Raw genomic sequence first — 524,112 nt, 5'->3', positions numbered from 1 at the left:
TAAGGCCATAGCAGCCAAAACGGCATGGTACTGGTAAAAACAGACACATAGACTAATGGAACAGAATAGAGAACCCAGCCACACATACAGCCAACTGATCTTTGACAAAGTCGACAATAATAAGCAGTGGGGAAAGGACGTCCTACTCAGTGGGCTGAGACAACTGTCTGGCCATATGCAAAAGAATGAAACTGGACTCCCTGCCTTTTACCATATACAAAAAGTAACTCAAGTTGGATTAAAGATTTAAATGTAAAACCTCAAACTATAAGAATCCTAGAAGAAAACTTAGGAAACACCGCTCTGGACATTGGCCTTGGGAAAGAATTTATGACCAAGTCCTCAAAAGCAATTGCAACAAAACCAAAAATGGATAAGTGAGATTTAATTAAACTAAAAAGCTTCTGCACAACAAAAGAAACTATTAACAGAGTAAATAGACAACCTGCAGAATGGAAGAAAATATTCACAAACTGTGCATCTGACAAAGGTCAAATACCCAGAATCTATAAGGGACTTAATATAACAAGCAAAAAAGCCAAGTAACCCCATTAAAAAATGGCCAAAAGACATGAACAGACACTTTTCAAATGAAAACATAAAGCATCTAATAAACATGAAAAAATGCTTCACATCACTAATCATCAGAGAAATGCAAATCAAAACCACGATGAGATTGTATTCACTCCAGTCAAACGGCTATCATTAAAAAGTCAAAAAACAGATGCTGGCAAGGCCATGGAGAAAAGGGAATGCTTATACACTGTTGGTGGGAATGTAAATTAGTTCAGCCACTGTGGAAAGCAGCTTGGAGATTTCTCAAAGAACTTAAAAAAAGAGCTATCATTTTACCCAGCAATCTCATCACTGGGTATATATCCAAACGAAAATAAATTATTCTACAAAAAATACATATGCACTTAGATGTTCATCACAGCGCTATTCACAATAGCAAACACATGGAATCAACCTAGGAGCCCATCAACATTGGGGTTGATAGAGAAAATATGGTACATATACACCATGAAATACTATGCAGCCATAAAAAAGAATGAAACCATATTCTTTGCAGTAACATAAATGCAATTTGAGGCCATTATCCTAAGTGAATTAATAACAGGAACAGAAAACCAAATACCACATGATTTCACTTATAAGTGGGAGCTAAATATTGGGTACATATGGACATAAAGATGGGAACAGTAGACACTGGCAACTACTAGAGAAGGGAGGGAGGGGGCAAGTGTTGAAAACTACCTATTGGATACTATGTTCACCATTTGAGTGACAGGATCAATTGTACCTGAAACCTCAGCATCACGCAATATACCCACGTAACAAACCTGCACATATACTCCCTGAATCTAAATAAAAGTTGAAATTATTTTTAAAAAATGTTAGGTTCCTTTGAATGTTCCATGACTGAAGAGTAGAGACTCACCCTGCAGTGTGTAGAATCACTCTGCTTTCCACATGATATTGAAATTTTAGCACTCTGCCCAAGGAAATTATTCAGTGTATCAGTGTAATGAACATGAGTCAATGCAAATATCAAAAAATAATTGAAAAGATATATGGGTGAAAAAGTGTTTTCTTGTATTGTTTATTTAATCAGTAAAACCAATTTCCACAGTATCTCTGATTCCTGAACAATCTTTTGTAGTGCCCACAGATTTCCATGGCTTTTGCCCTAGAATTAAAATTAAAGTAGGTTTCTCTCTTTAAAACAACTGCAGATATCTGCTTTTAGACTTACAAAATATTGAGACAGAAATAAGGTTGTTAAGGATGGTATCTGAGAATGCACCTTTTACAGTGATCACCACCAAGTTCTTTTTTCCCAGAAATGTCCTGTTTTGCTAGGAAGAATCATTTTTTAAAAATGATGCTGGCCAGGGACAAATAGATAAATGAAACAGAAAAGAGCATTCAGAAATTACATATAAAAAGTTAGTATATGATAAAGGTGGCTTTTCAAAACAATGAGGGAAGGATAGACTCTATAAGGAATGTCCTGAGAACATTGGTTATCTCTACAGAAACAAAATCCATAATGTGTTCACTATTTCACATCATCAAATCAAACTGAACTATAGATACATCAGAATTCCACACTGGGAAATGTTTTTCTAATATCGGGTTGGGGAACACCTTCCTAAGCAAAAAATCAAGGTCAGGTGCAGAATAGACAAACTCTACAACATACTAGAGTACATTGAAAAGATCCATACAGTGAAAAAGTCATTTAAGTTAGAAGATCAATGACAGAGCAAAATAAATTGCAACAAAAAACCCCAATGCCCATAAAATACAGATACTTTCTTTAAAATAAATTAATAAAGATGAAGAGAAGGAAAAACAGAAAGGAAAGACAACTTGGTATGCAAAAGGACAAAGGATACAAATTGGCAATCCAGAGAAGAAAAATACCAATGATTAATACACACAATAAAAGATAGCCAAGATGGAGCACTTGTGCATTGCTGGTGAGAATCTAAAATGGTATAAACGCAATGGAAAACAGTACATAAGCTCCTCAAAAGCTAAATATAAAAGTACTGTATATGATAATACAGCAACTCTAACCTAACCAATAAGATATCATTTTCCACCAATCAAATTAACAAAAATTTAAAAGATTGAAAATATCCAGTGTGGCTAGGGTTTAGGATGAAGGACACTCCACTGTGGCTTGAATATGTTCCCCAAAGTTCACGTGTTGGAAACTTAATCCCCAAGGCAACAGGCTTGAGAGATGAGGCCTAATGGAGGTGTTTAGGTCATGAGAGCTTCATTCTCATGAATGGATTAATGCTGATTATAAAAGGGCTTGAGGCTGCAGGTTCAATCTCTTGCTCTTTCTCACTCTCTCTTTGCCCTTCTGCCATGAGATGACACCTCAAGGCTTTTATCAGATACTAGCCCCTTAATTTTGCACTTTCCAGCCTCCAGAACTGTGAGCCAATACATTTTTGTTCATTATAAACTACCCAGCCTGTGGTAGTCTGTTACAGCAACACAAAATGAACTAAGACACATTCTCATATGCTATTAATAGGAATAAAAACTGATAAAAAAAAATTTGTGAAGTCAAAGTATTTGGCAGTACTTATGAAAATGTAAAAAAATGAATGTTCTATCAGCTAACATTTCTATTCTAGAAATAGTTTCTTCAAAACTATTCAGACAAGTGCATAAATATTCACTTATAAGGATGCTTATCTCAGATCATCTGTAATATTGTGAAGTTGGAACCATCTTAAACATTCATTAACTTGGGAATGACTAAATAAATTATGGTGCATCCATACAACAATATAATATGTGATCATTAAAAATGTGAAGTAAAGTTTACTCTACTGACATGAAATGATGCCTATGGTATATTGTCAAGATAAAATCAAGTTATAGTCATGGACCTAAATGTAAGAGCTAAAACTATAAAACTTCTAAAAGAAAACATAGAAGAAAATTGTTGTGACCTTTAGTTAGGCAAAGATTTCTTAGAAGACAAAAATGCACAAACCATAAAATAAAAATTGATATAGTATACTTCATCAAAAGTAAAAATGCCTGCTCTTCTGAAAATGTTAAAATAAAAAGACAAGTCCCAGACTGGTAGAAAATATTTGCAAAATACTTATCTGGTAAAGTACTTGTATTGAAAATATGTGAAGAGCTTTTACAGCTCAATAATAAGACAAATAATGCAAACTAAGAAATAGGCAAAATATTTGAACAGGCATTTCACCAAAGAAGATCCACATATGGCAAATAAGCACATGAAAAGATCCTCAGCATCATTAGAGATGATGTGATCAGCACATTAGAGAAATGTGATCCCAGCACTTTGTGAGGCTGAGGCAGGCGGATCACCAGGTCAAGAGATGAAGACCATCCTGGCCAACATGGTAAAACCCCGTCTCTACTAAAAAATACAAAAATTAGCTGAGTGTGGTGGTGCATACCTGTAATCCCAGCTACTCTGGAGGCTGAGGCAGGAGAATCACTTGAATCCAGGAGGCAGAGGTTGCAGTGAGCTGAGATTGCACCACTGCACTCCAGCCAGTGACAGAGCGAGATTCCATCTAAAAAAAAAAAAAGAGAGAGATATTATTACACACCTACTAGAATGGCTAAAATGTTAAAAATCTGACAGTACCAAGGGCTGATAAGGACTTGGAGCAACTGGAACTCTCAAAATCACTGATGGGAATGAAAAATTGTACAGCTGCTTTAGAAACTGTTTAGCAGTTCCATATAAACTTAAATACACACAATATGATAGAGGAATCCCACTCATAATTATTTACCAAAGAAAAATAAAATCATACATCCACACAAACACCTGTATATAAATATTTATAGTAGTTTTATTCATAATAGTCAAAACCAGAAATAGCCCAAATGTCCATCAACTGGTGAATGGATAAACAAATTGTGGTACATGTGTAGAATGAAATAAAATTCAACAATGTAATAGAAGCAACTGCTGATAAATGTAACAAGATGAACCTCAAAAGCATTATGCCAAGTAGAAGAAGCCAATCACAGAATTTCTATTTATATAACATTCTGAAAAAGGCAAAACTATGGAACAGAAATTAGATCTAGTGGCTGCAAAGAGCTGGGGTTGGAGGAAAAAAGATTGACTATAAAACAATATGAGGAAATTTGGGGGATAAGGAAATATTCTATATCTGAATTATGGTTATGATTGTGTATCTTCATACATTTGTCAAAGCTAATTGAACTGTACATATAAGAGGATGAATTTTACTATGTAAATTATAACTCAATAAAGTTGACTTCTAAAAAATAAAACAAAAAGCGAATGGCTATAGTGTAGATTCAGCTTGATCATATTGTATGTGTATAATGTAGTTGTGCATGCTTGTGGTTATGTATATGTTTATATGTGTATAGAAAGACATCTTGAGTAATCTAAACCCCAAATGAACTGTGATTATCTCTAGGGAATAGGGTTGGGGACAATTTCACTTTTTATTTTATATACATCTGTATTGTTTAAATTTTTCCCACATACATGAATATATGTATATTTTAACAATAAAAAATATTAAATACTAAAGATTCTCCTACTTTGATTTTTTGTTTTTGTTTTTGTTTTTGTTTAGTTTGTTTGTTTTTTGAGTCTCACTCTGTCCCCTAGGCTGGAGTGCAATGGTGGGATCTCGGCTCACTGCAACCTCTAACACCTAGGTTCAAGCGATTCTCATGCCTCAGGCTCCTGAGTTGCAGGGATTACAGGCATATGCCACCAAGCCCAGCTAATTTTTGTATTTTTAGTAGAAATGGGGTTTTACCATATTGGCCAGGCTGATCTCAAACTCCTCACCTCAGTTGATCTGTCCACTTTGGCCTCCCAAAGTGCTGGGATTACAGCCGTGAGCCACCGCACCAGGCTCTTACTTTGTTATATAATGTTTCTTTAACCATAACCATTACATTACAAATGCCCCATCTCATCTCACTCTAAAAACTAGTTTAACCATGAGAAAACTTTATTTCCTTTTATAAGAACAATTTTAGCTTCGAAGTTCACATTCAAATAACAAATACTTCTTTTTTCCTCTATAAGAACTGCTTTTTGCTGTAGTGTCTTCTTAAATTAGTTTTCAGGTTCCTTAAAAAGATGTCTGGAAAGTTTTGTGAGAATATTTGTAATCAAAATGCCCACATCTTTGAAAACACTTCAGAAAATTAGATATATCAAACATAAACCTGTCAGCAAGGTCAACAGAAACTGGAATTTACAATCAAATGCTAAATGGCCACAGTGCTATCCCTTCTGATAGATTTAATCAAAAAGGTTTCTTAGGAGCTTCCTCCTTAAATTTCAATTTGATTCATTTTTATTTGTGAAACTGAAAACAAATCTGAAAACAAAATCAAGGTTTTCTGGATGATAGATGCAAATCACAATAGCATCAAATGCTAGTTCTTATCTGTAAAAGATCCTCCCATAAATAATGTAGCCAGGACCACTCACTGAGAACATGTAAGCATTTACAATGGTCCCTGATTCCATTTTTATCAAAATGACAGTGCTTAAAATACAACATTCTATAATATACTATAATTACTTTAGCTTTTAGCTTCTCCTTTGAAAAATTGCTAAGGCATCATTCCTTTTCTCGTTTTCATACTGTATGTAATAAGATTCCTGAAGATGGTAGTGGTGGCGGCCGGGGGCGGGGCGGAGGGTGCATCTCAGGTTATAGGCAACAAACATGGGCCAGGTGCAGTGGCTCATGCCTGTAATCCCAACATTTTGGGAGACCGAGGAGGGAGGATCGCTTGAGCCCAGGAATTCAAAGCTAGCCTGGGCAACATAGGGAGACTTCGCCTCTACTAAAAATAAAAATTAGCACATGTATACTTGTGCATGCCCATAGTCTTAGCTACTCGGGAGGTTGAGACAGAAGGATCGCTTGAGCCCAGGAGTTTGAGGCTGCAGTGAGCTGTGATCATACCACTCACTCCAACCTGGGTGACAGAGTGATACCCCCGCCTCTTAAAAAAAAAAAAAAAAAAGTATGTTTGTGCTCCCACACTATATAACACTAAAAAAATCCTGGACAATATATTTTGATCTAATTGTTAAGGCCCTTGTATTTTTCTTCCGTGCCCCAGTTCTTCCCTTCTAGGGGGCCTTCCTTTCCTCTCCCAGGGTAGTGATATACATTTCTACATAGGGTTGATGGTATATGTCAAAATACAGAAGACATATTTGGTTAACTTTCAAGATCCACATTTAAAGGTGAAATATAGGAAGTCTTTAGAAAAAGTAATGAACATAGCTTCTATTAAAGCAAAAGGCTTTAATGTCTTCTTTCCAATATTACTTTACCCAGATTTTTTAATGAAATGTATTATATTACCATTGTTACTATTGATATTTATCTTCTCTCTGCCTCCCATACACACACCCTATAGATAAGTATACCCTAGACAGTAATGTGACCATGTAATGATTATGAGATTTTTAAAAATTATCTGAATTGACTGAACATTAAAGAAAAAAAGACACAAATAATGTAGATTTAATTAGTACTTCACTAAAAGTTGCTTTGTACTTCCAAATATCTTGCTTTGGTATACAACTTCTCAAGTCCTACATCAAATAACACTTCTTTGTAGAATTATAGCTATACATTTTATGATATTGCAATTGATTTAAGAAATTCTCTCCAAAATTTTGAGTATATACAAATTATCTCAATTTTTTTTTTTGAGACAGAATCTTGCTCTGTCTTCCAGGCTGAGTGCAGTGGCATGATCATAGCTCACTGCAGCCTTGAACTCCTGGGCTCAAGGGATCCTCCTGCATCAGCCTCCTCCTGAGTAACTGGGACTACCAGCACCATGCTCAGCTAATTCTTTTTTTTTTTTTTTTTTTTTTTTTGGTAGTGATGGGGTTTCACTAGATTGCCTAGGCTGGTCTTGAACTCCTAGCCTTAAGCGATCCTCCTGCCTCAGCCTCCCAAAGTACTGGGATTACATGCATAAGCCACTGTGCCTGGCTCAATACTTTAAAAAAAAGAAAACAAAAACAAAAAAACCTTTTACTAGTTATTTGCTTGAACAATCTATAATTTACCAGCCTGAGTAAATATGGCCTTACAGAACAAAAAGTTTATCATTGCCTACAATCCCTAAACATTTAAACATGTTGTACAGGCCCTAGTCTTCAGAGAAATGCCCATTAAAACAGCATTGTAACACTAATCTTTTACCTATCATTTTATCAAAAGTTACAAAGAATAACTGGTGTTAAAATGGTGGGTTTAGCTGGGCGCGGTAGCTCACGCCTGTAATCCCAGCACTTTGGGAGACCGAGGTGGGTGGATCACGAAGTCAAGAGATCGAGACCATCCTGGCCAACATAGTGAAACCCCATCTCTACTAAAAATACAAAGATTAGCTGGGCGTGGTGGTGGGTGCCTGTAGTACCAGCTACTAGGGAGTCTGAGGCCGGAGACTCACTTGAACCTGGGAGGCGGAGCTTGCAGTGAGCTGAGATTGCGCCACTGCAGCCCAGCCTGGCGACAGAGCGAGACTCTGTCTCAAAAAAAAAAAAAAAAGTGGGTTTAAAAAAAGAGGTAGCCATGTAAACTAAAAAAAAAAAATCAGAGAACAATTTGACAATATGCACCAAAAGCCTTTAAAAACACTTTAACTCTGCTATTTCATTTCTAAGAATTTATCTTAGGAAATAAAGAGACAAATGAGAAATACTGAAGGTAAAAAGCTGTTTATTGAAGTTTCTTTCTTGTGCTAGCATAAGAACAAATAAAGCAAAGAGATAAAACTTAGATTCCACCTAAATACCCAATATAAAATAACTGGTCAAATCAGCTATAGTACCTTCCTAGCAAGTGCATTTGTTTTCTATTGTTGCTGTAACAAATTACTACAAATTTAGTGGCTTAATACAATACCCACTTATTATCTCACAGTTCTGTAGGTCAAAAGACCAAGGAGGCTTGACTAGGTTTTCTGCTTAGGTCTCCCAGGGCAAAAATGAAGGTATCTGCCAAGCTGAGTTCTTATTTGACAAGTGTGGGGAAGAATCAGCTTCCAAGTTCATTCAGGTTCTTGGAAGAATTCAGTTCCTTGCAGTTACTGAGGTCGCCGTTTCATTGCTGCCTGTTAGCCAGGGTCCACCCTCACCAACTTGAGGCCACCACATTCCTTCACATAGTCCCTTCTATCTTAGAAGCAACAGTGCTACATAATAGAGTCTTGCTCAGGTTTAAAAGCTCTCTGACTTCCTCTTCTGCAACCAGCCAGAAAAAGTTCTCTGCTTTTCCGGACTCGTGATTAGATTAGGCCCACACAATATCCTCTCCATCTTAGAGCCAACTGTGCCATATACCAGAATACAATCATGGGATTGATATCTCCTCATATTCACAAGTTCCAGGGATTTAGGTGGGACAATTTGGATGTTAAAAGTCTCTATTGCACCATGGAATAAAATACAATAACTAAAAATGATAATAGAGTTGATATTTGGGTTGCCTTTCAAAAAAATATAAATTAGTTATTAAATATTGAAATATTTCTGTAGCATTTGTCAACAAGGTATTGCCTTGGTCTCCACCTCCTACCCAGTCCTGGATATTCTCCCAGCTCCTCCCCTAGGAAGACCACGGTCCCACCTTTTGATCTAGCAATTAAAGGACTGATGCCTCCTACAGCAGGAAACCCCCAGGCCACAGTCTGTTCTTTCTGATTGTTTGGTGGCTTTGAAGTAGTAATCATTAAATATTTGTAATATCATCCCTGGATTTGGTGCTATACTTAATGGCAGAAAAAAGAATATTATAATACTATTAAATGAGGAAAAAAGACATGTTTATTTAAAATGACAAGAGAGAGACAAATGAACATGTAGGGTTGAATTGGTTTCTTTATATTAGTGAATATATCTAGGAGCAATTCCTGGAATTCCTACTGGCTTATTTATATTACTGAATATGCATAGAAGCAATTTCTAAAAAACATATCACAAAACATTAATTATTTCTAAAACATAGAATTTTAAATAATATTAATTTAATTTTAAATTTTTCTGTGTTTTTAATGAACAAGTATTATTGGCAAAATAAAAATAATATGTAATAGAGACAAAATAATTCCTGGACTTTTCTCTCCATTGACCATCTACGGCCTTGGGGGAAAATGTTTCTCATTTCTGAACCTCTGTTTCTTAACCAATAAAATAAACTACATCATATTTTTCACCCTTTCCAGCTCCAAAAGTTTCTGGTTCTAAATCTGCCACTCAACTATATATATAGGCTCAATTTGGGCTTTTTAAAAAATGAAGGAAGGAAGGAAACCATCAAAGCCACATAAAATAAAGTCTTCATTTTGTGCACTTTACGCATTGTAGAAAGCTATAATTTCTTTTTAACGTGACATAATTCATTTAAGATCAAGGTTCCCAATGTAATTATTTATTCACTTTTCCTAATTGTCAAAATGCTATAAGTTTATTCTGGCTTTTAAATTACATCTCCTGAACTATCGTTATTCAATGAGAATAATGATAGCACCTAGCACCTCAGCACCTAGCACTGAGAATATTGTTAATTATAGTGAAAAAAACCAAAGAGCCCACATCCCTGGAGCCAAAATTCAAGATACAAACAATGTCTTAACAATAAGTAAATAAACAAGGCAGATTGTTATAAAACCCTAAAAGAAATAAAGGAGACATGATAGATAAAAATGGAAAAGGGACAATTTTACATAAGGTCACCAGGGAAGGTATCTCTGAGGAAGTAACTTTAAACTGAGACCTGCAAGATGAGAAGAAGATAGCAGTATGAAAAGCCAAAAGAAATATTCTAGCACAGAGAACAGTAATGTGAATTCTCTAAGGCAAGAAAGAGTTTCAATTGTCTATGGAATATAAGAAGGATCATGTACTTGCAATAAATGAGTGGGAGAGAGTAGCACCAGATGAAATTAAGGAAACAGGCAGGTACCGATTGCTATAGTTTAAATGTGTACCCCCAAAAGTTCATGTGTTGGAAACATTGCCATTGTAGCAATATTAAGAAGTGGAGCCTTTAAGAGGGGGTTAATGCTGTTATCGTAAGAGTGAGCGCACCTCACACTTGTGGCCTCTTTTGCATGTGCTTACTTGCCCTTCCACATTTCTGCCATGATATGACACAGTACAAAAGTCCTTGCCAGAAGCTGCTGCCATGCCTTGGACTTTTCAGCCTCCAGAACCATAAGCTAAATAAACTTCTTTTCTTTATAAATTACCCAGTCTGTGATATTATGTTACAGCAACAGAAATGGACTAAGATACATATAAGTGTCATTACACCAGAGTAAAGAATTCAGATTTTATCCTAAATACCAATGAGAAGACATTCAAAACTTTTGAACCTAGAAGAGATGTGAACTTATCTGTTTTTGAAAGATAACTTCGGCTGTTGTGTAGGGAGGAGATTATAGGAGGGCAAAAGTGGAACCTTGAAGACCAGTTAGAAGGCTACTATAGAAGTCCAAGCGAGTGTAGATGAGTCACTAAGAATAAGAGTATCAGTGAAAATGGACGAAAGCAAATGGTTTAAAAGATACTTTAAGCAACAATCCATAAGCTTGCTGATGGGATCATGGTAAAACAAAGGGGAAGATCAGCAGGATAGATCCTAAAGATTTGTCTTGAGTAACTTAGTGATTAGTATGATTAGCAGTACTACTTACTAAGATGAGAAAAACTACAAGAAGATCAAACTTTGCAGGTGAAATCAAGAGCTCTATTTTAGACACAAGTTTAAAGATGTTTATTAAACTTCCTACAGGAGAGGTTAAAGAGACAATTAGACATGAAAGTTCAGGATTCAGAATAGAGATCAGTCTAGAGATAATAATTTGTAAGTCAACAGAATATGGATAGTAGTTAAAGAATAAGAGCCAAAATAGAGATAGACAATTCAAAATATAAGTACAGTAAGTCTGAGTATAGGAAAAGGAAATAAATTTTGTTAATTTATCTTAACATAAAGCATACCAGTACCAAAAGGAAGAAATTATAGATCCATGATTCATGAAAAAGTACATATTTATAAATGCATATATTTGAAACTAAAATTTAGAACCTGAAATTACTTATTAAGTAACAATAAGGAAAAAAATTCATTCCCAGAGAGAAATATTCATCTTAGATGTCTAATTTCTTACCATAAAATCACTTACTCATGACGGAACTAGCAAAATCATGTCAAGAAGAATCTCTATAAGCCCAACAACACACAACACTCACTGTATGCCCAATACTGCACATCCAAACGTTTTGTCATGGGATATGGTAGCCACTAGGACTCCAAGCCAAAAATCCTGACAAATTTCTAAGTAGCAGATAATTACAGTGAATTCATAGTGCCCTTAATTCTAAAAGCATTGCCATGTTTTGTATAAAACATTTATATACTGCCTATATGACTTTAAGCAAGTTACTTAACCTCCCTGCACATTAATTTTCTTATGCTTAAAATAAAGAAAATTAACATATAAAGAACTCTTACAACTCAGCAATTAAAGAGACAAATAACCCAATTTTACAATGAAACAATAATTTGATATATATTTCTCCCAAGAAGATACATAAGTAGCTAGTAAGTACACACAGAGATGTTCAATATCATTAGGCACAGGGGAAATGCAAGTCAAAACTATCATGGAATAGCACATTACACCCATTTAGATGGCAATAAGAAAAAAAGGTGAATAATAGCAAGTGTTGTAGAAGATGTAGAGAAATTAAAACGTCATACATTGCTAGTAGTACTGTAAAGTGGTACAGCTGCTTTGGAAGGTTTGGAAGCTCCTCAAAAAGTTAAACATATCACGCCTGTAATCCCAGTACTTTGGGAGGACAAGAAAGGCAGATCACGAGGTCAGGAGATCGAGACCATCCTGGCTAATACAGTGAAACCCCATCTTTGCTAAAAATACAAAAAAATTAGCCAGGCGTAGTGGCAGGCACCTGTAGTCCCAGCTACTTGGGAGGCTGAGGCAGGAGAATGGCATGAACCCAGGAGGCAGAGTTTGCAGTGAGCCGAGATCATGCCACTGCACTCCAGCCTGGGTGACTGAGCCAGACTCCATCTCAAAAAAAAAAAAAAAAAACAGTTAAACATAGAGTTAACTTATGACCCAGTAATTACAATCCTAAGTATCTACCCAAAAGAATTAAAAATATATGTTCAAACAAAAATGTGTACATAAATGTTCATGGCAGCGTTATTCATAATGGCCAAAATGTGGAACAACACATATGTCCAACAACTGATGAATGGGTAAATAAAATTTGGCATATCAATACAATGAAATATTATTCAGTATTGAAAATATATATATACATGTTGTATACATGGTACATACACCATGGATGAACTTTGAAAACCATATGTTATGTAGAACAAGCCAGACACAAAAGGCCACGTATTGTATGAGTTCATTTACAAAAACTATCCAGAATAGGCAATTCATAAAAACAGAAAGTAGATTAATGGTTGCCTGGGACAGGGAGGATTTAAAGGGAAATAAGAGAGTGACTGCTAATTGGTGTAGTGTTCCTTTTGTGGGTGAGGAAAATGTTCTGAAATCAGATAGTGAGGCTGATTGCACAGTCTTGTGAATATACTAAAAACCCCTCAATTGTATGCTTTTTATTTAGATATAGGATCTTGTTATGTTGCCCAGGCTGGACTCAAACTCCTGGCCTCAAGCAATCCTCCTGCCTCAGCCTTGTGAGTAGCTGGGACTACATCCTCCAAAGTAGCTGGGACTACGGGCACATGCCAACACACCTGGCCATACTGTACACTTTTTAAAGAGTAAATTTCATGGTGTATGAATTTACCTCCATAAAGCTGGTATTTGTTAAAGTAACAATAAAAAGAATATGGTTAAATACAGTGCCAGGACAGTTCTCTGGGTGGCCTTGGATAGACCCAATTCTCTCCCCTCTTCTTAGCTGTAGTTTTCAAGAATAACTGTAGAATGTTCTAGGAATGCAACATCCTGAGATAGGGGAGGGACTGGCTGGCACAGCCTGGGCTCTGTTCCTGTCTTCCCTAGAAACAGGATGTCCTTCAGTGCTTTAGCCCAGCATGTCAACTTGCCCCTGGGGTATATAACATTGGGTGGGCTGCTTTTGGGAGTCCTTCAGCTGTGGTACAAGTAAGGCACACACAGCTGAGACTCCATGTGACCCTGGAAGATTTCCTGAGCCTTGGAGGACCAGCTCACTCTGAATCTTACGTTTCTGTTGTCCCTTGCTGCCTATGTGTAAGTAATAAATTTGCTTCATGTAGCTTGTTGTGTATGTAGATAATCTGCCTCACCGGACTCAAACAAGTTGGTAATAAACACACAGGCAAAAGTCTGTTTGGGTACACATGCCCATCTGCTCCTAACTCATAGCATTAACAGAGTAAATATAAAACAGTTTGTAATACATATAACTAATAAAATATTAGTATCTAGAATTGAACAAAACATTCAAATCAATAAGAAAAAGACAACAAAATAGAAAAATGGGCAAAGTATAAGAACAGACAATTCATAGACAAAGAACACCAAATAGCCAATAAAATATGAAATATATTAATATGAAATACTAAAATAAAATATTATTTTATAATATATTAAAATGAAATAAAATATAAAATATTAATATAAATACCCTTACAGTTACTAATCAGGAAAATGCATAATTAAAAAAGATAACATTTTATACTCATCCAATTTGGCAAAAAATTTAAAATTCTAATAACCCCCAAGTGTTGGTGAGAATGTGGAGAAATAGAACACTTTAGAGAGCAATTTGGCAATATCTAGTAGAGGTAAAGATTCTTATGAACCAGCAATTCCATTTCTGAGAACATGCTTCAAAGAAACTGTCTCACAAATGCATAAGGAGACAGACTAAGAATATATATTACGTCCTAGTTTATGGTAAGTAAAAACTAGAAAATATCTATTAATATGAGAATGGATACATGGAAGCATTCATACAATGGAAATCATATGCAGCAGTTCATGAAGGAACGAAAGGTACATGTATCAGCATGAACAAATCTCCAAAAATATAATTGTGTACAAAAAATTTCAGAAAGATGTGTACACTGTATGACTTTAACAAAATTTCAAAACATGTAAAACAATGCTATATATTTTACATATATATAATAGCCTGAGAATAATTAACAACAAATTCAGAATAATGATTACCTCTATAGAGGGAAGGAGAAAAATGGGATTATGGAGGGATATACATAAGGCGGCAATTATATCTGTACTGCATTTCTTTTAAAATACCTAACTGAAGTAAATACAGATTAATAGAAAGAGTTAATAAAGGTAAATGGTGGACACACAGGTAAATATTATATTTTCCAAGCTTACCTATATAATGAGTAATTACTAGGAAGTAAAAGAAAAAATATTGATGCCTTCCAGTCTCCAGTCAAAAAGAAATATTGCTGGCCACAGTGGCATGAGACTGTAGTCACAGCTACTTGGATAGCTGAAGTGGAAGGATCGCTTGAGGCCAGGAGCTCCTGGCTACCATTTGCTATAGTTGTGCCACTGAATACCCACTGCACTCCAGCCTGAGCAACATAGAGACCCTGTTTACAAAAAAGACAGAAAATATAAGAAAATAGAACAAAGACACTACTTTTTCTTACTTGTTTATTGATATTTCATTTGGTTTTGGTTAAATTTCTTCCTTATTAATCTTGATGACAACATACCTTTGGATATAATTAAATGACATTTAATTAAAAGATAATTGTAAACATTTAATAAGGAATAATGTACAAAACAAATGATTACAAGTTTGCAGTAAACTTCCTCCAGCTGTTCCATTTCCAGACTATCTGTAGAGTGTTTTCTAAGAACTTAGACATTTTTAATGTTATTTAGTGATTCAAAGGGGAAATTATTCAGGCAAATTTAAACATGATTTTTTAATTGACAAATAAAAATTGTATATATTTACAGTGTATAACATGATGTTTTGATGTATGTATACCTTGTGGAATGTCTAAATCAAGCTATTTAACATATGCATTACTTCATATTATTTACTTTTTGTGGTGAAAACACTTAAAAACTACCCTCCTAGCAATTTTCAAGCATATAACATATTGTTAGCAGATACAGTCATCATAATTTACAATAGATCTCTTGAAATTATGCCTCTTATCTAACTGAAATTTTGAGTTCTTTGATCAACATTTTCCCATACCACTAGCTTCTAGCATCTGGTAATCACCACTTTACATTTCTTTACGTTCTGCTTTTTTCAGTTCCACGTATGTGAGAACATGCAGTATTTGCCTTTCTCTGCCTGGCTTATTTCAGTTAACACAACATCCTCCAAGTTAATCCATGTTGTTGAAGTGACAGGGTTTCCTTTTTTTGATGCTGAGTAGTACTCCATTGTGTGTATATCTCACATTCCCTTTGTCTACTCACCAGTTGATGGATGCTAAGGTTGATTCCACATCTTGGTTATTGTGTATAATGCTGCAATGAACATGAGCATGCAGATATTTCTTCCATGTACTGGTTTCATATCTTTTGGATATGTATCCAGTAGTGAGATTGCTGGATCCTATGGTAGTTCTTTTTAAAATTTTTGAGGAACATCCATACCGTTTTCCATAATAGCTATCTTAATTTACATTCCCACCAACAGTGTACAAGTTTAACATTATTCTTTAATCACAATTTATTTAATTTTCAAGTAATCTACTCTTTTGTAAAGAGTATTGCTATGATTAACTTTTAATATACAGTTGCTTAATAAAGGAGAAACATTCTGAGAAATGTATCATTAGGGATTTCATCATCATGCAAACATTATAGAGTGCACTTACACAAGCCTAGATGGTATAGCCTGCTATACATCTAGGCTTTATCTTCCTAGGCAACAAACTTGTACCGTATATGTTATTGTACTGAGTGCTGTAGGTAATTGTAACACGATAGTATTTGTGTATCTAACCATATATAAACATAAAAAAGATACAGTAAAAATACAGTATGATAAATTTATGGGACTACCATCATATATGCAACCTGTCATTGATCAAAATATCATTATGCAGTGCATAACTGTGTTCTTAAACTTGTTGTTAGTTTAGTAGACACAAGCATTTTTTAAAAAGAGCATTCTTCATCTTTCTTTTACCCAGCTAACTCATGGGAAAATAGCTTAGAAATAACCATATTTCCAATTTTAAAACATCGAAGTGGAAATATAAGCTTTAGCATTTAGTATAATAATTTAGCTAACCAAGCAAACAGAATGGGATTAGGAAAACCATGGTCGCTCTCATAACATGTAGTATAAACAGAAACTCTCCTTTTTTTCAAACCATCAAGATTAACAATTTAATTTTTTCTTATGGTTACCTAGTTAACAAGTATCAAGAAGCGATTGTTTTGTGAGAACACTGTAATAAGCATTGTGTACATATTTTTCAATAGACCCTATAATACTTAGTCTTAAGAAGTGTAAATAGGTACTGGAGAGTGAAGACTCCATAAGAAATACTTTGGAAACAGTGACAGTGCATCCCATAAGCAAATCATTCAACTCCATCATCTTATTTCTAATATCTGGTTCAGATATCAGGAACAATGGTACATCATTGTGTCCTACTTCTATAGCACAAAATTATTAAAGAATCAGAAAGTAGCCAGAAAGTCTGGTTTAGGTGCCTCGGTCTTACAGTTCTATTACATTCTCTTCTCAAAAGCTAGCCTCCCTCAAGATGATATGTGTTTATTTATTTAGGGTGCACTGTGTGCCAGGTACTGTTGTAAGCATGTTAGAAATAACAATTTATATCAGTAAGATTACAATAAGTCTGGCAGCAGTAAGAAATGATCCTGAATTTCAGTGGCTCACAACAAGAAAGATCTATTCCTCACTACATTGTATGTTGGCTTTGACTGTGGTTCTGCTTCCTGTCCTCTTCAGTACAGGATCCATGTTGAGGAGAACCCTATCTCAGACATCACCATTCTCATGGTAGAGAGAAAAAAGAGAATGGCAGAAACATGCAATGGCTGCAGTGAGCTCTTGAAATTTCTGCACATAAGTTATATACAGCAGTTAGACTAACATTTTACAGGCCAAAAAAGTGACTTGGCCAAACCTGACAATGAAGAAGGGATGGATAATCTTCTCATAGACAGGGGCCCTACAGATTTTGAAAATACAAGGTATTATCGTCATGTCAACCATACGAGGGTAGGCACTATTATTATCACCATTTTACAGTTCAGGAAATTGGGGCATAAGGATATTAAGCAACTACTTCAAGCTCATACAGCTAGTAAATGGCAGAGCCAGAACTTGAAACCCTGGCAATATATGCTCCTAACTATTACACCATGCTAACTCCTTATGTTTTTGCTCTATTTTCACTTCTTCAGAAAAAAAATCTGAAGCTCATTCACACAAAAGTATTTGACACTTAAACACTTAAGTCATAACTACATTTTAAGGATTTGCATTTTAAGGCAACAAAGCCTTAAGATAAAGTTGCAAAGTATAGACAGCTGGATTTCAGAAGAATTTATGGGGGACAGCAGCCTTTGTAATGCTCCTGGAATCACACCTAATAATTAGCCCCTTATTCTGTTTATATACACTTATTTAATTGCTGCAGTTTGAGGTCATCTACTTAGAGACACTTTCCTCACAACCCTATTTTTAAAAACACACATGCCTCATCATCACCACAATAACTAACTTCTTTGTTCTTCATCCCTTTCCTCTGCTTTATTTTTTCATGATAAGCTACGATCTAGTTTTATTTTCCATGATTATTTGTTTATTATTTGTCTCCCCTGTTTAGTTATAAGTTCTATGAGGATGTGGACACTGTTCATCTTATTCACTGTTGTAGCCATAGTATCACCACAGGAACTGGCATATAGTAGGTCCTCAATAAAGATTTGTTGAATGGATTGATAAATGGATATATGAGCGCATGAATTAACAAACTCAATGTATAATACTCAAAAGTAGAGTAAGACTAGCTATGAAAGAAATACTGGAGTAACCACGGTAAAGCATTTTTTATATTCACTAGAAGTTATTACTCTTATTGAATGCCAGCTGTGTGTCAAATGCCATAATTATACAAAGAAATATAACATAAAAGTCAGTCCCTGAGGCATACAATGTAATTAAGGAAACGGACTATACTAACAAAGAAATTAATAATAGATTAATTATATAAAAATTATAATAGAAAAGAATGGTAAAATGTCTTTAAGTAGTATAATATGTTTCAACTTCATGCAAATAGATGTGTGTAAACACACATATGAGAAATTTTGTAAATTTCCCAAGCAATTGAATAAAGGGGAAAAAAATCACAGCATACCTGTCAGGACCAAAAGTATTTGCTGTAATTTATTGTGTCCTAAAGTACAATTCTCAACGGCCTTTAAAAGAAAAAAAAAATCCAGTATCCTAAAAATGTACCATGACAATGTCCAGCATACAATAGTAAATTACTAGATGTAAAAAATTAAGAAAATATGACTCAAAACTAAAAAACAAAAGCAAGCAACAGACACAGTCCTGAAATGATCCAGATGTTGGTATTAGCAGACACAAACTTTAAAGCAGATATTATAAATGTATTCATGAGCTTAAAGAAAAAGATGGTCATAATTAGTAAACACATGAGGAATCTCAGCAGAGAAATAGAAACTATTTTTTTAAAGAGTTGAAGTCCTAGAATGGAAAATATATAAGGCACAAATTCTTTTAACAGCATTGTGAAGACTACAGAAGAAAGTGATAGTGGATTTGAAGGCAAATCAAAGAAATTGTCTACTAGAAGAGAGAAAAAAATGATTTAAAAAAATTAACAGAGATGGCCAGGTGCGGTGGCTCATGCCTGTAATCCCAACATTTTGGGAGGCGGGTGGATCACCTGATGTCAGGAGTTTGAGACCAGTCTGGCCAACATGGTGAAATGCTGTCTCTACTAAAAATACAAAAATTAGCCAGGCATGGTGGCAGGCACCTGTAATCCCAGCTACTTAGGAGGCTGAGGCAGGAGAATCGCTTGAACCCAGGAGGCAGAGGTTGCAGTGAGCTGAGATTGCGTCATTGCACTCCAGCCTGGGTGACAAGAGTGAGACTCCATCTCAAAAAAAAAAAAATTAATAGAGACTCGGTGACCTGTAGGACAATATAAAATGGTATAACACACACACACACACACACACACAAACACACACATTCATACATATAGACATACATATGTGTGTGTGTGTGTATAGTAACTAAAGTCTCAGGTGGAGAGGAGAGACAAAATAAGGCAAAATATACATATATTACAAAATAAATAAATAAAATAAAGTTGGCCAAATGTGGTGGAAAACATCAAATTAATGATCCAACATTCTCCATGAACCCCAAACAAAATAAGTGTACAGGAGAGAGCATGTGTGTATGTCAAAGTCAACTGCTGACAACCAGTTAAACAACAAATCTAAAAGTGGTCAGAGAAAAAGACAATACAAATAATGGCAGACTTGTCATCAGACATAATGGAAGCCAAGAGACAAATAACATTTGTAAACTACTAAAGGAAAAAAAACTTTCAAAAAAAGTTTGAAATATTCACTCACTCTTTGTTGAGTGAATATACCCCAAATGAGTGGATTGAAGACATTTGCAGATAAACAAAAACACAGACAATCAAAACTAGCAGCCCTCAGCTGTTAATGAACACTAAGTATTACAGAAATTTAAAAACTGGCCAGGCACGGTGGCTCACGCCTGTAATCCCAGCACTTTGGGAGGCCAAGGCAGGCAGCTCACCTGAGGTCAAGCATTCAAGACCAGCCTGGCCAATACGTTGAAACCCTATCTCTACTGAAAAAAAATAGAAAAAAATTAGCTGGGCGTGGTGGCACGTGCCTGTAGTCCCAGCTACTCCAGAGGCTGAGGCAGGAGAATCACTTGAACCCGGGAGGCAGATGTTGCAGTGAGCTGAGATCGCACTACTGCACTCCAGCCTGGGTAACAGAGCTAGACTCCATCTCAAAAATATAAATAAATAAAAATAATAAAAATTAAAACCACAGACCGGGGTAAATTATTCACAATGCAAATATATAACAAAGGTCTTATATCCAGAATATAAAAAGAGGTCATGCAACTCACTAATAACAAGGCACACATTCCAATTTCATAAATAGGCAAGACTTGCACAGACATCTCACAAAACATTTATGAATGGACAATAAGCACATGGAAAGGTGTTCAGTGTTGCTAGTCATAAGCATAATGCAAATTAAAAGCACAACAAGATGTTACTTTTCTCATTGGCTAAAATTTAAAAGATGAACACCTCCAAACATTGGGCAGGGATATGGAGCAACTATGCATTGGTTGTGGGAATTAAAAATGTTACAACCACTTTGGAAAACTGTTTAGCAGTTCATTATATATTTAAACATATGCCTACCCTATGACCCTCCAACTCCACTTGTAGGTACTTATCAAAAGAAATAAAAATGTATGTCCATACAAAGACTTGTATGTGACAATCTATAGCAGCTTTATCCATAATAGCCAAAAATATGAAACAGCCCAAATGATCATCAGCAAGAAAATAGACTAACAATTTGTGCTAAATCCACACAATGAAATAATACTCAACAATAAAAAAACTACAAAACATGAATGAATATATCAATGAATCAAATCAATAAATTTTGTATGCTCAGTAACATGAATGAATTTCAAAAACATTATGTTGAGAAAAATATCAGACACAAAAGAGAACTGAATTCATTTACTTAAAATTCAGGAACACAAAACTAATCTATCAGAATAGATGGCAGAACTGTAGTTGCTTCGAGGCTTGACTCAAAAAGGGGCATGAGGGAACTTTCCGGGTGATAGAAATATTCTATATTTTGATTGGATATTGGTTAGGTAAGGTGACACAATTTTCAAAACTCATTGAGTTGTACATTTAAAAGCTGTCTTCAACTGCTTGTAAAGATTACATCAATAAACAAAAATCATGGCAGAATTTTCAAATAATTTGGCAACCCGATTTTAAATGTATGAGAAAAAGCAAAGCTTATGAATGAATGGTCAAGACACTGTTAAGGAAGGAGGAGGTAGAGGGCAATGTGGGCAAACACTTTTGCACTAAAATTAGGATTTATTATTAACCTATTATAATTTTTAAATGTAGTATTGGTAAAGGGAAAGATAAATTGACCAATGGAATAGAACAGAGGCCCAAAACAGGACCACACGGAGATGCCAGAGATAGCAATGAAAATTACTGAAACAGACAACTGAATAAATTGCACCAGGAAAACTGATTATTCAAATGGAAACAAAATTAGATCCTTGCCTTAACACATACATAAAAAATAATTTCAAATGGATCAAAAACTTGTATGTGAAGAACAAAATTTGAAAACTTTTACAGATAATTATAGAATATTTTTATGACATCAGGTTTGAAAAAAACTTTTCAAACAAAATTACTAAACAAAAGATATCAATAAATTTGACAAATTAAAATAAACAACTTCTGTTCATCAAAAGATACCAAGAGTGTAAAGAAAACAAGACACAAAATGAATTATAAAACAAGCATAGACAGAACTCTAAGAAAAATATATAAATACCCCCCCCCAAAAAAAAGCATTTCATAGAAGAAAAAATAATGAAACAACAAAGAAAAACATGAGGGAAAGTATGTCCAATCTCATTTGTAGGACTGTGAGCTCTTCCTTTTTTATTTATTAAACATTGGAGGAGGAATGTTGTAAAGAAGAAGTGTATCAAGGACAAATTATGAGATAATGCAGAAGGAACTAATGTTAAAATCAATATTCAGCCAAAACCAAGACCTACGCCTATATTCACCATCAGAGATTGGACTTCTCAGATGTAAGAAACTTGGGAATGTTACCCAAAAATTATTTCATTATAATTTTATCATTAAAACCAGCAGTAAAATTTTGAAAATTTGACATAATAGAGGAAGAACCATTTCTCAGTACTGTCAGCTGCTAGACTGCTCCTGCTTTCACGCTACGGCTTATCTGTGATACTAAATAGACACACTCTTTCAACTGAGGTTGGTAGAGAAACATGATATTTTAGGAATTCCTCATTTTTCTTTAACACTTTCCTCCTTTATTCTTTATATTCTTTGTTGTGTCTAGATCAAAGAAGATTTATCACAGATGTTGTTGTACATGATTTGGGTTGTTTTCCTGCCTTGTGAAATTTTAACAAGGCAAACTTAATTTTGTTTTTAATTCATCCTTCAAGATGTGAAACATTCCCATGGAGAACTTTTTCCTGCAAGACTCATGGCCTAAATAGAACTAAATAACTACAAAATACTAGTATAATTTTGAAGGTTATTTTCTTTGATAATTTAATGTTAATACGACAAACATTTCCAAAGATTGTAATCTTAATGATAAGATTTCTATTACTGTTTCTTGTATTATTTCAATTTTATAAATATTTACTGGCTCTAATAAGATAAATATTCTTATTAAGGTTATCTAGCTAATATATTCTCTCTTAACATTAACCTTTACTTTAAATCTATTTCTTTATATACTTATTATTTGAAATGGCCTGGTAATTTTTGGATATAAAGTTAACAGTTTTCACAATCATCATTAATTTTTGCTGCATTTGACTCTTGCAATAACATTTACATTTATGTTTCAACAAACCTATAGACTGTCAACATTTAAGGCATATAGAGATATTTTTCATTCAAAAGTGCTTATAAAATACATATCTATATTTGAAAGTGACTATTCAGCTAGTAACAATAAATCTGAATTATTTGTCTTGTTTATGCTATTGGCAGTGTAATGCTGATTTAATGCACTACTATCCTATACACTTACATCAGTGATCCTGCAAACATTTAGAGCTGACATTTGAAGTACGCGTTGAACTACTCAGCTTTCCAAAAGCTGTGGCCTGACACAAAGACAAAAATTTTGGCCAAATACTAAGGCTAACACCAACTATGGTGTATCCCTAAAAAGAAGTATAGGCCAAGTATCTATCTCCTAGACAGAACTTTATGCCATATTCACATAAATACATACACAAATTCTTCATCTTCAAACTTTTAATTTGTATGCCTACAAAAAACAGAGATGAAACATAACGGCCCTCAATGAATCATGCCATGAATGCTCTTGTTCCTGTTGATAATGATGATTTATTCTCATCTTATAACCCACTGACACTTCCAACACTTCATAGCAGCCCCTTAGGCAACCATCACTCATAACCAATGGGATAAACCCCATTCCCTATTTATCCTCCTTTGTAAGAGCAGTCCTTCAAAATGGATTTGGACAAAGTGAGCTTCATGGTGAATTCTGAATTAAAGAATAAAAACAAGGTTATTTCAGGCATAAAAGGTATTGCTATAAATGAATAAATTATATGACTATCTGGCTGAAATCAAAATGGTAAAAATAGATATAGGAAAAGACAAAAATTTTTCATAATATTTTAGTTCAGTGTGTACACTATTCTAAAGCAAAGAAATTTCTACTTGTGATAATTTTACTGACTCAGAGAATACATCATTCATATTTTTTTAAAAAATGAATAATTTGCCTTGAACCTTCAGACCTTACCTATTTTCAAATTGCCCAATCCTCACAGAATAGCAAGAATAATGGTTCTCAACTTCTTAATTTCATGGCTCTTGAGCCTCAAAAGAATTACTGATGACCTGTATTAGTCCGTTTTCACACTGCTATGAAGAGCTGCCTGAGACTGGGTAATTTATAAAGGAAAGAGGTTTAATCGATTCACAGTTCCATATGGCTGGGGAGGCCTCAGGAAACTTACAATCATGGTGGAAGGTGAAGGAGAAGCAATTACCTTCTTCACAAGGCAGCAAGAAAGAGAAAAAATGCAGGGAAACTGCCACTGTTAAACAATCAGATCTTGTGAGAACTCCCTCACTATCACGAGAACAGCATGGGGGAAACTGCCCCCATAACACAATCGCCTCCCATCAGGTTTCTTCCTCCACACTTGGGGATTACAATTCGAGGTGAGATTTGGGTGGGGACACAAAGCCAAACCATATTATGACCCTAAAGAGCTTTTGTTTGTGTGACTTATATATACTGATACCTATCATATTAGATATTGAAACAGAAAATTTTAAATATTTATTTGTTTTACAGTAATATAATAAGCCCATTACATGTTAACATAAATGACATGTTTTTATGAAAAATAGCTATATTTCCTAAATAAAAAATTTAGTGAGAATTATTTTACATGTTTGCAAATCTCTAATGTCTAGCATAACAGAAGACAGCTGAATTTTGATATCTGCTTATGTATTCAATCTGTTGCAATATCTTGTTTTGAAGAAAATCCAGCCTTACATAGTTATGCAGTTGGAAAAGAGGAAAACTTAACAGGCTTTTCAGATAATTGATAATATTCTTCTGTGATACTACACCAAAATTTGACAAACGATAATTTCTTAAAAGTTGGTTGAATGTGAACACACTGTTGAATTTTTCCTGTTTTGTTGCATTAAAATCATTGGTTTATCTTGCATATAAACCCATGAATTGTTTTTGAAGTGTGGGTTAAAATATTGGTTCACAAAGTTAAGTCAGTCTCCCAAATGTTGACATATTTCTGTATGCAATACTTTTTTAAATCACAGGTATTAATATTACTATGAACTTCATCAGAAAATATTTGAGTATTAGGAAGCTATCAAGCTCTTGATAGCAGACACAAGTTTACCAAAATTCTAATAGTTACATAAAACCTTAAATTTTTATCACTGGCAACATGTGCTGTCAATTGATTTTCTTGAAGGGTCAGTCTCACTTTGTTAATTCTGAAGAAAATGTCTGCCAGATACTAGCCCTATTTCAAGTAAAAATGGTGTCCTATAGGGGAAAAGTGGCTAGTTCAGCCCACAGTTCATTCTCTCAAGTGATTTTCCTCAAGTCAACCATTGTAATTTGATATGCAGAAGCACTTTATGAATACTTCCCATTTTGTCACACAATATATTTTCTTTTTTTTATTATAGTTTAAGTTTCTAGGGTACATGTGCACAACATGCAGGTTTGTTACATAGGTGTACATGTGCCATGTTGGTTTGCTGCAGCCATCAACTCGTCATATACATTAGCATTAGGTATTTCTCCATTAGGTATTAGGGATAGGTATTTTTATCCCTCCCCCAGGCCCCACCCCCCAACAGGCCCTGGTGTGTGATGTTCCCCACCCTGTGTCGTTGTGTTCTCGTTGTTCAACTCCCATCTATGAGTGAGAACATGCGGTGTTTGGTTTTCTGTCCTTGTGATAGTTTCTTGAGAATGATGGTTTCCAGCTTCATCCATGTCCCTGCAAAGGACACAAACTCATCCTTTTTAATGGCTGGATAGTATTCCATGGTGTATATGTGCCACATTTTCTTAATCCAGTCTATCATTGATGGACATTTGGGTTGGTTCCAAGTCTTTGCTATTGTGAATAGTGCCACAATAAACATACGTGTGCATGTGTCTTTTAGTAGCATGATTTATAATCCTTTGGGTATATACTGAGTAATGGGATGGCTGGGTCAAATGGTATTTCTAGTTCTAGATCCTTGAGGAATTGCCACACCATCTTCCACAATGGTTGAACTAATTTATGCTCCCACAAACAGTGTAAAAGTGTCCCTATTTCTTCACATCCTCTCCAGCACCTGTTGTTTCCTGACTTTTCAATGATTGCCATTCTAACTGGCATGAGATGGTATCTCATTGTGGTTTTGATTTGCATGTCTCTGATGACCAGTGATGATGAGCATTTTTTCATGTTTGTTGGCTGCATAAATGTCTTCTTTTGAGAAGTGTCTATTCATATCCTTTGCCCCTTTTTGATGGGGTTGTTTTTTCTCGTAAATTTGTTTAAGTTCTTTGTAGATTCTGGATATTAGCCCTTTGTCAGATAGGTAGATTACAAAGATTTTCTCCCATTCTGTAGGTTGCCTGTTCACTCTGATGATAGTTTTTTTGCTGTGCAGAAGCTCTTTAGTTAAATTAGATTCCATTTTTCAATTTTGGCTTTTGTTGCCATTGCTTTTGGTGTTTTAGTCATGAAGTCTTTGCCCATGCCTATGTCCTGAATGGTATTGCCTAGGTTTTCTTCCAGGGTTTTTATGGTGTTAGGTCTTATGTCTAAGTCTTTCATCCATCTTGAGTTAATTTTTGCACAAGATGTAAGAAAGGGATCCAGTTTCAGCATTCTGTATATATGGCTAGCCTGTTTTCCCAGCACCATTTATTAAATAGGGAATCTTTTCCCCATTGCTTGTTTTTAACAGGTTTGTCAAAAATCAGATGGTTGTAGATGTGTGGTATTATTTCTGAGGCCTCTGTTCTGTTCCATTGGTCTATATATCTCTTTTGGTACCAGTACCATGCTGTTTTGGTTACTGTAGCCTTGTAGTATAGTTTGCAGTCAGGTAGTGTGATGCCTCCAGCTTTGTTCTTTTGGCTTAGGATTGTCTTGGCTATGCGGGCTCTTTTTTGGTTCCATATGAATTTTAAAGTAGTTTTTTTTCAATTCTGTGAAGAAAGTCAGTGGTAGCTTGATGGGGATAGCATTGAATCTATTGAATCTATAAATTACCTTGAGCAGTATGTCCATTTTCATGATATTGATTCTTCCTATCCATGAGCATAAAATGTTCCATTTGTTTGTGTCCTCTTTTATTTCGTTGAGCAGTGGTTTGTAGTTCTCCTTGAAGAGGTCCTTCACATCCCTTGTAAGTTGGATTCCTAGATATTTTATTCTCTTTGTAGTAATTGTGAATGGAAGTTCACTCATTATTTGGCTCTCTGTTTGTCTGTCATTGGTGTATAGGAATGCTTGTGATTTTTGTACATTGATTTTGTATCCTGAGACTTTGCTGAAGTTGCTTATCAGCTTAAGGAGATTTGGGGCTGAGACGATAGGATTTTCTAAATATGCAATCATGGCATCTGCAAACAGAGACAATTTGACTTCCTCTTTTCCTATTTGATTACACTTTATTTCTTTCTCTTGCCTGATTGCCCTGGCCAGAACTTCCAACACTATGTTGAATAGGAGTGGTGAGAGAGGGCATCCTTGTCTTGTGCCAGTTTTCAAAGGGAATGCTTCCAGTTTTTGCCCATTCAGTATGATATTGGATATGAGTTTGTCATAAATAGCTCTTCTTATTTTGAGATACATTCCATCAATACCTAGTTTATTGAGAGTTTTTAGCATGAAAGGCTGTTGAATTTTGTCGAAGGCCTTTTGTGCATCTATTGAGATAATCGTGGTTTTTGTCATATGTCCTGTTTATGTGATGGATTACATTTATTGATTTGGGTATGTTGAACTAGCCTTGCATCCCAGGGATGAAGCTGACTTGATCATGGTGGATAAGCTTTTTGATGTGCTGCTGGATTTTGTTTGCCAGTATTTTATTGAGGATTTTCGCATCGATGTTCATCAGGGATATTGGACTAAAATTCTCTTTTTCTGTTGTGTCTCTACTAGGTTTTGGTATCAGGATGATGCTAGCCTCATAAAATGAGTTAGGGAGGTTTCCTTCTTTTTCTATTCATTTAAATAGTTTTAGAAGGAATAGTACCAGCTCCTCTTTGTACCTCTGGTAGAATTCAGCTGTGCATCTGCCTGATCCTGGACTTTTTTTGGTTGGTAGGCTATTAATTATTGCCTCAATTTCAGCACCTGTTATTGGTCTATTCAGAGATTCAACTTCTTCCTGGTTTAGTCTTGGGAGGGTGTATGTGTCCAGGAGTTTATCCATTTCTTCTAGATTTTCTAGTTTATTTTCGTAGAGGTGTTTATAGTATTCTCTGATGGTAGTTTGTATTTCTGTGGGATCGGTGGTGATATCCCCTTTATCATTTTTTATTGTGTGTATTTGATTCTTCTCTCTTTTCTTCTTTATTAGTCTTGCTAGCGGTCTCTTTTGTTGAACTTTTCAAAAAAACAGTTTGGGAATCACTAATTTTTTGAAGGGTTTTTTTGTGTCTCCATCTCCTTCAGTTCTGCTCTGATCTTAGTTATTTCTTGCCGTCTGCTAGCTTTTGAATGTATTTGCTCTTGCTTCTCTAGTTCTTTTAATTGTGATGTTAGGGTGTTGATTTTAGATCTTTCCTGCTTTCTCTTGTGAGCATTTAGTGCTATAAATTTCCCTCTACACCCTGCTTTAAATGTGTCCCAGAGATTCTGGTATGTTGATCACACAATATATTTTCTAAAGTAGACTTGGTGTTGATGTTCAATGTAATTAAGATATTTTTGCTGTTTCATTAGATATTCTTTTTTTTTTTTTTTTTTGATGGAGTCTCGCACTCTTGCCCAGGCTGGAGTGCAGTGGCACCATCTCGGCTCACTGCAAGCTCCGCCTCCTGGGTTCACGCCATTCTCCTGCGTCAGCCTCCCGAGTAGCTGGGACTACAGGCGCCTGCCACCACGCCCGGCTGATTTTTTGTATTTTTAGTAGAGATTGGGTTTCACCGTGTTAGCCAGGATGGTCTCCATCTCCTGACCCTGTGATCCGCCTGCCTCGGCCTCCCAAAGTGCTGGGATTACAGGCGTGAGCCACTGTGCCTGGCCTCATTAGATATTCTTAATTGAGATTTACTTTTTTAAAAATGTGATTGCATGGCAGTGAAGAAGTCAATGGCTACCAGTACAGTTTGCTCCCGCTGGTTGATTTGTACCAGTCTGCACAAAGTTTTACCCACTATTATTTTTGCATCATTTGTGCAGATGTCAACCGTGAAAAAAGAAAATGATGTCTTAGTACCATTATGAAATAATTTGACCTCTTCAATTGCCTGAAATTATCTTGGAGATCCCCAGGGTTCTGTAGGGCACATTTTGAAAATATTTAGGCTAGACAATCTTAATTATACTGTTGTTTTTGTTATGACTTCCTAATCCCTTCCAAAATAAAACAGAATATTTTGCTGTCTGTTTCAAAAACTACTGAAGCAAAGGCTATGAGTTTGCATTCTTTTGTTTTTAATCTTATACAAATTCATATGCTATAGATATACCTGCAGTAATATGAAATTACATACACATGTAGTTTCTCATTACAACATTTTAGTAGAAGACAAAAATTGGAACGACCCAGCTATCCATTGATGGAGAATTTGTTAAATATATTAGATTACATTATACAGTGGAATATTATGCAGCAGTAAAAAGAGAAGAAGAAGAAGAAGATGACGATGAGGAGGAGGAGGAGAAGGAGGAGAGGGTGGGGGGAGGGGAGGAAGAGAAGAAGAAAGTAGAAGGAAGTAAAAAGAAGAGGAGGAGGAGGAGGAAAAGAAAGAAGAGGAAGAGGAAGAAGAAGGAAAAGGAGGAGAAAGAGGAGGAGGAGGTACAAAAAGAAGAGAATGAGGTAGAGGAGAGAGGGATGAGGGTGTTTTCTACAGGCATGTTTGGAAATATCACTAGGATAGTCTTTAAAAAGGCAAGGTGCAGAATAACATATACAGTATATGCTATGGTTTGAATGTTTGTGTCCCCTCCAAAATTCATGTTGAAACTTAATCACCAGTGTGATACTATTAAGAGATAAAGATTTTGGAGGTGATTGAGTTGTGAAGACTCTGCCCCTCTGGGTGGGATTAATGCCTTTAAAAAAGGACTTAACACAAGTTTTAAAAACATATCATCCCACTTCCCCAATTAATGGAGAATAATTTAGGTAATGTTTCATATAAGCATTTTGAGCAAGTTCAAGAAAGTTTATAAATCCCTGAACCCCAAAGTAAATATTCTCTAAATGTGTTCTACTGAAGCATACCATCAATGACAAGCACTCAGTACTTATTTTAAAAGAGTAAACTCTTTAAAATATTTTTAAACTACCAAATGCATTTTTTAATTTGACCACAATCGATTTACTTTTTTGCCTGAAGCCAATTTTACTACTTAATATCTAGTTAATGAATGAAAAGTTACACTATACTCCATTCACATATACTTTAGTGTTGAAATAGAAACAACAATAGCTGGTTTTCATAGACTTTCCTAGAATGGTTTTTATTAATAGTATCATCTTTACTGCTTAAACTCATTTGGATTCCCTTCCAATACTCATCCATACATAAAGATGAAAAGTGTAAAACTATTTTATTAGAAATATTGATTTTTAAATTTAAAACTGTTGTGAATAAATTGCTTGTTTTAGAAAAGCCAGAGGGGAAACAGTGAACTAGGGTGTTCTGTGTAAATAAGCACTGTCAGGGCATGCCATTCTCCTTGTAATTTCTATGAGGAGATATTGTGCAATCAAGTTTAATTCATGTTTCTGAACCTCGACTGCAAAGAATAAAGAAACCTGTGGCACAATATTGTCATAGACGATGTCTGTCAGCAACTGAAATTCATGGTGCATACATAATACCAACACACTCATTATTCTCTCTCCTCATCCACTAAATATACTGGCAAATAAATATTTTGTCACAATAAGATAACAAAACACTTTCAGAAAATGTCTGCAACATATTCTGAGAAAACAAAAGAGGGTTTAATCAGGTCCAATAAGCAATGAATGATCCAGCCAGTTCATCAATGATTCAGCAAACACTGCTCCACCCTCAAAAGGCCCATGAGTCAGTGGGCAGGAAGGATTCTCCCATCAAGTGTTCAAAGGAATTCTGATCAGGGAGTGATCTTAGTTATTCCTAGTACATCCATCAAGAAAGACATAGGCTCTTGTCTCCCAAAGTCTTCCTGGGACTCTACATAGTGGTAGTAAAATGATTCTGAAAAAGCACAGCACAGCCTCCTTTAAAAAATAAGACAACTCATGCTGCACAGAATTTTAAGTGTAAAATGATCATTCTCTGTTAGTGAATGCCTTTAATCTTGAAGCTTTCAGCAACTCTTAAACAAATATATCAATACCCTTGTTCGTTATTTCATATAAGTGAATATTACAACAGAAGCTATTATCTCAAAGCAATTTCCTTCTTTTCATTTTAAGCATGTAAAAATATCTATTGCATCACATCCCCATTTAAAAAAATAAACAGCATTGCAAAAATACTTTCACTGTTTAAATCTATGGAGACTTGTGGAGCTTCTATGCACTCCTACGTAGCAAGGATTAGGGATGTAAGGTCGTTTATTCCTATGTACCGCCTGACCACTGCTGACTATGCTTTTATAGTTTTTCTACCTTCTGTTTGCATTTTCTGTCTTTTGTCTGCTATTGGCCATTACTTCAACTGACTAGTAAGTGCTGCCTATTTTTCAAACACTGAGCAAGGACTAGGCTGCACTAACAGAGCCAAATGCCAGTGCTCTCGGGTAGGTCTTTGGTGCTTAGAAACCTGTGCCAATTACTTCCAGGTTTAAGACAAAATATGTTATAGTTCATGTATTAGTCAGGGTTCTCTAGAGGGACAGGACTAACAGGATAGATGTATATATGAAGGGGATTTTATTAAGGAGTATTGATTCACACAATCACAATGTGAAGTCCCACAATAGGCTGTCTGCACGCTGAGGAACAAGGAGAACCAGTCTGAGTTCCAAAACCTCACAAGTAGGGAAGAAGTAGGGAAGCTGAAGTGCAGCCTTTGGTCTGTGGCCTGAGGCCCAAAAGCCCCTGGCAAACCACTGGTGTAGGTCCAAGAGTACAAAAGTTGAAGAACTTGGAGTCTGATGTTCAAGGGCAAGAAGCATCCAGCATGGGAGAAAGATGGAGGCCAGAAGACTCAGCAGGTCTGCTCTGTCCATTCCTGCTTTATTCTAGCCACACTGGCAGCTGATCGTATGGTGCCCACCCAGATTGAGGGTGGGCCTGCCTTTCCCAGCCCACTGACTCAAATGTTAATCTCCTTTGGCAACACCCTCACAGGCACACCCAGGAACAATACTTTGCATCCTTCAATCCAATCAAGTTGACGCTCAATATTAACCATCACAGTTCAAATCTGACTTCTGGGAAAGTGGCTTGTTCATTTAATACAATTCCAGCCTTTTATGGTAACTCTTCCAATATTCTAATCGGCATCTTGTCACAAAAGGCAACACTAACTATTTTTAAACAAAAATTCTACATCTAGTCTTCTCGAGGTTGTCCTTGTTTTCACAAAGGATAAACCATTTTCCAAAGTGTGTTCCACAGAACACAGGCTAATCATAGGTAATAAACAATACTATCCTTAGAACCCGATAGCTGGGGCTCCCACCCTGAGTCCTCCCCACCACACTTGGTGCCTTGGCTTCCTCAGGGCTCACCCTTCAGCAGAAGCTTAGAGGGGCCAAAGAGGTATCTCACCCCCTCCACAGTTCCTACACCCAAAGGATGTAAGGGGAGGGGTGCCCAGGAGGTAGACCCTGGATGTAGGGGTTGTGATATCCCCAGATATCCATGCAAAACTTTCCTGGGGTGGGAAGATAAGTGAGAAAGGAGCTCACAAGCAGGGAGCCAGAAGCAAGTGCGCTCTGTCATCAGTGCACAAAACTCCAAATAATCCAAATTCTAAATGAAAGCTTGGCCTTCCAGATCATTTTGCAGATATATCATTCAAGGGAAGAGCATGGAACACATTTTAACAATCAGTTAGTTTAATGTACAGCTTTTAAATATTTATGTTGCTATGTGATATTTATGATTATATTTAATATGATATGGGCGCTCATTTGTACTGATGTTCCAGCATGGCAAATGACTGTAAGCTCTACAAAGTCTGTGAGAGCAAAGCAACTTTTTATCTTTTTCACTGCTCTATTTCCTGGACTGAACACATAACTGGTGAAATGTTAAGTGAAAAAGGTGGTTTAAAAACCTGTTTTAAACCATCCTTTAAACCATGGTTTAAAAACATGTTTTGGAAATGCTGCCTTTTGCAGTCCCATTTGGAGCATTGATAATGCAAATTAGTACTTTAACAGCTTTGAGAATCCTACCATTTTAACCCAGACACCCCCTCCCTCTGCTTTTTTCCCAGAGACCATCTCACATTTACTCTATGGAGAAGGACTTTTATTAATAGTATTGCTCAAATCAATGGCACATAGCAACAAAACCACTTTGGTGCATATCAAGAAACCTGGCGTAAATGCAACATATCCTCCAATATGGTCCCAGATACAATCCAAACATTACAAAAAGCTAGTACATTTATAGGATGCTCTAGAAGGATATAAATATAAGATTTTCTTTTTTGTGAACAAACCAAGCATCCAATAATAGCAAAAATTGAACTTTTCCTGGAGTCCTTCTACCTAGAAATAAATGGTTTACAGAGTATTGAAAAGACAGAAAAAGAGTTACAAACCTATCATATTAAATTTAAGGTGAAGAATAAATGTCCAGTAAACCTTTAATGCTAATTCAACACCTCATATATCAATTTAAAATATATTTATTTCTGGTTAAAGTTGTCACTAATCTTGGTTCAAGCGACCTATAAGCAACTTAACATTTTGCGTTCCAGCCTGGCTATCCATTGTGATTAATACTGATGCTGATTATGATTAATACTTGGTGTCAGTGCAAGGTCAAGTGGGGAATTTATACTGTAGATTTTTAATTTCAACTGAAACTATAGAAAATAGTGGGAATGCAAATTAGGACTCTTTCAGAGACAAGCCTTAGAAATTATATTTAAATTAACATTATTACATGAAAGTATGTCTTAGCACAAGGAACTGAAAGAATATGGATGCAATTGACCTCAGCAATAACTGGATAGAAGAACTCAACTCTCTCCTCTCTCTTTTGTTCTACTTCTTTCCCCCATTCCCTTCTCCCCTCTTCTTGTTCCCCTTATTATCTCACCTCCTTTTCCTCTTCTTTTGTCCCCCAGTCCCAACCCACAGTGTCTCGTCTCAACTTCTCTTTTTGTTGCCCTCCTTCTCTCCAGTCACAGAGTTTCCTCCCTAAGTCAGGCATTCTAGCAGCAGACACCACCAAGTAACATTATCAGAGCTTAGGAACCCCAGAGGACAGAACATCTCAAGTTTCAGAACATAAAATCTCAAAGGAAGAAGTCTGGTTGGGCTAGTTTGGGTCACATGTACCCATTATATCAATTGCTAAGATCTAGGAAGGCATGTTACTGCCTGGCAGCACGCTGAGACCCCAAAATCCCATCACTGGGATGAGATAAATCAAAACAGGACAGGTACTCTTACCAGAAGAGGAAGTAAAAGGGAGGCTTGACATACAGAACTTCAGATGTCCTATGCAGAGTGTAAACTGTTAAATTTTTGGAAGGTAATTTGACAACATATAACAAGACCCTATAAATTCATTACCATGATCTATGCCAAGAAAAGAATCCAAACTCAGAAGTCATATTTATCAAGAAGTATACTATAACAACATTTCTAATACCAAACCATGTCATTAACCTAAGGGTCCAATAAGAGAAAAACAACTGGGCAGGCACCTATTGTCCCAGCTACTAGGAAGGCTGAGGCATGAAGATCATTTCAGTCCAAGAGTTCAAGGCCAGCCTAGGAAACATAGCAAGACCCCCCTCCCCCCCGACAAAACAAAAAGCAATAACAAAAATAGGTAAATTATGGTATAACCTCACAATAGAATATGATGTCGCCATAATAAAGAAAACTGCCTGCTACCTGAAGTCTGTCTATTACTGGGAATCCTGACCTAAGGGGAAAAAAGCAAACTACAAATGTATGTATATACACTAACCTGGAAAAATAAGTAGATAGAAAAGATGAAAGAACAGGCCAGGCACGGTGGCTCACTCCTGTAATTCCAGCACTTTGGGAGGCCGAGGTGGGCAGATCATATCAAGCCAAGAGTTCGAGACCAGCTTGGCCAACATGGCACAACTCCATCTCTTAAAAAAAATAAAAATTACAAAAATTAGCCAGGCGTCATGGCACACACCTGTAATCCCAGCTGCTCTGGAAGCTGAGGCAAGAGAATCACTTGAACCCAGAAGGTGGAGGTTGCAGTGAGCCAGGATTGTGCCACTGTACTCCAGCCTGGGTGACAGAGCAAGACCCCGTCTCTTGGTCTCAAGAAAAAAAAAAGAAAAAAGATACAAGAAGAAACAAATAAACAACTCGAAAATGTTAGGAGACTTCGGGTACTAAGGCAATAGGTGATCATTTATCTTTTACAAATATTCTTCTATTATTTCTATATTTTCTATAACAAATGTATAATTTTAATGGAAAAAAACATTAACTTCAAGATTTCAAAACTATAACCCTCAAGCACTTAAGTATCAGATGAGTATTCTTAGAATGTCTCATCTTCCCAAGTTTACCAGATGTTTCCCAAAATCAGTTATTTATTTCAAAATATTATTGTAAATTGTATAGATCCAAGGACCTTTGCCAACACTAGAGAAGTGAACAAACAAACAAAAAACATACAGAATGGGGTACAAGCTAGTCAATCATAGGAGAAGGGAGCATTTGCTTCTCTCATCTAAAACCTGTGGTATTCAGGGACAAACATCATGAGGCACAGCTATTTCTGTCAGGATACATTTAAACTATGTAGAATGGAACAGAAGCAACTAGACCTTTGTATGACTAAGACAAGCTCTAGAAACCATCTCCCCACATTTCGGACCTTCCAGTCTCTTGACCTCAAGCCCTGATGCATGCAGACCTCACCCACCCCACTCCCAATCCACACTTGTCCCTCTTCATTCCCAACCTCAACACAACCCCTCTGCATTGTGATTCACATCACTCTCCAGGTTTCTACTCTGGAGGATGAGGAAGGTCATTAATAATTATCTTCTAGTCAAGAGGTCAATAAGGCAAGATGGGGCAATAGGGCAGTGACAGCTTCAGGGACAGAGACACATTCAACGGCTGCCCTGTCCTCATTATGCTACCTGGACAGAATAGACTATTTCCTTGCCACAGTCCCTTAGAGCTCAGCCTCACAGTCAGCAAAACGAAAAACTGCTTTGAAACTAAGTCAGACAGAGGTATAGATATAGCACTTAATACGTGTAACAATCTATTCTGCTTTTATGTTATCCTAGTTTCTTTTTTTTTCTTTTTTTTATTATTATTTTTTTTATTAAAGTTTTAGGGTACATGTGCACATTGTGCAGGTTAGTTACATATGTATACATGTGCCATGCTGGCGCGCTACACCCACTAACTCGTCATCTAGCATTAGGTATCTCTCCTAATGCTATCCCTCCCCCCTCCCCCCACCCCACAACAGTCCCCAGAGTGTGATATTCCCCTTCCTGTGTCCATGTGATCTCACTGTTCAATTCCCACCTATGAGTGAGAATATGCAGTGTTTGGTTTTTTGTTCTTGCGATAGTTTACTGAGAATGATGATTTCCAATTTCATCCATGTCCCTACAAAGGACATGAACTCATCATCTTTTATGGCTGCATAGTATTTCATGGTGTATATATGCCACATTTTCTTAATCCAGTCTATCATTGTTGGACATTTGGGTTGGTTCCAAGTCTTTGCTATTGTGAATAATGCCACAATAAACATATGTGTGCATGTGTCTTTACAGCAGCATGATTTATAGTCCTTTGGGTATATACCCAGTAATGGGATGGCTGGGTCAAATGGTATTTCTAGTTCTAGATCCCTGAGGAATCGCCACACTGACTTCGACAATGGTTGAACTAGTTTACAGTCCCACCAACAGTGTAAAAGTGTTCCTATTTCTCCACATCCTCTCCAGCACATGTTGTTTCCTGACTTTTTAATGATTGCCATTCTAACTGGTGTGAGATGGTATCTCATTGTGGTTTTGATTTGCATTTCTCTGATGGCCAGTGATTGTGAGCATTTTTTCATGTGTTTTCTGGCTGCATAAATGTCTTCTTTTGAGAAGTGTCTGTTCATGTCCTTCACCCACTTTTTGATGGGGTTGTTTTTTTCTTGTAAATTTGTTTGAGTTCATTGTAGATTCTGGATATTAGCCCTTTGTCAGATGAGTAGGTTGCGAAAATTTTCCCCCATGTTGTAGGTTGCCTGTTCACTCTGATGGTAGTTTCTTTTGCTGTGCAGAAGCTCTTTAGTTTAATTAGATCCCATTTGTCAATTTTGGCTTTTGTTGCCATTGCTTTTGGTGTTTTAGACATGAAGTCCTTGCCCATGCCTATGTCCTGAATGGTAAAGCCAAGGTTTTCTTCTAGGGTTTTTATGGTTTTAGGTCTAATGTTTAAGTCTTTAATCCATCTTGAATTGATTTTTGTATAAGGTGTAAGGAAGGGATCCAGTTTCAGCTTTCTACATATGGCTAGCCGGTTTTCCCAGCACCATTTATTAAACAGGGAATCCTTTCCCCATTGCTTGTTTTTCTCAGGTTTGTCAAAGATCAGATAGTTGTAGATATGTGGCGTTATTTCTGAGGGCTCTGTTCTGTTCCATTGATCTATATCTCTGTTTTGGTACCAGTACCATGCTGTTTTGGTTACTGTAGCCTTGTAGTATAGTTTGAAGTCAGGTAGCGTGATGCCTCCAGCTTTGTTCTTTTGACTTAGGATTGACTTGGCAATGAGGGCTCTTTTTTGGTTCCATATGAACTTTAAAGTAGTTTTTTCCAATTCTGTGAAGCAAGTCATTGGTAGCTTGATGGGGATGGCATTGAATCTGTAAATTACCTTGGGCAATATGGCCATTTTCACGATATTGATTCTTCCTACCCATGAGCATGGAATGTTCTTCCATTTGTTTGTATCCTCTTTTATTTCATTGAGCAGTGGTTTGTAGTTCTCCTTGAAGAGGTCCTTCACATCCCTTGTAAGTTGGATTCCTAGTATTTTATTCTCTTTGAAGCAATTGTGAATGGGAGTTCACTCATGATTTGGCTCTCTGTTTGTCTGTTGTTTGTGTATAAGAATGCTTGTGATTTTTGTACATTGATTTTGTATCCTGAGACTTTGCTGAAGTTGCTTATCAGCTTAAGGAGATTTTCAGCTGAGACAATGGGGTTTTCTAGATATATAATCATGTCGTCTGCAAACAGGGACAATTTGACTTCCTCTTTTCCTAATTGAATACCCTTTATTTCCTTCTCCTGCCTAATTGCCCTGGCCAGAACTTCCAACACTATGTTGAATAGGAGTGGTGAGAGAGGGCATCCCTGTCTTGTGCCAGTTTTCAAAGGGAATGCTTCCAGTTTTTGCCTATTCAGTATGATATTGGCTGTGGGTTTGTCATAGATAGCTCTTATTATTTTGAAATATGTCCCATCAATACCTAATTTATTGAGAGTTTTTGGCATGAAGGGTTGTTGAATTTTGTCAAAGGCCTTTTCTGCATCTATTGAGATAATCATGTAGTTTTTGTCTTTGGCTCTGTTTATATGCTGGATTACATTTATTGATTTGCGTATATTGAACCAGCCTTGCATCCCAGGGATGAAGCCCACTTGATCATGGTGGATAAGCTTTTTGATGTGCTGCTGGATTCGTTTTGCCAGTATTTTATTGAGGATTTTTGCATCAATGTTCATCAAGGATATTGGTCTAAAATTCTCTTTTTTTGTTGTGTCTCTGCCTGGCTTTGGTATCAGAATGATGCTGGCCTCATAAAAAGAGTTAGGGAGGATTCCCTCTTTTTCTATTGATTGGAATAGTTTCAGAAGGAATGGTACCAGTTCCTCCTTGTACCTCTGGTAGAATTGGGCTGTGAATCCATCTGGTCCTGGACTCTTTTTTGTTGGTAAGCTATTGATTATTGCCACAATTTCAGATCCTGTTATTGGTCTATTCAGAGATTCAACTTCTTCCTGGTTTAGTCTTGGGAGAGTGTATGTGTCGAGGAATTTATCCATTTCTTCTAGATTTTCTAGTTTATTTGCATAGAGGTGTTTGTAGTATTCTCTGATGGTAGTTTGTATTTCTGTGGGATCGGTGGTGATATCCCCTTTATCATTTTTTATTGCATCTATTTGATTCTTCTCTCTTTTTTTCTTTATTAGTCTTGCTAGCGGTCTATCAATTTTGTTGATCCTTTCAAAAAACCAGCTCCTGGATTCATTAATTTTTTGAAGGGTTTTTTGTGTCTCTATTTCCTTCAGTTCTGCTCTGATTTTAGTTATTTCTTGCCTTCTGCTAGCTTTTGAATGTGTTTGCTCTTGCTTTTCTAGTTCTTTTAATTGTGATGTTAGGGTGTCAATTTTGGATCTTTCCTGCTTTCTCTTGTGGGCATTTAGTGCTATAAATTTCCCTCTACACACTGCTTTGAATGTGTCCCAGAGATTCTGCTATGTTGTGTCTTTGTTCTCGTTGGTTTCAAAGAACATCTTTATTTCTGCCTTCATTTCGTTATGTACCCAGTAGTCATTCAGGAGCAGGTTGTTCAGTTTCCATGTAGTTGAGCGGTTTTGAGTGAGATTCTTAATCCTGAGTTCTAGTTTGATTGCACTGTGGTCTGAGAGATAGTTTGTTATAATTTCTGTTCTTTTACATTTGCTGAGGAGAGCTTTACTTCCAAGTATGTGGTCAATTTTGGAATAGGTGTGGTGTGGTGCTGAAAAAAATGTATGTTCTGTTGATTTGGGTGGAGAGTTCTGTAGATGTCTATTAGGTCCGCTTGGTGCAGAGCTGAGTTCAATTCCTGGATATCCTTGTTGACTTTCTGTCTCGTTGATCTGTCTAATGTTGACAGTGGGGTGTTAAAGTCTCCCATTATTAATGTGTGGGAGTCTAAGTCTCTTTGTAGGTCACTCAGGACTTGCTTTATGAATCTTGGTGCTCCTGTATTGGGTGCATATATATTTAGGATAGTTAGCTCTTATTGTTGAATTGATCCCTTTACCATTATGTAATGGCCTTCTTTGTCTCTTTTGATCTTTGTTGGTTTAAAGTCTGTTTTTTCAGAGACTAGGATTGCAACCCCTGCCTTTTTTTGTTTTCCATTTGCTTGGTAGATCTTCCTCCATCCTTTTATTTTGAGCCTATGTGTGTCTCTGCACATGAGATGGGTTTCCTGAATACAGCACACTGATGGGTCTTGACTCTTTATCCAATTTGCCAGTCTGTGTCTTTTAATTGGAGTATTTAGTCCATTTACATTTAAAGTTAATATTGTTATGTGTGAATTTGATCCTGTCATTATGATGTTAGCTGGTTATTTTGCTCATTATTTGATGCAGTTTTTTCCTAGTCTGGATGGTCTTTACATTTTGGCATGGTTTTGCAGCAACTGGTACCAGTTGTTCCTTTCCATGTTTAGCGCTTCCTTCAGGAGCTCTTTTAGGGCAGGCCTGGTGGTGACAAAATCTCTCAGCATTTGCTTGTCTGTAAAGTATTTTATTTCTCCTTTGCTTATGAAGCTTAGTTTGGCTGGATATGAAATTCTGGGTTGAAAATTCTTTTCTTTAAGAATGTTGAATATCGGCCCCCACTCTCTTCTGGCTTGTAGGGTTTCTGCCGAGAGATCCGCTGTTAGTCTGATGGGCTTCCCTTTGAGGGTAACCCGACCTTTCTCTCTGGCTGCCCTTAACATTTTTTCCTTCATTTCAACTTTGGTGAATCTGACAATTATGTGTCTTGGAGTTGCTCTTCTCGAGGAGTATCTTTGTGGCGTTCTCTGTATTTCCTGAATCTGAACATTGGCCTGCCTTGCTAGATTGGGGAAGTTCTCCTGGATAATATCCTGCAGGGTGTTTTCCAACTTGGTTCCATTCTCCCCATCGCTTTCAGTTACCCCAATCAGACGTAGATTTGTTCTTTTCACATAGTCCCATATTTCTTGGAGGCTTTGCTCATTTCTTTTTATTCTTTTTTCTCTAAACTTCCCTTCTCACTTCATTTCATTCATTTCATCTTCCATCGCTGATACCCTTTCTTCCAGTTGATCGCATTGGCTCCTGCGGCTTCTGCATTCTTCATGTAGTTCTTGAGCCTTGGTTTTCAGCTCCATCAGCTCCTTTAAGCACTTCTCTGTATTGGTTATTCTAGTTACACATTCTTCTAAATTTTTTTCAAAGTTTTCAACTTCTTTGCCTTTGGTTTGAATGTCCTCCCGTAGCTCAGAGTAATTTGATCGTCTGAAGCCTTCTTCTCTCAACTCATCAAAGTCATTCTCCATCCAGCTTTGTTCCGTTGCTGGTGAGGAACTGCGTTCCTTTGGAGGAGGAGAGGCACTCTGCTTTTTAGAGTTTCCATTTTTTCTGTTCTGTTTTTTCCCCATCTTTGTGGTTTTATCTACTTTTGGTCTTTGATGATGGTGATGTACAGATGGGTTTTTGGTGTGGATGTCCTTTCTGTTTGTTAGTTTTCCTTCTAACAGAGAAGACCCTCAGCTGCAGGTCTGTTGGAATACCCTGCCGTGTGAGGTGTCAGTGTGCTCCTGCTGGGGGGTGCCTCCCAGTTAGGCTGCTCAGGGCTCAGGGGTCAGGGACCCACTTGAGGAGGCAGCCTGCCTGTTCTCAGATCTCCAGCTGCGTGCTGGGAGAACCACTGCTCTCTTCAAAGCTGTCAGACAGGGACATTTAAGTCTGCAGAGGTTACTGCTGTCTTTTTGTTTGTCTGTGCCCTGCCCCCAGAGGTGGAGCCTACAGAGGCAGGCAGGCCTCCTTGAGCTGTGCTGGGCTCCACCAAGTTGGAGCTTCCCAGCTGCTTTGTTTACCTAAGCAAGCCTGGGCAATGGCGGGCGCCCCTCCCCCAGCCTCGCTGCCACCTTGCAGTTTGATCTCAGACTGCTGTGCTAGCAGTCAGCAAGACTCCGTGGGCGTAGGATCCTCCGAGCCAGGTGCGGGATATAATCTGGTAGTGCGCCGTTTTTCTTTTTTTTTTTTTTTTTTTTTTTTTTTTGAGACGGAGTCTCGCTCTGTCGCCCAGGCTGGAGTGCAGTGGCGCAATCTCGGCTCACTGCAAGCTCCGCCTCCCGGGTTCACGCCATTCTCCTGCCTCAGCCTCCCAAGTAGCTGGGACTACAGGCGCCCGCCACTACGCCCGGCTAATTTTTTGTATTTTTAGTAGAGACGGGGTTTCACCGTTTTAGCCGGGATGGTCTCGATCTCCTGACCTCGTGATCCGCCCGCCTCGGCCTCCCAAAGTGCTGGGATTACAGGCGTGAGCCACCGCGCCTGGCCTAGTGCGCCGTTTTTCAAGCCCGTCGGAAAAGTGCAGTATTCGGGTAGGAGTGACCCGATTTTCCAGGTGCCGTCCGTCACCCCTTTCTTTGAATCGGAAAGGGAACTCCCTGACCCCTTGCGCTTCCCGAGTGAGGCAATGCCTCGCCCTGCTTCTGCTGGCGCACGGTGCGCGCACCCACTGACCCGCACCCACTGTCTGGCACTCCCTAGTGAGATGAACCCGGTATCTCAGATGGAAATGCAGAAATCACCGTCTTCTGCGTAGCTCACGCTGGGAGCTGTAGACCGGAGCTGTTCCTATTCGGCCATCTTGGCTCCTCCTCCTATGTTATCCTAGTTTCTTGTGAGGTCATTGTCTGAAGAAAAGACACTTAATAACGATTCATTCTACCGGAAGTCGATCCAGTACCAACTATGCTGCTAATTTGTTGTGTGACCAAAGATAAGTCACATCACCTGTTTGTTCCTGTAACATGAGAAGATTGAACTAAATTCATCTTTCAATCTTCTTTTGACTATAACATTTGATCGTTCTATGGAAGCCTTTTTACAAAGTCTTAGCTACTGTCCTGCAGAATACAGGACACAATAAAACCTACATCTTTTGTTATTGCTCGCCAACTATATTTTTCTAGGGTTCTTCTCACAGGATGAATTTGAAACTTTTCAGCTTACCCATGTGCTTACTACATATACTAAGTAATATATAAAATCAAAATGTTACCACGAAAAACAAAAAGAATCACTTTCAATTTATATTTTCACAGAAATATTTTAACTATTAAAATTTTGCTATATAACTAAAATTAAAATATTCACTGTAAAGTAAAATGGATTTCAGATAAAATCTATGTTAAGAAGGAAAAGAGTTTTAAGGGGGACATCCAGAATAGGATGTAGAGCAGTAGGATGTACAGAAGGGAAAGGAAAGGAGAAAGAAGAGAAGGAAGGAAAGAAGGAGGTTGTTTACTTTTGACAATATGGAGACAGACTTTTTTAAAAACACCAAAGCTGTTAAAATCCTGTCATTTGAATATAACCTGAGAAGTCAACTTTTATCACTTTTTATATCATGCTTAATATCTACTAAATCCCCCAGACAATAAATAAAGATCAAATTATCTTTATTACACACACATGTTCCTCAGCCTCTCCACAGAATACAGACATCACCAGCAGCTGACTTAGCTGCCAACCACATCCCTGACTCCTCTGCCTCTACTACCTACACTGGTCTGCCTTACTGAAGGTTCTGAGATTCAAATGACCCATACTGCTCTGTAGATCATGCTTCATATTGCACTAGGCAATAGGCTACTTCCTTCCTTTCCTTCAGTGGATAAAATGTTGCTTCCATTTTGGATTAACCAACTTTATATGTTCTCCTTCAGGACTTCTTTTTATATGATAACAATATGCATTCTTAGTTTTTTTTTTAAAAAAAGTTGACTTCAGTAACAGTGGCCACTTTGGTCATACACAGTTTGAGTGTATGACCACTCAAAACTGTGATCTACAAGAATTAGAAAATTTAAGCGAGGAGTGGTACAGAGTACATACCCAGACTAAGGAACTCACAAAGGTAATAGTCTACAAGTGTAAACTGAACGTGTCTAGATATATCCAAGTTAGTTATGTACACATGTGTCAGCTGAATGTGTTCGAATGTCTTACTACTTCAATAATCATCATCTGTGCCTTCCAGGCCCAGAAAGGTGGGCATACCAGTTGAAGTAGACTTCCCAGTGCCTTGAGGTGCCTCAGAGCCCTCTATCTCTATACAAATTCTTCTGGGCCCCTGGGTCTGCTGAATATCTCTGTAAAGCCTTGCTATATATGTCTATACTGTCATCCTTAAAGATTAGCATACTATTTCATGCTTATTGTTTACTGTCGATATGTGGCTGAGTTTTAGTATTTGGAATACAACTGAAGAGTGATTCTCTATACAACCCTATAACAGGAAAGGGAGAATTAATTAAAAGCTTAACTAATTCTCCTCATTCGACTTCCATACTGCCTTTTCTTGTGGCCTGGCTCCTAGCCAAGTCCTGCAGGGCCGCTGACTGCCAAAGACAGATCCCCAGGTGCTGGGAAATGTAGGGCAACTTCAGTAGCCAGATTCTTATATACTAAAAGCAAATCAGAAACAGATAGTTTTTAAAATAGATAACTCGAGCTTATTGACATGCTATCATTTTCTTAACTTTACTAGCTCTCTGAGGTTATCATGCAAAATGTTCACTGTTCACATCCACAATTGTTAAAGCATGCAGTAGCTGTTTCTCTTCTGAATACAATATTTTCCCAAAATATTGAACTGACACATTTTGCAGGTAACAAAAGTGAAACATCTTCAAAGTGGTAGCACAGAAAATACAATCATATAGTTCCACAAAAAAGTAAAGAAGAAACTTTTCGAAGTTTGCAACCTACTAAATTCCTCAAAAAATGGATTGATTCTAAAAATAAAACCATACCATCTTTGTAAAATAAGGAAAGGAAATTTTTTCTCTTCTAATATTCTGCTTTCTAGAAGCCAAAAGAAATTATCTATTTTCATTAAAGGAATGATGAATGGAGGCGTTTTTTCATTTGGCTAAGAATGCTTACAATGAATGTGCATAAAGCTGAAATTCTTGAGCAAGTATATCAAAAAGTATCCTACTTGAAATGGCTAACTGAAACAGAAAAAATATGCAAGCTTCAAAGGCGAAACAATCTTTTCTTGAACCATCTCTGCAATTATCTCATGATTTTAACAAATAACTATAGTTTTACATAAGCCAAAACTGGCTTTGAAGAAAATAAATTCTTCATTCTGCCTCTGTTAACTCAGGGTATGTGTTGCAGGGTTGAAGGTAACAGTGGGTTTATCATCGTTTGATGAAATACAAATTGACGCAGCACCTTCTCTACTGCCATAACACTCCGGGCTTAACCCCACAAGCACTCATCACTTGCTCATCAGTTTTTTTCCGGTGTCCTTCTCGCCAAAGGACTGTAAGCTTTTCAAAGGCAGGACACCTTTTATTACCAGCATCTTTCAAAATATCTGAACTTTATTAAAGATTTGTTAACGTAATGATTAAAATGTTCAATTTACTAATTAACATAATAATTCCGGGAATCATGGTGGGAGAAAAAAAGCATTATATATGGTCTCACATGTCATACAAGGTCTTACATGTCACTTGAATCATGAATTCAGTAGCAGAATTCCCTACATTTCAATTACTTCCAGAACACACCTTCAAACTCAGTTTCAGATATATGGAGTTCAAAAAGTATAAAGGAAACTAGAGAAAAATACTCTGTTCATTTCATGTCTGTGTCCCTGTTTATGGTATATTTTGAACGACCTTCATTCTCTGCATTTTTAACTCCTGCCTGCCTGGAAGTAACAAGAATTAGTTTCTTATTCCCAGATTATCGACCTCCTAGATCCCAGATCTTTGGCTTATTTCTGATAGCTGGTTCTGCTGGAGGCCTGTGTGCCTCCCTAACCAGTTCTATTTGACTGGTATTGAAATCTTAGCATTATACTACTAAAACCACTACTTATGTCCTTAGAATTATGTATCTAAAGCTGAAGCAGTAATCTATTTCATACTTCTCTATAAACATTGTAACTGCTTAGGATGGCATAGAATGTGATTTTTTTTTAATTTCCTCAATAACTACATGATAAACTTAAAACTAAAGCACCAATAAAATTCTACATTTTTAGTTATTAACGCAAAAACCTAATAATCAAAACAGAAATGATGTTCTCAGCATATCAGGTTATCCCTTTTTAAGAGATAAACATGTACCTTTTTGAAATTATCCTTAAGGTAATACATGAACTGCATCAAATACTGTATACATCAATATTATTAACATAATTTTCTGAAGTAATATATAGTGATTATTATTTTCTGAATTGTGAAGATGGAGTAATTGAGAGAAACAAGATTATCCTCCAAGGTTCTCAAAAGAACAGAAAATATAAGATTAACATACCAAACTCTTTTGTTGTCATGGGTTCTACCCACCTCCTTCCAAAAGAAATTGGAAGTTTCATATCATAAATGGACAGAAAGAGAACTAACCCTTACTGAGTATCTAAAATGTCCTAAATACTGTGATGTTTCAGACAATAATTAAAACAATGTGGAATGTAGTATTGATATCATTTTGCAGACAACAATAATAAGATACAGACAGGTTTCTTTTCCGAAATCACATAGGTAAGAAGTATTAAAATGCTGATTTGTTCAGAATTTGAATCCAGGCCTATCCAATTCCAAAGCCAACACATGTTATTTCCTTTGTAGTATGCTGACATAGGTGTAATAAACCCAGAAAGCCCCTAATCAAAAGAAAATTAAAAACAAACAATAAAAAAGCAAGTTATAGAAGACTAAAGAACTAAAGATAAATACTCCGAAAAAACGTGTGTTGAAAAGGCCTATTGGATTTTAACCCAAATCTCAGGTCTGCAGTATATGTCAGCCAAGAAAAGGAAATTCACAGGGTTGCAGCTCTCATTTATCTAATAAAAAAAGGATTCTCATTCTGTCAAGAAGGAAACAACTTACAAGTTCTAAAAAGGATTTCTAGTGTAAGTTACAAACCGAATCTTATACAATAAAATCCCTTTTCTCCATAACAGTTTTTCAAAAATTGCAAAACTGTCATCCACTTACCTGTTTCTTAGACAGGAGCCCATTCCTATAGCCAGGTACAAGTGAAACGAAATAATATACTGCTAGTATAATAGGAGTAAAAGGACAAGACAATGTCACACACGCAAAGTTTTAATTTCCTCAAATTATTAGTTCTTAGTCTTTCCTTGTCGTCCTAAGTTCATTAGCAAAATACCTTCCTGCCAGCAAGGAAGAAAAGGCCTGCTGCCTCTGCCAGAACAATGACTGGTCATTCTTATGTCATTCAGCCCATCAAGTAGTCAATCAGCTGGCCAACAAATGTTTATTGAGCTTCGACCATGTGCCAAGGATTGTGCTAGGTACAAATGAGCTCAACAGACCTGGTCTACACTAATGAAGTCTAAGCTTTGATGGAGGAAACAAATCACCCAGCACATAAATATTTATAGTCAAACTCCACTAAGTATCGTGAAGACATTACAAAGCACTATGAGAGCCAGTAACAAGGGGACAGGAGTGAGCCTCTAGCAGAGGCAGAGAACACATTAAGAAAAATTGGAGGCCATAATCCTAAGCAAATTAGCACAGGAACAGAAAATCCAGTACTGCATGTTCTCACTTATAAGTAGGAACTAAACACTGGGCACACATGAACATGAATATGGGAACAACAGACACTATGGACTACCAGAGGGTGGGCAGTGGGGGTTAAAAAACTACCTATTGGGTATTATGCTCATTACCTGGGTGACAGGATCCTTACTCTAAACCTCGGCATCACGTAATATTCCCATGTAACAAATCTGCACGTGTACCTTCTGTATTTAAAATAAAAGTTGGAAAAAAAAAAGAAAAGAAAAGCATCCCTAGATCAGACTTGCTTTTGTCAAGCACAGAATTAGCCACCTACGTTTATCAACTACTATCGTGTACAGAACCACCTCAGAGACCATAAAACATACAACGAAGTCTAAAATACACACCTTTGAAACCGTTCAAATTCAATTAGAAAGAAATAGACATGATAAGTTAACAACACAGGAAAGCACTAGAGGTGCATTCAGTAAGTAGCACCAATAAGTGACAGTGGGGTAAAAGGACTGATAAACCACTAAGGGCTGGTGGGACTCAGAAAGAATTCTCAGGGAAGGTAGGAAGTGAGCTAGGCCCAGCCACAATGGTTCTCAAACAGTTTTGACTAAAACACACAGTAAAAAATATATTTTCTGCCATGGCCCAATATAAATATACAAATATAAATACAACTAAAGTTTTATCAAACAAAACTCATTCTCACAGCACGTGGTCCCCAGTGATTGTTTGTATTCTACTCTGTTTTTAAAAACTTGTTCTTAAATGTTATTGATGCTAGTCACAACCCACTAAATTGATTACCCATTAATGAGTGGCAACCTAAAGTCTGAGATTTCCATAACAGAAAAGAGTTTTACACAGAAAATATCCTTCACAGAGGTACAGGGAAAGTGGATGATTCTCACTTCCTACAGAGGAAGTCCAAGTCAACGGGGACTTTTCACTCCTCCCCACCCTTCTCCTCCTACCTTTCCTCATTTCCAGCCCCGTGGCTTAGCTATAAGGAATCCACACCCAGCATTGGGCCATCCCACATATTTCCATCATAACCTTTTCTGAGACATTGCTCCCACCCTTCCCTCCCCTGGACCAACAGCACCAGCTTCTGATTCTCAGACAAAACATATTAAGCTTTCTCATAGAAATGTAAGTGAAGATTGCTATCAGACATATGACTAGATCAGAATTCCTCGTCAGACCTACATTTCAGGTCCTGAGGCTGCACACTGAGTTTGTAAATATGTCAATGTTTTTTTTTCTCCAAAATAAAATGTAATAACTCACAAACGGAGGGGATTTATCTGTTATGTACCTCTAGTAGCATTAGTATTAGGCCCAATTCAGTTTTTAAGGCCAGTTCTTTTATAATGGAGCAGATCTCCAGTTTCATAAAGACACACACACACACACACACACACACATATATATATAAATATACATATATATATATAAATATACATATATACATATATATATATATATATATACATATATATATATATATAATGCAGGGTAGGCTTCCAATTTCTCATGAATATTATGGTGATCTTTAATCAATACCCACCAATGCTGATAAACTTTTCATCTAGGAAAGAGTGCTCATTCTTTTATCACCTCTATCTGGAAGATATAGATTTAACAATAGACTCAAAAAACGTAACCCACAGACTTGATCTCAGAGCCTGAGAGCAATAGTTCCCATCCTCGCCAGCTTCATAAATGTGCCACAGATATTCCCCAGTTTGTTTTCTTTTCTCTTTAAGAAAGAAACAGTTGTTTAAAAATAAAAAATGTTAAAATAAGATAATAGTCAGAATTAGGTGGGGAACAGGTTAAGAACTGTATCTATTGCAGTTATTGATGCAAATGATGAAAATGCATTTCTCGATTTGGTTTGATTAAAACCAAAATTGATTGGCCTATATCTTGGTGTCTCAAGACATATTCTCTTATTTGGCCCTACCCATTTGCAAGCCTCCTTGAAAAATCTGGAAAAGAGGTTTTCTTCCTTCACTGGTGGGCAGAACTAATTTTAATAATCTGGGAAATAGCAGAGGAATCCTTCAGTGACACTGTGTGCTTGTCACTGTTCCATAAGCAGCTTCACGCCCACACACACATACCCCACACCCAGGCCCAACATTACCAGTGGAGAGTAGAGATGCTTCCTAGGCTAGTTTGGTTCACTCTCGAGTTTTCTGTTTGTTTCAGGTGTGTGTGCACACGTGTTAATTTGAAGACTACTCAGGACACTTAATGCTCTAAAGCTAAGGGCGACGCACGGTCACTTCTGTCTAAACCACAGTCACTCCAAAGGGCAGCAATATCGCTAGAATTGACATTCACCTTAAAATGAGCCTGAACAGGCCCCAATTTTAGGATTGAGTTTCCTCTAAGCAACAGTAAGAGCGTCTCTCTGGCGACCGAATTCTGCAAATTATCTATGGGGTTTAGTGACGAAAGGACCTGCTCATTATGAGATTTTAATCAGATCTGATTATTCTTTTGCTCTAATGTCAAAGATAATGGTTTAGTAGCATTGACCATTTTTAAACTTCCGTATAACCCATTCAAATTGTTGAGAGGGAAATAAAACTCATCCACTTAGGAATTACCTACTGGATTTGCCTTCCTATGTGACTAGTGATTGATAGGTTGGTTTGGAAAGGCAAATTGCTTCTGGTACGTCTTTTTGTCAAAAGGTATGGAGAGTCTTTTCTTAGGTCTCCAGTTACATGAGGTAGCTTGTGGGGACGGCTGGATTCCGTAGGATGGCCCCGGAGGGGAATCCAAAGAACCCGGCCAGGGTGACATTCCGCTGAGTATTCGGGTCCTCCGGGGCTCCGGGGCAGACCGCGCGGGCTTGGGACGCTTCCCCGGCTTTGGGCCGCGGCGGAGCGGCCGGCGGAGGCAGCAAGGGCAGGCCTGGGCTACCTCGGCCAAATGGGCGGCGAAGGCATCGCCGGGGCGTCTGCTGTCTGGCTCTGGAGAAAAGGCTTTGAGAAAAGCCAGAAGGCAGCGAGGTCGATGGGAAAGGGAAGCGGCTGCCGCGCCCGGTCACTGCGTGCGCTGTCCCCAGCAGGCTGCAGCAGGACGCGCGCCGAGCGCAGCAGGGGGCGCAGGCGGGGAATGGGGTAGGGGGTGGCGCGGGAGACCTGCGAGTCCAGGCGGCCCCAGAGGGGCCCCCGGAGGGCCCAGGCGCCCGCCGCGCGGCGGATCCTTGGACGAGCCTGCGGCTCCCGGGGCTCGGGACGCCCCTGCGCGGCTGCCCGAGACCGCGCATCGCCGCGCCGCCCAAACGCAATTTTGACCCGTGTGTCCCCGGTCGGCTGCCTGAGGGCAAGGCGAGGAGGGAGGAGAGGCCGAGAGAGAAAACGCGAATGGGGTGGGGGAGGGGACCCGGAGCGGGGAAAGAGTGTCATTTCCACCAACTGGGCTCCTTCCTGACCCAGCCGCTCATCTGTCACCGCTGTCTCATTCCTGTTATTTACATCTGTCTTTAGCATTCTAATTACTCGCTTTATTACTTTAGCCTGGAGGAATCCTGTAAAAAACAACGGAGATGAGGATCCTACCACACAATAAAACTGCCCAAAATCCCCACTGCACATTATACAGAGCACTTGAGAATATTTGTGCTGTTATATGACCTCAGTATGTCCTTAAATTGATCTTATTATATCTTTCTTTCTCCCTTCTCTTTCTCCGTGTGTATGTAATGAACTCTTTTAAGGTGTGGAACGCAAGAATAAGCTGTTCAACAAATAATGAAAATGAGATTATTCTTTGAGGGGGTGATAAAGGAGTGAGGACAGAGAAGACTTTGAGGCATTTGGACCAGCCCCGCACAAGTCCATTTCCTAAACTCTTGGTTTCATTTTTACGTCTGTGTGATAAAGGAGAACCCTCTTCACACCCGAGCTTCTAAGGCTGAAAGAATCTTGGAAATTTAGAGGAGGGAATAAAATGCCTAATGTCTTTCATTATCTTGCATTAATCTCTGAGTCCCCAGAAGGTCTCAGGAGGGGAAATGAATTTAGAGTAGGAATAGAAGTTGGGTTCAAAAATCATGGTGGCTTGAATATTTTTCTTTTAAGGTAAGATTTAGAGATGGGGGGCTCATGCAAAATCGGAATAAATCCCCTGATAGCAGGATTCCTCTATAAACTCAAGATTGGATTCAAGAGGAGACTGATTCAACCTACCAGAAAATCCCAGACAGAAATGCAGCTTTCTAACTGTTATTTATTCCTGCTAGTGGAATTATTGTTGCACTCAGTTGCAATTTTCTGGCTGTGCTAATGGTTTTCTTTATTGTGTTACACTAACATAATCTCCTCCAGAAAGAAAATGACAAAATATATGGATTTTTAGATAAATAACTGAGGTAATTTATTGGCCTTTATGCTCTTCTGATGGGGTGGTTGATAGATAATGTAATAATATGTACATAATTAAGCGGGTTTACTGTACCTCAGTGAAAATAGGTTCAAAGGCAGTATCTCTGTCTTTAAGCCTATGGTTTTTCTCAATGGATATTTACTTCCTCTACCCTGTGGAATGAAGGGGGAAACCTCAGGAAGCAAACAACTGCATGTAAATAGAGGATGGAGGTGAAAAGAGGGGAAAAAAAGGAAACTGGTGAGTCCTTTCATAAAGGACATTCGATTAGGGCCCATTTACCACCCAAACTCTTCTCATAAGGTTCAGTAAGCCACAGTAAATATGAATTGAGAAGTTAAAGAAGGGCAGATTGTAGACAAATATAGATCTTCCCTAAGAAATGAATTACTTACACCCAGCTAAGGGAGAGGACCTTCAAAAACACTCTCACAGGACTCAGAGACCTGCTCTCAAAGAAACATAAAGGCTTCTGGGAGAAGATCACTGATAGTGAACTTGGTGACCAAATGCCCCCTTGCCCTGGCTTCTGGAGGTTGCCCATTCAAGGCATGGTGTACTTGCTCTTCCAAACTCATCTAAATTACATCAATAACAGAGCGCACTCTTTAATGAGCTCTCAACTTTAAAGACTTGAAGGATATTAACAAGCCACTTGACAAATGGTGCTTAGAAGCACATTAAAGACGCTGCTAATGGAGCGCATAATGACGGCTAATTTTCGATCAGATATAAATTAGAGCCCCAACAGTTATTTGCCTTAAGGACTTTATGTAAATGATTCTGTTCTGTATAAACTGAAAAGCGAAGAGAGCCCTGCCATTTTGGCAATCCTTGTGGATATGATTAATAGATCTGCAATAGAACTGGGCAGAGACAACTGAGGGCATTTTCATCTAAAAATCAGTGTGTTTAGGTAGTAAATATGGTAACTTCTAGAGTTGATGTAGCCTTCTTCAAGCAAAAGAGTAAAAATGTCCTTGGCACCTCCCCCACATGGTTAAAGAAGTTCAAAAAAAAGAAAAAAGCATTCAGACTCATCTCCCTTGACCTGCACCTCACACCCACCAACATACCCAGAACAGCCACAGCTCCATCCTTCACTAGGACCAAATCTGCTTCACAGGCTCCCTAACCACACATTCCTGCACCACCCTCCAAGACCAGATAATTTTCAGGGATCTAAGCCTTGTGTATCACTTTTTAGAATCCTCTCACTGTGAAATCGCTTGAGATCTCATTCCTAGCTGTGCATACAATTCATGTCCTGCAAGAGTGTGCTGGGGGGGAAGGGAGTAGGAGAAGAAAGAAGAGGAGGAGAACGGTGATGAGGGTAGTAGTGGTGAGGTGGGAAGAAGAGTGGTGAAAGAGAACTTGAAGGAGTGCAAACAGAAAGGTTGGAGGAACCGTAATACCTACCCAATTCAAAATGGAGGAGATATTGTAGCTTTTTGGTTTTTTCAATTTATTTATTTATTTATTTATTTCTGAACTGCTGTGCCATCCCACACTCCCTCATTAAAAGAGTTAGATCTCAAGTCATCAGAGTGTACAAAAGGGTTTGGGGACTGATTCCTAAAATTTATTTCCTTCCAACCTATTCCTGTCATTGTGCCTAATGGGAAGCTCGGGAGAAGAGTTATCCTAAGATAGTCTTACCTGTGTCCAGTTTCTGCTTTATCACATCTACTTGCCATCAGCCAGCGGGGGGAAATATCATATGTAACACTGGGATTGCTTGGAGCTGCATCTGGCTGCAGTTTCAGGGATAGCATCCCTTCCTGAACAAGGGGAAAGAGTTTGTATGAGTGAGTTTGCAAAACCTAAATAGACAGCCAACTCTAGCTTGTCAATGGCTTGTTTATTATTAATTACAAACAAATAAAAACTCAGTCTTGCTGTTTCAGGAAAGCCAAGCATTATTGCATCTCAAGATAGTTTTCTCTGCCTTTCACATGCAAGATAAGTACAGATTTGGGGGAGAATCATTTTTATAAGCAACTCATGGGCAGCATTAAAGTTGATACAGAAATCCTGCTCCAATAAGTGAGCTGCTTCTAACAGTGACACCAGCTTCTAAGATTTCCTCATCCAAGCTATTTGAGAGATGAGAGGAGAGAAAAGAGGGAGGGGGGAGGGGAAAATGGAAGGAGGAAGGATTGAACAGTAAAGAGATTATTTCGTCTAGGCTGATTAAATCATTTTATCTTGCAGTAACTGACACCTAATGGCCACGAGTTAAATGGTGGGAAGTAAGGATGCTCCTCACCATCGTTACTGAGTTATGAAGTAGTTTCAAATTGGGGTACAATAAATACAATTGTTCTTAACCTAAATTAAATCTGTCTATTCTCCCCTCCAAACTTCCTCCCCAATTGTACACACTGCTAGCGCAAAAAGGCCATGTAGGTAACATCCGGACATTTCTTCTACCTTCTAGTTTAGGATTCTACAGCAATGGGAGCAAATAGAAACAGCAGCCTCAGCTTTCCCTTTGTCTGACAGCAACCTCTTGCTCATTTCTGCTCTACACTGGGTACCTTATCTTCTGTGCTGATGCCACAACTGGTTGGTAAAGACTACTATTTGAAAAATAAACCTGGAGTTACCTTAATAACAAAATTAATGACAGAACCAAAGAATTCTAGTCTTGCCTGGTTTTGAAAGGAAATGTGACTGAGCTTTCCAGAATTAGAAGCTGTTCTAATTCTGCTCAAAAAACTTGATTTACTATAACATCTTTTGGGATTTCTTTACAGTGAATGAATGCATATTACCAAGTCTAATTACCAGTTATCCAGATATGTCTGCTCCCCTCCTCAGAACAAACTGAGAATACTTGGCAAAAATGAAACTGGTCTAGCTCCCCGCACTGATGCCCTTCTATTTTATTATAGCTCCTCTTTCTCTTTGCATGTCTACACTGCAGGACCTAAGATAGAGAGATAACATATATGGTCATCTTTGCATTATTTCCCCCTCCCTGGGGAAAGATAGGTAACTCCCTCCTATTAGCCGCCCATCACCCCCTCACATATTCCCTCTTTTTCTTATTCACCTCTCAAATTCAGAGTGAATCCCAGGGAAAAAGAAATAAGTCTCCCTGAAAAGGAAAGCAGCGTGAGAAAAAAAATCAATGAAATGATTTAGGAAATGGAAGAATGGCCCCTCTGACAATACTGTAATTAAAAGCTTTCAGGGCTGTAAAGTGAAAAGTTGATGAAAGAAAGTGTAAGTTGCCAACCAATTCTTACCTAACCCAGTAGGACCATTTAGGGGAAGTTAGATTTAATTTAAGGGTGTGGACCCCAGGGTCCTCAAACTGCTCTTTTCCCAGATGGAATCAGACATTCTAGCTAAAAAGCCAGGGGCCCCAGTTCTCTTCCCCCACAAAATCCTAAGACTCTGGAGGTGAAGGAGAAAGGAGCTGCCCTCATTCTGGCTCAAGGTGACAAAATGGTCACCTCCAGAGGCTGAGATGCAAAGTTAGCGCTTGGGCACCATTAGTTCGTACCTTGGAGTTGGTACCAAAATGGGACTTAAAACCAGTTAGCCAGGCTTTCCTCTCTGAAAGCCACCATGAAACCCTGGAGAGGGTAAAGACTGAAGCACTGAACACTGCTTCCAAAGAGACCCTCACTTTAATTCTGGATCCTCATCCCTGCCCATCCCTGCTGAGCCCAGCTGCAGGCCAGGTCCCCTGTTTTCCCCGGGAAACACAGATTGCTTCCACCGTCGGAGCCAGAGGTGCTGCTGCCAGAAAGACACCGTGTTGGGCTCTGTGTAAAGGGAGGACCCACAGGCAAGACACCTGTAGCAAACAAAAGGTAAAAGCCCCATCAGGTGCTTTGAAAAAAGATACACAGAAAAGGGAGTCTCAGGCACCTTCCCAGGAGAAGCAGTGTCTTGGTAAGACTAAGAAAGTGGCATTTTGAGTGAGTTTGAAAAGTTTCACCAAGCATGTTGGCAGGGGGATATAGCAGGAGAATGGCTTGGAGTGTGCCCGTTTGTTGCTTTGTGGTGTGTGTGTGTGTGTGTGTGTGTGTGTGTGTGTGTGATGCAGGTGAGAAGTTTTGAGGAAAATGCCAGAGTTGAAGTTGAGAATCTTGGAATATACATGTCCATGGAGTATGGCTGATAGGGGGTATACCCTGGTCCTCCACTATGCTGCAAAAGGTGCCTTCGCTCTGGTGAAAATGCTTTGGTTCAGATCAGTGCTTAAGAACCTTTACAATCCAGGCCTTGCTTTGGTACACCAGGGAGCCAGCTGCCACCTAGGGAGAGACACTTCACCCTCACCCCAGTGCAAGAAATAGGGGCTCCTAGGTTTATAACAACTGAGCACAAAAGGTGCCCCTTCTTGGCAAGGGTCAGAAGCCTTCCTTATATTTTTCGGGCTTGGGACTGCTGTTGAATTTGGAGCATAAGGTGACTGCAAAAAGATTCTCCACCTGTGTCACATCACACATTAGGCCAATAATTCCCCAAACCATGACCTACTCTGTCTCTGGAAGTCAGTGAGTCTTCACCCAGTTTAACCAAAAGGCACAGAAATGCAGACAGCCATTTAGCAAAGCCAAGGTAGCCCACTGGGAGAGTAGGACTGTCCAGCCCTATGTGTATTAACCCTGCATCTCCAGGTGTCCCTTACCAACCCCAGAGTCATTCAGGCCTTCCAAGAACCACAAACACTGTCCTGAACGAATCGTGCAGAGGGTGTTAGTTTAAGCCTTTTAACCACTTACAAACACATCAGTAACTTTTTTTAAAAAAAATCAAACCCCATTAGATTAACAGGACGACTTGGCATCTTACAACAATTTTGGAAGCCAGTTGGCTTCTCTTAAAAATATCAGTTCTCGTTTTCTTGCTGCCTCCAATTATTCAGGAAGCCCCCCACCACCAGAGATAAAAAACAAAAACCCTCACCCATGTACACAAATAAGACTTTGAATATGCTCCCAGGGTCCAGAAAATGCAAACGTTAGGGGAGCTAGGAAAGAGGAAGTACAGTATTGATGAAAAATTAGGACAAATTTTTAAGATCCACGATCCAGACCCTATGGGAGGGTGAGGGGGACACTAGCTTCTGTTAGCTACAGCCAATTCTGGGGCTGGGGGGACGGCGCTTGCTTTCCGCCCAGTGACAGCTGGAGTAATGGCTGCAGACCCAGCGCGGGGTGGGGGCGGGTGAAGCTGGGCGGGGGTGGGGGAAGCAGTAATTACTAGCCATGCTCACTCGCCTCCCTACTTTAGGGCGAACGCGTTCTTTTTGCGCGTCCAGCTGAGCGCCTGGATTGCTGCTCGGCCTCGGGGCATCCTGGCTCCTGAATGGGGGATGGGGTTCGTGCTACAGGACTTTAAGCTGAGGTTCCTAAAAAGTTTCTGAGCTAGACTCTCCCCGAAGGCCCTATCCTTGGAGCAAAGGAAGGCCGAGTAGAGACCGCTCCCTACCCAGCAGTCCCCAACCATTAGGCCCGCTGTAGGGGCCTGGCAAAAAGTGAGAAAGGGGTGGTACACAAGGGATAGCAGCTCCGGAAGCGGATGCCCTGCACAGGCCAGGTCCCAACTTTCTCCCACCACCTTCCTTCCTCGTCCACAAAAGCTCGAACCCTGAAAATGCGCACAAGTCTCCCTGGGGCCCCAGAACCCTGAAGATGAGTGTATATCAAGAGGCCGCGCTGGGAGGGGCGGGGAGGAGGGGAGAGGGGTAGGGGCTGGGTTCTCCACCTCCTCCCGCCGCCTCCCTCCCGCTGGCTGGAAGCCTCACGTAGTCAGGGATTTTTTCAGAATAATTGATGGGTCCAGTTCTCCAGAGCTTTCCCGGTGAGAGCGCGGCGGACCGCGCTAGAATTTAAATAGACGTGATTAGTAAAATGCAAGGGGGCGAGGCGCCCGGGCCTCTCTTTCTTGCGGGTTCCTTGCTGAGCGCCTGGCGAGACGCCTGCTTCCCCAGCTCTGGGGGCCCCTCGGGGACCGGGCGAGCTCCTCCAGCGAGGGAGGGAGGTTCTGCTCTGACCCCACGCAGCCCCAGCCCTTTGGACTCTACCCCTCACCCTCTCCCAAACCGCCTGTCACCAGTGCGCACCAGGAACCAGAGGGGTGGAGAGGGGAGATGGGACTAGCAGGGAACCCAAGGCCAGCTTGTGCAAAGCATTAGGTGGTGAGTCGGAGGGTGGGGACGAGGATCTTGATTCCTCGGTGCCGCCTGAGCTCCGCAGGCAGGCGCGTAGCATTAGCCACCAAAAGCGAGGAAAGCTTCTGGGAGATCGCTGTCCCCGCGTCCTGCTTCTCAGTCTCACTGTTCCCTTTCCCGCCTCCAGGCTGCGGAGCCTGAGCAGCTGGGACCGCGAACTTAAGGCGCCTCTTCACTTACCCAAAGCTCTGAGAAGGCCTCTCCGCAAAGAAGTGACCTAGATTGGGAAAAGCCTTCATCTTCCCTCTCTCGCATCCCTATCTCATCGATTTGTTCCTGAAAATGGGGCTGTGCATTCTTATAACATCTACAGCCAATTAATATTGCATTAACTCTATTTTAACTCTATTTAAAAACACACACACACACACACACACACAAACGAAAGTACCAGAATACTGCACCCTATCAAAGCCATCTATTATTCACGAAAATGTAATTGGAGACCTAAGATATGTGTGTTACGGGGCAATGGAGGAAAACAGTCGGGACAATATTTCAGAAAGGAAGGGGATCCGGGGGTATCTAATATTTAATTTCAAGTCTGTGGTTTTCTAATTCGAGATTAAAAGCAGTCACGTCTTTGAAGCCAGACAGTTGGTATAAATGTACAGTTAAAATATTCTATTCCACGGTCCCTAGACAGAGCGCTCTGCTCGTCCCAGGCTTCATTAAATTTTTATTATCATCCCAGACTAGAGCAGGGAATGAGCAGAAAGACTGTCCATCTAATTGCAATTGATTAAAAAAAAAAAAAAAGCTCTTAGATTCCACCCCCCTCATTTTAATACATTAACAGCAGATTTTTTTTTTCTTGATATGTCCAGGCTTATCCAGCCCTGTGATACACACAATTACATTATCACACAGATGTATTTTCCACTTTCCAACGGGCACCAGGCTTTGCCCTCTTCTCTGCCCTTTGAGAAGGCCTCAGGGGTTGGTGGGAGTGGAGGGAGAGAGGATAGGGGAGGCTGGCTTCAGAAAGTGATGCTATATGAGAAAAAAAAAGTGACACCAGTTCTCGAAGCATCTGGCAAAAGATCAACGAGAGACAACGTTTGCACTAAGCTGGTTCTTCCTGTGGCAAGATGAAAGCATATTGTTACCCAAACAAAAACAAAACAAACAGATTATTAGGCCAGGCTGCACTTTTCCACAGTCTTTCCACTGCGTGGAATGAAAGCAAAGAGCAATATTTTCATTTTTTTATTTCTGACTGCTGCCTCCCCCACTCCCCACATCTGAGAGAGAGAGAGGGAGAGGAAGAGAGAGGAGGGAGGAAGAGAAGGAGGAAGGGAGGGAGGGAGGGAGGGAGACAGACAGAGAGAGAGGACTCAAAACGTTTGTTCTTGAGCCTTCTTCATGTGCTGCTAATCTGACTGTCACACCAGTCGACTGTAGATATGTGTGCATGTGTGTTCGGGGAGCCCATCTCAACAAGGGTGCTTTAAATTTTTGAAACGGTGTAAATAAAGCTTTTCATCTCCAAGCGTTGAAAGTACAGAATAAAACCCACAGTTTGCTTTCTGAGCAGCTTCCTATTATCACATTGCCACTTAATTTTATTTCTATTCTCTCCAAGTTAAATAGAAAGACTAGCTCACAGGGGAGCTGCCATGCGCCTACAGACTGGGGATGTCAAGCAGAGAGACTCACTGTGCAAAGTTAATTTCAATTCCCGCGGAGGATTTCACATTCTGGCTGGCTCTGACCCACAGTAATTAGCTGAGATAACTAATGATTACTTACTTATTCCTTGTAATTATCTGGATTTAATAATTCGCTGTGTAATTTATTAATTCACTCATAATAGACTTTCAGTACTGGGAATGGCTCCTTTAAAGGAGCAAAGCAGGGGAAATTTAGTGATTTTTTTTTCTCATTGCCATAAATCTGTCTCCTGACAAATGTGGACTTCAGGAACATCACAACTGTCAGAAAACCTTTGTCTTCCATTTTGTCCTACAGGATACCAATCCAACTTTTTTTCCCTTCTGTTGCAGCAACCCCCTCCAAGACCAACTGAAAAGTAAAGTGAAGTTTTGAGTTCTAATATGAATCATTTACTTAGAGATATAAATAGTTTTTGCGAAACAATTCCAAAAACAAATTTCTAAACTTACTGTCATTGCCTGTCTAGAAAAATTTTGAGCTTCATTCTGTGAATAATATTCTTTTTAAACTCAAGGGAATTTTTCTATGCATTTTTCACTGTCTCCTCAAGAGCTTCTCGAATAGATAGGTCAAAATAAATTGATATATTTGAAGTTTGAGATAAAACATTTTTATCCCTCAAATTCCAATTATCTTGAAAAAATTTCAATTATCTTGAAAAAATTTCAATTCTCTTCACAAAGAGAAGTAACAGGATCTCTCCTTGATATTGAAAAGTGTAGTTATGTATCATCACTTTTTTAAAAAATCAATTTTATGGAAAACAGAAGAGTATTACATTGTATGTAAATCCTAATTACTTCATTTGCTTTTTCATACTTACATTATTTTTCTCCAGGCTATGTGTCAATGAAACATAATCTGATAAAGAGTTGATCAACTGATGTAATGTCAGGTATCTGAAAGAAACTGAATTATAATGTTTTGCTATGGAGGGTACTTAGATATCAACCAGGCTTACATGATCATTTCTGTTCTATTTCAGTTTGGATTTAGATGACCACATTGAACAAAAAGATTGGATCATTTGCTTTTAGGGAAGTCTAAAAAACTACATAATACTGAAACATAAAATTCAAGATGTCTGAATATGCTACTAAGTCAATTTATATCTCTTTCCAACAAAATAGCAATTGTGGACCTTGGGGAAAATTAGGAAATAAGTCATGAATGCCAGTGGATTTGATTGATATGACAAGACTTTTCAGACACATTCTACTACTTATCCATTTGAGTATTTTGAAAGTCAACACCAAATGGATATTTCTCAACAATTTATACATGGTTCAGCCTATTCTTACCTTTAATTTTTTCTTTAAGACCAACCCTCTTCTCTCCAAATCTCTTTGGTTTGGTATTATCTCTAGTATCTCTGCAACTCTCATTAGTAAAAACTTCAGAATATATTTCTTTTCAGCTTTTCCCATACAACACACATTTGAGCTTGCTCTAAGAATGAAAATACTTCCATCTTGCAGACAAGAAAGTTTTCTCTTACCCTAACACAGAAAAGATTAACAAAATGTGATGTACTTTTGAAAGTCCAGGAACACGAGAGACAAAGAACACCTGGTGAATTAGGAGAAAATATAGGCCTTTACTCTCAACTATGGAAGTATATGGATAGTTGTTGTTATGTCACTTTTCTCGCAAAAATCTTAGGCATGTATGCACATATGCAAGCTGTCATGTACTTCAAAAGTACTTTTAAAACTCCTTTTTATTTCTGTTCAATATGTTTCTCAATTTCTACTACTTTTACAGTGTTTTCATCTTCATTTAAAGATGCTATATTTGTAGAAATAAGACACTAGCACATCTGTTTTACTTCCCACCAACTAACTCCCTTTCACTAAAAATCCACATATGAGAAGGGAACGGTGTTATTTATTGAAGATCATTTTTATCCTAGATAAGGAAGCTGAATCTGTTTTACATTCAAGCCATTTTATTCATTTTCTCCACTCTGGAGAAAGCAAGCAAGCCGAAGGTTGTCCAGCTAGCTAAAAACTTTTTGGTCAAAGGTGAGTTGGAGTAGGGCTGAGTTCTACGGTTACTATCCATGGTACTGAAATTAGTACTCAGCATAGAACCGAGCTGACTTTAACTCAGCATATGCTGGCTGTTTGAAAAGACTTTCAGGAAAACCGAATCTAAGAATACGAAGGGAGACAGAAGAAGAAACTTTCAGCCTTCAAGACAGAAATAGAACTAAACCATCAATATTACTATACTTGAACTCACAATTTTTTCTTTTAAATTCCTACAAGTTTTAATGTTTTCTTAGGCACCTATGCAACATCTCATTATTTGTAATGGACACTTAGATTTTGTTTCCTCAGGTGTCTTTCCTTTTTCAGTAATAAAAAGAGGTCCCTCCACCCATTCTCCATCTAACTTTCACAACTCTTTTTGTTACCTCCAGAAATTATGATATTTCCAACAACATTTAATCCCAACTTGAGCCACTGTAACGACTTTCATTGACTCATAGGATATTTCCTAATCTTGTCTCCAAAATAAGAAACATCTCAAGATAATTCTGTATCAGAAGAGTCACAGCTCAGGTTAATAGAATTACTCCTGGAGAATGACCTAGATCTTCCTCTCATTTGAGCTATAGATTAGCGTGATATTCTCATATTAATTAATAGTGTGAGATATTAATAACATAAATATCTAAACCAGATACTTACTGAGGGAAAAAATACCTTTGAAAACCTGGTATTATGTTGTCCAACTGTTGTAGGGAGTCTGAATATTATTAAAATAGTGGAGAGATGTCTTTAAGCTAGGATCAGAAGAAGAAATGACTGCATCAAACATGACGAATTTTCCTGTGTCAGTGCCAAACCAGTGTCAGACAGACTTCCCACCAACTCTGATGTCAGGGTGAATCACAGAAGAGGGCAAAAATTTGCTACTCCTAACTACACAGAATTTCTTCCTCAGCCCTACTCTGCTATGTGAGTTTCCTTAAAGGTCATGGGAAATGAGGAGAGAGAGAGAGAGAGAGAGAGAGAGAGAGAGAGAGAGAGAGAGAGAGAGGCCTTATTTCCTAAGCCAGCAACTCAGGTGCTTCCTGCTCTGTCTGGGTTCCTTGCTTTCCAGTGGTGGTGACCAAACTGAAAGCTATGGTGGGCTTGCTTCTGGGCCTCAACCAGGGTTCTGTACTCCTCCAACCAGGCCTTGGCTCTTGCCACACCCAGTCTCCTAGAGCTGCTGAAAAGTGAGCTGAGTTTCTTTCTTACTTTTACTCCTGATAGTTGGGAGGGAATGCATGAAATTGTTTCCATCCAATATCTCTGCTTATAAAGATTCTTTTTTGCAGGATTATTGCAAGTCTGAAGGAAGAACTCCAAGGGAGATATTTGGAGCCAAATATCATAATTTCTTCTGAGCAGAAAAGTGAAGTATCCTGTGAGATGAGTTCTCACTATTAAAAGGCGGTTATAAACCTTGTTCTTTAATACTTTACCATAGAAACAGCCCTTACTAAGTCCAAGCTATACTTTGATAACAACCACTCCCTAATAAATCATCAAAATGTGCTTCCTCCTTTAAAAAAGTCTCCCACCAAAACACTTCCCACATAAATGATTAAAACAACATCACATTTTAAAAGCCATTTAATTTTAATAGCATATTTTAATGAAAAAGCAGCATACGTTGCCAATAAAACATTAAAATTATCTCTTCAATGAAAGACAATCGAACAACACCAAAAATAAATTAATACATTACCATAGTAAATAAACCATCTATTAATAAAAACAAGAAACCAGGCCATATACAGAACTCAAGACTTTGGAGAGCCTCAAAGAGAACAGCAATACAGCAAAATTTGTAAGAATATATCTATGTGTGCATCATTTTTAATGAAATATTTACAGTAGATAAGGTACCAGTTATCATGTACCTAATTTTTTGTTCCAAAAGAATTTTTCCAAACAATGTGAATTTACAAGCAGTGCACTGTCTTTCTTATAGTTCAAATTAGTTTTTCTACAAACAAACCTCCAAAAGGAAAAACTGAAGTATTCCTATAAATATTAACATGTAGCCAACAAAGCAATTGAAAACTGGAAGACTGAAATACCTTGGTGAAATCTAAAATCTGAAGGGCAAACACCAAGTGGCAAATGCACCTAAAACTAGAAAATGGTGCATCGGTCATGCTTCCAACTGCTTCTTCCCTTCTGTTAGAGGTGTGTGTGTGTGTGTGTGTGTGTGTAAGGGTAAGTGAGAGCGCTCATGTGTCATGGGGACAATGTGGGAATCCCCATTAAATATGTAACGAAGTAAACAATACTTCAGACAGTGAATCAGGTCTACACGATTAAGACATCCATTACTGAGTGTCGACTCACAAATCAGAACACTACCAGTAAAAACAAAGAAAAAAACAATCTTCATTCAAGTGAGAATATACAAATGGGTCAAAAGGAACACAGTATAGGAGGAAAGCTGTAAAAATTCGGTAAACTCATCAAACAAAATTTTTTGAACGTTACTAGCTATACATTTCCCCCACTTTTTTTAGACGGAAGAAGTTTAATTAATTAGAATGTGCACAAAATTAAGTTGCTAGAGAGATAAATTAATAATTTACAGAGGGTTGTTCTGCAATAATCTAATAATAGCTTTCAAGATCAGTGAACACAGCAGGCGCAACTCTTTTCTTAAGCATTAACACTTCAGAGAAGGAAAAGGGGGTAAGAACCACAATAAAAATATATATATAATATACAGTGTAAATGCAGAAAATCTGCCATCTTTTTTTAAAATTCAAAATACTTTAGAGATGTCTCTATCACATTAAGCATCAACTCTAGTTTAAAGTTTTAGTCCTGAATCAATTTCTATTTCTGAAAAATAGTTGCAAAGTGTACTTTTAAACTTGAACACGGGTGATGTCTGTAAGAATAAAAACAAATCTTACTTGATCATTCTTGTGGACTTTTTAAACACTGTCTCGTCTGCCTTCCTGCAAACAGCCATCTCCACACTTCCTCTGAAGAAGCCGAGGTGGGGTTCAAAGGGACAACTTTGCTACAACAGACAAATACCATCTTTTGTTATTCTTTCCTTTGAGAAACTGTTTCACATTCTCACCGGCTTGGGCTCAGTTGTTCGCTCGTTCGCTCCCTCTTCAGTCCTCGATTTGTCGAGATTCACATTTACTGGAATTGTTTCTAGTCGCCAAAAGTGAAAAGAGGCAGAAGAGAGGAGAGAAAAGAGCGGACGAGGAAAGGGGCGTCTCTGGAGAGGCCAAGAGTCTTCTAAATGCCGGCGGAATATTTCATTCTTTTCTGTTTCTGCCTCTGGTTGCAGAACCAGACGCGCACCACGTTTTTCTTCAGGTCCAGCTTCTCCGCGATGGCGGCGATCTTTTCAGAGGAGGGCCGAGGCTGAATGGCAAAGTAGGCTTCGAGCGAGCGCTTCTCTGGCGCAGCGATGGACGTGCGCTTGCGCTTCTTCTCCGCGCCATTGAAGAGTTCAGGCTTGGTGAGCTTCTCGCGGTGGGACTTCTCGGCCTCCTCGAGCCATGCCTGCAGGATGGGTTTGAGCGCGATCATATTATTGTGGGACAGTGTGAGGGACTCGAACCTGCAGATGGTGCTCTGGCTAAGCGAGCCCACGCCGGGGATCTTGAGGTTGGCCAGCGCGGAGCCCACATCTGCCTGGGTCACCCCCAGCTTGATGCGTCGCTGCTTGAAGCGCTCGGCGAATGCCTCCAGGTCCCGCGGGTCGGCGTCCACGTCGCTCATGCAGCCCATGTGCGACGGCAGCCCGTGCGCGTGGGCCATGCTGAGCGCTGCTTGGTGCATGGGGTTCATGGTGGCCATGTGCGGCGCGTGAGCCGGCGTGGACACCACAGCGCCGTCGGGGCCCGCCATAGCGCCCAGGGCCAGCCCGGGACTCAGGTGCTCCAGCAGCTCGCCCTCCAGCGCCTGGTGCGGTTGGTGGTGGTGGTGGTGGTGATGGTGGTGGTGGTGGTGCGTGCCCGCCAACGCGGAAGGGTGCGAGATGGGCACCGATGAAGAAGAGGCGGCCGACGTGCACGGGATGGTATTCATAGTGTGGTAGGTGGCGTCCGGTTTGAAGGGGCTGTGGTGGGGTGGATGGTGGTGGTGGCTCTTGCTCTGGGAGACGATGTCCACGGCTGCCAGAGCCTCGGCGCGGGCCAGCAGACTCTCATCCAGCCCGCCGAATATATTGCTCTGCAATTGTAAGTAGAAGGCACACATTACGCTCAGCAGGGAATTGTACGCCCTCTCTCCGGAAGCCCCGGCCCAGGGCTCGACACCGTCGCCGCGCCTACAACATTCCCAGATCGTTAAAATAATAATAATAATAATCCTGAAAACAGAGGTGAAGAGAAAAAGAGGGAAGCCACAGAAAGAAGCCGAGAGTGCAGGAGGAGGAGGAAAGTGAGCCTGTAGACACAACGAAACACAACACAACACGCGCACAGGCAACATCCCAGGTCATAAAAATTAATATGAAAGGCAAGACCTGCTGAATACTTAAGAGAGAGAGAGGGGAAAATTGGTTGGAGGTGTGGGGTGATTTGCTGTGCAGACATGAAAAAAACATCAAGCAGATAAAGGGGGCTGTCAAAATGTGCCTTTAAGCGGTGATTATGCAGAAATACGCACCGGTGGGGTTGGAAGACAGGCTCTCCGCATAGCCTCCGAGCCCCCGCCGCCGCTGCTGCCACTGCTGCTGGAGCTGCTGCTTCGGCCTCCGCCGCCGCCGCCGCCGCCGCCGCCGCCGCCGCCACCACCAGCGTTGCTCGAGCTGCTGGGGGAGCTGGCCGAGGGCGCGATGGGAGCCGAGGAGCCCGGCGAGGTGCTGTGCAGTGCCGAGTACTTGGGCTCCACGTGCAGGCTGCCGCCGTGCGGCATGCTAAACGCCTGCTTGCTGTTCAGGGACATCATCATCATCTTCCCGCCCGCCGGGGCGCTGGTCCGTAGAGGCACTCACTGGTCCCGGCTGCCGGGACCCTCCGAGAAGTGCCGGGCCAGCCGGGGCTGGAGCTGGGAAGGGCTGTGCGAAGTTGAGCTCACCCGCCGCCGCCTCCGGACTCTGTACGCCTGATCTCGGCTACGCGCTCCTTCGCCGCCTCTGCTGTCAGTCTGAACGGATGCCTGACTCCGCTTGCCGCTAGCTGCAGACCTCGGCACCCGAAACTGCCCCCGCTCCTCGCGGCCGGCGAGTTATACTCCCCTCTCCCCGCGCCTACCCCCGCGCCCCCCGCCCTCCCTCTCTCCCTCTCTCCCGCGCGCCTCCGCCCTCCCTTGCCAGGAAACGCCGGCTCCTGTTCGGTTTCTCGCGTTGCCCCTTCTTCCTCTCTACTCCCCTCAGGCTTGAGTCCTTTCTGCTCTCTCAGCACTCGCCTCGCGCTCCCCCACCGCGCCCTCCGCCGCCTCTTTTCTGCCCCCGCCCGTGCTCTGTTGCCGCCGCCCCTTCGCAGCGTCCCGCGGCTGCTACTCACAATCGCGCCCCCACTCAACCCCACCCAAATGGCCAGGTCCGCGCTCCAGTCGCCGGGCAGTGCCTACCTAAGGACCAGCCTCCAGCCCCTCCCGCTTCTTCTGCCGGGTCTCTGTCTCACCGGAAAAAGAAACTCCCAAATAAAGTTGCGGCCCAAGCCAGCGTTGGGTAGGTAAGAGTGCCTCTTACCTGGCTGCCACCTCCTACGCCTCCTGCTTACCACTAAGTTCCAGGCTTCCAACCCCACTCGGCCCGCCCCCACCCCGTCAGCTCAGGTGACCCTGATCCCAGGTTCCCGGCCACCGCTGAGAACACAGACGTTGCGGCCAACCCGGGTTCTGCGCGCGGCTCTGAACTCCCAGCCCAATACGAGCGGAGGTCGGCGTTCGGCTACGAGCCCCCCACGGCCCGGCGGGTGCCTGGTGCCAAAGAGACATGGGGTCGGAGGGGCTGCAGGGCTTTCTCTCACTCGATTTCTCGCAGCTCTCAGCGGATTGGACAGCCGCGGAGCAGGCTCGGGTCGTCTGTGCGCATGCGACTCCTCCCCCTCCCCGCTGTCCCCACCCCTCCCACAACACACACACACATACACACAGGCACACACACACGCTCCTCTTGCCCCCCTTTTCTCTTCCTCCTCCTCCCTGTATCCAGTACAGTTCGAGTTGAGTCTTGGAAGGATCCACTGGCAAACCCTGCCCCTGGATTTATTATTCTTCATTAGCCACAATCAAAGGAAGAAGGGGCAACTGACAGGGAGAGGGAAGGTCAGAAATTACACAGCGCATATGCTGCTGAATACACCCCACAACACAGACACACACACACACACCCTCGGGGGCTGGCACAAACCTCACTTATCTTCATTTCCACAGCCTCTCGGTGCGGAGCCTATTTTTAGCTGACACTTCACTCCCACTTCTGTCCCAGTCCCAGTGCAGACCACTTTTCCTAGAGATGGACACACACTCTTGGTTCCAGTTGCAAAAGGAGATAATCTCTTTCTATCTATCTCTCTCTCTCTGTCACACACACACACACACACACACACACACACACACACTACTTCCTCTCCTTCTGGATCCCATTTTCTCTATACTTCCCGCGGTGTTGGGGGCTGCTGTCACCTCCCTAGAGAGCGGAAGGAGCAGGGTGCAGGCGAGGGTGAGAAGGCCCCGGGACCCCGACGCAGGAACCCGCGGGTGGCCCAATCCGGACGGGGGTTGACCGGGAGCAGGTGCAGGCACTGGGCGCCTGGGGAAGGCGAGCAGGTGCGAGAGCAGGCGGCAGGCCTGAGAGGCGCTGGCGCGCGCTGGGACAAAAACAGAGTGGGAAGGAGAGTGGAAAAGGGGAACCCTCGGGTGGTCAGCTCCCGGAAGCGGCGGTGGAGAGTAGGGGACCGCCTGTCCACCCCTGACCTCAGCCGGGCGGAATAGCGGTTTCAAGATGGGACCGCTGTCCTCAGGAGCCGCCAGAGTGCTGGGGAAGGCGGCAGCAACGAGCGCGCGACGGGCTCTGTCCATGGTCCTTAACCCCCTTCTGCTTTCCCTGGATCCTCTCGGGCTTCCCTTTCTCTTCCCCTGTGTGGAGGAAAATAATAAATAGTAGCCGAAGGGAACTCCTAGCAGCAGTGTTGCCGGGTGTGAGCTCAGCGAAACCTGGACATGGGGTAGGGAAAGGGGAGTGTTCACGTGAATGAATGTGGCTTGTGCCGGACGGTTCAAGTAAGTGCTTAGGTGTTTAATTTCTACCTCAACAACAGCCAGAGTAATTTTCAAGGAAACAAAAAAAAAATGACATTGTACAGCTCTGTCTCAAGCTTCAAGAAATGAAATAAATCAAAGTTAAAAGCTTGAGTATCATTTAATTATAGTGCGAATAGCGCTTTGAAAGAAGTAGAACAACATCTCTAAACAAATTATGACTGGGCCAGGAAGGAATTATTAGATTGAAATTTCATTTAGGCTCGGGAGACACCGCGCTTCACTGTGTAATCTGCTATGCCTCATCTGATTTGTATGCTTAATTCAGCTTGACGAATTTATTAGTTTTCATAATAGTGAAAAAATTGAGCAGTACTATGAGCTAATGCATTGTGTGTACTATAAATTGTATGTCATCGTGGAAAGGCTGAAGTCTATAGAAATCTTTTATTAATGTCGGTATAGGAGGGAGGATTTCCTGCAAGCCGTGAAGAGGTTCATGCCAAACTCTATCGGCACTATGTCTCACTGGTCCATTAACATATCGTCATACTAATTAGACTACTTCATCAGTGATATAATTTCAAACTTCAAATTATGTTCTAATTAACAAGGGTTGTCCAATTTGCTTAATCTTCAAAAGGCTTTGGATGGTCTAATTAGTATTAACTGTTGAGCATCTTTAAAGCCTAATAAAAAAATCCATAAAAATATTTTGGGTGTATTTTCTATCCGTACTGGGTAAAGGCCAAAGGGCCAAAGTGAGAGTGAAGATGGAAAATAACCGGAAGACAAATGTCCTCTTCTTTCTAATTCCCCCAGATTATTATAGCAAGTTAATCACATGAGAAACTTTTGGGTATTGCCACTCCTAAATAGTGTGTTTATGTGTTTAAATAAAGGCACAAGAATATCAAGGAGAAAAGCCACATGGGGAAAAAATTCTTCTCTTTCATTAGGTGCCTAATTAGATGTAAAGTAAAAAGTAACCCTGAGGAGTTTCCCGAGCATTATTGTGGCAACAGTCTGCTGAACTTGAATTGAAAATCAAATATTTGGGGTGTTTTGAACCTCCCTCTGTCCCCTCCCCCTTCATTGAGCTTAATTACTTGCAATAGTTGTTTTAATGTATGTTGTCACCTGGGAGTATTGAGAAATGCATATCGTTAATATGAATTAATCTTGATTTTAATAGTAACTGACAACTGATCTCCAAAATGCTAAACACTTGTCACCACTTCATATGGTAAATACGGTACTATAATAAATTCATGAAATAGAGAGGGACACTGTTGAAATGACTGGACAAACTTTGTTTGATATGGAATTTATTGACCAAAACTATTTTAAGCAAGAAAACTCCCATGAGAATATTTTCCTGATAACTGAAATTCATATATCATCAAAAAAAATTTAACATAACTTTTTTATCTCTCTGATATTTCTCAGTGATATCCCTAATTCCAGACAAGAAAAAAAGGAAGGCTGTGTTTTCAAATTATCAATTTGAAGTAAATTAATGTGGTTGTAGAGCAATTCAAGAGTTTATTTACCTGTATTTCCTTCCTCCTAGAAAACACATACATTTTTAAAAAGTCAAGTCATAGAGTTAGGCTTCTCCATTCCCCACTCAAAGTGAAAAATGAATAGTGATTGTGTTGCATTAGAGGGAAAAAGCAATTGTTCCTTCATCAACCAGGACTTGAAATCTTGCAGTCTCTCCTTTCAGGAGTGTCCAGAATACCAACATCGTTGCGGTGATATCAACAAAACCCATTTCGGTTTTGCCCACAGGCATTGCTGCAAAGTGCTCCAGCGAGTGTGGAAGCCTCTCTCCAAGGAAGAAAACCTCCAGCCCCGCAGTTATCAGGAGCCATCTAAACAATTAGAAAGTTGGCAATAAACCCAAGGGGTGGAGGCAAATGACCCAAAATTTGAAACCTGCTTCCTACGACCTCAACATACCTATGCCCAAGCCGCTATTCACACTTGTGCATCTACACACCTACAGACCTACCTAGCAAAAAGAAAATAAACATTTTATTTTTTAAGCAGCAAGATGGAAAATGGATCAACTCTGTGACTTCAGGAGGCGCTCCTTTCTTCTCGCCAAGCCTCTTTGTTTGACAATAGCTTCTGTCCAGTCCTCTGGCAGATGCAGACAGATGTGAGCAGCCCCCCTCACTATCCCCCACCCCTGGGTGAGGAGGAGTAGCTGGAGATTCCCCTCAGGCTTCTGGGCAAAGGGTCCCCGCAGTAGGCGTCCCCCACCCGAAAATCAGCCCGCCCCTGAAGCAATCCCAAGGGGAGAAATCTCTGTCTCCTCCTTGTATCTGGGTCCTAATTTACTATTAAAATTTTAAGTAGTGCATTCATATTTTACCGGACCTAATGTCTTTTATTAAATTTTAATCTATTAAGGGCAGGGTGATTTCTTTGTATTTCAAACAGAATTGAATTGGACTACAAGGAGGATTTCTGAAAAGACAGATCTGGCCCTATTCGCTCACCATTTCGATCTCAGGGAGAGAGTGATTGGTGGAAGAAAGAGGGAAAGGAGGGATTCCCCCATCTGTTTTTGTACGGATTTCAAAATCAGCCAATCTGCTTCAGATTCTGAATAGAAGATGAACACCCTGAGCTCTCTCTGGACTCGTGGCTTGAGACAGAAGAGTTTGGGTGGCGGGGTGGCATAGATTAAACTCTTCCGTGGCCTCTACTGTTACAGGGAGGAAAAAGAAGACACAAGAGGGATTATTCCTGAAACAAACTTCTGGAAGCTCCCAGGGATGTAGTTGCAGAGCAAAGTTCAGGTGAAGGAGGGCGCTTGGGGGCTTGAGTATTGAGATAGGGGTTTATGTTTGAGGAATGATGGGTGGGTTTTGTTCAAACATCTTTTCTCTTCTGAGTATGTCAACTACTATCCTGTCACTGGCTCCCCTTGAGCCCCAAGCTCCCCTCTCCTGCTTTAAATGAGTCGCTCTCTCGCCCAGAGATTCCAGGCACCCCATATGCCCGAGGGTAACCGCCTCCTTTCAGTGCCTTTCCGGCTCTCACTCCTAACCTTCCAATGCAAGTAGTCAGCGAGTGTCACCAGAAATCTCTGCATCCAGTAGTTCCCAGGCCCTTCTAGAAAGAAATACAGACTCACAACCTCTTTCGCTCCCATCAAAACCAAGTAGAATTCACGGAGGAAGAGGGGACAAAAGCAAAGGCTATCAGCACTCCAGAAAGCATACTCTGGAGGTTGGGAGAGACTTGGCCAAGACTAGTGGCCTGTAGTCGCAGAGCAAGCCACGTGGGGCTCTCTCTAGGTAATTCTGACCAGAGGAAAGCAGCCCGGCAGAGGACAAGACAATGAAGGGAGACAAGGCAGAAGAGAAAGCAACGGTTCCCCTTTTCCCGGTGGAGGAAAGAAAGCAGAGCTCAGTTTCAAGGAAAGTAGACTGGGAGGAGGGGGACGCAGGACGCAGCCAGCCCAGGTTGGCTGGATGCCTTAGAGGCTCCTAGACGCCCTCTCAATTCCGTCTGGTGGGTTTGCTAAGGCTGATTGTGACCAGGAACTCACATTCAGGGACAGCTGATTGGACCCACTGGCATCGACTAACCTTTGAAGCAAACACAACAGGCTCCAGGAAACTAAAATCTGCCCTGGGGAAGGACTCAACTCCTCAGCACCTAATTCTGCACTCTTCCAGAGCGCAGGGGCTCAAATTCACACATCTGTGCAGACATACACACACATGCACACACACACGCGCGCGCGCGCTGACACACGCAGGCACACAGACACACACGTGCTGACACTAACGCACACCCATTCAGAGGCGCACACGTTTATGTTTCTCCCCTCTTCTTCCCGCGCACCACTTGGGGGAGGGGGGCAGACCTCTGCGTTCTGTTCAGAAGCAGGCTCCCTGGTGTCTACTTGTCCCAACGAACTATTATTTTTCATCGCAGTGAACTTCCTTGGTCCGCGTATTTACCTCTTTTCAAAGTTAAGTCCAGTCACGAAATCAAACTTAAAGCATTGTAACAATCAATGAAGACTTTTGCAATCCATGGCGCCTTGCGCTTCCTAGAACTAAAATAAATGCAAGAAATCGAAACTTAATTACTTGAAAGAAATCCAGAAATCCCTCTGCATAATTTATCCAGTCATTTTTAGTAGCTTTTGTGTTCAGTGCAGTGTATGTTAACTATCCACTTTTGGCTAAGATCTGGCTCCTCTAAGTCTGTTCCCTGAGGTTCTCAGCCCAGGAATTCTGCCCTGCGAGGGGCTCCCACCTCCTGCCACTCCTCAGAGCTGATTTAGTAACCTTTTTTTTTTTTTCCAAACACCACCAACTGTAAGGGTACCAGAATTCCTGGGGCTATGTATACTTCAAAATTGTTTTAAATCTCACTCATTCTCTCTTCTTTGTCTTTGTCTCACTAGGGCTATTATTTGAATTTGTGTGAGTTGTTTCATTCTCCATCTGAAACCAGGCCTCTTAGTAAATCCAAACCAGAACTATTTCTCTGAGGGAATAGTGTGTCTCAAAAAGTACCATTTTGCTGGTGATGGAAAAATTGATTAAAAGGTGAATTTTTTTCTATTCTCCAGGGAAATTCTTTTTTTTCTTTTTCTTTTTTCCTTGAGTGTCATTATATTCCTAATGACTAAGTATTTATTCTGACTGAACTACTCTTCAAGGTACTTAGCTGGACCACAAACCCTGGATACTCGTTTCTTCCTCTGATATCTGTTCCTTCCAAAATCACTCATTTTCTCCTCTCCTTTAGTTCCTAACTGACAGAGAATCTTCATATCTACAAAGCACTAAAAGACTTCTCATCTGGAGGCACTAAATAAAGTAGATGCTCCTGTATTGGGTTTAAAGATGCTGGCTAAGATCAAATTACTTTTGCACCTATCAAGGCTCTGGCACTGTGTACCATGGGGAATTTAAAATTTGGTGGTGACCAATGCTATGGCCAGTGAATCTGTAAAACTGAACAGTACCTGAATTTATCAGCATGGTGAGGGTGACTCCTGAAAGGCAAGCTGTTTCATAGACACCTCATAGAAACCTGAAGTTATGTTATGAAAGAATGAAAAATACATTGGGGAACAGCTTGGAAACTGAAGTACATTTTGATTTAACTTACATTAACAGAAATGTAATGTAAAAGTGAAAGGATCTAACAAAACCATTAATAATTAAAAAATAATTACAGATAGTCTATCCTTACTATTCATAACCACTCAACACTTTAGACAAAGAAAACGGAATACTCTTAATGGGAATGAGATGTGAGCAGACTGCTAATGAGAAGTTAACCAAGAACTGTGCATTTGTCAAAGGAGACAAGTTTCCTTGTTTCCCCCACCTGCATGTTTTTATTCTCTCAAAGTTAGCTTGGACCTTCATTTTCCATCGGCACATCTACTGAGTGTCAGAGTTTATACAACCAAAATCTCTTGAGCAATAACAATGCAGACCTTATCAAGTTCTGAGGATCAGGGGCACCAGATGGCATGTCTATTAACCATTCTCATTGACAAATATTTATAGTAGCCTAAGAGATACATGCCTCTGTAACAGATTTTGGTTGGACAATCCTATCCCACAGGATTTCACAAAACAATGACCCTCTAAAGGCAGCAGTTTGCTCCCTTTCCCTGTTTGTGATCACTTAAAAAAAGAGATTAATCATCACTTAAGAATTCATTGTCAATCTTTTTCTTGTATCCCTTACCACAAGAGTTGTGTCCCTATGTTTTAAAAAAATGTGAATGTATCTTTCTGTCACCTAAGTAGGGTTTATTTCCAGTGTATATTTTTCAGCATCCAAAGACTTGAGAGCAGTATTCTACATATAAGTATGCAATAAACTCTTAATCATGCACTAGACATTTAAAAAAGTGTTGGGAAGAAAGTGCAGTGACTCTATTCTGATTTTCACTGCATATTCTCCTTTATTTTGTTTGAGAGACACACAGGACTGCCCCTAGAGTGCTCTGTTGACGTTTGTTCGAGGCACTGGGAGGAAATCAAAGCAGCCTGGCGGAAAGCAAACTTCACTGCCTCTTTTCAGAGATAAAGGGAAATCTTACAAAAGGAGAGATTTGCAGACATATAACTAGAATTCAATGGAGTCATGGCTGAGCATCTGCTGGGAAGCCACCAGGAAGTGGAGACCTACAGCCCATGTCAAATTGTATGCATCTGAAGGATCTGAAGCCTCTTTCCTTCCTCTCCCATCCCCAGATGAATTAGAAACAAAACAGCTTGCCTTTTGTAGGAAACAGAAAAACCTAAGGAGAAATGCTAATAGGTTGACTGCAAAGATTGTAAATACTTCTTAGCTATATAAATATGAATTGAGTGCATAAAACATGTCAAAATCCTTGTAGGCATCCACTCTCAATTTTCTTTTAACTGCAGCAGAAGGACCTTACAATGACAACAAATTCACCTTTAAGCACTTATTCTTTCTTGAAATTTTGTATACAGCCTATGATTTGTCTGTAAATCTCATGTATATATAGAAGTATGTGAATCAAACATAGAATTATAATATTTGTACCCAAACATGTGTTGTTTCCCTCTTCTTTCTCTCCTTTATATGCATATACAGATCACCAAATTATAGTTCAACTAGCAAGTGCTCTGGTAGATGCTATAGCTTTGTGCCTTGACTACTTTTTTCTGATATGCATATGAGATATCAATTTGCCCTAGCATCAAAACAAACACACTGTACTTGAAAGTATTAATAACTCTCCTCAAAACAGAAATACTACAGTTTGTGATGTTGTGTGCCCACTGCACCTTTTCTTTGGCTCTCAAGGCCAAAGTAGGCATTATCAACATTATGCTCATTTGGCATATTCCTATCCTCATATTTCATTGATTTCTCCTGGCCTCTATTGACCACTTACCTAGTCTGGACCACATAGTTAGTCATTTCTATAGTGACCCTATGAGGCATCCTGATCTCATTTCTCCCTTACCTTTTACATATCAAACTAGTCATTTTCTTTACTTTTGCCCATAGACTGCTGATTTCAGTGGAAAGAGTAAGGAGAGTAGTCTAGTTTCTCTTTAAATTGTAATTTACCATATGTTTGTGTTATCCATCTGTCACAGATATGGTAGCTTGCCACTGGACATCCGCTCCAGCCTCTTTCCAGTGTGCCTTCCTGCCATGCAGTGTCCATGAAGCTAAAAGCTACATTTCTCACACCCTTACAGCTCAGGTACTGATGTAACCAAGAGGCAGAAGTGTGGGTAATTTATTCTCAGGTGGTGAGTCTAAGAGGGGCGGTACTTCTTTAAAGCCAACAGTTGTGCACCTCTAAGACGGTGTATTTCCGAAGTCTTTAGTTTCACCAGTTCCTTCCTTATTCCCCTTCTTCCTGATTATGGTAGAGTTCACAGCTTTCCTGGCAAGCTAGTTCTGCACCACGGTTCTGGGAATCATTCCCAGAAGTCCAGCCTAGAGTCTGCTACTTCAGACCTTTCCAAAGATTTGTAAGCATCCACCTGTATTAAATCTCTCTCTTCTTAAAATAGCTAAAGTGGTTTCTGTTATTTGCAGCTAAAGCCTGACTGATACTCCAGCTTAATGTTATTTTTCTCTACTTCTCAGTTTCCCTTTCACTCACTTTTAATTGGCTCTCCATCTCATTCTCTACAGAATATATTGCAAATATTCTCCATTTCTGCCATCATGACTTTGAGCATAACCTCACCTCATGGTTTGCCAAGAAAATGGTTTACTGTTACATGTTCTACCGCTTAACTGCTCTATCGTCACCTAATCATTTTTTCTGTGTTTCCACCCCCAACATCTCCTTCTTTAATTCTCCCATAAGTGTCAACTTAACCTCCTCCTCCAGGTTAATTCTTTCATATGTCATGAGTTTTTACCCTCTCACTTCCTTCAGAACTGCAGTCTATCAAGTTAACTCTTTGTCTTGAATCTTCAATTTATCCTCCCCAGTCTTTCTCTTCTTACCCTACAAATATATTTGAGATGTATTAGCCATAACATTTAAATTAAGAAACACTTTAATTTTTTTTCCCTTTGATGTCTCTCTTTCTTCATCATCAGATTTGGAAATGGCAGTTACATTTACTGCTTTCATTTGCTTACCACCCAATTGTTTCTTAACATCTGGCAAGATTATTTCAATCCTTGACTCTCTACTGATGGTGCTCTCCCTTACGTTCCAATGAACTTTTAGTTTACAAATTCTGTGGTACTTTTTCCAAAAGCATGGGCTTCACACTTGGAAATTTGTGCTGGCTCTGCTAGTTGTTGACTTTGATTCTCATTTTGCCCCTCTGAAAAATGTGGATAATAATAGCAAATTCTTCCCCCAGGTTATTGAGTAGATTAAATGGCATATTGCATGTAAAAGGCTTAGCATATTTCCTTGGATGTAATAAGCACTTAATAAATGTTAGCTAATAATAGAACAATATCAACAACAATCTGCAGAATGTGAGTGCTGGTAATCCTCTCATTCTTCAAATGGATTGCCATGGATTTAAACATATAATCTGTAACGGCAGGATATGCCAGCCTTAGCAGAGTCAGTCTTTAAACCAGGATTTGTTCTTTCTTAGTGTTCTTCTCCCACCCTTTCCAGTCCATCAAACAAGGCCAGCCACCCAATGGCCCATCTCCCCAAGGCTATTATGTGTTAAAATGTGGGCTTATGTAATATTTGTTAATTAACTCAAAGATCCATTCAGGGAAGAAGGGGGTTAAATGTTGTTGGTTGGTGCTGTATCTTGCTCAGACAGTCTGACATTTTTGTGGCCAGGCTTCATCTACCAGTTTAATGTCATTTCTAGCTTATCGCCTCAAAAAAAATTCTGAGAGAAAAACATATTCAACACCAAAACCTGAGCATATTTGATATGGTTCCTTTTCTCAAGTCAAGAGTATTCTGCACATCCACTCTCTGAGACACTGTATTTTTTTTCTCATTTTCCTCCGGTACTCTCCCATTTCCCAAAAGGTAGTGCTTGCCTAAGGATCTATCAGCTCTGTTTTCGCTTCTCCCTTACTAATTCCATCAATTTTATAGCTTCTACTCTCACCAAAATGCCTCTCCAAACTCTATTACTCTGATAGTCAGTTTCACATTCCAACAGTTTCACATTCCAAATGATAAAAATTTATTAGATTTTTCCATCTGGACATCTGCTCTACCTTCAAACTCAGTCCCTACAGACCCATACCAGTTTCACTTATGGAAGCTATTACTTTACATTTGTATACGTTTTTCCCTTATCTGATCTCCTTAATGAGACTGTGAAATCCCTGAAGACAGAGTCTTTGTTTTACTCCTCTTTGTGGCCTCAACATGCTTATCGTTGCATTATGTATAACGTAGGTGCCCGATATGTATTTGTTGACTAACTTAATGAATGATTGTTATGACTGAAAATGATTTGAATATTGTGCATTGAAATCTCACTAATGCTTTTTGTCTTTCAAATCTTTTTTGGTACTTGGCCCAGTTTAACAGGTAGATGACAAACTAAGAGAAAACATTTGCATTGAATAAAAAGCACAATAAAAAACCTGGATTATACAAGGCAACCTTGAAAAATAACATAAAAAGAACAACATAAAACAAAATCTGATAGATCTGATAGAAAACTGGACAAAGGATATAAGCAGGCAATTTACCGATTAGCAAAGCATAGTTGGAATGCTAACTATGATGAAGAGATGCCACATCTCGCTAAGTAACCAGTGAGGTACCATCTTATAGCTATCATCTTTATAAAATTGGAAGGTTAGACAATACCAAAAATTATTAAGGATGTGCGCTAGAAACCATAACATAGGACTGATATACATAATTATTGTTATAACCATTTTGAAATGCAAACTGGTAGTTCTTAGCAAAAATGATCATGCAAATATCCTGTGGCCTACCAATTCCACTGCTAGATTATACTCCAAAAAATTTTTCTACAGATCCCAAAGGTGACATGTTTCTATCAGTGTTGTTTATAATGGCAGAGTTGTGGAGACAGCACATAGAGACAATGAATCTTATGGCAATATGAAAAGGCCTTAAAATGTTGAATGAAAAACTGAATGAGGTTTATAATAGAATGCCATTAATATACATATACAGAAAAAACATTTGCATATCTTTCAAGGAGACTTATATCCAGAAACATATTCTGTTTATTAGAATAATGTCTTAGTCTGTTTGTTCTGCTATAATAAAATACCTAAGACTGGGAAATTTTTAAAGAACAAAAATTCATTTCTCCCAGTTCTGGAGGCTGGGAGTTCAAGATCAAAATGGAGGCTGGTAGGGGCCCAGTCTCTGCTTCCAAGATAGCACCTTATTGCTGCATCCTTTAAACGGGAGAAAGGCTGTGTCCTCACACAGTGGAAGAACAGAGTAAGACAACCCACTCTCTCCAGCCTTTCTATAAGGGCTCTATTTCCATCCATGAGGGCAGAGCCCTCATGACTTAATCACCTTTTAAAGGATCCTCCTCTTAATACTATTACATTGGCAATTAACTTTCAATGTTTGAATTTTAAAGGGGATACCATCATTCAGACCACAGCAAGTAAGTACCATTGGCTGGTAGAAATGTAACTTGAAAGTAAATTCATTAAAAAATATTTAGGGCCTTACAAGAGTTCATTTTCTCCATTGAATTGTACTTCCAGGAGTCCTTTTTTTTTTTTTTTTTTTTTTTTTTTGAGACGGAGTCTCGCTCTGTCGCCCAGGCTGGAGTGCAGTGGCGCGATCTCGGTTCACTGCAAGCTCTGCCTCCCGGGTTCTGGCCATTCTCCTGCCTCAGCCTCTTGAGTAGCTGGGACTACAGGCGCCCGCCACCACACCCAGCTAATTTTTTGTATTTTTAGTAGAGACGGGGTTTCACTGTGTTAGCCAGGATGGTCTCGATCTCCTGACCTCGTGATCCGCCCGCCTCGGCCTCCCAAAGTGCTGGGATTACAGGCGTGAGCCACCGCGCCCAGCCTAGGAGTCTCTTTTAAGAAAACAATTAAAAATGCAAACGAAGGAGAAATGCTGTGTTGTTTATAATAGTGAAAATTAGAGACGGTCTAAATGTCCAAAAATAGATAAATAGCTTAATAAACTGTAGTACAACCATACTATTGAATAGTATTCAGTCACTACAATCATGTTTTCAGAGAAAATTTAATGACATAGGAAAGCGCTTTAAAGTAAAGCTGGCATGATACAAAACAATGATTCTTTTTATTCAAAATAAGTATATAAATGCATGGAAAACAGTGAAAAGTATGTTTTTCATTTTACACGTTGCATTTTAAGAAATTTAAATTTTCCAAATTGTCTACAATGAGCTTTCATTCTTCCTATTACCAGAATTATAAGCATGTCTAGACTAAATATAGTTAGTTACAGATATAACTTTCACAGGTTGCATACTTTTCATATAAGATTCATTGCCTCTCTTATTTAAAGTGCTGTAACTAAATGATCCATGAGCTGAACCACCAGTTGAACTCATTCACTATCACTAGCTGCAGTGAGTATTTATAGATTGGAAATGCTGTTTAATTGAAATGAGAGGTATTTTTTCTTCTAAGTTTTATAGTGCATCTCTGAAATATGGAAAAGCTCACAGTCTTATATGAAGGAGCCAGTCTTGAGTATTACACACTGGGGATCCAACAAAATGACCCTCTATATATGGGCTAAGTCATTTCAACCGTAACCACATTGCCCCTCTTTGCTTAGCGTGGGACCAACATACTTTCCAGGTCGCTAAGAGACAGGACAAGAAGGGGTATATTATCAGACTCCTTATTATCACACTTTTCAATACTTTATTACAGAAAAGAATGGAAATTTGGTTAGTTTAAGGGGAAAAGACATGTTATTAAGAAAGACTTAAAAAAGCATCTCTAGTTTCAGAGGCAAAATCTATTTCTATACCTTGAATTCCTTGGATGATGTATACTTGGAGAATTTTACAAACTGGTTGTTGTTGTTGTTGTTAATTGAAAAAGTAAAACACCATGAGGATTGCATTTATGCCCAAGACAGTAGAGTAATTTCAATATTCGACCATCCCATTAGTTGCAAACACGTGGCAAAGTTAGAAAAAATAAAAGGAAACCCCATAGTGGCATGATAAAGAAAGACTGATGGCTTCATCTCAGATGTACCAGTGACAAGGAGAGGGCATAGACAGGAATTCTTTTCTTTTTAAAATGAAACACTCAAGACTTTATGCCCATGGGTGTCCACAGAGCCATTTCTGGTTCTTTGATTAGAGACTTGGATTCAATTACACACATATCATATCACATACAAATCTTCAAGTGTGAACTGGTGTCATTATGTGGACTTAAACTCTTCCATCACTTAATGAATATATCAACAGTGAATCTTACACATATGGTTGGTTGGTTTTAATCTAAGGCAGGAGTAATGTTATCCATATTATTCTCTTTAACATCTCTTAATATTATTTTCTTTAAAAATTACTAACCAGTTACCAATTTGAGTTCAAATATTTCTTTAATGAAACATCACGGAGGGACCTGAACAACTAGAAAATTCTTTTCCTTCCTGATGCTACTTAGACCAAATGGTCACAGAGAATCTATAGTGAAAGGAAAATGCAGGGCTAGGCTGGGCATGGTGGCTTACACCTGTAATCCTAACACTGAGAGAGGCCCAGGCAGGTGGATCGTGTGAGGTCAGGAGTTTGAGACCAGGCTGGCCAACATGGTGAAACTCCGCCTCTATTAAAAATACAAAAATTAGCCAGGCATGGTGTCAGGCACCTGTAATCCCAGCTACTCAGGAGGCTGAGGCAGGAGAATTGCTCAAACCCAGGAGTTGGAGGTTGCAATGAGCCAAGATCATGCCACTGCACTCCAGCCTGGGTGACAGAGTGAGACTTTCTATCACGAAATTTATTTGTAACTGAATTTGATGAATCAACACAAATGATTTTCTTAGATTATCAACCTAATTTTCCAAATTCTTTGTTCTATACAATTTCCCCTCCAATCTGCTTTATATAGATTCTGGGGAAAAAAATGATTCAATATTAAACCAGGTATGTTAAGTCCAGATAAGTCTAAAATAAGATTCAGCCATAGTTGAAGTTTCATTTAATTACCATGCAATTGGCATGCAGGTGAACTGGTTTTCTTTGTTCATCTCAATTGTTTAACTGTTTATTGAGTGCCTACTGTGTACTAGGCACTATGCTAGACTATCCTGAGGGAGAATAAACATATGATCATGACATTGTGAAGATAGTTTACTGTGTATGGGGTCAGGGAGGCATGCTTCTAAAGAATTACCTATGAATACCTAGGGAGCCCACAAGAAGAAAGGGTTGTTATCTCCCTCCTTGGCTGGATACTTGCTAATTTCCAGAATTCTCAGCCCCCAAGTGAAAGACATGGTTAGGGAATTTTTGGAAGAACTTTCTGAAGGTGTATGAGGACATAAACATGAATACCAAGGACTGTTTTTTATCTGGTGACTTCAGAAGGTGGGAATCCTGCTGGGTGAGCCCACAGAAGCAGTTTGTGGGAGAATACGAATGATATTTCCAAATGTAATATCTTATAATTCTATAAAATACCCTGTTGAGTAGTCCATCGCTCCTATTGCAGCAACTAAAACAAAAAAAAATACAAAAATAGAATTTTTGAAGACATTGGAGAACTGTGGAAACAATTTTGGAAGGAAAGAAGTAAAATTTTAGATAAAAAGGAGCCCTTCCTAGTTGAACTAAGATCAAAGACTTTCTTTTTCTCAGGGGCATCTGAAGATTCAGGGAAGGGGCATAGGCAGAGTGGCTCTACTAGGATAGACAGACAAGAAGAACTTTCATGGCTGCCTCTGCTGGTGTGACAGATTGAAACATACAAGAGCACCAAAGTTATGGCTTGCTTTCCACACGACATGTTTTCTGTAGGCTGAGACAGCTGGGGAGACACAACAGCTGAATCAGAAAGGCAGAACGAAATATCCTGCTGTCTTGTAAAATTTAGGAGTCAAAGTCCTGCTAACTTTTTGACTCAGGTCGGGTGGCAGGCCAAACGGCTAAGTGCAAAACCTCTGAAAGAATTCTGAGCATTAAGGACAGAGAACCCTGATAGGATCTCAATCAGAACCCTGGCTCCAGAACCACCTTTTTGATATCAGGGCCACTAGCAAATATTTTGGGCAGGGCTTTGTCTATATAGACAATACTGAGATGTATTATAAGATTCATGGGCCCAAATGAGGTAGAGTGATTTATTGACCAAGATTTAGAATGATGGATAGAGAAGAGGTATGTACCTACTTGCATATTGTCCAAGTGGTGCATGGGAATATTCTTTCTTCATAGTATGCAGGCACCATCTCCTCCTGTTCATGTCCAGAAACCATCTCTTGATGTTTTTTTATTGTTAAATATGCTGTTCCTGGCTGATTGTATATCTCCCACCATAAAGAAAAAGTAGCTTTTTGAACTGGTTCGTGTTAATACAATGTAGGGTTTCTTGCCCCTGTGGTGCTCTAGTACCATTTATTTCGTGCTGGTTACATCCACCCTGCTGCCCATGAATACTGGCTCCCATTGATGCTTTCCAATATGGTTATTGTGTTTTGTGGATAATGACCTCAAATGCAAGTTTTACCCATAGTACACAGGAAAATGTGAATTATAATCTGTTTTCTGGTAATATTAAATTTACTTTTCAGAATTGTATAGACTAAAGATAAAACAACATATTTTCTGACCATGTTTTCTCTTGAACTATTTTAGGCCATGATCAATGCCTTCCTAGATTGTGATCTTTTTCTTTTTTTTTTTTTTTATTATACTCTAAGTTTTAGGGTACATGTGCACATTGTGCAGGTTAGTTACATATGTATACATGTGCCATGCTGGTGCGCTGCACCCACTAATGTGTCATCTAGCATTAGGTATATCTCCCAATGCTATCCCTCCCCCCTCCCCCAACCCCACCACAGTCCCCAGAGTGTGATATTCCCCTTCCTGTGTCCATGTGATCTCATTGTTCAATTCCCACCTATGAGTGAGAATATGCGGTGTTTGGTTTTTTGTTCTTGCGATAGTTTACTGAGAATGATGGTTTCCAATTTCATCCATGTCCCTACAAAGGATATGAACTCATCATTTTTTATGGCTGCATAGTATTCCATGGTGTATATGTGCCACATTTTCTTAATCCAGTCTATCATTGTTGGACATTTGGGTTGGTTCCAAGTCTTTGCTATTGTGAATAGTGCCGCAATAAACATACGTGTGCATGTGTCTTTATAGCAGCATGATTTATACTCATTTGGGTATATACCCAGTAATGGGATGGCTGGGTCAGATGGTATTTCTAGTTCTAGATCCCTGAGGAATCGCCACACTGACTTCCACAATGGTTAAACTAGTTTACAGTCCCACCAACAGTGTAAAAGTGTTCCTATTTCTCCGCATCCTCTCCAGCACCTGTTGTTTCCTGACTTTTTAATGATTGCCATTCTAACTGGTGTGAGATGATATCTCATAGTGGTTTTGATTTGCATTTCTCTGATGGCCAGTGATGATGAGCATTTCTTCATGTGTTTTTTGGCTGCATGAATGTCTTCTTTTGAGAAGTGTCTGTTCATGTCCTTCGCCCACTTTTTGATGGGGTTGTTTGTTTTTCTCTTGTAAATTTGTTTGAGTTCATTGTAGATTCTGGATATTAGCCCTTTGTCAGATGAGTAGGTTGCGAAAATTTTCTCCCATGTTGTAGGTTGCCTGTTCACTCTGATGGTAGTTTCTTTTGCTGTGCAGAAGCTCTTTAGTTTAATTAGATCCCATTTGTCAATTTTGTCTTTTGTTGCCATTGCTTTTGGTGTTTTGGACATGAAGTCCTTGCCCACGCCTATGTCCTGAATGGTAATGCCTAGGTTTTCTTCTAGGGTTTTTATGGTTTTAGGTTTAACGTTTAAATCTTTAATCCATCTTGAATTGATTTTTGTATAAGGTGTAAGGAAGGGATCCAGTTTCAGCTTTCTACATATGGCTAGCCAGTTTTCCCAGCACCATTTATTAAACTCTCTCTCAGACCACAGTGCAATCAAACTAGAACTCAGGATTAAGAATCTCACTCAAAGCCGCTCAACTACATGGAAACTGAACAACCTGCTCCTGAATGACTACTGGGTACATAACGAAATGAAGGCAGAAATAAAGATGTTCTTTGAAACCAGCGAGAACAAAGACACCACATACCAGAATCTCTGGGACGCATTCAAAGCAGTGTGTAGAGGGAAATTTATAGCACTAAATGCCCACAAGAGAAAGCAGGAAAGATCCAAAATTGACACCCTAACATCACAATTAAAAGAACTAGAAAAGCAAGAGCAAACACATTCAAAAGCTAGCAGAAGGCAAGAAATAACTAAAATCAGAGCAGAACTGAAGGAAATAGAGACACAAAAAACCCTTCAAAAAATCAATGAATCCAGGAGCTGGTTTTTTGAAAGGATCAACAAAATTGATAGACCGCTAGCAAGACTAATAAAGAAAAAAAGAGAGAAGAATCAAATAGACACAATAAAAGATGATAAAGGGGATATCACCACTGATCCCACAGAAATACAAACTACCATCAGAGAATACTACAAACACCTCTACGCAAATAAACTAGAAAATCTAGAAGAAATGGATACATTCCTCGACACATACACTCTCCCAAGACTAAACCAGGAAGAAGTTGAATCTCTGAATAGACCAATAACAGGCTCTGAAATTGTGGCAATAATCAATAGTTTACCCACCAAAAAGAGTCCAGGACCAGATGGATTCACAGCCCAATTCTACCAGAGGTACAAGGAGGAACTGGTACCATTCCTTCTGAAACTATTCCAATCAATAGAAAAAGAGGGAATCCTCCCTAACTCATTTTATGAGGCCAGCATCATTCTGATACCAAAGCCAGGCAGAGACACAACCAAAAAAGAGAATTTTAGACCAATATCCTTGATGAACATTGATGCAAAAATCCTCAATAAAATACTGGCAAACCGAATCCAGCAGCACATCAAAAAGCTTATCCACCATGATCAAGTGGGCTTCATCCCTGGGATGCAAGGCTGGTTCAATATACGCAAATCAATAAATGTAATCCAGCATATAAACAGAGCCAAAGACAAAAACCACATGATTATCTCAATAGATGCAGAAAAAGCCTTTGACAAAATTCAACAACCCTTCATGCTAAAAACTCTCAATAAATTAGGTATTGATGGGACGTATTTCAAAATAATAAGAGCTATCTATGACAAACCCACAGCCAATATCATACTGAATGGGCAAAAACTGGAAGCATTCCCTTTGAAAACTGGCACAAGACAGGGATGCCCTCTCTCACCACTCCTATTCAACATAGTGTTGGAAGTTCTGGCCACAGCAATCAGGCAGGAGAAGGAAATAAAGGGTATTCAATTAGGAAAAGAGGAAGTCAAATTGTCCCTGTTTGCAGACGACATGATTGTTTATCTAGAAAACCCCATCGTCTCAGCCCAAAATCTCCTTAAGCTGATAAGCAACTTCAGCAAAGTCTCAGGATACAAAATCAATGTACAAAAATCACAAGCATTCTTATACACCAACAACAGACAAACAGAGAGCCAAATCATGGGTGAACTCCCATTCACAATTGCTTCAAAGAGAATAAAATACCTAGGAATCCAACTTACAAGGGATGTGAAGGACCTCTTCAAGGAGAACTACAAACCACTGCTCAAGGAAATAAAAGAGGACACAAACAAATGGAAGAACATTCCATGCTCATGGGTAGGAAGAATCAATATCGTGAAAATGGCCATACTACCCAAGGTAATTTACAGATTCAATGCCATCCCCATCAAGCTACCAATGACTTTCTTCACAGAATTGGAAAAAAATACTTTAAAGTTCATATGGAACCAAAAAAGAGCCCGCATTGCCAAGTCAATCCTAAGCCAAAAGAACAAAGCTGGAGGCATCACACTACCTGACTTCAAACTATACTACAAGGCTACAGTAACCAAAACAGCATGGTACTGGTACCAAAACAGAGATATAGATCAATGGAACAGAACAGAGCCCTCAGAAATAATGCCGCATATCTACAACTATCTGATCTTTGACAAACTTGAGAAAAACAAGCAATGGGGAAAGATTGTGATCTTTTTCAATGCTGAGTGTACCCCTGCCTTCTACATACCACCAACAGCAGGAAGGAGAGGTGAGACCCATATAAGCAGAAGAAAGAATGGTCCCATTCACTCAAGTATATCTATCCCTCATTCAATACGGCATAAAAATGATCCAAGAGAACATGACATCACCACATCTATCTGGGAACAGAGGCAAGAGAAGACATTTATCAGAAAAGCCCAATGGCATTGTGGAGCTGTGTTCTTAAAAACTCCCGGAGGAAAAAGGCATGGCCATCCAGGATACCTGACATGTGATTCAGAGTCTGCAGAGAGGGTGGAGTAAACATCTTTGGTGCCAGAGATGGAGGGAAAACTGTAAAAGGTAACTGGTGTCCCATCCCCTGCCTTGGATGCTACAGACCAGAGGTGACATTGTGGTCAGAAGATAGAAGGGAAAGAGTCAATACATAGGCCCAAACACCCAGTTCAGGCTCAAAGATGACATTGTGGTCAGAAGATAGAAGGAAAAGAGTCAATATATAGGCCCAAACACCCAGTTCAGGCCCAAAGGTTGGCAGTGGAGCACTTGTAGTCCATAACCCTGAACTCATTCCGTGTCCAATGTGAATGAGAGTAACCCAACATCAGAGTGTCAGCAGCATTCTGGTGGCCCAATCTTACATTATTCTGTGAAAGAAATATGACACTGGCCAGCAGCAATGATCTGATGATCAGGCTGTCTTCCTGAAATAATAGTCTAGCCACGGTAACCTAGGATGATGTTGTAGGTTCAAATCCTGAAGCTCTTTGGGGTATCTGGTTGAATTCACATGTAAAGAAGAGGGTCTGAAAACAAGCTGAAAAGAGAATTAGGTCTCAGTGTAGGCATGGGATGCACTGCCCAGATAGACCTGCTGGCCCAGTCATATTATGGCAAGAGGAATTGGAAAATTTATGGAAATGCTTCTGGTAACTAGAACTCATGTAACACTAGAACTCAGCAAGCCCTATCTCAATTGTACTGCTGGTCCTGGCCAACCCAATGCATTGGATAAGACTTTAGAAAATTTCAATGAAGGTACTGCAAAGTGCAGGATTCCTGAATTGTGGGGCCTGGTGCAGTGCCATTTACTCTGGTTTAAGAGCAGTGCTGCCTAAATGGCCCATGCCTGAGTGATGGACAGCTTTGTTTTTTTATAAAATTATTTATTTCTTAAAATTTTTAAATTTCTTAACACAGACCATCTTGAAGATAGTTTTTTGAACAATGTATGGCATATACAAAAAAATTATGTCATGCTAGAAAACAGAACTAAATGACCAAAAAAAAACCAGATGATAGAATGAACCCCATGTATAATCCAAATGTTTAAATGATCGGATATGGACTCTTTAAATAACTGTGATTAACATGCTTAAGAAACTAGATGACAGTTGTAATTCATTAAAAAGTGGACATTCTAGAAATGAATAAAATAACTGAAATTAAGAATTCAATAAGAGTGTTTAACCTCAAATGAGACACACAGAACAGAGAAGCATTGGCCTAAAATATGGATCTGGAATGAATCATGGAGAGAAAAAAGGGCGATATATGCAAGAAGAACCACAGCTTTAAAAAGCTCTAGAAATTTCCAGCAGGATAAATACAAAGAAAAAAAGACAGGTGCATCATAGAAAAACTGCTAAAAGCAAAGAAAAAGAGAAAGTCATACTATCACTAACAGAAAAACATATGTGAACTTCAAAGAGGCAACAGGAAGCAGACTTTCAAGAAAAGTATGGAATGAGATCTTTAAAGTTCTGAAAGACAATAGCTTCCCATTTATAACCCAACAGCTGAGAAAGTGTGCTTCGAAATGAAGGTGGAATAAACATTTTTTAGACAAACACTGAAAGATTTTTTTCACCAACAGACCTATACCTAAAGAAATTCTAAGTGAGTTCTTCAGAAAGAAGAAAAGTGATCTAAGAGACAGGCATTGAGATTTATGAATAAAAGACTATTATAAAGGATTAACATGTGGTAAATATAAATATATACAGAATAAAATAAATGACAGCTACTGATGCTCTTTGACTTACAATGGAGTTACATCCTGATAAACCCACCATAAAACAAAAAACATCATTACTTTTAATGGAAAAAACTGCAATTACTTTTGCACCATCCTAGTATTTGTACAGTTGATTTAAACCCAAACATACCAGTAATTACACTAAATATGATTGGGCTAAATATTCCAATTAAACAAGCATCCTCTAGGAAAGGGGTTGGCAAACTATGTAATTGGTCAGATAGTGTTTTAAGCTTTGTAGGCTACATATATCTCTGCTGCCTATTCTTTCTTCTTTGTCTTTTATAACCTTTTAAACACACAAAAACAATTCTTAGCTTGTATACCATACAAATCAGATAAGCTAGATTTTGCTTGAGGGCAACTGTTTGCCATTCTACACTCTAAGCAATAATGACAGTGATAATTACAATGATAATATTTATTTAGGACCCACTATAGACTGGGCACACTTATAAATACATTATATCTGTAAATTCATTTAAGCCTTATATCAATAATGTGGAATAGGTACTGATATCTCCATTTTACTGAAGAAGAACGTGAGGCACAGAGAAGTTAAGTAGGTAACTTGATCAAGTCTTACAGTAAGTGGCAGAACCAGGCAATCTGGCTCTAGAGCTAAGCTTCTTACAGAGTTGATTAGTAACATTTTTGGCTAATATGCAGTCCACTTGAAAACAGTAGCAATATGTATGGTTAGCGAATCTGGCATCTGAAGGCTAGAGATCAGGACCAGTTGGAAACTTCAAATATCCTCAACAAGGTCCAGCTTCCAGCAAGAATCATTGTCTCTATTCGTTTATTTTGCAATAATCAGGGCTATTGATTTATGCCATATCTAACTGTAGCTTGAAATTAGTTTTTCTTTATTAAGTCTAAATTTTTCCAGTCGTCATGAAAGGCTGTTTCTAAGAAATCTGTTGTCTCAGTATGATGCTGATCTGAGTTCATTTTAAAGACAATCCAGTAACTGCCAATACCGCTCCTGCAATCTTACAGGTAGGCATTGATCAATAGCAACACGTCAAGCCTATAAGTGTCTTGTGGCAATTAGTCCAGATCAACCTTAAAACAATTTGCAAGTTTGTAAAGGTGCAGTCTACATTTCTACTAGTAACATTTTTGTGTGTTTTTAAAAAATCCAAGTATGTAATTAAGGTGTTGTTTCTTGTTCAAAGTATAGGGTTAATGTCCTTATTAATGTGTATTATTTAGATATTTATCAAAGATCACTGTATAAATGATTGTTTTTAAAAGCTTTTTAATATTGTATATATTTCAAATATTTATAGAGGAAAAGTAGATAGAGCTGGGAGGCATAGCTTACAAATAACTGTAGGTGTAAATATTAGTGTTACCCTTTCTTTTCCAAAAAAAGCAGATGAAAAAAATTTTAATTACTCAATAATGATGGCATAATATGGCAAATTTTTATTAGACGTTCAAGTGTTGAAATTAAGCATTTTATATACCATCATTTGGACACTCAAATATATTTTCTTAGGTTTATAATTTAGGCATTAAAAATACGTTCTAGTAAAAGTTTCACCATACAAAGCCTAGGATAGGGGCATCATAGGGCTAATTCTACCAATCAAATTAAAATACATTAAACAATACTTTCATGCTCTTATTTATTTCTGCCTAAATGTTATTTTAGTTTTTAAATGGGCACTAGTGCTAAATTTTAAAACATTATTTTGAATAGAAATAATTCTGGTAAAAGTACTAAAGCATCAGAATAATAATATAAAGAAATACTTTCCCCCTTAAATCTCAGTTATTTTGTACACCAGTAAAGTCTCTAGGAAGATCCCTTAGATGTTGTGAACCAATTAAGTAAACAAAGTTTTACCACAGTGAACACAGAAAAAAAGGGTTTGATTCTACTTGGAGCTAGATGTTTTAGTGCAAGTTTAAAATTTCCTTCTCTTTACAGGTAAAAATGTTATAAAATCTCTGGTGGTAAATTTATTTTAATTTTGTTTTCATTCTTCATTTGTCTGGCAACCGTAGTCTCTTGCCAAATAACGGTCCCTATCATTTGGCCCAGTTTTTCTGGCAACCCAAAAAGAAAGAGGAAATCACTGGAGATGTTCTTTCTGAGATCAAACACTGGGTTGCAGCAATTGGCAGATTTTGATTATTCTCCACTGTATTACTCCATCTCGCATTGCTGTAAATGAAGCTGAGTAATTTATAAAGAAAAGAGGTTTATTTGGCTTATGATTCTTCAGGCTGTACAAGAAGCATGATGCTAGCTAACACCAGTTTTTGGTGAGGCCTCAGGAAGCTTTCATTCTGGCAGAAGGCAAAGGGAAGCTGGCATCACATGACAAGAGAGAGCAAGAGAGAGAGGAGGAGGTGCCAGCCTCTTTTAAACAACCGGAGAGAGCAACCTCATCACCAAGGAGATGGCACTGAGCCATTCATGGCTGATCCACCCCCATGACCCAAACACCTCCCACTAGGCCCTGCCTCCAACGTTGAGGATCACATTTTAACATGAGATTTGGAAGGGACAAATATCCAAACTATATTATCCACTCACAAGTGTTTACCAAAAGGTTTCAGAGGCAGCACCTTTTGTTGACTGACGATTTCCCTATATAGACATTTCAGTACGAAGACATCCTGAATACCTCCTTAAAAGAATTACCTAGATTCTCCACCTTCTCTCTTTCTTCTTCCTGAGTGCTTCAATCTCTCTTTCTTCTGGGGCCCTCCTGCTGCAATGTCCTGCAAACCAGCTTCCTGGAAAGTCTCTGACATGTTCGTCTGCATTAAGGTGTAATGGACTTACTGATGTATCAAGCAGGGACAGGGTCACCTTTTGTGCTAGTTAATTGTATGTATCAATTTGACTGGATTAAGGGATGTCTAATAGTTGGTAACACACTTTTTCTGGGTGTGTCTGTGCAAGATAACGGAGCTCCTGGTTCTCTGTCATTGGCACTTGGGCTGAGTTACGACATTAGCTTTCCTGGTTCTCCAGCTTGCAGACCACAGATCGTGGGACTTCTCAGCCTCTCTAATCACGAGTCAATTCATATAATATATGTATATATTTGTATATAAACATAAATGTTTATAAATAAGTATAGATTTATATATAAGTATATATTTAAATATAAATATTTAGAAATATAAAATTTATATATAAATATATACTTGTAATATGTATTTATGAATGTATATAATATATACATATAGATATATATATTCTGTTTCTCTGGAGAATCTTGAATAATACATATTCCCTGGGGAAATCTGCATTTTAATAGAGTTCCTCAAAGTGAATCTCTTGTTGTAGAGTGTCCAGCATTAGCAAGGAAGACAGTGGTGGAGAATAAGTGATCCTGAAATCATATAATACAAATTGCGGTTTATTCTACTACTTGTTAGGGTGCACATGACAAATAAAGACTAAGCTGCTTAGATTTACTTGGTGAAACAAAGGGAGAGTTGACTTACTGTCAAGAGAACTTTTTTTTTTTATTTATTTTTTTTTTTTTTTTATTGTGACGGAGTCTCGCTCTTTCGCCCAGGCCGGACATGGCGAGATCTCAGCTCACTGCAAGCTCCGCCTCCCGGGTTCACGCCATTCTCCTGCCTCAGCCTCCCGAGTAGCTGGGACTACAGGTGATCGCCATCGTGCCCGGCTAATTTTTTGTATTTTTAGTAGAGACGGGGTTCCACCACGTTAGCCAGGATGGTCTCGATCTCCTGACCTCGTGATTGGCCTGCCTCGGCCTCCCAAAGTGCGGGGATTACAGGCGTGAGCGGCCGGCCCAGAACTTAACTGTTACTTAGGTTCAGGGGTACATGTGCAGGTTTTGTTATGTAGGTAAACTGATGTCATGGGAGTTTGTTGTACAGATTACTTCATCACCCAGGTACTAATCTAAGCACCCAATAGTTATTTTTTCTGATCCTCTCCCTTCTCCCACCCTGTACCTTCTTCGTGTCCATGAATTCTCATCATTTAGCTCCCACTTATAAATGAGAGCATGCAGTATTTGGTTTTCTGTTCTTGCATTAGTGTGCTAAGGATAATGGCCTCCAGCTCCATCCACTTTCCTGCAAAGGACATAATCTGATTCTTTTTTATGGCTGCATAGTATTCCATGGTGTATATGTATCACGTTTTCGTTATCCAGTCCACCATGGGTGGGCATTTAGGTTGATTCCATGTCTTTGCTATTGTAAATAGTGCTACAATGAACATACATGTGCAAGTGTCTTTATGGTAAAATAATTTATATTCCTTTGGGTATATACCTAGTGATGGGATTGCTGGCTTGAAAGGTAGTTCTGTTTTTAGCTCTTTGTCAACTGAACTTTAACCATATGAACAGCAATATTTAAAACTAAAGACAATTATCTTCAATACTTCAACAGGCATATAAGTATCTACATGCATATAAGATTGGATGGGAGATATGCATTTGCAAAAAGACATATATATTTAATTCAAGCTGATTTTTTAGAATCTTAGCCAAAGCCACAACAGCTAACAAGATAAAATTATGCAAAATTTTATGCATGATTTGGCCTTATTACTTCATTGAATTACTCTTTGCCATTTTTATGGTCCAAACAACAGAGCTGAAGAAAAATATCACTTTTAAATGGTGAAAAATATGAGAAATATAGTTGGAATTCTTTCTAAGGAAAGCTCTTTTTGTACTTGTGCAATTTGAAATGGCAGCAATTAGTTTCTTAGCAGGACCTAATCACTTGCACAAAGAGAAAACATATCATTTCAGATATGGAATCAGCATTTGATTTGATCAGTAAATTCCTAATTTGAAGAAAGAAAAATAGCTTCAGGGCTTGGGTGGGCCAGAGTAGTGAACCATGCATGTAAAATGCTGAGCCTTTGATTAGGAATATAAATAATTATTAGCTTATACCACATGGTGTTTCTCCTTTTTCTCTTTCATTCTCCATATCTGCAGGGTGTTTTATCAAATTTAACTGCGGAAAGGAGGGCAAGCTAGCCAAGGGGCTCTTGTCCTAGCTTGCCTCTTGTGAACACATAATTCTCAATGCTTTGGTTAAATTGCAGATTCCTGCTGTCAGAGGAGTAAGAAAAATTATAGGTGTCATTGTGGACAGTATACCTAACATTTTGAAGATTTGAAGACACCTTGTTTCCAGTTCCTTTTTTCTAAAATGACAGCTAATTGCATATTCAAAAACTAAATATGAACATATTCGGTTTTAGGTAATAGTGCTTTTATGCCAAAATTACCATTGGGATTATGGAGCCTTTTTTTCCCCCAGACTTTTTATTTATGGAATTAATTTTAATCAAGTAATTCTTATTCATCTCCATTGACATAAGGTAATACTTAGTAAAAGAAAAATAAGAGTGTATTTTTCTAAACATTTTTCTTAGGATCAAAACACTGATATTTGATGGAGTGACTTTTGGCCTTCAGAAACGTATTATATACCTAAATTTCATGAAATTCTGCCTAAATACATACAGAAGAAAGTGGGACACTTGGGTAAATATTCAGAAAAATTCATCACATGCTTTCAATCTCTTTCTATTCATGGAAGAGTTAATCTAAATACCTCAGGTCCACAATTTACTGTATGTATCAGTTCAAGAGAGCAGATCAGAGAATCTTCGTGGGGAATGGCTTTCTTTCTGTTAAGGATTCAGATGTCAGAACAGACCTCGCAGTTCACCTCCTAAAGGAACTGTGTTTACTCATATCTTCATGGAGACAAAAGATGGGCAAAGTGAATGTAGTCCTATGGAGGAGCAGTTTGTTTTCAGGTAACCTAAACAAGAAATAAGGAATGATGAGCCGTGTTTATTTGTAGTCTACCTCCAAGGCCTCATCTTTACAGTATGGTGATTTTTGAACCGGTTCTGGTCGGGATCTCCTTGATGCCTTGTCCTAGTTGTGTATCTGGCTCACCATTTATTCTTTGCTACAGTCCAACCCACACTTGTCAGGCTACTTTCAAATATTAATATTTATTCAGAATTGCAGATAACTTGAGTCCTTTTGTCAGCAACTGCTCTAAGTTCTTTCCTTAGATTATACGCTTTCTGTTTCATAACAGAGCTTAATTATTATTTTGTCTGTTTCAGATCTTATGGCTGACTTCCATAGCTCAAATGTATAGAATGCAAGAGGAAGATTCTCCTGAGTGACACTCTTTCTACCTGACATTTTCCTCCTCTGATATACTTCCTTAACCTTTGAGACGTATTTTATAGTCTCCTATGGGTATCAATAGGAAGAAAAATAAACTTTTAAACCTAGAGCTGTGTGGAAGACTTTTCCCATTATTCAAAATTTTAGTCTATTTTCATTCACTCTAACAGTCAGCTGCTGAGGAGTATTTTCCATACTGAAGAAAATAGGTACAAATACCTATATATTTGTAGGTATAATAATTAGTAACATGATCCATGTCTTTTACCAAGAAAAAATTAATATTGTTTGGAATCTTTTATTTCAGAGGTAGACCACATAATTAGAAAGTTCAGGCCAGGTGCAGTGGCTCACGCCTGTAATCCCAGCACTTTGGGAAGCCGAGGCAGGTGGATCACCTGAGGTCAGGAGTTTGAGACCAGCCTGGCCAACATGGTGAAACCCCGTCTCAACTAAAAATGCAAGTATTTGCTGGGCATGGTGGCACACACCTGTAATCCCAGCTACTTGGGAGGCTGAGGCAGGACAATCACCTGAACCCAGGAGGCAGAGCCAAGATCGCACCATTGCATTCCAGCCTGGGCGACAAGAGTGAAACTCCATCTCAAAAAAAAAAAAAAAAAAAAAAGGAAAAAGAAAAGAAAAAGAAAGTTCAACTTTAGATGCATAATATAGAGGTTTTTGTATAATATAGAGGTTTTTGAAGTGTAGGTATGTTTAGAAATATTGAGAACAAATTTATGTTTTAAAACATTTTTATTTCACTCACACTGGAGGAAAATTGAATAATGGAAGTTTAAAGTGTTATATATTCTTCATACCAGTCATTCAACAATACATGCCTCGTAAGATGAAAAACTTTAAGTCATTCACCTGACAAGAATTTATCAAATATCTACTCTGTTCCAGATATCATTTTAGGTGCTATGGAATCAACAGTGAAAAAGGTAAACTCTAGAACTTACATTCTAGTAAGGTAGTCAGATAGTTAACAAGCAGCCAAATAGATGCATAAAATCAGTTTTTAAAAAGCAATGAAGAAAAGTAAAAGAAGGTTAAGAGATAAACAATTTCAGGATGTACTATTTAAGATAAGTGATTATGGAAGGACTATCAGAGAAGGTTACATGTGAACCCTGCAGAAAGTGAGGAAGCCAGCCCTACAGATTTGTGGAGGAAGGGCATTTCTGGAGGGTGGAAGAGTCACACGAAGGCCTGGGGCAGGAGAGAGTGTGATTCTTGCAGAAGATCCAGGAGTTAGTCTGGCCAGAATACAGTGAAGGGTCTGGGAGGTGGAAGAGATATTGAGCATGACCTCAGAGAGGTTGACAAGTGATAGAACGTGTAGAACCTTGAAATCCCTGGTAATGAATAGATTTGTTCCCATTGTGACAGGGAGCCACTGGAGGACTGAGAACAGGGAAGTGAATGTGATTAAGTTCTGGTTCTAAAAGATCAGTCTGGTTGGGTTGAGAAAGGCCTACAGAAGATTGAGCTGGAAGTAGGAGGACTAGTTGAAAGTCTATAGCTGCTAATCAAGACAAGAGATGATGGCAGCTCAGATTAGGATATTATCAGTGAAGGGGCTGAGAAATGGTCACTTTCAAGACATAATTAGAAACTAGAAGCTATAGGATTTTCTAATAGAAGAGAGGTCTCAAAGATGACTCTAAGATTTTGACCTAAGCAATAGGGTGTATAAATATCCCATTTATTGAGAGGGAGTACATTGAGAGAAAAAGAAATTTAAAGGAGAAAATAAAAAGTTAAATTCTGGACAAGTTAAGTGAGAAAAATAATTAGAAATTGATCTGCATATATTGCAGTATGTTTCATTTTTTATTACAAAGATTTTTATTATGAAATAGAACATTCACACAGTAAGGAACATGAAACATAAATAAAAAAAATCTGTATAAGCAAACACCCAGGTCACTAGCATTTTAAAAAGCTTCCTATGTGATTCAATATGTAGCCAGAGTTGAGAATGGCTATTTTGTAATGGTTACAAATTCAAGTTATTAAAGTCTCTGAGAAAACTTTGGAACAATCTTTCTTGAGACCAGTGGTTTGGATTATATGAATGCATACAGTCCTTTTGAATCTGTAATCAGGTGGGATTAATTAGAATATTCTCTTATGGGATGTAGTAGTTAATTGATTTTTTTCTGGCCAAAATTTCTTGTCATTCTTACTGTTAAGGGTGCTTTTAGAAGGTATCCAACTTCTGGCTATTGTAATGAAGGCAGAGTAATTCCACATGCCTCTTTTTTCTTGTGCTGAAGACTGCTGTCTACATTACATTGTTGCCAGTTATGATTTTGCAGCCTGGCAGGGAGGGCTAGCCATGTTTGAATCTCTTCTGGACTAACTACGCAACAATCTCTCTTAGACCCAGTACACTGGGGAATTTTTATTAGCTCATACAATCTCTTCTAGATCTATGTTTCTATAATTGATAGAACAGGCTGAGTGCCAGACATTGTACAAAAATTTTAACAGAGTTATTAATATCTGTAATTTTTGTTAGAATTTGACTTAATCATCTAAAAGTAGTATAAAAGGCATTCAAAATTAATTTTTGAATAATTGGGATTTACAATTGGTTGGGTTTTAGATAACTGACATTCACAAACAAATAAAAAGTTCTTCACTCACTCAGGTCAACTATTCCTTCTTCTCTTCCCCTGCTCTATTCTTCTTCCTTTTTAATATTTAATAACTTTTAATAATGTGGACATATAGTTCACGTGTATAGAACAAAAAGTCTAGAATATCTAACACCATTTGATCATTACTTCCATATAAAGGGTTCTGGCAATTGAAAAAAAAGGAGAATACATTCTAAAGTAACAAATGTCTTTAGACTCTAAGATGTTTTATTACATTTTCTTCCAAAGGGGAAAATAAACCATCAACTTTTCAAAATAATTTCTTTACATGTTTTCTTTAAAATTACAAAACCCACACATTAAACATTCCAAACACCAGAACTATCCTAAAAATGTATCTTTCCACCAAAATCTTACCATGAATATTTTAGCATAATGGCAAAAAAAGTGGCCTGTATGAAAATTGTTTTCAAGGGCTACTGATCATCATTTCTGGCAATACCTGGTAAAAAGAGAAGACCTATCAATCAAGAGGTACTGCAACACACACAATGCCAGGAGCGTCTTCAAAAGGTAGTGGAAAAGTCAATAAATCACCTGAGATAATTCCCAGATGATTACAATGGGAAAAGTCTCCTGGCATTTCTAAGTCAATGGGGTGCACTGACTGCAGACCCAGAATAGTGTTTATTTCTTTTTTAAATTATACTTTAATTTAATTTAATTATACTTTAATACTATACTTTTTAAATTATACTTTAAGTTCTAGGGTACATGTACACAACATGCAGGTTTGATACATAGGTATACATGTGCCATGTTGGTTTGCTGCACCCATCAACTCGTCATTTACACTAGGAATTTCTCCCAATGCTATCCCTCCCGCAGTCCCCCACCCCCCAACAGGCCCTGGTGTGTGATGTTCCCTGCCCTGTGTCCATGTGTTCTCATTGTTCAATTCCCACCTATGAGTGAGAACATGCGGTGTTTGGTTTTCTGTCCTTGAGATAGTTTGCTGAGAATGATGATTTCCAGCTCCATCCATGTCCCTGCAAAGGATATGAACTCATCCTTTTTTGTGGCTGCATAGTATTCTATGGTGTGTATGTGCCACATTTTCTTAATCCTGTCTATCATTGATGGACATTTGGCTTGGTTCCAAGTCTTTGCTATTGTGAATAGTGCCTCAATAAACATACATGCACATGTGTCTTTACAGTAGCATGATTTATAGTCCTTTGGGTATATACCTAGTAATGGGATCGCTGGGTCAAATGGTATTTCTAGACCCTGAATAGTCTTTCTAAGTCCTAAAGTGTATAGCTGCTGTAGTCATCCAATGTTGGCATTGCACTTGCCTCTCCTGATAACTTTTAACTTGATGAGCAGCCAATGATGAAGGAATCTTGTGTTGGAGAGGGTAAACTAATTTTAGAATTCAGACTTCAGGGTGTGTTTATTAAATAAAGTTAGTTAGTTGTCCTCGAATCTTATTTATGTTTACCAACTTTTCATCATTTCGCCTGTCAGTCATCAGGAGAGAGGTGTTGAAATCTCTCATTTTAATTGTGTATTCATCAGTTTCTCCTATAGTTCCATACATTTTTCTGTATATATGTTGGGGAAAATTTATTATTAGAGGCATGTGACTTAAAAATTGTTACATCTTCCTTTCATTTATTCAGAAGCAAACTTTTATCATTATATTATGATTTTTCTTATTCTTAATAATGATTTTTACAATAAAGTCTATTTTCTGATATTAGGATAGAGACACTGGCTTTCTTTTGGTTTATTTTTTGACTTTTAAAAAATTGGATTTAATTTTTTTCTGTTTCTTTGTTTTCTCATTTGTTTTTATTCTTCTAGAGGTAATCCTTGAAATTTTACAAAGAGTATTTAACAACCTGAAAAAGTTTACAGTTGATGAATATATTAACCTGTCTTCCAAAAAGTAGACACACCTTAGAACAATTTTATTCCAATTGCCCCCTCCCAAAATTATATTGACTTATTTTCAACAGGCATAACTTTGGCTACTGTGTAAAGAATGGATAGGAAGAGCAAAAGTGGATAAGGAAGCCAGTCAGGAGGTACTGGCACTAGTCCAGGCGAGCAATGATGGTGGCTTAGATGGACAGGTTGGATGCAGTAAGACAATTAGGTGCAGTCACTTCCCAGCATAAGATGGAATCAAAATGCTAGCACATACAACACAGCTGCTTTTAATCTATGTTACAATAAATAATAGCTAATATTTAGTGAGGGTCTCTATGGGTCAGGCACTGCAGTAGTACTTAAAATGGATTTCTCCTTTAATCCTCACAAAAATCCTGTAAGATAGATTTTTTGCTTTTCCCAGATAGAAACTTAAGGTTGCAGGCTAAGTGCGTGACCACCCTAGCACCTGAGAAATGTAAGAAGCCAGTTGTGATTCAGTGTAGGAAGAAAATCGTCCCTGTGAGAACCAGCAATCTAAAACCACCTATGTTTTCTTGTTTGTGTTATATTTCAAAGTAATGTTAGATACCCTTATCTTTCCAAACTTGAAACAACAAAGTACATTACAGAATTGCAATAATTGTAAGAATAAAGGCTCTTTTCTTTTTTGCTGTCTTAGAGCAGGGAAACAAATATTCAATTTCTCTGTGAATATATTACACTGTTACACAATTATATACAGTATAAATGTATCACCTCTAAGTTCATAGTCACTGAAGACTACCCTTTGTATTAAAAGGCTGAAAGATTTGAGGGCTGTTTACTGTCTGCCCCACATTAAACAGTTTTTTGTCAATTAATATTTTTTAACAGTGATAAAAAATTTTAGTGAGGTATTGGTTATGAATAGTCCTCAATTTATAAATAGGCAATGTTCTCAAATTTGGTTTGAAATCTAATTTGCATTTCATATAAAACAATAATTATAGTCAGCATTTATAAAGTGTCTAATATATACTGAGTGCTTTACAAATATGATTTTTAGGCTCCCAGTAAATACTATGAAGTAGGTAAACTGTTCTCATTTTACAGATGAGAAACCTGAAGCCGAAAGAGGCTTCAAGTAACTTGATGAAGGTTACACAGTTTCTAAATGACAGAATTGGAATTTTAATCCAGGTCAAATCCTGGTGAGCACAAAAAGTCTACTGAAGTCATAAATGCAGCATCAATAATACTTCTTAAGACATCAGAGTTTAACTATTCCCCCCTAAACTCTTCCAAACCCTGAGTGTTGACTGAGCTTTCAGTCTTTCAGAGTCCAGAACCCAATTCCCTGTAAGTTTGAACAGTCCTCAAACTAGAATTTTTCTAAATCTTTCTCTAATGATTTAGACATAAGTGCTCAATAAACATAATGAAGGGCATTGAATTGAATTCTTCGCGACCAATATGATAAAATCAGAAATAAATTTTTCTAAGATTGCATTGAAAATGTTTGAAGAAGACAGGATAACAAAGGTAGTTAGCGTTGTGGCACGTTAGCATGTACATCTGCTAGGTTTTTACATTAAGCAAAACATTTCCAACTCTTTTAAAAAATCATTAATTTATCTTATCATCTTTCTGCTGGAATGTGGGTCACCACTGCCTATAGAAGAAAGTCTAAACTGCTCATCATGCCCACTTGGCTCTTCAAGGTCGGGTCTGCTACTTACCTCTTCAGTCTTCTTTCTCACTGTGGTGTCTGTTCCAACCTATCAGTGGACTTCCATGCCTTTACTCCTGCCATTCTTTCTGCTGGGAAGAAGACTTTTTTGTCTTCCCAGATAGGTGAGAGCTATTTCCCCCAGACTGGAATCTTTGTATCCCCTCTGTACCCTCCCTCCACCATCTTCAACAGCATGTTTTACTGAACTTGTTTATAAGGCTTTTTCTCTGCACTAGGTGAAGAGCTTCTTAAGAACAAGGATCACATCTTGTTCAGCCTTGTGTTCTCAATGCCCAGCATATACTAGGTTTTCAACAAATGTTTATTATTGAATTGTATGTCAGCAGCATGTTGGGAAAAAGAGAAAATTATGTCAGCACTGGGAATTGAAAGAACCTGTTGTTTATTTATTGTGATTGCTGTTTCAGAAGCAGGCTAGATGTGCAAAGGTTTAGTAATAAAAACTGGAGCAGTTTGAATACTTTCTTAACATGTTGTAAAATATTCTGTGGCACCAAATGGCTGCATCACACTTTATGCATTCATTCACCAAAAGGGACTGATGGAGCACTTGTCCCAGTGTTAATATCTTTTTGAATGAAAGAGGCAAGTTTCCTGCTCACATGGGCCTCACTGTCATGCAAAAGAAGCAGGCATGAGATAAATGATCACACAGATTATTATGCCTACAATTAGGCTGCATGTTAAGAAATGGTGAGTGCTCTGAGAAGTGGGAACAGGAAGACTTAAACTAGTCGGGGGACAAGGCAACGTTTCTCTGAGGGATGTTTAAGAGGAAAGTCCAGTAGAAAGCGGACATATTCTTGGCAGAATGGAGAGCATTTACAAAGAACCCGAAGTGAAACAGATCCAAGTGTGTTCTGTGAACACAGAGGAGGACTGTGTGGCCTCTCAACCTCACTAATAATCAAGAAAAGTTGGTCAAAATTTTTAAAAGATTGACAAACCATATTGAATTAAGTTGGGAAAGCAGGAAAACACATAAAGTTTGTGCTGGTATAGCAATCTCTCTGAGGACAGCTTAGCAATGTCTATCAAAATTTGAAATGTATGTGGATTTGACTCTGAAATGCCATGACCAGGAACTTAACCAGACAGGAACCAGTCGAATGGACAAAGACCTATGTTTTCAAGGCTATTCACTGTAACATTATTTTTCTCAGAAAATATTTGGAAACAATTTAAATATTCATCAATAGAGGATGAGTGAATTAAATCATGGAACTAGATGGATGTTAGAAATAAATATATGGATCTATAGTTATCATTAAGCAAAAAGAGCAAGTTTTGACACTGCATTTATAATATAATCCAATTTTATGAAAAATGTGGTGTGGATTTTCAGTCAAGAGGACACTGAAACTTCAGGCTTATTTGAAACAGCTATGAAAGGAGGTAATTCAACAACTATGAAGAAAAAAGATCCAGAAAGATATACAGGGGTAACAAATATGAACACATCAGTGGGTGAAATTAATCATAAAAACTATGTGTATTAAAATAATTTGGAATTAAATTATAGACAACAATAACGAGAAAGATAGCAGAAGAACTTTCAGTGTGAGGTCAAAGCAGGCTAAGGCCTTTGTCTTATTGTGGAGAAGTACAGAGACAGTGAATGGCTTGAGATAACTGGAAAACCTTACAGCAGAGTATGCATATTAAAATTTTAAATGTAAGCACGACCATGTATAGCTACACAAATAAGTCTATGAAACAATATTGAGTAAATAACCAGAGAAGTCATAGAATAATGGAGATAAAATATCACTAACCTAAAGCTTAAACATTTACAAAATCATATAATATTGTTTAGGGTTCAAACATATAGTAAAAATATAAAGACATGGATAAAATAATACATATTAACTTCAGATGATGTAACTTTTGGAAGGGAAGGAGGGTGGAAGGAGCATGAAATCATGGAAATGTACAAAGGTCAGTACAAACAAAAAAAGATCATTATAGCACACTTTATTTCCTACAAATATATATCTGAAACAGATATGGTAAAATGTTAACATTTGTTAAATTCTGAGGTGAGTACATGGATTTTGCAAATATGAACAGGGACCTTTGATTTGAGCAACTGGGTGGCCCTGAGTTGAATGCTATACTTCATTGCAACAATGCAAACCTTCAAAATTCTGGTTAAGTATTTGCAGTTACAGTGAAATACAAAAGAAATGTGACTTAGGGTCCCACAGGGTACTTACCTTGGTGAGGCCAGTGTGCTTCAAGTCCTGTGCTTGCCTCTGCAGGCTCAGATATATTATTTTCGTCAGCTTACCCCTAGGAAATAATCAGGTATAGGGTCTCCAAGTCATACTAACCAAGTAGAGAGGAGCCAATGTGTTCATTTAAGAAATGTCTATCAAAGGGGCCAAAAAGTTCACAAGGAGGGACTACACTGCCTCTGTAGGATTATCCACATGGAAAACCAGATCATGTCAAAGGGTTATTTAGTGAGTGTAAAGCCAGGGATGGTCAGTGTTATTGACTTGTGATAGACTGATGTTTTCATTTCAGAAAGAATGTATTGAATTTAACAATTGTCTGTTGTCCTCCAAATCCCTGCCAGGAGGACCCAGTGCCTGTGATGGCTGGTTTGTGCAGCCCTTTCCCCAACTGTCCTAGAAACATAATGACAGACACTTAATCTCTGACTCTCTGCTCTGTACTTCCTGCTGCCACACCCTGGATGGTAACACCACCTTTTCCTCAAACCAGCCAGGATGCATTATGTCAGACTTAAACTTTCCAGATGCTATTGAATTCCAGCCATGCCTCTTTGTGACTTATACTCACATCACCTAAATTGGACTTGTGTTCCTGAATCTCCTTAGCCACACTTCATTAGACAGTTGCTTAGGTTACTATGACAGTCGGTTATTTTATTCATGTTGGTACTTATTAGACTTACTCCTTTAAAGTTGAATAACTTCTTAAAAAATTATTTTTTGTTTAGTAAAATATACACATACACATAAAAAATATGTTTACTAAAATATACACATACACATACACATAAAATCAACAATACAAAATGATGTACAATAAAATCTCAGCTTCACTTCCACCTCCATCATCCATTTATTTTTCTCTCTCTCCAACTTTTTTTTCCGGCTATTGCAATGGAAGCTACTGGCACTTGAGATGGTGCTTTGAAAATGTGTTCTGGGTTCGGATCCTTCCCTGTGTGTTCTCCCTGCACCCCGTTATTTCCCTATCCTTAACACATAATTTCTTGCCTACTTGCTTGTATCTGCTATACGTTGCCAGTTCCTTGAAGGATGGGATTGTCTCTATCTTGTTTATTGTTTTACTCCCAGCATTTAGCACAGTGAATGTATCCTAACACATGGTACAATAGACGTTTGTAAAATGAATAAATACTATCATAACTAATATTTACTAAGTGTTTACTATAAAATGGAAAAACATATATTGTCTGAAGATCATTATTTACTGTTGCAGATGCTGTCGATGCCCCACCCATATCCCCTTTGCCCTTACTATTTTGGTACATGCAAGACCAACTTCCAAATGCATTGCTTTGCCTGAGGGCTTTCTCTGACCACCTGAGCCCAAAATACAGGGGAATTAATGACTTCACCACCACCACTATGACCAGTAGCCTTCATGCCTCAGGTTATCCCACCCTAGGAACAAGGAAACTGGGTATTTATACCCAATGAATGATGGGAGTCAGGGTGTAAATACCCACTTTTGTGGGATAACTCTAAGGCATGTGTCCCACATTTACTCCCAGGATTTCAAAGCAATATTAAGCCCTACTTACCTATAACGCTAACTTTTAAAAATGTACTTGCTGATGCCAATGTCCTGAAGTTAACCTTGTTGTTTCCAATTTGCCTCACAGGGTCATGTGCCCATCCTTAACCAATCACCATCCCTAGAGGTGTTTTGACTGGCCAGACTTAGGTCACAGGTCCGCCCTTAAAGTCAAGAGTGGGAAAAAAATCCAACAGAACCACAATGATGAAGGAGAAAGGAAAAAATCAGAGGCCACTTCCAGGATGCATTATGATTAGATGTGGGATAGCCAAAGAAGAACTATATTCCATTACAGACAGAGGACTGAGACTCGCTGAAAAAGGAGAAAGGTTTTTTTTTATTGAGATTTATAGCTGGAGTGAATTATTTATTAGCCCTTCTAAGGAAAATAATATTTCTCTATTTTAAACTTTTCCAGAGAGCCTTAAAATGCCTTTTTTAAGCAATATATTTTTCTTCAGATGATACATGAGGACATCTACCTCCAGTGAGGTCATAGGCCAAGCATTTGGCTTTTATACGTGCATTGAAATATTATTCACCTCTACAAATATACCTGAATGGACAGGATTTTTCAAAATTGTATTTTAAGGAGTTTTCATAAAGAACTATTTTGAGGCTCTGGCCCCAGAAAGTCTGTGGTGTCAGCAACTCAACATACTTAAAGTTTCTCACATTAAAAGGTCTAAAACTTCCAATCTTTCCTCTCCAGAGTGTTCCTTTTCTGCTATCAGTAAATTCCTCAAACCTGAAAGATGAACTTTCTCACTGAACATCAACTATTCCTTTACTCAACTACCTTCTACTGTCCTGGTAGCACTACATTTCTTATCAATTCAATATTTTCAAACATAAGTATAATATCCCTCATCTTCAATTGACAGTTTAATTAGTTAGTGAATCTCTGGCTCTTTGGCATGGGTGAGTAGCTTGATCTTACCTTGTGACTGTATGTATGAAGTCATCTCTTCAATCAAGATGCTTAATGCAGGTCTATCCTCTGCACACATTCTCTGAGTTTCTCCTGAGTGGAACAAACTAGAAATGTACTTATACTACCCCTAAAGAATTCAGAGAGTAGATAATCACTTGTTCTTTCACAGATCCATTTTTTCTAATAATAGCTCACAATAATATGGAAAATGTTGGTGAGGAAATTAGAGAATTGACTGAGGGCACTTTTCTGTCTTTGAAGGGCAGCTTCGAGGTGGGGAAAGGAAATGACAGTAACTTAAAGTCTAAGTCTCCTTGGGTCTATAGGGATCAAGAGGATGATCAGAAAGAGATGGCCAGAAAGAAAGGTCACATCATTCCTCTAAACATGGTGTGACATCAGAAATACACTGTAAAAACTCCAAAATCAAAGGGAATGGATAGGGAACTGGTATGTTTTGCTGTGTCTCCATCCAGATCTCGAACTGTAGCTCCTGTAATTCCCACATGTCATGGGAGGGACCCCAGTGGGAGGTAATTGAATCACGGGAGTGGGGCTTTCCTGTGCTGTTCTCCTGATAGTAAATAAGTCTCCTGAGATCTGATGATTTTATAAAGGGCAGCTCCCCTGCTCATGCTCTGTCTTCCTGCCTCATGTAAGATGTGACTTTGCTCATTTGCCTTCAGCCAGGATTGTGAGCCTTCCACAACCATGTGGAACTGAATCAATTAAGCCCTTTTCCTTTATAAATTACCCAGTCTTGGGTATGTCTTTATTAGCAGTGTGAGAACAGACTAGTGTGGTAGAATGGTAGCTGGTAGGGGGGTGCTGCTGTAAAGATACAAGCAACTTTGGAACTGGGTAACAGGCAGAGTTTGGAACAGTTTAGGGGGCTCAGAAGAAGACAGGAAAATGTGGGAAAGTTTGGAACTTCCTAGAGACTTGGAAGGCTCAGAAGAAGACAGAAAGACATGGGAAAGCTTGGAGCTTCCTAGAGACTTGTCAAATGGCTTTGACCAAAATGCTGACAGTGATATGGACAATAAGGTCCTGGCTGAGGTGGTCTCAGATGGAGATGAGAAACTTGTTCGGAACTGGAGCAAAGGCAATTCTTGTTTTGCCTTAGCAAAGTGACTGGCAGCATTTTGCCTGTGCCCTAGAGATCTGTGGAACTTTGAACTTGAGAGAGATGAATAAGGGTATCTTGTGGAAGAAATTTCTAAGCAGCAAAGCATTCAAGATGTGATTTGGGTGCTGTTAAAAACACTCAGTTTTATGTATTCACAAAGATATGGTTTAAAATTGGAACTTATGTTTAAAAGGGAAGCAGAGCATAAAAGTTCAGAAAATTTGCAGTCTGACAATGTGATAGAAAAGAAAAACCCATTTTCTGAGCAGAAATTCAAGCCACTGCAAAAATTTGTGTAAGTAATGAGGAGCCAAATGTTAATTACAAAGACAATGGGGAAATGTCTCCAGGGCATGTCAGAGGTCTTCACAACAGTCCCTCCCATCACAAGCCTGCAGGCCTAGGAGGAAAAAATGGTTTCCTGGGCTAGGCCCAGGGCCTTGCTGCTTTGTGCTGTCTCTGCATCCCAGCCATGGCTAAAAGGGGCCAATATATAGCTCAGGCCATTGCTTCAGAGGGTGCAAGTTCCAAGCCTTGGCTGCTTCCATGTGGTATTGAGCCTGCAAGTGCACAGAAGCCAAGAATTGAGTTTGGGGAACCTCTGCCTAGATTTCAGAAGATGTATGGAAATGCCTGGATGCCCAGGCAGGAGTTTGCTGCAGTAGTGGGGCCCTTGTTGAGAACCTCTGCTAGAGCAGTGTGGAAGGGAAATGTGGGGTTGAAGTCCCCACACAGAGTCCCCACTGGGGCACTGCCTAGGGGAGCTGTGAGAAGAGGGACACCATCCTCCAGACCCCAGAATGGTAGATCCACCAACAGCTTGCACCATGCACCTGGAAAAGCCAAGACACTCAATGACAGCCTGTGAAAGCAGCCAGGATGGGGGTGGTACCCTGCAAAGCTCCCTCTTGGGCAGAGCTACCCAAGACCATAGGAACCCAAACTTTGCATCAGCATGACCTGAATGTGAGACACGTAGTCAAAGAAGATGATTTTGGAGCTTTAAGATTTGACCGTCCCCCTGGATTTCAGACTTGCATGGGTCCAGTAGCCCCCCTTTGTTTTGGCCAATTTCCCCCATTTGGAATGGGTGTATTTACCTAACGCCTGTACCCCCATTGTATCTAGGAGGTAGCCAACTTGCTTTTGATTTTACAGGCTCGTAGGCAGAAGAGACTTGCCTTGTCTCAGATGAGACTTTGGACTGTGGACTTTTGGTTAATGCTGAAATGAGTTAAAACTTTGAGGGACTGTTGGGAAGGCATGATTGGTTTTGAAATGTGAGGACATGACATTTGGGAGGGGCTGGGGTGGAATGATATGGTTTGGCTGTGTCTCCACCCAAATCTCAAATCATAGCTCCCATAATTCCCACATGTCATGGAAGGGACCTGGTGGGAGATAATTGAATCATGGGGACAGGTCTTTCTCATGCTGCTCTCATTAGTGAATAAGTCTCACAAGATCTGATGGTTTTATAAAGGGGAGTTCCCCTGCACATGGTCTCCTTGCCTGCCACCACGTAACATGTGACTTTGCTCCTCATTCACATTCCACCATGATTGTGAGGCCTCCCCAGCCATGTGGAACTGTGTCGATTAAACCTCTTTCTTTTACAAATTACTCAGTCTCAGATATGTCTTTATTAGCAGCATGAGAACAGACTAATACAGGAACCCTTTAGTTAAATATTTCAGAACATAGATGACTGGGGTGAGGCAAAGGAGACAACTTCTGCAAAAGTCAATATGTGCAAAACAGCAACATTTTGCAAGCACTTTTGCATTTTCTTAGACATGCATATACAGAAATCCTGTCCTTCCCTTCCAGTGTAGGCTGGGACATTTGTGTCCCTTTAGTAATTGGCTGCAGCACAATTGAGGCCTGCTTAACTTTCATTATATCAATATAAAGGAGGGTAGGCTAGAAAGCTTCTTAACAGAAAAAGACTTTGTGAAGATAGCAATTGCCGGAATGAAATTCCAGCTTGACATCTGTTCCAGATTCACCTGCAGCTGTTGCTTACCTATTTAGAGGCAGCTGGTGACACGGAAAAGCACAAGATGTGTAAGACAAAGAGCTAAAAGAACTGAATCTCTCCATGCCATCTCCCAGTGATAAACATGAGGTTTACAGAAATTCATACTTGACCAAAGTCACATTATTAAGTGTCAGAGTCAATACTAGAATGCAGGCCTTCTGGCTCTAAATGGGTGCCTTTTCACGACATTTGTTATGGACACTGTACTTTTGTTAATTAATCTAAGATGTCATTAGTTGGTAGAGGTTTTTCCAGTTTGTAAATAACAGCTTTATTGGGAAAATTTACACACCATAAAATGTGCATTTGTAAAGTGTACAATTCAGTGGGTTTTTGTATACTCAGAATTATGCAACTGTCACAACAGTCTAATTCAAGAATATTTTCATCACTCCATAAAGAAAACCCAGGAGGGGTGCAGTGGCTCACGTCTATAATCCTAGGACTTTGGGAGGCCAAGGCGGGAGGGTCAATTGAGCTCAGGAGTTCAAGACCAGCCTGGGCAAAGTAGTAGAACTCTGTTTCTACAAAAAGTTAAAAAATTAGCCAGGCATTGTGGTGCATGCCTGTGGTCCCATCTACTCAGGAGGCTCAGGTGGGAGAATTGCTTGAACCCAGGAGGTTGAGGCTGCAGTGAGCTGTGTTCACTGCACTCCAGACTGGGTGACAGAGTGAGACCCTGTCTCAATTTAAAAAAAAAAAGAAAAGGAAGAAAGAAAACATATTCATTAGCAGCCTCCATTCGCTCCTTTCTCCAGCTCCTGGAAAAATGTAATATATCTGTACAATGGAAAATTATTTAGCCTTTTTTTAAAATATGCTTTAAGTTCTAGGGTACATGTACACAACGTGCAGGTTTGTTACATATGTATACATGTGCCATGTTGGTGTGCTGCACCCATTAACTCATCCTTTACATTAGGTATATCTCCTAATGCTTTCCCAGCCCCTTTCCCCACCCCACAACAGTCCCTGATGTGTGATGTTCCCCTTCCTGTGTGCATGTGTTCTCATTGTTCAATTCCCACCTATGAGTGAGAACATGCGGTGTTTGGTTTTTTGTCCTTGTGATAGTTTGCTGAGAATGATGGTTTCCAGCTTCAACCATGTCCCTACAAAGGACATGACCTCATCATTTTTTATGGCTGCATAGTATTCCATGGTGTATATGTGCCACATTTTCTTAATCCATTCCATCATTGATGGACATTTGGGTTGGTTCCAAGTCTTTGCTATTGTGAATAGTGCCGCAATAAACATACATGTGCATGTGTCTTTAGAGCAGCATGATTTATAATCCTTTGGGTATATACCCAGTAATGGGATGGCTGGGTCAAATGGTAATTCTAGTTCTAGATCCTTGAGGAATTGCCACACTGTCTTCCACAATGGTTGAACTAGTTTACAGTCCCACCAACAGTGTAAAAGTGTTCCTATTTCTCCACATCCTCTCCAGCACCTGTTGTTTCCTGACTTTTTAATGATCACCATTCTAACTGGTGTGAGATGGTGTCTCATTGTGGTTTTGATTTGTGTTTCTCTGATGGCCAGTGATGATGAGCATTTTTTCATGTGTCTGTTGGCTGCATAAATGTCTTCTTTTGAGAAGTGTCTGTTCATATCATTTGCCCACTTTTTGATGGGGTTGTTTGTTTTTTTCTTGTAAATTTGTTTGAGTTCATTGTAGATTCTGGATATTAGCTCTTTGTCGGATAAGTAGATTGCAAAAATTTTCTCCCATTCTGTAGGTTTCATGTTCACTTCGATGGTAGTTTCTTTTGCTGTGAAGAAGCTCCTTAGTTTAATTAGATCCCATTTGTCAATTTTAGCTTTTGTTGCCATTGCTTTTGGTGTTTTAGTCATGAAGTCCTTGCCCATGCCTATGTCCTGAATGGTATTGCCTAGGTTTTCTTCTAGGGTTTTTATGGTTTTAGGTCTAACATGTAAGTCTTTAATCCATCTTGAATTAATTTTTGTATAAGGTGTAAGGAAGGTATCTAGTTTCAGCTTTCTCCATATGGCTAGCCAGTTTTCCCAGCACCATTTATTAAATAGGGAAACTTTTCCCCATCTCTTGTTTCTGTCAGGTTTCTCGCAGATCAGATGGTTGTAGATGTGTGGTATTATTTCTGAGTGCTCTGTTCTGTTCCATTGGTCTATATCTCTGTTTTGGTACTAGTACCATGCTGTTTTGGTTACTGTAGCCTTGTAGTATAGTTTGAAGTCAGGTAGCGTGATGCCTCCAGCTTTGTTCTTTTGGCTTAGGATTGTCTTGGCAATGAGGGCTCTTTTTTGGTTCCATATGAACTTTAAAGTAGTTTTTTCCAATTCTGTGAAGAAAGTCATTGGTAGCTTGATGGGAATGGCATTGAATCTATAATTTACCTTGGGCGGTATGGCCATTTTCACGATATTGATTCTTCCTATCCATGAACATGGAATGTTCTTCCATTCGTTTGTATCCTCTTTTATTTCGTTGAGCAGTTTGTAGTTCTCCTTATTTAGCCTTAAAAAGGAAGGAAATTCTAATACATACTACAACATGAATAATTTTTTTTTTTTGAGACAGAGTCTCACTCTGTCAACTAGGCTGGAGTGCAGTGGTGTGATCTCGGCTCACTGCAACCTCCACCTCCTGGGTTCAAGCTATTCTCCTGCCTCAGCCTCCCAAGTAGCTGGGACTACAGGCACCCACCACCATGCCCAGCTAACTTTTCTGTTTTTGTAGAGACAGGCTTTCACCATGTTGGCCAGGCTGGTCTCGAACTTCTGACCTCTAGGGATCCACCTGCCTCGGCCTCCTAAAGTGCTGGGATTACAGGTGTGAGCCACCGTGCCTGGCCTAATCTTGAAAACATTTTGGTAAGTAAAAGAAGCCAGTCACATATTGCATGAATTCATTTATATAAAATGCCTACAATAGGTAAATCCATTAGCTTTTTAAAAATTGTGGCAAAATACACTTAACAAAATTTACTATAATATCTTAACCATTTTTAACTGTACAGGTCAGTGTTGTTAAGCACATTCACATTGCTCTTCCACCACCACTAACCATCTCCAACTTTTTCATCATCCTAAACTGAAACTCTATACCCATTAAACACTAAGTCCTCATTTCCCTCCCCCACCATGCTCCTCCGGCAAGCCACCATTCTACTTTCTATCTCTATGAATTTGACACTCTAGGTACTTCATATAAGTGGAATCACAGAGTATTTGTCTTTCTGTGACTGGCTTATTTCACTTAGCCTAATGTCATTTAGGTTCATCCATGTTGTAGCATGTGTCAGAATTTCATTCCTTTTCAAGGCTAAATAATATTTCATTAATGCATGTATCACATTTTATTTATCCAGTCGCTCTCGGCGGACATTGGTGTTGATTCTACATTTTGGCTCTTGCAAATGATACTTCTATGATTATGTGTATACAAATTCACAAATATCTCTGAGACCCTGATTTCAATTCTCCTGAGTATACACCCAGGAGTGGAATTGTTGGGTCATATGGTAATTCTGTTTTTAATTTTTTGGAGGAACTGCCATAGTATTTCTTAAGCAGTCATAGGAGCTTATAGTAAATGAATGCCTCAATCCTATCTATCATTTGCATGCAGACGGGCAAAATTTACCTGAGCACAGTTGAATCCCAGGCTACAGAACAGTAAGGTTAGAAACAAATGATCTACTCCCCAGCAATAGTGCTGCTTTTCAAAAGCCCTCAAGTTAATGAAATGTCTCATTTTTTAAATTCAGTGACTAAAACTGATTTCAATCTCAGTCTATTATCTGTTAACTTTAAGGAAAATTTTAGAGTGTTATTTTACTTTCAATAGGCCTAGAAGTCAAACTTTCCTCCATGCTTACGCAGAGCCTGCCCACCAATGTTCAGAGGAAAAGCCCATTTACGAATGGGTGGTTTTGTGTGTGGCCCAGACAGTGTGCTAGACACTGAATTTTTGTCAGAGAAGATTCCATTTGCATCCCCTAATGGTTTAGTTGCAGTCATGCCTCAAGGCATAAGAATAGACTGGATTTTGTATCACTTTATTTTTCTGACTCATGAGAGAAAAAGAAGATTGAAGCCATTTCTGATTTGGAAAGAGGGAGAGAAGTATTACTCATTCTCCCTTTACCCTCAAGTGCTTTCCTTTTTTTCCCCTCCTAAATGTCACTCTCCCTGAAAAAAAAAAAAAAAAAAAAAGTGTTCACAGCCTTAAATTCCTCAATTCATCACTAACATTTTCATTGCAGAAGCAATGGAAAGAAAACCAGAGATGATTCTATCAGCATCAATGCCCTGCGGGGGAGGACATTCAGCAACACAGTCTTCCTGCATTAGGAGACACACTTCAAGGCTGGCCCCTAAGAGAGGCTCTATTTTAATAAGCCAGGTAAGCTGGGCATGGTGGCAGGTGCCTGTCGTCTCAGCTCCTCAGGAGGCTGAGACAGGGGTATCCCTTGAGGACAGGAGTTCGAAGCTACAGTAAGCTATAATCGCGCCTGTGAACAACCACTGCACTCCAGCCTGGGCACAGTGATGAGACCCCATCTCTAAATAATAATAATAATAATAATAATAATAATAATAATAATAATAAGCCAGGTGAATGTTTTCCATAAAAAGTGGTCTCCCTCTTAATGAAAGCCTTATTAAACAACCTCAGAAGTATTGTGACTCAAATTCCAAGCCAACAAAACAAAGAATCTTAAGTATATTTTTTAAACTTAAAGTTAGCCTCAGTCAGGTACTTTGTGAACCACTGATTTTCTTACTAAAGAGAAATCAATCCGATCCTCCCTTCCATTATGTAGAGGGATGTGTGTGGTCTCAGGAGTGATGGATTAGAGAACACCAAGGAAAACATCTGTCACCTTATCCTTTTAGATGGAAGAAACTATTTTGTCCATGCGGATGGAAGGCCATGAAGAACTTCCTCTGCCATTACTAACTGAGGGCCCATTGTATGAATTGACTATGTGAAAGCAACTAGAGGCCAGGTCCCTGGTGCCATCGTGTGTGCATTAGCTTCAAACCATCATCAGAATGACTGAACCATGAGCCCACAAAGCTCTGTCTGCTATAGGCACGAACCCTGACTTCCCTCTGCAGTGATTCACAGCCTCTTCACCTTTGTCAGCCCAAGAATCTACCAGAGTTAATCCCTTCGTATTCTCCATCCCTGTTTACTTCAGCAGCCTCAAGAAGGCCAGATGAGGCCTCTTCACTCCAACACTCAGCCCCATATGGCTCTGTTAACCCCGTAATAATCTGACCTGATCTTTCTCCCTCCTGCCAGCAGTGTTCCTGTCTCTGTTCCCTCTGGAACTCACATCTGTCATCAACAAAAATCCCCCATAGCCTTAATCTCATCTTGCTGGAACTCTAACCTGGCTCTCCCCTGAGGACACTACTTTCCCTACAGTTCCCTCAGGTGGTGAATCTTTTTGTCTCCTAAAACTGGGCCCAGAAGTCGTAGCTATTCTCTGTGCCCTTCCTTGCCACTTCCAGGCCATGGTTTTGCCTCTTCCCCAAACCTCTCAACTCCTTCAAATCTCATGCCTTTGTGAATTCTACCCATCACACATCCCTGTTGCAGTCACCAAGGACTCCCAGATCACTCTTCATCAATCCTTAAAGATTTTTGCTCTTGGTTCATTGTCAACCTCTCCAGTCATCTTAATATCACTGAGCTAATTCTTCCAGGAAGGTGAGTTTGAGGGCCTTAACTACCTCTTTGAAATCTCTTCAGCTATCTTTGCCATTTATTCTCTGAAAACGTCATCCAACCTTATGGCTTTAAATGCTATCTACTGAGGCCCCCCAAATTTGTATCTTCAGTCCCTGTCTCTCACCCAGGCTCCAGACTTACATACCCAACTGGACACTGAAACTCTTCACTTGGATGTCTAATAGAATCTCAAACTTAACATCTAAAAAGTAACAATTTATTTATTTGAGCGATGCCCCTCCCACCAAAACCTGCCCTTTCTTACAAAGTGGTAACTCCAGTCTCCTAGCTAGTCAGGCCCAAAATATTGGAGTTGTCTTAAGTGCTTTCCATCACATTCCACATCTAATCTTAAATTCCATTGGCTCCACCTTCAAAACATTTGCAAAACCTTATTGCTTTGTACCACTTCCTCAGATACCATCAGCTCCATCAAAGATGACAGCCATTGGCTTCCTAACTAACTTGACTGCTGCTCTGCTGTCCTCGGCTTTCCCAGCCTATTGTCCACCTAGAAGCCTGAGTGATCTTTCCAGAATGCAAGCCGGATCATCACTCTCTTCTGCTTGAAACCCTCCAATGGCCCTCCAGCTCACTTTTTCCAAAAGCTTTACCCTGGTCTGCAAGAACTCAACTGACCTGAGCCCCAGATACCCCTTGGCCTTCCCTGTGACCCCTCCCCCTCCACCCCAGGCTCACTATGGTCTAGCCTCCCTAGCCCTGTTATGGCTCCTCCCATACCCCAGGCATACTCTTGCCTCAGGGCCTCTGTATTCACAGTTTCTCTGTCTGGAACATTTCCCCCTGCAAATATCCACTTGGTTCCCTCCCTCACTTCACTTAGGTCTCTATTCAACTATCACCTCCTCTGAGAGGCCTTCCCCAGTCCTCAATTTAAAATTGCACATCTACGCCATGACTAACTTCCCCTTTTTCCTTTTTTTCCCCACAGCACTTACCCTCATGTGATGCATTATATACTTTCTTTATTTATTTATCATTAGCTCCTTCCACTAGAACCAAAATTCTAATTTCACCCTAACATTTAGCTTTATGAAAGCATGATTTTATCTATTCATCACTCTATATCCCAGCAACCCATGCCCTCACTAAATATTTCTTTTTTTATTTGTGATATTTCTTTTAATACATTTTATTTAACATTCATCCAATAAATATTTACCGAGTACAACCTATATGCTAGGCATTGAAGCAATAATGATTATAAAATAGACACACATTTTGTCCTCATGAAGCTTACAGTTTAATGTAGGTGGGAGAGGCAATAGATACTGCACAGTAACATATGCTATGGTGGGGGTGGCACAGGGTGCCATAGGGGCAGAGAATAGAAGCTCTTCCAGGTTAGAGGAGATAGAATTTCAGAGATAAAACTCCTAGAAATTAAAGTCTTTCATTTCTGCTCCCAACTGCTTAGTTATCAGAATAGACTGAATATAGAACCAAATAATAAATGCTTTACAACATCCTCACAACATCCTATGTAGTAAGTCCTACTCTTATCAGTTCTCAGGTGAAGGAATGGAAGTACAGAGAGAGTGGCAAGTTGACAAGAGTTACAGAGATAGAAAAGTGGCACAGAAAGGAAACAAACTCAGGCAGTATGGCTTCAGAGCCTGTGCTTTTAACCACTATCTTAAACATACTCTCTGAGCAGCATGCATGTGTGATAATTTGTTAACGAATAAAGTCCTCTAGGTATTTTCTAGCTGCATGTATAGGTAAGGCTTGGTACAGACTATATGAATAGTTTGGTTTTCAAAAAAGGTTTTATCAGCATGACCTAGAATGCAGAAAGACTACTTTTGTCTAAAAATTAAAATCAAATCATCTTATTTGTACTGTGATGTGAACGTCTAACACTGGTATTCACTAACCATTAATATAAAAAGAATGCAGTAGGAGCAGCTCTTTGTAATCCCCCCTTCCCTCTGTCTTTTGACATTCTCTCTTTTTTCCCCCTTTCAATTCTTTTTATTTATTTATTTATTTTTATTATACTTTAAGTTCCTAAAACCATAAAAACCCTAGAAGAAAACCTAGGCAATACCATTCAGGACATAGGCATGGGCAAGGACTTCATGTCTAAAACACTAAAGGCAATGGCAACAAAAGACAAAATTGACAAATGGGATCTAATTAAACTAAAGAGCTTCTGCACAGCAAAAGAAACTACCATCAGAGTGAACAGGCAACCTACAGAATGGGAAAAAACGTTTGCAATCTACTCATCTGACAAAGGACTAATATCCAGAATCTACAAAGAACTCAAACAAATTTACCAGAAAAAAACAACCCCATCAACAAGTGGGTGAAGGATATGAACAGACGCTTCTCAAAAGAAGACATTTATGCAGCCAACAGACACATGAAAAAATGTTCATCAGCACTGGCCATCAGAGAAATGCAAATCAAAACCACAATGGGATACCATCTCATACCAGTTAGAATGGTGATCATTAAAAAGTCAGGAAACAACAGGTGCTGGAGAGGATGTGGAGAAATAGGAACACTTTTACACTGTTGGTGGGACTGTAAACTAGTTCAACCATTGTGGAAGACAGTGTGGTGATTCCTCAAAGATCTAGAACTAGAAATACCATTTGACCTAGCCATCCCATTACTGGGTATATACCGAAAGGATTATAAATCATGCTGCTCTAAAGACACATGCACATGTATGTTTATTGCGGCACTATTCACAATAGCAAAGACTTGGAACCAACCCTAGCCCTCACTAAATATTTCTTGATTGAAGTAAATCATCCAAATGCTGTAAATGCAGGAAATACTTTTATACTCTTACTTTCATGATGTTTTCCCCAGAAACCAGCACCAACTTCAATAGAAATTATCTCTGTTAACATTTCCAAAAGAATCACTTAATACCTACCAAATACATGTTGAGCACCTACTATATGCCAGACATTATCCTAGGTGCTGGGGGCATAATATTAAACGAAAAAAATATCTTGTGTTCCTGGATCTTCTGGAAGGGGAGATTGAATAAATATGCAAATAATTAAAATATATGGAATGGAGGATAGTCTCAAGTGCTGAAAAGAAAAAGTAAAGAAGGCATATATAAGATATCAGGGGTTGAAGAAACTGGAATTTCAAGTAATGTGGCCAGGCAATGCCTCAAAGAGAAGACACTTTTTGAAGGAAAGGGAGGATAGCAAAATGAGGAAGCAAAGAAGTTGTCAGCATAAATTGCATGTTCTAGGACTAGGAAGGAAGCCAGTGTGACTGGTGCAGAGAGAACAAGAGAGAGAGTGAAAAGTGATGAAAGTTAGGGAGGTAAAGAGGCCAGATCATATAGGATCTTAAAGGCAAGAGTTAGCAGCTTTTCTTTTACCCTTAGTAAGGAAGAAGCCACTGGAAGGTTTTGAGAAGATAAATGACATTACTTGCCTTAAGTTTTTCAGGATGACTCTGGCTATTGCGCTGAGAATAGACTGCAGAGGGTGTGGGCAGAAGAGAGCAAGGCTAGTACACTAATCTAGATGATAGCTGAGTGGCTTGGGCCAGAGAAGGAGTAGAGCAGATGGTGAGAAGTGGTCTCCTTCTAGATATATTTTAAAGGTAGAACTGCCAGGTTTTGCAGATACACTGAATGTGGGTTATGAGAAAAGTAAGGGAGTTAAAGATGCCACCAAAGTGATTGGCCTGAGCAAGTGGAGAAAGGTGATGTCTTAAATTGAGCTGGTGAAGGTTGCAGGAGAAGGTGACTTGGGAGGAAAAATCAGGAGCTCAATTTTGACTATGTTTAGACTAAGATGCTTGTTACGTATGTATACAATTAATGTGTCAAGTAACAAATATGTGTTTCTGGAAAAGACATTTTTGGACATCAAGTCTAGATTGATTATTTAAATTGTTTTTTATCATTTTAATAAAAGAATTGGAAGCAGCCTGTATAAGTCAAAATAATACAGAAATTTCAAGCAAAAATGAATTATTCCAAGGAGTTAGAAGCTCACACAATTATTGAAAAAATGGATGCCAGGAAAGATTTTCAGGAAATCCAGAAATTCAGTGATCATAGAGAAGCACTACTGATGATCACTTCTATTTTCTTGATGAGGTAGGATGTAAGGTAACATGCTGAGAATAAGAGGGATAAAGAGGGTTGTGGATAGGGTTTTTGAGGAAGCAGTAAAAGACACACTTGCTCACCAAAAAAATGTCTCTGCTGAGCCTGTCCCTGATTTCTCAAACAAATAGCTAGGATTGCGACATAATGGGATTTCATGCTGTTCTCCTGTTCTGGTGCAACTCTATGAACATTTAAAGTAGTTCTGTTTAAAAGCTCTTTTAGGAGCACAGCTACACACTAGCAGACAATAAGAGATGCAAGCAGAACTCAACTCTGAACTTGTGAAACGCAGATTTACAGCCTACCCTAGAGATTCTGATTCATTAGGTTTGGGGTGAGGTCCAGGAATTTTTCATAAGTACCACAGATGATTTTGCACGCTGTGATAAACACTGCTCTGAGTGGCTCCCAAACAGAAGCTGTTGACAGGAACAGCTGCTAAGAATTAGGGGTGCCTTTGGTTGGCAGTGGGAGCCACTGTCACCTAAAAGCAGCCTTTGAAAGCAGTAAGTTGCTCAGAGAGAAAAAGTCTTATTATAACAGAATGCTAAAGATTTCCGTCATTCATTACTCTAGAGTGAATCACCCTCCAAGGCCTACTGTCTACCCCAATAGCTGAAGAAGTAGAGATTTCTGGTCTTTTTTTTTTTTTTTTGATTCTCAATGAAGATAAGAAATAGCAATTCTCGCCAGAAAATTTCTCAGGTTAAGCTTATAAACTCTAGCCTTTGAATCATTTACAAATTTTAAAATAATAACCTGGCACGCAGATATTTAGCCAGGGCAATATGTCCAAAAGAAACTTTAAAAACATCAAGTTTTTCCGGGGCTAGTATTAACTTTCAACTGTATTTAGCCTGATAGGAGATGTGGGCAGAGATAATCATATAGTACTTTTAATTGTCAAATAAATACCAAACAGATCAACTTGACGTGATAGTTGCAGATTTTTTTTTCTTAATGTGTCTGATTTCATTTTTTACCCTAGATCAAGCTTGTCCAACCTGTGGCCCAGAGGCCACATGTGGCCCAGGACAGCTTTGAGCGCAGTTCAACACAAATTCGTAAGCTTTCTTAAAACATTTTGAGATTTTTTTTTGCCACTTTTTTTTTTTTTTTAGCTCATCAGCTATCATTAGCATTAGTGTATTTTGCGTGTAGCCCAAGACAATTCTTGTTCTTCCAACATGGCCCAGGGAAGCCAAAAGATTGAACATCCCTACCCTAGAGGATTGCTTAATCAAGGTGTAACTGTGCTAACATTAAGAAAAAGTTTCAACCATTTATATAAAAGTAGTATGCCAGAATAGAGTTGGTATGTTTTCCTAAAAAATTAAAAAATTTCTACTTATTACCAGCAACTACTTAACAGCCCATATTATTTAACTCAATGAATTAAATTAATCCCATGAAATAAAATATGAGATAGGGATGATATCTGAATTCATTTTTATTCATGGCTAGAGACTATGAAGATTCTTTTGACAAGCCCTTAAAAATCTTGTGGGTGATGTTAAAAACTTCAATGTACAAGTGCTGATTCAATTTGGGGGTGCGGGTAGGGACCTCCTGATTTGACACAGTCAATTCTATACAGAGAACATGAGACTAGAAAACCCCCAAGCCATACAAAGGCTGCTGGAGTGTTCACATGTTCATTACCTGAATTTTCTAATGCTGAACAACTGAGGGATATGAATATGCAAAGCTCATAGACTCTGCCCAGCATCAGCCTCTTTCAGCCTCTCCTTTTTCTGAAAAGGAAGTCACAGTGTCTCTGGCTTTCTAAGCTCTGTGTTCTGAATTCCCAAAGCAAGCAGGAGAAGAGAGGGTGTAGGTTTTTATGTGCTTGTTTGTTTTTATAGCAAAAACCAAATTTGCCTTTTTCAGAGTATGTGCTTCCAGATCAATATCAGAATTTAGCCAGTGACTCCTCATGCATTTGCCTCCCAGAATTAGTACACATGGTTGTCCCAGAGGCAAAACGAGAAATCTCATTGGCTCGGCATCCTGAACTGTCTCAAGTGAGTTGCAAGTTCTTGTAGTTTTCTTCTGTTTCTCTGTGTGTGTTTTTTATGATACACAATAAGTGTACACTTTATGGGATACATATGACATCTTGATACATGCATACGATGTGTAATGATCAAATCAAGTAATTGGGATATCCATCACCTCAAACATTTATCATTTCTTTACATTGGAAACATTCCAAATCTTCTGGTCTAGCTATTTTGAAATATACAAAGTATTATTAACTCTAGTCACCTTACTGTGCTGTTGAACACTAGAATATATTTCTTCTATCTAACTGTATTTTTGTACACATTTACCAACCTTTCTCCATCCTCATCCTACCACTTACCCTTCCCCAACTCTGATAACTGCCATTCTACTATCTATCTCCATGAGATCTATGTTTTTTAAGTTCCTATGAATGAATGAGAACATGAGATAGTTGTCTTTCTGTGCCTGGCTTATTTCACTTAACACAATGTCCTCCAAGTTCATCCATGTTACTGCAAATGACAGGATTTCATTCTTTTTTATGGCTGAATAGTATTCTACTGTGTATATATATCACAGTTTCTTTATCCATTCATCCGTTGATTCACAGTTAGGTTGATTCCATATTTTTTTTTTTTTTTCTGAGATGGAGTCTTGCTCTGCTGCCCAGGCTGGAGTGCAGTGGCGTGATCTTGGCTCACTGTAAGCTCCGCCTCCCGGGTTCACGCCATCCTCCTGCCTCAGCCTCCCAAGTAGCTGGGACTACAGGGGCGTGCCACCACACCCAGCTAATTTTTTTGTATTTTTAATAGAGATGGGGTTTCACCATGTTAGCCAGGATGGTCTTGATCTCCTGACCTTGTGATCTGCCCACCTCGGCCTCCCAAAGTGCTGGGATTACAGGCGTGAGCCACTGTACCTGGCCGATTCCATACCTTGGCTATTGTGAATAGTGCTGCAATTAACATGGGAGTACAGATATCTCTTTGACTTACTGATTTTTTTTCTTTTAGATATATCTATGTGCTTTTAAAACCCATTATTTGCACTTTATATATTTCTATAACTCTACGCTCAAGATTTGTTAAAACTCCCAGTCCTTTCCAAGAATTTGTGCTTGTTTGTCCATTCTATCAAACATTAATTTTGTGTAACAGTGACTAGTTCAGATAAGGATATCTCCTAAATCTACCAGTATACTTTACATTTTACCAAGTGGAAGACACACTGCCTTCTCTCATAGTCCATCTGTAACCTCCTTTCCTTCCCTTTTCCACTCTGTGCTGAACAGCAAACAGCAACCAAACTATCTTGGGCCAACAATACCATCTACTGGTCATGGTGATAAACTACTAAAACCGCTTGAGCATATTCACAAGCCATGTTCTCCTATTTATTCTATAATCAAAACTCAATAAATTATCTTGGAAATTTTTCAGCAAGTGAAAACTATATACACTCAGGCCATCTCAGTCACCAAAAGAAGCCCCAATTCACCACTCATCGTTGTAAACCACATTCTTGTATAGCTCTGTTCATTTCTTTATATGACCCAATCTCACACCCTTTCCCACAATACACTCTTCCACCCTGTTCCTTGGAGTTCACTGTGGGTCATTAGCAAAATTTCCTATATCCTTGAAGTAGTCTCTACATCACCTTCGTCTCTTTATTCTAAATGAAACCTGATCTTTCTGCAGCTATGAATAGTCACTGCCAATTTCAGCTTATCCTCCTTTCCTTCTCCCTAAACACATCCTTGCTTCCTCTGAAGTTCAGCCATGGGTCACCTCACTGCTCCATATGTCCAATCATCTACAGACTTCATAGTCACTTCGCATTATTCCTTGAAGATTCTCATGCCTTACCCACTGTCATCTCCCCAACAGCAGTTTTCTCCTAATTCTTGGTGATTTCAATATCATTGAAAAGATCCTTACAATAATCTAGCCCCTCAGGCTCTTGGTGCTCTCTCCTGCCATCATCTTGTCCTCCACATCACTCCAGCTACCTGTTCTTATGGTTGCACTCTAAACCTTACGAGTATCAATAACTGCACCCCCTTTCATGTCAATTTCAGATGTCATATACTCCCACCACTACTTTCCAAGTCTCCATCTCATTCTGATCATTTTCAAGCCACACAAGAAACATATATCTATTGACCTTAGCATCTATTTCTCACTTCCTCATATCTGCATTTACCTCTATCCTCAATTAAGATTCAACAGTTCAACATGATAACCATTACCTTATATAATCCCAATTCCCTTGTCCTTCTCTTCCACCATCAAATTTACTTCTTCTTAGTTAAATCCCAACTTCCACCTACTCCTTCCTGCTTCTGATCTGTTGGAAATGGCTGCAAAAAAAGTTATGCTAACAGATTTACTTTGATTCCTGATTGTCACCCTCAAGTGGGCCTTCATTATTGCCAGGGAATTTCACTGCCTTTGAATAATCACTTTCATCTCTTATTCTCCGAGACAACTATTTTATACCCTTCTTTTCTCTTCGAACCTACAGCATCTTGCCATTTATTCTCTCTAATTCTCTTTATTCTCACTATAACGACTTTGCTCTTCATTTTACTAAGAAAATAGAGATAATTAGAACTTCCTCATGCTTCCACCACCAAACACACACACTTTCCTCTATGCCCCGCATCCTGTCTTCCCTTCTGTCACATTGAATAGATAATCTCTGTTCCTATCTAAAGAGAATTCCACGTGTAAAATGGATCTTGTCTTCTAAGAGCATCTTTCTGGAAGTTGTGTGTCTTTTCTGTATCATAGTTTCCTCTCTGACTGGATCATTTTTGTCTTTAAAAATAAAACCCTGCCAGGCACATTGGCTCATACCTGTAATCCCAGCACTTTGGGAGGCCAAGGTGGGAGGATCGCTTGATTCTAGGAGTTCAAGACCAGCCTGAGCAACATCGGGAGACCCTGTCTGTATAATAAATTTTTTAAAATTAGCCAGGCATGGTGGCATATGCCTGCAGTCCCAGCTACTCAGGAGGCTGAGCGGGGGGATTGCTTGAGCCTGGGAGATGGAGGCTGCAGTGAGCCATGATGGTGCCACTGCATTCTAGCCTGGGCAACAGAGTGAGATCCTGTCTCTAAAATAAAATGAAATTAAAAAACCCAAACCCCAACTTGACTGCACATGACCCTCTAGGTACTACCTGATTTCTCTGCTCCCTATCATAGCAAAAACCTTCAAAATGGTGGGCTACATTTGCTGTTTGTACTTCTCCTAATATTTCCTGAAGCAAGCTCAAGGGGCTTGTATGCACTCAAAGATTAATAGCAATATCCATGTTGCCAAGCTAATGGTTTTTTCTTAGTTCTTGTCTTCCTTCATTATCAGAGGCATTTGAGTCACTTTTGATCATTCCCCTTTCTTAAAATGCCTTCCTTGCTGGGCTTTTTTTTTTTTTTTCTTTTTTTGTCTTCCTAGTTCTCTGGTCATCCTGCCATATCCTTGCTGGTTCCTCTTCATATTCCAGACCTCTACGCTTGAGAGTGCCAAAATGTTCAATCCTCAGATCTCTCCTTTATCACTCTTCAGGTGATCTCACTTAATCTTCAGACTTTAAATGCCACCTACATGCAGATAATTTCAAATTTCTATCTATAGCCCAGGCCTTTTCTTTGAATTCTAAATGCATATAATCAACTTCCTACTTGGTATTGCCATATGGAGGACTGACAGGCATCTCAAATTTAACATGCCCAAAACTGAACTCACGGTCCCACCCCTTACATATGTTCCTTTCCCTGTTTTTGCTCATAACAGTAAATGACAACTCCTTTCTCTCAGTTTCTTGAGTCCAAGATCTTGAGTCATCCTTGACTCCCTCTCTCTGTTTTCTTGCTTTTTGTTGTGGACATTTTTAAACACAGACGAAAGTAGAGTGAACCTTGACCGCACTTTTGTTTTTTGCTTACACTCCACATCTGATCCATCAACAAGTCCTACTTGTTCTACTTTCAAAGAAAATACAGACCACTTCCTAGCAGCACTTATCATTATGACTCTCTTAGAGCCACCATTGTTTCTCATCTGAACTACTGTAAGAGCCTCCTAATTGTTCTACTGACTTCTGCCCATGCTTGTGTTTTCTTTTATTTCTTTACACAGAGGAAGCCTGTTCTTAGGCTGTGAAGACTGGGGAAAGCATGAACGCAGTCCCTCACTGCACAAATTATGCAGTCAAGTTTCCCATGTGTGGGCAAATCACAGGGGTCAGCACATCCAGAGTGCAATGGATAAGCCTGGCCCTTGGAAAACCAACTTCATGAATATGGTATCTCCCCTGCCAGATAAGTATGCTTCTGTGTTTTCAATGGAACAATTGGAATTTTCTTGCAAGATTATATCACAGCTCTACTCAAAGCCCTCTTCTCACCTCCCTCAGAGTGGAACTTATTAGAACTTATTAGTTCTTATTAGAGCTGCACCCTCCACTGCCTTGTCACTGCTGCATGTCTTACCGCTTCCTTCTCATGCCTTCCTCCCCTAGCCTGGCCTCATTTGTGCTCTAACTCACTAATCATGTCTAGCTTCAGGATCTTTGCACTTCATGTTTCCTCTGCCTGAAATGCCATTCTTCACATCTCTGCTCAAATGTAACCTTGTCAACAAGTCCTTCCCTGACCACTTTACAGATTAGCATCTTCCTTTCTGCCCTGTCACTTATATCCCTATTTTTTAATTTTTTTCTTCATGTTACTTATATCCATTAACAATATTTGTTTGTTTGCTTGTTTTTTGAGACAGGATCTCACTCTGTCACCCAGGCTGGAGTGCAGTGGCACAATCTCAGCTCACTGCAACCTCCGCCTCCCTGGCTCAAGCAATTCTCCCACCTCAGCCTCCTGAGTAGCTAGGACTACAGACGTATGCCACCACACCTGGATAATTTTTGTGTTTTTTGTAGAGATGGGTTTTTGCCATGTTGCCCAGGCTGGTCTCAAATTCCGGGGCTCAAGCAATCCTCCCACCTGGGCCTCCCAAAGTGCTGGGATTGCAGGCAGGAGCCACCGTGCCCAGCTATTTGTTGTTTTATATTTCTCCCCAACTAGAGTGTAAGCTCCATGAATGTAAGAACTTCATCTGTTTTGTTCGTTGTTTCTTTTTCCCCCCAGTGTTTTGAATAGTGCTTGGTGTATGATAGGAACTTAATGAATATTTGCCAAACAAATCTTTTTTCTTTCTCTATTCTTCCAACTGTTGCATCGTTAGCCAAAAGAATCTGTTTCTTCTCTCTCTGGTTCCATCTATTCTTCCTGGTTCTCTCTCTTTCATTACTTCTGTTAACATCTCTGAGTCCCAAAGGAAGTAATATAATCTAGGGCTGAAAATAAACACCTTCAGAGCCCAAGTGGGCAAGGCGTGTGTTAAGCAGCAGGTTGCAAAGCCACAGGGGGTGGTGAAGTGTGTTGTCTTACTCCAAGCTATTTACATTTTTCAAAGTTAAACAATCCATCTGTCCAGCGGGCTTGAGCCTGCAGATCATGAGTTTGCTGTCCTTGTCCTCATCACAACCAGGAAGCCCAAGAATGGTGGTAGTGCTATACAGTTCTTATATGGACGACATTTTCTTAAATTTTAAAATTAAATTTGACAAACTACAAATGGATGGTAGCCTGCTTCACAATTTGCTCAAGTTTGTCTTCAATGCTTCATCCATATTAAATTAAACCTATTTTCTTCAAGTTCTAGCATTTGAGGTGTTTTCTTGAATATTTCACTCTTTTCTTTGCATTATGACTAATATAAAATTGTCTACTAATTTTCATAGCGAGTTTTATATCTTAGTATTTAGTACGCAGTATTTTATAGATCCTTTATAAGGCTTCGGGCCCCCACTGCAACCATCTAGTAACGAAGTAAATGGGATTAATGAACTGTGATCAGCATCTATTTTTCCTAAACAAGGCAGACCAAAATATGCGTGCAGCTTTTGAAAAGATGGGCCTCAAGGAAAAAATAAATCATGTCTAAAAATACTCTGCTTAAAGCTCCTTTATTGCAAAACTGTGCTTGTTTCTATGTTTCCTTAAAAGAATAGAGAAACAATTGCCCCTCAGTGGCCCCCAACAGGTAAGCTGTGTTGGATGTTTACACAGGGCCACAATTTCTGTCCTCATTAAGTACTAAAGTGAATCAGAACTCACCCCATGACCCTACCTTTTTATGTTCTCCCCTCCAAATCATCATCCAGTTATGCAAAGGAGTCATGAGCCACTCTCTGAGGAAAGGCTGAGTCCTCTAAAGCAGGGGCCCCCAACCCCAGGGCCATGGACCAGTACCCATCCATGTCCTGTTAGGAACTGGACCAACAGCAGGAGGCACATTGCCAGATGAGCTCCGCCTCCTGTCAGATCAGTGGTGGCATCAGATTCTCATAGGAGCATGAATTCTATTGTGAACTGCACATGCAAGGGATCTAGGTTGCATGCTTCTTGTAAGAATCTAGCACCCGATGATCTGAGGTGGAACAGTTTCATCCCCAAACTATCCCATCTCCCTGCCCATGGAAAAATTGTCTTCCATGAAACCGGTTCCTGGTGTCAAAAAGGTTGGGGACCGCCACTCTAAAGGCCCTGGACCATTCCGACAAGGGAAGACTTTCATCATCAAGCCAAAGAAAGAGGCAGTGTAAGTCCTATCTGCTTACCCTCCTACCTGCTTACTCTCATATCTGCTTACTCTTGAGGATTGCATTTGATAGGGAATAAAGGTCAGAGCGCTTCTTGCCCAGTAATCTCTGTTTCACTGAAGTTTTAAAAAACCATGTATACTCTACCCTGCTTTCTCCGCTCTTAATAATACTTGCCTGACCCCAAAGAGCTGTGTTTGCATTCAGCCTCTGATTTTCAACAGTTTTCACTGGAAGATGAGTTCTAAGCTGCTAGTTAATGAATGTACTTTTGAAAAATAATTTAAACATAAATGAAAATACCACTTCTTCTCAAACAAGATCAAATTCAACAATAGAATTTTTCTGGTCAGACTGAGTCACTATAAATGAAAGGGAGGGGAATTGAGCACATGTTTAGATGTTACCCGCCTGGGCAGCCCTCCAAGATAATCAAGCCTTCCAGAACATGTGGATTTTTTCCTTCAATGGCATGATTTAATGTTGGGGACAAAGACATTTTACAGAATTAACCAGATAATACTCAGACTAGGTCATAGAGATAATTTTATAAGCAAGTCACTCCAAAATGGACCCTGAAAAATAGGATTTATTTGCTAAGTTCTGAATAAGGAAATTGGCCCAGTTGTGAAATATTAATACATCAGAAACAAAACTTCACTTGATATTGGCTCTGGCTCCTGAGCTCAGCTGTAAGACTTTCTACATCTGAGCAGACTTCTAATATGCAAACAGAAAAGTCAAACCATCAGGCTAAAGGGAAATTGTATCTTCTCAGAGGTCAAATTTGCTGAAACTTTTGAATAAGGTACAGAAGGGCAAGAGGACCAAAGACCCTGGTGAAATCAGAACTGTGTCCCCTGAAGCCAGTGACTGAGTGGGAAAATAATTTCATATCCTCATGGCCAGATTTTAAGTGCAGAAAGCAATATAGTGTGGCAAAAATACGGGACATAAATTTAATAAAATGAGTTTTATGAGATGGGGCGCTGCAGAGCTTCCCTAATTAAACTTTATCCTCACGTTTGGGCAATTTTCTTCTTTTTGAGAGCAGTCTATCCTTTATTTCTTAACTTCCTGTCACTCTTTTTATTGGTAAAGCAATTATTTTTGCTAAAACCAGTGGACAGAGCTCATAAAGTGACATTGTTTGCCTACGTTCTGCATTACCGAGAGATATAAAGAATAAATACACACTTTTGGAAGAGAAATGAATCTTTCAACTATTCCTCATCATAGTAGCTTGTGCCCATCATTATAACTTTAAACTAGGTTATCTGCGTGAAGATTGGGAAAATACTCTTTTTTAAATGTAGGAAAATAGTGTTTGCTTTTGGAGACATTATATCAAGTAGGTTTTAGATTAAAATAGTAACTTACCAGCCAGGGGCGGTGACTCATGCCTGTAACCCCAGCAGTTTGGGAGGCCGAGGTCGGGGGATCACCTGAGTGAGGTCAGGAGTTCGAGACCAGCCTGGCCAACATGGTGAAACCCATCTTTACTAAAAATACAAAAATTAGCAGGGCATGGTGGTGCGTGCCTGTAGTCCCAGCTACTCAGGAGGCTGAGGCAGGAGAATTGCTTGAACCCGGGAGACAGAGGCTGCAGTGAGCTGAGATCACACCACTGCACTCCAGTCTGGGTGACAGAGCGAGACTCCATCTCAAAAAAAGTAAAAAAATAAAAAAAATAGTAACTCATAGGAGCAAAGGAAGATTTCCCTCAGAGTCCTTAAATATATTCTCTTATGTCAGAAAACTGTACCTAAATTGGTCACAACTGCTACAACTATTTCATGAAAGCATCTCAAAGTGATTTGCTAAAGTTGTTACCTGTAAATATGTCTGCAGGGAAAATAAACTTGTTATACAAGTCACTACAAACTTCTACTATAAAAAAAGTATATCAAGTTGCATCATTCGATAACCCTTTCAGCTACTGAAAAGTCAACCAGTTATATAATGAGCATTATATACTAGATAAAGTACTACTGCCAAATAGTCCTTTCATAATTTAAGGCAAAACCCACAGAAAAAGATCTTAGTGACAAATATTTATTCACAAATTACTTGCTTTATTAAATTGATTTAACTTTTGACTAAATCTAGAGAGAGAGAGAGAGAGAGATACTTAGGAGGAAGTTAAGAATAATGAGCTCTAGTTCCTTCAAAAATAGTTGTGTTGTCATTTCTAAGAGGGGATGGAGCAGGTAATACATTAGGTACAGTTTTGCTTTTTTGCAAGGTGAAGACCCTAAACTATGAGTGTAGTGATATAGCATAACACATTTTTCCAAGTCAAGATTTCTCAAGACATCATTGTATTCTACCTGCTGAAATGTTATAAAGAAATGTCCAATGGTATAGACCGCAGCCCCAGATTATTTTCTTTGAAAAAATGATGATTTTCATCTGTTATCCACCAGATGCCATGTTGGATACAGTTGTTGTAGGGAGACCACAAGAACTTCAAAGCTGCATGTTCAAGATGGATTCATGAAAGTCTCTGTAACATTAACTTGCTTCCATTGATTATGTTTTATGAAAATCAAATCTTTCATGGATTCTGTCCTCCTGAAGCATGTGGGGAGCTATGTAGGAAGAGAGTGGATATAAAAGTGGGTGGTAGATGGAAAAAAAGAAACTGATGAAAGGGACTCTATTCATAACCATTACAGTTTTTCTCCTAGAAATAAAAATCTTTGAATACAAATATAAGTAGATTATTTGCTTTGGGCTATGTAAAATAGAACCTAAATAAAATGATGCCAAGCGTTGATTCAATCAGTGTCTTTTAGCATTACAATATGGGCTTTCTTAATTTCCAAAAGCAGAATAGGAAAATTCAAAAAGCAATCCAGTGTTCAGGAATATTTTACTTACTATTTTAATAAGCCTTTGTTTATGCCTAGAGGTGCCATTAAATTTCCAGGCAGACATTAATATACAGCTCACTAGGGACTGATGTATATGCAGTGATTATTGCTGGGCATTTCACTTGGGGCTCTCTCACTACTCATATACACAGCTACTGGACAGAAGATTTTTTTCAAAGTTTGTGCTTCATTTATACCCCCAAGATTGTTCTTCTACCTTACATGGAGATGAATAGCTATTTATGATGTGGATCTAATAATCACAATAGCAAGCTTTTAAAAATATTTAATGTGTTTTTAGAAAATCTTTCTGTGGTTACAGTACAGAATAATTTAATTTTTGTTTGATTTGAAGAAGTGACTGAAAATAGGTTGGATAATACTGAATAGTATGTTTTGCTCTATTCTCGTCACAGCTCAAAGTTTGGCAGAGACTCTAAGGGTAAGGGACTGGGTAGATCTGAGAAGATAACCAAGGAGGCATCAATTTCCACCTGTGCAAATAGATGCCAATTATTATGAACTTCAAAAAATCAATTCGAACATTGCTGTGAAACCTGAGCCTGAATGGGTTTTGTATGTTAACTCTAATTATAATAATTAGATTATAAATAATTTATCATGTATCAGTACAATGAGTTAATGGCATTATATTTCTCTGATGGGTGTTCTTGATTTTTTTCAGAATTTAAAAAATAAGAATGCTGCCAAGGAGCTGAGATACATAGCTTTAAATCTTTTTTTTTTAAGTTTATAACACAAATCAGAACATAGAAATGCTATTCAATGATTTAAAATGCATTTTTATACTGCTTTCAGGTGCTGGAAGCAAATATCACAGCAGTGTGATGAAAATCAGAAAGCAATGCTGGCAAAATGGAGCCATTTTTCTCTGCTAAATGGAATGCAGAGAACATTCTTAACTCTAAGAACTGATGGAACTAAGTGAGTAACTTCTTATTGTGGCTCTCAGGAGCTATTGATGGCAGTTCTATTTGGCTGCCTGGCATAGCTTTGGAAACATGGTTATTAAAGCCCTGTTTCACTCACTTTTAAAATGCAGATGACAAGATCAGTGAGCCAGGTAAAACTTGAGTAATGACTGAGTTTTTTCTAGCATCAATAATAATGCAATAAGTTTATTGTAGTTGCCCTAATTATGTGTATATGTAAATGTATAAACACTAAAAATAAGTATTGGATAAAATGCAAAAGAGATATGTGAACTATTAATCTCTTTTGAGGATGCAATTCTGGCCATATCAATTAAGATTACAAGTACACGCAGACGTTCCCCTAGCAATCCCATAAAAATAAAATTATCAGCACTTAACGGTATGTGTGCAAGGATGTTTGCCATAGCTTTGTTCATAGTGACAAAAATGAGACATAGCAGGAATGCTCCTCACTCAGTATATAGATAAGCAAACTATGATTCAGCTAATGTTATGCATCCAATAAAGAGAATGTGTTATATCTTTATTCGTTTGGTTGGAGGGGTTTTTACACTAGGTGTTCAAGTGACCAAAACAGTTTTCTAATTTTTTTATAGTTGTGGTGAGGAGGGATGGGTAAGAGAGGGAGAGGAAAGGGATAAACAATTTAACAAAATGGTTAAAAAGCTTTCTTAATGAAATACACGTAAAATATTATTCCATTTATTCAAAATTGTGTATCTAAGTATTCGTATGTATGTCTGAAAAATGTATTAAAGGATAGTTACCAACAACAGTGGTTATCTTGGGTGATTTTTAGTTTCTTACTTATATATATTTTTTGTTTGGCTGGATTACTTTACAATAGCATATTTTATTTGTAAAATGAGATTTTAAAAGAGAATCAATAAAACAATGTTTTAATGTTATAAACATTTAAGAAAAAACTACAAATCTGTAAAATACAGAATATATAAACAAATTTTTGAAAGGTCAAAAAAAGCTATGTTTTCAAATATAAGACTTAACATAGTTGCTTATCAGCTTAAGGAGATTTTGGGCTGAGACAAGGGGGTTTTCTAGATATACGATCATGTCATCTGCAAGCAGGGACAATTCGACTTCCTCTTTTCCTAATTGAATGCCCTTTATTTCCTTCTCCTGCCTAATTGCCCTGGCCAGAACTTCCAACACTATGTTGAATAGGAGTGGTGAGAGAGGGCATCCCTGTCTTGTGCCAGTTTTCAAAGGGAATGCTTCCAGTTTTTGCCCATTCAGTAAGATATTGGCTGTGGGTTTGTCACAGATAGCTCTTATTATTTTGAGATATGTCCCATCAATACCTAATTTATTGAGAGTTTTTAGCATGAAGGTTGTTGAATTTTGTCAAAGGCCTTTTCTGCATCTATTGAGATAATCATGTGGTTTTTGTCTTTGGTTCTGTTTATATGCTGGATTATGTTTATTGATTTTTGTATGTTGAACCAGCCTTGCATCCCAGGGATGAAGCCCACTTGATCACAGTGGATAAGCTTTTTGATGTGTTGCTGGATTCAGTTTGCCAGTATTTTATTGAGGATTTTTGCATCAATGTTCATCAAGGATATTGGTCCAAAATTATCTTTTTTGGGTTTGTCTCTGCCAGACTTTGGTATCAGGATGATGCTGGCCTCATAAAAAGAGTTAGGGAGGATTCCCTCTTTTTCTATTGATTGGAATAGTTTCAGAAGGAATGGTATAAAATCAATGTGCAAAAATCACAAGCATTCTTATACACCAATAACAGACAAACAGAGAGCCAAATCATGAGTGAACTCCCATTCACAATTGCTTCAAAGAGAATAAAATACCTAGGAATCCAACTTACAAGGGATGTGAAGGACCTCTTCAAGGAGAACTACAAACCACTGCTCAATGAAATAAAAGAGGATACAAACATATGGAAGAACATTCCATGCTCATGAGTAGGAAGAATCAATATCGTGAAAATGGCCATACTGCCCAAGGTAATTTATAGATTCAATGCCATCCCCATCAAGCTACCAATGACTTTCTTCACAGAATTGGAAAAAACTATTTTAAAGTTCATATGGAACCAAAAAAGAGCCCACATTGCCAAGTCAATCCTAAGCCAAAAGAACAAAGCTGGAGGCATCATGCTACCTGAATTCAAACTATGCTACAAGGCTACAGTAACCAAAACAGCATGGTACTGGTACCAAAACAGAGATATAGACCAACGGAACAGAACAGAGCCCTCAGAAATAATGCCACATATCTACAACCATCTGATCTTTGACAAACCTGACAAAAACAAGCAATGGGGAAAGGATACCTTATTTAATAAATGGTGCTGGGAAAACTGGCTAGCCATATGTAGAAAGCTGAAACTGGATCCCTTCCTTACACCTTATACAATAATTAATTCAAGATGGATTAAAGACTTACATGTTAGACCTAAAACCATAAAAACCCTAGAAGAAAACCTAGGCATTACCATTCAGGACATAGGCATGGGCAAGGACTTCATGTCTAAAACACCAAAAGCAATGGCAACAAAAGCCAAAATTGACAAATGGGATCTAATTAAACTAAAGGGCTTCTGCACAGCAAAAGAAACCACCATCAGAGTGAACAGGCAACCTACAGAATGGGAGAAAATTTTTGCAACCTACTCATCTGACAAAGGGCTAATATCCAGAATCTACAATGAACTCAAACAAATTTACAAGAAAAAAACAAACAACCCCATCAAAAAGTGGGCCAAGGATATGAACAGACACTTCTCAAAAGAAGACATTTATGCAGCCAAAAGACACATAAAAAATGCTCATCATCACTGGCCATCAGAGAAATGCAAATCAAAACCACAATGAGATACCATCTCACACAAGTTAGAATGGCAATCATTAAAAAGTTAGGAAACAGCAGATGCTGGAGAGGATGTGGAGAAATAGGAACACTTTTACACTGTTGGTGGGACTGTAAACTAGTTCAACCACTGTGGAAGTCAGTGTGGCAATTCCTCAGGGATCTAGAACTAGAAACACCATTTGACCCAGCAATCCCATTACTGGGTATATACCCAGATGATTATAAATCATGCTGCTATAAAGACACATGCACATGTATGTTTATTGTGGCACTATTCACAATAGCAAAGACTTGGAACCAACCCAAATGTCCAACAATGATAAACTGGATTAAGAAAATGTGGCACATATACACCATGGAATACTATGCAGCCATAAAAAATGAGTTCATGTCCTTTGTAGGGACATGGATGAAGCTGGAAACCATCATTCTCAGCAAACTATCGCAAGGACCAAAAACCAAACACCACATGTTCTCACTCATAGGTGGGAATTGAACAATGAGAACACATGGACACAGGAAGGGGAACATCACACACCGGAGTCTGTTGTGGGGTGGGGGTAGGGGGTAGGGATAGCATTAGGAGATATACCTAATGCTAAATGACGAGATAATGGGTGCAGCACAGCAACATAGCACATGTGTACATATGTAACAAACCTGCACGTTGTGCACATGTACCCTAAAACTTAAAGTATAATAATAATAAAAAAAAAGACTTAATATATATTCCAGACAAGTTAGGAAAATTTTTTTAAGTTTGGCAGATTAAAAAAATTACAGAAAGCATTTGACATGCTGATATATAATAGCCCAAGTACCAAAAAAGTGGATAATTTGCAAACCCTAATCCTGTTCAAGGGCCCTTAAACCCACCTAGAATATCTGTCCCAATTGGACATTCAGGCTTTTAAATGTGGGGCTTTGATATAAAAAGTCAGAAAATGCAGCAGAACCCGTTCCTCCTGGGGCAGGAATTGACATCTCCTGCTTCTTCCAAGGACTCAAAGCATGCAATCCCAATATTTCCAACATGTCCAATAAAGAATAGATTAGGATACAACTAATTCTTCATTTTGGCCATCTACACATCTGTGTGTATCACAACACGGTAGATTTGCCTCAGTTTTGAATACGGAGAAATTAATATCTTGGTTGCCATCTATAGAAATACCAATAATATCTACCATTTGCTGATCATTGAGGATGTATGAGGTATGAGGTAAGTGCTTTCTATGCATCATCTAATTTAATGTTTTGACAATAGGTAGGTAATATTATCTTCACATGGCTGGTGCCCTCATTTCATTCAGATTTCAAATGGTGGCACCTCAAAAAGGCCTTCCCCAGTCACCCAGTCTAAACTGGAATACCTCCCTCTAGGGCAGTACCAGATGCTTGGTCGTCCTATACTAGAGCCTCAGAATCTGTCTAGAACTTCTTAGGCACTCAGTAAATAATTTGTTAAATAAAAGAATTATTTTTACTTCTCAAATAACATAAGGTCATTGAGATGGTTAAGTTGGCTGGGTTAAGGGATACCCAGATCGCTGGTAAACAAGATTTTCTGGATATATCTGTTAGGATGTTTCTGGAAGAGATTAACATTTGAATCCATAGACTGAATGAAGAAGAGTCAAGGTGGCAAGCATCATCCAAGCAGTTGAGGGTCTGAATAGAATAAAAAGGTAGAGGAAGAGGGAATTCATCCTCTTTTCTTGAGCTGGGACATCCATCTTCTCCTATCCTCGGACATGGAAGCTCCTGATTCTCAGGACTTCAAACTCAGACTGGATTAAATTACACCACCAGCTTTCCTGGTTTTCCAGCTTGCAGATAGCCAAATGTGGGACTTTTCAGCCTCCCTAATCACATGAGCAAATTCTCATAATAAATCCCCTCTCATGCACCTACATGTTTCCAACTCATTCTGTTTCTCTGGAGAACCCTTACTAATAGAGTCATGAGCCTCAATTTCCTCATCTGTTTCCTTTACTATTTCATTTATTCATTCAACAAATATTCATTAAGTACCAACTATATTTCAGGCCTGTTGTTGGCCTTCAGAATGTGCCAGTGAAGAAAGAGACAAAGTTCTTGTGTCCTTGGAGCTTGCTTTTCAGTCATTACAATATTGTTTTCCACATAGTTTTCACTGGTTGTCAGAAAAGTAATAACAAATGTAAACACTGTAAATTTCCTTCTATGAAACTTAAAAATGTAGGTATGCTCCTGTCAGAATCATAAAAATCAGGCAAATTCTTTACATTTCACATTTGTAAATACGTAATTGTTTACTTGAGTAGTCTTAGCTACAGAGGTAAAACAGACCTTATAAATGAATGACAGAAATGATTAATAAAATCATTGTCCTTATTTAAGGTCATGATAAAGAAATCAAAGCAGAATTAATTCAGAAACTTTTTTCCTATTCTTTGGTTGTATCAATAAATTTTAACACTTGAAAAATGGTTTTACCAAGCTAAAATATTACATCCTATACATTCTCCTCTCGGGAGAAAAAGAATTCTCTACAACTGCATATGCACAAATCCTTATAAGGAATTAGAAATCTTGGTTTATTGGTTTGTTTGTTTTTTAACCCAATGGTAACCCTGGGTAAATGTGGCCAGAGTCCTCAAACCACCCTGCATTTCCTCATCACTAAAATGGGGATAATAATACCTATCTGTCTGTACTATAGGATTGTAAGAAGCAAATAAATTCATGCAGGTTTTTTATAACTGTCAAGTACTACACATATTCTATACAAAATATAATTTTTACTTGGTGCAATTTTAAGAATATACAAATGAAGTCTATTAACATCTGATATGTTGTTTTAGAATGAGAAAAATTTAATTTAGTGCTAATTTCCAAATATGTTTCACCTTAATGAAATAAATGTACAATCTAAAAATAACCAATTCTAAGACTACGTTAATCTTAAAAATAGTGTAAGAATAACTCAAGAATTTAGTGCATTGCCACATCACATTTATAGTTCTTAAAGAAAGCCAAAAGTCAAGCTCAAATTTGGAAAAGTATGATTCTTTTGGTATTTTCCCTTGATATTTTAACTGTTTAAATTAATATAAGTAGAAGAGATAAGATGTTATTCAATGTATGTAAAGAGGAGATTTTGACACAATAGCATAAGATTAAAACTGATGCTTGGTATTTATGGCATAACCTCCTGTAAAGGATAGCTCAGGCAGGGAGAACTGATTCCACAACAGGGCTTTTTCCTATTTCACATTCCAAGAGCTCTCCTTAGAATCCACAGTTGTCTTAGTCACTGATTTGGCACAGCTGCACCCCCAAGGGCATAGCAGCTTTGATTGTCTCTGTCTATTGCAGTGTTGGCAAATTCTTCTTGGAATCTTTATACAAGGCATTCACTAGGTGGATGCTAGGGTTGGAGACGCAGCAGGAAGTGCACCTCCCCCACTCTCCTGGGGTATTGGTGGGACTTCCTAGAGAAGAAGACGCCAAATATGAGACCTAAAGAATGAGTAGAAATTGTCTAGAGGAGCAAAGCTATTGTTTAAAGAGAAGATGAGTCACATCTGTAAAAACAAGAAGAGATCCAGATTGCAGAGGACCTCATATTTTATGCCAAGGAGCTTGGATTCAGTCTGATAGGCCAAGAGAATCTTGACTGCTTTTGAGTGCAGCAGTTATAAACTGAGATTTGGATTCTAGATTAACAAGGGAACTGAGCTGAAGATTTGCTGCTGGAAGGGAGGGTGGTAATGGTGGACGGTTAATACAGGAGACCTGTGGAGAGCCTACGTTTACAGTTGTGTTGTGCTACTGATGTCAGTAGCAGCAGGTAGAACAGCAAATGAATTTCAGCAACATTAATTTTGAGAATATCTCATCATATAGCAAATATGACAGGAAGTGAGGGAGGTTATCTTTTTGACTCCATCAGGGTCCCACAAAATAAAATCTGTGGTTCAGGGAGCAGAGATGCAGGCAAGTAGGGATTGGCTTTGATACATGTACTTGGTAAATGCTTGCCCTTGTGTTTGATCTCTCCTACGCAGTAAGATAAAGGGACAGATATGAAAACAGTTGCGAGATGGAGTTCAAGGGATTTGGAGATTGAAAGGAGGAAGAGCCTTGGACAACGCTCTGGCTTGTGACTTTGGGTGACTGGGAAAGCAACGTGATTACTGAGAATGTTTAGTGAGGAAAGTTGGCCTTTTTAAAAATAAGCTTTCACTGGGAAATGAAGGCAAAAATAACAGAAACAGATCATTTTACATAGAATGGGCTTCTAATTTAACATTAATGAAAATTTAACTATTAGTTGAACCATTTATTTGTTACTCAATTTTTATATTCATCTCACTTCTGTTTGAGAACCCACCCGTGGATATTTTCCCTTCCTATCATCTCCAATTCTTCTCTTTCCTCAAAAGAAGAGTTAGGCTTATGTGTAAATTTCTCTCTGATTGTAGACATATATAAAATTAATAAGCAGATAGGATTCCCAGACCAGAGAATAAAAGCTTTATAGGAGATGTCACCTTCTTGTCAAAAGTTAAAAAATCTACAGCTGGCTAGTTAATTGGAAAAGGCAATTAAAGCAGGGAAATTTGTAAGCTACCTTTTTAAAAGGTTTAAAAGTATAAGTTGGTATACACTTTATACATATAATACATAGGTGTATATAGGTGTATATACATATGTGTACATAAATATTAGAATATATAGGTGTATATACATATGTGTACATAAATTAGAAAACTTGGTTTTTTAACCCAATGCTGACCCTGGGTAAATGTATATACATATGTACACATATGTATATACACCTATATATTATATATGTACATATTTATGTACACATATATATACACCTATATATTGTGTGTGTATATATAGGTGTACATATTTATGAGATACAGAGTGACAGTTGGTATATGTATACAGTGAGTAATGATCAAATCAGGGTGCGTGTGTGTACATATATATATATACACACACCTATATATATACACCTTGCCTTTTCTTTGATTTTTGCATCATCTTTTTTAAAGAACCAGAGCCATATGCCTCACCAATTTCCAGTTTCCATTTCTTTAAGATGCCAGAAGAATGTTGAAGCAATCTGAATGTAGAATCCTAGATTTTGATAAATTTAATCTAATATTTTGCAGGTATATCATCCACATATATATGAAAACAATTTTTAAGCAGTCTAGTCTTCATAGAAACACTAAACTTCTGTATTTATATTTCTTTCTTTCTTCCTTTTTTATTTTTTGAGACAGGATCTTGCTCTGTCACCCAGGTTGGAGTGCACTAGTGGCATGATCGCAACTCACAGCAGCCTGACCTCCTGAGGTCAAGTAACCCTCCCACCTCAGCCCCCTGAGTAGCTGGGACTACAGGTGCATACCACCATGCCTTGCTAATCTTTATATTTTTTGTAGAGACGTGGTTTCACCATGTTGCCCAGGCTGGTCTCAAACACCTGAGATCAAGTGATCCTCTTGCCTTGGCCTCCCAAAGTGTTGGGATTACAGGCATGAGCCACTGCACTCGGCTTCTATATTTATATTTCATTAGTCTGTTCAACACTTAACTAAATAATGTTATCCAAATAACAAGGGCAAAAGACACAAATTGGTTTGGGAACAAAGACAGTTGACTTTTTTTCTCCTTTTATTTTTAGTTGACATGTAATAATTGTACATATTTATGAGATACAGAGTGATATTTGGTATACGTATACAATGTATAATTATCAAATCAGGGTAATTAGTATACTATCCCCACAAACATTTATCATTTCTTTGTGCTGTGAACATAAAAATCCTCTCTTCTAGCTTTTAAAAAATACACAATAAATTATAGTTAACCCTATTCGCCCTGCAATGCACAGAACACCAGAACTTATTTCTCCTATCAAGTTGTAACAATTGCCTCTTGGTAAGAGAATGTGTTCTTGAGTAGCTTCACATTAGCATATGAGAACAACCCCAAAGCAACTCTTAGCTGGAGTTTAGGAATGAGAAAGATCTGGGTAGAGTCCAGACTCTGGAGTTTACTAACTGTGTGACCTTATAAGTTGTTTATTTTTTCTGAGTCTTGGTTTCTTGAGAAGGAGCATAAGTGTTACTAGAAAGGGGTCCCTGCCCAGACCCCAAGAGATCTCACCCAAGAAAGAATTCAGGGCGAGTCCACAGAGTAAAAAGAAAGCAAGTTTATTAGAGAAGAAACAAAAGAACAACTACTCCATAAAGAGAGCAGCCCCGAGGGCTGCTGATTGGCTAATTTTATGGTTATTTCTTGATAATATGCTAAACAAGGGGTGGATTATTCATGAGGGAAAGAGGTGGGCAATTCCCAGAACTGAGGATTCCTCCCTTTTTTAGACCATACAGGGTAACTTCTAGATGTTGCCATGGCATTTGTAAACTGTCATGATGCTAATGGGAGTGTCTTTTAGCATGCTAATGAATTATAATTATATAATATAGTACATAATATATATAAACGTATAATTATAATAATGAATTATAATTAGCATATAATGATCAGTGAGAACGATCAGAGGTCACTTTCGTCACCATGTTGGTTTTAGTAGGTTTTGGTCAGCTTCTTTACCACATCCTGTTTTATCAGCAGGGTCTTTATGACCTGTATCTTATGATACCAGTCCTACCAACCTCCTATCTCATCCTGTGACAAAGAATGCCTAACCTCCTATGAATGCAGCCCAGTAGGTCTCAGCCTCATTTTACCGATCCGCTATTCAAGATGAAGTCACTGTGGTTCAAATGCCTGTGACATAAGAACCACAATTCCCAAAATTCAGTGTTAAATAAATTGTCACAGATTGCTAACAATTTCAACCCTGAAAAGTAAACACATTGGCTTGAAATTGAAGTGCACTTTGCCAGGTAGCAACAGGCTGACAGCATATCTGGGTCCTTATTGCAAATAAGGCTAAATGTTAGCATGGATCGCTGCATAGTTCATTCGCCCATTCTGTTCTGATACTTAAAAGCATCTAAAGACAATGTCATCTAGAAAAGCTCTTGGTACACCATACTTACTCAGTAAACACTCATTTCCTTACCTCTTCATGAGAGAAAAAGATACATTTCTCTCATCACCATTCCTCCCCAATTCCTTTTGCCATTACTATTATCGAAGCTTCTACTAAACAAATAGTTGAATCAAATTGATTTAATCTTAGGAAATAAAGGTTCTTAGGCTATGCTTAATGGATTATCCTAATCATTTGAAAGTGTTATGGAATAAAAATCAGTTGGTTTCTGATCTAGAACACAGGTGGACATTTCAAAAGCAAGTAACGGGCTCAACAATTCATGGGCTCATTAGTTTGCTCCATGCCTCCCTTCCACCTCCTTTCTGAGTGATGGTAATAACTGACAACGGGAGAAAGAAGGCAAAGAACAAGGGTCTTCAATACAATGGGCTGATTTAGGGGCCTTCTCTTCCCACGTCCCCATTCTTCTGCCCTTAAGAAAGTGTTCTCTTGGTGTGATAGAACTATTTCCCCCAAGTCCTTTGCCAGCGCCTGAACCTTCATATACAACACAAAATTATTGGGCTCAGTATCAGTTCTGTTCTGGTCCTCTAGAAACCCTCTGTGTTGGGACTTTGTGTGTGTGTTTTCATTTGAACGCAGGGTCTGGTGATGATGGGGGAGGGCAATATGGGTTACTTTCCCTCACAGAGATGTGATGAGGACAAATGAAATGATATTCATATAGCACTTTAGGATGTTCTTGTAAAATGAACCTTTGTAAATATGAAGTATTCTAAAACGCCAGTGACTGCAACTCCTATTTAAAATAAAAATTGCTGACAACAATTTCAACCCTGGAAAGTAAACACATCAGCTTGAAATTGAAGTGCACTTTGCCAGGTAGCAGCAGGCTGATGGCATATCTGGATCCTTATTGCAAATAAGGCTAAATGTTTGCGTGGATCACTGCATAGTTCCATTCACCCAACCTGCTCTGATATTTAAAAGCATCTAAAGACAATGGCCAGGGCTTGTATTGTTTGTGATCCAGGGAAATCTGAAAGGCTGGTTCAGTCTTTGACCCTCCAAGGGCATTGCAGTCTATCTGGAGAAAGCTAAGATAGGGACATCTGGAGGATCCTGAACTACAACAGGATCTAAGCCTGCTCCTGTGATTGACTGTAGTCCCTTAGTGGCACATTAGAGCCATCCCATGGGGTTAGTGTGAAACCAGATCAAAGTGATTCTCTGGGAAACCTTCAACCTGGAGACAGGAGCAGAACCCTTATCCCTCAGGTGGCCATGGTCTGGGAATAAAGCCATGCTCCTGGAACATTTTTGGAGCTATGTGTATGCAAACACCATATGTTACCCTCTTACAGTATATTGAGAGATGTTCTAAAATTGTCACAGAGCACTGATGTGTTTCAGACCCTATCAAGCAAAATAGGACCTAGGTCTACCAGAGATCACATACTAATTTAGCATCCTAGGTGCCGAGGGGAATGATCAGTGAAGCCTCTATGAGTTGACGGAGGACCAAGCCAGCAAATGCAATAGGAAGAACTAGGAAGAAAATGAGTCTTGGGGAGTTTAGCCCTGGTAGATTTCCCAGACAACTGCGCAAGTGAGACTTGGCTCTGGAGTAGCATAGAACAAAGCCACAAAGACTCAGCAAAGGAAAAACATGAATTTCAGTAGAAGGCAGAGGGCGATGCCTAAAACCTCTGAAACAAAGTAACTTCTCAAACAATCACAGCCATGGCCACTACATCTGTACTTGCCCACTTCTAACCTCATTCTTTGTTCTCTACTGTGGAGTTCTCCTTAGGCCCTCTGTTTGAGTTAACACATAAACATATAATGGGATGTCTAATAAACATATAATGATATAAACATATAACTGGTTATCTAGTAAAACATTCACAGACAAATAATACAACCTAAAAATAACTAATTAGTAATTTCACTACTGGTTGATGATGTACATACAAACACCAAGTAATATCTCAGATATAATATGCTTGTTTTTAGAATTTTAAACTTTAAGTTTGGAGACTTTTATATTCTTTTTGGATTTGTTCTTTGGTAACTTCAGAGAGGTTGTTCACATTTTGGTGTTTCTACTTCTACGTTTTTAGAATGAGAAAAATTGTGTCATGTTTTTGTGCAAAGATTCAGGAAAGACATTAGATATCTTGCCACCACATTTTGTGTTTATCATTAAAATGTAGGAGGACTTTCATCCTATTCTGTTCCTAAGTCTATTCCACAAATAGTGATGTTTAGGATCACTTGACTTTTCTTCTCTTTGAGAACAGGAAGGAGGACAAAATGCAGGGGGAACAGAAGAAGAACATTTATTACCATTAACTCTACCTCTAGGTGATTTATCTATATTTAACCTTCACAACCATCTTATGAAGCAGGTATTATTAACCATGACATGTTTTACCAGCGAGGAGAAGGGTCACTTGCCTCTCAATGAGATAGCATGAGATTTTTATGCACTTCTTCAAAGTAACAACAAGATCATGTCTTCCCAATGATTTTTGAGAATCTGCATTTTCCAGGTTTGCCACCCCTGCTCTTGGCTATTCTATTCTATCAACAAAGAAAGGAACCTTTAACTGTGGTTAGGTAATGTACTCAAATGGTAGATGTGGAGTTTAAATCCTCCATGTTTTCACTCTCTCTTGCATTCTCTTAAGTGTTTTAAGGAAGGTATTTCATATTGGTTTTAGAAGTGCATTCATCTGTAATCACCACTTAGCCTTCAAAATAAATCTTTAGGTAGATGACTAAAGTGATCATGAGAAAGTCATAAAGCATGAAAATCGAATCATTTAAAACATGTTTATTCTTTCTCTCTTTATTGCTTTTAGGATATTCAACAAGTGGGAATAACATGTGATATGTTATAGACTCCAGCTGTTTGCAATATGGTACTAAGTGAGGAGGCATATTATTTTAGGAAAAATAGAGGGAAACAGATATAAAGTACTTTCTAATTGCTTTTCTCTATGTTCTTTTAGAAAGCAATGAAAAGACAGATTGATCTTGTTTTAGCGTTAGTTATTGTTAAGGTCTTAAGATTTATACTTTGCTTTCTTGGGTCAGATAGTTGATGGGTTTTCACATACTTTTACACGTATAGAGACCCAAGTTGTGAAAAGATCAAAATATTTGTCAGATAGTCCCAGCTCTTCTTCAAGTTAACCCAATGACACGTGACACACATCCAGAGGAAAGGAAGATCTTCTTTGAGGAAATACCAGTCTTCTTATAAATCCATCAAAGCAAAGAACCAGAAAGAACTTTTGAAAAAGATATTTCAGTTTAAAATGCAGCAGATGACAAACCCAGTCGTAGAGCCCTCTGGGGATTTGACTACCAAAACCCAATATATCACAGAAACATTTATTTTGTAAGTAATGTTAATGATATTCTCAGAGCTCTGTGTTTATTGTTTAACACTGCCATCATTTATTGATGACTAACGGCCAATAAACAGTGCTTCTTGCCTTTACTCTGGCTTCTAGTCAGTATTTACGGATTAGGTCCATTAGTCTTCCTTTTGAAAGCCATTGAGACAATGCAGCTGGTACCCAACTGAAGAAGACATGCAAAAAACATTATCTGCCACTCAGGTAAAGACAAAGAAGTGAAATTGTAAGGAAGATGTGCAATTGCAACCACAAGAAGCACTAAAATGTAAGTACTGTAATGACCTAATGAATATTTCTGAATATATCTAATCATGTGACTTACCTTTTTATTCCAGCTTTTAGAATACTAATCACAAATAGATCCCATGTTATCAAATGTGGTTCTATAAGAGAGTATGGGAATACAGTTGTTGAGACCACATTAAGGAAAAAAATGCTCAGACATTTAAGAATGTAAAAGACTTGCAGAAATAAAAGGAATGATAAGAAAATTTAATTACCGGAAATATATGGTAAAAGGAAGATGGCACACGATTCAGAGAAATGCAGCCACAGCCATGTCCTTTATAAAAAATGTTTGCTTTTATAAAAAATGTTTGCTGCTCTCTCCCTCTCTATACTATACTATTTTAGGTAAGAAATGTTAATATTCTTAAAACTTCATTTTAAACCTTCAAGTCCTTTCTACTTCAAGATAACTCCCCAGATCTGTCTTCTCTAGGGTGAGAGTGCATGCTTTACCAGGGCATAGTGGAACTTTCTTATTAAATCCAATTAGTGAGTTGTTATGCATCAACCCCAAACAAGCAAGACTTTCCTGAAAGTACAATATAAAGGCCTGATATGGTTTGGCTGTGTCCCTACCCAAATTTCATCTTGAATTCTAGTTCCCAAAATCCCCATGTGTGGCTGCATTTCAGTAAAAGTTTATTTACAAAAACAGTATTTGGTCCAAGGGCTTTAGTTTTCTGTCTCTGGTTTAGGACAAAAAATACCAGGCTAGTAATTAGGAGATGTGAATTTAAGAGCTCTGCTCTGATAAGATGGATTGGAGAATACCATTGGTCTGGTTATCCACTTTCTTATTTCCAGAGAAACAACTGCTACAGTCCTCCAACAGTAGGGAAAGAATAAAGTGATACTTTCCTTGGAAAATGGCAGTAGCATTTGTTTTCTCTGTCTTTGTTGAAGAGTTTCAATCTCAGTACCTAGGGTCACTTCAGGCCAAGAGGGCCTGCCTCATAATTGACAGTAGGAGGCCCAATGTATTCAAAATTAATATTTATAGGTGTCTGGCCTGATAAGGTTCTAAGGTGTCTTCAGATACAGCTTCTGACATTTTCTTCCTCCAAATATGCACAAATTTGATTTAACAAGATCGGTAGCCCTATTACAACAGCAAATTCCACCCTTAGTTTTCTATTTGATAATCGATCTATCACCAATGATTCCATTTCTACTGTGTGTAACTTGAAAAGATTGTAGGGGACTGGAGCCAAGACGGCCGAATAGGAACAGCTCCGGTCTACAGCTCCCAGCGTGAGCGACACAGAAGACAGGTGATTTCTGCATTTCCATCTGAGGTACCGGATTTCCATCTCACTAGGGAGTGCCAGACGGTGGGCGCAGGACAGTGGGTGCAGCACACAGTGCATGAGCTGAAGCAGGTCAAGGCATTGCCTCACTTGGGAAGCGCAAGAGGTCAGGGAGTTCCCTCTCCTAGTCAAAGAAAGGGGTGACAGACGGCACCTGGAAAATAGGGTCACTCCCACCCCAATACTGTGTTTTCCGATGGGCTTAAAAAAACGGCGCACCAGGAGATTATATCCCGCACCTTGCTCGGAGGGTCCTATGCCCACGGAGTCTCACTGATTACTAGCACAGCAGTCTGAGATCAAACTGCAAGGCAGCAGCGAGGCTGGGGGAGGGGCGCCCGTCATTGCCCAGGCTTGCTTAGGTAAACAAAGCAGCCAGGAAGCTTGAACTGGATGGAGCCCACCACAGCTCAAGGAGGCCTGCCTGCCTCTGTAGGCTCCACCTCTGGGGGCAGGGCACAGACAAACAAAAAGACAGCAGTAACCTCTGCAGACTTAAATGTCCCCGTCTGACAGCTTTGAAGAGAGCAGTGGTTCTCCCAGCATGCAGCTGGAGATCTGAGAACAGGCAGACTGCCTCCTCAAGTGGGTCCCTGACCCCTGACCCCTGAGCAGCCTAATTGGGAGGCACCCCCCAGTAGGGGCAGACTGACACCTCACACGGCCAGGTACTCCTCTGAGACAAAACTTCCAGAGGAACGATCAGACAGCAGCATTCGCGGTTCACGAAAATCTGCTGTTCTGCAGCCACCGCTGCTGGTACCCAGGCAAACAGGGTCTGGAGTGGACCTCTAGCAAACTCCAACAGACCTGCAGCTGAGGGTCCTGTCTGTTAGAAGGAAAACTAACAAACAGAAAGGACATTCACACCAAAAACCCATCTGTACATCGCCATCATCAAAGACCAAAAGTAGATAAAACCACAAAGATGGGGAAAAAACAGAACAGAAAAAATGGAAACTCTAAAAAGCAGAGTGCCTCTCCTCCTCCAAAGGAATGCAGCTCCTCACCAGCAATGGAACAAAGCTGGACAGAGAATGACTTTGACGAGTTGAGAGAAGAAGGCTTCAGACGATCAAACTACTCCAAGCTACAGGAGGAAATTCAAACCAAAGGCAAAGATGTTGAAAAGTTTGCAAAAAATTTAGAAGAATGTACAACTAGAATAACCAATAGAGAGAAGTGTTTAAAGGAGCTGATGGAGCCAAAAGCCAAGGCTCGAGAACTACACGAAGAATGCAGAAGCCTCAGGAGCCAATGCGATCAACTGGAAGAAAGGGTATCAGTGATGGAAGATGAAATGCATGAAATGAAGCAAGAAGGGAAGTTTAGAGAAAAAAGAATAAAAAGAAACGAACAAAGCCTCCAAGAAATATGGAACTATGTGAAAAAACCAAATCTACATCTGATTGGTGTACCTGAAAGTGACGGTGAGAATGGAACCAAATTGGAAAACACTCTGCAGGATATTATCCAGGAGAACTTCCCCAATCTAGCAAGGGAGGCCAACATTCAGATTCAGGAAACACAGAGAATGCCACAAAGATACTCCTCGAGAAGAGCAACTCCAAGACACATAATTGTCAGATTCGCCAAAGTTGAAATGAAGGAAAAAATGTTAAGGGCAGCCAGAGAGAAAGGTCAGGTTACCCACAAAGGAAAGCCCATCAGACTAACAGCTGATCTCTCAGCAGAAATTCTACAAGCCAGAAGAGAGTGGGGGCCAATATTCAACATTCTTCAACCCAGAATTTTATATCCAGCCAAGCTAAGCTTCATAAGTGAAGGAGAAATAAAATACTTTACAGACAAGCAAATGCTAAGAGATTTTGTCACCACCAGGCCTGCCCTAAAAGAGCTCCTGAAGGAAGCACTAAACATGGAAAGGAAAAACTGGTACCAGCCACTGCAAAAACATGCCAAATTATAAAGACCGTCAAGGCTAGGAAGAAACTGCATCAACTAACGAGCAAAATAGCCAGCTGATGTCATAATGACAGGATCAAATTCACACATAACGATATTAACTTTGAATGTAAATGGGCTAAATGCTCCAATTAAAAGACACAGACTGGCAAACTGGATAAAGAGTCAAGACCCATCAGTGTGCTGTATTCAGGAAACCCATCTCACGTGCAGAGACACACATAGGCTCAGAATAAAAGGATGGAGGAAGATCTACCAAGCAAATGGAAAACAGAAAAAGGCAGGGGTTGCAATCCTAGTCTCTGATAAAACAGACTTTAACCAACAAAGATCAAAAGAGACAAAGAAGGCCATTACATAATGGTCAAGGGATCAATTCAACAAGAAGAGCTAAGTATCCTAAATATATATGCACCCAATACAGGAGCACTCAGATTCATAAAGCAAGTCCTGAGTGACCTACAAAGAGACTTAGACTCCCACACAATAATAATGGGAGACTTTAACACCCTACTGTCAATATTAGACAGATCAATGAGACAGAAAGATAATAAGGATACCCAGGAATTGAACTCAACTCTGCAACAAGTGGACCTCATAGACATCTACAGAACTCTCCACCCCAAATCAACAGAATATACATTCTTTTCAGCACCACACCACACCTATTCCAAAACTGACTACATAGTTGGAAGTAAAGCACACCTCAGCAAATGTAAAAGAACAGAAATTATAACAAACTGTCTCTCAGACCACAGTGCAATCAAACTAGAACTCAGGATTAAGAAACTCACTCAAAACCACTCAACTACATGGAAACGGAACAACCTGCTCCTAAATGACTACTGGGTACATAACGAAATGAAGGCAGAAATAAAGATGATCTTTGAAACCAACGAGAACAAAGACACAACATACCAGAATCTCTGGGACACATTCAAAGCAGTGTGTAGAGGGAAATTTATAGCACTAAATGCCCACAAGAGAAAGCAGGAAAGATCCAAAATTGACACCCTAACATCACAATTAAAAGAACTAGAAAAGCAAGAGCAAACACATTCAAAAGCTAGCAGAAGGCAAGAAATAACTAAAATCAGAGCAGAACTGAAGGAAATAGAGACACAAAAAACCCTTCAAAAAATTAATGAATCCAGGAGCTGGTTTTTTGAAAGGATCAACAAAATTGATAGACCACTAGCAAGACTAATAAAGAAAAAAAGAGAAAAGAATCAAATAGACGCAATAAAAAATGATAAAGAGGATATCACCACCGATCCCACAGAAATACAAACTACCATCAGAGAATACTACAAACACCTCTACGCAAATAAACTAGAAAATCTAGAAGAAATGGATAAATTCCTCAACACATACACCCTCCCAAGACTAAACCAGGAAGAAGTTGAATCTCTGAATAGACCAATAACAGGATCTGAAATTGTGGCAATAATCAATAGCTTACCAACCAAAAAGAGTCCAGGACCAGATGGATTCACAGCCCAATTCTACCAGAGGTATAAGGAGGAACTGGTACCATTCCTTCTGAAACTATTCCAATCAATAGAAAAAGAGGGAATCCTCCCTAACTCGTTTTATGAGGCCAGCATCATCCTGATACCAAAGCCCAGCAGAGACACAACCAAAAAAGAGAATTTTAGACCAATATCCTTGATGAACATTGATGCAAAAATCCTCAATAAAATACTGGCAAAATGAATCCAGCAGCACATCAAAAAGCTTATCCACCATGATCAACTGGGCTTCATCCCTGGGATGCAAGGCTGGTTCAATATACGCAAATCAATAAACGTAATCCAGCATATAAACAGAACCAAAGACAAAAACCACATGATTATCTCAATAGATGCAGAAAAGGCCTTTGACAAAATTCAACAACCCTTCATGCTAAAAACTCTCAATAAATTAGGTATTGATGGGACGTATCTCAAAATAATAAGAGCTATCTATGACAAACCCACAGCCAATATCATACTGAATGGGCAAAAACTGGAAGCATTCCCTTTGAAAACTGGCACAAGACAGGGATGCCCTCTCTCACCACTCCTATTCAACATAGTGTTGGAAGTTCTGGCCAGGGCAATTAGGCAGGAGAAGGAAATAAAGGGTATTCAATTAGGAAAACAGGATGTCAAATTGTCCCTGTTTGCAGATGACATCATCATATATCTAGAAAACCCCATTATCTCAGCCCAAAATCTCCTTAAGCTGATAAGCAACTTCAGCAAAGTCTCAGGATACAAAATCAATGTACAAAAATCACAAGCATTCTTATACACCAATAACAGACAAACAGAGAGCCAAATCATGAGTGAACTCCCATTCACAATTGCTTCAAAGAGAATAAAATGCCTAGGAATCCAACTTACAAGGGATGTGAAGGACCTCTTCAAGGAGAACTACAAACCACTGCTCAATGAAATAAAAGAGGATACAAACAAATGGGAGAACAGTCCATGCTCATGGGTAGGAAGAATCAATATTGTGAAAATGGCCATACTGCCCAAGGTAATTTATAGATTCAATGCCATCCCCATCAAGCTACCAATGCCTTTCTTCACAGAATTGGAAAAAACTACTTTAAAGTTCATATGGAACCAAAAAAGAGCCCGCACTGCCAAGTCAATCCTAAGCCAAAAGAACAAAGCTGGAGGCATCACACTACCTGACTTCAAACTATACTACAAGGCTACAGTAACCAAAACAGCATGGTACTGGTACCAAAACAGAGATATAGATCAATGGAACAGAACAGAGCCCTCAGAAATAACACCGCATATCTACAACTATCTGATCTTTGACAAACCTGAGAAAATCAAGCAATGGGGAAAGGATTCTCTATTTAATAAATGGTGCTGGGAAAACTGGCTAGCCATATGTAGAAAGCTGAAACTGGATCCTTTCCTTACACCTTATACAAAAATTAATTCAAGATGTATTAAAGACTTAAACGTTAGACCTAAAACCATAAAAACCCTAGAAGAAAACCTAGGCATTACCAATCAGGACATAGGCATGGGCAAGGACTTCATGTCTGAAACATCAAAAGCAATGGCAACAAAAGCCAAAATTGACAAATGGGATCTAATTAAACTAAAGAGCTTCTGCACAGCAAAAGAAACTACCATTAGAGTGAACAGGCAACCTACAACATGGGAGAAAATTTTTGCAACCTACTCATCTGACAAAGGGCTAATATCCAGAATCTACAATGAACTCAAACAAATTTACAAGAAAAAAACAAACAACCCCATCAAAAAGTGGTCGAAGGACATGAACAGACACTTCTCAAAAGAAGACATTTATGCAGCCAAAAAACACATGAAAAATGCTCACCATCACTGGCCATCAGAGAAATGCAAATCAAAACCACAATGAGATACCATCTCACACCAGTTAGAATGGCAATCATTAAAAAGTCAGGAAACAACAGGTACTGGAGAGGATGTGGAGAAATAGGAACACTTTTACACTGCTGGTGGGACTGTAAACTAGTTCAACCCTTGTGGAAGTCAGTGTCGTGATTCCTCAGGGATCTAGAACTAGAAATACCATTTGACCCAACCATCCCATTACTGGGTATATACCCAAAGGACTATAAATCATGCTGCTATAAAGACACATGCACACATATGTTTATTGCAGCACTATTCACAATAGCAAAGACTTGGAACCAACCCAAATGTCCAACAATGATAGACTGGATTAAGAAAATGTGGCACATATACACCATGGAATACTATGCAGCCATAAAAAATGATGAGTTCATGTCCTTTGTAGGGATATGGATGAAATTGGAAATCATCATTCTCAGTAAACTATCGCAAGAACAAAAAACCAAACACTATATATTCTCACTCATAGGTGGGAATTGAACAATGAGAACACATGGACACAGGAAGGGGAACATCACACTCTGGGGACTGTTGTGGGGTTGGGGGAAGGGGGAGGGATAGCTTTAGGAGATATACCTAATTCTAAATTACGAGTTAATTGGTGCAGCACACCAGCATGACACATGTATACATATGTAAGTAATCTGCACATTGTGCACATGTACCCTAAAACTTAAAGTATAATAATAATTTTAAAAAAAGAAAATTTAATAAGTTAAAAAAAGAAAAGTTTGTATGAGTTTAAGGCATTCAATTAGGCATCAGTTAGGGTTAGCAATTCACTTTTTGGAGCAACCTTTATGACAAGAGATAATGGCTTACTTTTCTGCTTTTTAGAACTGCATAGCATATAAAATTAGGCTTTTCTATAAGCAACAGGAAACTCAAAATAACAGTGATAAACCAGAGAGAAGTTTGTTTCTCTTATATACCTACAATCCAGAGATACTCAAGCTAGAGTCCTTAGGGTAGCTCCAGGAATTTCCCATCTTGCCACTCTGCCACTCTTGGGAATTTCAGCCTTTACATATGCATTCAGCCGGCAAGAAGAAGGAATAAACAGGTGAATGTCCCCTTCCTTTAAGAAACTTCCTAGAAATCAGCCACTTCTAGTTACATTACATTGCTGGAACTTAGTTACATGCCTGCTTACAAGATTCAAAAGAATCTGTAATCTTTATTTAGCAGCCTGTGCCCAGCTAGAATCAGGAGTTCTAACACTAAGGGAGGAGAGAATGTGTAATGGGAGACCGACCACCAGCAGCCTCTACTACCCATTATAATTACACAGCTCTTGGAAAAGTCAACCCAATCTATTCTTTGAAATGTTCAGCCTTTGAGAGCTCCATGAACCCAGGGTAATGTGTACAGGTCTCCAAATCACAGGGACATAATGCTCTCCAAACTTCTTTTAGATCTTTGTTCTTATTTAAATTAAGTTGGATTTATAACTCTTGTTGTTGCCCCATCTTAGAGGACACTCAGAGATGCAGTAATTGTATGTAATTTTCCAGGAGGAGATGAAAATACCCTCTGGAGATTTTTAATATCTTTGGCATTTAAGGAATACGAAGTGGGCAACCACTCTATAAATAGTTTCATTTGCCCTGCATGAATGCAGACAGCTATCTTTTCCCTGAAAACCAATATTAAACACAATTACACAGGCAATTATTACATATTATTTTCTGATATGTAAGCCAAAATTATATATTTGTTTTAAACAATGAAACCTATATTACTCATGCTATTTTACACACACATGTTTTTGAATTTTGTCTTTTTATCTCAGTCATCCCTTATTAGTGGTACCGAGTTATGCCTTTGTTTTTAGCTTAGCTAGTTGTTCCAAGTGCTTCTGTGCTATTGTTATGCACAGAATGTTGGCTTTATTTCTTTTACTCTTTCTATCCTTCATCATTTATTAATGACACAGATTGTATGATGAAGAATTGTCAACATTATCATTTTTCTATATTTACAAGTATAATAACTGCATTGAAGTGGATTTGTCATCTAATAGCCTTAAATGATCCCTCTCTTTCGAGCTACATTTCACTCCATTATTTACTGTGCTTCCCAATAGCTTATCTTCCACGACTGTCTACTCTCCTCTCTCCCCTTAATTTCCTGAGACAGATTTCCACTTAAGGGACAGAGAAACTATTAGATGGAGAGGTTCCACAAACCACCAGAGCATAAGGCCTTCCGCAAAGAGACACATTCACCCCTCATGGGTTAAAGAAAGTAAGTAGCATTACATCTTCCACACAGACAAACTCTGTCACTATCAATGTGCAAAGGGCATAATCCTATTTCAATTGAGGAAATTTACATGCATAACTCTCATTAACACAAATACAATAGAAGCTAAGTGCCTAAATTCCTGTACGGAGAAAAGAGAAGTGGTTATGTTCCTAGTCTAATGTAAAACATGACTTCCTATATTTGAGTTGGAATTTTCATAACTGTTTAATATTAGAGTTGTTCTAGGGAGAGGCAATATCAAAGAAGAAAATAATACTCTATCTCCATAAAGCATTTTAGCAATGCTCAGAGAAGTGGACTACCAGACACTTATTCTGGAAATTATCTTGCTAGCTCCAATATGTTTTCAAATTATGCATGTATTTGTAGTATTCTGTTATAATTGGCACAGCCACTACATATCTTTATCTTTGCTGTATTTAGAATACAGGAAAAGAAGAGCATTTCCTTTCATGGTAGAATTTTGAAGCTAACAATATTCAGTAGTATAAAAAAAAATCCCTGATCAAAATAGTTGCTCTTAAATATGTTTGTTTGGAGATTATATATGTCCTTATGAATCTTTTCATTTAATTTGTAATTACTTTAAATGATTAAAAAGAATATAAATAACTTATTTCTCAAAAGAAAAATATAAAACAAGATTACCCTGCCATATGTAATTTTCACAAATTATCTACCAGTGATAAATTAATTACAGGAGTTGATTATTGAACCAAATATTACCACAAAATATGTCAGACTTTATGTGGGTCAAGATGTAAGGGAGGTGATATGGTTTGGATCTGTGTCCTACCCAAATCTCATATTCAAGTGTAATCCTCAGTGTTGGAGGTGGGGCCTAGTTGGAGGTGATTGGATCACAGGGGCGGTTTCTAATGGTTTAACACAGTCACCCTGCGTGCTGTTCTCATGATACTGAATGAGTTCTCATGAGAATTGGTTATTTAAAAGTGTGTAGCACTTTCCCTCCCCTATCCACTTCCTCCTGCTCGTCATGTGAAGTGCCAGCTTCCCCTTTGCCTTCCACTATGATGAAAACCAAGCAGTTGCTGCCATGCTTTCTGTACAGACTGCAGAACCATGAACCAATTAAACCTCTTGTCTTTATAAATCACCCAGTCTCAGGTCTTGTCTTGTCTTTTTTGTTGTTGTTGTTGTTTTTGTTTTTTGATGGATTCTTGCTCTGTCACCCAGGCTGGAGTGCAGTGGTGCCATCTCAGCTTACTGTAGCCCCCACCTCCCGGGTTCAAATGATTCTCCTGCCTCAGCCTCCCAAGAAACTGGGATTATAGTTGTGCGGCACCATGCCCAGATAATTTTTTTTTTTTTTTAAGTAAAGATGGGAGTTTCATCATGTTGGCCAGGCCTTTCTCAAACTCCTGACCTCAGGTGATCCTCCCACCTCAGCCTCCCAGAGTGCTAGGATTACAGGCCAGGTATTTCTTTATAGCAGTTCGAGAACATGCTCATACAGGGGGCAATGTCAGAATTTTTTTTGACACTTGTATGCTATCAATATATTTACTCATCATTGTAACAATCCAGATTATAGGTACTAACTTTATATTATAGGTACTGTAATTATCTTACAAACTGAGACCAAGGAAGGTTAAATGACTTTCCCAGAGTCACATGGGTATTACAGTAAGTAGTGTAGTCAGGATTTTAACCTGGGCAGTTGGATGCTTGGAGACATACTCTTAACCACTGAAGTCTACTGCTCAGGTTTCTGAAGTCAGGCATACCTTGGTTTGAAGCCTGACTCTGCCACTTATCAGCCATGGGAAAAACTTTTACCTTACTTTCTTCATCGTCACATCTTTAAAATGAGGAAAATCAGACTTATGTCATTTGGAATGGGAAGGTTGGGAAAGGCACCAGAATACTACTCGGTTGGCCACTAAGAAGTCACAATTACTGTGGTAGTTTCATTATCTTTCAGCAACTGTTTTACAGTTTTACAGGCTCAGAAGACCTACCCATCAGCATCCCAGAGCTGACCAAACTCTGGGGTGCTCTCTCATGACACAAAGCTTACTGTGTTCCAGGCACCATTTCGGGAAGATATTAAATATTACTGTGGGCAGAGAAGTGGTGTTATTAGGCCAGGTGTGGTGGCTCATGCCTGTAATCTCAGCACTTTGGGAGGTCGAGGTGGGTGGATCACTTGAGGTCAGGAGGTCCAGTCCAGCCTGGCCAGCATGGTGAAACCCTGTCTCTCCTAAAAATACAAAAAATTAGCCTGGTGTGGTGGTGTGCACCTGTAATCCTAGCTACTCAGGAGGCTGAGGCAGGAGAATTGCTTGAACCTGGGAGGCAGAGGTTGCAGTGAGCTGAGATCGTGCCACTGCACTCCAGCCTGGGTGAATGAGTGAGACTCTGTCTCAGAAAAAAAAAAAAAAGAAGAAGAAAATGCTCTGATCGTCTTTCCACACTTACCATGTAATTCCTCTACTCACCACATAATTCCTCTACTCACCCCCATAGCAAACTTCTTGACTGAGTTGTCTATGCTCACTGCAGGCACTTTTCAACTCTTTGCAATTCAGCTTAGGTGTTAGTTACCTATTGCTGTGTAAAGAATTACCCTAAAATTTGGCAGCTTAGTCAGGGCTCATAGTTTCTACGGGTCAGCAATATTGGCTTGGCTTAGTTGGATGCCTGTGGCTACAATCAAGCTGTAAACTGGGGCAGAAGACATCTTCAGTTTCACTGGGAGAGGAGCCACTCCAAGCCTCAGACTGTGGCTGGCTGTTGGGGGGAGATTCTTTCTTGACACATGGGCTTCTGAATAGACAAGCTTACATGATGGCAGCTGGCTTCTCTCAGCAAAGGAGCAAGCCTGCAGAAAAAGCTTAAGATAGAAGTCATAGTCATTTTGTAGCTTAATAGAAGTGACATCTAATCACTTCTGCCATATTCCATTTATTAGAAGCAAATCAATAAGTCTGTTCACATCCAAAGGGAGGGAAATACACAAGTTTACAGAGGTAGGGATCTATTTTAGGAGCTGCCAACCACAGCCTCTGTGCCCACCTTTCAAACTATAATGTCTCATGTTAAAGTCTCAGACAGCCTGCATGTAGTCAAATCCTCCCAGTAGCATTAACTCCAGATGGCTGCTCCCTCCTTCATCAAACTCTATGCCCCTTGTCTTCTGTGATTCCACATTCTCCTGATTTTCCTCTAAGTTTCTGTTCCTTCTTAGTTTTCTTAACAGCATCCTGCTCCTCTCTCCAATTTCTTTCCTTTGTCATCAACACTCACTGAGTAGGTCATTCAATCCCATGGCTTTAAGTATCATCTAATTGCTTATGGTTATTGTTGCCTGTCTCTAGCCCAAACTGCTCTCCTGATCTCTACAGTCACATATTTCAGAGGCTTTCCTGACATCACAATGTGGATGTATAATAGGTATATCTAGCTACTCAAGACTAAAACAGAGCTTACGGTTTTTCTCAAAATCTTTTCTCAGATTTTTTTTTAAATCAAGTTTTATAATGTCAGGAAAATAAAACAACAAAAACCTCAAAACCAAAACCAAAGCAAGCAAGTAACCAATCAACCAACCAAACAAAAAAATCCCAAGAACACCATGGAAAATGGCCAATTAGAAGCCGCTAGTGTGTGCTGCTTTTCACAGAGAGAAATAAAAGGGGCGAGTAAATACTACGCCTTCAACTGAAACACCCAGATTCATGTATTTGATTCATGTATTCATCAAGGAAACAACAAACCATAGAGAATGGAGAGGACTAAGACAGGATGACTGCCCACCTGGGAGTGACACGGAGCCAGGGAGCCTCCCCTGCCCAGGGAAATTGTGAATGAGAGACCCCTGGGACCCATGTATTTTCCATGGATCTTTGCAACCCTGGGGCCAGGAGATCCCCTCATACACCCACTCCACCAGGGCCTTCAGTCTGACATCAGAGCTATGTGGACTTTGGGCAGAGACATTGCTCAGGCACACTGAGAGTCCCAAGACCCTTGGATCCCCAGGCATCCTGGCAATAGCAGCTCTGGCAAAGTGGGACTCCTGTACACGCCAGCAGGCTGAGTAGTAATGGTCTGCAGGCCCCACTTCCACGGCATCTCACAGGATAAGACCCATAGGCCTGGGATGCCAGCCAGCTTCCAGTAGCAGCTCTGTACCTCCCTGAGATGGAGCTCCCAGTGGGAGGGGCACGCTGGCATCTTTACTGTTTCGAAGTCTTGGCTGTTGTTTCCTTTGGGCTTTGGCGAGTCCAAGGCACTTGGGGTTTGGAGCAGACTCACAGCATAGCACTTCTGCCCTATCGAAAAGTGGACAGATTGCTTTTTTACGTGAGTCCCCAATCTCATTTCTCCTCACTGGGCGGGACCTTCTGACTAAGATATCCAGCCATCTCCTGCCAGTGTTTTTGGGCAAGCAGCAGCTCCACACCTCCCTGGGAGGGAGGGAGCAGACGGCCATCTTTGCTCTTTTGCAGCCTTCCGTGTTGTTGCCTTCAGGCACTGGAAAATCCGAGCTGACTGGAGACTGGAGCAGACTCCAGTATAGTGCAACAGCCTTATGGAAAAATGGCCAGACTGTTTTTCATATGGGTCTTGTTTCTCATTTGGTGGGACCTCCGAGCCTGGGTCTCCAGCCAGCACCTGCTGGGGCTATCAAGCCAGTGGCAGCTCTGCACCTCCCTGGGACAGGGTTCACAGCAGGAGGGGCGAGTTGCCATCTTTGCTCGCCTTTGTTGTCACCAGGCTCTGGAGAGTCAGTGGGGACCAGGGGCTGAGCAGCCACCTCATGGAAAAGTTGCCAGACTCTCCTCCACACAGGTCCCGGTTGTCACTTCTCCTCACTGGGCTGGGCTGCCTCACCCGGGACTCCAGCAAAACCACCCCTGCCCCTACCAATCACTTCAATCAGAGGCAGCTCAGCATCTTTCCAAGGAGGAAGTCCCACAGTCGACCCACAACCCCTCCACCACTGCAGTTGCAATGGTACCACCCTAACAGCCCTAGGTCTGGGGAAGCAACAAAGGGTCTAGGCATTATACTGGCACTCTCAGCACACTGCAACCACCATATGGAGAGGAGTCTAGTCCCTCTACCCTGGGAACCTCCACCTTCTATTCTTCACCAGGCAGGGTCCCAGCTCAGAACCACAGAATAGCTGCCCTACCCATGGCTATGCATACCCCTGGTAGTGGCTCTGAGTTTCCCTGGAGAGAGTCTCCCAGAGGCAACTGATAGCCTCTCTGCCACTGTCACAGCAGTGGTTCTGCCCCTGCTGCTCCAAGTCTGGGGAAGAAACAAAGCTCCTGAGGGCTACACCTGAGCTTACACCACAACACATTGATCATACAGAGAGAAGGTCAGTCTCTCTTCCCTATAAGCCCTCGACCCCATGCTTCCCAACAAGTGGATCCCCCAGCTGACACCAGCAGTGCAGCCACCCCACCCTCCTGGCTGAATACTCCTAATAGTAGTGGCTCCAGTTTTCCTGGAGGTGGAGCCCGCAGGAGCAACTGAAAGCCCCTCTCACACTGCCTCTGTAGTGGTACTGCCCTTGCTTCCTTTGCACTGGCAAAGGAGCAAACACCCTGTCTCATCTACACCTCCATCAAGTTGAAGTAGGCCCAAGGAGAGGAGGCCACTCTGTTTCCCATGGTTCCCACCCACCCCCACTGCTCACCACTAGGCAAGGCCCCCCTGGCTTGGGCACACAGCACAGACACCTGCACCCCCATCCTGAGCTGATTGCACTGAGCAATTGCTGCTCTGCATCTCACTGGAGTGGAGCCCCAGGAGGCAAGTAAAAGACCCATGGCCACAACCACTACTAAGGTCCCTTCCTCTGCTGCCTCCAAGTTGGAGAAGGAATATAAACTCTGAGATCGCCCCAAAGTTGTGGTGGGCAGCCTAGGAGTGCCAAGCTGTCATCTATAGCCAGCACTCAAGAGGGAGAGGAGCCCACACCTTCAGAGAATTGAGAGGGAGCATGGCTAAAAATGAGAGGAAATATAGGGGACCATGTGACTGAGTGAGAGGCTACCTACTGACCACTAAGTTTAAGCGCCACCTACTGGATCACATCCCAAAGCTTCAACACCAAAATACCCCACTAACATGTCTCACTGTGAAAACAAAGACAAGTCAACCACTAATAAAGGCCCTGCACAAAGCCTTGGCCCTTTGAAAATAGGCAGAAAAGAAGTCTACTGACTATTGAATCTACACCACAGTTAAAGGAACACCCACATGCAGAAATAAGAAAGGATCAATGCAAGAACTCTGGCAAGTCAAATGGCTGGAGTGTTTTATGTCCTCCAAGTGACCACACTAGTTCTCCAACAAGGTTCTTAACAAGGCTGAAAGGAACACCCACATGCAGAAATGAGAAAGGACCAATGCAAGAACTCTGGCAATTCAAATGGCCAGAGTGTCTTATGTCCTCCAAGTGATCACACTAGTTCTCCAACAAGTTTCTTAACAAGGCTGAGATGGCTGAAATAACAGAAATAGAATTCAGACTATGCATAAGAATGAAGATCATTGAGATTCAGAATTCCAAAATGCAATCTAAGGAAATTAAGAATATAATAAAATGATACAGGAGCCGACAGACAAAATAGCTGGTATAAAAACAGAAAACAAAGAACAAAACAAAAAGCACTGAACTGACATGATAGAGCTGAAAAACACACTCCAAGAATTTCACAATGCAATTACAAATATTAACAGCAGAATAGACCAAGCTGAGGAAAGAATCTCAGAGCTTGAAGACTGGCTCTCTGTAATAAGACAGTCAGACAAAAATAAAGAAAAAAGAATAAAAAGGAAGATACACAACCTCCAAGATATACGAGATTATATGAAGAAGCAAAATCTACTAATCATTGGTATCCCTAAAAGAGATAGGGAGAAAGCAAACAAATTGAAAAACATATTTCAGGACATCAGCCATGAAAGCTTCCCCAAACCTTGCTGGAGAGACCAACATTCAAATTCAGGAAATGCAGAGGACCCCAGCAAGATATTACAAAAAAAGATCATCCCCAAGATACATAATCATCAGACTTTCCAAGGTCAAATTGAAAGAAAGAATGTTAAAGGCAGCTACAAAGAAAGGGTAGGTCACCTACAAAGGGAACCCCATCGGGCTAACCATAGACCTTTAAGCAGAAACCCTACAAGCCAGAAGAAATTGAGGGCCTATATTCAACATTCTTATAGAAAAAAATATCTAAGCCATGACTTTTGGGTAAATAATGAAATTAAGGCAGATATCAAGTCATTCTTTGAAACTAATGATAACAGATCAACATACCAAAAATTTCATATCCAGCTAAATTAAGTTTTCTAAGCAAAGGAGAAATGAGATCCATTTATGACAAGCAAATGCTGAGGGAATTCATTACTACCAGGTCTGCTTTACGAGAGCTCTTGAAGGGAGTGCTAACATGGAAAGGAAAGACCATTACCAGCCACTACAAAAACACAATTAAGTACACAGACCAGTGACACTACAAAGCAACCACATAAACAAGCCTGCATAATAACCAGTTAAAAACACAATGACAGGATCATATCCACACATATCAATACCAACCTTGAATGTAGATAGGCTAAATGCCCCAATTAAAAGGTGCAGAGTGACAAGCTGGATAAGGAAGCAAGACCCAATAGTATGCTGTCTTCAAGGGACTCAACTCACATGCAATGACATCCATAGGTTCAAAACAAAGGGATGGAAGAAAAGCTGCCAAGCAAATGGAAACCAGAAAAAAGTAGGGGTTGCAATCCTGATTTCATACAAAACAGTCTTTAAACCAACAAATGTCAAAAAAAAAAAAAAAAAGACAAAGAAGGGCATTACATAATGGTAAAACGTTCAATTCAACAAGAAGACCTAAATATATATTTATCCAACAGAGGAGCACCCCGATTTATAAAGCAAGTTCTTAGAGACCTACAAAGAGATTTAGACTCCCACACAATAATAGTGGGACACTTCAACACCCCAATGACACTATTAACAGATCATCAAGGCGGAAAATCAACAGATATTCAGGACATGAACTCCACACTGGACCAAATGGACCTGACAGACATCTATAGAACTCTCCACTCACTAATAATAGACTATACATTCTTCTCAACACCACATGGCACATACTCTAAAATGGACCACACAATCAGGTATTTTAAAAATCCTTAGAAAATGCAAAAAATAAAAACCCAAATCATACAAACCACACTCTTATACCATAGCACAACAGAAATATAAATCAAGATTAAGAAAATAACTCAGAACCATATAATTACATGGAAATTAAACAACATACTCCACAATGACTTTTGGGTAAATAATGAAATTAACGCAGAATTCAAGTTGTTCTTTGAAACTAATGAGAACAAAGATCAACATACCAGAATCTCTAGGACACAGCTAAGGCAGTGTTAAGAGGGAAATTTATAGCACTGAACACCCACATTAAAAAGTTAGAATGATCTTAAATTAACAATCTAACATCACAACTAGAAGAACTAGAGAAGTAAGAGCAAACCAGCCCCAAAGCTAGCAGAAGATAAGAAATAACCAAATTCAGAACTGAATGGAAAGAAACTGAGATATGAAAAACCATTCAAAAGATCAAGGAATCCAGAAGTTGATTTTTTGAAAACATTAGTAAGATAGACAGCTAGCTAGACTAATAAAGGAGAAAAGAGAGAAGATCCAAACAAACCCAATTAGGAATGACAAAGGAGATGTTACTAATGACCCCACAGAAACACAAATAACTGTCAGAGACTACTGTGGACATCTCTATGCACAAAAACTAGAAAATCTAGAAGAAATGGATAATTTCCTGGACACATAAACCCCCTCAAAACTGAATCAGTAAGAAACTGATTCACAGAACATACAAATAATTAGCTCCAAAATTTAATCAGTAATAAATAACCTACCAACCAAAAAAAAAAAAAAAAAAAAAAAAAAGGCTGGGACCAGATAGATTTACAGCCAAATTCTACCATATGTACAAAGAAGAGCTAGTACCATTCCTACTAAAACTATTTCAAAACGCTGAGGAGGGCTCCTCCCCAAATCATTCTATGAGGCCAACATCATCCTGATACCAAAACCTGGCAGAGACACAACAAAAAGAGAAAACTTCAGGCCAATATCCTTGATGAACACAGGTGCAAAAATCCTCAACAAAATACTAGCAAATCAAATCCAGCAACACATCAAAAAGAATCCATTATAATCAAATAGGCTTTGATTGGTTCAAAATAGACAAATCAATAAATGTGATTCATCACATAAACAAACCTAAAGACAAAATCCACATGACTATCTCAATAGATGCAGAAAAGACTTTTGATACAATTCAACATACTCTCATGTTAAAAACTCTCAATAAACTATGTATTGAAGAAACATATACTACAAAATAATAAGAGCCATCTGTAACAAACCCACAGCCAACATCATACTGAATGGGCAAGAACTGGAAGGATTTCCCTTGAAAATCAGCACAAGACAAGGGTCCTCCCTCACCAACTCTATTCAACATAGTATTGGAAGTCCTGGCTAGGGCAATCTGGCAAGAAAAAGAAATAAAGCACATCCAAATAGGAAGAGAGGAAGTCAAACTATTCTTGTTTGTAGATGACATAATTCTACATCAAGAAAACCCCATAGTCTCACCCCAAAAGGTCCTTCAGCTGATAAATAACTTCAGCAAAGCTGCAGGATACAAAATCAATATACAAAAATCACTAGCATTTCTATATACCAATAACAGCCAAGCTGGGAGACAAATCAGGAATGCAATCCCATTCACGGATAACTCCAAAATACATAAATAAATAAATAAATAAGTAAAATACCTAGGAATACAGCTAACCAGGGAGGTGAAATATCTCTACAAGGAGAGTTACAAAACACTGCTCAAAGAAATCAGAAATTACACTAACAGATGGAAAAATATTCCATGCTCATGGATAGGAAGAATCAATATTGTTAAAATGTCCATACTGCCCAAAGCAATTTACAGATTCAATGCTATTCCTATCAGACTACCAATGACATTATTCACAGAACTAGAAAAAAAACTATTTTAAAATTTACATGGAACCAATAAAAGGGGCAGAATAGCCAAGACAATCCTAAGCAAAAAGAACAAAGCTGGAGGCATCATGTTCCCTGACTTCACGCTATACTACAGGGCTATAGTAACCAAAAGAGCATGAAACTGGTACAAAAACAAACACATACATCAATGGATCAGAATAGAGAGCTCAGAAATAAGGCCACAGACCTACAACCATCTGATCTTCAACAAAACTGACAAAAACAAGCATTGGGGAAAGGACTCCCTATTCAATAAATGGTACTGGGATAACTGGCTAGAAATACGCAGAAAATTGAAACTGGACTCCTTCTTTACACCGTATACAAAAATCAAGAAGGATTAAAGACTTACATGTAAACCCCAAAACTATAAAAACTCTGGAAGATAACCTAGGAAATAAGATATTGGACATAGAGACTGGCAAAGATTTCATGATGAAGACACCAAAAGTAATTGCAACAAAAGCAAAAATTGACAAATGGGATATAACTACACTAAAAAGCTTCTGCTTAGAAAAAAAACTATCAACAAAGTAAATGGACAACCTACAGAATGAGAGAAAATATTTGCAAACTATGTATCTGACAAAGGCCTACTATCTACCACCTATAAGAAACTTAAATAAATTTACAAGCAAAAAACAAACAACCTCAGTAAAAAGTGGGCAAAGGACATGAACAGACACTTTTCAAAAGAAGACATACATGTGGCCAACAAGCATATGAAAAAAAGCTCATCTTCACTAATCTTTAGAGAAATGCAAGTGAAAACCATAATGAGATACCATTTCACACCAGTCAGAATGGCTATTACCAAAAAGTGAAAAAATAACACATGCTGGTGTGGTTGCAGAGAAAAGGGAATGCTTATACATTGTTGGTGGGAGAGTAAATTAGTTCAACCATTGTGGAAAGCAGTGTGGCAATTTCTCAAAGAACTAAAACAGAACTGCAATTTGACCCAGCAATCCCATTACTGGGTATATACTCAAAAAAGTATCAATCATTCTACCATAAAGACACATGCACACATATGGTCATTGCAGCATTATTCACAATAGCAAAGACATAGTATGAACTTAAATGCCCATCAGTGGCAGATTAGATCAAGAAAATGAGGTACATACACACCATAGAATACTATGGTGCCATAAAAAAGAACAAGATCATGTCCTTTGCAGGAACATGGATGGAGCTGGAGGTTATTATCCTTAGCGAACTAATGCAGGAACAGAAAACTAAATACTACATGTTTGCACTTATAAGTGGGAGTTAAATGATGAGGACACATGGCCACAAAAAGAACAACAGACAGTGGTGCCTACTTGAAGGTGAAGGCTGGGAGGAGGGAGAGGATCAGAAAAAATAACTATCAAGTACTAAGTTTAGTACCTAGCTGATGAAATAACCTGTATATCAAATCCTCATGACATGAGTTTACCTATGTAACAAACCTGTACATGTATGCCCCTGAACCTAAAATAAAAGTTAAAAAAAGTCCCAAGAAATTGAGTTGAAAAATATATTTAAAAAACAAAATGTAAGAATGTGAAGAGATTTATTCAGTGGTATCTTAATTTATGTGATAAGGATTTTTTTTACAACAGAATCATTTGAGGAACATTGAAATTTTTTCATGCATAAGACCTATACTTAAAGCAAAGCTAAGCCATACTATACATTCAAGTAAATTTTTTCAAGTTATATACATATTTTTTGCATTGGCTATAAGCATTATCAAGGTGGGATCAAAAGATGAATCAGATGCAGAGCCTGCCTTTAATGAGTTTACACGTCTAGGAGGGATAGAGATAAAATGCTAGGGAGTTAGGGAACAGAATAATTCTTTCATAACTGGAAACCATCAGAAAAATCTTCGGGGTGAAGGTAACATTTGTGCAGAGACTTAAAGGCTTGGTGAGATTGGATTTAGACTTATAAAAATAGGAAGACCATTCCTGGAGAATCAAATAGCATTTCAAAAAGTTATAAAAGCAGAAAATCTCACCTAAGATTGCAAGAAGGTGGATAATAGAAAATCAAATGAGATATGTGGGTCAGAGTTTGTCAGAATAAGGAGTTGTAGGAAACATAGTCATTGAAGGTCTTTCAGTAGAGAAGGGTCATACTTTTAGAAAAGTGTGGCATCTCTGGATGGTGGTAGCTAACCTGAGCTCCTTTATGTTATGGACTGAATGTTCATATCCCCCCAAAGTTCATTATGTTGAAGCCCTAATCCCCACTGTGATGGTGTTGGGAGGTGTGGCCTTGGGGAGGTAATTCAGTTAAGAGCAGAGCCCTCATGAATGGGATGAGCATCCTTAAATGAGATCCCAGTTAATTTTCTAGCTCCCTTCTCCCACGTGAGAACACAGTGAAAAGACAGCCATCTATGAATGAGGAGGCAGCCCTATGCCAGACACTGAATCCACCAGTGCCTTGATTTTGGACTTCCTAGCCTCAAGAACTGTGAGAAATAAATGTGTGTTGCTTAAGTCACCAAGTGTATGCTATTTTTGTTATAGCCTAAATAGACTAAGATACTTCATTAAGATTCTTTTCTGTACATATTGTCTTTCTCAGTAATCTCCAATCCTATGTCATTAAAGACCACTTATGCCGACTTCTAAATTTTTATCTCATGTCCTGAGCTCCCTCTGTGAAATGTTTAGTCAACTGCCTGACCTCCACCTGGATTTGTAATAGGCACCTTAAAGTTGTCTCCAGCGAATTGGATTTTGCTCACTAAATCTGCTTTCCCATCTCTTCTATCTTTGTAAATGATACTAACTGTGATGGTTAATACTGAGTGTCAACTTGATTGGATTGAAGGATGCAAAATATTGATCCTGAGTGTGTCTGTGAAGTTTGTCCTCACTGGAATAGACATTCTGAATGTGGGTTTGCCTACCCTGCACACAATGCTTCTGCCAAGACTACCATCCATGGACTCATGGAATGCTTTATCCATCGTCATGGTATTCCACACAGCATTGCCTCTGACCAAGGCACTCACTTTATGGCTAAAGAAGTGTGGCAGGCTGGGCGTGGTGGCTCACACCTGTAATCCCAGCACTTTGGGAGGCCGAGGTGGGTGGATCACGAGGTCAGGAGATCGAGACCATCCTGGCCAACATGGTGAAACCCTGTCTCTACTAAAAATACAAAAAATTAGCCGGGTGTGGTGGCGGGTGCCTGTAGTCCCAGCTACTTGGGAGGCTGAGGCAAGAGAATGGCGTGAACCCAGCAGGTGGAGCTTGCAGTGAGCCGAGATCGCACCACTGCACTCCAGCCTGGCGACAGAGCAAGACTCCATCTTAAAAAAAAAAAAAAAAAAAAAAAAAAAAAGAAGTGCCGTCATGGAATTCACTGACCTTACCATGTTCCCCATCATCCTGAAGCAGCTGAATTGATAGAACAGTGGAATGGCCTTTTGAAGTCACAATTACAATGCCAACTAGGTGACAATACTTTGCAGGGCTGGGTCAAAGTTCTCCAGAAGGCCGATGCTCTGAATCAGCATCCAATATATGGTACTATTTCTCCCTTAGACAGGATTCATGGGTCCAGGAATCAAGGGGTGGAAATGGAAGTGGCACCACTGACCATCAACCCTCATGATCCACTAGCAAATTTTTTGCTTCCTGTTCCTGCAACATTATGTTCTGCTGGCCTAGAAGTCTTAGTTCCAGAGGGAGGAACGCTGCCACCAGGAGACACAACAACAATTCCACTAAACTGGAAATTAAGATTTCCACCTGGACACTTTGGACTCCTCCTACCTGTAAGTCAACAGGCTAAGAAGGGAGTACAGTGTTGGCTGGGGTGACTGACCCAGACTATCAAGATGAAATCAGTCTACTACTCCACAGTGGAGGTAAGGTAGAGTATGCATGGAATACAGGAGATCCATTAGGGCATCTCTTAGTATTACCATGCCCTGTGATTAAGGTCAGTGGGAAACTACAACAGCCCAATCCAAGCAGGACTGCAAATGACCCAGACCCTTCAGGAATAAAGGTTTGGGTCACTCCACCAGGAAAAAAACTACGACCTGCTGAGGTACTTGCTGAAGGCAAAGGGAATACAGAATGGGTAGCAGAAGAAGATAGTCATCAATTCCAGCTATGACAACATGACCAGTTGCAAATACGGGGACTGTAATTTTCATGCGTATTTCTCCTGCTTTTGTTAAAAACATGTTTGTGCATGTATATACTTGTACTAAGAAAATATGTTCATTTTATTTCATTTTTCCTTTATCGTGACATAAGATTTATTGACTTCATATCAGCATTTAAGTATTGTTAACTTTATGTAATAGCATTTGGGTTGGGGACTGGTGCATTTCCAGTTGTATGAAAGATAGTTGTATTATGTTAGGCATAGTTATGACCTTATGATTGTCTTTATTTGAAGATTATGTATGATATCAGGAGATATGTATGGGTTCAAATTGACAAGAGGTGGACTTATAATGAGTGTCAACTTGATTGGATTGAAGGATGCAAAGTCTTGATCTTGGGTATGTCTGTGAGGGTGTTGCCAAAGGAGATTAACATTTGAGTCAGTGGGCTGGGGAAGGCATATCCGAATTTAATCTGAGTGGGCACCATTTCACCAGCTGCAGGCACAGCCAGAGTATGAAGTAGGTAGAAAAACATTAAAAGACTAGACTGTCTTAGCCTCCCAGCCTACATCTTTCTCCCATGCTGGATGCTTCCTGCCCTCGAACATTGGACTTCAAGTTCTTCGGCTCTGGGACTTGGACTGGCTTCCTTGCTCCTCAGCTTGCAGATGGCCTATTGTGGGACCTTGTGATCTTTTGAGTTTAATACTCCTTAATAAAGTCCCATATATATACACACACACACGTATATATAATCCTATTAGTTCTGTCCCTCTAGAGAACCCTGACTAATAGACCAACATTCACCCAAACCTATGGATTTAGCTATAGGTTGGTGCAAAAGTAATTGTGGTTTTTGCCATTTAATGACAAAATACTTTCTTTGCTTAGAATTTTCCCTACACCTTCTCATCACAATTAAATTTAAACTTTGTAACTTGGTCTACAAAGGCCTACATGATCTGGATGAAATGACCCCTGCCTCCCCCAACCCTCATCCCTCGCTGAGGTCTTTTTATTCCTTTAACATGCCTTTAACATGCTGTGATAGGCAGAATAATGACCCCCAAAGATCTCCACATTCTAATCCCCAGTACCTATGAATATGCTACTTTACATAGCAAAATGGACTCTGTAGATTTGATTAAGTTAAGGCTCTTGAGGTAGGGAGGTTATCCTGGAGTAGTTGGATACAATTGGTGTGTACCCAAGTGTATTCACTTCCTAGGGATGCTGTAAAAAAATACCAAAAACTAGATGGCTTAAAACAACAGAAAGTTGTTGTTTCATAGTTCTGGAAGCTAGAAGTGCAAAGTCAAGGTAATGGCAGGGCTGTGCTGCTGTTTCTGATGGCTCTAAAGGGAAAATCTTTTCTTGCCTCTTCCAGCTTCTGCTGTTTGCTGCCAATCAGTGGCTCTCCTTAGCTTGTAGATGCATCACTCCAGTCACATGGCCATCTTCTCCTCGTGTATTTTCATTGTCTTGCTACTTATTATGTGTGTTCCTGTGTCCAAGTTTCCTCCTTTTTAAGGATACCAGTCAGATTAGGACTTACCCCAATGATCTCATTTTAATTTGATAACCTGTCAAGACCTTATTTCCAAATAAAGGTCACATTTTGAGGTACTAGGGGCTAAGACTTCAACATATATTTTTTGAGGAACACAATTCAGCCCATAACACCAATGTCATCAGAAGGGTCTTTATAAGTAAAAGAGAGAGGCAGGAGAGTTGCTGTCAGAGTGATTCTTCCCAAGAAAGACTTGATAGGCTACTACTATGAAGATGGAAGAACAGGGAGCCAAGGAATGCAGGCAGCCTTAGAAAATGGAAAAGGAAAGGCAGTCCTCCCTTAGAACCTCCAAAAAGGCTTACAAGCCCTGCCAACTTGTTGATTTTAGTCCAGTGACATTCATTTAGGACTTGTGAGTTCCTGAATTATAAGATAATAAAGTTGTGTAGTTTTAAGCCACTAAGTTTGTAGTAATTTGTCACAGTAGCAATAGGAAACTAATACACACACCAAGACAGTTGCCACCTTACGGCATTTATGTGGATTGTTTATGAACAGTTTCCTGTGTCTAAAGTGCTCATCTCCCAGATAGAAACATGGTGGGCTTTTCCACATGATTTGAGTCTCTGCTTAAATCACATCCCTTCAGAGAGGTTTTCTGTTAAAGATTATTTGTGCCCCTTTCCCCCAAATTCACATCTTGAAATCCTAATCACGAACATAATAGTATTTGGAGGCAGGGCTCTTAAGAGGTGATTAGGTCATGAGAGTAGAACCCTTAGGAAGGGATTAGCTACCTTCTAAGAAGATACAATGAGCTTGCTGTCTGTCTCTACTCTCTGGTATGTGAGCACACAGCAAGATAACCATGTGCAAACCAGGAAGTCGATTCTCACCAGACAGGGATCTGGCTACATCTTGATCTTGGACTTCTCAACTTCCATAACTATGAGAAATGTTTCTTATTTAAACTACTCAGTCTTTGGTAACTTGTGATAGTAGCCAAAACTAAGACACCTTCCCTGACTTCTATTAAAGTAGCTCCCTTCTTACTCTATCACATGACCTTTTTTTATTTTCATCATGGCACTTGTCACTTCTTGCCACCATTTTCTTTATGTTATTATTAGAACACACAAGGAAAGCTGAAACTTTCTCTTCTATTTCCTTATAACCCCACTACTTAGACTAGTGCCTACTACATAGCAGGAGCTCAATATTTGCTGAGTAAGTGAATGAGTAAACATTTATTCCATGTAAGATAATGGATAAACCCTATTCCATTTCATCTTTTCATCAGACCAATGGGATAGAATTCCTATCACCATTTTATCAAACATAAACTCTGTGAGAGCAGGCATAGGTGTACCTGTACCTTTTTGGCAAAATTAATCATTCATACATATTATGAATAAGTAAATTAACCACATTCCAAGAAATCAAGTAGTCTGTATAAGTAACAATGTTTAGAAAATAGATATCTACTACATTAATGCCTATGGCTTCCATAATCTGTTGCTGAAGAATCCCAGAGCTACAGTTTGAGCCAACTCCATTCTAATGAGATGGAACTCTCATTTTGCCTGCCTTCTGAACAGCTCTATTAACACACTCCAGTCATCCCTGAATTCCAGATATACAAAACTGAATTTCAGATCTATTCCCCAAATCTACTTTGTAGATTTGTCGGCTAAAACAAGGGCACCAGCACCTATCTGCCAAACAAATTCCCGGGAGTCATTTTCGACTTCCTTTCTAGTCCCCTACAGATGATCGGTAGTTTATTTTTCCTGTTTAATACTTTTTATACTAGTTGCCTTTTCCAGCTCCACTGACTTAGTCACTTCGCGAACTATTTGTCCAGAGACCGCTTCTAAGATAATCCCTTCAGCAAGACCGAGCATGACACTTGTTAGCTTAAAAACCTTCCATCACCTTCTAAAGTTTTTTTTTAAATTATACTTTAAGTTTTAGGGTACATGTGCACAACGTGCAGGTTAGTTACATATGTACACATGTGCCTTGTTGGTGTGCTGCACCCAGTAACTCATCATTTAACACTAGGTATATCTCCTAATACTATCCCTCCCCCCTACCCCACCCCACAACAGGCCCCAGTGTGTGATTTTCCCCTTCCTGTGTCCATGTGTTCTCATTGTTCAATTCCCATCTATGAGTGAGAACATGCAGCGTTTGGTTTTTTTCCTTGCGATAATTTGCTGAGAATGATGGTTTCTAGCTTCATCCATGTCCCTACAAAGGGCATGAACGCATTCTTTTTTATGGCTGCAAAGTATTCCATGGTGTATATGTGCCACATTTTCTTAATCCAGTCTATCATTGATGGACATTTGGGTTGGTTCCAAGTCTTTGCTATTGTGAATAGTACCACAATCAACATACGTGTGCATGTGTCTTTATAGCAGCATGATTTATAATTCTTTGGGTATATACCCAGTAATGGGATTGCTGGGTCAAATGGTATTTCTAGTTCTAGATCCTTCAGGAATCACCACACTGACTTCCGCAATGGTTGAACTAGCTTACAGTCCCACCAACAGTGTAAAAGTGTTCCTATTTCTCCACATCTTCTCCAGCACCTGTTGTTTCCTGACTTTTTAATGATTGCCATTCTAACTGGTGTGAGATGGTATCTCATTGTGGTTTTGATTTGCATTTCTCTGATGGCCAGTGATGATGAGCATTTTTTTATGTGTCTTTTCCCTGCATAAATGTCTTCTTTTGAGAAGTGTCTGTTCATATCCTTCACCTACTTTTTGATGGGGTTGTTTTTTTCTTGTAAATTTGTTTGAGTTCATTGTAGATTCTGGATGTTAGCCCTTTGTCAGATGAGTAGATTGCAAAAATTTTCTTTCATTCTGTAGGTTGCCTGTTCACTCTGATAGTAGTTTCTTTTGCTGTGCAGAAGTTCTTTAGTTTAATTAGATCCCATTTGTCAATTTTGGCTTTTGTTGCCATTGCTTTTGGTGTTTTAGACATGAAGTCCTTGCCCATGCCTATGTCCTGAATGGTATTGCCTAGGTTTTCTTCTAGGGTTTTTATAGTTTTAGGTCTAACATGTAAGTCTTTAATCCATATTGAATTAATTTTTGTATAAGGTGTAAGGAAAGGATCCAGTTTCAGCTTTCTACATATGGCTAGGCAGTTTTCCCAGCACCATTTATTAAATAGGGAATCCTTTCCTCATTTCTTGTTTTTCTCAGGTTTGTCAAAGATCAGATAGTTGTAGATTCGTGGCATTATCTCTGGGGGCTCTGTTCTGTTCCATTGTTCTATAGCTCTGTTTTGGTACCAGTACCATGCTGTTTTGGTTACTGTAGACTTGTAGTATAGTTTGAAGTCAGGTAGCGTGATGCCTCCAGCTTTGTTCTTTTCGCTTAGGATTGACTTGGCAATGAGGGCTCTTTTTTGGTTCCATATGAACTTTAAAGTAGTTTTTTCCAATTCTGTGAAGAAAGGCATTGGTAGCTTGATGGGGATGGCATTGAATCTACAAATTACCTTGGGCAGTATGGCCATTTTCACGATATTGATTCTTCCTACCCATGAGCATGGAATGTTCTTCCATTTGTTTGTATCCTCTTTTATTTCATTGAGCAGTGGTTTGTAGTTCTCCTTGAAGAGGTCCTTCACATCCCTTATAAGTTGGATTCCTAGGTATTTTATTCTCTTTGAAGCAATTGTGAATGGGAGTTCACTCATGATTTGGCTCTCTGTTTGTCTGTTATTGGTGTATAAGAATGCTTGTGATTTTTGCACATTGATTTTGTATCCTGAAACTTTTCTGAAGTTGCCTATCAGCTTAAGGAGATTTTGGGCTGAGACAATGGAGTTTTCTGGATACACAATCATGTCATCTGCAAACAGGGACAATTTGACTTCCTCTTTTCCTAATTGAATACCTTTTATTTCCTTCTCCCGCCTGATTGCCCTGGCCAGTACTTCCAACACTATGTTGAATAGGAGTGGTGAGAGAGGGCATCCCTGTCTTGTGCCGGTTTTCAAAGGGAATGCTTCCAGGTTTTGCCCATTCAGTATGATATTGGCTGTGGGTTTGTCATAGATAGCTCTTATTATTTTGAGATACGTCCCATCAATACCTAATTTATTGAGAGTTTTTAGCATGAAGCGTTGTTGAATTTTGTCAAAGGCCTTTTCTGCATCTATTGAGATAATCATGTGGTTTTTGTTGTTGGTTCTGTTTATATGCTGGATTACATTTATTGATTTGCGTATGTTAAACCAGCCTTGCATCCCAGGGATGAAGCCCACTTGATCATGGTGGATAAGCTTTTCGATATGCTGCTGGATTCAGTTTGCCAGTATTTTATTGAGGATTTTTACATCGATGTCATCAGGGATATTAGTCTAAAATTCTTTTTTTGTTGTGTTTCTGTCAGGCTTTGGTATCAGGAGGATGCTCGCCTCATAAAATGAGTTAAGGAGGATTCCCTCTTTTTCTATTGATTGTAATAGTTTCAGAAGGAATGGTACCAGCTCCTCCTTGTACCTCTGGTAGAATTTGGCTGTGAATCCATCTGGTCTTGGACTTTTTTGGTTGGTAAGCTATTAATTATTGCCTCAATTTCAGAGCCTGTTATTGGTCTATTCAGAGATTCAACTTCTTCCTGGTTTAGTCTTGGGAGGGTGTATGTGTCGAGGAATTTATCCATTTCTTCTCGATTTTCTAGTTTATTTGTGTAGAGGTGTTTATAGTATTCTCTGATGGTAGTTTGTATTTCTGTGGGATCAGTGGTGATATCCCCTTTATCATTTTTATTGCATCTATTTGATTCTTCTCTCTTTTCTTATTAGTCTTGCTAGTGGTCTATCAATTTTGTTGATCTTTTCAAAAAACCACCTCCTGGATTCCTTGATTTTTTGAAGGGTTTTTTGTGTCTCTATTTCCTTCAGTTCTGCTCTGATCTTAGTTATTTCTTGCCTTCTGCTAGCTTTTGAATGTGTTTGCTCTTGCTTCTCTAGTTCTTTTAATTGTGATGTTAGTGTGTCAATTAAAGCAACAAGTTCAGCTTTCTGGGCTGAAGTGCCCTGGGGCAATGATCTGGCTTCAACAACAGTGTCCAGGGTTACCACTGCATACCCTGAACATCTCTCTCCTTGTGGGTTGATGAAGCTGCTCCCATCCACATATAGTTCCCTGTCTATTGATACCCAAGGCTGGTCCCAGAGGTCAGGTCTGCTAGAGTAAACTGAGTCTAACACTTCTACACAATCATGCTCAACACAGCTCTCTGATACCGGGAGCAAGGTGGCGGGTGTTACAAACTTCAATGGTTATACAGGGATTTTCACAGAGCAAACTTTGGTACTTGGTAAGTCTAGCATTCGTTAGCCAATGATGTCCTTTAATATTCATTAAAGTCACCACAGCATGGGGGGCCTTTATGTTCAGGTTTTGCCCAAGAGTCAGCTTATTTGCTTCTTGTACTAGCAGGGCAGTTGCTGCCAAGGCCCTCAAACATGGGGGCCATCCTTTAGAAACCTCGTCTAGTTGTTTAGAGAGGTAGGCTACCGGCCTCGGCCAGGGCCCCACAGTTTCGGTTAAAACTCCAACTGCCATCTTTTCTCTCTCTGACACACACAATGTAAAAGGCTTTGTCAGATCGGGTAGCCCCAGGGCTGGGGCTGACATAAGTTTTCCTTTAACTCATGAAAGGCTTGCTGTTGTTGGGATCCCCATTCAAAAGGTTCCCAGTCCCCCCATCTTGTGACCTCATACGAAGGCTTGGTTAATACTGCAAAGTTTGGGATCCACAGTCTACAAAACCCCACAGCTCCTAAGAATTCTCTCACCCGCCTTCTGCTCTTAGGCTCCAGTAGATTGCAAATAACCTGCTTTGTTTCTGATCCCAGGCTGCACTCCCCCTGTCGGATAGTAAATCCCAAGTAACGTACCTGCTGTTGGCAGATCTGAGCTTTTTTCTTGGACACCTTATACCCACAGTCCTCCAGGTGCTGGAGTAGGGCATCCGTTCCCTTTGTGCACCCGACTGCCGTGGGGTGTCCCAGCAAAAGGTCATCAGCGTACTGGAGCAATACACAGCCTAGGTCTCTGGTGGGAAACTTCTGGAGGTCTCGAGCCAATGCCTCCCCGAAGATGGTGGGGGAGTTCTTGAACCCTTGGGGTAGCTGGCTCCAATTGTACTGAGTAGTGACACCTGACTCCGGATCTTCCCACTGAAAGGCAAAGAGCTTCTGGCTCTCAGGGGCTAATCTGATACTAAAGAAAGTGTCTTTTAGGTCCAAGCAGGTGAACCAGCTGTCCTAGCTGGCAGCAACCCCAACAATGTGTACGGGTTAGGTACTGTTGGATGTAAAGTCACTGTAGCTTGATTAACCAAGTGCAAATCCTGTACCAGCCTGTAGTCCTTGGTCCCTGGCTTGGGAACAGGCAGGAGGGGAATGTTCCATGGAGATTGACAAGGAACTATAATTCCAAAAGTTCTTAAGTGCTTGAGATGGACTTGGATACCTTTAAGAGCTTCTCTGGGGACCGGGTACTGTTTTTGCCTAACCGGCTGGGCCCCAGGCTTAACTTCTATAAGTAGGGGGCTTGGTTGACTGCCAACCCTGGAGGGTTGTCTTCCGCCCATACTCTTGGCCACCGCTTAGCCAGAGCTGGTCTTATCTCTTGGCCCGGCTCAGTTAAGAAAAGTCTCCATTCCTCTTCTTGGGGGACCATAAGGGTCATAATGACTCCTGTTCTGGGTAACTTTAGCAGCAAAGAGCTGTGCTCTGTAAAAGAGATAGTGGTTCTCAGCTTGCTAAGCAAGTCCCTTCCCAACAAGGGCAAGGGACAGTCAGGCATGTACAAAAACTGATGAATCACTTTATGTCCTCCTACAGTACAAGTCCGGGGCAAGCAGGAAGCTTGCTTTGCTGAAACCCCCGTGGCTCCAATGATGTCAATAGTCTTTTTGGATAAGGGGGTGACCAGGGCGGTTACTACCAAATGTTCAGCAAGGTTATCTACAAGAAAATCAATGTCTTTACCCCCGACTATCATTCTGACCATAGTCTCTTTGGGAGCACTTGAGCCTGATCCTCCTCAGTCCAATAACCCTTCTGCCAGGTTGAGCAGGGCCCCTTCCTCCTTGTCTGGGACCTCCTGCTCTGAGTCACCTTGTTTTCTTTTTAGCTGAGGGCATTTGTTCTTTCAATGTCCTATTTCTTTAAAATAAGCACACTGGTTACGCTGCAAACTCTGACAGCCAAGCTGAGTTTTTTTCCCAGGGCCCCCCTTCCCTTGCCTCTTTGGGGGGACCCCTCTGATTGCTGCAGCTAACAGGTTGGTGTTTCGCCGGGCCTGACGTTCATTCTCTTTGTGGTTTTCCTTAGGGCTTACTGCATCCCTGTTTACAAACACCTGATTAGCTATTTCTAACTGTGATGTATTCATCCCTGCAAACCCAGCCTGTTTCTGCAGTTTTCTTCTAATGTCTTCTGTACTTTGACTAACTAAAGCCATGTTAATCGTGCGCTGATTTTCAGGGCTATCGGGATCAAAGGGAGTATACACACGATAGGCCTCACGCAGTCTCTCGTAGAATTGTGCTGGACTTTCTTCTTTTCCCTGAATGACCTCAGAGACCTTGTTAACGTTTGTGGCCTTCTGGGCTCCCCTCTTTAATCCTCCAAGAGAGCTTCCCTGTATCGATTTAGCCTTTGCATATCCTCTCTTTCATTTGGGTCCCACTGGGGGTCGGTTCCTGGTAATTGGGTCCTTACATACTCTTGCAGGTTTTGGTAATCAGCTGGTGTATGTTCCTCTAGCCACTTAGCTGCTGCTTGGAGCACTCTCCGCCTTTCATCTGTGTTAAAGAGGAACATGAGCAACTGGTGGCAATCAGCCCAGGTGGGGTTGTGGGTCTGGATAATAGTTTGGAACAAATCAATTAGAGTTTGTGGCTTTTCGGTATAGGACGGGGTATTGTTTTTCTAGTTGAGAAGATCGGCAGAGGTGAAGGGCTGGTACACAAAAACACGCCTCTCCACCATGTGACCATCCTCATCTATCCCAGTATACCGCTGCTCTCTCAGGGGCATTTGCATCCCAGTTTTGGGTCGTAGACGAGCTGCCAAGGGAGGGGTTTCTCCCGAGTCTTCACCTCCTCTCTTGTCTACCCTGGGTGGCCTAGGGATATGTTTGTCTTGCGGAGGCACAAGCACTGTGGGCTCTAGAATGAGGAGCCTCTTCCCCTGGTAAGGGGAGGACACCACTGGGATCACTGGTGCCATCTCCTGCAATGGATCTTCTGATGTTGGGTTGAACAGAACTTCAGGAGTTGATTTCCCTGGGCGGGTGGAGTGGGATCCTTCCTTGGCTATCTGTCCCTTTGCTACTAGCATTGCTGCTGCCTGCCCTCTTAGCCACTGTGGGGGGTCTAGCACCAGCTGTAACCAAGTGTCTATGTATGGGAACTGGTCTAGGTATCCTTTACCAGTTACCTTGTGCCACACCTTAGAAACAAGGGACCTGTCCAGGCTTCCTTCTGATGGCCGACCCACTTCTAATGTTGGCCAATCTATTTCACACAAAGTTCTAAGTTTCCCTGGTGTCATAGTAACCCCATAGTCTCCACTAAATCTTTCCTTGACATTTTTCAACACAGTTCCTAGCGGAGTGGGCTTACTTTGTGTCTGACCCATGTCTCCTCGAGACAAAACACCACGCTCACACCACACACACACCACAGAACAAAGAACCGGTAAAAAGGGCACACACACACTTCAGTTTACACCAGACCAGAATCAAAACCAAAATCGGAGTATCCAGAAATCCATGCCAGGTCAAAACCAAAACCAAAGTATCAAGCAATTCAACTCAAGTCAAAAACAAGAACCAAAGTGCTGGTACAGGCACGCCATGGGTGATCAGGCCACGCTTCCACTCAAATGGAGTGGGCAAGTTCCAGAGACCAGTCTTACCAAGTTTCAGATGTCCAGACTTAAAGTGCCAGTTCCTTCCCGGTGTTCAGCCACTGCGTTGATCCTCCATGAGGGCCTGTCATGCACTGCTCTGACGAGGTGTTCCACCAGGGCAATTGCCTCCCTGGGAGCGCTCTCAGGATCTGCAACACTGGAGCTGGTCAGAATCCCCCGCAGGGATGTTCCACAGGGCAGCCCTAAGCAGCCTAAAGGGCTGCCTTGACCTTCCGTTAATCACCTTGATTCCCAGTCAGGGAACCAAGAAATGTAGCAGGACAAGCTGCAGACAAAACTCCTCAGACACTGGATTAAAGAAGCAAGAGGTTTTTATTCGGCCGGGAGCGTCGGCAGACTCGCGTCTTAAGAGCCGAGCTCCCCAAAGACAGAGTTCCTGGCCCTTTTAAGGGCTTACAACTCTAAGGGGTTCCACGTGAAAGGGTCATGATGGATTGAGAGCACATGTGGTTAGAGTGGGGGGTGGGGGCGGGGGTTAATCTTTTAACCTCAGGCCGGGTCATCAGTGGCACCAGCTGGTCTTGCCACTGACTTCATTCCTGTTGTTTTTCAACTTTTACTTCCTCCTCCTCTTCAGAGAGAGGAGACAGTAAGAGAAATGGCTTCTCTCCTCAGTAAGCTGTTCTGAGTAGTGTGATAAAATCTTGCACTGTCCAGGACATAAATCCTTCCTTTGTCCAGCATATCCACACTGTAGACACTACCTGTCCTTAGTCACTTAGTAGCCATCTTGGTTATCAGATACTGTTGTGGTATCACACTGCTTATGTTCAAGTAATCCCCCTATTTTTTTAAACTTAATTGTTCTATTTTATTAGTCATGTGCTACATATGATGTTCTGGTCAAGACAGTGATCCCATAAGACTATAATGAAGCTGCTGGGTGTGGCAGTGTGTACCTGTGGTCCCAGCTACTCGGGAAGCTGAGGCGGGATCACTTGAGCCCAGGAGCTCAAGGCTGTAGTAAGCTATGATCGCACCACTGCACTCAGGCCTGTGCGACAGAGTGAGACCTGCTTTCTTAAAAAAAAAAAAAAAAAAAGGACTATAATGAAGCTGAAAAATTCCTATTATCTAGTGAAAATGTAGTTATTGTAATGTCATAATGTGACACATTATTTATGCAAATCTATGATGAAAGAAATAAATCAGGCAAAACACCATAGGCATATTTCTGAAAAGAGCAACATCTCCCAAAGAGACTGAGGAAGGTCCTTCAGGAGGTATTCTGGAAGAAGGCATTGTTATCATATAAGATGACTGCTCTACATAGGTTACTGCTCCTAAAGATCTTCTACAGGGACAAGATGTGGAGGTAGAAGTCAGTGATATTGATGATCCTGACCATGTGCAGGCCTAGGCCAATATGTGTGTGTCTTAGTTTTTTTTTTAAAAAAAGTTTAGGAAAGTAAAAACAAAAATGTAAATAGAAAAAACTTATAGAATAAGAATATAAAGAAAATATTTTGGACAGCTGTATGATGTGTTTTAAGCTAAGTGCTATAACAAGAGTCAAAAAGTAAAAAAATTAAAAAGTTTATAAAGTTAAAAGTTACAGTAAGTTATTACTGAATTTAAAAACTGTTAAATTAAATGTAGCCCAAGTATAGTATTTATAAAATCTACAATAGTGTAATGTCCTAGGCCTTAACATTCATTCACCACTCACTCACTGACCCACCCAGAACAACTTCCAGTCCTACAAGCTCCATTCATACACCACTCACTCACTGACCCACCCAGAACAACTTCCAGTCCTACAAGCTCCATTCATAGTAAGTGCTCTATACAGGTATACCACGATTTTTTTTTTAAAGGAATGGAATCTTGTTATGTTACTCAGACTGGCCTCAAACTCCTGGATTCAAGTGAGTCTCCCGTCTCACCCTCTCGAAGTAGCTGGGACTAGAGGCACACACCACTACTCCTGACTCCATTAAAAAAAAAAACCTCTTATACTGTAATTTTTCTATGTTTAGATATGTTTAGATACACAAATACCACTGTGTTGCAACTGCCTACAGTATTCAGTATAGTAACATGCTGTATAGGTTTGCAGCCTAGGAACAATAGGCTATACCATATAGTCTAGGTGTGTTGTACACTACATTATTTAGGTTTGTGTAAGTACACTCTATGATGTTTCTCTAATGATGAAATCGTCTAACCATACATTTCTCAGAATGTAACCCGGTGGTTAAGCAATGCCTGACTGTATTAATTATTGTTCATCTCTTATTGTGCCTAATAATATAAACCAAAAATTATCATCATAGGAATGTATGTATAAGAAAAAATACCATAGCATATATAGATAGGGTTCAGTACAACCAGCAGTTTCAGGCATCTACCTAAGGTTCTTGGAATGTATCCTTTCAGGATAAGGGGGGACTACTGTGATTGAGTTAAGGCTCTTGAGAGATCATTTTGGATTATCTGGGTAGGCCCTAAATCCAATGACAAGTGTCTTTATAAAAGATACACAGAAAAGGAGGTGCAACGTGAAGATGGATGCAGAAACTAGAATAATGTGGCCACTAGAAAGAAATACAGAGGGGAATGTGATGTGAAAACAGTGGCAGAGATTGGAACACTCTAGCTACAAGCCAAGGAAGGCACCACCAGAAACTAGAAAAGGCAAGGAAGGACTCTCCCCTAGAGCCTTCAGCGGGAGTATGGCTCTGCCAAAATCTTGATTTTGGACTTCTGTCCTCCAGAACTGTGAGATAATAAATTTCTGTTGTTTGAAGGCATCCAAGTTCGAGTATTTGTTTCAGCATCCACAGCAAACAAATACAGGCCTTAAGAGAATATAATTCATGGTACATTATATTCTTTTCCTTTAAGTACCATTAAAAACAGAACAAAAAAATCTCTGAGTTAGATTCTGCTCTACACAGATCAAAGAGGTATTAGTAAATAATTTGTGAATAGCTGTACAGTTAAAACAGCTCAATTTCTGTAAACTTAATGTTTAATGATGTTTTAATACAAAACTATCCCTTCAATGACTGAGACGTATGACTCTTTAACCTACTAAGAAATTACTATAAGAAAATAATTATGTTGTAAACTATCTTTCATTTATCTTCACTTATCTTCTGACTGCCTGACAACTAACATCAAATTTTATATTTCATGTACCTGTCTCTTTTCAGAGTAAACTGCTTAATGTCATCTATGTCTCCCTGTTAAGTTCTTTTTATCTTGAAATTAATTTTTTTTCATGTTGCCTGATGTATAATTAGATGACACTTGGTACTGTGTAACCTACAACTGGGAGCACAACTCTTAAAGTGGCTTAGTTTCTGGAAGTCTTGCCATCAAGATAAAGCTAAATTAAATAGAGGAAATGACACGACGAGTGTCTTTCCAGCTTTGAATAAATTCAGAATTAAAGTCTGTCATCACGAAACAATCTCTTCCAAACCTTAAGTTCTATTTTTAACCATTTAAGTGGCAGATGCCAGGTTATTTCAAAATATCACATACTATTTTCTTTCTTTCTTCATTTGGATGAATGATACAGTGGAGTTCATGCTCTTGCAGGGTCTACCGGTAGGAAGTCCATTCATGAAACCATCAATGTCACTGGTTGCCACAAGACATTTCAAGGAAGAAACTGGCAGATAGAACTAGCACTCGTGGCAATGGAAGGTAGGACTCCCCAACCTCTCAGACTCAATCCCCCACCACTTCCGCGTTGGAATCCGCGACCCTCTTCCCAGAGTTTTCCTGTGGCTTGGGTAGGTCAGCCCTGGGGGCGAGCCAGAGCGGGCACCCGCGCGCCCAGGGGCTTGCCAGCGCAGACCCCACTCCGCCCGCGAGTAGCTTAGTTGGTGGGGAGACTTCAGCTGTCACTCTCGGCCCGCAAAGGCAGATCTGCCCCGATCCCTGCAGCCCTCCCCAGTCCCGGAGACAGGTGTGGGCCGCAGAGGGAAGGGGATCCGGACCAAATGCCCACCCGCAGGCGAGCGACCTGGCGAGGTCGGGCCCACCTTCCTTGGGTTGTAGCGGACGCCGGCAAGCAGGGGTCCAGCGAACGTGGGCATCTGCCCGGCGCCGGATTTTCAACCCACCGCCAGAGATAAGGCTCCCCGCCCACCAGCGAGCCACTTTCCCGCGCGGACACCTCTAACTCCGGCAGCTCAGGCTGGGAACTCGGAGATCCAGAGTGGCCTCCCCTCCCCCCCGCGCATACGTCAGCGCTAGCGTCGTGGAAGCGCCGTAATGTCCCGAAGAAGCGCGTCTCCAAACTTGCACCCCGCTGCCGCAGCTTCAACGGAGAAATCCCTTGCCCCAAGCACACGTCAGCCCTGCCCGCGGAGTCATGGCACAGCAAAAGAGAGGCTCTCCATGGAGATATGCTCCAGAAGGGTGGGTGGCTGTGCCTAAAGGTTTGTTAGAAAAGGACAGTCAGTGAGGCTTGCTGGCTGTGGCGCCTTACGACGCTCTCCCCGACCCCTCGTCATTCAGAAGGTTCCGCAGGTCTCGACAGCGGTGCGCTTGTCAGCCCCATCCGGCGGCCAGCCTCCCTTGCCGGATCGCCCACGTTGTCGGCCTGGTCCGAGTTCTTCATTTCAAAGCATCTGCACCTGCGAGCCCGCGGCCAGAGGCGCTGGGGGCGTTTGTGCGCGTGTATTCTGAGGCGCGTGGTAGTGATGGCGGCGCTCAGTGAGACTTTCCTGTCACTGGCTACTACTACTCCCAACCCTCCTCAAAGCCGCCGGAGCAACCCCCAGGTCTTTACTTTACAATCGGCAATTTGACTTGCTCTGCTGCATGTCTGGAGGGACCAAGGAAAGTGTGGAGACGCTCCAAGGATTAGGTGATCGGAGCTTGAAAAGAAAAAAAGCCAAACAAATAAACAAAACCCACCCACCCTAACAAATATGAGGCTGCTGGAGAGAATGAGGAAAGACTGGTTCATGGTCGGAATAGTGCTGGCGATCGCTGGAGCTAAACTGGAGCCGTCCATAGGGGTGAATGGGGGTAAGTGCTGCACCTCTGCCGGCTCCACCGCGGCTCCCACTTCAGAACTAATTTGTGAGTCTTGGAAAGGTGGGGCAACCCTCATTGCAAGCGCTTGCCAATTTCAGGGGGCACTGACCAGCCTTTGGCCCTTTTGCTGATTTTCTAATTTACCAACCCCAGAGGGAACTTGTAATTAGGAACGAGGCAAAGGAATTTGAGGGCAGGTAGCCTTTTCCGTAGACAAACAATGACTATCCTGAGTGTCAAGAAGTGAGGTTACAGAGAATGAAACTTACTCCTCTTGCCTTCAAAGTAGCATCCTATCCCAAGGGAATCTAGGTTGCTAAGAGTTCCGTATCTATCTTGGAGTGGACCTCATTATCGAGTCTACTTTCGAGTCCTCCCCGCCCCCACATTAAAAAAAAAAGTGGAGGAAAAACAAGAAAAGGGACACCTCCGCCCCCAACTCAGATTTTATGGCCCACATGTTGGAGAGTGATGATTTGCTGTAGTTGCTGGTGCTCCAGAAACTCCCAAGCCGACTGACACGTTGCACTCTTTGATTACAGGACACTTCATTACAGCATACTTCCGTGTGCTGCCGGGATTCAGTTGCTATACTAGCAGTCTAACAGATACAGACTGTTAGACTATGTGTAGTGTAGTGTAGTGTGTGTTTTGGCAAGGAAATGTGGATGGACTGAAAGCATACTTAGATCTCTGAATAGTGGGAGCTTTGTACAGGAGATGATGGGCACTGGTGGGAACATTAGAAATATTAGTTTTTTATGCCCCCCCCAACACCTTTAGACAATCTTGTACTACTTTTCATAAACATTAATTGAATTTATTCAATTCGCTTGTCTTTTTGACCTTGTTTGTCAGTTTCCAAGCTTATTGACAGGTTTAATACCTAACTCATGCAACCGGAGCAAATAAGGATAGAGGTGAACAGGCACAATATTTCATAGTAGGAAGCGCTCAGGAGGATATTTGAAGTTATTTTTATCTTTTTGTTAAAACATGATGGAAGTGAATGAAATGATCTCTTAGGAGAACAGCAGTGGTCCCTTCTCCCCTTAACCTCCACCCCATTACTCTGTTTAGAAGTAGCTTCCGGGAACATTTTAAAAGGAATTATTTAAACCAAAATTGTGGAGATGAAGGATTGTTTGTTTTAAAATTTTGTTCTTCTGTATTCAACTTAGAACAAAATGTGTAGAATATGTAACTGTGAGAATAAAGCAGTTATTCCTGGTGGTTTCTCCCTCTGATTGATGGTAATAGTTTCTTCTTTAACACTGCTGCTCTGTGAACTTTTGGGAAACTCTTGTGAAGATCAGGTCTGTCAAATGAAGACCCCCTATCCCCGGAGCTAAATGAATAGTAAGACTTAGAGTACCTTTGCATGATCTGCAATGCACACTTCACTAGCTATCGCTTCTCGTGTTAGATCTCTTATTTGCTCAGTTTTGAGATGAAATTACAGAGGATGTATGATCTTTAACTTTAAATCTGCAGGGGCTAAGTTTGGCAAAATATCTTTTACCTTGCATTCCTAAATATTCTGTGGGAAGAAAGGTGTTGAATGCTGAATCATTTCCGTGGGGCTTTTCTGCAGTGGCATGTATGAGATAGATTCTGCAAACTTATGTGTTCCATAGACTCTGCTTATTAATATTTTGGTACATTATTGTATCATAGAAATGCCATTTCCCATTTCCACTAGTCCTTCTGTCTTTAATGTAGGATAATTCATTCCTTTGTTTAATTATAATAGAATGTTAAGAGGGGGAGGGGAATATTTAAAGTGTTTTAAGCCAACATGCTTCTTTTACAGTTGAAGATACCAGGTGACTCTCTCTAGGTTAAGGTAGCTAGCTTAGGGAAGAGGAACTATTGGAGACCAGGGTATTTAAAATTCCTGGGAAACTTCTACTTCCCAAGCAAGCCAGATTCCTTGACTTTAAAATCTGCTCCTGAATCACCTTGCTTAGCTGCTGAAGAAATATTACCTGTGTGAGCTGCTGAGACAGATTCACTAACAAATATAAAGATAATGTACCTCTTATAAAAGTTTTTGAGCAGCCTTCACTGCCCCCAAATGCAATGCCTTTTGCACTTGCCTTCTCCCTTTCTTTCCCTTTTCTTAGATCTCAGCAAAATGATTTGTGTAAATGCCAGGCATATTAAATAATTTATTACAGCATTTGAGGAAATCTTTGTTTCTTTTATTCATTGTTGTACTACAAATGCCTAAGACATAGTAGGTCATCTCTCTCTATATATAGATAATATTATATATTATGTTAAATAATGTATTATATATTATCATATTATATATTATGTTATATATTGTATATAATATGTTATATATTATATAAAATATATTATTATATATAATATATATTCTCTCTCAGAGGGGCCTTGAGATATTATGTATATTATATATTATGTACATTATTGTATCATATATTATATATTATGTTATATACATAATATATATTAATTATATATTATATTATATATATATATATATATATATATATATATATATATATATATATATGGTGATTTTTCCTGAGCTTGGTCTTCTGTCCATATATCGAACAAGTGGAGGGTTTCAGGCTATGGAGGAGCCGTGATTGTTGTCCTGTTGTTTTGCTTAAGTGAGTGTATTAGTTTCTTAGGGCTGCCACAACAAATTACCATGAACCAGGTGGCTCAGTACAACAGAAATTTATTATCTCACAGTTCTAGAAGCCAGAAGTCTGAGGTCAAGATGTCCTCCAAAGGACATCTGGGAAAGAATCCTTTGAGTCTTCTAGCTTGTGGTGGTTGCCAGCCGTTCCTTGGCTTGTGGCAATATAACTCCAGCCTCCACCTCTGTCATCACATGGCTATCTTCCTTGTGCATGTGTCTGTGTCCAAATTTCCATCTTTTAAGAATACCGGTTATTGGATTAATGTCCCTCCTAATCCAATAAGACCTCATCTTAACTTGATTACATCTGCAAAGACCCTATTTCCAAAAATGTGACATTCACAGGTTCTGGGTGGGCATGAATTTTGGGAGTCGGGGGACACTATTTAATCTAGTACAAGAAGACTGAATAGGATGCCAAATATGAGATGATCTTAGGTTTTTAAATGTTGCCATGTACCAAGATTTCTCAGCCTTGGCACATTGACATTTTGAACATGATAATTTTTGTTGTTGGAGGGGCTGTTCTATGCCTTCCAAGATGTTTAATAGAATTCCTGATCTCTACCCACTAGATGTTAGTAGCACATCCTATCCCCCAAGTTATGACAACCAAAAAACATTTCTAAACATTTTCAAATGTCCATGGAGGGTAAGATTTCTACTGCTGGAGAACCACTGCTATATAGGTATAAAATGTCATTTTCTCAGGACTGCATTTTTTGAAAGAATGTTGTTTTTTGTTAGCACATTAGGTCTTCAAGCCAATTGTGTACATGTCACAAATGATACTTATATCCACTCACAAATGATACTTTTAAGTATTGTTCTCGCAGTGTTAACACATTTGAATGCTGCCATCCTAACTCCAGAGAGGATTTCCTGGAAGGCAGGGACCAGGCCTGGCTGGGTCACCACATATCTCTAGGGCCTAGCACAATTTAATAATAATTACGGTCATAGCAATATATTATTAAGTACTTTATATGCATTATCTTATTCACATAGCAAGTGCTCAATAAGTATTTGTAGAATGAATACTCTTGGGCAGAACTGAATGCATGTGTGATTATAAGCTTTTGTTTCTGATATCCTAGAAGAAATGAAATAATATTTGCTAAAGAGAAGGGAACTTCTTCCATTGATTCCCTTCTTTGGGCTCGGGGGTATTTTGATTGTTATATAAGTGCTGATACCATGATAGATATAATTAGGACCTCTATTGAAGGATGTTGCTTACATGCTGTCCTGTGTGCTTCTTTATTCTTCTGGTCTGAAGACACTGTGCTGAGCAAGACAGCCACGGTCCTTGCCCTCTGGAAAATGCTCTCTGGAGTTAGGCTGCATCACACAAATGCTTACCTCTGTTGGGACAGTAAGACACCAGGGGTGACACTGATATCTAAAGTACCATTTGTTGTCCTGCAGTAGATTATTATTGTTGTTATTATTATTATTATTATTATTTTGAGACAGAGTCTTGCTTTGTTGCCCAGGCTGGAGTGCAATGGCGTGATCTCAGCTCACTGCAACCTCTGCCTCCTGGGCTCAGGTAATCCTCCCACTCAGCCTCCCAAGGAGCTGGGAACTACAGGCATGCACCACCATGCCCGGCTAATTTTTGTATTTTTAGTAAAGACTGGGTTTTGCCATGTTGGTCAGGCTGGTCTTGAACTCCTGGCCTCAAGTGCTCTACTCGCCTCGGCCTCCCAAAGTGCTGGGATTACAGGTGTGAACAAATAGATTCTTCTTTTGTGCCAAGTTATCTACTGAAATTCTTTTCTAGCAATAACTCTTTTTTCTCTTTTTAGGACCACTGAAGCCAGAAATAACTGTATCCTACATTGCTGTTGCAACAATATTCTTTAACAGTGGACTATCATTGAAAACAGAGGTACTGTCATCTATGGGACACATGAAAAGCAGGGAGAAAAATTTAATTTGTACTTACTTAAATTTAAGAGTCCTTTGGTAAAGCTGTTTATAGCTATAATCTGAAGGATTCACTATAGCAGAAGATAACTTGGTCGGCAAAGGACTTGTGTTTCATTCCTACATATGTGTATTATAAAAGCTGTACAGTTGAGCAGCATGGGCCCTGAGGATGTGGTTATAATGAGTATGTTTTTAATATGACAGCTGAACTGAAGCATCTACTTTAGTTCTTCCTCAACTTATGGTGGTAACTACAGTGGTGCCTGCTATGCCTGGGCACATTTGAGCTGTTGATGTTCAGTTTGGTTTTCATAACTTTTGTGGATCATCTTTGGTTCCCAGGACTCATGCTGTTCAAATAATGCTTAATTTGTCATAACTTTTAATTAATTTTTATTTAGAAAAGCTTATTGTTCCTTAGCATATCTATTAAATATTAATAGATGTCTTAAGAGAAATATTGATGTTTTTCATTTGACACATATATGTATGTGTATATGTATATGTGTATATATATACACATATACATATACACATACATATATGTGTCAAAAGTGTGTGTGTATACACACACACACACAAACACACACACACCCCACACCTATATATGTAATGTTATTTACTGATTTACTGATTCAGGTTTCACTGAACATGAGATTCTCTTGGAAGTAAAGAAATCCAGACATTTTTACATTTACGTGTGATAGAGGAATGAGTAGAATTTATGATTCTCTTTTAACTTACAATGGAAGAAAAAAAAAGAGGAGAAAATACCCATTTGGTCTTGAAGAAATTACATAAAATATCATTCTAACATCCTGTTCTTATATAGATGGGACTATCTCACTATAAGAAGGTATTTTGTTTTTGGAAATGGCTTTAAAAATTAAGATTCTGGTCCAGCATCATGTCTTACCTTTATTTATTTTAAGTGTGATTGGAATGAAGACTAAATTTAGTTATCTCCTTCTTAGATCATCCTAGTAGCAACATGGAAAAAATATGACTTTACTAAATTTATGTATTCTGTAGCCATCGGTTGGTATAAATCTTTTCATTGGGTTTTTTTTTTTTTTTTTTTTTTTTTGAGATGGAATCTCACTCTGTTGCCCAGGCTGGAGGGCAGTAGCGTGATCACGGCTCACTGCAACCTCCGCCTCCCGGGTTCAAGTGATTCTCCTGCCTCAGCCTCCTGAATAGCTGGGACTACAGGCACCCACCACCACGCCCGGCTAATTTCTGTATTTTTAATAGAGGTGGGGTTTCACTACATTGGCCAGGCTGGTCTTGAACTCCTGACCTCAAATGATTCACCCACTTCAGCCTCCCATAGTGTTGGGATTACAGGCATGAGCCACCACACCCGGCCTCATTGGGGTATTTTTTGATATACGTAGGATCATTGTGTAGTGTCTATAGCTGATAAATTGTGTCTCAAGAATTGTAAATATTTTCTGTGATTACCTGCTTTTCTGAAAATAACTGACATGGGATGAGATTTCCTAGTATGTCAAATTCCAATTTTGGTAAACAATATTGATATGAGAGGACCATAATTACTACTTACACAGGCTTTTTTTCTGTCAACATATGAGTTCTAATATTTGTTCTCAAATGTGGGGCACAGTGATACAGAAAGATATTTGCTACTACCATAATGTTGGACTGATCTTGCTTGGAGGTCTTCCTGCTGACCTTGGCTAATGCTCTTTATGGAACTGCTTTCTAACCCAAGTCCTTTACTTGGGGCGTTGCTCTATGTCCCCTGGTGGCTGCTTAATGGCTACAGCTGTTACTTGTGCCATGGGAAATCCAGAAAGCAACTTGATTTCTCTCACTCCTTAGCTTCTTACTTAATGCGATTCTGCGAAGCAGCCAACTTTGTGGGATGCAGGAGTTGAAGAAGGAAGAATGCCACAGCTGTCAGCATTTCTCTAAGGACTGACTTCTTTTGTAAGCACCTAAGAAACCTTCAGAGTCATCCAGCTAATTTGGATCTAATGAAATGCCGTGATCTCGTGCTTTATCGTGGTATCTAAGCAGCAATCAAAGCCATTTCTTCCATCAAAAGCCCTTTTCAAAAGAATACAACATTAAGTCATTTTCAAAAGCCATATAACTTAAGATGTCCTAGATTGTATCATTGTGTAATATTAAACCACTTCTAAAGCCTGCTAATTTCATGGTTAACTTGTAACTTAGGAGGTAGCAGTCATATTTGTTTACTAGTTAGTAATCCTAAATTCATTTCAGTGGGGATTACGATTTATATGTCTTATTAGGTCCTAAAATAGTTCATTTTTGCATACAAGAGACAGTGAATTATTATTGACTTGAGTTTATTTGGAAGCATTTGTGTTGGTCCCATTCAAGTTTGATTTATATTGAACATTTCTTATATGACTCATACATTGATTTAATGACATGTATTCTAAAATTTGTTTTAGTAATTTGTTAAAATTATAAAGGACACTGTGCTAATGCAATGCTGAGTCTTCAGTTTTATGACAACTTCTAGTTTTTTGAAATTTTGTTGTATTGAAGTGAAATATGGTTACATTTAAAATTCATATTTAGTTCACTTCAAACCTGTAGTTTCAGAGGCTTTGTCACTTAGCCGACTGTGGCAGGGCGAATTTGTTTAAACAAGTATCAATTAAGTGCTTATGGCCACAAGGCACGGTGCTGGGGATAGAAACAAAGGTGAGCAGGAGACTTAGGGGCTGAGAAAAGGTCCTGAGTAGGGCAGAAGATGCAGGCTTTTATTTTTCTGTAAAAATTATTATCTTTTATCCTATTAGCAGAAAAGCAAATATAGCAAACTCTAAACTTTAGATGTGTGCTGTTTGTTTCAAGCCCAGAGCTATGAGCCTGACTCTCAGCAAATGAATGAGATGGTCAGATAAAGGGTTACAAGAGAAATCGGTGTCTAATGAAAATATTTCTACGTCCCAATTAGAGCCCTGGTTTTAAGCAATGCTTGATGCTGTCAATGAGACTCTGGTATAATCAGTAAATGATGTGGAGTGTCTTCTTAAGTTTATTTTAATGGATTTTGACCTTATTACATATGAATAAACAAACTATGATGCAGAGCCAACTTTTTGATTATTCATGATGGCATTTATTTGACTATGTGGCTCAAAATTCTACATGGGTATGTATGGAATAATAACTATTTTGGAATTTACAGGGTTTACTTGCTTGTTATTTTCTTTTATTACCTTGTTTTATCTTTATGGTTGTATGCAGAAGATATGGAAAATATATGATGCTGGGATTTTGTGAAAGTCTTGAAACTCTTTCTTAGAAGCGCTTCCCTATTGTTAAGAGGCCCCTTATGAGCCAACATGGTTGGTTGTTGTGACTTGTTTTGCTGGGTTCTTTACTGTACCATCATTCTGATGCAATGGCAATTTCTAATTGTCATTTATTAGGTCAGCAGTATTTTCTAAGCACATTTTAGTTTTTATAACTTGTTTCTGTTGTAATAAAAGTGGTATTTACTTATAGAAAGATTAGAAAGATTGAAAATGACTAGTATTAACTATTAACATCAATTTTTTAGTCCTTTTTAAAAAATATGTTTTATATGCATAATATTTTACAAATAAAATTGTATGTGAATGTAGTATGTTTATACACATATTGCAGATCTATACACATACACACATGTAATCTTATCCTATTCTTTTCATGTAACATTGTATACTTTTAATGTAATTTAATATTATTTATATTTTCTTTATATAGTATAACAAAAATGTATACGTTACTTACTTTTATGAACATATGATTTATTTACATAGTTCAGAATTGAAAGGTATAAAGATATGTATAAGTCTTTTTTTTTTCACTCTTCCACCAACTATCCAGTTTTCTTCTCTGGAGACAAACAATGTTAACAATTTCTGCGTACCTTTCCAGAGATATTCCATGTGAAACATACACATGCATATTCTACTTCCCTACAGATTGTATTTCATACTCTTTGGCACCTTAACTTATTTTACTTAAAAAATGTGTCTTGTACATTGTTTCATCTCAACACATAAATAAGCCCATTTTTTTTGTACATCAAATAGTATTCTGTTGTACGGATGTGTCATGATGTATTTTTGTTGTCCTCTATTGATGAACATTTAGTTAATTTACAAGGTTTTGCTATTACAAACATGTTGCAAAGGATAAAAATATATTATTTCCTATATTTGGAAACATATGTGAAGGATAAATTCCTGGAAGTGGAATTGCTAGGTCAAATGATATATGTAGTTTAAGTTGTAACAGATATTCCAAGTACCTAGAATGGTGCCAGGTGCTCAGTAAGTATTACTTAAATGAAGGAATGAGTTGCCAGGTTGCTCTCTATAGGTTATGCCAATTTATACACCTATTGATAAAGTAGGGGAGAGATTCTGTACACCTGCATTCTCATCAACAAGGTATTTAATAGCTCATAACACTCCAATTAGATTTTAACTTTTTAAATGATTCTCTTATGTTTGGACATTTGTTTCCAGATTTTGCTCGAATAGATAACACTGTGATGATCAATTTTGTGTATAAATGTTTACAATCACATTTTTATATCTTTAGGATAAATTCCTAGTCATAAAATTCTGGGGTCCAAGAATATGAATTATATAGTCGTTGATATATATTACCAAATTAATTTTCAGAAAAGTTATGCCATTTTTTATTCCTGTCAGAAGTATATGCAGTCCGGGCACGGGGGCTCATGCCTGTAATCCCAGCACTTGGGGAGGCCAAGGCGGGTGGATCACCTGAGGTCAGGAGTTCCAGACAAGCCTGGCCAACATGTCAAAACCCCATCTCTACTCAAAATACAAAAATTAGCTGGGTGTGGTGGTGGGCGCCTGTAATCCCCGCTACTTGGGAGGTGGAGGCAGGAGAATCGCTTGAACTCAGGAGGCAGTGGTTGCAGTGAGCCGAGATCGCACCATCGCACTCCAGCCTGGATGACAAGAGCAAAACTCCATCTCAAAAAAAAAAAAAAAAAAAAAGAGTATATGCAAATGCCTTAGTGTATTCTGGCTAATCATTTCATTACAGTATTTTAAAAAATAAAAATACTAATATTTGTTTAGTGTTTATCAAATGCCTCTGAGTATATTTAAATGAGATTTGGCTTCAAGGCTGTTGAGAATTCTCTGGAACTGCTGGTGCTCAAGTTTTCTCTGGAGTAGAGCTCTAAGAATTCTGATTCACTGTAAGGATGGCTTGCTTTCTCTTAGGTCTGATCCCAGGACCTAATATGACTTCTGGTAGGCTGAGTGTTTTCTAGTGGTCCTAAATTATACTCAGATCGCTAGAAATTCTTTAGATGTCATTTAGGGATGTCTTGTGACCTAACAGGAAGGAACTGCTGTGTGTATCTCCACACAGGGAAGTAGACAGTGGGAAGTGATGAGACTAATCTCAGAATGTGGTGATGAGCGAATGAGTCTGCATTAACGTACTGTTGATTAAACTGATAAACTTTGGCTAATGTCCCTGAGGCTGAGGATCTCTTGAACATCTTACCTGAACAAAGGGGCCATTGCAGTTCTATACTTACAACCAGTAACTCTCTGGCATAGTTGAATATGTTTTAATGATCACTTGCTTGTTTTAAAGGACTATAGTTTTTCTAGCACTTTCCAGTTTTATTTTAGTTTTCCATTTTGTTTTTATTTCAACACAATATAAACTCAAATGCAAGTATTTGTGAGTTTATATATATTTGAATCCTAGAGGTTAACTAATTATCCTTTTTTAGTTGTTAAACTCATAACGTGTGCCTGGTTTCTTATGTTTAATGTGCATTTTTTTTTCCCCTCTTGGGGCAGCAGTGGGAGAAGCAGGCATGGGTTTGCTAGCATGCCGGAAAATTTAGTTCTGATCTTCACCATATAGTAGCCCTCAACTTCAATTTCTTCATCGGTAAAACAGGGATAATAGTATTTACTTACTGAGATTCTTGTGAGGATTAAGTGAGATAACATGTAAAGTGACAAGCTCAGATTATGGCATAAAGCTGGTATTCTGTTAGTGTTAACAAAGAATCTAGTGAATAGACTGTGGAAGGAAATGCCATTTGGAATTAGAGACTATCATTGAGGGAAATATTTTTTAAAGTATTAATTTGTAGATTCAGTAACATCTTGCCAAATTGAGGACTTATAGCCTTGGTGCAATGAATAGAGGTTAATTACTGTATTTGGTTGAAATGTGATAGGTCTTATTAAGGTTTTTTTGAAAAGATTTCTTATTTTATGTAGGTAAACATACATGCACGTTGTTCAACAATCCCCAAATCTATAGTAGTATGAAGTATAGTTAGCTTAGTCCTGGTCCAGAGTTTTACACATCTGATTTGTTAGGGCTTATTGTGTATTGTAAAGAAATTAGAATAAGAACATTTAAAAAATTTTAGGCCAGGCGTGGTGGCTCATGCCTGTAATCCCAGCACTTTGGGAAGCTGAGGGGGGCAGATCATGAGGTCAGGAGATCAAGACCATTCTGCCCAACATGGTGAAATCCCATCCTACTAAAATACAAAAATTAGGAGGGCATGGTGGTGGCAGGCACCTGTAGTCCAAACTACTCAGGAGGCTGATGCAGGAGAATCCCTTGAAACTGGGGGACGGAGGTTGCAGTGAGCCAAGATCGCGCCACTGTACTCCAGCCTGGGCGACGAGCAAAAACTCCATCTCAAAAAAAAAAAAAAATTTAAGAAATTTTAAACAAAAATACTTTATAGCCTTCATGAGTAACTTTTTTATCTTGCATTCTGTCTTGTATGCATATACTTATAGATAAAAATTTTAGCTATGAAAAAACCCAAAATTAAGAACTAACTCATGTGATGTTATTTTAGTAGGGATCTCCTTTCAGGAATAGTTTTCTTACCTTTGTTTATTTTGTTTCCTTAATTTTTCCAGGAGCTGACCAGTGCTTTGGTGCATCTAAAACTGCATCTTTTTATTCAGATCTTTACTCTTGCATTCTTCCCAGCAACAATATGGCTTTTTCTTCAGCTTTTATCAATCACACCCATCAACGAATGGCTTTTAAAAGGGTATGTTTAAATCTTTAAAAGTGGGTCCACTTTTAATGGGGCATCTCTAGAGACATTATTGTTTCTATGGCAACTATATACAAAAGGGCTTATGTGTACCATCTTAAAAGGAAGTAAAAACACATCTTTGTTTTCCTTTAAAACAATAGTATTTCATCAAGGAGGTTCATCAAATAATTAACAGAATCTTAAGATACACCCTCATGCTTCATCCTGTGGTTTTACGACGAGCACTTTTCTGAGAATTTTAGAGTGGTCTTGGAAGAAAAATGAGAAGGACTAGCAGATGTAAGATCTGTATGCAAGTCAATTGGATGTCAATTAATTAGATAATAGCTGAGTATAATGTGTGTTTTAGAAATGTTTAAGGAAGAAAACATACATATATGTGGGACAAACGTTACCTTTTCATTGTTTTATGTTTGATATAATAGTTGAACTTAGAGCCTGAAGATTGAATTCTGACCATATCCCTAACATACTATGTGACTTTGAGCAAAGTTTTTAAATAGTTTTTAATGTCAATTTCCCTGTCTAGAAAAGGAGGATAATCGTACTTTTACTGCTTACTTACCAATGATGTTGGGGATATCAATTGAAATTGCATATTCATTGATTCAAGTTATTTATTTAGCTTCTACTTTGTTTCAGGAGTTATTATACATATTGGAGAAACAACAGTGAAATGCCTGTTAGTTTTGCATGTTGGGGAGTCTCAGGGGGTGTTGTATCAATAAACAAGTAAGTAGATGAGCAAGATAGAGATAAATGATGTAAAAAGAACAAAACAGTGAGATATGTGAAAGTGGTTGGGTGGGCAGGCTTTTGATTAATTTAGATTTCAGAGTTCTGGGGGCAGAATGTTCTAGGGAAAGGAAACATAATGTACAAAGGCTCTAGGGCAGGATCAAGCCTGTTGTGTTTTCCAGTCAGTAAAGCAGCCAGGAAGGCCAGAGCCTGGTGATGTAGAGGAAAAATACCATGTCCTAGCGGTATAAAAGTAGGCAGGAATGAGGTATGTAGAGCCTTATAGGCCGTGGTACAGCATTCAGATTTTATTCTGAGTGCTACAGGAAGCTACTGGAGGGATTGGAATGAGAGAGTGATGTGGTCTGATTTATGTTTGCAAATGATTCTTCTGATAGCTATGTGTAGAAGAGATAGTAGAGGGGCCTGAGAGAAATCAACTCAGAGAGTAGTGGTGAGGTAGCAGTTCAATAGAGAGGAATGAATGTGTGCCAGATAGATTTTACAGTAGAGCTTTCAGCAGTGATGGGTGAGGAGGATGTAGAAGGAGGACAGAGGAACCAAGCGTGACTTCTGGGTTTTAGGTATGAACCACTGGGTAATTGGTAGCATCATTTACTTAAGAGGGGAAAACTAGGTTAGGAGGCATGGTGGAAATCAAGAGTGCCATTTTGGCCAGATTTAGTTTCAGAGAATGAACATAAAATTTCACCAAAAAGTGTAAAATGCCACATAAATATGATGACATCATTTTAGAGCAAAAATGTATTATGCATATCAAGAACCAATAGTTACTGAATATCTGCCATGTGTAGGCCACTCAAGGAATACAAAGATATTTACTCATTTTTGTTGTCTTCTGGGAACTTCCAACCTAGTTGGTTATAAAGGACATATATATGTATGCCTCCTAGTAATCACTAAAATGGGGCACCATGTGATTTTTCAGATGAGTGGTGTAATCAGTTAAAGAATAAGCAGTTCAGCAAAGGTTGGGTACTCGTAGAGATTTCAAAAATGCGGCATTAATGAGATACAAAGATAAAATATTTCCATAGGGTCGGCTTGCAGAAGGCCTGAATTACTGGGCTGAGGAATTTGCATTTGAAGCTATAGATGATGGAGAGAGAGCTGTTAAAAATGCTCAACAAGCGAATAACAACATGTTTAAAAGTGGCTACTAAGGAAGATTAATTGGACAGCTTGGACTCTCAATATGCTAAATAAAACAAACAATTCTGACTTCAAGATGTTGAACTTAAAGGAGTGTACACTTACCGTAATTCACTTAGAGAAAGCTCTTCCTGGCTTAGTGTTTTTTCCCTTCCCCTCCCTAATTTGAAAGTACATACTTAGTATATTAACTTGAAGGGATTGCATAATCATGTTTAAGTTGTTGAAATAAAGATGTTCTGAGCACATGCTCCTTACCTTGCATAGTAAAGGGACAGAGTGAGGTAGAGGGAACATTGAATAGGCCTTTTTAAGTGTCCAGATTGGCTGAGAAGCATCTGGACAGGGATGATGGTGGCAGTAGTCATGGAGGAAACTGGAAAGTTAGTTATGGTGACAGATTGATTTATTTTTATTTTTATTTTTATTTTTTGAGACAGAGTCTCACTCTGTCACCAGGCTGGAGTGCAGTGGCGTAATCTCAGCTCACTGCAACCTCTGCCTCCCGGGTTCAAGTGATTCTCCTGCCTCAAGCCTCCTGAGTAGCTGGGATTACAGGTGCCCGCCACCATGCCCGGCTAATTTTTGTATTTTTAGTAGAGACAGGGTTTCACCATGTTGGCCAGGATGGTTTCAATCTCTTCACCTCGTGATCCGCCCACCTCAGCCTCCCAAAGTGCTGGGATTAAAGGCGTGAGCCACTGCGCCCAGCCACAGATTGATTTTTGAGGAGCAAGAGGAGTCACATATAACTTCAAAGTTTCAAACTGGATCATTAGGGAAAAAACTGGTCCCATTGATCAAAAAAAATATGTAAATTCAGAGGGGAAGTTTATTTTTCAGAAAACATATGAATTCTTTCTGAAGATCTATTGTACAGCATGGTAACTATAGTTAATAACGTATACTAGAAAATTGCCAAGAGAGTAGATGTATATGTTAATTAGTTTGATTGTGGTAATGATTTCACAGTGTATACACATGTCAAAACATCATGTTGTATGCCATAAATTTTTATAATATTTCCTTGTCAATTATACCTCAATAAATTTGGAAAACAAATATATAAATACAATATTAGACATGCTTAGTTTAGAGTGGCAGTCATAGGCAGCTACAAATTCGGGAATTGTAGTTAGGGCTAAAAAATATAAACTTGAAAGTATTCCTAAAGATTGAAAATAAGATTGAAAAGATGGCAGGAGAGCCAGCAAAAACAAAAACAAAAACAAAAAAAAACCAAACAAACAAACAAAAACACCAGAATGACTGGTTTAAAACACAGAAGCTAAATTTGAATGAACTACAATGGTAACCATGAAAATATTAGAGTGGCCTGAGAGGTAAGAAGGTAAGCAGAATGAATATGAGGAAAAATATACCAGATTTGGTGATTTGGGGATTACTGGTTACTTTAAGGTTACTATTACTAGTAGAGGGGGCAGAAGTCTTATTTCAGAGAAGTAAAGAGAATGGTCTCTGGGGCCATGGAGGCAGGCACTCTTTAAAGGTCAAAAGTGAGTCACAATGAGAAAAGTGGGATTGTATCTTGAGGAGGCAGCACCACTCATTTCACTCATTTTGCTGTTAGTTATCTATATTTCTGCATTGACTCTTCTGCCTCCTTGAAGGCAGGAATAATGTCTTTACTTCTTTTTAAAAATTATTTCCTGTAGGATTTTACTCATAGAAGATATATGTATTCAATATATAGTTGGCAAATTTTTTTTTTTGAGATGGCATCTCACTCTGCTGCCCAGCTGGAGTGCAGTGGCACAATCTTGGCTCACTGCAACCTCTGCCTCCTGAGTTCAAGCAAAATTTTTGTCTTTTTAAAACTATGAGAATTCTGCTTTTTTGCACATAGAAGGGAAGGGGCTGGAAGAGGAGGGATGAAAAAGCTAAAAAGATTGAAAATGCCTGAGAGGATCTGTCCTAGTATTGGGGGTAGGGGAGACAGAAGGCGGAGAGGCTGAAGTGGGAGGCCTAGATAAGTCTTTGACCCATAAAAGTTTTACCCCAGATAGGTGGCTTTGTGAGTTTGGGAAAGTTACTTATCTTCTTTCTTCACTTCAGTTTTCTGTAAGATGGGAATAATAATAACACTTATCTTAAATATAACTTTTGAGAAATAAATGAGATAGTATGTAAAGTGTTTAGAATAGTGTCTACTACAAATGGTAAATGCTCAGTATTAGTGATGATGATAGTAGACTCTAAGGAAGCCTCAGAGATTGGGAATTTATAATAGGACAGACGACTCTAGTAGCTCTTTGTAAAACAGATCTGGAAAGAAGACCATATTAAATGGAACTGAGTTGGAAATTCCATAAAATGGGTTTTCTTATGCTTCAATCAAAACGAGTTTAAACATTTTTTTCCTATTTCAGAGCTAATGTTGAATCCATTGCATAAAGTTTAGATAATATGTTCTTACAAAAATGAATAAAAATATAGTTGACCTTGAACACTGTGAGGCTTAGAGGTGCCAACCCCCATGCCGTTGAAAATCCACATATAACTTTTGACTCCCCAAAAACTTAACTACTATTAGCCTAACCATTGACTGGAGGCCTTACCTATAATATAAAGAGTCGATTAATATATATTTCATATATTACATGTATTACATATTCTTACAATTAAGCCAGAGAAAAGAAACATATTAAGAAAATTATAAGGAAGAAAAAATATATTTACTATTCATTAAGTGGAAATGGATCATTATACAGGTCTTCATTTTTGTCATCTTCACATTGAGTAGGCTAATGAAGAGGAAGAAGTCTTGCTGTCTCAGGCATAGCAGAAGCAGAAGAAATTCTTGTATAAGTGGGGCCCTCACATTTCAAATCCATGTTGTTAAATGGCCAACTGTAACCTTTAATCATACCCATTCAAAATCTAAGTCAGATACTCTGTGTCATCTATGCCCTGTATGAACTTTCCACTTAGGCCAGCTACCTGTTCTCCCCAGAAGATATATTCTATATGAATTTTGAGTAATTAAAAAAATGTATAGTACTTAAATTTATTACTCATAGTTTCATTTGCTTGTTATGCAATTTATTTTCTGTCCTAAACTAAGAAAATAGACCTGTCATCATCTTGGGTGTGTGCACATAATATAATAAAAACCAAATTGAGGATAGATACTAGAATTTACTACAGAGTCTGAATGCAAGAAGTATGTGATTGTGTCATGCCTGTTTCTATAATGTTATTACAATGTTAAAATGTCTTTTGTGAGATGAAGATTTGAAAACTGCTCTTCTATAGAAAGAAATCCAAAGATGTAAGCTTGTGTCTTGTCAAGTATTTTTGAACTTAGGAAGTGGTTTTGAAGATTTAGAGACTTCCTACAAACAAAATGTAGGGAAAATATTTTTCACTTTACCTAAAAATAACCTAAGACTATATACACTTACCAAATGATTAGCCGTTTTGGTTATCTTTCTTTTTTTTTTTTTTTTTTTTGAGACGGAGTCTCACTCTTTCGCCCAGGCTGGACTGCAGTGGCGCTATCTCGGCTCACTGCAAACTCTGCCTCCCAGGTTCACACCATTCTCCTGCCTCAACCTCCTGAGTGGCTGGGACTACAGGCACCCGCCACTGTGCCCGGCTAATTTTTTGTACTTTTAGTAGAGATGGGGTTTCACTGTGTTAGCCAGGATGGTCTCGATCTCCTGACCTCGTGATCTGCCCATCTCGGCCTCCCAAAGTGCTGGGATTACAGGCGTGAGCCACCGAGCCCTGCCCATTTTGGTTATCTTTCAATGACTGCACTCACTATACCTTGACTGCTTTTTGAATTGTATAATAAGAGCTTAAATAGCTTAAAACAGACTCACTCAAGCCTATGGAATAGCATAAGAGATTAGAACCCATACATTTGCAGCACCGTGTAAGCCACGTTGCCTTGTGTAGACTTGTCTAAATTCAACAGGGGATGTGCATCAATAAATATGCCCTTATATTCATTTGCTCAGCCTTGCTATTTTAGAATGAATGTAGTGAAAGCTGTCTATGATTATAAAATTATTTATAGTTGGATTTTCTTTTATTTTTCAGTTTGCAGACAGTAGGTTGCATGCCTCCGCCTGTGTCTTCTGCAGTGATTTTAACCAAGGCAGTTGGTGGAAATGAGGTGAGTCATGGGGCTACCTTATTTAAACATAAGTGCATGCTGTGCTTTTATTTCAAAAATATATCACATTTTTGGACATGAAGGGTTGATGTTGCAGAAAACTCCTAGCCATAGCAGCTTGTGAAAGAAGGAGGTGTACTCACATACTAGCATGATGCTAAAATTGATTATGATGGATGGAATTTAGGATTTCAAAGAGAAGAGCAAGGGAAATGAGTGAAATAGAGATAGTGATTTTTCTTCTACCTCAGTGGAAATTGGGAGACAAAGGACAGAGAAGACCTGGGAAAGGCATTTTTCATCCAAGATTCTCAGACTGAGGGCATCCAGTATGGCGATTCCTTATCTCCAAAAAATTTGTTAACAAACTAAATTGATGGGGAAAAGTTAAATATGTTTAATGGCAAGTGAGGATGATATAAAAAGAAGAAATTAGGTTAGGTTTCTTAGATGAATTCAAAGAGATTATTCAACTGCTAGGGGACTATGGCACAATAATTGTATTTGTATATTGGAGTAGCAATTGTCCAATGCAGAAGCTACTTATAGGGGGTTCTTCCTTGGTTGAAAGGTGCTATGACTTTATACTGACGGACATTCATTTGTGATAGCTTATTTCTCCTTTTCTACTTATATTCTCTCATTCAGAAAAAAGATGTTATTGAAGGAGGGAAGATATAATGGGTTTCCACTTCAGTTCATTCTTAGGATTCTGCTTTCAACATCTATTTTCATTTTCATCCACTTTATGCTTTCCAAAAATATTGAGTACCTGCTATATTCTTTTTGAAAACAGGTTTATGGAAGTATCATTGACATATAACCAACTGTATAAACTTAAACAGTTTAATGTTTTGACATATGTGTACATTTGTGAAACCATCACCACAATCAAGATAGTGAACATATCCATATCCATATATACACCCTCAAAGAGTTTCCTGAGTCCCTTTGACATTCCTTCCATCTGCCCTTCTCAACACCCCTCTTCCCCAGGCAACCACTGATCTGCCCTCTGTCACTATAGATTAGTTTGCGTTTTTTAGAGTTTTATGCAATGGAATTACACAGTTTGTGCTCTTTTTTAAAATCTTTTCTGGCTTCTTTTACTAAGCATACATATTTTGAAATTCATCTATGTTGTGTTCATTAATAATTCAGTATCTTTTTTGCTGAGGAGTAGTATTTTGTATAGATACACTACAAATTGTTTATCCATTCACTTGTTGATGGAAATTTGGGCATTTTCTAATTTTTGGCTATGAGCATTTACTGTAGAAATCTTAAGTTTATATATAATATACCCCCGTTTCCTTGGAAATACCTAGGAGTGGAATGGGTATATCATCCAGTAGGTGTAAGTTCTAGTACCTTTTAATCAAGGAAGAATCATCTATAAATAGTTATAAGTCTCCTATAAATAGCTTCTGATGTAGACCATTTCTCTCAATATATAAGCACTCTTCTTTTACTACATGTGTATGTTTAACTTTTAAATAAATTACCAAACTATTTTTTAAAGTGGTCATACAGTTTTACATTCCAACCAGTAGCGAATGAGAGTTCCAGTGTTCTACATCCTAGTCAACATTTGGTACTGTATTTTCAGTCTTTTTAATTTTTGCCATTCTAATACGGTGTAATGATATCTCATTGTGGTTCTAATTTAATTTGTATTCCCAGTGATATTGAGTATCTTTTCATGTGCTGATTTGCTATTCATATGTCTTCTTTAGTGAAATGTCTATTAGCTCTCTTGCTCATTTTTTAAAAAATTGGGTGGTTTGTTTACTTATTGATGAGCATTAAGAGTTCTATATATTCTGGATATATCTCTTTCATCAGATATTTGCTTTGTCAATATTTTTTCCTAGTCTGTGACTTGTCTTATTATTTTTTACCAGTGCCTTTTGAAGAGCAGGATGGTAGTGGAGACAGTAAACGTGATTGGATTCAGGGTGTATTTTGAAGGTACAGGATATGCTGATGAATTAGATGTGGGGTGTGAGAGAAAAAGAGGGGTCAAGAATGGCTTTAAGGTTTTTGGTTGAGCAACTGCAAGGATGAGGTTGCTGTTGCTATGTGAGAACAGGTTTGGGGAGTATTAGCCTACAGAAGCTAGGCTATTCTAGGATCACTAAGAACTCCAAAATCTCAGTGGTTAAAAATATGCATTTATTTCTTGTTCATGGTACATGTCCCATGTGGGTCAGTGGGAAGGTCTTTTGCCATCCCTAAAGATGCCAGATTGATTGGAGGCTCTACTGTCTTGTAGGTCTACCCCCTGGATGGAACACACAACATTTTCACTTGCCACAGCAGAGAGAAAGATTGGAGAACCACAAATAGGCTTTTCACTGCCCAGGTTGATAGTGATACATGGCACTTCTGCTCACATTAAATTGGCCAGAATAAGTCATATGGCCTTACCATGTATTGTCATTTATGTGCCCTGAAGGAGAAAGGAACTGACATTAGTGAATACTTGTAATGTCAGCCACATAGGTAAAGATCAAGAATTTGGTTTTTTGATGTACTAAGATGCCTATTATATATCCAAGTGGACATACTAACGAAGAATTAGAGCTATTAGAATTGGTAGTTTAGGAAGTGGTCTAAACTAGAGATATAAATTAGGGAATCATCAGTGGATAAATGTATTTAAAGCCAAAATTGGATGAGATTATTTGGGGAGAGAGCATAGATATAAAAGAGAAGAGGTTCAAGGACTGAGCCCTGGATCACTCCAACATTAAGAGGTCAAGGGAATGAGGAATAACCAGCAAAGGCAACAGAGAAAGCAGCAATAATGAGGGCAGGAAAAAGAGGGGAGCACTGTGTCAGGGAAGCCAGGTGTCCTGGAAGCCATGTGAAAAAGTGTTTGAAGAGGAGGGTCTGGTTCACTGTGTAAAATAATGCTGATATAAGTTGTGTAAGGTAAATTCTGAAGATTAGCCACTAAATTATGCTACATGGAGTAATTGGCAGCCTGACCACAGTGGTTTTGGTGGAGCATTGGGATAAAAGCTTATTTGGGGTGGGCTCAAGAAAAAAGTGGGAAGAGCAGAATTAGAGATAGAAGTAGAGACAACTGTTTTGAGGTTCTCTGTGATGAAAGGGAAAAGGGAAATGAGGTTGTATTTAGAGGGGATGTGGGGTAGAAATTTTTTTAATGGAGAAATAACAGCATGTATGTATGCATCATGATGAGAATGCTACACTAGAGAGGAAACTATTGATGTAAGAGAGAGTGTGTATGCTGGAGTAATATATTTGATCAAATGAGAGAGAATGGTATTGAGTTGTATGACTGTCAGTAGACCTTGGGCTGTTTATTTATAATAACAGAAGGGAAGGCAGAGTGTGTGGATATGGATGTGTGTAGCTGGGTAGAAGGGGTATACTTGGTCTCTTTTAATGGTTTTTATTTTCTTAGTGAGGTTGGAAGCAAGGTCAACCACTGAGAGTGATGATGAGGTAGGTAGTATTGATGTTTCAAAAGGGAGGAGAAAGTGTGCAATTGCCATCTAGATGAGGAAAGTGAGTTAACTTGAGGGTAAGGCAGGACAGCTAGGCTGGACTGAGGAGCCAGCTGAGATGCGTAGACATGCATTGAAAGTGAAGCCAGGCATTGTGGTTGTGTGTTTTCTCAAAGCCACATTTAGCTTCTTAGTGTAGGAATGAAATTGGCAGATAGCTGGATTTAACCAAAGATTTCATTATGTCAGGTAGTTATTTTTATTTGCCATATAATTAGTGAGATAGAGGAGGTATAGGAGTTTTAGACTAGTATGCACTGTGGTTTTCTTTCTATTGTGATTAGAGATAAATGTGATTTGTCTAATGGTGATTCCCTCAAGAGGTGTGTAGGCTATATTGATTTAAGAGACTAAAAAACCTTTTTGTTCTCAACTTTTGGCCAAAGTTCACATTTCATCCATATCCTTGACATTGACGTAGCATTAGATTCTTCTAAAGTCTACTTACATGTTTATTCCCTCAATAGATAAATTGTTTATATTAATGTTCCACGTTAATAATGTGGAATTTAGAAATATCTCCTTTGTTTTCTAAAAGTGTTAGTCTATTTCTTTAAATGTTTATATTGTATAGCTTCATGATTGTCAAGCATTTTTGTAGACCAGGGGTATAAGATATAATTTTTCATAAATCTTGAATATCAAACTTGAGAAATGAAGTTTGCAGAGTCCAGTTTGGTCCTACCTTCTGATATGAAATGAGTAGACTATTTCATATTTTCACCAGATTGTAGGAGAAAATGATCTGCAAGAAAAGGTAGTAGAAAAGTTTAATACTTTCCTAAAATAATGTTACTAGATAAGTGAATATAGACTTTTGTTGAAGTAAATGTGAAAGAAGATTAATCTTATGTATAATATATTGGAAAGAATGTAATCTAAGGATGGGCAGTGAATTTGTTGGTGTGTGTAATGAAAAGGTCCACAAGCTGGGCCCACTGTCACCTACCATTTGATGAAGGCCCTGATTCTGCTTTTCTGTGATTCTCTGCTCTGCCTTGCATGTAGCGGCTCTGTACTCACATGGGTTTTAACATAGCAATAGAATTGCTGTGGCATATTTCCATGTTGCATTGTCCTTGCAAAATGTTCTTGATGGTGTATATGACAAGTATGAAAACGTCTTCCTTCAGGATTTTGTGTTATCACCTTTTTCACATTTAGTTGATGCTCATGTATATTTATATATTTATATGTAATATATACATGTTTAATATGTGCTCTCATGTACTAAATACAGTGTGTGGTTGTATAGCATATTTGTTTTTAATGATTTGGGGATGTATGCAGTTGTAATGGTGTCATTTGAAATGATTGTTTTCATTTTGCAAAGTTGTTATAGAACGTAGGAGGAAATTTGTTTCTGCTACTTACACACTTTTCATTTTAAATGATTTTCAGTAAAATTGTTGGTTACCAAAAGATTTTGTCATGGGTTGTACTTTGGCAAGAAGTAACTTTATTGCTTTTTGTTAGTTAAAAAAAATATGTTGTTATAACTTAGGTTATTATTGTTTCAGTGAGCCAATTAGAATTTATAATAATTTTTAGCAGCAGAAGGAACTCAATGTATGTGCATAGCAATGTATATACACCGAAATGCCAGTATATTTCTCAGGTAAACAAATGATACTGTTTAGTAGTAAAGCTGACTGACAATCTTCTTTTGTGGCTTTTACATTTTAAGCTATTTTTATTTAAATATTAGAAACATGGTCAGCTTCTTATTTGTGATTGTTATTTATTCATTTGAATATTTTAAACACAAGTTTTCAAAACTGCAAAGTTGTAGAGTGTGCTTTGACATGGTCCAGCTGGTGGTGATTGTGGCTGTGTGTATGTGTGTGTGCATGTAATTGTAGTTCCTTTTTAAGTAATAGAAAAAGTAATAAGGCCGGGGGCGGTGGCTCATGTCTGTAATCCCAGGACTTTGGGAGGCCGAGGCTGGGGGATCACCTGAGGTCAGGAGTTCAAGACTAGCCTGGTCAACATGGGGAAACCTCGTCTCTACTAAAAATACAAAAATTAGCCAGGCTTGGTGTCATGTGCCTGTAATCCCAGCTACTCGGGAGGCTAAGGCAGAAGAATTGCTTGAACCCGGGGCGCGGAGGTTGCAGTGAGCCAAGATTGTGCCATTGCACTCCAGCCTGGGCGACAGAGCGAGACTCCGTCTCAAAATAAAAAAAAAAAAAAAAGTAATAAGAGTTGGTGAATCCTAATTTTATTTCCAAAAATAAGAAGATAGATCAGAATGTTTTATATTTTATTCTGACATGGGAGGCAAAAGATAAACACTTATTCTTTGTTTAAAACTATATATATTTGTTTAGTTTAAATTTCTGTTCTAAATACAAGATTCAGTGATAAAAAATTTTTTTGATTTTTTTTTTCCCTCCAAAAGCCTTACAAAGGTTTTAAACCTGATGAGACTTGCTAAGAGAATCCTTGTATTTGAATTCAAGTTACTTCTGCCTTACAATAACTATCACAGGGATTCCTTTATAAAAGAAAAAAAAATTTAAAGAAACTAGAAAATTATTCCCCTATGTTTGGAGAGGGAGTTATGTGGTTTTCATAGTATTGTTGTAGAACTATTTCATTTCTCTATGGTTTGTACTGGTATTTAGTGAAAAAGCAAGAAAGGTAGGGTTTGGGAAAGAGGCATTGTCTTCTTTTATCTCAATATTGCTTCTTTTGCATGCTGAGAAAAGGAAGAATTCAGCGAAAAGCCATTGCCGAAAAATGTGAAGTGAATATGAAGCCTTAACGTCCAAGTAAAGTTGCAAAGCTATACAACTTTGCAAAATTTTGAGAGCCTAGGTATTAAACAAGTGGAAGAGAAATATAATTAAGGAGTGTCTGCCTTCAAATATCTGAAGGGAAAAAGAAAAAAGCATTAAGAGTTGTAATAGATAAAAGTCAGGGCAAGTTAGAAAGGAGTCTTTAGTCAGATCTGGGAGTAATATTTAAACTCTAGGTTATCTGTGTTTAAAACCAAGCCTGGTAATTCGAACCATGAAAATAGGCACTTTTACCACTAGTAGCAGTGTACTGACTATAGGCATGTTATTTATGTTTATTTGTGGTTTTTTGATTGTTTGTTTCTTAAAATGGATTTCATGGATCACTTGCACTGGCATTACCTGAAAGATTAGAAAAGTAAACTTAAATTCTTTATATCATATCCACCCTAGACATATTGAATTAGAATGTTTAGTGGATGGGCCTCAAGAATCTCCTTCTTTTAAAAATTATGAAACCTATCGTAGCTATAAAAAGGGTGTAAAACACATATACACAGTTTAAAGCACAATATGCACTTCTATGTCCACCATTCAGCTTTAGAAATAGAATACAGTATTCAACCAATTGTTAAGCATCAACTTTAAGATACTGTTTTCTACCATAGAGAATAATAAGGATAATAACGTCTTACAGGGGAGAAAAAGTAACCTTTTCCTCACCCATGGCAAGGGTCATAGCTGACATCCCTATAACAAATGACACATTAACAAGAGAAAAGCATAACAAATTTATTTACCCGAAGTTTTTGGTGACATGGGTGATTTCAGAAATGTAGACCCAAAGAGACAGGGAAAACTATATTTTTATGCTGTCTGATGAAATAAATGGATAGTTGTGGAGAAAAATGGTTGGAAAAAAAGGGGTATGCTCTAATGGTAATAAACTGGGGCACTTAACAAGGCCAGGTTTTTCAGATTCTTTTCTGTGTCTCTGTAAGACCTGCTTTCCCCCTGAGTGTGAGAAAGGACACCTGTCACATGAGGGTCTTCAGGGGAGAAGGGAGGAAGTCAGAGTGACCTTTCTGCTTTCTATGATCCACCTAGGGGGAGGGGAATTCTAGTTTCTATGATCCACTCACAGGCAAGAGAAAGAGGGACAGGAGACAGGAGGGTAGGAGAAGGTTAGGGAGACCATCTTGCTTTTGAGGCCCCCTTGTCTGTGTCAGCTCAAAAGTACTCAGTATGCCAAGACACCATGCTTTAGGGTATTGTGTTCTGAGACCTGACAATCTAGTGCCTGACTTTGAGGAGCTTACATTTAATGTGATATTACAGTATTCAGAATCTCTACTTCATGTTATAAACCTCACAAAAATAGGCGAAACGTAGTGGAATAATTTTGCCTAGATGACCCATATCATTAAATTATTGTTTTCCATTTTAGTGTAGAAAAAAACAAAATGTACCACAAGTGAGGTCAGCTCCACCCAGCTGTGTGGGACAGCCAGAACTTCAGGTTAGAGATCTAGACTGTGTTTGCTACTTGCAGCATTAGGCTGTGGTCTTGCCTGGTCTAGTATTAAGACAGTGTACTTCTTTTAATGCAAGCATATTTAGCTGGCATTTTTATTTTATTTTACTTAGCAGGTTGAAGGATTTTAGAACTTTGATAGTCATGCTGAATTCCAAATACATTTTAAAGAAACATTTTGATTTGGGGTATAGAAGAAAGATAACAAGTATGTGTATGTGCCTCTGTGTGTGTGTGTGTGTGTGTGTGTGTGTGTGTGTGTGTGTGTTTACTTTCATCAACGGGGCTGGTGCTCAAATCTCTTCAAAGACAATTTAAGAATGTCTCCTGAGCAAAGAAAATTATCACATGTGGTGAAGTCTTTAAGTCATAGATGAAGGTCATAGAAGTCTGAGTGTATTTAAAAAAGGTTTTCTATCTGCTTGGAAAGCAAATGAAGCACTCATTACTAACTTTCAAAGTATAGCTATGAGATTTTTGCTAGAGGTGAAAGATCAAGATCATCACAGTCCAAATGGAGACTGTAAGTTCAATTTCTGACTCATGAGTGAGGCATGAAACATTTCAGGGTTATTTTGCATTATCATTGGGGAGTTGGTCTTGCTAATCCAATGCATTAAGATAAGATTCATTGAAACATTTATAAAGGCAGTTAGAGTAGATCTAATCAGCAGAGAGGACTAGGAGTGAAAAGGAAATCTTATCTGTCAGTCACTTTCTCCGCTTTAGCAATTACTTGGCCTTTCTGTTCTTTGCCTTTCTCTTCTGTTAAATGGGGTTACTGCTTTGGCTTGTAGTGGAAGGTTAGTGGCATCCTGGAGGAATCTTATGTCTGAAAAACATTGTCAGCATTGAGCCTTCTTGCAAGCTGGCAGATGTATATTTTTTAGCCTCCAGACTGGTGTGCTTTCTGAGAAGTAGTAACAGCTACATTTCCCTCTTTAACAGATGAAAGAACAGAAGTAACAGCAGCAACAGCAAGAAATTCTATGCCCCTACTCTTCTACTGTATCTACCTTTTAGCTTCAGTCTTATTTTCCGGATTGGGCGAGAGTTCTTAGGAGGTAGAAAGAGTTGACTGTATTTGTTTTAAGCTGCTATAAAACTTGTGAAACGTACCTAGATTTCCCTAGATTTTTGTGTAACTTAGAATTTTCTCATTTAACCCTGTTGCCCAGCAAATTGTCTTCATTTTTACCTCTCTAACTAAAAGGGCCCTTTTAATAGGTTAGCAGTGATTTTTAGTCACCAATCCCAGAGGCCAGTCCTCAGTTCATATCCTCCATGACTGATACCACTCATCTCCAAAGATCTGGTCTTAGAGAGACACAGAAAAGATGGAGATTCATGACTGATTCATGACACAGAAAAGATGAGTGGAGATGGCCACTCATCTCCAAATTCCTTCTGCTTCCCTGACACTCATCTCTCCTGATTTTCTTTCCACGCCTCTCATCAATTCTTTTCTTCTTGTCTGGTTCCTTTTCCATCCCTATGGTGTCTTCCAGAGATCTGATCTAAAACAAAGTGTTAGCCCTGCTAGATTCCTGTTTCTGAATCCTTCTCTTTATAGCTAAAGCCATATGACCCCCATCTTTGGGTTTGACTGTGCCTCAGACGTTAGGGCCAGTCCTGATCTTGGGCGAGAAGTATTTACGTAACTCCAGCTTAACATGCTGTGGCACTATATCACCACCTTTGCTGATAGGCCGCCTGACCTTGAGCACAGAATACCCTGCCTTGGAATCAAAGCATGTGCTTAATTCCTGCTTTTACCGTTACTAACGTAGTGGTCTCAGTAAGCCCTGGACCTTGCTGGCTTTTGGTTTCCCCATACAAGGAGCAATAATATTTGCATTCTCATTTCATAGGATTGCTTACAAGGATCTCATGCATTGATATGTGGAAGTACTTGTAAACTATGAGGGAACACATCAAGTAAGCATCAGCATTATTATCATTGCAGAGGTTTATCACTGATGAAATAACTGGGTTTTCTGAGTCAATATTATTGCTGTCTCAAGAACTTGATCTTCTAAATTCGCTCATTCATTCACTTCGTTCATTTATTCAAAAACGTATGTCGAGTGCTTGCAATAGCTTGCTGTATATACATATTACATTTATAGAATTTTCAGTTTAGTAAGTGATATAAAACAAGCAGTAAATTGCAGCTTAAGATGATTTGTATTTAAATAAATTTAATAAACTGGATAATTTTAGTTTATTAGTTTGCATTATAGGTCTTCAGGTTTTTTGTATAAGTATTTCTTGTCATAACCTGGAATATTCATGTCAGATACCCAAGATAGCCCGTTTGGGAATTAAAGGGCATGGGGAGCCAAACTAGTAATTGAAAGATTGCTTTCAGAGTTTAGAACGAGGTAAAGGGGATTGAAGATTGAATAGATTTATAGGATGTTTCTCTGAAACAGTAAAGCCTAGAAAAGCATCCCAGCTCCATTCCAATGAACAACAACAAAAAAACACAAGCCACAAAAACAATCAGGTATATCTCTCTCTCCCTCTCTCTCTTTTTTTTTTTTTTCGAGACAGAGTCTCGCACTGTTGCCCAGGCTGGAGTGCAATGGCGCAGTCTCAGCTCACTTAAACAGTTCTACATAAACATTGAAAATGGGTTATCAACCTAAAACTCCTTGTTCAGTATCAGAATATCTGCATGTATGATGACTAGCAAAACATTTTTTGATAATTTGGTTTATTTTGATTAGTTATATTTTAAATATCAGGCTTCCTATTTAGAGAGGCACTAGTCTAAACAACAACACACTTCTAACTTTTCTTTTAGCTAATCTAATCTAATTAATGTTTATATTTTTGCATCTTGTTATACAGAATTTGATTATTTTTAACTTTATTTCCAAATTCTGGGCATGTGCCTTTTTCAAGTTCTGTAGCTTGTCTGTGCACCAACTACATGCTAATTACACATGTATTTGTGTATATTTATGAAGTTGTTTTTCTTAAAAATAGAAGACTTATTCTTAATAATTTACTAAATCATGGAGTTATGAAAATGTCAACAAATTAAACCTCAGAAGACTTAGCTGCTTCTTTTGGCCCCATCCCTAACTAGCTCTGTGATCTTGGGTAGTCTTTTCATCAGCTTTTTAATCAATTGTATGTAGGCAGGGTTGTTTTAGATGAAAATATTTTGGGAAAAAAAAACATATAAGACCCATGTAAATGAGAGGAGATATTCTGTCACTTTAAACTGTTTGCTTCTTGGTGAAATATGATCTATTTTTATTGCATTAAATGTAGATTTTTATGCTTTCCCAACGTATTCTCTTTTTATATTAAGATGTTTGGCATCTATCAGACTATTTATTAAGAACATGGCTGGCTGGGCACGGTGGCTCATGCCTGTAATCCCAGCACTTTGGGAGGCCGAGGCCAGTGGATCACGAGCTTAGGAGTTTCAGACCTGCCTGGGTGACATGGCAAAACCCCATCTTTCCAAAAAAATACAAAGAAATTTAGCCGGGCATGGTGGTGTGTGCCTGTGGTCCCAGCTCCTTGGGAGCTTGAAGTGGGAGGGTCGTTTGTGCCTGGCAGGTGGAGGTTGTAGTGAGCCAAGATTCTGGCAACACACTCCAGCCTGGGGGAAAGAGTGAGACCCTATCTTAAAAAAAATAGAAAGAAAGAAACAAAGAAACATGGACATTGTATAGGCCAAAGGAGTCAGGTTTAATCTGTATTGCATTGCTACAAACTTTAGAAGTGATTCTGTTAGTTTACTTGCATTACAAAGTCATCAGGCTGTGTCTTTCTTTTCTTCCTTTTTTTTTTTTGAGACAGAGACTCGCTCTGTCGCCCAGGCTGGAGTGCAGTGACGCGATCTCGGCTCACTGCAAGCTCCGCCTCCAGGGTGCATGCCATTCTCCTGCCTCAGCCTCCCAAGTAGCTGGGACTACAGGCGCCCGCCACCACGCCCAGCTAATTTTTTTTGGTATTTTTAGTAGAAATGGGGTTTCACCATGTTAGCCAGGATGGTCTCAATCTCCTAACCTCGTGATCCGCCCGCCTCAGCCTCCCAAAGTGCTGGGATTACAGGCGTGACCCACCGCACCCGGCCCTGGCTGTGTCTTTCTAAGTATTTAATGAGAACATCCTGTTTAGTGCAATGAGATTTTCAAGCAGATTATTCATGGCCAAGAACACCTGGATCCAAACAAACGGTCTGAATATATTGAGTGGGCTGAGCTGCATTTTAATCTAGTGCCAAGATACTGGCCTTGCAGGGCCCTCTGAATGAGGAATTTATTTCCTTCCTTCCTTCCTTCCTTCCTTCCTTCCTTCCTTCCTTCCTTCCTTCCTTCCTTCCTTCCTTCCCTTCCTCCCTCCCTCTCTCCCTCCTTCCTTTCTTTCTTCACACAGGCAGAAACTGAAAAGTTTTCCAAAATATAATTACTTTGTGTGTAATTCACTCTTTCTTCTTTCTTTCCCTCGCCTTTTTTCCCCTCCTCCCTCCATCTTTTTCCTTTTCTTTTCTTCTCTTCCTTTTCCTTCTCTCCAATCTTGGAAAAATAATGCCAATCATTATTCACTAAATTGATTTTGTGACCACAGCTTGAAAAACACTATCCTAAACTTTAATGGATATTTGCCATTCATATTTCCTCTTGAGTCAGCTCCTTTGATTCTCTGGACAAACTTTTTGGCCTTGGTCTGTATGCTCTGGAGGATTTCTGGCCACCTATTACTTGCAGACAGTTGTTTTGTTATTGGTCTTCAGGCTATTTTGAGGACTTTGTCTTCTCATGAATTCTTCTGCTGCTTGTGGTCAGCTCACCTGATCTGTCAGCACCTACAGTAAGGACCTCCTCATCCCCCGTATCTAGTAGTTGAAGCCTTGCCCATCAGTCAAGGCCCAGCTCAAATACAGTTTTCCTCTCAAAAAGCTGCTGTAGATGCCCAGTCAGAATTAGTCTTTTCTTCCATTCACAATACTGTGTTTGTACTTCTGTTGTGACACTCACCCTTAATCAGATATTTTTGCATATATTTGGCTCCCCAACCAATCTTTGAGTTTTCTTTGTGGGAACTACTTTTCTTTTGTATCTTTTTAATGCAGTGTAGGAGTAGCCTTAATAGAAATGGCAGGAAAAGGGTTTGGGAAGCTGGAGAATGATCCAGTTTCCTCCTGGTCATATCGTGGTTGAAGTAATTTCCACAGCTCTATGTTCTCCATCTCTCATTCCAGGATTCTTTCATGTATTTACTGTACTAGAATAAAGAGGGGATAGAATTAAATGATATCCTAGATTGGGCATATGTTTTTTTTCCTTCATGCAAGTCCATTTTAGTTCCAGTTAAGAGAGCCTATTGTGGGAATTATTCAGAGTGTATGCTTAATAGTGTTTCTCATTTACCGATTCTTCAAATGTGGACCCTGAGACAATGTTATTATGAAGTTCAATCTCACTATAGTTGCCTTAAGTTCACACTGGTTTGAAAATGGTACACCTTCTCAAATAGGCAAACCATGGCAATTTAACTCTGACAAACAGCCTGGGAAACTAACAATATGAGGTAAAATATTTTATATATTTATTTACACTAATCTTTGTTTAAATGCATGATAGAGTATTCTACAAAAAAATGCTTTGGACTTTTGTGGCCCTCTAATAACCCATTAGACTGATATGCCTAACTCTTAATGTGAGTTTACAGTGAGTCTTTGTCAAAATAAGCCCTCATGAATACTCATTGCATTTGCGCAATGAAGTCGTTGGCATGTGTGTATTCTTTTTGTTCCTCTGAAGTTTGATATTTCTAGTTCCCTAATTATTATTTAATTGCCAACTCTTCTGTAGTGTTTGCATACTTGCTCTTAAGGATAGGCTATATAGTCACATTTTGGTATGAAAAATGAGAACTGGCAGTATAATTTAAAAATAATGTACCATACCCAGTTAGTCTATAAAGAGAGACATGAATTCTCTTGGTTTGATGTCATCATCTTTTTGTAGATGACAAAAAAAAAATAGAATTTTTGTTGGAGGAATTATGTAGCTCCCTTGAAAAAAATTTATTTTCAAATTGTGATTGAAAACATATCAAAGGGTAAAAAAAAAAAGAGCCTACTTTAAGAAACAGTTTGCCTGTGGTTGATAAACTTTGGGCTTAACTGATAATAAAGGGACCAATAGAGAAGGAGGAAAGCAGTTAATTGAGTTAGAAGCTTGTTTGCTAAATAGAGGAGTCTTTTACCAGTTGAGTGGGAAAAGCCCTGTCTCAGGTTTTACAAAGCCTCTTAGAGATGTAAAGAAATGCAAGCACTTTCTGATTTCTGTTCTGGAAGGAAAAAAAGAGTACAGCAGAAGGATGGAATAACTCAGGACTGTTCTGATGCACAATTCTAGAAGGCACTTTTAACCCGTGGGCAGTTCCTTTGCCCTACGTGGATTTAGTGAGCTGCTACCCCTTGCACAATAAGGGATGACCTCAATCACAATAAGCTCTTGCCATCAAAATCGTAAGATCAGCCAGTACGTGTTATGTGTCAGTTCTTGTTCTCAGTGCTTTACATATATTAATTCCTTTAATCTTTTGAGATAGGTATTATTACTATCCCCATTTTGCAGATGAGAAAACTGACACAAAAAGAGACTAAGAAATTTGTCTAGGCTTACAGAGCGCAAACAAGGTAGAGTGAAGATGTCAACTCAGGCACTCTGGCTTCAATACCTGTGCTCCTCACCCTCCCTTCTCTGCCCTTCTCTGTTAACACTGGAGGTAGAACAGACTGCCTCAATCCACAGATGGCTTAGTGCCTGAACTACCTAGGTGGAAAAAATAAAGGCTGTGTTCAGAGTAATGAGTCCTAAGAAGTTATGGATGTGTTGATATTTCTGTTTGACTGGAAGCCTCCTTTCAGGAAGCTTTCGCCATTTCTGTACTACAGCCCTGTGGTACTACCCCACCAAGGCACATTTAGCACAGGCTATTGAAAATGGCTGTGTATCTCATTGAAGCTCTCATTAGATGGCAGGGAATGTGTGCTTCTTATTCACAGTTGTATCCTCTGTATCTAGTGCAGTGTTTGGCATAGATGAGGGACACAGGAAATGTATTTGAATAAATTAATATTTCTGAAGAAATTTGTCTAGCCTTATAAGTGTATTGATTTAAATATGTATTATTAAGGCAGTAATTCATATTAAGGTAAACTTTGTTCTGTGTTAAACTTTTATAAAAAAATTAAGATACACAATAGGCTATATATTGTGGCATTTTTGCTTCTCTCAATTATTCACGCCTATTCTGCTTTGTCTAAGCTTTAACAGCCACAGTCTTGTGGTAGCAACCCCCACAATAGCTGGCATAATGCCTGGAAGGAAATAAGACTTCGAATGCTTAGAAGGAAATAAAAGACTTCTATAGGGTTGATCTGGTCTGGAAGAAAATAAAATACTACTAAAGGGCTAATAGTGCATTTTTAAAATCTATTGATGAAAAACAAAAACAGAAATCTTAGTAGCTGAATGGGACTTTTAGTCATTTTTTTTCCCTCCTTAATTTTGGATGATCTGAAATCATCTAGTCAAGTAAATATCTCATGTGGGAAAAATGATTTGCACATTAGAAGACATTAGGAGATGCTCAATAAATATTTTTTTCTGAACAAATGATGAAGTATAATTTCTTTCCCTTATTTAAAATAAGTGGTGATTTCTCCATGCAAGTTTCAGTATATACAGAATTAAAATATATTTAATATACTTTTTCAGGTCATCTCCTATTATAGTAAATACATTTAATATTATTGTGCATATCTTATGAAATGCTTTTACCTATATTTTCTTTTTTTTTCTTTTGAGGCAGGGTCTCAGTCTGTCACCACGGCAGAAGTACAGTGGTATGATCGTGGCTCACTGCAGCCTTGACCTCCCAGATTCAAGCAATCCTCCTGCCTCAGTGTCACAAGTAGCTGGGATTACAGGCATGTGCTACCATGCTTGACTAATTAAAAAAATTTTTTTTCGTAGAGACAGAGTTCCACTATATTTCCCAGGCTGGCCTTGAATTCCTGGGCTCAAGCAATCCTCCTACCTCCCAGCAGCTGGGACTCAAGGTGTGCACCACTATGCCTGTCTAATTTTTTTTTTTTAATTTTGTAGAGAAAGGGTGTTGCTTAGGGCTGGTCTCCAACTCCTGGGCTCAAACAATCCTGGGCTCAAGCAATCCTCCTACCTTGGCCTCCCAAAGAGATGAGATTACAGATGTGAGCTACCATATCTGGCCTATATTTTTCTATCTTTAACTTCCATATAATTGTATGAAGTACATAGGACTGCTTTTATATTATTCTGGTTTTGTAGTTGGGAGAATAGGGATTGAGAGGTGAGATGACTTGTCCAAAGTCCCACAGGTGGGAAGTCATGGAATCCTTCTTCAAGACACTTTCATCCCATTATGCATTATCTCAGGCAAAAACAACAAAACTCCATAAATCAGCCATGTAAGATCTAGATCTTGTATTGGCTCCTCATTAAAGTTGGATGGCTTGACATTTTTCTGAGGGATGACTGTCAGTGTACTATTAGCTAAAAACAAATTATTGAGCACTTGTACTTTATAGAGTACTGAATTAAAATTCTGAGGAGTGGGGAGCTCTAGGGTGCAAGGAAGCTCAAACCTTGTATGTTTTCACAGAGGTTGGTAATGAACTGGGGGGAAATTGGCAGAAACATAAACAACAGGTGAGTGTAAATGTGCAAGTCAGGTAAGGAGAGGGCAGAGAAGTCTCTAGAGCTTGAGTCAGGCTCACGGGTCCTGGTTGGAAAGTTGGCTCTTGGAAGTAATAGGTTTTCACATTCTTTTCCAGTGGTTAGGGCATTTTTTTGAAAAGCCTCTCCTGTGTGGTTAAGGTACTCAAACTGGCTGAAAGATACAAGAGAATGGGTCTAGTAGAGAAGGTGCTGCTTATAGATTTTATTCTGGGGACCTGGTCAATGGAACAGGATTACCTGCACTGGGAGCAGGAGAGCAGGCTGGCTGAGGAAGCAATTGCAGTTTGGCTGACAATTTGACTGAAAGGTTGCTTCCTTATGGTGAGTTGGTGGCAGAATTATTGCTTTGCTGTGCCCTATAGACATGAATCTAAATGGAATAACCAAATACTGGGTGATATGGGTGGGCCAGGTGCACAGGCCAAGCCTGTGTGTCCTGCATCACTGGCAGTTGTAGATTTAAAAGAGAAGACTGCCACTGCCCTATAGGGGATTCTCCGTGTTCATCTCAGTAACTCCTATTCCTTGTAGGATGAGAAAGTGAAAGCAAAGCTGAGGTCTTCTTGTACACCTCAAACATAAAAGAACTTCTGTCCTGAATTTGTTTTGGTACCATGAACCCAAATACTACCAGGAAGCCAATCCCACCCAGGAAAACAGCCACAAATATATCCCATTCTAAGAAATGTTAAAAATGGCATCTGGAACTGTAAGACACCATGCACATATGTTTTTAAAAAATTTATTTGTTTAGATATAAGGGAAAACAACTGCAGCATTAGAAACCTTATTGGTATGTACCTACTTTCTCCTCTGAATTCACACTATTGACTAGGTCATATAAAATATTTCCTGGCAATAAATATGTGTTGCTTAAAATAGCTTGTTAAATGATTAAATTAATGTGTGTGAACATGTTTTGTAAATCACAAAACATTATTTTCAAAACATTTTTGAAATAACATTATGTTATTGCTATTAAAAGGCTAGCTTTAAAAAATTATAATTGGAAAGTCTGTTGAATGTGGTTAATTGGTAATAAATTAATCATTGCTCTCAAGAGCTTATTTGAATGACCTGCAGTTTCTAGTTGAGTATTGAATGGTCTTATTGAATGTTGTGTTATTACTTCAGGAGTTGTGATATGTTTCACCTTGGTTTAGAAAACCATAGTTTTATCATGATACCTGAAAAAAGATTTAGTATTCTCTCTTTTTCTGAAGTTGCCTCACACATTCACATTTCTTTTTACTTCATAAGGCTGGGAAAAGAGAATACCATAATTGTCCACTTGATTTTTAAAATCTTCATTTTTTTAATCTCTATATTTTTAAAATTCACACCTCTCTTTTCTGAGCTTCTTGCCTTCTCTTTCCTGCCTTTTCCCTCCTTTTCTTTCGTCATTGTCTCTCCTTATCTCTTCTGGTGAATTTTAATTCCTTCACCAACCAGGTCTTCACCATGCTAGACTCTTTAGAAGGACCCTGCATGGTCCTCTGGCCCCTGTGTTGTTGTCATCATCCTTATGACTGTCATCATCATAGTCTCTTTCTCTGGTCATAACTGATTTTTCAGCCCAGAGTAGGACTTTCTCTTGGATTTCCAAATCCTGAACCTGGACTTATATGTGCTTTCCTGGTACTGTGTCTTCTTCCAGAAGCCGTCATAGTTAGACTGTCTGCTCTGGCAGTAATAAATACTCTGAAGGTCTTCTAGGACAGGAGATTACCTTGAACACCAGCTCTTTGTGTGGCAGGCATTTCCAGGGCCTACTGGGACTCCCTGAGGAATTCTGCCCTCAGCACCAAGGTGTTAGGAAGCTTCTTCCAAACTATGTGACCCTGTTTTGCTGTGACCACAAGGTCCATTCCAAAGCTTGCTGCTGCTGTCATGCCCCTCTAGGACTCTCTGCTAGGTGGCCACCTACTCTTTGAAGTCCTGCTTCCAAAGTCCCCTCAAAATGAATCACTGCAGCTTTATTTGGATGTTGTAAAAGCCAAGGAGATAGATGGTCAGTGGACAGCAGCTGTATCTCTAACTAAAAAATCTCTAGTCACAGTCAAATAAGATAATCTTCTTTAATTCCCGCCTGTGTGACTCTGTACAAATAATTCTCCATTTGATCTGGGAGATAGACACAATAGGAAGTTGGTTTGGTTATCCTAAGTTTTACTGTTTTGCTTCTTTTCCTACATATTTTTTTCCAGTGGGTAAAAGGGATGAGGTGGGATAGTAGAAAATCATTGACATTGGTCTATACAGTTTGTTCTGGTCCCCACATTTGACTCTGTCTAAGGCAACACAGAATATTAACTCATTGGAAGGATCTGCCTATATTATTATTAAGTACTGAAGTCATATTTAAGGAAATAAAGGAAGTTAATTTGTTGCAAGGAAATTAATTCCTTGTATCTGTCTTTAAATTGGGCTTTATTTTCTTGAATTGATCTAATTTAAAATTTCTTATTTTCATTGTGGTGATATATCAATAACTCCCACTCTTTTATCTGATTTATGCTAATCTGATACCAGTAATAGGAATAACTTTATTTTCCCTTTTATTTAAAAAAATCAATACTTACCTACAATAGCATAAATCCCATATCTGGCACAATTTTATTACCTATTGTCCTCATGTGTACATTAGATCTCTAGACTTTTTTATCCTAAATATCTGCTACTTTGTATCTGCTGACCTACATCTCCCCATTTCTTCCTTTATCCAGTCCCCAGTAACCACTGTTTTTTTCTCTATCTCTCTATGTTTGACTTTTTAAAAAAATTTAGATTTCATATATAAGTGAGATTATGCAATATTGTTCTTCCTATGTTTGATAGACATATAGTCAAAGTGCAATTTGAGTCCAGTGTTTCTCCATTCATTTTCTGTCTGGTTGATTTATTCACTTAAAAAAAATTTTAGAGACAGAGTGTCTCTCTGTCACTCAGGCTGGAGTGCAGTGTTGGCATCATAGTTCACTGCAGCCTTGAGATCCTGGGCTCAAGTAGTCCTTCTGCCTCAGCCTCCTGAGTAGCTGGAACTACAGGCACATGCTACCATGCCTGGCTACCTTAGAAAATATTTTTGTAGAGACAAGGTATCACTATGTTGCCCAAGATGCTCTTAAGCTCCTGGCCTCAAGCAATCCTCCTGCCTTGGCCTCCTGAAATGTTGGAATTACAGATGTGAGCCACTGCACCTGGCCTGATCTTTTCATTATTAAAAGTGGGTATTGAAGTTCATTATTGTTATTGCATTGCTATCTATTTCTCCCCTCATATCCATTAATTCTTGCTTTATATATTTAGAGGCTCCATTGTTAGGTGCATAAATATTTACTGTGGTTATGTCCTCTTGATGAATTGACCCCTTTATCATTTAATAAAAACCTTCTTTTTCTCTTTTGACAGTTTTTGACTTGAAGTCTATTTTATCAGATATAAGTACATAAGTATAGCTACCCTGCTCTTTTTTGGTTACCATTTATATGGAATATCTTCTATCATTTTACTTTCAGCTTATATGTCTTCTTAAAGCTTAGGTATGTCTCTTGTAGGCAGCATGTAGCTGGATCTGGGTTTTTTTTTAATCCAATCATCCTCTCTATGTCTTTTTTATTAGAAAATTTAATCCATTTACATTCAAGGTTATTAGAGATAGGTAAGGACTTACTATTACCTTTTGTTACTTGTTTTCTGGTTGTTTTGTTCTTTATTCCTTTCTTCCTCTCTTGTCTTCCTTTGTGATTTGATCATTTTCTATATTGCTATACTTTGATTTCTTTCACTTTATTGTTTGTATATATGATGTAGGGTTTTTTTTTTGTGTGTGTGTGGTTACTATGAGGTTTAGATAAAACATCTTATAAACTACTGTTGTAAGCTGATAACAATTTTTCTGTCACATACAAGAACTTTAGCCATTTACCTTACCCCATTTATGTTTTTAATCTTAAAATTTACATCTTCTAATGTTGTGTATTCCTTAACAATGTATTATAGCTTTAATTTTCACTGTTTTGACTTTTAACCTTCATACTAGAAATATGTATGATTTACACACCATCACTACAGTGTTGGAGTATTCTAGATTTGTTTATATATTTACCTCTACTGGGAAGTTTTATACTTTCATATGTATTCATGATAGTAATTATTGTCCTTTCATTTCCACGTAAGGAACTCCTTTTAGTACTTCTTGTAAGACAGGCCTAGTGGTAATGAATTCCCTCAGCTTTTGCTTGTCTATGAAAAATTTTCTCCTTCCTTTCTGAAAAGACAGCTTTGGGGATATAGTATTCTTGGTTGTCAGTTTTTTTTTTCTTTCAGTACTTTGAATATATCATTCCACTCTCTGTTGGCCTATAAGATTTTTCCTGAGAAATCCACTGGTAGTCAAATGGAGACTCCTTTATGTGTGACTTGACTCTTTTGTTGCTTTTAAAGTTTTCTGTTTGTCTTTGACTTTTGACAGTTTGATTATAATGCCCCTGGGAGAATTCTTCTTTGGATTTGATCAATTTGGGAACTTTGAGCTTCATAGATATGGATGCCTCTGTCTCTGCCAAGGCTTGGAAAGTTTTTAGCATTCTCTGTCTCTTCTCTGGAACTCCCATAATGCCAAAAATCTGTTGGCCTAGTGGCATCCCATAAGTCCCATAGGCTTTCTTCACTCTTTTGCCTTTTTTTTTTCTTATTTTTTCTTCTGACTGAGTCATTTCTAAAGTCCTTTCTTCAACTTCACAGGTTATTTCTTCTGCTCAATGGAGTGTGCTATTGAGGCTCTATATTTCATTTTTTATTTTATTGATTGAAGTCTTCAGCTTCAAGATTTCTGTTTGATTATTTTTTATGATATCTATTTCTTTATGAATTTGTTATTCAGATCATGAATTATTTTCCTGATTTCATTAAATTGTCTATCTGTATTCTTTTATATCTTGCTGAGTTTCCTTAAGATCATTATTTTTAAATTCCTCTTCAGATAATTAGTAAATTTCTCTTTCTGTTGCATCAGTTACTAGAGAATCATTTAGTTCCTTTGGTGGTATCATTCTTCCTTATTTTTTCATGTGTCTTGTGTTTTTGCATTGATGTCTGTGCATCTGATGGTACGATCACCTCTTCCAAACTTTATAGAGTGGCTTTCATTGGGGGAAGACTTGTCCCTGAAGATGAGCCTAAGGGTGGCAGTTGGACAGATTATAGTGGCTCTGGTTTTGTATTGGTGCAATGGTGAAATCTTTGTACAGCTTCTTTAGTTGTGATCAGTATTAGTAATGACTGTGGGTGCCTCTGTGGTGGTGGTTTCACAGCTTATTAGGGCAGGGACTTTAGGGATTTTTCTGTTTTTGTTTTTCATACAATTTGGAGTCTTAGCTGAGAGGATCTCTTTAGGTGTTGGGTCTGCATAGCTCAAAGGCAGCCACAGCAGCACTGTTATTCATGGCACAGGTGCTCAGGGTGGCTATGGATCCAGGTTCTTGGGCTCAGGATCTTTTGAGATTACTATTAGCACCTGGGACTTGAGGCACAACTTCACTCTCCAAGGCATGATTGGATGCAGTTCTCTCACTAGGCTGGGGTCCGTTGCTCTGAAGCATACCCTAGCAGCCCAAACCCTGGGCTGGGATGCAGTTATGGTACTGCCCCTGGGGGGCACAGCATAGTACTTGCATAACTCTTGGGAAGAAGGGGTGCTCCAGAGGCTCAGGCCCAGGGAACAGAGCACAGCTGCAATTTGGGACCTGGAGCCACGAGGCACAGTGGTAACTCAGGCTCTGGGGGATGAGGTGACTCTGGACCCCGAAATGGTAGAACATGGCCATGGCCCAGGTTCTGTGACACAAAGTGCAGCAGCAGCAGCAGCAGCAAGGACCCAGGCATGGTAAGATGCCACTTTGGCTTGTGGGGCGTGGGGCACAGTGCAGCAATGACTTTACTCTCTGGAGAGATGGGGTGCTTCAGCAGCTTGGACTGTGGGGCACTCATTATGTGCCAGGTAGGCATGACACTGTGCCTATTTGGACTGGGGAGTGGGGTGGCATGGCTTAGCCAGGGCTCTGAATCCTTGGGATGGGAATTACTGCATCTGCTTAGCCCCAGAAAGCATGGCTACAGCAGTCCGGGGAGCTTCTGTATTCTCGAGGGTGGGGTGCCACATCAGGTATGGTACTCAGAAGTACAACTGCTCTGGTGTGCTGGAGGGTTGGAGTCCTTTGGTGGGCAGGATGCGGTGTCACCTCTGGGGTTGGGAGAATGCTGCTCTGGTGTACAGGAGACCTGAGGTTTCCTTCCCTTCTCTGTGCAGCCATCTCAGGTTTTTGTACTTTCCATGGTTTTTCCTGTTTATTTGCTGTTCTCTGGTGCTCTCCTTTAGCTATTTTGGTAAATATGCAGTTGCTTATTCATTATTTTGGGTTTTTTTTTGGTGGGAGAGAAAGATCCCTAGCAGCTTCCTGTCAGCCATCTTGCTGACATCGCTCTTCTGGTTGCTTTCAATTATCGACCTCAACTTCATCTTTAGAACGGAACCCCAACTTTTAGCTGGCACCCAGCTGAAATGTCATATTTATCTACTAGACTTCCTGGTGTTCTATTTGGCCATGTGACTAAATTATTGCTTTTAAGATGTAAATAAAAGTATTTTATATACTAAGGCTGGTATTATATACCAGCCTTCATTTTTTCTTCATCTTTCTGCTTACTGGAATGTTGATTTGATTAGAGCTTGAGGAGCATTCTTGGCTCATGAGATGCCTGCTAATGACAATGGAGCAGCAAGAATAGGACGTGGGGTCCTTTTGGCTATGGAGCTGCCATGCCAGCCCTGGATTGCCTACCTTGGGACATCTTTTACACGAAAGAGAAATGAGCATCTCTTTGTATAATCTACTGTTATTTGGGGGTAATTTTTTAAATACAGCAAACTGAAGCACAATTTATATAAAATATATAAGGTTATAATTTTCAAATAGTAGAATATAATAAAGGACATTTAACATTGGAACTACACTGAATATAATTTAAAATAATGTGATATCTAGTAGGTATTGAATTACTGAAGAGCTGAATTACTTTTTGAGTCTAATATAACTTAATAGTTATATTAATAACAACAATGTGGTATTATAAAAAATCTAGTTGTTTTGAATTTTCTAACCTTTGGATTCTTTTAGAAATACACATTAATATTAAGAATAGTTTTGTTATTTAGCTGCAGTATGCCTTATACTATGTACAAAAGTCAGACATCTAGGGGAATTTTTGAAAACATTCTTTCTGGAATCTATTTTGTTAAAATATTCCGAGACAGATATTCTGCTTTTTTTGTTTGTTTTTTGAATGTTGAATGTTTTTTGAATGTTGAATGTATACATTAACATGTGGTATAATGCTTCTCATAAACTTTGTGCATCTTTGGTCAAAGGGCAACAGTCTAAACAAAAGATATTGGAATTTTTATTGTCTTTGGGTTTTTATATCATTTTTCTAACAATTTTTTTGAATTGTGGTAAAATAATTTTTAAGTATACAGTTCAGTGGCATCAAGTATATTCATATTGTTGTGTAACCACCATCATCCATCTCTGTAACTTTTTCATCTTCCTAAGCTGAAACTGTATACCCATTCATTAAACAACTGGTCTCCATACTCCCTTCCCCCACCCTCTGGCAACTACCAGTCTACTTTTTGTCTCTATGAATTTGACTATTCTAGAAACCTCATATAAATAGAATCATACAATATTGTCCCATTATAACTGGCTTATTCCATTGTAACACAATTCTTTTGTATTTACTTGGGAAATTAATCATAAATGAATTATGATTACCTAAGATTATCTTTTTTATATTTATCTTCTGAACATTTTCATCTGTTTTAATTATAATGGATATGAACAGAGTAGGTAGTGTTATGATAAAGTAGGGTATTAGAATTGCTAACCTACGAAATATAGTACAAAGCTGAAGTCACAATATAGCTATATGCTTTGATTATTACGAAGATAATTGAAACCTAAAATGCCCAATTTCTCTTAATAATAGATCAGAGATGAGTGCGTTGGGTATTTTGGCAATCTGGTGAGTTTTCTATCATCCTGTAAAACAATATAAATATCATATTGCAGGGTAACATTTGATTTTATACATTATCCAAATCTGTAATTATATGTTAGAAACAGGTAAAATGTGATATTTTAGGATAAAATATCAAAGTTCACAAATTAAGCTGTTTTCCACTTGGCTTATATTCTATTTGTATAACAAATGGCAATTTTTTTCTTATTCAAACCATGTAGATTTTTGAGATTGAACATTAATGCCTAAAATGATACTTAGATGTTGATGATTATTTTTGTTTTCTTGGGAAAAATGTTGGTGATATTGTGACTATGAATATAACACTTTGTCCTTGACATCAGTGTTTTATTTTTATTTCTAAAGCTCATATCATTTCTTCTTGCTCTTTCTCGGTTTCCTCAGAGGCACTTTACAGAAGCCCACTTTAATAAAACCTTTTTAGTAGATTAGTAGCTATGAATCTTTCAAAAATCCCAGCTAGAAGAAATAGGATAGGGATTTGGCATAATGGGAAGCATGCAACTGTATTTACAAATCTTAGACATTGTCCCACAATTTTGGTGTAACCCTTCAGCTGACAATTAAAATCTTTGTTTTATCAGTCATCACCCAACCCCAACAGATGGGTGAGGAATTAATCTGATTTGTATTTTTCCCCACAACTTTCTGCTACATATTGTAATATTCTATGATTAACATTCAGTGAATTCTTAAAGATGATTGATGGGCCTTAAAGGTATAATATGTACATCCTATTTAAATTTTGCCACAGTAAAACCACAGAACAGAAGAGCTCCTAAGACCCCTGTAGAAATTTGAAAACAATTTTGATACTCTCGTCCACTCAAAAAGAAATCTGCTAATACTGTAATGTTTTTTCCCTTGCCAGGACCCTCCTTGCCTGGTGTCATTTCTTGAGCTCTCCTGGGAGGAGATTAGTCTAAAACAACAAAGTAGCCAGATGTCTGGTTCTGAGAGAGTCCCAGAGGCCAGGCTATGGTAGGCAACAGAAACCGCGTGGGGCTGAAGATCAAAGATACCTGAGAATTACTTATGGGCACATAGTATGTGTCATTCCCATTATTAACAGTCTGAGAAAATTTGTTTCTCTAATTAACCCTTTTGTTGGAATAACCTTAAATTTTAGTGAGTATATTTCTGTTTTGATATGTTTTCTTTTGTGCAGTATTAAGTGCACACACCAAAAAAGAGAAATGAAAAGGTACTCTCGTGCTTGATTGAAATCTCTAAGCCATTATTCTTCTCCCAAATAGATACGCTATCAAGTGTGTTATCATTTATCATGAAATGAATGGGCATTATGGTTCTAAGTTAAAATTATACATCAATAGTTAGGAACTACATGGTTTGTATGTACAAAAAGCTATTCTTAAATTCCTAATCTTTTTTAAGCACAAGTATTTCAACTTTTATCTGTTTTAGAGTGGTGATTTTTAGATCACAGCTTCCTGTTCCTAAAATGAATTCAGAATAAATCCCAGTGGTGGGAAATCTGTATCTTATTAATAGTTGACCTCTTTCTTTTCACATTGGTATTACTAATGAAATGCTAATTAAAAATTCTTGTTATCCTTTACCTGTTTGCTTTTATGATATAATCTTGCATTACTTAGACATGTACAAAATTGGAAAATACAAATGCATTTGCTATTTTAGGTTATTCTTAATTCTAGAGCCCCTAAAAACTTTCAGCTGAATTTATGCAAGGGATGAGTAAAACTCTAATTATAACTTTTGAGTTTTTAGCCTCTAGATGAGAGTATCAGAAAAGAAAACAAAAGATTTTGGTTGACTTTGCTACTTGTTTTTGTTTCTGTTTAACATTATCATGTAACAACAAAAGTGTGTAAAAGCCTTATTCTTGCTTTTCCTGAGATGTAATCATAAACCATTGTTATCAAGAGCATGATTAGTCAGCTTTAGAGCTTTTAAGCGCTACAACGCATTCTTTAGCATCTAGTAATATAAACTTGGCATAAAAGCTGTAAAAATGTCTTTAAATCTAATTGGAGATATGTGTTAGCAATTTAGTGCAGAGATTTCATATTCTTTGTGTAGTGGTCAAGGCTTCTTTTAATTCCTTGAGGAAAATGAAGCTCCTAGGAGCAGTTTATAAGGATTAATTGATTTATATCTTTGTTTCTAGATTTAAGTATTGAAGCAAGAATAAAACTGGCTTATTGTACAAAGAACTGGAGAAACAACTGTATTTTTTTTTTTTCAGAGCAGAATTTGTTGTTACTTCAGTGACAAAGGGTGATCTGTGTTTTTCACTCTTTACACCTGTGTTTCTGCTACTGGCTTCCCCCACTGTGAACAACACCATTTGCTATCACTAAACCAGTCTAGTTAACTGTCTTCCTGTTTTGAATGTAAGTTGAGTCAGTGATGGTCACTTTACCATAAATATTCCTAAGCCCTAAGTAATGGATTACTTTAAGCAAGTAATATTAGAGAAAACCATAATTCCATCAATTCCTTGAAGTTTTTTAATAGTAAGATTTGATCTGAGGCAATGCAAGTCATAGTTCTAGAACTAAAGTCCAAAAGAAAGGAGATCCAGCATCCCACTAGACTGTGGCTCAGGGTGCTGTTTACGTTTCTCCTCTTCAGGTAACTCCACATGTGCCTCCCCTTTACCGTTCACCCCAAGACACATGCACATGCACACACACACCAACACACACACAATTTAAACGGGCATTTGCTAAAGAGAAGACTGAAAGGTAACGCCTCGTTTTGTCTTTCAGAAGTTGTCAATACTGCTGACCACTTACTTCTTAATGTATTTATTTTGCATTGGCCATTGGTGCCCTGCCTCTCGCCTCCGCCTTATTTACCTCATGGGCCATTACTGCACCTATCATCTCTTTGTGCAGCGTATCTTCCACAACACTCTACAGAGAAGTGTTTAATTGTGCTTTAAAAAATAGGTATTATCAAATTTAAGGAGGTGAAGAGTGTTAGTTTTCTGGTTGCTACTCTTTACTTACTCTACCTTCCTCATTCATAGATTTCTTTTTACATTGCCTCCTCCTCTACCTTCTCATGTTTTATTTAGTTTTCTTCATCTTTTAGGTGTTAATTCTGTTTCTTCATCCTATCTCCTATCTGTAGCTTTTCAGGAAGCGTTCTGATTTGAAATAAGAGGTAAACTGTAAAGGCAGGCAATTCAGATCTCTTTCTAAAAACACCTTTAGCAGCTTAATGCATAATGATTTAGTACTTGCATGGGTGTTGAGGTAGTCATCTGTAAACTTTTTATGATAAAATATGTGCTTGCAATATAAATTCAGTTGGCTTTGTTAGAATGTGAAGATTTAATATGCGGTTTAATTTCTCTTAATTTTAAAAGCTTCAAGGTTGTGTATACAGTCTTAAAATCTTTTTAGTTCGTGATGGATTGAAAGGTTTTTTGAGGTATTTATTTTTTTTACTTGTTTGATCAATTTCTGTAGTTTTCATTTAAAGTTATATTTATCTTCACCTGAGGTTTGGAGTAATAGCTTTGAAACATCTGTTACTGTTTAGAATGGTGGTCTTTGACGCTTAAGTTGTCCAAGAGGCTGAGGTTGCAAAGTGATAGTATTAGATCTTGGCAAATGGGAGTGTCCTTTCTCCAGTGCGTAGCATGTTGCTCAAGAAGGGCAATCGTGGAAGGCAAGGATGTTTGGGGAACAAAAATGATCAGTTCATGAATCCTTGTGACTTCTAACTCTGTTGCTAAAATAAAGATCAACATTTTAAAAAGCTATAATAGAAAATTAAGTATTGCCATTGATTAATATGAGTGGTTGACAGGAAACGTTTTAAGTGGATTATTTTTCTTTTTTTCAAGTAAGATTTACATGATTAAATACAAAATGAAACTACAGCTGATAGATAATCAGATACCTAAGAATAATGTTTGGGAAGCTGGGTTTCCTGAAGATATGAGGCTCAGTTATTTTAGCCTGGGGATTTTGCCTGGGGAAAAATGTATGTGCCTCTACAGCTGAAGGGCTATTCAGGAAGAAACAAAGTAAAATGGCATCTATTTTAACGTGTAATTTCGATATCTCATACTTAATCTTATCCTTGGCAGAAATGTCAAAAAATACTAGCTGCAAACCATCTCTGAAGCCATAGCTATACCACCAGATTGAACTGGGTAGATAAAGTTCTTAGGAATCAAATGGTTTTCATTGGAAAAGGAAGGTCCTTTCTAGGTAATTCTCTGGAGGGAAGGGAATGCTCTGGTACTATCAAAATGAAGATGTGGCTTATTTCAAATATAGGAATGTGCAGCCTATAGAAACAGCTGTTGGGGGTTGGGAGGCACATTTTAAAATTAGTATATCACACGTAAACATAAATATGTTTCTTTCACATGATTTTCTATTTGTATTTACTCTCACTTAAATTTTTAAATAACACTTTCTTCATTTATCTTTACTTTTGTAAATTTTATAAGTTTTATAAATTTTAAGCTTATCCAAAGTTGAATTGCTAATGCTGGAAATCATACTATAATTCTGTCCTTATTGCCTTCTTTACCACCCTTTAGAGACCAAATTATTCTAGCTGCATAAGTTGCTATTTAAGATAAAATCAAGTTCTTAGTGATGGCATAACTAGATTTCTATTTCATATACATGCTTTTCTTTTGTTTACCCTAGAGTGGAAATGTACCTCTTTAAGGAATTTAAAAAGTGGTAAAGTCTGGCCACTATTTATCCTGTCACCACATGGCTGCTGTTGATTGTTTGTTAATCAAAAGTCAAGTTTCTATACTTAATGACTTGGAAGATGCATTACATTTTGTCAAAATGTAAGAATTCTTGAAGAATAAAGAGTCCCTGGAATCCCCAAAAGATCAAGAAGGGATGTGTATAATTTTGTTGTTTAACACATATGTAAGCATTAATATTTAAAATGGAGTTTAGTATTTTGTATTTATACTTTCATCAACAATATATTGTTGTGTATTGTTTAGAGACTATTAAATAGCTCAGGATTTACTTATGGAAGGAAAAATTCTTCTAGTTTTTTTTTTTTCTCTTTTATTTGACTTTTCCTCAGGTTGTTTAGTAAAGAACAACTTTCTTCAACATAAGGAGGATATTTACTTTATATAAAACCCTCTCTGGCATGTATGGGAGTAATCCAAAGAACTGAGAAGTTGCAGAATGGTCAAGCTCACCTCTTTAATGTGTTGCAAAAACTGTTAAGGTAACAGAGATAACTGTGCCAGTGAAAATCAGTGCCATAGCCCTTGATACTTAATTTTGGTTAATTATTAGAATGTATATAAAGTATATCAGGTTGGTTGCTATAAATAATAGTGTTGATTCCCTAACATTTAAAATTCAAAGAAATGTTAGGAAAATGTACTTTTGTTTGACTGCAGGATCCATTTTTTTATTAAAATACCAGTAAAAAAAATGTAAGATTTCTAGAAACTCATTTTTTTTTAAAATACTTGATTAGTAGAAAATGTTTCCCTAGCCAAATTGGTAGTCTCATGCTCTTTTAAATAGCATTATTTAGAATACTTCTAAAAGCACTTTTTCCTGTTAAATTAAATGTCAAATTATACCCCTTCTTTGCAACCTTTTTAAGGGGAAATTTCAAGGAATGAGACTATATTTAATTCACTGAAATGAATTATGATTTCAAACATCTGTTAAGGTGTTTTAAAGATGATCTTATGTAACGTGGTAAATAGAAATTTTCAGTGGAATATACCCTTCAGCTTTTCCTTACTTGATATATATTGTAGCTTGGAAAGAAAATCACACACAGATAAAACATTCTAGGAACTAAGCAGCATTAAAATAAAACATATATGTCATACATGCAAACAGTAAAAAGCATGTCAGTGGGTCAGCCTTTTTTAAAAAAAACTGTTTTCAATAATCATTTGAGATTAAACAAAATAATTTTGACATGTCTTTTTTGATTATACCGTCAGCCGGTTGTAGTAATCTGTCCACAACTTTTCTTATTGGAATCAGCATGCACAAAGGTTTCTGCTTTATGGGAACCTTAGGATGTGCTTGGATTAGAATTAAAAACTACATTTAAAAGAGACATTAGTATAGGAGTACCCTCACTTTTATCCCCATGAGGAAATAGTGATAACTGCCTTTCAGATCTTCCTTACACTTCTAGTCCTCTATATTGATTGAGGAATCTTTAGACAACCGGTGACCAAGTGGTTTGCTTTTTACCAACTTGGGCTTTTATATTTGAAATTCACATTTCAGTCTCATTCCTACCTACTGCTGCAGAATGGCCTTTAGACAACTAGACTTTAAAAAGTTAAAAGGCAATAAGTCAATCCTCTGGAAACGATGCAGAAATGTAGATTCAAATCATAAATAAGGAAATGCATTGGGTACATTAAACAGACATAGAAAAATGGATTTCTGTCTTTTGTAGTAAAGTAATTGGGCACCACTGCTTGGCAGGAGCTGGTGCTGTTGAGCTAGCTCTAGCTGCCACAGGTTGATAGGCAGGTGATAAGGCAGCTTCCACCAGGGTCTGCACAGGAGGCCTACCTAATATGCTGTCTGCCCTAAGGGCCTATGGGAACACAGTTGGATTATTATGTTAATGCATGAGCCCGCTGCCCTCTTCCTATCCCAGCTGGGTTCCCTGTTGTTAGGAACTGCTTTGCACTGACAGTGGAGTAATATGCTTCATGATTGAAAGGGCAAAGGGGCTTGAAAGGAAAAAAAAAAAAAAAAAACAGAATAAGCCTGCACAGATATGTAAATGAGAGAAGGAAATCTGTAGGAAGATTTCACTCTAAGTATAGACAGAAAGTTTATTAGAAAGTTCTTCTTATAGCACTCTGTAAAACCACCCATTTCTTAATTAATTTCTGGGTTTGTTTTTCTTCCTAACACTGGTATGTATGCCGTACATGGAAGTGTTTTTCTAAACAGGCGCTTAACTTGATTTGTTTTAAACTAAGATGCTCTAACACATTTGTACCCAGGTATAATGCTGACAGCAGTGCATTTTTTTTGCACGTTCATTATTCTTTAATGTTTGTCCCTCAGTTATTCCACTATATTTTATAGAAAAGTTTATTTTTAAGATGCTGAAGGATTTATATTTTGTATTGAGATGTCACTTTTATTTCTCTTTATTTTTAGTGTATATTTGGAAAACTGCATGAGCTATCTTTTGGGAGTGGGGGGGTATGGAGAACAGGAAATGGGTGGGTCAGAAGAATATTTTCTTGAGTTCGTGAATTTGATATAAGTGATGGTTCAAGCATTTTATGTTTAGTCAAGGTTTTTAATGTTGACACCTTAACATAGTGAAAAGAGTGTGGCCTTTGGTGTCTCTAGACCTGTTCAAATGCAGGCTCTACTAATTAAGTACTATCTGATTTTAGATAAATTATTTTACTTCTCATTTACTTCAGCTGTAAAATGGGTATAATATGAATTTTAAATGGAAAGATAAAGCATATAAATAATTTGGTGTGACATAGAGTAACTACTCATTAAATGCTTGCCATAATGACGATATTTAATTGCAGTTGTAACAACTATCATTTTCAGTTATGAGATCATTCTTTTAATATGTATAACTGTATACTTCAATGGATTGAGGATTTTATCTACCTTCTTTTCAGCAAGCCTCACCAAATAGGAGTGACTTTAGCTACAACTGGAATTTGACACAGAAAAATATTCAGATAGACATTGTCTAACTTAAAGATCTAAAGGTACCTCAAACAAAATGCGAGGGTGTGTTTCTAAAGTTAGTTTTATAATAAGCCATACTTCAAATGCTGAAAGAAAACTGAATGGAAAAGAAAACCCAGTTGGTCCAGTGTTCTAGATAACTTCTATAGTTACTTTAGTATATGCCTAAATTTAGGAAAGTTTTCGACTGTCCCTATGTATGTAACTATTTCTACAAGTTCAGTATCCCTGTTCTGAAAATCTGAAACATTTTGAATGGCAACATGACACTCATAGAAAATGCTCACTGGTGCATTTTGGATTTTGGATTTTCGGATTAGAGATGCTCAACCAGTAAGTATATATAATGCAGATATTCAAACATCTGAAAAATCTAAAAATCTGAAACAGTTCTGGTCCTAAGCATTTTGGTTAAGGGATACTCAATGTGTAATCATTTGTTTATTTAAGCTAATTTAAAATGACAATATATAGTTGGGCTGTATTTTAAATACATCTCATGTTTTTTACTTAGCATTGTACCTATTGCATGAAGTGATATATGTAAAGATGATACATGCACAGTGCCTGGCACACATAGAGGGATTGAGAAGTGGTGGTTGTTATTAGTGCTAGTGAATTTCCCATACCAACATGCTAGCCTGCATTAGTCATGCTTTGCAGATTTGCAAAGAGGAATTTCAGAGTCAGCAAATGCAGAAAGTTTGGGGCTAGTTATAGGCTCCATAGTCTAGTAGTATGGTTATCATATATCTGGTGAAAAAGAATTCACATGATTTCTTTAATGAAAAATATAAATATGTAAACATCATTTTAATACTCTAGGAAAAACTGTGTTCAAGTTTGAGGTAAGTACCTTGTGTTATATCAGAAAAAAGACTTCTTTCCAAAAAGGTAATTGTGCATTTGACTTTAAATATTAAGAATGAAGAGGGAAGGAACCAACTCTATCTGAGCAGTCCTTCTTTGTAGTTATAGCAAAATTCTTTTATAGCATGTCTTTATATTACCCATTTAGTTATGTATACATGGGGTATGTGTATGGCATGTGTATATATTTATATATGTACATATATATGTATATATACGTATGTACATTTATATGTATATATAATATATGCATCTGTATCTCAGAATCAGTAGTATACCTAGGGATATTTCAAGAGGAATTTTCACTGAGAACATTCTTTAAAAGTGGCACTTAAAATAATGCCTTAAATTTGAACAATAGTTCTTAAGACTTTGAAGAAGAGACATTAAAGGAAGCAATAAGCCCATGAGATAGGAGAGAAATAGTCAAAGAATTATAACTTTTTTGCATCCTTCTTCTCCCACCAAATAATAGTGCAAGCTCTGTATGCTGCCTGTTGTCAGAACGTATTTATACATCTACCTCAAATGTAGCCATTCCACATTGCATAGTTATATATCTGCCCCAAACGTAGCCCGTCATGGAGTAAATAATAAATTCTATTTTAAAGGAAGTTTGATTTTAAAGGAATGCCTTTGTTTTGTTTTAAAGTTGTTTTGGGCTGGGTGTGGTGACTCATGTCTGTAATCCCAGCATTTGGGAGGTGGCCGAGGCGGGAGGGTCACTTGGGCCAGGAGTTACCTGAGACTAGCCTGGGCAACATAGTGAGACCTCATCTCTACAAAAAAATTTAAAACATAGCCGGGTATGGTGGCATGCACCTGTGGTCCAAACTACTCGGGAAGCTGCGGTGGGAGGATTGCTTGAGCCTGGGAGGTTGAGGCTGCAGTAAGCCATGATCATGCCACTGCGCTCAAGCCTGGGTGACAGAGGAAGACCCAATAAATACATAAATAAATAATCTTTGGGTTTTATACATGCTAATACTCCTTTATAGGTTGAAATGTTCTTGAGGATGGTGATCATATCTTACAATAAGAAAATTATTTCACTGTTTTTTATACACAGTAGGAATTCATCACATGTCTGTTTACTGAATAATTGGGTTGATTTTGATGATAGTATGCAGATTCAAGTAGAAGGATTCTAACTCCACGGATCCTAGTGTCCTTTGTTTTCTCTTACTTTTCCCTGGTGCTACTTTCAAGGAAGCATTTCCCATGTGCCCTTTGGCATCTTCATGCAACTGCTGACTGAGTTAAATTTCCAATCTCTCTGACACCAGCAATAGCTTCTACCTCTCCTGACCACTTTCCTACCTTCACCAACCATTTGTGCCTCATTACATCATCCCTATGTTACTATTTTAGGAGCACAAGAAAGGCCACAGTTGGAGAAATGATGACTGGGTTAGAAGTTGTGCATCATAGGAAAAATGCCAGGATCTTGACAGAGGGGTTTGTTCGTACCCTCCTAGAAGCCATTAGCCTCTCCAGTGACTGTGCTCTCCTTCTGGTTGTGCTCCCCATTCAGCTTTGCTTTTCAGGAAATTTCAGGAGAACCCTGAATGATTCTTTTTAATCCAAACTGCAATCCTAATTAGAACTGTGAAGACCTTCTTCATACAAGTTTGGTTTTCCCCGAGGACTTTAAGGTACCCCCCTACCCCCAACAATGGTTTAAAAAAATGTATTTGTTATTGAATATTTTCTGAAGCCTCACAAATCTCTAAATATTAACAAAGAAGTACCCCCCACATAACAGGTTATTATTTTAAAATCACAGTAAATTATGTCATAAGAATTAAACACTGTATTTTAAAAGCCTTGCTGGCCAGGCGCGGTGGCTCACGCCTGTAATCCCTGCATTTTGAGAGGCTGAGGCGAGTAGATCACCTGAGGTCAGGAGTTCAAGACCAGCCTGGCCAACATGGTAAAACCCTGTCGCTACTAAAAATTAGCCGGGTGTGGTGGTGCACATCTGTAGTCCTAGCTACTCAGGGGGCTGAGGCAGGAGACTTGCTTAAACCCTGGAGGCAGAGGTTGCAGTGAGCTGAGATTGTGCCATTGCACTCCAGCCTGGGCAACAGAGCGAGACTCCATCTCAAAAAAAAAAAAAATTAAAATATAAGTTAGAATAAATAAATAAATAAATAAATGCATTGCTCCATGCCCTCATGTCCATCCCTCCTTTTTCCCACATTAAAATGTTTATTTGTCTCTATGTTTTCAAATTTATCAGAAGCTTTATATCTCTGTTTCTGGATTTCTGATTTGGCAAGTCATTGATTAATGGCCCTTACCACTTGGTAATGTGATAATATTGATGATGATATAGTTAATAATAGCTAATATTTATTAAGCTTATGGTGCTACTGATTGTCATGAATTGTCTTATTTAATTCTCACAAAATTCTTGTAAGTAGATATTATGCCCATTATTGAGATGAAGGAATAGAGGCTTGAAGTAGTTTAATTAAACTCGTTAGAGGTTCTCTAGCTATGGAGCTGCATTCAGACCTAGGTAAACTAAGTCTGGGGTCCTCTGTTGCCTGCATATCTCATGGCTGTTTCACATGGTAAATTATACACTGTAATATCTCTCTTCTCCCACCTACCTCTCTCTAATCTTTGGGTTGTCATATCTATCCTTGTACAGGGTGCTGTGTCACATTAGGCATCATCACATCACATAGATCCAGGAGGCTGAATCATAGATAAAAGAGGGCAAGGCCAGGTGCGGTGGCTCATGCCTGTAATCCCAGCACTTTGGGAGGCCAAGGCAGGTGAATCACCTGAGGTCACGAGTTTGAGACCAGTCTGGCCAACATGGCAACACCCCATCTCTACTAAAAATACAGAAATTAGTTGGGCATGTTGGTACATGCCTGTACTCCCAGCTACTTGGGAGGCTGAGGCACAAGAATCACTTGAACCTGGGAGGCAGAGATTGCAGTATGCTGAGACTGTGCCATTGCACTTCAGCCTGGGAAACAGAGCGCTCTGTCTCAAAAAAAAAAAAAAAAAAAAAGAGAGAAAGAAAAAAGAAAAGGGCAAAAAAACATGCTAAGGAGTAAAAAAGTATTTGTGTGTGCCTGTGTGTGTGTGTGTGTGTGTGTGTGTGTGTGTGTGTGTGTGTTTAAACCTGCTTTTCAGAGTTGACTGGGTAGGGAGCTTAGCAATTTAGTGTTGTCTTTCTCAAAGGAAAAAGTAATAGCTAGCTTAACTAGTCCCTGTTTTACTAGTAAAGCATAGCAGCAAAAGTTGTGTAGAAAAATGATTAATTAACAGGAAACTGACAGTGGAAGGGAGTGAAAGGCAGAACTTGAGTTTGCCTTAGTTTCCTTAAACATAAACCTAGCCTGGGAGCTAACAATCTGGTAAGTATACAAACAGACCCTGAAGATGGAATGGAAAAGTTACCAAGAGGAAACAGCATAGATTAATACACCAGATCTTTACTTTATGGTAAATCCTGGCATTGAGTAAGAAGATGCCAAGTAATTCCGGCTTTTAGCAAGCTCTTAGCCTCTGCAGAAAAGTCCTGAGAGCCCCAGGAATGAAACTTCTTGAAGCATTCTATCCAAGCTTACTACCAGAGATGAAGTTGTTTTTTGGGGCCATGACAATCCCAACAGCCTGGTAGACAGGATTATAGTTAATCTTAACATTGAAAATAGGTGCTTCATCCTAGGCTTTCCTCCTAAGGTCTCACCTTTGCAGAAATGATACTATCCTTTTACCAGATGGGAGCATGGATTTAGGAGTCAAATCCCAGTTTCACCACTGATGCATTTAATTTATTTCTCTCAACCACTTAAGTACTCTGAGCCTTATCTTTTGTATCTATAAAATAAAGTAATCCTTACCTCATAGGGTTATTTTGAGGATTAAATAAAATAACACATTGTCTGGCATATAGAAGGTGCTCAATAAATGTCAGCTTTTTTTCTGCTTATGAAATGCAATTTTGAAGAGAAAGCTAAGAAAAAGAATGTAATAATTGCATTATAACTTCCTGGGTCAGAAAAACAGATTTTGTCCCCTGTCCTTACAGAATTTTATGCATCATCTCTCATTTAGGACTCTGTGAGCTCCTGATCTTGGGGGAAAAAATGAAATTCAGTTTGGTTAAGAAAACATCTTGGAAGGCAGTTTTTAAACTGCAAAGAAGCTTGGTTAAATGGGAGCCAAGTGGGGCCACTTCCAGGGGTTTTGGAGGTGAAGCAATTTGTTTTTATACTTGTATCAGTGCTTTTACTCTTTTAAATCTCATTTCTAGTCCCTTCGGATCTATAATAAAGTCTTCAGTACTATACGTTTTTATTAAACATCTTCTTCTGGACTCCAATTTGCATTTCAGATAATATAACAAAATGTATGTGTTTCAAATATTCACTGCATAATTGTGATTAGAACATGTAATCCCTCAAAAGATGTTAATTGCAATTTAAATTCACACTGAATTTAATTAAGTGAGTTGGGGATTAGAAAGTAGATGTAAGGAGTAGTTAAGGGAATACATTTTTTAAAAGCATCCACTTTTTTTTCTAAAACACATAAACTTCTTTCAACTTTAAGATTAGAACTATGTAGAAAATACAGAAGGAAAGAGGAGAAAGCAGGTTAAAGAACATCTTAGAAAAATCTCAAACTATGTTCACAATTTGGATTTAAGCTGTTAAATAATTGTGGTTAGACAGGAGGGCTGGTTTGAGTAACCTTCTCATTTGTATTCTTGAAGAATCTTTCAGTACATGTTAACTCACTTGATATCTGATGAAGACTTCAGTTAAACTGCGATCTTTAAGAACTGCAGAGAATGACTGGGTTGGAAGCAGCCACAGAGATCTTTCAGTCCAATTGTTACCTGATGCTTCAAGCTTCCTTATAATCTCCTTGCCAAGGGGGTATTTTATGAATAATTTGATGTAATAGGAACTTTGTGCATGGACAAATCATATATAAGTAGTGCTTTTCCATGAAGGCTTCACTGTTTTAATGGAAATAAACAGTAACTTTGCAAGAAACACAGATATCTTTTTTTCTAATAAAATAAAGAATATTAAAACTTTATATTTAAGGTTATAAAAAGTATTCAGCAGTTATATCTCCCAGAGATAGAGAGAATAAAGTGTGCAAATTATCTGTTGTTGAATCAAAAAGCAGTTTTTCAAAAGGCTGCCAGAATAACATTGTGCCTGTAAACCTCATTTTATTTATAAATTTTCCTAGGAATAAGTTTTCTAAGATAAGGAATCAGGGATCAGTTTTAAGATGGTCTAAACAGTTTTAAAAGCAAAAGTATATTCTTACTGTTAAGTAATTTTCTTGTTTTTGTATGTGTTTAGAAGAGGAAAAAGATCAATTTCATAAACTTGTTTTGAATTAGTCACACCATGAGTATGATGTGCACATTTCTGGAGAGAGGAAGAGAGAATATATGTGTTAATTACGCACAGTGGCTGTCTGATACTTTGTTGGACTCTATAAATAACTTTTTAACAAACAAATTGTAGTTTTAAAAAATGTTCTTAGTGGAAATATTTCCTCTGAAAATTCTAGTGGGATGCTCTGTCTTTGTTTCATAAGAAATTGAGTATCTTTTACAAAGAATCACGAATCTGAGCTTTACATCTGGAACAAATTTCTTCAACTTTATCTTTTCTATTGTGAGTTAAGGGAATACTTTTTAAAAAGTGGGTAAATAATAAACTCTGTTTTAAAGGAAACAAAAATTCTGTTTTTGTCTAAGATACCGTCTGTGGCTTTAAATATTTAAACCGTCATCTATTTTGCTTGCAACCTAAAATCATTCTACATAAATGTCTTTTTTTATTTGCAATTTTTTTCCTCCAGAAATGACTACTTTGATAATGACTGTCATAGATTCTTTTTCTAATATCATAAAATTACTGTTATTCTTAATGGCATGACTTTTTTTTTTCTTTTGGATTAGGCTCACATTATCACATGAACATAATTTTTGGCCAATGGCATTTCAAGGAAAAGGCTTACTGTTCATTTACTGTCCTAAAGTACATTGCATTGTGACTTCTCTTAGTCACATACAATGTTCTGCAATCACTATTTAATAAAATTTTATGTTCTTGTATGGTATATAATATTTTAATAACTTTTTATTACAGAAGCATTATGTATTCCTAGTGAGCAATATAGAAAATATAAATAAAAAATACCATAATCTCACTGTTCAGTTAACTACATTAATGTTTTTATGTGTATCTTTTCAAACCTTTTAATCTGCACATATGTTTAATGAAATGAGTCATACAATGCGTACTGTTTTGTAACTCTATTTGTCCACTTAATATAGTGTGAACATCTCTCGATAGTGTTCTACAACATTCTTCTTATAGACTGTTTATTATTCTCATGTATGGATGTGTAATTATTAATATCAGCCCTGATAGTTCCAGCTTTTTTTTTTGCTATTAGAAAATAATGGGGCCAGGCGTGGTGACTCATGCCTATAATCCCAGCATTCTGGGAGGCCAAGGCGGAAGGACTGCTTGAGCCCAGGAATTCAAGACCAGCCTGGGCAACATAGTGGGACCCCATCTCTCAAAAGTATAAAAAAAAATTAGCTAGGTATGGTGGCACATACCTGTAGTCCCAGCAACTTGGGAGGCTGAGGTGGGAGATGGTCTGAGCCCAGGAGATTGAGACTGCAGTGAACTGTGAATGTACCACTGCACTCTAGCTTGGGCAAAAGGGTGAGACTTTGTCTCAAAAAAAAAAAAAAGAAAAAAAAAAGGAAATAATGGTATGATGAAAATCTTTTTAGCTAAATCTTTTTATGGACCTGAATTCTGTTTTGTTTTGTTTTTTTAAGACAGGGTCTTGCTCTGTCACCCAGGGTGGAGTACAGTTACACAATCCTAGCTTACTGCAGCCTCAAACTCATGAGCCCAAGCAATCCTCCTGCCTCAGCCTCCCAAGTAGCTGGGCATACAGGCATGTGCCACAGCACCTGGCTACGTTTTTAATTTTTTCTAGAGACAGGATATTACTATGTTGCCCAGGCTGGCCTTGAACTTCTGGCCTCAAAAAATCCTCCTACCTCGGCCTCCCAAAGTGCTGGGATTACAGATGTGACTGAATTATTTTCTGAGATAAATTTTTACAGGAGACATTGCTGGGTCAAGGGGCACGTATGGACATTTGTAAGATACTGATATTTACCACACTTTCAGCAATATTATAAAGCGTGTGAAGTTAACTTTTCCCTGAACTCTCATTAATCATATGCAATATTCGTTGCTCATTTAGTGTTTTTCTCCCCTTACAACTTTTGTTTTTCTCCTCCCAATGCAAGTTAGTCTATATATTATAAAGATGAGGAGTCCACATAATATTTTATAGACACATGTATTTAATAAATATTTTTATTTCAGGCCGTTTTCCCAATTTTCATCGCTTGCATTTTAGAGTAAAATCTAGAGGGCAGCATTTTAAAAGTTGCTGTATTTCTTTATTTTACTTCAACCAAAAGATGTACATGGTGTAGTTGCTGAGTGTGTTATTTAACTGGATCTCTAACCATGTTATAAATGGTGCCTGTAGAAGGATCTGGGGACAAGACCTTTAAGCTTTTTTTCTTTTTAATCACAGCTTAAGATCTTGAAGAATCTGAACTTACATAAGAATGTTTGGGCTACTGTTATTACAGTGAAACCTTCTGAGAGTATCTTCACAGGTGATTTTTTTTTAGAGAAAGTCGCTTACAGATATAAAACGTTTGACCAGGAGAAAGCCTCAGGTTGTCAGAGTTACTTACACACCGTTGTTCAGCTGGGCCTCTTTATTAAATCATCTCTTGGCAGTCCATTAGTTGTGGTGGTACAGCTATTGCATGGCTCACTAAGCTAATATACCTTCAGTCACTAACGGAAGGATAACCTTAATAAGAATTTGAAGTCGATTTAGTGCTTCACTGCTTACTGACTAGTGTTTTACTTTTTAGTGTGTCTATACAATTTCCATGCTGTGTATTTTTGATATTCATATATATCTTAGCTACATAGCATATTAGAGTCAAATAAAGGTTAATGGTGTGGAGAAGGAAGAGTGTTTGGGGGGAGCTCTTCCTTGTAATCCTGACTCAGCCACTGTTAGACATTGTGTGATCTTGAGCAAGTCACTTCCCACACTGGGCTGCTGTCTAATCCTTACATGTAAAATTAAGAAATTGGGAAGAGATTTTCTAATATTTATTTCCATATTTATTGTTTGTAGAAAATTTAAACCACATTCTGCTGAATGTAGCACTCTGAAGCTTGTTTTAAACATCAGCTATGATTTTACTAACAAAAAAGAATTGCTATATTCTTCCCCATATAAATATTTGAGTAACTAGAATGAAAAAAAAGAGAAGATCCACATTATTCAGTGGTAAGTGATACAGGAGAAAGCTCATTTAAACTCAATTAACTTTAAAAAATTAACATTTTATAGCAATTATTGAAAAATATATTTATTTAGACTTTATTTTGAAAAAATAAAACTAAATTATGAAAATAAGCTTATTTTATCATTCACTTCACAAAATTTACATGAGAACTATTCACTAATTCTTGGCATGAATGGAGAAAGAATCAAGTGTTGCTTTTAGGGAGTGGGGGCTGATGTAATTTTCCTGAGAAAATTGTATGATGATTTGATATCCTATTTTTCTCTCCTGTTTATTTTTGCAAAAATAATTGTCTTCGTCAGTTTTCACAGGTGCTCTCATTTAAAAAAAAAAAAAGCCTGGTCACTCTCCTTTTAAGCACCTAGCCTATCTTTTTTTTTTTTTTTCTTCTCATTGAGTTTGTTCTGATTTTCACTGACTTACTTAAATTCTGCAGGATGGGCAGTTATATTTAGCAACCTAGTTATGTATTATATTTGATACATTTACAAGGTGTTTAAAGTACTGTACAATTAGTGAGAGTAAGCCAACCAAAGCTGGAGTGCAGAGATAGACATTGGGGTGTGTGTACAGAAAGGAAAGAGGCTTTCCTGGGGATTATTTTAGAAATGGTCAGTTCATTAGTGAATCATTCCCCACTGTGATGTCTCTTGTTTCCTTGTACAACCTAAGTTCTTAGGGAACTTGGAGAATGAATACTTAGATAATGAAGGCTTACTGGGCCTTACTTTATATAATATTTTGTAGCATACTCACTGGTTTCATATTTGCCATCTCATTTAATCCTCACAAAATTTTATGAAGTTGGCGTTGTGTTTCCCACTTAATGAAATGAATAAACTGAGATGTAATGAGTTTTCATAGCTAAGTATGTGACAAGTTGTTTTGAAATCAGATCTTCAGACTCCATTGTAAGTGCTAGTTCTAGTATTTTATAAATGCCTCTGTGATGATTTTAAATTAAAACAGTTTATTTAATATGAAATCCTTACCATCTTTAAATAAATGTGAAACAAGGGTATCTTTTTTGAATGTTAGGTAAGTTCTAAGTCTCCAGATCATGTTACTGTTGAAAATAATGACGTGAAAAGACATTTTTACAAATCACAAGCAGAGCCCTGAAGCTTAATCTTTCTTAGTTAGGAAGTAGTAACAGAAATTTGGTGGTTTTGGTTCATTTCTAATTCTGTTAAGCAAAACCTTATTTTTTTAATTAAAATTTTCTGTGTAAACCTCAAAACCATTTAAATATAAACAAGCTAAAGCTTAATGTCATGTAGTTATGTTTTTCTACTTTTTGTTGACTTTTAAAATTTTTATGATCTAAAAACTGAGATTTTTGTGTATATAATTTATAGACAGTAAAATTCATCTTTTAAAATTATATGTTTTAGAATATGTATAAAATTGTATAAACACTACTACAATCAAGATTTAAAACATTGCCATCAGGACAAAAAATTCTTTTATGGCTCTTTCCCCTTCCTCTACCTGCAGTCCTTGACAGCCTGTGATCTGATTTCTGTTTTACCTTTTCCAGAATAGCCTATCAGTGGAATCATACAGTACATGTAGCCTCTTGTGTTTGGCTGCTTTTACTTAGCAGAGTGCTTTTGAGATTCATCCATGTTGTTCCATTTATCCATAGTCCATTCCTTTTTATTGCTGAGCCATATTCCATTGTATGAATGTACCATAATTTCTTTATTCATTCACCATTTGAAGGACATTTGGGTAGTTTCCAGTTTTGAGCTATTACAAATAAATCCGAACATTTGAATACAAGTCTGTGTGAATGTAGGAATATCTGTCTTTTGCGTAAATACCTAGTGGTGGGATGGTTTGGTCATATGGTAAATATATGTGTAACTTTAACAGAAACTTTGTTTTCGACAGTGGCTTCATCATTTGCAATCTATACCAGCAATATATGAGAGTCCTCATTGGTCCACATCCTCACCAACACTGAGCTGCCAGTTTCTTTTTAAGTTTTAGCCCTTCTTGCTGGTAAATAGTGTTATCTCATTGTGATTTTAATTAATTAATAGTTCTCTACTAACTAAAGATGTTTAGGATCTTTTCATGTGTTAATTTGTCATCCACATCTCTTCTTCAGTGAAGTGTCTGTTCAAATCTTTTGCCCATTTTTAAAAACTTGGGGTTGTCTTCTTATTTAGTTGTAAGAGTTTTGTTTTATTTTGTTTTAAAAATATATTCTGCATACAAGTCCTTTATCAGCTATGTGTTTTAGAAATTATTCTCCCAGTCTGTTTGCTTTTTCATTTTCTTTACAGTGACTTTGAAGGACAATGAAGTCCAATTTATCCATTTTTAATTTTATGATTTAAAATTTATTATATCAAAAGTTTGTGATTTTTGTAGCCTAACGTAGATATGTTGTCCTAATCCAGAGTCACAAAGATGTTCTTTAAGTGTTCTGAAAGTTTTATAGATTTAGTTCTTATGTTTAGGTCTATGATCCATTCCAAGTTGCTTTGTGTGTGTAGTGTGAATAAGCATCAGAGTTTTTCGTTTTTTTTTTTTGTGTGTGGATGTCCAGTTACCACCTATTGAAAAGATTATTCTTTCCACATTGAATTACTCTAGCACCTTTGCCAAAAATCAATTTACCATCTCTATATAGATCTGTTTCTGAACTTTCTCTTCTCTTCTGTTGATCCGTATATCTGTCCTTAAGCCAGTACCACATTATCTTGATTAGCATAACTTTATCGTGAAATATAAAATGTGAGTCTTCCAACTTTTCTAAGAATAATTCCCTGAATAAATAAATAAATAAAGTTTATTTTTAAAATAAATTGTAGTCATTTGTCAATTTCTACTAAAAATCCTGTAGGGATTTTGACTGAGATTACATTGAGTCTATAAATCAATGTGGAGAAATTTGACACCTTAATATCAAGGATTCTAATCCATATCTCTCTATTTAAGTCTTTTAGAATTTATCTTATCAGTGTTTTATAACCTTTAGCATACACAGTCTACACGTATTTTGTTAGCTTTATTTTATATTTCATGTTCTTTAAACTGTTTGTGAAAAATATTTTTATTAATTTCAATTTAAAATTATTCCTTCCTTGTATATAGAAATACATTGATTTTTCAATATAGACCTTGCATTCTTGAATTTTGATAAACTTTCCTATTTTGTAGTTTTTTTCAGAAGGGAGGTTTTCTAGGATGATGTAATTTGTGAATAAAGGCAGGTTTATTCCTTTCCAATCTATTTGCATTTTCTTTCTTTTTCTTTCAGTATTACATGGCTAACACTTTCAGGCTGTTCAAAACAAAAATCAGATCAGATAAGTAAAGAGAGTTTTAAAGTTTACTGTTGAGTAAAATAGTAAATACAGATTGTTACACACAAGCCCTCAAAATCAAAAGTGGTTAGAAGCTCAGAGGCCTACTCTTGCAGATTGGGTTTTATAGTAAAAACGAGGAAGTTGTTTAACCTTTACAATGATTGGATACAGCAGTGGGGATTTCCAGATAGCAGAGGATAGGCCAATAACAATTACTTTCACCATTTTTGTAAGGTGAGTTACTTTAGTTTCTGATTATCAGAGACATTTATAAGGAATAATCCAACTTAAGTTTTGCTTACATTTACCAATCAAATCCTTATTTGACTAACTGACTTGGTCTGCTTGGGGAATTTTCAGCCTAGTCTCCATTTTATTTTACTTTGACAAGGCCAAGATTGGATAGACGTAGTAATAAGAATAGACATCCTAACTTTGTTCCTGATTTTAGGAACACTCAGTCTTTTACAGTTAGGTATGATGTCAGCTGTTTGGTTTTTTATATGAGGCAGAGGAAATTTTTATCAGTTCTAGTCTTCTAAATTTTTATCATCAATATATATTGAATTTTGTCAAATGATTTTTCTGTACCTATTGAAATGATTATATGTTTTTTTCTTTTTTCATCTATTGATAAGGTGAATTGCTTTGATTGATTCTTAAATCTTATGCCAACTTTGCATTCCTGGAATAAACTCCACTTTGTCATACTGTATCATCCTTTTTATATATTGCTAGGTTAAATTAGTTCAAATTTTATAAGGAGTTTTATGTCTATGTGCATGAAGATTATTCTTCTGTGGTTTCCTTATGATGTTTTAATCTGATTTTGGTATCAGGTTAGTGCTGGTCTCGTAAAATGATTTGGCGAATTTTCTTTCCTGTTGTATTTCTCTTGGTGAGTTTTTATAGAATTAATATTTCTTCTTTAAATATTTGGTAGAATTCACCAGTGCAGCCATTTGGTCCTAGAAATTGCATTTTGGGAAAGTTTTTAACTACACATTTAATGTCTTTGATAGGTAATAGAAAATTTAGGTCATCTGTTCTTAAGAGAGTTTTTGTAGTTTGTGTCTTTCAAGGAATTTGTTCATTTCATCTAAGTTTTCATATTTGGGGACATAATGCTGTCTACAATATTCTCATCTTTTAAATATCTGAAGCAGTTTAGGATGTCCCTGCTTTCATTCCTGACATTAGAAATGTCTGTATTTTCTTTTTTTACCCAAGAGCAGGGATGAACAAACTGTGGTTTGCAGGGCAAATCAGGCTTGCTGAAAGTTTTTTGTGTGGTATATGAGTTAAGAATGTTTTTTGGGGCGATGAGGGGATGGTTAATGGGTCCAAAAACAAAGAATGAATAAGACCTAGTATTTGATAGCACAACAGGGTGACTATAGTCAATAATAATTTAATTGTACATTTAAAAATAACTAAGGAGTATAATTGGGTTGTTTGTAACACAAGGGATGGATGCTTGAGGAGATGGATACCCATTTTATATGATGTGATTATTACACATTGTATGCTTGTATCAAAACATCTCATATACCCCATAAATATATACACCTATTATGTACCCACAAAAATTAAAATAAAAGGAAAGAATAGTGTTTACTTTTTTTAATGTTTGGATAAAAATCAAAAGAAGAATAAAATTTCAAGATATGAAAATTAAACAAAAATCAAATTTTAGTATCCATAGATAAAGTTTTATTGGAACACAGCCACACTCATTAGTTTATATATTGCCTATGGCTGCTTTTGCACCACAATAGCAGAGTTGAGAATTTATGACCATATGGTCCACAGAGCCTAGAATACTTAAATAATGTGCCTGTTGTATAATTTAAAAATATATCTAGTCTTTGACCCAAGTTCTTGGCACAGAGCTTCAATAACCTTTGGAATTTTCTGAGTGATGGGAGTATCTTTGTTAGGCTAATGAGGTTACTCTTGGTGAGTCCTGGATAGCTTTGGGATGGGAACTGGCCACCAGAAAGACCAAGCATGTGATTAGAAGGTTGGAACTTTCAGCTGCCTGACCTCTAGGAAGAGGAGGGGGCTGGAGATTGAATTCAATCATGTGATCCGTGATTTAATCAATTATGCCTACATAATGAGACACCAATTAAAACTCGGTGTTGCCTCTTGGTTTGTGAGCATCTTGATGTTCTCTGAGAGAGCATAGAAGCTCTGCACTCCTTCCCAGACCTTGCCTAATGTGTATCCCTTATAATTAAACTGTAATTGTTAAGTATGGCACTTTGAGTAAGTTCTGTGAGTTATTCTAGTGAATTAGTGAACCTAAGGAGGACATTGGAACCCCTGAATTTATAGCCAGTTGGTCAAAAGTGTGGATAGCCTGTGGACCCTTGAAGTGCAACTGCTGTCTAAAGCAAGGGCAATTCTGTGGGGGACTGAGTTTTTAACTTGTGGAGTTTGACACTAATTCTAGGTGGTTAACACCAGAATTGTATTCCAGTACACCCAGTTGGTGTTAGACCAGTTGGGTTAAAACAAAGCTGTGACTCTTTAAAAGTTCACCAATCCCTGTTTTAGAGGTGTATCAATTTTATTTGTCTTTTTCAAAGGCCCAGGTTTGATTTCAGTGATTTTTCTTTACTGTTTTTCTGTTTTTTATTTCATTAGTTTCTGCTCATATCTTTATTATTTCTTTCCTGTGCTTGTTCTGTATTTAATTTGCCCTTCTTTTTCTAATTTCTTGTGCCTTTGGAATTATGCCATCTTTCCCTTCTTGGTGTTGAGTGACATTATATTTGCACTTTGAAATTGGCCGTGGTGGGAGTATTTACACCATGAAAATCAGCACATATTACAAATTGGTGTTCTCTCTTTATCCTAAGAGCCAGTCGTTAAACGGCTACTAGCACGCTACTTGTAATGGCAAAAACACAGCTTTTAAAAATTTTCTCAGGGGACCTAACATTAGAAAAAACTCCAATAAAAAGTTAAGTCAGAAAAGGAAAGAACTTATTAGTTTAAAATATGATTTACAGTATAGATTTTAAAATCTAAAACTGTAAAGGAGATTGTGCACTGTTTGATCCTGAAGACATAAAGAACAGGATAGGTAGACACCATCTGTGATTTCAGTATAGTCCTTTTTGAGGAAAAGTGCCTTGATGAGATGATCTGCGAAGTCCATTGCAGTTCTGTGAATCTATGGTAAGTTATTTCCCAGAAGATGGTAGGAAAGCTATTTTATTGCTAATGAAAAGCTGATGAGAGAGTTATTGCTAAGGGATTGATCCATTGCCTTCTTAAGAAGCTTTGAGATTCCCAGACCTAATGGATGGAAAAGAGCAGAAATAACAGAGTTAAGAAAGCTAGAGTCTAAAATTCGTAAGAAACATTAGATGCTTTGACATAGGCTGTCACTTAGGTTTTGTGGATGCACTTCTAAACAAAGTGTTAGGGGAATTCTTGGCCAATTCCTCTCTCAGTGTGCTGAGAGCTTAGTTCAATGTGTTGGTATTAAATAGAGCTTCCATTAATTGATCAGAAAAGTGCTTGTTGTATTTCACTAGGAGATATTGGAAAAGCCCATTTTAAAGTTAATTTCTGTGCTGCCATAACTCTTTGATACCATTGATCTTCTTGTATTGTAGTTATTATGATGTCTGTCTTCTAGCCCTAGACTGTGAGTTGGTACTCTATGGTATTTATTTTTGTGTTTGCTTAATAAATTTAGGTTGAAGGAATGAATAATTAGAGAAGCATTTGTTTTATTCTTTTCTGGAAGAGATAGGAAACCCAAAGGATTAAGAAGAATTAAACTTGAGGAATACTGAGAAATTGATTTTTTAAAAGATATAATATCAAATAGTATATAACATTTTAAGTAAGTTTCATTCAGCTTAATCTTAGAGATTTACAATAAAAATCTTAGATATTTATCAATAAGCTATTAATGGATAAATAGTATAAATAAATAGTATTTTCAATTTAAGTGTTGGTATTCTGGGTTATACCCATGGTTTGTTCCTGTGAATATTCAGTGTTAGCATAGCAAAGAAGACTAAGTAGTTTAGTCTTTTAACTACTTTTAAGTAGTTTCCTTTTGGTATTATCTTCAATTCATTCAATTTTTAGTCAGACATTGAGCATCTAATATGTGCACAGCATTGTTCAAAGTTTGCCTAAAGATTAAAGAGAGAGCCTCTAAAATTCTTAACATAATTCTAGGAGAAGCACAAAGGAAAAAATATTCATAATTCCATTTACCCCAACATAACCATTAGTGTTTCAGCATATGCCCTTTTTCCATGATATATCTGCAAATGTCTGTTAAAAATAATATATAAAACAGACAGTGTGGATGTAATAGAGAGGGTGCAAGAGATGTCTGGAGATGAATTCTATTCTGGCTTTACTGCTGTCCAGTATGACCTTGGAAAAGATCCTTTGCCTGTCTGGAGTTCTGTTTCTTGATTAACAAAGGGATTGTCATAGTATTTAATGGCCTCTCCCACTTAAAAATTCTGATTTTATAGAAATTGAACACCTTTGAAGACTGAGATTTCAGGAGGATGCAATCAAAATGTTTGATTAAGTTTAATTTCACCTCAATTATAAGGCAGATTTTAAAATCTTGAATTAAATATTTCTTGCTAATATTAGGTATTGTTATTGTGAACCTGTAACCCTTAAAGTAACAAATTTCTTCCCAGAACTAGAACAACAATCTGAATTGATGAGCTTATTTGAACTGATAATTATGTTTTTAGGAAAATGTTGAAACAATTCTTTTAAGCTCTTAAAAAGTATTCTACTAGAAATAAGAAATACAGAATCATCACTATTTTAAGTACATGACATTTCATCAAAAAAGCATACCAAAGAGAAATCAAAGCAGCTATGTTACTTCATTGTTTTTGCACCTCAGGAAAATTGATTTTGCCCTTCCTCTCTTGCCCCATGCATATTGTGAAAATGTAGATTGGTATGCACGAACTATTGCATATTGTGTACCAGGGCTTTAAAAGTGTTAAAAGGTGTCTGTTTTGTCTTAGAAGGGTCAGTTTGCACATTAAATGATTTTTGTTGAACAGTTAAGATGTCCTTTTACTTTTACTGTTTTGTACTAGAATTTTTTGTATGCGTTTTAACGGTTATTTAAGAGTCCCCATGTGCTTAGAAAGGAATCTGAATATATGTGCCTTTTTAAAAAAAGCCTCAGCACAATGTAGGTTATTCCATCAATACCATCAAATGACTGAGAGCTGTAGTTGGAACAATATGTAAAAATACAGCTTGTGAAAGATTTCCTTTATTAACTGTCATCATCCACAGAATATATGTTCAAATAAACGTTGTGCAATAACTAAATTTGAGATTAATAGGCCCCTTAAGAAACAGAGAAGTCATTCAGAATAGTCAGTGAAAAATAGGCTGTAAGACTGTAACATGCACATATTGTCCTGCTTATGTGCTCTCTCTGGTGTCATTCCCATTTATCACTGTCGGCCGGCTCTGTTCTCATTAAAACACTCTTGCACAAAAGCAACTTAATTTTCTTAAGAGGAGAGGACACCTGATTCAATTTAGCACCCAGAAAACAGTAACTTGAATATATTTTTTTCCTTACCTGAATTGAGATGAATAGTTACAAACAAGGATAGCAACCCCCTATTCACCTCAAGATTTAGAATATTAAATAATTTTTTCCACTGGTGTCAAGAAATGAACCTGTAGAAATAGGCAAGAAATGTAGCTTGCTCCTCATGTCAAACATTCACTCTTAACTTGAAGATTGTATATTTATATATATATATATACACACACACACATTGTATATATCTATAAATCTATATCTGTATATAGTATACATACTTCTGTTAATTCCTGTAATATTTTAAAACAAAGAATTAAAATTAATCTTTCTTTAAATTGGTGAATGCTTTGCAGCAGTATTAAGTCTTCATTTAGCTTTCTTTGTTGAGAGAAAATATTCAGTAATGGTTTAAGTAATATTCAGTAATTTAAGTAATGGTACTTAAAAAATACAATGATATATATAAAAATGGTATCACATTAAAAGTGCCCTCTTAATATTGAGCGTAGTGTATAAATCCGCATTTTGATTGATATCCTGAATATGTTTACTTTTCTGTGGTATGTTGTAGTAATACTTAAATATGACATAGAAATGTAGAATTCAAATTTTTCTTGTAATGAGGGCTCTTCAGTGAAAATAGTGGTAATTAAGTAGTCAATAGTAAAACTAGCAACTAAGTTGCATAAGAGAAAGTCAATCATAATTGGCTTTGAAAGAAGCAATAAATATTTCTTATTTTTTTGACTTTTTATAGCACTTTAGAAAGTGCCTTACAGATAGAATGAAAATGTTTTGTGTTTTCATATTTAATTGAAGATCAAGTATTGGAATTCAGTCTTTGATGTTTTAGTCTTCATGTGTTTTTAAAACTGAATCTATGCTTAGGGAGAAAATAAATATTAAGGCTGTTTCTCCTTCCTGCGAATCAAAGCCTGATGGGATATAAATTCACATAGTTGAAGAACTTTTCTAGGGTAAGGCAATTTAGCTTTGACCTCCAACAATTGTGGCCAATAGTCAGTTTTCTCTTCCTTATTTTCAATGATGTCATATGCAATAGGAACAAGAGATTATACTAAATAAGATTTAATGTGCCTACTCAAGCTCATATTTTAGAGGAAATAGTTTTTTATTTATCTGATCTGCCGGAGTAGTCCTTTATTATTTTTTCCTTGTTTAGGAACATGGTGGTGTCAGGCTTCAAGTACCAGAAAATTAGACTAAAAGTGGCTTTAGCAAGGAGGGACTTATTTTTCTCATATACCAAGATGCCTGGAGGTAGAGGCTGCTGGCGTTTATTCTGCGGCTCAGTGACATTAGAGTGGCTATCTCTCCAGTGCTCTTATGGATGCAAGATAGCTTTTGCTGCTCTCGGCAGGAAGAAGTGTCAGTACCAGAAACTAACCTCCCTCCCTAAGCCCCCACCATCAAGCATATATCACTTTTTATCTCATTGGCCAGAACTTTGCTGCATGGAAATCCCTAGCTTTTCTTTTGTCTTATCTTAAGGTGTGTAACTTCTATCTAAGGTGTGTAACTTCTATACCTAATTTGTTGAGAATTTTTATCATGAAGAGATGTCGAATTTTATGAAATGCATTTTCTGCATCTATTGAGGTAATCATGTGGTTTTTGTCCCTCATTCTATTGATGTGGTGTGCCACATGTATTGATTTGCATGTGTTGAACCATCCTTGCATCCCTAGGATAAATCCCAGTTGATCATGGTGTACTATTGTTTTGATGTGCTGTTGGATTCCATTTGCTAGGATGTTGTTGAGGATTTTTGCATCTGTGTTCATCAGGGATATTAGCCTGTAGTTTTCTTTTTGTGTTGTGTCCTTGTCTGGTTTGGTATCAGGGTAATGCTGACCTCATAGAATGAATTAGGAAGGATTCCTTCCTCTTCAGTTTTTTTTTGGGTAGTTTGAGAAGAATTGGTAATAGTTCTTTAAAAGTGTGGTAGAATTCAGCAGTGAAGCCAGCTGGTCCTGGTTTTTTTTTGTTTTTTTTTTTTTTTTTTTGGTGGGAGACTTCTGATTCAGCCTTGTTACTCGCTGTTGGTCTGTTCGGGTTTTCTATTTTAGCTTCTCCTTTTTTATATGTACTTTTTCTGTCTTGCTTAAAAAACTGCTTTTCTTTCTGAGGGCATAAAGATAGTTTCATATTTTCTTCTAAAAGTGTTAAAGTTTTGCCTTCCACATCTAGATCTTTAATCTGTCTGGTTTTTTTTTTCTTTAGTATATTGTAAAAAATCCAGTTGCTTCCCTTTTCCTCGCTGCTTTTATGATACTCTTGTCATACAGCTTTCTCACATTGTTTAAAATTTTTTATTGTTAACATTTCTTCAGTGGAGGTTGTGTTATCTGGTAATCCACTCTGTTCTGGGTTATTGAAGTGACCCCAAAGAGAAGTTTCACTTTTGCTTCTTTCAAGGACTTAGAAGTTCCACTGCCCCTTCATCTGTTTTGTCATTTCTTTCTTTAAATAAATTGTTAGTTTGAAATTCATGAGTCATGTAGGTAGTGTAAATTCAGTCCTTACACCCACCTTTGATACAGACCTTATACTACTTTCTTAAATTTGTAAGTAGAGTTTTCCAGTTGCTTTTACACAGTGCTGGCAGTCCTTCTAGCCTTCCACTCTGCTTTCTGCAGATGTCTCATTTCCAGTTCTCCACCCTTTGCAGGCCAAAGCCTGTGCTTCTCATTTCTTCATGGGCATGAGTGCAGCATCAACTCATATGCTTTACTACTCTGGCTTTGACTAATTTCTATATGTTTAATGCAATTGTCCCATGGTATCTGTGGGGTATTGGTTCTAGGACTCTCCAGGAACACCAAAATCTACAGATGTTCAAGTCCCTGATATACAATGACATTTATATATATAAATGCACATCTTCCTGTATACTTTGTCTTCTCTAGATTACATAGAATACCTAACATATGATGTAAATGCTGTGTAAGAAGTTGTACACTGGATTGCTTAGGGAATAACAACAAGAAAAAAAGTATGTACACATTCAGTACAGATGCAACCATCTTTTTTCTTCTTTTTTGAATATAGTATTTTTGATCTGTGGTTGGTTGAATCCACAGATGCAGAACCCACAGATACAGAGGGCTAACTACCTGTTTTTTGTTTGTTTGTTTGTTTTAGCTCAGCTATATATTTAAAAGGTAGTGTTGTTATTATAATATTTTTATTGAATGGTGTGAATGTAAGGATTATATACCTGAAATGCCTTCTCCCATATTTCTGTTCCCCATTCCCACCCCTCCTTTGATGACATCTCTGTCAATCTCATGGTTTTCTGGTCACTTTTGATTACAAAAATAGTCATATCTTTGGTAATTAGGATTAATTTCTAGCTATTAAATAACCCAGGGCATTCTAGTTTGAAACTTTAAATTCCCTTCTTTCCCAAGTGAGGCCAAACCTACGTTTTTAAAACATAGGAAGTTATACTTTTAATTAATGAATATATAAACATGATAAGAATTTAAAAATAGGGCCCATGGAGAAGAGGGCATGGTCTGTTTCACTGTTTTTGTTGTTGTTGTTGTGGTGGTGGTGGTGGTGGTGGTTTGTGTTTTTATTTTTTTAAAGCTTCTCACCTTTTCTACTTCCAACCACTTCAGAGGAGAAATGAATGAGAGAGAACAGGATGGGGTCTTAGCTTATCGATACTGTCACACTGTGGCCCTCAATGCCCTCTGTCATAGCAGGGGTCTACACGCTATCTCTTTTTGCTGGACAGGTTAGGGGAGAGGGTTGTTCAGAATACACTTCCAACCCCTGCTCCTCTTGTTCCTTCAGCCTCTTGTTGGTGGAGTCTCTTCTTGGGTGTGGTCTCTCAAACTGAATTAAGTTCAGTGGCATCTTCTTGGCTCATTTGGAATTGGCAGACCCATGCCTCATCACAGAATTTAGATATACTTTGTCCAACTGCTTACTGTCTCTCCTTGCCCTACCATTGTGGTCTGTTCTAGGCAGCCCCTCACCTTTGCTGTTTCTAGTCAGGAAGCAAGTATTTATTTCTGGTTCACTTATATACCCTCCCTATCCCTGTCACCCAGTGGGAAATGCACTGGGTGAGAATGTTCCTAAGAACTCTTACAGGGTGTATCCGATGCTCCTGTGGTGGCCCAGTGTGGAATTTGTCCTCTCACTAAACATCCAGCATGGAACAGAGATGCTATTCTAATTTCTTTGCTGTTTGTTCTAGCACAGTTTCTTCATTTGTAGATATCACCCTCTACCCCAACTTGAGAGGTGTGGTGAACAGAGCAGCTTTCTCCTGTAGAGAAGGAGGAAAACAATTTCATTTTATCAATCTCCTCTGGAATTTCTGGTCTTCACCTATACAGCCTGCATGTGAAGTGGTCCCTGACCCACTTTTGGTGTCTTTTTTATAAATACCAAGGTATGTGTCTGGCATCTTACTTTTGAATGCAGGATTCTTCTCCCAAGTTTGGTATTCTCCTAAGGGTATTCTCCTAGGCTTGAAACATCATTAGAAATTCTGAGATAACCATAAATATCCCGTTTTTACATTTTGGTAAACATTTCTATGTATTTTGACTAAGAATCAGGTACTCAAAAGCACAAGCTAGAAGTTTAATACATTAACTTGCCATAAATTATTCATACTCAATGTAAATAATGGATTTTACCTTTTTTTTATTTAGTAACCTCATAAGGGAAGGAAAAAGAGGGGTGTTGGACCAGCATTATGAAAATTTTTGATATAATGTCATAAGAGAAGACTTGGGTAGGAGTCAGCAGTGTACATATATTTGAAATGCATTTATAAAAGGGATGAGACATATTTATGTAACTCCAGAGCACAGAACATGGTCCAGTGCATGGCAGTTATGAGAAGTTATAGATTTCAGGCTTATGGTAGGCTTAAGGTAGAACATAACGTTTAGAGCCTTTCAGCAATGAAAGAGCTTGCTTTTATCAGAGAATTGTTTTTCCCCATTTTTTTAAGTTTTTTTTAAAATTTTTTTTATTTTTTAATTTTATTATTATTATACTTTAAGTTTTAGGGTACATGTGCACAATGTGCAGGTTTGTTACATATGTATACATGTGCCATGTTAGTGTGCTGCACCCATTAACTCGTCATTTAGCATTAGGTATAACTCATAATGCTATCCCTCACCGCTCCCCCCACCCCACAACAGTCCCTGATGTGTGATGTTCCCCTTCCTGTGTCCATGTGTTCTCATTGTTCAATTCCCACCTATGAGTGAGAACATGCGGTGTTTGGTTTTTTGTCCTTGCGATAGTTTGCTGAGAATGATTAGGTTTTTTTTTTTTTAAGAAATTTACCTTTGTTTTAAATAATTCCAAGTAGTTTATGATGAAATTAATTCATTATTGAACTTGCTCAGTTTTCCAAAATAATTTAATAAAGACATGCTGTATAATATATAATGGAACATTAGTAAAATATCTTATATTGGGTAAAATTGGGTTGATACCAAAAGCAATATATTATCTACAAATGTGTAATATAAAGGAAGTCAATCTAGTCAATATTAAAAAAAATCTCAATATGAACTTTTTTTTTTTTAGCTAGGATTGATCTAATTATTCACCAAATGTGATTACTCCAAGGTATACATTTTGCTAATGGGATTTTATGAGTTAATAATAAAAACATTACTGTGTAGGACATTCAGTTAGCACAAGAGGTATTTGTTCATTCACTCGTTTCTTTCAATGAATTAGACAAATTCTTGTTGTAATGGAGCATTCTAGAGGAGGAATGGGTTTTGAAATATTTTCTAACAAAGGAGATAATAACAAAAGAACTGCTATATTTTAAAATCAAGCTGGGTATGGTGACTCACACCTGTAATCTCAGCAATTTAGGAGGCTGAGATGGGAGGATCGCTTGAGTCCAGGAGTTCAAGACCAGCCTGGGCAACATAGGGAAACCCTGTCTCTACAAAAAAATTAAAAAATTCTAGCTAGGCATGGTGGCTAATTTTTGGTCATTTATGGTTTACAGTCATACTGCTCTGAACTTGCCCAATCTCATCTGATCTCGGAAAACATTATTTATATTAAACATATTTTATATAACTATATTATAATAGGAAGGTTCAGGCATTTTAAGAGAAGTAAAGCAAGATACTGTTTTGAAAACGATGTGAAGGAAATTCTTGTATTGAATGGGGTGGATGGGAGTCTGAAGTCTAGATCTCCTGTTACTGTCATAGGTTGGTTATGGTACCAGATGTCAGATCCAGTCTTCTGTGCCTTGGATTCTGCCAAACACATAAAATAACTCAGTAGGAGATGAAGACTTTGGACATTTCAGGGAATCGTACTTGTGTCAGCAATTCATACTTTTTAATTAATGAATATATACACGTGATAAAAATTTTAAAAGAGTACCAGTGGATTCAAGGGCCTGATTTGTTTCACTATAGATAGATAAATAGATAGATAGATAGATAGATAGATAGATAGATAGATAGATAGATAGATAGATAAACCTTCTCACCCTTTCTACTTCTGGCCACTTCAGAGTCAGGGTGTGAGTAGGAGTAACAAACAAGTGGGTGCTTAGGGTGAGTTTCATTAGATTCCTATCTTAGATGACCAGCGGAGAGAGGCATGTAAGTAGGTCATTTATTTTCATTTTTTTTTTTTTTTTTGAGACAGGGTCTTGCTCCGTCACCCGGGCTGGAATGCAGTGGTACAATCTCGACTCACTGCAACCTCCACCTCCTAGGTTCAAGCAATTCTCCTGCCTCAGCCTCCCAAGTCACTGGGATTACAGGCATCTGCCACCATGCCTGGCTAATTTTTGTATTTTTAGGAGAGACAGGTTTCACCATGTTGGCCAGGCTGGTTTCAAACTCCTGACCTCAAGTGATCTGCCCACCTCGGCCTCCCAAAGTGCTGGGATTACAGGTGTGAGTCACCATGCCCAGCCAGTCATTTCAATACAGTAGGACAAGTCCCATGGCAGAGATAGGCTCAGGATGTTCTGCCAGCAGGTGTGGAGATACTCAGTCCATCTGTAAGTGTAGATATGTGTGTATGCTAAGGTGTGTGTGCGTGTGTTGGGGGAAGGTCATTGAAAACTTCTTGGAAGTGATAGGGCCAGGAGGCAGAGAAATACTGGGTAGAAGAGGGTGGGGTTCCTGGCGAGAGCTCCACCCTCAAGCCTGGACCCACGGCCCAAAGTGAGAACTATTCTTGTTTTCCCACCTGAAATTTTACCTTTTGGACTGCCCCACCCCCTATCCTGTGCCCATGAGAACTGCAAACCCCAGACTCAGGGGACTCCCGTGCACGCGCGTGCGCACGTGCACACACACACACACACACACACAGAAGAGAGAAGAGAGAAGAGAGAAGCGTTTGAACAACCAGAGGAGAAGAGGCTGGACGTCAGAGACTATGGTCAGAGAGGAGTTCGATTAGGGATGGCCAGACTCCCGCGGAAGATTTTCGTCCCATTCCACCCCGTTTCCAGCTCCCTTTCCCTCTGAAAGCCACTTCCACCGCTCAACAAAGTCCTCCACATTAACTACCCTTTGATTTGTTTGTGTGACCTGATTTTTCCTGGACGCCTGACAAGAACTCGGGTACCAAGAGGGCAGAGTGTAAAAGGCTGTCACCCTGACCCTCCGCTGAGCTAGTTAACACCTAGCCATCCACGGACGGCAAATGCTAAAAGAGCAGTGATTGTAACACACGTCTTCTTGGGCTTCGAGGGTCACAGACACCCCCTCCTGGATGGCAGAGCTAACGGAGCATTGTAACACACTTGGACACTGCCGCGGGTCTGCACAAACCCTGCTCCCGCCAGAGAGGTGCGACCGGCCAGTTCCAGTGTTCCTTTGTGCGCGTTCCCACACCCGTTTGCTTGTGTGCTCGCTCCTGTAAGGCATGGAGCACGGCGGCCAAGTAAATGAGCCAACCCCTTCGCGAGTCCCATAAGGGATCAAGGGAACTCTCCCATCTCAGAAGGATGATGACCAAGCTGTGTTATTAAAATTAAATAGAATTACCAAAGTAGAAGAGGGGGAAGGGTATTTCAGGCCAGGGAGCAAGGAGATAAGAAATGGCATGATGAGTTTGGGGAATTGCAAGTAGTTCATTGTTGTCAGAATGTAAAATTCGAGGCAGGGAATGAGATGGATAGAAACATGTTCATGGAAGGCCCTGGACGTCATGCCAAGGAGCTGGGAATTCCTCCCTAAGTCAAGATACATGCATGTCTTTTATATATCAATAAAATACTCTAAATATTTATTATTACTTGTTGAAACTCTGGAAATCATGGTTCTTTCATAGACTGCAACCACAGAATTGAGCCAACTATTACCTTAATTATCGGTTGCTGTTGAGCCCAAGATCCTTGGTTTCAGTGTCTGATTTCACGTGGTCTTCAGGGTACCCAGAACCTTTAATCAATCATTTCACAAAAGATTGACGGAGCTCACTGCACAGGAGGACAGTATAGCTGACTGAGTGAGTTCAAATCCATCACCACTGTTGGCAAACAACTAAGAATGAGTTGGCCTGCAGCATCGTCTTTGGGTACCTAATATACCCGTCACTGTCATTTTATAAGAGGCAGGAATATAGGCCAATTCATATAAAATGTATTTCTTGCGTTTGGGTTAAAGAAGAGAACAAGAGGGAGTAGGAATATGGTGATTTGATCTTATGAGTAGTAGTTGTTATATACTCATATAGTTATTTATGAGTATTTATGAGTTGTTTATGAGTATGATATTATTTGTCATATATAGTTATTTTACTTTGACTTCTGAGTCTCTTTTCCTCGAATGATTCTATGTTTCCTCAAATGCTAGACAAGACCGCTAGTTATTGAGTAAAATGTTAGTGAAAGGGACTTGAAAGAAATGAATTCAGAAGAGACAGGCTCAAAGGGGAAGACCTCCTTCCTTTACTAAAAGGAAGTAATTCTGTTTTAAGCACAAAATAGGATCTAAATATAAAAATTGCTTGTGGGAAAGGTACATTTTTTGTAGGAAGGAGGACCAGTGTTCCCTGTTGGTGTCACCACAACTAATTTATTTATAACCTTTTACTTATTTTTCCCCATACATAAAACTTTTTCCTGGAATCATCCATAATGGAATTCCAGGAAGATGTGTTAAATATATTGCTATAGTTTACAATTGTCATCTGTAATGTTTTATTTAGCTGATTTTCTTTTTTTCACTGCTCCCCATACAACCCAGAACACCATATGCCATTGTCCCTGTCAGGAAGCAAAGGTTTCCCTGGTCTGTGCCTGTGCCTATGTTTATGCCACAGAGGAGCTGTGGTCCGGTGCCATCTTTTATTGATAGGGCCAGCAAAGGAGAAATCTAATGAAATTATCAAAGCTTTGAATTAATTATGAACTGGAATAGGAGAGCTAAGCTCTCTGGAGCCGAGGATCTCATTACCCATTCACTCTCATTGCATCCTCTTCTGGAGCAGAAGGCATTTTCAGCTACAGCTCTTAGCCTGGCTTTGGACTTTATTCAAACTTACTAAACTGACATCCTCTTTTTACTACAGTGTGGCTGCTAATGTCCACAATGATTAATTTAATTCTGCTCTGGGTATGCAGGAGATGTAAATAGGTTCTCTCTACCCCTTTTATTATTTTTTCTTTCTTGTTTTCTTTTTATCAAATTGGATGTTATACAAGTTTTTTCCTTTTTGGGTAATGTGAGAAGCTTGCAGGACTCTGGTATAGCTTCATTGAATATAGTGATTCAATTAAAATTAAGAGCTATATTACGTCTGCTATGTATTCCATGGATATTTAGGTAAGCAGAGAGTCAAATATTTTTTCTTTGAATTTTGAACACCAAATTGGAGCTTTTCTTGCTTTTCTTTACCTTAGAATTAATGGTACAGCAATAACTTTCCTGGTCTTAACAGCATTGTTCATATTTCTAATGTGTGTTGTATAGAAACAGATCTTACCTTGTGATTGTAGCTCATAAGACTTGTGCCACTGACAGCAATTAATGTTTGTCTTACAATTCTGTTTTTCCTTCTTCCAATAATATACATTTTTAAACAAATAAATCAATCTCTGATTGTTTTAAATTTAGTAGGAAAATCAATAGCAACATGGTCTCAATTTAGTATTGGCAATGATTCTTTTGGTACTGTCATATAGGTTCAAGGCATGACAAGCGTTTTCTGCCTGCTTTTGAGACCCATTATTTATGAATTCCTAAGCTGTAGCTCATCTGTCTTAGTAAACTACAGGCCACTGGCAATTTTTGTAAGCAGTGACTAACTTTGCTTTATAGAGTCAATGTTTTAAGGTTTTGAATAGTGGGGGAGGGGAGAATGATAATCTTTGGCTTTATTATTCTTATTTACTTTCAATGAGTTTTTTTCCCCTATTTATTTTCTTCATAGGCAGCTGCAATATTTAATTCAGCCTTTGGAAGTTTTTTGGTAAGTAAACATAGTTTAACTTGTCTATTACAACTTTTGCTGTGATATTGTGTATATGAAAGATTTAGTGAAAGCTGGATTTGTTTTACTCTTTGGTTAAGTATAAAAATTGTTGAATCTTTTCATGTGCCAGTATCCATACCCTGAAGAAAAGTAGTTAATGAATAAAGCAAATGTTCTCTTACAATATATTTTGGAGGTTTGGGTTTTAAAATTCCATTTAATGAATTCAAGGAATCAATTAAAACACTATGTGTCTCCTTATAGAGGTTATGTCAATATATTGATCATTTAATGAGGTCTTTTAGATTATTATTATTTTGTATCATGGGACTGAGGATTTTGAAAAGGAAACATGACCCAGCTGGTCAGAAAGGGAATGCTAATTTACTTGTTGACATGCCATTTATTTTGTACATTTCACTGTCAAAGAAGCTACTGGCTTGGATGCTTCTGAGAAATCTATGTGAAAAAAAATTTGAAAGGAAGATATGACTAATGAGTAATTTGCAAGTAAATGTTGTATCTATATATATATATATATAAAGATTCAAAAGTAGTTCAGCTTTCATAAGTAGAACCAATATAAGGACGTTGTTTTAGCATTTTTAATCATTATTTTTAAATAAATGATGTAACAGAGGCTTGATTTGTGTTATGAAAGATTGAGAAACTAAATTTTCTGTTGATTTAATTTTTTTGTGCCTTAAAACTTTGTTAAATTCCTGAAGTTAATTATCATATTGTATTTTTTGGGGCATAACTCATTAGCAGATATGTAGTGCAGTGATTTACAAATAATTGAGAGTAAAATCAGTGATGTATAAACTAGTTCATGAGTCTAGGTAAAATATCAATTACCTCTGTTTAAAATGCTCTGTTAATTATTATTGTATGTATTTAAATGTAGTTAAAGCTTTTAAACATGTTGTTACATAGTGTTAATTCTACATAGTGCTACACAGCTTTTAGTGTCACATAGCCTTACAGAGTTTATAATGATGTAGCATCTGCAAAATATATGCATAGCTTATATCCTATTTTTATAGAGCCAGTAATGGTTTTTGTGATGCTGTATTACTTCTGGGTTTTAGACAATAAAGTCTGTTTAACAAAAATAATCTCTCGGATTGCTTAGTTTAGACTCAGTAATATTTTAAGTCATTATTTCATGAGTCCAAGTATTATTCTATACGTTGTCACAATTGTTTAATAGAATAATATCTGTAAAACATGAACTTTCTGGAAGCCAATTTTTGTACATGATTTGGCACCATACACATCCACTATCAAAACATCTTCTTAAGTTGGGTCTCTTATTCTTTCGGATGTCTAGACTTTGAGAAAATAAAATTGACACAATTGTCTGAGTGACTAAAACAAAATATACGATTCCTTTGTTAGAGAACAAGCTTATTAAATATAGTTTGAGACATGCACTGACTATATGAATGTATCATATTTTTTCTACCAGTCCCACTTGTTTGGTAAGGTCTAGTGAAGTACAACTTGTTCTTGTGGTTCTTTGGGATTTGTATTGTGCTCTTTCACTCCTAAGAAGCTGTGTATTCTCACTTCTTAGTCTTCCTCTTTTTCTTTTCTTCACTTTTTTTTTCTTACCCTAATTCAGTTAATTGATCAAAAGTATTTATTGATTTCCTGCTACACAGAGGTAGTTTTCTAGTGTCAGTGAAGAATGCAGAGAAATACAAGGTGGGTCCCACTAGGTTGTGGAGATGACATGTAGAAAAAGAAATGCAATGTAAAAGTTAACAAGCCGTATGAAAGATGTTACTAGAGATATATGATTGTCAAATAAATGGCACAGACAATATGCACTCTAAATTCAAAGGTCTGACAGAAGTGATTGCTCTGAGCTGGGCCTTGAGGTATGGGTAGGACTTAACTGGTAAAGGAGAGAGGAGAGGAAATGGCATGAGCAATGGCAGACAGGCAGAAGCGTTGTTTTACTTTTTTTATTCCCCTTCCTTTCCTTGCTTTTTCTTACATAAAGTTGAAAATTACCAGAGAGAGTTTGAGAGTGAAAATTATGATTAGGTATGTTTTGCTCCAGTGTTATAAGAGAAATAATTCTATATCTTTTTTTCCTCTCTTCACCATAGTTACAACAACCTAGGATTATGAAACATGTGTAAACTGTATCAGTTAGAATTAGGTTTGGCTTAAGAGAAAAAAATTGATAGTGATTTATACAAGATTAAGATTTATTTCTCTATTATATAACATTTGGAGGGAGCTGTCCAAGTATGGTATAGTGGCTTCATGGTCTCATCATGGGCCAAGACTCCTATCTCTCTCCTCCACCATCTGCAGCATGCAGTTTTCTTCCTCAAGGCTGCCTCATGGTCCAAGATAGTTGCTGGAGCCCCAGCCAGAACGTCTGGATAGCAAGGTAAAGTAGTGGGAATAGAAAAAAGAGCTCCCTACTCCAGCCTGGGTGAAAGAGCGAGACTCTGTCTCAAAAAAAAAAAGAAAAGAAAAGAAAAAAGACCTCCCTAAAACCTGAGTCTTCTTTCTTTGAACAGCATTCCTGGAATTCTAACACAATACCAGCACTCCTTATTGCAGAACTCAGTCACATGATCACTCCTAGCCACTGAAGTTGGGAAATATGGCAATTTACTGCGAGCTAAAAATTAGATTTCTGTTACTAAGAAAGAAGAGGAAAATAGATATCGAGACATCTAGTACATTCTACATATGAGCAATATACAACAATTATTAAAGGTTTGAAGAAAGAGATTCATCTCAGTTAAATGACATGAGAAGGCTTCAGGGAGAAATTGGTGCTTGAGTTGGGATTAGGAAGAAGATTTATTTTAGAGGAGTGAAATTCCAAATTGTAAACTTTATATTTTTATTTTATTATTCTTAAAGGATGGTACTTGTTACAGCTATTTGTGAATTTTCTCTATAAATGGAAAATATCCACCTGTTCTTAAAATTTAGGATTATGGGTAGTAGTATGGTTTCTGGAGCTAGACTGGGTTTGAATTCTTACTTGACTGACTACTAGCCTAATTATATAAGCTTCCCTGTATATAAAATGAGGTAATGATAGCGCCTAAACTGTAGACTTGTGGGATAATCTATATAAAATGTGTATATGATGTGATAAGAAATAACTTTGAGCTAAACTTTAGATCTAGGTTTTTATTGAAGCTTTGTCATGAATGTTTGTGGGTGTGACTATGGATATCCATGAAATAAGGAAATTGGTTATCTCTGACTAAGCTTGGCAAGATCTAAAATACCCTGATCCAATGATTATTCTCTGATTATGAGTGACCATTCCTGTGGTATAAATATAATACAATCTGAAAAGGGTATTTATTTCAGATTACCTTAAAACTTTGAATGAAAGGCTTTTATTAAAAGAATTTTTGAAGAAAGAACTCTGAGAGCATTTTTGTTGATTTTCAGGCATCTGGGTATAAATAAAATACTGTACATATTTATAGCTACTTTAATAATGTCCCAGGTCTAATTTAAACAGTGTTTTTAGGAACTAATTATTATAGAACGCTGTTTTTGTTGTTGTTGATGTTATTGTTTTTAATGTATCTAGGCTGGTAATAACTAATGATAGGTGAATTCAATTTACATAAATTTGAGACCAAGAAAATATTTTAAAATCATGCCATGGAGGATTGCTTTAAGTTAAGCAGTTAATGTCATTATCTCCTCCTCTCATTTAAATTGTTCAGTTTATAATAATTGTGGAGCATAGTAAGTGATTTGAGATTTCTCTCTTAATGAGATTTTAATAAAATTTGATAGTCGAGCACCCTGAATAACTAAAATGCTATTAAAATTTATGTATATACGTGTATATATTTCGACTTCAAATTCAGGCAACTCACATGTTGCTCCTCATCAAAAGGTTTCAGTTTTTAAAAAATAGATACTGACATCTTTTGGGAAAATTCTAATTGAAATTTTTTTTCTTTAATTTCAAAAGATTCAATTGTGTTGAAAACAAATTCGCCAAACTAAATTTAGATCATTTGATTTGTTAGAACTTAGCATTTTTGATTTGGAGGCTGAATTCAGTGTTTCCATGTCTCTAAGAATTACAGGTTAAAGTTTAAAAGGAACATTTAGAACTTTGCTATTTTTAGACTCCTCAGCCTATTTTATTATTTTTGGTAACTCCTAGTCTTAAAGGGAAATGCTAATGAGTGACAAGCTGATCATGCCAAACTGGGTTTTTAATAATGATGTTATAAACATTAGAACACTTCATGGCAACATAGATGTACTAATAAGAATTTCAGAAACAGCATCAAAGAGTCAGAAAGTTAAATCATCCTTGTAAATTCAAAACATCTAGTCTAAAAAAGATCTGTACGAGTCACTGATTACTTTCTAAATCTCTTCATTTAAAGTGTCAAGAAATGAGTTTCTTTCACATAATTTTTCTCTTTTAAAATACTCATTGCTGGAACTAGCAGAAGCTATTCTAAGATTAACAATTTTCTTTTCATGCCAGATCAAAGATTAAAAGGAACTCCTTGCCTTGGGCTGAAAAACTAGCCAGTTTATATTTTTCTTCCCTTACCCAATTGTTCTGTCTTCTCTCTGCTTTGGCTGGTTCTCGGTTACTACCCTGCTTTGTAGAAAAATTTGAATAGTTAACTGATTGTTATTATAGCTGCTGAAAGAAAAGAAATCCCAAACACAAGTGCCATGTTTTAATAATAATAACTTGTGACATGTTTATCACCTTCTTGTAATTTTTCCTTTCCTGTACAATGATACGTGCCTGTTTTATTGTTTTTGGTGACTCCTGATCTTAAAAGGAAACCCTAGTGAATGACAAAGATGATCATGCCAAACTGAGTTTCCAACTATGCTATAAAACATTAGAGAAATTCCTGGTAACATAAATGTAAGAATTTCTGAAATATTTAGAATGGTTAAAGAGGAAACACCATTATCTTTGTTACTCATTGATTGCTGTGGGACAATGCTTTTTAAAAACTAGATCAAGAATCTCAAATGTTAAACAAAGAGGCTTAAAGGTGGTACTAGATAAGATTCAATTGTTAATTTGGTTTGCTTTCACCTAAGTCTAGGATGTATTTAGTTTATGGTTTATGGGGTCTCTTATTTTGTACAGTATTGAAGACTATGCTGAATTTGTGTGTGTGTGCATGTGCTTAATTTTCTTAAAATCTTAATCAACCCAAATTATTCACTTGGGATCTTAGTTTTACCTCAAAAGTTCATGGCTTGTTTATAAAAAAGTTTTTATTTTCATTAAACTTAAATGCCAGAACAAACAAATGACTTAATATTTAAGCAGTTTCAGTACCATCTTATAGATGCTGTTTCAAGTTCATCTTTTAGTGGGAAGAACTGGATAAAACCAAGATTTTAAATGGCCCATCCTGGGTATTAAAATTAATAACTGTGTTCAGATGAATGGAAGTTGGTTTCCACCTTTGCACAATGCAACCCATCATCGTGCTATGCATTTCATTTGATCATCACCTGTTTGAGCAAGTGAACATCATAAAAGCTGGATTGCTGAGAACAGACTACTTCTGTTTTAAAAATACCATTGGTTCAATTAGCAGGTAGCACAACATAGGAAAATAGGATAGAAAATCAACACACATATACTCAGAGTCCATTAGATTCAAGGCATTTTTTGAGATACTGAAGCAAATACACAAAGCATAAATGTGGGGAAGAAATAATAAAATATTTAAGAAAGAGAGAAGACAGGAAGGAGGACTGTCTTCAATGCAGTGCTTTCCAGCATTCAGACATCATTATAGCTTTTGCCATGTCAGCATACTGTTTGTTAAATAAGACTCACATTTTCAATTTAAATTTATTTCAAGCCAAAACTTTACATCAACACTATAAATAAAGAACTATCTTGTCGTGAATAGAAGGTAACTGAAATTAAGTCAATGGAAAAAAAAGCTACTATTAATTTGTAGCTAACCTCTGCTGCGTATTCAAGGCTCTGAATCTGATGCCTGCCCTTCTTTTAATAAAAGGTGAAATTAGCACCAGCACCAAACAAAGCACTTTCTCCTTCTGCAATCCAAAGGATTGAAAGAGAGTTGAAAAGACAGTAAGTTGCATTACTAATTCTCTGTGCACATGTCCTTTGAGTCATCTTGTTTTCATTTATACTTTGGGAAACACTGTTCTCTGAGGTCGCTTCTCAATCACGCCATCAAAGAAGTGAATTAAAATTATTTGGAGAAGTCAAATGAAGAAACCCCTAGAATCAGGGACTCTGGCAACCTGAACATGTTTGTGTTTCTTTCACTAGATCATTTTTTACATGACACCTCTCTAGAAAAACAGTGATGTGTGTGCCAAAGTGACAAACATATTTGCAGAGTTAAAAATATGGTATAATGCTCCAATCAAGAAGACCCACTGATAGCTCTATGTGGGTTTGTTTTTAAAACAAACTCTTATCTGAAGTACAATCATTGTAAATAAAAAATGGTCTTTGTTACTTAATAAAAATGTATAGGATCTGTACCTATTCCATTTTAGCAGCATAATGTTCTATGCTGTCTGGCAGGACTTGTGTAGCAAGTAAATGCATTAGTCACAGTGATCATTTTTCTTGCAAATTTGTGACACAGATTTAATTATAGGAATGACCAGCAACTTACAAATCTAATTTTGGTGGAGGCTGAAGCAACTTTTTTTTTTATTTTAATAATGATGGATTTTTTTTAAAGCAATGATTTCATTACCATTTAAAGAAATCTACTGGTGTAGAACTAGCCAATTGACTGGAGTTATTTTATTACCCTTTAACAAATGCCATGTACTTTCATTTTAATTTTTATTAATTTTTGAAACATCATCAGTCCCAAACTGGGAAAGTATTTGCTTCTATACTCATTTGAGTAAAAATAAATAAATATAAATTATTCTGGTTCAGAATGTTTGTAAAGGACCTCCTAAGAAAGATGATCCTAGCAGTTGTTTAAAATAAAAATTAAATTTCCTTAATTTGAATCCAGCCTACTACAGAACTGCTTAGTTTATGGTCTTTAGTAGGAGATGCTTATTAACTACTAATTGATGATAATGTGGCAAATAGTTCTTATTTCTTTGTTTCTTTTTCCTTCAAACTAAAAATTTTGTATGGTTAATCTATTTGTTGAGCTAATATTTTGGGGTTCTGGCATAATAGTGTGGTGAGCCAAACGATTAAGATTCCTGCCTTCATCTACATTACAGATTCTTAAAGTGAGAATATCAAGTCCTAATTGTGTGTGTATATGGTGGGGAGAGACTGTTGGAGTAAATAATGTTAAATATTTTCTTAGAACTTTTTTAAAGTTTTGTTCCATTATTAATATACCTCATTGACTGAGACCCCACTACCATTCCAAAATAAATCTGGCCATGTGGAGAGAAGCAGGAGGAAAATAGAGGATGCATAAACTGTATAAACTTGGTTCTATCAGCCAAAGAGAATCTTCCCTTTAATTGTTGGTCCCTGTGATGAAAGCAGTGTTAGACCTCCAAACTTCATCATGGACTTAGGATTTCAAGTAAACAATTTAGCATTTCTAAAAAACAATAGTCTGTATTTTTGGAAATGGCAGATTTAGTTTGAAATAAAAAAATCATTTTTTAAGCCTAGATTTACTGGATGTTGCTGTTTGATTTTAACTTTTAAAATGAAACATTTGTGGACTTCCTACTGTATGCTCAGTTCTGGGCCAGCTTCTAGAGCTGAAAAAATAATTAAAAAAAAAATGATTCTTGCCCTCAATTTGCTTAAAATTCCTGGATTTAAATGCTGTTTTTCCTAGTGTGATTCCACAGACATCCTAATTCTGAATCGCCTCCAGGTAACTGCAACATACAGTTTGAGAAACACTTATTTTACTATAAAACTTCAAGTAGGTGGGCGTGGTGGCTCATCCCTATAATCTCAGGACTTTGGGAGGCCGAGGCTAGTGGATCACGAGGTCAGGAGTTCGAGACCAGCCTGACCAACATGGTGAAACCCTGTCTCTACTAAAAATACAAAAATTAGCCAGGCATGGTGGCACATGCCTGTAATCCCAGCTACTCAGGAGACTGAGGCAGGAGAATCCCTTGGACCCAGGAGGTGGAGGTTGCAGTGAGCAGAGATCGTGCCACTGCACTCCAGCCTGGGCGACAGAGCGAGACTCCATCTCAGAACAAAAACAAAAAATAAAAACAACTTCACGTAATGCAGTAGGTTATCATCTCAATTATTGCTTTTTAAAACTGCTACTTTTTGTTACAACTCCAAAGAAAACTGGATTTTTATCATAAGGTTTGTATCTACCAATTTAGATGTTTTGAAAGTGCAATTTATCAGATACCAGATTCAATTTTTAAATATACCAAAAGCTGACTTAGAAAGATACTTTACCACGTATAATTTACTTTGTGGGGACAATGTGTTAAAAAATAACTTTCAAAAAGCTGCTGTAATTTTAATATGTTTATTATAGAACTTATGAAAAATATAGATAGAATCACCTAGCTATAACGAATCAGCATTTTGGTCTATGTCCTGTGTGTTACGTAGATGTAGTTAAAAAACTGATATTACGTTGTATAGACAATCTTATTTTCTGCTTTTTCCCTTTATGTATGTGAGTATTTTCTCATATTCTTATTTCTACTCTGATAACTTGATTTTGTTTTATATAATGTAGAATATAATCTATAATTTTTTTGGATACAGTATTTATTCTTTCGCTATTATTTTTAAAAAACTGCCACAACATTTTTGTACATAAATATTTGCAGTTCCCCCTTTTCATTATCTTTTAAGGATAATGTAAATGGGTAAAATGCTGCATACTTTAAAATATTCTTGATATTGCTAAACTATCCCCTGGAAATGTTGAACCAATTTATCATCTTTATTTTTTTGAGACAGGGTTTGGCTCTGTCACCCAGGATGAAGTTCAGTGGCATGATCATAGCTCACTGCAGCCTGAACTCCTGGGCACAAGAGATCCTCCCACCTCAACTGGGACTAGAGGCATGCACCACCTTGCCTGGCTAATTTTTTTATTTTTATAGAGATGGGATCTCGCTATGTTGCCCAGGCTGGTGTTGAACTCCTGAGCTCAAGCGATCCTCCCACCTCAGCCTTGAAAAGTGCTGGGATTGTAGGCATGAACCTCCACAACCAGCCCTCAATTTATCATCTTACAAGAGTATATAGAAATATTTATTTCCCTCTGTCCTCATCAATTCTGGGTATTGTTTTTTTCTAAAAAAGCTTTAGCAAACTGATATTTTATCTTAATTATAATTTTTTGGCTGAGAAGTTGATCTTGTATCTGTTTATTGATCATTTCAAATTATTCTATTATAAATTATCTGTTCATATCTTTTGCTTATGTTTCTTATTGAGATGGTTACTTTGGTTTCAAAGAGCCAGAGAATATGTACCGGGCATGGTAGCATGTGCCTGTAATCCCAGCTACTCGGGAGGCTGAGGCAGGAGAATCACTTGAACCCAGGAGGCAGAGGTTGCAGTGAGCTGAGATCACGCCACTGCACTCCAGCCTGGGCGACAGAGCGAGACTCCGTCTCAAAAAAAAAAAAAAAAGCTAGAGAATATGAATGTTATATATCTTGCAAAAATTTTTCTCTGTCTTTAGCCTTCTAATTTTTGTTTTGTGTGTATATGGGTGAGGGGGGTTGATTTTTTATTGACAAATTCAGATTTTTTTTTGAGACAGAGTCTTGCTCTGTCACCCACGCTGGAGTGCAGTGGCGTGATCTCGGCTCACTGCAAGCTCCGCCTCCCGAGTTCACGCTATTCTCCTGCCTCAGCCTCCCGAGTAGCTGGGACTACAGGCGCGTACCACCACGCCCGGCTAATTTTTTGTATTTTACTAGAAATGCGGTTTCACCATGTTGGCCAGGATGGTCTTGATCTCCTGACCTCGTGATCTGCCCACCTTGGCCTCCCAAAGTTCTGGGATTACAGGCATGAGCCACCGCGGCCGGTTTATTGAGGTATAATTTCTATACAGAAAAATCTATGCATTTCAGAGGTATAGTCCTGTCAGTTTTGACAAATGTATGCAGTCACATAGCAACCATCTCAATCAAGATAATATTCCCATCACCTGGAAAGTTTCTTCTTGCCCTTTGGAGTCAATTTCCTCCCTTATCCTCAGTCTCTGGCAGCCACTGATTTTTTTTCCTTTCTCTATACTTTTGCCTTTTTCTAGAAAGTCATCTAAATGGAATCACACGGTATATGCTTTTTGAGTACGGTGTCTATCACTTAGAATACACTTTTGTGATTCATCTATGTTGTATATATCAGTAGTTAATTTCTTTTTATTGCTAAGTAGTAATAAATTTTTAATAAATTTACCAGTTGATGAACTGGTTGTTTCCTGGATGATAATTATAAATAAAGTTGCTATAAATATTTCTGTACAGGTTCTTGTATAGATATATGTTTTTATTTCTCTTGGGAAAATATTTATGCTGAGTCATATAGTGAGTATATTTTAACATTATAAGAAACCACCAAACTCTTTCCCAAAGTGATTGTACCATTTTACATTCCTAGCAGGATTGTATAAGTAGTCCAGTTACTCCACAACCTTGCCATCCCTTGACATTCGCAATATTTTTTATTTTAGCCATTCTAATAGGTGTGTAGCGGTATGTCATCAAAACTTTAATTTGTATTTCTCTAGCGTCTAATGATGTTGGACATTTTTTATGTGCTTATTTGCCATCCGTATATCTTTGGTGGCCTGTGTGTTCAAATCTCTTGCCCATCTTATTTATTAGGTTGTTTTCTTATAATTAGGTGCAAGTTTTTAAGTATGTTTTGGACACCAGTCATTTATCAGACATATATTATGTAAGTGATTTTTGTTCCAGTCTGTAGCTTATCTTTTCATTTTCTTAACAGTAATTTTCAAATAACAGAAGTTCAAAATTTTTGATAAATCTAGTTTGTCTTTTTTTTTCTTTTATGACTCAGGCTTTTTGTATCCTATATAAGAAATCCTTGTTTGTCACAAATATTTTTCTCCTATGTTTTCTTCTATAAGTTTTAGTTTTTGTTTTTACATTTAGTCTTGTGACCCATTTTGAATTAATGTTTGTGTATAGTTTAGTGTATTGGTTGGTGTTCATTACTTTTCGTGTGGTTCTAGAGTTGTAAGGTTTATGTGTCTGTCACATTTGTCCATTTTTTCCTTTATGGATTTTTTCATTGCCTTTATACGTATGAAGCTTTTTCCTATCACAATGTCAGGTAAAAATTCATGTGTATTTTCTTTTAGTTTTATAATCAAGATGAATATTTAATATTGTGTATGTTGAAAAGCAAAGCCCATCATATGGGGGTTTATAAAAAGAAATAATAGATTGAAAATGCTTCACCTGATTATCGTATCACTTGTTAAAGAAGTCAATTTCTGTTTGTTGCTTTCGCCACTGTGTTTTTTTGCCCTGTAAATCCAGCCTCATAGTGTTATTCTCACATCTACATATTGATATATATGCCTGTCCCTGAAAATAATTGGATCAGTATTCATGACTGTTAAAAATTGCTTTTCTATCTTAGGATATCACACATGACATTAACGCAATTACTTAAGATAAAATTGTTTATTCAAAATGTGAAATGGGGATGGACATAAAAGAATAAGGGAAAATTATAGAAACTTCATTTTTATATTAATTTTATTTACAAATGTTCACACAAATTAATAGTAAAATATTCTTATTTGGAGGATTATGAACCAAGGTGAATAACTTTCTTAGAGTAATTTAAGATAATGGAGGACTTTATAAAAATAAAATTCATAATCTTAAGAGCCTTGATAAACTTGATTTTAACTTTTGGTAATTGAACGAGCTGCACTGATCAGGGGAAAAAAATTCTACTAATATAAACTTGGTATTTTGGAAATTAGAAAGTCAAAGCACCACAAATCTTCTAGACTATGAGTAACTAGAGTAACTAGTGTTATCTAGAGTAACATTGATTCATATTCTATGTGTCCGGGGATGGTTATACTCTGAGCTTATAGCTTTCTTTTTTGCTAGAACCCTACACTTGTTTACTTTTCCTGAGTAGCTTTTTTTGGTGATATTTTTAATAAGTGGAATAATTAAAATGTTCACCGTGTTTATAGTTTTACCTTATAACAGTAGTTGGTGTACAGTTCAAGATTTGTATTTTGGTTTTTTTATTATTCAGCCAGTTCTTTTGTAAGCAGTTATTTTCTGCAGTGTTCCTAGGTTTTCACTTGAAAGTTTAAGTTAATATTTTTATCCATTGATTTTGGAGGGATATGTTTATTAACATTATTGTGCTTTTGGTAATTTCCAAGAGCCAGGGCAATGAATCCTATCTTCTTCATTGTCATCCACACAATGTTGTAAGATAAACTATTATCACATATAACTTTTATGTGTCACTCCTATGCCCTAATGTCTATAGTGGCTCTTAATTACCCACTATCTAATTGGCCATTCAGGGATCCTCCGAGTGTGGCCCTATTGTCTCTCTCTCTCCCCGCCCATCCAGTGTCTTTCATTCCCATGTTAACTGTTGATCCACCCTTCACCCTCTCCTGTTTGTTAAATCCAGTTTAACTATTTTTTTTTCTTTTATGGCTCAGGCATTTTGTATCCTATCTAAGAAATCCTTGTTTGTCACAAAGATTTTTCCCCTATGTTTTCTCCTATAAGTTTTAATTTTTGTTTTTACATTTAGTCCTGTGATCCGTTTTGAATGATTTTTTTTGTATAGTTCAGTGTATTAGTTGGGGTTTGTTACTTTGCATATGGTTATAGAATTTTAAAATTTTTATGTATGTCACGTTTGTCCATTTTTTCCTTTATGGATTTTTTTTCATTGCCTTTATACTTATAAAGCATCCTCTAACACTTGGACCTTTTTCTGCTCCCACCTCTTTGCTTGCACTGTTCCCATCCATTCTATTATCCTAGCTGTCCTTCAAAACCTATCTCAAAAGCAATTTCTCCAGCTTTCCTTTTATGGTTATTTAGCTTTTGGAGTGAGTTTCCATCTAGATTGTAATGGGTTACTATAGATTGTAACTGGTTAGTGTAGTTAATTTGAAATTCTGATCTTCTCTCCCATCTCTGGCACTTCCTATTTTTGTTAGCCTGCTATTTTTCTTTCTATAAAATAATGTCTTCCAACATAGTATATAATTTGTCATTTATTACATTAATTGACTGTCTTTCCCTATTCAAATGAAAGCTCCATGAAGGCAGGTGTTTGTTTTCCTTTGGTTGTTTCACTACTCTATCTATCTTCAATATTTATAGTACTTGGCACAAAGTAAGCTTTCAAAAAATATTAGATGAATAGACAGAAATCACCCAATGAATGCTATTTTAATCTCTCTTCATTTATCTGATTGTAAAATATCTTGTATATCATATGCACTTAAAATGTACGCTAATTATCATAATTGTATGTTGAATTCTTTTGACAAAAATCCCATCTTTTTGTCATCTGTTTTGACCATAATTGGTCATCTGTCTACCAAATTTTTCTTTACCACATTAAAATGATTTTAAATTCCAAGGTTTTAAATCTCAATAAAACTTGCTGTAGCCATAAGAAATTTATATTGCCTTATATTCACAGTGTTGATTTGGAATGGAAGTGGAAATTCATCCCCACATCTAAGTTTGATATTTAGTAATTTATAAGATTTTTTTTCTACTAAAGAAGAAAATCCTGTGAAGTAGATTAGGGCAGATTATCCCTGTATAATAGTTTACCAAACCCATATGCTATTTTCATTGAAATAATGATTTTAAATATCAGGAAGTTTTACATGGAAAATGGCTACAAGTGTGATTACTACAAATATTTAAATAGCTAGAGATGTGTAAATAAAAGGATGTAATAAGTGATTTCTATTATATAGCATTGTAGAGAATGATTTCACTGTTGGTATTAAAGGAAAGTATTTTTTTAAATTAAAGTTTATTTTTTATCTACTTGTGAAATACATACTTTAATCAAATTGACAAGTGAAAGTTAAATTTCTAGACAGTGCATAAAAAGAAACTGTACAGTATCCTAAAGAAGAAGTAAAAATATAAGTATGAAAAAGAACCAATTCAATGATGTATAAAGACTAGATCAAATCCATGTCTGAGAGGCATTAGAAGTCCTTAGAAAATAAAAAAAAAAAAAGAGCCAAGGTGAGAATGACAAACCAGATAACTTGAACTTGCAATATCATATGACAGCAGATGCAAGCTAATGTGGTTTGCTGTTTAGAAGCATCATGTTACAGCCCTCTGCACTTGAGTTTGATGAGTTCATAATTCAGAATATTGCTTTGACTTTTTGGTCTTATCATCTTGTCAGCGGTTAAAATTTGTTAAATGAGATATAGAAAATAATAAAGATGTGACTTGGGCTGGAGAAGCTTTGGAGAGTGCTATCTATCTCCATGTAATGGAGAAGAGACAGACTTTTAAGAAAGTAAAGGAAGGATAGTTACTCAAATGATTTTTTAATGGGAAAGTTAGTGGTTTTTGTTTGTTTGTTTGTTTGTTTTTGAGTTAGGGTCTTGTTTCATTGCCAAAGTTGGAGTGCAGTGTGGTAAGATCACAGCTCACTGCAGCCTCAACCTCCCAGGCTCAAGCTATCCTCTCACCTCAGCCTCTCAAGTAGCTGGGACTACAGGCATGCGCCACCATGCCCAGCTAATTTTTTTTTTTAATTTTTTGTAGAGACTGAGTCTCACTTTGTTGCCAAGGCTGGTTCTTGATCACCTGGGCTCAAGCAATTATCCTGCCTCAACCTCCTAAAGTGCTAGGATTACAGGTATGAGCCACTGCGTTTGGCTCCATTTTTAAAATAATAACCTAAAAAATACATTAACATCTGTATTTTTGAGAACAGGCTAACAAGCCATTCAGAATACCTGATCAGTAGCTACCGAGGTATGCAAATGAAGAGCAGGACAGATTTGTCAATCTTTTCAATAATTAAAATCAGTAATAGGAAAGATTATTTCTAGTGTACCAAAGAAAGTAGGTTAAATGTTTCTTTTCCCTCTTTTCTTCATTTATTTCTACCTTTTTAAACTAAAGAGGAAACAATGAGTAGAGATCATGGAAACAGTATATAAACATAGAGGCTTCTACCTTTTGCCCTTTAATTCACAGATATTTTTCCTCAAAGATGGTTGAATCCTGATTCCATATCACCATATGTCTCTGTAGAATTTTGGGTCTATATCTTGTGTAGTTTCCAGCCAAACAACTGTTGAAGTCAAAAGGTTAAATTTCCAGCTTAAAAAAAATTGAATAAAAACTCCTACCAGTGCAAACCAGTGTTAAAAAAAAAGTTTTAAGCTTGTAACACTAGAAAACATCCAGATTAAGAAGAATACTTTTCTTTCTTTTGTGTGTGTGTGTCACCCAGGGTGGTGTGCAGTGGCAGCATCACAACCCACTGTAACTTCTGCCTCTCTGGCTCAAGTGATCCTCCCATCTCAGCCTCCTGAGTAGCTGGAACCACAGGCGTGCAACACCATGCCCAGCTAATTTTTTGTTTTAATTTTTTATAGAGACAGGGTTTTGCTGTGTTACCCAAGCTGGTCTACAATCCTTAGTTCTGAAACAAATCTTCCATCATGTCTGGCCACTTTTAGATTCCATCAACTTAGTGCCATAATCAGTAAGAATTTTCTAAAGACAGAAATAGCATACACTAATAAAAATCTCAGATAACATTGTGCATCTTTGTCTTACTTTTCCTAATTGTCCCTGACTGTTCATTTCTCTACGAGACTGCTAAATAGTGAGTCACCAAAACATATGTTTTGTTATAGGTTTATTTTGTTTGTTTGTTTTTTGAGACGGAGTCTCACTCTGTCACCCAGGCTGGAGTGCAGTGGAGCTATCTTGGCTCACTGCAACCTCCGCCTCCCAGGTTGAAGCGATTCTCCTGCCTCAGCCTCCCGAGTAGCTGGGGTTACAGGCGCATACCACCATGCCCAGCTAATTTTTGTATTTTTTAATAGAGACGGGGTTTCACCGTATTAGCCAGTATGGTCTCCATCTCCTGACCTCGTGATCTGCCCACCTCAGCCTCCCAAAGTGCTGGGATTGCAGGTGTGAGCCACTGCACAAATGGCCTGTTATATGTTTTTAAAAATACAAACTAGAAGGAAAAGTTTTTCTTCTTTTTATTTACTTATTTAATTTATTTTTTGTAGAGATGGGGTTTTGCTATATTGTCTAGACGGGTCTTGAATTCCTAAGCTCAAGTGATCCTTTCACCTTGGCCTCCCAAAGTGTTGGGATTACAGATGTGAGCCACAGCACCTGGCCTAAGTTTTTCTTCATAAAGAAGGAGAGGTTGGGTGCCACATAGTCCTTAAAGAAGTTTTTCTTTCTCTACTGGAAATCACTCAATACCTCACAGATCTGAGAGCTCTTTCTTTGGCTTTGATGGTAGCATGATGTCGCTCGCTGAACCGTTTCTAGTAATATTACTTTTTTCATTGTCTATTGGAATCATCCCACATTTTTAAGATCCTGAGCACCTGATTGTCAGGAAAAAGTGGCATATACTTTGAAAGTTTGTGATGGTTCTGTTTAGAAACTAATTTTGTGGCTCTACCTTGCAGGAATAGACTCACATTAATCATACATAATGATACTTAAGACAGATTGCCAATTTACTAATTGTGAATGGAAAAAATAATTTGAGAGACCTTTAGACACTTGGCTTGATGCATTCTCTCTTCATGGTTAAATTCACAAGAGAAAGTATTTTACTAAGGAGTTTATTTGGTGAGAATGGGATTAGAGGAAGCAGAGGTAGGGAGGTAATTCTCAAGTGTGATTCTATCAGGCTATTGGAAATGGATGTGTCTGGCTCCCCTGCAAGGGTACACTGCCCTTGGAAACAGACATGTCCATCATTTGGACCAGCGATCTTCTTTCCCAGGTAGTGCTTAGATAGGTATTCTCAATCATTGCTTTTAGGTTTGTTTTCTCTATTTCCATTGCTGGCTGGTTTCCCCTTTTTTATTGACCCACCATACCTTAAAGTCCTGCTGACATTGACTCATGTTTTAAGGTGATCTTGCATGTTTTTACCGTAAAGGTATTTCTTTTATTTTCAAGTTCAGGAAGAGGGAGGTACATTAGTATTTCCATTTTGTATCGTCTATAGTTGCGCTGACCAATATGGTGTCCACAAGCCACATGTGGCTATTTAAAATTCAATTAATGAAAATTAAATGAAGTTAAACTTTTCTATTCCTCAGTCACACTAGCCACATTTTAGGTATCCAACAGACACATGTGACTGGTGGCTCCTGCATTGGACAGTGCAGAGTGTTGAACATTTTCATCATTGCTCTACTGGAGAGCGCTGGTGAAAGATATTTAATAAACAAACTATTTTGCAATTATATATTTAATCCGTTTAATTATAAACTATATTGCATTTTATACATTTTAATATAATTTGATGTCTATTCTTATATGTCTTTATTTTTGTATGTTTCTTTCAGGTAACAGTCCAACTTCCCATTCCAGTCTTCTCTAGTGAATTCAAAGGCAATCACATACACATGTTCAGCTTGTCAGGGATCTGTTGTTAAGATACTAGTTAGTTAAGTATCCAGCACTTAAACATTTTTCTTATTGAAAAGTGCTCATGATTTTTATTTGCATTTTTCCTTTAGTTTACTGAGAGGACTGTTTACTTTAGGATATTAGAAAAAACCCTGGTGCACAGCCAGAACTTTTTTTAATGATTAAATTAAAATTTACATAATTATGACATTTCATCATGGTAGATTGCTTTTCTTTTTCAACACTATACTGTTCTGACAAATTAATAATACTCTTTCAGAAATGGTGACAGTGCCAGGAAAATAAATACAACTTCATATGTATAAGAAATGTTTTTTGGAAAATAGTATAATGTTGTAGCTAGAAATGCCTGAGCCTGAAAGTCAGTTCATTTTCAGAGTCTCAAATATGGTTTTATATTTAACTCATGGTTTCTTCTGTTTTTTTGTTTTTGTTTTTGTTTTTTTTTTGTTTTTTTCTGAGATGGAGTCTCGCTCTGTCACCCAGGCTACAGTGCAGTAGCCCGATCTTGGCTCAATGTAACCTCTGTCTCCTGGGTTCAAGCCATTCTCCTACCTCAGCCTCCTGAGTAGCTGGGATTACAGGTGGCCTCCACCACGCCCAGCTAATTTTTGCATTTTTATAGAGATGGGGTCTCACTACATTGGCCAGGCTGGTCTCTAACTCCTGACCTCAGGTGGTCCGCCTGCCTTGGCTTCCTAAAGTGCTGGGATTACAGGCGTGAGCCACCGTGCCCAGCCCTTATTCTGTATTTAACAATGATTCTCAGACAAGAATGGTGGCTCACATTTGTAATCCCAGCATTTTGGGAGGTTGAGGCAAGTGGATCATTGGAGCCCAGGAGTTTGAGACCAGCTTGGGCAACACAGCAAGACCCTGTCTCTACAAAAAATTAAAAAATTAGACAGATGTGGTGTTGCCCGCTTGTAGTCCCAACTACTCTGGAGGCTGAGGTGGGAGAACCATTTGAGCCTGTGAGTTCTAGGCTGCAGTGAGCCGTGATTCTGCCACTACACTCCAGCCTGGACAACAGAGGGAGATCTTGTCTCTATTTAAAACAAAAACAAACAAAACCCAACTGTTCTCATGGGACTATAACATTTTTAAAAAATCTGCTTTAACCTTCTTCACAGTTCAAAGATTGTTTTTTGTAAGATAGGTCTTTCTTACATGGTTGGTTGACTGACTAGGCCAGTGATTTTCTAACATTTAGATTCCCCTGATAAGTAAAACTTCAAAATAAATTTTGGCAGATGCCTAATGTTTTCCATTCTTTATTTTCTAAATGGAATTACCATTTGTTATTGTCATCATTTCATGGAAGGAATGGGCATTTAAACATAAAACTCACAAGGCTATATTTCAGAATAGCTGGAATAAATGTATGATATTCATATTACGTTCTTCTTATTTTTCTCATTTATTCCTTTAGGGCTATTGAGTAGCACTAAACCTAAGCTCTTCACTGTTGAAATTACCAACCATTGTTAGTTGGGTTTCTTTTTCTTCGTTGATCTTTTTTACCACCTCGCTTTGGTGTTTTAAATTACAATTTTGATGTAGATTTTATGCTTTTAGTCAGGCAAAGACTGTCTCTAGGCAAGGAAATCCTATCATATAATTAGGAAACATTTGACAAATCCAAAGTTTGACAGGTGATGGTGATTTATCCAAAAGTTATTCAACACTTTTAACCATACCAACTATTATTGTAATTTTCATTTGTCTAATTCATACTCTAAATTTGCCCAAGTTATACTCTGCAGGGACTAAGAAGAAATAGAACTGAAGGAAGAAGGAATCAAAGCAATACAGAGAAAATGACTTGTTAAATAGACCTAGGAGTTAGTTGCAAAGGAAATTTATTTTCAGGTTTGGTTAATTTAGCTCACTTGATAAGAACTTAGAATTTTAGCAAAAAAAAATTTATACAGTTTGGAAAAATGCATTTTTAGGGTGACATTTAGAAATATGTATATAATTTTTGCTTGTGAAATTTTCTATGTGCTTAATGGACTTGTGAAAGAACTTTTTATACATATTTATTCATCTATATTTTTATACACAATTGTTCTTATCATTAGAAAAGGTCACTTGTTATTGAATACTTTGAAGGTAATGCTTTCAATGTAGCTGCTGGGAGGAATAAAAATATGTCAACAGGTCCAAATCCTACTCTCAGAGAATTTACACTATATTAATTAGTATATATGAAAGGACATGTAAAGATTGGCTAAAATATGGGCGGTTGGGAAGACCTCCCAAAATAGATGGCATGAGAAGCAGCTTTGCAGAACAGGTAGAATTTAGGAAAATAATGACATTCATTTCAGACTAAGAGGACCTTACTATTATTGATTCTCTAGGAAACAATCTAAGTAGGATTATCTTATTATGAGTTATAATATTAGCACATTGTAGACAAAATACAGTATAATCCAAAATAATAATCCGAAAGAGACAAGTAATACATATAAGAAAATCAGGTCTAATGTTTGTCATAGCTGGATTTCTGCAAGAAAGTTATGTTTGACATGAGAAGTCTGCAAGTCCACTTATTAAACTTTTTAGTTACAGTTTTATACACGGTTAAACTATAGTAATGTTCTTTTTAGGTAAATGTTATACTCTCTCTTTCTAAATATTAATCTTTACTTCTGTTGAAAAAGAGTTTTTCTTCTAAATAAGTAAAGACTTAATTTGCTCCTATCAATATTATTGACATCATAGCAGAGCCCTAATAAATTTGGCCTATGGTATGGCCTCTAAATTATGTTCTATGAAATGCAAGAATTAAAGGAAAAGACTGATGTTTCATAGATCCCCTAAAATATTATACATTATTGGAGACAGTTATACCATATGGGAAAAATTTCTTTTTTTGTACCTTTATTCTCCCTATTTACATACCTGTACCTTTCCTAGAGCGTTTTATTTCTCCATTTTCAAAGATAAATTAGATCTTGATCTATTATTATTTTGACTTTGTATGCTTGGCTCTTTTCAATACTGAAAGCTATTTATTAACTTCATGTTGTACATATATCATTGAAGTCAGCTGAGTTACATTCAGTTTGGTGATGAAGAATATAAGATACAATTTCTGTTTAAGAGAGTGTAATCGAAGAAAGGAGATGTGCCTAAGTAAAACACTCAGAGAAAGAAACACAAGACAAAATATAATTAAGTGCTCAAATGTGTGATATCATCAATTAAAAAAGAGAGGACACAGTAGGTTAAAGTGATCAGGAAAGGATGCTGGTGAATGTTAAGTGTGAAGATCTTGAAAATTGAGAACAGCCCAAGTGGAGAAGGTCAACCTGAGAGAGGATGTGGCCCAGTAAGGGCAGGGACCATGCCTGTTATGCTCACTGTTATATCTCTCTGTGTATAAATGTAATGGCAAATACGGTACCTGGTACATAGTAGATGATCAACACATAAAAAATAAATGAATGAATGGTCAGTTGCAGGCAAGAAAGTGAAAAGAGGGGCATTTACTGGAGTAAGCCCATTCTTGGTGGCTGGTGGAAATTAGGTGAGACAGTATTATAGAGAGCCTGAGTGAGAGGCTCAACTTGGACATGATACCATGTGAGGCATTGCTGAAGAGTTTTCAAGGAGTATATCATGGACAAAGTGCTATACTGGGAGAAATGGCCTGGTAGCAATGTGTTTATTGGTAAGTTGGTGAGTGAAAGATGCTGTGTAGAATGTTCTGAGCCCAGATGAACAACAATGAATACTTTGGCTAGAGCTTTTCAATTGTCTTACAAATAAAGGACCACAAACACAAAAGAAAAAGGAAAAACTTTCTTAATCATTTATTCAATTATTTAGACAGTTAATATTAACCTAGTGACTACTGTATGCAAGGACCTGATACTGGAGGAGGAGTCTCTACCAAGTTTTGAGTTAGGGATACCTAACTAGGAGTACTGATAGAGATTAAATAAGATTAAATCTCTCAAATGCTTAGCAGAGTGGCCCATTAGCAAGCATTCATAAATGGTAGGTGCTACTATTATTATCGAGAGTATTTTACCCCAAAATTCTCTGTATAAGCCTTTCTCAAGACCTTTTTTGTTTTTGGAGACAGGATCTTGCTCTGTCCCCCAGGCTGGAGTACAGTGGTGCAATTATATGTCACTGCAGCCTCAACCTCCAGGGCTCAAGCAATCCTCCCACCTCAGCCTTCCTAGTAGCTGGGACTACAGGTCTGCAATGCCACACACAGCTAATTTTAAAAATTTTTGTGTAGAGACAGAATCTTGCTATGTTGCCTAGGCTGGTCTTCAACTCTCAGCCTCAAGCAATCCTCCTGCCTGAGCCCCTCAAAGTGCTGGGATTACAGGAATGAGCCACCGTGCCCAGCTGTTGAAACTTCTTATCTAGCCCCCAAATATGATATTTTCCTAAATCTCTGACCCCTAAAAAAAACAACAGCAACATTTTTAAAATTAGAAACTTTGAAATGTATGCAGAGTAGACCAAATAATATTAATAAGCCTTATGTACCTATCTCTCAGCTTCTACAGATGTCAACTCAGCCCAGTCTTTTTTCCTCTACATTTCCATCCACTTTCTTCCTCTCAGGTATTATTTTGAAGCAAACTCTGGTGATCATATAATTTCAACATGAATCCCTAATAAGTACGTTTTTTAAGCATCACTATAATGGTGGTTTTTACTTAGATACTTATACTGACCAAGTTTTTCATGAAAGCTTCTGGAATATTATATGGTAAAAAGGCCAGGAAATTCAAGAAACATAAAGAGACTGGGGACTCAAAGATCTTAAGATTAATTGTTGCGAAGCATCATGAACAAAAACCGGAAATGTAGGTGAGAAAACCATTGTGAGATAAATAAACATTTCATTTGATATGTATTAGTGATGTGGTGTCCAGAGGTAGATATAGTAGATAACTACTTTTTTTTTCATGAATGAAGAACACATGGGTGTTAAGTGAATAGACAGTCTTTTAGTTCAACCATTAATTCTCCTCTCTGTTTTGTTTTCTTCTTAACTTCCAATCTCATCCTTCCTGTGTCCCAGCCTTCAATTCTATACGGCCAGTCCTCTTCATTCTCATACATTTCTTGGTACACTTTGTAACATTACATTTTTATTATGTTCGTTAGTATTCATTATGTTAAAAAGCTCATTGTCTTATTAAAAATAATTTTAGTCCTCTGACAGTACTTAGAGACAGTAATGATTAGACATTGGGTAGATATTGAAACGAAATGGATGGTAGCTTTGTGATTTCTTTTTTTTTTTAGACGGAGTCTTGCTCTGTTACCCAGGCTAGAGTGCAGTGGCATGATCTCAGCTCACTATAACCTCTGCCTCCTGGGCTCAAGCGATTCTCGTGCCTCAGCCTCCTGAGTAGCTGGGATTGCAGGCACCCGCCACCATGCCTGGCTAATTTTTATATTGTTAGTAGAGATGGGATTTCACCATGTTGTCCAGGCTGGTCTTGAACTCCTGACCTTATGTGATCCACCAACCTCAGCCTCCCAAGGTGCTGGGATTACAGGCATGAGCCACTGTGCCTGGCCTTTAATTGTGATTTTATAGTGATTTTAATGTAAGATATTTTTCAAAATAAAAGTGTAAAATAGTTATCTAGGTAAAATTTCATTCATCAAAGGAACACATAGATCAATGTCACTGATTCCTAAAATTAAATTAGTGAAATTAAGTTAAATGTGATATTGTGAAATATGTATTTTCTGGTATAAAGCTCCTAAAATCCCTGGAATCTCCAGAATGATAAGAGTGACTTTTGTGTGCTAATTTGGCTTATTGGCCTCTAGATAGTTGCAGGATCTGGGCTGGTCACCAGAAAGACCAAGGCTTGATTAGAGGGTAGGGACTTTCAATCCCATTTCCCAACCTCCTGGGCTGAAGGTTGAGTTGATCACCAATGGCCAATGACATAATCAATCATACCTACATAATGAAGCCTCCATAAAAATCCAAAAGGACAGGGTTCAGAGCGCTTGCTGATAGCCAAATGCAAGGAGGTTCCCATTGTGCCCTGGAGAGGGCATGGAAGCTCCGTGCCCCTTCCCACATGCCTTGCCTTATGCATATCTTCCATCTGGCTCTTCATCTGTGTTCTTTGTAATATCCTTTATCATAATCTGGCAAACACAAGTGTTTTTCCTGATTTTTGTGAGCTTTAGCAAATTAATCAAACATGAGGAGGGGTTGTGGGAACCCTGATTTATAGCTGGTCAGGTAGAAGCACAAGCCACAACCTGGAGCTTGAAGTTGTCATCTGAAGTGGGGGATAGCCTTGTGGGACTGAGCCCCCACCTTTGGGATCTGACACTCTCTGCAGGTGGAGAGTGTTAGAATTGAATTGAATTAGAGCACATCCAGTTGGAGAATTGCTTGGTGTGTGGGGAAACACTCCTACACATCCGGTGTCAGAAGTGTTGTATCGAGTGGTAAGAGAGAGTAGGAAATGCACTTTGCTTTGGTTTTTCACATGTCACAGGTAAATTAAATTAAAAACGATCATAAAAAACTTTAATTCTTTTTTAAAAAAAATCTTTAGCTTTCAAAATATCTTTTCCTATTTCACTTTTGAAAATACTATAAGCAATGTAGCTTTTAGGCTAAAACAGAGATCCTATTATTCTTTTGGATGCATGGGTATCATCATTTTAATGCTAATTTGGATTATATGTATTCATGAAGAGTAAACATCAGGCTTGTTTTAGTGCCTGATTTAAGCCTGCAGCTGACTTTCACACCAGAATTGTAAACCCTAAAAACTAGAGATTTGTATCAAAAGTGGAGCTATATATGCCTAGGAATTCAGCTTTAAAACACACTCATAATTATTAGCAATGGAATCCATGCTGTTAACATTGGACAATGTTTGAATGTTTTGTGATAATTTATAAGGTTGATTACTTCAGCCTTAAGTGGAAGCTTAGGAAGAAGAGCGCAAATGCTAAATCTTTGTGACAGTCCCTGGAGCATCATTTCAGTTTGAGGCTCTGAGTTATGTGGGGTCTCAATCTCTTTTCCTCCCCTATTCTTTTCTGTGGATCATTATCATCATCATCATCATCATCATCATCATCATCATCATCTGTTCAGATATTGTCTGTTCAGAACTCACAGGTCCCCAGGGAGGAGAGAGAGGAGAGAGTCCTGTTATAAGCATGCTGGCTGCAAACCTTTCACCTTGCTGTCAAGGTGACAAATGTTTGTCCTTAAGGGAACACTAGAGGTTAAATCACCAATGTTTTTCTCACTTATCTTCTTTCCCGTAGTATCCAAGCCCTTAGCCAAATCTGTAGCTGAAAGAATCAAAGAAAATTAGGCTACTCTTAACCTTTATGGACCTTGTTCATAGTGATATGTTTTGTGCAAGCTTAAAGTCTTCACTATATTATATATTGCTGTCGAAGCAAATAGAATTTGCTAAAAGTACAGTTTATTTCAGGGCTTATTCAGAAGGAAAACATTTGGGAAAGAAGCATTTAAATTTTGAGAGTTTGGATTGGGAATTTTGTAAATACTACTGTGATAGGCAAACAATAAGTTGTTTTTACATGAGCGTGTGTTAAGGATGTATACAGCTTCACACAGAGAGACAACAAAACTTGTGTTCACCCTGGAGATGAGAGTTGCTCTGGATTTTCTCATCTCTTTTTGGCCCATTTCATTCTATTCTCCACATAGTAGTTAAAATTATCTTAAAAGATGTAAATTGATCGTGTCATTTTTCTGCTTAAAATCCTTCAATGACTTTCTTGAGATAAAAACCAACGTCTGTTATGTGGCTTAAAAGATTCTCCATGGTCTATTTCTTGCCTCCCTCTCAAGCTTCATCCTGTGCCATCTTCTTCACCAACAAGGCATCTGCCATAAGGGCATGCTTATAGTCTCTCCAGTTCGTTTATTCAACAAATAACTTTGCTGAGCCCCTACTCTATAGTGAGGCTATGAAAATGTATAAAACAGATAACACTTGTGGACCTTACATTCTAGTGAGGGAATACAACAACTAAAATGTACACTTTTACTATGTTTTATATTTATATATATATCTTATGGAGAGAACAGAAATGAAGCAGGAAAGGGATAAAACTAGAGGGGTTGCATTTTATTGAAAGGTGGTGGGTGACAGTCTCATTTATAAAAGAACATTTGAGCAGAGACTTGAAGGAGGTGAGAGAGCAAGCCATGGGGATATTTGGGGAAATGGTGTTTGTTTCATATAGAGATAACTCAAAGTACAAAGGTATTGAGGTAGGAGAATAGCCAGAACAGAAAAGGCAATGAAGATGAATTCAGATATGTAATAAGGGTCCAGATTATAAAGTTAGGACCTTGTGGGTCATTGAAAAGATTTTGGCTTTAAATCCAAATGAGATGGGAAGACATTTGTAAGTTCTGAGTTCTTTTCTAGTAGAGTATTCAGAAAGACCAGATTCTCTTTCTGAATACTCTCCTGGTAAGTAGTGCAGTTCCTTTAAAGCACCTATCAGAACTTTAAGTAATTATTGTGAAATTTTTTTTGATTCCTGTCTTCCATCACCAGGATATCACCAGGATGTAAGTTCTTGGAGAGCAAGGGCTGAGGCTCATTGATATCCTAGCAGAGTTTCTCAAATAGAGTCAGGTGAAGAAACGAATGTGTTCACGCTTTCTAGCTAGCTCAGGATTTATTCTTTTAAACAACTCTCTAAACATTTTTTTATTATATTAAATACAAATATTTTAAAGTACGTCATATACTCTCCAGTCTTTTGAAATTCTCTGTTGTTTAACCTTTTGTTGGTGACCCTATTTGGTCATTACTCTATTGACAAGCATACTAGGCATGGCTCTCATGCTAACCATGCTGACTTCTAACCCTACTGAGTTTTTGCCTCCACACTAAGTGACTGCTGTGCCACAGTGCTTTTTGAGTTAGATTGTTTTTGCTTTAATTTCTGGCATCTCCCTTGCTCTAAGCTGATCATTCTCACTCAGTCTTTCAGCCAAGTGTCTGCTCCATGCCAGACACTAGACTAGGTTCTGAACATACCTGAGAATAGGTATAGAGTATGTCTGGGAGAGCAGCCAATTTTTTAAAATTTCTCCAGACTTGGAAAGCAGTTTGTTGGAATTGGATTGAAAAAGGAATAGTTTCTGAGCAAGATAGAGGCTAGGGAGCTTTCCTCACTATTTGTACAGTGCTCTTTGTGGCTGTGTACCTAACTAATTCGCAATCTATGATATTTCAAGCTGGTTGGAATAGGATTAAAGTTGATCAAAAATAGTCATACTGCAAATAATTTTGTGGTAGATATTTTTAATATACTTGAGAAATGAACTCAAAGTATACTTTACTGATTTAATTACAGATGAACTCTGCTAATCTTGAATGAATTAATCTATTCATTAAATACTAGTGATTTCTTATATGTAAAGCATCATATAGCTTTCAAAGCACTTTTACATATATGTTCTCAAATAAGGACCACAGTTGTCCTGTGAGGCAGGTACAGTATTGCTGAGACTGAATTTCCAATGAGACTGGTTCTGGAGTCAGACTGCCTGTGTTTGTATCCCTTTATTGTGCCTCCATTCCCTGGATAAGAATATAATAGCAACTATGTCAACCTGTGGATGTTTGTAGGGATTAAATGAAGTATGTGGTGTTAAATATTAACAGAGCATGTAAAATGGTAGTAAATACTCCATAAATATTAGCAGTTATTATTTTTGCCATTTAATAGATGATGAACTTGAGATTCAGAAAGTTCAAGGGGTTTGTCCAAGCTTATCCAGCTGGTAATGAGAAGAACCACAGCCAGAATCCAGTTCCCACTATTTCTTGACAATCTACTTTCCATTATGTCATGTAGCTGAAGGAATTCCACTTTAAACCAGAGGTTAGTTCAAGTTACAGAAAGTAGTAAATGTTTCTTTCTCTTAAAAAATTCCATAATTTGAACTTTTCAGTACTGAATCCTGACTCACATTCTTTTTTTCTCATGCTAATCCACATAAATGAGATTTCCTCTTCTGTTTTTCTCTTCATAAAGTTTAGCTTTTTATTTCCTGGAAGTAGTCCGAAAATTTGAATATCCATTGAATTATTAAGCTATCCTTCTCTTTGGAAATTGCTTAATTTTTTTCTGTTGTTTTCTCAACAGTTCACTGTGTCCTATTTTCATTAGGAGTGAGAATATTAATTCTGGGACTATTAAGATTTTTAAGGAGGTTTCTGATTCCCCACCTGACCTTTGCTTTTGTTTTGCCCAGCTTCCACTGTTGAGTATTTTACTTTCAGTAATGCATAGGTTTTTATAAAAGTCATGAACAGATGTCTGTGTAAGCTCTTAAGCAGTTTTCTCAGTGAGTTTTTTTTTTTTTTAGATGGAGTCTTGCTTTTTCTCCCAGGCTGGTATGCAGTGGTATAACCTCGGCCCACTGCAACCTCCGTCTCCTGGGTTCAAGTGGTTCTCTGGCTTAGCCTCCTGAGTAGCTGGGATTACAGACATGGACCACCACACCTGGCTAATTTTTGTATTTTTGGTAGAGACAGGGTTTCACCATGTTGGCCAGGCTAGTCTCGAACTCCTGACCTCAGGTGATCCTCTCACCTCAGCTTCCCAAAGTGCTGGGATTACAGGCGTGAGCCACCGTGCCTGGCATCTAAGTGAGTTCTGAACACTAGTGAACTTCATGTTAGCCCCTGGTGGAATCTTAGAATAGGCTAGAAGGGTTGTGGAAAAGCCTTATGTTTGGTTCTGGGTTGTCGTATTTTTCAAGTGCCTACTTGGTGTCTTTTCGTGGGGGCACATGGGTGTGTTTGGATCACCTTTATTGGAGTTTTATTTAACGCTTATTTATCTAGACATCTCCTTTCGTCAGCACAATGCTGTTGTTTCCTAGTCATGTTGAGGAGGGCCCTATGTGAGCTTTCTGGGAATTTGCAGCTTCCCCAAGGCTATACCTGAGCAAGCTGTTGACTAGCCCGTGTTCTGGGTTCTGGACATTTCTACTTCACCATCCCTTTCAAGCAAGGACCCTAGTATCTGACCTCCCCATCCTCCTCTTTCATGTCTTTCTGAATTTCTCTTCCTGCAGTTCAGAAGTATAGTGAGCTTGTTCTCTGGGCCATTAAAAGTTCCCTTGGATCATATCCTGAACTTTCTCTTTCTTCATGGTCAGGATTGATATTCAGCTCTACTGGATTTGACCCTTAATCTGTAATAGGAATTTAAGGACTTTAGAAAAATCTCTTTCTCTCTCAAGGATACTGAGAATCTTTTTCAAGACTCTTTTCCCTCTAGGAACTCATCAGGTAAACCTTATATGACTCTCAAATCTGAATAACAACTTTGATGCTGTAGACCATGTTTATTTACCCTACTCTGGGTGATAGGCTTAATGGCTTAGCTTGAATGGAAAGTCTGCAAACGATAGTATTTACATTTGAATAAAAAAGCAAAAGATACTGTTTAATATTTTCATAATATTTCTGTTATAGGTTAGTTATTTAGTGAATCTTTAATTCATCCTGAGTAGTAAATTAAAACTTATTAGGAATAAGAACCTGTAGTGAAGAAGCAGCTAGAAGGTAAAATACTGAAAATAGAAAGCAGGAAAGGAGACAACAAAATGATTAAATATGAGTCTATGTTGGTAGGTCCCTTTGGTTTAGGGACATATTGCCTTACTTATCTCACTAGTATCTGAAGGTACTACAATATTATATGACAGAATGTAAAAGCATTTTAATACACAATTTTGGTTATAAGACATTAATAAATTACGTGAAACCTATTTTTAAAAAACAAGCTAAAGAAGTAAATAATGATGTGTGTTTGAATGACACACTTAAAATAATTGGAATTAAACTGTCTTAGAATCTTAAAGGTATCATCTTTGGCTATCTGAGAAAATCAGCTTATTTAGAAAATCAGCTTATGTATTATTCTACAGTGATCCTAGATAAATGAAGTTTTCCCACATATATTTTTCCATAAATATCAATTTTTAAAGGATAAATGAAGTTTTTAAAGGAATAGAGAAGTTTAGGAAGTCCTTTGGAATCTCTTCTAATTCAATCTGGTTGAAATTTTAAAAAATTTGTTTGTATAAGAAATACTTATTGAGTATTTACTGTGTGCCTGGAACTAAGCTAGACATTGGAAATGGAGTGGTGAACAGCCAGATATGATCCTTTTCCAGGTGAAATTTACATTCAAATAGAGAGGGAAACAGACAACAGATATAATAATTACATTATAATTAAGTGCTATTCAGGAAATAAGCAGAGTAAGTAAGAACAATAGATAGTTCAATTTTGTTCTAGTTCTTCTCCCCCAACTGCTCCCCATTTCTCCTCCTGTTCTAAGATAATTTTTGTATCAGAGAATTCAGCCTTTAAATGTTTTGCTTAAATCATCCATATAAAATTGTGTAACACAGATAAAGAATGTATAAATCCTTAAAAATGTATTAATCCTTTGCTTAAATCCTCCATATAAAAATGTGAGTCATTGACAGATTAGCTGAAGTCAAAAATTGGCTGATGTTTATGTTGATATACATAAAATTTTAACTTAGGTCATGGTAGGCAGGCTAAGCTAGAAGAACATCATTTTAATAACAAACTATAACAATAACAAGCTTAGTAGGCATATTTGTGTGCTTTATAAATGTTATCAGTCATTACAGTTAATGGCTTTCTTTCTTTGCACCCAAAAGAGGCACTCATTGCAGAGCAAGTAGATGTTGTTATTTCTGCTATATACAATCAATACTAATGTTTGAGGGAGGTGTATGCTATAAAGAATGACAACATTAATTAGTAACTTGTTTTAAAATTATCTATTGATAAGATAAAGGAAAATACCTTTGAGAAAGTCATGTGAATTACTCCCCATATCTTTTAGGCCAAGCAATTATATTCTATCACGTAATTTTTTTTTGGCTAGATGGACAGAGTGAAGATAAAAGACAACTGTAGAGATAACAGCGTACTTCACAGCTGACTGAAGCAGGTGTTAGAAATGCAGATGAAGTGTATTGACTAAAGACTATACAAATTCGAAGTGAAAATGCCACTGGTCTGCATGCAGTGTTCTGCACATATGAAGTTTCAGGTAGTTAAATTATTCATTTTATTGTGTGAAATAGTTGAGGAGTTAGGGAAAAGGTGCCTTTTACATTTAAACTGTTATTTCCCTTCTTCCTTTCATCTGCACTTGACAAGCAAAACGAGCTTCATTATGTAAGTTTTATTCCAGCAAATGCATGACTTACATCTCTATATTTTAAAAAGTACACCAAGAAACAGATCACCTATAGGCTTCAGTGACAGTATAAAACAAGAGAAACTAAAAATTATTTTTCTTCTTCACTTTTAATATAATGAAAACACTAAAGACGAATGTGAAAGTAGCTATTTAATCATCATTGCTATCACCCTCACCATGAATTATTTTTCAAGTGCCTATATGTACATTACTCTCCTTCAAACATTAGTATTAATTGTATACATTAGTAACACTAATACTACATTAATACTAATTGTAAACATTAGTATTAATTAGCATACACCTCCTTCAAACATTAGTATTAATTGTATGGGTTAGAAGAGTTTAAAAAATAAGCCATTCCTTCTGTCTTATAATTCAAAAGTCCTGAGTATTTTATTTAAAGACAAAACAGATATTTAAAAATATTTAATATGGAATTTTAAAGCAGAGTCTTATTTTAAGGGAAATGTCACAATTCCTGGAATTATTTCTTGTCTTATTTGGCTCATTTTGTTTTTCCATCTCATAGTCTGGCTGACTTTGCTATAGGGCACCACGGTGGTCTGTAGAGGTTGACATGAGTATAAAAATACCTGCTTTTGGGAAACTCAGATGACTTCAAGACACTTAAGGAAGTTTGACACATATTTAAAAGGAAAACAGAAGCAATCCTCATTTTAAAGGTGAAGAAGGCCGGGCAAGGTGGCTTACACCTGTAATCCCAGTACTTTGGGAGTCCAGAGCAGGTGAATCATCTGAGTCAGGAGTTCGAAACCAGCCTGGCCAAAATGGTGAAACCCCATCTTTACTAAAAAAAACAGTACAAAAATTAGCCAGGCGTGGTGGCTCATGTAATTCCAATTACTCGGGAGGTTGAGGCAGGAGAATTGCTTGAACTGGAGAGGCGGAGGTTGCAGTGAGCCGAGATCATGCCATTGCACTCCAGCCTGGGTGACAGAGCAAGACTCTGTCTCAAAATAAATACATAAATAAAGGTGAAGAAACTATGAACAAGATATGCCTTAAAAGATCTTTTAAAACAATCTTCATTAAGATTCAAGGTTATGGAACTACTGAAATTTTGACTCAATGTACAAGTGTGTAGGTTTAAAATATTTTTCTTTTGGCTCTTAGGACAAAGGGCTTCAGAATCCAACAGGCTTGGATTGTAATCCATGCTTGGATGAATGCTAGTTTATCCATCCTTGATAAACTAGGTAACTTTGGACAACTTATTAGCCTTGATCCAAATTTCTCTAAATGTAAAATGAGGATAATAATAATACCTATTCTTAGGGATCTTTGTGATATTAAATTTAAAACAGTCGGCCTGGCTCATTGTAGGAAGTCTATGTGTGTCTACTTTCCTTTTTATTAGAGCAGTAGCTTTCCTTGCCTAAAATCCTGCCTGTGCTATATTCTCATTTTAATTTAATAGGACCATTTTAAAAGCTGTAGAGCTGCATTTGAGTGTTGATATAGACTTTTTGTCAGTTTTAGTTGGCTTTGTAGTTTGAGATTTGGGGAAGAGTTTTGAGATATATTGTCTTTAATTGGCAGACTGATATAGGGAGGAAATTATTAGATTTGGGATCAGAATATCTTAGTTTATTTCCTGACTATTAATACTAATGTTAGAACTGTAGACAAATCATCTAACTTATTAGGCCTCTATGTTCTCATCTATATAGTGGAGAAAAATAATACTACCTTACCTTTCTAACCTTGTTGGATTACTGTGAGAATCAGATGATATAATGTGTGAGAGATACTTTGTGATTATTAAATGTCCTTAAAAACTAAGTAAACTATTAACATCTGCAATTTATCATTATTGAATATATCATGTGTGTCTCCTTCCCATTGGAAGGTACAATTATGCTATGAAATGTTAAGATTAATTGCTTATTTCCACAGCAAAGGATATCACTTTTTGTGATCACTTACTAGTAAATTAAGCCAAATAATTTGCTAACTCAGTTATGAAATTGATCCCATTAAAAGTAAACACATAACTATCCAACACAGCATTAATTCTACCATATACATTTATAGCTTAAAAATTTATGTAATATATAGGACAACGGCTCTATTTCTCACGTTCTTGATTAGTTACCACAGCATGGCTTAACCCAGCATAAAATAACTCTTGGTTCTTATCAGTTCACAGATGTGCTATTCCCCGATTTTAAAATTAAGGTATAATTTACATAGAGTAAAATTCATCCTTTTTTAGTATACAGTTCTGTAAGTTTTGATAATTGTTTAATATATAATGACCACTATAATCAAGATGTAGAACATTCCATCACCCCCAAAGTTTCCCTGTGCCCTTTTGTAGGCAATGCCTCTATCCCCCTCCCTCCCAGCCCTTGGCAACCACTGATCTGTTTTTTTATCCCTTTAGTTTTGCCTTTTCCAGAACACCCTATACATTGAATCATACAATATGTACTTTTTTGAGTTTGACAGTGTGGCTTTTTTTTTTTTTGATGTGCCATATTCAATAGCATTTTTTTTCTATTTGGAAGCAAAAGTGTTATTGCACTTACTTTTTAGAAGAGATTTCCAAAGTTGCATTTTTTTTGGAGTGTGCTTTTTATTTACTGAGAAACACTGGTTGATGTTTTTGACTTCTATGTTTATAGATAGCTTGAGAGTACCTAAGTATTCCCAAGCCTTTGCCTATACATACCCATTAAAAAATTTCTCCTTCTATGTTTCCTATATATTGCAAACAAAGTTAAATTACCTTTCAGAATATCTGAAATATATTTGTTCCCCCATTTTCGGTTCAGAGTTTTTGTTTTTTAATAACTATAACCCTTGAATGTGTGAATTTACTATGCCTCTTGGAATTTCCACTTAGCTGCTGGATTAACAACCAGTACTGCCATAATATGTTGAAATTTCTAGGAGGCTGAAATTCTGAGCCATGAAGAATGCAATAGAAATGATTAACATTAAAGCTGATGTCACCCCACTAAGGCTTAAAGTGGTATAGATATTAATAGATAATAAAGCATTAGATAATCTGAGAACAAGAGGGTTGATATTCCTACAAAGCTGAGAATTAAAGGATGCTTCAGAGAAAAAAAATTGACTTAAAATATTCCCTCCATTAGTGTCCACCAGTCAACTTTATATTGTTGAACATCAGGCCCAAGATCAACAATTGTCTACTTCCCATTTTCGAAGTAGTCAGTTGTTGGCCTTGAGTCTGATGTTCAACAATATAAAGTCTCAAGCTCTTTCCATCTCTCTGCTCCATTATTCTTAGCTGTTGGTATTTTTTTTGTTTTGTTTTGTTTTGTTTTGTTTTTTGAGACACAGTCTTGCTCTGTCACTCCAGGGTTCAAGCAGTTCTTGTGTCTCACCCTCCCAAGTAGCCGGGACTATAGGTGTGCACCACCACGCCCAGCTAATTTTTTGTATTTTAGTAGAGACAGAGTTTCACCATGTTGCCCCCAGGGTGGTCTCAAACTCCTGAGCTCAGGCAATCTGCCTGCCTCATCCTCCCAAAATGCTAAGATCATAGCTGTGAGCCACCGTGCCTGGCTAGCTGTTGGTCTTTTATCCTCATGCTTTGTTACTTCATGGTAGTGAGATGGCTGTTGAGGTTTTAGGCATTGTATTTTTGTTCGAGGTAGGAAGAAAGGGAAAAGGCACCGCTGATATGCTATCCTGTTATTTCTGTCCTTTTATATGTTAGAACAAGCATTTCCAGGAGGCTCTCAGCTGACTTTCCCTAATGTTGCATTGGCCAGAACTGGATTACTGCTAGCTGTAAGGAGAGGAGAGAAATTGAGTATCTATCCAAGGGAACAGAATTTGGCTTAGAAACGTGCTTCCTGACTGACGTTTTTCCCTTTATGGCACGTGTAGGAAATGATAACATTTGTTGTACATCCTGAGGGTGAACAGAATGCTTCTGCTAATCTAGGCCCAGTCCTTCTGCCCTGAGAGTTAAGGGGAATCAATATCTCGGCTATCTGTCATGTATTTGAGGCACATATTACTTGGAAATGTGACTGGTTTAGACTAACTAGACTAACAGTGAGTCATATCCTAGATTGGGCATATTGTTGTCCCAAAGAAAACAGGGTTCTGTTAACATATAAGAGGGTGGGAATGGCTATAAAGTAGGCAGTTAATAGTCTGGCACAGTAGCTGTTTGTTTAAAGATTATCTTCAATTTTAGAATATGCTGTATCTGGATTTGAATAAATACGTATTTGTTACTCTCAGAAGTCACCTTTTCCCCCTTTAATAATGAAACTTCTGGAATGTGGGGGAAATGGTTGTTCAGTGTATATAAAGTTTTAATTATCTGCTAAAGTTCTAGAAATCTTTTGTACAACATAATGCCTATGCTTGATAATACAGTATTGTGTACTTCAGAATTTGTAAAGAGCGTAGATCTCATGTTACATGTTCTTATTACAAAGAGCAACAATGGGATACAAGGAAACACTGAGAAATATTGCATGTGTCCGTTAACTTGATTGTGGTGATGGTATCATGGGTGTTTTCAATGTTCAAACTCATAAAATTGTACACATTAAATATATGCAGTTATTTGTATATCAATTATACCTCAATAAAACTGCTTAAATATTGTGAAAGAGGATTAGAGTTGGAAAGTTGACTTTTCTCAGGTATACTTTCAGCCTCACTTGCCATAGCTTGACTTCTATGTACAATGAGATATCCTGGGACTCTGAAAAGATAAAGTGAGGGGTAGGAAAGATCCCATCACTAAAATAAGTCAGGTTTATATATGAGAGACCAGAATCACACAGTAAACACTTTTTTGTTGTTGTTGTTGTTTGTTTTGTTTTTTCAGATGTAGTCTCACTCTGTTGCCCAGGCTGGAGTGCAGTGGTGTGATCTCAGCTCACTGCAACCTCCACCTCCCTGATTCAAGTGATTCTCCTGCCTCAGCCTCCCAAGTAGCTGGGATTACAGGCACCCACCACCACGCCCAGCTAATTTTTGTATTTTTAGTAGAGATGGGGTTTCACCATGTTGGCCAGCCCGGTCTCAAACTCCTGACCTTAGGTGATCCTCCCGCCTCTGCCTCCTAAAGTGCTGGGATCACAGAAGTGAGCCACTGCGCCTGGCCACGCACAATAAACTCTTAAGGAAGGATCCTAGGAACTAGGCATTGAGCAGATGGCTGGTGGTTGGCTTCTTATATGTCAAATTGGCAAGAATGTTCTGGCAAATCCTTAGGTCTCCAATATAATTAAACAGCACGCTCCATTTGAGTTGTTCATAGCAGAGTGTGGAGATCAGCTTTCAGGACATGGCAAGGCTTTCCCATGCAAAGTACCAATGAAGAGCTTATAGATGAGGACATGGAACTGTCAGTCTAATATGGTCCAAAATAAATAGATGGAGTGCCTAAGCTAAAGCAGGAGATTGGTTTATATATTAGGTATTCAGCGATAGGCTTAAAAGCAAAATTTTAAAAAACACAGAAATATAACCAAAATTGCTCTAGAGCCAAGAGTTCCTTAGCCTAGGGACCTGAGATCCCAATAATTTATAGAAACTTACATTGAAAATTCTATAAAATTCTATAATTGTATATGGATTTTCTTGGTTTTTTAATTTTGTTTGTTTTGTTTTAGAAAGAAAGGCTGTAGCTTTTATTTAATTTTCAATGATTAAGAACTGAGAATCTACTGAATGCTTAACTAACCCAGACTGGAAGTAGTTTTCCAGATCTTATAAGTTACTTTAAGAGAAGTACAGCTCCCAATTGTTCTATGATCTGATATAATCTATTTAAACAGTAATCTCTCTTTGCTATGCAAATGCTTTACAGTACTTGTCAAAAATGGCTTTATGGAAAAGATATCCTTTTTTCTCCAAAATACCTGCTAGTCTTGGATCCACAAATTCAGTTTTTCTCTTGAAGAATATAAAATACATTCTATGGGATGAGCAAAATTAGGCATCATCTTGTAAGTGGTATTGCAAGGGAGCCAAAAAAAAAAAACTCTTCCTTCTGCCTCCAAGATTATATAGCATTAAGAGTTAGTTAAAATAATTAAATGCTTAATTATTTGCTAGGCCTTCCAGAATTTGAATATCCAAGGTATTTGTACATCTACCCAGTTAGACTTTTAATCATAACAAAATTTTATATATGGTAGACAGGCAGATAGATAGATAAAAAAGAATGAGTTTTTCTCAATTATAAAACAATTCTCAGTTCTTCATTGCCTTCATAGTTACTCCTGTCCTTTAGATGTGTGTGTTTAAATAATTTTTTCTTCATGGATGAAGCTGACAGCATTTTCCAAATTGATTTTCTATCTGTAATATTCTAACTGTATTTCAAACCTCATTAAAGCCCTTTTCATCATTTCTCTGACTTCATTAGTTATGGCAGCATCTCAAAATCTGGTTTTCTCAGTAAATTTCATTATTGTGGTGCCAATTTATTATAAAATGATCAGAGAAGTAGGAGGGAGTGAGGAGGAATTGACATATAAGGACAAAGTGAAAGATTAGGACTCTTTGGCCTAGAAAGTAAAAATCTATCAAATCATGAATGGTATGGATAAGATGAATATGGACCAAGATGGTAGATCTGGAAAATAGAAAGTTGAAGGGGCATTCTGGAAACTTTCTTAAAATATAAGTAAAGCCACTAAACAGAGGCAAAAAACTGATTTTAAAAGGCTTTGGGTGAATTTATTTCATAACCAGTGAAAGACTAAACTATAGTAAATCTTCCTGTAAACTGAGCAGATCCTAATTGATTTTAAGTATTATTCTGATAAACATGATTTCTTGTTTTTTATCATGTTCTCCAGGTCACTCGTTAGTAACAGAATTTTGCACTGGTTAGGCGAGATGGGACCTGACCTAGAAAGATAATTCCTATGCTCTTTTCACATGAAATGTACAAACAAAACTGTCAATAACAAAAACCACTGCAATGTATATCAGTAAAGACTTCATCTTTAGTTTATTTTTACAGTGAAATATCAGGGAAGTGCTTTTATATCCAAAGTTCACGTAACAAAGACGCAACACATAAGCCAGGTGCGGTGGCTCACACCTGTAACCCCAGCACTTTGGGAGGCCAAGGCAGGAGGATTGCTTGAGGCCAGGAGTTCAAGACCAGCCTGAGTAACATAGCAGGGCCTGTCTCTACCAAAAGTAAAGAATTTTTTTAAAAAGAAGCAATATATAGGTGAGGATGTTTTTATCTTTAATATATAAACAACTTTTACAGATCAAATAGAAACATATATACCCATAGAAAAATGAACAAAGATCTTAAACCAGTCACACACACACACACACACACACACACACACACACACACATAAATGAGCAGCAAACCTATGAAAAGATGTACAACTGTACCAGTAATCATATCAGTGCAAATAAAAATATTTTCCATCTATAAAATTAGCAAAGTTCAACAAGAGTCACAAGACCTGTTGTTGGCAAGAATGGAAAGACATACAGATTCATACTGTTGGTCAAGCATGGTGGCTCAGGCCTGTAATCTCAGCACTTTGGGCGGCCGAGGCAATTGGATTGCTGGAGTCCAGGAGTTTGAGACCAGCCTAGGAAACCCAGGGAGACCCCGTCTTTACAAAAAAATTAAAAACAAAATTAGCCAGGTATAGTGGTGCTCTCGTCACCCCAGTTAGTCAGGAGGCTGAGGTGGGAGGATCACTTGAGCCCGGGTGGTGGAGGCATGCCACTGCACTCTAGCCTGGGAGACATAGCAAGATCATGTCTTAAAACAAAAACAAAAACAAAAGCACACTGTTGGTAGGTGTGTGAATAGGGATAGTCTTTCTATTTGGTAATTTAGCAATATGGATAAAAATTGAAAACATTTAGAATAACAATAGCAATAATAGTAACATCTATCAAAGCCATCATGGACTTGGTACTCTGCTGCACACTTTGCATGTACTGTATTCTTTCCTCACAATAGCTATTCTTACTCCTATATTAGAATTGTGAAAACTAGGACTCAAAGAGTTTGGATTTTCTTCCCCCTTAATAGCTATAATAACAGCTATTAAGTGGCAAAGTCAAGATTTAAACTTAACGTCTTAATAACTCCAGATTTCACAATGATAACTGCTTTGCTGTTCAGCTTGCTCTTTTTGGATCAGTTCCATTTTTAGGAATTTATGTCAAAAAGACAATTATCAAGCGCCCAAATTGCACATATAAGCATGTGATAGGCTGTCATAGTTAGGTGTGAAGTATACATGCAGGTATATGAAATGTAGCCTTGGGTAGTTAGCTGGAACTGAGACCACTCAATAAACCTGGGAACCTGAAAGGTGTCCTCTCACGGAAAGCACTACTAGAAAAACTCTAATCATTGGCCAAGATAAGCAAAGTGTCTTCTTAGTCTGGGACTTTCAGTGGGAGAAAATAAGTTTCCTGGGGGAAAAATGGAAACTCCATGACTGTGCTATAGGTGGTTATGGAGTATGGATTTATACTGTTTTCATCAGATTAGAAACTCAAGTCCAGAAATTAATGTTAAAACTAGTTCCAGACAAGAGTTCCAGAAAGAAAATGGCTGAGACGTTTTCAGAATTACTACAACATGAATTTTGCAGGTCCCAAGCAGGGTAAGTTTAACTAAATCTGCACCTGTATATATCATAGTAAAACTTCAATATAACAAAGACTACTACAATAACTACTACTAGCAGTAATAACAAACAGATAGTGGATTCTTTGTGGCAGGTACTCTTCTAAGCACTTTATATATACCAACTCATATATTTATAGACATTAACTCATTATTATTCTCATTTTCCTGAAGAGAAAAGGCACAGAAAAGTTAGAAAATTTTTGCAAGACTACACTGCTAGTCTGTGGTCAAGCTGGGATTTGAATTCAGACAATCTGGCTCTTGAAGCTGTGCTCTTAACCACTACATACACTGTTCAAAGAGAAAATCTTCAGGTGAAACAGAGAGAAAAGACAACTTTCTAAAAAACAACAACAGCATAAACAACAATTAGTGTGACAGCTGGCTTCTCTAAAGCAGTAATAGAGGCCCCCCAAAATGGAATGTCTTCAAGGCGAAATGGAGTTAGAAAACAATTGCTAGCCTATATTATTCCCAAGTAGACCATCATTCAAGAATGAGGGTGAGCTCTTCTGCTACTTATTCCTGTCCCCCTGCCCCCTTTTTTCCCCTTTCCTCTTCTGTTTTTTAAAACATGTTTTTGGTTTCCTTCCCTCCCCTTGAGGCAGCCAGGGTTGGAGTGGCCTGTGGGGTCAGGGCTGAGGAAGCAGTTAGGACCAAGCGGGTGTGTTGGGCCCAGGAGGCGGTCAGGGCTGAAGAGGTGACTGGGATGAAGTCTCAGGAGGTGGGTAAGAGTAAGGAGGCAGTTGGGGCTGATAGGGCCAGTAGATTGGTTACATGCAGGAGGTATGAGGAAATAAGGGTAATGGGAGCCTGACTTCTCTCTGTTGAAGAAGGGAGTTATGAATATGGAAAGGGAGAAGACTAGCATACATCCTGTGGTGCTGACTGAAATTAGAGGTATCAGTATTGCCTGATGTTTTAAAAATACATGTAGATAGATAGATATAAAATAGATATAACAGATATTGGTATGTGTGTATACACATATGTATCTTTCCTACCAGTGTCCACTGAAAGAGCCTAAAATCAGTTTCACTCCAGTAGCAATAAGTGTACCTAGCATGCTGGATCTTGGTTTCTAGATGCTATTCTCCACCAATGGGGTATCATGTCTGCAACTCACTCTCAATTAGGTATGAAGATAATAATTGAGTGTCTATATGTGTACATTTTTTGTAGTGGTGGTATAGATGTAAATTTTTATTCCATTTGAAACAGATTTAATACCTAATTATCATCTTTAATCTGGGTTTTAAAAATATAAAGTTTATTTTGATCTAATTATTAGCTTAGATGACCTATGAAAACTGAACAAAAAATACTGATTCAAAGCACCCCAAAGTACAAGTTACACTTCTATATTATTTGACTTACTATTTTCCATGTTATTTCTTCTCGATTTAATATATTTCAAGCATATGGAATCCACAGTGTTTTATAATGGGAAGATAGTGGTATTTCGAATCACACAGTCTGTGCTGCTCTGTGAATTTGGGCAAGACTCTTATCTCTTTTTGTTCACTGTTTCCTCATCCACAGGCAACTCAGGATTGTTCAGCAACCAACCTGAAAAAAAACATGAAAAACCTAGGCAGAGTTACTGGCGTGTAAGAGGCATGCAATAAGTGTTGCTTTCCCTCATTTTGTTCTTTCTTTATTCCGTCTCTCACCAGTGTGGTTATGCAGGTCTCCTGGGCATTGGGAAATACAAAGCTTAGTAATAAGGAACCATAGTAAGAGGGCTGTGTGTTTGCCCCTTTGTTCATATCTGGCCTCTCCTTTTGTATTTCATTTTTGCCTTCATTTCTGTAATTAAGTCATCCATCATCATCCAGAAGATGAACCAAGTCAGATAGTAACCATAATTTGGGGAGGACAGTGGGTATAGGAGGATTGTGAAGCACTAAGGGTTACTAAGGGATCAGCAGCCAGTGTAAATCAGGAGATTAGAATAGAGAAGGTCTTTCCAACCAGAAGATTTTATCGCCTGCCGTCAGAGTAGCTTATGATCTCTCAGAAAAATACTGATTGATCATTGCTGAATGACTTCAGCTGATGCTCCTCTCTGATTCCTTACTCAGCTAGCAAATTTTAGCTGTTCTGAATCTTGGGGTCATCCAGTGTTTGCAGTTTCTTTTCTTTCATTGATATCTTCATTTTTTACTTTGTTACTTTGGGAGTATTTTTCTTGTTGCTAATTTTCTTTACACTTTTATATGTAAGTAGATATTCATTCCCTAAATGTCAACATACATTTTATGCAATTTTTAGTGCATGCAGACTCACTTCTGTTTATTTTGTATTCTTCTTTTCATGTCTGCAAGACCAGAAAATTTGTTCTTTAAGTAAACAATGTATCTGTAGGGAAGGTAGAAACCCTTATCGACACACTATTCATTCACGTCTGTCATCAAATGGTGAGTATGTTCAGAAGGACCTGGAGCTTAGCCTACTTTTTTGGTTCCTTGGAACCAAAAAAACTTGTGGAAAAATTCCACAAGTCTCAGATGAAGGTTCTGCTCCCTAGCAAGAGCTCAAGTGCTGAAATTCAGAGCCCATATCCTTAGTTCTATTCTAATTACTACCACAGTGCCTCACATCTAGTAGATGTTCAGAAAACGTTTCGATAAGTCACTCAGTAAGTAATTCGAGATCCTGCTTTTCATCCTAGGTATTTGTACTAAAGCCTAGAAACCAGAATAGGATGACTGTGAACCTCTACTGGATCGTGCTCTTATAACACCGCCCGAGTACCCCTTTAGCCACTGCCCTATTTTATGCTCTTCTTTCAAGCAAAATTTGAAACAAGTGTTCCAATTTCTACTTTTAACAGTGCCAATCCCACCCCATACCCAATTTAATTAAGCCTCCCTAGCATTCTACTCAGCCTTTAGGCTCTACCCTTGTCAAGGTCACCAGTGACCTCCATCTTCCAAATCCAGTGGTGATTTTTCTGTCCTCATCTTACAAAAACACTTGGCAGTAGTAGACAATATTGATCACTTGCTGCTTGTAACATGTTTCTCTTTTCATTTCCATGATACCTCTTTCTCCTGGGGTTTTTGTCTACTTCACTGACTGCTCCCCTTCTCAATTCCCTACATAGGTTCTGTAACCTCTAAATGTTAGAGGGTCTCAGGCCTGGCTGTGGGTCCTGGCCTTTACTCTGTCTACAGTATCTTCCCAGGAAAATTTATCCAATCATCCAACCCTGTGGTTTGATGTAACATCAAAATGCTTGTTCTGTGCCAATTGATATCTTCAACACTGATTTTTTTCTTAAATGCTGGACTCATACATCAAAATGCCTACGTTATGTTCCATCCTAGATATCTAAAAAGTATTTCAAGCTTACTGTGCGCAAAGTAGAAGTCTTGATCTCACCATCCTTAAACTGCTTCTTTCTCTATATTTCTTAATTCAGTGAATGCCTCTCCCCGTTACGTGGTCTTAAAAATGTTCCTTGATTTCTCTCTTTCCATTGTCTTCCCCTCCCCGTATCTGATTTATCAGAAAATGCTATCGGATCTATTTTCAAACTGTATCTTGAGTTTATCAACTTCTCTTCATCTTCACTATGACTATTCAAATTCAAGATGCCATTAACTCATTTTGCCTCTTGTGCTGTAATTATGCCTGTTGTGCTGTAATTATTCCCTAATTGGTCCACCTCCTTCTACTCTAATCCCCCTGAAATTTTGACTCCACACATTGGCTGTAGTAATCTTTAAATAATATAAACGTTTACATTGTATTCCCATACTCTCTCCCAACTCTTTCTTGGTGTTAAAAACCTTTCTTAACTTCCTATTGCCCTTAGGTTAAAATCTACACTCCTTATCCCAACCAGTAAGCCCTGTTATCTAGCTCGCCCTTCCTCTGTGGCTCCACCTTATGCTACACCCTCCACAGTCAGCTCACCACAGCAGCAAAGACTTTCTCCCCTCAAGCATTTCAAGCCTGTTTTCTCCTCAGAACCTTTGAACTAGCCACCCCCTGTGTCTAGAACACTCTTTCCTCCGATCTTCACTAGATTTGCTCCTCTTGTCACTCCAGTGTCAGCTCAAATGACAGCTCTACAGTGGCCTTCCCTGAATACCGCCCTAGTGCTTTCTATCACATTACCCTGTTTATTCTCTTATCAGCTAGGTTACCACTATTAAAAGTTAATCTTGTTAATTTCCCCATTGCCTGTCAATCTCCACTAGAGAGTCGGGTCCTTGTCTGCCTTTTTCACTCCCGTTCTCCTGCTGCTTACACAGTGCCTGGCACCTAGTATGTGCTAAATATCTGTAGAATAAATGAACCATTTTTCTAGGATTCAGCTAGAGCAAAAACCCTGGGACTTTGGGAGTCTTACCAGTCACTGGTCTGTGATACCTAGTCACATGCAGAGTTTCTCTTTTCCCACTTTGGCTATTTTTTCTCTCCATTCTTTTCTCCTTTTTCAGGATGTACTTGTTGTTTGTTTCTGCCTCTCAAAGCCTTTACAAAGCCACATTTTATTCTTGTCTTTTGACATCACCCACAGATTCTTTTCTGAAGAATAGTAATTCCAGCATGCTGTGGTCCATAAATCTGTTTCTTATTATGTCAAATTAGAGGACTTCCTGATCACTGGTCCTAGGCTTGTCTACTTTTCTTATAACAAATATTCCACGGTTTGGTAAGAAGTTGATGGAATATAGATTCTCCTTTGGTGTTTCTGCTTTTCTTGATCTTAATTTTTCTTCTCTGACTTCTTTTGTGATGAAGAATCTTTTTGATACTACTTCTCTAACTATATCTTTAACCAGAAAGTTAACTAAATATTTAAGCTATAATGGATGCCACACATTCATTTTCTGTGTATGTATAAATGTGTGTATATACGAGTGTATGTAATTATTAACTTTTTTACATGGCTCTTCCTTATATCCTAATTGATACTTTATTGCCAAAATAAATGTCAAATTGTAGGATACTGACTCATGTAAAAAGATTTATCTATTTTTTAGTACACAACAGAATATTTTTCCCTATTCATACAGTCATTCACATGCATATCCACATATTTTCAGAAATGTCAAGACGCTCCTAAGAGTTATTGTGTTCTGATTACATGATGTTGCAGAAAATTCCAATGCTACGTCAATAAATCTTTGGACACTTGTGACATTATATATACCTGGGCTGCCTGAAGAGCGAACTTTGCTTTACAACTTCATGTCTTAAACTTCTGGTCCTCAGAGTCTCTGCCCAAAATGAACAACTTCGTTTGTTATTGCTTTATCCAGTTTTTCTTTCAGCTTTAGTTTCCACTCTTGTTTTGTATTGTTAAATCATACCCCAGAGAATTCCTAAAGGTGTTTCCTCTGCTCTCCTGTTTTGAAGCCACGTTAAATTTACTGACTGTACAAGGACTACTTGGGCATCCTGTTGCAGTTCTTTATTTATTGGCTCTTGAACAACTTGCAGACTTAATGTTTCAACACTGCTTCAGTGTGAGTGGACTAGCCATAATGAAGGAATTGTGTGTGGATGATCTCACTCTGCAATTTAAAGTTCACGAGTGACATTAATTAGAAGTCCCATTAAACAGGATATGAAGGAAAGCTTCAAGCTCCCCAACTGCTAAAAATCCTATGCAAACTATCCCTCGTGCAGACCAGAACATAGTTATGGTTTCTTCAAGCTCAAGGATTTTGTCTCCACAGCACAAATGAGAAAGGTTACCAGTGATCAATTATATACATTATTGGGGATGTGTTTCTAAAGCAGAACTATTTTATCCTGAAATTCCTGGATAATTTTGGTGTTGTTTGAGTTGTTAAGTTGGAAGAAATACCCAGATGTCTGAAAACTTTTCTGACATTATTTTAGTTGACATATAGTGTGCAAGTGGCCCTGCTTTAAAATGAGCGTTATTTAATACACAGTAAACCATCTTTTAGTTCTTACATCGGTCTTAACTTTATTAAAGTCAAAAGTAATGTTTGGGGAGAGTAAAATCGTAAATATCATAAATATGATTCATAAATACTTTAAAAAAACAACAGAATTCCTAGTTGAATAGAAATTCCACTTAGAATTGTAGTTTATCTTTGAAAGAAAAACTTCTGGGATTGAGGGTAAACTGGTTTTAGAAAAGAAATCAAATGTTATGGAATTTGAAAATCTAATTTGGCATATATTAGATTAATGGCCTGTAAAAGCCGAAAGTCTGAATTCAGTTAACAGAGTGTTTGACTTAATTCTCTTCTTTCTTTTTCTCCTTTTCCTTTTGTTATTTGTGTTTAAATCTTGGTGACTTTTCTTTGTATGGGTTTAAACATATTGTACTGAATTTCTAAAGGGGCTGGTCCCTCAATGCTTTTTTTTTTCAGTGATTTTAAAGGAAGTAGTGGTCCGGAATTTGTGTGTATGTGCAATTACTCTTTTTCTGAATATATATAATCCCACAATTTTACCAAAGTACATATTTTTTTGCTTGCAAATAAGCATGGATTTAAAAATTTGGTACATAAAGAGTAAGGTTGGTAAGGCCTTTTCATGTATTTGTATCCTAATATGTTTTTATTTTTAAAAAATGTGCTGCAACTGATTGAACTAAATTTGATTTTGACTTGTTCCACACAACTGTAATTCCTTCAAAAACATGTCAATATGCAGTATATTTAAGGTGATGTCAGCAACAATTCCTTCTTTATTTAGGGTAATGTAATCTAAAACTATCAACCTTTTCTACTTTCATGAGCTTTTGACTTTCATACCATAATGTAAAAAATAATTTATTTGATTTAAAGCTTTTGGTAAAATATCCATCACTTGAAGGAAAATTTTTATTTAGATATTCTCTTTCCACTAAAATAGACTTTTCTATGAGTATCTGTGTTTCTTTCCATGTTGCAAGCCCTTTGAATTACTTTGGTTTAATTAGTTATTCCTTTATTTAAAAGTTAACATAATGGTCCCATTTTGTAGTCAAAGACTTGAACCAAGCAGGGTGATTCAGTTAGGGAACAAAATGTCAAATGATACCAGAATCTAGTTACCTTATCAATCCTCTTCAGATAGACATGATTAAGCAACCTTTTATATAATATGTCTGAGCCAGAGAGAAGAAATAATTAATATTGGAAGGATGTGGGAGAAAAACCTCGTAGATTGTCGTATAATGAGAGCAATCCATGATACATACATTTAAAGAAAGAAGAATGATCAGTGTCTCAAATTCAAAGGCTAACTTGGCTTACTTTTATGAGGACATCTCATTGATTTTCATGTATGCTAAGTTCTATAGAGTTCAAACTGAACAAAGAAAAACAAATGACATGTATGGTTGAATACAAGTACTATGTACAGAGGTGACTTGGGGGATAGAAAATATATTGAAATATTGAACAAACAAAGTAGTAACACTCCTCTAGCAAGACATTCATGCTGTGTAATTGTGTAATATATATATATATACTCGTTTTGGTTTTCATTGACGTTATTACATATTAATACTAAAAAGCATGTCCGATGTTAGTGTATGTTGGGAGCAAATATATGTGTCAGCACCTGACTCCAGTTCACTCACAAGCAGCCATGTCATTTATTTGTGCAGTAAATTGTTCTATCTATTAGGTGCACCAATATGAAAAGTGCTGGGGAAGGAATGGTTACAAAAAATATTCAGATGTAAAATCTGCCTGAATGAACTTCTGCTTTAAAAAGGAAGCCATGTACACATAAATCTATGAAATACAAGATAGTAGCAACTGTGTGGGGGTTTTATTTGTTTGTTTCTTTTGAGACAGTGTTTTGCTCTGTTACCTAGAATGTAGTGCAGTGGCATGATCACGGCACACTGCAGCCTCGAACTTCTGGGCCCAAAGCAATCCTCCTGCCTCAGCTTTTTGAACAGCTGGGACTATGTTCTGGCACTATGTTAGCCACATTGCCTGGCTAAGTTAAATTTTTTTTTTCTTTTTTTGTAGAGTTGGGGGTCTTGCTATATTGCTGAGGCTGGTCTCAAACTCCTGTTCTCAGGCAGTCCTCCAGCCTCCACCTCCAAAGGTGCTGGGATTATAGGCATAAGCTACTGTGCCCAGCCAAAACTGCATTTTAATAGAGAAGCATGTAATAGCAGGAGAGGTGACATGGAAACATGGAGTGAGAGTTCAGAGGAGAAAACGGAGAATATCAAGGAAGGCTTTATGGAAGAAGTAGAAATGTTGTTTGGAGAACAATATTCCCTTTTAATGTTTCTTGTAGCTGAACAAAGGTCATGTATTTCTAAAAAGGCATGAGTTTTTAGGAATAGAAATTATTCAATTTATACCATATGAATAAGAATATGGAGAAATGTGATCCCATGGGTGAGAAAAAGGACTCAGAAGAAAGATATACTTGAATCTTTTCCAATGTCTTCCATATTTTCATTTGTTTATGTGGTTCATGTTTATTGTGTGTGTACATGTTTGGACTCTGTTTGCTCCCTAAATCAGTATACAGTATTGCTTGAAGATAAAAGTGTGGGGCTGGGCACGGTGGTTCAGGTTTGTAATCCTAGCACTTTGGGAGGCCGAGGCGGATGAATTGCCTGAGCTCAGGAGTTCGAGAACAGCCTGGGCAACATGGCAAAACCCCATCTCTACTAAAATACAAAAATTAGCCGGGTGTAATGGTGTGCTCTTGTAGTAGTCCCAGCTCCTCAGGAGGCTGAGGCATGAGAATTGCTTGAACTCAGGAGGCTGAGGTTGCAGTGAGCCAAGATTGCGCCACTGCACTACAGCCTGGGCAACAGAGCTGTACTCCCTTGAAAATCTTTTCATGGCAAGCTCATCATACCTTGGCCATTTCTTTGTTGTAGAAAGGAAAAATAAGAAACAATACCTATTGATTTTGTTATTTAGTCACAGCACTGGTAGATAAAAGATTTAATGAGGTAGGATGTTGAAATAAAGACTTAAATCAGGTTTTTATTTATGTTATAACCATGGATTATGAGAATTCGAAATCTAGGGCTGACCTTGACCAGTCCCCAGAGTCGGTGATATTGGCCTTACATATCAAGTTCAAGAAAACTTCCAATTGTGCTGATTAGATTTCCTGAAATAATACAGAATAATACTGACTCTGTTTAGATTCCCATATTTTAGCTATATTCATTGAAGTGGATATTCTATGGGTCTTTGAAACAATTTTACCTTAATTATACATAATTTTTAAATGAGATTTTAAATGTGTTTGTACTTTGAAATTGAAGTCAGGAGCTATCAGGCCTACTCTGAATGCTATAGAGCACTGAATTTTCAAAAGGTTCCCAGAATAATTGCTCTTATTGGTAGGTGCCTGTATATTCCCTTCCCCTAAAGACTAGTTTCATACATTTTATATTCAGATTATATTTACTATGGATTTTGATGGAACTTCATACAGTATTTGGTAATAATTTATCCCAATTTCAACTTTCCAAATTCACTGCTTGAGTTGGATAGGTAGCAATGTATCTTGAACTCTTTTAAGGTAGCCTTTCTTTCCTCTGTGTTTTATAGAAATTACTCAGTATGCCATGCACTCATTCATTCAAGAAGAAACATTTGTTCATTTATTTGTTCCCAGTGCCAGCACAATGTCTATTCCATAGTGAACAGGGTACTTTCTGTCTTTATGGAGGTTACATTCTAGTGTGGAAAGAAAACATTAAGCTACTGATTATGTCAAAGTTGTTAACCAGAGTGTAAAGTATAAAGAGATAATGTAGTAGAAGGACTACCTCAGTGAATTCCACCTCCACCATTTACAAGCTCTGTGATCTTGTACATATTTCTTAATCTTTCTAGGACTCATTTTCACATCTGTAAATGGAGATAATGCTAATAAGCTCATGGGGTTGTTATAAAAGCTAAATTTTAAAAATGCATGTAAAGAATGGAGCATAATGCCTAACACACAGAAACACTTAGTAGCAATTGACTTTTTTTTTTTTTTTTTTTTTTTTTTTTTGAGACAGGGCCTTGCTCTGTCATCCAGGCTGGAGTGTGGTGGCATGATCACAGCTCACTGCAACCGCTACCTCCTGTGCTCAGGTGACCATTCCACCTCAGCCACCCACCACCCTGCAATAGCTGGGACACAATTGACTTTTAAGCTGAGACCTGAACAATGGAATTTCCTAAGTGGAGAACATTTATTAAGAGAGAACACCATGATCAAGGGCCTTGAGGCAGGATTGCCCATGTTGTTTTTAAGGAACTAAAAGAAAGCCATTGTGCCATGAGCTCAGAAAATGGAGAGGAGAATTGCTTGAGATGAGGCTGAGGTAGTCAGTGGTAGCAAGGTCATGCAGTGTCTTGTGGGTTTTGTTAAGGAGGTATCAGGGCTTTACTCTAAGGGCAATAGGAAGAATTTTCACAAGAGAATGATGCTATTCAATTTGAGTTTTAGAAAGATTATTCTGGCTTTAGTATTAAGAATTGTTCAAAATCTTTCACCAGGCATTGAGGGGTCTGGCTCATCTCTTAAGGGACCTTTGGGGAAAAATATTGGTGGATATTTTTGCTATTGTCATCTTCATAGGTGATGAGCCCTGGGACAACAATGAGTGACATAATTGGCATTGCCAATTTTTTGTTTTTCAGTAAATCTGAAGGTCATAGGTATGTGAGTATGAGTGAGTGTGTGTGTGTATTCATCTTTGCACACATATATAAACATAAAAATATATACATGCACATATATAGACCCACACATATATACACATACATATATATCTCCCACTAGAGAGACAGCCAAGGTGTTTTTCTCTCTTTTCTGCCTCTGACCATTCAATCTCAATGTTTTTTAAATTATGGCACATAGGTTTAAGAGATAAGGGAGATAGAATATATTTACCAATCCTTTTAGTCTGTATGGTATAATGACATATTATCATGGTTACCCTTCATGTGAGAATGGGAACATATTATGTTATGCATAATGACTTTATAATATAGATTCACGAATTTCAGAAATTATAGAGATACAACAGAGTCCTGTGTTCTTTTGCATGTCATGATGAATGCAGCAGTTGTATGTATATACAAGAATAGATCATACTGAGCATCCCCTGAGCTCCGTTTGCAGACAAGTCGTATCTCCACCATGACAAAATTCCCACAAGATTTTGAATTATTAATGTCTTGGAATCTGCGGGTTTCAGCAGATATGTTCAGTGTTATTGATGGCAAACTTTATCTCTTTTATTCCTGAGACGCATAATGAAATAGGGAGTTCCTCAAATAACCACAGTTACTGTTTAGGGTAATTTTGTAGGGGCCAGTGGGCTTTTGCCTTAATGTGTATGAATATAATTTTTCTCTCTCACAGCAGAATGTATGGAAGATAGAGGGAGAATGAATTGGCACTAATTTATGAACCTCCAGCCTTCTCAGTGCAGTATACCTTGTGAGGGCAAGATGCTCTAATTGCACCTACTTCACATAATGAGAGCTTTTAATGACAATTACTGATTAGAGTTAGGGATGTATGGGGACTTTAGAGAAGATGTATTGACCTTGAGAAGACAAGACTTCATCTGCCTTTTATACACCTCTGTCCCTAACAATTGACCAGCGGCTCAATGAAATCCAGCTCTACAGACTTGCACCAAATATTTGAGCAGATTTTAAAACTGAGGGGCTGAGGTACACTTTATTTCTCAACTCAAATTATGTCAGACAGTTCAAGAATTCTGTTTGCTTTTAGCAGTGTTTTTACTTTACGCTTTTTCTTCCTTGGTGATGGTCACACAGACTGTTTTTCTGTTTGGTAACAACAATAACCCATAGTTCAGACTGCTCTTTTTAGAGACATTGATTTGCACCATCACAAATGGAGACCTGACATTGTTTTCCTCTTAACACATTTGCAGTGTTCACATTTGGAAGGCCAATATTTAAAAACTGGTATATTTTATATAATATGTATATGAGAACTGTAAGAAAGATGAACAAATTAAAGAAAATTGCTGATTGTTTTATTAAGGGCAAGAGTTTATATGGTCTACATGTCCTTTTTTGAGCAAAGCAGTTTTTTTAATAAGTCAAGATGACATTTTATGTGCATGTCATCTTTTTATGAACATTTAGACATTTTAATTACACAACACACACACATTTAACTAGCAAGATGATAGTGTCCTTTCCAGCTTCACTATCTAGCTCTCTCCTTAATGAAAACAGATCAAAGTTAATTTGTTTTTCCCTTTCAAGTTGCTCTGAGCGTTAGTTTCTTCTAAAACCCCTCTTGCTTCCGTATTTCCCACCTTTACAACCATTTTTTTTTTGTTTTAACTTTTCTGTATGTCTGGAAAATCTGATTTTAGAATTAAAAGCAAGAAGTACTTACAATGCAGGCAAGTTTAAACCCAGTAGACTTAAATAATTCACAATTAATATAACTGGTAAAGCAGGAGGGGAAAATTGCTCGTGTTTTCCTAGCTCCCCCTGCTCTGAATTTTCCCAGTCCTAGGATTCTGATTGAAATAACCATATTTTATTATTATTTTATTTCATTTTCTTTGAGACAGGGTCTTGCTTTGTCACCCAGACTGGAGTGCAGTGGCTTAAACATGGTTCACTGCAGTCTTGACCTGCTGGCCCAAGGCTCAAGTGATCCTCCTGCCTCAGCCCTGCAGGTAGCTGGGACTACAGGTGTGCACCTCCACACCCGGCTAATTTTTTGTATTTTTTGTAGAGATACGGTTTCTCCATGTTGCTTAGCTTGGTCTTGAACTCCTGAGCTCAAGCAGTCTGACCGCCTTGGCCTCCCAAAGTGCTGGGATTACAGGTGTGAGCCACTGTACCCAGCCTAAATAGCTATCTTTTACATATTCTGTATCCTCCTTCAAAACTGCCCCATGCCTAATGTTAAGCCTTTAATAACTATTAGCTTTACAGTACTACAATCTGTCACTGAAACCATAAAACATGATGGCCTTCTGTCAATTTCAATATAGTTTCTTGTGAACAGGTTTACTTACAACTAAAGAGCTCGTTGTCTGATTATTCTGTGTAAGATATAAAATATTAGTGAAAATAGTTTTTCAAATAGCAGAATCTAGATGTCTTCAACAAATTTTACTATTAAAAGGTTAAAATCACACCCTCACACCTTAGTGATGTTATGTACTATTATAATTGTCATTGTAACTCCTAAAAATATGTTTTTTGAGATTCCATAGGTTGCATTCAGCTAACATTTATTGAGCATCTATTAAGCTAGGCAACTGTGCTAAGTGATTTGGCATCCATTATTTCACAAATTCTAACAACAGCCCCAGGGAGGAATGGTCATCTGCATTTTATAGCTAAGAACTCTGAGAATCATAGGGGCTAGTTAAGTGATTTGCCCAAGGTTTCATAGCCAGAAGGCCAAACCGAAAGTTCTTCTAATTCCAAGTCTGAGATTCATATCTATCTAACAGCCATTCCCCCTCCCTGCCCTGTTACATTAGAAGCTGATAAACCAACCCTGGTCATAAAGACACTATGTTGTGCTAAGGAGAATGAAGTTCTCTCTGGGAATGTTGGTCTACTACTTGTCTTGGCACTACTTATAGCTTTTGAAAGAGTTAATAGATCTCATTAAGTGTATGTTTGTTTTAGTTGGTTCAGGCTGCTGTAACGAATTACCATAGACTCCATGGCTTTAACAAAAACATTTATTTCTTGACAGTCTGGAGCTGCAAATCCAAGATCTGGTTGTCAGCATATAAAGATGGTTGGATTCTGATGAAAGCTTTCTTCCAGGTTGCAGACAACTGACTTTTCCCTGTGTCTCCACATGGCAGAGACCAAGCTAGCTAGCTCTCTGGCCTCTTTTAATGTTTTTTTTTTTTATTTTTGTAGACTTAGGGGACACAAATGGAGTTTTGTTACATGGATATATTGCATAGTGGTGAGGTCTGGGTTTTAGTGTACCTGTTGCCCAAATAGTGAATATTATACCCAATGGGTAAATTTTCAACCCTCACCCTCCTTCCACTCTTCTACCTTTTGGAGTCTCCCATGTCCATTGTTCCACTCTGTGTCCATTGTTTAGCTCCCGCTTGTGAGTAAGAACACGTAGCTTTGATTTTCTGTTTCTGAGTTCTTTCACTTAGGATAATGGCCTCCAGTTGAGTTGTTTGAGTTCCTTGTAGATTCTGAATAGTAACCGTTTGTTGGCTGCATAGCTTGCAAATATTTTCTCCCATTCTGTACATTATCTATTTGCTCTGTTAATTATTTATTTTGCTGTACAGGAGCTTTTTAATTAAGTCCCATTAGTCTATTTTTGTTTCTGTTGCATTTTCTTTTGAGGACTTAGTCATGAATTCTTTGCCTATGTCAATGTCCAGAAGAGTTTTTCTTTCCTAGGTTTTCTTCTAGGGTTTTTTTTTTTGTTGTTGTTGTTTTTTGACAGAGTCTCACACTGTCAACCAGGCTGGAGTGCAGTGGCAACATCTCGGCTCACTGCAAGCTCCACCTCCTGGGTTCACGCCATTCTCCTGCCTCAGCCTCTTGAGTAGCTGGGACTACAGGCGCGCACCACCACGCCCAGCTAATTTTTTTGTATTTTTACTAGAGATGGGGTTTCACTGTGTTAGCCAGGATGGTCTCGATCAGCTGACCTCATGATCCACCCGCCTCAGCCTCCCAAAGTCCTGGGATTACAGGCGTGATCCACCATGCGCAGCCTCTTCTAGGATTTTTATAGTTTCAGGTTTTACATTTAAGTCTTTAATCCATCTTGAGTTAATTTTTGTAAATGGTGAGAGATATGGGTCCAGTTTCATTTTCTGTATATGGTTCTCCAGTTTTCCCAGCACCATTTATTGAATGGAGTGTCCTTTCCCCAGTGTATATCTTTGTCAACTTTGTCAAAGGTCAGTTGGTTGTAGGTATGTGGCCTTATTTCTGGGTTCTCTATTCTGTTCCACTGATCTATTTGTCTGTTTTTATACCAATACCATGCTGTTTTGGTTAATATAGCCTTGTAATATAAATTGATATCAGATAATTTGATGCCTCCAGCTTTGTTCTTTTGCTTAGGATTGCTTTGGCTAATCAGGCTCTTTTTTAGTTCCCTGTGAATTTTAGAATTGTTTTTCTAATTCTGTGAAAAATGATGTTGGTAATTTGATAGGGATTACGTTGAATCTGTAGATTGCTTTGGGCAGTATGGTCATTTTATCAATATTGATACTTCCAGTCTGTGAGCATGGAATGTTTTTTCATTTGTTGGTGTCATCTCTGGTTTCTTTCATCAGTATTTTGTAGTTGTCCTTGTAGAGATCTTTTGCCTCCTTAGATAAATGTATCCCTAGGTATTTTTTTGGTATGTATTATAAATGAGACTGAGTTATTTATTTGGTTTTCAACTGGATTGCCATTGATATATAGAAATGTTACTGATTTTTGTACTTGATTTTGTATCCTGAAACTTTGTTGAAATCATTTATCAAAGCTAGGGGTCCTTTGTAGGAGTCTTTAGGGTTTTCTACATAAAAGATCATATTATCAGTGAACAGAGATAATCTGACTTCCTTTTTTCCAATTTATATGCCTTTTGTTTCTTTCTCTTGCCTGATTGCTCTAGCTAGGACTTCCAGTGCTATGTTCCCTGGTAAAAGTGGGCATCCTTGTCTTGTTCCAGTCCTAGGGGGAATGCTTTCAACTTTTCCCTGATGCATATGATGTTGGCTCTGGGTTTGTTTGTTTGATGCCTCATTTGTTGTGAGTTTTTATCATGAAGGGATGCCAAATTTATCAGATGCTTTTTCTATGTCTATTGAGATGATCATATGGTTTTTGTTTTTAATTCTGTTTATGTGGCGAATCACATTTATTGATTTGCATATGTTGAACCATCCTTGTATCTCTAGAATAAGACCCACTTGACTGTGGTGTATTATCTTTTCGATGTGCTGCTAAATTTGGTTTGCTAGTATTTGGTTGAGGATTCTTGCATCTATGTTAATCAGGGTTATTCTCTGGCCTCTTCTTATAAGGACACTAGTCTAAATCATGAGGGCTCCACCTTTGTGACCCAATTGTCTTCCAAAAGTCCCACCTCCAAATACTTTCACATCAGGATTAGGATTTTAATTTGCATTAAATTACAAAGAAAGTTGCTAAAAGGTCAGAAGTAGAATCTAATTCTCCCTCCGATTCTCTCACAAACATACATTTATTCAGTGATTTTGCTGATTGATTTTGTAGTTGTTTATTGAGTATCTCCTATATGTAAGAGACTATACTAAGCTCTATGAAAAATAGAACTTGCTATTCGATATGCTTCCTTTCCTCAAGTGCCCATGGACTATTAAGGGAGAGAGACATATATACAAATAATTGTCCTTCCAAGAAGAAAGCAGTATGTAGTATAAAAAGAGGCACATATAACTGAAGGAATATTTAGAAGAGTACGTTTTATGGGTTAAAGGGCATTTGAGTGGACTTTGAAGGATGGATAAGATTTGGACATATGGCCGATAACAGTACATTCCAAAAAAAAGAAAGAGTAAATGCATGATATAGAAAGTGCTGAGAGTTCATTAGGTTAGAGAAGGTACCTTTGAAGGGCCAGAATAGCAGTAGGCATTAACAACAGAGAATATGTGAATACATGCTAAGATATTAGGTGAGCATTGCCACAATGTCACACACACAGTTTGCAAGTAACAGAGAGTTTGGGAGGCAGACAGTTGAGAGAGAGGTAGCAAAATGTTAATGACTGGTAATTGGTGAGTGCAGGTAAAGGATATATGAGTGTTCATTATACTATTCTTAGCAACTTTTCTGTACGTTTAAAAACATTTTTTTTTAAGTTGAGGGCATCACTAATCATGAGAGAAGTGCAAATCAAAACCGCAATGAGATACCAACTCACACCAGTTGAAATGGCTATTATTAAACAGTCAAAAAACAACAGATGCTGGCAATGCTGCAGAGAAAAAGGAATTCTTAAACACTGTTGGTAAGAATCTAATTCAGTTTAGCCACTGTGGAAAGCAGTTTGGAGAGTTCTCATAGACTTTAAGATAGAACTACTATTTGACCCTACACTCCCATTACTGGCTATATGTCCAAAGGAAAATAAATTGGTCTTCCAAAAAGACATGGACTCATATGTTCATCACTGAATTATTCACAATAGCAAAAACATGGAATCAACTTAGGTACCCCATCAACAGTTGATTAGATAAAGAAAATGTGGTACATATACACTATGGAAGGAAAGAAATCATGACTTCTGCAGCAACATGGATTTAGCTTGTGGCCATTATCCTAAGTGAGTTAATGCAAGAAAAGAAAACCAAATACTGCATGTTCTCACTTGTAAGTGGGAGCTAAACACTGGGTACTTACGGACATGAAGATGGCAACAAGAGACACTGGGGACTACTAGAGTCGGGAGGGAGGAAGGGGGCAAGAGTTGACTAACTATTGGATAATATGCTCACTATCTGGCTGATGAGATCAAATGTACTCCAAACTTCAGCATCATGCAGTATACCCAGGTAACAAACCTGCATGTGTACCCCTTGCATCTAAAATAAAAGTTATTTCGAGTTAAAAAAATTTATTTATTTTTAAGTTGAGGGAAAAAATCAAAATGTATGAGAAACATCTGTAATCAATAAGCAAAGGACAGTCACCTAATTGGAAAAAATAAAGCGAAACATATGACATGAAATGACACAGGAGAATCAAAAAGATGAGTAAATATGCTGAACCTCTTAAGAGTTAGAGAAATTTAAGTTAAAGCAATGAGATTCTACTTTTCACCTATTTGATTATGCTGTTTTAAAAGTGAGGCATTTTTTAAAGTAATGGCAAAAACCGCAGTTACTTTTGCACTAACCTAATAATATCAACCTTCTGTAATTACTATAGGGATTAGAGAACAGACATGTGAAGCACCTGCCACACAGAAGAATTTAGTAACAATATCTCCTTCTACTACCAATATTATCTAACAAAAGATATTATTGAAACCCTAAACCTAGGGTATTAGCAGAGGAAATGGAAAAAAATCAACTAGACTTGGCAACTGATTGTATTTGAGGGGAAGAGAAAAAATACTAAGGAGAGGAAGACATTGCTATAGAAAGGAAGAAAGGTGGCTTAATTGTTTGCCATATTGATTGTTAAATACTCTGAAGGAGTCTTTTCAGTAAGGGTAGTTGATTCTTAGAAATTATTGAAGATAGACCCATAATTTAAAGACTATTCTTATATAATTATTCTGTTTTAAAAAATATATTCTTAAATACATAATATGGGCACATTAAAAAGCAGTGTATAAATGTAAAAAAAATGCAAGTATCCCTTTCTTATCTCTCCTTATGGATAGCCATTGTTAAGTTTGTCATGTTTTCCTTCATGACCTAGGCACCTCCCAGTAGGCCCACCTCCAACATTGGGGATTATATTTTAACATAAGATTTGGAGGGGACAAAACATCTAAATCATATCAAGTATAATATTCTGATTTTATATTTCTATAAAAGTCTGTAGTAATTCTGTAAAATTAATCTTCTAATATTGTCCAAATCCCTATATATACATAGTGTGCTTTTTTATGAAACCTGATAAAGAGACTAATAATAAAATCACATAGTTCATGTATTTAGTTTATCATTGGCTTTTTGACCATGTGTTCTTTCAAGGAACTGGGCTAGGCACAAAGAATACAAAGAAATATGTATTTTTACCCATTTCCCATTAGTCTTTTTACATTGATTTTATAAGCTACTCATAAAATAATAACCTATGTCTGTTACATGTGTTGCATATATTATTTCTAGTCATTTATCTTTTGACCATATGATGTTTTTGTCATCTGGGGCTTAAAAAGAAGTTGTGTAATTAAATTTATCAGTTTTTTTCTTTATGGCTTTTAGGCATTATTACTTTTTAAGAGTTACCAAGTTTCATTTTATATTCTGTATTAATCCACCAAATAGCAGTTTTGAGCATGAAATAAAAGATGTTTGCTGGACTTTAATAATTGACATTGTTTGATTAGTACAGTTTTTTTGAGAGCAGGAATATAATTTCATTCTGGCACTGCTCACGTGGGAAAGCAATAAATATAGTGTTAGATCTCAGAGATTATTTGATACAATACCTTTGATGTGTAACTGAGGAAACTGAGACCCAGAGTGTTTGAAACGACTTCCCCTAAATTACACAGTTAATCAGTGCCAGCAGTTGAATTGGAATCCTGGTTTCTTTGACTTCTGATCTGGTGTCATTAATTAAATACATGAACAAATACATTTAACATGCTTAGAACATACCTGACATCTAATTAGTAGCTACCTAAGTATTGGCTATTATTAGCTTGTTGTTGTCTTCATCATCAATGAGCACAGATTCTGGAGCCAGGCTGAGATTGAATCTCAGTGATTTTAATAGTTGTTAGCCTTTCTGAACTTCAGGTTTCTCAGCTATAAAATGGGACAATAAGGTAACCTATTGTTACCAGTGGAAGGTGTCCAGGCTGTTGGAAGTTTGAACAAAGAATTGGACAAAACACACAAAGCAAGGAAAGAATGAAGCAACAAAAGCAGAGATATATTGAAAACAAAAGCACACTCCACAGGGTGGGAGCAGGCCTGAGAAAGCGGCTCAATGGCCTGGTTACAGAATTTTCTGGGGGCTTAAATATCGTCTAGAGATTTCCCATTGCTTACTTGGTGTATGCTCTATGCAAATGAAGAGGATGAAATGAGATTACAAAGTTATTTACTCGGTGTACACCCTGTACAAATGAAGAGGATGTTTCCTGTCATAGCTGACTTGGCCTTAGAAAGCCGCGGTTTTCCCCCTTTGATTTAGTTCTAGGAAGTCCTTAGGTTCCCTGCTCCTAGACCCTATTCTCCTGCTTCACTGTCTCATAGGGAGTTGAGAGAATTCACTAAGTTCTTATATACAGAGTACTACTTGAATCAAAATAATCATTTTGTAAATATTTACTATTATTACTTCAGAGCCCTAGAATCAGTTGAACAACCTAATCTGGTCTATTTAAAGAAGTCAAGGTAACAATAAAAATGCTTACTTTTATTGTGTGATGAGGCTGCAGGTCACAATAGATAAGGAGACAAATCGAGCTTTCAGTGGTTTCAGAGGCCTACATTCCAGAAGAAAATCGGGGAGCCATGCATGAGGAGGCAGTGCCTAGAGGTGGTTAGAGGTACCAAGGAAAGTTTCACCGATATTGATGATATTCTGCACCCCCCACCCCCAATACTGATATAATTCTATCTCAAGATACCCTGGGCCCATCATGGAAAAGAGTTTCATGGGTCAAGATTGAGTTTTGGATTTTTCTCATATACAAAACTAGATATTATGAAGAGGAAAGGACACAAGGTGACAATTTTATAAGAAATTTAAAATGGTGTGATTTTAAACACATTTGGAGTACTTTTAATCTCTGGATTCTGAAATATATTTCTCGAAGAGGACATTATTTATATTAAAAAGCCCTTCATGCTTAGAACTGCTCAGTCCATCATGAGCATCTTCTGTGCCAGCTATTTATAAAGTAACTTCAATATTTGATTTTCAACATGCCTTGGTAACCCCTAAAATATTGGGTCTTGCCATTCATATTAAATATTATCAATTCCATGTCTGTTTCAGTAAATTCACTCATTGAGTGCCAACTATGTGTCAGCACTACTCGTTATTAAAGATACAAAAATGAAAACAGCCCTAGTACAACCTCCCTTCTCCCAGCCCCTGGGAGTCTGTAGTCTATTGGGTGAAACAGTAATTGTAACATGATGTTAGTGCTGTGACAGTGTAAATACAGTGATGGCACAATGGAAGAAATGACTGATCAGAAATAGGCCACTTTATGCAGTCCTTGAGCAAATTTAGTCCTTCTACAGGAGAATAAGCAATTATTAAACAATGTCAACATAACTAGAAATGTTTATCCATTCATAAGTGTTATTTTGTAACATCGCTATAATTGCACAGCATGTATAATCTCCGTATGATGATAACAGAACCCAGAGTACTTGGAATATTTACAGAGGTAAAAATATACAAAACCTTTGCAACAAAGCCCTTTGTCAGATTAGATTTTTTTTTTTCTCTTATCCCATGCCTTTAGAGAGTTTGAATGCCTTCTCTAAGATTGGGAGACATTTTTCTTTCTAGGTTTAGAAATCATTATTTTCTGTGTAGTCTTCTATAAACTATTGATACTGCAAATGCTTCTTTAAGTCACTGAAATGTCTGTTTTTGTAGATTTTAGACTTTAGGGCTAAGCAATCTTATGACAAGTAGAGAGCAGGCATAGAAAAAGGTATAAATGCTGTCTAGGTGATTGATAATATGGCTGGCTGTCTCAGGGGCTAGCTTCTGGAAAGGGCCTTCCAAGGGTAGTTTTAAGAACAATTGCCTAGGGCAGTCTTAGGCTGAGTGTGTGGTAGAAACAGAACTTGCTCCTTTGGGGGAAGGGAAAAGAAGAACTTGCCTCCCTAAAGACTGATGGCTTCTCTTTGTCTGATGAAAGAGTGGCATTGACAGAGTGCAGAGTGGATGAGAGCAAATCTTCCTTGCCTCCAGTGAAGATTTTTCTTTGGCTGGGTGGAGGGATTCAAATTGTGAAGTCTATTTGGGATGAGTTATCTGCAATCTCTCCCTATCCCTGGAGAGAATGAGAATGACTAATTGAAGCATCCCATAACAGTAATTGAGACGGATTGAAAGGGGAAATGAGTGATTAACCTTGAGCCTCCTCCTGATGCTGTGCATGGCAATGTTAGAGTAGATTTCTGGGGGTGAGGGGAGGGTTCCTAAACAGTTCAGTTTTACAAAAGTTCACATAGCTCCTCTAATTAACTTTCAGAGAACTATATTTCCGCCCCAACTTAAATTTCAGATACTTGTTGCTCTGTTTTACATCATTCTATTGATGAAAGTTTGTTATTGATGACTGAAAACCAGAGTCAGATTTACTCAGAAGCTAATGATGCTTAAGCTTTAGGGCCCCTCATTTGCATGGGCCCCTTCTGAGGCCCTGGCACTAGTTTTGTACTCCTTTCTTAAACAAGAGCCCCCCAAATTGTATGGGCTTTAGGGGTCACAAAACCTGGATCTGTCCCTTCTGATAAAATTCTAATTATAAATGAGTGGATCAGGCATAAATTTTAAAATTCTGTAAAATGATGGCCGGCATTTCTTCACTCCCTAGAAACTTTGGAACTGTTTAAATTTATAATAAATGCTTAGGTGTATATCTATATCTAAATTATCTATTTTTTTTAACTTCTGGGAATCAAGATAAACATCGTACCAACTAATTATATGTTTTTGTAAGTATAGAGATTACTTTATTCCCTCTATAATGTTAGTCATGTTAAAAAGGAAAAGGAAAAGAAAAAAATTCCTACAATAATATAATGTGCCAGTTTGTATATTTCTGTGTACTGATACAACAATTATAAGTAGGAATCAAATGAATTCATTTCAGAAAGTCTCAATGGATCGCCTACATTTTGAATTGCAATGCAATTCATCTTTGTAGCCTTTAGCAACACCTAATTTAGTGCCCCATATGTAGTAGGTCATCAAAAAGTAGTTTTTGAATTGAAAATAAAATAAGTATATGCAGTGAACTGAATCGCTTTTAAAACTAAAAAGGTATGTTGGCAAGATCTCTCTGATTTGACAAAAATAAAACATATAACCTAAATATAGTGGTTTGCACATTGATGGCAAGTAGTTTTTATAGAGCAGAACTCTCTTTTTCAGAAATTGCATAACCATGTTTTGCAAGTACAATTAATATAATATCACAAGCCTATTACCACATTATTACCTGACTAGTGAATGCATGGTTAATTTAGGCAACCTATGTGCCTTTTCTGGAAATTCACATACTGTCAAAACTATGGGATTTTTTTCTTCATTATTATTGTGATTTTGTTTCTCTGCCTTTGATAGGGTTGTAGATTGATCCAGAGGGATTAAAACTAACATATACCTGGTTTTAAACAAAAGTGTATTTGACCCATAGTACTCCTTGTTATATATTTGGATCTGAAACATCTTTTGGATAGTTTTCTTCCCAATGGGTATTAGATTTTCCTCAGACTGCTTTCTAAGAGACAGAAGCTCAGCTCTCTTGCTTGCTTACCCATATTCTTGCATACACACACGCACACACACACACACACACACACAGAGAGAGAGAGAGAGAGAGAGAGAATTATTTGTCAAGCAGATATTTGTGTAGTATGAATCACTGAATGAACTCTGAACTGCATAGTTTGACAAGACTTGGGGCCATTCTTCAAGCTATCAAGAATTTTAAATCTCTCAGCTAGGAATAATATATCTGATATAATACTCAATAGTGGGATGATCTAGAAATACTCAATGAAAGAGTACTTAATGCGATGTTCTTTGGAGAGGATAAAAATATAAGGAGGAATACACTGATTTAGAAGAAAGTAATTAATTGCTAATATTGACATTGATGATTTAAGTTTTTCTTCCAAGTGGACAGTTATCAAGATTGGGGTTTTTGTCTTTGGAGAAGACTATTTCTCACTTTTCTGATCTCTTCAGTTATTCTGGCAGTTTCATAGCCAATTACATGAGACAAAATATTTGTTTCATTTTAGATCAGCTATCCTAGTTTTGAATATACATTAGTCTTACCAGCAACAGTAATTATAATATTAAGATAACCAGTAACTTTTTTATTGGAGGTCTTATTTCTCAAAGACCTGTTTATCCTGATGATGTTACTGAAGCGTCTGATAAATCTGCATCAATAAAATCTGTTGTATTCATCAATTAAACAAAGAGAGGCTGCAGATACATGTATATATGTGTTAAAGATGGTCACTTTGGATAGTTGTAAGGATAATTGCTGAGAACAATGTAGACCTCAGTGAAACAGACTGATATGAACTATTCTGAGCTATTGGACCAGCATATGTCTAAATGAATAGGATCCTAATGGTTTTGTGAGCTAGAAGGTAGAATGAAAGTAATTTGGTCAGCATTCCTAAGTCTGCAATTCTGTTAGGCTAGTTCAGACACTCTCCACAGGAAGTGGACATTGAGGTCAGAAGTTGGGTCAAAGCCTTTTAATTGTGAGCCTCCATGATGCCTCTGGGCTTGGGTCAATACCCTGAAAGGCTCTGTTTGTGGGCCTGGAAAGGGTATATTATGGGGGCTCAGGTGGTCTCTTGACTGTTCTAATACTCAATTGTGAGAAGCAGATTATCTGCTTTGCAGATTATCTGATCTTCTATCATCAGCCTTCCCATTGGGCTTTGAGTTGCCAAGGATGGGGCTAAAATGTGAAGTACAGGAAGTTAGGCACAGTGGACTCTGTGTGCAATCCCATTACAAAACCAAATATAAATAATTCAAGAACCACTTTGTTAAATGACTTTAGTTTTATTTGGTTTGGCCTTTTTCTCTATCTTAATCTATATTCTCCAGAGTTGACTAAGCCTCATTTATTTTATTCTCATTTTCTAGAAATCTTTAGACTAGAAAATAGACATGTCGTAAAATCTATTCAAGTTGGAATGACACAAACACCTTTCCTTCTTTTATGTACTCTATAATGTAGATTGAGCATTATGGCATAATTTAATTTCTTCTCTGAAAATTCATGAAATCATTCCAGTCTAGGCTGTCCTTAGCACCCTGGTAATCTTGGTTGATTGTGTCTCTTCAAACTGTGGTTTGATCAGAAGAAAGACTGGTTATCTTTGTGATTCAGTTTCTGTGGATTAGGAAATTGGAGCTGTATTGTGGATTATGTTTTTTATTTAAGACCAGAACATTATCGTTATTCTCCCATGTTTTCTAAAATAAGAAGAGAGAGAGAGAGATTATAATTTTCTCTATAGCTAGGCAGATGAACTGTTGATAACGAAGCAGATTCATGCCCTTTTTTGGCGCAAGAAAGCATCCCTGCACACTTAGAAGCAAAGTAGCAGACTCTTAAATTCTGGTCTTTGTTGTCATCACTAGACCTCATGCCTCCCTCTGAAAGAACTGCATCCAAAACCAGTCTTTTCCACCTAAAACGCATACTCTTTCCTTTGTTCCAGTAGCCCTGGCATAGATGCTCTAAGAATAGAGACAGCATGAGTAGTGCCAGTGAACAAGAATTTTGGGCTTCAGCATCACCTTCTATTCTTTTTATTTTTCCCAAATAAGTTAGTTTTGATGACTGGGTTTCCTGTTAGTAGTATCTTTACTTACAATACTGGCATATAAACCTATGAAGTTTGAATTTTGTTGGCAATTTTAAAGTATTTTTTTTATTCAAAAGATGTTCATTTCACACTTTGTACCAGGCACTGTTCCAGGTACTTGTGATATACAAATTAATAAAGCAGACTCTGCCCTTGTGGAGTTTACATCTGGAATATTGTGATATAATAAGAAATATGTAGTTGTCCTCTGCACACCCTCTTTGTTCCTGGGACAGAGCTCCTAAAACCTTTGTAGATAAAGGTGATAGGAGACTCTTTTGTTCTAATATATGGTCTTTGGTTCTGGGTCCCTGAACAACCCTTTGCAATCTCCAGAGTGATAATGAGATGGGAGAATTTCCTTGACCTTATCATGGGACTTGAGACAGGAGTGTGGCTTGCTTAAACCCCTTGCGGGAGGAGGAGCATGCAGGTGAGTGTGTGCCAGGGCTGGGGTGAGTGCTTTTGGGCTCTAGCCCCACAGCAGCATCCAGGGGTGTGTTACAATTAATGCTCCTTTAGCAGCTGCCATCCACAGATGGCTAAGTGTTAACCAGCTCAATGGAGAGTCAGGGTGACAGCCTTTTACATCCTGCCCTCTTGGTACCTGGGTTCTTGTCCAGCATCCAGAAAGAATCAGGTCACATGGACTTGAAGGATGCAGAGATTTTATTGAGTGTGTAAAAAGTAAAGTAAAGGTTCCTCTTCAAAGACTTTCCTCCCCGTCTAATTAGAAATAAACAGTAACTTCTCTTAAAAACAAAATTTATTCAAAGACCTGTGCTAACATTCTTAAATATCTGCTAGCTGTAATAATAAAAAAAAATGTACTTTACATTCTTATCTTCCACAATTTAGCCTAAATATTTGCCCTGGCATGCTTATACTGGTCCAAGCAAGCATTAAGTTATAGCCTGTTCCTCTTCCTTATTTAAAGGTGTTTTTACCTTTCTCAGCATTCCTCAAGTTACTTCCTCCTTCCTTTGTTCTCCTCTGCCTTTGCCTCTTAAACATTTCTAAGTTGCTAGCCAATTGAGACAAATACAGATTGTGAGGTCCCGTTCCAGCCAATAAAAACGGGACACAGCTGTAAAGTGGACGCATCAGGTTATAAATGACCTTGTCTCCTTTGTTCAATATACAGTCGCGGCAAAACTGCTGGTGAGTGTACCCTTTCTGCAGAAAGTATAAAAATGGCCTTGCTGAAGAAATTGAATTTATGTTCAAGTGCTATTTCTTTATGGCACTGGGGAACAAGCATTTCAAACAAGCGATGGGGTGGCTTTCAGCAGGATGGGGAGCTGGAAAGGGGATGGAAGGGAAAGTTAGTCTTCCCCTGGAGTTCGGCTGGGGACCAACCATCCCTGTCTGAACTCTTCTCAATGTTAAGATGCCTCCTCTCTCCTTCTTTACCATGCTGCTCTGCTCCTGTGCCAGTGGGGTTTGGGGTTTTTAATGGGTATAGGATGGGGGGTGTGGTGGGCCAGGGTGGTTTTGGAAAAAGCAACATTTGGGCTGGACAACAGGGGCAACTATTCTCATTTAGGGTTGCAGTTTCCAGGCTTGAGGGTGGGGCATTTGCCAGGGAACCACCCTCTTCTACCCAGTATTTCCCCTCCTCCTATCCATATCAATAAGATCGGACAAAGAGCTTCTAAATCCTTTAGAATTTTGTGGGTGATAGGAACATCTTTTGTTCTAATGAGGAGATTCTTGGTGAACTCCTAGATAGCCTCAGGATGAGGCTGAATATGTGGAGGTTTCTGGAGTGTGGTGTGTCCTGAAAGGGCATGAAAGCTCTGTGCTCCTCTACCACACCACTCTATGCATCTCTTCCATCTGGCTGTTTATCCTTTGTAATATCCTGTACAGTAAATGGGTAAACGTAAGTAAAGTGTTTCCTTGGGTTCTGTAAGCTGCTCTCACAAATTAATCAAACCTGAGAAGGGGGTCACGGGCACCCTTAACTTATCACTGGTCTGTCATCAGTATAGGTCACAAGCTAGGACTTGTGATTAGCATGTGAAGTGGGGGGCAGTCTGATGGGACTGAGCCTTCAACCTGTGGGATCCGACACTATCTTCACCAAGTGCCGGAATAGAATTGAATTAGAGGACACCCAGCTGGTGTCTGCTGGAGAATTGTTTGGTATGTGAGGAAACAACCCTAACACAGCTCATGTCAGAGGGGTTGTGTTGTGTGAGAATAGGAAAAACACTAGGGTTTTTCTTAGCCTTTACAACATTCTGTTGGGAGGAGGCAGACAATAAAAAAATGAACGAAATAAATAGGTAAATCACACAGCTTGTTAAAAGGAGATAAGTTGTAAGGAAAAAGAGAAACAAAAACAAAAAAGAAGAGTTAGGTTAATGCTTATACGTTAAAGGGAGCTAGATGTTCTGTGGCAGGGTTGGGGAAATTGCAATTTAAGTACAGTGGTCAAGTTGGCCTCATGTAGGAGTAACATTTAGGAGTAACTTGAGGGCCATGAGGGAGTTAAGCGTGAGGATTTCTGGAGAACATTCCAGGCAAAGGAAACAATGAATGCAAAGGTAAGAGCATCTCTCCAGGTATTCAAAGGTGATGTTCCTACAAATTGAGATTAGAATGTTTTTCCTAAAATCAGTCTTTCATTATTAAGCTCCTGTCTATTCATACTGTTTGGTTTTTTGTTGTGTTTTGTTTTGCTTTTTGTTTTTGTTTTTGTTTTCTGAGATGGAGTCTCCCTCTGTCACCCAGGCCGGAGTGCAGTGGTGCAATCTCGGCTCACTGCAACCTCCATCTCCCAGGTTCAAGTGACTCTCCTGCCTCAGCCTCCTGAGTAGCTAGGATTACAGGCATGCACCACCATGCCTGGTTAATTTTTGTTTTTTTAGTAGAGACAGGGTTTCACCATGTTTGCCAGGCTAGTCTCGAACTCCTGACCTCAGGTGATCCATCTGCCTCAGCCTCCCAAAGTGCTAGGATTACAGGCGTAAGCCACCACACCTAGTGGGTTTTTGAGATAATTTAACAATATTAGAAACAGATGGTCTCTCTCAGTGACTCTGCATCTCTAGAAATGATAATACAGTACTTTTTACATCCAATGTATCTTTTTAAATGTCATGCATCTTCTGAGAAAATCATAGCATTTGTTAAATACTATGTTAAAGTAATTTCACGTATTGAAGTAATGTTAGCACAGTTTCTTTAGGAATCTAAACGAATAACCCTTACTTTCCATAGTGGTCACATCCAGAAAATATATATATATGTGTGTGTGTGTGTGTGTGTGTGTGTGTGTGTGTGTGTGTGTATGTGTATATATATATATGTATATATTTTTTTTGAGACAGTCTCACTCTGTTGCCTAGGCTAGAGTGCAGTAGTGTAATCTCAGCTTGCTGCAACCTCTGCCTCCCAGGTTCAAACGATTCTCCTGCCTCAGTCTCCCAAGTTGCTGGGATTACAGGCGTGCACCACCATGCCCAGCTAGTTTCTGTATTTTTAGTAGCGAGGGAATTTCACCATGTTGCCCAGGCTAGTCTTGAACTCCTGGCCTCAAGTGATCTGCCTGCCTCGGCCTCCCAAAGTGCTAGGATTACAGACATGAGCCACCGCACCTGGCCCAAAATAGCTATGTTATAAGATGGGAGGGGAAAACATTCATTGAGCATCTGTTATATAATAGGCCCTGTGCTAGATCCCTTATATGTGTCATCTCATGTAATCTCGACAAAACGCTGTGAGGTATTATTGTTTCCATTTTGTATAGAGTTCAAAGAGATTAAATAATTTACCCAAAGCCTCAAAATAGAAAATGGAGAAGCAGATCCAAACCCAGGTCTCTTCCAATCTGAGGCCAATGAATAGCACTCCAGTTTGCCCATTTTCCTAGGAGGAACCTGATGGCAGTTTTTGCTTCATGTATTTCCTGTATGCTCCATAGGTAACCAATCTGTACATACTGTTTATTTTATTAAAACCACTTGAATATCTGTCGAATTTATCCACATTTCCTCATCTCCATCACCAGAACCCTAGCTTAGCCATCATCTCTTATAGCCTTTGCCTGTCTCCTGGCATCCAAATCTGAGCAGTGGTTCTCAACCTTGGTTGTATATTAAAATAACTTGGGTGGTTTAAAAAAAATCATTCATATGTGGGCCCCACTCCAGACTGATTAAATTAAGATTCTGGTGGATGAAAGTTTGGATATTAGTATTTTTAAAAATCTCCTTGCATGATTCTAATGTGTACTGAAAGTTGAAAACTACAGTATTAAACATTTTTATAATGTACATTTCACCATTAAAACCCTCTTTCACGTCTCATGTCTCTCAGGATAAATCTAAGCTTTTACTATGGTGCTTTTTGACCTGATCCCTGTGCATACATTGCCAGCCCTTGAATTTTGCCTGGCCCTTGTATTTATTTGTTATCACATTTTTTTTTTTTTTTTGAGACAGGGTCTTGCTATCTCGCCTAGGTTGGAGTGTAGTGGTGCAATTATAGTTCACTGCAGCCTCCATCTCCTGGGCTCAAGCTATCGTCCCACCTCAGCCACTTGAGTAGCTGGGACTACAGGTGTGTTTCACCAGGCCTGGCTAATTTTTTTGATTTTTAGTAGAGATGAGGTCTTGCCATGTTGCCCAGGCTGATCTTAAAATCCTGAGCTCAAGCAACCCTCTCACCTCAGCCTCTCAAAGTACTGGGATTATAGGCATGAGCCTCTGTGCCTGGCCAAAATTATTTCTATTATAACTTCAGAGATGTTTATTTGTACTTGTAATCAGCCTTTTGCTTTAAAATGTTCTTTCTTCAGGCCTTTCTGTAGAATAATGATCAACAAACCCTTAGGTGCACTAAGAAGCTACAAATGATTTTAATGAAATAAACCATTATTTTGTGAAGCAAATAGGGCTCTCTGATGTGGCTGATTGATATTCTTCAAGACAGACCTATTGAAGAACAAATGGATTCTAGCAAATCAAAATTTAAATTGTCCTAGTAGTAATAATGTTGAAACCTGGATGATTTACTTGGATTTATTATTTCATAATTTATATTGCTAAATGTAACTGAGAATAAATAATGGCTAAACAACTTATTTAATCCAAAAAATGTTACTTTTTTAATATTTGATGAAACATTAAGTTAACATGCTTCTCTGCCATTCTGCCATTCCCTGCTCCTTTATGCCATTCTCTTTGCAAAATATTTCAGTAACTCATTAAGAAGGAAAACATAATCTTATTAATGCCTTATTTAAATGAATTAGTGTTTTGTTTAAATTAAAAATAGAAAGGAGGCTAGTGATTTTATGAATCTGTTATTATTAGATAAGCTAAGTATTATTTTACTTAGTGGGCAATATGAGTAAAACATATTGACCTGACTTCTGAGAAGGCTAGAACAAAGGTCTTTAAATTGGGCTGTTCATCAGAATCACTTGGGAAGCATTTTTTTTTTTTTTTTTTTTGAAACAGGGTTTCCCTCTGTCACTCAGGCTGGAGTTCAGTGGTGCAATTGCAGCTCACTGTAGCCTTGACTACCCAGGCTCAAGTGTTCCTGCCACCTCAGCCTCCTGAGTAGCTTGGACTAAAGGTGTATGCCACCATGTCCAGCTGATTTTTGTATTTTTTGTAGAGATGGGGTGTCTCCATGTTGCCCAGGCTGGTCTTGAACTCCTGAGCTCAAGCAATCTGCCCACCTCAGCCTCCCAGAGTGCTAGAATTATGGACAAAAGCTACTGCACCCAGCCAGCTTTGTAACTGTGCTAAAAAACAGTTTTCTCAGCTCTGCCTTAAATGAATAAGAGTCTCTAGGTTTAGGCCCAGGAAGTCCTGATTTTTATCAGATTCCCTAAGGGATTCTGATGCATATATTTAGTAATAGGAAGAGACAGAGAACATCCAGATAGAAGTAACCCATTCACCCATTTGACATAAAACATTGCTTCCGGGATACTAAGATGACTGGGAGTCAAATGGTAGAATGAGAAATACCATTCTGATAACCCATACTTACTTCATTTCCTTATGCTTGAGCCATCCCCAACCATCTGGACTTCTCTAATAATAATAATAGGTCTATAGGTCTCTATTAATAATGGCTCTGACAATAGTAGCAATAATACTTATTACAAGTGAGGCCCTGTTTTTATACATATTAAAAATCTCCATTTAATCCTCAATACATGCTGTGATGTAAGTACTATTATGTGGACAAAACACAAGAAGAGAAGCACCAGGTAGGCAGTTTATTCACCCCAGGTCACTCCTAGGAGGCAGCAGAACCATGATGCCAGCTCTGGCAGGCTAACTCTGAAATTATGTCCTTAGCCACTTTGTTCTGCTTTCTCTAAACACATCGCGTACTTTTTAGAACTCCGTTCCTTTTCTCATGATGCCACCCTTCTAAGAATCCCTTGGTTTTCATTCTTCTCTACTAAAATCCTACTTGTTCCACAAGGCCCAGCATCAACTCTACCATTTATTTGGCCCCCTCTCTCATCATCTTCACTGCCTTTAGATGAGATTAATTGTTCTTGACTTTGTATACAAGGAAGAAAGCAAACAAGCAAACGAATAATTATTAACCATCTAACAAGGGCAGGCGCCCTGTAAGGTAAATAACATTGTGTCTATGTTATAATGCAAGTAAAATGAAGTACAAGAAGGTGGATGCCTTTTGCTGGTACCCCCGATATCTGGTGAAAGCAGATTTGAACCCTAATCTATCTAGCTCCCAAGATTTTTATGCCATGACACATGGTTCTGTCATATCAGAGTACATATCACATTGTAAGATAATGAGTTGTGAATTCCCTGTGGGCAAGAAGCATATCTATCTTTGAAGCCCTAGTTCTAGAAAAAGTGCTGTACATATAATACGTGCTCTGAAAAGTGTTTGATGACTCAATTCTGAGGTTCTTCCATAAACCAGATCTGGGGAATTTTTATGGTGCTGCTAAGCACACACTTTGCAAATGGGGTTAACTTTACTTTCTCCTTCTTCATAGTGTACAGATTATATCTCAAGTCATCAGGAAAATGCCAAATTAAACTCTGAGGGTAATTACTAGATCTTCACTCTCTAGTCATGATGTGATTTAGTGACTTTATTTGCCTTATGATTTCTCTTTTTGGAGTAGACATTTCGGAAACGTAAATAAGAGAGACAAAGAAAGTAAGAAGAGTGGTTTAAAATAATTTTTATTTTTACTGAGCCAAATTTTCTTCTATGAAAAGTACCTCTGAGCGCTGTGGGGGAAGATTAAAAAAGGCTGAATGCCGGTATTTGTTTTGCATGCTTGAGAACTCTATATTCTTCTTTGTGCCCTGAAGTTTAGCGTAGGAACACAGACAATCTGATTTGACCTTAAGTGCCTCCCCAATCTGCTCAGGGGACTCCCTTTAGGAATATAAGCTGACACCACCTTGCCTGAGCTTCTTTCAATCAATAACATGGCAGAGTACACATGATATGAATAGGCAGACCGATAAGAAAGAAAAGCATATCTCTTGATACAAATGGAGCGATAAAAGGACTGGTTTCTATCCAAGGACTTTGAAGGAGAAATCAAGGAGAGAAAGATGGCCAAATGAGAATGTATAGTCAATTAATTTTTCTTCTGAAGGATTTTTTTTATTACTTGTGTTCCGAAGAGAATGGTCAAGTTGTTCTATGCCAGAAAGGAATTTGTTACTCTGATTCTTGGAACAACAAGCCTCTTGGGAGCATGCATTTTGTGACTGTAAATCTACAGTGGCAAAATTGTGTTAATTTGACTGACTAGAAATATTAACCATATTATATCAAATAACTGCCAGAAATAATTCTCTATCATGCCCTCTGACTTTATTTTAATTGATTTTTTTTTACTTTCAGCTTCTGTGATTTTTGTTTATTCTGACATATATTTATTGAATGCATAAAGAAAATTGTTTTGCAAATTATTTTTAGTGTTTTTATCTTGTTTAAATTGGTAGGTTAACTCTTTTTCTGCAGAATTCCAAGGTTTTTTATTTTCAGATGTGATACTGCTGATTTAGCTTTGTGGGCCCACTAATGGCATTATTGTCCACATCAGCAGTCTGTACAATTAAGTTTTATGCTTATAGTATCATTTGATATTTATCAAAGATGTGAAAATCAAAATTGAATATGATTGATTGCTATGAGATATGTTAATATTGGGATTCCTAGGCTATGTTATGGAATAAAGCATTCGCTGTAATAACAAAGATAAGGCCTCTAACATTACTCATTTTATGTTCTATCAGTAATCAGGCCTTAGGAGTAAGCGTCATTTGTCTGCTGGAGATCCCTCATGTTAAAGGAATCACAAGGTGAAAGTTCACTGAATCATCATTTATGATAGTAGGATCTACCAGTCAATATCACCAGTAAAGAAATATTCAAAGGGAGATAATCCATCTGTTTTATCAGCGTGTTTGCTTCTATTTGCCTTGACCTCTGATATTTAAAAATGAAGATGTTTTATGTTTACATATATTTGTCCAAAAAGACTAATGATAATGTTAACCAATAGTTCCTGAGTGTTTACTAAATGCCAGATTCTGTAGAATGCAATTAATATGTATAAATTTATTTAATCCTCACAATAACACTAACTTGTGGAGAAGCTGTTGTTATCACTGTTTTACTGAGGAAGCTGAGGCTCAGAGAGGTTAGATAACATGTTTAGGGTCACACAGATGGTTAAGTGGTAGAGCAAGATTTGAACCCAGGGTGTCTGGCTCCAGGGTCCATACTCCTTATACCTGCTGGAGGAATATACAAGAGATGTAGCCCCTGTCCTCAGTGGCTTGCTTTCTCATTTTTGTGATACTAATCATGAATAGGAAGTTATAATAGAAGACAGACTAGTAAGTAACTGAATAAGTGCCCCTGATAGGTGTTGCAGGTCATCAAGTAAAAAGGAAGATTAATACAGGCTGGGTAGCTCTCAAAATAATTTGTCATTATTTACTTAAAACTGAGATGCCTAGGAAAACTTTAAAGTTCCTAAACACCGAATGTTAATACCAAAAGCACTTTCATAGACTATAGTGTCTTTGTTTTTACATGTGACTCTAGACACTAACTAGTAGGAGTTGTCTTTTACGAATTATCATTTTTTTCCCAGGTTATTTTGAATATTTATATTTCTAGGGAAACTGTCCATTTGGAGAACTTTCACTTGTGACAGAAATTGAATATACACTTGATAAAAATATGTTACTCAAAGCCAATTTAATAGCTAGTGGGTTTGTTCAGGAAGGAAGGAAGGGGCACAAGTTGTATTCTTTTATGGTTTTTAAGTCTTTCTTATTTAAAGTTTTAGGCTGGACAAAATGTTCCTTTGTTTTCTGCAGTTAATCAAATCAGTGCAGGGTTACTACCTACGTAAAAATAATAACTTGCTAATTTAATGTCAAAGCCAAGAATGAATTAGTTTCATGTGATTAGTTGTCAACAGCTTTGGAGATTTTTGGCAGTCTGGTTAAGAAAAGCTATGTAACAGTACCATGGAGAGAACATTTGTACTGTTAAGCTTTCAAACTCTTATTCAGCTGTCAACACATGGGCATTTTCTGCAGCCAGATACTCTCATGCTGTGTACTGCCTGCAGCTTGCCGGAAGCCCAACCTTGACTGAAAGGGTTGATTTCTCTGCTCTTACCCTTGTTCTCATTTAGTGTTAAAACCTGCTTAAAGTCCTCTTTTTATTCTAAAAAGTACACATGCATGTGTCATCTCTTAAACAATTCTGGTGTCAAGGTAAGGGGCCCCAAAGAAATGCTGGACATCTGAATGCATAATTGATTAGAAAGGAGCCTGGCAGTGTTAATTCTGAGCTGCATTATAATGAATGCTGAAACAGAGCTTTCGGGATTGTTCCAAAACTTAAGGAAAGTTTTTAGGACTGGGCAAGAGGGTCAGTGTCCTGAGGTGGAATTTAAAGGAGTGTTTTTGACTGTGATAGTTTTAAAATTGCCTTTGTCACTTGCTATTGTTCTTTGATTGAAGGCTCATTTGTTATCAACTATTCATTGTTTTATTGTTGTTTGTTTTGTTTTTAATGTTTGCCTGAAGTCACTTTGTGAATATTTATTTATTAGACATACTGGTAAGGTAGGGTTGGTAGAAGAGTATAAATAACTACTGAATAAACAGAAGCACAAATGTTGGATAAAGCAATGAGTTCTTAAGTCAATACCCAACACATAGAAAAATGAAGCAGAAACTTTAATTCTCGGGAGATCTCACAATTTATATTTTAAATGATTCTTTTCAAGCAAGGTTGTTAGAAAAGACCTCTTAAATTTCACTACATGGAAAACATTACAGATAGTTTAAAAATAGAACTGGCATTCAGTGTCTCCATTGAAAAGGACTGCATAAACAATTGGGGTTTTGTGAACCTATACTCTCTAATACATTTATAAGTAGCCACATGTGGCTAATTAAATTTAAATTTAAATTAATTAAAAAATTAAATAAAATTTAGAATTTCATTCCTTAGTTGCACTAGCCACCTTTCAAGTGCTTAATAGCTACATGTGGCTAGTGGCTTTTGTATGGAACACTGAATATAATAGAACATGTCATTACAGAAAGTTCTATTGGACAGCACTGCACTGGACAATAATAGGTAAAGCCTCAACAGAGATTTTTTTGTTTCCTTTTGTTGTTTTGGGCTCTGGGTTTTAGTTACAATTTTAACATACTACTTGAAAGCAGAGACTATCTGTGTTAGAAGAACTAATGTGAGAATTTTGGTATTCATCTTGATATCTTACTGTTATGATATCTAACAGCTCACAAATCTATACATTATTCTAGTAACTTGTGAGCTGAAGAAATGCCTTGTAGATGAGCCAAACCATGATGAATGGCAAAAACAAAAACAAAAAAAAACAAAAAAACAAAAAACTTGCTTATTGCTTGGGCAGAAGAAAAAAAAATCTGAATTGGAATAGAAGTTTCTTTGCCCCTAATGAGTGTATAACCCAAGAACATTTTCAAAGCAGAAAACTCAGAATAATTTTTGTTTGTGTGATAAAGGAAAAGGCAAGACCAAGAAAAGGATCTGTAAGGAGCTGCAGTGACTTAAAGTAAATATTTCCAAATGAAGGGAAAATAAATACTTTTTTAAGTTCAATAAAGCTGTTTTATTATAAAAATAGTAAATGTCTATTACATCAAATTTATAAAATATAGAAATTATAGACAAGATAAAATTTACTTAGAATTTCATCAGTGAGCAGCCATCACTTTTAACAACTTTATGTATTTTCTAGTCTTTCAAAAGTATAATAATGTCGATGACCAAGAAAACATTGGCAGCTAAGTATGGCTTAGTATGGCTGTGTACTCCACATGCATTTTATCATTTGATATTTACAGCAACCCCAAGAAGTAGACATGACAGGTCTTCTACTCCTTTCCACATTCAAAAACTGAAAAAATCTGGAAGACTAGAGAAAAACTGCAAGTGTTTGGGTCAGGGCAATATCTGACCTGAAATGACATAAGGCTGTTTTTATTATGTATTTGTCTCATTAAGTATGAATATTAATATGTCCTGCTACAGAATGTAAGGTGTTTGATTATGGAGTGCTTCCTCAGATCCCACTGGGATGGTTACATAATACATATACCTTTTAAAAAATCAGAAAAATTTGAAACCCATCTGGCCTCAGGATTTTTGGATAAGAGATGTAAAACTGTATTATCTGACTTTTACTGAAGAGCAGTGGTTCCCAACCTTTTTGGCACCAGTTAGACCGGTTTTGTAGAAGCTAATTTTTCCATGGGGTGAGGCTGGTGGGTAGGGAATGCAGATGGGTTTTGAGATGAAACTGTTTTACCTCAGATCATCAGGCATTAGATTCTCATAAGGAGCACACAACCTAGATCTCTCACATGTGCAGTTCACAAGAGGGTTTGTGCTCCTATGAGAATGTAATGCTGCAGCTGATAAAACAGGAGGCGGAGCTCAGGCAGTAATGCTCACTGGCCTACCACTCACCTCCTGCAGTGCGGCCGGGTTCCTAACAGGCCACAGACTGGTTGGTCCACTGCCCAGGGCTTGGGGACCCCTGCTGAAGAGGACAAAGGACATTAAGTAACTTGTCCAAGTCCTCTTGGCTAGTAGAAAATAATCCAAGACTCAAATAGACCTGTTTGTCTCCAGTATTTGAGTACCTACTACATTGCTTCATTTAAGTAAAATTGCTAAATATTGAGGAACAGTAAATACATACTTGTCTATCTTATAAAGCCTAAGCAGAACTTTCAAGTATTAACTTGGTAAACATCAATCCCTTTCTTTACCATTAAGTGTAGTAATATTGAAGCATTGTTTATTAACAGTAAGACAATTCTAACTAATTAAACCTCTAAGCCTGAATTTAATTATTTAATGCCAAAACTGCAGTTAACTGTGCTTTAAGTAGAGGTAAACTTTAATGTACAGTGCAGTCATAAAGTCAGCTACTATCAACCATGCTGTACTAAAATAATACTCTGATGTAGTATCTATGTGATTTTTACTGAATCTTAGAAAGTTAAGTATCCAGATAAAAATTTTAAATGCAAATGCAAATATAGATACTTGACAAAAAGAAAGCAAATATTTGTAGTATTACTAATTATATTCAGTGTTTATATAAATAAAAGGTGGTGTTTTGCTTTGTGCCTTATAGGAGTACAAAAGATTTAATTAATATAAACAATAACTTTTTTGTACAACTCTGTATTTTCTATACTTACTGAGTCTTATGTGGTCATAATATATAACATATAATAATCAGCAGTAGAATTTCAGATTTCTTTGATACTTTGATCAGTTCATGGACCTCATGATTTAAATTGCTGTTCAGGATTGGCAGTCTGCTTTTTGGGTGGTCTGTCTCACTAGATACTCTCTGATGAGAGCAGCATTAAAAAGGAAATGGAAGGGGCTTCTGTGTATTGGTAAATTTTTTTATTTTTAACTTTTATAGATATGTAGTGGTTGTATATATTTATGGGGTACATATGATTTTTTTTTACAAGCATACAATGTGTAATGATCAAATCAGGGTAATTGGGATACCCATCATTCCAAGTATTTTTCATTGCTTTGTGTTAGGAACATCCCAATTTTACTCTTTTAGTTATTTTGAAATATACAATAAATTATTTCTAGCTATAGTTGCCCTATTGTGCTACTGAACGCTAGGTCTTAGAAGAAATAAGATAACTGTATTTTTGCACCTGTTAACCAATCCCTCTTTATTCCTTCCTCTTCACTGCTTTTCCTGCCTCTGGGAACCATCACTCTGCTATCTCCATGAATTCAATTTTTTATAGCCCCAACATGAGTCAGAAAACATGCAACATTTGTTGTTCTGCACTTGGCTTATTTCACTTATCATAATGTCTTCCATTTCTATCCATATTCTGCAAATCTATTCTTCCTCCTCAATTTTTCGGAATAGTTTGAGTAGGATGGGTCTTAGTTCTTTTCATGTTTGATAAAATTCATCAGTGAAGTCATCAGGTCCTGAGCTTTTCTGTGATGGGAGACATTGTCTTACAGCTTTGATCTCATTCTTTGTGTTTGGTCTATTCAGGTTTTTTATTTCTTCATGGTTTAATCTTGGTAGGTTGTATGTATCCAGGAATTAATCCATTTCTTCTAGGTTTTCCAATTTATTGGCATAGAGTTGCTTGTAATATCTCTAATAATCCTTCAGATTTCTGTGATTTCAGTGGTAATGTAACCTTTTTGTCTCTTATTTATTTTGGTCTTCTCTCTTTTTTTCTTAGTTTAGCTAAAGGTTTTGTTAATTTTGTTTATCTTCTCAAAAGAACCAACTTTTTGTTTTGTTGATCTTTTGTACTTTTTAGTCTCTATTTTATTTGTTTCTGCTTTGATCTTTATCTTTTCTTTTCCTCTATTAATTTTGTGTTTGGTGTGCTCTTGCTTTTTTAGTTCTTTACGATTCATTGTTAGGTTATTTATTTGAAGTTTTTCTCCTTGTTTGATTTAGGTGTTTATTGCTATAAACTTCCCTCTTAGTGGTGCTTTTGTTGTATGTCACAGGTACTGGTATGTTGTGTTTTCATTTTCATTTGTTTCAAGAAATTTTTCAGTTTCCTTCTTAATTTCTTCATTGACCCAGTGGTTGTTCGGGAGCATATTGTTTACTTTCCATGTGTTTGTCTAGTTTCCAAGTTCCTCTTTTTATTCATTTCTAGTTTTATTCCATTGTGGTCAGAAAAGATAATTCATATGATTTCATTTTTTTAAATTGTTTGAGATTTGTTTGTGGCCTACCACATGGTCTATTCTTCAAAATGTTCCATTGCTGAGGAGAAGAAGGTATGTTCTGCGGCTGTTGAATGAAATGTTCTGTAGATGTCTATTAGGTCCATTTGGTCTATAGTGCAGATTGATATTTCTTTGTTGGATTTCTGTCTGGATGATGTGTTCACTGCTGAAAGTAGGGTGTTGAAGTCACCAGCTATTATTGTATTGGGTCTCTCTCTCTCTTTAGCTCTAATAATATTTGCTTAATATAACTGGATGCTGCATTGAGTGCATATACATAGACAATTGCTGTATTCTCTTGCTGAATTGACTCCTTTATCCTTATATAATGACCTTCTTTGTCTCTTTCTACCATTTTTATCTTGAAATCTGTTTAACTGATAAAAGTATAGTTACTCCTGCTCTTTATTCATTTACATTTGCATAGAATATCTTTTTCCATCCCTTCATTTTCAGTCTATGTGTGTTTTTATAGGTGAATTGAGTTTTTTGTAGGCAGCATATTGTTGGGTCTTGTTTTAAAAAATCTACTTAGCCACTTTGTCTTTTGATTGGAGAATTTGGTCCGTTTACATTCAGTGTTATTATTTATAGGTAAGCACTTACTACTGCTTTTTTTATTATGTGTTTTCTGGTAGTTTTGTTGGTCCTGTCTTTTTTATTTTCTTTCTGTTTTCTTTTGTTTATAAGTAATTTTTCTCTCACAGTATCTTTTAATTTCTTGCTTTTTACTTTTTGTGTCTGTGTTATAGATTTTTGCTTTGTGTTTAGCATGAGGCTTGCAAATAACATCTTATAACCAATTATTTTAAAACGATGAAAACTTTAATCACAAAGAAAAAAACACGCAAGGAAAAAACTAAAAATCTCATGCTTTAAATTCATTCATTTCACATTTTGACTTTTTGTTGTCTCTATATCTTATTATATTGTCTATTATCAAATTGTTGTAGTTATTATTTTTATTAGATTTAATCTATTATTTTTAATAGATTTGTATATTCATTCTACTGAAGATATGAGTGGTTTACATTATTAGAGTATTCTGTATTTGTGTACTTACATTTACAACATTATTTGTTCTTCATGTTTGAAAGATAATTTTGCTGTATATAGTATTACAGGTTGAAATATTTTTTCCTTCAGCATTTTGAATATGTCATCCCACTCCCTCCTGGCCTGTAACGTTTTCATGGAGAAGTCTGCTGCCAGACATATCAGGGATCATTTATATGTTATTTGCCTCTTTTCTCTTGCTGTTTTTAGCATCCTTTCTTTTTCCTTGACCTTTGAGAGTTGGATTATTATATGTCTTGGAGTAGTCTTATTTAGGGTCAATCTGCTTGGTGTTCTTTGACCTTCTTCTACCTGGATATTAATATTTCTCTCTAGAATTGGAAAGTTCTTTATTATTATTTCTTTGAATAAACATTCTACCCTGATTTCTTTCTCTACAGCCTCTTAAGGCCGATAACTCTTAGATTTGATTTGCCCTTTTGAGGCTATTTTCTATGTCTTGTAGGCATACTTCATTCTTTTTTATTCTTTTTTATTTTTCCTTTTCTGGCTGTGTATTTTTATATACCTGTCTTCAAGCTCACTAATTCTTGCTTCTGCTGGATCAATTCTGCTGTTGAGAGACTGATACATTTTTCGGTTTGTCAATCAAATTTTTCAGCTCCAGAATTTTTGCTTGATTTTTAAAAGAATGTCAATCTCTTTGTTAAATTTCTCTAACAGAATTCTGAATTTCTTCTCAGGTGTTATGTTGAATTCATTGAGCTTCCTGAAGACAGCTGTTTTAAATTCCATGTCTGAGAGGTCACATATCTCCATCACTCCAGAATTGGTCACTGGTGCCTTATTTAGTCTGTTTGTTGATGTCATGTTTTCCTGGATGTTTCTGATGCTTTTGGACATTTATCCATGTCTGAGCATTAAAGATTTAGGTATTTATTCCATTCTTCACAGTCTGGACCTGTTTGTACTCATCCTTCTTGAGAGGGCTTTCCAGGAATTCAAAGGAGTTTTGCAACCTGTGTCTGTGCTCACTGCAGCCATTTCAGCACTAGGGGGGTGCCATAAGCCCAGCAATACTGCAACTGTTGCAGCCTTCTAGATAAATGACCCTGGCAGACTTGTGGAAATAAGGGAGAATTTCCTGGATTACCAGGCAAGTCGGTCACTTTCTACATGTCTTTACAACCTTCTTGATGATCTGTTTAGAAGCTATATTGTGAAAGAATATAATTTTTATTTGATGGTTTATTTTGCATTTTGATTATCTGTTATATTTCTCATTGAACAATAAATCACAAAATATTTTGCCAACATTTTTAACTTTAAGTAATATTTGTTGAGTGCATACCACAAATTAGGCATTATATGAGTGCCACAGAACAATAAGAAGCAAGATAGATTGCCCTGCTTCCTCAGAGTTTTCATCTAGTGGAGAAGACAATTATTAAAATATAATGTGATAAATGCTATGATAGGAGAAGATAGGGAACTATGGGAGTATATGTTAAAGACTTTAATCCATTCTAGGGACCTCAGGAGTGCTGATACCTGAAAGATGAGGAAAGGGGTTGTAGGGAGTAGAGAGCAGAAAATACATGTTCCTAGTAGAGGGAACAGCATGCACAGAGGCCCAGCCCAGAGAATAAGTTCATTGAACTTATAGGTGAGCCGGGGGGTGACCTAATCAGATCTGTATATTTGTTGACTCCTAAGCTCTGAAGACCAACTTCCAGGCTTTGAATCCTAGTTTACTTCTTTCTTGCTAAACGAACTTGGGAAAGTACTCTTCCTCTTCAAGCTTCAGTGACTTGATTTAAAAAGAAAGAGAGGCTGGGCATGGTGGCTCATGCCTGTAATCCCAGCATTTTGGGAGTCTGAGGAGAGAGGACTACTTGAGCTAAGAAGTTTGCAACCAACCTGGGTAATGTAGCAAGACCTTGTCTCTACTAACAAAAAAACAAACAAACAAACAAACAAAAAGCCAGGTGTGGTGTTGCCTGCCTGTGTTTCCAGCTACTCAGAAGGCTGAGGCAGTAGGATATTTTGAGCCCAGGAGTTTGAGGTTGCAGTGAGCTATGATTGTGCCACTATACTCCAGCCTGGGCAACAAAGCAAGACCCTGTCTCAGAGATTAAAAAAAAGAAGAAGAAGAAAGGAAAGAGGAATATAGTGCCTTCTTCTCAGGGTATTTTTAATATTAAATGTGATCAAGCTTATAAAGAATCAAGCACAGAGTAAGCGTTGCTGAAAACCTAGCTATTATTAACTTAGAAGGCCCATTCTGGCTGGAGGTGGAAAAGTGGATTGGAGCAGGGCTAGACTGGAGTTTGGAGACTAGGAAGTTGGTACACTGATTCAGAGGAAAAACAACAGTGGCTTAGAGTAAGGTAATGGCAGTGAGAATAAGGAGAAGCAAATATATATTCAAAATTTATTTAAGAGATAGAGAGTCTTTGGTAAGTTGATTAGATGTAGCAGGTGAGAGGGAGAGGAGTTAAGGATGATGCCTAGGTTCCTGGTTTTGGACTATTAGGTGGGTACAGAAGAACAGGTTAGAAATCCAAATCCAACTTGGTAATGTACAGTTGTGAAAATTCAGCTCTGTGGCTGTGGATGAGTCATTACTAGGTAGTCAGTGCAGAGTGGGACTGGAAACACTTCTAACTTTCTGACCAGCATCTTTCCACCAAGATACACAAACTCTAATAGCAAATACCATGTCTAAGGAAATCAAATTATAATAGAAGTACATCATTGGATGGATTACCATAGGATACTCAATATATATTCAATAATGGAAATTCTTCTGATTATGTCATATCTATAATCAATTTAGCTGTTAAATCAGGAGTGCCTCACATACTCACTAGGAGGATTGTTCACTTTTTTAAAAGGCATGATATACTTACTTCTCAAATTAATCTTCATAGTCAAGCCAAATATAAGATTTATTAAATGATCTAGATGCTGTTGGGTATGAGCAGAAAGCAATATTACTGTCACCCCTTAACACCCCTTTACACTTCCTCTGTGAATCCATTTCTTCTCCTTCTTTGATAAAATATTAGAATAAACCCATAGTTTTTCCAGTCATTTTCAGGTAATAAAAAATTCAGTACACTAGAAAAAAACATAGGTGAACATCTTAAGTCACAAAAACGTAACTATATATGAAAAGATTGATTAATTGGATTTCATTAAAATTAAAAACATCTATTTATTGAAAGCCACCATTAAGAGAATAAAAGGCAAGCCATACAATCCAAGAAGTTATTTAGAATACACACATCCTTTGTCAGATATCCAGCAAGCACTTCTACCCAAACTATGTAAATAACTCTTACAAATCAATAAAAATAGGTGACACAATAAAAAGTGGGCAAGGATTTGAATAGGTACTTCATAATGGATAATATCCAAATCTCCAATAAGCATATTAAAAGGGGCTCAACACCATAAGTCACCAGGAAAATGCAAATTAAAGCCACAATAAGACTGCCACACATGTATCAAAATGACTAAACTTTTAGAAGATTGTCACTAACAAGTATTAAAGCAGATGTCTAGTAACTGGAATTCTAATACATTGCTGGTAGGAGTGAATGGTAAATGGTTCAAGTACTTTGGGAAATTGTTTGGCTGCATCTACTAATGTTAAACATATGCCTACCCTATCACTTAGGAGTTCTACTCTCAGGTGTTGTATCCAACAGAATGAATGCAAATGTTCATCAAAAGACATCTTCAGGAATGTTTTTAGCAACTTTTTTATGTGTGTAAACCAAAATGAAAAAAAAATTCAAATGTCCATCATCAGGAGAATGGATAAATAAATCGTGGGATATTCATACATTACAACAAAATATGAATGGAAAAGCTGAGCTACTGCTCCACACAAAAATATGATTAACTATCACAGATATATTAATAATACTAAGTAAAAGAAGGCAGGCATTAAGAGAGTTCTTATGCATGATTTCATGTATATGAAACTCAAATAAGAAAAATTAACCTGTGGTGACAAAAGTCCAAATAATGGTACCTTTGGCAAAGTGAGTATTGACTTGGAGAGATTTTCCTGAAGTACTAGAAAATGTTTTATATTTGGATTTGGGTGATGGTTACCCAGGTATTTGTATGTATGTATAAGACATATATGTAAAATTTTATACTATATTATACTTCAATAAACAAAAAAGCCTAGTCTAGTCTAATGCCAAAACTTCAGTTTCTAATCCAGCTAAAAGTTTTTCCTCTTTCTTTCCCTCCCACATCAACTCACAATCAATAATCTGCAGCAGGGAAAGGAGAATTATAAGTTTCTTCCCTCATCCTTGGTCTACCTCCTCCCCATTCTTGTAGCACTATTTTGTCCCATGTAGAATCAGATACATGGGGGAAAGAGGGATTAGAGAAGAATTAGAAAAGTGTCATGTGTCTCGAGTTGTAATCTATCTTTGATGTCCTCTGAGTGTGGCATATCTTCAAAAGCTAGCTCTTTTTTTTTTTTTGTGGGGGTGCTTCTGTGGGTTTTTCAGTGATCGTGCTTCATTAGGAGCATCCTAATACAATATTAGGCATGAACAATGATCCTCTAAGAACTCTAGTCACAGCTCTTGACTCCTATTGATCTCCTCTCTAATGGGAGTTCTGTCAGGATGACTCAAGTCCTTTTCTCTTTTTCGGGTTACTTGACCTGTAGGAAAACTGCCACATCTTTGCCTGGCCAAGGAAGAACTTGCAGCTCTTCTCCCCTTCCAGCCTCTCAGCTTCAAGACTCTCCTGGAGGGAATCATGCCTCACTTCCGGGTACTCTTTCCTTTTTCCCCAAATTCCAGGGGACATATTCTTCAAGTGATTCTCTGAAGCTCCCCTCACTTACCTTGGGTAGAAACAACCGTGGAGAGGGAATTGAATTTCCATAGTTTAATGATAGCTCTCATCAAATAAGTTGCGCTTACCAATCTTACTTCTACCTTTCACGTATTGCTTCAAAGTAGATAACGGACTTATGGTAGAGCATGGTTGTTGTTTTAAGGTAGACGATGAGTAGTTCCTGCCTAGAAAGGGAAGTAATCATTTTATTTGCTTTGCCTTTTTTGCCAGTTGCTTGAGGCATTCCTGAATGGAAAGAAGCTTTCTGTAGTATTAAGTGCTGCAGGGTTTTTTTGTTCCTTAAGTATTCCACTCAAAAATATTTTAGCTGGAAAATGAAGATTGGGAAATATAGATTTTATCATGCACATATATACACACACATTCCCGTGTGCAAAAATTATTGGAACTTCCTGGTAACTCTGTAAGTCTCTTGTTTCCACTTAAAAATAAGGAATAAATGTTACCTGCTTTACATTATTGCCATGAAAATAAAATAGAAATGAATTATGCACATACAGAAATATACATGTGCAAATGTACACATGCACATACATACGTATGTTACATATACTACTCAGAACAAAGTAAATGCCTAACAAGTGTTAGTTTCTTTCTTTTTTCTTCATGGGTGACGTACCTCTCCTCCTCTTTCATTGAGCAAAGCAGCTTTCTTTACTTACAGGCTTTGGGTAGAGCAGAGAGGAATAGGGCTATAGGATTCATTATAAAGATGTGTTGTTTCCTTGCAAGTTTATTCCTTGGAAACTTTCAATAAAGGTATACTGTATTTGAAATTAATCCAGGTATAGTATTATAAATTAAGCATAGGACTAGAGTTAGTAAGACCTGGATTAAAACTCCAGCTCCACAACTTCTAGCCATTTGTTGATTCAACAAGTTTATTGAAGGCTTGTTTTGTGCCAAGCACTGTTGTAGACATTGAGAATGCAGGGGGAAGAAGACAAAAAAAAATCCCTTGTAGAGCTTAGTTGGGGGATAGAGGTAAGAGAACACTTGTGTAAATAGACAAAAGCAAATAAGTATAATATCAAGTGGTGTGAACAAAAATAAAGCAAGATAACAGCAAGAAGAAGTAGAGGAGAGAAGATGGGGAGTGTGTGTGTGTGTGTGTCTGTCTGTTGTAGATGGGACAGTTGTGGAAGCCTTATAAGAGACTTGAGTAAGTGAGGGAGGAAGATCTAGGGGAAGAAGGTAAAAGAGTAGAATGCAATATTCCAGAATCAAATGAACTAAGTGTTTCAGGAAGGAAACTGTCAAATGCAATTGAGTGACAAAGTTACACGAGGATCTCTCAGTAGTCATATGACCCTTGGACAAGTTATTTACCTTTTGGAACAATAGTTAGTAATATATTGGATTAAGGATTAAGTGATTATGTAAAACACCTTTCACATAGTAAACAGGAAACTGAAATTTTTCTTCACATTTCATGTGCGTAATAAATGTAAAGTTATAAACTCATAGTAAAAGATTTTTAAATGGTCTCAACTCAGTTTCTCCCTGAATTTACAAAATCTTTAAGTAAGTATGCATGAGAGCCAAAATATGAAAGTCAATAAATCAAATAATAATAGTTGTCGAATTGTAGCTTTTTCTTTTTAAAAGACTATATATATGTATATATATATATATATTTTTTTTTTTTTATTATACTTTAAGTTTTAGGGTACATGTGCACATTGTGCAGGTTAGTTACATATGTATACATGTGCCATGCTGGTGCGCTGCACCCACTAACGCGTCATCTAGCATTAGGTATGTCTCCCAGTGCTATCCCTCCCCCCTCCCCCCACCCCACCACAGTCCCCAGAGTGTGATATTCCCCTTCCTGTGTCCATGTGATCTCATTGTTCAATTCCTACCTATGAGTGAGAATATGCGGTGTTTGGTTTTTTGTTCTTGCGATAGTTTACTGAGAATGATGGTTTCCAATTTCATCCATGTCCCTACAAAGGACATGAACTCATCATTTTTTATGGCTGCATGGTATTCCATGGTGTATATGTGCCACATTTTCTTAATCCAGTCTATCATTGTTAGACATTTGCGTTGGTTCCAAGTCTTTGCTATTGTGAATAATGCCACAATAAACATACGTGTGCATGTGTCTTTATAGCAGCATGATTTATAGTCATTTGGGTATATACCCAGTAATGGGATGGCTGGGTCAAATGGTATTTCTAGTTCTAGATCCCTGAGGAATCGCCACACTGACTTCCACAATGGTTGAACTAGTTTACAGTCCCACCAACAGTGTAAACGTGTTCCTATTTCTCCACATCCTCTCCAGTACCTGTTGTTTCCTGACTTTTTAATGATTGCCATTCTAACTGGTGTGAGATGATATCTCATAGTGGTTTTGATTTGCATTTCTCTGATGGCCAGTGATGATGAGCATTTTTCCATGTATTTTTTGGCTGCATAAATGTCTTCTTTTGAGAAGTGTCTGTTCATGTCCTTTGCCCACTTTTTGATGGGGTTGATTGTTTTTTTCTTGTAAATTTGTTTGAGTTCATTGTAGATTCTGGATATTAGCCCTTTGTCAGATGAGTAGGTTGCGAAAATTTTCTCCCATGTTGTAGGTTGCCTGTTCACTCTGATGGTAGTTTCTTTTGCTTTGCAGAAGCTCTTTAGTTTAATTAGATCCCATTTGTCAATTTTGGCTTTTGTTGCCATTGCTTTTGGTGTTTTGGACATGAAGTCCTTGCCCACGCCTATGTCCTGAATGGTAATGCCTAGGTTTTCTTCTAGGGTTTTTATGGTTTTAGGTCTAACGTTTAAATCTTTAATCCATCTTGAATTGATTTTTGTATAAGGTGTAAGGAAGGGATCCAGTTTCAGCTTTCTACATATGGCTAGGCAGTTTTCCCAGCACCATTTATTAAATAGGGAATCCTTTCCCCATTGCTTGTTTTTCTCAGGTTTGTCAAAGATCAGATAGTTGTAGATATGCGGCATTATTTCTGAGGGCTCTGTTCTGTTCCATTGATCTATATCTCTGTTTTGGTACAGTACCATGCTGTTTTGGTTACTGTAGCCTTGTAGTATAGTTTGAAGTCAGGTAGTGTGATGCCTCCAGCTTTGTTCTTTTGGCTTAGGATTGACTTGGCGATGCGGGCTCTTTTTTGGTTCCATATGAACTTTAAAGTAGTTTTTTCCAATTCTGTGAAGAAAGTCATTGGTAGCTTGATGGGGATGGCATTGAATCTGTAAATTACCTTGGGCAATATGGCCATTTTCACGATATTGATTCTTCCTACCCATTAGCATGGAATGTTCTTCCATTTGTTTGTGTCCTCTTTTATTTCCTTGAGCAGTGGTTTGTAATTCTCCTTGAAGAGGTCCTTCACATCCCTTGTAAGTTGGATTCCTAGTTATTTTATTCTGTTTGAAGCAATTGTGAATGGGAGTTCACTCATGATTTGGCTCTCTGTTTGTCTGTTGTTGGTGTATAAGAATGCTTGTGATTTTTGTACATTGATTTTGTATCCTGAGACTTTGCTGAAGTTGCTTATCAGCTTAAGGAGATTTTGGGCGGAGATGATGGGGTTTTCTAAATAAACAATCATGTCGTCTGCAAACAGGGACAATTTGACTTCCTCTTTTCCTAATTGAATACCCTTTATTTCCTTCTCCTGCCTGATTGCCCTGGCCAGAACTTCCAACACTATGTTGAATAGGAGTGGTGAAAGAGGGCATCCCTGTCTTGTGCCAGTTTTCAAAGGGAATGCTTCCAGTTTTTGCCCATTCAGTATGATATTGGCTGTGGGTTTGTCATAGATAGCTCTTATTTTTTTGAAATACGTCCCATCAATACCTAATTTATTGAGAGTTTTTAGCATGAAGGGTTGTTGAATTTTGTCAAAGGCTTTTTCTGCATCTATTGAGATAATCATGTGGTTTTTGTCTTTGGCTCTGTTTATATGCTGGATTACATTTATTGATTTGTGTATATTGAACCAGCCTTGCATCCCAGGGATGAAGCCCACTTGATCATGGTGGATAAGCTTTTTGATGTGCTGCTGGATTCAGTTTGCCAGTATTTTATTGAGGATTTTTGCATCAATGTTCATCAAGGATATTGGTCTAAAATTCTCTTTTTTGGTTGTGTCTCTGCCCGGCTTTGGTATCAGAATGATGCTGGCCTCATAAAATGAGTTAGGGAGGATTCCCTCTTTTTCTATTGATTGGAATAGTTTCAGAAGGAATGGTACCAGTTCCTCCTTGTACCTCTGGTAGAATTTGGCTGTGAATCCATCTGGTCCTGGAATCTTTTTGGTTGGTAAACTATTGATTATTGCCACAATTTCAGAGCCTGTTATTGGTCTATTCAGAGATTCAACTTCTTCCTGGTTTAGTCTTGGGAGAGTGTATGTGTCGAGGAATGTATCCATTTCTTCTAGATTTTCTAGTTTATTTGCGTAGAGGTGTTTGTAGTATTCTCTGATGGTAGTTTGTATTTCTGTGGGATCGGTGGTGATATCCCCTTTATCATTTTTTATTGTGTCTATTTGATTCTTCTCTCTTTTTTTCTTTATTAGTCTTGCTAGCGGTCTATCAATTTTGTTGATCCTTTCAAAAAACCAGCTCCTGGATTCATTGATTTTTTGAAGGGTTTTTTGTTTCTCTATTTCCTTCAGTTCTCCTCTGATTTTAGTTATTTCTTGCCTTCTGCTAGCTTTTGAATGTGTTTGCTCTTGCTTTTCTAGTTCTTTTAATTGTGATGTTAGGGTGTCAATTTTGGATCTTTCCTGCTTTCTCTTGTAGGCATTTAGTGCTATAAATTTCCCTCTATACACTGCTTTGAATGCGTCCCAGAGATTCTGGTATGTGGTGTCTTTGTTCTCATTGGTTTCAAAGAACATCTTTATTTCTGCCTTCATTTCGTTATGTACCCAGTAGTCATTCAGGAGCAGGTTGTTCAGTTTCCATGTAGTTGAGCGGCTTTGAGTGAGATTCTTAATCCTGAGTTCTAGTTTGATTGCACTGTGGTCTGAGAGATAGTTTGTTATAATTTCTGTTCTTTTACATTTGCTGAGGAGAGCTTTACTTCCAAGTATGTGGTCAATTTTGGAATAGGTGTGGTGTGGTGCTGAAAAAAATGTATATTCTGTTGATTTGGGGTGGAGAGTTCTGTAGATGTCTATGAGGTCCTCTTGGTGCAGAGCTGAGTTCAATTCCTGGGTATCCTTGTTGACTTTCTGTCTCGTTGATCTGTCTAATGTTGACAGTGGGGTGTTAAAGTCTCCCATTATTAATGTGTGGGAGTCTAAGTCTCTTTGTAGGTCACTCAGGACTTGCTTTATGAATCTGGGTGCTCCTGTATTGGGTGCATAAATATTTAGGATAGTTAGCTCCTCTTGTTGAATTGATCCCTTTACCATTATGTAATGGCCTTCTTTGTCTCTTTTGATCTTTGTTGGTTTAAAGTCTGTTTTATCAGAGACTAGGATTGCAACCCCTGCCTTTTTTTGTTTTCCATTGGCTTGGTAGATCTTCCTCCATCCTTTTATTCTGAGCCTATGTGTGTCTCTGCACGTGAGATGGGTTTCCTGAATACAGCACACTGATGGGTCTTGACTCTTTATCCAACTTGCCAGTCTGTGTCTTTTAATTGGAGAATTTAGTCCATTTATATTTAAAGTTAATATTGTTATGTGTGAATTTGATCCTGTCATTATGATGTTAGCTGGTGATTTTGCTTGTTAGTTGATGCAGTTTCTTCCTAGTCTCGATGGTCTTTACATTTTGGCATGATTTTGCAGCGGCTGGTACTGGTTGTTCCTTTCCATGTTTAGCGCTTCCTTCAGGAGCTCTTTTAGGGCAGGCCTGGTGGTGACAAAATCTCTCAGCATTTGCTTGTCTATAAAGTATTTTATTTCTCCTTCACTTATGAAGCTTAGTTTGGCTGGATATGAAATTCTGGGTTGAAAATTCTTTTCTTTAAGAATGTTGAATATTGGCCCCCACTCTCTTCTGGCTTGTAGGGTTTCTGCCAAGAGATCCGCTGTTAGTCTGATGGGCTTCCCTTTGAGGGTAACCCGACCTTCCTCTCTGGCTGCCCTTAACATTTTTTCCTTCATTTCAAGTTTGGTGAATCTGACAATTATGTGTCTTGGAGTTGCTCTTCTCGAGGAGTATCTTTGTGGCATTCTCTGTATTTCCTGAATCTGAACGTTGGCCTGCCTTGCTAGATTGGGGAAGTTCTCCTGGATAATATCCTGCAGAGTGTTTTCCAACTTGGTTCCATTCTCCACATCACTTTCAGGTACACCAATCAGACGTAGATTGGTGTACCTTTTCACATAGTCCCATATTTCTTGGAGGCTTTGCTCATTTCTTTTTATTCTTTTTTCTCTAAACTTCCCTTCTCGCTTCATTTCATTCATTTCATCTTCCATTGCTGATACCCTTTCTTCCAGTTGATCGTATCAGCTCCTGAGGCTTCTGCATTCTTCACGTAGTTCTCGAGCCTTGGTTTTCAGCTCCATCAGCTCCTTTAAGCACTTGTCTGTATTGGTTATTCTAGTTATACATTCTTCTAAATTTTTTTCAAAGTTTTCAACTTCTTTGCCTTTGGTTTGAATGTCCTCCTGTAGCTCAGAGTAATTTGATCATCTGAAGCCTTCTTCTCTCAGCTCGTCAAAATCATTCTCCATCCAGCTTTGTTCCGTTGCTGGTGAGGAACTGCGTTCCTTTGAAGGAGGAGAGGCGCTCTGCGTTTTAGAGTTTCCAGTTTTTCTGTTCTGTTTTTTCCCCATCTTTGTGGTTTTATCTACTTTTGGTCTTTGATGATGGTGATGTACAGATGGGTTTTTGGTGTGGATGTCCTTTCTGTTTGTTAGTTTTCCTTCTAACAGACAGGACCCTCAGCTGCAGGTCTGTTGGAATACCCTGCCGTGTGAGGTGTCAGTGTGCCCCTGCTGGGGGGTGCCTCCCAGTTAGGCTGCTCGGGGGTCAGGGGTCAGGGAACCACTTGAGGAGGCAGTCTGCCAGTTCTCAGATCTCCAGCTGCGTGCTGGGAGAACCACTGCTCTCTTCAAAGCTGTCAGACAGGGACACTTAAGTCTGCAGAGGTTACTGCTGTCTTTTTGTTTGTCTGTGCCCTGCCCCCAGAGGTGGAGCCTACAGAAGCAGGCAGGCCTCCTTGAGCTGTGGTGGGCTCCACCCAGTTCGAGCTTCCCGGCTGCTTTGTTTACCTAAGCAAGCCTGGGCAATGGCGGGCGCCCCTCCCCCAGCCTCGCTGCCGCCTTACAGTTTGATCTCAGACTGCTGTGCTAGCAATCAGCGAGATTCCGTGGGCGTAGGACCCTCTGAGCCAGGTGTGGGATATAGTCTCGTGGTGCGCCGTTTTTTAAGCCGTTCTGAAAAGCGCAATATTCGGGTGGGAGTGACCCGATTTTCCAGGTGCGTCTGTCACCCCTTTCTTTGACTCAGAAAGGGAACTCCCTGACCCCTTGCGCTTCCCAGGTGAGGCAATGCCTCGCCCTGCTTCGGCTAGCGCACGGTGCGCGCACCCACTGGCCTGCGCCCACTGTCTGGCACTCCCTAGTGAGATGAACCCGGTACCTCAGATGGAAATGCAGAAATCACCCGTCTTCTGCGTCGCTCACGCTGGGAGCTGTAGACGGGAGCTGTTCCTATTCGGCCATCTTGGCTCCTCCCCCTATATATATATTTTTTTTTAATTTCAACTTTTATTTTAGATTTGTGGGGGTACATGTACAGGACTGTTACTAGGGTATATGAAATAATGCTGAGGTTTGGGATATGAATGATCTCATTACCCAGATAGTGAGCATAGTACCCAGTAGGTTTTCAACCCTTGCCTCCCTTCCTTCATCCCTGCTCTATTAGTCCCCAGTGTCTATTGTTGCCATTTTTATGTCCATGAGAACCCAATATCTAGGTTCCGCTTGTAAGTGAGAATGTGCATTAATTTGCTTAGGATAATGGCCTCCAGCTGCATCCATGTTGCTGCAAAGAACATGATTTTGTTCTTTTTATGGCTGCATAGTATTCTATAGTATATAAGTACCACATTTTCTTTATCTAATCCACTGTTGATGAACACCTAGATTGATTCCATGTCTTTACTATTGTGAATAGTGGTGCAGTGAACATGCTTGTGCATGTGTCTTCTTAGTAGAACAATTTATTTTCTTTTGGATGTATGCCCAGTAATGGGATTGGCTGAGTTGAATGGTAGTTCTGCTTTAAGTTCTCTGAGAAGTCTCCAAACTGCTTCCCACAGTGGCTGAAATAATTTACATTCCCACCAACAGTGTACCAGTGTTCCCTTTTCCCTGCAGCTTTACCATCAACTGTTGTTTTTTACTTTAATAATAGCCATTCTGACTGGTGTGAGATGGTGTCTCATTGTGGTTTTGATTTGCATTTCTTTGATAATTGTTGATGTTGAGCATTTTTTTTCATGTATTTTTTGGCTGCTTGTATGTCTTCTTTTGAGAAGTGTCTGTTTAATGGACTATAGTAGTAACAAGTAGTTAATTTGGTAGGTTGTGGGTCTAATTGTAATGTGTTTAAATATGCTGGAATTGTTTACACTAAAACCAGCAAAAATCATTTGAAAAATAAGAGCTGAGAAAACATATTTCAGCATTCATTGGGGTCTGTTTTGCTAAATTACACTCTCAGTGAATGATCAGCAAATTATGCCCATTTTAAATCTAAGAAATAAGGGAATTGATTTGGTTCTCATCTGTTTCAGGCATTTCCTAATGTCTCAGCATTGATTTTTAAATATGCTTTCAATTTTATAGAATTTGGTTGACTAATATGGCACGGGATCTAACCTGTATAGTAATGACAAAGTGCGACTGTTACACACTCTTTAAAGTAATAGAAAATTATTATATCTTTGGCTATCTCACAATATTTACATGTCAAGTAAATTATTTTATAAAAATCAGGCATTAAAAATTCTACCCAGAAAGTGTTGAACAATGAAGATATACATTCAAGAATGTGTGGTTCAGGAAAATTTACATAAATTTAAATGATACGTTTTTATGTACTGTAGTTTTCTCCAGAAGAAATCTGTATGCTTTCTGAAAACATGACTCTTAGATGTTTAAAAGCTTGTCAAATACCCTACAGGAAAGGTAATAAAGTCATTTTACTTAAAGCAAATCATTTTTTCAAATTTCCTCAAGCACATTTATGTAGGTACTGAGAGAGAACAGGAGTTCTTTTACACGTTTTAAATACACAGCACACCAGCTGCTACCCCAGCTATCCACTAGAGAAAGGGAGAATAACTAAATTTCTGTAGCAATGTGTAAAACTAAATTTATTGAAATCCCAGTGAAAGCTTTTGCTGTGTTTGGTATAATAGGGAAAATTCCATAAGATATCTTAGATTGCATTTTCTTCATGTTAATCTTTATAGTCCTTGTGCTCCCAGGTCAGTTTGTAAACATACTTCATTCATTTAGAATGAAAACTCTCACCTCAGAAGCCAACGAGGTTTGGTAATTACAGAACATTTTATTTCAAATAACGTGACTACTCCTTGTTGTAAACACTGGATCCATTGAATTTGGTTCAGAGAGGTTAGAGCTTGGTGACCCCCATTAGTTATTTTTCCTGGAATATATAAGAAATGAATTTGTATTCTAAAGTGTGTGGTTTTGATGTGCTGATGTCAGCCTTTCTTGTGTCTATATCCAATGCTTTCTCTTAGTTATATTTCTGGTTTCAAGTGCTTTTTTAAAATTTATTTTTCATTTATTATAAGAAGCCAATGTATGTATTGAGGATTACTCATATTTTCTTTCATTTTCTTCCTCTTTTCACCTATCCTGTGTTTTCTAAAAGTAGATAGAATCAAGTGTTTTTGTTCCTCTTAAGAAATCCCTGACAGGCCCATGACACTGGCTACTGCTGTAGCTGTACATTTCTATACATAATTGATGACTTGGGGCTAAGCAGACAGCACCAGTACACAAACAATATAGATTACTATACAGTGAGGGTTTTTAGTCTTTGAATTTTCCATTTTTGCATAGAAATAACTCCTTGCTAAGTAAGAAAAATTTCAGAAGGAATAAGTTCACTATAGTAATACATATTCTTCAGAGAACAAAGCATTTGCCAGCCATAGAAGATTTGGACAGTCTTAAGATTCTAACTTTACAATCCTGTCCTCCACTCCAGCCATGTCTCAACTTAGCAGCACTGGTAACATTCGGTTTTGCTGACATTTTGGTTACTAGTAAAATTTTTAAAAAACAAAGTTTTAGCACTGAGGAAAGTTAAATTTCCAAAGAGCACTTTTTGAGGTATTTCATAATCTCATTGCCCTTTCTGTGTCTTTGATTTCCTGGAAGATGAGAAGGCTGGTAGATATAACTGGTTATCTTTTCATGAAGCTTCTGTGAGAGATTGGTGCCATGGGAATGGTGTTTATTATGTCCCATTCACTATGCCCTGCCTTTCTTTTCCTCTAAGCACCACGAACACACTTCCTTGTCTACAGGCCTTTCACACATGCTGTTCTGACCCCCACCATTCCCTAAACCATTTTTAGGTGCCTTCCACCTCTACCCTTCTCTGGGCCATTCTTACTGATCATTTGGGTCTTAGTTTAGATGTTACATCTTTTGAAACCCCTCGCTCAGTTGGGTGAGGTAAGCAGCCTTTCCTTAACCCCATTATCTGGCCTTTACCTTTTTAGTTTGCTGCAACTAGACCGTAAGATCTTTTAGGATAGAGACCAGGCCACCTTTATCTTTGTTTCCCCCCTCCTCTTGGGTATGCCTATCATAGAGTAGGTATCCAAAAATTATTTGTTGAATGAAATCACAAAGATCCTAATAATATAAAATTGACTTGAAACATAAAAATAATGATATGGCTTGCTAGGTTTTAGATGATAAATTGTTCGAATTTATAGGTTTCCTGGATCTTTGTTTTTCATATTGTGATATATTCTTAAGCATGCTGTGATAATAGAAAAAATAGATTACAATTATGTTACACATTTAAATACTCATGAAACTGTTTTGTAATTTCAAATGACCAACTTAATAGAAATAAAATTAGTTGAAAAATAAATATAGCTGAAAAGTTATAATTGAAATTAAACCGAGTTGAAAAGGGAGACATGTATCTATGTAATTCTGAAACTTAAGGCTCATAGCTTTATTTTGATTCACTTTCTTTTTCAAAAATAGAATTTCTCAGAAGATCAAAGGTTTTCTGAATCCTAACATGTACTATCTAGTTCTAGATATCCAGAAGAGGACATTGTTTTTGTCATTGTTTCTTGGGCTGCCCTCATACCTTCAGAAAATACATTACACATATTGCACATATATGTATTTTTCTGTTATAACCAATGAAACATAAAAAGCTACCAAAGCTCTCACATGAAACTGCTGTTTGTTGTTTTTTGTTGTTGTTGTTTTCTTAATACTAGTTAATTTCAGAACTTATTCCACACAGTTCCCCAATAGAGTTGGTCATCAGTTTGTACCTTAGCTTCCTAGTTTATAAATCAGTCATTGATTTCTATGAGGAATAATTTTGAATTCCAACCTTATAAATGGAGATTGGGCCCATAAATGCTTTTTCATCCATAAGACAACTGAACTACAGTATAGAGTTGTGGGTGCTAAAATCAAACTGTTGGAGTCCAAATCCTGACCTCAAAAATTACAGCTTGACCTTGGGCAAATTAGCTAACCTCTGTGTGCATTGGTTTCTTCATCTGTAAATGGGGATGATAATTGTGCTTATCTATTGGCTTCTTTTCAAAATTATGTCACACTTGCAAAGTGCAAGAACAGTATCTAGGAGGAATGCTTAATAAATAATACCTATTATTCATGTATTTATTCATTCAAAAATATTAAATGGGCCCCTATTATGTCCCAAGCATTTCACTAGGTATGGGAAATACAAGATAGAGTAAAAATAAGCATGGTCCCTTTCCTCATAAAGCTTATAGCCTAGTGAAGGAGACGCAGGCATTAATGAAATAATCACACAAATAAATGTAAAATTACAACTGTGATGCATGCCATAAAGCAGATCTATAGTGCCATAAGAGTGCATATTTAGGGGGAATCTATAATGGCAGAAAGACTTCCTTGATAACTGAAGGAAGCTGATGTCTGCAGGTTGAAAGTGAATATAGCCCGGTCAAGGAATAGACCAAGGGCCCTGTGGCTAGCGTATAGAGAGCCAGGTGGAGAATGGAAAAAGATGGAAATGTAGGCAGGAGCAGATAATACAGAATGTTGTAGACCACAGTTATAATATTCGTCCTTAAAGACCAGTGGGAAACTAATGAAGGATTGCATTTCAATGTGGAAACTGTGTTGTAGTCTCCCAGAGCATAAGAGGTAAGAGAAGGTAGAGAAAAATGACCCCTTCCTAGATGTAGCATTGGTCTCAGGCTAAATTTAGAAACGAGCATTTGCCATTGCACTCTTGACTCCCTCTCTGTTCCTTCTACCTGGGTCATTCCACCTGAGCCTGTGGTTCCCACGTCACTGTTTATCCCTCTGCATCAAGCTAGTCTTGCCCATAAAAGTACCTCTTGCCTCAAAATGCTCGACCTTTCTTGCTTCTAAGCAAATTTCATTCAGATAGAAGTTTCAGATTCATACCAGTATTTAGAGGAAAGCATATTGACTAAGATGTGAGTAGCTTTCTTCCGGAACAGTGTTCTCCAACTTTTCGAACTCCTTTACAGTCTTAAAATTTGCTGACGACCAGAGAGAACAGTTGTTTATATGGGTGATATTTATCTATTGATCACATTTGAAATTAAAGCTGGAAAATTATTAATTCATTTAAAAATAATAACTTCATCATATGTAAATTTGCACATTTTTATGAAATATCACTATATTTTCCCAAACAAAAACTAGTGGGAAGAGTACTATTGTTTTGCATTTTGCAAATCTCTTTAATGCCTGGCTTAACATAAAACTGTTGGTGTATCAAATCTCTTTTGATATCACATGTCATGTAGCCTCTGGAAAACTCCACTATATAACTGCAAGAGAATGAGAGTAAAAAGGCAAATAATGTGTTAGTAATATAATGAAAGTAGTTTTTGTCTCACCGAGCCCTCCAAAAGGTCTTAGGAACCCGTAGGTCCCCAGGCCACACCGTGAAAACTACTACTTCAAAAGAAAACATGCAATTTTAAAATAGATGCTTATTAAGCCAAAAAGACTATCATCCAAGATGGCATTTCAGGTAGTCTACAAGTGAAATGAAAAGAATTCAGGCAGCGTGGCTCTAACCTAGTTCTGCTTTTCACCGCTTCTTCCGTGTATCTGTTTGAACCAATTAAACCCTCTAAAAATTCCAAATGATTTGTAGTGTTGGTAGAGATTCCTGTGAGTGTTTAGACAACATTGAAAATTCTTGAAACGTGATATTTTTGCATTGGTTACTGGTGTAAGGCATAGTCTCCATTCAAAGTAAACTGTGATTTCTGCATAGCTTCCCGTGAGCATCCGGTCACTTCATTTTCTGTAACAAAGACCCACTTAGATACTGCAACTTAACTGTGTTTATCTTTCAAGAACTGATTTGTGAGGTGAAGCTAAAGTAATGGGAGATTGTTAATCTCTGTGGTCTCTTCCGGGTCAGAAATGACATGATTTTATCTTATTTTCTTATGTAGCACACAAACGCTTTCTGAGGGCAGCTAAAAACATTTGGAATGATGCATCATTTAAAAATGAGTTTTGCTTCTCTGATTGACAGACTCGAAGAACAACATTCCTTTAGATGAGTTTTGTTGAATTTGTTTAAAAAATTCCTTTAGATGAGTTTTGTTGAATTTGTTAAAAATTCATTTTCATTCTTACCTTGTACCTGTAATATTAAGTTCCACCATCACTACTAGTGGGAATAAATTCTATCCTTTTTTTATTGATGTTAAACATATATTTCTATCAATTCAATATTAAGTACTTTATTATTGTACTTCACAATCATGAAAGTGCCTGCAGGGAAGAGGAAGACCATGCCCATAAAAAGACTACTAAATCTGTACTTCTCTTTAAATCAGTAGCTCATCATGGACGAGTAATGCTCTTGACCACTAGTTTATCTCCCACATCATTAATATTTTCTGTTCTTTAAGGAAGGACATACATAAGTGATTAAACATTGTAGAAGGACAATTGAGAAGCATTTACACTCCTTCATTTGAACTGAAATTTGTAGGTTATCTTTGAGATGTGTCACTCATAGATAAATGGTTAGGAACATGTTGGACTTAAGAGGTCACAGATGAGTGGCCCACAGGCCACATGCAGACCACAGATGTGCTTTCTATATTCTGGGTTTCCTAAGTTGCCCTCACTTCCTATTATTTTACTTGTGGCCCAATCTGCACATTCACCTTGCCAGTCTGGTGGCTGTCAGTATTTGAATTAGTAGCTCTATAGCAAGCAGTCATGTCTGGGGAAAATAGAAAAACAGAACCCAAGAAGATTACAGTACTGTGTTGTAAGAAATCACCTAATAGAAAATTGTTTGACAAGGATGTATAATTATTCATCTTTTAAATTCTTGGTCATATGAAAAAATAACTTTAAAGGTAAATGAAAATAATAGTTGATTGACAAGCATGCCTCAAAAATGACATTTATTATATAAAGATTTTTTAATAGCTTAACACAGGAGTTAGGGTATGAGATTATGAAACGGGGTTGTATCTTCCTCAAAGAGGTCATCCATCAAAACTTTGCTTTTTCATTATATTACTCTTCTTATTTATGTGCATTGTTTTATCTATAAAAAATATTTAATGTATATTTAAATATATAGAATCAACCACACAACTAATTTGTCAAATGCATACCTTTGCAGTGTTAGTTTATCTGGAAGGTCCCACAGCACCACCTAGTGCCCTGTATTTTATTTTGCATAATATTTTTATAAATTTAAGAATTCTTATCACATTTGAATATCAAATATGGCCCTGAAGCAAATATATGGTTTAAGTAGTATTATAAATAGAATGCTCTAAAGTAATTATTGCATGCTTTATTGAAAAATTTAAGTGAAACTCTAAAAAATGATGATTGTAAATTTTAATAATAGTACTATTATTAAAATTTACTGGTAAAAAAATTCACTAGTATTTCTAATTCACATATAAAGACATTCTTAAAAGATTGTTACGTTGTGTGTGATCTAATAGAACTATTGGTAAGGTTTTTGTCCAAAACAGATATTTATTTCTTCTTATTTTTTTCTTGTATTTGCTGTTCTCTAATAAATTAAAAGTAATTTTTTAGGCTTCCTCTTGGAGGTCATGATTTCTAAGTCTTTATACTTTTAACACTATCTACAACAGCTCTTATAAATTTCAGATAAAACTGTATAATCACTTTTTAAACTAGAATTGTGAGATATTTAGAGATAGATAAAATACTTCTACATTAAAAAATAAAATCAGTCAAATAAAAGAATGAGGTGTGCTTATATATTCTTTTATGGAAAGAGCTCCAGGAAATATAGAGAAGTGGGAAAAGATAAAGCTATGTACAGAATACTGTGTATAGTATGATTATCTTAAGAAAACTGTATAAATTTGAATAAGTTAAGAACGCTAGGCTAGATGGATGAGTAGGTGGGTAGAGGAATGGGTGGATACTGTTTTTTTTCTGTAAGGAATTACAAGAAATTGCTAATGTTTCTGAGTTGAGAGGGAGCTAGAAATTTTCAATTTTTCTTTGTACTTTTCTATACAACTAAAAATTTTCTAATGAGATTCATGTATAACTTTGTTTAAGGCCGACAAGGGTTATTTGTGTTTTAAGATTATGAACCATTTCATTGTTCCTTATAATATTTTCTGTATTAAAAACAAAGCCAAATTTTTAAATAAAAAACTAGTGTTATAAGGTTAGCATCCATCTCATAGATTTGTCTTTTTAGAAGGCTTTACCATACATTACTTTTTAATAGAACATGTAAGCCCCAAGAAGGCAGAGAACTTTTGTCACACTGTATCCTTGACTTCTGGAATTGTATCTGGCACATAATAAGTGCTCAGTAAATTAGCATTGAATGAATGAATGAGGACATATTATATTGTGTCCAACTACTATATAGAATACTATGTAATAATGAGATGTATTATGGTGAAATTTTATCCTATTTATGTATAAACATATGTGTGCATGGTTACATTCTTATGTCTGATGTTATTAAAACACTAACACTGATTCAAGTTAGTTCAAAATACAGAATATCAAAAACTCTAAATTATACTTTCAAATGTTTGTGTATGGCCATTTTTGGTTTTGGGGGGGTTTGGTTTTGCCTATTCTTAATAAAATATTTTATGCAACATATTAGCTATATTTGGAACTCAGTTATATTGAAATTCAATCCAAATGGTTACTAAAGAACAATACTGTGATCATTTCCCTCTTTTATTTAAATTCCTGATAATTCTATCTTAGTGACCTAATGGTTGCTACTTTTAAAGTTCCTGCAATTATACTTATATTAATCATAAAATGCTAATTACTCATTACATATATTCAATTCCTAACTACTAATTTAAAATTCCATGACATTTTATAAGCTACTGTTAGTGAAAATCCATTCATAAGCATAAGTTATATTGTTTTATTTTAAACATGCAGTGATTCATACTAATGTGCTGTGCATAGATTTTTTTTTAAACTGTCAAAGTGTGTAGAAGTTGCCCTCTACTGGGGAACTAGAAAAATTATGTTAACATAGATTTTCAATTTCCTTAAAGACTTAGGTAAATCCATTGATGTGATTTACCAGATGATTGCTTCTTGCTCTCTGGCACTTTTAAATTCTGAAGATATTGAAATGATTAGCAGAAGATATTTAAAAATAAATGTCTGATATGAATATATGTACATCCATTTCTAATATAAAGTCTTGGCTATTTCTTATTAAAAATTCCTTAGTAACAACACCCAATGGCTAAGGTCTAGAAGTAATTTTATTGGGATAAGTCTCTACTGAAACATTAAGGAAAATTAGCTGTATATACCTATGTAACTAAAAATGACTCAGTACTGTTTTTAATAATTCACCATAGAAATGTCCAGGTTAAAAGTCTAAAAGTCTAATCACTCTCTCTCTCTCTCTCTCTCTCTCTCCATATATATATATACACACACACACATATATATGTATATGTGTATATATATATTTTGTTTTTTGTTTTGTGCTAGAGCCTTTGCATTTTTGCTAGAGCCTGGGTCTTTGTTTTTTACTAGAGCCTGCATTTGCTAGAGCCTGGGTCATAAGGTGAAATTTGATTATGGCGAAGTGATTTGCTTGTTCTATTAGTTGTTGAACTTTTTATACCAAAAAAAGTCCATTGACCAGTTCTTATAAACTGATAAGACAGTCTTCTTCCTTTTGCTATTATTGCCTTTCCTTCTGCCCTTGAGAGTTCCATCAGGCTTTGGAGAGCACTGCCTTAGAGAGATTCAGAGTCTAGGATGCATCTCTAGGTTGTTAAGACCCCAATCACACATATATGTTTTTCTTCTCCTACCCCCTGATATTTAATAAAAATAAACATATTATTAAGGAGAAACCTGTTTAAAATTGGTGTCATTGGTGAGAGGTAGATAGGGAAAGAAGCAACTACTGATATTTAATAAAAATAAACATGTTATCACACACCGGGACCTGTCGGGGTGGGGGACAAGGGGAGGGAGAGCATTAGGACAAATATCTAATGCATGCGGAGCTTAAAACCTAGATGATGGGTTGATAGGTGCAGCAGACCACCATGACACATGTATACCTATGTAACAAACCTGCACATCCCGCACATGTATCCTGGAACTTAAAGTAAAATTAAAAAAAAAAAAACGACAAATGAAACTATAAAAAGGCAGGAAAACATGTCAGTAGAAGTGAGGATATGAGAAAAAATAAATGCCTTATCTGGTAGATTAGGCTTGGAGAAAAAATAATAAATAAACATGTTATTAGGGAGAAACCTGTTTAAAATTGGTGTCAATGGTGAGAGGTAGATAGGGAAGGAAGCAACTGCATACCCAGATCCTACTGCCTCTTTGTGTTGGGGGTGGCAGGAGGATCTGTGGACCAATGATGCTCATGTGAGGTGCAAACCTTTCTTAGGACCATTGGTTAATCCACCTCCTTCTCCTGACTGAAGCCTCTCTGAGTCACAAAGTTCAGAGCTGGTTTTCTAAGCTGCAGGAATGGCTCTGGCTAAGGAATATTATAAAAACCAGAGTAAATCAGACCATTGAAATATGAAACAAGGCAAGTGTAGTGCAGATGTCTCCATTCATTGTGTCCATCTTATACTCAGTATTGATCGTCACAGCTAGATCTAACAGCAGTGTGTGCCATCATTTAGACACGTCCAAAAGGAATAGATGAGCTATGCCAAACCTATTCATTTCACATGTGTAGACATGGTCTGGGTTTTTTGTTTGTTTATGTTAAAGTTCTGTTATAAATCTGAATAGTGATTTTGATTAAACCATTATTTTGAGTGTCTTATATAAAAGAGAATCAGTTTTTGATTATTTTAGAAGTTTATTTTAACATCCAGGAGCCTACATAAGAAGCCCCTTCCCCAAATCTCCCTCAAGTCACTTTCCATTGCCTCCTTTCTCTGTCCTCATTGAACTTCATACTATCCCCCTCCTCCATATTCCACGTCTCTGCCTTGCTTTTTCAAAAATGTTCTCCCATAGTCTTGTTGGTAATTCATGGGCCTTTTAGGGTAGGGATGAAAGTGCCTATTTCAAGATTTAATCTCTTTTAAAAACCTTCCTCTAATCTGTTCTAATTTTATCATCTATGTGTTTTTGTTTTGTTTTGTTTTGTTGCTTTATATGTATGGTAAATAATATAGTGCTGAGTAACTGCTTTCAGATCTTCCATATGTGAGCTTTGTTCTACTCAAGTGGTTTGTAGGAGGCAGTGTGGTATCAGAAATAAAGAACTGGGCAGGGAATTTGAGACACTAAAATGCTACTCCTTGTGTTTCCACTAACTCTGCACCCAAGAGTGAGAGACATTGCCTCCTTGGGCATCAACTTTTCAGTTTGTAAAGTGAGGTAACACATTATCCCTAATGTCTCTTTCAGCTAGAATTCTTTGATTTCTCTAAATTCTTAAAGAACTCCTATCCAGTATATCAACACAATGGTAGAGATCTTGGATTCTGGAACCAGACTGCATGACTTGCTTCCCATTCTGCCACTTACTGCTTGGGAATTCTGAACAATTCCTTGTCTATGTACCTCAATTTTCTCCTCTGTAAAATGAGAATTGTAGTGGCAGCTTTCTCATAGGTTTGTTGTGAGGACCAAATGAGTTAGTAAATATAAAGAGCATAGAACAGTTGCTGACATATACACAGTAGGCATTCAATAAATGTCAACTAGTCTCATTATTATTACAAACACAAGGGTTTTAAAACATTTCAGAAAGTGTGTGTGTTTCTTATCAAATGGATATGCTGCTCCATGAGAGAAACATTTGTGGACACACATTCATCTATTCATTTGTTCTTTCATTCAGCAAAAAAAATTATTGCATGCCTAATATTTGCCAGGCACTGTTGTGTTACAGACATCAATGAGCAGAATGGCAGATACACATTAAATCTTTTAAACCAGTGGGAAAAAACATCCATGTTACTCTAGTGACCTAAGAGAGTTACTTAGTGCCTTATTTTCATGTATTCCAACACCAGTGGCAAGTTATATATGTAATCGTTGACTCTAATTTTAATTAATATTATATATTTTACATTAATTTTCTACAATCTGTTTCTTAAATATCTTTTTCTTTTAAATTTTCTGCTTCCTCCTTTGCACATTTTTTTCTTTTTAACAACTCAGACCATCTCCTGATCTCTCAACTTTGTTTTTATTCCTTTTGTTGAGTTCTATCTTCTGACACTTCCTTAGGTTAGTCTCTATAAGCCTCTTTTCTATTCTCACCTATAAAATTAGGATAATCAATTTACTTACCAGAATTTTAAATTAGATAATGTTTGTAATGTACTTAGCACAGTTCCTAGTACATAATATACCTCAATAAATATTGGCTATTTTTATGATGGTGGTGTTTTATATCAACTGAACCATGATTCTAAAGCAAGAAATACTACAAGCTCCTATGTATAATATTCAGGCCATAGGAACTTTGGCTGACCATTGGATAATGTGAAATGATCCTCTTGACATTTTAAGAGAGCTGTGTATCTTGTGTGTAATGTTTGCAGTGCTACTAATAATTGGCTGCTCCATGTGTTCTCAGGGAAAATAAAACTGCAACCTCAGATTGTAGCTGTGTGCCCATGGTGGAGGCATGCAGGCCAAAGTGAGCTCTGTTAGGTCTTACTTTCACTGTGAAAGCTTATGTCTTTATACTCTAGTCTTCAAAAAATAAATTTTGATTTAGTTTCCTTTTGCTTCCTCCTTGGTCTAATATATACTCTGCAAATAAGCATTTTTAAGAAACTTCTTTAGAAAATTATTTATTGCCTGTTAAATCTAAAACTTAGAAGATGTTTACATGAAAATCTTTTGGAAAATGATAGAAAGTTCCCACATCTCTGTTGCCCTGGGCTCTAATTAAATTTCAAATTGTTTTTGTCACTCTTAACCTGGATAGAAAAAGCCAAATTAATGTAATACAGTTCTATGAGTTTACATTGCCTGAAGGTTTGCTTTTTCAGTTAAAAACAAAAAAGAGAAGTCATGAGTTTGAATGCTGTTTTTCATCTTTAACATATATCACTATATTAGTTCTAATCAGCAATGTACATATTATTCCACTTTTGTGTTCTTATATTTTTCTGTCCTCTTTTATATAGCTCTAGATATTAGAGCCCTAAACCCCACACATTCTGTCTGCTATTCAGCATCTTTAATTTCCCCCTCTGCACTGATCTCCATCCCTTTGCTTCCATTATCCTTGTAAAGGAGAACCAACTTTAGATTAGAAATGGTAAAGTAAATATTGACAAAGGAAAGCAGGTCCAAGATAGGCGGACTATCTGCTGGCCCAGACAAATTACATCATAGGATCCTGAGAAAACTGACATTTGAGATTCCTGAATCACTATCTTTGACAAATCATAAAGGGAAGGAGCAGAATCAACAGCTGCTGGGAATGTGCAAACATCACTGCAAATACCAAAAAGAGGAAGAAAGTGGATTGTACACACTATTAACTAGTAATTTTGATATCAGTCTAAAGAAAAATTAAAGAATGGGTCATTAAATAGTGGGTTGTAAGGAGTTACAAAGGAACATGGTGTGATGTTTAGAAGCCAGCGTGGGTTCACTCAAAGCCAAGTTATTAAAAACAAGTTTGTTACACTTATTTCTGTTTGAAATATAATTTCTAATTCAAAGCAATACTTCAGAGCAGAGATCTGCAAACTATGGCCCTTGGGCAAATCTTACCATGCCAATTTGTTTACCTATTGTCTTTGGCTGCTTTCCAGGTACAATAGCAGAGTTGAGTAATTGCAGAAGTGTCCCTGCAAAGGCTAAAATAATTATTACTTGGCCTTACACAGAAAAAGTTTGCCAACCTCTGCTCTAGAATCTAAATCCATTTTTTAAAATTTTAATATGCCTACAAATTACCTGGGGATCTTGCTAAGATGCAGATTATGACATAGTAGTTCTGGGGCGGAGTCTGATATTCAGCTAGTTCTCACAAGCTTCCAGGTGAAATCAATGTTGCTGGCGCTTAGATCACATTTCAATCTAGTGAGGATCTAGATTTCAAAAAGATATTTAGCAGATTCACCCATTTTAAGACAACAAAGAGAGTAAATAAATTATGAGTTAGAAGTCACTTCAGTTGGTTAGAATCTTGTTTAAATGATAGTGTTCATGAAGTGTTAGGCAATCAATGTCACCTTGGAGAGAAGTTTTTCTGGTCATTTCAAAATGATTATCTTATCATCATTTCCTTGTATGGAAATATTAGCTCAGTGGTGGTATTTGATGGGAGCAATAATGGGCTTGATAACTCATATGTTTAGATGACCAATATCAACTGGGTTGGTCTGCGGGACAGTTCCTCTGTTGGGCGACAGTTCTCTCTGTGTCTCATATTTCTATACATTTTGTCAGCAGAGGCACTGACTGCCTTTTGTTCTCAACTCTGGAACAAAGGGCAGCTTTGCTTTCTGCCTCTTATAAAAGATTCAGGTTCCCTAAGCTCAGTATTCCTTTCCTGGAATGCAGTCCACTGCTTCTGCAGGCATCCATTCGAGCCCATCTGCATCACCTGCTTGACTTGGGGACAAGGGGAAATGACACCAACATCATGCTTAGGCTGCTTGCTGTTCTATGAGTGGTAAAATCCTTTGGCTCTGATCCAGGACTCTTTTTTTTTTTTTTTTTTTTTTTTTTTTTTACAACATCTGTGGCAACACTTTAATGAGTTAAAAAGAAAGAGACAATAACATTCTATTACAATGCTCTTCCAAAAGTTTTTGGCAAAAACAAAACAAAACAAAACAAAAACCTTCAACTATTGAGGATCCCCAAACACTGACATCATCTTCTCCTGACATCCAGCCATCCACATCGTCATAGCTCATTCATCCAGGATCCAGGACTCTTGAGCCTTCTGCCAGCATACTTGAATGTGTGGCAGGCCGACTTGTCATCTTGAAAGTGTGGTAATCTCAGACCCTTCACCAACTTAGACTCTTTCCCAATAGTCGTAACACAGGTTCCCAATCACTGACTTTCCCCTTCCTCTGCACCCATCTTCCCCTCATTTTAGTAAAATTCTTCATGTTCTACAAAACAGAGAAAAGAGAAAGTCTTACATGAAAATGTCTTCAACTTTCCAACATCAAGCATTCAAGCCTATGTTCATCTGTACCTACTATAACCTCTGCTCTTCTTTTACAATAAAGAGATACCTACCCTCTGCTGTTCTACAAGTTAAACCCTCTAGCTGTGCTAGGGCTCCTTCCCTGCTGCCTCTTTAGTTGCAACAGGTAAAATTCCTTCTCTTTACTAAATCTCTATTCCTGTGACCCCCTTTTGCCTCTTTTCTATGAATTTTAAGAATCCTCAAGATTCTTTCAAAACAAAGCAAACAACAAAACCAAAAACAACGAACTCCATTTACCACACTTTCATTCTTCTTACATTGCTGCTGTTGTTTCTCTCCTCCTCTTTACAGCTAGACTTCTGGAAAGACTTGTCCAAATTGCCTCTTTTCCCTCCTTACTCAGCCCTCCATGTACTCCAATTTAACTTTCACACTAGTCATCTATTGAAATTGTTTTCATCTAGCCTTCAATAAGCTTCAATCTATAGTCTACATTTCTTAACTTATTTTCTGTAGCAGTAAATCACCACACCAAGCTATATGCTGAGGACTACTCAGCTGTTTTCACTGTCCAGACCCTATTCTGAGTTTCAGTCCCATAAATCCAGCTATCACAGTATCTCTAGTTGGAGGCCTTGCAGATACCTCAAACTCATCATCTTTCCCAAGAAAAATGAGTCTGTGCATCCCCAGTTCCACTCTGGCTCAGTAATTGGCTCTATGATCTCCTGTTTGGTCAAGAATCACTTAACTCAGAAAACTAAGAAACTGTTCTTCCTTCTGTTTTGACACTCTCCCCACAAACTTAATTGAACAGTCTACTAGTCTAGTTTTCAAATACGTTTTGAATCTGTTCTGTTGGTCCATCTTGATGACTAAGATCCCATCGCCTTAGCCCAGATCATCTTCTGCCTGGAGTCCTGAATAGCCTCCTGCTTAGCCTGCCTCACTCTAATCTTCTGCTTTAATGTGTTCTCTAAAGTACACACGGAGTGATTCTTACCTAACCACAGAGAGCACTGTGCCAGTTCTATTGCCCCTCCCCACACCCATGGCTGCATAAACTCTTCCAGTGTCTTCCTCTTGCTTTGAAGTGAAGCCCAAACTCCTTACCATGGATTACTAGGCTTTTCTGATTCATCTGTCTTTTAACTTCATCTCTCACAGCTGCACTCCTCACGTTCTGCTCTTCGCTTTCAGTTTCTATATGTTCTTCTTGCCTTCAGTGCCTTTATAGTCTCTTCCCTCTGCCTGTTTCCTCTCCCTTCCCTTCTTCTGTTCTGACTCCTTTGCCTGGTTAACTCCTTTTCTTCTTTCAGTTTTCATCTTAATTGCTTTCACCTCCCTATTAAGCACTCTCATAGCTCACTGTAATGTTCATTTTGAACATTATCATTTTATTGTAATTGCTTAACTGTCTTCTCTAAAAAACGTTGAGGGCATTGATTGTGTATGTGTCATTCACCTCTGTGTCTCATCATCTAATAGGGTCTGGCATGGTAGTCACTAAGTAGGTATATGTTGAATGTGTCAGTGACAAATCAAAATCTGAAAAGATAATAGGCCAAATCTAATAAGCTAATGTTTAATATAAGTGTAGAAGACCCTTAATTTTGGCCTGAAAAAAATCACACTTTTTTGAGAATGAGATGATAGAGGTATTTTTTGATCAAAGTATTAAAGTTAGAGAGGAACCAGGTAGAACTGCTTTCTCTGGTGGGAACTGTTTATGGCATACACTATTATGACATAAACCATATATTCACCTTTTCCCCTCGGCACCAGTAATATAGGATACATGGTACTCAATAAATGTTTGCTTAATTAAATGTAATGTCGTTAGGACAAGCCAGCTGCCATTCCTGTAAGGCCTCACTGAGTGACATTGCTTTAATGGGATCACCACAATCCAGGAATAGGTCCATATCTTTACATATCCAGAAATATCATCAGCACACCTTAGTGTGGTTATGTTCTAGGAGACTGATGTCAACTAGTCAGTGTGCTATCTTCCTGTCAGAAATGCTACTTGGAAAACAAAATTATTACTAAAAGTTTTCTTGACAAGCATGGTGTATTATTCTGTCCTTGCATTGCTATAAAGAAATACCTGAGACTGGGTAATTTATAAAGAAAAGAGGCTTAATTGGCTTATGGTTCTGCAGGCTATACAGGAAGCATAATGGCCTCTGCTTCTGGGAGGCCTCAGGGAGCACTTACTCATGGTGGAAGGCAAAGCAGGAGCAGGCACTTCACATGGTGAAAGCAAGAGCAAGACAGTGAGCAAGGTAGGAGGTACTACACACTTTTAAACAACCAGATCTCACAAGAACTAACTATCATGAAAATAACACCAAAGGGATGGTGCTAAACAATTCATGAAGGATCCACCCCCGTGATCCAATCACCTCCCACTAGGCTCCACCACCAACATTGGAGATTACAACTCAACATGAGATATGGGTGGGGACACAGAGCCAAATCATAGCACGTGATCTCAGACTAGAGAGAATTAACTGGACAATGTCAGTGGCTAGTATTATCCAGCTCAAATAGTTGGATGCCTCTGTCTTCACAATAGTGTACCGTGCCTAATAAACAAAGCAGCATGTTCCTGTCAGCTGCTAGACCATAACTGCTAAATGTTTGATTTGGGCATGTTAAGATCCTTAGTCTGTGAAGGTCTAGTTGTAAAGGGGAAAGTATAGTCAGAGGAGAGGAAAGAGGCCCTTGCTCACCAATCCACCACCACTTTCTTTCTAACTACCCTTCCCTAGGCTCCTAATGTCTCTTTCTTTCTTTCTAAAAGTTTTCTCAGTTATGTATCTTGACATTCATGCTTATAATGTCATATTCTTTGGAGACTATATACCCTGACCATTTTGTTGAAATTTAGATGTGTCCAGAATTCCCTATACCACCTCTTTATAATTTGTTGCTTAGGATTTGTTGACCAGTCTCACTCATTAAATATTGGTTTGACATCATTTTATTCTTGAAGAATAGACTTTTCACTAACTGTTTAAGATATCACTATATACTGACCACAGGACAAAAGATGAAGATAGCCTGGAGGTTTAGATTGACAGTAATCTTTTTTTTAAAATGATATTTCCATTAATACAAGTTCAGAAGAAGGGAGTTGTCAAAGTATAATTTTCGAAAAGTTAAGAACATGATTTTCTTATACATACAGAATGAACACCTGTCAAACATTTATTTAACTGAATAATGAGGAAACCATCAGGATGGTAAAGCTAGTTCTGGGGAGATTATAAAAATGGGGGTTACCCAGGCCATTAGAAAAGCATACTGAAATAAGTATGCTAAATTAGAGACAAAACTGGCCAATGCCTACAGGGCAATAAAACCATAGTTATTGTGGTTATTTTTTCTACTAGACAGAAACCATTTCCATCACTACTGAACAAAACTCTGTAAGTTAACATATACTTTTATAGTCTGAATCTTAACCAATAGTAAATAGAAGTTAAACAAAGGTGGTTAAGTAAACCTTGGATTGGCTGATAGATAATACTCCAAGATGACATTAAAGGGACATGCTGTCCTCTTGTTGCCTCATTTCCAAGTTTTGGTCAATTGTTAATAAGTGAGATTGACCCATAAATGTGGAGCCTTAAATTTATCTGGGTGAGTGTACGTCTAAGAGAAAGCTCAGAACCCTGCCCTAAGAGGAACAGTGGAGGAACTGAGGACTTTTGTCCTAGAGAAAACTTACTGTAGGGTCTAAAATGCTAACTTCAGCATTACTCTTAAAATATAACCCTGAGGAAATAGCTGAAGAAGGCATAGATTTTATTTACACCATTCAGGAGCATCATTTAAAAGGCCATCACCAGGAAGGAGGGTGAGACCTGCCCTAAATTGCTTCAAGGGGAAGACAGAGCAGCAGTGATAGTGATTTGGAAGCAATATAAGAAAGAGCTTTCTCTTCATGAGAAAGCTTCAGCCAGACCACTGTTTGCCTGAAGAGCAAGGGTGTCTTCTCTCTGGGAGATTCTCTGGCAAAGGCACAGCCATCACAGTTCCCATCTGTATATAATGCTGTCCTACTTCATAGAATTGTTGTGAGGATTACCTAAAATAACACAAAGTCCTTAATACAGTATGCAGCATAAGTACTGCATAAATGTTAGCTTTTATTATTTTAATAATAATTGCGATGACTTCCCCAAAACTTAATTATGGTGCTCTTGTCAGAATGAATGCATCATGGCTGACTCATTTCCTAATGCAACTGAAAAGTAGGTTTCAGCGTTATATAAGGACGTGAGGGAGACAGAGAGAGGGGTTCGCACTTTAGATGAGGACTAGACCAGGGTATCTCTAAGATCCCTTTCAAAACTGATATTCTTTATTCTGTGAAAACTGAGTTAATGCAGTATCCTGGAGACAAATCTAAAAAGTCAATTTTAATATCTGTGTGATCTTTGTAGTTGTTGCAGCAAAACCTCTTGATAACATTTTCTATTTCAAAAATTTCATAATTTCACTTTAGTTTTGCCTTTTTTTTGCATGTCCTATTGCTGAGAGAAGCACATTCACAGTTTTGTTGTCTTGCTGTTATTTGGGGCTTTTTGTTTGTATTTTGATGCAGCTAAATCTATCTAAGATTTAACACTCTTTCTTTCCACTAAAGTCATTGAAATACATTCACCTAGTCATTCACATCTGAGGTGTAAATGGATTTTCTGAAAGTTTTTTCAGGAGACAACGAAAGCCAGTCAGTTTGTGACTTGACTTCTTCAGGTGTTGCAATCAGAAAGCTTTATACACCATCCCAATTGCAAGGATGCTAAATCTATGTCTTACCTTGAATCTGCAAGGAGGAGGTAACATCTTTTGCTAGAAGTGCTTATCTCCTACCACTTTGGTTTTATCCATTTTCAGGAGAATTTACTTAGGAAAGAGAAAAGAGAAATAATTAAATTGAGCTGCATATACTCAAAAGAAAATAACATGTTTATTTAATTTTCTAGCTTTCAGTGATTGTTGCTGATGCAGTTTAAATGTTTAGCTCACCCTTTTTACCACTGATATTTGCAAAAACTTGACTCTAAAAAAATGTATCTGCCATATGACATGAAGGCTTACTTCTTAATTTGTTTTATGTTATCAAAAAGACATACTGAGCCTGAAACTCCTCTCAGATTTACTCTTAAAATACAACCCTGAGGAAATAACTTAACAATGCAAAGATTTTATTTACACCATTCAAGAGCACAGGCTCTGGAGTCAAGGGGAGGTTCAATTCCTGGCATTGCTTCTTCCTACTTCACTCAGTCTCTCTGAGGCTCAGCATTCTTACCTAGTAGATGGGATAATATAATAATAGTACCTATGTCAGAGAGTGTGAGGATTACATAAAATAACATAGCTAAATCCTGGGTACAATATCCAACATAAGTACTACATAAATGTTAGTTTTTATTATTTTAATAATAATCATGATGACTTTACTAAAAATTATGGTGCTCTTCTCAAAGTGAATGCCTCCTGGCTGACTCACTTCCTAATACAACTGAAAAGTAGGTTTCAGCATTATACAGTGATTCACTCTTAATGAACCTGAACAGCTATTCTTGAGAAAATAAGAAGGAATATTAAATCCAGAATTAGCAAATCCTTCCTATTTGCTAGGAAACTTTTACTATTTTGGGAACAAATGTTATAAGTCCTTGGAAGAGCTGCAAAGAAACTATCATGTGTCATTGACTATCCATTAGAAGTATTCAGGGAGAAAAACCTGTGGATAACAACACTTTTCTATCTCACTGATTTTCTTTAGTATCATTATGTTGAATTCTTTTTCAGGCATTTCATAAATTTCCTTCTCCTTTGGATCTGTTACCAGAGAATTATTATGTTCCTTTGAAGGTGTCATGTTTTCTTGCTTTTTCATATTTTTTGTCCTTACTGCACATCTAGCATAACAGTTGCTTCTTCCAATTTTATAGATTGGCTTTAGTAGGGAAAGAATTTTTCCTATAGATATATCTATAGTGTTGGTTTGGTAGGTTGCCTTGGCTTTGATTCTGGATGGGCACAGTATTGTAGTCTCTGTATTTCTTCAGCTGTAATCAGCTCAGTGGTGTCTGTTGTGGTTGTTAGTGGAGGCTATGGTGAGGCATTTTGGGGGATAGGGACTCCAGACAGTCCAGTCCATGGACCCCAGAGGTGGTGGTGGAGTGCAGAGTGGACCTATCCTCAGGCCTGGGATGGTTTGCATAGGTTCTGGCAGTAGTGGGCAGAGTGAGTCCCAACACTGTGCATGGGTGCTGGCAGCAGCAGTGGTAGAAGAGGAACAGCTTCTCCTAAGGTCCACCGATGATGCAAACAGGTGTCAGCAGCAGTAGGTGGGGCAGATTAATTCCCAGGCCCTGGAATGTTGTCCATAGGCACTGGTGGCTGGAGTGGCAGGTGAGAGAGGTCTCTCCTCAGGCCTCCCAATAGTCCACACAAGCACCAGTGGTGATAAGGAAGTGTGGGTAAATCCCGAGGCCCCCAGACAACATGAACATTAGTAGCACACAGGGAGGCCCGTCCTCAGGCCCCCACATGGTGCACATGGGTGCTGGTGGGAGGGATGGGTTAATCCCCAGGTTCTCAGACGACCTGTGCAGGTGGCAGTAGCAGGTAAGCCAGGCCTAGTCTTAGTGCCCTAGAGGGTGTATGTTGGTGCTGGTAGTGGAGGCAACAGGCAGGGTGGGCTTCTCTTGAGGCCTCCCAATGGTGTGCACAGGCGCCAGTGGCAGGGAGCAGGGTGGGTCATTCCCTAGGCCCCCATATGATGTGCAGAGGTGCCAGTGCACTTGTGGCAGGTGGGGCTGGCCTGACCTCTGGTCTGCAGACGGTGCCTGCAGATGCCAGTGAGTGGCATATATTGATCTCCAGACCCTCAGATGATGTGCACATGTGCCAGTGCAGGCAGAGTGGGCCTATTCTCAGGCCCCCCAATGGTGCACATGGGCGCTAGATGCAGTGGCACAGGGGTGGGGGCTATCAATCCTCAGGCCCCTGGACAATGCGCACAGGTAGTTGTGGCAGCGCCGGTCGCAGCAGTTATATCATTCTATATTGAACCTTGTTTATAGATCAGTGTCCTCTACTGGATTATAAGCTGTTTAAGCATAGGGACCATGTTGTACTTACTCTTGAATCTCTTGGATGAGCCCAGTACCCAGTATATAAGTGGATGTTTAATTATATGTTTAAACAAATCTGCTTGAAATTGAATGCCTCTCATATAGACTGAGTCAGCTAGATATTTTCATTTTTATGTGGCCCTGTAAAATTTGGAATTCCTCCTAAAGTCTGAACTTAGTACAAGTCATTGAAGGACAGTAGCCCTTCGAAGTTATCAGTTATTTGTCATTTAGCACATTTGGCTCTCCTAAATGTGTTAATGAGAACCTGTTTCATAGATACCAATGGAGTTGATAGGCCACAATACCTGTTTTAATAAGTAGGATTTAAAGTGATTCTTAGATTAAAATATTGTATTCTCTTTGGCCAATTGCAAAAGTGTGCACAATAAAAAATGTTCATTCTATTATTTAATAACAAAACAAGTCTGTCTGTGGATATTCACATGTGTATATGCCCCAGAAAGTCATGGTAGCATTGTTCATTTAAGGTAAGCCAGTCCCTCTTGGGCCACATGCAAAACACTTGAGTGACTGTTATGACACAGGGACTTTCATGTAAATACCAAAAGGACTTTTTTTCTTCCAAAAGTAATGAAGTAGTCCCAGATCTGGATCTTGGACACTGTCTGGATATATAGTACCTCTGTCTATCTGTCTCTCTCTCTCTCTCTCTCTCTTTTTCTGTGTGTGTGTGTGTGTGTGTGTGTGTGTGTGTGTGTGTGTGTGTGTGTGTCTGTCCCTCTCTTTTCTGTCTTAGGCACGCACAACCTCAGATTCTCTGAAATTTTAAAATTCCAAGTAGAATTCATTAATAAAAATCTGAAATGTTTTTTCTGGTATAAATCATAATGAAATGTTGAGAGACAAAGGAAAAACTAAAACGGGCAAATAATCATCTGCTGCTCCAAAACTGAAGCCTGTCATTACAACTCCCAACTCAAACACTTAGTTTTAAAGATTTGCCTTCAAGAAACCTAAAAGCTGGTATTCTGCCTCATTGGCAACAGCCTCAAACTGTTCCCTGTCATCGAAGAAAACAAATCTTTTGCTCATTTCTGCCTAGGGGAGGCAGAGGGACCGAGGTGGTCCTATGTGGCTGAATTAGATGAAAGACTTGCCTTCCACCATGGAGACATGAAGTCTAATCAAGTGAAATGAGTTTTGAGATCCCAGCTCATTTCCTAGGGGAGACCAGTTCACATTACAAAATCATGACATCTCATTCATCACAACTGACGTGGTCTTTGCTCAGGAGAGGACCCCAACTGGGACTAAACCACCTGTCTTCTCTCAAAAAGGGGCATTTTATCCAAGTTAGAGTTGAAAGCCTTGGAGTGAGGAAGCTTGCCAGCCACCAGCTTCTATCTGTATGATCCACGTGCAATGTGGAAGGGAATTTAGGTTTACAAAAGGAAAGATGAACCTAAGGCAGATTGGTGGTTGTGCTTTCAGGCTGCCAAATACAAATAATTGTAATAGAGATGTTATTATGGAAGAGAAAGCTAAGATTGGGACTCTCCCCTCTTTATCTCCTAGATTTTATTAAACAGCAGTGAGAAGATAAGCACTCCTATGCCTCAGAGTTTAAAATGGCAAAGAAAGTGTCCTGCTTTCCAGGCTGATAAATGATCATCCTCTCTTTTATTTCTTTCAGGGCATCGTTATAACACCCCTGCTCCTGCTGCTTTTTGTGAGTATTTTGATGTTGTCTTTAATATATTTTATTAAAAGCTATCTACAACCCTTTAAGAAAGGTCATTAGAACAAAAATGAAATTTGAATTATTTTGCACCATATTTGGAATTGTTGTTCCAGTTTAGCTGTACCGCATAATAATATTCAGATACGAAGAAGCTTCATAATTTCATGATCCAAGAACAGGATCAGGACCCAGTCATTAGGCCTCCAGCTCCTGGCTAAATCATTATATTACAAATAAATGACCCCATGACACAGGTTACAAAAACTGCGCTGCTCTTTATTTTCTCATTAGTAAAACTAAAGTGATTGATAGTGACCCAGTGTTTGATAGTGTTTAACAGAAAGAGCCCTAGGACCAGGGATCAGAGGAAGCTTGGGTTCCAAGGCTGATACTGATGATAACTAGCTTCCTCACCTTGGGGAAGGCTGCCTCAATTTTTTTCATCTGTAGAATGGGAAGTAACACCTCCTCCATTCTATCGCCCAGAGATAATGAAAGGTGCTTTAAAAATTAAAAATACAAATCAATACACGCTTCTAGTTAACTAAACAAAAACTGTTCTGAAAACAAGAAATGCTAATTAGCTGTCTTATTTCTTTTGGCACTAAGCATATGAGAAATTAGATGAAAGATTATAATAGAAATTAATGTTATCTCATGCTGAGCAAGGCATATGTAATCATGAATGATACCTAAAATATTTTATGAACTGTGCATCTTTTCATACACACATCTTCCAAATATAAATCACTCTGCTTATCACTGAAATGTAGTGGGGATGTGTTTCTGGGAATGTAATGTAGCTGTTTGACTAACACTATTTATCAGTGAATTAAAACTATGGGGAAAATTTATTTAATTGTAGTATAATTACCCAAGTTGGAATTCAATTAGAGTAATAGAATGAGGGACTTCATTTCTTACCCGCTGAGTAGGAAATAGGGAGGGATAGATATACTACTAAACAGTTGGATTCCACATCTTTCATGAAAGACATTACCTTCAAGTAATAAACCTCATCCTTACCCTCCCTTTTGAAATGCTGGCTCCATTTTGACAAGGTAAGAAGAGTCAAATAATCAGATCACTTTCCTCAGCATAACAAACTTCATTGACATGGACTTCACCAACGCAGAATTTTCAGTTAGTTAAATTGAAACCAAAGAGACTATTTGCATTAATTTGGAAGAAAAGACTTATTATGTAACTACCTGCTACTAGATGTGAGAAACTGGAATCATCCATTAGTTTATTTCCAAGACCTGGGATCACAGGACAGTTTCCCAGATGCAACCCTTGGTGGGCACAGGATGCAGGCCTGTCTGAGGTCCCCACTTGCAGTAGGTCAAGGGACTAGTATAGAGCTCAGCATCTGGTAAGTGCACAATGAATGGCTGCATCACCTGGGTTTTCTTCATTATGGAAGAGAGACATCTCTTACTCATGTAACTCATTTAAGAAGAGCGGGGGAGATGTTACAGCCACAATTAGGTGGCTGAGGCCTAGGTTGTAACATCTTGGAGTATCTCAGAGGCTGGAATCTCTGAGACCCTTTTTTGACTTGTGATTAAAGAACCAAAGAGTTGGCAATGCAGGCTCTTTTTTGGTTCCATATGAAATTTAAAGTAGTTTTTTCCAATTCTGTGAAGAAAGTCATTGGTAGCTTGATGGGGATGGCATTGAATCTACAAATTACCTTGGGCAATATGGCCATTTTCACGATATTGATTCTTCCTATCCATGAGCATGGAATGTTCTTCCATTTGTTTGTATCTTCTTTTATTTCGTTGAGCAGTGGTTTGTAGTTCTCCTTGAAGAGGTCCTTCATATCCCTTGTAAGTTGGATTCCTAGGTATTTTATTCTCTTTGAAGCAATTGTGAATGGGAGTTCACTCGTGATTTGGCTCTCTGTTTGTCTGTTATTGGTGTATAAGAATGCTTTTGAATTTTGCACAATGATTTTGTATACTGAGACTTTGCTGAAGTTGCTTATCAGCTTAAGGAGATTTTGGGCTCAGATGATGGGGTTTTCTAGATATACAATCATGTCATCTGCAAACAGGGACAATTTGACTTCCTCTTTTCCTAATTGAATACCCTTTATTTCTTTCTCCTGCCTGATTGCCCTGGCCAGAACTTCCAACACTATGTTGAATAGGAGTGGTGAGAGAGGGCATCCCTGTCTTGTGCCAGTTTTCAAAGGGAATGCTTCCAGTTTTTGCCATATGGAACCAAAAAAGAGCCCACATTGCCAAGTCAATCCTAAGCCAAAAGAACAAAGCTGGAGGCATCACGCTACCTGACTTCAAAATATACTACAAGGCTACAGTAACCAAAACAGCATGGTACTGGTACCAAAACAGAGAGACCAGTGGAACAGAACAAAGCCCTCAGAAATAATACCACACATCTGCAACCATGTGATCTTTGACAAACCTGACAAAAACAAGAAATGGGGAAAGGTTTCCCTATTTAATAAATGGTGCTGGGAAAACTGGCTAGCCATATGTAGAAAGCTGAAACTGGATCCCTTCCTTACACCGTATACAATAATTAATTCAAGATGGATTAAAGACTTACATGTTAGACCTAAAACCATAAAAACCCTAGAAGAAAACCTCCTAGGCAGTACCATTCAGAACATAGGCATGGGCAAGGACTTCATGTCTAAAACACCAAAAGCAATGGCAACAAAAGCCAAAATTGACAAATGGAATCTAATTAAACTAAAAACTAAGGAGCTTCTGCACAGCAAAAGAAACTACCATCAGAGTAAACAGGCAACCTACAGAATGGGAGAAAATTTTTGCAATCTACTCATCTGACAAGGGGCAATATCCAGAATCTACAAGGAACTCAAACAAATTTACAAGAAAAAGCAACCCCATCAACAAGTGGGCAAAGGATATCAACAGACATTTCTCAGAAGAAAACATTTATGCAGCCAACAGACACATGAAAAAATGCTCATCATCACTGGCCATCAGAGAAATGCAAATCAAAACCACAATGAGATACCATCTCATACCAGTTAGAATGGCAATCATTAAAAAGTCAGGAAACAACAGGTGCTGGAGAGGATATGGAGAAATAGGAACATTTTTACACTGTTGGTGGGATGGTAAACTAGTTCAACCATTGTGGAAGACAGTGTGGTGATTCCTCAAGGGTCTAGAACTAGAAATACCATTTGACCCAGCCATCCCATTACTGGGTATATACCCAAAGGATTATAAATCATGCTGCTATAAAGACACATGCACACGTATGTTTATTGTGGTACTATTCACAATAGCAAAGACTTGGAACCAACCCAAATGTCTATCAATGATAGACTGCATTAAGAAAATGTGGCACATATACACCATGGAATACTATGCAGCCATAAAAAATGATGAATTCATGTCCTTTGTAGGGGGACATGGATGAAGCTGGAAACCATCATTCTCAGCAAACTATCACAAGGACAAAAAACCAAACACCGCATGTTCTGACTCATAGGTGGGAATTGAACAATGAGAACACATGGACACAGGAAGGGGAACATCACACACTGGGGCCTGTTATGGGGTGGGGGAGGGGGGAGGGATAGCATTAGGAGATATACCTAATGTAAATGATGAGTTAATGGGTGTAGCACACCAACATGGCACATGTATACATATGTAACAAACCTGCACATTGCGCACATGTACCCTAGAACTTAAAGTATAATAATAATTAAAAAAAGAACCAAAGAGTAATTTTCTTCCCCTCCTTTCCATATCTGTGCGGTAACATGCTGATAAAAATTATGGCATCACTTTATTACAAGCTTTCCCCTACTCACAGACCCATAGGCTCATGAACTTTAGTTGTAATGTTCAACATTCTAAAATTATAGAGCTACAATAATGAAAGACTTGCCAAGACCCTCAATGTAAAAGTTTAACGCTTCCCTTCTGAGTCAACGGGGCTATCCCAGTAGGTTCAGTGGCATTATCACACACATCATTAGATACTTATGGTATTTTGACTTTACATCATATGCATCGCATATAACACTTTTTCTCTGTTTAGGTTGTCATGCATTTTATAAACAATGGAAATGTCTTAAGCATTTGGGTTACGAGGCCTCATTTACTGAGCAAATAATGAGCAAGTAACTGAGCAAGAACTCATTTACTGAGCAAGTAACGGAGCAAGAACCTGAATGACTTAAAATGTGAACAAGGCCAGATGTGGTGGCTCACACCTATAATCCCAGCACTTTGATAGGCAAAGGTGTGAGGATCACTTGAGCCCAGGAGTTCAAGACCTTCCTGGGCAACATACAGAGACCCCATCTCTTAAAAATGTTTATATATGAACACATTCCATAAAAGGTGTACTGTTTTTCTCAATGTCCCTGTTGTGAGTTGAATTGTTTCCCCTAAAAGGATATGTTGAGGTTTTGACTCCAAGTATATCAGAATGTGGTCTTGTTTGGACATCAGGTAATTGCAAAAGTAATTAGTTAAGATGAGGACATACTGGAATAGAGTGGGCCCTGAATCAAATAAGATTGATGTCCTTATAAGAACAAGAAGAGAAGGTAGAGACACACAGGTGGAATTCTATGTGATGATGGAGGCAGAGATTAAAGTGATACATCCACAGGCCAAGAAATACCAAAGATTGCTGGCAAGCATCAGAATATAAAGGAGATGAAGTATTCTCTCCTGTAGATTTCATAGGGAACATGGCTCTGCTTGATTTCGGATTTAGAGCTTCTAGAACCATGAGGCAATATATTTCTGTTGTTTCAAGTTGCCCAGTTTTGGGGCTTTGTTATAGAAGTACAAGAAACTAATACAACTCCTGGAAATAGTATTGTCTTATTTTATCATATCATAAAATGGAAATTTCTGGGTATTCAGGCATAGGAGCTAATGAAGGCCATTTTTGCTGGTGGAATCTCAGCTGTATTCCTAACCTTTTCTCAGAATATTTCCTTCACTTTCTTGCTCCAATCAAAACCTGTCCTCTGATTCATGTTTCTGCCACAGTCTTGAATTGGGGAAAAGTGTCTTCCTTGTACCTCATTGCCAATTCCAGATCATTTCCCATGCGTTCTCCATAAAATGCCCTGGTTCCTTTGAAGGTTGTACCAACACAGCTATACCACCTGCTACTCCTCTTTGTTGTAATTATCAATAGAACCCCAGGCCACTATCAGTCCAAAAAAAATGTTAGCATCTTCCCATTGTTTTCTTTTTAACAGTATGCTTTAAAGATTCTTGGTATTTTCAGTATTCACATAGTTGGTCCTTCCAATACCCTGGTCTCTAAATTCTTGAACTCTTCTCCAGCAAGCTTGCCCTCCACTTTATTTCAGCCAACTATTCCAGGTCCTTCACTTTGTTATTGCCCATAACTGCATCCCTCAATAATCCAATTTTCAAATGTCCTCTCTGATTAACAGCTCCTATCTTATGATTTATTCCCAAAATCAAAAGTTCTTCACTGGAATGGCCAATTCATTTACTTTATCACCTTTACGATCCATCTAACTATACCCACCCTACTCTCACCCCATGCCCTCACATCCCATCTTACCCAGCCTAGGCCTCATGGGTCCATCATTATAATTCCTTTGTTACATACACCATCAACAATCTTGCTCATCTCTACTGCTTCATATTTGCCTGGCAAAGTACTAACCCTGCTGAACTCTTAACTCTTCACCTTCCTGCATATGTACCTGAACATGCTGGAGCAAACATACTACCATGCTGACTGGTCTCATTTGAAATTCATGACAACTAAATGTAAGTAAGCCTGGAAATTCTACTACTTTCCTTTAATTAATTCACTCTTCCACTCTCTAGAGGATCATTTCACACCTTCTCCTTGCCTCTCAAATCTCCAGTGCCTCTTTTTTCATATCAAGTATTGCCAAAAGGAAATTGGCTGATGAGGAAATAAGCAATCAGAGAAATTTTACGTGGTCCCACCCACCTGCATCTGTAGCCATATTCTTCGCCTTTTCTCCTGTTTCTATAGATAAACTGTCTTTTCTCCCCTCTAAAGGAAGTTTTTTGAGTTATGTCATTTATTATGTCCTACTTAATGATATGATTCATACAGATATTCCTTTTTCTCCTATATTTTCACATTTTCTCTCTCTACTGGATTATTTCTATTAGCATATAAGCATTCTGTAATATTACACATCTTAAAATTAAACCTCACCTTATCCTACCTGCACTCCACTTCTGTGCTCCCTTTTTGTAGCAGAATTCCTCAAAAAAGTTATTTAAACTTATTCATTACTCATTCAATAATATATACTGAGTTATTTCTGCATGCCAGACACCATCCCAGGTGTGGGAATATAACAATAAGTAAAACAGATGTGTCTTTGCTCTCAAAACAGCATTTTGAGAATACTAGTGGAAAGAACCAACAGATAAGTAGAAATATAGTGTGTGAGATGGGTGATAAGTGCTGAAGACAAAAATAAATAATGTAGAGGAATAGGAAGTACTAGATTAGGATGGGAGAGTTGCTATTTTAAATAGGATGGTTAAGTTCAGATTCACTGAGAAAATGATATTTGAGCAAAGATCTGGAAGAGATAAGAAAGTGAGCCTTCTAGGGATAGAGTGTTCCAGGTGGAAGGAACACTAAGTGCAAAGGTCCTGGGAGTATACCCAGTGTCCTTAAGAAACACCAAGGTGGCCAGTGTGACTGGAATACAGTGAACAAGGGAGAGAGTAAATTAAGATGATGTCAGAGACAGAGCAGGGGACAAATGATTTAGGACCTTAAAGTCCTTTGTAAGGACTTGGAATTTTAATTTGAGAGAGACAGGAAACCATTAAATGGGTTTTGATAAAAGGAATGCATGTTCTGCTGTACTTTTTTAAAGAATGATTCTGGATGCTGGACTGAGAACAGATTGTAAGGGGACCATGGTGGAGGCAGGAAGACCAGTTAGAAAGCTAATGATATTATGGCAAGTGATCCTGTTAGCTTGGACCAGAGTGGTTGAGTAAATCTGATAGGAGATAGTTGTAAGTAGAACTGGAAAGTAGAACTAAGAGATTGAATGAAGGTTTTTTGGGAAAGAGAAGAGTCAAAGATGACTCCAGGCCTGAGCAGCTGGAAGTGTAGAGTTGCCATTTACTAAGATAGGGAAGATTTTAGGGTTGAGCAGGTTGAAGGAACTCATAAGGATAATTCAGCATGGGAGATACTTGGATTCCACTGACTTTCAGACATCTAAGTAGAGACATCAGGTAAGCAATGGACTATATGAGTCTGGAATTCAGGAAAAAGATCTTAACTAGAGATGTATATTTGGGAGACGTCAGCATCTGGATGGGTTTTAAATTAGACTGGAAGAAAGCAATAATAAAGAATGAAAGATATCAGAGGATCAAGTGCTAGGACACTGCAATAGTAAGAGATTCACAAAGTAGACCAAGGAATGACCAGTTGACTTAGGAGGAACACTGAGAAATTTTGGTGTCCTAGAAGTTTAGCAGAGAATGTGTTTCAAAAAGGGGAGAGTGATCAACTACTTCAGTTGCTGCTAATATTTCAAATAAAATGAAGTTTCAGAATTGACCATTGGTTTTAAGAAGACAGAGGTCATTGAGGACCTTAACAAGAGCTATTTCATCAAAGTTTTGTAGTTCAAAGCCTGATTGGATGGGTTGAGGAAAGAATGGAAGAAGAGTTAAAGACAGTGATAATTGATAACTCTCTTAGGGAAATGTTTCTGTAAAGGGTACAGAAAATGGGGTACTAACAAAGTAATAAAATATGAAGAGAAGATTTTGTTTAAATTGGGAAAATTAGTGGCATATTTGTGTCAATCGGATTAACCCAGTTATGGAGAGAAAAACTGATACAGAAAAAATAAGGGAGAGCTTGTGGACACATGTCCTTGAGCAGGAGAAAGGGAGTGAGCTCTAGTGCATAGTAGCCTCCTAGAGAGAGAGATTTATTATGGGAATTGACTCATGCAATTATGGAGCCTAGAAGTCCCACTATCTGCTATCTGGAAGCTGGGAAAATGGCAAAGGCAATGATGTAATTCAGTCCAAGGCCAAAGGACTGAGAATCAGAGAAGCCAATAGTATAACTCTTAGCTCCAGTCTGAGTTTGAAGGCCTAAGAACTGGGGGTTGGGGGTGGTGGCTGGTATAGGTCCTGGAGCCAAAAGACCCAAGAACCCATAGTCCCAGTGTTCAAGGAGAAGATGGATATCCCAGCTCAAGACAGGAGTAAATTCACCCTACTTCTGCCTTTTTGTTCAATACAGGCCCTCAGTGGATTGGATGACACTTGCCCCCATTGGTGAGGGTGGATCTTCTTTACTCAGTGTACTAATTTAAATGCTAATATCTTCCAGACATACCCAAACAGATACACCCAAAAACAATGTTTTACCAACTGGACATCCCATAGTTCAGTCAAGTTGACACATTAAAATTAACCATCATATATTCCTGTTAGTGTTTATTATCTCATGACATCTTAATCATTTGTTAATTTGTTTATCTATGTTCTCCAACTAGAATGTAAGCATCACAAGAGAGCAGGGACTTTATCTGTTTTAGTCACCGTCATAATCCCAATACCCAAAATAGTGCCTGGCAGTTGAAGCCACTCAAAAACATTTTTTGAATGTTTTTGAATGTTTTGAATGAAAGTGAATGCATGGTTGGACAAATGAATGGATGCATCTGTCCAAAAAGTTGGGTTGGAGCTATTTTTAAAACTGCTGTTTTCTTGTTATATGCTCTAACTTCAGAGACATATTCTTTATTATGAAGCCACTTTGAAGGAACTGAGTACACTTTCCCTCACACTCTATTTGTAGAGAGGTAGCACAGTATGATGAAAAGGTATAAAATTCTGGTTTAATTGGCAGCCAGTACCAGTTATGTAAAAGTAGGTTTTCTTTAACCCTTCTCAGCCTCAGTTTTTACCTCTGTAAAATGAAGATTATGATAAGATGAAATGAGTTAATTTTTGTGGAAGCATATTGTAAACTGTAAAGAGCCAAGCAAATGTTACATTTGACACTTAATAGAGAAAAATAGAATCCCTGGAGGATATCAAGATTCTACAAAAGCATCATCTGAAATGCAGCAGCTGGCCAACTACTTCAGATATTAATCACGGGCTGAGTCCTAAGACTTAAAACTTTAGGATTCTATAACCATACATAATCTATAATTTTATAATCTTGTGTGTAATTGAGTCCAATGTTTACCATGGCCAGCAGTGAAACTTTCCCTGAAGTATCACCTTTTACTACTAAGATCCTGTCTTAGTTCATCCAGGCTACTGTAAAAAAAATACCACAAACTGGGTGGCTTATAAACAAAAGAAATTTATTTCTGACAGTTCTGGAAGCTGGGAAGTCCAAGATGAAGGCAGATTCAGTGTCTGGTAAAGGCCTGCTTTCTGGGTCATAGATGGCTGCTTTTTTGCTGTGTCCTCACAAGGTGGAAAGGGCAAGGCAGCTCTCTAGGGCCTCTTTTATAAGAGCACTAATTCATTCATAAGGTCTCCACCCTCAGGACCTAATCACCTCCCAAAGTCCTGTCTCCCAATACCAGCACCCAGGGGGTTTGGATTTAAATATACAAATTTTAGGGGCACAGAAACATTCAGATTATCATGGACCGAGAGTGCTTTCAAATACATTACCTCAATTATCTTGATAGCATATCTCTCATTTAGGCAAGGGCAGAAATTCTTGTTCTTCTTTATTTTCTCAGTATATCTTCCTCAGTCCATGGAGTTCCTGTCTGTGAGGATAAATTAACGCCTTGTCCAGCTTTAAAAACTGTACTTATAAGTTCGTTACTTGGAATTTCATATTAATCTTCCTTATGAAACAGTGGTACAAGTGGCAAGTGTCCACTAGATTTTAACATCTAACAGGCCAGGAATTGAAATTGTGCATGTCTTATTCATTACCTTATCTTCAATGCCAAGTATTCAATAAATATTTATTGGAAGGAGGGCAATAGAAAGGTAGATGAGTAATGAATGATTAGAATGATTCAAATGATAAATGAATGGTTAGGAGGTTAGGAACTCAACCTGACTCATAACATCTTACCTTTTATTTGCTATGAAAAATAAATTATAGTTTTTTAATAATCTTAAGCAAAATAATCATCCTTTTATTGAAACCTATTGTGTATTGTGAGTACTACAAAGATTAATCTGACATTGATCCTTTCATTAAAGATCTTATGGTTTAATAGAGAAAAGAGGATACATGCACAAATAATTAAAATTCAACTTAGAAATTATAATTTCACAGTTATATTTCAAAGGAGATTACTAACATAGAAAACACTTCATTAAATAGTAGTAGATTTTTTGCAATAAATTTTCTACTGAAAGAAAATTTTTAATTTGAGGAGAATGAAAAGGTAGATAGAAACTTCCAATGTTTCTCAATGGATCTCTTTCTTACTTCAGTTTTTTGTTTTCATTTGCATGGTTCTGATTCTCTGCTGTGTCTAACATCACTTAAAAACTTGCATATCTTTCCTTTCCTTTGATGTGGTTTATCACTAATACTGTGTTTAGCAGCCATTATTATGGTCTTTATCAGCAGCATATAATAGAGAAGACTGAAGGAGAGAGATTCTAAAACTTGAAAAGTAGTATAGGATGGTAATTAAGATGAAGAGGCGATAGGGCTGAGTTAAGCACTTTGGCTGTGAAGTCAGGTGGTTGGGTTTTAAACCCTAGTGAACAGTACTAGGACAGTTGATCAAGCATTTTGAAATCTTTCCTTCTGTGGACTCCTGTTCTCTACAAGTTGTGCAGTCTCCATATGACTACCAGTCTCCGTAGTAGTTAACTTATACTTTCTCCCCAACTACATCTTGCTTACTCTAAGAAGAGGAATGAAAGGAAGCTACCTGTGTATCTAGGCTTCTTTCCTACTCCCTCTGAAAGACAAAGTAGGTCAAAGATAGCTGTTCACACCATAGAAACAAATCAGTCTAATTCTGTGTAATTGCAGTCTAAGGAAACCATATATTGGATGGTGTTGTCATGAGCTCAAGCCCCCAAATTCTGCAGACCATCAATTTATTTAAATAGGTGCATAATTGGCAGAGAAAGGTCAGTAACACTTTGAGTTTTTACCATTAGAATGACAGACCAAAGCCACACTTCTCCTCTCTCCAGCCATAAAGGTCAATTGAGCATCAAGACCTCTTGAAACATGTGGAGTGCAAGCTTTGACCACTGCTGAAAGTCATCCTCAGAGTTCATAGATGACACCATCTTCATATATGGGGATGGTCACATCATTACCTTGGGGTATTTGACAAACATTGGCCTACATGCTCACCCACTCGGAATCATGTAAGCACCCCTTGAGTAAATGGGGGCACTGCTAGCTCTTCTATTCTATCAACTGGTTTTATATGACTTGGTTTCTTAGAGAGCTGGCCCCTCAGCAAGTAGGTTTATAAGGCACTGTGATCATTGGACTGATATACACATATGCATGTGTATACACAAACACATATGTACACAGAATATATACATACCAGGCTCTGTTTCTAGGCTAACTATATGTTCCCTTGATCTGACTGTCTCTCCAATTAGTTTCCATTTCAGTAGTTCTTAAATTCAATAGGTTTGAATTCTCACATCTTTGTATAAGAAACCTTGTTTTTCTGGGGTAGGATAATTTTTATTGAGTAGCTACTATGGTTACTTGATGCATAATCCCACGTAACAGGCATGACTAGCTTTGGAGGTATTATCTTCACTTTATATGAGAAAAGCTAGGTTCAGAGAGATTTTGTCACTCGACTGAGACTGCACAACTGGTAGAGAACACAAGACGCTTTCAGCCTGGGTCTGCCTCCCCTTGAATGCCCCTTCCAGGTTATGCTTCCTAAGCATGCCTCTTGGGAGACACAGTTTGTTTTAAAACATATTATCAGCACACAATTACTTTTTCTTGAACATTATATCCTAAGTAATATAGGTAAGAGGAAAAAGAAGCAGGCATAATAATTGCCTTGAAGAAACTTAAAACGTATTTGGGCAAACAAGAATCAAGAATATGGAAGAAATTTAGAGAAGAAATTGACTGCTAAACTGTGATTCGAACTGAGCTTAATAGGAGTTCATAGAAGAGAGAGGTCTAGGTCAGCGAAAGAGACCAAGGGGCAGCTTTCAAGGCTACAGTCATCATTAGTTTCCGTAGTAATTTGCTGTCTATGATAGAAAATTCTTCAACTTTTGATCCCATCACTATGAACAGAAACAATGTATACAGCCATTAGTGTCATGTACAATAATTATTTTTTATAATTTGTTTCCATTTATGGTTGCATAATTAATGGACACACGTGTGAGATGCATAAAATGATAAACCTAAAACCACTTGAAAAAAAACTAGCCATCTGATTGTCTCAGTTGCTTCACATTGAGTCAGTTTCTCTACCTTGTTCTAAAGCAAATGAAGACAAATCTCCCCTTGAAGCTAAGAGTAGCTTCTGACTAAGGGAAGGGAAGCACCTAGTAAGCAGTTTTCAAATGCTCTAGAGGTGAAAGAGGTGACATTGATAAACTTCTTCCCCCATTAAGGACTACTGTCCCAAGAAGGCCAGTTGCACTGCTGGTGTGGGACTTCTCAGGCTTCACTGAAGTGAGCTGGAGACATGGGATGAGTTGGGGCAGTCTTGTCCTAGCCAGGCTTTTCCCTTGCCCTTTGGTTCCTTCTTCAGCACCAGCTACTGGGGGTGCTCCTTAAGCGGGTAGGGTCAATCCAGAGTTGGAAAGACACTGGTTCCTTGCTACTCCCTTGCCTATTGGTAACCAAGCTGAAGGAACTTAATCATGTGTTCTACTTAAGAGAATATTTAGCAATAGCAGGTCCTTTGGTTCCCAAACCACACTCAGGATTGACAAGACCAAATCCTTTGGTCAAAAATTAGGGAGCAAAGTTTGGTCCTAGAGGCCTCTGAGTATCTCTGCCTCCAGCCCTTCATGGCCTGGAAGCTCAATTCTTCATAGCTTTCCTCTTTCCTCTAGGTTAGAACAAGCCAATTTACGGTTCATTTTGGCACATTTCACTAAACAGACTGTGTGGGTTTGAGTAACCTGAACCTGTGATTGCACACTTTAAGTTTCCATCAAAGTTATTAGAAAGTAACCTTTTCATCTTACATTTTAAATTAGCGTATAACATGGATGAACTGGAGGACATTATGCTAGGTGAAATAAACCAGACACAGAAAGAAAATTACTGCATAATCTCACTTATATGTGGAATCTAAAAGAGTCAAACTCATAGAAACAGAGTAGAAGGGAGGTTACCAGGAGCCAGGGAGTTGGAGAAATGGGGAGATGTTGACCAAAGGATGCAGACTTGCAGTTATAAGCCAGTAAGTTCTGGACACCTAATTTACAGCATCGCTACTATAGTTAATAATAAAGTATTGCATATTTAAAATTTGCTAAGTGATTAGATCTTAAGTATTAAGATCATACACAAAAAGGTAACTATGTGAGGTGATGGGTATGTTAAATAGCTTTATCATAGTAATCATTTTGTAATATATATGTATATCAAAACATCATGTTGTACACTTTGAATAGATACAATCTTTGTCAATTATACCTCAATAAAACTAAGAAAAGAACAGTAGCTAGCATATAAACAAAAAGAAAAGTGAAGCCATGTTTTATATAATGTTTTTATATTGATAAAATCTACTAAGCCTCTTTTGTTCTTTATTTCTCAGAGAGGGAAAAAGACTGTGCATATAAATATTAAAAAGATACTTTCCTCTCCTAAACATATACTTTCCACACAATAACCCAATTTTAGCTTGATGCATGCAACTGAATCAGTATGGCTGTTTAATAACCATATTCCTAATTTTGATAAAAATCATAGTCTTTTTAACATTTGAGTCTGTCACCTGGTATACATTTACTTGACAATTTTATGTAAGTTTAGTTTGCATGTACCCCTGTGAGAGAAGGAGCAGTAGGAATGAAAGAAAAGCTGAACTATATCGTGTATAGGGAGGGGATTGGGGCCTGGGGAGACTCTTCCTTCTTCTGTTTAAATGTTTATCTTTGTGACAGGAAGGAGATATGGGTATTAGGAGTGTGTCTGTGTGTGGGCACAATAGTAAGCAAGCCTTCTTCCCTTTCCCTTTCCCCAGGGCTGGGCTCTGCGGGTGATGTGGAGAGGTGGAAATAGAGCAGGAAGACAACAAATCCTGCTCTATGTCTGAAGCTGCTACTTTCTGATTTCCTAGCAAAAGAGAGTTAACATTCATAATTCTACAGTATCAACTGTAAATATCTATTCTTATTTTTCCCTGAATGTGGTGCTAATGAAAGTGAAGACCAATCATCAAGGGTGAATTATTTAATACAATAATGTTTTAATAGCTGGGAAGAGACACAAATAGTGGAGATGCCTGTGGCTAATGGATTTCCCTGATAGGAGATAAAAGGCCGATTACACAGCAGAGCAAGTGAAGAACTGGTGCATTAATGACAATTTACAGGTCAGCTCACTTACAGGAGTGATTTAAAATGCACCATCTGTTTTCTAACTGTAGGTTGATAACTGTGATTCTACAGACAGTCAACATCTCTTCATCAAGAACTGCTACCTATTTGTCTTTCTAAGCCTGGTTAGTTTGCCCCATATTATTTTACCAAGTGGACCCCCAGATTCTTTCAGATGAAATAGTTTCTAGATTGAATGGGTTGATAACAGTCAATCTTGCTTCCACTCAGTCTCTCTCTGCCCAGTTAGAGAATTAAGCCCTGATGTCCTAAGGCATTCATTGTGTGTATTGAACTAACTTCTCCCTAATGCATCTACCCTGGCACTAGTTATGTACCATCCTTGGGAGAGTCGAGAAACCAGTCACTCCAATCATTTGCTGTGTTCTGTGGTTTGCCCCTTCCCCTTCCCCTCATCCCCCTCCCCCCATCCTCCCCCTGTCTTTCACATAGGCACAAAAAGAGGAGCCCAGCTTTGATTTTCACTAGTGCCCCCTTCCCCTGTTTCACACTGTACCACCTATAACTAATGTGTAGTAGAGTGTAAAGAGTTAAGTGTGAGGGCTTTGGAGCTACACTTGTGGGTTTAGATTCTGTCTCTGTCAATTTCTAGCTATGGTGACCTTGTCCAGGTTGTTTAACTGTTCTGTGCCACTGTTGCCTCTTGTGAAAATGAGGGTAATAATAAAACCAACATCAAGGGGTTGCTGTGAGAATTAAATTATTCCACATGCAGTAAGCATTCAAAGCAGTGTCTGCTTCTCAAAAGAAGACATACAAGTGGCCAACAAATATAGGAAAAAAAGCTCAACATCAGTAATCATCAGAGAAATGCAAATCAAAACCACAATGAGACACCATCTTACACCAGTCAGAATGGCTACTATTAGAAAGTGAAAAAACAACAGATACTGGAGAGGCTACAGAGAAAAGAGAACACTTATTTATGCACAATTAGTGGGAATGTAAATTACTTCAGTGTCTGTGGAAAGCAGTTCTGGAGATTTCTCAAAGAACTTAGAACTACCATTCAACCCAGCAATCCCATTACTGCATATATATCCAAAAGAAAATAAATCATTCTATCAAAAAGATACATACACTCACATGTTCATCACTGCACTATTCAAAATAGCAAAGACATGGAATCAACCTAAGTGACCATCAACAGTGGATTAGATAAAGAAAATGTGGTACATATACACCCATGGAATACTACACAGACACAAAAAAAGAACAAAATCATGTCCTTTGCAGCAACATGGAAACAGCCAGAAGCCATTATCCTAACAAATTAACACAGGAACTGAAAACAAAATACTACATGTTCTCGCTTACAAGTGGGAGCTTGGATATTGGGTACTCAGGGACATAAAGATGGCAACAAGAGACACTGGGGACTAATAGAGTGGGGAGGGAGGAAGGGGACAAGGGTTGAAAACCTAACTGTTGGGTACTATGCTCACTATCTTGGTGATGGGATAATCCATATCCCAAACTTCAGCATCACTCAATATACCCATGTAACAAACTTGCACGTGTACCCCCTGAATCTAAAGTAAAAGTTGAAATTATTAAAAAATGAAACAAAGCAGTGTCTGTCACATGAAAGTGCACGATAAATGTTACTATTGAGATTATAGAAGACAACTGATTGGGAGACCTGGCTGATGATCCTTACTTGGGTCTGTGAACTAAGTAGAGCTTTGCAGCTTACCTGAATGAAGTTGGAAGAATGTGTTGAAAGCATTCGCAAGCTTTTTCTGCCTTTGTATTACAGTCATTCACTAATTGACACACATTCATTGAGCACACCCTATGTACTAGATTAGTGGTTCTCAAAGTGTGAACCCCCAAGTCAGCAGCAGCAGCATCACTGGGCATCTTGTTAAAAATACCAATTCTCACCACAACTCCCATCCCTCTCCCCAGGCTTTTTGAATCAGACACTGTGAGGATGGCAAAATCAGTCTGTGTTTTAACAAGCCCTCCCGATGTTTCTGATGTGCTAACATTTGAGAACCACTGCCCTAGATGTAGAAAGTGGTCACTCTGCTGGGCAATGGGACTGTAAATGTGAATGACATAGTGTCCCAACCTTCAGGAGCATAGATTTGTAAACAAGAACAACCAAGGATTCCGAGAGGTACAATTCAGATACACAGAACAATGGTTCACAAAAGAGAGGGTGGCCAATTCAGCATTTTTGGAGGATGTGTTGGAAAGAATTCCTGAAGAAGTAATGTTTGAACTGAGTCTTGGAAAAAAACTCAAACTTTTCCAGTTATAAGTGGGGAAAACAACATTCTAGAGGACTGAGTGCAGGCATACTTGGCGATGGACAGGCGTGCACACCGACCTCAGCTTTTAAAAAGCAGCAGCTTGACACAAGGGGTTTTTGTGTTTTGTCTACAGTTGTATCCGCAGTGTCAAGAACATGCCCCTAGCTCACAGGAAGCACTAAGTAACTACTTGAATGATTGAATGCAAAGATCCTAAATTTCCACATACTGAATTTTCATGAATGATTTCTTCTCAGCATAGGATAGTAAAACAAAGAAACCAAGCTAATGGTGAGTTTTCTCCTTTAAAGTACTACATATTTCTGCAAGAAATTAGCCAGGGACTGGATTGTTTGCTTAACATGCTGTATCTTAAACCATGGATTGGCAGTATGAGACATATTACTTCTAAATCTGCCAGGGTGGCTCAATGAAGTCCAGGGCACTTGCTTGATACAACCTTCTGAACCTGGAAACTTCACCTGCAAATTATTGCTGCTTCTCATAAACACACTGATCTTTACAATAGAAACCACAACAGGTTCCTCATTAAAATATGAAGAACCAAATATCCCAAGCAGCTTATTTTCTTCTGCTTTAGTTAAAATCACCTCTGCATGCAGAGTGATTGGGTTTTGTGTGTCTCTAGTCCTGTCCTCACAGGCTGCGCTGTGCCAGATGCTTGCTGTTCTGTCTTCTGGATGCCAGGGCATACTTCATAGCATCAGAAACTTCCCCAGGGGTCCTCTGCATCTTCATACTGACCACAGTGACAGGTCTGTTGGCCAATTCAAAAGAAAGGACTTATGCCAAATTAGACTCCAGTACTGAGGTTTCCTTCCTTTCAGAGCCACTTCTAAGGGAGCCATCCTGGGGGATTTCGTCCCCAGCATCCCTGCCATACCTCGTCTGTCTTCATGTACCCAGTTAATTACATCCCTGAGTAGCTTGCTCTGATCTCTGATCTGACAGAGCCTCTGAGGAAGGCTGCTGTAACCTGTGTTTCCAGTCAAGTGGATCAGAGATCATAGCATTTTAGAGGAAAAAGGGACCATAGAGATCATGGACAACCTCCTCAACACATAGCCTTGTTCTACTGTCTTCTAAGAACACGCGGTTTCCAAACATTGAATATGCCAGTGGTCTGGTATGCGAAGGATGGAGACATTGTAAATATATAATACTTTTTAAAACCCAAGTTGAAATGGATTTTTCTTTATTTTGGGGTGCTTAAAGAGAGAATATACCTTTGAAATGGTTATTCATATAAAAAATTTAAAAACCTAATAATAAAGTTGAGATAGAAAGAGGAGCCAGGGATATGTGAGATCACTGAAGTGATTTCAGGCAGGAAATGTCACCTTTTACATGAAGATTATAGCTTAATTTTGCTACTTCTCTCCAAGTTCTGTAAACCTTATGAATAGAGCATTGAGCTAGACCTTCTTGAACTTGAAAACTTTGTTCTTTAAAGTGTATTTTTCTATTCATCCAGTGCCTCATTTCTCAGTAAAATATATTTTTTTCTTTATTTCAGTCCTTGCCCCAGGAATATCCTTAGGGTTAATATTTGTGGAGAGAATGTATTTGTTAAGCACCTTGTGCTGCAGAGACATAGTTGCTTTAAAATAGAGCTTAATTATTAGCTTTTAATATTTTGGTTTTGCATAAAAAGAAACATCTAACAGCCATGTGACATGTAACACACCAGGAATCCTGTTTGTTCTTTTCCAGTTTCACTTTTTCTGTTTGTCTCTCTTCATTTTAGTTTATATTGGTTGTGGAGAAAAAGGGCTAGAGACCACCAATTTTTATGGGTTAAATAGACAGCCAGTGGTCAGTGTTGAAGCTGGTTTTCAATGAACACAGGGCCAATGATGGGCCAGATATATATTCTTGGCATTTTGAGTGTATGCAGATTGGGGCTGGAGCTGGGGGACAGAATTTTATACAATGTGTCGGAGTGGAGAGGAGATTTTTGTAAACCATTCATGCAGAAATCAGTGAAAACACTGTTCCCGTACCACTTCATTCAGAGCTATTGACTTCATGTAGCTAAATGTTTGATCTGTTTTGTTTGACATTCTGTACCCTCAATCATCATTACCTCCATGTCCTTTCACAAAAATTGTTTTCCAAAAGATATTTCCAAGTGTAACTAAACTTAGGTAGATATGAAAACTGAGGTTTGGTCTGCAGGGGAAAGGCAAAAAGTAAGTTCCAAGGGCCAATTATCGATGGTTTGGTAGATCTGGTTGCAAAATGAACCTGTGAAAGAGAAAAACATCTATTGTTTGTCCAGAGAAGTTTGAAAAACAGGAGAAGGTTTTGACAAACACTGAAAAGTTCCATAGGAAGACTTAGCAATTCTTAGTGATGGAGGCTAACGTGAGTGTGTTACTGTGTGTGTAGATAAGCACTCTTGTGCTGCAGGGAATAGCATCTTAATGAAACTGAGATTGTAATTGTTAACGAAGAAAGAATCAAAAAATGAGGAAGAAGAAAAATAGGAATTATGAACAGTGTTAAAGCGTACAAATTTAGGGGAGCTATATTGAAATTTTAAGTTGAAAAATAAGTTATATTTCAGGATTTCCCATTTGCTAGACATTGTGTAAGAAAAAATTCTACGGGATCTGAGATTCATTATATTTGTTTTGAAGGAGTCAGAAAGTTAGAAACTATTTCATTTACATAAATAAAAATGTTATCTTGATAAAGGAATGAGACATTTATTTTAGATATCTACAGACAGGTGAAATAAAAATCACATAACCTGTAATTGTTGATGAAATATCATGCCATATGATTATAGACTGTATGAAAACAGAATGACTTTACTAAAATAATAAGCAATTTAGGTTGATTGCAAATCAATATTTTTCTCAATCTTAGTCTCCCAATAAAAATTATATTTTAAAATACTTAACAGTTTTTTGTGTTGAACTTAGAAAATTAGAGGTAACTTCACTTATTCTTTGTAGATAGCTACCAAATTTTTGGTGCGCCTGAGAAAATCTATTTATTGCATTATTTATAAACACTAATGCTTGATAACTGATTTGAAGTAATTCTAACTCCTATTTTCTTGTTTTACAGCTTGGTTCATCTTCTTCTGTGCCTTTCACATCTATTTTTTCTCAGCTTTTTATGACTGTTGTGGTTCCTCTCATCATTGGACAGGTAAGGCCTCCAATTCTATCTGATCTTTTCTTTATGGATCAAATTGTGAAATCTTACATAATGTCAGAGCAGTTGAGAGAAAGGATATTCAGAGGGAGGAGATAAATGAAAATATGAGACTAAAAACAAAACTTTCATCAATCACAGTATTCTCATCTTTTTTATTTTTTAAATTAATACTAATCTGCTTTGCAGTTAGCTGTATATAGGCACCCCTGGTAGCTATATATATAGGGACTTCTACACAGAGTCTTGATTTTTGTTTAATTTATTATCTCCTCTTTGTAGCTGTGTAGCTACCTTGAAAACATCTAGCAAGTCTTTTTTTTTTAAGTTTTTTTTTCTTTTATTATTATACTTTAAGTTTTAGGGTACATGTGCACATTGTGCAGGTTCGTTACATATGTATACATGTGCCATGCTGGTGCACTGCACCCACTAACTTGTCATCTAGCATTAGGTATATCTCCCAATGCTATCCCTCCCCCTCCCCCCACCCCACAACAGTCCCCAGAGTGTGATGTTCCCCTTCCTGTGTCCATGTGATCTCATTGTTCAATTCCCACCTATGAGTGAGAATATGTGGTGTTTGGTTTTTTGTTGTTGCGATAGTTTACTGAGAATGATGATTTCCAGTTTCATCCATGTCCCTACAAAGGACATGAACTCATCATTTTTTATGGCTGCATAGTATTCCATGGTGTATATGTGCCACATTTTCTTAATCCAGTCTATCATTGTTGGACATTTGGGTTGGTTCCAAGTCTTTGCTATTGTGAATAATGTCGCAATAAACATACGTGTGCATGTGTCTTTATAGCAGCATGACTTATAGTCCTTTGGGTATATACCCAGTAATGGGATGGCTGGGTCAAATGGTATTTCTAGTTCTAGATCCCCGAGGAATCGCCACACTGACTTCCACAATGGTTGAACTAGTTTACAGTCCCACCAAGAGCTAACTATCCTAAATATATATGCACCCAACACAGGAGCACCCAGATTCATAAAGCAAGTCCTGAGTGACCTACAAAGAGACTTAGACTCCCACACATTAATAATGGGAGACTTTAACGCCCCACTGTCAACATTAGACAGATCAACGAGACAGAAAGTCAACAAGGATACCCAGGAATTGAACTCAGCTCTGCACCAAGAGGACCTCATAGACATCTACAGAACTCTCCACCCCAAATCAACAGAATATACATTTTTTTCAGCACCACACCACACCTATTCCAAAATTGACCACATACTTGGAAGTAAAGCTCTCCTCAGCAAATGTGAAAGAGCAGAAATTATAACAAACTATCTCTCAGACCACAGTGCAATCAAACTAGAACTCAGGATTAAGAATCTCACTCTAAACCGCTCAACTACATGGAAACTGAACAACCTGCTCCTGAATGACTACTGGGTACATAATGAAATGAAGGCAGAAATAAAGATGTTCTTTGAAACCAACGAGAACAAAGACACAACATACCAGAATCTCTGGGATGCATTCAAAGCAGTGTGTAGAGGGAAATTTATAGCACCAACAACAGACATCTAGCAAGTCTTTACCTTATTCTGCAACTTTTGATAAGGTCTCCGTGTTTATGACCATTGTTGGGAACAAGCATCTGTCTTTGGTTGGTGTCTTTATAGACTCCTCCAACAGCAGTTATGTTTGTGACCATGTAATTGATAAACAATTTAATCCTATTATCTCTTAAAGTTTATCTTAGAATATTTAGGGTTTACTTTGTCATTCTTATTCAATTGGACTGATAGGAATTCTATTTTAACTTCTTATAACAAGTTAGTAGTAAGCATATAAGCATACAAATTGTAAAACAAGTGGATTTTTTTTGTTTTCTATGAAATCATAGGATGCCACAGTATTGGAGTATAGAATTTAATGCACAACTAAAGTGAACAAGTCTTAGGAAAGCAGTACATTAAGAGCAACTAGATTCTAGACTTATTTCTGCCTTTTATTTGCAGTGTTACTATGGGCAAGTTATTTAATCTCCCTAGCTCTAGGTTCATAATTTATTAAATATTATGACAATAATATCTATCGTAAAGGGTTGTTGTAAAGATTAACTGAAATATGCATGCCTGTAAACTTCTTGTCATAGAACCTAACACAGGTAAGTGCTCTGTAGCTTCTATCATCATAATCATTATTACCAAATTCCCTGCAAATACTAAACAGGAAACAAGTCTTTGAAATATTGAATATAAAAAATGTATGTATAGGCTGGGCTCGGTGGCTCACGCCTATAATCCCAGCACTTTGCAAGGCTGAGATGGGCGGATCACCTGAGGTCAGGAGTTCGTGACCAGCCTGGGCAATGTGATGAAACCCTGTTTCTATTAAAAATACAAAAAAATTGGCTGGGTGTGGTGGTGGGTGCCGGTGGTCCCAGTTACTCAGGAGGTTGGTGCAGGAGAATCACTTGAACCTGGGAGGCGGAGGTTGCAGTGAGTCAAGATTGTGCCACCGCACTCCAGCCTGGGCAACAGAGCAAGACTCTTTATGTCTCAAAAAAAAAAAAAAAAGAAAGAAAAAGAAATGTGTGCATAGACGTGTAATATTTACATGCTGTCCTAGGTCAGGTTCTCTGGGCAACAGACTCAAAGACAGAGGTTTTTATGCAGGAAGTTTACTAGGGAGTACCCTTGGGAACAATAGAGTGAATAAAGTAGGATGGAGATGATGCAGTCCCAGCAAAGGTCTCAGTAGAACCCATGGGGAACTCTGGAGCCGGAATGACCCCTCAGAGTTGTGCTGCCTTAAGGCAAGAGCACCTGGTCTTTATACTCTTACACTGACCAGTCATTAGATACTGGCTTCCCTCCTACCCTCCATGAGGGCTGTGACCTTGGGTGAGTCTGCTCTCTTAGGCTGAGGGCAAGTCCCGAAGAGGAACTCTGCTGACATATTTTACTCACCTAACACTCCCTGCAGCTGTGGGTATAAGTATCTCATTCTTGAAGAGAGGGATCTGGGTGGTGCTCCACAGCATCCACAACACATGTACTAATTTTTTTTAATTTTATACTTAGAAAAGGGACTAAATTTAGCATAAAATGGGGGATTTAAAAGCACTTTAAGAATAGCATTTAATTAAATATAAAATGATACTTAAAAAATACTTCTCCCACAGTGTTGATCACATAACAGAGATTCTGAATAAATGTTACATCCCTGCCTACCTTTCTGACCTCTGCCAGATTTCCTACTTCCAGCCTCTCTGGTTTTCTCAGTTCCTGCTCATTCTTTCTGTTTAGAGTGTCTTTCTGCCTACCCTCCCACCTCAACTTGTTTCTCATTTGACTCTTTAATGAAGCCTTCTTTGAACCATATAGCTGATATATATTTCCCTGGTTATTCTTCATTGCAACACCTTGTTTGATTTCTTTCTTGACCTTTCTCACAAAATATACTTATGTTTAGTTTGCTTGTTAACAATTTATCTCTGCCATTCGACTGTCAGCTTCTTGAGTACTGGAACCATATTCGTTTTGTTTATCATTACATTCCCAGACCATAGGTACCCAATAAATATGTGCTGAAAGAGTGAGTGAAAGAATGAATGAGCCAGAGTTCTGTGATCTGTAAGGGATATGCTTTGTTGTATAGAGGCATAACTGAATCTACCTGTACTTCTCATCTCCACACAGTTTAAACTGTGGATTATATTAGTTTAAATTCATACTTATTTTCTTTGTTCTGAAAATAATTCCATCTAATAATTTAAGGCTTATGCATTCTTCTCATGGTAGATCTTGGAAATTTCCTTATTAATAATAAATGCTTGGCTTAAAACATACAGACAAAAAATCTGCATGTAGCTTACTTAATTATGTATGTCTAGGGTTATATAATGTATGTAATTTAAAAACATTTATCCCGAGGGAATAATGAATTGTTAGATGGCTCATTCTTCATGTACTCAGTAGTAAATAGTAAAGTATTCAGTAAATTATAAAGTAATAATGGTAGTCAAAAGGTAGTATAGGTAGCTTTTTTTTTCTTAAGTGTTCTAGATACCACAGTTCTTTGATGACTCTTTTCGAGGAGAAACCTATATGCTTGCATCTACCTGCCCCTCCTCTTGTATTCTGGTCTTAGGAATTAACAGCCACCACCCTGTCTCCACATCTAGAAACCACCAATTAGCCTTACCTCCTCCCTCTCCTTACAGCCATACTCCTTTACATCCAGGCAGTCACTTCATCCTACCGTTTCTGCCTCAGAAATCTTTCACACCTGGCCCTTGCAGCCCCAGTCACACTGCTGGAGAGGATGACACACCTTCATCATCTCTTGTCTAAATTACTGCACCTCCTAAACCTGTCTCTCTGCTGTGAGTCTCTTCCAATTCCCATCTAATGTCTTTACTGCCTCCAGAGTAGTCCTAAAACACAAATCAATTCATATTATTCCTCTCCTTAAAAACTTGCTCGTGCCTTCCTGTTGCCAATTCCTTGCATGGCCCCAAAGCCCTTCACAGTCTGGCCCAACCTGCTTCTCCAGTGCCACCTCCCACCACTCCTCTCCTTAGGGCTCTGCTTTTCCCATGCTGCATACTCATCATCCTTCACCTGACCATGGCCCTTCACTGCTCTATGCCTTTGACTGTATTGCCAGCAAACTCCTACTCATTGTTGAAGACTTGTTACAGAGGTGCCCTCTAATGTGACGCCTGCCTGCTGTGACCTAGACTGGCCTCGATTAAATTCCACGTCTCCCATCGTACTTGATTCATAAATTTATCAGGAAATAATATAATTTATTGATGAGCTGCCTAAAAGCAGAGACTATATCTTCTTAATTTTCCTACCTCCTTGCTTATAGTAACTCTCAGTACATATGCATGTACTTAATCTGTTATTTCATCCTAAGTGGTGGTCTCCATAGGTTACTATTTATAGGTATACTTAATAACATATTCAAGAGTAGGGTGTAAGATGTATAAAAAGATTGACTGAAGAGAATTTTGAATTTATCTTCAGGGAGCGCCCAGCAGTAATTTTCCCTAGGTTGCCATTTGTTCAGGATAATATTTTTAGGTCTGTATATAGTAGGTACTCAATAACAATGACTTACTTCTTTCCTAGTCATCACCTGAAAAACATATCTGAAAAAAAAGTATATCTTTTTTAAGGATACCAGTTCAAGAAAAAATAAATATTTCAAAATTTTATGTTAAAGAAAAGCCATATTTCTAACACCTCCTTTGACTTTAGTCTTTGGATGAACTGTGCTGTAACTGGCCCACAGGTACATTAACATAAATGATAGAGCCACACATCTGAGTAGATGTTATTATATAAGTGCTGCTGCATGATCCTCAGGTCCTCCAGTACCTTGGAGAAGGGGGAGCATTCCACAGGCAGGGGTGCCCAGGGCAGGCAGTGCCACCTCAGCCACCTCCTCCTATAATCACCACCTCACAAGGTCGTCTCTGCCTGCAGTGGTATAGAGTGTGTGGTACACAACAATGCTGCATTTCAAAGAAGTGCACTCACTTTATAGGCATCATAGGTTTGAATATTTATTATTAAAATTGTTCTGGCAGGAGGAAACAAAGTATATTAAAGAAGGGATTTTTCTAATACACACAAAAGTGCTATGGGGCTATAGCAGGCTTGTTGGACCTTGATGATCAATCTCAGGCAGCCCACTTCATAGCCACCATACCTGTCCTCACCTACTAAGCTCACATACTCTATTCAGTAATTCTTCAGTCTCACCAAGACCCCAGATTAACTGACCTTTCAGTCACCATCCTCACGACTTTACTTCCCTTCTTACCCAGCTTTGATTCCTTAGTCTACCATTATAATCCCTCCTTGGCAATTATTCTCAACTCCTTCACTCTTTCTCCCTTTGATGTACTTGCTCAAAAAGCCCCAACCCTGGTTAAAGCCAACTCTGCCTACTCCATGCGTGCAATGGAGCTGCTCAGATTCCATGACCTGTCATTCACCTCACTCCCTGGCAGAGCTCTCAGCTTCTTCACCTCTCCATTTTACCTGCTTCACAAAGGCCCAACCCCGCTTCTACTGGAGCAGCTGAGCTTTGCTTCTCAGAGAGCAATACACATTGGTCTCATCTTGTGTTGAATTTATGACCCCACATTTAAGGTGTCATCTAACACCTCCCAGAAACCCTACCCTACTTCCTTATAGTGTTTCTTTTTCTACTCTTCAAAGGGATTGTTACCTTATCCTCTATCTTCAAGTCCCTTTTACCTCCCCAACACTCTCCCACTTGCCCATTGCACTCACGTCTCACTGACTTTGCTTCTGTTTCTCAAACATGCCAGTCTTGTTCCTGCCTTAGAACCTTTGCACTGGCCGTTCCTTCTGCCTGAAACACCTTGCCGCCTTTCACATCCTCAGAAAGACCTTTCCCCACCCTCTCCTTGAGTGGCTACCCAGTAGCAACTCAGTCACTATCATATCATTTAGTTTAAACTTCAGCTTAGTATGTATCATTATTTTGCCTCTTGTTTATTTGTTGTTTTGCTTTTTATTTCTCTCTTAAACTAGAATGTAAACATCATGAGAGCAGGGACTTTGTCTACCTAGTTTAATCCACTGAGTCACCTCAACTGTGTAATGTAATCTTTGAGGACCCTGTTAGCCGTACACATATGTGCTAGTTCAGAGGAATCAGGTGTCCTGCATGGCAGGCTACTTTCACAACTGTAACCAGGAGTGCCAAATTATGAAAATAAACGCTTGTATGGATTGTTATATGCATCTTTTAACATGAGGTTTTATCATTACTGGTTAAACAGAAAATGGGAACTAGAGGGAGAAGAAAAAGACCAGGAAGTATGAGCTGAATATATTTTTCTTAATCTTTTATTGGTGATAAAAGTTTGTCATTCAACTTGTGATTTATATTTCTGAGAGTGAATTTTATTTTTCTGTTTCCCCAGACAATACTTCTTTTTGGTTTAAATCATTATTGACTGACTCTGATTTGATGGGAGGTGTAGTTTGGTCTTCCTCACTGCTTGGCTGCACACACAGCTCCTAGGCCTCACTTTCCTCATTTGTAGAACAAAGTGTGTTGTATCTTCTACCCTGAAGGTGTTACGACTCTGTGAGATAAGATTAGTCTTTCCATAGATGGTTAGGAGATTGTTCCTTCTGTCAATCTAGAAAGAAAGAAAATTTGTGCCGGCTGTCATAGCATTTTCTCTTCTTTTCCAACAAACCTTTTCAATACATCTAAGTGCTTGTGACAAATACTTATTTTGTGCATTATATTTAAGAGTGGTATACAAATAAACAATGAAACAGAAATTCTACCACTTTTTATTTTCCATCACCTTGAATATTTTTAAAGCAGCACACTAAAACCTACTTTTTACCCTATAAATTAATAATAAAAAAGCATATCTATACATTATCATTCATGCATTCTCTGGTCTTTCCATTAGTGATTTGTTTCAGTTTGAGATGGGCCTTTCATATTAGTCTTCCATTAAAGTTGAAGTTAGTGTTATTAATACTAGTAGAGTTTTACACTTATAGCATTATATTAGATATGAACAATTTTCATTGCTTCACCTGAAAATGCTTTGAGAGAAAAGTAACAGTGAGGTGTACTGATAAACAGTGATAGAAACATCATCAAACTGAGACTTGGACATAAGAATAGTGATCATGTACCAGGGACAGGCCCGGTCTCTAAAGCATTTTATATTTATTTAATTACTTAATCCTCAAGACAACTACTGTTATATCACAGATGAGGCACACGGAAAGTGAGGAATTTGCCCAACATCACAAAGTAAGGATTGGGGCCAGGACTCAAAGTTAGGTGCGGTGTAGCTCCAGAGTCTGTACCCTGAGCCCCTGTGCCATGGTTCCCTCAGGAAATAGGGGTCGTAGTCCTACTCAGCCACCTCCCTAGCTTTTCAACATTTTATGCAAGTTGACTTGACTCTCTGTGCCTCTGTTTCCAACTGTAAACTCAGCAGAATAATAATGTGTGACCTTTCTCATGAGAATGGAATGAATTAATAGAGGGGAAGAATTTTCAAAGAGTGAAGTAGATAATAAGTGTTCATTGTGCCCATTTATTATTATTGTTTATGTTTTTTTGCCAAGTGTTTTATTTTGAATCTACTCAATATTTAATAAAAATAAAGTGTTACAGAAATTGGATTTGATTTCATATCTCTGACTATATATTAAAACAGGATATTAATGAAGAAACAAAACTTTATGAAACTATATGGATTTAGTGCAATAGAGGATAAAAATTGAAGAAACAAACTGAAACCACCTTGAAGAGAAAAGTCTTAAAATTCAGACAACGTGAAACATTATCTATCATATATCCTTATTCAAAAATCAATTTATGAATAGGGTAAAGACATAATAGAAATAAAAAGCAAGGAAATACTTTAAAAATATTAAGAAAACTAAGATGATGGGTGTTATACTTTATATCTATCTCAGTGAATCAACATTCTACACCTAAGACATGTCATTTTTACAGGTTTCCAACTTGGAAGTCATGCAGGAATTGATATGTGGCTCCATTTATTAGAAGCACAGAGAGTCAAATTTAAGTTTTCCTTTACCCTTTCCTGCTATTTAATTTAGAATAAAGAAAATCAAAGTTTTGAAGGTGAGACAACAAAATAAAAAAGCTTCTATGGAAGATTTTTTCCTTCTCTCTTCACAGGGAAAAGTAAACAGGTTAATGAGGATTTGTCACTTAATTTTGAACGCCTACATTTCTCTGAGGTCTGAGGGCAAATTAATTAGTATAGATTCTGAAGGAAGATAGAACTGGCCACCTCACCAGAATGTCTTCTCCCACCTCATCTTGGATTTTCTTTTTTCCCAAGAGAGAATTCTGAGGCATCTATATCAGGTTGTGTTGATCTAGCTCGAGCAAAGTGTTGTTTCATATAAGGTTATTAAAGATTTCTATAAGGCAAAGAAGTTTGGAGAATTTTAAAATGACATGAATTCTTGACAAATACAGAATGATTATATCAAAAGTGTAAGTGGCTAAACTAAGAGAAGATAAAGTTTCCTGGAGTTTATATCCAAAGCATATCTTTGAGGCATGTCAACACTACTTCACCCAGTTTTTGTTTATGAAACATTTTAACGCCTTTCTAGCTACATAGTGCAAAAGCAGCTGCTTTGTGAATTTAATTTTAGAGGAAGATGGAAAAGCTCTATGCAACCTGGCAAGATATAAAAGGGTTTACTTAGAAAATGTAGACAAATATCACAATAAGACTAGAAATGGTGAAAGACAATCTGCTTTCCCCTAGGGGTACTGTTTTACTTGTACATCTGTCCATTTCCAACTTTCCAGTTCTTTTCTTTATTGAGATTAGGTATCCACCATCAATTTATTGGAGTGTTTAGAAGAAAGACATTTTGGCTAGAAGGATTGTGGACCTGGGAGACCCTGTTTCTTGCCATACTGAGGGAGTCCTATTCTACTATGAGACTCTAAGTACTTTGAAATGAAGAAAGAGATTATTAGGTTAACTCAATCAAATTACAGTTGGCCCTTTGTATTTGTGGGTTCTGCATCTGTAGATTCAACCACCTGCAGATTAAAAATATTGGGAAAAAATAAATAACAATGCAATAAAAATAATACAAAATTTTAAAAGTACAGTGTAACAACCTACTACAGTATAATACATGTGTGAATAGTTGTATTAGGTATTATAAGTAATCTAGAGATGATTTAAAGTGCACAGGAGGCTGTGTGTAGGTTATATGCAAACACTACACATTTTTATCAGGGGTTTGAGCATCAGTGGATTTGGTATTCACAGAGGTCCTAGAATCAATCCTCTGTGGATACCAAGGGACATCTGTATTGCTTATACAGTTGATTAATTATTACAGATTTGTCTTGGGTTTTAAAATGGTTTTCACTTACAAGTTGCACCTCATTCATATTTATTTATTTTGTTGGAGGGCAATGCTGGTAGGAGAGGAAGACACTTATTTTTGGAATTGGGATCATACATTCTATAACCTATTGCAGAGAGAGAAATTTTGTGGTGTTTTTAACCATTGTGTATTAAAAACAAGATTGAAGGGCAGCAACAATTTCAATAATTTCATGTAATTTCCATTTATTTTATTTCCTAAAGGAGTTGAATTATATTAAATTTGGGCAGCTACCAGTTTTGTACCACCAAACACAATAGATTATGAAATGACCCTTTAAATGAAGTCCCTCTGTGGCCTTCCAATGACCAGCTACCCACCAACCCTAGTGACATATCTGATCATGGAGACATCTAGATACCCATGATACCTATAGCACTGTTGTCCAAAATTTGTGTTCTAATATGTCAGTACATAATGCTGTGTGACAGAACTGCTTTTATTTTTCTGTACATCACTGTGTTTTAAATTTAAAGAAAGAAATGGATGCTAGATAAATTACTATGGTTTGGGATCACTTCTACACTCCCCCCACCTTCCCAAAATAAACCCCATAATATTTTGTAAATCCAGGTGCGGCTTTAATTACAAGATCTACTTTTTTAAAGAAAATTAATTACAATTTTTTAAAATATCTAACACACTTTCCATTTATTCCCACCCCACCTAACCTTCAGGATTTTGTACCTGTACCTGGTACCAGCTGGCCAGCTTTCTGCCAAGACTGCCTTTAATACACTGTCAGTTCACTTCATGAGTCCCTGAGAACAGTTGAAGTTGATCCAACAGCCAGTTGTTCAAAGATTCTATTGAGAGTAGTTTATTTTATTCTTGAGCATCTGTAAAGATATGCTCCATTGCGAATTAAGCCTTTTTAGTGACAGAGTACCTGATGACAGAACCCCATCAGCCTTATCAGGATAAGTTCCCTGACCTCATTATTGCTAATGGATCCATGGTAATTCAGCCTGTTGTGAATTCTCATGTTCAATTATGCAGGATAATGAGTGACTCAAAACTTAATATGTCTCAGCTATCGTCCTTATGATGGGACTTGTACAGCTTCTTTCAAAAGTGAAACAATGTTTTAAGTAGAGTGGTTCACTTTTATGTCCAAACAGAAGTTATCACTAATATTCAGATGACCTGATTTTAAAATAAGACAGAATTGCTCTATAACTTTATATTTCACTGATCCTTTTGTAGGAGAGTTAGGACAGGTTTATTCATTTTTAAATGTTAATTCTGGAATTCTAAAAGTATGCAAATGGCATTTGTCTTTGGATTCACAAAAACTCTAGATATTCAGAGTTTGAATTATTTAAACTCCCACAACACATGCACTTTTGCTTTTCAAGCATGAGTTATAATTTAATTAAAAACTTCTGGTGCATTGCTAGCGTTTTAAATATTAATATGTTCCATGGATCACTTTCGATTATCTACTGTCTTGAAATTCTTGAAGATGTCAGATTTTTAAGATTCCCAAAGTTGCACTTGGAATTGTCTGTTGAGGCAAAGGGGACTGTGATAATTACACACATCCATTAGGATCAGCAGAGGAGATAAACTTTGGGGAGGTTTAATGGGCATGTCTCAGTGACAGCTAGCAAAGAGCATTTGGCATGATTAAGGATGGATTTGAATGCAGTTGAAAATATACTCTCATTATGGACACCCAGTGGAAGTTGCACTACAAATGTTAAATTCCCCAGAAGAAGAGTAGTGTGGCAGGGAAGCTTTGAAATCCACTGTGGCCATCAGCCAAATTATTCTCTTTCCTTTATGTCTTTCTCCTGTCAGAATCACTTTGTGATGCCCATTTCAACTCCCTCCATCTCTGAAAAGAGGCAACCTGTTGATCTCTGTATTTCAGATTGTCCGAAGATACATCAAGGATTGGCTTGAGAGAAAGAAGCCTCCTTTTGGTGCTATCAGCAGCAGTGTACTCCTCATGATCATCTACACAACATTCTGTGACACGTTCTCTAACCCAAATATTGACCTGGATAAATTCAGCCTTGTTCTCATACTGTTCATAAGTAAGTTGGAAAATGGGATAGCCTGGCTATCCCTCAGTGTCCTCAATAGCAACGCGTAGCACTGTGTGTTCTCTAAATTCATGTCTAGTGTTAATTTGACTAGAAATGAATGCTTAATTTTATTTTACATTTACTCAGTGACTTTATTCTGTTCTTTTAAAATACATCGGCTTTACACTTATATCGTAATTTCCTTTGTTTTTGCGTCTGCTGCCCCATTTTCTGATTTATAGTAGTTGATGTCAGGTGAGAGAAGCCTTAATTCCTGTCAGATGCAAATGTTAGATTAAGCACTGTGTCACCAATTTAGTTTATTATAGCTTTAAACTGATCTTACCCCTTATTGTGATTTAAAAACAGGATGTATAATATATGATACTATTATTTCTAAGTATAATAACTTGGCTGCGTTGGTTAAAATATGAATATTTACATCATATTTTCTAATAAAATTTACCCAAAATAATGTCATTTCATTTTGAGAAGCAGCAGACTATAAAATGCAGGAAACTGCTAAAGCTCAAAAAGCAACCTTTTGTTCTATTTATCCTGTTATCCCAAAGACAACTGTTACTAATGTTGTAATATCAAAGAATCTTTTGTTATTCTAAAGTATATTGTATGCTACTGCATTTGTGATATTTGTAGAAATATTCATAGTATAAACCAGCTCTTTCTAAATTGACCAAATTAAATAACCAAATCTTAAAGAGGCCTTAGGTTTTCCCTCAATAACAAAGACTGTTTCTGGGGATATCATCAATAAGAACAGACTGAGTCCCACTAATTTAAATGATTCTTTCAATTTAGCAAGGCATGCTTGTTTGGTTTATTTGTTTGTTTTTCTTTTTTAGTTCCTATAAATTTTAGATAAAACAAGTATACCAATAAGTATGCTACAAATACTGCTTTTAGAGTGCTAATTTAGATTCAATCTTTTTTTCTTCAGTATTTTCTATCCAGCTGAGTTTTATGCTTTTAACTTTCATCTTTTCAACAAGGTAAGTGATTTGGTATCTCTTGTTATTAGTTTTCTAAATTAGGAATCATGCGGTCTACTTGGCTACTATGCCACTATACACGTTTATATTTTTTTCTCCTTTTACATATGTTTTTCTCCTGTCTCCCTGACCATTCTGCCTCCCTTCTGCCACCTTCAAATTGTAGACATTACAAAGGGTCTTTCCTTGGCCTTATCTTGTCTATCCACATTGAGTGCTTAGGCAGGCCCTTCCATTCTACTGGCTTGAGCTGTTAGCTTCATACTGATGATTTTCAGGTGCAAACCATCCATTGCAATGTTTTTAACTGAGTTTGAACCCTATGTTTCATTTACCATTTAGATATCTTTACTTGACTGTCTTAACAAGACCTTAGACTCAAGATATTCAAAATGGAGTCATGTTTTTCCCAAAAACTGCCTCTTTCTCTTATTTCTTTCCTTATTTTTAGTGAACCACCATCCTCAAAGTTACTCAAGCTGGAATCCTTCACATCATTTTTTTTTCAATTTCCCGATCCTACTTCTGTAATATTTTTTCTGCTCCAAAAGCCACTTCCTTAATTCAGGCTCTTGTTGCCTCTTTCTCTCTAGGCTATTTCAATGGATATCTTACTGATAATTCCATTTCTACACCCAACTTTTGTTATGCATTTCATAGTGCTTCCAATGACTAGAATTCTGATCATGGCTCTCTGGTTCAGATATCTTCAATGGTTATCCAGTGCCTATAGAATGAAGTTTATTTTGGGGGACAAGGTACTCTAGTCTATTTTCCAGTCTCATGAACCACTACTAGTATTCATGCTGTCTAAGCTTTAGGTTGATGTAAAATCTTTGCTGCTCCCTGGAAAGACCTCATGCTTTCTCATTTCTGTCCCTTGCTTAGGCAGTCCCCATATCCAAATTAGTCTCCATGTCCTGGTTCCTCCTTCCTGTTCTTAAAAGCTTACCTCAAATGCAAATTTTTCCACCTTTATTATACGTTACAAATATTACTTGAACTTTTGGTTAGAGAAAGTTACCATGGGAATGCCACAAATAAGAGGTGATTTCAATCTTGCACTGATAACCCAAGTGTCCTCTGGGTGGTACAGTAAGCCAACCTGTATTCAGTTCAAAGAAGAAGGAAGCACTTCCCAAGAGAGTATAGAGCAAGGATTCATGGAAATGATGGGGCTTGACCTGAGCCATACAGAATGGCTAATTGTTCAGCAGTTAGAGATGCCAAGAGGGAGTTCTTGGTGGGAGAAGAAGCAATAATGCAAATGTGGACACATACAAAAATCAAGATATGGTGAGACAAAAGGAGTAGAGGAAGATTAGAAATAGTAATAGTAACTGGAAAGGTAGGCTTGAGCCAGATTGCAAAGCCCATGAACACCAGGCAATAGCAATGAGTGACCACAAGGGAAAGAGCCTATGCTGTTTATAAGGCTTGAAAAAGCGTCAGAGCAGTGGATGGTGCAGGCTCTCACATTAGGCACTTGGCTCTCACAGCACTTGGTGTAGCACTAGGCTGATTGTAAACAGTCAATAAAAACTTATTGATTGATGTAATTTGAAGCATTTTCCCAAGCTAGAGATTGTGATTTATGAAGTAAGAGTAAAGCCTGGAGCCATTAAGTCACAGAGAAAATGTGACTTAATTGGGTAAGTCTGAAAGCAGGAGCTATTTTAAAGTTCTTTTTGTAAATGGCTTGTTATATCACCTTAGAAAAGACATTTGCCTTTCAATGGCAGTTTGTTTGCTTGTCCTTGTGGCAAAAGTGATCATCAGAACCACTCCTCCTATTGGATGAGGTAGGATGCAGATATCCTGTTAATGACTAAAAATTTTCTTGAAAAATAGAACATAGAGCAGCCACTACTGGGACTGCTAAAGGAGGCATGGGTGGCAGAAGTGTGACACCTAGTTGAACTGAAATTAAGATTTATGGCACGGAGTAGACTGGACTTTCATAAGGATCTGTAATTTTGAAATCCTTCTTTTCTTGCTTATTCTGCATTCACTGAGGTTCTGTCAGGGTTTTTGTTTTGTTTTGTTTTGGTTTGGTTTGGTTTGGTTTAGAGACAGGGGCTTGCTCTGTCACCCAGGCTGGAATGCAGTGATGCCATCATAGCTTGCTACAGCCTCAAACTCATGGGCTCAGGTGATCCTCTTACCTCAGCCTCCTGAGTTAGCTGAGACTACATGCAAACACCACCATGCCCGGCTAACTTGTAATTTTTTGTAGCGACAAGCTCTTGTTATGTTGCCCAGGCTGGTCTTAAACTCCTGGCCTCAAGTGATTCTCCCACCTTGACTCCCCAAAGTGCTGGGACTATAGGCATGATTCACCGCAACTAGCATCTGTCAGGTTTTTAACTTCCTTGACTTACAGTCAAACCAGCACTTTCTTTGATAAACGACAGCATATAGCTTGAACATTTCTCCCTCTCTGCACCCCCTCCCCGCCCTGTCCCCTGCCATAGTCATCTACTAATGATTTACTTCGAATTTGTCTGAAGCCTAAATTAACTCTCACATAGCCTCATTCTCTGTTCTCAAATTCCTGGCTTGCCTGGAGAATATCTGTACCTTTTTTTTTTTTTTTTTCTTTTTTGAGATGGAGTCTTGCTCTATCGCCCAGGCTGGAGTGCAGTGGCACAATCTCGGTTCACTGCAAGCTCCGCCTCCTGGGTTCATGCCATTCTCCTGCCTCAGCCTCCCAAGTAGCTGGGACTACAGGCTCCCGCCACCACGCCTGGCTAATTTTTTGTATTTTTAGTAGAGATGGGGTTTCAGCATGTTAGCCAGGATGGTCTGGATCTCCTGACCTTGTGATCCGCCCACCTTGGCCTCCCAAAGTGCTGGGATTACAGGCGTGAGCCACCACGCCCAGCCCAAGAATTTCTGTACTTTTAAAAAAATCTGGCTGGGTGTGGTTGCTCACGCCTGTAATCCCAGCACTTTGGGAGGCCAAGGTGGGTGGATCACGAGGTCAGGAGTTCAAAACCAGCCAGGCCAACATGGCGAAATCCCATCTCTACTAAAAATACAAAAATTAGCCCAGCGTGGTGGCGTGCACCTGTAATCCCAGCTACTCCAGAGGCTGAGGCAGGAGAATCGCTTGAACCCGGGAGACGGAGGTTGCAGTGAGCTGAGATCACGCCACTGCACTCCAGCCTGGGTGACAGAGCAAGACTCCATCTCAAAAAAAAAAAAAAAAAAAAAAAAAAACTAATAATCAGAGATGGGGCATTAGCTTTGCTACTTTGTAATACATTACTTTTTACTTTTCTCTGTCCTAGTTGCTAGGAAATGAGTTGATTCATCAAGCCAAGAGTCAGCTATCCAATGACCTAACCATTCTGCAACTTTGGGAAACTGCAAATTTAAAAAAAAATAAGCAACACACACATACATTGAAAAAGCTTAGAAAAGGAAAGCAGTAATTGGAAATCTTTTAAAAATATATAAAAAGTTAAAAAGTTTGGTAGGCTGATAACTAGAGTAACAGAAACCTATATTGTCATTAGAGTGGCAAAAGAAACTGTTAATGAAGGAAAAGGAAGAAAACAAATATTTGTATATGTGTTTTAATTCTGATCAGTACATTTCCAGTGAGATATCTCAATCTGCCTTTCACCATAGCCCTGGGAGAAGCAGGATGGGAGAATGGGAAAGGGAAGCAGGCAAGGAAGATGGCGATGATCATTAATGGTAAGTTTTCTTACCATTTCAGAGGAGGCAACTAAGCCTTGGCACCCTGGGTAGCTTGTTCAGTGCCACCCAGCTAATGACGGAAGAGGTCTTCTCTGAAAACGAGCAGAGACAAAACACAGGTACAGAGGTTAACAAAGAAGAGGCCTCACTTGGAAGTTTCCTCCTCTGAAAATAGTGGGCTTAGACAGAAGTATCTCAAAGGACCTTTTCTGTTCTACATTCTGTGATTCTACTAGTAAAACCTGACATGTTTTCCTCTGTGGGTACTGCAAAGGAAGGCAAAATAAACATTATGTGGAAAACACTGATTGAAAGCTTTGTAAGAAAGAATAAAAAGACCAGTTGGGAAGAAAAGGAAATAAATATCTCAAGAGAAGGCAAAGTGATCAAAAGAATCATTAAAAACAGGATAAAAAGAAAATCAATATTAAAAAGAGATAAGGTAGAGTTAGAAAATAAATAGTAATGTGATTCCTTTCAAGAATGTGAGCAGACCCAATAGAGATGTTAATCAGTGAGAATAATTTTAGTCATTACTACTCAAATATGATGTACAGGACACTTGATTTTTCTGGGTCTTGTCATGACCTTGTACCATGAAGTCCCCCTTGACAGAGTATGGCTAAGGGTGGATTATTTACCAAGATAGCTGCCCTCACCCATTACATTTTGTAGTGTTTTTGGTTTTAATATTGTCTTTCTCAAAAGGGCAAACTTATGACCAAGGTTTGGGGCAACCAACTTACTAGTTGTGTGACTTTAGGGGAGTTGCTTAACCTACTTGTGTTTCCAGTTCCGTTTTTGGAAAAAGCAGAGCAATAACACTATCTGTTTGTATGGCTTTTCTGAGAAGGAAGTAATACTGGCTGCAACGTGCTTAGAAAAATGCTCAATAATGCTTATGCTGTGGTAATTTACCACCCTCCTGAAGAGAGGGTTAAGTGAGCATCTGCTCTATCAGCTTTCCCCGATACAGCGCTCCAGTCCTACATAGCTAGAGTACAAGTCAACCCTATTGAGGAGGAATATTGTTTTTAACCTTAAATGTTCCCTTTTTATGCCTTAAGGTTCTAATCCTCCTTCCCACTCATGGACTTTTTGTCGATAAGACTGTAGAGCAGTGTTACTGAGAGCAATGAGCCAGAAATCTCCCAGTGTGGCCCTAGCTTTAGCCTCCTTACCTGAAACAGAGGACAAGTAAGCGTATCTTGCAAATATCCTCTTTAGCCACATTGTGAATGCTGCTCTAGTGAGCAGCAGCCAGCGCCAGATTAATTCAGAGCCTCCTTGACCAGAGAGACTGTGACACACTGGAAATGTGCTGTAACCTTGAAAAGAACAAGATATCAAGCCGAACACAGTTTACTAAAGGAAAAGTGTAGTGCAAGACTCTAGGAAGAAAACCAAATGCATAAACCCAGATGCAGCCATGGCTGATATAAACAAGGGCCACAAAAGACAAAGTTTTTGAAGTGCTCCTAACACCACAAACGTTGCTGGACAACATCCCCTACCTAGGACAGCTGATCACATTACATGTTCTACAATCACTGGAGGGCACTCACTCCTGCATGGAAGTTTTTTTATTCATTGTTAATTGACTGTAATTCATATTCTCCAATCTGCCAATTTCAAACTTTTCTAATGTATTTGATTCCCAGGCCTTGGAATTAACTCAAAGTTGGCTCACACTTTACAAAGAAAGTAAAATCTCTGACATAACTTGCCTCTGCTTGCCCGTTCTCTACCTGAAAAATCTCCATATTTTTCACTCCCCTTGTTCACTTTTGCTTCCAGCTCAGATATGTTAGGAAATGCCCTGCTCCAGATAACTTCTTTATTCTTGGCTTCTCAGGCCTCTTTGGGACCTATGTTCATCAGGTATTTCTCTCTGCCGTGTCTTCACTTTCTCTTTATAATCATAGTCAAATATCCTGTGACCTTTTTCTTCCCTTTGCCAGATTTCTTGAAAACACAGTCCTTACCACTCCAAAGACGGTCCTTCTCACCAGTCCAAACTCAGTCGTTCTCACCACTCCAGACACAGTCCTTCTCACCACTCCAGACACGGTCCTTCTCACCACTCCAGACACGGTCCTTCTCACCACTCCAGACTCGGTCCTTCTCACCACTCGAAACACAGTCCTTCTCACCACTCCAAACTCAGTCCCTCTCACCACTCTAAACTCAGTCCTTCTCACCACTCCAAACACAGTCCTTCTCACCACTCCAAACACAGTCCTTCTCACCACTCCAAACTCAGTCCTTCTCACCACTCCAAGTTCAGTCTTTCTCAACTCTCCAAGTTCAGTCCTTCTCACCACTCCAAACGCAGTCCTTCTCACCATTCCAAACACAGTCCTTCTCACCACTCCAAACACAGTCCTTCTCATCACTCCAAACAGTCCTTCTCACCACTGCAAACACAAGCCCTCACCACTCCAAACACAGTCCTTCTCACCACTCCAAACACAGTCCTTCTCACCACTCCAAACTCAGTCCTTCTCACCACTCCAGACACAGTCCTCCTCACCACTCCAGACACGGTCCTTCTCACCACTCCAGACACGGTCCTTCTCACCACTCCAGACACGGTCCTTCTCACCACTCCAGACACGGTCCTTCTCACCACTCCAGACTCGGTCCTTCTCACCACTCGAAACACAGTCCTTCTCACCACTCCAAACACAGTCCTTCTCACCACTCCAAACACAGTCCTTCTCACCACTCCAAACTCAGTCCTTCTCACCACTCCAAACTCAGTCCTTCTCACCACTCCAGAGTCCTTCTCACCACTCCAAACACAGTCCTTCTCACCACTCCAAACACAGTCCTTCTCACCACTCCAAACTCAGTCCTTCTCACCACTCCAAACACAGTCCTTCTCACCACTCCAAACACAGTCCTTCTCACCACTCCAAACTCAGTCCTTCTCACCACTCCAAACACGGTCCTTCTCACCACTCCAAACATGATCCTTCTCACCACTCCAAACACGGTCCTTCTCACCACTCCAAACACGGTCCTTCTCACCACTCCAAACTCCGTCCTTCTCACCACTCCAAACTCAGTCCTTCTCACCAATCCAAACACAGTCCTTCTCACCACTCCAAACTCAGTCCTTCTCACCACTCCAGAGTCCTTCTCACCACTCCAAACACAGTCCTTTTCACCACTCCAAACACAGTCCTTCTCACCACTCCAAACACAGTCCTTTTCACCACTCCAAACACAGTCCTTCTCACCACTCCAAACTCAGTCCTTCTCACCACTCAAAACACAGTCCTTCTCACCACTCCAAACTCAGTCCTTCTCACCACTCCAAATTCAGTCTTTCTCACCTCTCCAAGTTCAGTCCTTCTCACCACTCCAAATTCAGTCCTTTTCACCACTCCAAACACAGTCTTTCTCACCACTCCAAACACAGTCCTTTTTACCACTACAAACTCAGTCCTTCTCACCACTACAAATCTAGCATACATCAGCATCAACTCCTTGGCCTCCTTCCCAAGGCTCACTGAGCCTCCTCTTTAATTCTGTTTCCTTAATGCTCCTCTTGGTTCCATATACTCAAAATTTCTAATTTCTCTTTGGTTCTTCCTTCTCTCTCAAAGCAATAATAATAATATCAATATCCCCTAGCTTGTGTTCAACATTTACATTGTGCCACATTCTTAACAAGCACTGGCATTTATCCCCACAATTGATCCTAAGAGTCAGAAGGTCTTATACTCATTCTACATATGAGAAAAAGGATGGCCTGGAATTAAAATCAGGTGTGTTTGCTCCAAAAGCCTGCACTCTTGAGCTGTTGGGAGGTACTGTTGCACAGAAGTTAACAGAAATTCTTTTCATCCTATCTCCATGTCTCTTTCCACCATCTCCTGTTTTCACTCTGATTCTTTAGACCCTTAGAGCTCCCTGCTTCCTGCCCAGCCTCACCATCTTTAGTCTTACACCATGCTGTGTGATCACTTCTCCTTAAGAATGGATCTACTTATGTCATTCTACTGTCCCAACTCCTTCAGCAGTTCCCCTTATCCCATCATATCAACTCCATACTCCTGATCATAAGCCAGTGTCCCTGCACACAAGTCAGCCTGAAGAATCTGTTCTTTGCCAACTGCCCCCTACACTCCCATACTGCAGTCTCACTGTCCCCTATCTAAAACACACATCTGCACATATCTAAATCTATTCTTTAAGGCTCAGCTCAATTGTTATTTTTTCCCAGAAGGTTATTTGTGCTCTATCATCATCTCCTACTTTCCCTGCCAAGCTAGAGGTGATCCTTCTCTTTCAGCTGAAAGCACTCTATTTCTCTCTCCTCTCCTCTTTCTCATGTATGTCTGTAGTGCTTTCATCTCTCAGCCCATGCATTTACGGAACCTTATGGAACTCCTTCCCCATTAGGCCTACTGTGAGGAATAAAGGGATGAAGAAATATGAAAGCCATGTAATGCAATGTTTAAAAAACAAGAATGCTATTACAATATCAATATGAGAATAAAATGTAGAAACAATTAAGCCAGTCTTATTATACTCAATAAGAGTATATGATATGCATCCATGGGGAATCCTCAACTGAAGTGAGACACCAAAAATTCAGTTTGAAAGTTACCAAGAAACAGCTTAGAAGTACAACTGGTTAGGAAGCAGAAACATGCATGCCTTTTCAGAAGAGAGACCAAAGGCCATTTTAAATATTCTCTTGACACAGGCACAGGGGATGAGGAAGCAGGGTGGGGTGATGGGGGAACCCGGCGGGGAGTTGAGGGGACTCTTCTCTCCTCCTGTGGGTATACAACAAGAAAAACAGGATGTGGGATCTATTTAGGGAAGAGTTTTCTCCCAGCAAAAGTCGTGCATGGGGATGAGATTACTAAGGGAAATGATTGGGTCTCTTTCATTAGGGAGCCTTAAAAATCAGGTACATTGTTATATCTGCAACTGTATAGATGGAGTCAGTTTCTAGAACATTTTTCCATTTGCTAACTCTTCTGTCAGAGTTCAGAGCAGGGAATGAATAGACTCTATATAGTCAAATCCTGATATCCTGACTCCACAGGAAAGAATAGTTTCTAAAATATAAGGGCACAATCATAACAATGACATTTTTAACTTTTTTGGCTTTCTAAACCCTTATTATCTAAAACAGGAAATCTGATTATGACATCCAATTCCCAGTACTGACTCCCCACAACATTTAATTAGTTTTGACTCAGTGAGGTTTTTTTTAATGTTTAACATAGTATATAACAATAGTAGAATATAGTAATTAAGAACACAGGCCTGGGAACTAGACTCTGTTTGAATCCTGGCTCTGTCACTTACTACCATGGGCCCTGAGTACATTATACACTTCTGTGTGCCTCAGTTTTCTCATCTGTAAATAGGAACATTACATCACTTGCCTTTTGGGGTTGTTGCTTTTACATGTAAAGACATTAGAGAAATGCCTATACATGATACTGCTCAAAAAATGATAATTTGTTTTTACTAAAATATATGATGTTAAATCTTTTTTCATACCCTGTATTCTTAAGTGTGTGTTTGCTACCAAAAGGATGTGTTGCTCCTTGAAAAGAGCATTTTTAGAGATATATTTATCCTTTCAAGCCACTGGGTAAATTTCAAGTGGTAACCTAGAGACTTAGAGTTCCTTGTTGCATTATTTTTATAATCAGTCCTGCTCCAGGGGCTGATTATATACGTGATCTTAGGCGACCTCCACCACACATTTTTACAACTGTTCTCCTTTTCATGGATAAATGACTCAGAAGTAGTTCTCTAAAAAGAAATCCAGACACTTCTGTACATTTGGGTGTAGAATTACTACTGTCACCAGGATTGATCAAAGGGATGTTAACATAAAGGTAGGTACTACATTTGATTTTGAATGTGTTAAATTGGCTTTTTATAAAAGTATTTGTCAAAATCTTTTTTTGCCCCTAGGAATAATTCGGGTTTCACACCAGCAGACACAGTGGCTATCATTTTCTGTTCTACACACAAATCCCTTACATTGGGTAAGTGATTCACAGAGTTAAAAACCACCTATTACCCTCATATAGTTACATCTTATGACTTTGATATTCAAAGAACTCTTCAAATTAAATGGAATGGGGTGTTGTCCACACTATTAGATAAGGAACAGTAGCAAAGTGAGGGTGGGTCATTGCTTTGAAATTCTGTTATTTGATTGAACAAATCTCTGTGGGCCAAAATTAACACTGTAAAACTTAGCTTAATTTATAATCATATTTTCAATTCTCATACAAGATTACCAATGTAGAATGTAACATTAGAGCAGGGGTGGAGATGCTGTGGAAACTACTTCTAAATAGGGAATTGGCAAAAACATTGCTTTGGCAGGCCCTAGAGTTGTCCCTGGAAAAGATTAACTTATTTTCCAGCAGCTCAGAGCAAGGTGGGAATAATGTTATTACTCTAATTTGATATTGACATTAGTTTGATGCTTATTTCTGAATGTTATTTCTATAAAGAAACAATATAGTTATCATTAACTCAATCAGATTAGCACTAAAAGTGAAATAAGTATTTATTTAATGGACAAAAATGGATTAAGAAGAAAAGTGCTATTTTCTACTTAGCTTTATCCAATTAGTGGCATTATCCCAATAACCTGTTACACATCCGGAATCTATGTTTTTAGTCATTAAAAGTCATTAAGTAATCAGAAGCTTTATTGAAATATACATCAGTCACAAACTCCTTGGGGTGGTGGGCATGTTATGGCAAAAACTCATATTAAAAATTTCTCTACATTTTAGCACATGAGTCACTTAAGAGAATGAAGAATCATTACAATGTTCTTAGTCTGCTTATGTTAAGGAAATTCAGTCTGTGAACTAGAAAATGAAGACATTTCATAATGTTTTTATTAATCCCAAACATATTTGTCTGATAGTCTACTGTCAGTCTTACCAAGTTTGGAACATGATTTAGAAATTGGACAAACCCTTAGGAGCAGTTGTTATTGAGAGCTTCAGCTTATTTGAATTATATATATATAGTCTATGCACTGCTCTATTTTTGTATCTGTGTAGCTATAATCATCATTAAATTGAAGTTGAAACAGTCTTAGAAACCATATTCCAATCCTAATTTTGTGACCTTAGACAAATCAATTAACTTCCCTGAACCTTAACCTTTTCATCTGTAGAAGGGGCAGAATAACACTCATTTTGTAAGGCTGTTGTAAAGATTAAAGTCTAAATTTGTTAAGTACCTGGCACAGCACTTGGTAGATAATAGGTAGTCAATAAATGACAAGATGTGTGCAATAATCATACTGTAAGTAGATTGATGTGGACTACATGAGAGAGCCCATCTAATAGCTTGCTGTGCTGCCTGGCACTTGGTGAGTACTCTATAAGGTGTAGCTATTCTTATTGATTACTAATAACTATGTTAGTTACAACTATGTTACCACTCCCAAGGTTCGAGTCTCCTGACCCCTGTCTTGTAGATTTTCATGTAACAAGTGTATTTTAGTTGTTGACCTCAAGGAAATCATCTTACACTTCTTTCCCATGTGTGTTATTGTCATGTACTGCCTGGTGTCTCAGGTCTTCTAAAACCAGAGGGACTTTTATAAAGTTAGTGAGTCCAGAGGCAGATGCTGCCAGACTCCTCAGATACACAGAGTGCAGGGATCGAATGAGCCTGTATCCTTAGAGCATAGGCCGAACCATGGCTGCACCAAATACATTCCCACATTTCTGCAACAGGCTTGCAAACCTGACCCACTTTTTTTTTTTTCTATTTTGAAGATTGTTCTTATTTTTCTTTTTTTTTTTTGATTTTACTTCAAGTTCTGGGATACTTTTAAGGACTTGCTTTTGTCAGGAAAACCAGAAAGGGTTTTCTCTGTTTCTCTGTTCTGTGCTAGAGCTAGTTGTGCTGAACAAAGAGCAAAACGCATACTCAGGAAGCACACAGCAGTGTGAACAGTGTGCTTTTCTATAAGCAGAATATCTACCCATTCAGGGTTTTTTGTCTTTTTATTTTTCTTAATCCTAAAGTCATATTTTCTGTCCTTTGTACTCTCCAAAAGCTAATTTTCAGGCAAACAGATAGGTGCTATGAAGTAGTTGTTTTGCTAAAAAGGGTTGGGTTAAATTGGATTTCTGTTTGCTTTTGCAGTGTTCTACCATGAAATAGATCCTCCAATATGATGCTGTACTAGTGTAATATCTATGTAATCCTTAGCTACTTTCATAACATGATAGACATAGGCTGTCTTGGAATTATAAGACCTAAATACTCATCCTGGCTCTTCCACTGATACTTTCCTGGGCCTCAGTTTCCTTGGTTCTAAAATTAGGTAATTTTACTTCCAGCTCCAATATTCTGTCATCCCTTGATCATATTTGGCTTCTGTCTTACAGTCTCTTAGATAGTATTTATGAAAATGCCCTCTTTGCTGCTTCCCTTATCTCAGACAGATCACCGCTATTTCCCCCATACAGCAAGGGATGTTTAGATACTAATGCTAGAATGTTCTTGTTAAGCACTATAAATTTACTGTATCCATTTTCACAAGATCCAATGCATGGATCTACTGGTGACCTGACATCTCTGGTACAGAGGATAGGCCATGACAGTGACCTGAGATATAGGCTGATAATAGTCCTAATGGAAATTCTTTTTTGTTTGTTTTTATTTTTAATAAACTTTATATTTTTAAAGCAGTTTAAGGCTCACAGCAAAATTGAGTGGAAGGTATAGAGATTTCTCACATACTGCTTGATCCCATACACACACAGCCTCCAAAATATCAACATCCCTGCATGGAAATGCAAGAACATCACAAGGAGTATGAGGACTTCATAGTCCAGAAAGCAAGGGGAAATTTTAGGTAATATCAGTTAGAGTTATATTTTCTCTCACTGCTGACACAAAGATGAAATATAACAGATTATAATATAACTATTTGGCACTTTAAAAATGCATCTTTCCATTTGCAGTCACTATCATAGTATTTCTTCTGATTATATATGTGTGTGTATATATGTGTATACACATCTTTAACATCTCACGTAGAATACATTAAGTGAAATATAAAATACCATTCATTATTATATCTAGTATTTGTATTCAAGAATAAATCATTGCAGGCCAAGAGGCAACCATGTAACTAATAAACCAAACATGAAAACTCTTGCTTGAGAAGCTTTCTGAGTATTCTCTTATATACACCTTCGATTTATTTTATTGTTCTTGCTTTTGCCCTATCTCGATCTCTTCCTTGTACTTGCATCTACACACATGCTGAATTTGATTCATTGCTTTTATTAGTGCATTTGCCATTGATTGATTAGTTCTTCGTATTAGTACTTTTTCTATTGATTGATTGCAGATGAAGTGACTATTTGACCTTTAATTATAAGGCTTCCTATTGAAAATGACATTGAGCTATGGCTTCACATAATCCATCTGGAAAGCCTGACATGATGCCATTCCCTGGAGTTCGTTCAGGAAGAAAGAGGAGGCCTGAAGGAAGTGCAGAGCTATCACTGTGCTTCATCTAAAACAATACTACAGGGCTTGTTTGCTGCTCTCCTATAGTTTCAGCTCAGGGTTGGAGGTAATTTTATATTTTGTCAAGACAGCATCACTTGCTGTGGGTTGCCATAAAAGCCATGAACTCTCCCAAAGTATTCTCTAGTTTGATGGCAATTTTTATGTAATAATGAAAAGATATTTTACATAGCAGAGATTGAAGAACAGCTTGTATCCTAGTTAATAATGGCTTAGTGCACAGTCAGTCAATAGATCTCGTCAAGAAAGAAATTAGATCCAAGATATCCTGTAGAATTGGCATTTTACTACCATCTTATTTATCTTTTTCTCTTGAGTATTCAAATCACTTTGCTTATCTAGGGTTCCAATATATGCAGAAAACTTTCTCACGATACTTAGCAAGCAAATGTTTCAGGACATTTGAGGTCCTTAAGTTAAGCATGTTTGTGTTAGTTTTTAATGTTTTTAAATAGCAAACTGAAAGCACATAACCTCAGAGTATGTCAGCTGACTATTAGCAGTCAATGGCAAGACTCCAAATTTCTTATTTCCAAAAGTACTTCTGAATTGAATGAATGCTAATTAAATATTAAATAGAGTACCATCATCAATGCTTATTAAAAGTCCACTGTATATCTTGCCATTTACAGACATTTGTGTACAAAGGCAAATCAAGGAAACTATTTCTTACATTGTTTATATGTACTTAATTATGGGTCTAGTTGCAGTTACACAGCTGAACTATGACAAGAACCTGTGCACTAAGCTAAAAGAATATAGCTTTCTGGTAGACATAGGATAAAGAGCACATCCCTGATTCTAGTCTGGATTCCTGTTCCAGTTCTCTCACCAAAAGCTGGAACAAATCACTTAATTGCCATAGGCCTCATTTCCTCATCCATACAATGAGAAGATGGACAAAATGACACTTGAGATTCCTTCCAGTATTAAGTTTCTGTGAGTCTGTGACTGATATTTCTGCTCTATGAAATAACAAGTTTCCCTATTATGTGCGCAAAGGAAATAAGTTCTTGAAAGGAATAGTTATATAAATAATGTTAACATATTACAGAAAAGGAAATATGTCTATAGCTTCTTCCTAAAGAGGTTAAAAAATACCTTCAGACCCTCCAAACTGTCTTAGGAGAAACATAATCTTAAAAGGATCTTGTTTTCCATTTGATTGGAAGTTTCTTAGGAATGTTAAAGAATTACCTACAACTTCGGCTAAAAATCTCATTTAATAACATTTGAGTCATTTTGTCAAGAGGAAATTGATTTGAAATACAAAAGTTTGCATTTCTGGTATTATTTTCCACACAAAGCCTATTCTACTTGGTACATAAAGAATCTTATCTTAATAAAACTACTCTACAATTGGTCTAAAAGATTAAAGCTCTTAACCCTGTAATATAATGTTACCTAAACAATCTTGAATATTAGCAAGTCAGTAATTGTTGCCTTATTGTGCATAAAAATAAATGAAAGCATAGAAAAAAAATCTTTAAACTTATCCCAGATCATATCTCAGAAACTATATTCCAGGCCTCCTAACTTCCAGAACTGCATTGGATTATAGGATATGAAAACACTTTGAAGACCAAAAATTGCTTTACTGGATCCAAGTATTATAAATATTTGATCTTCGCATGGGTTTGAATTGTTTTATTAATTGTTTAAAAAGAAAATTATTTCTGATTACACTGCTGGTTATAAGACAGTTCTAAAATACTTAACAAATGTAATTGCTCCTATAAACATATACTCCATGTGGCCCAGTCATAAACTGATACTCATTTCTTACATTTTCTTTATTATTAATAAAATAAAAAGTTATATTCTATTTAAAGTAGATCTAGTGAGCCAGCCTTACCTTTCATGAGGCAACACTGTCTGCACTCCATTCTTGCAAACTAAGAGCCACATTGCCGTTTCACAGTAACCCATTAAAGTTGAAATAGAAATCCAGAGGAACGACAGAAAATAGAAGACTATCTTTGGAGTGTAGCCATAAATATATTCCTGTCATGCAATTTCCTTCAGAGTTACAGTTCTGTGAGGAAAGGCAGTTTGGGAGTCTTTGCCATTTGACAGATTCTTAAAGATGCTGCTAAAATTATGGACCTAGTAGATTTTTACCACCAGGCTAAAGAAAAGTGAGGGAGTGTCTGTCATTTTGTGCTATTATTTTCTGATCCACATAAAGAAAGAGAGAAATGGAAGTTCTCAAACAAAGTGATACAATAATATTCTTTAGAGATTTTTGAACTATTTTTGGTTTGGATTTTTTATTCAGAATATGGTATCTGAAAATCATTGCTAGCATATCTAGACTTTGCAATCAAAATTTAGAAAGTCCCCAGGGTTCTAGACAGCAGGTATGAAATTAAAGATATTAAAGCTTCTCTGAAAGATCTCCAGCTTGACCCTCAAGTATCATTCATCTTAATGATATGCCAGATGTTCACCCTGATACTCTCATGCTCTATTCCTCCTCTTCTTCCTCCACGTCAAATGTTTTTAACCACAATCTACATTTAGAAATATATTTTACAATGTGATCCAGAATTGATTTTGTAGCTCACTAATGGGTCACAACCCAAGGTCTAAAAAAGATTGCTTTATAGCTTGCTTAGCGAGAAGGTTTTACCTTCTTCCTCAAATAGTCACCACGTAGGCTTTGGCTTCTGCTGTCCCTTTTTCAGTGGATTTTTTTTTTTTAGATGGAGTCTCACTCTCACTCAGGCTAGAGTGCGGTGGCATGATCATAGCTCACTGCAGCCTCCAACTCCTGGGCTCCAACCATCCTCCTACCTCAGTCTCCTGAGTAGCTGGGGCTACAGGCCTGAGCCACCATGCCTGGCTAATTTTTAAAAATTTTTTTGTAGAGACGGGGGCTTCGTTATGTTGCCCAGGCTGATCTTAAACTCCTGGCCTCAAGCAATCCTCCCACCTCAGCCTCTCAAAGCACTGGGATTACAAGTATGAGCCACTGCACCAGGCCTTCACTGAACTTTAACCCAAATTTCTGATACCATGTAGGAAGCAGAGCTAAATTAAGACTTAAAGTGATTCTTAATTTGCATAAGATTTCTTTTATTTAGATTATTATTTTATTCAGCTTATGTAACAGTTTTTATACCTTTTTTGATTTACTCAACACATTTTCAATAGTAATAATAGCAGCAAACATTAATTGGGCATTTAATAGGTAAACATTGTGCAAAGTGCTAGTTACATAAAGTTTACTTTAAAATACTTCTCTGTGGACAGTGTGGTAATTATGTATGTACTTGTTAGTTTAGACTTCAGTGCCAGGAACAGCCAATTGCTCTAACAGAAAATTTTCACTGTAGTGTTCAGCCACAACTTTATCAGAAGGGAAATACTCACTCCAGAGGCAGCTACAACAAATACTTTTGTTATATCTCTATCAACCAGAGACCTTACTAATTAGCATAATGAATACAGAAATTCATTATTTTGATTGGTGAAATTACTGACTTGTTACTTTGCATGATAAATGTAATAAATGGGTTCTCATTGATATCTGGACTGCCTAAAAGTTTGAGAGAGACTTCCCACTTGCTATAAGAATCTGGCAAATCCCATAGTCTACATATGAAACCATCAGGGATGTGCGGGAGTGATCCCTACCTCATTTTGTGTCCAGCTACTGTTGGGAGGATCTGTGGTTTCCTGAATCTGACTGGAAGATCACCAAATTCTGCTCTGGAATGTCATTACGTAGCTTTGAGGGACCCTCTCATGCAAGGTGCTCTGAGAGCACCTAAAAGGTCCAAGCTGAGACTGCCATTTTATAGGGTAGGTTGCATAAAATATTTTTGTGTTGAACTACTAGTGTATGTTGAGTTTAAAAAAAAAAAAAAACTTCTATGGGGGCAACAACTTACTTTCATTAAAACCTGCTGGCAAAATTATAGTAGTACAGCTAAGCTTCACCTACCTTAAACTTCCTTTGGCCTTGTCTGCTGGAATACCTTATCTCCTGCTTATACCTTATCTGCTGGAAAGAATCCAGAACTTATACATGACCAGCTTGGTGTAGGTCACTTCCCATAAATACTTTGTGGGCACCAGCTCACATGACTTCCACAATCACACTAGATAAGGGAAGTTCCCAAGTGATCCATGACTTGCCCAAGTCACATGATGCCAAGTGGCAGAGCCAGAAATCAAGCCCAGGCCTAGCTATTAGCCACCATGCTAAGCTGTAGTGAGAGTTCTGCAGAAAGAGCCCTGTGCTGTGAAACATCTCAACCCTGTGGTCCACTGGCTATGAAAAGTTCAGACTAGATGATCTCTGGGGCTCTTCTAGCTCTACTATTCAGTAATTCTGATTTTGAAGGGCTTAAGTATGTAGCTTTAGAATCTTGAGCCCTTTGGATGGACACCATAGACCAGCATTTCTCAAAGAGTGATCCTCAAAATTATAGCACATTGTTTCTTAAAAGAAATAAAAATTTAAAAACAAAACAGATTTGCTCAAGCCTACTGATTCTGAATTTTAAGGATAAAACCCTGATGTCCGACACATGTAACATATTTCAAAAGAGGGTATCATGCACATTAAAGTTTGAAAGCCACTCATTATTGCCATCTAGAGTCACCTCTCAGGTTTCAGATGTGCTAGCTCATGTACCCAGATTCTTAGGAAGCTTTGATCTAGCAGAATATTCAGTCAGGTTTTGTGTAGGTGCATTTTGATGACAGTAGGAACCAGTTTCAGTCAACTCTGGGTGGTTGGTTGTTGTTTTTCTTACTTAAGACTGGCCACAATATACCCCACTTTGAAATACTTTATATTCCATCATCAGCCAAAAGAATATCCTTATGACATAACTACTTATGACATACTACTAAGTATTGTATAATAATAAGCAATCATTTAAAACAAATGCAGTAGGCCCGGACCCTAATTTCCAGGAATCACCTTCTTCCTCATTCCATGGTTTCAATATATGATATTGTGGTCCTGTCTAGGAAGGATAAAAACCTGGCTCCAGTTTTTCTAATTTGTAGCTGTGGTTACCACATTTTGCCTAACTTCGAATGTCCTTTTGAGTTTCATTTGTATTAATCTGGTTAAACAACAGTATTTGGATGTAAAAGTATGCCAGTATTTTATTAATATAAGGTATAATCTAGGCCAGGCACGGTGGCTCATGCCTGTAATCCCAGAACTTTGGGGGGCGGAGGCTGGTGGATCACCTGAGGTGAAGAGATTGAGACCATCCTGGCCAACATGGTGAAACCCTGTCTCTACTAAAAATACAAAAACTAGCCAGGCGGGGTGGCAGGCACCTGTAATCCCAGCTACTTGGGAAGCTGAGGCAAGAGAATCACTTGAACCCGGGAGGCAGAGGTTGCAGTGATCCAAGATCATGGCACTGCACTCCAGCCTGGGTGACAGAGTGAGACTCCGTCTCAAAAAAAAAAAAAAAAAAAAAGTATAATCTGAACAAAAGAGAACCACCCATTTAGTGCCCAAAATACCTAGCACTCCCTCCAGAAGCAGCTTGCTTTCTTTAAGATCATGTCTTCCTGGCAAGCTGAGGGCAAAACTGAAGCATATTTAAAATAAATTCAGAATGCCATTTGAAAGTTATCCTTATATAAATCCCTTTATGAAAGGGGACCTAGGTGATTTTTTTAAAACTCTTACAACACAATTATTACTGTAGAAAGATTTTTTTAAAACAAAGAACAGGAGATGGAATCACTGCTTCCCAGAAGTCAGTGTTCTGAAAGGGGCAGTAGACCAAATATGATCATGAGCACTTACCAAGAATACAGGGCTTGTAAACAGATGAGGCCAGTGGGAGTTTGGGCAGCATCGGCGGGAGGGAGTTTCAGTTCCCAGGGCAGTCCACAGCATCACCATCTGCAGTGTTTTAGAAGTGCTGCACACCTCATCCTGAATGATCTCAGTGACAAGCCCCTCCCTGGCCAGTCCTGGTAGACTGCTAAATTTGAGCCCCATAATACTATTTCATAATGCTACTTCTTATAATAATAATAACAACAACAGCAACAATAATAATCCTAATAGCTATCATTTTGGGGATGCTCACTCTATGCCAGGTACTATACTAGGTACTTCCCATACACTGTCTCACTTGAAACCTCTAACCACCCTTCGAGATAGTTATTTTAACCTCATTTGAGTCAGATGTGGAAACTGAGGGGGGTTAGGGTAAGATCATCTGCTTATATAGCTGGTGGGTGGTACAGTGAGGATTTAAACTCAGGTCTCTAATTTCAAAGCCCACGTCCTTTCCATCACACCACCCAGCCCTCTAGATGTACCTATGAGTGGCGTGTTAGCTATCTGATGCTTGCTCAGCCTGAGTGATGGAGCAGGAACAAGAGGGGCCAAGTGCTTGCATGTGTCAGCTTCATTCTAGCTAAGCTCTACCTGCAGTTGTCACCTACAGCTCAATGGCAAGGAGACATGAAAAATCCCACATATTGTACAGTGGCACCTCACAGTATATTGAATCCTTGTCACTGCGCTTCCTAATGACAGCTCTTAGCATTAGAAGCTTTTAATTCCATAGTTTCCTATTAATTTCAAACTAAAAAATACCTTATAATAGAGATGGCTCTAAAGAGATTAATTTTACCCATTAAAAATCAACTCACATGCCCTCAGTGCTCCTGAAAGGGGAATTCCAAAGTAATGAGGGGCACACTTTCTGTTGTTCTGGAGCTTGTCCCTTCTGATGAAGACTTTGCCACATCCAGAAGACCAGAACAGCCTGTTTCCTGGAAATCCCTGTTCATCTGTGCACTCGCTGTCAGTTGCAGAGGGATTTGTTTATTATTATTATTAATATTTAGAAAGTTTACCTCTAGCAGTACTAAAATGTGCATCACAAAACAACACTCATTTACTGCGTTTGAAGTGAAGACTCTCACCCAGGAGAGCCCATCCACTTAAAGTTTGTATCTCTCAATTTCAACTTGCAAACAGAGATCGATAAAAAACAATTGTCCTTTCAGAGTTGCATCTCTCCAATTATTTATTTGGTCATGTCTCTTCCTAGAAGTTCTCTTAATTGAACCAGACACTAGAAACCAGGTTGAGTGTCTTTAATGACAGCCCGCTCCATGCTTCTTTGCAGTAAAGAATACATGAGCCTACAGCTGCAAAGCAAGGGTAACAGTTTCCCCTTGTATGTCCCCATTTACAGCCCCATCCAAACAACTCCAGCCAGAAATTAAAGTTAGCTACCCACTTTTTCAAGCTATGGGGTACCCAGTAGGTTTTTGACAAGTTACCCTAGGGGCAGGAGGAGATATAAAATTGGACACAACTCAAAAGATTCCTGGGCCCCAGGAAGCCAGCTGATTTGGAATGTCATCTGTACCGAAGCTGAGCATGTTAATGAAATTGTAGCTGTGACACTTCCCAGGGCTGCCTTTGCTACAAGTTTGCTCTATACAGTGCCAATGAAAAGATGCTTTTAAAACATAATCTACATCATCCATTCATTCATTCAGCAAGTGTTTATTTGGTACTTACTATGTGCCCTGCTCTAGGCTGTAGGGGGACAGCAGTGAACAAAACACCAAAAAAGTTCTTGCCCTCATCTAGCTTCCAAAATTTCTAGTGGGAATAAGCAGACACTTGAATATACAGGACATCAGATGGTGGTAAGCAATGGAGAAAAAGAAAACCAGAAAGGAGAATCAGGAATGCCAGGGTGGAGATGAGAAGGTTTCAGCCTTAAAGGGCACATTGGGTCAAAATACCTGAAGGAAATAGGGAGCAAGCCTGTGGATATTTCGGGGAAGGAGATTCCAAGGAGAAGGAACAGTGAAGGCAAAGACCTGAGGCAGCAGTGCGCTTGGCATGTTGGAGGAAGGAGGAGGAAGCTCACCTTGGGAGCAGAATGAGTGAGAGATAGGAGACCGGGGAATGGTAATGGGAGAGGGGCCAATAATATTGTGTTAGGCCTTATTGGCCATTGTAGGGACTTGCCTCTTACTCAGAATGAGAGGGGAAGCCATTGGGGGTTTTGAATTGATGAGGGACAAGATCTCACTTCTACTTTGAAAGGATCCCTATGGTTGTTCTGTTAAAAGTAGACTGGGGTTTTGTGGGAAGGTGTGGCAGTGAGAAAGGAAGACTCAAGAGAGAGGCTTTTATCCAGACAAGAGTTTAGGGTGGTTTGGTCAAAGGTAATAGGGGTGGAAGAGTTGAGAAGCTTTGGATTTGAGATCCATTTTGAACACAGAACTAATAGGAATTGCTGGTGAATTGGATATGTAGGTAAAAGAAAGGAATTCAAGATGTTTGGCCTGAGGGGTGTAAGGATCCATTTACTGGCTTAGGGAAGACTGCAGAGGAGCAGATGTTAGTGGTTGAAAGTCATGTGGGAACAGATCAAGAGTTTGGATTTGCACATGTGAAGTTTGATATGTCTTTTTGACATCCAGTGGAGTCTGGAATCCTGATCCAGGCTGAAGTTTGCAGGCTATGGATGTTATTTTAGACTATCAGATTGGATGAGATCACTAAGGGAATGTGTAGAGAAAAGAGCTCCACGGACTGAGAACCTGAGATTCTCCAGAGGACAGAGAGGATATGGAATTATTTTAATAATGAAATGATATGAAAGTCTAAATCAGCCAGACCTATAGACACCCAAACTTGCAAGCCCGTATTCTTCTCCTATCCCACAAGGTTGAAGTGAACATTAAATCACAAAGCAGATGTGAAGACACTTTGAAGTATTAGAAGAAGAGTCTGGCAGTTATTTGGTACCGCCCATGTGCTAGGCACTGCATTAGGCACTTAATTTGCCTTATTAATGCATGTAATCTTTACAATAGCCCTGCACAATAGCTATGCTTGCTCTCATTGTCCAAACTAGAAAACCAAGCCTCAGAGAGGTCAAATAACTCACCCCAGTTCACATAGATAGCAGAGCTGGTGCACCATGGCTGAATTGTCTACCTCCAGAGTCCTCTGACTCCACCGCAATACCAGACCTGGCTCTTTAACCTGGCCCACATTAGAATCACCTGGGAGCTGTGCCGTACTAGTGATGTCAGGACCCTGCCCAACACCTGTTAACTCAATCTGTCAGGATAGGCCCAGGCAGCATAGTTTTTAGAAGCCACCCAGGTGATTCCAATGTGTGGCGGAAGCTGAGAACCACTGCATTTAGACTCGTTTACTCTGTATGCATTTATGTTCTACTAGGTTCCAAAAAGAATGCGAGATGGGTTGTACCTACCCATTGGTTACCAAAACTGACCATTTGTGTACTAATTCTGAACACCAGAATTAGTTGTGTCATAATTAGGTATGTTAAATATTCAGAAGAGAAAACAGAGGAGAATAGAAAAACATAATTATTTTCAGAAGTGACTTCCAGGGTTTTTTAAATTTCTTCTGCCTAGAAGTCTTCTAAATGAGGTCCTAACTGCCAAATGTTTATAATTGTTGAGAATAAATAAAGGCCAAGAGTAGATTATCAGGACATCATCTAGGTTAGATAAATCACAGAAACCTGAGTCAACCTTTTTAAGAGACATGGATCTAAGAACAAATAAGTCTGGTTTTTAATCCCCAAATCAAAACTGCCTCATTCTTTTATGTAGAAGAAATCTCTTCTGAGGCTTTTGTTCAACATAAACACAGTACCATGAAAAGGAAAATTACCACTGGAAGGTAATTAAAGGTCATGTTGACAAAACAAAACAAAATGTATATTAAAAATCGTTAATGTGCATTTGGGTCACAGCCTACTCACATTTACTTTTTAACTAACATTTGGAAGCCTTCTGAAAGTTCCAGTGTCTAAAGATGAAATTATCAATGCAGCCTTTTAGGGAAAACTACATCTAGGTTGTGGGGCAGTGGCAGAGTCAACGAAAGCTCATGTCATACCATCCAGCTTTGCTTTGCATCAGACTCAATAGGTTCAAGTGTTTTTCTTCATTTATATAAAAATACATCTAAAAAACTCTGTAAAATTGGACAACAGTTCCAGAGCCAGTCAGAAGAGGCCAGTTCTGTGTTGGTGACTATGTTAAATATATTCTTTTGACCTTGTGTTATTTTTGTCATATGAAATTCTCATTCTATTTTTGATGTTTTCACATCCTGTGAGTGTGAACATTAGCCAGATTGTCTCTTTAGAAGACTAAACAACTCTTCATTCACAGCCTAGAAAAGGAAAAAGTAATCTCACTACTTCCTGCTAAGCTTGTCTCCATAAACGTGGTGACCCCTCCTGGAAGACCCAGCTAGTATTGGAACGAAGACTTCATGGCTCAGTTCTTTAATTCATTCTTGAATTCCCTGTTTGCTAGTTACTCCTACAATGCTGTCAGACAGGTGAGGGTGTACCTGATCTTCTGAGGCAGAAACCTTCAATTGGTAGAGTTAAATCTTTCATTGTCAGCACCTGGTGAGTCGGCTCAGGCCATTCATTAAACATCTTTTCCAATCACAACATACCTGTTTCAAAACAGAAGCAACACCAGCTGCTCATTTTGGTCTTTTCTTGCATCTTTATTTACATAAAACTTTCAGCAAAGTGATGGGGTTACAGCCTGGGTCGTTGAAGACTAAAACACAATTTTTAATTTTCTTAATGTCCTAAAAATGGTAATCAACCAACCTTTATTCAAAGCCTGCCAAGTAATAAGCACCTTTATTGAAAGGTGTATCTCTCTTGCTTTCAGACTTTTCTGTGTAACGGTTATTTTCCTTACATTTTACCATCCATTATTCTATCTTATTAAAAAGCACCCCTTGCACCCCTTTTTTAGGGTTCCTAAGTACCCTGACAAATTCTTTTCAGGTATTTCAGGCACATAGCATGCAGAGGAGCACAGACTCTAGAGCTAGTCTGTCTGTATTCACACCCCAGCTATGTCCTGATGCTGTGTGTGGCTTTGAGCAAATTTCTATTTACCTGCTGCCTCAATTTCCTTCTCTGAAAAGTGAGGATAACAATGGTAGTTTCACTCATCATGGATGTGAGGAGTGGTTGAGCTGATGCTTGTACACTCTCAGAACAGTGCCTGGCATATAGTAAACGCTGTGTAAGTATTGGCTACAATCAATATTCTGCCTTACCAATAATAAATGAAAACCCAAAATATCTGTGAACTCCAGATAATGGCTTCCGAAGTCCTGTGTAAGGTGTGACTGCTGGAAAACTAGAACATGAATAATGCTCTCTTTTTTCTAAAGGTCTTAGATTACTGGAAAGATCGTTCCTTTCTTTTAATAATGGCCTTAGACATCAAGTTTATGACCTATCTTTGTTAATTTTCCTCCTTTTCCAGGCCTGATTCCTCTTTTTGGATAGAGGAATATTTTTGAATTCTGGTTTTGAAATATGAGGGAAGGCCAAGTCTCTTAGGAAAGTTTTACATAAACATCTACTTAGCATAGCCGAATAGTTCCTGACTACACCAGAAAAGAAGTTTGAGCTTCCAGTCTTTTTAATTGTAGACAGGAAGGTAGGCAGGAGAGCAATAGGAAGGCTCGACAGGAAAGCAGTTTCCTAGTCGGTAGCAAAGGGAAGGTTTAGGTCCAGTTTGTGCAGCACGTTTGGCTGACACGTCCTGTGTGGATTTCAACATGTTCCTTTCCCTCATATGCCACCCACAGAGATCACCCTAAGACACTTTTCAGGCTTCAGAGGTTGGAAACTAAAATTCCATTGGTACATATCTGATAAACTGGTGCAAGATTGTCCTGTTTTTCTGCCAGAGCTCTAGCAAAGGGGGTTTGTCAGACATCCCAGAGGCGCTGCTGTTGGCTTTCTATTTAGCAATTTGGAAATCCTAAATCTAAGTAGATTCAGTGAACCCAACCCTAGGACACTGAGAAAATCATTAAAGAGCTCCAATTTGCATGTATCATTTAGCCACACCTCATTTTGGATATGATTCTTTGTATGAAAAGGATAAAAATGTTCTCTTATGTGTCTCATAAAGCAACAGTAGAGGTTCTGATGCTTGTGCTGGGGTCCTACCAAAGAATTTGGCAGTTTTTAGTTAAAAATGGAATGACACACACAAAAACAGGGAAGCAAGTAAAACATAAATCACTGGCAAGGGTAAGGCAGCACAATCTGCATGTTAAAATACCATGGAGAATTTGAGCAAAAGACCAATCACTTAGATGGGTGCAATGAGAGCAGGTCACGTGATCTGTGATCTTTTACCCCTTCCTGGGGGACTCTGCAGAAAGTTGAGTTGCCAGCCTTTGGAAGGTTCCAGAATGGGTTTGAGGAAAGTCCTAGAATAGTCAGATTATGAACAGAATGGAATTCTGGGGGCTGTGCAGACTAAACCTGCCTGATCCAAAAAGCCACACTGTAGGCTAGTGTAGGGGCAGCACCAGACTGATCTCACAGGCAAGTCATACCCACCACCCTGTAAGGAGGTGGCCTTTCTTTTGACACCCTCTAAAAGGGAGAGAAAATTAAAATGACTGAACTGCTCACTGAATTCATTTTATCTAACATCTTTTTTCATACGACAGTGCTGCATTTTTCCACTGCCCTGTGTAATGATCTTGGTATTGGGTGCAATTGCTCTTTGTGTAACTTTGGCATGGTACAGTCTGTCTTGTCTCCCTATTAAATGAGTAAGAATGTAAGCTCCCATGAGGGCCAGGAATTTTGGTGTATTCACTGCACCTAGAAGAGTGCCTGGCACATAATGGATGAACACTTGCTATATACCAGACATTTTATATTATTTTATTCTTTATTTTTAAAAAATCCAAAAACTGACAAAGTAGGTGCATTTCATTCATGTAAAAACAGGTTAAATAATAACTTGCCCAACCAAGGTCACACAGGTGGTAAATGGTGGTGGACATGAGATCCAAACCCAGGGCTCTCCAGCTTCTGCGCCAAGCTTCTTAACTGCTACACTGTTCAGCCTCAGGCACATTACTGGATATGATCAATGATAAATCCCTGCTTGAAAAACAACTATTATTACTAGAAATTAGCTTGCTTTAGCATAGTCCTAACTGAAAGCCTTTTCTAACCAAATTCCAAAGCCCTTGTTTTACCTTGTCAAGGCATCATTTCATACTCTAAAAAATGTATAATTGCCCCTTTGTTTAGTTATTTGAGATAAATCAGTGGCTGTGAGTTTGACTTTCTGTGACTATTTTGTCTCTGAAGAGAAAGTCTGTGTGTATGTGTGTGTGTGCGTGCATGTGTGTGTGTGTGTGTGTCCATGTGCATGGGCATGTGTGGTGGGTAGGGGCAAAAAGATTGGCATTTGGTGATGTCTGAAGAGTGGCTGTGTTCCTCAATAGCAATTTCCCTCCTGGATTGCACTGTGCTTAAAGGGACCATCTATACCAATGAATTTTAAAGGCAAACATGAGCTTTTCTGAAAGATTCACTAAGGAGGAAGAAATAGAATTCAAATAACAGTGTTAGGACATTTGGATGGTAAACTTATGGATGTTTCTAACTAAGAGCAAACTAAACAAAAGTGAGAAATCACCATGACAACTGAAGAGAGAAGCAACTGGATTCCAGATTTGCCAGCAGCTCTCTCCAAAACCCAGTGAAAAGTCAGAGAAAGCATTTAAATGGAAAACAAGTCATGTAAATTCAGGCGAATGAATCTTTGAAAGACAAGAAATGATCCAGGTGATTGGAGTATACTATCTCATGCTAAGTGGGAAAGTACATGTAATATTAGACTTCAAAAGGCACAACGTGTGTTTTTCAATACATTTTCTTGCTTACTCCATACTTCAGTACTCATTTTGAATTTTGTATTCCTTCGTCAGTCCAGTTTCTTTCCTTCCTGCCATATCAAATCTATTTTTGCCCTGTGAAATATAAGCCTCTCCCAGAGCAGTATGTGAATGCGTTGTCTTTAAAGTCTAGTGAAGCAACTAGTATTTGTTCTAAATCCTATCTTTTTCAACATAGGAAACATTACTTTAGCACCTATTCATAAATAACCAATTATTTATGTATTGAGCACCAGCCCTGTGCTTAAATGTTGCAGGAAATTAAAATAAAAATATAGTGTTTTGCCTATGTTCAGGAAAAATCAAAACCTACACAAAAGAAAATAATGGCAACATCATCAAAGGCTAAATTATGTGATGCATCTAGAACGAGTGGCTTCATTCTTCCAAAAAATGAAGAAATCAATAGGAAAGCCACCTTCATCATGGAGGAAAATAGAAAACTGAGCCTTGGTGACCCCAAAGGATTTAGGTATATGGAGAAAAATGCAGGGCTCAGCTTTAACAAGGATTAAAAAGTGCCAGCCCTGAGCCAGTGATAGCAATTGGCAAGTGAAACTTTGGTTTAATGCAGTTAACACAGCTTAGAGATTAAAAGTAAACACACTGGGGTCCAATTCTGCCTCCACTGCATACCAGCGTAGGCCATTAGGCAAGGTACTTAACTGCTCTAAACCTCAGTTTCCTCATCTTTTAATGGGAAAATTGCCACCTACTTCCTAGATCTGTTGTAAGGCTTAAAGGAGATGGTGCAGGCAGAGCACTTAGCATCCAGTAGTGCTTACATAATAGTGGTAGTAATGATTGTTTTTTACTGAAGTCGAATAAGTAGAGGATTTGATGAATGGACACTGGAAAGTCATTGGAGCTCTTGAGCAGGGTATTGGCTTTAATGACTGTGGATTTGGGGAATATTAATCTCACTGTGATTTGTAGGATTGATGAGGGAAGAGTCTGAAGACAAGGAGTTATGTCAGAAGGCTATAAGTATAATCTTAGCTTAATTTTATGAGGAGCTGAATTAGGAAGATGGCAGTGAAAACTGAGGGGAAAAGGGACTGGTAAATGAGGAAAAAAATCTACAGAATTTGGTAACTTAATCTAGAGGTGGAAGAACAAATAGAATTTGTCAAAGATGATCCCCGAACTTTGGGTGGTAGAAAGTAGGTAAGCTAGTGACAGTAGGAGTTGCAGGGGCTGTAGGAGTTGCAGTTGCAGCAGGAGTTGTGAGGGGCTGGCACTCACCCATCTAATTGTAGAAAGCCAACATGGTTAGGACAAATGCTATGAGAAGGCAGCACCCAAGAAAGTAGGCACCTTGTCTGGGCCATTCTCCTGATATCCCTACCACCTAGACCAGTAACTCACATATAGCAGAGGCCCAAAAAGTATTTTGTTAATGAATGAATGAATGAATGAATGAATGGTAGGAACATAGCACACCTACACAAGTAAGTAAGCTCTGAACAATAATGTAAAGTAGATCATTTTATGTTGTGAACAATAGAGCAGCCTTCAGTGGAAGTTAAATAAAAGTCCATATTTAATCTAAGAAGAAAAATGTCTGTTTCTCAAGGAAAAATAAAAAACTGTCCATCCAATAGAAAGTAGTTATTATTGAAGCTTGAACACTGATACAAAGGGAATTTTTTAATTCAGAGAACATAAAATAAACATATTTAAAATAGAAAAAAAACTTGTTCTTGTACATATTGTTTTATCCTTTCCATCCTGGGTATAGGATAAAAGAAAATCCTTACTTGCTTGTTAGAGGAAGAAAGCTCTTACTTGAAGTTGCTACTTGGCAGATGTCAGTTGAAAGCTCTGCTTATGGAATATGCTGCAGTGTCAAACTCTGTTGGATAATTTTAGACAAATGTGTCATGTGTGACATGGAAATATGGCATGCTGTACATTAGTGATTTCCCAAGTGTTTGGATCAGGTAGTAATGTGCTGAGAAAGTGCTCTTTATCTATCCACACAGTGTACTTGTAGAGCAATGGGGAAATGCTTTTGGTGGAAATTACTTTAGTCAGAAAAAGAATCCATTTACAATATGTGCCTTCTAACATCTTTCAGACAATGCATTGTATTAAAGAGGCATTTTTTGATTAATGTTTTATAAACATTTTTCAGCATGACAGCTTAAAGTCCCTGTAAAATTGTAAATGCGTGCATAGTGTTCACTTCCATAAAGTCAAATGCCATCTCATAAAGTCTAGTTGAATCCTGTCAACCATGGTGACACAGAATCAGTACCTGGGAGCATTAAAATTAATTTGCTTCATTTATATTACCGCAGTGATAGCAAGATGAAAAGAGTCCTATATTTAAATTTTACTTTAAAAGGAAAACTCTTTCTAGTAAGTTTGTTTGGGTTTTTTAATTATTACTTTTTTTTTCTAATTAACAAATGTAGTAAAAATGGAGTGATAGTCTGCACAATAACTTTATGACAGAATCTGGAAAAATACAAGTTCATTCATTCAACACACTCCTTTTGACCACCTACCATATGCTCAACAATGAAGAAGAAACTGTTGCTGACCCTAAGAAGCTTACAGCTTGGTAAAGGAAATGCACAAGAAGCAGGCAATGATAATAAGGGTAGCGAAGGTGAGGCTGGAATGCCCTGGCGTAGGTAAGCATGGAGTGGAAAGGATCTAAAGGCCACCTTGGGACTCTGAGGATGGCTTCCCAGAGGAGGCAACCTAAGAACTGAGAGCTAAAGGATACAGAGGAGTTGGGTGGGTCATGAATGGGTGATGAGCATTCTAGGCAGAAAGAGCTCAGGTGCAAAGCCTAGGGGCAAGACAGAGAATGGCACGTGGCCAAGGATGGGTGGGAGGACCACAAGGTGCCCATCATGGCTGGAGCGCCCAGGTCAAAGAGCAGAGAAGTAGTGAGATTTAGAGTGAAAAAGAGCAAAAGCTTGGGGCAAGTCATGAAGTCCTCTTATGCTCTTATGCCACACTTAGGGATCTCTCCTGTGTGATACACTTCTGCGTGATGTGACACGATCAGATTTGCACTTTAGAATGTTCACTCTGGTCACAGAGTAGAAAATGGCTTGGACAGGACAACTCTGAAGGCAGAGAGACTGGTTCGAGACTGTGGAAGAGGTGCTCTTAAACGAAGGTGAGGGGGATGGAGGTGTGAGTGGTCACCCATGTGCCCAGTAAGTTATGGAAATGCAGGGTTAGGTCAAATCACGCTTCCCAGGATTCCTAGCCCTTCTACAGAGTACTTGATCAGTTACATGAGTTCTAATTGAATAAATCAGTGAGCAAGTGGATTAGTAAGCAAGTGAGTGATGAGGACAAAAGAGTGGTGCGTTACATAGTCTTCTGGAATAAGAGATGCAGCTGATTTTCTCTGATTTGATGTGAAGAGCAAATGTTGCCGAATTCTTGGCCAGCTGACAGAAATCACAGTGTGGTAAGTGCAGTGGCTTTTAGCAGGTTCTCAACCTCTCTCAACAATTGAGATGACCCCCAAGTTTCCAGTTGTTGTCCAGATAGTGCTGCTAACAGCAAAGATGCCTTAGAGAAGAGATATTGAGCTCACCACTTCCAAATGATCGCCACCATAGCATGGAAACTCGAACATGGGAAGTGTTAACTCTCACTCTGCTTATCCCAACTTCTCTTTCTATTCTGACCTTGGAGAAACTGAAGATGTACTAAGTAGATGCTTGGGATTGCAGGGAGGAGAAGTGGGGGAGAGGTTGAAAGAAAGCAAGGAAAGAAAAGGTTGAGATAAATAGATTTAGAAGAAACTCTAATAATTGAAAAGGAAAGTAGATAATTGAATGATTGAAAAGGAAAATTTTAAGTCCATAGAGCAGTGGGGGAAATGCTTTTGGTGGAAGTTAGTCAGAAAAAGAATCCATTTACAATATGGGCCTTCTAGCATCTTTCAGACATGCATTGTCTGAAATAAAATAAAGTTTCCTAAAACAAGTAACATATGACTCGAGTCGCTGGAGTGGGCCTCCCCCTGGCGAGTGATTGACTTGTGAATCCACCATGTGAGAGTGGCATAGAGAGGGTACATGAAAGAGACTTGGACCATGACCTCTGGGAGCTATTTTTTTCTCTGATATATTATTTTCAAACATATTTTTAACATTATTCACTTGTGGGGGTAGAGATAGGAAATTTGATTAATGACTAGCAAGAAGATATTGCAGGCACATAAAGTGGTAGGGGGAAATTCCTATTTAATTTGACAAATTTTGGCCGCAGCTGCAAGTGATCGTGGATCCCTTCTCTTTTTCAAGCAAAGGGAATGACTGTTATACAAGGCAGAGTAAGAAGAGGGCAACCAGGGTCCGTCAGGAAAGCAGAAATCACCCTTTGAATACAGGGAATTGATTAAATAGTGTTGGAAAGCTGAAAAGGGAAATGGCAACAGTGAGGGAACAAGACAAATAAATGCAGAAAGTAGCTGGAGCTGGGGGGGCAAAGGGAAGAAGTTAGAATTTTCAGAACCTAGAAGCTTGGAGAGAGGCAGCAGAGCAGGTTCTCAGACATCTGAGAAGGGGCACTGCCCCGCTGGTGCTGTGGCCCTCAGGGGCATGATGAGTTATAGGCTGGAGCCAAGTACCCCTGCACTGGTGAAGGGGCCTGGCAGGAAGCCCAGACTAGAAAGAAATTCCTCCTCCTCCTCCAGCCTTCCTCTGGGGCCCCTTGCAAGGAGCAGCTGACCAGAAGGACAGGTGTTTGCAGAGTCCCAGCTTCCTTGCAAGAGCAGTGGAGAGAAGGGTGTGTTTGAAGGAGAGAGATAAGAGCTGAAGAACCAGCAATGGCCGGAAGAGAACTTCCTAAAACTTGACATTAGGGTCCAAAGAAGGGAGAGATCATTTGTCCACCTTCAGCTTCTTGAGGATCAAAGCTATGTCTTTGAATCCATGGCTTCCTTGCCACTATTGGGGTAGCCCTAGCAGTTGCTTTTGACATATTTGAAATCACAGGGACGTCCTGGTGTGGCGAGCACGGGAGTTTGACACCATACTGCCCCTGGAAGTGCTTCTGGGAGGTCTTCAAGGAGAATGAGTTCCAAAAGGACAGCTGGACTTGAAAGTGTTTTGCATGCCAGGCCCTCTCCCTTTTCACAGCAGCTGCAGTGCCCATGGCATCTGGAACTGACCTTACCTGATATGGAGAACTGGAAATTCAGGTTGCCTGAGTCGCAGTTTAGAGCCTACCACTAAGAAATTTTCCTGACCACTAGGTGCTTCAGTTTCCTCATCAATAGAACTTTTTGTTTACTTATTGTAGCAGCAGCATCTGGGACTATCTCTATGGCTTCCCTTCTGAGATCACTTAAGCTTGCTGAAGACTGAATGACACAGAGCCCAGATTCTTAGCTAAGAATGGACAACATAGGTGGTTTAGCCCAGCAGCCTCAGTCCTCAAATCTGGGGTTAGCAAATCCTGCTCTGGTCATTTTTAGGGACAAAATATCATGATACTTCTATCACTTGCTCCCTTTAGCCTCACATTTACTCCACTCCCATCCCCCAATGTCTTAGCATCACCTCTTTGGGCCAAGGAATGAATAACGTTTCTTGGAAACAGGAGGAGTTGTGTTCAGATTTTATTTTCTCATTGTAACAGCTTTTCAAAACTATAGTATCAGATGCTGCTTTTCAGCAGTAGATTTTTAAAGCTTTTTTTTAAAAAAAGGCCCTTCATTTTTTATGTTAGTATAAAGACAGAAACTGCAAAAAATCTAAGCATGTACTTTAGAAGCTCTCAGAGACTATGTTTGGGAAGAGTTAAGTGTTTTCAGTTTATGGCAATGATATGTGAGGCTGTGAAAAAGAAAGTAACCATGAAACACATTTTGTGCATAAAGGTTTGAAATTTATTAGAAGGTAAAAATAATTGAAAAAGCTAAGCCTTCCTTGTTGTGTTCTAATAAAAAGTTATTTATGTGCCATCATTGTACATGGTTAGGAGCTTAGGTCCTTTTCAGAGGCTGTTATCAGAGAAACAAGAAAGCTAGGCTATTAAAGCTATTCAGTTGAAGAAGCTGATACATACATAGCACTTCTGAAGACTGTGGCTGCATTAAAACAATTAGTAATAATAGTTAGACTGCTAGTGTCTGAATTGTGTTAGTTATAGAAGCTCAAAAATTATGCTCTATAGGCAGCAGCTTATAAAATATACACACCCAGCTCTTGGTATAATAGAATAGTAGACTCATGAAGTAGTATTCATTTGAGTTCCATGAAGACATTCACTGTGGAGTTTAAACATTCAGCCCTGATTTTCGAGACAGGGTCTCACTCTGTCACCTAGGCTGGAGTGCAGTGATGCAATCTCAGCTCACTGCAACCTCCACCTCCCAGGTTCAAGCGATTCTTCTGCCTCAGCCTCCTGAGTAGCTGAGACTACAGGTGTGCACCACCATGCCTGGCTAATTTTTGTATTCATCTTCCATAGACCAATCTGTATGACCCTTACCTAATGATCGTAAAGCACTTTAAGATCCTTGGCTGAAAGGGAACATACAAATCCTTTAAGGTCCAGTTGACTAAAATGCCTTCCTACTTATAGCAGTGTATACCATACATGATCTTACCGTATTTTTTTACTCTCAAAAGCAAGCTTTGGGACTTTGAACTGGTGCCAAGCAGGCCTCCCTAAAGACCAACAGACTATCTCACTACTAAGCAAGAAGAGATCCATTTTTAGCATCTCCCTCACCAATATTTTTCAGCCTTCTTAAAGCAACTCCATCACACGCAATCTTCTCTCCTCTCCTTGTTAGATAAGCTTCTAATTTGCCGTGAGAATTATTGGTACCCTCGAATACTGACCATCTTTCCACCTTATCCTAGTTAGAACTTTATGTCATGAAAGAAAGATGGAAAGTTTTGGTGACCCATTTCAGACTTTCCCATTTCAGTTCTGTGAATAAACATGAGAAAATATGGTAATAACCTATTCCAAAGTTCTGATTTTGATGGAGTATGCATTTAATTTGATGACAGACTGAATTTGGTTTAGGTTTTCTGTCTTCTTTGTTCAACAGGAATTCCGATGCTGAAGATCGTGTTTGCAGGCCATGAGCATCTCTCTTTAATATCTGTACCCTTGCTCATCTACCACCCAGCTCAGATCCTTCTGGGAAGTGTGTTGGTGCCAACAATCAAGTCTTGGATGGTATCAAGGCAGAAGGTGAGTCCCCAGAAAGATCTTATTTGGATCCAAGTTAGATTAAAATGCTGTTCCTGAATCTGAACTGTTCATACACTTTCGATTTTGCTTGCATATCTTTGTTTTCAAGTACATATTTTCTTACTTAAATACAATAATAATGGTGCACTGATCCATTCCAATTTGAACAGGAGGGTTGAGGTTAAAGATTTTAAATTGTTATAAAAGACAATTATACTTAACATGCAGTTTTTACAAGCTCTTTTGAATTCATTCATATTGAAGGGCATATTATATGGGGTAAAGGTTCAGTAAATATACTCCAAATAGATACCTGCTCCACTCTGGTGCATACCATCTTTGCCTCAGTCTTTCATCTATGTCTTACTTCACATGCCTTTCCAAATAAGATAGAACCTGGCATTATCCAGGTTGCCTACTTTATTTTTAATTTTCCAGATATATAATAACCTATTTGTACAGCAAAACTGCATTTGGGCATTAAAAAATAAACTTTAAGTAGCTAAGAAGTCCATGCAATGTTAATTTCACCACACTTAGAATCTTGTACACATTAGATATTTGTGGATTTCATTTCCTAAATTATCAACAAAATAAGTAAACCAGGTGATTCACAAGAAGTTTAGATGGTGCATATCACGTGGTAGCATTGATAGAACTGACTCCTTCCCAGTGATTTGGACATACCAGGACTTATTTTTGTCTATTCACAAAGTAGTGACTGTTATCAGGAGATGTGTGGGAAGAAGAGGTATCCAATGACAAGTGCCCTGTGTCATGTTCTTAATATCCTGAAAATAGGATGGCCACAGTACCACCTATTGAGCACTGTGTGTGCTAAGCACATCCTATCCTCTACCTGGTTCAAAGGATGGATCTTGGGCCAGCCTGCCTGGGCTCAGAGCTCAGGCTGCTGGCCTTCTCATCCTGTAACCTGGGGCATACTTTACTTCTCTGTAGCTCAGTTTCTGCTGACTAATGATAATATCTACACCCTAGGGTTGTAGAGGATTACGTGATGAGTGTTTGATAATGCTAGCTGCCATAATTATTATCATCATTGTTCATCATTATCTACAATGATGTTCACTGCAGGCTTTGCTCTCTCCATTTTATGGGTTAGGAAATGGGCTCAGGGAGTTGAGCAGCTGGCCTGAGACCATAGGGTAGTTCAGCCAGTGCTGGAGTTAGGACCTGAACACTGGGCTATTTGACCCCCAAAATCTTTACCCAACACGGTGATGACACTCCAGATAGAAATGTAACATCACTTTTAGAAGGTTTGCCCTAGGCACCCAGGATCCTACCTGAGAAGTTCAGCCCATCCAACATGTTCACTAATTCAGTTATTTAACAAAATGTTAACATAAAAAAGATTCCTCTTCTATGCTGGGTACCACTCCAGGCTCTGAGCCTCCTACTCGGAGTTGGTTGTGGAACAGTTCAGTAACTTTTTCTTTCTTTTACTGTTTATCCCCTTTGAAATTTTCTATTTCTATTTATGCTTATGTTTATCAATATGTGTGCAATTGTCAGTCAGAATTTGTACATGTAAATTTTGACAAAGAATGAAGAAAATTATTTGAAAATCCTAATACTCATCAATATTATACAGCCATAGTGAACAGCAAATTAATCAGAGTGAATTTTTCTTCCAAACATTTAAAAGCTCTAGAATTTGTTCTGTAGAATAACAGAAGCATTTCCAAAAGGGAGACTAAATTGTACACTGTTGTTCATTTTTCCTTTGTGTAGAAACTACTCCAAACCAGGGGGCCACTGGCTAACTTGAATAATCCAGAAGGCTTGGAATATCTATCCATCAAATTTGGGCATTAAAATAAATACCAAGAGTCCATCCTCCAGGTATCCATGAGTGCCTCCTCTGCTTTGCACACAGTACTGATTGAGACCCAAGGCTACCATCTAGTGCACAGGGGAACCATACGAGTAGCCAGGCCAGGTGTGGGAGGGGAAATGACAAAGTCTGCTGGCCAGAGAGGTGGGCAGGGAAATCTGTTTGTATCCAGAGGTTTGGATTATTGGTTATATGATGCCATCTGGGTGGGCCTCTTCTTCCTTCTAATAGCATAAATTATCTGGTGTTAATTGATGCTTTCACTTTCCTCATGGATACTGTCCAACTCTGAACATGTTTTCCTTCCTTGTAGGGAGTGAAGCTGACAAGGCCGACAGTATAACAAAGGAGGTGGACTTTCTGTAGCAATGTATATATGTACAGGATTGTACATACTAGCAATTCTGAAGACTTGTACTTGTGAATGTTGCCTCAATGCATATTTTATTTTTTTACACAAAAATATGAGATCCTGTTTAAGTGCCTTAAAATGTATTTGACAAGAGCGTTATTTCCAAAATATGCTTTGTTGATTACTGCCAGGGGTGGTACAATATTTGGGGGTTAATTTTGCTTTCCTAATGCAGGAATCAGTCATGGTAAGTGACAAAAAGCAAACATGCTTTCCCTGCAGCACCTTTGTGCAATACAACCCTATAGTAGTTACTGTAATGTTTGAAATGAGGTCACACCATCAGGAAAATGCCCTTCTGATGACAGTGAAAATTTCCAAAGTCTTATTCATGCATACTTTGATTTACTGTGTGATTCTTTTTTTCTACGACTGTGACATGCCTCTTCCTTATCAACTCAGCAGGGGTCATAGATCGAATAGATGCTGAAAAGCGTAAGATATATGCATTCCTTGACATCATTTTTAAAGACATTCCTTCAAATAGTTTCCACACAGAAATTCCTCACTCCCATTATGAGAGATTGTGGTTATATGTCTTAAATTTATTATAAGCTGCTTCAAAGAAAGGGTCTGAATGTTTGAATTATGAGTGAAATCATGTGAAATTTTGAGTTAAACTCTGTGATTTGATTTTCAGGGTCTTTAAAATATATCTTAATATCTTCTTCCTCTTTATTCAATAATTTCTGTCTTGCACTTACACACTCATAACAGCCAAATATGAGGCACAAAAATGTTACAATCAGTTTGAAAGCAGCATCAATTAATGGTAGATTCTATTCACATTCCACAACCCAGACCAAATTTTTTTCCTATTACGCAGATGTGCTGAGCACTTTCCAGATTGCCCCTGTTGGCCAAAAGCAGCCTGTTACATCCTGGAATTAAGCACACTTAAGGTATTTGAGACAATTTATTAATGAAAATTTCCTTGGCAGATTTGACAAATGTTGGCAATATTTTTTTAGAAGTTAAATCATATTGCTTTCATGAATAAATGAAAATATAAAGGTCATGGATGCAAACAAATGTTACATATACACATTCTGTCTCTCCAGATGAAAAGAACATGCAAAACCATTTAATAACCAAAATATCAAGTAAAATTAGTTCCCAACGGGGCAGCAGCTTTCAAATGAGTGTCCAATATTTGCTTCTGCTATAGCTGCAAGAACTGTAACTGGACCCAAGTAGAGAATGAAGCCACGTATAGAACTACGAGAACACTTTTCTGTGTTTCCCCCATGCCGTCCTGTCACATCCTCTTACACGTCCTCTCTTGATTTGATAGACAATATTGGCATCCTGGGTCTCACTGAGGCCGTGCTATGTCCTCAGCAGCTGTTTTTGTTGTTTCGTTATTATGCCCACAACAAAAAATCATTCCTTAGAAACTCACCAAGTTTATCTACTGTGTAAATTTATATTATTGTTACTACCAGGTCTCATCTTTTGTCAATGTCATTGAATAAATTTCATAAGAGTTATTCTCAGTGTGAATTTTAAGGCTAATGCCAGATCCTGCAAAAATCTATGCTAACCAGGCTGTAGTACACACTGTTATAAAGAATTTTACTTGTGTCTAAAACTACAGTAATTTTGCTTAGGTAATTGTGCTTACCTATGGAGCACAGGAAGGCTCTTAGGTTTTGTTCCTACAAGTTTCTTTGAATTTTGGAGTAAATGGAAGTGTCTGTCTGTCTGTCATCTATCTGCCCTATCATAAAAATCTTTCTCCCTAACATTAAAATACTGATCCCCGCCCCCAACTTATCTACCTCTATTGTCTAACACCTATAGTAGGTGTGATCATGGGATAAAATTCAACTGAAAATGCTATGATAACATTTTATCGTTTGCTTTAAAAATGTGCTTTGTTTTCAAATAATCTTTACATAGTGAACTTTGGTGGCGTTAGTGATATGTTTATGCCTATTTCTTTTTTTTACACAAATTCCTTGGCATATTTTTTCATAAAGAACAAAAAATAAAATCAAAATTTATTTTTAATTCATGCTTATTGGGATTTAATTATTCAGAGCTTAAAATATTTTGTTATGTTTATACACTGTAAAGCTATCTGTTTTATGCATTTGTTTTGTCTAAATGTATTTATGAAAGAAATACATTAGATTATATTTATGTTTACTCATTTTTCCACCTGGATTTTTTTTAATGGTTGTTACAAAATTAGATTTTTTAATGGGTAATAATGTTGGTATTTTCATGTTTTTTCTTAGTATTAAAATTTTTGTGGGTTTTTTAAAATTTTTCCCTATTCTGTTAAAAATTAACACACCTCTAGCTAATGTTCAGTGTTTGTGCTAAATACCAAATTTTTTCAAAAGGATTGGTTAAGTCATAAAGTGGATTATTTATGATGACTGGAAGATGAAAATAATTATATGATTAAACAAAGAATGTTTCAGAAATCACAAGAGAAACTGTGGCTTATTTTTAACCTGATTTCAGATGGCCTTGTGATGCCTTCTAAGTGTCTTTAGATTTCTCTTGATTCATTTCTGCACCGTTATGTCATTTGTCGTTATATAGATGTAAACTTCATAGTCTCCCGGGTATTTCTATGGGTACCTCCACCACACCATGATGTTAAAATCTAGAGGTAGCCCTTGCCTTTTTATGAGAGATATTTTCTCTGCATCAAGGTTTAGGACCAAAAGGAAAACATATGCAGCAGAAGGGACAAAATGTAAGTGATCTGAATTTCAGTTTTGAGAAATAGGAATGATAAACCTTAGAATGCCATTCCCAACACCAGTGTTTCTTTGATGAGCAAGCTACCTTGTATAGAATTTCATACCTTTGTGTTCTTGTCTTTGCTGTCTTCTTGGCATAGAAATCCTCTTCCCCTGGAAGCCTGACAAAAATGTCACCTCCTCCATGAAGACTTCCCAAGCCAGTGCCATACTTGCGTCCTTTGACATGTCCTTACAACGTGTCCCTCAAGTCTTCTGAAACCTCTGCATAGTTTAATCATTAGTTTATATTGCTGTCTCCTCCAGTGCAGTAAACATTTCTGTTTTTCTACTGTGCCTCGCACAATGCCTGGCTCAAAGTAGTAGCCAAAAAATGTGTATTGACTTTTCAAATTGTGATCTTAATAGGTAGGACATGAACCTTCACAATTACAAGCACTCTTCTCTATATCGGGTCATTATTAATTTATAAGGAAAACTGACTCTTTTACTACAATTCCTATTGTGAATAAACTGTGAAGCACTGCCTTGTGCTCCTCATAGGAATATATTACTTCATAGCTGTGTAAATATTAACTCTCCAAGGCAAGACTGCAGGTATGATATGCAAGCAACTTTCATCTTGCATGCCTTGACAGAACAATAGACCCTCAGTAATTTAAGCTAAATCAAGTTAGATCGATCTGAATTGATGAAAGCTTTATATACATAAAAAATAAAAGATTTCCTTATAGAAATTCTGATGTACTTACTTTAAAAACTAGATAAAAATTATCATCGTCAGTTTGTATACAGGCAATATATGAAAGGTCTTATAAGACTTTCTTTAACAAATCTTAGTTGCACTATAGGACAGTTTTTCTCAAATGTGAGTAAAATGCAAAACCCATTTAAAGGGAAAAAAATTTTGTAGACTCTGGAGAACTTCTCTTCAAACCTGATTATGAGAAACTCTGTATTAAACATTGAACACTGTCACTCTAGCAGGGTGCGGTGTGGTTGTCAACACGAGTGCAAACAAAGGCACTGAAATCACAGGGTCATGCTGGATCATAGGGTCCTCATCCAAATCACCTGAAACGGGCTCTCCCAGATCTCCACCCACTTCTGAACTCTCCGGCATCTCAAACGCCATGGCTGTTCTCTTCTGTGAACTTCATCCACCCAGACATGGAATTCAGCTCCAGTTACTTGATCACTACAGAAGTCTCAACACACTGAAAGTCTGGGGATGTACAAACTTTTTTCTTTTTTTCTTGATATGGAGTCTCGCTCTTGTCACCCAGGCTGGAGTGCAGAGGCGTGATCTCAGCTCATTGCAACCTCTGCCTCCCAGGTTCAAGCGATCTCCTGCCTCAGCCTCCCAAGTAGCTGGGATTACAGGCACTTGCCACCAAGCCTGGCTAAGTTTTTGTATTTTTAGTAGAGATGGGATTTCATCATGTTGCCCAGGCCAGTCTCGAACTTCTGAGCTCAGGCACTCTGCCCACCTCGGCCTCCCAAAGTGCTAGGTTTATAGGCATGAGCCACCACGCCCGGCCTGGGGATGTGCAAACTTAAATGACTACTGTACATCCTGTTCCTGCCCATCTGCCAGCCACCAGCCATCTGGAATTTCTCACTGACCACCCCTCCCTCCCCAAAGGCTCCATCTACCTGCCCTGTTACCTGCTCTCCCCGCCCACCTCCCTTCTTTTCTCTTCTCTCCCCAATCCCAAAATTCACAGAAATGCAGCTAGCTCTGTTCATTCTCTAACTTTCCAAATGTGCCCTAAGATCTACTTGCAATGGCCATGGGAAGCTTTAAAAAGCCATATTCCCCGAGATGGCTATATAACCTGACAAGCATCATCACTTCTACTTCCCTCTCATTTAGGTGAGCTCACATTTCTGAACTTGGAATGAGGCAATATGAGGATTCAGGTATGTCCTGGAAAAGCTGTTCCCTAAATGTCAGGGAGAGAGAAGGGAGTATTTGACTTTTAAGTACAGTAGAAAACAAGCAAATGATATAAATGGCTAATTTATAGAAGACAAAATAAAAACGAATAATAGACATTTTAGAATATTCAAACTTACCATGGATCAGGGAAATGTACATTTAAATGAGATACTATTTTTCACCCATGAAAAAGATTGACAAAAAGTTTAAAGTTTCATAATATTCAAATACTGACAGAGTGTGGGGCAGGGCACTTCTGCCCTGTAGTGGGAGTGTAAATGAGATGGAATTTGTGGTGGGCTATTTAACACTACTATCCAAAGCTTAAATATATGTGCCCTTCAACCCAACTCTTGCATTTCTGGGAGTCTACCCTGCAGAAATAAGTGCACAAGAGTCCACTGACAAGGATGTGTTCGGAGTATTGGTAAGACCACAAAGAACACCCAAATTCCCCGAATCAGGGAAGCGTTTAAATAATCAATGGTGCCTTCTTTAGAACATTTGGACCAATTTAAAGGAGTGAGGGTAGACTGCCTTGGAATAGCAGTATTTTGTTGAGGGGGAGGAAAAAGTACATTTCAGGAAAAAATATGCATTTTTGATCCTATTTTTACAGATCCGATATTTTCATTAACTAAAATGTTACATATCTGTAGGGACACTACATGCTTAAAAAACATTTGGAAGGATAATTATAACTACCATTTATTGAGCTCTTCCTTTATCCCTAGTACTTTTCCAGGCACTGAACATTATCTCATTTTACCCTCACCAACCTTATGACGTAGGTAATATTAACCCTGTTTTATAGATGACAAGACTGAATCACAGACTAAGTAGCTTGCCCAAAGCCACAAAATTATTAAGTAGGAGCATTTTAACCATTTTTAGACTATATTTCACAGTGTTTACTTCAAGGAAGTAGAAATGCAGAGGTGGTGTATAATTTTACATTTTACTTTGATCACATTTTGGAGGGCTTATAATAAGCATGTAACACAAACTGGTGCGACCTGTCCTTCTTCTTGAGGGAACAGCATAAGTCATGTCTAGGCTATTGGACGTTTGTCAAGAAAAACCTCTTTTTCATCATGAGAAAGAAAGAGGAAGGCTTAAGCACAACCTAGGTGGGTGAAGGCAAGACAAGAATCAAATTGTTCTACAAAGTGATGTGAGGGGAACTTGGGGTGAGAGTAGACAGCACGGAAAGAAGGGCTGAGACGTTCAAGAATGGAGAGAAGAGAAGAAAAAAGAGAAATAGAAGCTTTTAGCAGTAGACTTTTTAGCAGTATGGCTGAAGACTGAGGAGGAAAGACACAGAAATGTCTGATGGCAGTAATGGCAAGGGCCTCCTGAAGACAGCGACTAAATACATCAATACACGCAGAGCATTTAGGAGCAGGCCTGGCACATACTTAGTGACCTGTGTGAGTGGTGACGGTGGTGGCAATGGCAGTGGTTGCTATCAGCAGCAGCATTGTTAGTTTAAGTTATTTGCACTTTTTGCAGTTCTAAAACACGTGTGTCCCCTCCCTTCCTCCCCACTCAAAAAAAAAAAAAAAAACTTTAGTGAAAATCTGCCTTACATCAGAGCTTTTTGTTCATTTGGGAGAAAATGAAGTAAAACGTTCAGCATCCACCAAGAGGGTATATAGAGGACAGGAAGCAAGCATTCCAGTAATAAAGACACCAAGTCATAGGCAGGAATTCTGTGCATGAGATGATCAGAAGAATGGAAGCTCCTGGAAATCTTGGGGAGAGAATACTTCCCACAGAACATGGAATTCATTCTCAAACCATTACATCCAAATATAAGTTAATACATATTCAGATGGAATGGGGGATTGTAACGATAGTTGCTACAATTCATACTAGTTGCTCTGATTTGCAGCACTTGCCAATTGCTGGAGTATAAATGCTCCTGACTGGGCTGGTTTCAAGCTACCAGCACCGAAGGCAGAGTTAGGAAGAGATGTGCACCATTGGCTCTCACAAGCTGGTACAGCCAACCCCAGCATACCTCTACACGACAGGCCAGTACTAAATTTTTTACTCGAATTTTTCATTTAATTCTTTCAACAACCCTAGTAGGATACGTACCATTATTATCTGCATTGAACAGGTAAGGAAACTGAGACCAAACAGTAAGCAGGGAATGCAAGCCTCACAACTCTTTTAGTGGTGGAGTTGGGATTCAAATTCAACTTTTCCTGACTCCAAGAGCCCACATGTCTAACCACTAAGTAGACTCCATGACAGCCCAAAAACCTCATAGTTCTTGGAAGATCTTGTTTTCTCATGTGCTAAAATTCTGGAAAGTCGCAATGATTCTGAACTTCTTGAGCTCTGCAAAGGCTGGAGTGCAGTGGCGCAATCTCTGCTCACTGCAAGCTGCCCCTCCCGGGTTCATGTCATTCTCCTGCCTCAGCCTCCCGAGTAGCTGGGACTACAGGCACCCGCCACCGCGCCCGGCTAATTTTTTGTATTTTTAGTAGAGACGGGGTTTCACCGTGTTAGCCAGGATGGTCTCAATTTCCTGACCTCGTGATCCGCCCGCCTCGGCCTCCCAAAGTGCTGGGATTACAGGCGTGAGCCGCTGCGCCCGGCCCTCAATGAAAGTTTTAATACAGGATGTTCTGTCTTCATGTGGAGTGAGTCAAAAGCCCTACAACTCAGAAATTCCAGACAGTTGGAAGGAAAGAGCCTTGGGTTTCTGACATATATACCAGGTCTCAGAGTTCACTGGTAGTAAAAGACAACATGATGAGGAAATGGACCCTGCCCTCCACCCTAGAAATGGGTCATTTCCTTATTATCTGCTATTCTAAACTTGAAATTTTTGTAACGATGTTGACTTGTGCTCATTGCTGGAAGTCTGGACTCTGATTCTGTGTGCTCACAGAGAGCACTGCTGTCAGTGTGGTCTCCTGGGCTGGTTTTGCCAACATGGCTAGAACTTACTCAGTTTCTTTTCCACAAATAAATGTTTACCAAGACTTCCAACTCTGGGCCCCACTGCTATTGTTGTCTCATGTGTGGTGCATTCTGACAATCCCCCTCCCTCTTAGCAGCTAATCTGTCCACGCCTGAGAAGTCTTGTGCATGCTGAAGAAGAAGCAAACTGTCACTTGAAGAGTTCACTTATCTTCTTATGAAGCCAATGTGAGAATTATGTAACATCATAGGGTTGTTATTAGGGTCGAATGAGATAATTCCAGCAAACAGCTTGTTACCGTGCCTGGCAAGAACTCAATGAGTGCCAGCTATGATTGTTATTCAACAATGGATGGGCAAACCATATTGGGTGTGTGGAGTCGAAGTGTGTTGGCACATGTCAGGCTCTATTCTGCATGACTTCTAATCTATGCAAAAGATCTATTATGGTGCCCATTAAACATTACTAATCAAGTCAGGAAGTGACCAAGGTGTGAGTGTCTACTTCATTAGTTAATGAAGACACTGGATTCTGGATTTTAAGATGGCTGTAGCAACAGGCCTCCCTGGCTTCCAGCAGGCCTCCCCAAGAACACAAAGGGGCAAGTGCGTATTGAAAGGTCCTCCAGGCCCACTGTTGCTGCTTGCCTTTTCCTACCTACTGCAAAGAACACCAAGTAGAGATTTTGCCCAACTCCTCCAAATGCGCTGAGTCCAGCTGAGAACCATCTGGCAATGCGGCTGACAGACAGAGCTACCCTCATTGACTCCAATTGCCTAACACCTGTCAGAGAGGAGCTCCAACTCTGGGGCTGCTCCTAGGGCAGTTGCTTGGTGGTCACGGCCCTCCCAGAGGGCTGCACCTCCTGCTCTAATTGTGTCCAAGATGAATTGTCACCTTTCCACTCCATCAGTTGCCACCATAACCCAGGAGTGGCTGGCTGTACCCTTCCAGGCCCCCTTTTCTACTAACCCTTTTAGTGTTCCCATTTCCAGAAAATCGGGTCTCAGATCCTTCTTCCCATACCCTGTGTTCTCCCAATGGGAACATCTGAGCCATTTGCATATGTCAGCCACTTTCTGTAAACCGGCAAGACCTCCCAAATCTGTTGCCCTGAGCTCATATTTTTAATTGCATTCCGAATGTTCCCACTTGGGCATCTTCAGGCACCTCTAACCCCACATGCCCTGAGTGAAAATTCAATAACTTCTTTCTTTCCCTATGTTCCATCCTCTCCACCAGCTTCCTCTGTAGGCATAGCAACCACATGGCTCTCCTCCCCCTCAACCTTCACATCCCACTTTTTACATCCAGTTAGTCACCAAATTCTATTGATTCCATCTGCAAAACCCCTTTTTCCTCTACATCTTCTGCTTCCCACTACCACCTTCTTAAAAATACCTTTCCCAGCTATTCTTTTTTCCTGCAGTGTTGCCCCTGTCCAATTCATGAAGCCCTTTGCTGACAGTTATCAATCACCTACTATGTGCCAGGCACTCTGATAAATGCTTTACCCATTTAATCCTTACAGCAATTTTTGACATTGGTGTAATTATTCCCATTTTACAGCTTAGGATGTGGAGGGCCCATGAGACTAGGTTCCAAGTCCCACAGCTTATAAGCGGGAAAGCCTAGATTCCAGCTGGGTCTCTGATGTGGTCAACACCTGTGCTTCCCTTCATTTTACCTCTGCTCTAATTCCCAGGCTCTCTCAATGCTTCCCACCATCGTGAGACACAGGCCTTCATTTTCAAATGACAACTGAATTTCTTCACTTGCTATTGATATCACTTATCAGATTGTACCAGGTTTTCTTTGTCAACATGTCTCTTCCCCTCTAAATGATTAATTTCTTCAATGGGAGCCTCATTTTGCTTATGTCTATAACCCTGATAGAACACTTGTCTGCTAGGAGGAACTTCAATAAATGTTTAATAATGAGTTAACCCTTAAGGCCCTCCAGTTTGCTTTTCTGATTCTGGAGGACAGATATTTTCCACCTGTGAAGCACTGCTTTTGGAGAGTGGTGTGTGACTCTTAATTATCATTCAGTGAACGGGGGTCATCATGTTAATCATCTATGGATGCCCCTGAAAGGGACTCTTTTTTCATGAAAACTATCAGTATGAATAATGATGACAATTTCAACACCAGAATAGTTGACACCTGGAGAATCTAAACTCAGTATTACTCCAGACCCACACTCCTGGTGGCCTTTGCATGGGAGCCGTCTGGCTGGCCGACAGGCTGCACAGATCCTGAGAGGGTCAGGCCCTGGCTTCACAGGAGCACATGGCTTTTGGCTACACGCTAATCACACTGCAGTCCCACCGTCCCGTTCTTCTTCCACCTTTCATTTTCCATTCCCTAAGACACTAATGCATCTTCTGCTTGCCCAGGGACATCAATCACTTAGCCCCAGTGCTAAGTCAGGATCTAACCAAACTTCAGCTGCATGAGGAGAAAGCATGGGCAGATGTGAGAGAGAGTCCTGGGCTGGGAGTAACAAGGTACAGGCAGCCAGTTATTGTAAAGGGAGCCCTACATCAGGCCCTTTTACGTCTGGGTCACGGGTTCAAATCCAGCCAGGCCTCGCCTGACAGAAAATCATTACCAACTCTGTGTCAGGCTGCTTGACAGATGGGAAATGAGTTTCTGTCTCCATCCAGCAGGCAAGTGTCCACATCACACTTGGCACTAAGCAGATCTCGACTCTGTGGAGACAGAGAAGTCGTGCAAAAGTCACACAGTGTCAGGCAGGTCTCCAAGGTCGGGCTGAGTCCACATTTTGGCATCTCTGTGTGTGGGTCTGACAGCTCCCTTATCTCACCCCTTTCATGAGCACTTTATTAATCAGCCAGTTTTGGGGTTTTTTTCCCCCTTCTGAAGACATTGTTTAACAAGCAGTTTGAGGTAATGGAACAACTGAGAATATCTCATTCTGCAGCATTGAAATAAGGTCAGCCAAAATCATAACAGAAAAATATCTACAGCGAACATTTTTATCCTTGGCCCTAAATTGGGTTCAATCACTTAAGTGCCTCAAAATTTTCAACACTGTAATAATAAAGGAAACTACTTTCCAAAGGAACCTTCGGGGCAGAGTCCACCTCACCTTTCCAGTCCTTCCACCCAGTACCCCACAGTAACTCAGTCCTTCCTAGAGATGCCCAAAGGCACAGGGTTGGACTTGCAGACTGCAGGGAGTGGTAGCTCACACATGGATCTGATTCCTCAATAAACAACCTCCCTCCCAGAAGGGCCACAATGATATGGCCCTTTGCTGATATTTGCTGATATGGCAAGATAAGGACGGCTTGGCTCTGGACAGCTGATCTCATAGTGCTCTGACCAAGAGCACTCATGTGAGGAGGGCCAGCCTATTCATGCCAACAGTCGCCTGCCTGGTCCTGGAGTGTCCTGTCATGCTGCTCATCTCAGACTCCACAGTGATGCCTTGACTGAGCTCACTCCTTTACAGTCCAGAGAAACCTCAGCTGGGCAGGGCTGGGCTGGGCTGTGTTGCTGGCTATGTCCACACAGAAAGCTCGGGCTACTGAACAGGGTAGGCAGGGCAGGGCAGACTGACCTTCACCAAAAAACTCTTCAAATGAGACACATTAGGGACCTCTCTCTTCTTCCCTCCTAGAACCATCTAAGCCACCAATCTGAAGGCACTGCAAGTTTAAAAAGACCCTTCTTTCCTTCCTGTGCACCCACATCCTCAGAAAAGTATCTTCCAAACACTTACAGGGTACATTTTTTTCTTACCATAACCCCCCAGTGGGAGGAACTCAGCCACCTCTGGGTTGTTCTAGCAAATCCAGAGCATGGTTTTATTCAGCTCCACATTTCCGAACTCCCTCCCCTTCCCTGGGGCCGTGACACCTGACAGCACTCTGCAATTTCATTCTTGGCCCTTGGAGAATTTCATCATCAGAGGTGTCCTACGTAATTCCTCAGGGGAATTGCTGCAGAATGCCCCATCCTGGATCATTCCAGAAACATTCAGTCCTCCCGAGGGTCTCTGGGTCTAGACAGCCAAGCCCACTCATCAGTTTGGGTCCGTCCCCAGGGAGTTTGCAGTCCAGGGATTCCCTTGATCAGCACGGGACCGCCTGCATCTTCCCCTTTGCTGAGTACAGTGGGCAGAATAGTGGACAGGCCCTGAGGGTGTAGTGGTGGTTCCCACAGCTCTTGCGGGTACCTGGCTTGTGGGAAGCTGGCGGAGGTGTGTGGTGGAAACTTCTAAGCAATCCCTAGGAGTGAAGAGTCAGCTCAGGGAGCTCACTGTCATGTTTCTGTCTCGGGGATACCGCTTTTCTCCTCCTGTCTCTACCCACTACGCTGTGCTGGTTAGGATGGGAGCCAGTGGTCCCCTGACCTGAGCTCCATCCCACACCCTGTATAGATGAACTGAGCACGGGGGCCGCACAGAAGGGCTCCCAGGAGCACTGGCAGCAGGGCCAGGGCCTCTGCTCCTGCCTGTCTCCCCTCCCCAGCTTTCTTACTGCCCTCCTCAGGGTTTTCTGAAGCAATCTGGCAAAAGAAGTCCGCAAATTCCCCGGATGCATCTTTTCTGTTCCCACCCTCTGGCCAACACACTGGTATTATTAAAGAGAGACAACCCCTATTGTATCTGCTGCTGTTCACATCCACCAGACGTTTTGAATACAGATTCCCCGCGCAGTGAGTGTCATGGACGAGGCTCCGCATCCGCATGCGCAGCCACTGGTCCAGCATATGGCGCCACTTCCGCTGACAGGTCGAGCAGGAGCAGCCCCGTGCTCATTGAGAAAAACCCAGAACGGAGTCCAGTAAGAGGAGCGGTCTGCAGGGCACAGCTTGTGGCTCCCCTGCTGTTTGCCTGTCCCACGTTCTCTGCTGCCTTAGCCTTGAGGCCACAGAGGACCTCTTCAGGGCTCCTCCGGGTACACCTGGCTTCTCCCAAAGAGCCCTCTGTCTGCTTTGAGATGCAGCATCTAGGCTCACCCTAGACAGAGCAAAAGGGAACAAGCCGCCCGCGCACATTTCCTGAACACACAGAAGGCTTCTGAGAGTTGCTTCTCTGCTCACACGTGGGCGTGCACAGAAGGGATGCCCCCCAAGAGGGGCGGGGCGGAGAGGCAGGCTGAGGTCTGAGCGCCGGAGACCGCCCTGGCCTTCTGGAAGGCCCTGCTGCTCCCAGGGAGGGCGCCCCCTACTGGCCCAGCCCAGCACAGAGCAGCCCCTGCTACCCCGAGACCCCCACGCGTGCAAGAGGTGGCAGCTGCCTTCGCGCTCTCCAGCTTCCTCTTCTAGCTGAGCTTCTGCAAGAATGAGTAGTTCCAAGGGAAGCCAAAGGGCTTGCCTTGACATTTACAGAGCCTGTTTCCGAGGAAATGCAAGACGCAGCATCCTGTTCACACCGAGCCGCGAGTCCAGCGCACAGCAGATGCTCAGTAAAACGTGATGTAGGAGAGGTGAACTGATTGTAGCCCCAGCCCCACCGCCAGTGCTGTGGGACCCTGTTGGAATCCCTCCTCCTTCCTGGGTCTTGGTGTCCTTCTCTACAATGGGGCTGATGATGATGACACCTACACAGGGCTGTTTCCAGGATGTAATGAGGTCACTCACATGACTCAGTGATATAAACTCTAAAGGGTGACACAAATGTCAGAGATAGGAAAGTTGAGTGCTGTGTATCAAACATGCTCCAGAAATAAGGTTGTCGTGGCTACAAAGTAGTTATAATTTCTCTGTTGACATTTTTCTATTCATCAAGTAAGAAATCCAAGTTGTAGGAATTATCTCTCCTTCCCACCACCACCAATGGAACTCAGTATATCTATTTTCTTCTTGGGTGAAAAAATATATATATATATTTTTTTTTTGAGACTGAGTCTCGCTGTCGCCCAGGCTGGAGTGCAGTGGCGCAATCTCGGGTCACTGCAGGCTCCGCCCCCCGGGTTCACGCCATTCTCCTGCCTCAGCCTCCCGAAATATATATATATATTCCCCCCCCCCCTCAAATTGGGCTGTGTGGAAAAAAAAAAAAAAAAAAAAAAGAAGGCGGGGGGAGTGCTTACCACTGCCCCAGACAACCCTGGCTGCACAAAATGTGCCGTATCCTTCCAGCGCCAAGACTTGGCCTGTCTTATTTACACTTATTTACATATCGAGTGAGATCTCCATGGCTGCCTGCCTGGAAGGCCTATTTTTAATTGTGTACTCCCCAGCCACCCCTCTGACCCTTCCTGGCTCTTTTCTGAGGATTTCCGGCCACTGCTAGCTTGTGAGGGAAGAGCAGAAGATGGGACTCCACGGAGAGGATCTCAGCCAAGGCCGAATTTAAACCAGGGGTCCCTAGATCAGGACCCCGCATTCCTTTCCAAGGTGCCTCTCCTTGCCCACTAGGGCTGGCCCGAGGCGGGTGTGGGAAGGCGGGGATCTGGGCGCCCAGGCCAGCTTCACAGCTTGGGCAGCCCGCTGCATCCCATGTGGACAAAGGGATGGAGACGAGGGAAGCAGCTGCCTTCATGCTCCCCGGCTTCCTTCTGGAAGAATGAGGAATCGTTCCAAGTGGAGCCAAAGAGCTTGCCCTAAATTTTACATGGGCTTTTGTTTGTTTGTTCCTTTTAAAAACAGAAACATTTCCTAGACATAGCAATAAAATATGTATCTATAAACATTTTCCAAGACTGCCCTCTAGTGGAAATCTGGAGGCAGCAGCACATCTTACAAATCAGTGCCTTAGATTCCAAACTTCTGCATAAAGTAAGCACTTACCAGTGAGACCTCCTTCACACGTGATCTGAAAGCATATCGCATTTCTTCCACAGGACCCTAAAATGTCGCATGCCTTGACTGGAAATGAAGGCTGCCATACGTCTTTAAAAAGAAATCATGGTTTACATTTAGAACTGAAATCATAATGTTATGTGTACGATATTTTAAAACTATAAGTGCAGGGAAGTGTGTCGAATAGAACAATGGAAGAGAGCCGTTGGTTGTATCCTAGGCTGTGCATGTGTTACTGGCCAAGTGCTTTTATTTTGGCTGAGGAAGGAGCCAAGGCTGCAATAACATCCAGCCCTAAAGGCCACACACACTGCTGGGTTTTTACCTTGGAGGATGTGGGACAATGAGTCATTTGTGCCTCTTCCTGGTTCTTCCTGGCCAAGGTCAGCTTTCCCACTGGAACCAAGCAGCTTGGCCCAGGGCCCGAGCCGTCTGGAGCCTTTCAGTGGTGCAGAGCCCAGGGAGAGGGTGTGGCCCCACCCCACTCCCCCCCGGATGGCCCCAGTTCAGGCTCTGAGGCAGCCCTTGTCCACATCATAAAACATTCACTCTGCTCAGTTTGACATAAAGGGCCTCCTGGTGGAGGCCTGGTGAAATCGGCCATCCTTAATAAAGGTTCCCAGGCAGAATTCTGTGAGGAGGAAACTTGAAAGGCTTCTGATCATTATCATCCTTTCTGGTGAGCTTTGCAAAGATGACAAAGTTGTGTCTGTTTATGCTGGTTCTGATACTGTGTAAACCACTGCCACTACTAGTAGTAATTAAGTAACGACCATTCATTTATGTGTCCATTCAACAAATACATTTTGAGCACCTGCTCTGTAGCAGGCATTGCTCTAGACTCTGGCCACCCAGAGAGACAAGATTCCTAACCTCATGGAAATTACAGTCTAGTGAAAAAGTAGACAATATACAAATAATGTATCGTTTCAGGGACTATAAAGGAAAATAATATAATGAATAACAAGGGGATACCTATTTAGATAAAGTATTGAGGCAGAGTTTTCTGAAAAGTTACATTTAAGCAGCTACCATGTGCCAGATATTTACTATATTAGAGGTTAAGTATACAAAGATAAAGAAAATACCATCTGTCCTTTCAAAGACTTCAGAGCCCAATAGAAATAATAATTTCACAAGATTTCAAACAGCTGAGCTTCTAAGATCTACTGCTCACAACAAATCTGCCAAGTAAATAATGTCATCCCCATTTTATAGATGTGAAAAATGAGTGTAAAGGATATGAAAGTACTTGCCAAAAGTTGTTGAATTTGCTGGATGGCTCACTCCTGTAATCCCAGCACTTTGGGAGGCCAAGGCAGATGGGCCGCTTTGAGCTCAGGAGTTCGAGACCAGCCTGGGCAACATGGTGAAACTCCGTCTCTACGAAAAATACAAAAATTAGCTGTGTGTTAGTGGCTTGTGCCTATAGTCCTAGCTACTCAGAAGGCTGAGAATGGAGAATTGTTTGAACCTAGGAGGCAGAGGTTGCAGTGAACTGAGATCACATCACTGCACTCCAGCCTGGGCCACAGAGCGAGACTCCATCTCAAAAAAAGAAAAAAGTTGTTGAGTTCATCAGGAGCACTGTCAAGATTTGAATTAAGGCCTGTCTTACTCCCACATATTTTCTTTTCCTATGCCATGGTGCTTACTAGAAACAGGGAGACACACTCAATGAAATCCCAACATCTCTCTTAGCTCAGGGTTTTATGCAGACACACAGCACTGTCTCACATGGGTTAATGGTACGCTGCTCCACTGGTCTCTCAGCATCTGGCTGAAGGGCTCTTGCTAGAGTACAGAGTAGGGACTGAGGTGGCAGACGGGCTACAGCTCCAACCAAATACATTGTTTTACTAGCTCTCAACAGTAAGTGGTACAGAAGAAAGGCAGCTGATTTCAGCCCCTCTCGGCCTATGTCGCGATGAGATACTGAGGTCTCCATCAAACTAACTCAGACCTAAGTCCACACCCAGGGTTCCTCTTCAGCTTTCTTTCATGAGACATCTCTCATCCATCAGCTAAAGGGACAGGGCTCCTGACTCTGGGAGAAGGACATCCTTCATTTTCACAAAACTCATCTTTGACTGGACCCTGAGCAGGAGCAAGGAGGAAGAGAAGGCCACCAAAAGGGGCCCTTGACTGTTCCTCAGCCACTGGTGGAGAAGGACAACAACCCACAGCTGGCTCCGTGCAGATAGTAAAAACTGGTGGCTTAAGCCTCCTCTCCTTTGAAAGCCATATTGTCACACCGTCTATCCCAGGAAGCCAGAGGAGGAAAATTAGATCAACTCCTTGGGTGATAGCGTTGTTGATTTAGTGTCAACTAAACAACCTGAATCCAGAAATATTAGGCTATTCAGAGCAAAGGCGTGCAGCCTGGGGTCTCAGCCTCCAAAGTCTTAAGGAAAGCATTTTTGAGGGGGATAATGGAGGGACAGGTGAGAGAACAGGACTTTCCTCCTATGCAGAGTAGCTGTGCTTTGGTTGGATTTACATCTTGGGCTTCCATTAAGAGCAGATTCTTTTTTGGATAAGGGACTTCTGATGCTTGGAAGAGAGGAAAGAGATGGGTGGAGGTGGGAGGCTGGACTAACATTTGGCTTAGTGTCAGCTCTAGGGCCAGCCTTGACATCGGATGATTTTGCCACCCTGCCACTGGCCCACTCCTTAGAGGCAGGGTCCCAACCTTACTTCCTTTTGTCTCCTCAACCTCCAGTGCAAATCTGGTCACTTGGTGAGTGCTCAATCAACATTTCTGAGTGATCCCAATTCATTCAGGTTCCAGTTGAGTCTCCAGCTTAGCATGTGTTTCATTTGGTCCTTTCAGCCTAAGCCCTCCCTTTTGACAGTTTCATTTCTTGATGTTCAACCTCTCCAAGTCAGTGTTGACCAGTGCCAGAGAAGGATGGAGATAGGGCAAAGGGGTTTCCTCCAGGACACAAAGGAGGCCTTCAGGAAGCCCTGCCCATGGAAAGGGAATCATTCTGCCTCCCTGAGGCCGCTCTCTGTAGACAATTGCTAGTTCCACAGATACAACTTCCCCTTTACACCCAGGAAGAACTGGGAACATGCTGTGTGTCTACTGCTGCCAGAACAATGAGGGACAAAAGTGACTGGCAGCAGGGCTCTGGGAGGTGACCCCCTCCACAGATGCTTTGAATGGCCTAATTATGTACAAACTTTTTTTTTTTTTTTAGACAGAATCTCGCTCTGTCACCCAGGCTGGAGAGCAGTGGCACAATCTTGGCTCACTGCAACCTCCACCTCCCAGGTTCAAGCAATTCTCCTGCCTCAGCCTCCTGAGTAGCTGGGACTACAGGCGCATGCCACCATGCCTGGCTAATTTTTATATTTTTAGTAGAGACAGGGTTTCATCATATTGGTCAGGCTGGTCTTGAACTCCTGACCTCAGGTGATCCACCCACCTTGGCTTCCCAAAGTGCCATACTTTTATCTGTTACAGAAATGCCTTGTTTCCCCCATTGCCCTTTCATTTAGTAAATCTATATTCCATTTCTACTACAAGCCAGAGTCTGTGCTAGATGCTGGGGTATACAGCAGAAAATAAACATTCAAGAATTCTGGCTCTTGTGGAGTTTCTGTTCATCAGCATCCAGCGCCACAGCCTCAGCCCTGGCTGCACTTTAGAATCTCCTGGAAAGCCTTAAAAAATAGGGATGTGGATTCCGCTCACAAAAACTGATTCACTTGGACTGGGATCCCTGCAACAGTGTTTATATGAAGAGGACTTGGGGCTAGATGAGAAGGACTCTAAGAGTCTCTGGAGAAGTTTCTAGTCTTTCCAGTTGTGCAATGACCAATCTCCCTCCTTGTTCCAGGCTGGCGGAGGAAAAAGGGATGTGTACTGCTTGCTTTTTTTTTCCTCTAGAATGTTACTACAGCTTAATATGTCACTTTTATTTACTTAATTTCTTCTAAAAGTCGGACCTTGCCAACTGAGGTCTAGCGATCTGGATTTCAAAGATGCTCAACCTTTGCATTCAACTACCCTGGGCCACTAATCAGCTGTCTTTGACTTTCCCCCTTCTCGTTTAATTACTTCTCTGTTGCCTGTTCAGCAGGTCCTCAGTTTCCTTTATGGCTCTGAGAGAGCAATGACCCGCAAGTGGGAATAAGGGAAATTTCCCCTTCTAAGCCCATGCAGCATCTCTCTTTTCAATCCTCCTTACCATTTCCACTCCCCGATCCATCCTTTCTCCTGCCCCTACTCCATTCTTTATGCTTCCTCTAGATGCATCTGCCACTGGGGCATAGAGCCCTGGAGGAGAGAGAAGGCACCCTGTCACTAAGCCTCTGGGGTAGAGATTGCATTTCATGAAGCTCTCACCATCCTCACCCATGTTTGGCAGACAACCAGGCCTGCAAAATGTTTCACCAACAAGCATTACAAAGAGAAAGAAAAAAATATTTGTTTGTTTAATATCAAGAGGAGTTTATGTCCAATCCCAGAGGGTCTGAGCAAGGAGGGACTGAGCTTAAATCAGAGGGCTTGGGCTTCCATATGCCCGCCAAATCATAATAATAACAATAATAACATACTAGCACTAATGCTTGTGCTACATTTGGAGCTTGAAATGATCAGCGACATTTCCCCTGATGAGGTTAAACAGCCTGGCTCGGGGGCTGCACATTTGCATAATAAAGATCAGAAGTCACTGCCTTCTACATCTCTCCCAGCACTGGCCGCCTGGTGTCCTTGATTCAGGGACACCACATCCTAATGTACTTCCATATGCGGCCCTGTGCAGTGATTCTAATCTTTGGCTTGCATGTGAAATGTCAGCTTCTTTTTTCGTCTGGGAGAACAACAAATTATATTTTTAAATGAGAAGGTGCCGCCTGTAATGGATAATATAATCTGAAAATGCAGAGGCAACATCTGTGACCCATGGTGCTAACCTAGCAAGCTCTAGTCTATTTTTCCTGCCTATCAGTTGATAGGAAAATATCACTTTCGATATAATAATTAATCATTAGTCAAAATGTATATCCCATTGGTTCCTTGCCTCTCAGACAACCATGCGTAGCTTGACAATAAATCAGGGAAATACAGTCTTTAATATCCAATAGAATGTATTTCCAGGCACCCTCTTTCCTATATAAAGCAACAAAACACTTTGCAGAAGACATCTATCATCAGGTGAGGGGGGACGATGCTCCCAAGATGCCATCTGAAGGAAGGAAATTGCAGAGCCCACAGAAAGGAAGGCAGTGAGTTCAAGATGGTGGCTGTAAACCAATGAGAAACATCTTCTTGCCGTGGTGAGCTCCTACCTGGGATAATGTCAGTCCCTCCCTCCCTTGCTGTCTCTCCTCCCTTTGGCCCACTGCTGGGGCCCTGTCACAGCCTGGCAGGTCATGCCCAGGCCTCACTCACTATGACTGACCAGTCTCCAGTGTCCTATCATCCTCCTCATTCCCAGGGTGGCTGTAAAGTGATCACTCCAGGCCATTTTTCTGCTTGATTCCTGGCTCTCTCTGGATCTGTTGAAATATTTACAATACCTAACATGATCCAAGAGAATAAATGAGCCGCCAAGTATGGTGGAAGGAAAAGCGGATTTGGAAGTCAGGGTGGGTCGAAGGAATCTGAGGACTCCCCTAGACTTGCTTGTTGTTGGACTGACCTCTCCGTGGCCTTGTTCTCCTCATCTGAAGAAGGCGTTGTTCATGGTTTTCAATCCCTGTTTGCTGGAGCCCTGAGTTTCTGAGGCAATGGGCAAAAGGGATGCTGGGAGAAGGAAACAGGAGGGGAAGATATCCCCAAACCTCCCCTAGAGCATTCAGTTTTTTTTTGGTTTACTGACTTGGTTTTAAAAACCACTGAGTCAGAAGACCTTTAAAGGCACTCCAATTTGTAAGCCCTGTAGTTCTCCATCTCAGTACTGCCCACTCCATCCCTGGGTGTGGAAATCATGTGGGAAATGCCACTTCAGCCTGGGGCCTATAGTCACATGCCTTGTTTCCTAGACCGGTGGCTCCCCAACAGGGGTGATTTTGCCCTCCAGGGGACCTTTGTCAATGTCTGGAGGCAATTTTGGTTTTACAACTGGGGAGGAGGGAGCCACTGGCACTGAGTAGAGGCCAGGGATGCTGCTAACCATCCGGCAAGGCAGAGGACAGCCCCCAAAATAAGCAATATCCAACCCCAGATGGTGACAGCACGGAGGTTGAGAAACCCTGCGCCACATGATGTAACCTGAAGAAAAGCTGTCATGCGGAGCTTCTGAGTTGGAAAGACTCCAGTCAGCCTTCCTTCTGCCCCAGCGCAGATCGAGAGGGAAGTCTATTCTCGGTTCCTCCCTGCCCAGAACTCCCTGGAGCCTTGGATCTGAGACATAAGAGCATTTCCTGCACTGAGGACAGTCACCCATAGAACTCTTTTTAATTCACCTCTAGGAGGGAAACTTACATTGCCTGATTCCCAAGTGTTCTGGAGCTACCCAAGGTGCCACGTATTCAACTTTAATCTACACTAAGAGCTGGTGATAGTAACACGGGTATTGAACTTTTCACTTACAAATGTAACACATACCTACTGATTACTTACTATGTACTAGGAATAGTGGACTCCAAGCTATGTACTAGGAATATAGCAGTGAACAAAACAAAGTCCTTGTCTTTATGAAGCATCTGTGTCTGGGGAAGGCAGAAAATAAACAAACACAGATAAATATATGACTCAAGTGGTTATAAGTGCTATCAATATTATTAAACAGTGTAGGAGGCTAGGTTGATTAGAGGTTGCAATGGTCAGGAGAAGGCTCTCTGCTGAGGCAGCTCTAGAAGAAAGCTCTGAAGGCTGGATGCCTGGGGGAACAGGGTTCCAGACAACAGGAGAGCAAGGGAGCTGCACAGAGCTTCCCGGAGAGCTCAGAGCAGCACAGTGAACACACAGGAAGAGGGCAATGTCAGAGGGCCAGCTCTCGCAGGACATAGCCCAATCAGATGTCCATATTTTATTCTGAGAGAGATGGAAAACCATTAGGGAATTCAGAGACAGCAACATGAACTGATTTATGTTTTGAAAGCAAAAAATCTCTGGAATACATCTGACAGGCTGTAGTTGTCCTGGTGGCCTCAATCGTCATGGGTAGAACAGGAGTCTCAAAACGCTCCCATTTTCTTTGTGAATTTAAAGAGCAGAATAAACAACCAAACCACTAGTCTTCCTTTTATCACTAATGTCTTCCTGATATGCTAAACCAGGAGCCAGAGATGACCACCCCTGGTTTTGCACCATGCCAGGGCAGATGGAGCAGAGTGCTCAGAATACTGTAAGCCTGGAGAAGTTCTCAAGTTTAATAAAACAAGTTAATGCAAATTAATTTCACTTGAATAAAAGAAGTTTCTTGCTACTTTTAGAAGAGGGATAGGCTGGAGTGAAATGAAATCAGAACACGCAGTCTGTGTCCCAGAAAGGCTAGGATCACTGATTAATACTGGAAGTCTGAAACAGGGAGAGGACATGGCCATCATCTGAAATTTATTCATAAATTGCCAGCCCTTCCCAGATAACTTGCAAATAAAGTGTGACCCATGTCTAAATATTTACTGGTTTGCTGACTTTTTTTTTTTTGCTAATTAATTTTTTTTTTTAAGGAAAACAAACAGCATAACAGCAAATTAATGCAGATAGCCTCAACAGTGGGACAGCAAGCCAAGCTACAGTAAAATGTTAAGTTGTACTTTACTAAAATTCTATCTATGGGAAAAAATCAATTGAAAATATCAAAAATAGTCTCTGAATATAAAAAGATTAAGGCTACCACTACCCATGGTGTGTAGTTATTAAATTAGCACTATAGATATAAAAGCATTAGTTTAAAATATAATAAGTTTTCAGCAATTATTTATCCATCATTTTCCCTCAAATATGTGTTTAGCCGCATACCTTCTTTCCTCCAAGAAGAGGTTGGCTGAGCAATTTTGTAGCTGTTCCTACAAAACACAAAAACTATTTTAAGATGTTGTATTTGAGTCCTTTCCCTTCTTTTTTTTTTTTTTTCTTTTTACTTTTAATGGCTTTATGCTTTAGTAAGAGCTTTCAGGTTAAGTTAACACTTCCTACTCATTCCCCTCTGGGGCTTCTGTGAAGCTTAGAGGACCTTCACGATCACTTATGTAGTTTGAGTATAGGCCCATGGACTCCAGCTGCCCTGGCCAAAAAAGAGTCTAGTCAGAATGCTGCAGCAAAAAATTATCTGATACGTGGTAGGAATTGTAGCCAGTGACTACCATGACAACTCGTGTGGCCTTCAAGTGACTGGGCCAGGGAAGTGAGGTGGGAAGTTTGCTTCAAGAGAAGTTGTCAGCCGGGTGCAGTGGCTCACGCCTGTAATCCCAGCACTTTGGGAGGCCCAGGTGGACGGATCACAAGGTTAAGAGATAGAGACCATCTTGACCAACATGATGAAAATCCGTCTCTACTAAAAATACAAAAATTAGCTAGACATGGTGGTGCGTGCCTGTAGTCCCAGCTACTCAGGAGGCTGAGGCAAGAGAATTGCTTGAACACAGGAGGCAGAGGTTGCAGTGAGCTGAGATTGCACCACTGCACTCCAGCCTGGTGACAGAGCAAGACTCCATCTCAGAAAAAAAAAAAAAAAAAAGGAAGAAGAGGAGAATTTGTCATAGAAAGAAAGTGACTTCGGTGGCTCACGCCTGTAATCCCAGCACTTTGGGAGGCCGAGGCGGGCGGATCACAAGGTCAGGAGATCGAGACCATCTTGGCTAACACGGTGAAACCCCGTCTCTACTAAAAATACAAAAAATTAGCCGGGCGCGGTGGCGGGCGCCTGTAGTCCCAGCTACTCGGGAGGCTGAGGCAGGAGAATGGCATGAACCTGGGAGGCGGAGCTTGCAGTGAGCCGAGATTGTGCCACTGCAATCCGGCCTGGGCTAAAGAGCGGGACTCCGTCTCAAAAAAAAAAAAAAAAAAGAAAAGAAAGTGACTTTTTTTCATGATCACAGAATTTCTCTAAATGGGCTACACGTAAAGACAGTGTTGCAGCTTCAAGATAATATTAATGACAATGGTATGTCAGTTTGGTTATGGATAGCTAAATATTGTGTATGCATTCAATCTTTACATCAACCAAAAGAGCTGAATGATTTTGTGATGTCCTTTTCTCTGATGAGGAAGATGAGGCTCAGAGACCTGGCTAACCCTTCTGCATCACTTTACTGTTTTGTATAAGCTGGAAGTCCAACTGGAGAAGAGAAAAATACCGGACCCTGAAATCTGGAGACTCCTCTCACCTCCCTCATCACCCAGGGATGAATGGCATCTCTTCAAGTCTCACACAATCCCCCCATGGCAGATCAGCAGTCTAAGCAGAAGGGCAAGTGAATTAAAGATGGCTGCAAATCCTCTGTCACTTCTCCCATCAAAAAGTGAAATCTGTTGCCCTTCCTTTTGAATAATGAGGGTTGGTCCTGTGACTCACTATGACAACTTCCAAGGGCTAGGTCTTAAGAGATATGCAGCCTTTGGTTTTGTGTGCTTGGCACACTTCCTCTTGGAACTCAGCCACCATATGGCATAAGAAGACGCAAAGAACAGAACCATATTGCTTCCCACATTCTTCAGCAGACCCATTTGGGCCCTTAGCTGGCAGCCAACACCAACTGCAAGCCATGTGAGGGAGTCAACTAGGCTGCCCCATCCCATTCATTAACACTGAGAGCAGAAGAACTGCCCAGCTGAGCCCAGGCAACCCCAGAATCATGAAAGATGATAAATGGTGGTGTTGGTGGTGATTTTATTTTCAACTACTAAGCCTAGAGGTAATTTGTTCACATCAATAGACAAGCAAAACAGTCTGTTTACATAGGAAAATTCTCTCTTAGACAGAAAAGATCTAAAAAAGTTTGCATACATGGTGCATCTGGCTCTGATGTGATGTGGCCAGATGAAAGCTCTCCACTAATGGGGTCCCTTGTTTGCTTCTTGGGGAGAACGTCTTTTAGAGGGCTAGACATACAGAAGGGATATCTGTGGCCTTATTAGACTACAGTACTTTTGTTTCTTTCCACAGTATTCCTAGAACACTTTCATTTGTGAATGCACAAATTACCTAGGTCTCCATGCATCTAATGGCTGAAGCCAGGGAACAGAGCTACCTAGCCCAGAATCCAGGAGGAGAGAGTCTTGGAATTGATGACCAATGAGCTAAAGCGAGGTGTGGAAAAGGCAGGAGCTGTCTCTTTCCTGAACACTCAATTTTTAAAAATTGTTAAATTGAGGTATAAGGAAAGCCTCATTCTCCTTGGAAAGCTACTGAACTTATTCCTCATTAAATTTTTGTGAGAGTTAAATGTGAAGATATACGCAAACTACTTAGCACAGTTCCCGTATGAATTAGGTGTTCAATAAACAAATATCCTTTCCGAATTTGTAGTGATTTTTGTTTCTGCATTAAAATGATGACTCTATAATAGGTTTCACTCTGAAAAGGCAGCTAATTCCTATGTGCTATATTAGGTGAGCATATTTAAGAGTTATATTCAGATCTGTTGTTTTGACCTCAGATAGTATCTGTGGAGCCACTGTTAAATCAAAGCAATCTTCATAAGGTTATGAGATCAGGTAGATGACCTTCATCCATGAAGCTTTCTTCCTGATATTCCCTGAAAAGACAAGTAAAGACTGTTCTTCAAACTATGCTGGTATAATAATGTTTTTCAGCCTGACCTTTGGCAAAAGGCACTATGTCTGCTAGCTGTTGGGATACACGAATGTTTCCATCAAGTGTAAATGGATGGGAGGTCTCAGATCCATTTACACCTGATGAAAAGGCTTTCTTACCCCACTCTGGTGTTTACGGCCTTGTGTTGCATGTATATGTTTTCCTGAAGATGTGTTCAATCAAGCTCTCAAAAACTTTCCTGACTTTGGATCAATTTCCATGGCGGATTTGCCAGGCTGCTGAGTTGCCCAGAAGACCAAATACCCTTGCATTCACCTAGTCATCCAAATCAGAACTCTAGCAAGTTGTTGAATTCAGTTTTGAAAAGAAAACTTCTTTGGGGGTGGTTTAGGAAGGCAAAGTGAGAGCTGCAGTTCTTTTTCTTGCAGGAGACACAACCCAACATTACTTTTTTTCCCCAAAGAGTTAGAAGAGATGAGACACTAAGGAGGGACAGTATTTTTATTTCTATGGCTTCCTTACCACAACAGAGGAAGCTTAGTGGCCACAGGGGTCTAGTTAATGAGCGGGTTATACAATATTCATTGTGTTGAGTTTAAGTCTTCAAACAGAACGTCTAATTGCAAAAAGAAAGAAGGAAGCCCAATTACAGATGTTAAGACAACAAAGCTCAGGAATAACTCCCTCTGTTGATGAAAGTGTCCTCTCCCGGGTTCCTCCACTAACTGCACATTGACAGAGGCACAATGAGTCCCTGTCTTCATCAGTTATTCTCATTATCTCTGCTCTGTCTGGGACACTCTCCAGGGCCCAAGGAGGGCCACTGAGAGGTCTGGGGTGACAGTCTTCTCAGAGGACTGTTTTCTTGCTACCCACAGAAGGAGTGATCCAGTTGTACTCTGCTTGAACCAAAACAAAACTGTTCTCCCCAATCTTCCTGACGTGCACAGTCTCACCACTGTTGCTCCTGGCAACAGCATCCGAAGCGGGCTCACTGAAAGACACTTCTGTCTGCTGGTGGCAATACTGGGTGTGCAGGTAGCGAAGGCCAGCGGCCAGGGCCATGCCCAGGGTGGCTGACAGGCAAAGCAGAATTCCCAGCTGAGGAGTTCTGAGCTGGATACCCAGAGGGGCCTGGGCTCCCTCTAGCCCAATGTCAGGCCGTGGGTTGGTCTGCCGAGGGTATCCCACTCCACCCTCTCCATTTCCCTTCCCTGCTCTGAGCTCCTTGTGCTTTGACTGAGGTAAGAAGCTGGCAGAGGCCCTGGATGCCTCTGACTGGTCACCAGCAGCAGGTAGCCCAGAAGTGCCAGAGGTCTGGAGGACAGGGATTGGGTTGCTTGCCCTGACCCCATTCCCTGTGAAAGTTTCAGAGGACCAGAGGCACTGGGGATAGGTAAGCTGGACGGTGGACAGAGGAGGCTGTGTCACGGTCCTGTTAGAGGCCTTCGTCTTGTCCTAGAAAAACAAAGGGAAAAAAGAGTCAAAGGTACTGGTCTTCCTCCTAAGCTGCCACTGAACTTTGTAACTAACTGGGGTTCCTTAAAGACTCCCAGGAGGCAGCTAAAAACCCAGTCTCTTTCTTGCTACTAAAGGAGCTCAAAGTAAAATGCCCAACTAGATACAAATGCACTTGTTATTGATGGGGATGGGGTAGCTAATGGAAACCCCACAGAGAACAAGGAAGCCAGTTACAAGAATAAGCTTAGGGTCCTTTAAGTGGCTTCCAAACCAAAATATCAATGGGTGATTGCATCATCTTCTATGGCTGAGAGATTTGAGTGTGTCTTCTTATGATAGGACCCATGCAAGAGGGACCATTTAACCTCACTGTAGGTTCTGAGAAATGTAAGTAAGAACATTACACCTTGTTTTATTTTGTGTTCCTTCTAAGACTTCAAAGGAATAGTAAATCAGTGGGCATTTATATTTTATATTGACCATTGATCTAACTTCTGGGACCATACATGGCATTTTGAGGTCAATGTTATGAAGGAGGGATAGAGGAGGAGAGAAGAGAGTAATTATTAACTGTGGCTAAGTGAGAAGACAAGTCACTAAAACATCAATTTCTACAATTGCCGATCACTTCAGAGACACTGCATATAATGGAAAGGTATTGATTAGTAGAAAGACACTGTGTGTATATTGTACTTTGCCTTCTTCTCTCTAACTTTGGCTACTAGTCTAATAGCTCTGATTTCCCAGCCTGAAACTGACCATTCTAGGATCAAAATACCAGTCACAAGCCCACTTCACAGTTCAGGTTCTTACCTGTTCACCCCCATCTGAGGACAGGCAAGTTTCCAGTGAATCAAAGCTGGGATCATCCTGAGTTCTAAAGGGAAGAATGGAAGGGCTGAAAACAGGTCATTAAGTTTTGGACCAAAAAGCAATGTTTCCTACCACAGTTGTGTATGCAGATGGCAACAGATTCACTTGAAAAACTTCTGATTTTGGAGTCAGGAACCATAGAGAAGAGGAAGGGGAGAGATGAGTGAGAATGGTGGCAAAGAACTCACCAAATGCTGTCGCTTATTATTTTATATAAAATATACATTTCTATGTTGTTATTATAAATATATTTAAAATATAAAAAGTCACTTTTAAAGTTTTACTTATAACAGCACCTCAGAGATCTCACCCCATCCAAGAAAATAATTTCCCTGGGTAATTAACATACCCAGTCCTTCTGACAAGTAGCCCTGCTACATCCTGGGTTTTTCACACACTTAAGAAAAAATATGGCTGAGATCTTTTTTGTCAGACTCCACATGATGCACTCCAGTGTTCATCCTAGTCCCATCACCTGTCCTGAATGGCCCACCCATCACCCTTACCTGTGATGGGTGCTAAGGCTGGAAGCAAAGCTCTCTGAGGAGACTCTCTTGAGGGCCACGAGCCTCTCCAGCCTGTGGACCTCCAGGGACGGCTCTAGGGTGGGATTGCTGTCCCCGCTGGGTTGCTGGTTGATGCTGCCTTCAGTGGCTGTGTGTGAAGATGGTTGGGACAGAGTCTCTGCATCCCCAGGAAACTTTGTCACCCAAATACTGGCAGGAACAGGATCTAGGTTGTCCTCCTCTGCAGCTCCAGGAAGGGCAACAGCAAAGACATGTGTGTGCTGCTGTGGAAGAGTGATGGGGGTCCTGGGAGCTAAGCAGAGGTCCAAAGACAGCGCAGAGTGAGTGAGAGCATTTTCCCCGCATCGATTGTTACAAACAGCTATGATCAGGGGTAAACAGCAGTGACTCTAATATGCCTCAAGGAGAGACCATTAAGTGTGAGGCACTTAAAAGTGTCAGCATAAAGATGACCTGCCTGATCATACAAGCCCCTGACCACGCAAGGGCTTATATCTTTTTAGAGAGTGAGTCCCTGGCCTGTCTGGGCTTGTACCTTCTTAACAGCCACCATTCAGGGAACACAGAAAGCACTGTGACCACCATATTTATTTCACCTCTGCCAAAAACTGCTTCTAGCTAGAAAAAGGAGTGAAATCCCACAAATCAAGACTTTTCAAAGCCCTAGATCTTTCTTGCCCTAATATTAACACTCAAAGTTTCTTTCTCTGGTGATAATGACTTGAACATCTGCTATGAGAAGAGACGAGATCACTGCCCTTCAATGCCCTCCACCATCTAATTTCCCATTTGTGACTGGCTAACCTGACAGCCCAGAGCATGAGAAAGAGCTTCACATGGAGCAGCAAGCAAGCAAGTGCAGGTTTTAGAGTCAGATTCTTTTCTGGGTTCAGTCGTCCACTAATTTCTGGCTTTGGGGAAGTCCTCCCAGAGCATTAGTTTCTTCATTTGCAAAATGAGGCCAGCATAGGATTGCTGAGGGGTTGACATGAACTCATTGAGGTGGAAGCGTGAAGCAGGTGCCTGGCACACAGGTACACAGGCAACATGCACAGAGGGTTTACCACAATGATGATGAGGATGACATGATGGCATTGACCAAAACAGTGTTGGCAGAAGTTTCTCTGGCCAGGGCTCCAGGTTCTTTATGGGGGTGGAGGAGGTACCCCTTTGCTCCAATGTTTTTAACACTCAAAAACGTTGAGGTGAAGAATAAAGCAGCCTAGCCCAGACATACAGAACATGGCAAACTGATAGTTTCAAATTCCTGCCTGAACTCTAAGAGCATTTGGATATTTCCTGCAGACCCGCTGTGTGCTGGGTATTGTTATAGTTGTTGGAGATGCAAACATAATGCAGACTTGTAATTGGTGTCCCTGAACTCAAAACTGGGAAGAGACACCCTTACATGTCAAACTACCTAAATTAATAAAGAGGCCGGGCGCTCGCGCCTGTAATCCCAGCACTTTGGGAAGCCAAGGCAAGTAGATCACCTAAGGTCAGGAGTTCGAGACCAGCCTGGCCAACGTGGGGAAACCCTGTCTCTCTACTAAAAATACCAAAGTTAGCAGGGTGCAGTGGTGCATGCCTGTAATTCCAAGCTACTTGGAGGCTGAGGCAGGAGAATCGTTTGAACCCAGGAGGTGGAGGTTGTAGTGAGCTGAGACTGCATCACTGCACTCCAGCCTGGGTAGCAGAGAGAGATTCTGTCTCAAAATTAATTAATTAATCAATTAATACCAGAGCTAAGGAAGCAATTATATTTGCCGCTATGGTCTTAATGTGCCCCCCTCAAAATTCATATGTTGAAATCAAATCCCCAATGCAATAGTGTAAAGAGGTGGGGTTTTTAGCAGGTGCTTAAGTCATGAGGGTGGAGCCCTTATGAATGGGATTAGTAGCCTTATAAAAGGGGACTGAGGGAGCTTGTTCACCCCTTCCACCATGTGAAGACAGCAAGAACGCACCATTGTTGAGGCACAGATCATCCCTCCCTCACCAGACACTTATTCTGATGGTGCCTTCATCTTGGACTTCCCAACCTCCAGAATGTAGGCAATACATTTCTATTGTTTATAAATTATTCAGTCTAGGATGTTTTGTCATAGCAGCTGGAATAGACTAAGATACTTGCCTACCAAGAAGTATAAGGAAAAGTTTCACAAAGGAGATATTTGAACTGTGCCTTGAAAGACGCAGAGAACTGTTGTGTGGAACAGTCCAGTTTGAGGAAGTGTCAGAAGGGAAGGCACTAAAATATAAAAGTAGACCATACCTAATGGGGTGGAGGAGGACTCAAAGTGTCTTGGTCTATTGGGAGATAAGTTTCAGATATACAATATACTAATTTCCCAATTTTGAAAATTTATAATTTATACTTGCCTACGAATTCTTTGTACAGTTAAGAAACCTATTTCACTTTATTAGATGAAATAAGGTGAAATAGATTTCTTAACTGTACAAAGACAAACTTCCCAGAATACATACACACACACATGCACACACGCATGCACATAAATACATACATGCGTGCACAAGCATACATACATGTTTCTTTTTCCTTTGGGAATCACTAGGGTTTGGGTAGTGGAACAAATGGGGAAGACAGGCTGGGGCCAGAAGGAGAGGAATGTGGGCAGTGTAATGAGGAGGTTACCCTGTAAACTGCTTGGGCTGGAGGCTGCAACCCCCAGCGGACAAGGTTTCCAGCGGAGTCAGGCATAGAAAGGCCCAAGGCTCCACATGACACTTCTTCCTGAAGCTTCACTTTTATTCATATTCATGTTCAAACAAACATGGTTATACTTGGGATTAAAACATGATACTTGCATCATTCATAAAATAAAACATGAGATTTCAAACATATGTCAGGGGTGCAGGGTCTTCTCCAGGCCATGGTCTCAGGCTCCGAGATCTTTACTCTGCTTTTAGGAGTGTCTTGGTGGGAAGGTTGGAGGAGTTGTGCTGGGTAATAGAAGAAGACAAAGGTTGTGGGGCAAAGGCAGAGAATGGAGGGTGGTCCCCACTGTCTCTGTACCTGGGTCTGCTAGACTGAGAAGAGGCAGGGATTCTGATTGGATTCTGGCCTTAACATATTAGCAAAGAGTAAAGGAAAGAATAAGCGAAGAGGAGAATGAATGGATTAAGGGTAGGGTCTTGTGTGCATGTGTCTGGATGCTTTTACGAGTGCTTGTGTTCATAGCACTTAACTAGAAATAAACAACAAAAAGGAGTTCCATACCACCAGGGATTTTCAGATAGGTCAAACAGCCTCTAGCTGGCTAGTGGTTTTCCTTTGTTTTGTTGCTTTTCTTTTCTTTTTTCAGGAGTTCATGGACTAATGGAATATAAAGCCATGTAGTGAGCAAGGAAAAATCCCTTCCCATTGAAACAGTGATTCCTGATTCTGTTCTCCAACCCAGGTTGCAAAGAGCCACCTACCTACTATGAAAAGTAACAATAAAAACTGGATGCGTTTTTATGAGAAAAGACGAAGAAAAGCTCATTTCTTTTTTGTGCTCCCTGCGTAGCTTCAGGGGACTAAGGAAAACAGCAGAAATATTGTGAGGACTAGTAAATGTTGGGGGAAGAGGTGTATGCTGTTTTTTGGTATTGCAGCACAGCTCTCACTGTCCACCCTGGGGCCTGACTTAATGTGTTAGGTTGAGCCAGACAAAGTGTGTTTGCTGCAACAAACAAAGCAACTGCAAGCGTTCCCTCCCTCTCACTGCTGCGTTATCACATCCCCAAGAACTGCTGCAGTTGGCCACGGCAGGTGTTTATTGCTTGTTTTGCAGGAACAGGAAACTGGCAGTAGTAACTTTTAAGTGAAAATAGATAACTGTAAAAATAATGATGACAACCAGCCTGGCAAATACAATGACAAGCTGTACCTGGAGCAGCTCCTTCAACATCGCCCAGCCTCTGGTGAAGGTTTGGCATCAGCAATCTGGGCTCCATGCGGTCGTCAGAATGGGCGCTGCTATGTGTCTGTTGAGACACAACAGATGATTCAATCCTTGCCCAGTAAACAAAATATGACTGGACTACTGATAAACTGGGGAAAGAGAAAGAGCAGAGCAGTTCACGGATTTAGTTTCCTTTAAATAATAACTCAGGCCAGCCTCACAGAAAAGAGAGAACACACTAACAGATAAAGAGGAACAAAACTAAATAAATAGCAGAATGAGAGAGAGAGATTATATTATTACTCTTTGAGTGACTTCATTCTTTTTAAAAACAAAAACCCCATAGTTGCAAATAATTAGAATAGGAGATGATATGAACAAATCAATAGTCCTCTTGAATAAATACAGTCACTAAAAATCTCATTTTAACTAAAAAGTATCTCCTCAAACTGTTTAGACTCCAATAAAAGGTTTTATCATCAATGTTACTATTAGCCATTCCTGATATAGTTATTATGTCATGATTTGAAGATCTTATAATTCTGTTGTATAATTGTACATGTCTACCCTTATTGTAGATTCTATTGGAAATTAGAGATAAATCCTTAATATTCTAAATAATTTTTTGAAAAGCAATTCTTCAGTAAAAATCACATTCACAAACATTATGCCATTTGTTCTTCCAAATATTTCAGTAAAGGAGGGATTATTGGCAAGTGCCATTTTTCCCACTTTAAGTATTCAGGAGGCAGACATAACAAGGTGATTAATTTGGCCGAAGTCACCCAGAGGCTCGAGACGCAGTGAGCGTCATAGTTCAGGCCCCCAACATGCGGTTTCCAGACTCGGCGGACATTATCGTGCGCAAGCGTTCCCGGAGGTGGGAGATCACAGGGTGACTTGGGACAGGTGTCTCATCAAGTGACTTACCTCGTTTTTTCTGTCAAATGGAGATCATAGCTTCTACACTACTTGCTATGTGGCACGCAGCAACTATGATGGTACATCCAAAAATAGGAATTGAGGTGCTTTGAGAAAGAAAGGTGACTGTACAGGTTTAAGGACTTCAAGAAGCAGACACCCTCTGCGCTGCGTAAGAACCAAAGCCAAGGGCAGAAGCTGGGCACACCCACAGGTAAGCGGGCCCTGGGCCTTCCAAAGAGGAAAAATCCTAAGGCACGTGTTTCCCTTCTTGCTGTCCTGTCTGCTGCCCTGTGCCACCAGGAGGTGGGGGAGAAGGGACACCACAAGCTAGGGCCACCAACCTCCTCTCCCACTGCTCCCCAGAGCAGAGGGGAGTCCTGGAGGGGAGCATGTGAGCTGGACTACCTCTGCCTGCAGGCGCAGTCTCCTTCATATTTAGGAGGGTGTGGGGAAGAGAAACAGAAACACACACCCTTTCCCGAAAGAGAAAAATTATCTTTCTTGGTAAATGCAAGTGTCTGAAAAGAATGACAAAACAAGTACCTCATTTTGAGTACTAATGATGCTTTTAAAGTGCTTACTGTTGCCAGGAACTCTTCTGAGCGAACGTAGGCTCTCTCATCCATATACAACCCTGAGGGAGGTGCTGTGGTTATGCCCATTTATAGAAAACAAGCCAAGGCACAGAGCCTCAAGAAGCTTTTCCTGGGCCCAGGGACGTGTCCATTTGTCCATCTGCCTGTTTCTCTCTTTCTTGGCTCTCTCCTGCCTTCCCCACCGCCAGCCATTCTGTCCTCTGGTCAGAAACTCCTAGAGAGGTTGGCCAAGATTTACCTGTGCCTGGGGAGGCAGGGAGATAACACACTCTAGGCCCATGGACAGTGATGAAGGGATGAGTTTGGGGGCAATATTTTTTTTAGTTTCCCTCTGCATAGGCTCTCCAGTTTAGGCAGCATCCATGACCCTGTCCTTGCTATAAGGTGGCCACATAAGGAGGGGGAAAGGGAATATGAAGTCAGGGCAAAGAGAAGCTCCCCTCTCTCCAAAGTAGAAGGCTCAGTTTCTAAGAAACAGCACTTCACTCTCTTACAGGAACTTAATGTCCCCCACAGGCTGGGCTGGGGCCTTCCACACGAATGACAGGTTTCTCTTCAGGGACTTGTCAGAGTGGGTGACTGCATCAGCCTCTTGAAAACAAGTCATCAGTTTGGAATGAGGAGGAATGAGAACGAAAGTGCCAGCGATTTGATGATCGGACACTCTTCGAGCCTGAAGGAGAAATCCCATGAAATCACGACTGCTTCTCACTGTCACTGCAACAAAAACACCCGTTCAACATGAACACGTGTGACTTAGTTCCGTGTGGTGATTTTATGCAGCTTTTTTCAAAACTAAAAGCTTAAGATCAGCCCCCAGAAAGTGAACAATTCATTAGAGGGGGGTAAAGTTGAAGTCCTATTTCACACCAAAATAAATTCCATTTGGATCAAAGTTATGCGAAAATGAAATAAAAAATAACTAGAAACTTTTTTTCTTTTTATAAATATTGGATTTAGAAATACCTCTCTGAGCAAAACCCAGCTGCCATAAAGGAAAAGATGAGTAAAGTGTGCTATACTTTTTTAAAATATGAGTTTAGGTGAACCCTGGACAGATGATTAAAAAAAATTATTTTCCAAAAAAAAGTATTTGTAAGACATAAAACAGACAAATATTCATTGTCATGGTGAATTCATAAAAAGATGACTGCCTCAAAATAATGAAAGGATACAAACAGAAATAAAAAAAGCTTAGTAATAATTTTTTTTTTTTGAGACAGAGTCTCGCTCCGTCACCAGGCTGCAGTGCAGTGGCACGATCTCAGCTCACTGCAACCTCTGCCTCCTGGGTTCAGGCGATTCTCCTGCCTCAGCCTCTCGAGTAGCTGGGAGTACAGGCACGCACCACCACGCCCAGCTAATTTTTGTATTTTCAGTAGAGACAGGGTTTCATCATGTTGGCCAGGGTGGTCTCGATCTCTTGACCTTGTGATCCGCCCTCCTCGGCCTCCCAAAGTGCTGGTATTACAGGCGTGAGCCACCGCATCTGGCTGCTCAGTAATAATTTTTAAAGCAATTATACATGAGATATTATTTTATACCTTTCATATTAGCAAATGTTAAAATGTGTGGTTGTAAGCAGTCTTGATAAGACTATGGAAAAACTAGGGCATTCATTCACTAGTGCTGGAACTATAAACCATCCAACTTTTTGTGGTGTAACCTGACAACATCTTCCACATTTAAAATGCAGTTACCCCTCTGATACATGCTACCTTATCAGTTAGCCCTGAAAACATAGTAAGTAAAATAAAGCCAGACCCAAGATGACAAATATTGCATTATTCCACTTATGTGAGGTACCTAGAGCAGTCAAACTAACAGAGATGGAAAGAAGATTTAAAGTTATCTGGGTCTGGGCATAGGGAAGGATGGCCAGTACAGAGTGTCCATCTGGGATGATGGAAAAGTTCTGGAAATGGATAGTGATGATGGTTGTACAACAATGTGAATGCGCTTAATGCCACTGAGCTCTGTACAGCTATAATGGTAAAGTTTATGATATATGTTTATAAACACAATAAAAGAAATGCCCTCCAAAAATCATTACTCTTTGATCTAGAAATTTTGCATCTAGGAATTTTCCCCACTGACAAACTTGCACAAATAAATATGGCAAACACTGATGTCCAATACCCAACAGCGATTGTCCGCTTATTCCCTGCTAGCAGAACAGATGGTTCTGCTAACAGAACCCAGATGTTACATTCATGTGGAAGTGGAGACCACCTGTCTTCGGGGAAGTTAGGCCTCTCCTTTTCCCCAGGGGATGAACTGTGATTAGACTAAAACCAGTGTTGGTGATTCTGTTCCCCTTCACCAGATAGAATTCTGGCCAATGAGGCCAGATCTGCTGAGAGAACAGCTAATGTCTAAGGATCAATCTTTTCACGTAAGGCCTTTATTTCAGCTGTCATCCCAGTATGAGGCCTAAAACCATGGCACTCATCCTGAAACTGTGCGATGTCAAAGGAATGAAATCCCAACTCGCTGATGATGGCGGAGCAGGAAAATCGAAAAATCTTAGGATCTAGATGATGTCATTGAATGGCTTCACCCAAAGCAGAAACTGTGCCTCCACACTTAAGAGAGAAAATTAAGTGTCTTTATTCATTAAGTTTCTGTTAATCAGTTTTTCTGATACTTGGAACTAAAACAATCTTGATGCATACAGTGAGCAAAGACATATGAATAAAGATATCCATCAAAACCATTTATGAAAAAAATTTAAAAAGTAAATACCCATAAATAAGAAACTGGTTAAATCAATCATGCGACCTCTAGACAATGGACTGTCATGAAATCATTAAAAACAAGCTCTGTGGCTGGGCACGGTGGCTCACGCCTGTAACCCCAGCACTTTGGGAGGCTGAGGCGGGTGGATCACGAGGTTAGAAGATTGAGACCACCCTGGCTAACACAGTGAAACCCCATCTGTACTAAAAATACAAAACAAAAAAATTAGCCAGGTGTGGTGGTGGGTGCCTGTAGTCCCAGCTACTGGGGAGGCTGAGGCAGGAGAATGGCATGACCCAGAAGGTGGATCTTACAGTGAGCCAAGATTGCGCCACTGCGCTCCAACCTGGGTGACAGAGTGAGACTCTGTCTTAAAAAAACAAACAAAAAAACAAACAAAAAAACAAAATTCTGTATCCAATAAAATATATCAGTCTGATTGTTAGGTAAAAAATATAAACATTAAACAGACATTTAATTTGTGTCTGCTTAAGATTATATTAATTTGAGATCTCACTCACATATGCTTAAATGCATGGAAAACTTCTGAAAAGAGGTGCAAGAAACTTAACAAAGGTTACCTCTGGGGAATCAAATTGAGTGTTCAGAGCCAGAGAAGGAAAAGTACTTTTAATTTTCTACCTTTTGATAGTATTCTAACATTTTTAAAGCATGTAATATCTTCAAGCTATTTAAAATTTTTTTTAAAAAAGCCACTCATGTTCAAGGGAATGAGTGGCTAAAATCAGGGTCAGACCTTTATAAGTTTGCTAAATGCAGCTTGGTGTCTAGGATTGTTTTATTTTCCACACATTTGAACTTTTCTTAATAAACATTTGAACAAATATTTAGAACTATTGAACACCAAGCACTATGCTAGGAGTTGAGTATGTATCTATGAGCAGGATAACATGGTCCTTACCTTCAAGGAGCTCACAGATCCCGGCAAGAAAACAGTATACTTGCAACGTAAGTCAGTAATAACTGACTCTCATTGAATCCATGAGGCACTCTGTCAAGTCATTTATTACATATGCTGTCTTGGTTCCAGTTACAATCCAATTGTGTTTCCCTCAGGATACCTTCAGAATTTAGGTATCACAATATTTTTAGTTATTTCTGCAGATTTTTCTCACTGACATAGTGGTTTTTTGGTTTGGGGTTTGTTTGTTTGTTTGAGACAGAGTCTCACTTTGTCACTGTCACCCAGGCTGGAGTGCAGTGGGGCTATCTCAGTTCACTGCAACCTCTGCCTCCTAGGCTCAAGCAATCCTCCCACCTCAGCCTCCAGTGTAGCTGGGAACACAGGGTACAAGCCACCATGCCTGGCTAATTTCTGTATTTTTTTTGTAGGGACAGGGTTTTGCCATGTTGCCCAGTCTGGTCTCAAACTCCTGAGCTCAAGTGATCCACTCACCTTGGCCTCCCAAAGTGCTGGGATTACAGGCATGAGCCACCATGCCTGGCTGACATAGTGTTTTGATTCTTACCGTTGTTATTCCCCTAGCCACAGAACACTAGGATACTGACATACCAATCCCTTCATGCTGGGAGGGGCTGGATGCACTCTAGGGTGGATGGAGCCCCCAAAGAAGTGGCCTTCCTTGGGGAGCCTCTTGCATTTGCCCCGGTGTGCTAAATACACAGACTCACTTTCTGTGTCATGATGTGACAAAGTTTGGGAAGCTCTATTAGAATAGACTTAATTCAGTATATTGGGGAGTATATTGATGTTGAACTCATATACTATCCACCCATGTTTTTTCACACTTCTCAAGAGAGCGAAATGAATGGGTAAAACAATATTTATAGAGTAAATTTCATTTTTGTTTATCACCTTTAGTTCCTATCAAAAGAATCAGCAAAAATCAAGAGGGGTTTAGGGCAAAAGTTGCTGATGTGTTGGAGCTCACCTTGGGTGCATAGTTCTCTGCCTACACTTCGTGGCATCTGAAGTATCTGTAGCTTCCTTCTCTGCTGTCCCTCACTGCCACTTCCAAGCTTGGTCCAAGGTAAGCTGTGGACTCTGAAGAGTGTGTGTGAGTTTGGGGAGTGGGGGCGGGGCATGGAGGTAGAAACACCCCTGGTGGGGGCAACCCGAAACTGGTAAGTTCCCTGCCCCTGCATCTTCCTGAGAGATGATTCAGAGGTGTTTCACATGGCTTCTCAGAGGGTCCCCACTGGAATGCACCTCGGTTGCCCACAGCAGAGACCTGCTCAGTTGCACGCCCTTGACTGGCATCTCCTCTTGCCCAGCTCCCTTTCCCTCTTCCTCACCTGTGTTTCCTGGGATGATCTCTCACATAAACCACCTGCGCTCACGTTCTTTCCCTGCTTTTATAGGCACCTAAACTAAAAGAACAGGAAATGATTTTTTCATCCCCCAATATTTTAATTTAAAAAATGTCAAATTGTATATATTTAAAGTATACAACATGATGTTTTGATATACTTACACATAGTGAAATGGTTACTATAGTCAAGCAAATTAAAATATCCATCATCTCACCAAAGTGTCTGTTGATGGATGAATTTTAGTTTTAAATAATGAGAAAAAAGTGTATTTCACACACATAGATGATACATGAAGGTTGTTCAGAGTAACTATATTTGTGTCCGTAATAAGATACATTTATATCTTATGGTAAGGACAAAATAATTATCTATAATAATATTTGTGTCTTCTTATACAGATCACAATTAATACAGAGATTAGTTATCATGTGGTTTTTATGACACAAATATTTTATGCTTATTTTTAACCTGATAATTGCTTCTTAAGATTAAGCCAGGCTGGGCATGGTAGCTTGTGCCTGTAATCCCAGCACTTTTGGAGGCTGAATCAGGAGGTTCACTTGAGCCCAGGAGCTCGAGACCAGACTGGGCAACATACAAAGACCCTGTCTCTAAAAAAAATACAAAAAATTAGCAGGGCACAGTGGCATGTGCCTGTAGTCCCAGCTTCTTGGGAGCCTGAGGTGGGAGGATCACTTAAGCCCAGGAGTTTCAGACCAGCCAGGGCAACACAGTGAGACTCCATCTCTACAAAAAACAAAAAAAAGGGATTAAGCCAAATTTAGTCCAGGAAGCTTCTGACTGGGACAAACACAAACTGGAAGGTCCATGGGGGCTCTGGGGCTCCTCGGAGTCTCTCTAAGCCTCTCTGGTACATACCTGGAATCTTGTCACCTGGTGCATAGGAAGTCCTGTGGGTGTGGATGGTGATGTGGTGGCTGTCCTGGTGCTGAGGCTGGGCTTGGATGTGCTTGGGCTGCATGTCATCACAGGCCACCGTGCTGGCACCATGGGAAAAGGCAGATGAGCAGGAAGCCAGGCAGAGGGTGGTACAAGCCCAGCCCACGAGGGCAGCCTGCATCCTCATCCTGCCCTCTCCTGTATCATGACAAACAGCAGCTTCAGTCCAGACGTTATTTAGGAAAACGACATAAAGTCTTCTCGGGATGTGACTAACCTGAACCCCACACTGCCTCTGTACCTGAGATGCTTTTAGTGCAGCCTCCCAGGATTGCTAATGTTCAAGGCCAAGATCAAAAGGAAATGCCAGGCTATAGGAAGTGTTTCATTTCCAAACACCTTTTTAAAAACTTCTGTTCTTGTAATTTTCTCATAAGACCAGACTGCTTTTTTTGTTGTTGTTCAAAAGAGAGGCTTTAATTATTGAGTCAAAGAAATAAAACCAGAAAATGTTTGTATCCTAGCGTGAGCTCCTTGCAAGCTGACTGGTACCCAAAGGCGGTGTGGCCTCTGATACATTATCTGAAGTAGACACTCAATACACCACCATGGTCAGGCAGCATGGCATGGGATGGCTTGGCTGAGCATCTTATCTCTGTTGCAATTGAAAATTACCAAGTTAAGTGCTACAAAACATCTACCAACTATCAATTATTTAGAAGTGACTGTTAAGCTGGCAATGCTTTGATATCTCTTTGCCCTTTCTTTGGCTGTTTTTAGCTATTTCACTACTTTTAGTAAAGAAGATGAGCAGAGAAAGAAATACTCAATTTATTCTATAACTTCTTAAACATACTGATAACAATTTTGGCTCAGGAATAGAATACAATGATTGAATAAAATAGCATTTATAGAGTAAATTTTATTTTTGTTTACTACCTCTAATTCCCATCAAGAGGAAGAATTAAAATTTGGCAATGTAAAAGAAGATGACAAAAATAAAATGAGAGATAGCAAACAAGGCAGATGAAAATCTGCCTACATAAATATTTAGGATTATCACAGGCATTTTTTAACAGTTCTGTTTTAGGCCAGGTGCGGTGGCTCACGCCTGTAATCCTAGCACTTTGGGAGGCCGAGGCAGGTGGATTGCGTGAGCACAGGAGTTCAAGACCAGCCTGGGCAATACGGTGAAACCCTGTCTTTACTAAAATACAAAAAATTAGCTGGGTGTGGTGGCATGTGCCTATAGTCCCAGCTACTCGGGAGGCTGAGGCAGGAGAATTGCTTGAACCTGGGAGACCAAGGTTGCAGTGAGCTGAGATCATGCCATTGCACTCCAGCCTGGGCAAAAGAGCGAGACTCTATCTCAAAAAAAAAAAAAAAAGTTCTGTTTTTTTTTTTATAGTCCTGCACACAGGCATTTTAGAAGTTTGGCTAATTTTTTGACCTAAGGAACAATGCAAGGCAAAAAAAAAAAAAAAAAAATGCCCTCCCCTGTAGTCAGCTGGTTTTAAAAGGTGAAAATAAAATCCTGAAAATGTAGTAAAACTAGCTATCAGAACAATAGACTAAGGAAATAATCCATAAACCAAATAATCAAGTGTCCTCCACTCCCATTGTCTCTTCACACAACACCACCTTTTACATTCACAAGCTAAAAGAAGACAGGAATATGATCTATACCTCAAATTTCTTAGACATAAGAGTCCTTCAGACAATGCCTTTCTTTTCTAAGTTTGTTTTCTATGAAGCACCAAAGTCACACATCTCCATACTACAAGGAACCATGGCTACAGCTTCTCAGACACATTAGGAGATAATGAAGATGAACTGTGTAAAAGCACATTCTCAGTCAAGGGGGCTCAGGGTTCTTCTCATTTTCTTTCATAAGGGCCACATACAAAATGCCCCTTGAATGCTGGGCATGGTGGTGCGCACCTATAGTTCCAGTTGCTCAGGAGGCTGAGGCAGGAGGATCACTTGAATCCAGGAGGTCGAGGCTGCAGTGAGTTATGATCACATCACTACACTCCAGCCTGGGTACAGAGCAAGACCCTGTCTCTTAAAAGAAAAGAAAGAAATGAAATGAAAATGCTCCTCAAGTCCTTGCTGATGGCAAGTGGTCTTTCCAAAGGCAGATCAGACACAGTTGCCTACAAGGGAAGGGGAGTGAGTGCCTGGACTCACAGACTACGGCCACAGCCCCACCTCCCACCCTCCTGCCTTAGGTTTCACTGTGTCTTCTTTCCCACTAGCATCTTGTCTACCTGAACCCTGAAAACTATCCACTTGGAGCTGAGCATGGTGGCTCACACCCGTAATCCCAGCACTTTGGGAGGCCGAGGCAGGAAGATCACTTGAAGCCAGAAGTTCAAAACCAGCCTGCGCATCACAGGGAGACCTTGTCTCTACAAAAATAAATAAATAAAAACATCCACTTACCTAGGAACACAGTTTTCTTCAGGCTTGATAGAATGGCTTCCTCCCGCAGAGTTGCAAACACATCCCTTAAACATAAGTATTTTCTTCTCCTTTCAGTTTTTCCTCTAATGGGGAGAATAACAGCTGCTACCACTAATCCTCAGCATCTCCAGGAACTGTTCCTCAGTGTCCAAATCCAACCTAAATCGTATTAGCACACACATACACACACACACACACACACACACACACACACGGTTTACAGTCACATCATTGTTCAAGCCTGCGTGAAGAACTAGAAAGAACCGGAACTGGTTTTGCACAGGACTGGCACTGACATCCTTGGCAGAAGCTGGATGCCTCCATCTTGATCTCCCTGCAAAGGGGAGAATGTTTGAATGAAATGCATCTCAGCATTCTTGGCTTCTTGAGTCAGTGTGGACTGAAGTTACTCTTGGTGAAATAGAATTGATACGTTAGCCCAAGAGCAACGTTTGGTACAAAAAAATAACACGTGGCATAGGCACCTCCCGTATCAATTGCACTAAAGCTGGAGTTCACATTTTCATTCATCTAAGAATCTGCTGAGACACCTGATAATACCAGAGAGCCTATAGATCAGTGTTCCTCAATGTGTGGTCCCTAGAGTGCAACACCAGCATCACCTAGAAGCTTGCAACATTAACAATGAAGAAAAAGAGAGAGGAATGGATTTGGGAGATCAGGAGATCAGGTGGAGGTAGGATTTGGTGGCTGTTTGAATGCAAGGCGTCCAAGAGAGAATCCTAGGATTGATAGTCCTGGGTGATGTGGAGTAGGGGGCTGCAGAGAGAGCAATGTTCTGACTGTTAGGCCTTGTCTCCACTCAGAAAAAACTAAAGCTATGAGTGACTGAATAGGCAAGGCACTGGCTTAGGGACCAGGTTGCTAAGCCTTTTGTTGCAAGTGTAAATGAGACTATCTATCCTATAAACACCAAGGGAAATTGGGCTTCCTTGGCCTAGGATACCAGTATTCCCCACACACAGAACAAAAGCAAACAAATTCAATTTGGTTTCTCTAAGCTTCTATCCCACTAGGATTGGAGGCAATCTCAATCTCCCACTGAGTCATGAGAAATTCTGGGAGGTCTAGAAAATTAGGATACATTCCTTCCATGGCTGCTGTTATGATAGTTTTCAGAGCTCATGTGGTCACTTGAAGACTGTTAGTTGGAAGGCTTCTATGCCAAAAAGGGGCTCAGGTCTTCAGCAAGGCTGTGGCCTGGGTTCTTCCCACCCCCTCCACTGGGTCCTGACACAGATCTCTGCCCCTAGCAGGAGAGTGGCTAACCTCTTCTCCACTCCACTCTGCTCCTATCCCAGTCTTAGAGACAAAAGTGTCCCTCCTCTCCTTTTTTTTTTTACTCTCACCCCATTACCCTGGGCCACCTGGCATAATCCACCTACCACAGGTAGAGTGGTAATCTCCAACACCTCAGCTTTGCCCCTGAAACACAAACTCCCTGGATATACGGATTCTCAAAAGGCCCAACTACCAATTAGAATGAGGAGAGGAGTGCAAAGGTAGAGAGAGCGCACCTGCATGGCTCAATAAATAATCCTGCCATTTGCTCATGTAATATTTCTTGTTGAAAATCAGGAGGACACCATATCTTAGACATGGCCTTATCCTGCCTGCCACACCCACAGCCTCTGCTGAGCCGGCAGCGCATCTTATGCCACTCTCCCGACAAAGCTGATTGTACCAGGGGGGCATTCATCACAGGCGAGGGCCCTGCTGACTCAGGGCTGAGACAGAAACTCTCCCTGGGAATCTGACCAAGAACACATACAAGGCTACTCTATACGAGTGCTGGCCAATAGAAATAGAATGCAAGCCACATATGTAATTTAAAATTTTCTAGGCCGGACGCAGGGGCTCACGCCTGTAATCCCAGCACTTTGGGAGGCCAAGACAGGCAGATCACCTGAGGTCAGGAGTCCAAGACCAGCCTGGCCAACATGTTGAAACCCCATCTCTACCAAAAAATACAAAAATTAGCCAGGGATGGTGGCACGTGCCTGTAATTCCAGCTACTCTGGAGGCTAAGGCAGGAAAATTGCTTGAACCTGGGAGGTGGAGGTTGCAGTGAGCTGAGATCTTGCCATTGCACTCCAGCCTGGGCGACAGAGTGAGACCCTGTCTCAAAAACAAACAAACAAAAAAATTGGACTCTCCTTATTTTTAAAAAACGTGAAAAGGAACAAAAGACATTTGTTTTAATAATAAATTTAGTCAATTCAATATATTGAAAACATTTCACATGCAATCAGCATATAAAATATCATTAGTGAGATATTTTGCATTCTTTTTTTCACAGTAAGTCTTTGATATCCAGTGGTATTTTACACTTACAGCACGTCTCAATTCAGACTAGACACATCTCAAGTGCTCCGGAGCCACATGTGGTAAGCTGCTACCATATTTATCAGCGCAGGTCTGTACAAAGGAAGGTGGTTGAGCCATAGGTCATGGTGTGGGGTCAGACCTGAGGCCGTATTGTACCACGTGCAGGATGTGTAAGAGGCATTGAGGGGACAGGATAGTAATTAAACATAACAGCATATTTATATAATGCCTGCACAGTACCACACACTATTCTAGTCAGCTAGTTGGCAAATTACCTCATCGATACAGCAACACAATGAGGTCTGCACTATTGTTATCTCATTTTATGGATAAGGAAACTGAGTCACAGTGTTTCTGTAACTTGCCAAAAGTTCCCACAGCATTCAGGAAGTGATAGATAAGGTTTTTCCCTACAGTTTTGCTATAGAATAGCTTTGTAACATAATCTACAAGATGAAGATAACTACCAGTTCCTGTACCTGCATCCCGAAGTGCTGGTGAAGTTTCAGTGAGGTAATAAATAATAAGGAGTTGGTACTTAGTATGGGGTTTGAGACAAAGGAAGGGCTCTGTACCTGTTTTGTCTGGGGAAAGAGAAAGCTGGCTGAGCCACAGAGAGGGTTGGTGCCCACCACGGAGAGGAGGCGGTGAGAGAGTGTGGCTCTGAGCCAGATCATGCGCTAAGCCCGAAGCCCGAGAGACAGCAGTGAGTTGGCCTCCAATCCCCACCCACATGAAGGAGACCCAGCTGTGTGCACCCGGAAAGCAAGAAAATACTGTGTTTTGTTTGTTTGTTGCTTTTATTTTGGGAATCTGCTTGAGGTCATTTCACACTAGCAATTTGGCTGGACTTGATATATTAACATGATTGAATCTGTTACCTTAACATCCCCTGGCCCTGAGTAGAACAGTTAATATTAACGTCATACCAAGGGAAAGTCTTGGGGTGGGTTTTATGGTTATAAATCAGATACTCTGTGTCCTTCGGTAAATCACTTAACTTCTCTGGGTTGCCTCAGGTATAAAATAAAAAGGTTTGAATTAAATAATCTCTTCTATTTCTTCCAGCAAGAAAATGATACACATTTTCAAGGTTTTATTTTAGTTATAAAGGCATAAGAATGAGCTACTCTTAAAACAGCTTGAGATGGCATGCATTAAAGTCTGGCACGTAATTATAACCTGCGTTGACACCATCCCACACTCACTCCTGGTTTAAGAGTCTGCCTTGGAAAAGTTTGCAAATGAAGGAGGAACCTGTTGAGCTCACTATTCTAGTCCTGTTTCCTGCTCCTTCACTCCAGCAGACAAGTGGACATTTTCTTCATTTTCAAAGATCTTGGAGATGAAGATAATGGCTTTTGTAACTCATGAACAGTCTTTCCTATCCAAATGTTTTTCCTACCTTGGTAATGACTTCCTGCTGAGATTGACTGGTGTTTTTACATAGAAATCTGCTATTCCAGTATCATCATTGTGATTAGCATTTTAATGTTTAGATAGATTTTTTAAAACTATCTGAAGATTTCTGGAGTGCTGGGATAATCTATGTAAGAGAAAAATACAATTCTCTTTAAACTCTACATGAAAGTGGGAAGTCAATGGTCATTCATGTACGTTTAGCAGGTCTGCTGACTTTTGCATCATCCTCCATGCTACTGTGCACTTTCTGCCATTTAAAAAAAAAAAGTTGAGTGCCTTTTTTTTTTCTTTTGAGACAAGGTCTCACTCTGTCATCCAGGCTGGAGTGCAATGGTGCAATCACAGCTCACTGCAGCCTCAACTCCCAGGCTCAGGTGATCCTCCAGCCTCAGCCTCCTGAGTAGCTGGGAATATAGGCATGTGCCACCACTCCTGGCTAATTTCTGTATTTTTTGTAGAGATAGAGTTTCACCATATTGCTTAGGCTAGTCTCAAACTCCTGTTTGGGCTCAAGCAATCCTCCTGCTTCTGCCTCCCGAAATCTTGGGATTACAGGTGTGAGCCACTGTGCCCAGCCTAGTGCTTTTATTCTACCCAATAATCCTCTCCTTCATTATCCCTGTTAAAGAACAGTACAGTCAAACAGGATTTCTAAGTTAATTAATATTTGAATTCTTACTATTTGTAAAGCAACTTGCAAGAGAGTCTGCTGATAAAGTATCGGCAGGATCTTCTCCCTAGGAACTGACATTTTACTTGGGGTGAGGTAGCAAGGTAAAGAAGAAAGAGCTCTGAAGTCAGACAGCAAACTAGTTACATGACCTTGGAAAGTTAATGCTGGTGAGCCTCAGTTTTACCATCTGCAAAATGGGGAGACTATTAGATTTCTCACAAAGGTGTTGTAAGGATTAGATGCTCTCTAGCAGTGATGCAGAGCAGTAAACAAGCTATGATCAGAAGAGAGATAAAAGCCAGGTTACCAGAGTCTGGGATGCCAGAATATTTCAAGTAGAATCAGGAAAATATGGTTGATTTTAGAGGTTAGGTGGAGTTTAGACAGATGAGATGGGTAAAAGGATATTCAAAGCAGGAGAGAGAGTTTGAACAAAGGTGTGAACACTAGCTGTGTTTGTAGTAATTATCCAGACATAAAATGAGGTGCATTTGACGCAGGATAGTGGGGACTGAGATGTTGAGAGAGTAAATGGAAGTAAGACTTGGAGACCTTTTGTATGGAGGCAAAGTGGGGATCAAAAATTGGCATTTAGGGAGTCTGGACAAGTACTATAATTTATGTCCAAAAGAGGGGAGTTGGTGGCATTCAATTTTAGTTACACTGGAAATGTACTCTGAGCATTTATTCATTCCTTCAGCCAACCTTTATTAAATGCCTACTAAGTGCAGGTCATGGGCTCTGGGCAGGGGATATAAAGATGAATAACACATAGTCTTCACTCCTCCAGGGCTGGTAAAGCAGAGCAATGCATCAGCAGATAATTGCAAAACAACGAGATTCATGATTAGAGAAATATGATCATGTATCGTTATAGCAGGACAGAAAAAGCATTACCTGGAGTTGATTAAGAGGCTCTTTTTCCCTTTTCAAAGCCTAAACATTCATATCTTGTGACTGCATGCAAAAATGAACCTCAAAGATTGGCATTGAATAATTCTGGGGACTTCTATTATACGTATATGAATGTTTTATCGTATCTTTTTAGGATCCTACACCATGTATACCCTTTATCCTTGTGTAGGCACTTGATCCCATACACCGCCCTGGATTGCAACTGATCAGCTTTAAGTGTGCCATCTTTCCTACTGACCTAGCTCTAAATCCCTGTAGGGTAGGAATTGTCTTAAAATTGCCGAGCTTGGATGCGTAGCACAGCACTATGAACATCGTAAGTTATCTGTGAAATAATGTAGCATAGACCTACGCTAAAGAAGACAAAGGAACATGGATCTCTCTGTTCAGAACTCTATGTGTTCCACTTATTTTAATGCATCCTTTTTCCAACCTTTCCAAGGATAATAGGTCCCATGTATTGAACTCTTACCATGTGCCAGGCACACAGCTAACATTGAACATGTATGAACTCACTTAATCCTCACAATGATCCTATAAAATATGTTCTAATCCCATTTCCACTTTACAGATGAGAAAGCTAAGGCACAGAAAGATTAAAGCAACTTGTTTGAAGTCACATTGCCCATGATTGGAGGCGCTAAGTTTCAAACCCCTGCAGAGTAGCTCTGGAGCCTGTGCCCCTAAATTCTAAGCTGTTACAATGGCCATTGTATAGTCACGAACATGGAAACATACAGAAAAAGTGATGTGGGATGGTTCCAAAAAGCTAATTAAGGGTGGGAGACAAGACTTTGGTTTCCTGCTTCTCTGATACGGACCAGGGTTTGGAGGGCCACTCTGAGTAAGTAAGAAATCTAGCCGGAACTTTCTTTCTCTGCAGACCTCACATCCTAACCCAGCAAACCTACCAGAAGCGGGCAAACTGATTTTGGGACCCACTACTTCAAAGCAAGAAGGTAAAAGCTATTTCAGGGTAACTAGACTTCAGGAGCCCTCAATATTGAACAATGTCAAATGTTTGTCCTTCCTTCCATCCATGGCGGGTTTTCTCAAATTAAAGAACATTTAAAAATTGTAAGGATATATTTTCTTTTCTTCCTTCTCTCTCTTTTTAAAAGTAAAGAATGCAGCATTATGGTTGAGTATCTAAATGTCATCCTTTATATTCTCATCGTCCACACTGCCCTTTGATCGCCCATCACAGAAGCAGTCACAACAAACAGGGTTTACTCTCCTTTAAAGAGGCAATCCAAACCTCTTATCCACTCTGCAGCAAGAAGCAACTAATTGTCTGGTTAGCCCCCAATCTCCCTTGGCAATGGGGAAATACTAAAATCTTTGAATGAGAAAGTCCTTCATCAAATTTTTTAACTTTTAATTTTAAAACATTTTTTCAAGGAACCTGCAAATGCCAAACTCCAAAAGTGTTTCTCTGGTCCACGTTCATGGGCCATTTCTGCAGGACCAATTCCTTCTTTTGCTCTAAGACTCAGCTCCAGAGCTGGATCCACATTTCCTTCAAACCAGCTGCAAGTCTGCCATCACAGTCCTTTCTTTTACTAAACAGACATCTAAAACCGACAGGCCTCTTTCACCACCTCCTGCAAAACAGCAATAGAGTCAACTTCTCAGGCAGCACCCCAAAGCTGTGAAACGTTACGCTGGCACTTACTGCTAGGATCTGAGCCAGTTCTCTTGGGAGCAAACTGCCTGGTGACACAGAATCCCAGGAGCCCGCTTAGCACACCGCCAGTATGTGAGTGGCCCCAGCTTAATAAGTTTGAGGCACCTTAGGAAATTTAATCATTTGTTTCCAACCATCCAGCAAGCAGTCTAGAAAAGCTGGAAGTAGAAATACCAGATTTCCCAATTCCCCTTCAGTGCTTAACAATTTCTTCCCATAAAAACCCTTCAGTAACGTGAGCAAAATCCACATGGCAATAGATCCCTTAAGAGTTTAACAGAAGGTCTACCGTAGGCCAAGCCAATGAGACTTCTTTAACACCATCTTTTCACTAAACCCTATGTTGACTGTTTTCCCTATCTCACAAGATAGGGGAGCAGCAATGATTAGCATCAGTTTTACTCCTCCCCAAAACACCTGCACTTTCCCCCACAAAGCCCAATTCACATGTCTCTGATGGAGGAATCTATAGGTAAGCAGAAAATACTACTTGAAATAGTTTAAGTTTATACAAAATTCTGGTATGATAGTCCTTAGTATATTTTGCTTTTCTTTTTTCTTCAATTTTTACTTTAGGTTCAGGGGTACATGTACAGGTTTGTTACATTGTTAAACTCATGTCATGGGGGTTTGTTGTACAGATTATTTCATCACCCAGGTATTGAGTCCAGTACTCAGTAGTTATTTTTTCTGCTTTTACCACTTGTGATAGTTAATTCTATGTGTCAACAGAAACCAGATAGCTAGCTAAACATTATCTCTACGTGTGTCTGTGAGGGTGTTTTTGGAAGGAATTAGTATTTGAGTTGATGGGCTGAGTAGATTTCCCTCCCCAGTGTGCATGGGCCTCATTCAATCCACTGAGGACCTGTTTAGAACAAAAGGGCTAAGAACAGTTGAATTCACTCTCTGACCGTTGAGCTGGAGCATTGAGCTTCTCCTGCCCTCAGAGGTTTGATTCTCAGGACTTGGCACTCAAACTGGAATCTATATCAGTGACTCTTGGACTCTCAGGCCTTCAAATGACACCACTGGCTTTCCTGGGTCTCTGGTTTATAGACAGCAGATCATGGGACTTCTCAGCTTCCATGATCATGTGAGCCAATACCTTATAATCAATCTCTTTCTCTATATCTATACAGGCATAACTCAGAGATATAGCAGGTTTGGTTGGGTCCAGATCACCGCAATAAAGCGAACATCACAATAAAGAGAGTGACACAATATTTTTGGCTTCCCAGTGCATATAAAAGTTATGTTTATACTATACTATAGTCTTCAAAGTGTGTAATAACATTATGTCTAAAAAAAGATATACATACCTTAATATAAAAATACTTCATTGCCAAAAAATGCTAATGATCATCTGAGCCTTCAGTGAGTCATGATCTTTTTGCTGTTGGAGGGTCTTGCCTCGATGCTGATGGATCAGAGTGGTGATTGATGAAAGCTGAGGTGGTTGTGGCAATTTCTTAAAATAAGACAACAATAAAATTTGCCACATTGATTGACTCTTTCTTTCACAGAAGATTTCTCTATAGCATGCAATGCTGTTTGATAGCATTTTACCCACAGTAGAACTTTTCAAAATTGGAGTCAATCTTCCCAAACTCTGCCTCTGCTTTATCAATTAACTTTATGTAATATTCTAAAGCCATGGCATCATTTCAACAATGTTCGAAGTAGATTCCACCTCAGGAAACCATTTTCTTTGCTCATCCATAAGAAGCAACTCCTCATCCATTAGAGTTTTATCATGAGATTGCAGCAATTCAGTTACATCTTTAGACTCCACTTCTAATTCTAGTTCTTTTGCTATTTCTACCACATCTGCAATGACTTCCTCCAGTAAAGTCTTGAACCCCTCAAAATCATCGATAATGGTTAGAATCAAATTCTTCCAAACTCCTGTTACGGTTGATATTTTGACCTCCTCCCATGAATCGTTAATTTTCTTAATGGTATCTAAAATAGTGAATCCTTTCTAGAAGGTTTTCAGGTTTTCAATTTACTTTGCCCAGATTCATCAAAAGAATCACTATCTATGGCAGCAATAGCTTTACAAAATCTATTTCTTAAATAATAAGACTTGAAAGTGGAAATTATTCCTTGATCCACGGGCCACAGAATGGATGTTGTGTTAACAGGCATGAAAACACTAATCTCCTTGTATATATTCATCAGAGCTCTTGGATGACTGAGTGCATTGTCAATGAGCAGTAATATTTTAATAGAAATATTTTTTTTTCGGAGCACTTGGTATCAACAGTGAGCTAAGGTATTCGGTAAACCATACTGTAAACAGAAGTGCTGTCATCAAGGCCTTATTGTTCCATTATAGAGCACAGGCAGGGTAGATTTAGTATAATTCTTAAGGGCCCTAGGATTTTCAAATGATAAATGAGCATTGACTTTAACTTAAAGTCATAAGCCACATTAGCCCAAACAAGAGAGTCAGCCTGCCTTTTGAAGCTTTGAAGCCAGGTATTGACTTCTCCTCTCTAGCTATGAAAGTCCTAGGTGGCATCTTCCTCCAACAGAAGGCTGTTTTGTCTACATTGAAAATCTGTTGTTCAGTGGCACCAGCTTCATCAGTTATCTTCTAGATCTCCTGGATAACTTGTTGCAGCTTCTGTATCAGCACTTTCTGCTTCATCTTGTGCTTTTGTGTTATGGAGATGACTCTTCCTTCCTTAGCCCTCATGAACCAACCTCTGCTAGCTTCAAATTTTTCTTCTGCATCTTCCTCACCTCTTTCAGCCTTCATGGAATTGAAGAGTGTTGGGGCCTTTCTCTGGATTAGGCTTTAGCTTAGGAGAATGATGTGGTTTGATCTTCTGTCCAGACCACTAAAACTTTCTCTATATGAGCAATAAGGCTGTTTTGATTTCTTATCATTCATGTGTCCACTGGAGTAGCACTTTTAAATTCCCTTAAGAACTTTTCCTTTGGATTCAAAGTTTGGCTAACTGTCTGGTGCATGAGGCCTAGCTCTTAGTCTATCTCAATTTTCAACATGCCTGCCTCACTAAGCTTAATCATTTCTAGATTTAAAGTAAGAGTCCTTTGATTCTTCCTTTCAGTTGATCACTTAAATGCCATTGTAGGATTATTAATTGGCCTAATCTCAATAGTCTCATGTCTTAAGGAATAGGGAGGCCCAAAGACAAGGAGAGAGATGGGGGAATGGCTGGTTGGTGGAGCAGTCAGAACAGATACATTTATTGATTAAGTTTGCCATTTGACATGAGTGCAGTTCATGGTGCACCAAGAGAATTACAATAGTCACAACAAGGTCGCTGATTAGAGATCATCATAACAGATACAATAATCATGAAAAAGTTTGAAATATTGTGAGAATTACCAAAATGTGACACAAAGATACAAAGTGAACACATGCTGTTGGAAAACTGTCACTCATAGACTTGCTCGACACACAGTTGCTACAAACCATCAATTTGTAAAAAACACATTTGCAAAGCACAAAGAGAGGTATACCTATACTTCTATCTCTCTCTCTCTCTATTTCTATCTCCATCTCCATCTCCATCTCTATCTCCATCTCCATCTCTATCTATACAGTAGTTCCCCCTTATCCAAGGGGTATATATTCCATGACCTTTAGTGGATACCTGAAACCACAGATAGTACCAAACCTGATTGTCATCAATCGGAACATATTTCTGTTCACATCTTCTATCTACAAATTGAATATCTTTTCCATCTTAACTAAGCACTTATCATGTACTGTGGCCATAACTTTTATAGTTTGAGGTATGACAGCAAAATTAGCATGAATTTCTTTTTCCTTCTGTACAATTTTACAGATAGATTTATTCTTATCTTATATCTTAGGAACCTCCGTATATGATTCTTTTTCTTTCCTTATTAAGTTGAGAATGTTCTTCTTTTCACTTAAAGGAAGCACTTTACAGCTTCTCTTTGGCATATCCGAATTGCCAGCATCACTATTCTTGGGCTTTGGGGCCATTATGAAATCAAAAAAGGCTTCTTTGAATACAAGTACTGCAATACTGAGACAGTTGATCTGGTGATTGACGTGGCCACCAAGTGACTAATGGGTAGAGAGTGTCTATGGCATGAATACGCTGGACAAACGGATGACCCATGTCCAGGTGGGATGGAGTGGGACAGCACGAGATTTTACCATGCTCAGAAAAGGGCACACTTAAAACCTATGAAGTGTTTATCTCTGGAATTTCCCATGTAATATTTTCAGACCATGGCTGATACAGATAGCTAAAACCACAATGAAACCACGGATAGGAAGGGAGTACTACATTTCTCTATATAGGCACATCTATATCTATATCTACCTATCTCCTGTTGGTTTTGTTTACTGGAGAACCCTAATATATCATGTGTTATTATTTTATTTTTACTAGATTTTAAAAGTGGCTTAGACCCATTAAAAATGGACCGTTGACCCATACTCTGAGCTTCCTGGCAGAGAAGTAAAAATGGTAAACTTAATCAGCTGCCTATTTCTCATTACCTTTAGGGACCATAAAAAGAAAAATTGGTTAAAATAACACAAAGACAACTAGATACATTCTAAACTGGCTGCAGAACGTCCCCTAAAGGATGCTGACTGTCAGCTCTGTCATGTCACCTGGACAGGGGTTCCCTGTGGCTTCCCTCCAGCACTGTGTGAGAAAGGTGTGGCGGGCATGCACCTCTGGCCTGTGGGTGACCAGCCACTGGGAGGAGCAGGCAGATGACTGCATGACAGAATAATGATGAAAAATGATCTTGACAGCCCAGAGCAATGAGCTGAATCTAACAAGATGAAATTAAACAAGGACAAATGTTAAGTGCTTTTCTTAGGTCAGAAAAAACCAATGGCTTAAACCCAGGATGGAGGAGACAGGGCTCACAAGCAGACACTTAAAAACAAAACAAAACAAAACCTTTAGGGTTTTAAGCTTAAAATATGCCATGAAAAAACAGAACAAAAGAAGGTTTTGGGAGCAATTTTGTCTCCTGAACAAGGGATATAATTGTCCCATTACACTTTGAGATTACTAGTCTACATTTGAAATTAGATCCTGAACACCCTACTTTATTTCTATGGAAGATGGGGTATATGCCAACATTAAACACAATTTTTGAAAAAGCAAAGTAATCATCAATAAGCTCCTTCGCCTAACACAGCTCCTCTCATTGTGTGCATGTTAATTTTCATGTTGCATGCTGTACTTTAAAATTAACATACAGTTGAAAATAGAATAAATGTACAAAACTGGAGTGTATTCTAAAGAGAGTGACCAGGGTGGTGTATGGACTCCAAAATTATGCATCTGTGAAGAGCAGTTGAGCCAACAAGGAGTTTCATCTTGAGGAAAGAAGATTCATAATAGCTTCCTAAAATATCTGAAGGGTTGACAACAAAAGATTAGGTTTGTTTAAGGTAAACTTAAGGGTTATAAAGAATAGCATTTGTAAAATCTTCAGAGTTTTTAATATGCCTTCTATTTTAAAAAAATCAATTTTACCCTCATAATAGGTATGGAAAATATCGATCTGTTATTTTAAATATTGCCATTTTTACAGATAAGAAAAATTTTGGATTAAAGAGGTAAAATGATTTGAGCAAGATCTTATGACCAGTATGTGGCAAGGCTGAGACACAAACCAAGGTGCTCAAGCTACAGTGAGACAAATTTAAATTCACTACTAAAAGAAAAATATCTCCCTATGAGCCAGATGTGTACAAAGACAAAAAGGATGCCCCCCAGATTTCCTTGTAGACAGTATCTGTAAATGAGGCAATGAAAGAAAGGTATTTAAGCATTGGCCATAGCAGTGGATTTCAAATTTTTTGATCACAACCTATGGTAGAAAATATGTTTTTTATCAGCCCCAAGTGTACCCACACCAAGAATAAAATGGAAACATATTTAACACAATAATACTAAATGCTATAAATGGTGCACATTGATTTGTTTCCATTTTTTTATTGATGACCTTTAACCACTAAATTGATTTAATTTCCCATGCCATATTATGCAGACTGAAAAACACAGAACTAGAGAACTACTTAGTGGGACTTCTTGGGTGGGCTAGAAGACCAAACATTTCTTCCAACAATGAGACTCAATAATTCTGGGTCTCCCCAAACTGTGTTATATAGCTTTTTAAAAAAAATCCTAAATTGAAATGCCTTTTGTCTCCAGCTTAATGCTTTCATTCTCTTATTCTAGCTTATTGAATTTTTTTACTCTTGATTCTATTATTCCTAGTATTATCCATCCTTCCTTATACTACATAATATGAAAAATCTTTGATTCCTTTACCTGGGAGTTGATGAAAATAATAAACTCTATAGAACCAAGTACAGGAGGTTGTGATACATTTTAAGTATAGTTGCCCACATGGCTGTATTTATGTGCACTGCCTTTTCTTTTCCAAGCAGTTATAAATCCTCCAGTCATACTAACAACTACTCTATTTTATTTTTGTCCACATAGTTAAGAAATTTTGTTCAATGTGTTGCTAAGATTAAGTGAGACCATACTATGACATAGGGTGGTTGGTTCTGAGGATTAAATGAGGCAGTTTATACTGAGTGTTGCAGATATATAGCACCTGTAACAAAGAAACTGCTCAGTAGTTTTTACCCAGGATGATAATGATAGTGGCATCAATGATGATGATGATGTTACAATTACAATATCCTTCTAGTTTAGTAGTGTAGAAGGTATAGGTTCTACATATTTTAATAGATGTAGTTTCTAGACCTATTAAAATATTCTGTGGTCTTGACATGCCTTCTTTAAGTGAACCCATATTGGCTTTTAAACCACAACTTTTTTTTCTACATATTTTCTACTTCTTTTGAGTATTCACGGTTTTTGCATCAAGGTTGCTGGTCTGTTGTTTCCCTACCCTTTCTTCCTTTTTAAAACCAGGGCATTTATTTGCTCATGTCTCATTTTCCTCAATGTCTCACAGGTGCCTAACAGTGTTTCCTGTGTCACCTGCAAGTTGCTTTGTGCAGTGTGATATCATCAGTGCCCCTGGAGAGTTAACTTAGAGGAGTTCCAGTCTTCTTTATTTTGGTGGATTCCGTTTCTCCCCTAGAAATATTTTCAGCTTGGAGATGATTCTTTTTGAAGGACAAAGAAACAAAATAAGACCCGAGTTGCCTGGCCTCCACGCCATCTGTTAACACCAGGCTATCCTCATTAATGAGTGGCCTTGTCCCTTTGTTGTCCACTTTATTCTGAAAAGTCTCAGCATATCTGGGAGTTTGGTCTTCTTTTCAAGTAATTATTTTAAATTTTAATTAACATAATAATTGTATATATTATATATTTATGTGCTACAATATGATGTTTTGATATATGTTTACATTGTGGGATGATTAAATCAAGCTAATTAACAAATCCAACTCCTAACACATTTATCATTTTTTTGTGGTGAAAACATTTAAAATATATTCTTTTAGCAATTTTGAAATATACATTATTATACATTCTGTGTAATAGATCACTAAAGCTTATTCCTCCTAACTGAAATTTTGTACCTTTTGATCAGCATCTCCCTATTACCCAGCTACTCAAGAGGCTGAGGTGAGAGAATCACCTGATCCTGGAAGGCTGAGACTGCAGTGAGCAGTGATCACATCACTACACTCAAGTCTGGGCGATGGGAGTGAGACTCTGTCTAAAAAGAAGAAAAAAAAAATCAGTAACATTTATTTACACTAAAAATGAATTACCTCAAAAAGAAATGAAGAAACCAATTTCATTTACAATAACATTAAAAAAAAAAACCACTTAGGAGTAAATTTCACCAGGGAGGTGAAAGATTTATATACTGAAAACTATAAAACATTGATGATAGAAATAGTAGAGGACACAAACGAATCGAAAGGTGTCCCATGTTCATGAATTGAAAGAATCAATATTGTTAAAATGTCCATACTATGCAAAACAATTTACAGATTCAATGTAATTCTTCTCAAAATTCCAATATCACTTTTTAAGGAAATAGAAAAAACAATCCTAAAATATGTATGGAACCACAAAAGACCCCAAATAGCTAAGCAATACTGAACAAAAACAACAAGCTGGAGGCATCACACTGCCTGACTTCAAAATCTATTACAAAGTTATAATAATTGAAGCAGCATGGTATTAGCATGAAAACAGACATACTGGCCAATGGAACAAGACAGAGACCCCAGAAATAAGCCCACATATCTAAGATCAATTGATTTTAGAAAAAGGTACCAAGAACACACAATGGAGAGAGGACTGTTTCTTCAATAAATGGTGCTAGGAAACTGGATATCCACATGCAAAAGAATGAAAATGGATGCTTATCTTGCAACACATACAAAAATTAACTCAAAATGGGCTTGGGCTTCTTGACATATTCAGGTGCAAGTGGTTTAAAGTCTCTGGACCCAGACTGCTGGGTTTAAATCTCACCTCTGCCAGTAACTAACTGGGTGATATTGAGCAAGTTTCTTCCTTTCTGTGTGCTTCAATTTCCTCATTTATAAATGGAATAATAATATCAATTTCATAGGGTTGTTCTGAAGATGAAATTAGTTGTAAAGAGCTTAGAACAATGGCCAGCACAAAGTAAGACTTGAATATGTGTTAGCTCTCTGAAGGCTCTCTTTTTCTTTCTCTTTGGAGTTTGTATTCAAAAAGATACTTTACAAATTTTCATAAACTTTCTGTGTCTTCCCACAAGATGATATTTTTTTTTTCCTGAACTGAACTTTTTATAACTGCTTTCACAAAGGCTGGGATATGTGTCTGACTACACTTAAGATTTATTTCAGCTGGGGGAGGTGGCTCACGCCTGTAATCCCAGCACTTTGGGAGGCCGAGACAGGCAGGTCCCGAGGTCGGGAGATCGAGACCATCCTGACTAACATGGTGAAAACCTGTCTCTACTAAAATACAAAAAATTAGCCAGGCGTGGTGGTGGGTGCCTGTAGTCCCAGCGACTTGGGAGGCTGAGGCAGGAGAATGGTGTGAACCCGAGAGGCAGAGCTTGCAGTGAGCCGAGATCACGCCACTGCACTCCAGCCTGGGCGACAGAGTGAGACTCTGTCTCAAAAACAAAACAAAAAACAACAACAACAAAAGATTTATTTCACTCCCTGGCATACTCGCCAAGATGACAGCCACCTTTTTTCCCAAATTCCCATCAATTCCCCGTTCAATGAGCATTCTCTCCTTATGAGTCCAGTGTGTTGTTTCTTCTGATTTCTAAGCAGTAAAACTGTCAGCCCAACAAACCAAAAATGCATCAGATGGTCAGCTTGCAGCAGAATGAACTTCCAGCAGATGGTAGAAAATTAAGGACCTTATTACTGCACTGCAACTTGCCTCTTTGCCAGTGTTTTCAAATTTTCAAATAATAATAATGAGCCTGATGCTGAGGATGAGAGAATTTCTATCTGGAAGCCAAAATGCTTACCAAAGACCTAGGTAAATTATCTAAAGACACCAGGATTTTGTTTCTATGTAATTATTTGTCAGCAGGAAAACAGCAAATGAACACCAATATCTCAGGCACCTTCAGGCACTGGAAATAAAAAGCCAAGAGAAACACAGCTCTGCCCTCAAGGAGCTTCCGATATACAATGGCACTGAAATTGATCTGGTCTCACTGTTGTAAAATCCTGATAGGAAACTCTTTTCTTCAGGTTTTGTCAAGTTCCTAAAGTACCTAGGTCAGTGGCATTCACACACCAACTGCCCACAAAATCACCAGCTATGTCAGGAGAACAGCTTCCACTGAGATACAACAGGGACTCCAGCACAGTCCCTTCCCCTCCACACAGAAAGCTTGAGGAAGGGTCAGCTTGTTAAAATAATAAATAAGTTGACATGAAATTCAGAATAAGGGCAAATAGGAGAGAAATAATGCCAAGATAATTTAGGCGAGGTAGGGGTAGGGGATTCCAACTACAGAGTTTAAAAGCTGGCTTCTCCCATAAAACAGAAGTAGAAAGAGGGAGAAAGAAGAGAATCATAATTTGGGGTAAATTTCACTTCATTAAAGGGAAATGAATGACAGCAGCAAAATTGATCATGTTAAAAGTCTGCACTGGTTTTTAATTAAAAAGAATGGCTTTCAAATTATCTACCTAGCTGGACATAGTGGTGTGCTCCTGTAGTCTCAGCTACTCAGGAGGCCGAGATGGGAGGATCACTTGAGGCCAGGAGGTTGAGGCTGCAGTGAGCTATGACAACACCACTGTACTCCAGCCTGGGTGACAGAGCAAGACTCTGTCCATTCCCCACCGCCCCCCGCAAAAAAATTCTCTACCTGATGATCATTCAACCTGGTTTTCCTTTCAGTTAAAATAAATTCATTTCTCTGAACAGGGTATATAGGTTCACTCAGGAAAACAGTTCTAATCATGGGAAATAGTATCTATTATCTATTATCTCTCAACCTCTCACCCATCTATTTTAATTTTTTTACAATAGATGTTCCCCTTTTTTCTGGAAATGCAAACACAATACGGCATTTTGATCAAGGCTTGCTATATCTCTTTGACATCCTGCATTTTTCCCTCACAGTACTTAAAGTGATCAGTTTCAATGAAAAGTTAAAAAAAAGTTCTAGGCCGGGCGCGGTGGCTCACGCCTGTAATCCCAGCACTTCGGGAGGCCGAGGCGGGTGGATCATGAGGTCAGGAGATCGAGACCATCCTGGCTAACAAGGTGAAACCCCGTCTCTACTAAAAATACAAAAAAAATTAGCCGGGCGCGGTGGCGGGCGCCTGTAGTCCCAGCTACTCGGGAGGCTGAGGCAGGAGAATGGCGTGAACCCGGGAAGCGGAGCTTGCAGTGAGCCGAGATTGCCCACTGCAGTCCGCAGTCCCGCCTGGGCGACAGAGCGAGACTCCGTCTCAAAAAAAAAAAAAAAAAAAAAAAAAGTTCTAATGTTTTATAATACACTGAAAAATGATAAGAATAAGAAAAGAGAAATTGTAAGTAAACATGTCACAAAAAATGTACTTAACACAAAATGCACAACCTAACATGGTTGAATTTAAAATGATTGCATGGTGATTTTAAGCAATGTGCCCAAGGTTGGGGGTAGAGTGGTTTTGGGGTATGGGCTGTGCTCAAGGAATGGGGCCTGGGAAAGTCCTAAGTACACAAAATGAGAATGAGGGATACAGAGAAGGGGGCCAAGTGACATGGCAAATCTCACGTGAGAAAAGACATTAAATTACTTCAGTCTTGGGGCCAGGCATGGTGGCTCATGCCTATAATCCCAGCACTTTGGGAGGCCAAGGCAGGTGGGTCACTTGATGTCAGGAGTTCGAGACCAACCTGGCCAACATGGTGAAACTCCGTCTCTATTAAAAATACGAAAAGTTACTCCAGCTACTGGGGAGGCTGAGGCAGGAGAATTTGCTTGAACCCAGGAGGAGGTTGCAGTGAGCTGAGATCATGCCACTGCACTTAAGCCTAGGCAATAGCGTGAGACTCTGTCTCAAAAATAAAAAATAAAAACAAATTACTTCAGTCTTCATTCAGCATCTGAGCAAATGAGTCACTGACAAAAGAACCACAGATTTAGTCAGCATTGCCCAGGGAGGGAAAGTCGATTCAGATGCACACACAGCCTGTCTCCACTTCTCTCCTACAGACCTACTGGGTCTGATGATGCACAGCTTCTAACACAAAGGTCCAGCAAACGGCTGCTGGGAAACAGCCTGTTGAGTAGTAATTAGGATTAGAGAGACTCCAGGGAAGAAAAAACAAATTCTAAGAGACAGTCATCTCAAAAACTGCTAGTCTCTGCAAACAGTGCCTGCAGACGCAAGCCAAGGAGCAGTTTTCTACCTTGGCCCGGTGTATAAAGGGCTGTTGGCCAACTATTGATATTTCCTGTCACACTCAAGCAGGATGATAGCAAATCACTGTCAGCAACATCATCTTTGAATGTAGAGGACAGCAGTCTGTGTGCACACTTTGGGACCTTCTTCATTCGACTACTGGTAGGATGAATCAGAAGAGAAGATTGATTTATTAATTAAATGCATGCTAGAAGAAGAAATCAATGGAGCCCACACCTATGCACTTGATCAAATAGCAGAAGGAACTGTTACTGTAGTTGCAGCGACTCACCAAGTGACCCTCGGCAAGTCACTTTAACCTCTTTGCTTCAGGTTTCCTCATGTGGAAAAAGGGACTACCTTGTTCAGTGACTACGAGAGGAGAATGTGAGGATTAGCTTAGTTGGCTAATGAAACCAAGGTGGAGGTCTGATCCTCATGAGTCTCCTCTACTGCACTCCCAGCATGGAGAAATCATCTCAGAAATCTATCTATGTCAGTGCCAGGGGGACAAGGAACAGGGTGTGAAGCAGGCTCTGCCAAGAATATCACAATTAGGAAAAAGACAAAAGCAAACTGGAGATCAGGTCCTGTTGATGGGACATCTTTGAACAAGACAGGAACACATGCACTTTCTCAGGAGGAAGATACTTGTAAAGAGTTTTGAATATACTGAAAAGGGAGAGCCATAAAAACCCACTGTATGAAAAGTGATAAGGTAAAGTTTTAGCTGTAACATGCCCTGTGCCTTTGAGACACATTTTACATGAGGCAAGTTCTGAGGTATACTAAAGACTCCATGATCATCTCCTCACAGTATGTGGATGGAACACATTTGGTTGGCTTGAGATAAAATTACCTGGTCTAATGAAAGATGGTCACCTTCTGCATTTTCTTTTAAATATAGGAATATATTAATTGGAAAATTGTAAATTAAACTGCAGCAACAAAACCAAACCAAAACAATCTATTCAGACTCAGCTTCTGAAACCATGAAGAAACCAGTTACTATTTTCTTTGGAATCTAATGAAAAATAGATTAAGACACCAAGAGCACAGGTCCCTCAACCCAAGTCTTAACAAAGAAAGAATTCTTTTTTCAATATAGTAAAAATCACACCGATGCTTTATACTTCTGAATGCTTTACTAATGATTAAGAAAATGTATAATGCAAAGGATATGGTTAACATACCATGATAGTTAACTTCATGTATCAATTTGGCTAGGCCATGGTACCCAGATATTTGGTCAAACATTACTCTAGATGTTGCTATGAAGCTATTTTTTAAAGATGAGATTAACATTTAAATAAGTAGACCTATTTAAAGTAAATAAAACAGACTACCCCCCATAATGTGGGTGGGCCTCATCCAATCAGTTGAAGGCATTAATAGGAAAACACTGACTTCCTTGGAGGAAAAGGGAGTTCTTCCAGCAGCCAGCCTTCAGACTTGAGTGGCAATTCTTCCCTGGGTCTCCAGGCTGCCAGCCTACCCTGCAGATTTTGGGCTTGCCTCCACAATTGTGGGAGCCAAGTCCTTAAAATCTCTCTATACATCCTATTGGTTCTGTTTCTCTGGAGGAACCATGACTAGTACACATCATGTGGTAGGTTACTACCACTGTTCACCAGTATTTCTGGTTGTCTCTCCTGGGTCCATGAAAGGATTATACTTTTCTGAAAACTTAAAGTAAGCCCTGACCGTGTAACTTGCTTTGCCTAATAATGGGGTAGAAGTGACACTAGCTTTAAGCAAAAGGTTTTAGGAGCCAGGGAGTGATCCTTTCTGCCCTTCCCCTGCCACAGCAGATGCTGATTCCTCAGGTTGAGATGGTGGAAACATAAGGTGCTACCTCCCTCGGCCTGGGCCCCCAGGTGACTGCAATCAGTGGAGTCCCACCTATGGGCCCCTGTGCACATGGAGCATAAGTAAGATCATTAGTTGTTTCAAACCACTGAGATTTGGGGTTTGTGACTAACACACTACTGTGGGCGGGGTATAAGGAGCCCTGTATCCCAGCAACATCCACTCTACCGTACATATTACACATTTTTAATTTTTTCATTTTTCCAAGTTCAATAAAACGTCTATTTGATATAAACACTGAATAGTGACTTGAAATACCGTATGCACATGATGGTAATAAAATTGCCTAAGATTGTTACGTAAACTTTTCATAAACTAACCTCTCCTTTAATCCAAATTATTGGTATATTGCCAAACTCACCAACATCCATCCCATTATAAAACTTGGAATAAATTAAGCCCATGTGAATTTGGACATTTGTGTAACCTAGGCATTGAAAACTAGCCTATCCCAAGTGTTTCAGTGTTTTATATTTCATGAAATTCCTGGAATATGCCTCTGCCTTTCTATCTGCTATAACTCCCAAATTACTATGAAGAAAATCCTTCAGTGCTGCAGATGAGTCAAAATGGGTCTTCAAATAAAAAAAAATCCAACATGACTGTTCAGTTAAACCACACAAAAGCTGGCTTTTCTAGGAGAAGGAAAAAAACAAAGATGGGAGGCTGAACTACCTGGGCCTGTGGGTAAACAGGGCATAGTTACGTTCAGATTTCAGAATTATCCACTCCTGAGTTTATTTGGAATTTCAAGATACGAACATACAGTTGAGATGCTCAAATCCATCTAAAATGTTCAGGTTTTTAAAAGAATTCTTACAATTTTGGCCCAATTTTTTAAAAAAAGGATGGAGGGTACCACTTTCCCCCATAAATACCCAAACCTACAAACTCAGTATGGAAGGTGCAATGTCATATTTCCTTTTTTATCTACCCCCCTAAGGTATAGCACAGTGCCTGCCTACAGCTGTCATCCAATAAATGCCAAACTGATTTCTGCCACCACATTCTGAAATCCCCACTCCCTGGCCACCTCCCGCATCTTTTAAAGGAGGGACTAACAGGTATCAGAGAGGGCTCTCTCCACTGTCCTGTCGTACATGACACATACCACTCTCACCGTCCACTCTTGCATTTTCACCCCCACTCTGGCTAATTGGACTTCAACAGTGAATCTAAGTTAGTCGGTCAACAACAGAGACACAGCTGTACTGCTGTGTACTGGTGGTACAACAGACAGCAGCGACTGGAATTAAGATAGTTGCTGGATATTCAGACCCCAGAGGTCAGGACTAACCCTGCCACTCTTAGGTGGCATCTACCTCCACAATGGTCAGGGGCAAGCTTAGCGAAGACAGGCAGAGACACTCCACTGAGCACACGGCCTCCTGAAACCAGGTCGGTGGGGAGAAAAACTGAAGGTTGTCTTCCTTTCACCAACAATTTCTTTTTGTGGAGAAAAAAAAATTATAGTTAATGCAGTTGGGCTGTGGGGAACAGCAAGGCCACAGCATGGGCTGGGATTTACCTCTGAATCTAAGAGCTAGCCAGTACTCTGGAGGATCATCTGCTCGGAGGACAAAGGTCAGTGCAATCATAGGCGTGTCTGCCCCCAGTAAGGGAACATTCTGGATCTTTGGCCTGGAATGCTGTACTGAGGTCACCCAAGAGTCAGTGATTATCAAAGACAATTTTACCCCCTAGAGGTTGCTTCTATTGTTACAGATTATTATAGCCTCCGGGGCGGTAAGCCTTACACAGCAAGTCCAATGCTGCTGCACTTTTAGACCTTAAGGAAATCCCGTAAGCATTTGTTACTATTATTAATTAAGCATAATTAAGCGCTCCTAGCATGCATTCCATATTGCCTTGAGCAGAAAGCTTCAGATGTAAACCATCTTTCAATAACATTCCCTTCCTGAATGCTGAGATGAGAACATGAAAATCATACCACATGTCTGCCATCTGTATTTGTACTTGTCAACAGCTCTGTTTTGGGATAAACAGTTTTGAAATAAGAATCAATTCGACTTGTTGGAAGATTAGCCAAGGAATAGCTCAAAGACCAAAACAGAAAATGAAGTCAGATAGTCTGAAAATCGAGCACAATTTTGTTTCTCGCTAAACATTCTGTTTTGTCACAGCCCAAGAGAAAGAGTGTGGCAGACAGGGTTTGGGGGCACACAGACAGGGAAAATGTATGTTCTCAAGTAAAAAATTCTTCAACCTGGAACAAATGTCTTCGCTACAATGCAACTAGAAATCATTCACTGACCTCTAGGAGACTACAGTTAAGAACAAAGCAATTTAAGCATTTACACTTTGTTTCATGGTTCTACTATGTGAAGGTATACACAGGGGACAACTTGAGCGGGTTCAAGTGCATAATACAGTCCTTTATTACCATAAAAATGGCAGCACTTCCCAAAGTTGATCTTGATTAAAAGTAGTTCCATGGTTGAAAACAGTACTCCACTGTAGAGCTATTAAACTAGAGAGATGGCAAGGGGAAAATAAAGACTTATATATCAAAGGCGAGGTCAGGGAAGAAGTTAGAAAAAACAGGACGCTACAGATTAGTGGGAGACTACAATGGAATTGCTTTTAGAGGTGGCTGATATAAGTGAATGAAGGGACACAATAACCTGCAGCCCCACATATTCTACAAAACAAATGAGAACATGTATGCTCCACTTGGAGAGCCATCCATTTTCTCCTTAAAAGAACTCATTTATAAAAGAGCAAATTGGTGATTTGTACTTACATACTGGACCTTTTCCAAGCCCCTGTCAAGAAGTGATAAATTATTGAAGCATAGCATAAAGTGTTTTATTTTCAGTGTGCACACGGTAAAACCCTGTGAAATGCTTCTGTTCACCTTTCCCAAGTTATTAATTAAAAAATAATTGTTTCCAATTACTCTCTGATCTTTAAAATAAACCAAGACAAAACACTACATACACCTCTCCAGAATCAGCACTGCCCCTTCCCTCTCTCCTTCTCGATCCTGCCCCCCATCCTTCAACCAAGCAGTTGTTTCGAATCACACCATCGGCTCCTGAAATAGGAATGCTATTTAGATTGGGAAGGGAGGGAAGAGGAAGTCCAATACAACATTCACACAATTGTCTGGTATTCATTCAACCACAGTGCCCAGATATATTTGTTGTTCCTAGAGACAGCGTAAAACTGTTTGGAGAATAAAGCAGGGTTGTGGAAAGCTCATTAATAAATTGTGAAAATCCTCTCAGCAGGAGTCACATAACCAGAGGAGCTGCCTTGTGCCAAGCAACATAAAGCCTGGTGCTCTGCTCCTGGACAATGTCAAAGGCAAATACAGCTGATTTTTGAGAAAGGCCTCCCTACAGCCACTTGCTAGACCAGAGTTAGGAAAAATTCTTTCCCAATCTCAGCTCGGCAATTAGAACCTGAATTATGTTTACAAACTCTAGGCTTTGCTTTAATCTGACTGTGAGAGATGTACAGGAATGGCCCCTCCCCTACTGTGTTCATAAACTGAGAGAATAACGTTGATGCCAATGCTCCTGAAAGGGAGCAGGGAAACCTAAAAAGTCTAATTGCATAAGGAGATGCAGGGGGACCACTGACAGGAGGGCTTTCTCCTCACTGAAATCTTGTTCATCTTTAGGATTTCTCCAGCACCTCAGTTCGAATTCCCACTCCTTATGTGCAAGTGGCACTCTTGGCTTTCCAATTCTGTTTTTTATTTAGGTGACTCAATCAGTGGCTGAACTTCTGATCCTGTGGCCCCTTTTTGTAGCTTCAGACTGAAACTGGATGCCTTTGTAGAACATATTCACGCAAGGATTCTGTATGAACAGAAAAGGATGCAATAAAGGAGGATTCCTCCAAAATGTTTTAATTATATGTCCATACAATATATAAAATATATGCATCATTTTAGCTGGATAAGAAAAGCAAGTCAAATGAAATGACACTTCTCGAAACTTAAGTTAAATAATCTTGTAGGAAGAGGTATATTTTGTCTTTTTTTAATTATTTTAGCATTCTGTACACTGACAACGAGGTAAAAGAAAATGACTGAAACTTACAAGTGAAAGAACATTTCACAATTAAATCCACAATTGTATACATTTATCTTACTCACATGTCAGTGAAAAATCACCAACTATTATAAAAAGAGGACAAATTGTATCACAAAAGAAGCAAAAATTAGAAAAAATTCATAAAAAAATATATCCAACTATGAAAAGCGTTGCTCTCTTGGTGTCTTCACATCCGTCTCTTCTGTGTACTGATGTACAACACTGAAAAGAAAAAAATACATAAATTGAAATTTAAAAAACCCTGCTTGTAAGTATACATAGTAGCAAGTTTAAAAGCCAACAGATTTTGGTCTGATACATCTGACATTTAAAAGGAATTCTCGTATCATTCAATTAACTCTAGAAGTACTGTAAGACTAGTTTTATGAATCTACACCCAGGTTTGATGTCTTACAAAACTGTCCTAATTTCATCCATGTGTCTCACTGACTCTTTAAAGTGTGACCAGGAAGATAAAATAAAATATATGTGAAAGTCCCTGGTATCTAAGAATGCTTTATAGTTAGAAGTATAAGAATTATGCTTTTCAGGGCTGAACACGGTGGCTCACGCCTGCAATCTTAGCACTTTGGGAGGCTGAAGCGGGTGGATCACTTGAGCTCAGAAGTTTGAGACCAGCCTGGGCAACATGGTGAAACCCCGTTTCTACCAAAAATACAAAAAATTAACCAGGCATGGTGGTATATGCACTTGTAGTCCCAGCGACTTAGAACGCTGAGGTGGGAGGACTGCTTGAGCTTGGGAGGCAGAGGCTGCAGTGAGCTGAGATTGCACAACTACACTCCAGCCTGGGCCACAGAGCGAGACTTCATCTCAGGAAAAAAAAAAAAAAAAAAAGATGCTTTTCAGAAAGTAAATCAGTAAATCTAACCAGGCTAGATCTCAAATTAAGAATAAACAACATATTTTCATCTGTCTCCCCAATACAAACTCTAAACTTGCTGTTTACCTTCTTAAATGCAACAGGATAAACAAGAGCTAAGGAGTTTATTTTTTATTTTTATTTTTTAATGATACCAAAGTCCTTATTCTGAGTTCCCGTTAAAAGTCTCATACTTTGGTGTTACCTAATGTTCTGCTTAGTGGTCTTCTCATGACTACCAACATGAACTCGTAGGATGTGTGGTCCGTAGGAATGAAACAAAATGAAATGCTTGGGTCACTTTGGCCAAACTAGAGGTGGTTCTCCCTTCCACCTTCCATGCCTACTCGGCTTCTGAGAGGTCTGCTCAAAGCGAACAGTAAGGTGTCTTCATCAAAGAACATAGCACAGATGAATCAAATAAGTCAAGATCCTCTTTAAGAGCCAATGATGTGAACTTGGGAGTCTAAAGATGAGTGTCACTGATTACATCATGGGAAATGTGACATGAAGGGAAGCATCAGAATGCCAGTACAGCCGCCCCCCAACCCTGCCCCCCAAGTCCTAGGGGTAGTGTGCACGTTAAAGGATCTACCCTATCAACACGCACAGAACCCAACCTGCCAGTGACTGCTGCCATTAGCTGTCTTGAGGTGAGACAAGATCATAACATTTCTTAGGAAAAAGAGGAGGTCAAATAAGGATATGAAAAATAGGATAAATAATTCTATAAATAGAAAGGACTAGAAAGCCAGGAAATAATGTATGTAAAAATATGATATGAAGAAATAAGGTCCTGTAAGCATAGGGGACAGACTCTTATTATAAAAGTCAGGAAGTTTAGTTTATAGCAAAGAGATCCAACTATTTAGGGGGTTGAAGACATCCAGAATTAAAGAAATCAACAAAAAATCTGAACTCAAGAATCCCAGAGTTTCTGGGAGATGGAACCAAAAAGTGGGGTAATTCTCATAATTCTGATATCTTTCCCTCCCCACCAAAAATACAAATATGACTTTATTATAATTTTCATTTTTAAACTAGGTACTTAAAAATAACTATAAAAATCATAGCAATTTATTAGTTGTTAAAAACTGAGTAACTTTTTCTATTTTGCCATTTTTGCCAAACTGAAGGATGCAAATCTGCATAGAAAGCATCTGAATGTTTAATAGAGAAGGGACAAATAGGACGAACTGCCAAATTATGCAAATCAAAGACAGCAGGGAAACGGTGCCCATTCTTACATCTCCAACTTCCAGGCTACAAGAAGCAGGAATATGTGTTGGGGAGATATACTACACTATATTCGAGAAAGCAGGGTTCCAGGTAAGGAGAACAATGTCCCTCAGTTCCTCATCACTAAAGGAAGGGAAGGAGAGAATTTTGGTTTCAAAATTCCATGAAGCATCTACAAAATAACTGGTCAAACTGAAGATCTGACATATAAGCATTTTAAAATAATCAAGCCTAAAAGTGGACTTTTAAATTATCTAGAAACCTCTTTGGTGATCTGGATTATAAATAGAAAGGCTTATTTTGAATGCTGTACTGTAGGGCGAAGAAATGTTACCATTGTTTCCTCGGATAAATGCATCCCCATACTTATTCTTCAGTTGTCCATTTACATATTCTTCTGTCTGCTCCAGGGCTATATTCATGTAGCCATCCAGGCAAGCCAGGACCCCTGCAGACATATTTAGTCAAAAAGAAGATACACAAGGCAAATAAGAGTTGAAAATTACAGGGTATACCTTAGAGCAGACAATCTCTTTATTCATTAGTTCTTAGATGCTTAATATAAAAATTCACACCATAAATGAAACTCAACAGCTTAAGCACAAAACAACTCTATGCCAATCTGAATGAAGTCTAGGAAGGCAGTCACGCACCCACTACTACCCGGTAAAACAACAAACTGTCACTTCCCTCATGGTACGTATGACCACACAGAAACTTTTAAAGCATTCAAAAAAGTAAGAGAATAAGACTATTCCGGCAAAAATACCATTCTTTGAAAGCTAAGCACAAGGTGGGCAATTATGCATAAACAAATGATCCTTGGTTCCAGTGGCATTTCCTACTTTAGCCACTAAGTGAAATACGGGTCTGGCAGATTTATTTCATTCTTTTACAACATCTATTGCAGCAGATGAATGTACTCCAGGGTTAAAAGGAAGTCTCCACAATCTGTTAAAATAATAGAAGAGGAGACAGCAGGTGCTCCCGAAAGAACATCTTAAAGCTGTGACTCACAGTGAAGAGCAGCTTGAGAATATAGGGCAACATATTGCATTATAACACATCTTGTTCTGTTTTGTTACAGCTATAATATTTTCCAATCAAAACTAATAGAGAAAATGGCCAAAAACATTCGAGGGAGCTTTCAAGGAAACAGTTTGAGTCAATCTTTAATTGTGTTAAGATGGTATAAATTTTGTAAAATTTGACCTGATGATCTTTTTCAAAAGATGAAAATCTGTAAGCCTCTAATTCTGTCTCTAATTTAAAGTGGTATTTCCTAGAAAAAAAAATTTAAGTAAAAACAAATACTAGATTCAATTCAGTCGAGTCTATAGTTTCTCATTTGATGTCTTAACTTCATTAATATGCTCCTCACTCTCTGCCTCTGCCCCCATTATCCTCTAAACAAAAAAGTTTCCTTTCAAAATTGTGTAATGACAGCAAAAGACATTAATCTACCAGAATTCTGCTAAAAGCGGTAAACTCTCAAAGAACGAGAATGGACTGTGAATAATAAAATTATTTCCTAGCAAAAGAAAGCTTAAGCTACAACTTTAGCTCGTTTCCTGCTGTACTATTTTACATACAAACTGCAATTATAAATGAGCAAGAAAAATCTGAGGCACAATATGCAAACCTGTTTGAAAACCAATGAAAAGAATTTCAAAATGAAATGTCCAGGCTGGGCAAAGTGGCTCATGCCTGTAATCCCAGTACTTTGGGAGGTAGAAGCTGGCAGATCACTTGAGGTCAGGAGTTCAAGATCAGCCTGGCTAACATGGCGAAACCCCGTCTCTACTAAAAATACAAAAATTAGCCAGGCATGGTGGCAGGTGCCTGTAATCCCAGCTACTTGGGAGGCTGAGGCAGGAGAATCGTCTGAACTTGGGAGGCGGAGGTTGCAGTGAGCCAAGACTGAGCCACTGCACTCCAGCCTGGGCGAAAGAGTGAGACTCGGTCTCAAAAAAGAAAAAAGAAAAAAAAAAAAGAGTTCACTTCTAATTAAAATATCTATTCTCACAGCAAAGGCAAAAACAAACAAACAAACAAACAAGCAACAACAACAACAAAAAAACTGCCCAGGGGGTTAGAAATACAACCCTTTCCTTCCATGAGATAAACTACTATACAAAACCAAAAACAAGACATTTTCTCAAAGAGAAACTGCTACAGAGAGTTGCTGGAGTTTTTCTTTTTTTTTTTTTTTTGGTATGTTGTTGTTTTGCTTTGGGGTTTTTTGGGGTTTTGTAAACCACAAAATAAGCACGTTCCTTTAGTAAGGCTATCTAATAGTATAAAACATTTTGCTTTAATAGTATAAAGGCCATTCATAAGAGGAAAAAAAATTATGGTTACTATCCATGTGAAAGACTCCTGAATCTCACTAGTAAACAAAGAAAATATATGTAGAATGAGATATTACTTGTTGCCAATTAGATTGGAAAAGATGAAAAAAAGCTAATACAAGAGTTGGTGAGAACATGAAGGATAAACCCAAGTTCCCTGATGCAGGGCCATGGAATACTCTCTGACTTGTAAATCCTAGCCCAGGGAATTGATTCTAAAGAGATGTTTGGTCAACTTCACAATATATGTCAAAGTAGAAGAGTTGTTTATAGTGGCAAAAAACTGGTCAACACCTAAATGTCCATTAATAGGAAATTGGTTAACAGTAAAAGCAAAACCATGGTACAGCCACACAAGAGATTCCTATGCAGCCATTAAACCCTCTATATTATTACAAAACTAAATGTACTGTTTCAACGTTTAAAAAAAAAATCAGGTTGCATGTAGTTGACTCCATTTATGTCAAATTATGCTAATATAGAGGTCAAAATTGGTAAACTGTCTCTGGATAGTAGCATTGGGGATCCTTGGCTTTCTTCTATATACTTTTCTGTATTATTTCCTTTTACATTTCTAAAATTAAAACAAAACTAAAACATGTATTGCCTTTATAAATAGAAAAATTTTCCCTAAAGAGTACAGAGAAAAAAGGTCAGGCTGGTTCATCTCTTCAATAAAGTGGGTACTGAGAAGACATTGAACACAATGTCCTCACTTTAATCAACTGTCAAACAGATTAAAACCCCTAGAAGTCTATTACTTCCTATGGGCCCATCATCAAAAGTTCGCAGGTGAGAGGCAGTACACGGAGACATTATACTACCTCAGTATTCCGTATGAATCCATTAATTTTACTATAAAAATAAAATTAAACTGGAGATACGTTATTAATGTCAAGAAGCTAAAGGAGTACATAATCACCAGAGTGGTTTCTTAACAAGGCTTATGAGCCGAGCCTGAACTTGAGTCCTAGCTCCTCCTCTACTAGGTGGGGATAATCAATAGAGATTTCAAAGGAAAAAGCTCAAGAGATTACTATGACTATTAATTATTCAGAAAAGAGACCAAAAAAAGGCCACAAAAACCTGTGCTATGGTTTGAATGTGTCCCCTCCAAAATTCAGGTGTTTGGCAATAGGAGAGTATTAAGAGGTGGGGGCCTTTAAGAAGCAAGCAGACCATGGGGACTTGCCCATTAATGGGATGAAGGCCTGCATTAAAAAAAAGTCTTCACGCAGTGTGCTGGTTTGCCCTCTGCCTTCTGCCACGTGAGGACTCAGCATTCCTCCTCTCTGGAGGACGTAGCCCTCACCAGACAACTGAACCTGCTGGCACCTTGATCTTGGATTTCCTAGCCACCAGAACTGTGAGAAAATAAACTTCTGTTTTTGAAAATTACCCAGTCTAGAGGCGGAGCTTGCAGTGAGCCGAGATCGCGCCGCTGCACTCCAGCCTGGGTGACAGAGCGAGACTCCGTCTCAAAAAAAAAAAAAAAAAAAAGAAAATTACCCAGTACAGTGCTCAGGTGACGGGTGCACCAAAATCTCAGAAACCACCACTAAAGAACGTATCTATGTAACCAAAAAAACCACCTGTACCCCCAAAAACTACTGAAATAAATAATAAAAAAAATACAAAAAATGAAAATAAAAATGACCCAGTCTGTGGTATTCTGTTATAGCAACCCAAGAGACCACGTCCCTCTGCTAATGAATCAGTTATAGTTACACCTGCCAAATATTTCAGGTAACTTAACATACCTTAGCTTGGAAGATAAGAAATTCAGTAACTTTAAAAAACGGAATTTAAAACCATTCTTCCTATAAAGTTAATTTCAAAAGCACTGCAGCCTCTTAAAAATAATATTCTCTCCAAGAACAGAAAGGCATTTTTTTTTTTGAGACAGAGTCTCACCCTGTTGCCACACACATTATACGTTATATGAGTGGGACATTCAGGTTGTAAAATGATACTCAACAGCTGCTTGCCAATCTTGAATACTCCTGCAAAAACAAATGCTGCTGCACCAAGATGTTCTTCAGTTGTGTTGTTCATACCTGAGTTCACTAGGAATACCTAGCTATTACCAGGGAATTTAGGCACATATGATCTCAAAGCAGAGACAGGAGACAGAAGTCACACAAATCACACTGAAAGGCAGAAGCACATGCTATACTGTCAGAGTTGTCCTTCTAAAAGGAATGATCTCAGAGATAGAAAAAGATATATGCATAAAAACTACTGATGACCAGTACTTTTTTGGCCTATTGGGTATACTTAAGAGGTTAATAAATATCAGTAAGTCACATTTACTTATTCAGTTATACCAGTGAGGTTGAAACATGAAAATATTACCTCGATAATCCACTCCAGAATTTAATTTTACCACAACTGGTCGTCCGATGATTTGCTTTAAGAAGTCACTAGGGGTTTGCTTCCGAAGACTCATTTTAACAATCCTAAATCAAAATATGAAAAGGAACAATAAAAGGTAAAGACCAAAGTTGATTATTCAACAAAACCCTTAAAGCCCTTAACATACTTACAGAAAATGAAGTATCAAAGGACCATGCGAGAAGACGCGTATTACTCCACTGCTACTACATGACAGCTAACATGTTTTCAGTACTTACTATGAGCCAGATACTAAGCTAAACATTCTACATGCATTATCTTATCAGTACCCACAACACCATGGCACAGTCTCATTAGGGAAAGTCCTGTGTTTACAAAAGCACCTGCTCTTAATCACTTATCATTACTGCCTGACACATAGTCAGTATACCCATTACAACCATTACCACTTCCATTCAGTGAGTGGTTGGTTATTTTATGCAAAGCATTCTGCTAAGGTCTTTATAAACACTATCACATTTCATCTTTACAAGAACCATGGGAAGAAGGTCTTAATACCCTCATTTTGCTGATGAAAAGTAAAGGCACAGAAAGATTAAATAATTTGTTCCCAAATGTGATGGAACATTCAAGTTCAAATCAGCCCTATTTTAAAGTCCGTATTATATAGAACAGACATATTTATGAACAACTGATGCCTAAATGGTATCTCTGAAAAGAATTATAATCTAAAGGTAATTTTGAGTGTACTATATGCCAGCACTTTTCCAAGAACTTTATATATATTAATCAAT

The 524,112-nt window shown here is 38.6% G+C and overlaps 4 protein-coding genes, 1 long non-coding RNA gene, 1 other non-coding gene and 1 pseudogene across 28 annotated transcripts in view, besides 30 other annotated features; 1 reads left to right on the top strand and 6 right to left on the bottom strand.

Moving 5' to 3' along the window:
* Positions 1–63,859: 63,859 nt before the first annotated feature.
* On the bottom strand, positions 63,860–67,441 carry POU4F2 (POU class 4 homeobox 2). Its single transcript, NM_004575.3, has 2 exons — positions 66,906–67,441; positions 63,860–66,467 (listed from the first exon to the last, which is right to left on the bottom strand). The coding sequence occupies exons 1-2, from the start codon at positions 67,191–67,193 to the stop codon at positions 65,526–65,528; spliced, it is 1,230 nt and encodes a 409-aa protein (NP_004566.2). The 5' UTR covers positions 67,194–67,441; the 3' UTR covers positions 63,860–65,525.
* Positions 66,761–67,342: an enhancer, noted in NCBI's record as "H3K4me1 hESC enhancer chr4:147560144-147560725 (GRCh37/hg19 assembly coordinates)". NCBI's record gives its function as "activates a minimal SCP1, AML or CMV promoter by ChIP-STARR-seq in naive H9 embryonic stem cells {active_cell/tissue: H9 hESC(naive)}" and the evidence as "EXISTENCE:reporter gene assay evidence [ECO:0000049][PMID:30033119]".
* Positions 67,343–67,923: an enhancer, noted in NCBI's record as "H3K4me1 hESC enhancer chr4:147559563-147560143 (GRCh37/hg19 assembly coordinates)". NCBI's record gives its function as "activates a minimal SCP1, AML or CMV promoter by ChIP-STARR-seq in naive H9 embryonic stem cells {active_cell/tissue: H9 hESC(naive)}" and the evidence as "EXISTENCE:reporter gene assay evidence [ECO:0000049][PMID:30033119]".
* Positions 67,924–68,505: an enhancer, noted in NCBI's record as "H3K27ac-H3K4me1 hESC enhancer chr4:147558981-147559562 (GRCh37/hg19 assembly coordinates)". NCBI's record gives its function as "activates a minimal SCP1, AML or CMV promoter by ChIP-STARR-seq in naive H9 embryonic stem cells {active_cell/tissue: H9 hESC(naive)}" and the evidence as "EXISTENCE:reporter gene assay evidence [ECO:0000049][PMID:30033119]".
* Positions 68,506–69,087: an enhancer, noted in NCBI's record as "H3K27ac-H3K4me1 hESC enhancer chr4:147558399-147558980 (GRCh37/hg19 assembly coordinates)". NCBI's record gives its function as "activates a minimal SCP1, AML or CMV promoter by ChIP-STARR-seq in naive H9 embryonic stem cells {active_cell/tissue: H9 hESC(naive)}" and the evidence as "EXISTENCE:reporter gene assay evidence [ECO:0000049][PMID:30033119]".
* Positions 72,733–73,233: an enhancer, noted in NCBI's record as "H3K4me1 hESC enhancer chr4:147554253-147554753 (GRCh37/hg19 assembly coordinates)". NCBI's record gives its function as "activates a minimal SCP1, AML or CMV promoter by ChIP-STARR-seq in primed H9 embryonic stem cells {active_cell/tissue: H9 hESC(primed)}" and the evidence as "EXISTENCE:reporter gene assay evidence [ECO:0000049][PMID:30033119]".
* Positions 126,124–126,286, bottom strand: RNU1-44P (RNA, U1 small nuclear 44, pseudogene; annotated as a pseudogene).
* Positions 183,547–183,626: an enhancer, noted in NCBI's record as "active region_21997". NCBI's record gives its function as "activates an Ori minimal core promoter by ATAC-STARR-seq in GM12878 lymphoblastoid cells {active_cell/tissue: GM12878}" and the evidence as "EXISTENCE:reporter gene assay evidence [ECO:0000049][PMID:35858748]".
* Positions 183,797–184,216: an enhancer, noted in NCBI's record as "active region_21996". NCBI's record gives its function as "activates an Ori minimal core promoter by ATAC-STARR-seq in GM12878 lymphoblastoid cells {active_cell/tissue: GM12878}" and the evidence as "EXISTENCE:reporter gene assay evidence [ECO:0000049][PMID:35858748]".
* Positions 184,227–184,306: an enhancer, noted in NCBI's record as "active region_21995". NCBI's record gives its function as "activates an Ori minimal core promoter by ATAC-STARR-seq in GM12878 lymphoblastoid cells {active_cell/tissue: GM12878}" and the evidence as "EXISTENCE:reporter gene assay evidence [ECO:0000049][PMID:35858748]".
* SLC10A7 (solute carrier family 10 member 7) lies at positions 184,394–452,353 on the top strand. Of its 18 annotated transcripts, XR_938780.4 has the most exons (14): positions 184,394–184,716; positions 189,214–189,296; positions 196,285–196,421; positions 202,410–202,485; positions 263,513–263,551; positions 380,338–380,373; positions 400,325–400,408; positions 412,239–412,404; positions 413,354–413,405; positions 423,069–423,142; positions 447,497–447,642; positions 449,398–449,508; positions 449,814–450,814; positions 450,974–452,353. XR_938780.4 is itself a non-coding variant. In NM_001300842.3 (13 exons), the coding sequence occupies exons 1-12, from the start codon at positions 184,617–184,619 to the stop codon at positions 449,479–449,481; spliced, it is 1,077 nt and encodes a 358-aa protein (NP_001287771.1). In that variant the 5' UTR covers positions 184,394–184,616; the 3' UTR covers positions 449,482–449,508; positions 449,814–452,353. The 18 variants fall into 18 exon arrangements, 14 of the variants coding, with proteins under 14 accessions (NP_001287771.1, XP_011530613.1, NP_001025169.1 ...); XR_001741332.3 differs by lacking the exon at positions 449,398–449,508; NM_001300842.3 differs by having other exon boundaries at positions 449,814–452,353.
* Positions 184,527–184,596: an enhancer, noted in NCBI's record as "active region_21994". NCBI's record gives its function as "activates an Ori minimal core promoter by ATAC-STARR-seq in GM12878 lymphoblastoid cells {active_cell/tissue: GM12878}" and the evidence as "EXISTENCE:reporter gene assay evidence [ECO:0000049][PMID:35858748]".
* Positions 185,037–185,266: an enhancer, noted in NCBI's record as "active region_21993". NCBI's record gives its function as "activates an Ori minimal core promoter by ATAC-STARR-seq in GM12878 lymphoblastoid cells {active_cell/tissue: GM12878}" and the evidence as "EXISTENCE:reporter gene assay evidence [ECO:0000049][PMID:35858748]".
* Positions 255,457–255,506: an enhancer, noted in NCBI's record as "active region_21992". NCBI's record gives its function as "activates an Ori minimal core promoter by ATAC-STARR-seq in GM12878 lymphoblastoid cells {active_cell/tissue: GM12878}" and the evidence as "EXISTENCE:reporter gene assay evidence [ECO:0000049][PMID:35858748]".
* Positions 297,646–297,751, bottom strand: MIR7849 (microRNA 7849). The gene has a single exon (NR_107003.1). It is a non-coding gene; the product is annotated as a microRNA 7849 (primary transcript).
* Positions 306,904–307,437: an enhancer, noted in NCBI's record as "NANOG hESC enhancer chr4:147320049-147320582 (GRCh37/hg19 assembly coordinates)". NCBI's record gives its function as "activates a minimal SCP1, AML or CMV promoter by ChIP-STARR-seq in naive H9 embryonic stem cells {active_cell/tissue: H9 hESC(naive)}" and the evidence as "EXISTENCE:reporter gene assay evidence [ECO:0000049][PMID:30033119]".
* Positions 324,464–325,046: an enhancer, noted in NCBI's record as "NANOG hESC enhancer chr4:147302440-147303022 (GRCh37/hg19 assembly coordinates)". NCBI's record gives its function as "activates a minimal SCP1, AML or CMV promoter by ChIP-STARR-seq in naive and primed H9 embryonic stem cells {active_cell/tissue: H9 hESC(naive and primed)}" and the evidence as "EXISTENCE:reporter gene assay evidence [ECO:0000049][PMID:30033119]".
* Positions 337,757–338,258: an enhancer, noted in NCBI's record as "NANOG hESC enhancer chr4:147289228-147289729 (GRCh37/hg19 assembly coordinates)". NCBI's record gives its function as "activates a minimal SCP1, AML or CMV promoter by ChIP-STARR-seq in primed H9 embryonic stem cells {active_cell/tissue: H9 hESC(primed)}" and the evidence as "EXISTENCE:reporter gene assay evidence [ECO:0000049][PMID:30033119]".
* Positions 355,458–356,044: an enhancer, noted in NCBI's record as "NANOG-H3K27ac-H3K4me1 hESC enhancer chr4:147271442-147272028 (GRCh37/hg19 assembly coordinates)". NCBI's record gives its function as "activates a minimal SCP1, AML or CMV promoter by ChIP-STARR-seq in naive H9 embryonic stem cells {active_cell/tissue: H9 hESC(naive)}" and the evidence as "EXISTENCE:reporter gene assay evidence [ECO:0000049][PMID:30033119]".
* Positions 355,749–355,798: an enhancer, noted in NCBI's record as "active region_21991". NCBI's record gives its function as "activates an Ori minimal core promoter by ATAC-STARR-seq in GM12878 lymphoblastoid cells {active_cell/tissue: GM12878}" and the evidence as "EXISTENCE:reporter gene assay evidence [ECO:0000049][PMID:35858748]".
* Positions 355,849–355,908: an enhancer, noted in NCBI's record as "active region_21990". NCBI's record gives its function as "activates an Ori minimal core promoter by ATAC-STARR-seq in GM12878 lymphoblastoid cells {active_cell/tissue: GM12878}" and the evidence as "EXISTENCE:reporter gene assay evidence [ECO:0000049][PMID:35858748]".
* Positions 355,919–355,968: an enhancer, noted in NCBI's record as "active region_21989". NCBI's record gives its function as "activates an Ori minimal core promoter by ATAC-STARR-seq in GM12878 lymphoblastoid cells {active_cell/tissue: GM12878}" and the evidence as "EXISTENCE:reporter gene assay evidence [ECO:0000049][PMID:35858748]".
* Positions 356,209–356,268: an enhancer, noted in NCBI's record as "active region_21988". NCBI's record gives its function as "activates an Ori minimal core promoter by ATAC-STARR-seq in GM12878 lymphoblastoid cells {active_cell/tissue: GM12878}" and the evidence as "EXISTENCE:reporter gene assay evidence [ECO:0000049][PMID:35858748]".
* Positions 356,279–356,328: an enhancer, noted in NCBI's record as "active region_21987". NCBI's record gives its function as "activates an Ori minimal core promoter by ATAC-STARR-seq in GM12878 lymphoblastoid cells {active_cell/tissue: GM12878}" and the evidence as "EXISTENCE:reporter gene assay evidence [ECO:0000049][PMID:35858748]".
* Positions 372,211–372,300: an enhancer, noted in NCBI's record as "active region_21986". NCBI's record gives its function as "activates an Ori minimal core promoter by ATAC-STARR-seq in GM12878 lymphoblastoid cells {active_cell/tissue: GM12878}" and the evidence as "EXISTENCE:reporter gene assay evidence [ECO:0000049][PMID:35858748]".
* Positions 372,311–372,360: an enhancer, noted in NCBI's record as "active region_21985". NCBI's record gives its function as "activates an Ori minimal core promoter by ATAC-STARR-seq in GM12878 lymphoblastoid cells {active_cell/tissue: GM12878}" and the evidence as "EXISTENCE:reporter gene assay evidence [ECO:0000049][PMID:35858748]".
* Positions 372,481–372,550: an enhancer, noted in NCBI's record as "active region_21984". NCBI's record gives its function as "activates an Ori minimal core promoter by ATAC-STARR-seq in GM12878 lymphoblastoid cells {active_cell/tissue: GM12878}" and the evidence as "EXISTENCE:reporter gene assay evidence [ECO:0000049][PMID:35858748]".
* Positions 372,631–372,740: an enhancer, noted in NCBI's record as "active region_21983". NCBI's record gives its function as "activates an Ori minimal core promoter by ATAC-STARR-seq in GM12878 lymphoblastoid cells {active_cell/tissue: GM12878}" and the evidence as "EXISTENCE:reporter gene assay evidence [ECO:0000049][PMID:35858748]".
* Positions 376,244–377,443: an enhancer, noted in NCBI's record as "MED14-independent group 3 enhancer chr4:147250043-147251242 (GRCh37/hg19 assembly coordinates)". NCBI's record gives its function as "activates an origin of replication core promoter dependent on BRD2, BRD4, P300/CBP and CDK7 cofactors, and independent of MED14, by STARR-seq in HCT116 cells {active_cell/tissue: HCT116}" and the evidence as "EXISTENCE:reporter gene assay evidence [ECO:0000049][PMID:35650434]".
* Positions 407,261–411,139, bottom strand: LOC105377472 (uncharacterized). 2 transcript variants are annotated; one of them, XR_007058304.1, is made up of 3 exons: positions 411,056–411,139; positions 409,239–409,366; positions 407,261–407,577 (listed from the first exon to the last, which is right to left on the bottom strand). It is a non-coding gene; the product is annotated as an uncharacterized LOC105377472 (long non-coding RNA). The 2 variants fall into 2 exon arrangements; XR_007058305.1 differs by having other exon boundaries at positions 407,314–407,577; positions 409,257–409,366.
* Positions 432,584–432,793: an enhancer, noted in NCBI's record as "active region_21982". NCBI's record gives its function as "activates an Ori minimal core promoter by ATAC-STARR-seq in GM12878 lymphoblastoid cells {active_cell/tissue: GM12878}" and the evidence as "EXISTENCE:reporter gene assay evidence [ECO:0000049][PMID:35858748]".
* Positions 437,017–437,076: an enhancer, noted in NCBI's record as "active region_21981". NCBI's record gives its function as "activates an Ori minimal core promoter by ATAC-STARR-seq in GM12878 lymphoblastoid cells {active_cell/tissue: GM12878}" and the evidence as "EXISTENCE:reporter gene assay evidence [ECO:0000049][PMID:35858748]".
* Positions 464,043–464,337: a silencer, noted in NCBI's record as "tiled region #13307; K562 Repressive DNase matched - State 12:CtcfO". NCBI's record gives its function as "represses a minimal TATA promoter and a strong SV40 promoter by Sharpr-MPRA in K562 cells {active_cell/tissue: K562}" and the evidence as "EXISTENCE:reporter gene assay evidence [ECO:0000049][PMID:27701403]".
* Positions 464,343–465,259: an enhancer, noted in NCBI's record as "H3K4me1 hESC enhancer chr4:147162227-147163143 (GRCh37/hg19 assembly coordinates)". NCBI's record gives its function as "activates a minimal SCP1, AML or CMV promoter by ChIP-STARR-seq in primed H9 embryonic stem cells {active_cell/tissue: H9 hESC(primed)}" and the evidence as "EXISTENCE:reporter gene assay evidence [ECO:0000049][PMID:30033119]".
* Positions 474,067–491,796, bottom strand: REELD1 (reeler domain containing 1). 2 transcript variants are annotated; one of them, NM_001354631.1, is made up of 8 exons: positions 491,640–491,796; positions 491,136–491,258; positions 489,174–489,392; positions 483,755–483,977; positions 481,726–481,889; positions 477,812–478,124; positions 477,246–477,309; positions 474,067–476,429 (listed from the first exon to the last, which is right to left on the bottom strand). In NM_001354631.1, exons 3-8 carry the CDS (start codon positions 489,379–489,381, stop codon positions 475,821–475,823), a joined length of 1,581 nt encoding a protein of 526 aa, NP_001341560.1. In that variant the 5' UTR covers positions 489,382–489,392; positions 491,136–491,258; positions 491,640–491,796; the 3' UTR covers positions 474,067–475,820. The 2 variants fall into 2 exon arrangements, with proteins under 2 accessions (NP_001341560.1, NP_001358000.1); NM_001371071.1 differs by lacking the exon at positions 491,136–491,258.
* Positions 483,051–484,250: an enhancer, noted in NCBI's record as "MED14-independent group 3 enhancer chr4:147143236-147144435 (GRCh37/hg19 assembly coordinates)". NCBI's record gives its function as "activates an origin of replication core promoter dependent on BRD2, BRD4, P300/CBP and CDK7 cofactors, and independent of MED14, by STARR-seq in HCT116 cells {active_cell/tissue: HCT116}" and the evidence as "EXISTENCE:reporter gene assay evidence [ECO:0000049][PMID:35650434]".
* A 23,002-nt stretch (positions 491,797–514,798) lies between the features above and the next one.
* The window catches only part of LSM6 (LSM6 homolog, U6 small nuclear RNA and mRNA degradation associated), a 15,818-nt gene continuing 6,504 nt past the window's right edge, over positions 514,799–524,112 (bottom strand). For 2 of the 4 annotated variants that reach the window (XM_017007673.2, NM_007080.3), the window contains exons 2-4: positions 523,319–523,422; positions 518,947–519,060; positions 514,799–516,712 (exon numbers count right to left, since the gene is read on the bottom strand). In XM_017007673.2, the coding sequence (XP_016863162.1) occupies positions 516,678–516,712; positions 518,947–519,060; positions 523,319–523,412 (243 nt within the window). In that variant the 5' untranslated portion in view covers positions 523,413–523,422 and the 3' untranslated portion in view covers positions 514,799–516,677. Of the gene's footprint in view, positions 516,713–518,946; positions 519,061–523,318; positions 523,429–524,112 lie in introns of all 4 variants that reach the window. The other 2 variants (XR_001741098.2, XM_017007672.2) reach the window with 2 other exon arrangements.

This window comes from Homo sapiens, chromosome 4 (assembly GCF_000001405.40).
Source record: "Homo sapiens chromosome 4, GRCh38.p14 Primary Assembly".
Lineage (NCBI taxonomy): Eukaryota > Metazoa > Chordata > Mammalia > Primates > Hominidae > Homo > Homo sapiens.
The sequence above is the reverse complement of the archived record's forward strand: the minus strand, read 5'-3'. Positions and strand labels throughout refer to the sequence as shown.

Coding starts and splice junctions, on each gene's coding strand:
- POU4F2 (NM_004575.3), bottom strand. CDS start 67,193: ATGATGATGATGTCCCTGAACAGCAAGCAGGCGTTTAGCATGCCGCAC. Junction 66,468..66,905: donor CCTGTCTTCCAACCCCACCG/GTGCGTATTTCT, acceptor TTACAATTGCAG/AGCAATATATTCGGCGGGCT.
- SLC10A7 (NM_001300842.3), top strand. CDS start 184,617: ATGAGGCTGCTGGAGAGAATGAGGAAAGACTGGTTCATGGTCGGAATA. Junction 196,422..202,409: donor AACGAATGGCTTTTAAAAGG/GTATGTTTAAAT, acceptor TTTATTTTTCAG/TTTGCAGACAGTAGGTTGCA. Junction 380,374..400,324: donor CCCTGCTCCTGCTGCTTTTT/GTGAGTATTTTG, acceptor CTTGTTTTACAG/CTTGGTTCATCTTCTTCTGT.
- REELD1 (NM_001354631.1), bottom strand. CDS start 489,381: ATGAGGATGCAGGCTGCCCTCGTGGGCTGGGCTTGTACCACCCTCTGC. Junction 483,978..489,173: donor ACCAGGTGACAAGATTCCAG/GTATGTACCAGA, acceptor TTTTTGTTGCAG/TGACAGTGAGAAGCAGTCGT. Junction 481,890..483,754: donor GTGGGGGACATTAAGTTCCT/GTAAGAGAGTGA, acceptor CTCTTTCCCCAG/TTTATCAGTAGTCCAGTCAT.